This window comes from Mobula birostris, chromosome 15 (assembly GCF_030028105.1).
Source record: "Mobula birostris isolate sMobBir1 chromosome 15, sMobBir1.hap1, whole genome shotgun sequence".
Classification (NCBI taxonomy): Eukaryota; Metazoa; Chordata; class Chondrichthyes; order Myliobatiformes; family Myliobatidae; genus Mobula; species Mobula birostris.
In genome coordinates this window covers 47,263,049-47,839,764 of record NC_092384.1, presented here as the reverse complement: position 1 = coordinate 47,839,764, position 576,716 = coordinate 47,263,049, and the positions used below count along the sequence as shown (strand labels likewise).

The 576,716-nt window shown below is 40.8% G+C and overlaps 3 protein-coding genes and 1 long non-coding RNA gene across 11 annotated transcripts; 2 read left to right on the top strand and 2 right to left on the bottom strand.

Annotated features, from left to right (window-relative positions):
* Positions 1 to 150,032: 150,032 nt before the first annotated feature.
* On the bottom strand, positions 150,033 to 327,056 carry banp (BTG3 associated nuclear protein). 7 transcript variants are annotated; one of them, XM_072279730.1, is made up of 15 exons: positions 326,921 to 327,056; positions 303,690 to 303,803; positions 295,605 to 295,711; positions 291,183 to 291,382; positions 263,251 to 263,373; positions 260,043 to 260,218; positions 244,457 to 244,696; positions 241,715 to 241,882; positions 237,864 to 237,997; positions 235,633 to 235,695; positions 213,113 to 213,145; positions 209,931 to 209,975; positions 176,687 to 176,830; positions 176,213 to 176,310; positions 153,377 to 153,499 (listed from the first exon to the last, which is right to left on the bottom strand). In XM_072279730.1, exons 2-15 carry the CDS (start codon positions 303,757 to 303,759, stop codon positions 153,460 to 153,462), a joined length of 1,641 nt encoding a protein of 546 aa, XP_072135831.1. In that variant the 5' UTR covers positions 303,760 to 303,803; positions 326,921 to 327,056; the 3' UTR covers positions 153,377 to 153,459. The 7 variants fall into 7 exon arrangements, with proteins under 7 accessions (XP_072135830.1, XP_072135834.1, XP_072135831.1 ...); XM_072279727.1 differs by having other exon boundaries at positions 235,633 to 235,704; positions 326,921 to 327,055; XM_072279728.1 differs by lacking the exon at positions 326,921 to 327,056 and adding an exon at positions 326,707 to 326,892 and having other exon boundaries at positions 235,633 to 235,704.
* On the top strand, positions 327,019 to 406,861 carry ca5a (carbonic anhydrase Va). Of its 2 annotated transcripts, none has more exons than XM_072279736.1 (8): positions 327,019 to 327,195; positions 343,314 to 343,676; positions 343,975 to 344,169; positions 362,262 to 362,380; positions 386,037 to 386,132; positions 387,658 to 387,720; positions 389,603 to 389,758; positions 406,374 to 406,861. In XM_072279736.1, exons 2-8 carry the CDS (start codon positions 343,559 to 343,561, stop codon positions 406,491 to 406,493), a joined length of 867 nt encoding a protein of 288 aa, XP_072135837.1. In that variant the 5' UTR covers positions 327,019 to 327,195; positions 343,314 to 343,558; the 3' UTR covers positions 406,494 to 406,861. The 2 variants fall into 2 exon arrangements, with proteins under 2 accessions (XP_072135837.1, XP_072135836.1); XM_072279735.1 differs by having other exon boundaries at positions 343,236 to 343,676.
* An 11,639-nt stretch (positions 406,862 to 418,500) lies between these two features.
* Positions 418,501 to 473,755, top strand: slc7a5 (solute carrier family 7 member 5). Its single transcript, XM_072279726.1, has 10 exons — positions 418,501 to 419,301; positions 431,660 to 431,785; positions 445,077 to 445,182; positions 447,267 to 447,311; positions 458,522 to 458,645; positions 460,766 to 460,869; positions 464,273 to 464,369; positions 465,474 to 465,623; positions 466,398 to 466,575; positions 467,944 to 473,755. The coding sequence occupies exons 1-10, from the start codon at positions 418,713 to 418,715 to the stop codon at positions 467,997 to 467,999; spliced, it is 1,575 nt and encodes a 524-aa protein (XP_072135827.1). The 5' UTR covers positions 418,501 to 418,712; the 3' UTR covers positions 468,000 to 473,755.
* On the bottom strand, positions 466,393 to 563,963 carry LOC140210607 (uncharacterized). Its single transcript, XR_011889261.1, has 3 exons — positions 563,853 to 563,963; positions 521,914 to 522,137; positions 466,393 to 466,537 (listed from the first exon to the last, which is right to left on the bottom strand). It is a non-coding gene; the product is annotated as an uncharacterized lncRNA (long non-coding RNA).
* Between the last annotated feature and the right edge of the window lie 12,753 nt (positions 563,964 to 576,716).

The window sequence follows — 576,716 nt, the reverse complement described above, 5'->3', positions numbered from 1 at the left end:
GAAACATGCAGAAGTGTCTAGAACCCACTCGGTAGAAGGTACCTGCAGCCCCATAGCAGTGGCAAATGAATCTCCATCCATTCTGCCTGTCTCCCAAATTCTCAGTCCTTTGTACTGCCATACTGTGTGACTTAAGTACAGTGCCAGAATAGGACTTGTCCCTGTACTGGTGACACTAGGTCCACGCACTGTTCTGGGACCTGAGAATACAATGTGGGATAGGTCTGCGGCATGTCCCACTGACACTGGATCTGCTTATGTTCAGCTCTATGAACTTAGAGCACTGTACTGGGTATGCCCACTCTTTGCCTCCTGGCAGTCAGCCATTGCTTTATCCATGCTAGGATCTTCCCTGTAAAACCACGGGCTCTTAACTTGTTAAGCAGCCTCATGTTTGGCACCTTGTCAAAGGCCTTTAAAAATCCAAATACATGACATCAATTGTCCTTTGTCTATCCTGCTTGTTATTTCCTCAAACAATTCCAACAGATTTGTCAGGCAAGATTTTTCCTTGAGGAAACCATGCTGACTAAGGCCAATTTTATCTTGTGCTTCCAAGTACCCTGAAACCACACCCTTAAGATTCGACTCCAACATCTTCCCAACCACTGAGGTCTGACTAACTGGCCTATCGTTTCCTTTTTCTGCCTCTCCCCCTTCTTGAAAAGTGGAGTGACATTTGCAATTTTCCAGACCTCCGAAACAATTCTAGAATCTAGTGATTCTTGAAAGATTATTATTAATGCCTCCACAATCTCTTCAACCACTTTCAGAACCCTGGGGGTACCCCTCTGTCCAGGTGACTTGTCTACCTGCAGACCTTTCAGTTTCCCAAGAACCTTCAATAGTAACTTCACACACTTCATGACCACTGACACCTGGAATTTCCACCATAGAGCTAGTGTCTTCCACAGTGAAGACTGGTGCAACATATTTATTCCGGGTGTCCGCCATTTCCCTGTCTGCCCCTCCCCATTCTTACCTCTCCAGAATTGTTTTCCAGTGGTCCAATATTGACTCTTGCCTCTCTTTTACACTTCATGTATCTGAAGAAACTTTTGGTATCCTCTTTAATATTATTGGCTAGCTTACTTTCGTATTCCATCTTTGCCTTAATGACTTTTTTAATTGCCTTCTGTTGTTATTTGAAAGCTTCCTAATCCTCTAACTTACCACTAATTTTTGCTCTATTACGTGCCCTCTCTTTGGCTTTTAGGTTGGCTTTGAGTAAAACCACAGCCCTTTACTTCCATTAAAAACAAAGCAAAAGCAGTCACTTTACCCTGAAGTCATTACGTCAGACACCATCTCTTAAAGTAAGCACATAACTCAATGACAGTGTTTGTGAATTATGTAGAAAAGTTTCTGTTATGAGCAATGTGTGTCATCTATCACCCATTACACTACCCTACACCAGCAAGACCCTATTGAAGTCCCTGGAGTGCTAAATAAACTGAGTTTTATTGTTCCAGGTTAGTGAGTAGATAAAGATTTAACAAATCAAATATAATGTAGGAAAATGTGAAACTCAGTTTTGGCGGATAAGACAGAAAAGATACCTTATCTGAATAGTGAAGGGCTGTGAAGCTCTGAAGTGCAGAAGGGTCTGAAGTTCTAATGCATGATTCACAAATGACTGTATCTTGTTTTACGGCGGTTGGCATCCAGCTTAATGGTGCATTACCGCCACTTTCACAAATGACTAATGCCCAAGCTGCAAGTCATTAGGAAAGGTAACACAGTGTAATTGCTCATTACTAGGAAATTGAACTCAGATCTTCGGATTAGTAACCTTGTGAATTTTTTTTATTGTGATACTACCATACATTTCACAGCAGGGATACTCAGCATCATCTTCACACTCAGGATAAGCTTCAGCGTTTTGTGTGGCACTTATTATGATTTTAATTATGATGTTATATAATTATAATTATGATTTTACATAAAGTGTTGGTGAGACCACATCTGAAATAATATGCACAAAATGAGTCTTCTTATTTAAGGAAGAATGTTAACTGATTGGAAAGAAAATTCAGAGATTTGCTAAACTAATGCTTGAAATAGGCAGGTCATCTTATGAGGAAAAAATCAGGAGGGCAAGACTTGATTCTAAGCAAACAAGCTCATCTATAACCTTTCTTCTTCTTTTAGAATTCTAATTATAACTGCACCAGAAATTGAACTTGCTTTTTGCAAACCAGGACTGTGCCCTTTTAATTTCTTGCACCTTTAGCTGGGAAATTATCTGCTATAGCATATTCATCAAAATAAGCAATTCATCTGCATCCAGGGATATAGAGATGAAACTGTTACCCTTCTGGGTAATAAAAGAAATACAGAGGGTGCTAGAAAATTGCATGTCGGAAAGTGATGATGTTATTTCATTGCTAAGGGCATATTCATACTACAGCCTTTCGGAACTGACAGGTTTCTAAAGAACTCAGTTTTGATCTGGAGCTAAATTTACCTCTAAAAAGCAATACAAATATCCTCATTCATTAACTTCCTCATGTTGGATACTATCTAATATTGGTACCAGGGCCAATACGCTGATAAGGAGACATTACAGTAAGTATAATACTTAGAATGTTTAACAACTGTTCAACCATGGTAACAGACTGTAGCAAAGTAGAGATCTCTGAGAGTGGATGGGAAAGTGGAATAGTAGTGATTTTATATCAATACAAGTTTTTGTATTGATGTGAACAAAAAAGGACATGTTCAAAACGTGGTGCTTTAAGATGTTGACATCCATCATTAAAGACCCTCACTGCAAAAGATATGCCCTCTTCTCTTTACTACCATCAGGGAGGAGGCACAGGAGCCGGAGGATGCACACTCAATATTTTAGGAACAGGTGCTTCCCCTCCACCACAGATTTCTGAACGGTCCATTAACCATGAATGCTACCTCGCTGTTTTGATCTTTTCATTCTATATGTTTTATATTTTTGTATTGTAACTAATAGTAATTATTTATGTTTTGCACAATACTGCTATTGCAACTGCACATTTATCTAAATATGTCAGTGATTATAAATTTGATCTTGATTCTGATTTAGCAATATGTGTGTGTGTGTGTGTGCGCGCGCGCGTCTGCGCGTGTGTGCGCCTGAGTGCGTGTGTGTGAGAACATGTATGTGTTTTGTGTATATATTACACTAGAACTCCAAACTGCCAAACTGTCATGTACAGCAGGAAAGGGCTTACCCTAAGTCACCCACGAGGAAAATCAAAGACTTTGTATTCTAAAAGGTAAGAATCTCATTTCACATGAAGTTCTTTCACATCAGTTCAACTGCCCGATACATATAAATATTATGCTAGGCCACAGACTTTCAGACTATTCTTTGGTAAGCATATAGGCACTATGAATAAACATCATTGCTTTTGCAATTAATCATGTCATTGCCTTAGTTATATTACAGCAGCAGTTAGTTGCCCATAGTCATATCATGGATCTACCTCACACAAACTGCATGGAAGAATTAATAATATTTATCCTTCTTGAATCAGCAATCATAGTATTAAAAAGAAATCAAACTGTCACCTTGGCAAGTATGTTGGCAAAGAAATAAATGCAATAACAATTTTGGTTGACAAATTGAGTGTGGTGTTCAGCAGCTAATGAAAGTACTTTTATTGCTTCATTCTGCAATAAAGTAACTTGGACAAATAGGCATACTATATCCCACTTATTGAATGAGTACATAATTTTACTGGAGTATTTGCAAATGAATACACAATAACAATATTGGCTAAAGAATAGATCTGTATCCCCTTAAGCAATGAAACTATTTATAGGGTTAACCCTAACCCTAACTCTATTTATAGAGTCACAACACCCATTCCCTATATGAAATCCCTCCAACATCAAGCATGAGTACCCTACCACCTTAGCCTTAAATTTTAATATAGATTTAATGGGGAGGAAGATCCCAATAAAGACAGGTGGGGGACCTAGAAAATGAAGATGTGGACCAAAACAAAATGGCAGGATGAAGTGATTCACATGCTAACCCTATTTATAGGGTCATAAAGTCATAGATCACTACAGCACAGAACAGGCTCTTCAGCCTATCTAGTCTGTGCCGAACTATTGTTCTGCCTCATCCCATTGACCTGCACCTGGACCATTGCCCTCCACACCACCCCCATCCATGCATTTATCCAAACTTCTATGTTGGAATCGAACTCATATCAGGGTATCGCCCATGTCACCCACACCTTTATTTCAACTGGCAGGACATTCCACACTCTCTCCATCCTCTGAGTGAAGAAGCTCCCCATCATGATCCCCTTAAACATGTCACCTTTCACCCTTAACCTATAATCTCTAGCTCTAGTCTTACCCAACCTGAAGTAAACAAAGCCTGCTGGTATTTACTCTATCTGCAGCCATCATAATTTTGTATACATTCTGCTCTTCAAATCTACACCAATCCAGACCACTCAGTTTAAATTAGCTCAGCTCAACGTGGGATCCCTTTCAAATAAGACATCTATGTTAAATAACTCTATTACCTCTGCAGACCTTGACTTTATGTTTTTAACTGATACCTGGTTAAAGCCAAATAAATACAGGCAGTTATCTCAACTGTGCCCCCTGAGAGTTTCAGTGTACCAAGGCCTAGTGAATGAGGTGGAGGGCTTGCCATTGAGTCCAAAAGACATTTTAGGTGTAATCTACTGTCTGTCAACAATTTTTCAGGGTTAATATGTTTAAAATTTGTGGTACAAACCCTATCCTTTGCGTTATTATTTATCACCCTCCTAAATCCACTGTCTGCTTTCCCTCGGAATTCTCAGAATCCTTATCCTCCATTATATAGAACTAAGACAGGATTGGCATCTCTGGTGATTTCAATATTCATATTAATGATCTCTCAAATACAATCTCTATGACAGCTTGTTGTGTATGTAATATTTCAGTACTATTTGAGTAATATTGTCAATGTATTGTTTGATAAAGCATTTCTTGTTTGTTTACGTAATTCAATACAGGTTAAAGTATGTGCATCGCATACGACATTATGCCAACACATCATATGCACGCACCTTACTAAAGTAAAACAAAGCATACTAGAGTTATCCCCGGCCTCCTGGGATTTTCTTTCAATTCGTTTTTGGAGTACAAAACATGACAGTGGCGATGAATAAGTTTTAAAGCAAACCCGAGACGATTGCTTACCTGTTGAAGTGCAGCACATTTTTTTTCTTCACAAGGGGGAGAGAGAGAAATTCAAGTTTTTAAAAAAAGGGCAGCACGTTTTTTTCTTTGGAGAGAGAGAAGTTCAAGTTTTACAAAAAGGGCAGCACATTTTTTTCTTCGCAAGGGGGAAAGCAAGACATTTGAGCTTTTAAAAAAAAGTGCAGCCTGTTTTTCTCTTTGGAAGCACAGCAAGACATTCAAGTTGAAAAAAAGGGTAGAAAATAGATGAACTTCATGGATTCTTAAAAAGTGACAAGAAACAGTGAAAATTTAAAAAAAATTAAAAAGCAGAATTGGTGATCTACATCAGAAAGATAGACATGTTTGATTGCACAACAGGTAATTGGATGTTGTATACTGAACAAATTGAGCAATATTTTGAAGCAAATGAAATAGCCAATGAGCAACAAGTACCAGTGTTGCTGAGTGCAATGAGTGGAAAAGAATACAGATTGCTTAGAAGTTTAACTGCTCCAACCAAACCAGCCAAAATGAGCTTTGCTGATATCATGAACATGAATATTTAAAACCGATGTTCCCTCTAATTTGTACTGACCAACGTGTGCAAAAATCTGTGCAATTTTTTGCTCAGTGGCAAAATGTGTGCACTGTATTATATATATGGGGGTATTCATTTTAACAGCTAACAAAATACTCTCAGTAAGAACTTCAATCTCCTCTGGAGTTGATCATTTTCACTCTCACTCATCTGCACTCTCACAAAACGTATACTTATCAGGCTTGTAGCGGGTAATAAAGGATTTTCTCGATGGAGCTTTTGCACACCATCCACATGTGATTTGCTTGCTAAATGGCACTTTAAAAAGTCAAGTTTCCAAATATCATTCCACTTCTGCCCACTTGCAAATTCTCTAGCAACTTTTGCATTGTGACAATACAGGCAGGTAACACCAGATTCTCTATTGTACATAAATATTTCTCATAGCTGCACATTCCCGACCTCACGAGCTTTCAGTGTGGCCGTTTCTACTGTTTCATTAAGCTATTCTGCTTTAAAAGAACTAGCAGCTCTTTTGCACTTCATATCCTAGTTTTCTTTGGAATTCAACATAGTGAATCAATAATTTCTTCAATTAAAACAGTATAAATTAGCCAGTTCTAAAATCTGCAGACAAATCATTGCAAATTCCACCTTATCAACACCATCCGCATCAGAAACCAGAAAAGGAAATGTGATTGTGAACAATTGTGAAATGTACTTAACATGCCAATGGGGTAGAGGGTGACAACTTTTTGTGCTCAGTTTAAATTCCTCTGTGCGCTAGTGCGCACACTTGCACACCTTAGAGGGAATATTGTTTAGAATTGAAGCCATATAACATTTTCTACATGTGTGGTGGAGAGTATATAGACTGGCTGCATCAATGCCCTTGAATGAAAAACCCTACAAAAAGTACTGGAATTGGCCCAGTTCATCACAGGTAAAGCCCTCCCCGCCACTGAGCACATCTACGCAGAGCGCAGTCACAGGAACCATCATCAGGGACCCCCAATACCCAAGTCATGCTCTCTTCTCACAGCTGCCATCAGGTAGAAGATACAGGAGCCTCAGGACTCACACCACCAAGTTCAGGAACAGTTATTACCCCTCAACCATCAGACCTTTGAGCCAAAGGGGGTAACTTGACTCAATTACATTTGTCCCGTCACTACACTTTTCCCACAACCAATGGACTCAATTTCATGGGCTCTTCATCTCCTGTTCTCGATGTTTATTGCTTACTTCTTTATTATTATTGTATTTTTTCCGCTCAGGTAAAAGCTGAGGTATAGGCATAGCCAATTTCTCATTTCTCAATTGCTAGGAACTTTTGGACTATTCTAGTTGTGTTTTAGTATTGTGGCTTTATGTAAATTTACGTAGATATTGCTGTGTAGCCCCAATTGTTTAATGCTATTGTGTAGTGACTTTGGGATGATACTAGTTGCAGATACTACTATTGGGACAATGTATACCCTGGTCATGTTCCATAGTCTTTCAATTTCCTCTTTTAATTCATTATATTTCTGGTGCCTGTCACTTATAAATTTCAGTATGTTGTGTATGTTTGAAATGGCTGTATCTATTAAGTAAGTTGTTCTTGCTTGATTATCCTGTAATATTATATCCAGACTGTTATTATGGATTGTCCTATCTGTAATAAAGTATCAGTCATAATATAATTTGTAGGACTCTGACTCTAAAGCTGGATCAGGCTTATGTTTATAGTAAGGTATGTTAACTTTTATGAGTTTGTATTTTAAAACAAGTTTTGGTGAATGATGTTTGCGACTTGATTTCGCCTGTGTAAGTAATCTGAGTGAGTTAAACTGCTGTAGGACCCTGTTATGTGTTGGACTGTTTCTGATTTCCCTTGGCAAATTCTGTATTTATCGTCTTGAATTTTTGGTCTTTTTTGATGTACTTTTGATAATTTTTCTGTTAACCACCTGGTCCTGTATTGCCACAAGGGACCCTTCTGTTTCTGATAAGTGGTCTTTAATTCTGAGCCAAGCATTCGACGCTTCCTTGTCAACACTGAGTCTGCTCAGATCATGGGGATGTCTTCCATGGAGGGACGGCTCTTCCATTGGTTCACTTTCTCTTCAAAAGTGACAATTTCTTCATTTTTCTGGGTTGTACTTTCATTTAGATTTAGTAGTTTTTACTTCTTATCAGAATTGCAAATGCATGTGGGGAGTCCTGAATCCTGCTTTTGTTGATGAAAATATATCCTTAGAAGTTTTATCTACTGTTGTGTAATTTTTTATGCCTGTTATTCCTCTTTCTTCTTCTGAGCTAAGTAGTGTTAATTTAAGTGTGTTTGAGTGTGCATAGTGTTTTCTAAAATTTGTTGTTTTTCCTGATCAATTTTGGACTATGATATTATGCCAAAAGAATACTTCAATGTGACTGTAGCGAAAGTGTTTATTGCCTTTGTTATATTTTTACTATTGAGTTCTGTTTAGCAGATTTTCTTAAGCCTTGAAAGTAAATTCTGTCAAATGTTTTTCCTTATCACACTATGAGCTATTTTCTTTGCTTGTTGATAACCCAGATACTCACACATTTCGTATTCATCCATCAATTGTATTGTATCCTGCTGCTTTGTTTTGTATTCTATTAGCTCCATTGTACCTTTCTTTATGTTTAATGTTCCGTACTTACCTAGTTCAAAGTTTACGTTTAGATCTTGGTATTTTTGGTAGTCAATATAACAACATGAAAGATTTCTACTTTTCTGCCAGACTTGATTTAGAATTATGGAATCTATTATCGGTTGTTCTTTACATCTTTTCATACCCTCACGGCATCCTTTCTGCTCTTCTGTAAGCATATTGTGGCTACCTACATGAGTTGTGATTAGCTACGAGGTGCACGATGTTACAATTTTATATATAGTTTGTAAACAAGCAATAGGATGATATTTTGAGGGTTCATTTGTGATTTCTCCTTTAAGTAAAAGATATATTTTACATTCTGTCAAAAATTCAGGCACTTTTTTCAGAATTTTTCAGAAAATTGTTGATATATATTAGTAGGTACAGATGAAGGTAAGCACATTTTGTGTACCAATAATTAAAAATATTATCTCTGCCAGTACTTTTCCAGTGTGATTATTTGTTATAACCACTTTTAGCATATTCATTGTAACTTCAGGTATTTGCATTTCTTCGTTTGTTTGTGTGTGTTCTTTTTCCTCCCTAATACAGCTTGGTTCTTGATTGTGCATCACCCTGTATAACCAGATAGCAGACCAAAAGTCTAATAATAATAATTATTAGACAAAATCCTACCTTGGCACTTCACCGTGGCATAGGAGTGACACTGGCTGAACATCAGCGAAGTACGTTGGAGATTCGTTCTCTGGCAGGTCTAACCTAGCCATCAAGGTGATGTTCCATCAGTATACTACTAGACTAGATCTAGTAGTAGGATCGTGGCTGGCTAAGTCAAGGAGGTAAGCATGTCTTTGCTACTTTGTAGGTTATGCCCCTTCAGGCAAAGGCTGCACCCAACGAGGACGCCGGCAGCAGGGCGTCTGATGGTGTCTGTGGCAGATGAATCCAAAAGGGTCAGTGGTACAGCCACCCTGGTGACGTGCGGAGGAACCAGAGAGCTGGTCAACAGACGGCATCACTAGACTAGTTAGTTGTCACTGAGGGGCAGCTTCCTTCTCCGCTAGTCTGTTACTCTCCTGTGTCCCACTGAGCATCAGATTTGGAAGCCCAGAGAGACTGTATGGTGGGGGCACGACACCGTCTATCTTATTACTGTGCAAGGCGTGGTGGAGTAGAGTTTCTGGATGGTGTGGAAAGCCCTGTGGCGATGGAAATCATGTGATGGCAGCAGGCTTGAGGAGCTGGAAGCTGCTAGCATGAACTCTGCACATAGGCAGCTCACATAAGATGGTCACTGCCTTGTTGAGTTTTCTGAGCAACAACAGGGTTGAGGCAGCTATGTGAGTGTCAGGGCAGTCTTTTTTAGGGATAGCACTGCCTGCCCTGGAAGGGGAAGCCCCTTGAAAAGGTGGGGTAAAGAAAGCTTGCTGAGATTTCACCTGGCTGGCTCACCGCAGCCAGCGGGTCTTCACCACTGCGGTAAGAAGATGAAACTGATTGTTGCCACATGGAATGTGCAAACAACGCTGGATAATGACTCAAGACCGGAAAGGAGAACTGCTTTGATAGCTGAGGAATTGGCAAGATACAACACTGATATTGCTGTGCTCCAAGAGACAAGGATTGAAGGACAAGGCCAGATCCAAGAAAGTACTCATACTTTCTTTTGGATTGGGAAAACCAACGAAAGGAGAGGTACAGGTGTGGCCTTTGCTATTTCCAACAAGATTGCTAGCAAATCGCCAACACTTCCGATAGGGATATCTGAAAGGATCATGCAACTACGTGTTCCCATTGGAAAGGATCGTTTCCTGAGTGATCAATGTGTATGCACCAACCATGGCATATTCTGACGAAGACAAGGAGTCCTTCTATCAGGAACCGGCTGAAGTAACTGATAATGTCCCTAGGGCAGACAAGTTGCTCATCTTGGGAGATTTCAATGCCAGGGTAGGCAAGGATCACGGTACCTATGAAGGTGTCATTAGCAAATTTGATAAAGGCAAAAAGAACACCGATGGCGTCTTTATGCTAAACTTTTACGCTCAGAGGGAATTGTGTGTTACCAACACATTGTTTTGTCAACCCGAGAAGAACTACTTCACCTGGATGCACCCCAGGTCAAAGCATCTCCATTTACTTGACTACATTGTGACTAGCAGAGAAGATATGCCGGAGGATCTATTGACGAAAGCAATGCGTGGAGCAGAGTGCTCATCCGATCATTACATGGTACGATCACAACTTAGACTTAAACTGCTGCTGCCAAGGCAAAAAACACCCAGTGAAGCAACCAAGAAATTGGATGTCAGCAAGTTGGCCAGTGACGAACATCAGAGAAGACTTGTCAGAGCATTGACATTATCTCTCCAAGAAGACAAAGACCCTCTCAATGACCCAACCAATATTGAAGAATGCTGGAAGCAGCTCAAGAAAACCATCCATTCAACTGCAATTGTGGTGCTTGGTCACCCTGAGAAAAACTCCTGACTGGTTTCAAGAACAAAATGATTCAATTCCAGAACTGTTGGAGATGAAACAAAGGTTTTGTATATGTCACTTGAAAGAGAACTCTGAAAGAAGCAAAGCAGCATTTAAGGCCGTGAAAGGCAAAGTTCAAAGGGAGATCAGGGCTATGAAGAACAACTGGTGGAATAAGAAAGCAGAAGAACTGCAAGCAATGTCAGACAGGAATGATTACCATGGGCTCTTCTCAGAACTGAAAGCTATCTATGGTCCAAGAAGCAGTACAGTGGCCCCAGTAAAAACTGCAGATGGGAGCAAGCTATGCACTGACAGGAGAGACATCATTGAGCGATGGAGGGAACACTTCGGTAACTTTCTAAACCAACAAGGTAAGGCTGACCGCAACACACGTGAAAGGCTCACAACTAGACTGGTAAGAGAAGAGCTATGTGGACTCATCACTATGACAGAACCTAATAAGGCTTTAAAGGATACCAGAAGTGGTAAAGCACCTGGGCAAGATGGTGTTCCATCAGATGTACTGAAGGAAGGTGGTCCTGCTCTGAAGACTGAACTGTTAAACTATATAATGCTTGTTAGCAGAGTCAATGTCTCCCTCAGGACTTCAAAGATGCACTGATAGTCACCATCTACAAGAAGAAAGGTGACCATAGTGTTTGTGGAAATGACTGAGGAATCTCCCTTCTGTCCACAGCTGGCAAGATTATGGCAAAGATACTGGTCACCGGCTCAAGATCATCTCAGAAGATGTGCTTCCTGAAAGCCAATGTGGCTTTAGGGCTGGAAGAGCAACCACTGACATGATTTTTACTTTGAGGCAACTCCAGGAGAAGGCGGCAGAACAGCAGCAGCCATTGTACATTGTCTTTGTTGATTTCTCACAAGCCTTTGATACGGTGGACAGAGAAACACTCTGGGAAGTGCTCAAAACTTATGGCTGTCCAGATAGGCTGGTTACGATGATCAAGTTGTTTCATGAGAACATGTCTGGCAAAGTATCTATCGGCAGAGACGTCAGCGAAGCCTTCACCATCAACCACGGGGTAAAACAGGGATGCCTTCTTGCTCCAACTTTGTTCACACTATCTTGCTACAGTTTTGGAAATAATGGACCATAACTTGGACAAAGGTGTGCACATCAGGACTCGCTCAGATGGAAAATTGTTCAACCTGTCAAGACTCAAAGCCTCAACCAAATCAAGAGAGATATGTGTCAGAGAGCTTCTGTATGCAGACAACTCAGCCCTGGTTGCTACTGATTCAAGAAATTGTAGATCGCTTCTCGTTTGCTGCCACTCTTTTTGGCCTAAGAATCAATGTCTCCAAAACCGAACTTCTGTACCAGCCTCCTCCTCTGTGTAGTCCCAGTGAGACCCAACCACTAGTCATATCGGTCAATGGGGTAGTGCTGAAATGATCTGACTCTTTCACATACTTAGGAAGCACTGTGACCAACACCAACTCATCAGATCTGGAAGTTGAGAGGAGAATTCAATCAGCTACAAAAGTCTTTGGAGCTTTGCAGAAGCGACTTTGGTCTTGCCACAACATTAAAATGGCAACCAAGGTCAAAGTGTACAACACAGCTGTTTTACCATCTCTGCTTTATTCAACTGAAACGATGACATTGTATTGGAAGCTCATCAAGAAATTGACTAAGACACAACACAGGCATTTATGCCAAATATTACACATCAAGTGGCAAGAGAGAGTACCAGAAGTGGAGGTGCTCAAACGTGCTGAGACAGTCAGCGTAGAATCGCTCATTACAGCTTCTCAGCTGCATTGGACTGGTCATGTCACAAGAATGAGCAATGATTGTTTACCCAAAGCTGTTTTCTACAGCGAGCTACATGAAGGAAAGTGGAAGCACGGTGGTCAGAAGCTGCTCTACAAAGATGTGCTCAAGCGCCATATGAAGAACACCGACATGAACGTCAACACCCGGGAGAAAGATGCTCTGGACTGAAGAAGTTGGCACTGCATTATCAAGAAGTCAATCCCAGCTATCAAGGAGAAAAGGTCATGAACGCAGACATTTGGTGCTAGACCAGTCAAATCACAAATGCAACCAATGTGGGAGACAGTGCCGATCCAATGCTAGTCTTGTGGCCCATAAACGTGCCTGCAGAGACTAAACTGTCAGCACAGTCAACATCGAAATCGATGGACAGCTGAAGAAGAATAATAATAATTATTATTATGCCCCTATCAAGTCTCACTTCATTCTCCTACACTCTAGAGAATAAACTGCTAACCTATTTAATCTTTCCCTGCAACTCACATCCTCAAGTACCAGCAACATACTTGTAGATCTTCTTTGTACTCTTCCAATCTTAGTGTAATTTTCCTGTAGGTAGGTGACCAGAAATGCACACAGTACTCCAAATTAGGTCTCACCAATGTTTTGTACAACTTCAACATAATATCACAACTCTTGTACTCAATATTTTGATTTATGAAAGCCAATTTGCTAAAAGCTCTATTTATGACCCTATCTACCTGTGATGCCACTTTCAAGGAATAATGGATCTGTATTCCCAGATCTCTCTGTTCATCTGCACTCCTCAGTGTCCTACCATTCACTGTGAAAATCCTACAATGGGGTGCCCTCCCAAAGTGCAACAACTCACACTAGTATGTATTAACTTTCATCTGCCTTTTTCAGCTCATATTTCCAACTGGTGCTTTGATAGCCTTTCTTGCTGCATTCTGTGCCTAACATCTTGGTGTCATCTTCAGACTTGCTGATCCAGTTTACCATGTTTTTATTCAGATTGTTGAAGTAGATGACAAACAACAATGGACCCAGCACTGATCCCTGTGGCACTCCACTAGTCACAGGCCTGCAGTCATAAAGGCAACCATCATTCATTCTCCGTCTTCTCTCGCAAAGCCACTGCTGAATCCAATTTACTACCTTATCTTGAATGCCAAGCTACTGAACCTTCTTGACCAACCTCACATGCAGGACTTTGCTGAAGTCCACGTTGACAACACCCACTGCCTTTTCTTCATTATGTTCCCTGGTAACCTCCTCGAAAAACTCTATAAGATTGGTTAGATACAACCTACCATGCTTTTCTTTTAGCGTGTCACAACAGACAGTCAGCCATTCTTGTCTGGCGCACGGTGTCAGGATTGGTCTCCTTTCGGATTAACCGGGTCACGGTATGAACGTTCCTGACTCGATCCTTTTTTTTTACGAGGCCGAGCGGCTAGCTCGATGCTCAACCTAGCACGGATGGAAAGAGTGCTCGGGGCGGTGGCCCGACGGATTTGAAATCGGGAGCCTTTGCTCTGGAGTCCGGCGCTGATGCCATTGCGTCACCAGCCGGTCACACCTACCGTGCCGAAAGCCATGTTGACTATCCCTAATCAATTCCTCTCTATCCAAATACTTATATATCTGGTCCCTTAGAGTACCTTCCAATAGCTACTCCACTACTGAAGTCAGGCTCAGCAGCTTTTAACTTCCAGGCTTATTCTCAGAGCCTTTCTTAAACAATGAACAGCATTAGCGACCCTCCATTCCTCCAGCACCTCACCAGATGTTTTAAGTACCTCTGCTAGGGCCTCAGCAATTTCTGCACCAGGCTCCCAAATAGTGCAAGGGACCAACTTGTTAGGCACTGGGGATTTATCCACACTTATTTGTCTCAATACAGCAAGCACCTCTTCCTCTGTAATCCCTGTATAGTCCATGACCTCACTACTGTCTTGCCTCAGTTCTGTAGACTCAGAGTCTGACTTTCCAGTAAATACAGGTGCAAAAAAATCCATTTAAAATCTTCTTCAAATCTATCAGCTTCATGCATAGATAATAACACTAATCTTCAAGATGACCAATTTTGTCCCTTGCTATCCTTTTACTCTTAATATATCTGTAGAAGCCCTTGGAATTCTCCTTCACTTTGTCTGCTAAAGAAACCTCATGTCTCCTTTTAACCCTCCTGATTTTCCTCTTAAGTGTTTTCTTGCATTTCTTATACTCCTCAAGTACCTGGTTTATTTCTTGCTGCCTCTACCTGCTCTGAACCTCCTTCTTCCCCTTAACCAGGTCTCAATAGCTCTTGAAAACCAAGGTTCCCTAAACGTGAAAGCTTTGCTGCCATGATCCCCAGGTTAGAAGATAATTGCGAAAATGCAATCGTAGCATATAGACGAGTTGTGACAGTAAAACAAGGTCAACGTGAGGTATATGGGAACGGGCAAGGTAGGTGAGCTTTGGACTGAGCATGTTGCACTCATTTAGCCTGAACCAGACACAGAAGCTGGATCAGTTTATGATTGTGCTTCTGATTTGCTGCTCCACTGCAAAGTCTCTTTGAGGTATGCCTACCCTGAAGAAGTTTAAACTTTCTATTCGATTGGAGTTCAATGTTCTTCAGTTCCCCACTCTGGCCTCTTATGCTTTCTCCTCACCTGCCCATCACCTCCCTAGTGCACCACCTCCTTCCCTTTCTCCAGTGATCCATTTTCCTCTCCTATCAGAGTCCTTCTTCTCCAGCCCTTTGCCTTTTACACTTATCACCTCCCAGCTTCTTACTTCATCCCCTCTCCCCCACCTAGTTTCACCTACCTCCGTCTAACTTGTCCAGCTTCTTGTTCGAGCATCTTCTCCCTTCCATTCCGGACCTGAGGAAGGGTCTCACCCGGAAACGTCAACAGTTCGTTCACTTCCATTGATGCTGCATGACCTGCAGAGTTCCCCCAGCATTTTGTGTGTGTTGCGCAGTTTATCATTGTTGGCTTTGGTCTTCTGACAGTGTTTAGATAGTTGCAGGATCAAGAAAATTTAAGGGAAAACAAATTGTGCAGTTAATGTACAAATGGAAACCTATCTTATGAGTGCAGACGACGTCACAAGATAAATATGTGTTGATGTGCAGCTTTTTGCTTATGCCAAGGTGCTGATACTATTTTCTCTTTCCTTGTATTAGATATCCTATTTCAGAAATTGCACCAGCAGTTGCATTTCAAAAGAATGTAATTGATTAGTAGTTTGAATCAACTTGACACTGTGCTATGTAAATGCAAGCCTTGTTTGTTTAGTTTTCATTCGTGTTTTATTTAACATCTCCATGCAATTTACAGCTAGCAACTCAAGAATATGTCAAATTCGTTACATAAAATTAAAAAATAACTTCTTTTAAAATATTATCCTAAGTTATCCTGACTAAATTTCTGCGAAAAAAAAGTATTTCTGGGTTATAGAGCAGGAGTGAGTAGTGGATGTAAATTCTTACTGCTTTCTAGCTTATCCACATTTATTTTACTGTTGAACTCACATATTGAGGAAAATGTCTGGAATTGTTAGTGCTTGTTCCTTTATGTAAATGAAAGCAGGTAAATTCCAATGACCCATTGATTTATATCTGAGAGATCTGAATAAACTGGTAACAGGGAAACTAAATGTACTAGTTCTTATTTTTCAAAATTCCATAAGTTCTGCAAATCAGAAAAAATTGCAGGTCTTCAAAATCTAAAGTTAAAACAGAAAGTGCTGCCAATACTCAGTGGGTCAGACAAACCTGTGCAAAGACAACAAATGCAGTCTGACTTGGTGAGTATTATCAGCATTTTCTGGGTTTTGTTCAATAAAAGCTTCAATGGTTGCTACAAATTGAAGGTAGTGAATTTCTACAGTTTAAGAGTGAGAGATCTGATGCCTGAAGTCAAAGTTCAAAGTAGAACTTATTATCAGAGTATATACATGTCATCATGTACCACCCTGAGATTCTTCTCCCTGCAGGTATACGTAGCAAATCTATAGAACAATAACTGGAAACAGGATCGATAGACAACAAACTTGCAAATGCAAATATAAATAATACTTTTAATTATTTTTATTTTAATAATTTTTAAATTATTTAAAAATTCTACACAGAGCTCAATAGGGTGGATATAGGAAGGACACTTCTCTGTCTGAGAAATCTAGGATAAGTTCCATGATCTGAGTAGATCATTTAAATTGAGCAGAAATTTCTTTACTCAAAAGGTGATGAATCATTGGAATTCTCTACACTCAAGAATTGTGAAGGCTCAGTCATTTGATTTATCCAAAAAAAACAATCAATGGCTTTCTACAAATAAAGGAATCAGGGCATATGAGGAAGTTGCAGGAAGGGTCAGCATATGGTCTTAAAGAATGGCAGACCAAACTAAATGGGCCAGAGAGCTTACTCCTTCTGATAATTCCTACATTTTGACATTAAAAGTTTGGAGAAAAACATGAAGTTAGAATGGACAGGATTGTTATTGATGATAAGGGAAAAATCTGATTTTGACATTTCAATAAGTATATTAATTAGTGAATGTTTCAGAGGCAGAGCAGTGTTAATTCCCTTATTGTGTCAGCATTCTTAGTGTTAACACTGATACAAATATTGTGATCAATCAAAATAAAGGATCTGAAGCACTTACTCTATTATACCAATTTATCAACCACAGACATTAGAACTTTGATCACTGACTCCTTTCCAATCTGATATGATAGTGTTGCCATTAATCAAGTTCATGTATTGGGTGCCTATCAAATTAAATGACAAACTAAAATATTAGCAGCTAATTTATTATTGCAGAATATCTGATCTTTTCTGCCTGTGTCAAAGAAGAAAAGCAGCCTGTACTATATCCAAAAGAAGTGATATTCAGGAAAAAAAAAGACAAACAAAAACAAGAAAAAAAATAGGAATGCCTTTACATTGAAAAATCTGTATTCGTGAAATTTGACACATATGTACAGAATGCAGAGCCAAAAGCCTGGTGTTGAGGACCTAATTTCTGACTAGTTTGAAAATTATTAAAGTAATTGCAAATAATGTAGAAGAAAAACATTATTTTCTATCGATCTAAAAAAGGAAAGCAGCCGCAGAGAGGGTGAGGTGGAGTCTTCTGAGGGCTCCATCACCCCTGGTGAATTATACAGTAATATAATGTGATGCAAAGGCTTGGAAACAAGTTCTTCAGCTAACAGAGTCCAATCGTCCATCCAGCGTCCAGTTTCCACTCATTCTGCACTAACCCATTTTATTCCCCCTACATTCCTACATATTCCCCTGGATTCTGCCAATTAGCCTCATGCCGGAGTCAATTTTACAGTGGTCAATTAATCTACTAAACTACACAAAGTTGGGATTTGGAGGAAAATGAAGCAACTAGATGAAATCCATGTGGTCACGGGAAGAACTTGTTAAACTCTACACGAACAGCAGCAAAGGACAGATTGAACAAAGTCACTGTAATAGTAAGGCAGCAGCTCTGCTGGCTCTGTCACCATGTCATCCCAAATTATAAGTTGTAGGTATGAAGGTATACTGACCAGGTTAGGTTGTTTGCTTTGAAACAAACAAAAAGCAATGAAGATTTATATGGGATATACAAAATCATGAGAGGCCTAGACAAGGTGAACAGGAAGAATCTAATTCTCTTGGCAAATTAGACAATATCAGGGAGCATCTGGACATCGAGAACCATTTTACAGAAAGGGCGTTTGATGGGTGTGCTTTGTGGCTGATGTTCAGGTATGAGTATAACCTTCCTCTGATAAAATTGTACCCAGTGTCCTAGATGCAATATCTTAAAAGTCTTATTTATTATGAGCAAAAGTTGATAATGAGAAAGATCATAGGACCGGGGTTGTGAGAGAACACAGAGCACTGAACCAGGCCCGACTGCCTATGACGTTATGCCAAAGTAATTAAGCTAGTACTTAAAGGCCAATTAAATTAGTCCCTTTCATATACATGTCCATATCCCTCCATTCTCTGTAAACTCATGAGCCTTTGTAAGATCCTCTTAAATATCTCTATCATATTTGCCACCATTAGCAGCTCATTCCAGACACCCAACATGCTGTGTGAATAAAAGCTTACCCTACATATCCCCTCTCACCTTAAAGACATGCCCTTCAGTAATAGATAGTGTGACCCTGGTAAAAAGATACCTGCTATTTATTGTATCTATGCCCCTCATGATCTTAGGAATGTCTATCAGGTCTTCCTTTGGCCTCCATCACTCCAGAGAAAAAAAAAACACAAGTTTGTCCTATTTCTACTGATTACACATGCTCTCTAATCCAGACAGCATTCCGGTAAATCTAGGTGCTTGCCATGGTTAAGTGGTTAAATAGTTAATTTAAGTTAACTTAATCTTAACTGAAATGTAAAATGACAGTTTGGAATGTCGATTCGTCTTGGAGGCATAGGTTGATTGGTTGTCAGAGATTTCTATGGAGTTTTTGATCAGAAGGGTATATGTTGCTCTAGTTCTTGTGCTTGTCACTAATCTGCTTGTGAAACTTACTGTTGCTTTGAGTAGGGCTTATGATTAAAGGCTTAGTCATGTGCAGAGGATTTGACTTTTTTTGAAAATAATGATATGCTCTCATATAATCCATCTTGCATTCCACTTGCCTTCAACCAACAGTTTCTTTTTAGTTACTAAATACACTGTGATCATGTCCCTCTGCTCGTAGGCATTCAAGAAATTCTATTTGAAAATAGCCTTGCTACAAACTTGAGGAATCAAAAGACAATATCATTTCATCTGCCATCTGCAGACATCAATTTGGATCCTGGCACTTAACATTCAATAAAGACAAACAATCTGCTGGAGGAGCACACCAGGTTGAGAAGCATCTGTGCTTTGTGTCGACAATTCTTTCATCATACAGATGCTGCTCACCCCCAATGAGTTCTTTCAGCAGTTTGTTTGTTGCTCCAGATTCCAGCATCTGTGCAGATTGTTTAGAATTGTGAATGACACATAATAAATGTCTAGGCATGAATGGAGTGCAGTCAAAATGCTGGGAGAAAGAGAAATATAGCAACGATTGCACCAGCCAAACAAACGATAAGAGCCCACATCAGTTCTGTTTCAAAGGATTCAAATCAGACAATCTATAGAGACTTGTCATCAAGAACCTGGGGCTCTGTCAAACCTGCTTAATATACTCAGCTTTAGTTTTGGACAAGGCTTTAATATGGAAATAATATTTATAGGAAGACAGGTGAGAAACTTATGTTAAAGTGTGATTTACACAGAGACAGTTAAATAAAAGGGATTAACAGTACAATTAAGATTCCATCAAATCGGTGACTAAAATCAGCTCAAAAATTGGATCATCTATCACAGTGGTTCTGAAAATTAGCGGCATTGACCCCCTCCCCTGGGGGCGATGGCAGTGTCTAAGGGGTTGGGGGGTTTAGTAGCAAGGAGGAAAGCTGAGGGACTAAAGGCTCAATTTAAGAAATGAATTACTTATTATAAGTATTTGATACTCAGTGTCTCATAACTGATTACAATGATCATGTAACCTCCTCTTCTCTTGCTAACCCACCGTTCTCTTAGACTTTGCTTGAAGCATTTTATGGTTGTTGAAAAGCAATGTGGCACTTCTACATTTGGCATATCATGAGAAATCCGGACTGAAAAAATTGTATTATTTCTGGGCCTAGCCCGCACGTTATTGCCATTCACTGCTGTAGTTGTGGTAGCTTGTATGATTCCCATACTCTAATCATGCAGTGACAAAATTGCTGTGAATTAGAGTATGGCATTCAATGGTGTAAAGTTCAGAATCTGCCCTTTCAAACGGTGTTGACCAAATCTCAAGGCTGCTTGAGATTTGAAGAGGATACACTCTGATAAAGCAAACAAGAACACCTTATTTTCAGTCACTTTGTGAAATAGAAAGCATTTCAAAACATGTTTGCCAACACTTGACAACAAAACAGTGATGGTTTGTATGTTTCCTACAACATTTCATTGCTCATTGCTAAACCTGGAAGGCCTCGTACAACTGGAGCAGAACTGACTCTACCAGCAGTAAGGGAGCTTCTGAGTAGTCTTGCATAAGTCACCAGACCAATTATTTAAAGCGATTCCACTCAGCGATAACTCTGTTCAAAGCTGAATAGATTAAGTGTCTAAAAATGTGGAAGACTCATTAGCTAACGTACTTGGAAAAAGAATTTGCTCTGCAGTTGGTTAAGTCAACTTTACCAGGTAATGAATCTTTACTTCTTGGTTATATTCCTTTCATAAAAGATGAAGAAATGGTTCATGAAGAAAGGGACTAGAAACAGACACAACGGGGGGGGGGGGGAGAGTCAATATTTCATGTTGTTGTGCAATTTTTCAAAGTGAAGTACATTCCAGTGACCAATATTCTTCTCGTGCAACAATGACAGGACACTACCATGGAGTTAATACTTTGTTGAAAAAAATCCATGCCTAACATTTTATTATTCACTGTGTCATTCACAGGCATCATCTTGCCGCCAAAAAACCTCAGTGATCTGCTGCACAAACCATTAAATACTGTTATCATGGCGGTAAATAAAAATCAAGTCCCATGCTCTCAATTCTCACTATTTTGAGAGCTTTGTATTGAGAATGATGAATAGTTTGAATGCTTGCTGTTTCATACAGAAGTCAAATGCCTCTCAAAAGGAAACTGCCTGAGACACTCTTATGTGCTTTTGAAATGGTGATAAAATTCTTTGATGACTCAAATACTTCATTTGGTAATCAACTCAAGAATATTGGACATGGCATGGCTTATTTGTCAGAATTATTCACAAAATTTAATGAAATCAGTCTTCATTTGCAAGGAAATTATGTGAATCCTATTAAAGTCAAATTAGTCGTCACCATATTTCTGTCCAAGTTAACTCTGTTTAAGCACAACATTTGTCGTTATGATCTTTTTCAATTTCCAGGCTCTCTGAGTTGGAAGAGAAGAATGATGATCTTCAAGTATACTGTGTCCACCTGAGTGAGCTGCACGAAGACATATCAGAAAGAGTTCAGGATCTTTTCTTGATCCAAGTTCCAGGTTGGCTAATAACTCCACTCCTGAACACTTGTAATGAGAAATGAACAGGATGTTTGGCCATGAAGGAATTACAATACGGGCTATGGGGGAGTCTAGTCATTTCTAAGGTAGGGACATGTTCTGCACAACTTTGTGGGCCAAAGGCTCTGTACTGTGCTGTAGGGTTTCTGTTTCTAAAATGTGGAAGAAAACATCAAAATCGAATGAGTCAAGGACAGCGTCGGACCAATTGTTTTTGTTCTTGCGATGCGGTTGAAGGATTGGAAGATGCCATTTTCTGAGCTATCATGTGAACAGTTTTTGCTCAGGAATAGTTCAGTCAAAGTGTTTTAAAATGAACACAGTGATGAGCCTGATAATCTGCTGAACTCGAGATTTAATTCCAAATAAGAGGTATGACAGAACATATAGGTTTATGAATGGGGGGGGGGGTCTCTGTCTAACCTGAGTAACTGGGACCTAGTAACTGGCTGATTCAAAACAAAGAAACATTAATTACAAGTTGGCACTTGCAAAAGGACAATAAATTGATACTAGCTTTATCTGCTGGTACATGTTAGCCAGATGGGCCAGAGTCAATGAGATTGAAACACAATATTTGAACTGATGAGGAAAGAGTATAAGAAAGAAGGGCTTTGAATGCAAGGCAGCAAGAACTCAGGACTCTAGCCATCACAAGGAAGATCCCCATGCCAGGGGCTGGGAGAAGAAGGATCAATTGTTTGGCCGACAGGAGATCTCCTACTTTGGTGTTATAATTTGGAGAAGTGGTCTGAGTGAGTATTGGTACAGAGGGAATGGTAGAATTCATGTTTTAAATGGTTGGCCTGGGGTCAACATAGTTACATTGTTGTTTGTGCAGCAACAATAAAGTACAAGCTTTGATTAATTAGGAGCTGCGCAGTGAATTGCCTAACCTAGATAGTTGATGACTGGTCAACAGAAGGAAGGGAGAAGAACAGATCTCGCTATATTTTGAACTGAAGCCAAGGTTCAAAAAATCATACTAAGACTTTTGGTTGTAGAAAGAAATTTCTGAATGCTGTACTGTACTGTGGAAAAAGGTCAAGGTATTCTTTATTGCCTTTCTAATATCATATTTAGTGGCGCATAGTTTTAGTGCAGTCAACCAACTTATTTCAAAGCAACGAAAGAGACTGCAAATTACTGAACATGAAGCTCTGAGACTTCTTCTGAGTGACATACCACCTGATATTGAGAAGCTGATATCACTGCACCAAGCCCATCCATCTCATTGAAAGGGGAAACAGCAATGAAGTAGTGAATAGTTGAGCTAATGAACACTCTAAAATTATTGTTAAAAATTATTTTATTGTAATTAAGTAAAGAAATTAAGGGAGACTGAGACATCAGCAGCCAGGGGAAAAAAAAGCAAATCTAGACCCACCCTTGTCAAACCACTTAAGAATTTTGTACATGTCATTCAGATCATCTTGCATTCTTCTGAACTCCAGAGCATATCAACCTAGTTTGCTGAATTTAATCTCTAATCTTTAATTTAAATAAACATGCCATCCAAAGAATGAATCTGATGAATTTTTCCAGCACTCCTTCTCGCACAAATATATTTCAGGTGCAATCTCAACAAAGCATAGTAACAATTGAAGCACTCATGTGAAGTAAAGTCTTTACTCCTGCACTCAAATTCTCCTGCCTTCCTTAGTTACTTGTCATACCTGATTGTTAACATTCAGTAATCCACATGCAAGGATATCTGAACATCAAGCCGTATCAGTGTTCCAACATTTTAAAAAGTCTTCTGCCTTCTTTTAGTTTTGTCAGCTTTGCTGAAAATCACATTAGAAAAGATCCAGTTTCTAATTTCTAATAATAATTTGCGATTGCTCAACGGGTTTGGAAGTTCAGCACATGTGGTTTATACAATATGTGCTGTAAATTCCTGGCAATCTATGATGGTGATTTTCTGTTACTTTGGAGTGACTCACAGCCTAGACACAATGAACAAAGCCCCAATATGCATCTGTGTCAGCTTTGTCAATAACGTACAGTATTCAAATTTTTGGTTCTCTGCCCAGCAGAATATTTTTGCAACAACAGTTCTGAGCAACTAGTGCAGAAGCAACCACAACAGAGAAAGATAATAAGTGGGAAAAGGGCAACCTCATCCAATACTATTGGCACCTGGTTCACCAGCTAGTCTCCAGAGGAGTTCTGCGGCAGCCTGTTGAAGGTTAACTATGGTGAATAGTCCTCCCCGCTGCAGTGAATGGAGCACTCTGAAAATAAGCTCTCCGAGTACCAATGATTTTTCAACAAAAGAGCTTGTAACCCAGTTTCAACTTGTAAAGCTGAACAAGTACTGTTTGATGGATAACATTGCTTGTTACTTCCCAGGTGCAGAACACCTGGCACATATCACAACCTGCTGTCAAATTTCACCAATTACTCAGTCCATACAGACTGCAGATTAACCGTACTTTTGTGATATTCTTACAAAAGCTATGAACACTAACAAGCATAGCATTACCTTAGTTTCTTGCCAAGTGTCTCTCAAAATTAATGTTTACATCCATATTCCTCTCATCAATAAAAAAATGAAGTTTCAAGAGAATATTTATTAAAATTGATGAAACTAAGTTTCTGCTACTTAAGTAAACATTTGCTGGTACTTTTCACCCACAAAGAATTTATCATTATTACATGGGCCTGAGAAATATCTTCCATCCATTGTGCCTCTCCCATTGCACTCTGCTAGAATATTTTTAGTGGAGGGGATGCTTTCCCTTCAATAAGAATTGATGTAGATCTGCGTGATACAGGTACATTGGATTCCGGTTAATTGGGACACATCAGGACCAGTACACTTTGGTCCAATTATCCAAAGTTTCAAGGAAATAGCTAAAAAGGTATAAAAACACAAACTACAATATAACCAAGTAACAAATTATATATTTAAATGAAATACAGAAAAAATTAGAACACTACCAAAACTACTACAGTAATATAAAACTGGGTATTAGTTCATAATGGTCATTGACAGAGTAATTCATCCAGTGTACACGTTCTTTTAATTGACTGTAAATGAACAAAACCAGTGCAGACACCTAGTGTAGACAATGGACTGCATTCATTCAATGCTTTTGACGGTTGCATGCTCCAAATCTTCATTTTTATTGTAATATTCACAATGATTGTTTGGTACTTTCAAGTTCTTAGTAATTCCTAACTTCATTTATTGAAGTAGTGAAATCATTTCATTTTCACTCCAGCTCTTTCTATCATCTACAACAGAGGTCCCCAACCTTTTTGGCACCGTGGACCGGTTTAATATTGACAATATTCTTGCGGACCGGCCGACCCGGGGCGGGGGGCGGGGGGGTTGTTCAAGTAGGGTTAAACTCACCTCAACATGTCTTTTACAGTTAGGGTTGCCAACTTTCTCACTCCCAAATAAGGGGACAAAGGTAGCAGTCAAATCCCGGGACACTTTACCCCAGGAAAGACTACCATGACCATGAAGCCTTGCGCGGGCACCTGTGTGCACATGCGTGATGTGCGCATGCGTGTATGTGCCAATTTTTCTTTCCCCCACAAATTAGTTTTGCCTTCATCTTCCCGACTATACAGTACATACATTATTTCTACTTTATATAGGCTGTGTATTTATCATATCATTCCTGGTTTTACTATACTTTAGTGTTATTTATTTTCGATTTTATGTGTTATTTGGTATGATTTGTTAGGTTATTTTTTGCGTCTGGGAACACTCAAAAATTTTTCTCATATAAATTAATGGTACAGTAATTGCTTCTTCGCTTCACGCCAGTTCGGCACAAAAGGTTTCATAGGAACGCTCTACCTTCGCGGGGGAAATACGGGACAAACCAATTTAGCCCAATATACGGGATGTCCCGGCAAATACAGGACAGTTGGTAACCCTATGTTTCAAGTTCAACGGTGCGTGACAGGGAATGAGGAAAGGTGCAGCTGACTCATATCGTTTCCTCATGGCCCGGTAGCACATGCTCTGCCGCCCAGTACCGGTCCGTGGCCTGGTGGTTGGGGACCACTGATCTATAAGCCTGAATGCTTGGAACCGCAATGAGGAAAACAGTTTTGAATGCCTTACTGCTTATGTCTTGCCAACTATCAGTGACAAGTAAAATCACTGCTTTTTGAACACAAGCACACACAACTGATGCTATTTTAAAACCGTTCACTCTAAACATAGTATAGTGTCTAACGGCCACACAAGTGCACACGTCCGACCCTAGTTAGCAACTGTTCAGCAACAGTCTCCTGTTGCAATTAAGTGACACACCTTCCCAAATAAACAATACGAATTGTAGCTATTTTCTGAATTACTTATTGTTCTTTAAGAGTTGTCCCAAATAAGTGGCTACCCCGAGTGATTGATGGCCCAATTAACTGAAATCCATTGTATTCCTATTCTAACATTATTCTCAGTACTAGGAAATATTTCCAGCATTCATTACACTTGATGTTTTGAAAGTAAGTTTGGTAATATTTTTCAGAGCTGGGTTTATTTTAGCAGCTTTTACATATAGCATACAATACAACACAGAAACAGGCCCCTGAGCCCACAATGACTGTGCCGAGCATGTAATCCATTACCCCAACATTCATGTGCCTATCTAAAAGCTACTGGAATACCACTATTACATCTGCTTCCATTACTGCCCTGATAGTGTGGTCCAGGCATCTACCACCCTCTGTGCAAAAATTCTTCCCATGCACATCTTCTTTAAACTCTCCCCCTCTCACCTTAAAGTTATGCCCTCTGATATTCAACATTTCTACCCCAGGTAAAAGTTTCTGGTATCTATCCTTTCGCTCACGACTTTCTAAATTAGCAGGTCTCCTCTCAGCCCCTGAAGCTCCAAAGTTAGACAATCTTTCCTTATAGCTAATACCCTCAAATCCAGGCAGCATCCTGGTAAACCTCTTCTGAACCCTCACCAAGGTCCTGTACACTCATGACTGTGTGGCCAAATTCTGTTCAAACTCCATTTGCAAGTTTGCAGATGATACCACCTTAGTGAGCCATATCTCAAATAATGATCATTCAGAGTACAGGAAAGAGATTGAGAGATTAGGCAACAACCTTTCCCTCAATGTCAGCAAAACAGAAGAGCTGGTCATTGACTTCAGGAACGGGAGCAGTGCACAAGCTCCAGTCTACATCAACAGTGTTGAGGTTAAGATGATTGAGAGTCTGTCCTGGTCCAACCATGCTTGCTCAGGAGGTTGAAGAAATTTGTAATGTCCCCATCAGCTCTTAAGAATTCCTATCAACGCACCATACAAAACATCCAATTTGGATGCATAATAGCTTGGCATGGCAAGTACTCTACACGTGACCTCAGGAAACTGCAGAGAGTTGTGGACACAGCCCAGCACATAATGGAAACCAACCTCCCCTCTATGGATTCTTTCTACACTTCTCATTGCCTCAGTAAAACAGCCAGCATAATCAAAGATCCCCCCCACCCCCATACTGGACATTCTCTCTTCTCACCTCTTCTATGAGGCAGAAGATACAAAATCCTGCAAGCATGTACCACCAGGCTCAAGGGCAGCTTCTATCTTTCTTTTATAAAACTACTAAATAGTTTTCTACCATGATAAGTTGGACTCCTGACTTCAGTCTTATCATGATCTCACACCTTATTGTTTACCTGCTGTGTACCTTCTCCACATCTGTTGTACTTTATTATGTATTACTATAGTTTTACCATGTTTTACCTCAATGTACTGTGTAATGTTCAGACCTGCACGAAAACCTTTTCACAGATTCTCAGTACATTTGACAATAATAAACCAATCCTATTTCCAAGGCTTCATATCCTTCCTGTAATGGGGCAACTGGACTGCATGTAGCAGCCTACCAGAAATCTTATAAAATACAACATGGCTTCCTGATTCTGATACTCTTTGTCCCTTGTAATAAAAACAAGCATGCTATCCACATTCTTTCCCACCCCATCCATCTTCATTGCTACCTCCAGGGAAGCTATGAATTTGTACTTAAAATGCCTCCGTACATCAATACTCATCAGGATCCTGCCATGAAATGTACTCTTTCCCTTTACAGTTGACCTTCCACAGTGGAAATACCTCACACTCATTCAGATTAAACTCCAACTGTCATTTCCCCTCCCATAACCATAGCTGATTTAGACGCTGTTGTTGTTGCACAGGGCGACTGAGGAGAACCCAAGTGCAGGACACCGGCATGTCGACTGAGTTGGGGATGCTGGCGTAGACCTGAACATAGAACAGCAAACCTAAGGAATCTTGACAAGGAGACAGGATCTACAGGGACTATCTTGAAACTAGAGCAGAACTTGGAACTAAACTTAGAACTAACGGTTCTAAGCAGACAAGAGAACGACATATCACACAAGACTAAACCAACAAACTGGCAACCTGAGAAAGAGAAGCCATTGTACTTATTACACAGTCTTTGATGAAAACCAGGTGTACTGTAATTAGGTAAACTAGCAGCAATTGGAAATCTAATGATTGAAATTAGGGCATAATCAGGGAGAAAGGAGTGTTAAAGGGGAACAGCCAAACAGAACCATGACAGTTGTACCCTTTGACAAGCTCTTCACTGCCTGCAGTTACACCATCAGCAAACTTCCTAACCAATCCATTTACGTTTTCATCCAAGCCATTTATGTATCATGAACAACAGGGTCATGCCCCTGATCCCTGTGAAACACCACTGGTCACAGCCCTCTAGCCAGAATAATATACCCTTCTACCATTATCTTCTGCCTTTCATGGCCAAGTCAATTCAGAATCCACACTACCAATTCACTGCCTGTCTTCCTGATCAATCTACTATGAGAAACCTTGTCAGACACCTTACCAGAGTTTATACAGACAATTTCCACTTCCAAACTCCAAAGAGCAAGACTTAGATACTAAATCCTGTGCAACGGCCTTTCAACTGCAAAGGCATTTCAAACATTCTCCTTTCTATTGTATGAGCCTATTTTACATGTTTGTCACTCATCCTTTCGCCTGTGGGTACGTATTTGATTTTCAATCAGGAATACTGTGGGAGTTGGTGTGCTGTCAGTCCCTAACCCATTCTATAAAATTGGGATAGAGAAGTTGAGGAAAAAAAGGGGAGACTTGGAGATGAACCATATGAAGGTGACAGAAAATGTGCTGAAATGTTCCAATTGATTTGAAAGCAGGAATTGTCACCAATACAGGCATCTTGCAGGAGACTGGGTTGGAACTGAAACAAAGAATATCCACATCTCATAGGGGACTGGAATAGTTTGGACACCTGCATTTAGAAATGGTCAACCCAAACCCTCTACATCCACATTACCCATCAGAGTGACATTTGCTTCCTTGCCCAACCAGTACCCTTCCAGCATGAGTAGTCTCTGCCTGTCTGAACTTACACTAAATGAGCAAGTTCCCTTGTGACCTCAATGCAACTATGGATTCAAATTATGCCCTTCATTAAGGTAATTTCAGATGGCACAACTTGTCATTTTTATGTCAGCTCCAGAGAATCATTTATCTACTTTATCGTCATTTTCCTTCATCCTGCAATTTTATTCTTACTTTTTAAAATTTAGCCATTCCTGCCTTCCATCCCTTTGGTTCTCTCTTTTCCACCTTCCTACGTCCAACTTTCTCTTCATTATAAAAATGTTTCTCTTTAACTTTTCACAGTTCTGGCTGAAGATAATTGACCTGCAGTGTTAATCCGGTTTCTCTCTACACAAATGCCATCTGATCTCGTGAGTATTTCTAGGATTTCCCGTTTATATTTCCAGCATTCACAATATACAGTTTTTATGTCTATGTCAGTGTCCCATTCAGTTTGGTAAGTGTAGTATTAACAGCAGCTCTGAGTTCAACGTATGACTCACATGTGCATAGACCACTAAAATAGATGTAAACTGTAGTAAGGGTATATTAAAAGCACCCACCCACAAATTAGTGACCTTAATTACACCTTTTCTGAGTAAATTAAGAAACTTATCCTGACCTTTTAAACTTTTGCTTAATTACTGTCCACTTGATCAATTTCTACAAGGCACAGTACAAAACTTTTCAGTTGACTTTAAATCCAAAGTTCCTTGAAACGTGTTTGTTAATTTTTTTTACAAATAAATGTCATTTATTACTGGTAAATTATCAACAGCTTCTTCATGTCTTCATGTTCTTAAAAACAAAATTTTGTGATGCTTATTTTTATTTTTCAAGACAATACATCACATTATAAAAATCCTCAAAATCATTCACTTGGTAGGAAAGGTACTAACATCTAGATAGACAATAGGAAATAGGGGAAAATTCCAATCTAATTTTCCCAAACTGGGTACTGTAACAAAAGCAAAAATTTTAAAAATTGCTTCAGCTTAAGTTATGCTCTGCTTGTGCATCTTATTTCTTCTATAGGCTGCTCACTGAGTTTTTCAATCATGTACAAAATGAAAATTTCAAAACACAAATAGAGCTCTTTAGAAGCTGGAACACATTTTGTTATCTCACCATTTTATGCTTTGTATTTGGAAACATCTATGTTTTGTAATTTTGGATGTGATGTGAATAATAAATTTTTGATCATTGCTTCATGTTTTAACCACTTTCAATAAAATTTATATAACTAAAACTTATACTACTTGCAAGAAGCTTGCTCTACACTGTATCTTAGTACATGTGACAATAATAAAACAGTTACTGCATTATTTCCTATTGATATGTGGAGATAAAAGTGGGTTTACATTACTTCTTAGAAATTGGGTCTGAGTACTTAATTTTTCAGAGCAAAACTGTTCAAATCTGACATTTTTTGAATAAACCACAAAATACTTTCAATTCTACTCTTGGTGTAGAAATTAGCACATTTCTGGTGCTATATATGATCGCTGTCAAACCTGCACAGGTAGGCACCTCCCAATCTCCACCCAACTAATAGAAATAACCTGCCACTCGTTTCATCACCTGCCACCTATTTAAACCCAGATCCCACCCACAATCCTTGTTTTGGGTCTTCTATGAGACAGAGAATGGGACCTCACAAGGCAGTTTTTGTAGTTCTTTATTGTTTAATGTTATGATTAATGATATTTTCTCTGAAATAGGTATGGGGGTGGGTAAATCACCTTTTGCAAATAATAGAGCTTTATGGATCAGAGGTAGAAATTTCAATTTAACTGTATAAAGGATGCAATTAGTGATTAATAAGGTGGACCAATGGGCAAGTAGATAGGTTTTTAAGGGTTCAGTAGCTAAAACCTTACAAAGAGCATCAATAGACCTGCACTTAATTTGCAATATGGTCAAACCTTTGAAGAGTGTGGCTGAATAATAAGCTGACATGGAAGCACCATATCAGTAAAAGAACTGATAAGTATAAAGGAGCACTAAATATCCTCAGATGTCTGTTGAGGGTAATCTTGGGGTGCTACACAAAAATCTCTGACAATTTATATTTGTTTAATTAGATCTGTACTTGATTATGGCTCTGTGGTTTATGGATCAGCTTCCTCCTCAAATTTAAAATGTTTGGATGTGATACAAGCACAGGCTTTAAGACTGTTTTGTGGTGCAGGAAGGTCATTTCCTGTTTTGACTTTATTGGGTGAAATGGGACAATAACCCTTACAGTTGTGGAGAATAACACAGATGTTAACATACTGGATTAATTTGAGGGGGTGGAGAAATGATCACCCTGTTAAAAGTGTGTTAGAAAACTGTTGGGAACATTATAAGAGAGTTTTTGGTTTTGGGTGGCTGGGTTCTCATCACACTGGGAATATGGGTTTGCTGGATTACACTTCAACTTTTTTGGTAACCCCACCTTGGTTTTTGCCAATAACTTTACTTGATTTTAGGTTACATGATCTAATGAAGTCCAAGAATCCTGGTATGTCCTAGAGTCTGTTGGTTCATCAATATGTTAAGAAAAATTATTGTGATATGTTAATGATTTTTACTGGTCAAATGATAATTTAACTAGCAATGTTGGCGTGGCTGTTTTTGCATCTGAATTACAGGTAATAATAAAGCAGAGCCTTACTAACCATTTATCCGTATATACTGCAGAATTGATTGCCATCATTTTGGGCTTACAGTGGGTGGAGGAATTTTGTCCTTACAAAGTTGTAATTTATTCATATTCTTTTTTTGGTTTTGACCAGTCTTAAAACAGGTCATTCTAGCATAGGTCAGATTTACTGCTGGAAGCTCTTCAAACTTTATTTCATATTCAAGGTATTGGTTTACACGTCTATTTCTTTTGGATCCCAACATGCAGAGGTGTTGAGGGGAATGAGCAGGTTGAGTGGCCAAAAAAGGTGTTAAAATTCAACTGTGGATACAAACCTTCCACTTAGCAAATCAGAAGCTAAGGAGTTGTTGGGTTAAGAATTAAGGTATTATGGCAAGACTTGTTGGATAAAGGGAATAAGGAGAGACAGCTTTACAGAGTGCACAAAGCTGTTGGGTTGATGGGGGAAAGGAGTAAAACAAGCAGGGGAGGAATTATATTGACTCAACTTGGAATCGGGCATACTATGCTTAATTATTCCTTTTATCTTGTTGGAAAACATCACTCTGGGGAGTGTGAATTTTGTCATCATTATGAAACAGTTGAACACATTCTATTACAACGTGAAAGTACACATTTAATATTGAAAGAAATCAAATGCAGGCTTCACTACTAACCTTAGTACTAAGTTTTCATTTAAAACTTTACTAAGATATGGAAGTGACTAATTTAATTCACTATTATCTTTTATTATTTACAATCTATAGGGTTTTTGGGGTAATTTAGTTTTCATTTGATAAAGAATTAGTAGGGGTTTTATTTCCCAACTCTCTACATCACACTCCAGTCCAGTTGGTGGCAGTAATGCACCTTTAAGTTGAACTGTCAGCTGCCATGAAAAGTCATAAGAATAATCATTGCTCACTCATACAAACCAGCCAGCCTCAACCAGTTGCTCCTAGCCTTCAGTTTTGCCTTGTTGACTGTTGTGTTTAGAATCTGTTCTCTCTTGTTTTTTGGACCCTTGTGGCTTGTTATTTTGCAGTTTATTAGTAAATTATTGTTTCCTGCTAAATTGTCTCTACTGCTCTGCTTTTGGATCAAGCCTCCTCTACAATTCCTGACAAGGTCAATGAACCAACGAGCGACCCAGCTGAATAGGCTTGCCTAAAAAAGTTGTCCGTCAACAGGATCACACAAGCCCGAAGTAGCAGGAAACCATTGACCATCTCTATTCACCATGTGCAAACGTCTCTCCGTCTCGATAGAGCAACCCCATGCTAGTCAACCTCCAAGGCAGGAGCCTCAGATTCTAGTGCCTGAATGCTTTGATGAATCTCTAACTCAATGTTACAACTCTGTATATTATAGACCAAGTCAGCTCTCATCCACAGTCCTTGATCAATCATACGAGCCAGCAAGTCTCAACAAATTGTTCCAAGACCTCAGTTACCTTGTTGTCTGTTGTGTTTAGTATCTTTTCTCCCTTGTTGCTTGTTGCTTGTCATTTTGCAGTTTACTAGTAAAGTATTGTTTACTAGTAAACTATCAAAACTTCTGGTTTAAGATGGCACTACTGACAACTTACTGGTGGTTCTCAAGGCAAGGAGTTCGATTAAATCCTCAATTAATAACACCTTTTATATTCAAAATTGTAAACAATCACTGCAAACAATGAAGAGGTGAGCAAAGGGGAGGCTGATCGAGGCAAGTGGGTGTGAGACAGGACCGGAGTGAGGTCAACGCATGTTCCAGGAGAATATGGAGTCAGAGTCAAAATTGGAGACAGAGTAGGAGAAAAGCTGAAGCGGAGCTGTATCCACCTAAACCAGGAGTGAGGTTTGATCCACCTAAACACTGCGCTGATTTGGAAAGGTTGTGTCCAAGCCGGATATGGGCCAGAGCGTATCGCTATGGCAGGGTCCAGCCCGGCTTCAGGAGATGAGCCAGTGTTTGGACAATTTAAATGCCGGGCTAGATGGACTCCAAAGGCAAGGCATCAGGACCAGAGACAAGGGTCAAGCTGGTTCTGCTCCATGACATTTTACTCCACTCTCCCTGGCGCTGAGGCTGGGCCTATGCAATGTCCAGCTGCTCTGAGCTTAGTGACTGTGAGCCTCGCAGTGATTTGCCTCCCTGAGATGGACTGAGACTAGGGGCCCACTCCGGCCGCTCCCAGCTCGGGCTTATGGACTCAAATTCATTCTGAACGCTGACGCTTATTGTTTGCATGACCTGATCTGATTTGTTTTTTTCTCTCTGCGCATTGGGTGTTGGTCTTTTTTTAATTGGGTTCTTCAGGTTTCTTGTCTTGTGGCTGCCTGTAAGCAGGCAAATCTCAACGCTGTATATACACACTTTGATAATAAAATGTACTTTGAACTTTTGAACTCTGTTCACTGCTAAATCATCACTGCTGCTCTGCTTTCGTGTCAAGCCCTCCTCTACATTTCCTGACAACAGCATATTCCGGATACTTGGCATGTTGTTGGAAGTGTTGTGTCCCATTGTGCAAAGGTCCTTCGTAGAAGTGAGTCCTTTCCCTACCTGATGAAACCTATCTGTCACCTTACACCTCTCCTCAGTCCACCGTTCCCCTTCTCCTCTTTACACTATATATGGGTCATCTTCCCTCTCCAATTCCAATCCTGACACAGTATATTGAGCTGAAATATTGAAATCCTTTCCTCCCAGAGATACTACTCAACCCATAGAGCTTCTCAGGAGATTGTTTGTGGCTTATTTGCAGCAACTGGCTCATGTTTCCTGCTTTAGAAACATCAATGGCACTTTATCCTCAGGAACTATGCCTTTTAAATGACTCATCTACTTACACAAGAAATCTGCTGCTGTCCAATTTAGAGGTTCCCTGGAAATTTGGGAAGGTATTAGGTCTGTGCAGCTACACCTTGTTTGAAGGAAATCCTGCCCAATTATCACCAGTGTGTAACCTGTTGCACCAGAGGTCCCAACACACTAGACCACTGCTATACTATGATAAAGAATGCCTCTTGTTCCTTCCTGAGAATGCATTTTGTCAATTCAAATTATTTAGCTGTACTCCGACTACCTGCATACAGACAAAGCCTAAAAAGCAAGGTTCCAGAGATCAAGACAAATAAGAGGTGGTCACAGGAGGCAGAGGAACGATTCCAGGACTGCCTTGAGTCAGCAGACTGGGCTGTGTTAAAGAACACATCTGAAGACCTGTATGACTACACCAGGATTGGTAAAGACTTTATTACAACAGCTGTGGATGAATGTGTCCCCACGAACTCATTCAGTTTTCCCCAATCAGAAGCCGTGGATGAGCAATGAAATCTGGAGCCTGCTGAGGGCCAGATCAGAGGCATTCAAACCTGAATGTGAGGTAAGCTACAAGAGGTTTTCCAGGTATGACCTCCAGAAAGTCATCTCATGGGTGAAGTTGAGATTCTGGACTAAACTGGAATCAACGAGGGATGCTCGACAGCCGTGACAGGGTTTGAATTCCTTAACCATCTACAAAGTGAAATCTTGTGACATAGGGGACAGCAGGGCTTTGGTTCCAGATGAGCTCAATGCCTTCTGTGCTCACTTTGACCACCAGAACAGGGAGGAACCATTGCGCACCCCCATGCCTCTCGACGATCCCTTGGTCTCAGTATCTGAAGATGACGTGCCGTTTGCCTTCAAGACAGTGAATCCAAGGAAAGCATCCATTCAGGACAGAGTGCCTGACGGAGTACTGATGACCTGTGCTGACCAGCTGGCTGGTGTGTTCACAGATATTTTCAACCTCTTGCTCTGGCAGTGTGTGGTACCCACCTGCTTCATGTAGGGCTCAATCGTACTGGTTCCAAGTGGTAACCTGTCTAAATGACTATCACCCAATGGCACAGTGAGGCTGGTGTTGAAGCAGTTCAGCTCCTGTCTGAGTGAAGAGTTGGATCTTCTCCAATTCACTTACTGGAGCAACAGGGCTACAGCAGATGCTGTCTCCTTAGCTCTTCACACAACCCTGGAACATCTGGACAGCAAAGGTGCATGCATCAGAATGCTCTTCATTGATTACAGCTGGGCATTTAACTCCATCATCCCCTCAATAATAATCAGTAAACTCCAAGACCTGAGCCTCAATACCCCCTCGTGCATTTGGATCCTGGATTTCCTCATTTGTAGACCCCAGTCAGTCCAGATTGGCAAAGACATCTCCTCCACAATCTCCATCAGCACAAGAGCATCGCAGGGAAGTGTGCTTAGCCCCCTGCTCTACTCACTTTACACCTATGACTGTGTGGCTACGTCCAGCTCCAAAACCATATACAAGCTTGCTGATAAAACCACTGTGGGCAGTATCAAATCAGCATACAGGAGGGAGTTTGAAAATTTGGCTGAGTGATGTAATAACAACAACCTCTCACACAATGACAATAAGACCAATCAACTGTTTGTAGACTTCTGGAGAGGGAAACCAGAGGTCCATGAGCCAGTAATCATCAGAGGATCAGAGGTGGAGAGGGTCAGTAACTTTAAATTCCTGGGTGTCACTATCTCAAAAGATCTGTTCCAGAAACATAGAAACACAGAAAACCTACAGCACAATACAGGCCCTTCGGCTCCCAAAGTTGTGCCGAACATGTCCCTACCTTAGAAATTACTAGGCTTACCTATAGCCCTCTATTTCACTAAGCTCCATGAACCTATCTAAAAGTCTCTTAAAAGACCCTATTGAATCCGCCTCCACCACCGTTGCTGGCAGCCCATTCCACGCACTCGCCACTCTCTGTAATAAACTTACCCCTGACATCTCCTCTGTACCTGCTTCCAAGCACCTTAAAACTGTGTCCTCTTGTGGCACCCATTTTAGCCCTGGGAAAAAGCCTCTGACTATCCAGGTGATCAACGCCTCTCATCATCTTATACACCTCTATCAGGTCACCTCTCATCCTCCGTCGCTCCAAGGAGAAAAGACCGAGTTCACTCAACATATTCTCATAAGGCATGCTCCCCAATCCAGGCAACATCCTTGTAAATCTCCTCTGCACCCTTTCTATGGCTTCCACATCCTTCCTGTAGTGAGGCAACCATTTCTGAGCCCATCACATAAATATAAACGTGAAGAAAGCACAACAGCAACTCTAATTTCTCAGGAGTCTGTGGAGGTTCGATATGTCATCAAAAACCTTGGCAAAATTCTATAGATGTGTGGTGGAAAGTGTGCTAACTGACTGCTTTATGACCAGGTGTGGGAACATCAATGCCTTCGAGTGGAAAATCCTAAAATTGTAGTGGATTTGGCCCAGTACATCACAAGAAAAACCTTCCCAACCATTGAGCACATCTACATGAAATGTTTCCATAGAAAAGCAGCATTCATCATCAAAGATCCTCACCACCCAGGCCATGCTCTTTTCTCGCTGCTGCCATCAGGTAGAAGGTACAGGTGGCTCAGGGCTCACACCACCAGGTTCAAGCTCAGTTACTAACCCTCAACCATAAGGCTCTTGGAGAAAAGGGGATAACTACACTCATTTAAGGAGTCTTATCTTGTTATTTCATGCTCATTATTTGTTGCTATTTATTTATATCTGTATTTTCACAGTTTGTTGTCCGTTGATCTGTTCTATAGATTTGCTAAGTATGCCCGCAGAAACGGAATCTCAGGGTTTTATGTGGTGACATGTATGTATAGTACTCTGATAGTAAATTTTACTTTGAACTTTGCGTGAGATGGACTGCCATTCCAATATGTTTCATATCTTTGTCGTAAATGCTCCTGGTTCTACTGTAGGTGCTGTATGAATGTATGCATTAGTTTTCACTACTATGATGAGGGAGCTGGTACAGAAGGAGCTTGAAGCCCCTCACTCAACATTTTTAGGGATAGATTCTTCCACTCCATGATCAGATTCCTGAAAGGTCCATGAATCCATGAACACTACCTCATTATCCCTCTTTTGCACTGTCTAAATATTGTTTTTGTAATTTATTATAATGTTTATGTCCTTTACTGCACTACTGCCACAAATCGTCAGATTTCACGATGATATCAGTGATGGTAAACCTGATTTGGATTGTTGGTGCAGCAGAGAGCCATTCGTAATGATGACCTTGAGACCATTAGGTCCTTAGGGAAAATTCCTATCTGGCTCTTCAAATTCAGAACTCAGTGTCCACTATTCTGGGCAACTACAATTGCTAATTACCATGCACAATTCTTCAATTGGGAGTGGATATTTACCCACGGTTTTCTCAGCCTTTGCCTGAAGTCCTCCAGCAGAAAGGATGAGGATGCAGGCATTGAGGAGAGGGAGAAGAGGAGCAAGCAGCAAGTTGAGAGATTAGGTCATGATGAAGTCATTGCAATAGAAAGATAAAGCATGGAAACCATTCATTCCACTCACCGAATTCATACTAATCATCAACCAAACACCTACACTAACACTATATTAATCCCATTTTTATTCTCTTCTTGTACTAATCAGTGCCTCATCATCCCTAGATTTGCCTTTGCACAAGAGGTAATTTACAACATCAAACAACCTCTTAAAAGGATAAGGTGCATAATTTTGCTTTACCTTTCTTGGTTACAGCTTGCAGATTGAAATGCCTTTTCTGCCCTTTGTAAAAGTGCAAGAATTATAGTCCATTTTTCTACTTTCTTTAAATGGCTACAGAAATTAAAATTTCACTTATCCTGCAATTGTCCATTCCCACAATTTGGCTACTTCCTTCCACATATCCCAGCTGCACCCAACAGAACAATGGATAACTATAATAAAAACTCACCACAGAAAATTGCATACAATCAGCAAATCTCTGTAAGTTCTCTGGAAATTTCTAAATGCTCACAAGGAAAGGGCAACCAGGTCAGAAAATACAGTTTAAAAGCCAAAATTCACATAATACTGCTGTAAAAAGTAACGTGAAGAATGGAAAAGGAAAAGTTACCATGTAAAGGTTGTTAAAAACAATGCAACTTGAGAATAAGTGGAAGTGAAGAAAGTTGTAGATGCTGGGTAACTGAAATAAAACCAGAAATGGGCAGCATAGCAGTGTGGCTAATTGAGTTGCTGCCTCATACTTCCAGCAACCTGTATTTGATTCAAAGATCTGGTACTGTCTGCTGAACTTCTATAGTTTCCTTGTGGCCATATGGGTTTTTTCCAGGTTTTCTAGTTCCCTCCCACATTGCAAAGATTTACATGTTGGTAGTTTAACTGGCCATTTAAATTCCCTCAAGCGGTAGAATCGGGTGGGGGGGCCAGGATTGAGGAGAATATCAGGAGAATAAAAAGAGAAAGATAAGGACTGTGGGTTGGTGCTCACACTCCCCTTTTATAACTGTATTTCAATATGGATGATCAAAAAGCAGTTCCTGCCTACTGAAATAAAACTATATGCAATCCAAAAGCAAATGGATGTTGATAACAATGATAAGTCTTGTACCTTGCAGTGAAAAAGTTGTGGGTTAAGTCCCACTGTGGACAATTACACACTCCAGTGCAACATTGAGAAGTGCTGCATTGTCTTCTAGATGAAACGTTAAATGGTATGGATAACATATAATGTTACTTCAATACAGAGTTTGTGATACGGTGTTATAGCCAGCCAGTAATTATATAATCAAAATTAATGAAAAACATTATCTGATCATTATTATAATTGTCTCCTGGGGGAGCATGCTGTCTATGTTTGTTGCACTGTATCAATTATTGAGAAATTTACAAAGGATGGATTATGCAAAATAGCAAATTGCAAACTAATGTAAAAATGTAAACGTTACTGAAAAGAACCTTTTTGGATAAATTCTGATTCACCTTTGGGACCATTGTCAGGTAATGCATTTTTGAAGAAAGAGGACCATTTTTATTTTGGAAATGCCCAATCAGCCTTCAGGTTAAACTTTTGGATTCCTAGTTGGTTTGGAGGTTGGAAGAAGAGGATACGGTATATATTCCAGATCGAGGGGTCACAGTTTGAGGATTCCAGAACGAGGGGTCACAGTTTGAGGATAAAGGGGAAGCCTTTTAGGACCGAGATTAGGAAAAACTTCTTCACACAGAGAGTGGTGAATCTGTGGAATTCTCTGCCACAGGAAACAGTTGAGGCCAGTTCATTGGCTATATTTAAGAGGGAGTTAGATATGCCCCTTGTGGCTACGGGGATCAGGGGGTATGGAGGGAAGGCTGGTGCAGGGTTCTGAGTTGGATGATCAGCCATGATCATAATAAATGGCGGTGCAGGCTCGAAGGGCCGAATGGCCTACTCCTGCACCTATTTTCTATGTTTCTATCATCATAATCATCAACCCTACCTCTTTTCATTTTCCCAGAGGCAGAGGTGGTGGAGACAAGATCATCAGAGATATTTTAGGACAAGGTAGTCAAATACATAAATGATTGATGAATGGAAGAAAATATGGAATGGAAAAGTCACAGAATAACACAGGGCAGAATCAGGCCTTTCAGCCAGACTCAACCATGCCAATCAAGGCATGTGTATCGGCTAGTTCCACTTGCCTGCATTTGACCTTGGGGCATAGGAGCAGAATAAAGTCATCTAGCCCATTCAGTCTGCTCCACTGTTTTGGTCATGACTGATTTAGTTTCCATCTCAACCCCATTCTGCTGCCTTCTTCCCATAACTTTCAACACCCTTAGTCATCAAGCACCTATCAACCTCCGCTTTAAACAGGAGCTGCAGCTGGATGACCTTTAGCTCACACAGGAGAATGAGGAGGTGAGAGGAGCTACAGGGAGATGGTCACTCCTGTGTTGCAGGAGGCAGGTAGCTGAGTGACAGTCAGGAGAGGGAAAGGGAATAGGCAGACCATACATAGTACCCCGATAGCTGTTCCCCTCAATAAGAAGTGTACTGCTTTGGATACTGTTGGGTGGAAGAACTACCAGGGGAAAGATGCAGTGACCAGGTCTCTGGCACTCTCAGCTTTGTGGCTCAGAAGGGAAGGATAGAGAAGAGGAGGGCAGTAGAGATCAGGAATTCAACAATCAGAGGAGTAGATAGGAGATTCTGTGAATGTGAAAGAAACAGCCAGATGGTATATTGCCTCTCAGGTGCCAGGGTCAGGGAAGTCTTGGATCAGGCCCACAGAATTGTAAAGAGGGAGGCTGAGCACCAGATGTTGTGGTACATATTGGTACCAACAACTTACGTATGAAATGGGAAGAGGTCCTGAAGAGAAAATATAGTGAGCTCGGTAGAAAGCTGAAAAGCAGGATGAAGGGTCTTGGCCTGAAAAGTCAGCTGTACTTTTTTCCATAGATGCTGCCTGGCCTGCTGAGTTCCTCCAGCATTTTGTGTGTGTTGCTCGGATTCCCAGCATCTTCAGATTTTCTCTTGTTTGTGACCTCAAGGATAGTAATTTCGGGATTGCTGCCTGTGTCACGCACCACTGATGGCAAGAATAGCATGATCTGGCAGATGAATGTGTGGCTGAGCAACTTAAAACTATGCTCCCTCATGTTAGCCATTTCAGCCCTGGGAAAAAGCCTCTGACTATCCACACGATCAATGTCCCTCATCATCTTATACACCTCTATCAGGTCACCTCTCATCCTCTGTCACTCCAAGGAGAAAAGGCCAAGTACACCCAACCTATTCTCATAACGTACGCCCTCCAGTCCAGGCAACATCCTTGTAAATCTCCTCTGCACTCTCTCTGTAGTATCCACATCCTTCCTGTAATGAGGTGACCAGAACTGAACATAGTACTCCAAGTGGGGTCTGACCAAGGTCTTGTATAGCTGTAACACTACCTCATGGCTCTTGAACTCAAAAGTTTTCATAAACACAAGAGATTCTGCAGATGCTCAAAGTTCAAAGTAAATTTGTTATGTTTTATAACTTCAAAACATTAAACTAATTCAAAGGAAGACACGGGTCCAAAATTTGAGTCTTAGTTCATGTTTAGTTTAAGTGGGGTGCACATGTATCATGTGGTAGCATGATGCCATGAGTAGTTCATGTATTTATACATAAAATCTCAATGAACTATTTAAACAATCAAGAATATTTTAATATACATACACACACACACAACTGAAACATCAAATATGCAACAGATACCACCCTGAGATTCATCTTCTTGCAGGCAGTCACAAAACAAAGAAACACAATAGAATCCACAAAAAAAACCCACACAATGAAGACCAACAAACATTTAATGTTCAAAAAAAGAACAAATTGTGCAAACAATAAAGAAGTGAACATATAATACAGAGAACATTAACTGCAGAATCCCTGAAAGTGAGTTCACAGCCACAGATCCAGTTCAGCGCTGAGGCGAGTGAAGCTAGTCCAGGATCCGATGGCTGCAGGGCAACAATTTCTCCCGAACCTATAGGCATAGACCCAACACTCCTGCACCAACCACCTGATGGGAGCAGTGAGAAGAGAGGGAGATTGGTCGAATGGGATGGGTTCAGGTGGGGAATCTTGGCTGACAGGGAGAAGTGAGGTAAACACCAGTTTACCCTCCACCCTCAGCCTCAACACCTTAATCTTTGTAATCTGGCTCAGTACTTAAATCGGCTAAACTTCAGTTCATTTTTTGCACTTGTTCCGGTCAGGTGTACCTACATACTCAACAGTCCAGTTCACCAAACCCTTCTGGAGACCACAATAATGCCCGATCGTTCAGACACTTCAAAAGCACACCTCACAAAGGAAAAGTACAGGCTTCAGATTGCGGTGATTATAGTCCAACAGAAATATGTCTAGAATAGCCAATAGTTTTGTGAGCTGCCTCCAGAACGTTGCCGTATATCGCTATCTTGAGATGCTGGAAATCTTAGCAACACACTCAAAATGCTATAGGAACTCAGCAAGTCAAACAGCGTCTATGGAGGGGAATAAACAGTTAATATTTTGGGCTGAGACCCTTCATCAGGACTAGAAGGGAAGTAGGCAGAAGCAGAATAAGGAGGTGGGGGGGGGGTGATAGGTGAAGCCAGGGGAGGGGGTAGGTGGGTGGGTGCAGGAGGAGGGATGAAGTTAAAAAGCTGGGAAGAAGGAGGAATCTGGTAGGAGAGAACAGTGGGTCATCAAAGAAAGGCCAGGAGGAGAGGCAGTTGAGGAGAAGAGAAGGGGTGAGAGGTAAACCAAAAGGGGAGTGGTGAGAAATAACCAGACATTAGAAGCATCAATATTCATGCCATCAGGTTGGAGACTGCCCGGAAGGGATATGTGGTGTTGCTCCTCCAACCTGAATGTGGCCTCATTATGGCTGAGGAGGAGGCCTTACACAGACATGTCAAAATGAGAATGAGAAGTCAAATTGTAATCCAATCACAAACAAGAGAAAATCTGCAGATGCTAGAAATCCGAGCAACACACACAAAATGCTGGAGGAACTCAGCAGGCCAGGCAGCATCTATGGAAAAAAGTATAGTCGACGTTTCAGGCCGAGACCCTTTGGCAGGACTAGAGAAAAATAGCTGAGTTAAAAGGTTGGGGAGGGAAGAGAGAAACACAAGGTGATAGGTGAAACTGGGAGGGGGAGGGATGAAGTAAAGAGCTGGGAAGTTGATTGGTGAAAGAGAATCTGATAGGAGAGGACAGAAGTCCATGAAAGAAAGGAAAGGGGGGAGGAGCACCGGGGGGAGGTGATGGGCAACAAGGAGATAAGGTGAGGGGGGGGGCAATTACTGGAAGTTTGAGAAATTGATATTTATAGCATCAGGTTGGAGGCTACCCAGACGGAATATAAGAGGATGTTCTCCAACCTGAGTGTAGCCTCATCGCGACATTAGAGGAGGCCATGGATGAACATATCAGAATGGGAATGGGAAGTGGAATTAAAATGGGGGCCACTGGGAGATCCCACTTCATCAGGTGGTTGGAGCATAGGTGCTTGCCGAAGTGGTCTCCCAATCCACGTCGGGTCTCACTGATATACAGGAGGCCACATCGGGAGCACCGGATACAGTATATGACGCCACAGACTCACAGTGAAGTGTCGTCTCATCCTGAAGGACTGGTTGGGGAGTCGCTGGATTTACAGAAGATGATGATGGATAATCTGTCTCTTGAGATGGAGATAGAGATCAAGAAAGAGGAGAGAAGTTGAGAGTGGGTGGAAATTGACAGTAAAGTGGATGGAATCGACAAGCTCCTCACGGGTGCAGGAAGCTGAACTATTACAGTTGTTAATGCAGCAGAGAGAGAATTGTGGGCACTTTACCAGTGTAGATTTACAAGCTGCATTGCTCCTTGCAGCCGATGAAACGGCACGCAGAACTGAGGCCCATGACGTGGTCTACACAAAATGGGAGGAGCTGAAAGACAACATGTTGACGATAAGCACCAGTTCTGTCGGATGAAGGAGAGTGGTAGTGGAGGCAAACTGGTTGAGGCCTGATGCCTTTCTGCTAGAGGATGGTGTACAGGGACTGGAAGTCCAATGCGAAATCAAGGCAGTCTGGGCCAGGGAACTGAAAGATGGAGTGATGGAGAGCATGCCATGTGTCATGAATGATGTAGGTGGGGGAGGGACTGAACTGAAGTTGGGATACAAGGATATGAATTTAGTAGGGTAGGAACAGACAACAGGCCGAACAAGGCAGTTAGGTTTATGAGTCGTGGGTAAGAGGTAGAAACAGACAGTGCAGGTTGGGGAACAATAGAGACTGTAGAAGGGAAACCTCTGCAGGTGATGATGGTATGGGGGACAGTGCTTCACAGTGGGGTCCTGGTTCATGGGTAATTAAGAGGTGGCTGAGTGCTGCTGTCTGGCCACTGCAAGGTAGATGTCATTCTGCCAGGCTACAGTGGTACCATTCTTTCCTGCAGGTTTGATGGTAAAGTTAAGAGGGTGGAGGGTCAGAGAGTGGAGGGTGGTGATTTAGAGAGTGTGAATTTGGAATAGGTGAGGGGAGCTGTGAAATGAACTAACAATATGTACTAAAGTGACAAATTAAGACTTGATGCAAATACTTGGGGAAAAAGACAGATCTTATTTATTCAGCAGAGAACTTCCTTCATCATTCTGAAGGCAACTCTGAAGAAGTCTGATATGTGCTTTAATCATTAAGAATTTTAAAATTGGTAACCAAATCCCTTTTGAGTGTAACTTTGGCCTTGGGTCCTTTAAGACAAAATTTCACTATAAGGCATTCATCATTAAAGACAAGATATCACCTGTCCAGAGCCTCAGGATAATTCATTAAGAATATTATTCTTTGTGCACATAGAAACATGGGTTTCTCAGAACTCTGTACAGCACCTTGCACTTGGTCAGAAAGGAATTAAAAGTTCAAAACTTTGAAGTAAATTTATTGTCAAAGTACTAACTGTATATGTCACCATATTTAGATACGTTATCTTGAGGTCATGGTCAATAAATCCATAATGGAATAATAACCATAATCAATGAAAGACCAGTCCAACTCGGACATTCAACCAGTGTGCAAAAGATAACAAACTGAGCAAGTACAAAAAGAAAGAAATAATAATAATAATAAATAAATAAACAGCAAATGTCGAGAACATGAGATGAAGTCTTTGAAAGGAAGTCCATAGGTTGAGGGACTATTTCAATAATGCGGCACGTGAAGTTATTCCCACTGGTCCAAGAGCTTGATGGCTGAGGGGTACTAACTGTTCCTGAATCTGGTAGTGTGAATCCTGAGGCTCCCATACCTTCTTTCTGATGGCAGCAGTGAGAAGAGAGCATGTCCTGGGTGGTGGGGGTCCCTGATCACGGATGCTGCTTTCCTGAGACAACACTTCGTGTAGGTGTGCTGAAGGTGGGGAGGGCTCTGCCTGCGATGGACTAGGCCGAGTCCACTACTTTTTGAGGGATTTTCCATTCAAAGGCATTGGTGTTTCCATACCAGGCTGTGCTGCAGCCTGTCAATATACTCTCCATTACACATCTAGAGAAGTTTGCATTTTTCAAAATCTGCACACAAATGTACACGTTAATGTATGACTGTAACACTGGTGTCATAGCCCATCTTGATTTACCTAGAAAACAACAGGCACCTGTGTTCTTGGACCACTGTAGTCCGCCTTTGAAGGGCATTCACAGTTCACTTGGAATGCAGTTTGAGATTTTAGATCAAGTGAAGTTGAAAGAATAGCTTTATTTCCAAATCAAAATTCATGCAACTTGGAAAAGGAGTTGCAAATGGCAATTTTCCAATGCATCTGCTGTTGTGAGCAGCCTAGACCAGGAGAAAGTTTTCAAGAGAATATCCCGCATGTACATTATGGACAGGCTCACCACTGTGATAGTTCATGAGTTCAGGAAGGAATCCATGATTAGATCCAAGAGGAGGCCTCTACCAATATCAGCAATGTAATCCAAGCAAAGAGTTAGAGAGTTTTTTGCTCACAGCTAGAGTCAGACAAGACTGTTCTTTCTCTCTCCAGTTTTATTTGCTTGCTAGTGCAACCCTTTTGATTCATCCACTGGGACACAAAAATCAGCAGTGGACAATTCCAGACAATGTGATGGACGTTTATACATCATTACTTTGGACTAGTAATCATACCACAACATTATCACCATCTATTGGTGTTTAAAATTGGACTCAGAGAGCAGAACAAGCCTATTCATGTTATTGTAAGTGTGAGAGCTTATTTCTTTTTGTCTCCATTTCTGTCTTCATGGTGATCTGAGCAGCTCTGAGCTGCAGTAAAACTGTAATTAATAATCCATAATTGCAAAACAGAAGTTAGTTAAGTAGGTGGAGTATTCTATTACCATAATCAGAAAGAACAGAGTAATGCAGGTTTTCATTATGGTGACCCAAGTCTACCATTCTTCATGATATCATCACAACTACTCAAACTATCTTTCAATTTGGAGGTTCAAAGTAACCATACTTGTATGAATACCATGTATAAGTCACAGACAAAGAGGGAAGAAGGGAGGAGGTAAAAAACATTCTCATACGACATTGATCCCGATGACTATTTTGGAAAAAGATTTCAGGAAGAGCATTTATTATCAGCAAATTGTGAGACACATCAGCCAATAAAAATAAAGCAGAACAGCCATTGTTCAGTGGGCCAGTGTTGATTTGAGGGGGTTTGGCTCATGAAGCTTCGGCAGCAATAGTGCAGTTAAGGTTTCTTGAATTTCCATTTTAGCTTTAGAGAATTCAGATAAGACAGTGGCATGCTCCACCTACACGATGTGTGAGATCAAGGAGACTTCTAGTGTCCTAGAGGACGTAACTATGCAAAGGAGCTAGAGTTGGAACTGGATGCACTCAGGATCATCTGAGATGCTGAGAGTTTGATAAACATGAGACTTAGCAAGGTGAAAAGAAAAGGGAGTAGGCGGGTAGAGCAGGATTCCCCTGTGGTGTGGCCAATGCCCTCAAAAATAAGCCAGGTTTTATATAAACACAAGAGACTCTGCAGATACTGGAAACCCTGAGCAACTCACACAAGCTGCTAGAGGAACTCAGCATGGCAGGCAGCATCTATTTGAGGGAAATAAAGAATCGCTGTTTCGGGCCAACGCCCTTCATAAGGACTGGAAAGGAAGGAAGCAAAAGCAAGAATAAGCAGGTTGGGAGTGAGGAGGCTTCAGCCCTTTGCTTCTTCCACCCAGCTTCTTACATCAATCCACTTCCCCTACCCACGCACCCACCTTCACCCTCACTAGGTCTCACAAATCACCTGCCAGGTTGTGCTTCTACCCCTCCCCTCACCTTCATTTACCATATTAGATTATGAGAACACTCAGTCCTCATTTATTGTCATTTAGAAATGCATACATGCATTAAGAAATGATACGTTGTTCCTCCAGATTGATATCACAGAAAAACTGGACAAACCAAAGACTAACACTGACAGAACCACATAATTATAACATATAGTTACAGCAGTGCAAAGCAATACCATAATTTGATGAAGAGCAGACCATGGGCACAGTAAAAAAAAAGTCTCAAAGTCCCGATCGACTCCTGAGTCCCCGATAGCAGTCGGCAAAAGGGAGAAACTCTCTGCCATAAACCTCCAGGCACCAACAACTGCCGATGCATTGGAAGCACCCAACAACAGCCGACACTGAGTCCATCCATCCGAAAACTTCGAGCCTCCGACCAGCCCCGGCCACCAAAACAAGAAAAGCCGAGGATTCGGGGCCTTCTCCTCCAGAGATTCCGGACCACATAGTGGCAGTGAAGTGGGCATTTCAGAAGTTTCTCCAGGTGTTCCTCCGTACTCTCACGTCTGTCTCCATCAAATCAGAATTGTGCACGGTACCCTACTTGACAGATTACAGATATCATTCACTGGAGTGACCACATGCGCTGCATCACGCCGCCATCTTCTCCTCCTCCCTCTTATTCTGCATATCCTCTTATTCTTACCTTCACCAGCATATGGCACTGGAAGTCTTTCCTGGCTGGTCCTGATGAAGGGCCTTTGTTCGAAATGTCAACTGTTTATCCCCCCTCTACTGATGCTGCCTAATTTGCTGGGCGCCTCCAACAGTCTGTACGTGTATATTGAATACTGTTGGTGGTGTTGGGGGTTGAGGAGCACGGGCGTTATGGGATGGCTGTTCAGAAGGACGCTGGCTCTGAGTCTCAGCGGGGAAGGGTGGCAGAAATATGCTAGTGATAGGGAACACAATGGTAGGGGAGGCAGCCAAGAGGTTCTGTGGCCACAAAAGGGACTCTGGAATTGTGTGTTGCCTCCTTGGTGCAAGGGTCCAAGTGGTAGGGTCCTCAGCATCGGGAGGTAAATGAGAGGCATTTGGTAAGGCTTTATGTGTGGAGCTGAGAAATAAGAAGAAAATGGTAACATTGTTGAAGAAGAAGAAGCATAGCCCTTAACTCGGCAGTGAAGTTATCAGGGCACTGTCATGATGGTGTTTCCGTAGCAAGCTATTCTTGTTTTTATGAGGCTGAATTGCTAGCTGGACGCTCAACCTGACTTGGATTCGAACTTGGGAACCTTCGCTCCGGAGTCCGGAGCTGATACTATTGCGCCACCAAGCGGGACATAACATTGTTGTGTTACATACTTCATGGATATCTTGTGACTGTCTAATGAGGATGATGTAATGGTCTTGCGGAGGTCACATGATGTAATTTTCCCGCCAATGTGAGGTCATGTGATGACCTGTTCTCACCAGGTATATAAGGGTAGACCTCTGGTGATACAATTAGTTTTCAGTTAGATCATCAGTCAGATACTCCGCTAAGCTGCTTATTTGCCTTATATTGCAGTTTAATTTTAAAACGGAGTTTTACTGTCTATTGTAAGGTACAGAAGTGTTGGGCTGGCAGTTTCACCAATAGCTGCCAGATTTTGTTGATGTACCTTTGCAGTAGTATTGGAGAGTGAAGACGTGAACCTGAAGGAGTTGTTCGGCGGTTTTGGAGAGGATCGACAATTATTGAATTTGTTCAAGTAAGAGTGATCTGCATGAGATAACCTCTGCTAAAAGCAGCAGAAAAGGTTGTGCAGTATCTAGTCTACAGAGGAAAAAGGTCAGTGCCTTCAAACCATTTTATTTCCGTCGTCCATGAATCCTGCGGATAAGGCAGGTTCCGGCTGGGATCGGCAGTAACGTCATGTCTTCGAGGAATTCTTCACTTCAGGAAAACCTCTCCCAATTGACTGTATAAATCTCTTGGGCTTTAAAATTTACCACTCTAAGAACTGTGTTCTAATTTACCACTTTAAGACTGTGTTCTCATTCATCGCTTTAACAACTAGTACTGAGTGGCGGTTTGTTAAATGGCCACATAGCAGTTTACTTCAGGTTAAGGTTTTCGTTTGTTTATCTTTTTATTAATATTGAGCAGAGTTTAATAAATGTTTGTCTGTTTTTATAAAACCTGACTCAATTCTATATTCATTGTTGCCAGTCACATGACAGTTGGGATTGTACTATTTGCTTCCAAATAGTTAAGGAAAATTAGGAGAACAAAACTTACAGGGTGATTGACATAATCTTGGGTAACAGGGGAGAGTAAGTGACTGCGGAGACAGTGGGGGACTTTGGCACCAGTGATCAGAGTTCCGTAAGTTTTAAAATAGTTATGGAAAATAGCAAAACCATCCACAAGTTCAAGTTCTAAATTAGAGCAAGGCAAATTTTGACAGCTTTAGACAGGAATTGGTTGGAGAAGGTTGCTTGAGGGCAAAGGGACCACTGGCAAGTGGGAGGATTCTAAAGGTGAGATGGTGAGAACTCAAGGTCTGTGTGTTCCCATGAGAGTGAAGAGCAAGGCTGATAGGAGTTAGGAAACATGGATGGTGAGGATTACTGGGGTCCTGTCTAGGAAAAAGAAAGCAGCAAGAATCAAGTGAATCCCTGTAAGAGTATAAAGAATGCAGAAGGAGGACATCAGGAGGGCAGAGTAGGTTCATGAGATGACTTTGGCAGAGAAGGTTAAGGAAAATCCACAGAAATGTTATAAATACATTGAGGGGTAAGAGTAATTGTAGTGAATGCAGGTCTTCTCAAAGAACAAAGGGAACACCTTTGTTTGGAGCCCTAGGTCTTTAATGAACATCTTTCCTCTGTTTTTACTGTGGAGAAAGACATGAAGACTTTGTAACTAAGAAAAGGTAAATGGGGACATTTGGGGAATAGTCTGCATTACAGTTGAGAAGGTACTGGATGTCTTAAAAGGTATGAAGGTAGACAAGCCTCCAGGGCACGACCAGATTTATTCAAGAATGCTGTGGGAAGCTAAAGAAATGTTCGGAGCCCTGATTGAGACATTTGCATCATCATTATCCATGGGTGATGTGCCAACAGACTGGAGAGTAATAATTGTTGTGCCTTTATTTAAAAAAGACAGCAAAGGAAAACCTGGGTATTATAGGTCGATAAGTCTAACATCTGTGGTGGATGAGTTACTGGAGAGACAATAGGAGATGCATATATCTGGAAGGACAAGGATTAATTAGAGATAGTCAGCATGGCTTTGTGCATGGAAGATCATGCCTTACGAACTTGATTGAGTTTTTTTTTGATGAGGTGTCCAAGAACGTTAATGAGAGCAGGGCAGTAGATGTGGTTTACATGGACTTCAGTAAGGCCTTTCTTAAGATTCCACATGGGAGGCTGCTCTGGAAGTTTAGAATCTTAAAGTGCTACAGCACAGAAACAGGCCCTTCAGCCCATCTAATTTGTACCAGCCCAGTCTACTGCCTTGTCCCACCAACCTGCACCCAGACCATAGCCCTCCATACCCCTCTCAGCAATGTACCCATATAAACTTCTCTGAAATATTACAATTGAATCTGCATTGACCATTTCCACTGGCAGTTCGTTCCGCACTCTCACTACCCTCAGAAGGTGGAATTTTCCCTCAGACTTTTCTTAAAAATTGCACCTTTCACCCTAAACTTATGACCTTTAGTTCTATTCTCACCTAACCTGAGGGAGGAAAGCCTGCCTGTTTCTGTGCTATCACATAATAATGATATATGTACAACAACAGAATTTCCAGAGCTTTGCATGATGAAGAATAGTGGACAGAACATAAACTTGTAAGAGCTCAATCTGCCGATAGCCAGTTCATACCAAGTGAGCTCAAAGCTTAACAGAGCATTACACAACAAATTTTAAGCATGTTGACCACAAGGTGCAACTTCACCAATCACTGGGTGATACTTACAATTAAAAGGCAATCTACCATAAAACTGGATCCAGTTCAAAGATACAATAATCAATATCCAGTTCAAAGAGAAAACGAATTGTAGTAATAATGTCTTCAATAAACATCTATAGTAGGTTGACGTGAGTCCTGTGCATCTCATGGAAATGACTCAAGATGGGACTCAGTGTAAGTCCTTGGCCAGATCAATTTTCAATCTCACAGACTGAGGTATCAAACATCATGATTACAGACTTTCCATATCAACAGTGCAGCAAATCCTTTGCATCAGGGTTTGCATTTTAAAGTTCGATACACAGTCATAGCTGAGATTTGCAACAATATCAGCTGCAACAGCCGATCACAATTGCATCTACAGGAAGGGATATGCAGCAATGGATAATAACCATTGGCTCATACTTCAGCAACCCAATTTGGTTTCTCAGTAATATACAGTGCATGGCTCACAGTACTTAGCAACAAACTATTTTTAAGATAACCTAGCTATTAAAGTCACTTTATTTGGACAAATATCATTATTGGATTGCCTTTATTACTTACATCCTTCAAATACATGAGGAGTAAAAATCTTTATGTCACGTCTCCGTTCAAATGTGCAATAAATATTATTTGGTTGTAGATGGGTCATATTCTGCATGGAGGTTGGTGACCAGTGGTGTGCCTCAGAGATCTGTTCTGGGGCCCCTAATTTTTATAAATGATCTGGAAGTGGAGGGATGGATTAGTAAGTTTGCTGATGACACAAAGGTTGGGGGTGTTATGGATAGGGCGGAGGGCTGTCAGAGGTTACAGCAGGACATTGATAGGATGAAAAACTGGGCTGAGAAGTGGCAGATAGAGTTCAACCCAGATAAGTGTGATGTGGTTCATTTTAGTAGGTCAAATATGATGGCAGAATATTGTATTAATGGTAAGAGTCTTGGCAGTGTGGAGGATCAGAGGGATGTTGGAGTCTGAGTCCATAGGACACTCAAAGCTGCTGCACAGGTTGACTCTGTGGTTAAGAAAGCATACAGTGTATTGGCCTTCATCAATCGTGGGATTGAGTTTAGGAGCCGAGAGGTAATGTTGCAGCTATATAGGACCCTGGTCAGACCTCACTTGAAGTTCTGTGCTCAGTTCTGGTCGCCTCACTACAGGAAGGATGTGGAAACCATAGAAAGGGTGCAGAGGAGATTTACAAGGATGTTGCCTGGACTGGGGAGCATGCCTTATGAGAATAGGTTGAGTGAACTTGATCTTTTTTCCTTGGAGTGATGGAGGATTAGAGGTGCCCTGATACAGGTGTATAAGATGATGAGAGGCATTGATCGTATGGATATTCAGAGGCTTTTTCCCAGGGCTGAAATGGCTAACACGTGAGGGCATAGTTTTAAGGTGCGTGGAAGCAGGTACAGAGGAGATGTCTGGGGTAAGTTTTTTACGCAGAGAGTGGTGAGTGTGTGGAATGGGCTGCCGGTGACTGTGGTGGAGGCAGATACGATAGGGTCTTTTAAGAGACTCCTGGATAGGTACATGGAGCTTAGAAAAACAGAGGGCTATGGGTAACCCCAGGTAATTTCTAAAGTAAGTACATGTTTGGCACAGCATCGTGGGCCAAAAGGCCTGTATTGTGCTGTAGGTTGTCTATGTTTCTATGTTTCTAGGTTAGGCCAATCAGTGTAGTGCTGTCAGCAAATTTAATTAGCAGATTGGAGCTGTGGGTGGCAACACAGTCATGGGTATGCAGAGAGTAAAGGAGGGGGCTTAGTACACAGCTCTGAGGGGCTCCTGTGTAGAGCGTCAGAGGGGCAGAGGTGAAAGAGCCCACTCTTATCTCCTACTGGCGATCTGACAGGAAGTCTAGGATCCAGCTATACAAGGCAGTAGCTATCATGCAGTTCTGCAAATACATAAAACAAATGATGAAAACATTATTCAATTAAGTTACCTAGCAAAATGTTGTGCACATTTTCCCCTTATAATTTGTTGATTGATTAATTTTCTGACAATAAATACTCTAGTTCCTGACCTTAATGTACAAACTGAGTTAAAAGTGATAAATAGACTTAAAATCTAAATGCCCGATTTTCTGCGGAGAGGCATACTACTTTGCATCTTATTCATTTAGACTACCTGTAGGTGTAAATCTTTTAAGTAAATAATTTTAAGATATGTCAATCACCTCTTTAGCTTCACTAAAACTGGCAACATGGAAATTATTCCAGGAGAAATATTTAGTACATTTACTTTGGCAGTGTCTGTTTTCTCCATGCCAAGTGAAATGTGTCATTTTTGTACAATAACATAATGTGTCCAAAGTTGCTTAAGAAAGTCTGAGGTTGGCAATAACGTTGGAGAACTTCCAATCTTCAATTTTCCATTAACAATTTCACATCATCCAAATTTGATGAAAATGAATGCATTTAGCAAAACCAATCAGAACATCTGCCCAATGGGATAAAAATGCTACTTTGAACAAAATGTGAAGTAGAAATAAGCATTTTATGAGTATTTGATATTAATATATTTCTGCTACTCTTTAATCATTTGAAAAAATACTATGTCTTTGTGGGATGGGCAAATGTTACAATGTGATTGATGAACCCCATTAAAAGCAGGTGTGTTAATTTTCCGGGGGCGGGGGGGGGGATGGGGATGGCTGAGACTGCCATCCGATGGGGGCATTTGGGGCATTGAATGAAGCAAGTATACCAATACCGTTTGATCAACTCTTCTCTGAAATATCTGGGGCCGGGAGTGTTTGCCGATTTTGGATTATTCCAGATTTTGGAATACTTGCATCTTATAATGAGATAGTTTGCAGATGGGACTAAGCACAAAATCCACTTACATTACATATACAGCTTATATATAGCTCTCACATCTATTGTGATGAAATGCCTTGAGAGGTTGGTCATGGCTAGAATGAACTCCTGCCTCAGCAAGGACCTGGACCCACCGCAATTTGCCTATCACTATAATAGATTAATGGCAGGCACAATTTCAATGGCTCTTCACACAGCCTTAGATCACATGGAAAATACAAACTCCTGTATCAGGATGCTGTTTGTTGATTATAGCTCACCATTTAACACCATCATTCCCACAGTCCTGATCAATAAGCTACAGAACCTGGGCCTCTGTACCTTCCTCTGCAATTGGATCCTCAACTTCCTGACTGGAAGACCACAATCTGTACAGATTGGTGATAATATCTCCTCCTCGCTAACGATCAACACTGGCACACCTCAGGGTGCGTGCTTAGCCCACTGCTCTACTCCCTCTGTACGCATGATTGTGTGGCTAGCTTTAGCTCAAATACCATCTATAAATTTGTTGATGATACAATCATTGTTAGAATCTCAGATGGAGATGAGAGGACGTACAGGAGTGAGATATATCAGCTGTAGAGTGGTGTCGCAGCAACAATCTTGCACTCAAAATCAGTAAAAAAAACATGAACCAATCCTCATAGAGGGACCAGAAGTGAAGAGAGTGAGCAATTTCAAGTTTTTGGGTGTTAAGATCTCTGAGGATCTAACCTGGTCCTAACATATCGATGCAGCTAGAGAGAAGGCAAGACAGTGACTATATTTCATTAAAAGTCTGAAAAGATTTGATTTGTCACCTAAAACACCAGAAAACTTATATTGCTATATTTGTGCAGAGCATTCTGACAGGCTGCCTCACTGTCTGGTATGGGGAGTGCACTGCAGAGGACCAAAAGAAGCTACAGAAAGTTGTAAAATTAGTCAGCTCCATCTTGGGTTCTAGCCTCTGTTGTATCCAAGACATCTTCAAGGAATGGTGTCTCACACGGGCGATATCCATTATCAAGGACCTTTATCACCCAGAGCATGCCCTCTTCTCATTGGTACCATCAGAAAGGAGGTACAGAAGCCTGAAGGCACACAGTCATCAATTCAGGAACAGCTTCTTTCCCTCTGCCAGATGATTCCTAAATGGACATTAAACCCCTGAACACTGCATCACCTTTTTTTAATATATATTATTTCTGTTTCTGCACTATTTTTAAACTATTCAATATAGATATACAGTAATTGATTGATCTTTTTCTTTCTATATTTATCATGTATTGCATTGAACTGCTGCTGCTAAGATAGCAAATTTCACAACACATGCCTGTGATAATAAACCTAATTCTGATGTATATATCCCGAAGATAGTCTTATACAATATTTTAAGTAAGTGTACATTAAACAAATACATGTATTGTACATTGAAAAATAAGCTACCACTACCTTGGCTACACAGGTGGACAGTCAGTGGTTGTTGGGCATCGCCATTATTCTCGGCTCAGAACTTGAGTGCTTCTGCTAGGGTCTGACTATGACAACTGCTGAAAATAAACCCCCTGGTGCCAAAAGGGCACCTCACTCAGAGTAGGTGAGGTCATTTGTCAGAACTGCCTGCGGCATGCAAAGCCTATGCATCAGTTGGGAATCTTCTCAGCACCTTGTGGAATTTTCCATTTCTGGCATCATATTAAAATATTAAAATCACACTTCAAATTATGAGTGTCCAAGTTTCCCATTTTTCTGCATTTTTAATCTGGTAGTAGTTCACAAAATCTGTTATCTGGGTCTTCATGAATCTTGTGTACATAAAAGCCAGTACATATCAGAGCAAATAGTCAGCGGAAACAGCAGGCATTCAGTACGTGGATGTGAGTAGATCAACTCAGTTAAAGTGGACAAAAACAAAGAAACTGATGCATTTGTTTCATGTAAAGATATCACTACTAGCAGAAGACATTTAAAAAATATTTACAATAACAATAAAATACTGGCACAAGGAGTGCCCAAATTAGTGCAGTTGAATGGCTAAGCCATTCTCTTCATCTGATGTTCTCAATATTAATTGCCTATTTATTTATATTATTATTTTTATTTTTATTTTTTCTCAGCTTAACTGGTAAAATTTGAGGCACGGGCATAGCCAAGCACACTCATTTCTCAACTACTAAGAACCTGCGAACTATTCTAGTGGCGTTTAGTATTCTGGCTTTTGGAAGATTTACATAAATATTGTTGTGTAGGCTTAATTGGTTAATGGGATTGTGCAGTGCTTTTGGGAGGATACCAGTTGTAGATATTACTATAGGGACAATGTATACCCTGTTCATGTTCCAAAGACATCTAATTTCCTCTTTTAATTCAGCATATTTCTGATGTTTTTCACTTATTTATTTCTGTAAGTTACATATGTTTGGAAAGGCTATATGTTCTAAATAAATTGTTCTTGCTTCTTTATCCTGTATTATTATATCTGGATGGTTATTATCGATTGTCCTATCTGTAATAACTGATCAGTCACAAAATAATTTGTGATATCCTGACTCTAAAACTGGATCAGGCTTGTATTTATAGTAACCTGTGATTTCTTTTGCGTTTGTACTTTAAAGCAAGATGTTGGTTAATGACGTTTGCCACATGATTATACCTGTGCAAATAATCAGGTTATGTTGCACTGCTACAGGATCCTGTAATGTGTTGCATTGTTTCTGGTTTTTCCTTGGTGTGGTAACTTCTGCTTTGAAAAAGGCACACTCGACAAATTCATGCCCGAAGAAACCACTTTATCTCGAACGTCAAAACCGATATGTATATACAAAGGCTTTCACAACCCGTACAGCATGGCAGGGACACTATATACAAAGCACACCGTAAGTAAAAAGAACAGAAGTAAACCCCCCCCCCCACCATTATCCTAATTAGTATTAACTTACTTTTAATAATGTTCACATTACAACACTTGGCATTTTCCTATTTATCATCTTGAACTTGTTGGTCTTTAATTATGTATTTTTGATAACTTTTACATTAAGTACCAGGTCCTATGTTGCCACAAGGAACCCCCCTGGTGCCGGAAAGAGGTCTCCAACTTTGAGCCGGGTATTCGACAATTCCTTGTCGACATCTGGTCTGCTCAGATCGTAGGATGCTCTTCCATTGGTCAACTTTGTCTTCAATAGTGATAATGCCTTCATTTTTCTGAGTTGTGCTCTCCTTTTAAGTTTAGTGGTGTATACTTCTTATCGGATTGCATATGCTTGTGGGGAGTGCTGAATCCTGTTTTAATTGAAGCATCCTTAGAAGTTTTATCTGACTGTTGTATTGATTTTTAATGTTTATTATTCCTCTCCCCTCTTCGGTCCTAGCTAGTGCTAATCCAAGCACATTCGAATGTACAGAATGTTTTCGGAAATTTATCATTTCAGTTCTTATTTCTCTTTGTAAATTTTCCAGATCGGTTTCAGATCACGATATTATGCCAAAAGAATACATTACTATAGGTATAACGAAAGTGTTTATTGCCTTTGTCTTATCTTTACTGCTGAACCCTGTTTGGCAGAGTTTCTTAAGCCTTGAAGTAAATTCTGTTAAAAGTTTTTCCTTTATTGCACTATGATCTACTTTTCTTCCTAGTTAACAGCCCAGATACTTACTTATATGTTTCATATTCATCCATTCGTCCCATTGGTTGCATTGTATTCTGCTGCTCTGTTTTATATTCTATTTGAGCTATTGCACCTTCCTTTATGTTTAATGTTCTGCACCTATCCAGTCCAAAGTTCATGTTTATATCTTTCAAAAACAGTTTGACTATTTGAATTAATTGCTTTATCTTAACTGATGAATGAGCATATAATTTCAAATCATCCATGTATAGAAGGTGCATTAAAGTAGAGCTCATTTCATTGCTTCTGATTTGGTATCCTATTTTCATCCAATTCAGTCAATTAGAGAGCGGGTTTAAAGCTAGATAGAACCATAGTGGACTTCGAGAGTTGCCTTGGAAAATGCCTTGGTTTATTTTAATAATGGTGGTTGTTCTGTTTTGGGTGTTAATAGATAAGGTGATTATAGTATGCAAATGCTTCATCAGATGTTGCAGGAATTTCACAAGTATTGGTGTAGTTTATATATATTGAGAACTTCTATTAACCATGAGTGTGGGACAGAGTCAAATGCCTTTTGGTAGTCAATATGGCAACATGAAAGATTTCTGCTTTTCCGCAGAGCTTGATTTAGAATTACGGAATCTATTATCAGTTGTTCTTTACATCCTTTCATATCCTCACATTCTGCTCTTTTGTAAGTATATTGTGTTATCTAAGTTATCTAAATGTTGCGGTGATTAGTTGCGAGATACACAATGTTACGATTTTTTATATAGTTTGTAAACAAATTATAGGATAATAGTTCGATGGCTCATTTGTGATTTCCCCTTAAGGTAAAAGATCTGTTTTACCTTCTGTCAAGAATTCAGGGATTTTTTCAGGATTTTGAAGAAAGTTGTTGATATGCATTAATAGGCACAGATGAAGGCAAGAAAATTTTTTAAACCAATAATTATTAATATTATCACTGCCAGTATTTTTCCAGTTGTGGGTATTTTTATAACCTCTTTCAGCATATCCATTGTAACTTCAGGTATTTGCATTTCTTCGATCGTGTGTGCGCATTCTTTTTCCTCCCTAATCCAGTTTGCTTCTTGATTGTGTGTCACCCTGTTTGACCAGACATTAAATCAAAACTTCATTATCTCTGTGTTTGTTGGTAATTCTGCGCTAGGGTTGGTGAAAGTTTGGTGCATCGAATTTAGTTTCAAAGTCCTTTTAAAATCTTTTTTATTGTTTCTGAACTAATAATTCTGTTTTCTTCATCCGATGCATTTCATGTATCTATTTAGTCTGGCTTTGTATGCACCAAGCTTTTGCTTTAGTGTATCCATAAACTCCACAGTGCTTTTGTTAGGCTGATTGTATCTTGTATGGACTTTATATTTCCTTAGCATTTTTTAGCTTTTCTTTTAACTTTTTTGCTCAGGTTATCGTTTTTATACCCCATTAGGCAGGCTATTTCTGCTCTTAAAGTTTCAATTTTGTTTTTTAATCTCTTCTGCCATTTTGGTGCTCTCATTTCATTCCTCAGCTTTGGGTTTCTATTAATGAGTGCCTCTGTTTTGGAGCCATTACACTGCACTGCCGTTAATGCTGCACAGCATGTTATTGGGTGTAGTTCTTCAAATGTTTCAAGTTTTCCTAAATGTTGTGGTAATATAATATTGTTGAGAGTATTAACAATTTTTGCAAACTTTGATGACTTGTTTTGTTTTGGTATGTAGGGTATCTTTGTTGGGTCAATGCCCATGTACTCTGTTAGTGTGGTGTTAAATATTGGGATAATTTTGTCTGTAAACTCAGCTTTGTCGTCAGCATTCTGCAGAGGCTCTAGATCAGTGCTTTTGCTGTGAAGCAGTTGAGATAATCGTATTTTCATCAGTGCTTCGGTGAGTTGCAGCTGCATTATTTTCTTGCGTAATACTGTCATGGTCTTTAGGTCAGTTTCTATCTACTCTTGTGCAACTTCATGCTTTATTTGGTTTAACATGTCTATAGGGATTACATTTATTTTTACTATCACTATGTTGATCTGCCATTTGTTGTGCATTCACTTGCACAGATGGCATTGTGCTATAAGCTGCTGATAAAGGTTGCCCCTGTATCTTCTCAAATCAGTCTCAAATTCCATTACTTGGTAATACACACACATTATCAATGTGTTTACTCCTAATAACCATTTCATGCATGCCTTTCTTCTCTTAACTGCTTGAGTGCTCTCAGTTGTACGTGGACAGCTCCCCTGAGAAACACTTACAGCAGTTACAGACTCTGGTGTTGATGGCCCACTTTGAATGCTGACAATATATTTTTTGGGTTTCCAGTGCCTGACTGCCTAGTCAGCAGTGTACCACTAGTAGTAGTAGTATTAGTATTAGTAGTAGCAGTCGTACTTTTTTTTCAACTCAAGCTGGTAAAACCTGAGGTATGAGCATATCCAAGCACACTCATTTGTCAATTGCTAGGAACTTTCAGAGCATCCCAGCGATGTTTGGTATTGTGGCTTTCTGAAGATTTACATAGATATTGCTGTGTAGCCTTAATTGTTTAATGCTATTGTGAAGTGCCTTTGGGATGACACCAGTTGTAGATATTACTATCAGGACAATGTATACCCTGTTTGTGTTCCAAAGTCTTTGAATTTCCTCTTTTAATTCAGCCTATTCCTGGTGTTTTTCACTTCCTGATTTCTGTAAGTTATGTCTGTTTGGATTGGCTATATCCATTAAATAAGTTGCCTTGCTTGTTTATCCTGTATTATTATATCCAGACGGTGATTATGGATTGTCCTATCTGTGATAACTGATCGGTCATAATATAATTTGTGGTATTCTGACTCTGAAAGTGGATTAGGCTTGTATTTATAGTAAGGTGTGATTTCATTTATGAATTTGTATTATTATCATTATTACTTTGGTTTCTCTTTTTGTATTTGCACTGTTTATTGTTTTTTTTTGCACATTGATTGTTGTAGACCCTATTGGGTGTGGTCTTTCATTGATTCTGTTGTTTTTCTTGTATTTACTGTGATTGCCTGCAGGAAGACAAATCTCAGGGCTGCATATGGTGACAATACGAGGGGTGAATGATAAGTTCGTGGCCTAAGGTAGAGTTCTACCTTAAGCCACAAACTTATCAATCACCCCTCATATGTGTACATTGATTATAAATTTATTTTGTACTTTGAACTTTGAAGCTAAACCTCCGACTAAAATTGCTGCTTATTGTGCCTGCACATTGGGACTGCCTGGCAGAAGATGCGATGTCAATTATGCGAAATTCCATTGAACAACCAAAGACCAAAGGTAGTCTTAACTGACCTCCTTCCACTGGTGGAGTATCTGAAATAGTCAGTTCCCACTTTTTTGTATGTGTAATCACTCCAAGTTCAAGTTCATTGTCTTGGGCTTACATATATAGGATATAAATGCCATGATTTTTTTTTGCAGCACCACAGTGCATTACAAACACAAGTTAACTAAAAGTAACGTAAATGATAGGTAACTTATGTAACAAAATAAACTAAATGAAATTAGTACAAATTGAGGAATGGTGAAAATATACAGTCTGAGATAGTCTCAGGGCTTTTAAAGTCAGTTCAAGGTTAGGGGTCGCCAGCCCGTCGATCGCGATCGACCGGTCAATCTTTGAGACTTCCCCAGTAGATCCCGAAAAAAATGAAAAATAAATACACAAATAGTGTTGTAATGTGAGCATTATAAAAATAAGTAATGCTAAATAGGATAATGGTAATATAGCAATATTTTCGCTATTGAAAACTATTTGTAAAGAGAGATTGTTTCCAGGTTGCAGGGTTTTAGTTCCGTTCTTTCTGCCCAGTGCACATGTGTGTGTAGCTCCCCCACCATGAACTGCATTTTCAGCATAGCTTGTGCTGCATCAAAGTGACCAATTAGTTTAGATAAGAGTACAGACTGTCACAAACATCAATACAGGTTTCCCCGCCATCCAAAGGTAGAGCATTCCTATGAAACAGTTCTTAAGCCGAAATGTCGTAAAGCGAAGAAGCAATTACCATTTATTTGTATGGGAAAATTTTGTGAGCGCTCGCAGACCCAAAAATAACCTACCAAATCATGCCAAATAACACATAAAACCTAGAAGAACAGTAACATATAGTAAAAGCAGGAATGATATGATAAATACACAGCCTATATAAAGTAGAAATACTTTTCCACAATCATTGCCGGCACTGTTCTCTGAAGTGAAAATCTCACGCAAGCGCTGTTGGCAAAAACACTCTCTCCAGTAACCTCTAAGCTATGAAGCTGCCAAATCATACCAAATAACACGTAAAAATACACAGCATATATAAAGTAGAAATAATGTATGTACAGTGTAGTATCACTTACCGGAATCGAGAAGTCAGCGCCGAGCACACTGATAATGGTATGTTAGGCTGAGTCGTCGGGGGTTGGGGTGGTGCAGTGGTCCCCACCCTCCAGGCCGCCGATAGATACCGAACCGCGAAGCACGCAGGGGTCCAGCGGTAGCCGGGATGCACAAAGCACATCTTTAAGAAAAAAGCCGAAATAAACATGCTAATTAATTATGTGCCGCACGACACGTAATTGTCGGCCCAGATCAGTGCTGATTGCATCGCCTCTGATCTGGGCCCACATTTACGTGTCGGGCGGCACCTAATTAATTAGCATGTTTATTTCAGCTTTTTTCTTAAAGATGCTCCCAGCTACCGCTGCATTCTCCGCGAATCAGTATCTGTCCATGGCCCGGGGATTGGGGTGGTGGGACACTGGGGTGTTAACTCGTTGTCTGTTTCCATTAGAGCAGGCAGCTCATCTTCTCCTATGACTGCCTGCCTCAATGTCGAAGGTCGAGGTTCGTCGTCTGCTGTGGCTGATGTGGAAGGTTTGCTTGACTGCTGAGCCTCGCACATTTTTCTATCGTACAGATCTTTGTAAGCATTCAAACCATCCTGCAAATATCCCCTAAACCAAAGTACCCTTTCAAAATTGAAGTCGTACTTTATCATTGTAGCGAAAATCTCACACAGCTGCTTCATGTTCAGTTCCTGGACGACTTCACTTTATGTCCGTTGGCTACTGCATTCGGTTTTGATTGTTATCCTTTCCTCTTCCAATTGCATCAGCATCCTCATCTATCAATTCTTGGTCATGGGATGCCAAAACCTCTTCAACATCATCTTCCTCAACTTCCACAAGCCAAACTCACGTCGTCCTTACTTGGTTCACCACGATCAAAATGCTTAATTATGTCTAGTTTTACACTAAGTGTATCACCCTTACGAGCTCTTTCAGGCTTTTCCAATACCTTAGAGCTCATCTTGCAAACGGCTGCGCACAGGCCCGTGTTTAAGTAATGCCGGCGAGAATGCAGTTCCAAATCCGGGGGAGAGCGGCTGCTCAGGGCGCGCGCTGATTTTTTTCGTAACAGTGAAAACACCTTCTGTTAGCGAAAACAGGGTACTAATGTAGGTCTTTCGTAACAGTGAGGTTTCGTAAAGCGAACGTTCGAAAAGCAGGGGACACCTATATACGGCACTCGCTGGTGATATCCTGCAAGGTAGCTAGCTAGCATGACAGAGGCTCCACGATAGAAGGCGAAAACATACAACTTCCATCCAGAATGGGAAGAGGAATTTCTGTTTACCTTGATGAAAGACAAGTGTGTATGTATGTTGTGCCACCAAACACCAGCACTGACTAAAAGGGAGAATCTGGAGCGGCACCACAACACCAACCACCAGAAATTTAAAGGCACCTACCCCTCCAAAGAGCACAATTCGTGCCAGGAAATTTGAGGAGCTGAAATCAAGGTTGAAGGCCCAGCAATCATTTTTCACAAAACATGCTGCTCAAAATAAGGCTGCTATTGAAGCATCATTTCGTGTAAGTCACCTTTTGGCTAAACACAAGAAGCCTTTTACAGATGGCGATTTATTCAAGGAAGAAATGGCCATTACTGCAGAGACTGTTTTTAATGGCTTTAAAAACAAAAGCAACATCACAACCGCAACACATAATATACCACTTGGCCCTGCAACAGTGACAAGGAGGGGTAGAGTCACCGTCAGAGGATGTGGATCGACAAGTGTTAAAGGACTTGTCACTCTGTGAATATTTTTCACTACAGTTCGATGAATCCCTGGATGTAACGCAAACAGCTTAGCTTGTTGTATTTGTCAGAATGGCTTTCCAGGATTTTACAACAAAGAAGGACTTCCTCATGTTTTTGCAATTAAAGGAGAGAACAAGAGGTGAGGATATTTACAATGAGTTTAAAAAATATGTCCGTGAAAATGACATCCCCATTCATAAACTGGTGGCAATTACTACTGATGGGGCCCCAGCAATGTGCGGTGTGCGTGTTGGTTTTATAGCACTGTGCCGTAATGACCCTGATTTTCCCAGCTTCCTGGATTATCACTGTGTGATTCATCAGCAGGCCTTGGCTGGGAAGGTCGTGGACTTTTCTCATGTAATGACACTGGTGGTCAAACAGATAAACTTGATTCGAGCAAAAGCGCTTCAGCACCGCTTATTCAAGGCGTTGATGAGCTCGATGCCGCTTACGGAGACATAATTCTTCATGCTGATGTTCGGTGGTTAAGTAGCGCAAAGTGCTGCAACGATTTCTTGACTTGCTGCCTGAGATAAAGACTCTTCTGTCAACAAGAAACAAGGAGCACGAGGAGCTGTCAGATGAAGCGTGGCTACTGGATTTACGGTTTCTGACAGACCTACTGGCTAAATTGAACGCACTTAGCAATGAGCTCATGGGAAAAGACCAATACCTAACCCACATGATAAGCGCAGTAAATGCGTTTAAGGCTAAGCTCGGTGTTTGGATTTCAAATTTAAAGAATGGGAGGCTGACACACTTTCCCAACTTGGAAAAAATGTTACAGGCCATAAGGAAAAAAAATGCTTTTCGCCCTGAGCAGTATTGTGCTCACCTAGACAAACTGGCAATAGAGTTCGATCGGCGCTTTGGGGAGTTAAACATCATGAAAGATATTGCTGCATTTATTTCAAACCCATTTCTGTCAATCGATATAGAACAGATGGCAGCCAAATTTCGGCAAGTATTTGGTGTGCCAAGTGATACTAAAATGGAAATAATTCATTTGCAAAATGACATCAAGCTTAAAGCAAGATCAAGGGAGGGTGACTTTTGGGGGCTTGTCAGCAGGGAGAAGTTTCCTCATCTCACCACATGTGCATTAAAAGTCAGTGCCTACTTTGGGTCAACTTACCTATGTGAAATTGCATTTTCACAGATGAAAATTATTAAATCTAAGTACAGGAGCTCTCTTACTGACAGACACCTCACAGATTGTCTCAGACCGGCTGTCTGTAGTTATGAGCCAAATTTCAGGGAACTAGCAGAAAGTATTCAGCCCCAGTCATCACACTGAGTGCAACAGTCAATTTTTATTCATTTATTTTTCGTGTTGAAATAAAACTAAATAATGAAACTTAGAATTAAAGGTGTGAAGTATTGTAATACTCTTAAAGAAAGACAGCTATGGCCTGTTTGATATGCTAGTTACAGATTTCTTGTTTGAACTAATTTGAAAGTTTGACAGAAGTATTTTGTGTAATTCAAAAACAATTAGCCCAAATAAAAGGCCTCAAATTGGAAGTACAATCGGAGTTGTGCTTTCTCTAAACGATTTAGTAGGTAGATCTTGCCTTTCACTAAAGTCGAGGTAGGGGATCTTGGGCTTAAAGAGGTTGGTGACCACTATTCAAGGTCCTTTACCTCCTGCCTGAAGGCAGCATTCAGAAGAGGGATGGTCCACCAACAGTAGGGGTCACTGGTGATAAACATTACCTCCCCGAGACATTATTTCTTGCACATGTCCACGAAGGCAGGGAAAGCTGCAATATGACAGAACTGCTTGAGCCCACTATTTTCTATTGCCTCTTGCAAAGCTGTGCAATAGAGTTGATGCAGGCAGTCAGAAGTACTCTCCTCCTCAGTTCTCGGCCTTCTCCCCTGTTCAACCACATTATCGGCTCTCTAAAACCTCAACCCTCCTAACCCACCCCTGATCCACTTCCACTGGGGCGTCTACAATACAGGCAAGTTATCTGTATTCCTGTGCTCAATGCCCTTGGTCTTGTGCTTGATAGAATATTAGAATCCTTTTCAAGAGAGTTAGGACATTGTACATTTGAACATTCAGATAAGCATAAACTGTTATAATTTATAAATATTTACATTTATATTGGATTCTCAACAAAAAGTACATAGCTCATTTTTTAAAATCTTGTCGCTGTCAATGATGCAGCATTTATCTCAAATGCACTTGAAAAATTACAGTTCTCCGTGAATATTTTCTCTGATGGATACCTCAAGCTTAGCTTTATCTGTTTCACAAACACAACTGTCATGTCACAGTGACCCACACATGAAATATTTACATTAATAATGAAGCTCCGGATAGCCTAGATTACTCAATTTACTGCTAATTTGACATATGAGTCAGCAAAGCTGCTCTCATATTGCTGCCAGAAAACAACAAATTTCACAATATGTTCAATGATAATAAACCTGATTGACTCATTCACTTGGTAAGCCTAGTTTATATAACCTAAAACATTCCCTGTCTATTAGGCTCATATTGTCAGAGCTCTGCTTTACATCAGTAAAAGCTGGGTCACTCTCTTCATGCGGGAACAGAGATTGCTATTCCTGTGAAGTCATTGGTAACACTTGGAACTAACAGATCAACTTATAAGATTCATGTAAGAGTCAGCCTGCGTATATGCAAGTTACTTTAAACACCTAGCAGCTTGGTTAGCTGGGACGCATACATTATTAGAGTATTTTACAGGCTATGCATACTGTAACCTGTTATGTTTTGTAACTTCAGAACATTAAGCTAATTCAAAGGAAGTTACGGTAGTCCAAAATGTGAGTCTAACTTCATGTTTACTTTAAGCGAGGCGTGCAATTCATGTAATTTTTTACATATAATCCATAATGAATTACTTAAACAAACACATATGCTTAATCAACCAATATATACAAGATTACCTAAATATTACTGAAATAGTAAATATACAGCACTCCTCCCTGCTTATCTATAAACTCCAGCTCAACATAAAATGCACCTCAACTTTTATACAGTGTACTATATAATTCAACTACTGTATACAGACATCCACTACATAGTAAATTTTAAATTGTCCTGTTCAGGCCTAAAGATTTAATTGCTGTGGAGGATTTCTTACTCTTGTGGAATAATATCTTTTCTAACAAGGGGGTCACTCTGTTTGGTAGGTGAGGCTCGTGGCAGTAAAAACAATCTCAGGTTCTGGGGCTTCTTCCGTGGTGGTTGTAGTTGACTCAGAGACTATAGAAAGGAAAGTGGACCTGAAAGCTGGAACCACCATGCTTCTTTTCATTTTTCTTTTTCTTGTTTGTGCATCTTGATCTTGGGAAGGTGCATTTAGTTCACTAGAGTATTCTCTTATTAAGCCTTCTACTGTTCCCTTTACAATCTGATCTCTCCTCTTGGTTTCCTCATCCACAATATCATCTGACAAGTCCTTCGTTGTCATATCTCCATTGACTCCTTTCTTTTGACCTGTTTGTCTTCTGTGAGCAATGGTGTACAGCATGGAGACAGCTGTGGCAATATCCAGTACCTTTCTTAATTTGCTTCCAGATGACATTATTGCAGGGAACATGGCTGCAAACGGGGGATGGACCTCCAATCCAGTTGTAGTTGTCTCAGCCATCATGTCCCCTTAGTGCTGGGCCTCCTGTGTTTTTTTTTTATCATATTCAAGCTTAATGTGTCTTGTTAGTTGTTGTATTTCACTGTAACAAATGTCATTCCGACAGAAGTTATCTTTTCTCCAGTATCATTTCTGAGTTGGGTATCTGCAGGCATTTCAATGTTTGAAATGCCATTCAAACTTATTTTGTGGAATGACTGAAACAGCCAAACCAGTGTCCAATTCCATTTTAATTAATTTGTTATTCACCTCTTGTGTAAACCATATTGCTTGTCTATTGTTAGTTTTCACAATGAAAATCTCAAAGCTCACCAGTCCTGTGTCACTCTCATTATCAGATTTTTTTTTATCAACAGCATGCCGATTAGTTTATTTTGAAAGCCACCTCACATTTAGTTTCTTTTCTTCCCTCTGCAGTCCATTTATGTCTGTCTGACATGCTTTTTGAACGTGTCCTACTTCCTTGCATTTTCTGCAAATTTTGCTTTTAAATCAGCATTAATCTGGTGTACATCAACCTCTGCCTTAACAGTAAACCAATACGTTCAGCCAGGCCAGTTTTTGTTTAGACATTGCAATTTTGTTTATGCTCACTTGCATTCCTGACTGCAACTCAGTTGTCTGTCTGCTGTTTTCACTGATACAGCAATTTCAACTGTTCTTTTAAATGTTAATTGTGCTTCAGTGAGGAGTTTGTTTTTAGTCATAGTCATAGTCATAGTCATACTTTATTGATCCCAGGGGAAATTGGTTTTCGTTACAGTTGCACCATAAATAATTAAATAGTAATAAAACCATAAATAGTTAAATAGTAATATGTATATTATGCCAGGAAATAAGTCCAGGACCAGCCTATTGGCTCAGGGTGTCTGACCCTCCAAGGGTGGAGTTGTAAAGTTTGATGGCCACAGGCAGGAATGACCTCCTATGACGCTCTATGTTGCATCTCGGTGGAATGAGTCTCTGGCTGAATGTACTCCTGTTCCCAACCAGTACATTATATAGTGGATGGGAGACATTGTCCAAGATGGCATGCAACTTGGACAGCATCCTCTTTTCAGACACCACTGTCAGAAAGTCCAGTTCCTTCCCCACAACATCACTGGCCTTACGAATAAGTTTGTTGATTCTGTTGGTGTCCGCTACCATCAGCCTGCTGCCCCAGCACACAACAGCAAACATGATCACACTGGCCACCACAGACTCGTAGAACATCCGCAGCATCGTCTGGCACATGTTAAAGGATCTCAGTCTCCTCAGGAAATAGAGGAGGCTCTGACCCTTCTTGTAGACAGCCTCAGTGTTCTTTGACCAGCCCAGTTTATTGTCAATTCGTATCCCCAGGTATTTGTAATCCTCCACCAGGTCCACCATGAATGCTTTCTTGTAAGATTCCAAAAAACTAAAAGATCTCTCAGTGCATCATGCTCAAACAATCTCTTCAATTCAGCCATGAACTCTGAAATGGACTCCCTTTCCTTTTGATTCTGCTTACGAACCCAAAGGTGTACTGCAGTCAACAAAGGTTTCCATTCCAAGTGTTCCTCCATTACTTTCACAATATCAGCAAATCTCATTTCAGCTGCTTTGGCTGGAGCAGTTAAACTTTGAAGAAAAGTGTATGCCTTGGAACCCAAATCACTCAGTAAAACTGGTATTCATTTCTCATTGGCTATTTTATTTACTTCAAAATATTGTTCAATTAACTAAATACGCATGAACCAGTTACCTGTTAAGCAATCGAATGTATCAATCTTTCTAATGTAGCCAGCCATTGCTTCTTTTTTTAATAATTATTATCACCTGGTACTCACTGTATAAGAAACGGGGAATTCTTCCATTTTCTGCCTTTTTTAAACTCGATTGTGTCAGCACATGCTGTGTTGGTTTTTTACTGGCCAATCCTGGCTGCATCTTTTTTAGCTCAAGTGCCTCACTGTGCTTCATCTCAGGTTCATTTTAAAAGTACCTCATCGCCACTGTTATGTATTGTAATTTCAAAACATTAATTTAATTCAAAGGAAGATACAGACATCTGAAATATGAGTCTAATTTTGTGTTTACTTTAAGTGAGGCATGCACGTATCACATGGAAGTGTTGAACCTGTTGAACATCAACAGTATCAACAGTGAATGCTGAATTATGTGTCATAATCAGAACCCAAAAACATGGATCATAGTCTTGGGGCTTCTAGTCCTAATTATATTTCAAAAGTATTATTGCTTCAAAATAGAAAATACATTTCACATGAATTCAGAATAGGCTAAACATTTAATCCAAGTAAAATAAGTAATGAAACAAATGCCCAGTTTAGTGCTTCATGCCCCAGACTTACTCTATTCAACACAAGCAACATCCCACCTACACTGCAGCTCTAATGTAGACAGAGTAATGCTTTGCAAAGAAAGGCTTGAGAGTGTTAAGTGTAGTGAAGGAGCACACTCCCAGCTTCTCTAAAGGGTATTTTGACAGATCAATGAACAAAGTTATCTGAGAGAAAGGTTCTTTTTATAAAAAAAATGGCATAAAAATCTCCAAGAACCTCCAAATAAGAAGACATTTCAAAAATCTCTGTTAGGAACACAATTCCTGAATCTGAGAAGCTGCAAAATGATATCACAATCCTATAATATATTGTGATGGTATTGGTTCACTGTCCGCAAACTCCTAAGAGAAGATGTTAAGCCCTATTCAGCATAGGTATCTACGTATACCCTCACTATAGGGAGGTTATACTGAATACCTACTCTTCACAGACTAGCTTACTTCCCTGTCTAGTCTCTGCAGCGAACTCCAGCTACCAATACCAACTGCCCTCCTTACCAAGAATAGATGCTTCCAGTTAACAAAGGTGTTTAAACACAGTCTGTTTCATTTTTAATGATACATGTTTAAATTCAGACAAATAGATCTTAACATACATTTAACACATAGAGGATTTCTGATTTATAAAAGATTTCAAAATTACGAAAGATTTTACAAATTAAAAGGATTCCCAAACACAGGTACAATTCTTATGAACTAGAAGAACATGCCAACAAATTGCAGACGAATGAGTCGTCTGTCGCAGAAACTGATGATTGAGGAATAAATTGTAGTTCTTCTTCCTGTCATCCTCCTTTTCATTCCTGACAATCCCCAAAGTTTTCTAATATTCCTCCTGTTTTGCTACTAGTTGACATTATTTGCATGTGATGTTTCTCTGACATCTGTGCAGTGACAAAGTAATTCACACAGACGGCCTAAAGCTTCCAGGGCAGAAATGCCAGACTCCCACAGTCAATGCTGTGAAGACTGGCCCTCTGAGTACACAAATATCCGAACCATTGATTGATCAGACCTGCGACCATGTTTGATGTGCTGTGACATAACTCCATTTTCTTGTGTTTGGGTAATGCGGGCAAAGAATACCATGAACACAAGAAAGTCCGCAGATGCAGAAAATCCAAAGCAATGCACACAAAATGCTGGAGGAACTCAGCAAGTCAGGCAGCAAATGAACAAACAGCTGACGTGTACATAGCTTGGCTGCTTTAGTCTGGGGAAGACACTCTCCGGTCCCGCCAAACCTGTGAGAGTGAGACGGCTCTCCCACCTCAAATCCCGCTTTGTATGGATGCTATGTAATTTGCCACCCTGTTACAGCTCAGTGCAAGAAACTACAGACAGCACATTGCATATGATTAAAGGAATTATTAACTCTTAACTAAAGAGTTAGTAAAGAAAGAAAGAAAAACAAAAAAGGGCCCATTATAATTAAACAGTCAAGTGTGCACCAACTGGAGCTCAATTCACCAATCCTCAGTCAATCTCAGCGCCTGGCTCCATCGAATCATGATCTCCCCACTGGATTGTACCCTACGGCTGGTTCTCTTCAGCGTCTTCTCTCTTCATTTCCCACCGAACAGAAGACCCAGCTCACATTCCAAAGCACCCACAATCTCTTAACCATAATCCAAACACTCGCTTCTACAGTGAGAACATTATGTTAGGAGCGAAAATTTCCCAGGGTGTTAAACTTACATCAAATAGGACTTAAAATCTTCTCTTGAGTTTAGGGCTTTGAGGACAGTGAGCCAATATGCTATGGGTTTGTGATATTATTTTGCAGCTTTGCTCTGTGTTTTAACTTCAGACTGAGTACTGCTTGCAATTTACATTAAGAACTGAAAATTGGTTCTGGCTCACAACCAGAAGCTGAGCAAGGAGTATTTGTTAGAACTTTGTCACCAACAGCTCTGACCCTTTGGGAAGGTCATGCTGCTGTATTAGAAAGCTGAGGTTCGTAATTAGCCTGCCGGGCTCTGGAAAGTGAATATCCATCACAGTATGCCAAGATGACACCTTAGCCATCAGACTGGAAACAATGGATACTCTGATAGCTTTTAGTTGGTGTTGTCAGGTTGGATATGGTATGTTGACTATATTGACTCTCCTTTAAAACATTTCCTAATGACTTTTCTGTGGGCATGGTATGCTGGTACCAGAAGCATGGCAAAACTTGCAGACTGTTCCCAGTTTAATCCTCGCTGATTGGACTTGCCACAAGTGATACATTTCACTGTAGGGTTCCATGTTTCAATCTACACAAGACAAATAAAGCTCATCTTTAAATCTTTCTCACCATTTCCTCACCTTTCTCACCTGTATTGCAAATTTCAGGGAACTATGGTCTGTTTAACAAGGTCCCTGTCATTCACTGTGTACATCCTGCCTGGTTTTACTTCCCAATGTTCATTGTTTTTTCATTTGTCTAAGTGAAGCTTCATCTGACTTCTCCATGTTCCTGATAGATCCATATTCATTTGTAGCCTTAGATAACTTCTTCACTCTCCACCACTCCACCAGTATTGCTGTCATATGCAAACTATGTAATCATGTCATCTATATCCTTATACAAACTATTAATATCTATAACAAATAACAGAAGGCTTAGCACTGATACCTGCAGATCACCACTGGTCAAAGGTCTCCGATCTGGAAAAACAACCGTCCACTATCACCTTATATTTCCTACTGCCAATTTTGTATCCAATTGGTTAGCTTTGCTGGATATCATGTATTCTAACTTTCCAGAGTAGTCTAACAGATGGAACCTTGTAAAAGGCCCAGTAAAATACAAGCCGACAACATCTAGCACCATGTCTCATCAATCCTCTTGGAAACCTCTTCAAAAAGTCAATAAAATTTGCAAGATATGCAGGGCTGAAATGGCTAGCATGAGAGGGCACAGTTTCAAGGTGCTTGGAAGTAGGTACAGAGGAGATGTCAGGGGTAAGTTTTTTATGTAGAGAGTGGTGAGAGCGTGGAATGGGCTGAAGGTGACGGTGGTAGAGGCAGAAATGATAGGGTCTTTTAAGAGACTCCTGGATAGGTACATGGAGCTTATAAAAATAGAGGGCTATGGGTAACCCCAGGTATCTTCTAAGATAAGGGCATATTCAGCACAGCTTTGTGGGCCGAAGGGCCTGTATTATGCTGTAGGTTTTCTATGTTTCTATGTTTAAGATAACTTCCCATGCACAAAACTATGTTGACTATTCATAAATGCTCTTTGCCTTTCCAGATGGAAATTAATCCTGTCTCTCAAAATCCCTTCAAAAACTTGCCTACCACTGGAGTTAAGCTAACCGACCATCAGTTCCCTTGCTTTTCCTTGCTGCCCTTCATAAATAAATGCACAACTTTAACTATCCTCAAGTACCCCAGTACCCCACCCATGGCAAAGTTAGAAAATTATTTGTTAGGGCTACAGTGATCTCCTCCTGGTTTCCTATATCATCCTAAAATACTCCTGGTTAGGCCCTCGGGATTTCAAGACCTCCAATACCTCTTCCTTCAAAATGCTAGTATTCTCCTAAAATCACTGCTCCCACCTATGAATCACAAGCTTCCACGATCTTCTCCGTGACAAATACAGACAAGAAGAATTCATTTTACACCTTGCTCATTTCCCACAGCTCCACACATTGATTACCCCATTGATCGTTAAAGGATTGCACCTCACCTTAGCTACCTATTAACTTTTAATGTACTTAGAGATCTTTTAGCATCCTCCTTTATCTTATCGGCCAGGGATATCTCACAACAACTTTTTTTGCCCTTTAATGTCCTTAAATATACTCTGAGATCCCTTTCATTCCCCAAGGGACTAGCTTGATGCCAGTTGCTAGTACCTGATACACTGTATGCTTCCTTCTTTTTCCTGACTTCACCCTCAATATCCATTGTCAACCAAGAGTCCCTCAACTTGCCAGCCTTGCCCTTCATTTTAACAGGCCCATGTCAGCCCTGAACTCCTCCATCTCACTTTTAAATGTCTTTCGCTCACCAGACATCTCTGTAAGTGTAAAAAAAAGCCTTTCCCAATTAATTCCTGAAATTTCCTGACTGATGACCTTCCCCCTAAATTAGAACTTTAACTTGAAGACCAGTCCTATTATTTCCCATGACTGACCACCTTGAAACTAAGAATTATGATCATTTGTTCTGAGGTATCCCTTTTCTCCATTGACATATCAACCACTTGCCCAGGCTCATTTCCAAAGAGTAGTCCCTTCTCTGGTAGGGATATCTATATATCACTTATCAAATCTGCCCCTTTTGATCCTTTAGCACAAGGCAGTCCCAATTGATTTTAGGGAAATTAAAATCACCTATGATTGCAACTAACATCGACCTGTGATTTCCTTACCTGTATGGTCCTCTAACTCCCACTGACCATTGCAGAGCTTATTATATAATACTCATGTCATCACCCATTTTTTAAATTCCTATATTCTACCCATAGAGGCTTGCTGGACTTGCCCCTGGAATATCCTCTCTGAGTATGGCCGTGATGGTCTCCTCAATCAATTGCAGTGCTTCCCTCCTCTTGCCTCAACCATTGCCAATCCGGAAGCATCACTATCCCAGAACACTGAGCTGCTACTCCTACCTATCCCAAAATAGCTGTAATTTCACAATCACATGCACTGAGCCATGCTCTGAGCTCATCTGTCTAACCTGTGAGGCTTCTTGTATTGAAGTAAAGGCAGTTTAGCCCATCAGATCTTCCATCTTCGCTGTCCTGTGCTTGCCAAGCTTGTCCACTGAAATTGTCAGTTTGCTTTGACCTCTACATTTACTTCTGATCTGTTATACTACTACTCCTGCACCCTGACAGGCTAGTTTAAAGCCTCCCAAGTTACATTAGCAGACCTTCATGCAACAATATTGGTTACACTCTGGAGCAGATGCAACCCCTACCTCTTGTACAGCTCACTCTGCCCCAGAAGAGATCTCAATGGTCCAAGTAGCTAAAACCCTCTTGCCTGCACGAGCCCTTCAGCCACACATTCATTTACCTTATTCTTCTCTTCCTATCCTCAACTAGCATGCTACTCAGGGAGTAATGCTGAGATCACAATCTTATAGGTCCTGAACTTAAACCAACTCTCTATTCACCTTGCAGGACCTCATATCTCCCCCAGCCTATGCTGTTAGTACCAGTGTGGACCATGACTTCTGGCTGCTCACTCTCCCCTTTCAGAATGTCCTGCACTCCTTGAGAGATATCCTTGATCCAAGAGGCAACACACCATCCTGAAGCCTCGCTGATGGCCATAGAAACGCACATCTGTACTTGATTATAGAGTTCCTATCACAACCACTTGTCTTAAATTTAAGCTATTGATACAACTGCTTCTGATACTTTCTTTTAAGCAGCCACCTGCTCCTTTCAAACAGTATCCAAAATGATATATCAGTTTGAAAAAGAAACAGCCATAGTGGACTCTTGCACTAATTGCTTTCACCTCCTGTCTCTCACTCATGTATCCAACTGAACCTTATCCAGGGACAAGAGGATGGTTGAAGACTATCCAGCAATACTTCACTTATCTCTATGATAGTAGTCTTTGAAAAACATGCACTGCAAAACAGATCCAGGTAAAATGTATTGTCTTTGAAGACCAAGGAAATAAACACTTCGCCAACAATCCTGATGAAGGATCTTGCCCCAATATGTCAATGGTTCATTTCTTTCCATAGATACTACCTGATCTGTTAAGTTCCTCCAGCAATTTTTGTGTGTTGCTCACGTTTTCCAGTATCTGCAGAATCACTTATGTTTGCCTCTTTTTGGATTATGAAGACATGCAGTCCTCTTTTATTGTCATTTAGTAATGCATGCATTAAGAAATGATACAATATTTCCTCCGGTGTGATATCACAAAACACAGGACAGACCAAGACTGAAAAAACTAACAAAACCACATAATTATAACATATAGTTACAACAGTGCAACAATACCATAACTTGATGAAGAACAGTCCATGAGCACAGTAAAAAGTTCAAAGTCTCTCAAATGTCCCACATCTCACGCAGACGGGAGAAGGAAGAAAAACTCTCCCTGCCATGCCCGACCACGGTCCGACTCTGAGTCACCCGAAAACTTCAAGCCTCCAATCAGCTCTCCGACACTGAGTACCGAGCACCATCTCTATCTGAGCATTTCCACCTCAATCGCGGTCGCCAACAGCAGGCAAAGCCGGGGATTTTGAGGCCTTCCCTCCGGAAGATTCACGATCACACAGTAACGAGAGCAGCGAACGGGCGTTTCAGAAATTTCTCCATATGTTCCTCTGTGCTTTCACGTCTGTCTCCATCAAATCAGAATTGTTCACGGCCCCTATTTAACGGATACAATATCATTTTTCACTGGAGAGCTGCGCACGCGCAGCACCCCACACTCTCTCCTCCCGCCGTAATACCTCAAGGTCCATACCATCTCAATCCAAATGCCTCTGTCAATCAAGTTGTATCAGCAAGATCAATACTAAGGCATCCATTGAATAAGTAGGTCAACAGTTCAAAGGAGGGGGAAATAGCACTTCCTCATTGTTGCAAAATACTCTGTGCACCTTGCAAAATTTCGAATTATCTGCAGTCATTTCAAAGGTTGCCCTATCTGAAACCCTGATATCAGCAGAGTATCCCATTAAATAGAAAGAGAAACAAAAATGCAGCTTGGTGTGATCATAGTTCTACTGAGATTAGTGTATCTTATGGATTTGGGGCTGTCGATCATGAAAATCACCATGAAATTTCTCTATCATGCACCATTTTTTAAAAATTGCCTGTAATTGTTATTCCATTCATAATTCAATTTAATTACAATGGTGCCCACAACGTGAGCTGAAAGGTTTTGTGTCTTGTCCAGGCATGCGTAGGCATGCTTAGGCAGGACAGATGATGTATGGCAGGACAGGTTTTAGAAAAGTTATAAATTTCTGTGAAGGATTTCGATATTTGAGATTGATGTTTCTCTGAATAACTAATGACAAGATTAAGGAAGGTTTTTTTTGTTGGTCTACAAATCAACAGGTCATCAATGACAGGCAATTTAAAGAAATTCTAGTGGGACTGGAGAAAATTACATGGAAGGCATTCAAGGATGTTGTTGAAAATTTTCTTGGCAACTACATAGCACCAAACTATGTGTAGCTGATTGACAATATGCTTCAAGCACACAAAACCACTAAGTGCACATATCACTAAAGATTCATTTTCTGCATTCCCATTTAGACTTCTTCCCTACAAATCTTGGCACTGTTAGTGGTAAGCATGATGAAAGATTTCACCATGACATTGTGGTCATGGAGAAATAGTATCAAGTCAACTCCAATCCATCAATGCTGGCTGGTTGTTGTTGGACTCACAGACACTGCGTACAAATGAAAATCATCAACAAAACATCCTTAGCTTAGTTGAACTATTGTAAAGCATTGCCTCCATTATGCAATTATATTCAATAAAAGTTAAATTCTTGTTTTTCCAAATTCCTACATGATACAAGTAGTCTGAAATTATATTTGTGTTCAGCTTCAAGTGGTCTAGCATAAACAAAAGAAATTTCTGAGGAAGCAATACTTCTGAAAAAATTTGTCATTCGGTACACGATTTTGACATCAAGACTCAGAACTTTCAGTTTATATACTTTAGAACGAGAAATTGATAAAACATATTTGACTGTTTAATTGGATGAAACACGAGCAAACCTAAAGAACCTTCCTTATTTTCAAGGTTCAAAGTAAATATAATATCAAAGTACATGCACAACCCTGAGATTCACTTTCTTGCAGATATACACAGTAAGTCCCCAAGGAAAACGGTTGAATCAAAGACCGCACCCAACAGGATGGACAAACAACCAAAAGGAAAACTGTGCAAATACAAAAGAAAAAAAAGCAATAAATATCAAAAACTTCAAGAAACTTATGATTGGCAACAGCTCAAACAAATTCTGCCATTTTTAAGCAGCTACTGGTCAGCACATCTAGACAAGGCTTTTTGAATTTTAGTGCTTCTCGAGTATTGAAGGAACTAACCAAATACTTTCTGCTGTATTGGGCTGCTGTTTTAACAAAAACAACCGGGTTTCCAAACTTTAACTACATCCTTATTGATAAACTCTCTTCCAAATTAAGTTGCCAATTTATGTATCTGGAATCAATTTCACTTTCAGTCAGCAACAATAATTCAACTGTTATATTTACATGATGCAAGCACCACATCTTCCTACCAAAATTTTCTGTTTGAATCAATTCATTATCCAATGATTTCCTCTAATTTCAAGCAATCAGATAAGTTTGGAAATTTACCAATTTTCCAACACAAAGTGTTGCTCTTACTGGAAATTCCAAGATGATAAAAATACAACTGCTGTAGTGCACAATTGGAAAATGGAAGTAAGACGATGGAAAAAACAAATAGCTACCAAGCCATCACAAAAAGTAAAAGTTCAAAGACTGGAAATCTGAAATAAAAACAAAAAGTGCTAGAAATACTTAGTGGTCAGACAGATTCTTAGTTGAGAGAATATCAATGGCCTTTCAGAAGAACTGGGGATAATTTAAATACACTTTATGGTGTAGAGAAACAAAATCATTTTAATAATCTTTAATATTTAAATATTGACTTCATTTAAAACTATTTGAAATAGTTTTAATATTAAAACATCAGAATTTTTAACTTTCACAGCTTTTCCAATTGAATGAGCGGCAAAGCTTTGTAGGCAATCAAGGGTGTTTTGGGTGTGGGCGGAGGGGAGGCATGAGGCAAAGTGTCTTCTGTGTGCCATTACAGGTTGTGATTTTGCTAAGACCACACTGCTGAAGGCTTGGTTGCTTTGAACCAGCAAGGCAGCCCTTCTGCAACTAAGCAAGTAAGCTCAATTATGAGAAGTATAAGATGATGAGAGGCATTGATTGTGTGGATAGTCAGAGGCTTTTTCCCAGGGCTGAAATGGCCAGCATGAGAGGGCACAGTTTTAAAGTGCTTGGAAGTGGGCACAGAGAAGTCAGGGGTACGAAATTTACACAGAAAGTAGTGAATGTGTGGAAGGGGCTGCCAGCGATGGTGGTGGAGATGGATACAATAGGGTCTTTTAAGAGACTCCTGGATAGGTACATGGAGCTTAAAAAAATAAGAGGGCAATGGGTAACTCTACGGAATTTCTAAGGTAAGGACATGTTCGGCACAGCATGGTGGGCCAAAGAAACTGTATTGTGCTGTAGGTTTTTTATGTTTCTATGTAACCATGCACAGTGTTGCTGATGACGGGCCCATTTTAGCAAGATCTATTTCTCATTCTTGTACAAGGCTTCACATTCAAAAATTAGTTGAATGCAGTCCTTGCTTTACAAAAACAATGTGTAGGAGGAAAATTAAGGATGTGTCCCAATGATCGATTCATTCCTGTTTTAAGGGGTTTACAGAGGCTCAGTCCTTCGCAAATAATTCACCTTTAATAAAATGAAAGCAGATCTCATAGAACCATAGAACCATAGAAACTACAGCACAGAAACAGGCCCTTTGGCCCTTCTTGGCTGTGCCGAACCATTTTCTGCCTAGTCCCACTGACCTGCACACGGACCATATCCCTCCATACACCTCCCATCCATGTATCTGCCCAATTTATTCTTAAGTGTTAAAAAAGAACCCGCATTTACCACCTTGTCTGGCAGCTCATTCCATACTCCCACCACTCTCTGTGTGAAGAAGCCCCCGCTAATGTTCCCTTTAAACTTTTCCCCCCTCACCCCTAACACATGTCCTCTGGTTTTTTTTCCTCCCCTTGCTTGTAGTTCCTGTATTCGCAACAATCTGCTGTGAGCCAACATGCATGCTTAAATATGGCAGAAATGGGACCAGAAATTGAAAAAGCTGTGAAGAAGAAATTTTAGGCACTCATCTGCAAATATGTATTGTGTGCTATGGGCTACCCTGCCCATCTGAGCATTAGCCCTTCATGTCCGAAGGATCCAGAAGTACTTTGGCGAACTGCACGAAAAGCAAAGTGTAACTGCTTTCATACAAATTTTAATTCCAATGATAAGTTTCTCCTTATATGACAATCCTGCCATCCTTGGTACCAACCTAGTGAATCCTTACTGTAGCCCCTCTACGATAAGCACATCAATTTTTAGAGAAAAAAGATTAAAACTGCTCAGATGACAATGCTGTCATTTTGCACACATTTTTTCTTGTAATTTGACTGCCTAATTTCTTGCATCCCCTACATGTGAGCTTTTAGTGACCTGTGTACAAGGACAACCAAGTCCCTTTAAACATCAACATTTCTCATTGTGTTTCTATTTTAGTTTGTACACCAAGGTGGATGATTTCTTAACTTCCATATTATATTCCCTTTGCCATGTTCTTTCACCAAGACTTGATCAGGATAGGAGATGGGCACCATCAGATCACTTTTGATCTCTGATGCAAAGAACAAAGCAACACACACAAACCCAGCAAGTCAGGCAGCATCTATGGAAGGAATAAACAGTTGCTATTTCAGACTGAGTTGTAGTGCCCTCAGAACTGCACTTAACGGATCTGCTGAAATGTGCCTATCGTCACAGCAGATGCCGGCTTTGAAACACCGAGCAATGAAAATGCATACATCAGGATGTTCTTCATGGACTGCATCTCAGCATTCAACACTATCTTCCCCTCGAAACTCATCACTAAGCTCCAAGACCGGGACCTTGATACCTCTCTGTGCAACTGGGTGCTTGATTTCCTCACTTGCAGGCCCCAGTCAGTTCAGATTGGCAACAACACCTCCTCCAAAATCACCAACAACACAGGTGCACCACAAGGCATGGGCATAGCCCCCTGCTTTACTCACTTTATACCTATGATTGTAGGGTTAAGTACAATTCTAGTGCTATTTTTAAGTTCACTGTTGTTAGCAGACTCAAAGGTGATGACAAGTCAGCAGATAGGAGGAAGATTAAAAACCTGGTTGAGAGGTACCACAATAACAACCTCTCACTCGGTGACAACCAAAGAGATGATTATCGACTACAGGAAGTAGCCAAATGTGCATGAGCCAATTCTCAAGAGAAGATTGGAGGAGGAGGTGGAGAGGAGCAGTAACATTAAATTCCTTGGCATTATGATATCAGAAGATCTGTCCTGGGATCAGCATGTGTCATCACAAAGAAGCATCTCTACTTCCTTAGAGGTTTGCACAGATTCAGTATATCACTTAAAACTTTGACAAACTTCTATAGATGCAAAGTGGAGGGTATCCTTTCTGGTGGTATCACAACCTGGTATAGAAACACTAAAGCCCAGGAATGGAAAAGTCAACAGACAGTAGTGGAAACAGCCCAGTCCATCATAGACAAATCTCTCCCCACCTTTGAGTTCCTTTACAACAAGCCACAAGAAAGCAGTATCTGTCCTTCAAGGACTCCCACCATCTACTGCTCTTTTCTTGCTACTACGGTTGGACAGGAGGCAGAGGAGCTCTAGATCCCATACCACCATGTTCAGGAACAGTTATTACCCTACATCCTTCAGACTCCTGAAATGACATGGATAACCTCGCTCACCACAACCCACAGACTCACTTTCTTGGCCTCTACAATTCATATGCTCAAGTCTTAAGGACATATATATATAGCTAAGGTGCCTAAGACTTTTGCTCAGTACTGTATTTGGCAACATGGAGCAGAGAGCGACTTTGTAAATCTGACAGGAGCAAAGGATGTTGAGAATAGTGAGGGTGGAGTACTGTGGGAGAAGTACAGGACGGGTGGCAGAGGAGTGCAGGGGTCGGTGGGTGGCGTGGATCCAGATGTGCCCAGCCCTGAGACACCAGGCAAGGTCATTTAATTCCAAACAATTGGTCTATTGATCATTACAGAATGTCTCTCAGGTGCTTCCCACTCCCTCCCTTCTCCCTTCCCCTTTTACCAACCATGATAACCCTCTCCCTGTCTCCTTCCCGGTCTCAGTCCACAATAGAGACCCATATCAGAATCAGGTTTACCATCACTCACATATGTCATAAAATCTGAGCAACTGCTTCTTGGGACAACTCTTCAAAGAACAAGAACTAATAGAGAAAATAGCCGGGATTACCTTCTTTTATTTAGGACTCTATGCTGCTTAATTGCGATAGGAGACTGTTACTGATCAGTTTCTAACTAGCGTCGGTCACGTGCACTTGTGAGGCCATTAGGCTCTACACTATGCTTAGAGCAAGCAGTTTTTAAATAGCATCAGTTGTGTGCAATTCTGTTCAAAAGCAGTGATTTTTGCCACTATAAGAAATAAGCAAGAGGACAATTCAGAACTGTTTTACTGACTGTAGTTCTAGGCATTCAAAGTTGGAAATGTCAGAACAGCCAAGAATGAAAATGAAACCATTTTACTACTTCGACAAGTTAAGAAATACAAAGAATTTGAAGGTATTGGCAATCGTCTTGAAAGTTACAATGAAAATGAAGATTTGGAGGATGCAGTCATCAAAAGCATTGTACGAAGGCAGTCCACCATCTGATTCTGTTCATTTACAGTCACTCAAAAGAACATGGCCACATACACATACAATAGAGTCTCTGAATCAAACTTCATCTATCATCGCCTGCTCTTTCTCCAAGCCTATAAATATTTTGCTGCAATTTATCATTATCCTTTACACAGTTCACAATACTTCCAAGTTTTGTATCATCCACACTATTTAAAACTTGCAGCTTGTGCCCACAGGCCCATGTCATTAATATAGATAATACAATATTAACAGCTCCAATGCAAATCCCTAGGAATTCCATAATAGACTTCTTCCAGTCTAAAGAACAATAACACACCACAACCTTAATTATCTGTTTCTTAATCAACTTTGTATCAATGCTATCAATGTCTCTTTTAAGCCATGTACTTCAACTTTCCCAATAAGCCTACTAAGTGGCACCTTAGCAGAAGCTTTCTGGAAGTCTACGTGCACTGCAACAGCATTATCCTCATCAACTGTAGGATAATGTAATGGGTGACAATTACACATATTGTTCACAACAGAAACTGTTCTATATAATTCACGAACACTGTCATTGAGTTACTGTGTTCACTTTAAGAGATGATGTCTGCTGTAATGACACCAGTGTAAGGCCACTGCTTTTGGATTGTTCGGTAACGGAAGGGCTGCAGCTTTTGTTTAGCCCATGAAACAACTTTTGTATGTTTTATTGACAAAATCCGACAATGGTGACCCTGATGCTCAGATGATTCCAGAGTTACTCGATGACATGCAATCGTTTTGACACTGTTGGAGTTTTGGGAGTTTTGCATGGATGGAAGCCCAGTTCGCACTTCAAGAAATCACCACGGACAATACCAAGTTTTACTACGTCATAGCAGCCATTGCAGCCAGAGTGGTGAGTCGGCTGCATGTGATAAATATGCCACTCTGAAAACTCACCTATTACAGACGGTTGAATTGTAGGAGTCTGAGCTTACTAAATAATTGCTCTCCTTGCCCATCCTGGGTGATGCTAAGCTTTCAGAGCTAATGAACCACATGCTATCTCGCCTGGGCAATCACCATCCTTGTTTTATTCTTAAAGAACTCTTTATGCAACAAATGCCTGATCAAGTTCATCACGTAGCCCTCACTAATGCACCCGCGAAGGACTATAAGGAGCTCGCTAAAATGGCTGATGGTCTACACTCAGCCAGGTTGAGGTGCACTGTGCCTCCTCCATTCCCTGCCTCCACAACCCTGTCAGCAGAGCCTCCAGCAGACTCACGGCCGTGGCTCTGAACCAGATAACGCCGCGTCTATGTTTTCACCACGCACACTTCGACATCAGTGTCAACTGCCGTGCAGCTCCGAGAGTGCCAGCGCATCGGGACATTGGTGGTCTGTGAACACCTTGGGTTCCAGCTACAAGGGTCATCTATTATTCATCATGGACACCCTTTCAGGGCGACGCTTCCTGTGTGACACGAGTTCTTAGGTGAGTGTGCTGCCAGCAACACCCATTGATTATAAAACAGAGAGCAACAGGCCCTCACTGGAAGACGCCAATGGCAGCAGAATCTGGACTTATGGGATACGACATGTGACGCTCTGCTTCAGCAGATGACACTACACATGGGACCTTGTCCTGGCTAAAGTTGCTACACCTCTGCTCAGCACAGATTTCCTGTGTGCCAACGGACTGTTAATAGATCTTAAGAATTGCAGGCTTGTGAAAGCAAAGGACTTCGGGTCATTACCCTATACCCCTGGTAAGTTCCCCATGACGACTCCATCTAGTGCACGCACCCGCACATGTGAATTCACTCACCTGCTGGGCAGATTGCCAAATCTCGCCAAGCCCATATTTTCCAATACAGTCACAAAGCGTAGGGTCAAGCACCATATTTCTGCAATTAGCTTGCTGGCCCATGCCCATGCATGTAGACTGGACTCAGAAAGCTGGCCAAGGCAAAGGCCCAGTTTGCTAACATGGAAATGCTTGGTATTTTACACAGGTCAAATAGCCCTTGGGCTTCACCCCTCCAAATGGTCCCTAAACCCAATGGCAGTTGCTGTCCATGCAGCAATTACAGCCACCCTAAAGAGACCACCACTCCCAATTGTTACTCAGTCTCACATATTCATCTATTCAATCCTTCCTTATAACTCAGCTCCTCCAGCCCCAGCAACATCCTTGTAAATTTTCTCTGTACGCTTTCAATGTTATTTACATCTTTCCTGTAGGTAGGTGACAAATCTGCACGCAATACTCCATATTAGGCCACATCAATGTCTTATACAACTTCAACATAACATCCCAATTCCTGTACTTAATACTTTGATTTATGAAGGTCAATATGCCAAAAGTTTTCTTTACAACCCTATCAGCTTCTGATGCAACATTCAATGAATTGGTGACCTGTTTTCCCAGATCTCTTTGTTCTACCGCACTTCTCAGTGCCCTACTGTTCATTATGTAAGACCTACCCTGGTTGGTCCTACCAAAGTTCAATACATTGCACTGGTCTTAATTCCATCTGCCACTTTTCAGCCCATTTTTCCAGATAGTCCAGATCCCAATAGTCATGATCGCCTTCCTCACTGTGAATTCATACTTTGAATTATGAAGACCAATGCACCAGAAGCTTTCTTTACATCCACTTTCAATGAATTATGGATCTGTATTCTACAGATCAGTTTGCCCTAAAGCATTCCTCAATGCTCTACTGTTCACTGTGTAAGACCTATCCTGGTCTGGCTGGTCTTGCTGAAGTGCAACACCTCACACTTGTCTGCATTAAATTCCAACTGCAATTTTTTCCAGCTGGTCCAGTTCCCTCTGCAAGCTCTAGTAGTCTTCCTCACTGCCCATAACACCCCAAATCTTGGTGACAACTGCAAATTTGCTGATCCAGTTAACCATGTTGTCATCAAGATCATTGATACAGATGACAAACAACAATGGGCCCAGCACCGATCTCCATGGCACACCACTGTCACAGGCCTCCAGTCAAACAGCCAACCACCTACTATCACTCTCTAGCTTCTCCCACAAAGCCAATGTCGAATCCAATTTATTACCTCATCTTGAATGTCGGGCGACTGAAGCTCCTTCACCAACCTCCCATACAGGACCTTGTCAAATGCCTTGCTAAAGTCCAAGTGGACAACACTGCCTTACCTTCATCAACTTTCCAGGTAACTTCCTCAAAACACTACCTACCATGCATGAAGCCATGCAGAATATCGTTCATCAGTCCATGTGTATCTAAATACTCATATATTGGGTTCCTCAGTAAATCTTCTAATAAGTTGCCCACTACTGATGTTAGGCTCACTGGCCTATAATGTCCTGGATTATTTCTGGACCCTTACTTAAACAGCAGAGTGACACTGGTTATCCTCCAATCCTTTGGTACCTCACCTGTCGCTAAGGATGATTTAAGTATCTCTGCTGGAGCAATGGCAATTTCTGTACTTGCCTCTCACGGGGTCCAAGGGAACACCTTGTCAGGCCCTGGGGATTTACCATAATTTGCCTCAAGACGGAAGAAAAACCTCATCCTCTGTAATCTGTATACGGTCCATGAAGTTGAGTCTGCTTTGCCTCACTTCTGTAGACTCTATCCATCTCTCAAGTAATATATACAGATGCAAAATATTCATTTACTGTAAGATCTGTCCCATCTCTTTTGGTTCCACACATGGATTACCATTCTGATCTTCCAGAAGGTCAATTATCTCCTTTGCAATCATTTTGCTCTTAACATATCTGTACAATCCCTGAGGATTCTCCTTCACCTTGTTTGCTAGGGTATCTTCATGCCTTCTTTTACCCTCTTGATTTCTTTCATAAGTGTTCTCTTGCATTTCTTAGACATCCAATCACCTCATTTGTTCCTACCTGCCTGTACCTACTGTGCACCTTTTTTTCCTAACAAGAGCCTCAATACCTCTTGAACATCAAGTATCTATACACCTGTTATCTTTATCTTTTATTCTGACAGGCATATACAAGCTTTGTACTCTCAAAATTTCACTTTAGAAGGCCTCCCACTTACCAAGTACACCCTTGCCGGAAAACAGCCTGCCCCAATCCATACTTGCCAGATCCTTTCTGATACCATCAAAATTGGCCTTTCTCCAATTTAGAAACCCAAACCGTGGACTAGAGCTATCTTTTTGCATACTTACTTTGAAACTAATGCCATTATGATCAATAGATGCAAAGTGTGTCCCTACACAAACTTCTGTCTCCTGCCCTGTCTCACTGCCTAATAGCAGATGAAATATCGTACACTTTCTTGTTGGGATTTCTATGTGCTGATTAAGGAAACTTTCCTGAACACATTTGACAAACTCTGTCTCAGATAGTCCTTTTACAGTAGTGGAGTCCTATACTGTATGAAATATAAGAAAAAGGATCACGATTAATTTTAGAGATTAATGATGGAGTGATACTGGCATACATTTTTAAGATACATTAAAGTATCAATTTTAGTCTTGTAAAGTAAAATTCTACAAACTGTAAAATACTCTATTAGATCATAACTGAAACAAATAAGTGTTTTACTTTCATGCAAGTACTATGCAGCCCCTCCCATCATCATAGCATGCATTCATTCCTTACAGCTTTTTCTGAGTGCCGTTTTGGGCCACTTCCTCAGGACACAGGTGAGTATAAGTTATTACTGCCTCTTTTACCAGTCATCATTCTGTTTTTCCACTCATATCAGTTTTGGTGAAAAATAAACCAATTCCACATTTTGTAATCTTTCTTCTGATATTTCAACATAATCTACTTTCCTATTGCATTTACAATGCAAAAATAAAGTGACATGAATAAGAAGTAAACTTAAAAGTAACTACATAATTTCTTTACTGTTCTGATACAAATACAATATAATTAGACTCCATTTGTAGTTTTATTCCATGGATGGCACCATCATTAGAACTCATCAATGTTGGGAGGTTCCGGTGACGTCATCGTTCAGAATGGCAGCTTAAATCAATAGCTCCTCTGGAAAAACGCATATTTTGCCCCATTAATCCATCAAATATAAGGTCTTTCGAAAATATCTGAATTGATAAAGGGGGGAAGAATGGGGATAAAAAAAAGCACCACTGCAGAGCCTATGGAAGAGAGAGGTACAACGAGCAGCTCTCCTGCACGTGCACATGGCGGCGAGGCTGACACTGGGCCTCGTTCAGGCGAAGCAGCAAATATGATAAGGATCCTGAAAGAGATAAAGGGAAGTCCAAAAAGATATAAAACAGCAACTCAATGATATAAAGTCAGGACTCACCAACGTCAATCAGAAAATAGCGATGGCAGAGACTCGAATTGAGAAGGCGGAAGATTATGTGTAAAACATGGAACAGATACTAAGTAAGACGATAAAAATATTAAATCAACAGGAAAGTAAATTGCTTGACCAGGAGGGAAGATCGCGACAGAAAAGTATCAGGATTTATAATGTTCCCGAAGGAGCGGAAGGATTGTCGATGATAGACTCTGTAGACAAGTTACTGCGGGAAGCGCTGGAGATTCCCCCGACTATGGAGACTGAAATTGAGAGGACGCATCGTTCGCTCGTCCTGCGGCCTCCCGGAGACAGAGAAAGTAAGCCGTGCTCAATAGTACTTAGATTCCTTTGATGCAAGAGCAAGGCAGAGATTCTACGAAGTGCCTGGGGTAAGAAGAGGGTTTTTTTGGAACGGGAAGTTAATATACTTCGATCATGATTACCCCCTGGCGGTCCTACAGAAACGGAAGGAATATTTCGAAGCAAAACAAATATTAAAGCAAGAAAAGATTAAATTCCAAACTCCGTACCCTGCTAAACTGAGGGTATTTTACCAAGAAGGGATACGACTATATCAGACGGTGGAAGAGGCGACTACAAACATGAAGAATAGAGGACTGCCCATTAGCGTGGTCAAACCAAGGGAAAGTCTGGCTGAGCAGTTATCCCGATCTGCTTGGGAAACTGAGAAAGCAGGGAACGGGAGCAGGACGAGGGAAGGATATTAGGAAGAGACTGTGAGTTCTCCGAGGACAGCCCTCACCTCCTCCAGAAGAGCCATAAGACTTGGCTAACTTAAAAAGTGCTGATAAACTAAATGGAAGCAACAATAGACGGTGATATACCTATCTCGAGAAATACATATTATAATGTGGATTTTATATTACTCAATTTTTAAAACTTCATTTATTCATTCCTTTTTCCCCACCTAAATGAGAATATATACATGGGAGGAATACACAGGGAAATCATTTCTGTGTAATGGACATAGATTTTTTAACTTACTTTTATAGGTACTGCAACAGGGGCCCTCAACCCACAGGTAGGAGGGGCTATCCCCCACGGCTAGACTTTTCTTCTAACCCAACCCAGGTCATCTAGAGACCCCAGCCTTGGAATCACACCTTCCTTACCTTTTTTTTATTATTCGCGTTTCTTGGCTCTTACTTGTTCAGGGAGTTGATGGATTAAGTTATATTCTACAAATTTTAATGACATACTAACAGATAAATACACATGGCTAAGGACAAAGTAAAATTCATTTCTTTTAATGTCAATGAGCTGTTGAATCCAGTCAAGCGCAGTAAAATTCTATCAAAAATGAAAAAAGAACAAGCCCATGTAGCATATTTACAGGAAACTCACTTAAGTGATAATGAGCATGGAAAATTAAAGAGAATGGGCTTCACTAATTTATTTTTTCTCCTCATATAAATCAGGACATAGAAGAGGGGTTGCTATTCTCATCTCAAGCAAGCTAAATTTTGAAAAAGTATTCGAAATGGGAGATAAGGAGGGCAGATATATTCTGGTAAGGGGGAATATAGATGGAAATCCAGTTACTTTATTGAATATGTACACACCCCAAGGAAGTGATATTAGTTTCTTCCAGAATATTACTAATATTATGGAAACGGAAACAGAAGTTCTCTTGATATGTGGGGGAGACTTAAATTTACAATTACAACCAAAGTTAGACTCTTTCAATAGAAAAACTTATGAAACAAAGTCCTTACATAAGAAAGTTAACACTCTTTTTGAGGATGTTGGTCTAATTAGTATATGGAGGGACTTTTTCCCCGACAGAGGGATTACACTCATTATTCTGCTCCCCCATTCCGTACATACAAGAATAGACTATTTCATAACATTTGGAAAAGATAGAGACAAAATAATCACTTGTGGAATTGGGACAATAGATGTAAGTGACCATGCACCTATATATTTATCTGTTGATTTTGACCTACAACCAAAGAATACTATCTGGAAGCTAAATTCAAGTCTACTCAATGATCCCTATTTTAAGGAACAAATTAAAAAAGAAATTGGTCTTTACTTAGAATTCAATGATAATGGAGAGGTTTCACCTCCCATTCTATAGGATACTCTGAAGGCTGTTTTAAGAGGGAAAATTATAGCGATATCTTCATATAAGAAAAAAATAAGGAATAAAACATTAGAGGAATTACAAAATAAGTTGAAGGAACTAGAAAAAAACACAAATTGAGTTTGGCACAGGATACACTAGGGGAAATTTTAAAAATTAGGAATGAAATTAATAGTTTGGCTACACAAGAAATTAGAAAAAATTTAATGTTTCTGAAACAGAGACACTATGAAAGTGGATCTAAATCTATGAAAATACTGGCGTGGAAACTGAAAAACAAATAGCAGAAAATACAATCCATAGAATTAGGGATCCAAGAACAAAATGATAAAAAATAAGCTCAGTGAAATTCAAGAAGCTTTTGAAATGTTTTACAAAACTCTACATCCAAAGTTCCAGGGGGAAGCATAGCCCAGATTGACACATTCCTGAATTCTTTAGAGTTACCCACTTTAAGCAAAGAACAAAATAGAACGATGACTGCTGACATAACTGAAGCTGAGGTAAAAACTACAATTAGTAGGCTTAAATTAAGCAAGTCACCGGGATCAGATGGATATACGGCAGAGTGGTATAAGGAATTTAGAAATGAGTTAATTCCTGTTTTACTCCCCACACTGAACTGGGCCCTAAGAAAGGCGCAAATGCCACCCAGCTGGAAGGAAGCGATAATCTCAGCTACACCGAAAGAAGGCAAAGGTAAAATGGAATGTGGGTCATTTAGACCAATATCTGTTCTTAATGTGGATTATAGAATATTTACCTCCATCATGGCCAAACGATTAAAAGAGTTTCTACCCACACTGATACATAATGATCAGACAGGTTTTCTACAACAATGCCAAACACAAGACAATATACGAAGGACACTTCACATTATGGATCATATAAAAAAAAATGAAATTGAAGTACTAGTGATAAGCGTGGACGCTGAAAAGGCATTTGATTCGGTTAATTCAAGGATCGTAAACACAGCCCAGCACATCACACAAACCAATTTTCTGTCCTTGGATTCACTTTACACTGCACGCTGTCAGAGCAGTGCTCCCAGGATAATCAAGGACACGACCCACCCAGCCAACACACTTTTCGTCCCTCTTCCCTCCGGAAGAAGGCTCAGGAGCTTGAAGACTCATACAGCCGGATTTGGGAACAGCTTCTTTCCAAATGTGATAATAAGACTGCTGAACGGATCCTGACCAGGATCTGGACCGTACCCTCCAAATATCCGGACCTGCCTCTCGGATTTTTGCACTACCTTACTTTCCATTTTCTATTTTCTATTTATGATTTATAATTTAAATTTTTACTATTTGCTATCAATTTGTACTCCAGGGAGCGCGAAGCGCAGAATCAAATATCACTGTGATGATTGTACGTTCTAATGTCAATTGTTTGGCTACAATAAAGTAAAGTAATTGGAATTTTCTTTACAGAGTTTTACATAGATTTGGTCTACATGATACAATTATTAAAACTATACAGGCACTATACGACAATCCTACTGCCAGGATTAAAATCAATGGATATTTATCTAATAGTTTTACCCTAGAAAAGGGCACGAGACAGGGCTGTGCATGGTCACCGCTACTCTTCACATTATATCTGGAACCATTAGCTCAATACATCAGACAAAATGAAGATATCAGGGGAATTACTATTAAAGGGACAGAGCATAAATTGGCCTGTTATTCAGATGACATTTTGACCTATCTAGGGCAACCAACATACTCTTTACCTAAATTGATGCAATCCTTTGAACAAGATGGCCAATAATCAGGATACAAGATCAACATAGATAAAACCCAACTACTTTCATATGTTACATACCCCGTGGGTATCTTGTGATTGTCTTATGACTATGATGTAATGGTTTTGTGATGGTGGGGTGATGTAATCTTCCCGCCAGTGTGAGGTCACATGATGTAATTGTCCCGCCATTTTGAGGTCACATGATGACATGGTCACAACAGGTATAAAAGGGAGACCCCTGGTGTGACACAGTTAGTTTTCAGTTGAGTTGTTGTTTGCTTCCTTAGTTACTCCGTTACGCTGCGTATTCATCTCATGACGCAGTTTCATTTTAAAGTGGAGTTCTACTTTCTATTGTAAGGTAAAATCGTTGTGCCGGCAGTTTCACCAATCGCTGCCAGCTTTGTTGATGTATCTTTGATTTACCTTTACAGCAGTATTGGAGAGTGAAGACCTTACTGAAGGACAGGAACCTGAAGGATCGAATAAAGTTGGAGTCATTCGGCAGAATGAATGACTTATTGAGGATCGACCTTATTGAGGGTTCGTTCAGAATATGGTGACCTGTATATGAAATAACTCCTGCAAGAGCAGGGAAGTTTGTGCAGTGTTCACTTGCCAGGAAAAGGTCAGTTCCTTTAAGCCGTTTTATTTCCTTCGTCGTGAATCCTTTGGAGAATCAGCAGTAACGTCATGTCTTCGAAGAAATCCGTTTCCAAAGAAGTCTCTCCTTATTGACTGTGTAAATCACTTGGACTTTCGAATTTACCATTTTAAGACTGTGTTTGAACTTACCACTTTAAGAACTGTTTTCGAATTTACCCTTTTAAGAACTGTTCCAGAGTTGCCGTATACCAGTTAACTTCCGGTTAAGTTAGTCGTTTGAATACTTTTCGCTGCTGTTGAGCAGAGTTTAATAAATGTTTATGTTTGTTTATAAAGCCCTGACTCATTTCTATACTCATTGTTGCTAATGCCGTAACACATATAACTATAGCCCACCAAGAGAAATTGAAAGTAGATATCATTGGGCATAGCAAACAGAGTCCGTCAAATATTTGGGCATCGTTATGCCAAAAGATTTGGCAAAACTATCAGAATGCAATTATCAGCCAATATATAAAAAAATTAAGGAAGATATAACAAGATGGAACCTAATTCATTTTCTTGGTCTCAGTTCAAGGATTGAATCTATTAAAATGAATATACTGCCCAGACTACTATATCTCTTTCAGACCTTACCAATAGACATTAACCAAAATCAATTCAATGGATGGAACAAGGTGCTATCAAAATATATATGGCAAGGTAAAAGGCCTAGGGTTTGTCTCAAAACTTTGCAATTAGCCAAGAAAAAGGAGGGATGGGGCCTACCTTCTCTTAGAGATTATTATTTTGCAGCACAGTTGAGAGCTGTGATATGCTGGTGCAATCCATCAAATGGCACTCAATGGAAAAACATTGAAGAGAGGATACTTTCCATCCCCATACAGGCAATTTTGGCTGATAACAACCTAAAAAGTTACATAAATAATATCGACAACCCGTGGGTGAAATGGACTCTTAAAATATGGAAAACTATTATAAAAGAATATAAACTAGAGAGAGACATTGCAATTCTTAAATGGTGTGCATATGACTCAGATTTTACGCTGAATAAACTGGATGCTAGATTTAAGAACTGGACAGCTAAAGGAATAACAGCTATTTGCAATATAATGCAAGAAGGAACTCTGTTCAGTTTTGAAATGGTCAAAGAGGAACACTTATTAGAAAAACAAGACCTTTACCGGTATTTACAGATGCGACAGTATGTTAATAGGACAGTTAAAAATGTAACCAAGCCAAGTACATGTCTGATAGAGCTATTTAGAAAAGCATATAATTCAGACAACGGTAGTAGAATAATTTTAAGCGTTTATAAGGATTTGTCAAATCTTAAAACACATTCGACTTCATACATTAAAACAAAATGGGAGAAGGAATGAGGGATGATAATGTCTGAGGAAGACTGGACAATAATATGAAGTTATCAATGGAAATGTACCAGTTCACAGAAATGGAGGGAGTTTGGGTGGAAAAACTTGATAAGATATTTTATTTCACCCTCTCAGAAATCCCATTATGATAGTAACCCCCCTGTTTGCTGGAGAAATTGTGGAAATCAAAATGCAGACCATTATCATATTTTCTGGGAATGCCCCAGTATCAAAGACTATTGGAGTGGGACACACAATGCCCTACAAGACATCTTTAAATGTGAAATACCCTTAGAAAGTAAGACTATATATTTTGGGTACATACCTCAAGAATGGTTGAAAAGAGATAAATATTTAATGAATATACTGCTGGTGGCTGGTAAAAAGACCCTTACCAGGAAATGGTTATCACAGGAGAGCCCAACTTTAAATATATGGATGGAAATTACAATGCGTTTACAAAATGGAGAAGATAATAGCATCTGTTAATCATAAGTTGGAACAATTTTATTCATACTAGAAAAAAATGGTTTAACTACATAACAGCTCATAGGCCTGATTTTATTCTCACAAGTCAATGAATGTGCTGTAAAAAAAAATCACTCCCTACTTTGTACATAGTTTTCTTCTTTCGATTGTTCTTCCTTTCCTCTCCTTTCTATAAGTGTATACCTCAGACAAATAGCATGTGGAGGTTTGTGACAAATACGATTATATGATATATATGTACAGTATCTGAAATACTTCTTATGGAAATGTCTGATGATGAAATTCAATAAAAAAAAAATTACAAAAAAAAGGAATTCATCAATTTTGAGGAAAATAAAGTTTGATTTCAAGTATGTTTTGAAACCATATTTTCGTCAAACCACAATTAAATTCTTTGTAGATTCCTATTTATAAATAAAACTGAATTCTAACAACATAAAAGGCACCAATGCAGATCTAACCATGGACCCAAAAATGATAAGCAGGGTGCAGTTTACAAAATTGTACTTAGGACAGTACAGTACAGGTAATTGGAAGTGCACTCCTTCAGACAGGGCTTTATGTTGAGGTCTTGTCAGCCTGCTGAAATGGCCCAGATGGACAACTAACCAGTTGCTCTGCCGGTGACCACAAGAAACTGCAGTGAGACGTGGATACAGCTCAGCACATCACAAAACTAATGTCCCCTCCATCAATTAATTCTGGTATTCGTGTTATCTTGGTAAAGTTTAATTTACTCTGCAAATCTTGAAATTGTGCATGTAATCTCAAGATCTAGATGTTGATATTATCAGACTCTTGAATGAGCTGCTCATATACTAAAGATAAGTTCTTGGTCTCTCAATCTCCCTTGTTGTGGCTTTCAGATGTTATTTGTTTAGCTGCATTGCAGTTTCTCTATCACAGCTGCACGATATTCAGCATTATTTCCTTTCACTAACTTGATGTAATTTTATATGGCATGACCTCACTGAATGGCATGCAAACAAAAAGCATCATGTTACATATGACGATAATAGACCAATTTCAATGTGATGATTACCAGAGTCAAACTGTGGGTATTTTTTTTTGGAAACCCCTAAAGGTTGCAGGTTGAAGAAATGTCTCCTAACTTCACAGAAGTCCTTGCCTTGAAAACATAGTTCTTTCCTTTTCATTGATAATTACCTTTATTATTTTTAACAGTATATCAAAAAAATTGAGAATTAATCGTTTGTAAATACTGCCACCAGGTGGCAAACTGAATGAGCAGAATAAGTTCACAAATTTTAAATGGTTTTGTACAAATATTCTTTTAACTTAAGTTCACATTAGTAAGTAAAGCATTTTTGAAATCATCTCTAAATCTTCTGCAGCTATGCATGGACCTAGAAATTTGCTCAAGTTGCATTATTCCCCTGCTTCATGCTAGTGATCTGAGACCTCACTGCCAAACAAAACCGGCACCTGGCACTCACAAAGCACACTTTAGCACTTCAGAGTCAGAGTTGAGATTATTGTCCTTTGCACAAGTGCAATGAAAAACTTACTTGCAGCATCATCACTGGTACACAGCATTAGATAAGCAGCATATACAAGAAACACAAATTGAAGACCAATTATTCAATTGTATATAATTTTACAAGAAAGAACGCATCTTAGTGCTAAGTAGTCAAATTGATCATGATGTTGCTGTGCTGAGATAGTGATTAAGGGTGTTCAAGAACCAAATAGTTGAAAAGAAATAGCTGTTCTTGAACCCGGTGATGTGGGTTTCAGGACACTGTTCCATCTGCTTGATGGTAGCTGTGAGAATATGACACGGCCATGTTCTTTAATAAAATAATAAAGATAGTCAGTATCATTAATGACAGACGTTGCCATCTCGAGGCAGCCCCTAATGTATATACTATGGATGGTGGGGAATTGTGCCCATGACGTATTTCTGAGTACACTAGCCTTTGCATTTCTTTCATTCCTGCACATTCAAATAGTCATACCAGACCCTGATGAGACCAGTGAGAATAATCTCAGAAGTAATCTATAAAAGTTTGTTAGAGTCCTTGATGACAAGCCGAATATCCTTAGCCTTCAAGGAAAGTAAAAATGCGGGCTGTGCCTTCCTTGCGATTACATCTACGTGCTGGGCCTAGGACAGGTCACCCGATACATTAATACCCAGGAATTTAAAGCTGCTGACCATTTCCACCACCAATCCATCAATGTAAAATGGCAAATGTTTGCCTTTCTTCCCCCTCCTAAATCAGCTCTTTGGACTTACTATTGTTGAGATTGAGGTCCTTGCTACAGCACTGACTCATCAACACCTGTGATTTGTGCAAAACAAAACATTGACAAACTTCTGTATGGCATTAGGGCTGTGCTTAGCCACACAGTCATGTGACTAGGGGACTGGGGCAGGGAGCTAAGTGTGCAGCCTTGGGATGGATTGTGTTGTTGGCCAGAAAGGAGGATATCCTCACTGACTGTGGTCTGCCAAAGAGCAAGTCAAGGACCCCTTTCAATAGGGAGTTACAGAGGCCCAAGTCCTGAAGCTTGATGACGAGCTTGGATGGTATGATTGTGTTGAACGTTGAGCTGTGGTCACTAAACAGCAGCTTGATGCATGTGTTCTTGTTGTCCAGGTGGTCCAGCGCGGAGAAGCCAGAGAAATCACATGAGTTGATGACCTGTTGAGGTGGGAGGCAAAATGAAGCAGATCTAAATAATTTTTGGGGCAGGATTTCCATCCACACTCTTGATGGAAGCCCTGCTGGATGGTAGTCACTGAGATAATTCACTACAGTCTTCTTGGACACCAGTAAAATTGATGCCTTTTTGCGAGTGATTTGAAATGCAGATAGTGATTTATAAATAACTACAACATGAGGAATGTTTAACTACTTGAAGAGAAAAAGTGAATCAAATTGTCTAAACTATTTTTTGGAAATACACATCATCACTTTCTCTCAAACTCGTTCTGTCAATATTCTCAAAGAAAATCAAGACTCAAGTTTTGTTGTGGATGTTCTGAATAGTGGGAAGATCTTTTTCATAAATTATGAAACTGACTTAACTCAAGCAAAATCACTAAGAATATTGCCTTTACATTGTAAATTACTAGCTGGATTATACAGCTGCCTGGAAAGATAGGGCATTTGTTACAGTATTGAAGAACTCCACTGGGCCTGATGGTATAAATTTCCCATTTTCACCGCCTTCTGCAGACTATCAGTGATTCAGTAACTGTGATTTTATTATACTGCCCCAGTACAGTAGAATTCCAATCATACAGCATGCTTAGGAACATGGTGCCAGATTAGTAGAACTTCCAGATTATCAGAGACTATTTGCTGTTAATATCACAACACTTTTCATTCTTAAGATGTGTCAGATGTGGGATTTCTAGGAGACTACCAGCCTCCCTGATAGCCACATCAACACCAAGTGCATCGAGATGCAGCTCCTTAAAGACCATGTTAAAGAACTGGAGCTGCAGCTCGATGACCTTCACCTTGTTAGGGAAAGTGAAGAGGTGATAGACAGGAGTTTCAGGGAGGTAGTCACCCCAAGGCTACAGGAGACGGATAAATGGGTGACTGTCAGGAGAGGTTAGGGAGAACGTCAGATAGTGGAGAGTACCCCTGTGGCCATCCCTCTCAACAATAAGTACTCCATTTTGAATACTGTTGAAGGGGATGACCTACTGGGGGAAACAACAGTGGCCATGCCTCTGGCACTGAGTCTGACCCTATGGCTCAGAAGGGCAGGAAACTGAAGAGGATGGCAGGAGTATTAGAGGACTCGATAGTTAGGGCACAGATACGCGACTCTGTGGACACAAAAAAGAAACATGGATGGTAGTATGCCTCCCAGGTGTCAGGGTCCGTGATGTTTCTGGAAGTATCCATATTATCCTGAAAAAGGAGGTGAGCAGTCAGAAGTCATGGTACACATTGATACTAATGACACAGGTAGAAAAAGGGAGGAGGTCTTGAAAACAGAATTCAGGGAGTTAGGACAGAAGCTGAAAAGCAGGACCTCAAGCATTGTAATCTTGGGATTGCTGCCTTGCCACACAACAGTGAGGATGGAATAGAATGAGGTGGCGGATAAATGCGTGGTTGAAGAATTGAAGCCAGAGGCAGGGATTCAGATTTCTGGATCATTGGGACCTCTTCTGGGGTAGGTGTGATCTGTACAAAAGGTACCAGTTGGACTTGAATACAAGGGGGACCAACATTCTTGCAGGTAGGTTTACTAGAGCTGTTAGGAGTGGTTTAAGCTGATATAGCAGCAGGATGGGAAGCAGTATGATGCAGCTGAGGATGAGCCAGCAGGTTTACAAGTAGACAATGTAATATGTAATATGAATGTAAGGAAAGACAAGCCAATGATTGGGTACTACGGCACACAGAGCAAAGAGCTAAGTTATACCACAGAGGCAAAATTCAAAAGGTCAAAAAATGCAGGACTGGAGGTGCTGTATTTAAATATGCCACACCTTTACAGGAATGAAGAGTATACTGACCAATACTAAACTAGGCATGACAACCCGCCTCAGAGTACTGAAATGTTATGTTTATCCAGTTATGATATATGGCTCAGAATGTTGGACAATATCTAGTAACATGAGGAAACAAATTTTAGCAGCAGAGATGTGGTTTTTGAGGAGGATGCAAAGAATATCATAGACAAAACAAATATCTAATGAGGATGTCATGAACAGAGCAAACATAAAAAGAGAAATAATGTATGAGATCATGAAAAGGCAGTGTAACTTCATTGGACATGTGATTAGGAAAGAGGAGTTAGAATGCATGGTAATTATGGGAATGATTGAAGGGAAGAAAGCAAGAGACAAAGACAAATGATGATGGAGACAGCAGCCAGAGAACTGGAATTGATCCATTTGACCCGAAACAGGAGTGTGTGGGCCATGGTAGTCAAAGCTCAAACTGGGCACGGCACCTGATGATGATGATGATGATGATGATGGTATGACATAATGGGCATCACTGAGTCATGGCAGAAAGAAGGTCAAAACTGGGAGTTTAACATCAAAGGATATATTTTGTATCGAAAGGACAGGCAGAAAGGCAAAGGCGGTGGTGTAACTCTGTTGGTAAGAGATGAAATTACATCTTTAGAAAGAGATGGCATAGAATCAGAGAATGTCGAATCTTTGTGGGAAGAGTTAAGAAACTGCAAGGGTAAAAGAAGATTATGGAAATCATATATAGGCTTCCAAATAGTAACCAGGATGTGGGGTTGAGATTGCACAGGGAGCTGGAAAGGGCATGTATAAGGGTAATGTCGCAATTGTAATGGGGGACATTGTAATATTGAACACCTACGAAACAGCTTTTTAGAGCAGCTTATCCTTGAGCCAACTAGGGAAAAGGCTATCCTTAAATTAAAGGCATCCATTAGTCTTGCGAGACCATGGATCTGCGCCTGGAAAGTCTTCACTCTCCAGGGCGTAGGCCTGGGCAAGGTTGTATGGAAGACCAGCAGTTACCCATGCTGCAAGTCTCCCCTTTCCACGATACCAATGTTGTCCAAGGGAAGGGCATTAGGACCCATACAGCTTAGCACCAGTGTCGTCGCAGAGCAATGTGTGATTAAGTGCCTTGCTCAAGGGCACAACACGTTGCCTTGGCTGGAGCTCAAACTCACGACCTTCAGGTCGCTAGTCCAATGCCTTAACCACTTGGCCATGTGCCCACACAATCCTTAAAGTGGGTGTTGTGTAATAACCCGGATTTTATTACTCAGCTTAAAGTAAATCCTTAGGAGGCAGTGATCATAATATGATTGAATTCATACTGCAATTTGAGAGAGAGAAGCACAAGTCACGTGTATCAGTATTACAATGGAATGAAGGGAATTACAGAGGCATGAGAGAGGAGCTTGTGCAAGTGGATTGGAGGAGGATACCAGCAGGGATGATGGCCAAACAGAGCTAGCTGAAGTTTCTGGGAACTTCTGAGGGGCTTCTTATTCCATGTCCCTCAGAATAAGAAGTTCTCAAATGGCAGGGCTAGGCAACCATGGCTGACAAGGGAAATTAAGGACGGCATAAAAGCCAAAGAAAGGGCATGTAATATAACAAATCTGAGTGGGAAGTTGGATGATTGGGAAGCTTTTAAAATCCAACAAAAGGCAACTAAAAGGCTACAAGAAGGGAAAAGATGAAATATGATGGCAAACTAGCTAATAATATACAACAGGACACTAGAAGTTTTTTCAGTTATATAAGAATAAAAGAGAGGTGAGAGTTGATATTGGACCATTGGAAAATGATGCTGGTGTTGTAGTAATGGGGGACAAAGAAATGGCAGATGAACTTAATAAGTGCTTTGCTTCAGTCTTCATTGTAGAAGACAATAGCAGTGTGTCAGAGGTCCATGAGTGTCAGGGAGCAGGAGTGAGTGCCATTGCTTTACATAGGAAAAAGTGCTAGGAAAACCCAAAGGTGAATAAGTCACCTGGACTAGATGGACTACATCCCAGAGTCCTGAAAGAGGTTGCTGAAGAGATAACAGATGCATTGGTCATCATCTTTATTGACACATAAAGATGGTTTGTATGTCATTACTTCCCATAAGGTAAAGCCTAAGAGTATAAATGACAGTGAAGCTTTGTTCCCCAGTGAGCTCAACACCTTCTATGCACTCTTTGAAAGGGAAAATAACACAGTTATGCAAATCCCTAGAGCATCTGGTGACCTATGACCTCTGTCTTGGAGGCCAATGTCAGAACATCCTTCTAGAGGACAAACCTTTGCAAGGCTTCGGGACAAAAGCAGTGTACCTGGCAGGATGCTGAAAACCTGTGCAAACCAACTGGCTGGAGTGTTCAAGGGCATCTTCAATTTCTCACAACTGAAGTCTCACCTGTTTCAAAAGGGCAGCAATCATACCAATACCCAAGAAGAGCAGGGTGAGCTGCCTCAATGATTATTGACCAGTAGCACCCACACCTTCTGTAATGAAATGCTTTAAAGAGTTGGTTATGGCTAGAAATAACTCCAGCTTAAGCAAGGACCTGCAATTTGCCTACTGCCACTATAGGTCTGCAGTGTATGTGATCTTACTGGCTCTCCGGTCTGCTTTGGGTCCTAGACAACAGCAAAGCATCCACCAGGCAGCTATTTATCGATTACAGCTCAGTGTTCAGTGCCATCATCTTCTCAGTATTAATCACCCAGCATCTAAACTGGGGCCTCTATACCAAGTAGATCCGTGACTTACTCATTTGGACACCACAGTCAGTATGGTTTACTGATAACAGCTCCTCCATGCTGACAATGAACACAAGTGCACCTCAGTGATGTTGTGGGTAGAATCTCAGAGAGCAACACAGTAACGTACAAGATGGAGGTAGATCAGCTGGCTGAATGGTGTTGCAACGTCAACCTCACACTCAAATCAACAAGAACAAGGAATTGATTGTGGACCTTAGGAAGCTGGAAAATGGGAGAACCTCCACCAGTCCTGGTGTGAAGGCTTCATACCATGGTTATGAGAGGCTGCAGAGGTAATGGACTCAGCTAGCTCCATCACAAACACAACCACCCCTCAGCATCGAGGACGTCTTCAGAAGGTGGCACATGAAGAAGAGAGAATCCAATCATTAAGGACCATCAACATCTGGGACGTGCTCTCTTCTCATTACTGCCATCAAAGAAAAGGGACAGAAGCCTGGAGATTCACATTCAATGATCCATGATCAGTTTCTTCCCATTTGTCAGAGATTTCTGAACAGTCCATGAACTCATGAATGATACCTCATTATTCCTTTTTTTTGCACTACTTACTTTGTAATTTATAGTAATTTTAGGGATTTGCACTGTATTTTTGCTGAAAGCAACAGATTTCATGCCAAAGACATAGGATCAGGCCATTCTGCCCATCGAGTCTGTTCCACCATTCTATCATGGCTAACTTATTATCCCTCTCAACCACATTCTCCTCTCTTCTCCCCATAACCTTTGATGCCATGATTAATCAAGAACCTATCAACCTCCGCTTTAAATATACTCAATGACTTGGTCTCTGCAGTTGTCCGTGGCAATGAATTCCACAGATTCACCACTCTTTGACTAAAAAATACCACTTTATTCTGAGGTTATGCCCTCTGGACCTAGACTCACCCACTATAGGAAACATCCTCTCCATATCGCCTCTCTCTAGGACTTCCAATATTTGATAAGTTTCAATGAGATCCCCCCCCCTCGGTCTTCTAAACTCCAGCAAGTACAGGCCCAGAGCCATCAAGGACACTTCATACATTAACCCTCTGATTCCAGGAATCATTTTCGTAAACCTCTTCTGGACCCTCTCCAATGCCAAGGCTTCTTCTCTTAGATAAGGGGCCCAAAACTGCTAACAACACTCTGAAAGCAGTCTAACCAATACCTTGTAAAGCCTTAGCATTACATCCTTGTTTTTGTATTCTAATCCTCTCAAAATGAATACTAATACTGCATGTGCCTTCCTTACCAACTCAACCCGCAGGTTAACCTTCTGGGAATGCTCCATGAGGACTCCCAGGACCCTTTGCACATTAGATTGTTGAATTCTTTCCACATTTATAAAATAATCTATGCCTTTATTCCTTCCTTCAAAGTTCATGACCATACACTTCCCTACACTACAGTATATTCCACCTGCCACTTTTTGCTCATTCTCCCAATCTGTCTAAGTCCAACTGCAGACTCCCTGCTTCCTCAGTACTACCTGACCTTCCACCTATCTTTGTATCATCAGCAAACTTGGCCACAAAGCCATCAAATCCATCATCCAAATCATTGACATGTAACATGAAAAGATACGGTCCTAATACCGATCCCTGCCGAACACCACTAGTCACCAGCAGCCAAACAGAATAGGCCCTATTTATAAACACAGTTAAATCTGCAGATGCTGGAAATCCAAAGCTACACACACAAAATACTGGAGGAACTCAGCAGGCCAAGAAGCATCTATGGAAAAGAGTAAATAGTCGGCATTTTGGGCTGAGAGGCTTTATCAGGTCCTGCAGAGTGACATTTTCAATTTACCAGTCCTCCAGAAGCATTCCAGAATCTAGTGATTTTTGAAAGATTATTACCATTTCCCCCACAATTTCTTCAGCTACTTCTTTCAGAACCCTGCAGTGTAGTCCATCTAGTCTAGCTGACTTATGTACCTTCAGACCTTTCAGCTTTCCAGGAACCCTCTCCTTAGAAATAGCAACTGCGTTCACTTCTGCTCCCTGACACTCTTGAATTTCTGCTAGTGTCTTCCTCATTGAAGATTGATACAAAATATTTATTAAGTTCATCTGCCACTTCTTTGTCCCCCATTACTACCTCTCCAGCATTATTTTCCAGTGGTCCAATATCCACTCTCTCCCCTCTTTTACTCTCAATATATCTGAAAAAAAATTGCATCTTCTCTTTTATTCTATTGGCTAACTTACTTTCATATTTTATCTTTTCTCTCCTCACAACTTTTTTTAATTGCCTTCTATTGGTTTTTAAAAGGTTGACAAATCCTTTAACTTCTCACTAATTTCTGCCATCTTATATGCCTTTTTTTTTGCTTTTATGCTGTTTTTGACTTCCCTTGTCAGGCATGGTTGCCTCATCTTCCCCTTAGAAAACTTTTTTTGGGTGTATCTATCCGCGCTTTCCAAATTGCCCCCAGAACTCTCCAGCTATTGCTGTTCCTGCCATCATCCCTGATAGTGTCCCCTTCCAATCAACTTCAGCCATCTCCTTTCTCTTGCTTCTCTAATTCCCTTTACCCCACTGTAATATTGATAGATTGGACTTTATCTTCTCCCTCTCAAAATGCAGTGTGAATTCTATCATATTATGATCACTATCTCCTGAGGGTTCCTTTACCTTATGCTTCCCAATCAAATCTGGTTCATTATACAACACCCAGTCCAGAATTGCCTTTCCCCTACTGGGTTCAACCACAAGCCTTTCTAAAAAGTCATCTCATGGGCATTCTACAAATTCCCTCTCCTGGAATCCAGCACCAACCTAATTTTCCCAATCTCCAGGACAATCATAACATTGCCCTTAATACATGCATTTCCTATCTCTCATTGTAATTTGTACTCCATGTTCTGGCTAGTGTTTGGTCGCCTCTATATTCTCCCATCAGGGTCTTTTCACCCTTGAAGTTTCTTAACTCTTCCCACAAAGATTCTGCACCTTCCACTTCCATGTCACCTCTTCCTAAGAATTTGATTTACTTCTTTACCAACAGAGCCATCACACCTCCTCTGCCTATCTGCCTATCTTTTCAATACAATGTTACCCTTGGATGTTAAGCTCCCAACTATGATCTTTCTGCCACGACTCAGTGATGCCTGCAATGTCATACCTGCCAATCTTTAACTGGTTCCTGTCTCCCTGCCAAATTAGTTGAAACCCTCCCCAACAATTCTAGCAAACCTGGCCCACAAGGATATTGTTCCCTCTCAGGGTCAGGTGTAACCCATTCTTTTTGTACAGGTCACACCTTCCCCAGAAGAGATCCCAGTGATCCAGAAATCTGAAACTCTGTCTCCTGCACCACTCCCTCAGCCACTGGACTACCATGTAGTACAATATGTACTATCATCCTGTTCCTGCCCTGACTAACACTGTTCTGTTTCTGGAACATAAGAGTTGGAAAACTTGGCTTAATATAATGTTTATAACTCAATTACATCTCACTAAACAAACTTAAGATTATGAGACACTTTACAATCACTGTAACAGTGCAGCTCAATTCAAGTTAAACTACCCGTGTAATATATGTACATCAGAAGTGTACTATCTGGCACAGAACTATAACCACTTTGCCAAAATTAAGACCTCAAATTTTCTCCAATATGAATAAGTTAAAAAAAATGTGGAAAAAACTCCGCTCAGTTGTCCAACTTCTCTCAGAATGCTGAAGTTCAACTTTTGGAATGAGTGTCTGGGTCTCGGTAAAGTCCTTTCCCTGATAGCTTGTGCTGCCCTGCTCTACCTGACTGTATTGTGATGTGCTCTTCTTTAGCCATCAGGCCTATGTCCAACTGATTGCCCTCACACAATTCTATTCCTGGTCCACCCCTGTCCTCGGACAAGATTCTATGTTAGTTCTACTAATTTGCCAATAGATAATAAACAGCAAATAAACCAAATTCTTATATAGAATTCTCTGCTCAATCAATTCCGATCAAAATCTTCCCACCATCCCAATAAAAATCCTAGAATAGTATCCATTTCAGTGTACATAAAGAATAATTCTATTTCACAGGAAGAAAAATTACCAAACTCAGTATCGTGCTTCGACCGAAGAAATTCAATATGTGTACATATAACGTGCATTGTGTTTGAATTCTTTTTTTTTTGTCCCAGTTGAATAAGGGTAAATATAGTCAGTTAATTTACTTTCCAAAGTGATTATTGAAATGACTGTGAATATACGGCTTAGGTTGCTTATGCTTGTGTAGAAGGATGCACTTGCTTCCTTCCAATCAAGAGCTTCGGTAATGGCACATGTAATAATGTAACGAGCCCTGTGGGCCTGGATTTGTTTATTGTTGTCTTATCTAGAGTCGTTAAGCCCTTGTGCTTTCTGTTCAATCTTGTCAAGTTTATTCTGACCGGCACGGGTTTTCAGTTTCCTACGATTATTTAAAGCAGTCTCCTAATTAGCATTTATCATGGGGACCTTGTGTGTTTCGAGAATGATTTGTCTTAGGGTGTCACTCAGTCAAGCCACTGATGTTCTGTTTGTATTCCTATGAGTAAGCTCTTGCTTCTGTCTCTACATGGAAGTCTATTGTTCCTCCACACCTGGTTTGAGTCGTCTGTCAGCTCACACTGTGAAGGTAGGACCCTGCGAAATAAATGGATCCATTGGAGGTTTACTAGCGGCTTAAAGGAAAATCCTGCTTGACAAACCTATTACAATTTTTTGAGGAAATTACCAGTAGGCTAGACAAGGGAGATGTAGTGGATGTTGTATATTTGGATTTTCAGAAGGCCTTTGACAAGGTGCCACACATGAGGCTACTTAACAAGATAAGAGCCCATGGAATTACAGGAAAGTTACATACGTGGAGAGAGCGTTGGCTGATTGGCAGGAAACCGAGAGTGGAAATAAAGGGATCCTATTCCGGTTGGCTGCCAGTTACCAGTGGTGTTCCACAGGGGTCTGTATTGGGGCCGCTTCTTTTTACATCGTACATCAACGATTTGGATTATGGAATAGATGGCTTTGTGGCTAAGTTTGCTGATGATATGAAGATAGGTGGAGGGGCTGGTAGTGCTGAGGAAACGGAGAGTCTGCAGGGAGACCTGGATAGATTGGAAGAATGGGCAAAGAAGTGGCAAATGAAATACAATATTGGAAAGTGTATGGTTATGCACTTAGGCAGAAGAAATAAATAGGCAGACTATTATTTAAATGGAGAAAGAATTCAAAGTTCTGAGGTACAATGGGACTTGGGAGTCCTCGTACAGGATACCCTTAAGGTTAACCTCCAGGTTGAGTCAGTAGTGAAGAAGGCGAATGCAATGTTGGCATTCATTTCTAGAGGAATAGAGTATAGGAGCAGGGATGTGATGTTGAGGCTCTATAAGGCGCTGGTGAGACCTCACTTGGAGTACTGTGGGCAGTCTTGGTCTCCTTATTTAAGAAAGGATGTGCTGACGTTGGAGAGGGTACAGAGAAGATTCACTAGAATGATTCCAGGAATGAGAGGGTTAACATATGAGGAACGTTTGTCCGCTCTTGGACTGTATTCCTTGGAGTTTAGAAGAATGAGGGGAGACCTCATAGAAACATTTCGAATGTTGAAAGGCATGGAGAGAGTGGATGTGGCAAAGTTGTTTCCCATGATGGGGGAGTCTAGTACGAGAGGGCATGACTTAAGGATTGAAGGCGCCCATTCAGAACAGAAATGTGAAGAAATTTTTTTAGTCAGAGGGTGGTGAATCTATGGAATTTGTTGCCATAGGCAGCAGTGGAGGCCAAGTCATTGGGTGTATTTAAGGCAGAGATTGATAGGCATCAAAGGTTATGGTGAGAAGGTGGGGGAGTGGGACTAAGTGGGAGAATGGATCAGCTCATGATAAAATGGCGGAGCAGACTCGGTGGGCCAAATGGCCGACTTCTGCTCCTTTGTCTTATGGTCTTATGGCTTGGACATTGGTTGGCCGGAGGCAAGAGTCCCTTCTATTCTCAGTGCTTGTTCCAAGGCTATGTTTCGAGTTTCCCCAAGGCGACTTTCCAAGTTTCTTCAGTCCACTTTCCGAGTCTATGTTCTGAGCTTATCTAGTCTTCAGTCAAGGTCGTCAAGGTTTCCTGGGTCTCCCATGACCCTCCAGGTTTCCAAGAACTATTCCATGTTTCTAAGGACTATTCCATGTTCCCGAGTAAAATGTAATCCTCCTGAGTTTAATGTAATGCTCCCAAGTTATATATGAAGTTCCCAAGTTTTCCAACCCTGTCTCAAGAGCATCAGGCCTATCTCAAATTTACCAGCCCCATCCTGAGATCCCTAGGACTCTCTGGGCTGTTAAATGCCGGCCTTAGGGGGAAAGGTACTGTCATGAGGTCTGAGGGCCTGTACATCTGTATTTGATCATTGCTGTTTTATATAGAGTCGTTAAGCCCTTGTGTTTTCTGTTTAATTTTCTCAAGTTTATTTTGACTGGTATGGGTTTTCAGCATACTGTGATGGTTTAAAGTGGACTCCACTCATCGCAGGGTCCTTGTGTGTTTCGCGGATGACTGGTTTCACAGTGTTGCTCAGTCAAGCCACCGATGTTCCCCTGGAATTCCTGTGAATAAACTCCTGTTTCTGTCTGAACATGAGAATCTGTCATTTCTCCACACCTGGGTTTAGTCACCTATCAGTGGACACCATGACAATAACAATCCTTAGCACTTACATGTTATTCATATTCTTTTCTCCTTAATTAAAGAATCACTTGTGAATGTAGATACACACAAATAGACACAAAATTCACTTGCTTCTTGTTGTTCTAAACTTTTCCTTCTACCTGCCTACATCCATTGTTTAAATGCCTTTATCAATGCTATTCCATTGCTAATTTTCACTAACTTCCTTTGGACTGCCAATGTAATACAATAATAGATTTAGATCTAAATCCCACTGTAGCAGTTATAACTTCCACAGACAGCCTTGCAGAAGATAACTTTTGAAAACTGAAAACGTAAACTTTATAAATGTTTTCTGCCAACTGAGTTTAGGCAAGAGTTTCATTTGGTTGGAAACCACTTCAAATTTCACGGATGGAAATATGACAAATATTAAAACAATAGATATATCTCTAGATGCAGCCAATTAAATTCTTCCTGAACAGGTGAACTAGCTGTTCTTGAACGAAATGGAATAGAGTGGATCTGGAGAGATTGTTTCCTCTCAAGTGGTTTTGGAGTGTACATCACTACTTTATCGCACTTTGGCCACACCACCCCTCCCCCACCATTCTTGCACAACCATTGCTTTATTTTCATTCCACAAATTTAAACATTAATGACAAATAACTGGTTTAATTATTCATTCTCAGATCACTTTAAGCACTCATGGGCAGTTTTCTTTTGTTTTTGTCAAATTATGTTCATTACAGCAGAGTCAGCCTGCAACACAAAAACAAGCTTCAGCTTTGCTCGTCCTTTAGAAAAATTCACAAGGCCCCTCCACTCTCAACAAAATGGGTGAAGTTTTATGGAATATTTTGTCTGAAGTGAAGACCATTGTTTCAGTTCCCTATATTACTTCCCCTTGGCCTTCAAGCACTCAATCACCCTCTTGGCATCATCATATTGTATTTTTCCTCTATCGCACTTTAAGCCCTCAATAAGCTCAACTTCCTGATATTTTACCCATTTCCCACCAAACTTCCTTTATTTGCTTCCATTTCATTGATGTCAGCAAAAATTCTGCCTTTCCAAAACCACTATCATCCTTCAAATCTGACATAATTTCCTCAAGAAATGTACCTATACTCATTACTACATGGAAGCTATCACCTCGTTGCCAGTCTCCTATTCTCCAAAGATATGTGACACCTTCCAAATTGTTGGACATATTTCCTGAAGCATAGTAAAACTTTCCAATATAATTGAGCATTTTGGCACTATTAAGGTCACAAATGATCTCCTATGTGGCTATGGTGGGCATTTTCCCCTCATGTACTTCTCAATATTTCTGGAGTCTATAGCTTTACCAACCCATTAGTTCAAATTCTTTACCTGCTCAATACCTATTACCTCTTAAAGCCTTTGTGACCTTTGCAAATCAAAAAAAAAATGCTTTCCTGACTTTGATTACTATGCTACTATTCAGTTATCTGGTCTCTCAGCTCTGCAGATGCTCCCTAAACCTTTTTGTCACCTTTCTTATTCATTCTTTGAGTGAAAAGAACCTCTCTCTTAGACCAAGATTCTGGGGACCTGTCCTAATAACTACAAGTGGCTTTGACCATCAGCAATGATCCTCTAAAGTACCTTAAGAAGCTTTAATACCTTGAAGGTGCCATACAAAAGGAAATTGTTATTGGAAAAATCAGCTGTAGAAGAGATGCAAAGTCTTACCATCCGCTTGCTTTTCAACTTCTGATTGTCAATTTGTACCACAACTGCCACAACAGACCATAGTTACATTACAGATGTTGGATTGGCATATCAAAACACACTGCGAAGTCAACAGAAGAATAACAAAGCTAGCTGCCAGTTCTGGGATTTGAATCTTCTTTGAAGTGCCATGCTACTACTTCCCTCCACTCCCTGGGAAACTGATGAATTACTTGGAGCTGTGCATTTTATTAGCCAGCTCATAAAAATTTGTATAGAGTGAGCACTTCCCCTCATCTGAAAGGAGCTTTCACCAGATGTTTTATCTGAAAGGCAGATTGATATAATCAGAAAAAAAAATAGCTTTGCCAGGATATCAGTTAAAGTGATTCAAATTGTATTGCCTTTACAATTAGATATTTTCCTTCTCCACTACAGTTACAGCTTTTGGTTCAAAGTTAGTGTTAATCAACCACAAAAGACTAAAGAGAATGTTAATTGTTATTATGTAATTTACCTCAAATTTGCGGCAAAGCTAGCATAATTACGATTGCTATAACTGCCTCAGTAAAACCATCAGAGAAAGCAGATCAAACAAGGCTAACATTTATTTGGGATAATGAGATCCCAAATAAATGTGAAAAATAAGAGAGAAGAAAGCAAGTATTATTCCATCCTCCCCAAGACCCATTTTTGTTCCCCCTCCTCCTGCTTCCATCCACTTACCACAGATACCAGATAACCCAAGTAAGTGTGAGGTGGTTCATTTCGGTAGGCCAAATATGATGGCAGAAGATATCATTAATGGTAAGACTCTTGACAGTGTGGAAGATCAGAGGGATCTTGGGGTCCAAGTCCATAGGACACTCAAAGCAGCTACGCAGATTGACTCTGTGGTTAAGAAGGCATACGGTGTATTAGCCTTAATCAATCATGGGACTGAGTTGAGGAGCCGAGAGGTAATATTTCAACTGTATAGGACCCTGTTCAGATCCCACTTGGAGTTCTGGTCGCCTCACTACAGGAAGGATGTGAAAACCATAGAAAGGGTGCAGAGGAGATATACAAGGATGTTGCCTGGAATGGGGAGCATGCCTTATGAGAATAGGTTGAGTGAACTTGGCCTTTTCTCCTTGGAGTGACGGAGGATGAGAGGTGACCTGATAGAGGTGTACAAGATGATGAGAGGCATTGATCGTGTGGATAGTCAGAGGCTTTTTCCCAGGGCTGAAATGGTTGCCACAAGAGGACACAGGTTTAAGGTGCTTGGAAGTAAATACAGAGGAGATGTCAGGGCTAAGTTTTTTTTACGCAGAGAGTGGTGAGTGTGTGGAATGGGCTGCTGGCGACGGTGGTGGAGGCAGAAATGATAGGGTCTTTTAAGAGACTCCTGGATGGCTACATGGAGCTTAGTAAATTAGAGGGCTATGGGTAAAGCTTAGGTAGTTCTAAGGTAGGGACATGCTTGGCACAGCTTTGTGGGCTGAAGGGCCTGTATTGTGTTGTATGTTTTCTATGTTTCTATGATTCCATACATTTCACCCACCAGATCCTCCACTCCCTTTCCGGTTCCATCTCTCCTCTGCAGTGGTCATACATCGTGTCTGACGATGATGGGTGTTCTTGTGCAGCTCCTCTGTTATGGACCTGACGATGGCTGTGGAGTCCAATCCCTGAGTGGCAAGCTCATTGGCAGCGAGGGCAGGGGATGTGCCCTGAGTCAGCTGCAGGAATTACTGTGGCAGCGTTCCATCACTCTCGGGCATGGCGCCTCTCCTCAGTATTCTCGTGGGCGAGTCTTCCCAAGGCAAACCATCCAATCTGGTCTTGTGCGCACTGTACCAGCTGCTTTGGAGTATGTCCAGCATATGCAAACTTAGCCTTTCACATCTTTGAACCTCTTGAAGGGCCTGCCTTGGCTCCTCTTGCCCAGAGATAACTCAGCTGTTTGGGGATTCTGGAGTCATCCATGTGTATGACATGTCCTGTTCATCAAAACTGGACTTTCAGCATCATGGTCTCGGTGCATGTGGTTTTTGCTCTGTCGCGGTCTCCTAGGTTTGCGACTCGGTTCTGCCAGTGGATGCCCAGGATCAACCTTAGGCTACGAATGTGGAAGCGCTCTAGCTGCCTGAGATGTCTTCTGTAAACAGTCCATGTTTCAGAGCTACAAAGGAGACTGCTAACAATGACAGCGTTGTATACTTTAAGCTTTCTGGACGTTCGCTGTTGTGCTGGTTCAACACGGGTGAACACAGGCAAGCAAGGTTCTGGCTGACTTTGCAAATGCTGGACTTCCTTGTCTAGGGAGCCATCACAAGGAACAATGCTGCCAAGGTACCTGACCTCATCTACCATATTCAATGTTTTTGTCTTGATGGTGGTGGAAGGAGGAGCAACAGCAGATCCAGGAGGAAAGTGAAATAGGACTTCTGTCTTTACCAAGCTGATGGGGAGGCCAGAGATGAGAGGATTTTGCAAAGCTGTTGACAGCAATTTGGAGATCAGACTCTGTGGGCCATCATGGCACAGTCATCAGCATAAAGTACTTCAAGGACAAGCACATCAATCGGCTTTGGCTTTCAAACAATACAGGTGAAAGAGTGATCCATCAAGCCTGTACTTCAGATACACTCTCTGTTCAAGATCTCTGATGGCCAACACACATTCTTGTTTCGCACTGTTTGAAATATTGAATGGGTCTGAAGCTTCTCTGTTTGACAGGATGAGGGCAGTCATGTTGTCACAAAAGGGGCGAATGAAGCTGATGAACCTGCGAGGGCATCCTGGCTTCAACAACAATGCCCCAAGAACATCTCTGTTGACCATGTTGAACACTTTGGTTAGATCTATGAAAACTGGCATACAAGTTCAAGTTTTATTCTGTCCACCTTTCCTGATCCTGATGTATCGCAAAATCCATGTTGATAGTGCCGTAACCCCAGCAAAAACCACACTCTGTCTCAGGGAGGTTCCCTTCTGATGTGCTGGTGATTAGGCAGTTGACAACCACACAGGACAGGACCTTCCTGGCAATGGATAAGAGGGAGATACCTCAATAGTTGCCTCAGTCAGCTTTACCTTGCTTGTTGTTGAAGAGCGAGACAATTGTGCATTCCTTGAAGCCATAAGACACAGGAGAATTAGCCCACTGAGTGTGCTCCGCCGTTCCATCATGGCTGATTTATTATTCATCTCAACGCTGTTCTCCTCTCTTTTCCCTGTAATCCTGACTAATCAAGAACCTATCAACCTTCCCTTTAAATATACCGTAGACTTGGCCTCTATAGCCATCCGTGGCAATGAATTCCACAGATTCACCACCTTCTGCCTAAATAAATTCATCCTCATCTCTGTTCCAAACTGTTGACTCTCTACTCTGAAGCTGTGTCCACTGGTCCTAGAGTCGTCCCCCAAAGGAAAGGTCCTCTCCACAGCCACTCTAACCAGGCCCTTCAACATTCAATAGGTTTCAATGAGATCCACCCCCTCCCCATTCTTTTAAACTCCAGAAACTACAGGCCCAGAGCCATCAAATGCTCCTCATACATTAACCCTATCATTTCCAGAATCTTTCTCACGAACATCCTATGGACCCTGTCCAATCACAGCACAACTTTTCTTAAACAAGGAGCCCAAAACCGCTCACAATATTCCACATGCAGTCTGGCCAATGCCTTATAAAGTCTCAGCATTAGATCCTCTTATATTCTAGACCTCAGGAAATGAACGCAAACATTGCACTCGCCTTCCTTACCATTGATTCAACCTGCAGGTTAACCTTTAGGGAATCCTGCACAAGGACTCCCAAGTCCCTTTGCAACTCTGATTTTTGAATTTTTGTCCTGATTAAAAAATGGTCTACTTCTTTATTCCTTCCACCAAAGTCCACAACCAAGCACTGCCTTACCATAAGACATAGGAGCAGAATTAGGCCTTTCAGTCCACTGAGTCTGCTCCACCATTCCATCATGGCCAATTTATTATCCCTCTGAACCTTATAGTCCTGTCTTCTCCCCGTAAACTTTGACATACAATTAATTTTGATATATATATATCTTGCATATTTATAGTTACTGTTTTTTTCCTACTATTATTGTGTTCTTCATCTTAATTGTGTTATTTTGTGCTGCACCGCATCTGGAATAACAAATACTTCATTCTCCTTTACACTTGTGTAATGGAAATGACATTAAAAAATCTTCATACCTGGCTAAAGAAAATTCCTTCCTATCTCTGTTCTAAATGGATGGTCCCTCTTTTCTGAGCCTGTGCCCTCTGGTCCTAGATTCCCCAAATATAGGAAACATCCTCTCCACATCACATCCACTCTATCCTGTTCTTTCAATATTTGATAGATTTCAATGAGATCCCCCTCATTCTTCTAAACTCCAGAGTGTAGAGGCCCAAAGTCCCTCAAACGTTAATCCTTTCATTCGCAAGAACATTCTTATGACCTCCTCTGGACTTTTTCCAATGCAAGCACATTCTTTTTTGGATATGGGGCACAAAACTGCTCATAATTCTCCAAGTGTGGTCTGACCAGTGCCTTATAAAGCCTCAACATTACATCCTTGGTTTTATATTCTAGTCCTCTTGAAATGAATGCTAACATTGCATTTGCCTTCCTCACCACAGACTCAACCCGCAAATTTAGAAAATGCTTCACAAGGACTCCCAAGTCCCTTTGCACCTCTGATTTCTGAATTTGCTTCCTGTTTAGAAAATAGTCTATGTCTTTATTCCTTCTGCACTTCACTTCACTATATCCTATCTGTCACTTCTTTGCCCATTCTCTAAATCTGTCTGTCTTTCTGCAGACCCCTGTTTCCTTAACACTACCTGCCCCTCCACCTATCTTCATATTGTCTGCAAACTTGACCACAACACCTTCAATTCCATTATCCAAATTGTTGACATATAATGTAAAAAGAAGCAGCCGCAAAATCGATCCCTGTGGAGCACCACTAGTTACCGGCAGCCAACCAGAACAGGTCCCATTTATTCCCACTCTTTGCCTCCTGCCAGTCAGCCACTCTTCTATTGATGCCAGCATCTTTCCAGTAATGCCATGTTACCATCTTTTGTTAAGCAGCCTCATGTGCAGCACCTTGTCAAAGGCCTTCTGAAAATCCAAGATAATAACATCCACTGTCTCTCCTTTGTCTATCCTGCCTGTATTTACTCAAAGAATTCCAAAAGGTTTTGTCAGACAAGATTTCTCCTTGAGGAAATCATTGCTGACTTTGGCCTATTTTATCATGTGCCTCCAAGTACCACAAAGCTTCATCCTTAATAACGGACCCTCAATCACTGAAGTCAGGCTAAGTGGCTTATAATTTCTTTTCTTCAGCCTCCTTACCTTCTTAAAGAATGGAGTGACATTTGCAATTTTCCAGTCCTCCAAACCATTCCAGAATTTAATGATTCTTGAAAAATTGTTCATAATATACCCACAATCTCTTCAGCTACTTCTTTCAGAACATTTGGTCCAGCTGACTTAACTATCTTTAGATTTTTCAGCTTCCCAAGCACCTTCTCTTGAATAATAGCAAATGCACTCACTTCTGGCCCCTGACATTTTCGAATTTCTGACACTTTGCTGGTGTCTTCCACAGTGAAGATAGTCACAAAATACATAAGTTCTTCTGCCACTTCTTTGTCCCCAATTCCTGCCTCTCCTGCACCATTTTTCAGCAGTTTGATATCCACTCTTGACACTCTTTACATCTGAAAAAAACTTCTATTTTATTGGCTAGCTTACTCTCATATTTTATTTTTACACTCTTTATGGCTCTTTAGTTGCCTGTTTTTTGCTTTATTATATGTCCTCTCTTTTGCTTTTACGCTGTCTTTGACTTCCCTTTTCAGCCATGGTTGCCTCATGCTCCCTTTAGAATACTTCTTCAGCTCGGGATATATCTACACTGCACCTTCCAAATGGCCCCGAGAAACTTCAGCCACTGCTGTTCTGCCATCATCCCCGATAGTGTCCCCTTCTAATGAACTTTGGCCAGCTCCTCCCTCGCGCATCTGTATATTCTTTGACTTTATATTCTCCCTCTCAAACTGCAGGGTGAATTCTATCAATTATGATCATTGCCTTCTGACGGTCCTTTTTCCTTAAGCTCCCTGATGAAATCTGAGTCATCACACAACACCCAATCCTGAATTGCCTTTCCCCTCGTGGGCTTAACCCAAAAGCTGCTCTAAAATCCATCTCATAGCCATTCTACAGACTCCCTCTCTTGGGATCCAACACCAACCTACTTTTCTCAATCAATCTGCATATTAAAATCCCCCATGACAATCATAACTGCCCTTATTACATCCTTTTCTAGTTCCCATTCTAATTAATATTCCACATCCCAGCTACTGTTCGGAGGCCTATATATAACTCCCACCAGGGTCTTTTTACCCTTGCAGTTTCTTAGCTCTTCCCACAAGGATTCTACACCTTCTGGTCCTATAATCCCCTTAAGGTTTTGATTTCAATTTTTACCAGCAGAGCCACCCCACCCACTCTGCATTCAATACTTGCCTGTGCTTTCGATACATTGTATATCCTTGAACGTTAAACTCACAACTATGATCTTCTTTCAGCCACAAGCCAGTGATGCCCATGATGTCATATCCGCCTATCTCTAAATGGGCTGTAAGATAATCTACCTTATTCCACACATACAAATTTAGCACCTTCAGTCCTGTATTCAACACTATTTTCAATTTTGCATTTCAGCTCTTCCCATCTGCCTGTCCTCCCTCACAGTCTCACTACGCAATATTTCAGGTGTAAACCATCCTTTTTGAACTGGTTATACCTTCCCCAGAAAAAGATTTCAATAATACAGAAATCTAAAACCCTTCCCCTCTGAACCACTTCCTCGGCCACTCATTCATCTGTGCTATCATCCTATCGCTGCCCTGACTACCACAAGTAATCCAGAGATTACTACCTTGGAGGTGCTGCTCGTCAGCCTTTTCCATAACTCCTTACACTCACTATACAGAACCTCTTCCCCCTTTCTAGCCATGTTATTGGTGCCAATGTGCACCATGACCGCTGGCTGCTCACCCTCCCCCTTGAGAATCTTCTGTAGCTGCTCTGTCACATCCTGGACTCTAGCACCTGGGAAGCAACACACCATCCTGGCTTCTCTTTTGCAGCCACAAAATCTCCAGTCCATCCCCCTATTAGCCTCCCATCACTATCACTCTACCTGACTTCACCCTTCCCTGCTGAGCCTCGAGCGAGCCACAGTGCCACTGGCCTGGCTGCTGTTGCTGTGTCCTGAAACTTTGGCTAATTGGGCAGCTGCTTAATTGGGCCAAAACGTACTGTTCCCGATGTGTCCCAATTTCCTGGAATCCTTTTACCTTGTTGCAACTCATGAACCTCTGGTTTCCTCCTCCCGAAGTTAATAATCAGCTCCATGCTCTTGCTGACTTTGAGTGAGAGTTGTTATTGTGGCTCCACTCAGCCAGATTTCCAGTCTCCCTCCTGTCTGCTGGTTCATCACCACTTTAGATTCAGCCAACAACAGTGGTGTCATCTGTAAACTTAGATTTTTTTTAGATTATGAGGACACTCAGTCCTCATTTATTGTCATTTAGAAATGCATGCATTAAGAAATGATACACTGTTCCTCCAGTATGATATCACAGAAACACAAGACAGGCCAAGACTAAAACTGATGAAAACCACATAATTATAACATATAGTTACAACAGTGCAAAGCAATACCACAATTTGATAAAGAACAGACCATGGGCACTGTAAAAAAGTCTCAAAGTCCCGGTAGCCTCATCATCTCACGCAGATGGTAGAAGGGAGAAACTCTCCCTGCTATGAACCTCCAGCGCTGCAAACTTGCCGATGCAGCTCCCTGGAAGCACCCGACCACAGCCGACTCTGAGTCTGTCTGAAAACCTTGAGCCTCTGGCCAGCCCTCCGACACCAAACACCATCTCTGCTGAGCGCTTCAACCCTGCCCCAGCCGCTGAGCAACAAGCAAAGCTGAGGACTCGGGGCCTTCCCCTCCAGAGATTCTGGATCACACAGTAGCAGCAGCAGCGACACAGGCATTTTAGAAGTTTCACCAGATGTTCCTCCATGCTCTCATGTCTGTCTCCATCAAATCAGAATTGTGCACGGCACCTTACTTGACAGATAACAGATATTTATCACCAGAGTGGCCGCTGCGCGCTGTGTCGCGCTGCCATCTTCTCCTCTCCTTGAATATGGCATTGGAGCTATGCTTAGCCATGCAGTCATAAGTGTAAAGCAGATAGAGCAGGGGGCTAAACATACAGCCTCGTGACTCTCCTGTCTTGATAGAGATAGTTTTTTTTATTTATTTATTGACACACAGCACAGCCCTTCCAGGTCTTCGAGCTGCGCCACCCAGCAACTCCTGATTTTAATCTTAGCCTCATCATGGGACAATTTACAATGACCAATTAACCTACCAAGCAGTATGTCTTTGGACTGTGAGAGAAAACAGGAGCACCCGGAGGAAACCCACGGGGTCACAGGGAGAACGTACAAACTCCTCACAAGCAGCAGCGGAATTGTAGCGGAGGTGTTGTTGCCAATCCAGACTGACTGGGGTCTGCAAGTGAGATCATCAAGGATACGAGTGCATAAGGAGCTATTGAGGTCAGGGTCTTGAAGCTTATTGATTAGTTTTGAGGGGATGATAATATTAACTGCCAAGCAGTAGTGGCTAAAAGAGCATCCTGATGTATGCACCTTTGCCATCCAGATATTCCAGGGTTGAGTGAAAAGCCAGTGAAAAGGCGTCTGCTGTGGACCCATTGTGCCAGTAGGCAAATTGGAGCAGATGCAAGTTGTTTCTCAGGCAGGAGTTGATGTGTTTCATTATCATCCTCTCTAAACATTTCATTCCTGTGGATGTAAGTGCTGGACGATAGTCACTGAGGCAGGTTACCACATTCTTCTTAAGCACTGGTATCATTGAAGCTTGTGTGAAACAGATGGGCATCTCAGACTGTTAAATTGAGAGATTAATGATATCGGTGAACACTCCAGCCAGTTGATCAGCACAGGTATTTAGTACTCAGCCAGGTATCCTACCTGAGACGATGCTTTCTGCGGGTCCACTCCCCTGAAGTACGTTCTCGTGTTGGCCTCAGAGACTGAAATCACTGGATCTTCGGGGTCTGTTGGAGTTCGTGAGTGTTTCTCCATGTTTTGATGGTCAAATTGAGCTCATCTGGGAGTGAGGCCCTGCTGTCACCTATGTCGCTTGATTTTGCTTTGTAAAAAGTAATAGCATTCAATCTGTCGAACACCCTTCATTGATTCAAGTCTAGTCCGGAACTGCCACTTCGCATGTGAGATCGATCATTCAGATCCATTGATTAGCCCTTTCACACAGCCCAGTCCACTGACTCGGAGCAATCCCATAACCACTCCAGGCCTCCCGCGACCACCTCTTTATTGTCCTTATCCCTGGAGCCTCGCTCTTTAGCCTCTGCCTGTATGCAGGCAGGAAAAGGACATCAAGCAATCAGATTTCCCAAAATGCAGTCCGGGCATGGAATGGTAAAATATTCCTTATTGTAGTATAGCAGTGTTCTAATGTGTTGGGATCCCTGGTGCTGCAGGTTATATGCTGATGGTAATCGGGCAGAGATTTCTTTAACCAAGTCTGAATGAAGTCCCCAACTATGATTTGAAATGCATTGGGATGGATTGTTTCCTGACTGGTGATGGTGACATGCAGTAACTCAAGTGCTTGATTACAGTCGGCCGATGATGGTAAGTAAACTGTGGTCAGGATCATGGAGGAGAACCTTCCTGGTAAATAGAATGGTCTGCACATGATTGTTAGGTGTTCCAGGTTGGGGAACACGAGTACGACAAAACCGCCACATTGGAACACCACATGGATTTTATCATGAAACACATGCTTTTTGCCTTTTCAAAGTCAGGAATTCTGTCCATCCTTCGAGTCTGATCACCAAATCTGGCATGCTCAGAGTAAGCCATGTAAAACACAGAACACAACAATTCCTCATTTCCCTCTAATGCAGCAATCTAGCCTTCAGGTCCTCAATCTTGTTCTCCAGCAACTGCACGTTTGCTAACAAGACACTGGGTAGAAAGCTTTCATTCCTCTGAGTTTCAGTCTAGCTTGGAGTTCCTTGCCTCCTGCCTTACTTCCGGCCATGGTGATGAACCGTCATCCTCTTAAAGGTGCAGTACCTCTTTGCTTGAGAGATAAGACCACCAAGTCCTTCAGATGTCAAACTTCATGATATATGCTGATGATATTAAACCTGATTCTGACTCTGAGAAGATTGTAAAATCTGTAGTTCATTAAGTTAGCTCAAAAGTACATTGCTTAAAGGGAAGTTATCTGCTGCGGATTGCAGTGAGCACAATTCAAAAGAGCTATACTTAGAAGTTTTGTAAGCAGCCTGCTAATTGTCGCTGTGATTCACCAGCGCAATGATGCCATAAAAAAACTCTCCACCTCTCACATGGCTTCATCCGCTTTTATTGCCAATTTCCACCTATCATCCATCTGCCTCAGTTTCCCAACTCCCCTACCTGAATCCATATGCCCACCATCCTTTACCTCTTGGTCCACCAAATATTTACTGGCCCCTGCCTTACCACTCTGTTTCTCCTGTTTATGCTCTCATTCCTCTCCACTCAGTCCTAATGAGAGTTTTGACTTGAAATATCAGCAATTCGAACCCTTCTCAACTCTACCCACAGATGCTTCCTCCAACAGATCGTTTGCTGCTCCAGATTCCGGCATCTACAGTCTCTTGTGTCTCCAAGTATTTTGCAAGTTTTGGTGAGATCTCCTCTCATTCTTTCAGACTGAAAAGAATACTGTCCCAGTCCTCAACCCATCGTTCCTGAAACTAGTCGAGTGAATCTTCACTACAGCCACTTTCACGTAAGGAAACCCAAAATGTACACAAAACTCCAGGTGTGGTCACATCATATGCCTACACAATAATGTTTTGCATCAGACGCAGGCCCTTTGTTCCTGGTCTAACCATTATTCAGGTCTAAGCATCTAGTAATCTTTCACATAAATACCACTTTCCAGTACTTAGCCTGTAGCTTTCTCACGCCTGCCATCTTTGCCCAAATATTTCTTAAATATGCAAGTTATTGCCATCACCACCCACTCAGGCGGTGCATTCCAGATCCCAATCACTCTCTAGGTAAGAAGAAATCCTTACTACTCCTCGAAACTTCCTACCCGTTAAATTAAACCCACACCCTTATGCTTTATACACTTATTCCATGGGAAAAAGTTTCTTATTAATTCACAGAAAATGTTGTGCCTCAGTCAGTACCCCTTTATTTCATCGGCACCATACTAAAAATAAACCCATCCTATCCAGTCTCTTCTCATAATTACTATATAGTGAGACATTCTAACCTTGCAAAACCACCAACAAAAATGAAGTCAGTCAGTATATTAAAGGTATATTCCTTCTATATTTCACATTAACTCAGAGGAGCAAGTAACTTTGCAGTGTAGGAAGTTGCCCTTCAACATGGAAACCATGGAGTGGTTGAGACATGTTAAACAGATGAAGCTGGAAAACATCAGCATGTACAGGAAATGCTTCTGCATGTAGAGAAAAAAGAAGAGACAGCTGAAAGTAGCTCAAGCAATTTTGCAACAGATCAGTTTATTTATTATGGGTTTAAAATGGGGTCCAAAATGGGAATTGAATCAAGAAAGTAGATTCATACAGACAAAATAAGCTTTTTGAATTTTGAAATTAGCTAGTAAGTTAGAAAACTAGAAATACAACATACAGTCTCAAAATAGAAGACATGTACTATTTGGTTTCTGAGAGAATGGCAGCTAGGCTATGCAAAGAGCAGCTGATCAGAGAGCTACAAGTCCTATAAAACAGAAATCTGTGAGCTCCTTACACTTATCATTGAATGTGAAAGTGGGGGGATATAAATGCAAGATGTGGTGAGGAAGGCAAGGTCTAGTTCTGCACCTGGACTGAGTGGAGTCCTGCACTAAGTCGATAAGCACTGTCCCCGACTGCTTAAGTGGCTGTGGAGAAGAGGAAAGGTGGCTGAGCAGTGGAGGTTTGTTGATGGAGTCCTGATCCCAAAGAAAGAAAGCTCCAGGATCATCAGCCAGTTCGTGATCATCTCCTTGCTCAGTGTCAAAGGAAAGATGTTTTCAGCATTGTCACAAGGTTGCTACCAGCTTTCCTCTCCAATGATGGCTGCATTGATACACAAGTGCAGAAGTGCCCGGGTGTTTGGAGTACACAGGAATGGTGACCCAGCTCATCTGAGAGGCGCAGGAGAACAGAGAAGATCTGGCATTGCTCTGGTTTGACCTGGCCAACACCTATGGATCAATCCCCCACAAGCTGGTGCAGACAACCATGAACAAGCATCATATTCCAAGCAAAGTAGTGCACCTCATCCTGGATTATTACAACCACTTCAGAATGAGAGTCTAATCGGGCCAAGCTACATTGGTGTGGCACAGACTGGAGATTGGGATCATCACAGGCTGTACCATTTCTGTGACCCTCTTTGTCCTTGCAGTGAACATCTCTGCAATGTCTGTCGAACCAGAGCCAGCTACCCCCACTCCAAGTCTGGTGTACAACAACCACCAATTAGACTTTTCATGGATGACCTGACAGTCACCACGGAGTCCACGGCTGGAGCTAGGTGGATTCTGCAAGGACTGGAGAAGTTCATCAACTAGGCAAGGATGAGTTTCAAGCCCACAAAATCAAGATCATTGGTGTTGAGGAAGGGCAGAGTGACCAACAGAGACCACTTTAAAGTCACAGGAACACTCATTCCAACCATCTCTGAAAAGCCAGTGAAGAGCCTTGGTAAGTTGTTTAACAGCAGTCTAAAAGATACGTTGTCAATCCAGGCAACCTGTCAGGAGTTGGAGGGTTGGTTGAAAGCAGTTGACTGGTCATGACTACCCCAATTCTTTGGCCACTGCTGGTATACGAAGTCGCAATTTCCGCTGTCAAGAACCTGGAGATAAAGGTCAGCAGCTTTCTCCGGAGGTGGCTGGGATTTCCCAGGACTCTCAACATCATCGCCCTCTGTGGAAAGAACACCAAGCTGTGGCTGCCTTTGCTATCCTTGGATGAAGAGTTCGAGGTGGCAAGGGCTTGAGAGGTGATGCGGTATTGGGAGTCCAGCCACCCAAAGGTGGCCCAGGTAGGGGTCATTGTGAAGACCGGGAGGAAATGGAGAGCAGAGGAGGCTGTGCAACAGGCTGGATCTTGGCTGTGCCACAATGTCCTAGTGGGAGCAGTGAGCCAAGGAAGAGCCGACCTGGGGAGGTTCCCAATCCCCAGGTTTGACGCGGCTCAGGGGAGGGGTTGCGCAGGTTTGGACAGGAGGAAGTGCGAGCAGCCGTGGGTGAAGCAGGTGGGAGGAGGCCATGGAAAGGAGACTGACATGGACTGATCTCTGGTCCAGGTGGTGTATGATACCTTACCCAGTCCATCCAACCAGTAGAAGTCTGTGTGTGTGAATGGTAGCCTTGGACATGGCATCTAAGGGAAACCCATTCACATAGACTTATACCTCAACAATAATGGCCACCATCACATCTCCTAACATCGAGTGATTCCTTCTACTTTGATTAACTGTGTAAAAACTATTTTGGACCCAGAGAGTCTCCCTGAGGAAATAAGATGATTATGCACAATGTTCCTACAGAATGGCTACAAGGTGAAGGAAATCAACTGGGCCTGTAGAAGGGCCAACAGAAAAATCCAGGAAACCTAACAACGAAGAGGAGCCCTTTGTTACTGTCTGTCTTCCCTATACTTCCATGGTTTCTGAAAGGATCACCAGGATCCTGAAGAAATACCAGATTAATACCATCCACAAACCCATAAGGAAGCTCAAATCACAGCTTATGCGAGTCAAGGATGACCTGGGACTCAGGTCAGCTGGTGTTTACAGGACTCCCTGTGAATGCGGAACAGCGTATATCAGCCAAACGGGGCGCGTGGTGGAAACACGTATCAAGGAGCACAGGAGGTGTACCCTTTTGGGTTACCCAGAGAAATCGGCAGTTGCAGAATAGTGTATTCGCAATGGCCGTAGGATTGACTTTGATGGCACAAAACTGTTTTGGCTTTTGGGACCGTCTGGTGAAGAGCTTTAACAAAGACAAAGGTCTTGCTCTAAATAAGAACTGGAATTCAATTATAAACAACACAGGAGAGCAGAACCCTGATTGGATGAGGACTAACCAATTAGGATGGACAGCCTACGGGGGTATAAATACCACTGGACTAGACTTACCAAGAAAAAGAGTGCTCCAAGTCCAAATGAACAGAAAAAAAATAAACTGCTTAGTACCCCCAACCAACTTCTTCCACAAACCTTACAAGGTTTTACAGCATCTAATCTAACAAGAAAAAGCTAATTCAAAAAGAAATGCCTTTAAATAATTAAAGCTTTGGAAATCTCCTTCTTGACCTCAAGTTTGGTTTACAGATGATAATTTCACTGTACAAGTGTCAGGCTTTAGAATTTTATTTTCAACAGTAAAATTCAACATTCTGGCACAAAAACATAGACATATAGTCATACAAATAAACATGCTTTAAACGTGTCATTGAATTTCAATTTCTGATTCACCATGATCTTTGCTGCCTCAAGTCTGACATATTTACAAGTTACAAGTTATCGCATTAGTCAAACTGAATGTCAGCAACAGAACTCTAACTGAATTTCAGTTGCTGTCACAATTTTAAATCAATAACAACTAGACACAAGACACCAGTCCTGATGAAGGGTCTTGGCCCAGAACATCCGTTGTTTGTTCCAATCCATAGCTGCTGCCTGACCTACTAGACTCCTCCAGCACATTGTGTGTATCACTCAGTAACAAATACCTTCATCCACATCTGGGCAGCACAACATGGAGAGCAAGTTGTTGCCGATGTAGCAAGGTCCCCATTCCACACATCTGGTAAACCCAAAGGAACGGCAGGGACCGATACAGATTGGGATCAGCAGCATCACAGGAGTTGCCAGTCAGCGCTGGACTCAACTTAGGACTGCCTTCCGGACTCCAGCTCCAGATGTTTCCATTGGAGTTTTCTCCCGAAGCCTTCCCCGTGAGTGGGCACAGCCGCCAGGCAACGGAGGTTCTCCTTCTCCTGAGCTGCCCACCGCTGCTGACAAGCCCCATCTGCCCAAAGCAACTGGCTTTAAGATGCCGGTAATGGCCTTTGCCCCTTCTCCTGCCAGCATAAAGTGGTTTCGCCAGACTTAGTAACTAAGCCGCACTTGAAGACCAGGAGTTGGACTTAGTTGTCAGAGGCTATTTGAGGTGCACGCCATTGGGAGCATTTAATAGGTAGTAGAGACTTATAACAACCTTAAGGAACCATTCGTGAAAGGAGTGAGTGAAATTGTGCCTATTGTGAAATTGGACTGAAACCGAATGGTCTAAATCCATAAACAACAGGAATTCTGCAGATGCTGGAAATTCAAGCAACACACATAAAAGTTGCTGGTGAACGCAGCAGGCCAGGCAGCATCTCTAGGAAGAGGTGCAGTCGACGTTTCAGGCCAAGACCCTTCGTCAGGACTAACTGAAGGAAGAGTGAGTAAGGGATTTGCCCCCTCCAACTTTCAAATCCCTTACTCACTCTTCCTTCAGTTAGTCCTGACGAAGGGTCTTGGCCTGAAACGTCGACTGCACCTCTTCCTAGAGATGTTGCCTGGCCTGCTGCGTTCACCAGCAACTTTTATGTGTGTTGCTGGTCTAAATCCATGCTTCCTCAATGGGTGACTTCCAAATGTTAAACTTGTTCATAATGAAGTCAATCAATGGCAAATGTGTTTGAAGTTTTTCTGCCATTATTGATGCTTCCAGTTTCAGAAAAAAATCATTTGTCAGTCATCAAAAAAAAAAGTCATAGAAGTAATTCTCTATCTGTTGATACATTTAGATATCAACGAGAGAGATTTAGTTAACAATTTGGACATTTCACAAGACAGTTCCAAAGCTCATACTTGGAGACAGAGTGAACATTTCAGATTGGTCATGTTTCATCAGAACAAGGAAAAGTGAAAAGTGACATGTGTAATACTGCTAAGGAGGAGTGACAAAGGAAAGAAATCTTTCGTAGATCAGAGGAGATTGATTGACAAAATTAGTGGTGGTGACGACTCAAAGAAAATGGAAAAGGCTAGTGACTGCAAAAGGTGTGAATTAAGTCTGATTTTAAGAACTAAATGGAAAAACAATGCTGGACTGCAAATTGCAAAACTGGAATGACAGATCGTCTGAAACTGTTGATTTAATGTCGAGTGCCGAAGCCTATATCGGCCTCTTTAGAGGATAAGATAGAACACAGAACAATACAGCACAGTACAGAACCCTCAGCTCATGATATTGTGCTGACATATGTAAAACTACAATCAATTTATCCCTTCCCTCCCACACAGCCCATAAACCTCCATTTTTCTCCATCCATGTGTCTATCTAAGAATCTCCTAAATATCCTTATTTTATCAACCTTTCCTACCACCCCAGGCAGAGATTTCCAGGCACCGATTACTCAATGTGCAAAACAAAACTTCTGTCATCTCCTCCACTCACCTTAAACGGAAATCCTCTGGTACTGGCCATTGCCACCTTGGGAAAAAGGAACTGACTGTTCACTCTATATATGCCTCTCATAACCGTATGAATATAATCATAATCTAGTTGGCTCTTATCCTCATAAGACATGCTATCTAATTCTGGCAGCATCCTGGTAAATTGCCTCTACAATCTCTCCAAAGCTTCCATATACTTAATATAATAATACAAATGGAACTAAACACAGTATTCCATGTGAGTTTTATTGAGCTGTAGCATTACTTCCCAGCTCTTGAATTCAAACCCTCAAATAATGACGGCCAACATACCATATGCCTTCTTAACCACCCTATCAACTTAGGCAGCAACTTTGAGGGATCTGTAATCCAGGTAGCCTAGTTTCCATGGATCATATCCCTCCTGAACTTCTGGATAAGCCTAACATGGGGAACCTTGTCAAATGCCTTACTAAAATCCATATACACTGCATCCACTGCTCTACCTTCATCAATATGTCATTTCCTCAAAAAACTCAATCAATCCATTATGAGGGGTATAGATAGCACAGACAGACTTTTTCCATTGAGCTTGGCTAAGACTAGATATAGAGGTTATGGGTTAAGGGTGAAAGGTAAAATATTTAAGGGGTGGGTGAACAACTTCACTCAGAGGATTTGGACAAGAATATGAGTGGGAGGGGCAAAGAGGGCTGTGATCCAGGTGCAGGTCAATGGAAATAAGAAGAATAATAGTTTGGCACAGACTAGATGGGCTGAAGGGCTGGCTCTGTGCAGTAGTGCTCTGTAACCCTAGGCTCCCGAGGCATGACTTGCCTCTCACAAAGCCATGCTGACTATCCCTAATAAGACTATGCTTCTTCAAGTGCTTATAAATTGTGTCCCTAAGACAACTCTTCACTAGTTTGCCCACCACTGACATAAAACTCACTGGAAAAATGAACCATTGACCATACTCCAATACTCTTGTACTACTCCTGTGGCCAGTTAACGTCCCAGAAATCTCTTCCCCTGCTTCCCCTAGAAACCAGGCTACACCTGTCGGGCACTGGGAACTTATTGATTCTAAAGTTTTTCAGAAGCTGAAACACTGCCCCTTTCTTAATCTCAACAGCTCCATATCAACACTCGCCTCATATTCGTCAAAGTCCCTCTTGCTGATGAAGTAAAGTATTCATTAAGGACCTCTCCTACCCCTTCTCTGCTTCCAGGCGTGTGTTTCACTTTTTATCTCTAAGCAAATCAACCCTCACTAGAATCATCCTCCTATTCTTCATGTATGTGTAGAACTCCTTTATCCTTCTTGTCAAAGCCTTCTCACATCCCCTTCAAGCTCTCCTCTAAGTCCCTTCTTAAGCTCCTTCCTGGCTACCTTACAACTCTTAAGACCCATGTCTGATTTTTGCTTGCTAAACCTTAAGTATGTCTCCTTCTTCCTCTTGACTGAATATTCCACCTCTCGTCAATCCTGCCTCACTGGGACAAGTTATCCAGAACCCCATGCAAATGTCCCCAGACAATCTCCACATTTCTGCTGTGCATTTCCCTGAGAACATCTGTTCTCAATTTACACTCCCAAGTTCCTGCCTAATTCCATTGTAACTAGCCCTTCTCCAATTAACTACTTCCCCATATCTTCTGCTCCTATCCTTGGCTATGCCATGAACAACAGAGATATTGTTCTTCAGTCTCATATTAAGTCTTATGAGAGTATAGGGGAAATAAAGGAATGTTAGAGTGCAAGTGGGATGGATAATTACAATGACAGACAACTGGGTAACTCGTGTGGATTAGAGGTGTCCTGGGTTGATTTCAGATGTTGTTACTATGCAAAAGTTTACAGTTGTCCCAAACATGCACCATCTGCAAACACAGAGACAGCATTTGGAATAATCAGATATGCATGCCTGCATTTGCTTCCTGATAATTTAGGTTTAGTTTGAAAATTTTTTTAGACATTTTAAACCATATGTTTCTCATGTGCATTAATAAACGTGAAAATAAGTGGGAAGGACTTCTGATGAAGGAAGGATCACCCAAAACCCCTGAGAAAGTAACTTCCCTCTGCACTTTCTCCAGCAAATCATTTGTATATATGCTGGCAAACTACCTACAAGACCTGTTGCACATTCCACAACTATTTTGTTATTTTCATATACATAATATTCAGGACCATATTATCCAACCAACTTTTATTTTTTTCTTCAGTGAACAATAACAGGCAGAATACATGGAAATAACTCAAGAATACACTTACCTGCCCTGGACTGACCACCAAACCAGTGACTGCTTGTCGAGCACAGACGTAGATGGGTATCTTGTGACAGTCAAATACCACTGCCCAGTTCTCGACCCAGCACTGCACCCAGGTTGGAGTGGCTGCACATGCACTAACTGCACACCATGCTTGCGCGTGCACGTGTGTGTGTGTGTGCCCACGTGCTTAACGTGGTCTCACTCTTTGGTTCATTAGTACACTATATAGACTAAATAAGTTTCTGAATTCTCTGTGACAAGTTCAAAAATTATTTTGTTATAATTTTAAAATGTTCTATCATTTAAAATTATAAACTTATTAACTATTTTCCCTGCAAAGGCTGTGTTTATGTTGACAGCATATGTACCCTGTACCAATTTGTCACAGCTCCAAATGTAAACAATCGAACACCTAGATTTGTACTCCATCGCCTTCTCCCAGCTTCTGATTCTGGCTTCGTCACTCTTTCCAGTCTTGATGAATGCTCTTGGCCCAAAGCGTTGACTCTCTATTCCTCTGCACCAATGCTAACTGACTTGCTGAGTTCCTTGAAATATGACTGCACTTAATCCTATAGATATTATAAAAATTACCTGCAATCCTTGTAAATGTGTGTTCACATTGTCTTTGGTGCCAGAGGAAAATTATATTCAAGTTTTCCAGCTGCTCTGCATGAATTGCACTATCCTCCCAGTGCAACGTGCTGTAAATAGAAAAATATTTCTAAGTATTCATGTTTCAGCATAGAAAGAGAGAGAGGTGTAAAAGTTAACAGCCATGATGCCTAAACTGCTGTAGATAGATGTTCAGTCCCTGTCCTACAGTACAGCTGTAACCACAGAAATGGCATTTTGTTGTTGGGAACACCTTACTAAAGTAAAATCACTTCTTGCATTTCTCAATTCCAAGCTGCATGTGAAAGATTTGCTCCCTGAAAACCTTCACTGTATACAGCCTCCTGCTGAGAGCTTATTTCCCCAGTTCTTCTTCCCCTTTTCTAGATCTGCTATAGTTCCCTCTTCTCATTATCTGGGACAGCAGTTCTGTCAGAGGAGAAGTGGTTGAGTAGACTAAGACACAATTTTCTGGAGTGTAGAAGAATTTCAGGTGACCTCATTGAAATATAGAAAAAAAATTAATGCTCATCCGAGTAGCTGAGGGTGGATGTTTCCCCAGGCTGAGGAGTCTAGAATTTGGAGTCAGAAGATCAAACTAAGGGGCAAACCATGTAGGATAAAATTTCTTCACCAAAAGCATAGTGCCCTTTTGAAATTGTCTACCCATTAGGATTGTGGAGGATCAATAACTGAATACAATCAAAACAGGGATTTATAGATGTTTAAATACCAATAGATCAAAGTATATAGGGACTAGACAGGAAAATACCATTGAGGTGGCATGTTTCTATTATTTTGTTGAATGACAAAATGGGTTCAAGGTAATGAATGCGTTACTCCTGCTCTCTAATTTGTTATATTCGCAATAGAATAGTCAGTACCATTCATCATTTCTCAACAATAATGTGACCTAATTAAATTTTTCTCATTTCAAATGCAAGAAGTCATAACTGCCTTCACAAATAAACTGCACAATTTGCGACTGGAAGATTGTCTGCATCGTATGAGCATGGGGTTTATATTTGAAGAATGCAATGCCATATGGTCGCAATCAATATCATTGGAGAAATTGGCAATGCTTACAGCTTGTTGGACTCAAAGTCAAAGTTTGCAAACCCTGACACATTATACAAATTGAGCCGGGCTGCCAGAGTCAGATTGGTGAGTTGCTTTGTGGGGAATGCATAGCAAATTGACTAATCAGACAAAAGTCTCCTGTGGCCCGCTGAGATGAATTTAGAGGGTTGAAGTTGAGAGTGGTATGCGCTGGGGATCTTGTGGCCTTATCAGCAGTAGGAATGCATCCAACTCAAAGCAACACCAAAGTGGTTAGACAATTGAACTTGAGTCCTCATGTATAAAACCTCACCAATCGTCACAATCCCAGCATACAATTGGACTTCGTGATGAACTTTTATACTGAGTTGTTAGCTGAAGGAAATACTTTCCTTGAACCTCTATTCTGGCAGGGAATAAAAGTAATAAATCCACTGAGGGGTGGTAAGTTTAGCTTTAGCAATCACTTTGTGGGACTGCTCTCCCCATCGGTCCAGCTCTCAACAGTCCCCAACCCCACTGACACTAACCTGGGCTATAATCACCACCACTCATCCCATGCATGGCAATCCAACATCAAAGAGAGATTCCTATCCATGATGACCAAATCACCCACTTAGCTGAACATCCATTCAACTTAGCACTTACACCATGGACACTTACCGGGTGCTCACAGCCACTCACCACCTGGTTGCTAAACCAGTCAACAGATTGGCCCAGTCATATGTGGGCCCAGAGTCGTTCAGACTCTCTTGGTCTGAAAAGCCCTACAGAATGTCCATTAATGTTAGATTAGCATCCACCAGGCCCATGCTTAAATTACGTTGGCCTGCTGCTCCTACACTTTTGGCATACCAATTCAGGCAAGTTGAATCTCTAGGTTTCTTTTCCTTTTTAGGGAGTATACATTTCCCAAAATTGAAATTAATTTTCTACATATTTACTCATTCTGAAAAAATAGCAATAATTCAGCATATCCATCAACAGCATCACCTATCTTTTGACAAAAATCAAATACCTGACCTTTCTATCCAATCATTTATATTGTATACTAAAAACTGTGAATAGCTGCAGGCCCAGAAAAGGTTCTTGGAGAGAAACTAGTCACTTCCAAGCAATTTGCCCGCCTTCCCACCTGCCTCAATTTTTACCGTGGTCAAAAATTTCTTCAAATTCTACAAACTTTAACTTAATAGCCTCCCAAATGAACACAAATTTTAATATATTCAGTTCTTTTCCACCAAAGGATGTTAGGCTCATTGGTCTCTAGTTAACCCAATTACTTATCTGCAATGGTGGAGTGAGATTCGCATGGCAACTATTTTGAAAGATTTTTGGGACACCATCCATCTCTTACTCGACACCCTTATAAATGCCATGGTAGTGTAGTGGTCAGTGCGATGTTATTATAGCTTGGGACGTCAGAGTCCTGATCAATCCTGGCGTCCTCTATAAGAAGTTTGTGTTTTCCCCGTGGAATGTGTGGGTTTTCTCCGAGTGCTCCAGTTTCCTCAAACAGTCCAAAGACATACCAGTTAGTAGGTTAACTGGTCATTGTAAATTGTCCCCGATAAGGTTAGGGTTAAACCTAGTGTTCTTGGGTGTTGCATTATGGCATGGCTTGAGGGGCAGAAGGACCTATTCTGTGCCGTACCTCTAAAAAACAAACAAACAAACAAATAAACATGAGGTAGAACCAGTGGAATGCAAATTCACATAAAAGCCATAAATATTTCCAGGGGCTAAGTATCGATTTTTGCACGTCTGAGGCCTTTGTGTCACTATCCTTACTCTGTTCACCTGCGTGGCCTCTGGTTTGCAAGAACAGTAACCAACTTCCACTGTGTGCAAACTTCTTTCCATATCACAACAGTAGATATGAACATATTACTTAAACCATATAACATATAACTGTATAACAATTACAGCACGGAAACAGGCCATCTTGGCCCTTCTAGTCCATGCTGAACTCCTACTCTCACCTAGTCCCACTGACCTGCACTCGGTCCATAACCCTCCATTCCCCTCCTGTCCATATATCTATCCAATTTAACTTTAAACAACAACATCGAACCTGCCTCAACCACTTCTGCTGGAAGCTTGTTCCACACAGCTGCCACTCTCTGAGTAAAGAAGTTCCCCCTCATGTTACCCCTAAACTTTTGTCCTCTGGCTCTCAACCCACGTCCTCTTGTTTGAATCTCCCCTACTCTCAATGGAAAAAGCCTATCCACGTCAACTCTATCAATCCCCCCCATAATTTTAAACACCTCTATCAAGTCCCCCATCAACCTTCTATGCTCCAAAGAATAAAGACCTAACTTGTTCAACCTTTCTCTGTAACTTAGGAGATGAAACCCAGGCAACATTTTAGTAAACCTCCTCTGTACTCTCTCAAATTTATTGACATCTTTCCTATAATTCGGTAACCAGAACTGTACACAATACTCCAAATTTGGCCTTACCAATGCCTTATACAATTTCAACATTACATCCCAACTCCTATACTCAATGCTCTGATTAATAAAGGCCAGCATACCAAAAGCTTCCTTCATGAGATTCCACCTTCAGGGAACTATGCACCATTATTCCTAGATCCCTCTGTTCTACAGCATTCTTCGATGCCCTACCATTTACCATGTATGTCCTATTTTGATTAGTCCTACCAAAATGTAGCACCTCACATTTTTCAGCATGAAACTCCATCTGCCATTTTTCAGCCCACTCTTCTAACTGGCCTAAATCTCTCTGCAAGCTTTGAAAACCTACTTCATTATCCACAACACCACCTATCTTAGTATCATCTGCATACTTACTAATCCAATTTACCACCCCATCATCCAGATCATTAATATATATTACAAACAACATTGGACCCAGTACAGATCCCTGAGACACATCGCTACGCACCGTCCTCCAATCTGACACACAGTTATCCACCACTACTCTCTAGTGTCTCCCATCCAGCCACTGCTGAATCCATTTTACTACTTCGATATTAATGCCTAACGATTGAACCTTCCTAACTAACCTTCTGTGTGGAACCTTGTCAAAGGCCTTACTGAAGTCCATATAGACAACATCCACATTGTTCAAAATCTCCCCCATCTCTTTTGACTCCACACATAGCCGTCCACTCTGATTCTCTAAGGGACCAATTTTATCCCTCACTATCCTTTTGCTGTTAATATAACTGTAGAAACCCTTTGGATTTATTTTCACCTTACTTGCTAAAGCTGCCTCGTATCTTCTTTTAGCTTTTCTAATTTCTTTCTTAAGATTCTATTTACATTCTGTATATTCCTCGAGCACCTCATTAACTCCAAGCTGCCTATATTTATTGTAGATCCCTCTCTTTTTCTGAACCAAGTTTCCTATATCCCTTCAAAACCATGGCTCTCTCAAACTTGTAACCTTTCCTTTTGACCTAACAGGAACATAAAGATCCTGTACCCTCAAAATTTCACCCTTAAATGACCTCTATTTCTCTATTACATCCTTCCCATAAAACAAATTGTCCCAATCCACTCCTTCTAAATCCTTTCGCATCTCTTCAAAGTTCGCCTTTCTCCAATCAAAAATCTCAACCCTGGGTCCAGTCCTATCCTTCTCCATGTTCCTGTTTTAAAGAGCTCTTCAGAGGAGAAACAACTATCCTCTGTTTAGCAAACTCTTTGAAATCACAGTCAAATCAAAATGTGCATGTACTCAGTGACTTACAATAGTGTCCAATCTGTAACCACTCTCAGAAATAGGGAAATCTCCTACTGAATCCACATAGGTTTACTTCTGCTTCAGAATGTGTTGTCAAGACATTAAGGACATAGAAATAAATCTTTGTGTAACCATAATTAATATGAAATATGGAGATAAGAAAGCCAATGATATAAAAGAAGATACCGAATGATTTTTTCAGATATAGAAAGAGTAAAAGGGAGGCAAGAGTGGATATTGGACCACTGAAAACTGATGCGAAGGGGACAAAGAAATGGTGGACAAACCGAATAACTATTTTGCCACAGTCTTCACTGTGAAAGATACTAACAGTATGCCAGAAATTCAAGAGTATCAGGAGGTAGAAGTGAGTGTAGTTACTTTTACTAAGGAGTAGCTTGGGAAGCTGAAAGGTCTGAAGGTAGATGCATCACCTAGACCAGTGGACAGCACCCCAGAGTTTTGTGGAGGTGTTAGTACTTAAGAATCACTATATTCTATAATGTTTCTGGAGGACTGGAATTTTTCAAATGTCACTCCACTCTTTAAGAAGGGGAAAAAGGCGAAAGACAGGAAATTATAGACCAGTTAGCCCACCTTCAGTGGTTGGCAAGATGTTAGGATCCATTATTAAAAGATGAGGTTTTAAAATACTTGGAGGCACATGACTAAAATCTGCATGGTTTCCATAAGGAGAAATCTTGCCTAATAAATCTTTTGGAATTCTTTAAGGAAGTAACTGGCAGGATAGAGAAAGCAGAGTTAGTGAATCATAAACACAAGAAACTCTGCGGAAATCCAGAGCAATACACACAGAATGCTGGAGGAACTCAGCAGGCCAGGCAGTATCCATGGAAAAGAGTACACAGTCAATGCTTCAGGCCAAGACCCTTTTTCAAGACTGAAAAGGAAGGGGGAAGATGCCAGAATAAAAAGGTAGGGGGAGAGGGAAAGGACAGCTCGAAGGTGATATTTGAAGCTGGGGGGTAGGAAGGTAAAGGGCTGGAGAGGAAGGAATCTGGTAGGAGAGGAGAGTGGACCAGAGGAGAAAGGGAAGGAGGAGGGGACCCGGGGGAGGTGATAGGCAGGTGAGAAGATGTAAGAGATCGGAGTGGTGAATAGAAGGAGAAGGGTTGGGGAGGGAGAAAAAAGTTAGCAGAAAGAGAAATCGATAATCATGCGATCCGGTTGGAAAATACTCAGACAGTATTTAAGGTGTTGCTCCTCCACCTTGAGGGTGGCCTCATTGTGGCACAAGAGGATGTCATGGACCGACATGTCGGAATGGGAATTAAAATGTTTGGACACCAGGAAGTTCTGCTTTTGACAGATGGAGCACAGGAACTCAATAAAGTGGTCCTCCAATTTACAACGGGTGTCACCAATGTAGATGAGGGTGCAGTGAGAGCACTGGACACAAATAGAAAACTCCAACAGATTTGCAGGTAAAGTTTTACCTCACCCGGAAGAACTGCTTGGGGCCCTGAAGGGAGGTGAAGGAGGAGGGTGGGCAGGTGTAGCATTTTGGCCACTTGCAGGGGTAAGTGCCAGGAGGGAGATTAGTGGGGAAGGACAAATGGACAAATGGACAAAGGAATCACAGGGGGAGCGATCCCTATGGAAAATGGAGTGGGGAAGTACATAAGCACATAAGGACATAAGAAATAGGAGCAGGAGTAGGCCATCCAGCCCATCGAGCCTGCCCCACCATTCAATAAGATCATGGCTGATCTGTCCATAACTCAGCTCCATCTACCTGCCTTTTCCCCATAACCCTTAATTCCCCCACTATGTAAAAACCTATCTAACTGTATCTTAAGTATATTTAGTGAAGAAGCCTCAACTGCTTCCCTGGGCAGAGAATTCCACAGATTCACCACTCTCTGGGAAAAATAGTTTCTCCTCATCTCTGTCCTAAATCTTCTCCCCTGAATCTTGAGGCAACGTCCCCTAGTTCTAGTCTCACCTACCAATGGAAACAACTTTCCTACCTCTATCTTATCTATCCCTTTCAAAATTTTGTATGTTTCTATAACATCCCTTCTCATTCTTCTGAATTCCAGAGAGTATAGTCCCAGGTAACTCAATCTCGGGATGGAGGAGATGGCGGCGCGACGCAGCACGCGCAGCTCTCCGGTGAAATGATATCGTATTTGTAAGTAGGATGCCGTGCTCAATTCTGATGGAGACAGACGTGAGAAAAAAGTGCTCATGGGGTGGTAGGTAAGGACAACAGGGGCTCTATCACTGTTAAGGCAGTGGGAAGATGGGGTGAGTATGGATGTTCGGGAAACGGAGGAGATGCGGGTGAGGGAAACATCAATGGTTGATGAAGGAGGACATGTCCTGGAAAGGAAAGCCACATCCTGGGTGCAGATGAGGTGGAGATGAAGGAACTGAGAATGCTGTTTACTTGGATTTCCGGAGACCTTTGACAAGGTACCACGCATGAGGCTGCTAAACGATATTCAAGCCTGAGGTATTATAGAAAAGTCACCAGTATGGACAAAAATTGGCTGACTGGCAGAAAACAAACAGTGGGTGTACCAGCAGATAGAAAATAGACACATGGTCCTACATTGGGAATAGCATGGGCATTTCTGTTTGATCGCTTCTGACTAGTGTTCTGTAAGGATCAGTTTCGGGTCCGCCACTTTTTATGTCATATGTAAATTATCTGGATGGCAGAATTGATGGCTTTGTGGCCAAGTTTGCAGACGATATAAAGACAGGTGGCAGGGCAGACAGTGTTGAGCAAGCAGGTAGTCTGCAAAAGGACTTAGACAGATTGGGAGAATGGGCAAAGAAGTGGCAGATGGAATACAGTTTCAGGAAGTGTATGGCCATGCTCTATTAATAGAAGGAATAAAGGTGTGGACTGTTTTCTAAATGAGGAGTGAATTCAGAAATCGGAAGTGCAAAGGGAGTTGGGAGTCCTTGTGCAAGATTCCCTAAAGAGTAATTTTCAGGTTGAGTCAGTAGAGCTACCAGGACTTGATGTTTCAATCCCTATGGTTAGTTGACACTCTCGATATTGGCAGTGGGTTTGGAGTGGTGACAAGGAGGGAGGGTAGGTACATCATCGGGGTCATCAGGTGGGCACCCTCCTTCTTTGACGTTTCATTGATAAGCCCACGACGTCTCCAGAGGGCTCAACAGTGCTACCTGGCGTCCCAGATACACCCTCCTCAGTTCCATACCCTCCTGTCTTCATCTTGCAGCCCAGTTGTTGTCTTTCCTTCTAATCCAAATCCAATTGCTGCTTTCTTCTGCTGCATTTGACAAGGACTTGATTGCTTATTGGAGGGAGTGACCCCTCACCCCCATGGTCTTCAATAGACTGGTCGTAGATGTAGCAACAAATCACCTGCATCCCACTTCTACAGAGAAAGTCTTGGTCTTCCAGCCATTCTGTGCAGCTTCAGTTGCCAGTTCAGAGTACTTGGTCTTTCTCCTCTCATAAGCTTCTTTGACACCATCTTCCCATGGTACTGTCAATTCCACAACATATGCCAGCTTGGCTGTTGTGGACCACAGGACCATGTCTGGCCGGAGTGTTGTAGCTGCAATGTCTGGGGGAAACACAAGCTTTTTTTCCAAGTCCACGTCCATTTTCCAGTCCCGAACAACCTGCAGAATGCTTACATCTTTTGATGTTATATGCTGCTCTGGAGGTTGGCCTGCTGGTACAAATCGTGTAATGTTTACATTTCCTGCTGATGCTTGTGGGAGAGCATTAGTGGTGATTCGCCTCTGTTCCAAGATTGATGCCAGCTGTCTGAGAACTTGGTTATGCTGCCAAGTGTACCGCCCCTGGATGAGGCTCGTGGTGCATCCTGTTAAAATGTACCTTAGTGATCCAGGTACTTGACAAAGAGAGCAAGTGGGGTCTTCTCCCCACCACTGGTTCAGGTTCTGGGGTGTGGGTAGGAGGTCATAAGTGGCTCTGATGACAAAACTTAGCCGAGATCCCTCCATCTCCCAGATGTCACGCCAGCTAAATTTCCTCTTTTCCAGGCTCTCCCAATTAGTCCATTGGCCCTGCTTGGCCATTGAGACGGCCGTGGCGTGTCGCTCTGCCTCCTCCTGTCTTCTCAACTCCTCCACCACGAGTCGTCTCTTCTGCACTGATGTTGCCTTGTGCCATTGAGGAGCTTTTGGGACAAGCCCGAGCCCGGCTCTCCCATGTTGGACTTGGCCAACCACATCCCTGAAGCGAAGAGCAGACTTAGCACTCTGAACAGCTTCAGATGGGGCCCATTTCCTCCCCGTTGCCACACGGGGGGGGGGCCACTGTTCAAATAACAGTATCTTCAGATTCACTGAGGGTCATGACTAACATTGCTTTGGTGCATTTGAATTCTTCCACAAGACTTGCAATTGGTAATTCCAAATTGCCGTTGCCATACAGTACAACAGGACTTAAGCATCGTGGAAGTCCAAGCCACTGTTTTACATGTGTGCTGATCATTCTTTCGAGCTTTTCAACTTTGCTGATGGGGATTTCAGACACTGTTAAAGGCCACATGAGTCTTGGGAGTATGCCGAACTAGAAGCACCACAGCTTGAGTTTTCCTGGAAGCAAGGTCTTGTTGATGTGAGCTATGTACATGATGGTATCCTTTTTGAGTTGTTCAATCTGCTTGGTGTCCTTGAGCTTAGCATCATACCATCGGCCCAAACTCTTCACTGGCATTTCTGAAACAGTTGGGACAGGTGTCCCATCAATCTGAAATCTTTTATTCGTGACTTGACCTTTGACAATGGAGATGCTTCTGCACTTTCTGGGCTTGATCTTCATCCTCGCCCATGTGATGTTTTGATGAAGCTATTCCAGAAGTCTCTTGGTGCAGGGGACAGTTGTCGTCAGTACCGTCCATATAGGCTTGTATCGGTGGTAACCGTTGACCAAACTGTAGCCCTTTTCCTCCCGCAACCCATTTTGAGGCTCTGATAATGAACTCCATTACTATAGTGAAGGCCAATGGGGAGATGGTGCACCTGGCCATGATGCCTACTTCCAGTGGTTTCCACGCTGTGGTGAAGTCTGATGTTGTGAGACAGGCTTGCAGATCCTGGAAGTAGTGTTTTACCAGATTTGTTATTGTTGCGGGCACCTGCAAGAATTCAAAAGCAGTCCACAGTAGGGAATGAGGAACTGATCCATAGGCGTTGGCCAGGTCAAGGAACAAGACATGCAGATCCTTCCTTTCTTTCTTAGCCATCTGGAGTTGATGCCATATGACGCTGGTATGTTCAAGGCATCCCGAGACGCCTGCTATTCCAGCCTTTTGGACTGATGTATCAATGAAGTGGTTTTGTTTCAGATACTTTGTAAGTCTTTGCGCCAACGCGCTGAAAAAGATCTTGCCCTCTATGTTCGGAAGGTTTATTAGGGGAAACTGCTCGATGGTGGACGACTTCTTTTCTTTTGGGATCAGAACTCTCCCCGCTCTTCTCCAGGCTTTGGGGATAATTTGCTTTTCCCACGCAACCCTCATGTTTTTCCAAAGGAATTTCAGAACATCCGGGGTGTTCTTGTAGACACAATACGGAACACCGTTAGGGCCTGGCACTGATGCCGATCTTGCCTTCTCCACTGCCTCTTTCACCTCGCTCAGCTTGGGAGAGCTGATGTTAAATTGATGTTGTGGGGGTGAGATTGGTGGGATGTCAGCTGGGACAAATATTGGTTCATCTTTTTCATTATCAGTGTGGATGATTCTGAGATGTCTTTCAACCTCTTTTGATACTTTCAAGTATCCGCTTTTCTCTTTAGTGAAAATGCCTTTCACGTATTTAAAGGGATCTTCGTAGAAGTCTGTTCTTGCATTTTCCTTCTTTTTGCGTCGTTACCTTAAATTCTCTGCTCTGCACAGTTTTGACCATAAGACCATAAGACAAAGGAGCAGAAGTTGGCCATTGGGCCCATCGAGTCTGCTCCGCCATTTTATCATGAGCTGATCCATTCTCCCATTTAGTCCCCCTCCCCCGCCTTCTCAGTTTTGAGAACCTCTGTTTTAGGTCCTCTTGAAGGAGGTTGATGCCCTCCCTTTCTTCTGCTGTTGCTTTTTTCCACAACTTCCTCAGGCCTCTTCTCTCTTTAACAAGTCGTTCGATTTCCTGGAGACAACGGGATTTGGGGGGAGGAGGCATATCTTTCCTGCTGATTTGTTCCTTCACTCCAAATTTCTCCTTTCTGTAGCTGTAGATCAGGTCACCCATCTTCTCCAGCTTCTTTTCTGCTGATCCCTTGATGCCACTTAAGATCAGGCTCACATCTGCATTGATGGTTTCCCACTCCTTGCTGTTAGACTTTGGCCATTTCACCAACGGCTTACGTCCTTGCATGTTCTCCACTTTATGATGTGCCTGGCTGTGGCTTGGACTGCTGCTTGTGCCTGAAACTTCTTCCACATCCCGTAGGGTGCTGAAACTCTGCGGACTGTGGGTTTCTTCCTGCCACTGAGTTTCATCCGACCGGTTTGACCTTCCTCTTAACAGAATCTGGTCAATGCGGGGCCCTGAGTTGGAGATTTTCAAGCTCTTCCGTCCTTATTGAATTTTTAGACCACGAGTTGATGTTACTTTAGTCCAGCCACACCTACAGGTCTGAAGAACATATCCAGCTGCTGCTTTCTCAGGAGTATTGCCATTTTATAGTATGAAAGGCAAATACAATGGTAATATGTTAATGTTCTTTTCAAGAGGAGAAGAATATAAAAGCAAAGATATAATTCTGAAGTTTTATAAGGCATTGGTCAGACCACGTTTGGAGTATTTTTTCACATTTTGGGGGCCTATATCTAAGAAAAGATGAGCTGGCATTGGAGAGGTTCCAGAGGAGGTTCATAAGAAAACTTCTAGGAATGAATGGGTTCATGTATGAGGAGCATTTGATAGCTCTGCGTTTGTAGTCGCTGAAGTTTAGCAGAATCGGAGCAATCTTACGGAGACCCTTCAAATGTAGAAAGGCCTAGAATGAGTGAATGTGGAGAGGATGTTTCCAACAGTGGGAGAGTCTAGAACCAGTGGGCACAGCCTCAGAATACAAGGATATCCTTTTAGAATAGAGATGAGGAGGAATTTCTTTAACCAGAGGCTAGGGAATCTGTGGAATTCATTGTCACAGATGGCTGCGAAGGCAAGTCATTGGGTTTATTCAAAGTGGTGGTTGATAGATTCTTGATTAGTAAGTGTGTCAAAGGTTATGAGGAGAAGGCATGGCGAAGAATAAGGTTAAGAGGGAAAATAGAGCGGGTATAATTGAATGGCAGAGGAGACCCGATGGCCCAAGTCACCTAATTCCTTTCCAACAGTACTGTGCAAAAGTCTTGGGCAGATACTACATATTGCTTGGGTGTTGAAGACCTCTGCACACCATTCCATTTGTCAAAGTAGAGCTGAGAGCACATTTGTAAGACTGGCAGGAGCAAACAATTTTGGGAATGGCGAGGGTGGAGCGCCACAGAAGGGAAGTGGGACAGGTGGCGGAAGAGTGGCAGGGACGGTGGGTGGTAGAGGAGTGGCAGGGACAGGAGGCAGAGGAGTGGCAGGGATGGTGGGTGGCAGAGGAGTGGTAGGGACGGTGGGTGGCAGAGGAGTGGCAGGGTCAGGAGGCAGAGGAGTGCCAGGGATGGTGGGTGGTAGAGGAGTGGCAGGGACAGGTGGCGGAGGAGTGGCAGGGTCAGGAGGCAGAGGAGTGGCAGGGACGGTGGGTGGCAGAGGAGTGCCAGAGACGGTGGGTGGCAGAGGAGTGGCAGGGACAGGTGGCGGAGGAGTGGCAGGGACGGTGGGTGTTAATCCTGCACTTAGATAGCAGTGCATTTTCACTAGACACATTTTTCATTGTTTTTCATTAATGTTAAGTTTTTCATTATCTAATTATGCACGTTTATTTAGCTTTCATGTTGTTATGTTTCAGGACATTAATAAGAAGTTAATTTCAGCATCTAATTATTATTCACTTGATTTCTTTTTAGCTTTCTTTTTTGAAAACTCCTCATGGTTACATTTGAACACAAATTTTCAACCTTTTAATAAAATATTGATAACAGGAATATATTCTTTATTCTACTTTAGTCATTTGTGTTCTGGAGCATAGCTATATGCTGAACAGTACAGTTTTTAATGTTGCATAGAATTGTGTCATAGTTTTCTTTAATGGATCAGAAGGTCTCATCAAGTCTTAAATATGCCAAGTAGGCTGCAATTCCAAGAGAGCCACTGCTGTTTTATTTACTGTTAAGATACATGTTAAATTACGACAGAAAATTATTTGTGCGGATATTCTCAATGGATGAAACATAATACTAATTGGATTTATGCCTTTGTGATCTATATTTATATGTACAAGTCTGTTAATCAATTTAAAGATCAATTTAATTTATACTCTGAGTATTTTATTTATTTTTTTTTAGTTTTAGAGATACAGTGTGGAACAACCCCTTCCAGACTAACAAGCAGCTCTGCCCAGCAACCCACCTATTTAACACTAGCCTAATCTTTGAACTGTGGACAGAAACCGGAGCACCTGGAGGGAAACCTTGCACTCATGGTGGAGAATGTAAAAACACATTTCAGACAGCACCAGAAATGAACTCTGAACTCTATGGAACTCCCCGAACTGCCACAGCAACATGGTAGCCACTGTGCTACTGTGGTGCCCTAGCCAAATGCAAAAACCAACAGTTGAACACATCACGTGTCACTGATTTGAAGAATCTTTAAGTTTTGTTGAGTGATTTTCTTCAAATGTCTTTGATAGCGCTCTGCTAAGTCTATAAATTGAGTTTCAATCTAAGTGACCACAGCACCTGAAGTTTCGTTGGCTCACCTCCTGAATATATCTAGAACAACTACAGGGGGAAAAATACATTAAATGTTAGAGATAGAGATAAAAACAAAAAACTCAACACAATCAATTTATCATAAAGTATCTGTGAAGGGCACATTGCCACTTCTAGGAATGGCTTCCTACTTCAATATAATTTGAATTTACTTCTCTTCTACCCATTGCATTTTCAGTATTGTCCTTTACTGATTGTCTCACAACCCCACCACAACAAAGGAGTGAGGTCCGTCCGTCAGAAAGTACATTCCTTCAAATTACTTCACACTCAGTTCGAGAAGTCCAAGCTTCTGAAGCAATGCTATTAGACAATTCTATGAACTGTTTGATGAAAATCTCATGTTACACTTAATTGTCCGTGCCATCTTCACATTAATAGTGTTGATTAACCCTGTTCTCAACTTTAATGCTCAAACCTTATTGGGTAATCATAGAAGTCTCAGCAATGCAAGTTGGAGAGATCAAGAACATTTGTGTATCAGGTTACTGCTATTCTATATAGGAGAGAATTCCATATCATTCCAAACATCAAAAAGGGAATAAGATGACTAAATAGCCCCTCCAGCCCAATTTCTCCTTTTGATAATCCAAGCATTAAACCTGGCCAAAAAACTGAAAGCATCATGACTTCCATAGTATCTACTTTTCAGTGAACATTCAGTCCATTACAACCTGGTTCTGAAATGCACAAAACTTCCTCAGTTTTAAGTAAAAATCAAAGTAAACTTATTATCAAAATACACATATGCTACCATATACAATCTTTGGACTCATTACCTTGAGGTGCATTTACAGGAAAATAAATATAATGGAACTTATGAAAAACTACACAGAAACAAAGACTGACTAATAACCAATGTGCAAAAATAACCTGAGAAAATCAATTGTAGAAGTCAGTTTATTTTTCATGTACTATTACCTATCAACCTCACTAATCATGATCCATAACTCACCAAAACCTAAGTCCAGAACATCAAGATTCTTGAGCATCCATGTATCCATACACTAGGTTTATGGAATTCCATCTTAAAGACTAAAGAAAGAGATCAGCTTTACTTGTCATACATACATCAAAACATACAGTGAAATGTATTGTTCACAGGGATGATCAACATAGTCCGAGGATACATTGGGGCAGCCTGCAATTATTGCCATGCTTCCGGCACCAACGTAGTAGACCCACAACTTAATAACCCTAATCTGTAAGGCTTTGGATTGTGGGAGGAAACCAGAGCACCCAGAGGAAACCCACACAGCCACAGAGAGAACATATGAACTCCTTATAGACAGTGCCGGAATTGAACCACATCGTTGGCTCTGTAATAGCATCAAGCTAACTGCTTCACTAACATGTCACCCCAGGCTAAACCCTGACTGATGAAATTCATTAGGCTTCCCATAATTGCAATAGTGTTGGGGACTTTAAACTAAACTTTACTGATAATTTAATATAGAACTAAACTAACTCACCTCTTTCTCACTAAGACTTTCACTCAGAAGATAGCTGTGCTCAAACAAATTAAAACACAAATGTTGCTATTTGTTAAAGCAGGTTATTAACAGTGGATGTTTTCTTCAGCTTAATGTGAAATACTACTTTAGTTGTGTGCAGATCAAGTTTTAGTTCTGACGTTGCCAATGTCATACTGCTTCAAGGTCATTGTCTGTAACTTGATTATACATTCTGGATTGGTTGAGCTTCAGTAGAGAGAAGACATGCTTACAAGTGTATGTATTGCCAAGGAAAACCAGCAAATTTCAAGGCCTAATGTCATAGTTTTGGAAGCTGTACTGAGTCTCGACCATAGAAATTAAGCAGACTTCCTTCCTGGTACTTGTTGCAAAATGAGTCAGAACATTATGGGTCAATAAGTTCAAGCCTCTGGCTTAGCTGAAAATGTATCAGTGAATAACTTCAGCTTTTCTTCATCTTTGCAAATCTGAGTTACAAAGCTTCCTCTCAAATTCTGAATTGGAGTCTTTAATTTGCCCAGTAAGATCAGATACATATTGCTCGTTCCCCTGGCCATCAATCATTCAATCATTTTTCCGAGTCATAAGTTCAAAAATTTGAAGTATACTTATTATCAAAATACGTGTGCAGTATACAGCCCAGAGATTTGTCTTGCCACAGGCAGCCACAAATCAAAGAAAAGCATGGAATCCAGTCAAAGAAAAAAACATCAAACCCCCAACACGCAAAGAACAAATCGTGTAAATGGCATGAGCAAAAAAAAACACATAATATAAAACATTTAACTGCAAGTCATTGAAACAATCCGGGAAAATTCAGTTCAGTTCAATCCAGTGCTGCCCCACAAAGCTGCATAAAATAGCAACAAAAAAGGAGCAACCATAAACACATCACAACATGATAACAACATCTCATCCACAATCTCCATAGGCACAGGGGCGCCACAAGGCTGGGAGCCTAACACCCTGCTCTACTCGCGTAGTACTTATGACTACACACAGCTCCAATACCACATTTAAGTTTGCGATGACACCACTGTCGTTGGCCAAATGAAAGGTGGTGACAAATCAGCATATAGGAGGGAGATTGAAAATCTGGCTGAGTGGTGCCACAACAACAACCTCTCACTCAATGTCAGCAAGACCAAGGAGCTCATTAATGACTTCTGGAGGAGAAAAGCGGAGATCTATAATCTAGTCCTCACTGAGGGATCCGAGGGGAAGAGGGTTAGCAGTTACAAATTCCTTGGTGTTGTCATTTCAGACGATTTCTTCTGGGCCCAGTGCAAAGTGCAATTATTAAGAAAGCACAGCAGCACCTCTTCTTCCTTAGAAGTTTGTGAAAATTTGGCATGACATCTAGAATTTTGACAAACTTCTATAGATGTGTGGTGGAGAGTATATTGATTGGTTGCATCATTGCCTGGTATGGAAACACCAATGTCCTCAAAGGGACACTTCAACAAACAGTAGTGGATATGGCCCAGTCATCATGGAGAAAGCCCCCCCCCTCCACCTCACATCCATTGAGTACATCTACATGGAGTGCTGTCGCTGGAAAGCAGAATCCATCATAAAGGACTCTGCTATCCAGGCCATACTCTCTTCTCGCTGCTGTCATCAGGAGGAAGGTACAGGAACCTTAAGAGGCGCTTCACTTGCTCATCACAGAACTGTTCTCACAACCTATGGACTCACCTTCAAGGGTGCTTCACCTTATGTTATTGATACCTATTGCTTATTTATTTACTTATTATTTTTTTCTTTTTGTATTTGCATAATTTGTTGCCCTTGGTACATCGCATTGTTCGTCCATTCTGCTGGGTGTGGTCTGCCATTGATTCTATTGTTCCTTGAATTTACTACGTAAGCCTGCAAGTCAATGAATCTCAGATATAGTGACAGATACAGTACGCACTTTGAGAAAAACTATACTTTGAATTTTGAAAAGCTTAGTAGTGGTGTTTCATAAGAGTCATTGCTGGGATGAGGACTGCAATCTTAGCTGTTTATATCTCACATAAACTCTCTTTTGGACTTTCAACTCCAGAAAATAATTGTTAATTTAGTAGCAATTCCAATGTTTCTTTTGAGAGAGGAAGTGCAGCATAGCCAGAATCCAAAATAACTACAAAACTGACAGGATGACGTTAATAAACTTGATGAATGGCCAAGTAATTGGAGAATGAAGTCCAGTGCAGATAAACATTTGATACTAAATTTTGGTAGGAAGAATAGGGAGCCCACTTACTACTTGGAGGAATCAAGTATTGTGCAGGACGTGCACAATAGGATTATGGAGCATAAGTTTGGCTTGTCACAGTCCCAAGGAGTATTGGATTGTGGGGAGAGGGGGAGAGGGAGGGAGGGGCAGGGGAGAGGGGGACAGAGGGGGGGAGGGGGAGGGGGAGAGGGGGAGAGGGGAGAGGGGGAGAGGGAGGGGGAGGGGGAGAGGGAGGGGGAAGGGGAGAGGGGGGATGGGGGAGAGAAGGAGGAGGAGAGGGGAAGGGAGGGGGAGAGGGAGAGGGAACGGTGTTGGCCATGGGTGGATTTTTTTTTAAATTTTTTATTCTTTCTTTCTGTTTGCACACCTAGAGCAATGTAGATGCCAGACAGGTTACTGGAATGCTCCTCTTGCAGGATGTAGGAAGGCAGGGAGACCTGCAAGAAATGCATCCAGCTACAACTTCTAACAGACCATGTTAAGGAGTTACAGCTGGAACTGAATGAACTCTGGATCATTTGGAAGACTGAGGGTTGATAGACAGGACATACAGGGAGGTAATTATACCTAAGGTGCAGGACAAAGGTAACTGGGTGACTATTCATGAGGGGGAAAGGGAATAGTCAGAGTATCCTTGAGGCCATTCCCCTCAACAACAGGTATAATGCTTTGGATCTGTTGGGGGAATTGACCTAGTGAAGGAAAGCCACAGAGGTTAGGTCTCTGGTAAAGTCTGGCTCTGTGGCTCAGAAGGGAAGAGGGTAGAAGAGGTGAGCTGTAGTGATAGGGGATTTGTTCGTTAAGAAGAACAGAAAGGAATTCTGTAGATGAGAACGAGATTTCTGGATTGTTTGTTGCCTCCTGGGTGCCAGAGCCAGGCACATCTCCGATTGAGTCCTCAGCATTCTGAAGTGGAAAGGTAAGCAGCCAGAGGTCGTGGGCCACGTCAGTATCAATGACATGAGTAGGATGGATGACAAGGTCCTGTAAAGTGAATTCAGGGAGTTAGGTGCTAAATTAAAGTATGAGACCCCCAAAGCCCCCCAAATCCCAGGATTGCTATCCATGCTACGTGTTAGTGAGGCCAGAAATAGGAAAATTATACAGTTTAACACGTGGTTAAGGAGTTGTTGCAGGAGGGAGGGCTTCAGATTTTTGGAACATTGGGTCTCAGCCTGAAATATCTACTGTACTTTTTTCTACAGATGCTGCCTGGCCTGCTGAGTTTGTCCAGCATTTTGTGTGTGTTGCTTGGATTTCCAGCAGCTGCAGATTTTCTCTTGTTTGTGAGTGGATTGAGGTAGGTTGTTTTCCAGCAAACATGTATTTGGAAGACTTCAAAAGTGAAATTTTGAGAGTACAGAGTTTGTATGTTTCTGTCACAATAAAATGCAAGGAACATGGAACAAGGTTTATAGGACATTAGTTTTCAAGAGATAGTCAGGCTCTGGTTAACAAACAGGAGTGCATAGGTATAGGCAGGCAGTAACAAATGAGGTACTTGAGGAGTATAAGAAATGCAAGTGAATTGTTAAGAAAGTCAGGCGTGCTAAAAGAGGACATGAGGTTGCTCTAGCAGACATGGTGAAGGAGAATCCCAAGAGCTTCTACAAATATTTTAATAGCAGAAGAATAGCAAGGGACATAATAGGTGCTCTGGAAGATCAAAGTGGTAATCTATGTGTGGAGCGAAAAGAGATGGGAGAGATCTTAAACAGATTTTTTTGTATCTGTATTTACTCAGGAGACGGGTGTAGAGTCAAAAGGTGTGAGGCAATGCAACATTGTGGTCATGAACCTGATAAAAACTACAGAGGAGGAGATGTTTTCTGTCTTAAGGCCAATTAGGGTAGATAAATTCCTAGGGCCTGACAAGATATTCCCTTGGACCCTGGCAGAGGTATTTAAGACATCATTAGTGACAGGTGAGGTGCTGGAGGATTAGAGGATAGCTAATGATGTTGTTGCTTAAGAAAGGTTCTACGAATTAGCCAGGAAATGCCCTGACATCAGTAGTGGGAAAGTCATTCAAAGGTATAAGGGAACAAGTACTTGGATAGACAGGGGCTGATTAAGGATAGACAACATGGTTTATGCGTGATAAGTTGTGTCTAACCAATCCTTAGAGTATTTCAAGGACGTTAACAGGAAAATTGATGAAGGCAAGGCAGTGCATATTGTCTATGGGGATTTTAGCAAGGACTTTGACAAGGTCCCACATAGAGGGATGGTCAAAAAGGTTTACTCGCTTGCCATGCAAAATCAGGTAGTAAATTGGATTAAATATTGGCTTCACAGAAGAAGTCAGAGAGTGGTAGTAGATGGTTGCCTCTCTGACTAGTGGTGTGCTGTAGGGATCGGTGCTGGGTCCATTGTTATTTGTCAGCTATATCAATGAACTGGATGATAATGTGGTAAACTGGATCAGCAAATTTGCAGATGACAAGAAGATTGGGGGTGTAGTGGACAGCAAGGAAGACTATCAAAGCTTGCAGTGGGATCTGGAGCAGCTGGAAAAATGGACTGACAAATGGTAGATGGAATTTAATGGAGACAAGTGTGAGATGCTGCAGTTTGGAAGGGCCAACCAGGGAGGACTTACACGGTGAGCAGTAGGATACTGAGGAGTATGGTAAAACAGAGGGATATGGGAACACAGATCCATAATTCCTAGATAATGGCATCTCAGGTAGATAGGGCCATAAAGAATGCTTTCAGCATATTGGTCTTCATAAATTAACATATTGGATACGGGAGTTGGGATGTTATGTTGAAATTGTCTAAGACATTGGTGTGGCCTAATTTGGAGTAGTGTGTGAAGTTTTTGTCACCTACCTTCAAGAAAGATGTAAACAAGATTGAAAAAGTGCAGAGAAAATTTACAAGGATGTTGCCAGGACTTGAAGACCTAAGTTACAGGCAAAGGATGAATAGGTTAACACTTTATTTGCTGGAACGTAGAAACATAGAAAATAGGTGCAGGAGTAGGCCATTCAGCCCTTGGAGCCTGCACTGCCATTCAGTATGATCATGGCTGATCATCCAACTCAGAACCCTGTACCTGCCTTCTCTCCATACCCCCTGATCCCTTTAGCCACAAGGGCCTTATCTAATTCCCTCTTAAATATAGCCAATGAACTGGCCTCAACTGTTTCCTGTGGCAGAGAATTCCACAGATTCACCACTCTCTGTGTAAAGAAGTTTTTCCTCATCTCGGTCCTAAAAGGCTTCCCCTTTATCCTCAAAGTGTGACCCCTCATTCTGGGCTTCCCCAACATTGGGAAGAGTGAGGGGAGATTTGATAGAGATAAACAAAATGATGAGGGGTATAGATAGGTTAAATGAAAGCAGATTTTTTCCACTGATATTGACTGGGATTACAACCACAGGTTATAGGTTAAGGGTGAAAGGTGAAATGTTTAAGGGGAACATGAAGAGGAACTTTTTCACTCAGAGAGTGTGGAACATCTACCAGTGTAAGTGGTGGATGCAGGGTCAATTTCAACATTTAAGAGTGATTTGAATGGGTACATGGATGAAAGGATAGGGAGGGCTATGGTGCAGATGCAGTTCAATGAGACCAGGCAGATTAATGTTTCAGCACAGACCAGATGGGAGAAAGGGCCTGTTTCCGTGTTGCAGTGTTCTTTGACTCTTCTAAATGCACCAGTCACTAAAAACTGCAACAAAGATTAGCAAGACTGTAAAAAAGGCATATGAAGCATTTTCATTTATTTCCAGAACAGAGATGAAAATTAAGTAAGTTATATTAATCTTGGTTGCATCACATTTCGAGTATTACATATACCATTTCTGGTTGCAATTTTATGAAAAATGATAGAGGTGAGGGTGCAGAAGAGGTTTGTAAAGACAATGCAAATAGGAGTTGAAATATGAACAAACAGACCAGGTCTCTTACAAGAAAAAAAATGATGTGAGGCATAAAAATATGGAAAAATTGAAATAAGGTATGCTTTCTCCTCTGGTGGCATTACTTGGAGGCCATCAATCAAAGATAGCCACCAATAAAATCAAAAAGAATTTTCTCACCTCAAGATCTTCAAGGATCTTGATGGAGTGAAGATAAATATTACGCTTCCTCTTGTGGGAAAATGTAGAATGAGCATTACTGCTTAAAAGAAAGAGTTAATCAATTTAAGATATAGTTGAGGTCAAATTTCTTTCTCAAAGGATCATTTGCATTTAGAACTCTTCTGCAAATATTTTTAACAGAGGGAGATAGGTTGTTGACAAGCAAGGGACTGAAAGATCAGTGGGGTAGATAGGTGGCTACAATCAGATCAGCCGTGATATTATTGAATTCACGCTCAAGGGGAAAAATAACTACACCACTCCGATTTCTATGTTCATCTACGGGAAACACTCCCATAGGGAGGATAAATAGAACAAATAGCATATTCACTTTTAGAAAAGAAATAACAAGTATGTGCAGAACACTGGAATAATAACTCAGATGATTTAGATGGGGGGGGGGATACTTGAGTGGAGCATTACACCAACATAGACTGTAACTGTGTTGTATACCCAATGCAATCCCATGTAACAGAAATAAAACATAATTATTCCTGAAATCTATAAATAAGCATGTGCAAGGATAAATTTACACTCTGTACTGAAAACTTTCTGCGCCATGTTCAACTTTAATATACACTTTTACTGAACCCATCAAATCATGGAAATCCTTACCAATCTGGTGAGACATTACTGAGGCAATTCAGTAGGAACATAAAAACAGAAGCAATACTAGACCACTCAGTTCCTTGTACCTGCTTTGATATTCATTTAGATAGCAGTTGATATTTTACCTCAGTGCCACCTTCTCCAAAATCCTAAAATGCAATTCTCATTTCCCAGGCATTCCTATTAATTCTTCCAATGTTAGTTTTTTTATCACTGCTAATTCTCTTGAGATCCTCAAACACTCCAGACTTGTGGTGCTTCATTATCTCTGGGAGTTTCTGTGTAGAGGCAATATATTTATTTCTCTGCCTTTTTCTTATTCTCCAATAATATTAACTTCATTTCATTATCTGAGGGAAGCACATTATCATGTGCTAACCTTTTTTTTAAACATATCTGTAAACACTCTGATAATCAGTTTTTATGCTTTCTAAAGGCATTCTCTCATATATTTTCTTTATTAATGCCTTGGTCCTCCTTTGCTGAATTCTGGCATTTCCCATTCCTCAAGCTTACTGTTTTGTTGGCATCATTATATGCTTTTCCTGTTGATCTAAAAATATACAATCAACAGTGCTGGACCAGATTTCCTGATTTGTTTTTTCTGCCTAAAATATATTTTATTACTGTAAACTATTTAGTACTTCTTTGACAGTTAGACATTGCTTGTTTTGTCATTTATTTTTAATATAGTACACCCAATTCATATCTAACGCCTGAACCTTAACTCCTTTTCATTCCAGATTTGATGCAAAATTACTTGTTCCACATTGATTTCCCGAAATTTTATAGAGTCCATGAGTTATTGCTCCCCACAGCTACTGCTCAATTAATTTGCCCACGATTATAGATTGAAGCTCCGAATGACTATAGTAGTGTCAATGTTACATGCCATTCTAATTTACTTTCTTGTTTCAAACCATGCCCTAGGAGTCAATTTAAAACTCTTACCAATGTTTTCCATCACTTGCTATTCCTTACTCTTTACTTTCTTACTTCCTTCCTTAATTTTGTTTCTTAAGTCTCATCCTTCTTTTCTACTGCCTTTATCACATTCTTTAATATTGGGTAAGTTATGCACTAACAAACAGACTCTGAATGTAAATTTTTAGATAAAATCCAACTGGTATTTTAAATAAAAAGATCTAAGTTTAAAGAGCTCAAACTTAAGTGTAATACTAGGTGACTCCATATTGCAAATATTGAGAATTATACATCTGGAATACTCAGGAAAATAAATATTTTTATCTTTAGAAACAGTAATGATAAACAAAAACATTGTGTCCTTCTCTGCTTGATCATCTAAACAGAGAGCAACAATTGTAACAATGGTTCCACAATTATTATTGAGGTCATGTTCCTGCTCCAGGTTATCCATGTTAAAAGGTCAAGATCATTAGCCTGTGCTTCCAGCGATTTAATTAGTTCTTTACTTGAATGTTTCTACAGCACACTGGTCATTAAGTCAAAATGCCGAATAGTGCAAAAACAGTATCTGCCGTTTTCTTAATGATTTAGGCTGGAAGTATCACCTTGTTGCTACACCTAAACAAGCAAAAAAAATGTTTTTCACTTAAGGCAGAGATAACTGCCGTAATACTGTTAACTCTTTTTTTCATAATAGTTGAAAAGAGCTTCCTCAAATAACTGCCATATTTTCTGAACAAAATTAGATACAACAGCACAAGAAATTCTGTAGATGCTGGAAATCTAGAACAAAACACACAAAATGCTGAAGGAACTCAGCAGGTCAAGAGGCATCTACGGAGGGAAATGAACAGTTGACATTTTGGGTCAAGATCCTTCATCAAGTCCTGATGAAAGGTCTTGGCCTGAAATGTCAACGGTTTCCTTCACTTCATAGATGTTGCCTGACCAGACAAGTTCCTCTATCATTTTGTGTGTGTTGGTTTAGTTACAAAATAACTTTATCTAGTTTTGCCCTCAAGGTTATGCAACTGAAAATAACAACAACAAAATAAACTCCCTGAACTCTGGATATAATGTATATAATTCATAAATATCTCTTCAAAACTTCAAAGCACATGTATAATTCAGTATTTTATAGTTGTACCGGACTCCTTGAAAATATAGTGAACAGTAAAAGCTAACATGGTACTGTTCAAATACAAGAACCTTTGTTTTGTACAGTTGATCCCAATGTTCAAAATAGATGCAACTTTGAACAGAAAGCAAATTCTTCAAATGATACAAAATGTTTTTATTCTTCTCAACAGAGCATATAAATGCTTTATTCTTTTGTTATGTGAGGAGCTTCAGATTTGGCTGCTATATTATGTAATCTGCAGATTTGCCATTGCTTGAACTTTTTTACATGCTGCTTTTATTCCCTCTGTTATAGTTCCACTTGTTTATTTTTAACTGCTGACAGTATTAACCGGCATCTGGATTGAAACAACTTCTCCGTTCTCTCCTTGTTGAATTTGGATTGCTCCATGCTCAATCTTTATTTCAGGTTGAATTGTGGCTGCAAGAGCTTCTGTTCCCTGAAAGAAGGGAGAAAATGCAAGTTATGTCAAATTCTCTACAATATTATTCCCAAAATAGTTCAAAATCATAAGTATGTAAATCTGTTTTTAAACTTTGCAATTTTGTGTTTTACGTGTCTCAGTAAATATAATGAAACACAAAGTATATTTCAGTAAATGCAAATTTAATACTTTCTATTTCCCTTTACTTTTCATAAATAATTGAAGAACTATAGGATCCACATTATAAAGGGTATATTTAAGAAGTTACAGAATAACAAGAAATACAAACAAAAATCCTGCAATCCTCAATGTACCAAAAATACCTGAAGAATTCTGCTATATAAACTATAGAATGTAGTTCACACCGACTCCTGTACAAAATATTGTGAATGTGTTTGGCTTTATATTACTTTCATTCATTTCCTGAATAACGAAGATTGAATGTTGCTGATTCAAGAAAAGATTCAAAATTATTGAGCTATATGAAATTTAGTTCATTAAAAACATAATAATGTCGCCTGATGATGACTGCTATGCAGTACTGTTCAAGAACATAAAAACATTTGGATTCAAATACACAAAATTACATGAACCTAGATGAGCACCTTTGTTGGGATATTTTGACATTGGAGGGACTACACTTTCAGAAGCCTATGAACACCTCAAAGTTTAAATTGTAAAGTAATTCATGAAAATATCAAGAGGAAACATATAGACCAATATACGGTATTAGTGGCTTGAATCTCTCTTCTGCAATCTAATATGAATGTATAATTAATTTTTAAGTTTCAAATTTGAGATGGATTGATTTTAACCAAAGTTCTTACTAACTATTTGGAGGCAGGTTACAAATAAGCCATAAGATGATTAAATGACAGAACTCTAAATGTAAGTGACTTAGTATTTTTCACATTGAGTCATACACCACAGATAAAGGACCTTCACCCCAAAAATGTCCAGGCTGATCATTGCAACTGTCTATCCATATGTTCCGATTTCATTATCTGTGGCTAGTGTAAACTAAGCTGTCTTTGGTCACTTCATTTGCAAGCAGATAAAAGTAGTTTGTGCCATTGCCTGTACATCTTAGGAACCACACTTCCCCACTATGCTGAACGCTGCTGACTGACAACCAAGGGGCATGGTGTCTGACAGGAAAAGCATATGACCATTCCTTGATACCTTTCAAAATCAGGCAAACATTGTTAAAGTCCAATGAAACTTCGGAGAATATCAGTGGAGTGCACTTTTATTCATCTGGAGACCAGAACACATTATTTGCCTTGACATACCAGCATTAAATATAAAACAATATATAAAACCACTGAGCCTAAAAAAGTATGAATATTCAGCACAGAGGTTGTCTTTGGTCAGTCCCTTCAGTCATCCTTACAAACCAATGAAAAAAATTCTGAAAAGCCAGGACCTTGATTCCCATTTCATTTTAGTTGTTCCAAATTAAAAATTGCTAAGGATGGCCATGTTACAGCATATTGTTCTTGAAAAGATCTGAACATTTATTGGGTTAATTCAAAGTAAATTTTATCGAAGTACATATGCATCACCATATACTGCACAACCCAGAGATTTGTTTTCTTTCAGACATACTCAATAAATCAATAGAATATTTAATGAGAGGCATTGATCGTGTGGATAGTCAGAGGCTTTTCCCCAGGGCTGAAATAGCTAGCACGAGAGGGCATAGTTTTAAGGTGCTTGAAAGTAGGTACAGAGAGATGTCAAGGGTAAGTTTTTTTTTTACACAGGGAGTGGTGAGTGCATGGAATGGGCTGCCGGCGGCGGCGGTGGTGGAGGTGGAAACAATAGGGTCTTTTAAGAGACTCCTGGATGGCTACATGGAGCTTAGAAAAATAGAGGGCTATGGGTAAAGCTTAGGTAGTTCTAAGGTAGGGACATGTTCGGCACAGTATTGTGGGCTGAAGGGCCTGTATTGTGCTGTATGTGTTTTATGTTTCTACAAATGTTTCTAATAATAATTATAAACAGAACAATTAATTAATTACAATTAATTAAGTGCCTAAACATTTTGAGGTGAAGGGCCATTTTCTGTGCTGTTTAAGTCAGTTAGTCTTTAGAGTTCTGTCATTTAATGAACTTATAGCTGTTTTGTAACCTTGGTCAAAATAGCCATTAAATCTCTGATTGCAAGGTTCCAATGTAGCGAGCTGGCTCTCAGCATAAAATTTACCTTGCTAATTGGATTGCTTATTTCATTGAGAAAATGTAAGTGTAGAATTAATTTCAGAAATATCCCAAATAAATGGGCATCAATGGAAAGAGAAAGCAAACCAATTGCGGAAGATGATTTAACCTTTGGGTCATTGTCCCAGGTTACTTCCACTCTCCCACTCAAATACTCTGGTAGGTTTGCTGTGCCTTAGACTGCCAGTTGTCTGTCTCTGGATAATGCTATTTTTTAAAAATGTGGGGTCCTTGGTGTCATTTTCTGCTTGAGGGATTTGCTTCTAGTATTCTGGCATGGTCCAGTACAGTGTCCCATGGCCCCATACTCACTGCAATTTCACTGTGTCAAAGGATGTCACTGAAATTTAATTTGTCTACAATTTTATCATTGCATTAATGACACATCTGGCCCTCTGGGAAAAAGGACGAGTGGATGAAAAACTATGCCAGACTATGAAAAAATGGACTCAGGATAGCATGGAAAGTAGAAAAGCAAAGACAGCACGCATTCAGACTGTCAGGAGGGATAAGCAGATGACAGGACAAAATTGCAGCCAGCAGGGTGAGTACCAGTGTATTAGGGATGCAGAATCAAAAAGGGTAGCAAATACAGTACTCAAAGAGTTATATCTCAATGTATGGAATATAAGGAATATGGTGGATGATCTTGTTGCACTATTACAGATCGTCATGATGTTGTAGACATCACTGAATCGTGGATGAAGGATGGTTGTACTTGGGAGCTGAATGTCCAAGGTTACACGTTGTTTCAGAGGGAAAGGAAGGTAGGCAGAGGGTGTGGCGTGGCTCTGTTGGTAAAGAATGGCATGAAATCTGTAGAAAGATGTGACATAGGATTGGAAGATGTTGAATCCTTGTGGGTTGAGTTCAGAAACTGCAAGATAAAAAGACACTGATGGCAGTTATATACAGGCTTCCCAATAGTAGCTGGGATGTGGACCACAGATTACAAAGGGAAATAGAAAAGACGTGTCAAAAGGGCAATGTTATGATAGTCATAGGAGATTTCAACATGCAGGTAGATTGGGAAAATCGAGTTGGTAATGGATAAAGGGAGTGAGTTTGTTGAAGGCCTATGAAATGGCTTTCTGGGCAGTTCATTGTTGAGTTTACTAGGGAATCGCCTACACTGGATTGGGTGTTATGTAATGAACCAGAGGTGATTATGGAGCTTAAGGTAAGAGACCCCTCAGGAACCAGTGATCACAATATGATTGAGTTCAACTTGAAATTTGATAGGGAGAAAGTAAAGTCTGATGTAGCAGTATTTCAGTGGATTAACAGGAATTACAGTGGTATAAAAGAGGAGTTGGCCAAAGTAAGTTGGAAGGACATGCTGGCAGGGATGACAGCAGAACAGCAATAGTGTGAGTTTCTGGGAAAAATGAGAAAGGTGCAGGATTGATGTATTGCAAAAATGAAGAAATACTCAATGTTATGACAGCCAAAGCTAATGCAAGAGCAAAAGAGCGGGCATACAACAAAGCAAATATTAGAGGGAAGAGGACTAGGAAGTTTTTAAAAACCTATAGAGAGCAACTAAAAGAATCATTAGAAGGGAAAAGATGAAATATGAAAGCAAGCTAGCAAATAATATCAAGGTGGATAGTAAAAGCTTTTTCAAGTATGTAAAAAATAAAAGTGAGATGAGAGTGGATAAAGGACCGTAAGAAAATGAGGCAGGAGAAATAATAACGGGGGACAAGGAGATGGCAGATGAACTACATTAGTATTTTGCATTAGTCTTCACTGCGGAAGACACTAGCAGTGTGCCACATTTTGTGGTGTGTGAAGAAAGAGAAGTGAGTGTAGTTACTAAAGGGAGAAGGTGCTCAAAAAGCTGAAAACCCAAGGGTACATAAGTCACCTGGACCAGATGAACTGCACCCTAGGGTTCTGAAAGAAGTAGCGGTAGAGGTTGTGGAGGCATTAGAAATGATCTTTCAAAAATCAGTGGACTCGGGCGTGGTGCCAGAGGACTGGAAAATTGAAAATGTCGCTCCACCCTTTAAGAAAGGAGGAGGGCAGCAGAAAGGAAATTATAAACCAGTTCGCCTGACCTTAGTGGTTGGGAAGATATCAGACTCAACTGTTAAGGATGAGGTTATGGAATACTTGGTGACACAGGACAAGATCGGAAAAGTCCTCATGGTTTCCTTAAGGGAAAGTCTTGCCTGACGAACCTGTTGGAATTCTTTGAGAAGATTACACATAGGATAGATAAAGGGGATGCAGTGGATGTTATACAATTGGAATTTCAGAAAGCCCTTGACAAGGTGCCACACATGAGGTTGCTTACCAAGTTAAGGGCCCATGGTATCACAGGAAAGTTACAGGCATGGTTAGAGCATTAGCTGATTGGTAGGAGGCAGTGAGTGGGAACAAAAGGATCCTTTTCTGGTTGGCTGTTAGTGACTAGTGGTGTTCCGCAGGGGTCGGTGTTGGGACTGCTTCCTTTTATGCTGTATATCAATTATTTAGATGATGGAATAGATGGCTGTGTTGCCAGGTTTGCAGATGATTTGAAGATTGGTGGAGGGGCAGATCGTGTTGAAGAATCAGGTAGGCTGCAGAAGGACTCAGATTAGGAGAATGAGCAAGAAAGGACAAATGAAATATAATATTGGAAAATGGATTGTCATGCACTTTGGTAATAGAAATAAATATGCAAATTTTCAAAGTGGGGAGAAAATCCAAAAATCTCTGATGAAAGCAACTTGGGAATCATTGTGCAGAGTACCCTAAAGGTCAACTTGAGTTGGTGGTGAAGAAGGTAAATATAATGTTAGCATTCATTTCAAGAGCAAGGATGTGATGCTGAAGGCACTGGTGAAGCCTCAGCTTGAGTAGTGTGAACAGTTTTGGGCTCCTCATCTAAGAAAAGATGTGCTGCCATTGGAAAGGATTCAGAGGAGGTTCACAAAGATGATTCCGGGAATGAAAGAGTTACCATACGAGGAACGGTTGATGGCTCTGGGTCTGTCCTCGCTGGGATTTAGAAGGATAATTGGAACCTTTCAAACATTGAAAGGCCCAGATAGAGTAGATGTGGAAAGGATGTTTCCCATGGTGACAGAGTCCAGGCCAAGAAGGCACAACCTCAGGATAGCGGGGTGTCCGTTCAAAACAGAGATGCGGAGAAATATCTTTACAGAGGGTGGTGAATTTGTGGAATTTGTTACCACAGGCAGCTGTGGAGGCCAGGTCATTGAGTGTACTTAAAGCAGAGCTTGACATGTTCTTTATTGGACTCGGCATCAAAGATTACAGACAGAAGGCCAGGGAGAGGGGCTGAGGAGGGGAGAAAAGGACCAGTATTGATTGAATAGTGGAGCAGACTCGATGGGCCAAATTGCCCATTTCTGCTCCTATGTCTTATGTCTAATGTGCAATTAACTTTCATATATCTGGACACTTGAATCCATTCATTAACACCTGGATGGTATTATGACAGTTTGTATGTCTCAAAAGCTTGGCAAGAAAATAACATGCATCTTAGCTTCTGGGTGTGAAGCTGGTACGCAATCGACTCTCAAATCCTATTGTCACCAGAGTGGACTGTTTTTCTGTACAGAAGAAGGAAACAATGCTTCTGAAGCAGAGGGGCAGACAGGACACTTGTCATAGGTTTTAATGCTTCTGTAATGGTTCCACTGAAATAACCCTTCAAATAATAATTAAGTGGGAAACAAACTCAGCTCTGAAAATCACTTGAAATCTGAAGTGAAGGAGGCCACAATACTACCCATCAGACTACTCAAACAAAAGGACTTGATACATGAGAAAGAAAGCCATAAATCAGATTGCAAGAGGAAGTGGGATGAAAAAGAAATTTTTTTTTGTTTCTGTTTAATTTCATTGTACTTGAACCAGGCTAAATCTGGCACGGGATCCATAAATCAGATTATTAGGATGAAAACTTCGAAGTCTGCAGTAATTTGTACTGGGTTTCATAAGAAGTCCAGTGGAGCTGCCAACATGCATGCACAGTAGAAGATGTTGATACTTGTTTAAGCCCATGGCAATACTGGATTTGGGGCTTCAATGAATAAACATAGATAATTTTGGTAGAGCCACTCGCATGCAAGTGGATGTAATGCCATTTTTTTAAGGTTGTTGACTTTTAATTAGAAAATTCCAATGATAGGTCATTGACTTGACAGATCAAGCTTGTTTCTCAACCTAAAATTGCTGCCTGATCTCCTGCACATTTACACTATTTTCTGTTGATATTTCAAACTTTCAGCCTCATTATAACTTTTTTCATCATGTATAAACCTATGTATTTTCAAGTAGGGACTATTTTAAAGGTGTGCAATTCCAGTGGAATGCCACTGATGGTCGAATCTATATCCATAAGATGGTGGTACGCTCGGACACAGCAGCTTCTCTGGGTCCAAAGAAAGGTGATTGATCGTCCTTTATGTCTTTTTCACAATCATATACACTGCTGGTTATCAAAGACATAAAGAATTGCAGGTCTACCCCACTAACAACTATTACACACCACATTGCAGCCTGCATCGGCCATCCAAGGTAAAAGGCATCATTAGTGGTGTACAGTCCAATGGAAGAGGGTGATTGACTTGAACATTTTTGTTGTGACATAGAAAACTACGAGCCTGATTCACGGGTTCTTTGATGAGACCAAAGGCAGGGAAGCTGCGCTGTCTTGGTGTGGTGCAGACTGGTGCTCGTTCATGCCTTGGGGTCACCTGCTGTGGCTGCTGAGGAAGGAGATGCCAGAGCTGTATGCCACTGAGTTCACACTGGTTTGGAGGCGCGTTGCTCCCATCAGTGCTACTTGTCCAGTGTTCACATGGTGGCAGACAAGCTGGATTGTATTTGACTGCAGCTACACTGCACAATAAGAGGACCTGTTGCGGGCTGTTCTTGCAGAAACATGGCTCCAGAACAACATACATGCATCATCAATATACAGGCCATGACACTCAGGGCTATATTATTTTTTAGTATTTTTTGGGAACTGTATGGTTTTCTGCTATTATAATTATATGTGTTTGTGCTGTGTGTGACTGTGGTTCTGTGTTTTGCACCTTGACCCCAGAAGAACACAGTTTAATTTGGCTGATTTCATGTGTATGGTTCGGTGACAATTAAATTTGAACTTGGCTCCTATCTGGAAGCAAACAATGATAATCAAGGGAAGGACTATACCACTGGTGACAATGGAGAGATAAAGAAAGAGGATGCTGAATATGCACTGAATAAAAATCCATGGAACAAAAACCTATTCAGTTCCTCAGTGCTTTTTATCACACCACATCATTTCTATGAGTCAATTCATAGATTATTAGATGATATGACCAAACATGTTGCAGTAAGTTACTCGGAGCATCAGAATGACAGGGACAGAGTAAGCATATGCTAACTTCCAGTGAAGACAATAGAAAATGTCAAAGGCTTTGGATTCATGACTACCTAAATACAAAATGAAATATTTCATGATTTTACACCTACATACTAACATAACATTAGTCTTTGAGAATATGCAGCATTTAACAGTTTGGAATGCATAGTTCTCCTCTGCAGGAATGAAAAGAAGGCATGAATTGTAGTTCCCTTTATTGCAGACATGAATAGAATTCATGACAGCTCCACTGAAACATATAAAATTAAATATATCCTTCTCTGCAGGAATAGAACCAGAAAGTAGATTGTGCACCCTCTTTCACATCCAGAAGACCTGATCCTCCTGTGCTTTAAAGATCTACAGTTATATCTGCCAATGCCATCACTCAGTTGACTGGTCATTGGAGACAAACATCAAGAATTACTTTTCCAATTTCAAATCTGCAAATTTCAAAATGCTCTAAAAGGATTCCTTCAGTTGAATTTCTAAAATAGGTAATCAAATAACCATCTCAAAGTATTATTTTGCAATGATTTAAGATTCACTCATTAACATTAAGAAATTAAAAGTTTCTGAGCTTTACCTTACAATTCATTTCAGGGAATGTTTTCCATCTACTAGCAAGATTTATAATCAGAATAACAAGAGATGAGTAATTATGCCCAATACATGGAAATTTCTGAGCTTGCAACAAAGAGGCAGGCTATTCAGCTCAAAAGACAACTCAGTGTTTTCCTTGTGCTTGAATAACTGTTCATAATGTTTACCAATAGGTGACTCCTGTGTTACAGCCTTCAGGTTATGGAAATTCACCCTTATAGAATTCAAGAACAATCATTAAATACTTGACGTACAGAGTAAAAATTCTTCTCAAGGAAAACGTGGAGAAAAAAAAGCAAATCTATCAACAAAAAGTTTTATTTTTCCAACTTATGTTTCTTGACAAATGAATGGATGACCTGGAAATTTGTAACATGGGCCATTTTCCACAAGTCAAACCCCTCTCCTGTCAGTACTTCAAGTTCAAGTTTATTGCCATCTGACTGGACATAATATACACAACCAAATGAGTCAACACTCCTCTGGACTACAGTGCACCCACACAACACCCATCACACATACCACACCCATCACGCATACCACATACGCCAAAATATTATACTATAAATAAGAATAAAATATAATTAAAAATGCATGTAGTAAAGCACAGCACAGTAATCAGCAAACAGCTCGCCGTTCTAGTGACAAGACCTTGGTAGTGGTAGGGTATTCATTCGTCTGAGGAAATAGGCTGTTACTGTACCTAGTCTGGTAATCCTAGTCCTGATGCTTCTAAACCTTCTTCCTGATGATAGTGGATCAAAGAGATTATGGATGGTAGTGATCTTCAACAATGTTTTGAGCCCTTCATCTGCAACGCTCCCAGTAAATGTCACAAATAGGGGAGAGGGAAGCACTAATGATCGTCTCAGTGTTTGTTTTTACTGTCCTCTGTAGGTCTTGCAGGCCACTGCCTTGCAGTTTCTATACCACACAATGATGCAGCCAGACAGCACACTCCAGGTGGTACTCCTGTAGAAATTTGTTAGAATGGGGCTGGGGAGCCTTGCACGCCTCAATCTCCTCAAAAAGTGTAGATGCTGATGTGTCTTGAGTAGTGAGGAGATGTTGTGGGTCCAGATTAGATCATCTATTATGTGCACACAAAGGAAGTTTGTGGTCTTTACTCTTTCCACAGTAGAACCATTGATATGCAATGGACAGTGATCAACCCGCGCCTTCCTTAAATCCACATTCATCTCTTTTGTCTAATCCATGATGACTCAGGTTGTTGTTTTCATACCACTTGACAAGCCTCTCTCCCACCTCTTTCTATGCTGAGTCATCTTTGTTGCTAATGAGGCCAATCACTGTAGAATCATCAGCGAACTTGATGTAGCTTGAGCTGAATCTGGCAGTGCAATCAAGGTTACGTCCACAATAGACCGGATAAATCCGTAACCGAAGCTTTTTCTTTTCGTTTTGACCCTCCAACCACACTGAAACGGCATTTTCCTTCCCTGAAAACGGAGCTTTACTAAAACGCTCTCCAGAGTGTTTAAATCTGAAAACGCCGGTTGGGCAGTGTAGTGTGTACGGGGTAACTGGAGCTTTTTAAAAAACGCTGTCATGACGTGCCGGAACAGATAGTGGCGGCAGCGTGGCATTTCATTTTCTTGAACACAACCTCCAACACCACAACAACAATATCTGACAATAGATGTGTAACAGCCTAATGAAACATTGTAAGGAAATACAAGATAACACTGATGCAGACATGCTTTATACATTTAACAAGGTGCTTTATTAATGTATTGCTTGTGCAAACGTTCAATAGATGCAATTGTCACTACTTCCAAAATGTCATTTTTAAGTAGTAGCTTATGTTTGGCATAGACGTGAAAATGTTAAGGCCAAAAAAGGAAAATTGTAAGTTTCACTTTTACTTAGGTAAAAATAAAATCACTTTTTCCCAGTAACTCATTTTATTGCACATGTTAAATACAGCAAAATAATACAGAAATACATGGCAAAAGTAAAGGCAAACAAATGAGGTAACAGCTAATTTCACTTTTGCCCAGTAACAAGCCTTATTGCATTTAGTTGTAGCTGTCGTCCCTTTCATTGGTGAAGAGACTGTGGTTGTAGGAAATATTTCCAGGGTGACCCCTCTGTGGGAGTGGGGAAGATGTTGGTGGGGCCACACAGGGGTCTGTGTGTCTGTATGTGTAGCTATTGTAGTGGCTGTGAGGCTGGAATTGTGGCGGTGAAAAGTACTGGGGGGGGGGGGAGCCATCATATTCCTCATCATTGCAAATCATTTTGCAACAGAATTAGTCAGCTTTTCAATGTTCGTCATCAGCTGGGTCATACTGTCCGTGAACTCCCTGTTGGTTGCTTCCATAAACTCCAGTATTTGTTTTTATAGCTTTAAGTCCTCCTGCACGAGAGCCAACAGCTGTCCGTCATTTGGCAATTTCCTTTTAAGTTTTTCTAGTCTGTAACTGGACAAACGCGCACCAAGTATACCGTTTCCTCTTCGCTTGTTTTCTGTAGATGTGCCCTGCACATGCCCAGTAGGAGGAGATTTGCCCAAATACCCATTTTAATGTGGACAGAGGTATTTTCAAAAATGCCTGGTGTGGACGCCTAAAGTTTTTACATGAAACCGACGTTTTCAAAATTATCCGGTCTAGTGTGGACGTAGCCCGACAGTCAGCAGCAGACTCAGCAAACAATCCTGGGGGGGCACCAGTGCTCAGGGTAATGAGGCTTGAGATCCTGCTGCCAACTTGGACTGACTAGGGTCTTTCCGTCAAGAAGTTGTCCAAGATCCATTTATAAAGAGGGATGTTGAATCCCAACAAGTTCAGTTTACCCACCAGCCTCTAAGGAATGATTGTGTTAAACGCCGAGATGAAGTTGATGAATAATATCCTGGCGTACAAGGCATCATTTTCTGGGTGAGCCAGGATGGAGTAAAGGACTGAGGCTCTGGCATCATCAGTGGAACAGTTTGAGCAGAAGGCAAACTGGAAATGGTCCAATGTAGCTGGAAGATGGGATTTCATATTATCCGTTACCAGCCACCTTTGCTCTCTTGGATACTAGAATGACGGTGGCTGCCTTGCATTCTGCAGGGAGAGTGGAATATTTCAGAGAGATACTAAATATGTCTGTTAAGACCTCGTCTAGCTGGGCCGCACTGTCCCTCAGCACCTAACCAGGTATGTTGTCTGACCCTGAAGCTTAGCATGGGTTTACCCTGGCTAAGGTCTTCCTCACCTCAGATGTGGCCAGACAGCGTGCCTGTTCCTCGGGAAGAGAAGGGGCTTTCCTCAATGTCACATCATTCAATTGGTCAAATTATGCATAAAAAGCATTCAGCCTTTAAGATGTTGGAAAAGATTTGTAGCTCGGGTTGAGGATGTTGTTGCTGAGTGACCGTCGAGCTGGCTTGTTAGTTTGCAGACGTTTCGTTATCCAGCTAGGCAACATCATCAGTGCAACTTCGAATGAAATGTTGGTGATCTACATTGTTTGTCTTTTAAGTGTCCTGTGATTAGTCCGTTTGTATGTGTGTGTGGGTATATGTGCCATTTCTATTGGTTACTGATTATGTAATCCGCGATTGGTTCGTTAAAATCCGATTAGGTGATAATTGTTGTCCGGGCTGTGTTAGTCGACCATTATGTAGGATTAATGTCATCCTCATTGATTGACAGGTGTAATCAGGTGTGAATTGGTTCTTGGCTCTGGATTGAAGACTTGACACTGACGTGGGATGCAAACTTTAAGCAACAAGCATTATATTGGACAGATTGGTAGGAAGCTATCAACACACCAACTGGCTGTAAACCGTCATGATCAGCTTTCCCTTATACCTATACATTGTGACAGCGAAGCACATCAATTTGATTGGACCAATGTCACTATCCTAGATCAACGACAAGCCCAAGAATTCTTAGAGGCTTTGTTCTCCACACAGAATTCTATCAACGTCGAAATGCACGTCGAAATGAACCCAGTTTACATCCCACTTCAGCGTCAAGTCGTCAGTCCAGAGCCAAGAGCCAAGAGCCAAGAGCCAATTCACAGCTGATAACAAGGGTCAATCAAAGAGGATGACATTAACCTTACATAACGGTCGACTAACACAGCCCGGACAACAATTACCATCCAATCAGATTTTAACAAACCAATCACGGATTACATAATCGGTAACCAATAGTAATGGCACATATACCCACACACACACACACACACACACACAAACGGACTATCACAGGACACATAAAAGACAAGCAATTATCAACATTTCATTTGACATTGCACTGATGATGTTGCCTAGCTGGATAATGAAACGTCTGCAAGCTAACAAGCCAGCTCGGCGAGCCACTTACCAACAACAACAGCATTCAACATATCAGAAAACCAGGTGTCGTCACTGTGGACTTGTAATCAGTTATGGCTTGTATACCTTGCCACATACACTATTAAGGTGTCATTAAAGTGCCTATGGTTTTTCTGTGATAACTCATGCTTTGCCTTCCTGATGATACGGAAGAGTGCAGCTCCTGCTGACTTTAGTCATCCTGTCCCAATATGAAAGCAGCATCCCGATCCCTAACCAGTGCATAAACCATGATTGGTTAGCCCTGGTTTCTGGCTTGCCTTGGCAATGTACTGTCGAATCACGGCAACGTCCTCAACATATTTTCTTATGTAGCCAGTCACCAATCCCACAAATTCATTAATGTTGACGTAGGCGGCCACCTCTCTCAATATGCTCCCATCTGTGCCTTTGAAGCAGTCCTGCAGTGCTGAGGTGGCAACTTCTGGCCAGGTCCTGATCTCTCTGCCAACAGATTTGACTCACTTAACCAGTGGTCTGCATTGAAGTATTAGCAAAATTGATATGTGGTCTGAGTAAATCCGAAGTGAAGGTGGGAGATAACCTTGTAGGTTCCACGAATGTTGGTATAAACCAGGTCTAATACTGTATACTCTCCTCTGGCTGTAAAGTCCACATGCTGGTAGAATTTTGCCAGGACTGTTAAGTTGCCATGATTGGTCACCAGCAACAATGAAGGGTGAGCGGCTTCAAGACTGCAGATTGCACTGTAGAGCTCCTGCAATGCAATGCTTCCCGGCCACTAGCATGTGGGGGGGCAGGGGGTGCACTTCACCAGTAAAAATTCTAACCATGGTGAGCAGTGGGCCATTACCACTAGGCTGTTCACACATCAGTGTTTTATTGATGTAGGTACACAGACCTCCTTCACGGGTGTAGCCAGAGGTCACAGCATTTCCGTCTGCCTGAAAGGAGATTCGGCCTTCTACCTGGATGGCTGAATATGGAATGGTGTCTTAAAGCCATGTTTCTATCAGGATAAGTGTACAACAGTCCCTCATCTCCTGCTGGTTCAGACGCAGGTAATCCAGTTTATTTACCAGCGATCGGACATTAGCGAGTAGAATTGGCGGGAGTGCAAGCCTGCAGGGATTTGTTTTAAAACTCACTTTAATTCTGGTGCACTTACTGTGCTTTGGTGTTTGAGTACACCACTTCCAATGGGCTCTTCCACAAGTAGCTGTAGTAGATCGTGCAGTGACAGCCCGCTCCCTGCATTCATCCACAACTGCACAGCACCTGCATTATTCCGCTTGCTAGTGAGGTAGACTTGCAGATTGTACTTACATAAGATATCGCCTAGACGGATCGATGATTGACCTGAGATGCCTTGATGCAAAGACCAAAACGTTGAGGAGGCTCATCACTGAAGCCCTGTTTGCTGATGACTGTGCCCTCATGGCCCACCAGGAGAACCACCTGCAGGCGATTGTCAACAAGTTCTCCACAGCCTCAAAGCTGTCCAGCCTCAGTAAGACAGAAGTTCCCCTACAACCTGCACCAAACGGTCACCCTCCTCAGCCATGCATCACCATCGACAGCACTGTCCTGACAAATGTGGAGAGCTTCAGGTATCTAGGAAGCACCATCTCCAGTGACAGATCTCTTGACAAAGAGATCATAGCAAGGATCCAAAAAGCCAGCCAGGCACTCGGGAAACTCTGTGTCAAAGTTCTGGAGCACAAGCACATTCAGCTTTCAACCAAGCTCAAGGTGTACAAGGCTGTGGTCCTCACCTCTCTCCTGTATGGCTGTGAAACCTGGACCCTGTACCGCAGGCACATCAAACAGCTGGAGCAGTTTCACATGCGCTGTCTGCGGTCGATCACGAGGATTCAATGGCAGGACCGAATCACCAACCAGGAAGTCCTTGACAGAGCCAACAGCACAAGCATTGAGGCAAGGATCCTCCAGGCCCAGCTATGCTGGACTGACCATGTAATCCGCATGGGTGAAACAAGAATCCCCAGGCAGCTGCTCCATGGTGAGCTTGAGCATGGCAGTCGCAATCAGGGCCGCCCCAAAAAAAGATTCAAAGTCAATCTGAAATCGTACATCAAATGGGCAGACCTCCAGCCTCGACTACTTGAGGAGTCCGCAGCCGACACAGCTTCGTGGCGCGCCGTGACCAGAAAAGCTGCATCTGACTTTGAAGATGACCGAAATCAGCACCTTGCAGCAGCATGAGACCGACGCCACAAAGCTGTGTGTGCACCTGTTCTAACAACCGCCATTCCATGTCCAACCTGCAACCGCATGTGTGCTTCGGCCTTCAGCCTCCGAAGCCACATGCGTATCTACCGATGACTGCACAATGTTTAGTCTTCCTCAGACCCTGAGAGACAACCACCACCACCAATGTTCAGCAGTGTTTTTGGGTCATGGAAAAGGCAAACATGACAAAAGATTTCACTGTTAGTTGGAGCCAGAGTGGCTGCTGAGTCCAAGCATGCCGCCACCTTGTAGAGATCTTCAGAGTTGTTTGTATTCCATTCCTATATCCATTCATCCTGTTCCCTTTTATTTGACTATTCAATGAATATGAATTTTAGTAAAGCTCCTGCTTCAACCACTAACTTTAGAAATGGAATAATATGCTAGACAGCTCAAAATTCTCTCTGTAAAATGTTTTGGCTTACTTTCTTGTTTATTTCTCCTACATTCAATCTTGAACGCATTGCTCCCAACATTCCAAATTTCTTAACAATATGAAGCAGTCTACTTCTGTCACTCTGCCAATCCTTTTATAATTATAGATGATACAGTCTTCTCATGTATTTTGGTTCCATTCTCTCCCTTAAACCTCATAGCCTTGCAAGTTTATTTTGCTCATGCACATCTAGTTTCCTTTTCTTTGCTTCTACCAGTTTGTAGGCAGTGAGTTCTAAGAGATTGCCACTACTCCTGATAACCTCTTCAACAAAAGCTTAAATCTGTGTTCCAGGCACTGTACAATCAGTTATTGAGAATAGTTTTTCTTTGTCTTTGTAACCATTTTTTAAATAATTTTGTGTATCTTTCTTGTATTTCTTTTTAACTTTCTTCATATGAAGGGAAACAGCTCAGCTTCTCCAAGCTAATCTTATCAAAAATATCCCCCCTCCTTGGAATCAAAGAAATCAGAGCTCTGGAATTCAGAAACCAGGGCTCCAGCAAGTGAAGGGAGTGCAAGAACAGGGTCTCGAGTGAATGGAAAGGGAGCAGGGGAACTGGGGCACTGATGAGGGGGTAGGTAGTGTGGGAAACCTAGCCACAATGAGTGGAAAAGGAATGCAGCAACTACAGCCCAGTCAGCCACGTGCTCAGCCATTTGGATTTTCTTATTGATTATGAATGTCTGACCATTTTAAACATTAAAAACATATTTGCTCACTAATTTCAATTAAGAAATAAACTATCATGTTTCCAGCATCTGAATTTCCATATTGAATGATGATTGCTGGAATTACACCAGGCTTTCTCTAGCAGTAGAAGACTCGGTACCAGGCTTCCCTGCCTGACAATTTTGAAGCTGGGAAATAATCAGCTTCTGCATTGAACTCCACAAAGAGAGCATTACAGCGGCAGCCATCACCAGCCATGGAAAATGGGACTTCAGCAGGATGCTGCATTAAAAGTCAATATGAGTGCCACCATCTTGCTTTGGCTCTCTGTACTCTCTAAACTCTACTACCCCTCCAGAGTTTCAAAACCATCAAAGCTATTCCAACACATCACTTTTTTTTTGTAATCCCTCTCACCAACACACAATATTCTCTATCACCTTGGAGTAATTTAACGCTTTGTGTGCTCAAAGCATTTTATAAGCTTTCTGATGAGCTCAACACATTCTATGCCTGTTTCAAACAGAGGGAAATGGGTATGTCACCATCCATCCCAACTCCTCCATGGATGTTCCCAATCCAGGCTGTGAATGGAGGATGGTTGGGCATGGGGCTAGCAATCCCATCCTGTAAAATCCCAGTGTTACGGAAATGCCAACAGAAGCTCCAAACACCTCATCCCTGGGAGAAGGATCTTTGAAGAAGAGCTTCACCTGGGGACAACTTGAAAGACTTGCACAGGGCACAGGACTCTAGTGAGCTGCTGTCACTGGCCTAGGCCCCAGTTGGGGGGGGGGGGGGGCTTAAGAAGAAAATCATCCAGCCTGACATATTAATTCCAGCCTTCCAGACAACCTCAACCCATTGCAATTCACCTACTTCCAAAACAGGTCTTTCAATGACACCATCTCCCTAGCCCTACACTCATCCTGGAGAATCTGGACAGTAAAAACACCTCTGCCTGACCATTGTTTATTGACTCTGCGTTCAATATTATAATTCCAAATATCACCAAACACCAGACCGTGGGAGTCAAGGTTTCCTTCTGCAACTGGATCCTTGACTTCCTGACCCATAGACTACAGTCGGTAAGGATACACAGCAACACCTCTAGCTTGATTACTCTAAACACAGGTGATCCACAAAGTTACAATCTCAGCCCCCTACTCTACTCATGACTGCGTGGCCAAATTCTGTTTAAACTACTTATACTTTCAAATAGTACCACTGTAGTGGGCCCTATCTCAAATACGACAAGTGGGGAGTACAGGGAGGACATAGAGAACTTAGTAATATTGTGTTATGAGAAAACCCTTCCTTCAATGTCAGCAAAACAAAAGAGCCAGTCATTGTTTTCAGGAAGGAGCCACTAAACATGTTTTTGTTTACATCAACACTGTAGATGCTGAAAGGGATGAGAGCTTCAAGCTCCTAGGAGTGAATATCTCTAACAGCATGTCCTGACCCAACTATTTAGATGTCATGGCTGAGAAAACTCACCAATTCCTATACTTCAAGAGGCTGCAGAAATTCATCATGTTCCCATCAGCCCATACCAATTTTAACTGTGTGCCATGCAAACCATCCTATCTGGATGCATAATGGCTTTGTATGGCAACTGCTCTGCACGTAACTGCAAGAAACTGCAGAAAATTGTGGACACAGCTCAGCAGATCATGGAAACGAGCCTCTCCTCCATGGACTCTGTCTATACTTCAGTAAAGCAGCTAGCATAGACACTACTCACCCTGTACATTCTCTCTTTGTCCCTCTTCCATTAGGTAGAAGATACAAAAAGCATGAGAACACACAGCACCAGGCTTAAGGACATCTTTTACTCTACTATTATAAGATTATTAAATGGTTCCCTAGTAGGACAAGGCTTCATTCTTGGACTCTTGTCCTCACAACCTACCTCGTTATGATCCTGTACCTTATTGTTTACCTGCACTGTACTTTCTCCGTAGCTGTATTCTGTTATTGTCTTATCTTGTACAATCTCAATGCACTGTGTAATGATATGAACAGTATGCAAGACAAGCTTTTCACTGTACCTTGATACATGTGACAATAATAAACCAATTCCAATTCATGACTAAGCATTGTTCTTGAATTACATTCTTAACCTTTGTAATACAAAAGTCAATCCTTATCAAAAAATTTGTAAGGTTTTTTGGGGTTCATCTTGAACTTATAGATTCATCTTTAAACTCCAGGGAGCGAAGTTATAGAATACATAAAAATACTCCCATCAGATTTGTGCATTTATGTTGCTTTTTCTGAAAGGTAACAAAAGCAAAAAAAAAGGTTTCAGGCAGAAAAGACTGAGTTTCATCACTTTGAAAACTAATCCAAACCTCACACCAAGATGTTAACTCTGCACAAGTACAATCAAACTAGTAAAATTGGCTCAGTATTCTGGCAAGGGCTTACAATCACCTCCGCAGACTTTGGAACACCGCACGTCTGCTACATCTGCCAGTAATCTGTACTCTCTGTTCTTTATTGATAAAATCATGCCAAAAGCAGTAGCCTAAAACAAAATCTATATTTTGAAATACACTAAGCTCAGTTGCAAAAAAAAACACGGCCACATTACCATACAGATGCATTTCATAGAAACCACAACTGTAATTCATCAAATAAGCATTACTTTAAATATACATCTTTAAAATAAGTTAAATGTCTATTAACTAGAGGGGTAAATAATAGGTTTACAAAAATAAACCATTTTAACTTTCCATCAAAGACCCAAAGCTTGTTTTTTTATAGAACCAAAGCTGCTATAATCCATAGATTTATCCAATTCTGAGAGATTTTACTTTTTATACATTGTGATCATTTTCCTTTAACTGTAAACATCACATCATGAAATGGTGCAGAAAAGATGAAGGGTATTCAGTACATCATATATGCACTGGTTCTTTCAGTGAATAATCTCGTCAATCCCTCTGCACTTCAATTTCCTTGTATTTTCCCCATATCTTAGCAATGGTTTCACTAAGTACTTTTCCAGTTCTTGTTTGCACTCATTTTTGAGTGTGTCCATCACCCTATCAAGGAATGCGTTTGTTGCTTGAACTGATTTGCTTTTTCTCTAAACGAGGGATGTTCAAGTTGTCACTCTCGGACCCAATGCAATGCTCAGCTTGGCCCACTGAATACACCCCATTACAGAGAGTGAATATCATGAAGGAATAAATTTGGGGAGAAATCACAGGGTGACTGGAGGGTGAATTGGGGCAAATGATTAGATTAGGCTAAGAAAATAAAATAGAAGGGTACAGTACTTTAAGCAATGATCATAGAGCTAAAGCTGCACTCAAAATTAAGCCACTCTCTCACAAACACATGACCTCCACTACCTAAAAGTACATGACAACAGGTACATGAATATGCTACAGATTATTAACATCCCTCTCAGGATCTGCAAAGTCCTGACTTGGAAACATAGACAGTAGTTGCTCTTTCACTATCAGTGTCTCTAAGTTGTGCAACTTACTACCCAACGACAATGTGAGTATACCATCAGCAGATCAACTGCAAGGAGTCAAGATGACTCACCTTCTTACTATGTTGATAAGAACCAGAATGGGAGACAAAGATCTATTTTTATCCTAATCATTTTACATGAAATGACTCTCAATCAGAATCAGGTTTAATATCACCAGCATACTTCATGAAACTTGGTGTTTTGCAGAAGCAGTACATTGCAATACATGGTAATAAAAACTATAAATTACATAGTGCACAAAGAGAGGGGGAAAAAGTGAGATAGTGTTCATGGGTCACCGTCCATTTAGAAATCTGATGGTTGAGGGGAAGAAGCTGTTCCTGAAACATTGAATCAGAATCAGGTTTATTATCACCGGCACGTGACGTGACATTCAAGCTCCTGTACCTCCTCCTTGATGGTAGCATGTCTTGAGTGATGGAGGACCTTAATGAAAGATGCCGCCTTTCTGAGGCATCACCTTTGGAAGGTGCCCTCGACGCTGGAGAGGGCAGTGCCCATGATGGAGCTGGCTGAGCTTACTACTTTCTTCAGCTTTTTCTGACCCTGTGGAATGGCCCCTCCATGCCAGATGGTGATGCAACCAGTTAGATTGGTCTCCGCAGTTCATTTGTAGAAATTTGCTAGAGTCTTTGGTGAATACCAATTCTCCTCAAACACCCAATGAAATATAGTCACTGTCGTGTCCCTTTGTAATTGCCGCAACAGGTTGGGCCCAAGATAGATCCTCAGAGATGTTGACACCCAAGAACTTGAAACTGCTCATTCTTTCCACTTCAGATCCCTCGATGAGTTGTGTATTTCCATGATGTTCCCTTCCTGAAGTCCACAGTCAATTCCTTTCTCTTACTGACATTGAGTGCAAGGTTGTTGCTGTGACCTATCTTAATCAGCTAACCTATTTTGGTCCTATACACCTCCTCACCACCATCTGAAATTCTGCCAACAATAGCTGTATCATCAGCAAATTTATAGATGGTGTTTAATCTGTGTCTAACCACACAACCGTGGATGCAAAGAGAGTAGCGGTGGGCTAAGCACACATCCTTGAGGTGCAAGTGAGGAGGAGATGTTATTTCTGATCTGCAGGATGTGGGGTCGCTGTGAAGAAGTCAAGGATCCAGTTGCAGAGGGATGTACAGAGAGGCCCAAGTTCTGAAGCTTTTTGATTAGAACTGTGGGTATGATTGTGTTGAATGCTGAGCTACAGTCAATAAACAGCAGCCTGACATAATTGACCAGGTCATCCAAGGCCTCATGGAGAGCTAGTGAGATTGCATCCGCTGTAGATATATTGTGGTGATAGGCAAATTACATCGGGTCTAGGCCCTTGCTTAGGCAGGAGTTGCTTCTAGCCATGACCAGCCTCTCAAAGCACTTGATCACAGTAGATGTGAGTGCCACTGGGTGATAGTCGTTGAGGTAGCCCACCCTGCTCTTCTTGGGTACTGGTATCATTGTTGTCTTTTTGAAGCAGGTGGAAATCTCCAGTTGCAGAAGTGAGATTGAACATATGCTCGAATATTCCTGCCAGTTGACTGGCACAGAATTTCAGAGCCCTACCAAGTGCACCTCAGGGCCTGACACCTTGCGAGCATTCACCCTCTTGAAAGATGTTTATTTATTTAGAGGTACAGCATGGAATAGGCCCTTTCAGTTCTTTGAGCCGCGCAACCCCAGCAACCCCCGACAACCCTGATGTAACCCTAACCTTAACCCTAACAGGGCAGTTTACAATGACTGATTACTCTACCCTGCCAGTATGTGTTGGGCCTATAGGAGGAAACTAGAGCACTGGGGAAAACCCATACATTCCATGGGGGATGCACAGAGCTTCATTCCAGAGAACACCAGAATTGAACTCCAAACTCCAAGCAGTAATAACGTTGTGCTAATTGCTATGCTACCATAGCATTGGCCCCTGAGACAGAAAACACAGGGACACTGGATGCTGCAGGACTCGCATAGATGTAGTTTTATTCTCCCTTTCAAAGCCTGCATAAAAGGTGTTATGCTCATCTGAGACTAAAGCATCACAGCCATTCATGATGTTGAGTTTCACTTTGTAGGAAGTAATGGCCAGCAAACCACATGCATCCTCAACCAAAGTTATTTCTTGCTCTTAAGATAGCCTTCCATAGGTCATACTTGGACTCCTTGTATACTGTAGATCTAGATCACCAGTCTTGAATGCACAGATCTAGCCCTCAGCAGAATACAGATCAGCTTCATCCACGGCTTTTGACTTGGATACGTCCAGTATGTTTTCGAAGGCACCCTCATCTACGCAGGTTTTGATGAAGTCAGTGACAACTGTAGCGTATCCATTCAGACTCAAAGATGAATCCCTGAATACTGTCCAGTCCACCGACTCAAAGCAGTCCTGTAAGTGTCCCTCTGCCTCCCTTGAAGTTAACTTCTTGGTCTTCACACTGACGCTGCAGTCTCTAGTCTCTGCCTACATGCTGGGAGTTGCAAGTACAAACAGATGATCAGACCTTGCAAAGTGCAGTCATGGGATGACATGGTAAGTTTTCTTGATAGTGGTACAACTACCACCAATATATCCACCTGTGGAACCCAAGGAGCCAATACACTTGAACAATAAAATAATTCATACCAGTACTTTTGATGACTGGTTTGAAAAGGAGAGAGTTGTGATTTTTAAATCTGATGTGTCCTAATGCATACTTAAATGATCATGGAACAATTTGTTGACCTAGCTCCATCTCAAAGGCTCAAGCAGAGCTCAGTTAAAACACATAAGTGTCAATGAGGTCAAAAAATTGAAGGGTGGAGTTAATGTTATGAAACTGAAAATTTCACAAACCAGGGATGTGCAAAGATTCCAACAATCTTTACACAAAACTCATTTTAGTCAACCAGCTTTTTAAATTTCCCAAATCCATTTTGGCAATGTCCATTGCATTTCCCATTGAGGCCCCCCATTCTGTCCAAAGTGACGAAGGCTGATTTCATTGGCACTTGAGACTGTACATTTATAAAATTAAGCTCTCTTACTTGAATGTGTCTCCGAACATGTGTGGAAGGAGAAAAGGGGTTCTATCCACAACTGTGGGAGGGAAGAGAAAGGACATGTCTCTCTGTAAATGTTGGGGAGGAAGAGAAAGTACCTTTCCCTGGTTCTGACTGTGAAATGAAGGGAGGAGTCTGCTTGCTTGTCTTTGAAGATGGTGGTGATGGTGAGGAGTGGTAATTGGATGAAGGTAGTATGGTACCCTATTGGTCATGGTATTGTGGCTAAAAGCCGTACAGCAAGTGTAGGTGTTGAGCTCTCCCTTTCACAGTTTGCTCAGGTTATGAGATTTCTTCCTACCTTGCGTCATTTTGTAGTAGAACTTCTTGAAGCTCATTTCTATCATCATCTCCTCCTAGGAGAGTGTAATTGTTCCTGTTGACTGTTTTCTGGCGCAGCTAAAACAAAAAAAGTCCTCCCTCCTGTTATGAATCTCTTCCAGGATAGTAAGGTTTCTGTCTAAAAAGCAGTAGGCCTACTCCCTTCCCTCTGCTTCTTTTTCTGCTCTTTTCGTTAAAATAATATTTTCAGAATTCTTCCCAGAAGATTAAAAGAATGCTCCTTTATCTACAAATCAGTACTAATAATCACTCGTTCATCATATATTTCAAATCTGTATAGAATCAGAACACTGCAGCAGAGAAACAACACTTTTGACCCATCTAGCCAGTATATTTTAAACTAAAGTTACATTACTGAAGCCAATGTTTCTTCATTAAGGCAAATAACAAAAATGAAAAGGTATTAACTGACTTCATCCATATTCTTACTCACTTGAGCTGCTGTAGCATGATCTGCTATTGGTGCAAGCTGTACATATTGCACTTGGATGTCACTTCCCTGCAATGGTGATCCATCTACTCCACTGGTTTGATGTTCAGCAGAAGCTACTGCAATTAACTGTGCACCTTGCAACACCTAGAAAATACAAATTCATTAACAGAATCATTAGCATAATTCATTTAATGTAGTTTTAGGCTAGTCTTCATTAAGTGACTTTTGTTGAAATAGTAGATGATTAAAACAATGAAAGAAGAAAAGAATTTGAAGTGCCTCGAGTCAATGTTCACCAAAGGGAAAACACAATCAGTGAAGATGGTTGTGACGATGGGAGTTCAATCTTTCCAGCTTCAGGACATCATCGCAGAAGTTCATCAGTACAATGTACTAGTGCTAACAAGCCACTGCTTTTTCATCAGTGATCCTCCTGTTATAAAACCAAAATAGTTCACTGATGATGAAATGATGCAACTCTTCAGGAAATGAAAATGCCAGTGGCTACATGCAACAATACCTAAACAACATTCAGCCATGAACTGATAAGCAACAAGTAACATTCTAACCACAAAAGAACCAAGTACTAATCATTCCCGACAAAGAGAGTATAATCATCTGTCCTTATCGTTCAATGGCATTATCACTGCAGAACTGACATAGTCAATATTCTAGGAGTCACCACTAACCAGACACTCCATTGGAGCAGCCACACCAATACCAGAGCAGGATAGAGGCTGGATATCCTATAGCAAATGCCCAATGCCTGACCCTCACTGCCTTTCCACCATCTACCATGCGTAAGTCAAGAATGTGATGGAATACACTCCATTTATCTGCAGTAGTACAGCGCCAACACAGTCAAAAATCTTAGCACCATCCAGGACAATGCAGTCCACTCGAAAGACATCCTATAAACTATCCTAAGCAAATATCAAAAAGCTGAGTGGTTCCAGTACCTTTCCCAGCATCTGCTGCTTTTATTACTTTAAGGAATAGGATTCTCTGACTGATAGATACCTGAGGGTGCCATGAAAACAGAGCTATGCAATGTGAGATCTGATTCCGATGAAGCCAACAGAGGGCTCCACTAAGCTCTTCATACTGTAGTGACTTTGAGTTTTGCAGTGTTCAGCTCTGCTGGGTGAACAGCACTTGGGGTGAGATGATCACCAAGAAGACAGCCATTAATGCCTCATTTTCAAATAGATCAGCGCTCCATGAAAGCTGATGGGCAGCTATGAGGAAATTGTGTGACCTCCTGGGACATTTGGCATTGACTGTAAGGAATCACCTTAGAGGGTCAATCACAACTTGATGAATACAGCATGAATGGAATGCTACAAGAATGCTGGGTGGTGAATGACAGCCCAAGTGACAATCAAGTCCAGGCTATAGAGAGCTGAATCTTGGAGATACTGACTCAGCAATTGAATGTCTGTTCTACTCAGCTTCGTCTTTTTTTTTAAATACAGAAAACCTACAGCACACTACTTACTTAAGATTATAAGTAGCCCTTGATGTTCTTTTTACTAATGGACAAAATTTTTGTCCCAGGGCAGTGACATACAACTAACCTCCAGAAGCATATGTCTCTAATGATTGTATTCAGATCATGACACAAGCCTGTTATTTGATGTTATGATGCATTGTTTCAGTTTGCATTTAAACTGGAGTCTACTGAAAGATAAATCGGATTACAAATGGAATCGTAGAACTTCAAAATATCGGAGAAGGCCATTTAGGCAATGATGCTCATGTAAACTCTTTGAAAGAGTAATCCAATTCATTCCACTACCTTCTCTATTCTTATAGACTTCCAGTTATTTATATACATATACTGCACTTACATAGAAACATGGAAAGTCTACAGCACAATACAGGTCCTTCAGCCCACAAAGCTATGCCAAACATGTCCTTACCTTAGAAATAATCGCCGGCAGCCCATTCTATGCACTCACCACTCTTTGCGTAAAAAAACTTACCCCTGACATCTCCTCCGTACCTACTTCACCTTAAAACTGTGCCTTCCCGTGCTAGTCTTTTGCAGCTTCATGTTATAAAGATCACTAACACAGGATAAAATGGTGTTCCAGTTATTTTATATCAGTTAAATGCTTTTAATCACTCCCTACATGACTCCTTTCTCCTCTTGTCCCTCACACTAGTCTCTCTCCTGGCACTTACCCCTGCAAGTGGGATAACTGACTACTCATCCCTCACCACCATTCATGGTCCCAAACAGTCCTTCGAGGTGAGGTGATACTTCACCTGCAAGTTTATTAAGGTCACCTATTGTATTTAGTGCTCCGGTTCCCAATGTGGCCTCCTATACATCAGTTGAGATCCAACACTATTGTAAAAATATTTTGGTTAGAATAACCTTGTTCTTTTTCATCCATCTGACAATGTTACCATTTCAAAACCTTAATAACAGGCAAGTAAATCTAGGTTACTGCTATTAAACTAAAATATGTCAGGTTTATTTTAATTAATCAGTATATATTTAAGTCCAGATTTTAAACTAGAAACGAGTACTATGCGCGCAACTTATAGAGCACGTATATAGTGCCAGTTATTGCTGATCTGACTGACCTGAATAGTCAAAATTACATTTCAAAAATATTCATTCCCAAACAAGTTTACACAAAGTACTTGGCTGACAGGCGAGAGCTGGAAATCAGACAACAGAAAGCTACAACCCAACATTCTCAAGACTGGTTTCTGGCAATTGAGTAAATGAAAGGGTTCTAGGCCAAACTAAAGAGGAACCTAGATGTTGGGTCCAAGAGAGTATTTCTATCCATCTTGCACCACAATGATTTAATCAGCTTGGACAGGGAGGCTGTGCTACCACTCTTTGTTGATACTACTCCACCCCAATCTCTGTATTGAACCATGAATTCACTATCCTGTTCAAGAACGTCAAATATAATTTACACTAAGGCCTAATTCCGCCTTCTCTAAATAACCAGTATTTATATAACTGTAAGGAACAGAAAGGAATGAATGTAATTTTCGCAAACAATAGTAAATATGCAGTTGCAGGAAATCCAAGTAACACACACAAAATGCTGGAAGGACTCAGCAAGCCAGGCAGCATCTATGGTAAACAGTATAGTTGACATTTCGGGCCAAGACCCTTCATAAGGACTGGAGAAAAAAAAAATGAGGAGTCAGAATTAGAAGGGGGAGGAGAGGAAGAAACAAGGCGATAGGTAAAACTGGGATGGTGGGATGGGGTGGGTGAAGTTAAAGAGCTGGGAAGTTTTTTGCAGAAGAGATACAGGGTTGGAGAAAGGGGAATCTAATAGGAGAGGACAGAAGGCCATGGAAGAAAGAAAAAGCGGAGGAGAACCAGAGGGAAGTAATGGTCAGGTAAGGAGATAAGGTGAGAGAGAGAAAAAAGAATGGGGAATGGTGAAGGGAGGGGCATTACTGGAAGTTCAAGAAATCGATGTTCATGCCACCAGGTTGGAGGCTACCCAGACTGAATACAAGGTGTTGTTCCTCCAAACCTGAGTGTGGCCTCATCGCAACAGTACAGGAGGCCATGGACTGACATGTCAGAATGAGAATGGGAAATGGAATTAAAATGGGTGGCCACTGGGAGATCCCGTTTTTTCTGGCGGATGGAGCGTAGGTGCTCAGCAAAGCCATCTCCCAATCTATATCAGGTCTCACTGATATAAAGGAGGCCACACCGGGAGAACCAGATACAATAGACGAGCCCAACAGACTCACAGTGAAATGTCATCTACCTGGAAGGACTGTTTGGAGCCCCCAAAGGTAGTGAGGCAGGAGTAGCACTTGTTCCGCTTGCAAAGATAAGTGCCAGGAGGAAGATCAGTGGGGAGAGATGAATGTTCAAAGGAGTCACATAGGGAGCGATCCCTGTGGAAAGCAGAAAGTGGGGAGCAGGGGAAGATGTGCTTGGTGGTGGGATCCCATTGGAGATGGTGAAAGTTACGTTGAATTATGTGCTGGGCACAGAGGCTGGTGGGGTGGTAGGGGAATCCCATCTCTGGAGGGTGGCAGGAGGAAGGGATGAGAGCAGACGTGCAAAATAGAAAAGATGCGGTTGAGGGAGGAAAGCCGTTTCTTTGAAGGAAGACATCTCTTTCGTTCTGCAATGAAAGACCTCATCCTGAGAACAGATGCAGCAGAGATGAAGGAATTGAGAGAAGGGGATGGCATTTTTACAAGTAACCCAGTGGGAAGAGGTATAGTCCAGTTAGCTGTGAGAGTCAATGGGTTTATAATAGACATCAATAGATAAGCTGTCTCCAGAGATTTGAGAAAGGGGAGGAAGGTGTGAGAAATGGACCAGGTAAATTTGAGGGCAGGGTGGAAGTTAAAGTTGATGAAGTTGACGAGCTCCACATAGGTGCGGTAAACAGCACCAATGTAGCCATTCATGTCGTATAGGAAAAGTTGGGGAGTGACACCAGTGTAGGCTTTGGACATTGAACGTGGAACAGTCTATGTAATTTTCATCCAATTCTAATTATAGAACATATAATTTTTGTAAACCTGCCTTTCCATGATTAAAAGTTACTGACATCTTTGACTTGATTTAGTGGATTCCAGATAATTGGACCATCAGTTAATCAGGGCAACAGCTTATTTGGGGTAAATCTTAAAGAACAAAAGCTAATGAAGAAAATAGCTACGATTTCCTTCAACACACATCAAAGTTGCTGGTGAACACAGCAGGCCAGGCAGCATCTCTAGGAAGAGGTACAGTCACCGTTTCAGGCCGAGACCCTTCGTCAGGACACCCCGGGACACAGTCCTGACAAAGGGTCTCGGCCTGAAATGCCGACTGTACCTCTTCCTAGAGATGTTGCCTGGCCTGCTGCGTTCACCAGCAACCTTGATGTGCGTTGCTTGAATTTCCAGCATCTGCAGAATTCCTCTTGTTTAGGATTTCCTTCATTTATTTTTGACATTCTGCCATTTAATTGGGACAGGAGACTGCCGCCGAACAGTTTCTAACTAGCATTAGTTGCATGTATTTGTGTACAAAAAGCAGTGATTTCTTTTGTCACTAATAGTTGTCAAGAAATAAGCAGTGAGACAATTCAGAACTTTTTGGCTCACTGCAGTTTCAAGCATTCAGGCTTGGAGATGCAAGAAACAGTGGCTCTCCTCCATTATGTCCTGTTTAAGTTTAGAGAAAATAAGAAGTCGGACATTTGATACATCCTTTAAATTTGAGCAAATCTGGCGACCTTTTATCCAATATTTTCATTTAATTTGACTTATTAATCTTTCAATCTTTTTTCTCCAGAAGTTTTGGATTCGATCAGAAAGTGTCTCTTTCTTTTTTTTTGGTCATATCCTCAAAATGGACTGCCCAGTCCCTTTGTTTTTTGTGTTTTTTTTCTATATAGTGTAGTGAGGTTTTTTTCTTTTCATTTAAAACCCAATGTTTTTTCTTTTCTCTTCATAAACTGATAAGAGGAGAATTGCTATTTTCATTTTTTTTCTTATTATATATTTCATACTAGTTTAACAATATCTATGATTTTGACAATGTCTATCTCAATCTTGGTTTATATTGTTACTGATATATATATTTGAGATAATTCTCCTTTTGATTGTATTTATGCTCCTTTTACATCAATAAAAAGATTAATAAAGAAAGAAAGAAAGAAACGGCTTGGGAGTGAAAATGAAATGATTTCACTACAGCAGTTATAAACTACAAAGAATTTGAAGGTACTGACAATCATCCTTAATGTTACAATGAAAATGAAGTTTTGGAGGATGAAATTGCCAAAAGTATTGTATGAAGGCAGTTTATTATCTGCACTAGGTATCTGCGCTAATTTTGTTCAATTACAGTCAATCAAAAGAACACATCAGCGTACCGTTGATAAATTCTTCTGTTGATAACTATTAGGAACTAATTCACAGTTTTATGGTACTGTAGTGTTATTGGTAGTGTTCTAGTTTGTTCTGTATTTAATTTCAATACATTTTTTTTATTTTTAACTACTTCCATGAAACTTCGGCTAATTGGGGCAGCTGTTTAATTGTACCAAAAACGGGGCTGATGTGTCCCAGTTAACCAGGATCTGCTGTAAGTATATATTTTCTCTATAGAACTAATTAAGAATGGACATAAAATATCATTTAGCCATTGATATAATTTTGCCGGCTGGCGGCATAGTGGCATCAGCGCCGGACCTTGGAGCAAAGGCTCCCAAGTTCGAATCCAGCCAGCTCCCTTGCACATTTTCCATCTGTGCTGGGTTGAGCGTCAAGCTAGCAACCTGACCTCGAAAAAATAAAAAAGCCTGCTAAGAAAAAACGCCGTCATGATGGCGTCCCAATAACTCCTCTCGGAGTTAAAGGCTTTCTTTTCTTTCTTTATTGATACAATTTTAATCATAAGTTGAAGAAAGTTCAGAATTTATTACAAGTAGTACTGATTGTGAAGCAAGTAAATCCTAAACTATAAATTTTTCTGTTCCTGGAAAATGTGTAAGGTGGGTCTAAGTAAAGAGGCCATTATTATTTATGATTAAATTTTCAGGAATAATTGTTCACAGTACAGAAGATATTGCCTAGATTCAAGAGGTTCAGAGGCACTTGGTTAGGAATTCAACAGAGCGTTGATGGGTGTTCAGACGCATGATCAGGTAGTGGTGGCAGATGTGAAATAGGGAAAAAAAAGGAAATATATGTGATGAGGAACTGGTCAGTAATGAGAGAATGCCAATGTCTGGAACGTTGGTGGATTTGCTGTCAGGATAAATGGAGGGCTATATGGGAAGGAAAGGCTAGGAAGGAAATATTGATTTTGGAGTAGGTTAAAAGTTTGACACAAAATCATGGGCTGAAGGGACTGTACTGTACAGTTCTACGATATATGATTGCATTTGGTCAGAATGGGTTTGCCAAAGGTACAAGCTATAGACACTACTGACATGACCATTGAAGGAGAGATGGAAGAAAATTCATGGAATTCATGAAGTTCTCTTGCAACACAACAGATTTCACAAGAGTGAATAAAACATCAACTTTTCAGTTATGGTTTTCTTTGGTATGAATTCTGCTCCACTGATTACTGAAATTACTTTTGTGTTCATGACATTTTTCAATACAACATATTTCAGAAAGGTTAATTGACTACCATATAATATTTTTCACCTTCTGCTGCGTTAGAAATTAGCTAAAATCTAAAACCAGGCAAAATATATCATCTGTCAAAATATTCTACAAAAAGGATTCTTTGTATGTAGATATAACATTATCAAGTCAATTAATTAAAGAGTCAACACAGACAGTAACAAAAACAGTTTTTAATTAATTGCTTAGAAAGTATTGAACAAGAAACAAATATTGGAATAAACGGACCTTTCTCATTTTGGCAAGTCATGACTGGTGGTACCGAAGGGATTTTTACTCAGACCCCTTGCTATTCATGATCTATAATTAACAATGTCACATTTCCAAGTTTGTTGGTGATACAGAATTAGCTGCAATTCTGAGTAGGGAGAATAAAGTAGAGAGGTTTTAAGGGGTTTGTAGATAAGCTGAGTTAGTGGGAAAGAACATGGCAGATGTGGAAAAATATGAAATTATCCACTTTGGTACAGAAAATAGAAAAGTAAGGTCTTTTTAAAATGGTAAGTAGAACACAGAAAATAGAAAACATACAGCACAATACAGGCCCTTTGGCTCACAAAGCTGTGCTGAACATATCCTTACCTTAGAAATTACCTAGGGTTACCCATAGCCCTCTATTTTTCTGAGCTCCATATACCTGTCCAGGAGTCTCTTAAAAGACCCTATCATATCCGCCTCCACCACCATCGCCAGCAGCCCATTCCATACACTCACCACTCTCTGCGTAAAAAAACTTACCCCCGACATCTCCTCTATACCTATTTCCAAGCACCTTAAAACTGTGCCCTCTCGTGCTAGCCACTTCAGCCCTGGGAAAAAGCCTCCGACTATCCACACGATCAATGCCTCTCCTCATCTTATTAGAATAGATTAGATTCAATTTTATTATCATTGTGCCGAGTAAAGATACAAAGCCAATGAAATGCAGTTAGCATCTAACCAGAAATGCAAAGAATAGTGTTACTGCATTTACAAAATAACTGCAAATAAAAAGTGCTACAGCACACAAATATAAAAGTACTGAGACAGTACAATATGGGTGCAATACTGCTTAGCGCTGTGATGTGAGGTTCATCAGGGTCACAGCCTCAGGGAAGAAGCTCTTCCTGTGCCTGCTGGTGTGGGAGTGGAGGCTCCTATAGCACCTACCGGAAGGGAGGACAGTAACAAGTCCACGGTTAGGGTGAGATGCATTCTTGATAATGCTTTTCTCCCTGCCCAGGCAGCGTTTATGGTAGATGTTCTCAATGGTGGGCAACTGGGTGCCGATAATCCGCTGGGCAGTTTTCACCACACGCTGGAGTGCTTTGCAGTCCGATACGGGACAACTGTCATACACCTCTATCAGGTCACCCCTCATCCTCCGTCGCTCCAAGGAAAAAAGGCCAAGTTCAATCAACCTATTCTCATAAGGCATGCTCCCCAATCCAGGCAATATCCTTGTAAATTTCCTCTGCACCCTTTCTATGGTTTCCACATCCTTCCTGTAGTAAGGCGACCAGAACTGAGCACAGTACTCCAAGTGGAGTCTGACCAGGGTCCTATATAGCTGCAACATTACCTCTCAGCTCCTAAACTCAGTCCCATGATTGATGAAGGCCAATGCCCCATATGCCTTCTTAACCACAGAGTCAACCTGCACAGCAGCTTTGAGTGTCCTGTGGATTCCGACCCCAAGATCCCTCTGATCCTCCACACTGCCAAGAGTATTACCATTAATATTATATTCTGCCATCATATTTGACCTACCAAAATGAACCAGCTCACACTTATCTGGGTTGAACTCCATCTGCCACTTCTCAGCCCAGTTTTGCATCCTATGTCTCGCTGCAACCTCTGACAGCAACACTCCCAACCTTTGTGTTATCAGCAAATTTACTAACCCATTCCCCCACTTCCTCATCCAGGTCATTTATAAAAATCACTAAGAGTAGGGGTTCCAGAACAGATTCCTGAGGCACACCACTGGTGACCGAAGTCCATGCAGAATATGACCCATCTACAACCACTCTTTGCCTTCTGTGGGCAAGCCAGTTCTGGATCCACAAAGCAATGTCCCCGTGGATCCCATGCCTCCTTACTTTCTTAATAAGCCTTGCATGGAGTACCTTGTCAAATGCCTTGTTGAAATCCATATACACTACATCTACTGCTCTACCTTCATCAATGCATTTAGTTACATCCTCCAAAAATTCAATCAGGTTTGTAAGGCACGACCTGCTTTTCGCAAAGCCATGCTGACTATTCCTAATTATATTATGCCTCTCCAAATGTTCATAAATCCTGCCTCTCAGGATCTTCTCCATCAACTTACCAACAACTGAAGTAAGACTCACTGGCCTATAATTTCCTGGGATATCTCTACTCCCTTTCTTGAATAATGGAATAACATCCACAACCCTCCAATCCTTCGGAACCTCTCCCGTCTCCATTGATGATGCAAAGATCATCACCAGAGGCTCATCAGTCTCCTCCCTTGCCTCCCACAGTAGCCTGTGGTACATCTCATCCGGTCCCAGTGACTTATTCAACTTGATGCTTTCCAAAAGCTCCAGCACATCCTTTTTCTTAATATCTACATGCTCAAGCTTTTCAGTCCACTTTAAGCCATTGCTCAAGCTTTTCAATCTGCTGTAAGTGATGGAGTAAAGCTATGTGCTTACACATAAATCTTTGAAAGCCATCTTGCAGATGCAGTAAATGATCAGGGGGCAAATGGTGTATTGCCCTTTATTATAAGTGGATTTGACTACAGGAGTAATGATGCCTTATAGACATTACATAGAGCAGACTTGGACTTCGGTATTAATTTTGCACTCCTTAAATAAAAAAGTATTTGCTTACATTGAGAGAGTGCAGTCAAAATTCACTCAACTGGTTCCCTAGCTAGCAGGTTTGCTGTATGAGGAGAAATTGAATAGATAATTTCTTTTATGTATTGGAGCTTGGAAAAATTAAAAGGGGCTATTATTGAAATAAATGATGTTTTTGTAAGGGGGGACAGGCTGGATGTCAGGAGCACATTTCTCTTGGCTAAGAACTAGGGATCATTATCAAGGATAAAAGATAGATCATTTAGAATTGGTTAAAGGGAACTTGCTTTATGGAGACTGAGGTGAATCCTTAGATTCTTGATCTGTAAGACAATAATAAACAAATAACAATATAGCCGACCTACCAGGGAAATCCGTAGTAACCGGGTCTCTGGCTCTGTGGCTCACAAGGGAAAGGGGGAGCAAAGGAGTACAGTAGTGGCTTAGAGGAGCAGACAGGAGATTTTAAGGACATGAAGGACCCTCTTAGATTGTATGTTGCCACAGTCAGGAATGCCTCAGATCGGGCTAACAGCACTCTAAAGGGAAAGGGTAAGTAGCTAGAAACCATTGTATATATGGGTACCAATGACGTAAGTAGGAAAAGGGATGAAGAAAAGTTGAAAAGCAGGACCTCCAGGGTAGTAATCTCTGAATTCCTGCCTATGATAGACTCAGTGAGGTAAGAGTAGAATGATTTGACAGATGGATGACTTGGGTGAGGAAATGGTGCAGGGTGCAGGGTTTCATATTTCTGGCACCTCTTCTGGGAAAGGTAGGACCTGAACAAAAAGGACAGGTTACACCTGAACCGGAGGGGGTACCAAAATCCTTGCAGGTAGGTTTGCTCAAACTTTTGGGGAAGTTTTAAACTAATTTGGCAGGGGGAATGGAACCAGAGTGATAGAGCACAGAATGGAACAGTTGGTATGCAAGTAGATGAAGTGTGTAGTGAGACTGTGAAGAAGGACAGGAACATGAAAGGGCAGAATTGCAGCCAGTGGGATGGGTTGAAGTGCATCTTTAAACTAAATAGTACGTTCAACAAATCAACAGTTTGGAAAAGTGAGGAAAAAGTAGAAGGAAAGGAGAGTGCAGAAGAAGTTACAGAAGTATCCAGAATAAATAGAAAGACCAAAGGTTTTGAAAGTATGAGAACTTAACTTCCGGTAACATGGGAGTAAAATTGAAAAGGGTAATGAATACAGGACAGGAGTTATATTTGAGTGCATGCAGTGTATTGAATAAGGTATATGATCTTGTAGCAGTTAGATTGGCAGGTATGATAACGTGGGCATCACCTAATAGAGGCTGAAAGAAGATCAGAGATGAGAGCTTGACATTCGAGGATACATGTTACATTGAAAGGACAGGCTGGTAAGCAGAGGGGTGGGTGGATCTGTTGGTAAAAAGGGAAATTAAATCCTGACAAAGAGGTGACAAAGGATTGGAAGATGTAGAATATCTGAGGATAGGGTTAAGAAATTGCAAGGGTGAAAAAGAACCTGACGGGAGTTAGAGGCAGACCTCTGAACAGTACCAAGAATGTGGGCTACAAAGTGAGACAGGAAAGGCATGTAAAAAGGGCAATAATATGATAGTCACGGGGGATTTCAGTATGCAAGTAGATTGGGAAAATCATGTTGGTGCTGGATACCAAGAGAAGGAATTTGTAAAATGCCTATGGGATGGCTTTTTAAGAGTAGCATGTGGTAGAGCCCACTAGGGAGAAGGCTATTAGAAGTATCCTAAAGAGAGACATGGGAAGTCAAAGACAGCAGTAAAGCAAAAGAGAGGGCATACAATGTCACAAAGATTAATGAGAAGGTAAGAGGATTGTGAAACTTTTAAAAACCAAGAGAAGGCAACTAAAAAAGCAATAAGGAGAGAAAAGATGAAATATGAAGATAAACTAGCTAATAATATAAAAGAGGATATGAAAAGTTTTTTCAGATATGTAAGGACTAAAAGAGGGGTGAGAGTGGATATCAGACTGTTCGAAAATGATGGTGGAGAGGCAGCAATGGGGGACAAAGAAAAGGCAGATGAACTTCATAAGTGTTTCGTGTCAGTAATCGCTGTGGAAAACACCAGCAGTATGCCAGACATTCAGAGTGTCAGGTGGCAGAACTAAGTGTAGTTACTATTACTAAGGGGAAGGTGCTTAGGAAGGTGAAAGGTCTGTGGGAACTTACCAGGACCTGATGAACTACAACACATGGTTCTGAAAGAGGTGCTGAAGAGACTATGGAGGCAACAATTGTAACCTTTCAAGAATTACTAGATTGTGCGCTATCCACACTAATGAAGTCCCAAAGTTCAAAAGAGTACGTTCGATCCTTTATTAAGAAACCAGCCAAGACAATCTTGCAATGATAAAAAAAACTAATAAAAAAACTAGTGATATAAGGAAATAAACAGCCCAATAACAATACAATAGCAATCTCGTGGTAACATTAATGGTACTGAGCATTAGCAGTCAACAGAAAACTATCAGCCCCAGCCCACTCCCTGGCTCTAACCAGACTAAACTGAACTTACACAAAGCATGAACATATAACTATACTCATTCACTTCTACCATGCCCCAACCCAAATGACAGATTACCCATAATAAATGCACAACATAAAATACAATGCAGATAGAAAATAGATACTGTACATGGCTCCTACATCCCAGCCCCTAATTATTACACTATAATAATTACAACTACATACTACTAAAAATAGGAGAAATGAAACCTTCAAGGATAAACATCTTAACATTCATACAAATGTTCTCTTTCTTCTTCCAGACAAATCATGCAACAGTCATCTAGACCAGAGGTAACCAGCACTGGCCCAGTACAGAGTAATCTTACCACCACTTTCTGTCAAGTCAGTAGGTCAAGACAAAATCATGAAGCTTCCAGAGCTGTACCTCCTCAAACTTCTGCCTCCTATAGAAGACAGATCTTGGTTTCAGGTCAGTTGAACCCTCTTCTGTCTCGAAAGACTTGAATCACTCATCCCATGAGTTTCGAACTGCTGTGTTGTCAACTATAAGTACAATGTCTTCAGGGAGAAAATTGTGTTTTATACCTGACCATCTCTGACGTTCCTGCAACTACGGTAAATACTCCGTGACCCACCGTTTCCAAAACAGGTTTAACATGTACTGGTCCGATCACAAACAACAGAAGATCTGCAGATACTGGAAATCCTCCAGCATTTTGTGTGTGTTGCTTGACATGTACTGGACTTGTTTCCATCTACGATGAACATAAACGTTTTCCTTTTGGAACTCTCCTGGTAGCAAGCATGGTGAGGTCTTCAGAAGCAACAGATGGTTGGGTGTAATGCTTCCAAATCATTGGGATCGAAGGATGTTTGTGAGACCTTAAGAATTTCTGAAACTCTGTTAGCAATGAAGGTTTGAAACCTGTAAGTTTCATTCTTGATATACTTCAGCACAGAAGTACTATCGGTCCAAATAATTGAGTCCCTGAACCTGCATGTGCACTTCCTTCCTCCACAGTGTTCAATACAACTTGCCATCATAGCAGTGATTAGCTCCATATGAGGGTTGGAAACTGACTTCAACAGAGCTCCTCTAGATTTTCCAGTGATAAAAGCACTGTACACCTGAGAACGTGTTGTGCAACAACAGGCAAGTCACTGCTCCATAGACATCTTCACTTGTGTCTGTAAAATGGTGTAAATGTGCAGCAGTAATTTCTCCAAAATCCAAGAGTTTCAAACTTCTGGTAACCTTGACATCTTCCAACTGGCAGAGTTCTTCCAGCAATCTTGTCCACTCATGAGCAACTGATATTGGTAAAGTTTCATCCTAGCCAAACCCATCCTTACATAAGTTTTGTTGGATCTTCTTAGCAGATAGCACCACCAGACTCAAGATTCCTAAAGGATCACCCTTCTAGTGAATGGTCCATCTTGAATTGTGATCTTAAACTTGAAAGTATCAGTCTGAATGCACCATCGCACACCCAGTACTCTTTCTACTGAAGGTATATCTTGATCCAAATCCAAAAGCTTTTTATCCTTCTCTCTTTGCTCTTTCTGTATCACAGATAGTCCACTATGCCTGCTGCTTATCCACTTTGTGAGCTGAAAGCTGATTCTAGCACAAATGAATACAAAGTCGTGATAGAGAGACACCACTCCTTCCTCTGAGGACACTTACACAAGACATAATGGAATGAAGAACCTTATCCACTGTCTCATGGTTACTCTGTTCTTCATTGTCTTCTCCATATTTTCTAAGAATGAAATTGGCACAGCTTGGTGGTGAAGTTGCTCCAAAGAGATGTATCACAATTCTAAGGTCCACCATATGTTGGATCATCAGTCCACCAGAGAAATCTCAGCAGATCTGCATCTTCCACTGGTACTTTAACCTGATGAAACATTGATCCGCCGTGTTCTTTTCTGAATGTGGTTACGACTCCAGTCAGTGAACTAGTAAGATGTGGTCCCTATAAAAGCTGAACATTAAGTGACATTCCCTGGAAAGTCTCTCCAAGGTCAAACACAACACTAAATTTCCCTTTTCTGGTGGTGGTAAACACCATGATGTGGAATGTACCAGGCTTTCCCTTCACTGTGTTCCAGGTCCTCTGTTGACATTCTTTCGGCATAACCGTTGGAGATGATGTCCTTCATGAAATCTGTGTAATCAGTGTGCAACGATGAATCCTTCTTAAACCTCTTCCTTAGATTTAGAGCACATTGTTCAGCAATCTTCCTATTATTAGTCACGTTAACTTCCTCCTTTCTCATAGGTAAATTAAACTGGTACTGATGATCAACCAGTTTTGAAGAATTTGCAACCACCTCTATGAATTTTGGTTTTCTCTTAACAAACCAGGTTGTTCATTCTGACTGCATTCCGGGAAGCCTGCTTTGAACCGCTGTTGCTAAAGTTCATCCAAGTTCAAAACTGAGATCCTGTTAACTGCCAGCTCAAGCTGAGCACAGTTTCTCCTTTCTTTCTTTTTAAATCTTTTTATTGAATAAGTATACAAAAAGGTAAGCCATATAGGCACTAATACACTGTTAGAATATAATAAAATTACAGGAAATATTAATACAAAAAAAATGATACAATGTAATTTAAACACAACATACTAAGGTAACATAATAGTATACTAATTTTTATATATATATATCTATCTCTCAATAGAGAAAAGGAAAAAAACCCCCAAAAAAAAACCCACTGTGCAACTAACTAAAAGCAATGGGCTAACTTGGAACCAAGCAGAGTTAAAAAACTTAAAATCACGTCCTCAATCCCGACCTCCATTAAAAACAGTAAAAAAAACAAGAAGGGTATATAAATATGGAGCAAAAAAAGAGGAGAAAAAAAATTACATTAAATGAAAATATTGAATAAAAGATCTCCAGGTCCGTTCAAATTTAAGTGAGGAATCATAAAGATTGCTTCTAATTTTCTCCAAATTCAAGCATAATATCGTCTGAGAAAACCAAAAAAAGGTAGTTGGAGCATTAAGCTCTTTCCAATGTTGTAAGATACATCTTTTCGCCATTAAAGTAAGAAATGCAATCATTCTACGGGCTGAAGGGGAAAGATTACTGGAAATTTTAGGTAGTCCAAAGATAGCAGTAATAGGGGGAGGAGAGATATCTATATTCAATACCTTGGAGATAATATTAAAAATGTCTCTCCAAAAAGTTTCCAGAGTAGGACAAGACAAAAGCATATGAGTTAAAGAGGCTATCTGCCCCGGACATCTATCACAAAAAGGATTAATATGAGAATAAAAGCGAGCTAATTTATCTTTGGACATATGTGCTCTATGAACAACTTTAAATTTAATTAGGGAATGTTTAGCACAGATAGAGGAAGTATTGACTAATTGTAAAATCTGCCCCCAGTCATCCACGGAAATGATAGACCCCAATTCCTGTTCCCAATCTACCCTAATCTTATCAAATGGAGCTTTCCTAAGTTTCATAATAATATTATAAATCATAGCCGATGCACCTTTCTGACATGGATTAAGGTTAATTATAGTATCTAAAATGTATGTAGGAGGAAGCATTGAAAGGAAGATTGGTTGTATTAATGCAATTAAGATTTTTTTTTGCCAAAATTTCTATATATATTTCAGGTATTACCAATCTTCATTCCAAAATCTTTTTTTGATAAAGGTGACTCAAAAATTTCTTCATTTATTTGGCAAAATAAAAACCCGAGACTGGGTAAAATACATTTACAGAAAGCTAAGAGAGATGGAGGTTTAGCATTACCTAAATTTAGGTTCTATTATTGGGCAATTAATATTCGACATATGAAATTTTGGTTACTTGACCAGGATATACTATCCATTCCTAAATGGGTAGCATTGGAATTACAATCTGTTCAGGGCTATACACTTGGCTCTATTTTAGGTTCCTCTCTTCCTTTTGATTTGAAACGCCTCAAGCAGGTATCTAACCCGATAGTTAAATATACCTTACGTATTTAGTTTCTCCAAACACAATGGTCTCCTTTCAGTGGTCCATTCACAGACTAACCCAACATTGTTCTAATTGCATAGGGTCCATCATTAACACTGCAATCACTTGCAATGGCTCCAATGCGGAAGTTCATTTGTCCCTATCAGCAGCTCAATTTCTGAATCAATCCCTCACAAATGGACATGTTTCAGGTAAGACCAACCCTGGAGATCCATCCAACATGGAATGTTCCCTTTGTGGACAGGCATACTTTCCTGCATATAAATGTTAGGTACTTCACAATCCTGATACAATGCACCTACTCATGACCTTCTTTTGAACAATGGTGCATAAGACAAATGCATGTCCTTTTTCCTGTGAAGTTGAGCTTGTTCACAAGGCCCACTGTGCAGACCATTGCTGTACTTCCCTGATCTAGCAAAGCATAAGTAACCACAGCCTTGTTACCCTTCTTAGACTTCACCGGTACTGGAAATATGGGGAGTTTATAATCAGCCCCTATAAGACCAGGGCACTACTCACTGCTATGTCTGATTCTTTCATAGCTTGTTTTGGTTCTGCACCCTTATCGTCAGAGTGAATATGAAGTATGCTGGGATGCTTGCCACTGCATACCCTGCATGAAAGACACTTCCTACAGTCCTTGCTGATGTGGCCTGTACAGAAGCAACCAAAGCAGACACTATTTTCCTTCAGGAAGCCAATCTTCTCAGTTTGAGCCCTTTTCTCCAGCTGAGGACATGTATCCAAAGTATGCTCACCCTCAAAGAACAGACAAACCCCTCTGGCTGATGAGGCCACTTCTCTTCCATTAGCTCCAGGCTCAATCTTAGCTTTATTTCATAATCAGCATACCGTTAAATGGCATATGTTCACTTTGATGCTGATGAATCCACTCTTTCAATATACACTCAAGATCTTCATTTTTCACTTTTTGCAGTGCTTTTCTATTTTTTATTTATTTCTGTTCGTTACATATGAGGTCACTTCTCAGAACTGTCTGCATTACGCAGAGACCTGCATTTCCCAGTGCTTTGTGGAATTTTCCATTTCTGATGTGAAGTCAGTACTTAAAAAAAAATTTTGGTTTTCAGATTTCGGAATTTCAGATAAGTAGTACTCAACCTGTACTACAGTTGCAGAGAAAGCACAGTGCAGATAGACAAAAGACGTGAAAAGGCCAAAACGAAGTAGATTATGTTATTAAAAAATCATCTTCGGTGTATAAAACACCCATTCAAGAGCCTAATAGTAGTGGGACAAAAACTCCTCTTGAGCCTGGAGTTATGTGTCAGTCAGTCATCAGATATATAACATGGAGACAGGCCATTTGCTCCAATTCACCCATGCCAATTGTATTGCCCAAAGAACTAATCCCATCTCCCAGCATTTGGCCCATGGCCCTCTAAACCTCTCCCAGATCTAGATGAGTTTTAAGTGTTGTTAGTGTGCTCCCCAACCACTTTATTCTAGTGGCTCATTCCAAATAGATATCACACTTTGTGTGAAAAAGCAGCTCTCGATATCCCTTTTAAATTTCTTACATCTGATTTTAAACCCATGTCCTCATATTTGTAGCACCCCTCCCAGAGAAAAAGACTATGCGCTTTCACCCTATCTATGATCTACATGATCATAAATACCTCTATCAGGTCCAAGGAATATAGTCCTAGTTTAAATAGCCTCCTCTTACAACTCAGGCCCCAAGTTCAGGCAACATGCTGGTACGTCTTTTCTGCACTCTTTCTACACTCTTCTCAAGCTATTTGTATACAATTAAAATACAAATACATAAAATGAAACAAAACAGTAAATGAAGGGAATTGTCAGAAAATCAGTCAGCAAGTCCAGAAAGAAAAGAATGAGTTAACGTTTCAGGTTGAAGATTCACCATCAGATCTGGGAAAGAGAGAAAACAAGTTAAGTTTTTGGTTGCAGAAAAGATTGGAGGGAAGTGGATAAGAGAAAGGAATATGTCTGATAAAGCACTTTTTCTTTGTCAAGACTTCAGCTGAAGTAATGCCTACAGTCTGGTTGCGAGACTATGGGAAAAATGCGATTGTGCTGGAGAGTATGCAGAGGATACAACTGGACTAAACCAGGTGAAGGTAACCGAAAGATCTTAAAGTCTTGGTGAGTTTGGGCAAAATAGTGAAAACTGGACCCAGCAGACTGCATGGAGGGAACCATTAGTTTAGCTCAACAGGCAGGAAGGCAGACCCAGCAAGACGCCATGGAGGGCTTAGAGCGTGACAAGGCACTAAGGACATCGTGGTCATCCACTACATCTGACTCCATCTCCAGCTGTCTTGATTCTGTCTTACCACTGAATACAGATGATCCCAGATGAGTTAGTGAGATTGATGCTATGCAACTCTTCCTCAACTTGGAAGGATGGTTAACAAATCATTCTTGTCATTCATCCTTTGTCGCTAGCCTGTCGTCACAGTGGCAAGTGTGGGTACACTGGTAGCTGTAGCCGCAAACCTGGACATTGGTGGATCAGACCATAGGGTCGTCATCCACTGACAAGGAGCATCAGCAGCTTTCAATAGCCACCTGAGTGACTGTGTAGCCTTTTTCAGGAATACACTGCTCGCCCCCATGGTATGAGCAAGGAGCTAGAAAGAGTGCCTTGAACATTGCCTGCTCCATTCTTTCCCTGGCCAGTTTACTACAGCTGACTCTATAACAGCAGACGAAATAGATTAGGAACTATTCGTCTCACTCTCAATATGTGGAACAGGTGCACACTGTCGGTTAGAGTCAATGCTGACAAACTTCAAGGGAAGATAGCCTAATGGGCAGAGAGTTGGCTGTTTATTGCATTGATATCACAGCCCTGATTGATACCTGGCTTGCAGGAGAGGGCGAACTTTGTGAAAGGAGTGTAGAATACATTCTTTTGAAGAGGAAGAGGAAATCAAGACCAACATGAGTGTGGGGTTGAATTTACAGTGAAGACAGATTCCTCATCCTATCACATGGTAGGAAGAATGTCACCATCATCAGCGCTTATGCCCCAACCATGACCAGCCCAGATGATGTCAAGGACAAGTTCTAAGAAGAATTGCACTCAGTTATTGTCATTGCTCACAAAATGGACAAGCTAGGCTCTGACAACATCTCCTAGGATAGAGTCGTTGGGAAATATGACATTGACTGCTATAGCAGCAACGGTCTCCTACTACTTGAGAAATGTGCCAAACATGAACTGTTGATCACCAACACCATCTTCTGGCTTCCCACCCGTAGCAGAATTTTTTGGATGCATCCCCACTCTAAGCACTGGCATCTAATTGACTAGATCATTGACAGGCTGGATGTAAGGGTGACATATTCTATGTGAAGTGCTGAATGCTGGACAGACCACCATCTCATCGTTTCTAAACTGAACTCCATATCTAGCCCAAGAGATGCCCACAAGGAAAAAAAAGCACAAGGATAGCTGAATGCCTCCAAGCTGAAAAGCAGCAACATAAAGCAGTCTTCAGCTGACACACTGAAAGACTGCTTGAAATCCACCACTCTGGACAATCAGAATGTGGAAAATGCTAGTCAACCTCTCAAAAGCTGATCTAAAACAGATTTTGAGATCTGCTACCAGAAATCCCAAGGACTGATTTGAAGAAAACTGTGGTGAATCAAAGAACCGCTGGATGAGAAATATTGTCTCGTCAAAGCGTTCCTCAGCAACCCCAAGTCCATCTCAAAGAAGGATGCCTTCAATAACATACAAGGATTGTACAACACAAACTGTGCCAGATTCAGGATTCCTGGTAGAGCAATAAAGCTGATGAAATCCAGGTGTATGCAGATAGGTATGATTCACAGAACGTCCATACTGCACTAAAAGAAATCTACAGCTCTGCATCATCATGGATCATCCCTTCTACTTAGTGCTGATGGAAACACACTGATCATGGACAAAGAGAAAAATCTTCATAGGTGGACTAAGCACTTTAACAGTGTTCTGAATTGACCTTTGACTATAAATGACAAAGCCATTAATCACCTGCCCCAAGTTCCTGTCAATGAACCACTGTATGTTCCACTGATCTTGGCTGAGACCCAGAAAGCAATACATCAGCTCTCTAGTGGCAAAGAGCCAGGATCAGATGCAATACCAGCTAGGCCTTCAAGGAAGGTGGTGCAGTGCTAACAGAAAAGCTTTATCAACTCTTCCAACTCATGTTGCAGCAAGAGACAATTCCACAGGAATTCAAAGACAATTCCACAAGAATTTAAAGAATTAACCTGTACAAGTGAAAGGGAAATAGACAGTCCTGCAACAACTAATAGGGAATATCCTTGCTATTTATTGCAGGCAAGATCTTCTCCAGACTTCTTCTCAACTGTCTCACATCACTCCTTGTTATCAGAGAGCCAGTATGGATTCTAGAAAGAGTGTGGGACTATTGACATGGTGTTTGCTGCAAGAGAAATGCCAGGAGCAAATCACTAACCTTTCTCCTGATACGTTGATCTGATTAAAGCCCTCAACACTTTTAGCAGAAAGGCTCTGTGGACGATCACGGTGAAGTATGGATGGCCAAGGAAATTCATCACCATGGGGCAGCAATTCCATGATGGCATGCAAGCTGTAATTCAAGACACTGGTGGGACATCCAAATCCTTCCCCGTCTCAAATAGGGTCAATCTTGGCACCAACACTATTCAGTCTAGTGTTTTCCACCATGTTGACTGATGCCATTAGAGATGGTGATGTGGGCATTGGCAGCAAATTCCGCAGTGAAACAATAACTATGGTTATGACACATATTATCAGAGATTTCCTTTTGCTAATGACTGTGCCCTTAATGCTGGTTCAAAAGATGATATGCAGCACTCTGTTGTCAAGTTTTCTGATACATGTACCAACTTTGGGCTTACCATCAACACAAAGAAGACTGAAGTGATGCATCAGCCATTTTGAGGGAAATCATATTGACCCAAATATCACAATCAACATTAAAATACATTAGTGGGCCTGCCCAATATCTGCACCATCCTGATGCAGTCCCAGTTATGCTGCTCAGGCCAAGTCACTCATTCGCCAGACTGCTTTACCATAAACCACGGAAAGGAAAATGTTCACATGGAGGTCATGTGAAATGCAATGAAGACACTCTGAAAACTTCACTAAAAGCCTTTGGCATCAACCCAGACCCATGGGAACATATCACCCAGGACTGGGTTGAGTGGCGCTCCTCCCTCCATAAGGGCAGAGTGACACGTGAAACAGAAAGGACAATTCCAGAAGAGAGACGAGGCTGGCCGGGAAAGCCCAAGCCAGTGACCCCAACCCAACATTGCTGCAATCTTTTGTCCACACTGCCAAAGAACTTTTGAGTGTCAATTGGCCTCTCCAGCCATCTGTATACCCACAGGCCAGTACAGTGCCTACAAATCTCATCATTGCATGATGGACGAATGAACACAATGAAAAATATATGACCATGCTGAGTATGCAGAGAATAATCTATATAATCCCTATCTCCAGTATGAGGCAACAAGTCAAACAGTAAAAAGAAAGGGCCAGGTAAGCAACTGTGGCAAATGTGGTGAAAATTTGCTCTGGATCTACTGTACCACAGATTCCTTATGTAGTGCTATTAGTACCTGTGATGCCTTCAGTCTATCTCCATTTTACCCTCACTTCAGGCAGGGTTAACTCTGGCAACTTTTAAATAAGGCTTGTGAGTTAAACTGCATCAGAATGGCAACCTCAGATTCCTGCTCCAGTCTACATTCAGGCATATATTGCTCTTCAGATCGGACAGAATTAGAAAAGTATAATCAAAATTTAAAATCCATATTTTAGCATTAACAATGTTCATAGAAACTCTAGAATAAGTGGCTTTCATCTTTTTATACAATTTGGATCGGGAAAAAGCAACTGATGAGCTATCTGGAAATGACAGCTGAAATTCTCCAGCTTTACTGTTGGGTCATCATTTTCTACATACGTTTGGATATGCAGGAACCAAAGCATTTATTTACAGAGATAAAAGTACAAAAATATAAGGAGGGAGTTGCAGACAGGCCAACAATTGACCTGTCAACCTTGGCATTACAAAGAATGTGTCTTTCCATATAAGGATAAGGATCAGACTTCAGACCTCAGATAAAGATTACCTATTTCAAGAACAATCTGGTTTTTGGATCTCTTCCCCTCACTCATAACATCCCCATTGCTTCCCATCTCCACTCACCTCCCAACCAGAATGCTTTAGTGGCAGTTTAAGTGTCTACATTACTCAAACAATGGCGTGCAAATGCAAATCTGACATGAGAGACAAAACTGGTTAGCTTCTTGAAATAGCCCTAGTGGTGGCAGTGTGCAATTAACCTCCATCCGTGTTTTGTGCTGCCTGCTTATTTACATGATAACTGTGTGCAGTAAGTGCTAACAACAGTGTAGAGTATCAGCAGTATTATTTAAAGCTAGCTCTCACTTCTAATATTGGAGATGTCTTAAGAATGCAACATGAACTAGGATCATCAATGTACCAACACTCTTCAATACAATCCATTCTCCACTGTAGTGAAGAATTGAGCAGCAAACAATAGAGTGTCCAAATAGGAGTAGAAGTGATCTCCATCTCACTCCCATCTCCAGCCTATCCATCTGTTGCCTCTTTTACTGTTACAATAAGACGCAGAACAAGCACCTTATCTTCCATCTAGACACCTTGCACACACAGGACATATACTGAATTCTAGAATTTCAAGTAACTTAATTTATGTCTCTATCAGTCATCTGAGATATTAGCTCTGTTGCTGAAGAACATGCTCTGCCTGACCTACTTATAAGTTGACCTACTTATAAGTTTCCCTGCTCTGCATTTTGCAACTTCTACATCCTTTTGTCTACGCTCGTATTCTCTCACTACTCCTATTCACTCATAACTTTGTTTACAGATTATTCCCATGGTCAACTCAGTTTTATTCTGTCAGAAATATGTCCCTCATCCACCCTCTCTGCAACCTTCCCAGTCCTGATTAAGATTTTTCAACCTGAATTATTTGTTTCCCTTCCCGCAGATGCAGCCTGTCCTGCTGAGTACTTCCAGGACAGAAGCAGCCCTTGAGCTTGATGATGTGTGTTCTCAAGTTTTTTCTATCTTCTGCCTGATGGAAGGTAGACAAGAGAGAATGACTAAGGTGAAAGGGTTCTTTTATTGTCTGCTTTCCCGAAGCTGCAGGAGGTATAAAACAGAGTCAATGGGGGGGAGCTGATTTTCATGATAGACCAGGCTGCATTCACACTTTTCTGCAATGTTTGTGATTTTAAGCACAGCAGCTACCTACCAAGCTCTGATACATCCAGATAGGATGCTTTTTCCCATGTGTATGTACAAAATACTGACAGTCATTGGGAACATGCCAAATTGACTTACCCTTCTGAGGAAGTTAACTTACTGGAATTCTTTGCTGCTCATAGCAGCTATGTGGCTGGACCAGGACAAGGTGTTACTGATATTTACACTTAGGAACTTGAAGCTCTCAATCATCTCCCCCTCAGTACTACTGCTATAGAGAGGAGTATGTACTCTGTCCCACTTCCTGAAGTCAATGACCAACTCTTTTGCTTTGCTGAGGGAAAGATTCTTGTCTTGATACTATGCCACCAGGTCTCTGTCTCCTTCCTGTGTTCTATCTCATCATTGTTTCAGATACCACTCATGACTCATACCATCTGCAAAATTGTTGGAGGTAGAACAGAATCTGGCCACATAGTTGTAACTGCATAGGGGGCAAAGTAAGGCGCTAAAGACGCAACCTTGCAGGACGTTGATATTGAAGATAATCGTGGCAGAGGTGTTGCTGCCAATCTGGAGTGATTGTGGTCTGTTGATTAGGAAGTCAAGAAACCAGCTGCAGAGAGGGGTGCTAAGTCCTAGGTCAAGGAGTTCTAATCCCATAATCCCATCTCCCTGCATAAGGGCAATATTCTCTATTCCCTGCAATTTATGTGTCTATCTGAATACTTCTCAAACCATATCTGCTTTTACCTCTTCCTCTGCAGTGCTTTCCACATATCTACCAACCTTTACATACAAAACCTGTCTCGTAAATTGCTTCAAACTTTTCTCCTCTCACCTTAAACTGGCACAGTTCAGTGACATTTCTATCTTTGATCACCTGCTATATCTATGCCTCTCATAATTTTATGCACTTCATCAGGTTGCCCTTCAGCTTCCTACACTCCAGTAAAACAACTCAAGTTTATCCAACCTCTCCTTATAACTAATTCTAACAAATCCAACAAGTATCATGACAAACCACATCTGCATTCTCCACAACCTTCCTATAATGCTGAGACCAGAAATGGGTACAATTCTCCAAATGGCCCAAACCAAAAGTAACTGCAACATGATGTTCCAAGTATTATACTCACTGCGCCAGCCAATAAAGCAAGTATGTCAAACATCTTCTTTACCAACCTATCCTAAGTTGTATTGCCACTTTCATCCTCTCTCTTTTCTTCAGTGCTCCAAAGGGTCTTGCCACTTATTTTTATTTATTTATTGAGACAGCACAGAATAGCCCTTCCGGCCCTTTAAGCCACGTCACCCAACAACCCCCAATTTAACTCTGGCCTAATCACGGAACAATTTACGATGACCAACTAACCTCCCAATCGGCATGTGTTTGTCTGTGGGAGGAAGCTACAGCACTTAGAGAAAACACACATTTTCCACAGGAGGGCTCTACAGGCTCCTTACAGATGACATCAGAATTGAACTCCAAACTCCGACACTCTAAGCTGTAATAGTGTCTCCCTAACTGCTACATTACCCGTACTGCGTACTTGCATTTGACCTTTCAAAATGCAACACCTCCAACTGATCTAATCTGTACTGTATCATTTGACAATCTTCCTACCTACAACTCCACCAACTTTTGTGGTATCTGCAAACTTACCAATCAGACTACTCAGATTTTCATCCAAATCATTTAATTTGTAGCTTGTCTTTTTCAAGATCAAAGTTCTAAATAAATTTTATTATCAAAGTATCTATGTGTTACCATGTACAATCCTGAGATTCATTTTCTTGTGGTATACTCAACAAATCTATAGAAAAAACTGGAGGGCGGAGCTTAGTCAAATGGCAACTCCTTTGTATGCATGTTCGGAAACAGTTCTAGTTCCATGTTTAAAAGCTCTATTTTTCCCTTTCAAGGTTCTTTTGAAGACCCTGACCTGGAGTAAACGCTGACTTCGGTTCTTTGCAGGAATGGGACCCACTCTCAGGGTTTCACGACTGGACGTTATCCAACATGCCAAGGGCGTGGCCTAAGAGTTCGGCTCGCCTTTGGAGGCCTAGGATCTCAGGGCTCTGGAGATGGGTGGATCAAAGGTCGGTGTCCTGACAGACTTGTGTACTGTGGGAGCAGGAAGATCTTTGGCTGTGTGTCCAAAGACCTGAGATCTTTGGGCACAGAGCACAGAAAAAGTGACACAACGGACTTTTAACATGGTAAGCCAGCGAGCTGTTTGTTATGTCTCCCCTCTCACTGTGAAACAAAGACATCTCTTTCTTCCTTATTACGGAGAGAGAGAGAGCCTGCAGTATGTCGTATACCAGGTGAACGTGTAGTCTTTGGTCTGTTTCTTTGCTGTTGCTTTAGCTTGAGTGCTCAATAGTGAGTGCCAATGTTTTTTTTTGCCAGTGGGGAGGGGGGATTGTTGCTTGCTGCCACTTACGTGCGGGAGGGAGGGGAGCTGGGAAAGACTTTGGGGTTCTAACATTTAACTGCCATGCATTCTTTGGACACTCCTCTGTTTTCGTAAGTGGTTGCGAAGAAAAAATATTTCAGGATGTATATTGTAAACATTTCTCTGACATTAATTATACCTTTGAAACTTTTGAACAATAACTATAACAGAATCAGTAAAAGACCACCCAACTAGGGCAATCAACCAGAATGCAGAAGACAACAAACTGTGTAAATATATAAAGATTAAACAATAATAATAAATAATTAAGAATAAGCGTCAAGAACATGAGATGATGAGTCCTTGAAGGTTGAGTCTATTGATCAGTAATAAGTAAAAAATATTCAATGATTTTCAGGGCTGCCAATTTTTTATATATTTGGTTCATTTCAGCTTTCAGGTTTTATTAGTTTTTAGCAAAATCAGCTAATTTTGGTTGTTCAAAAAATTAGTCAAGAAATGCATCAACATTCCATCGCTTTAGCACTCTATTAAGCACAAGGGCTCATATGTGTTCATAAGATTTTCAAGCAATCTTACAAGAAAGAAGGAATTATCTGCCTGCACAACTATCTTCATGATTTGTCTGGAAAATCAGAAAGGCATCAGAACAAATTTTAGATTTAATTTTAGTTTAAGGCCAACCTAAAATTCCCTATAGGTTTTAGATCTAATATATCTCATTCCAGACTGTGTTCAGTATGACTCAACACTGAAGAGTAAGAGGATATTAACATCATTCAGTCTTGATTCCTTTACCAGAGGTGAAAAAAGGTATTAATATGTTTTTGAAGCAGACACTACATAATTTGATGGGTCACAGCAGGTCCCACTTGATTCTGCTAATTATTTGTTCTATTATTTCACGTGGTTGGGAGGATGCTAGCCAGGTGCTATCGTATAATCAGAATGTGCCACCACGGTCACCAGAATATTTTATTTTTCTGAGCAGTTTTCCAATCGTCATTATCCTGGCTGCAGGAGACATACTTGTGTGATATTTGACTGATGCATGTATCTTCAGTGATAAAGGGCACTTAATAACTAATTTCTCAATATTGTGATGGAACTATAGATGATCTGTAGAATTCAACACATGTCCCAGGGCATAGGTGAGAGAACATTTGGAAATGTGAGAAACAGCATCCATCATTAAGGACTCTCACCATCCTGGTCATACCATCCTCCTCTTCAGAAAGGGGATAAAGGAGCCCAAAGACCCACACTCAATATTTTTGAAACAGCTTCCTCCATCAGATTTTTGAATGGTCCATGAACCCACAAACTTTGTTATTCCTCTTTTGAGCTATTTATTTATTATTTGTAACTTAGAGTAGATTTTATGCCTTGTACTGTACTGCTGCTATAAAACAATAAATTTCATGACATGTCAGCAATAATAAATGTGATACTGATTCGGTTGATGGTGTGAACTCAGAAGAACAGTGTGTGGGTAAAGTATTGATGGAGCTGAGAGGCGGCAGATGGTGTTCAACCTGGAGAAGTGTGAATTGATTCATCTAGAAGGTCAAATTTGAAGACAGAGTACAGGGTTAATGGCAGTTTGGAGGAACAGAGCGATCTTGAGGTTCACATATATAGATCTCTCAAAGTTGTTGTGCAAGTTGAGAGGGTAGTTAAAAATGATATGCTGGCCTTTATTAATCAGAGGATTGAGTTCCAGAACCATGAGATAATGTTGCAGATCTATAAAACCCTTGTTAGACCATACTTGGAATATTGTGTTTAGTTCTGGTTGCCTCATTTTTAGGAAGGATGTAGAAGCTTTTGAGAGGGTACAGAGGAGATTTACCAGGATGCTGCCTGGATTAGAGAATATGTCTTATGAAGAAAGGTTGATTGAATTTATACTGCTATTTGAGAGAGAGAAGAATAACTCTCATGTATCTGTATCACAATGGAATAAAGGGAATTACAGAGGCATGAGAGGAGCATGCCCAGGTGGATTGGAGGGGGATACTGGAGGGGATGATAGCAGAGCAGAGATGGCTTAAGTTTCTGGGTATAGTTCACAAGACGCAGGATTAATATGTCCCACAGAGGAAGAAGTTCTCAAATGGCAGGGGTAGGCAATCATGGCTGACAAAGGAAGTTAAGGACTGCATAAAAGCCAAGGAAAGGGCATATAAGGTCACAAAAAGTGAGTGGGAAGTTGGATAATTGGTAAGCTTTTAAAATCCAACAAAAGAGAACTAAAAAAACTATAAGAAGGGAAAAGATGAAATATGAGGGCAGACTAGCCAATAATATAAAGTAGAATACTAAAAGTTTTTTCAGTTACTGTATATAAAGAGTAAAAGGGAGTTGATATTGAACCACTGGAAAATAATGCTGGTGAGGTAGTAATGGGGTACAAAGAAATGGTAGATGAACTTAATGGGTACATTGCATCTGTCTTCACTGTGGAAGACACTAGCAGTGTGTCAGTGGTCCATGAGTTTTAAGGAGCAGGAGTGAGTGCCATTGCTATTACAATGCAAGAAGGGCTAGGCAAACACAAAGGTCTTAAGCTGGATAAATCACCTGGGCCAGATGGATTACATCCCAGAGTCCTGAGAGGTTGCTGAAGAGATAGCAAAAGCACTGGTCATGATCTTTCATGAATCACTTGATACTGGCATGGTCCCAGAAGACTGGAAGGTTGCAAATGTCACCCCACTCTTTAAGAAGGGAGGAAGGCAAAAGAATGGAAATTATAGGCCAGATAACCTAACCTTAGAGGTTGGGAAAGTGTTGAAGTCCATCATTAAGGATGAGGTTTCAACGTACTTGGAGACTAATGATAAAATAAGTTAGAGTTAGCATGGCTTCTGCCAAGGGAAATCTTGCCTGACAAATCTGTTAGTGTTCTTCAAGGAGGTAACAAGCAGGGTGGACAAAGGAGTGGATGTCGTTTACTTGGATTTTCAGAAGCCTTTGATAAGGTAGCACAAATGAAGCTACTAACAAGATAAAATCCTATGGCATTACAGCAAATGGCATGGATAGAGGAAAAGAGAACAGGCAGTAGGCAGCAAGTGGGAATAAAAGGGGCCTTATCTGGGTGGTTGCCAGTGACTAGTGGTGTTCCTCAGGAGTCAGCATTGGGACCGCTGCTTTTCACATTGTTTGTCAATGATTTAGGTAATGGAATTGATGGCTTTGTGGCCAAGTTTGCAGAATGATATGAAGATAGCGGAGGGGTAGGTAGTGCTGAGGAAGCAATGCGATTGCCGCAGGACTAGAGAAACTGGAAGAACAGGTAAAAAAAGTGGCAGATGGAATATAGTGTTGGCAAATGTATGATAACGCATTCTGACAAAAGGAACAATCGTGCAAATTATTACCTAAATGGGGAGAAGGCTCCAATATCAGATGAGCAGAGGGACTTAGGAGACCTCATACAAGACTCCCAGAAGATTAATTTACAGGTCTAAGTCTGTGGTAAAGAAGGCAAATGCAATGATGGCATTTATTTCAAGGGGAATAGATTATAAAAGCAAGTTAACAAATTTCACGACACATGCTGGTGATAATAAACCTGATTCTGATTCTGAGATACTGCTGAGCCTTTACAAGACAGTAGTCAGGCCGCACTTAAGAGTACTGTCAACAGTTTTAGGCCCCATATCTCAGAAAGGATGTGTTGTCACTGGAGAGAGTCCAGAGGAGGTTCACTAGTATGATTTCAGAAATGAAGTGGTTAACATATGAGGAGCATTTGGAAGCTTTGGGCTCGTGCTCACTGGAATTTAGAAGAATGCATCGGGATCTCATTGAAACCTACTGAATGTTGAAAGGACTAGGTAGGATGGATGCGAAGAGGATGTTTCCTATGGTGGGGGTATCCAGAACTAGAAGGCACAACCTCAAAATTTACAGGCGACCCCTTAGAACAGAAGTAAGGAGGAATTTTTTTAGCCAGAGAGTAGTACATCTGTGGAATGCTTTGCCACAGACTGCGGTGGAGGCAAGTCCGTGTGTATATTTAAGGTGGAAGTTGATCGTTTCTTGGTTGGTCAGGGCATCAAACGATATGGTGAGAAGGCAGGTGTACGGGGTCAAGTGGGATCTGCGATCAGCCATGATGCAATGACGGAGCAGACTCGATGGGCTGAATGGCCTAATTCTGCTTCTATGTCTTATGGTCTAAGGCAGGGGTCGGTAACCTTTTTGCCTCTGTGGGCCGGATCGCATATTAATGAGCGGACAGTGTGCCAGATAAATGCCATAAAAAACCTGAAATATGGGAATTATCCATTTAAATACATGTAGTTAAGTTTTGCCTCAAATTAATGAATAACACATGCTAGAAAATCATTTGTGCTTAACGAAGGATGCCAATTAGTAATCAAAGAACTCAGTTTAGTTTTTCTGTCCCACCATTGCTAGTGCCCCATCAGTTGTGATGCCAATCAGCTTCGACACATTAAGTTTCATTTCTGACATCATTTTCAGCAAAGCTTCAGAAATGTCTGCTCCAGTAACCGTGTCCTTCATAGGAATTAATTGAATAAACTCTTCAAAAATTTGAAAAGTTGAGGTCACTCCTTGCACAAACACTGCAAGTTGAGCAGCGTCCTCAAGTCTGTACTCTCATCAAGCACATTAATGCAATTTGTTGCAGGCATCCCTTAAACAACTTTTAACATCTGCTGACATTTCTTCAACTTGCCGTGTGATTGTTCTTGCTGACAGGCTGATAGATGCAAATAAAGATTTCTTTTCAGGACAAACAATATCCACCACTGCCAGTAAACATTCTTTGACAAACTCTCCATTTGTAAAAGACTTCACCTCTTCCGCAATACGTTTTGAGACCTCGTAGCTGGCACGGTTATTTCCTTCATTTTCACTGCTTTTTCGGCACTCAGCATCTACCTTCCTGAGTTTTGCATTCATTGCCATTGGAATCTTTTTCCTTGATTTTATTTTGAAACGCGAGTTAGTCAACAAGTATCGTAGCACATGTAAATATCTGGATACTTAGCGTGGATTTCTAGTTAAAACACAGTGACACTGTTTCTGTTTACAAATTTGAACGATCCCATCTGAAAACCTGCGCGTGCACGGACAGTATCTAATACGTATTAATAAGGTAGCCTGCCTTCCCGTCATTCGTATATACCAGCGTTTGATTTGGAACAAAATGGAACCTGGGGCCAGTGTAACAAGAAGCCATACATGTCCATCAGTGTGGTCGCGTGGAAGCATAGTATCCCAATATTTGCTTGCGGGCCAAATCTGGCCCGCGGGCCGTAGGTTGCCTACACACGGTCTAAGGTTTAGCGAACTAGGGCTTGTCTCCTTGGAACGAAAGAGGATGGGAGGTGACTTTATAGATGAGGAGTAGATTGAGTGGATAACCAGAGACTTTTTCCCAGAGCAGAAATGGCTAATACCAGACGGCATAATTTTAAGGTAACTGGAGGAAAGTACACGGGGGATATCAGGGTTAAGTTCTTTATACACAGAGTGCTGGGTACATGGAACACCCCACCAAGGGTTGTGATGGAGACAGATACATTGGGCATTTGAGAGACACTTCAATAGGCACATGGGTGACAGAAAATGGAGGGCTATATAGGGGGAGAGAGTTAGATTGATGTTAGAGTAGGTTCAAAGGTTAGCACAAGAGCCTGTTCTGTGCGGTAGTGTTCTATGTTCTATGAGTAGCACAGTCAAACAGTAAGTAGTGAAAGCTAGGTCAAAGGGCCTGTTTCAGTATGCAATACACTGGGGCTGCAGCTTATATTGCTATATTGACTGCCCTGTTTTACATACTATTTATTACAAATTACTATAAACTGCATATTGCACATTTAGACAGACGTAACGTAAAGATTTTTACTCCTCATGTATGTGAAGGATATAAGTAATAAAGTCAATTCAATTCACTTCTGTGCCCTCCAGCCTTTCAATGTAAAGTTTTAATTCCTCAATGGCTAAAGTAAGACACCTCTAGGGATGAAGTTACATTCTTTACGGATCATATACTCTACACTTGATTAAGTATTTCAGTATACTTTTCACCCTGGCTAAAATAGTAAGTTCCTAGTTTCGAAGTAGTAGTGGAACTCTTCACTCAAACACTGAAATAATTTGACAATACATGTGAATACTGCTTTTTTACCTCACTCTGTTAATGCCCCATTCGCATTATGCATATTCTCTTAGCACAAATGACTCCCCCTGAATGGAAATAAAGAACTCATTGACTCACTCTTTGGATTGAAATAAAGAAAGAAAGGATCTTCAAACACGCATCTATTCCATCTTTCACTACTTAATGCCCAGCTATACTATTCCCATTAACAGCTCCATACACAGCTCAATCACAATTCTCCTGGGTCCCCACTTCCTTTCAACCATTCAGTTCTTGTACCAATCAGCATAACTCTAATCACTACCCTTGCATAGCAACATTTTGACCACTTTGTACTATAATTGATTTTTTTTTGTTCCAATTGTGTTCCTTTCTTGCACAGTTTTGTACAACTTATGCTTTATTTTTCTTGTGAATACTATGTCACTAATATTACGTGCCTGTGTTGCTGCTGCAGGTGGGGTTTTCGTTGCATCTGTGCATACGTGTACTTGTGCATATATATAATAAAAACAACTTTTATGATCAATTTGTCTTGGACTAAGCAGCTGAAGATACCTACATATGGTGTACCTTGGAAAAGAACACTTGCAGTGATGCACTTGGGCTAAGATTATTGTCTTCTGACAATTATAATCATCTTTCTGGACATAACATCCACATGTGAAGAGCTTTCCTGTTGGTCCTTGCTAATCTTAATTTTGTTAGAGCCAAAAAACAATCCAATAATGAGTTGATGTCAAGGGCAAATTTATGACTCTCTTTTGAAAATTCGGTTTTTTTAATCCAAGGTTGGACCAAGGCCATGATGCAGTCTCATTTCATTTAACATGTCATTTTCGGTCTATAAATGTGAATGACTTCCCAGCAAGTTCAAATAGAAAACTTGAACAATTGACAAAATACATTTTGAAAATATGAACTATTTACTGTGGAGTAGTTCTTCAAAATATTAAAAATAATCTTTCAAAGAACTTACCTGGCCATCTTGACTAACATGGACTTGATGTATTTGAAGATTGCCCTACAGATAAAGAAAGGAAAAAATACTTATTTTAACATTCATATTGTGTGCAGATTGCTCCATTCATCAAACAATTGTTTTCTTCTTTTTGTGATTTATTTGGCAGTCTATTTACCCTTTAGATAAACTTAATCAGAAAAAGACATATGGGAAACAAAGTTAAGGGAATCATTTGAGAATGAACAAGACGTTCACTGTCAGGACAATGGGCTAAATAATGCTGGCAGTGCTCAGTGATCCTGAAAGTAATAGTTGGTCTTCTGCCACTCTCATGCTGTAGGTCTAAAAAGCACTGAGTCGTGGATGCCAAGCATCTGTCACTATGCTGGGTTACTGGTCACCATGAAGAATTCAGTGGCACTGCCTTGTCCTGCTGGAAGTCTCCATTATGCTGGGGAATCTGCCTCCCTGAGCCTGCACCAACCACACCTGCTACAGTAATATGTCAATTGGCTATCTCAGCCTGGAGAATGAGAAAGCTTAGCATACATTATTTTCACAGTTTTATTGATTTCTAAATGATTTAATGCATTTTAATTACCCCTTTTCAGCAATTAAAATGCTTTCAAGAGTTCATAACCAATTTTAACTAATTTTATACTCTCTGATTGAACTGAAAAGCCTGTTTCTTTGCTCTATATCTCTGTAACTTCATATGTCAGAGCCATTTAAAATTTGAAATAGAAGAAGTCCATGGATTTTGACAGGTAACAAAGCTCCATCCCAAACCTTGCCTCCTGTCAAAGTATTTTGGTGGCAAGACCTGTGCAGGACCCCACTTGCTCTATCTCACTAGAAGCTTCCTGCGTCTTGAGAATAATCTTCCTGCATCTTGGGAGCAGGAAAGACGAAAAATTCAAGTATTATTCAGACCAGATTGTTAATGAATCACAATTGAACTTAAATTAAAATTTCATCAATGTATTCAATTTTTCTATGTTTCAAGAAGCTGCACCACAAATCACAAATCTATAATGGTGAGTCAACTCTGGTGTAATACTGACAAGCCAGCTGTTAGCTTGCAACTTCTGGAATGAAATAAAAATAGAACACATTGGAAATACACAATAAGTAAATCAGCATTTATAAGGATAAAACACTAGCCAGTTTGAAGTGGGTGTCAGTCATTAAAGTTGCATTTTGAATTCAGCAACAAATCCAAATAAGACAATAAGTTCCTTCCGTGCTTCCAGCTGTGGAACAGAACCCCACACTAAGTGGAAAGAATAGTTGTGAGGCAAATAGAAATTATATTGCATAACTGGTACAATTAAGATGTCAAAATAAGTTTATCTTTAATTACAAAATGATGGACCAATGTGTAAATATGAACATTCAAAAATTATTAGAACTTAAAATCATTCAACAGGTAACTTGTAGCAGGTTTCAAATGGTGTGCAGACTTGGAATGGAGAATAAAATGCAAGATGAAAAGATGATAATGAACAAAAAAGTGATAATAAAGACATATACAGTCATGTAAAATTGCACAGGTAAAGAAAAATAAAGTACAAGATACTTGTTATTGAATCTTAAGAAACAGATTACATTAACAGCTACTTTTTTTTCCAGTAACAAAGCATTCTGTTCATCATAACTTCATACAAAATACTGTATATGCTAAAATATTCCCTCATCTCTTTTACACACTGGCAGAGAACTACAAAATGTTATGCAAAGTGTTTAATCACTTGATGAACACGTGACTCTCCAGTTCCTCCCTCACCACCATCCAGGGACTGAAACAGCCCTTCAAGGTCCAGCAAAGATTCGCATGCACCTCCTCCAACCTCAACTACTACATTTGGTGCTCCTAATGCGGTCTCCTCTACAGTGGTAAAACCAGCTGTACACTAGACAACTGCTTTGTGGAAACCTATGCTATGCCTGCAATGACCATCCTGATCTCCCATCTGCACACCATTACAGGCCACTGGCTCTATCTGCCCCCTTTTATCTCTCTCTTTCTCTATCTCCACCTATTGCCCAACCACCACTGTCAACCAATTCCACCCCTCCCTTCTTCCTCACCTGGCAACATCTGCTTCTACATCTGGTTTCACTTATTGAATTCCCGCCCTGCCTCACTCCCCCCTTTCACCTCTTTAAACTAGGAATTTGTCATCTACACTCCCAGTCCTGATGTAGGGTTTCAATCTAAAATGTTGACCATCTCCTTGCCTCCACAGATGCTGCTTGATATGCTGAGATCCTCCAACAGTTTGTTTATTGTCATGTAGCTTGACGGACTAACAAAATGATCACCAAAATGTAATACACACACACATACTCGCACTATTCGCTGGGCTTCTACTTTTTTGTAATTAATGGAAGGGGAAACTACAATCCCCTTCCTTAAAACTGAATAACTTGATTTCATAAGCAATGTGAACAATGACATATATACATATTATATTTATTTTAGGTACACTGAGGTGGACCTTTCAAGACATTCAAAAGAAGGAAAGGCAATTCATTTACAAGGATTCAACATGTCAATTATCTGAGTTCCTTTGCATTATAAGCTTCAAAACAAGTATAAATTAAATCAGATTCTTGATGTTACAAGTTGCTATCATTTTGAAATAGAGAATGAATAGGCTGTCAATCATTAATGTCACCAACTGAGAAGATGCGCACAGCAGACTCACAAATATTTTAATTTTACACTAATTAAAGATGCTTCTGAATCATTTGAAAAAGTGTTTCATGGATACTTCTAATGAAATTCAAGCTATAGCCTATCTCTAAACTATCTATGAATTCTCTACAACTACACCAAAAGAGATAGCCATCAAGTTGAAGATAAACATACTGTGTATAATTTGAGTCTGATTTTTTTTTAACGTAGTGGAGGATTTTATTTTTCCCAGACTCCAAGTCAAAAATTGTAAATTACAGCTGATTAAGTACACAAAGTTTTGAAGAGTTTAACTTTATTGTTCAATAGAGTTAACTGACATATAGGGGGTCACAGCAGCTTCTAAAATAAATGTATTTTAGCAATAAAATATGCAATGCAATGAAACAATTAATTATGCATTTAAGAATAATCGGTAATGCAAGAAATATATTTTTTTTAATGTAAAGTTGATTAAATCAATGATACCCAATGTCCTAACATTAGGTCTGCTTACCTGTACTTGCGGAAGTACCTGGAGGCAACAATGCTGTAAAATGCAAGTTATAAAATCAGTACCTCTGATCTAGTTTAAATGCTGCATACTAACAGGGACCGAACATTGGAATTAACTGAAGTTAAAATGTCATAAAGCCAAATCAGTACATCAGAATTCCGATGTTTAAAGTATTTAAGTTTTTAAATTTTTGTTCAATCAAGAACAAAAGGCATGAGCAGTCTAAATTAAAATAAACAATACCTTTTTACTTGTTAGTGTTTAATAGCCAAGTTTTCTCTCATTTCTTCCCGTGTTGTTGTTAATTCTATATTAGATTATTATTCCTTGGGTTTAGCTGCCACCAAGTTCATATACAAACCTCAACAGAGTGCCAAAACTACACAGCCCAGCAATGATCAAGATTATCAAAGCTGTGATCAATCCTGTTTCCAGTCACTCCAGCCTGAGTTTCTTAATAATAACTGAAAGCAAATGCCTTAGCCTAATCATTTTGGAATCCCAGGATGCTGAAACTATTTGTCTACTCCTGACAGCACCATAGAGGCTATGTTCAATACATAAACCCAGAATACTCCAATGAGAAGTTATTTTAAGTATATTTTTATTAATTTAAGAGGTGTGGACATCACTGGCCGACAAAATCGCCCATTCCCAAATGCCTTTGAGAAAGTAGTGATATGCCACTTTCACAAGCTGAAGTTCTTCAGATGAAGGTATACCATTAATTGGTAAATTGATTTATTATCACATGTACCCAGGTACAGTGAAAAACATTCATTTTGCATGCCACCCATACAAATTATTTCATCACAGCAGTCCAGTAGAGACTTCCATGATTGGGATCCATTAACAAAGAAGGCAATCAGAATAATTCTCAGTAAGGATGGAATGAAGCTTGAGGGAGAACGTACAGATAGTGGCATTTTCCTATAACTATACTTCAAGCAAACTTCAAGTATACAGAATCACTTGAGAAAGTTTGCCAGATTTTATTTAAGGCAAGGTGTATCAATCTGAGAAATAGTTAAAATCTACTTTAAAAATGACATGACAGAAAATAAAGCAAATTTGCAAAATTTAGAGATTCTATTCTATTGCCTTTGCTTTATGCCGTGAAATTTGTTGTTTGCAGCAGCGGTACATTGCAATAAATATTTTTTAAAAAACAATAAATTAATAAATTATGTATGCGTATGTATATAGGCATCCATTAGTCTCTTGAGACCATGGATTTGTGCCTTGGAAGGTTTCCAGGGTGCAGGCCTGGGCAAGGTTGTGTGGAAGACCGGCAGCTGCCCATGCTGCAAGTCTCCCCTCTCCACGCCACTGATGTTGTCCAAGGGAAGGGCACTAGGGCCGATACAGCTTGGCACCGGTGTCGTCGCAGAGCAATGTGTGGTTAAGTGCCTTGCTCAAGGACACAACACGCTCCCTCAGCTGAGGCTCGAAGTAGAGACTAGAGACCTTAACCACTTGGCCACGCGCCGACACTATGCATGTATAAGTGTGTGTGTGTGTGTGTGTGTGTATATATATATATATTTATATATACAGTATATATACACACACACACTGTATAAGGCTCCCTATAGAATGGCACCAGAATTCCAGAATGCCATGAGATGTAATAGCGTGACACTAAACACAACATTATCAAAGTGCCCAATCTACCATGGCCTTAATTTAATATAAAAATTAAATTAAGTAAGTAGTACAGAGAGAGAGGGAAAAATGTGAAGTAGTGTTCATGGGTTCATTGTCCATTCAGAAATCTGATGGTGAAGAAGAAGCTGTTCCTGAAATATTGATTGTGTGTCTTCGGGCTCCTGTACCTTCTCCTTGATGATAACAATAAGAAGAGGGCAGGCCTTCTGTGATAGGGGTCTTCAATGATGGATGCAGCCTTTTTGAAGCATAACCTTTTGAAGGTACCCTCGATGCTGCGGTGGCTAGTGCCCATGATAGCGCTATCTGAGTTTATAATTTTCTGCTGTTTTTTCTGATCCTGTGCAGTGGCCTCTCCATACCAGATTGTAATGCAACCAGTTAGAATGCCCTCCAGTGTAAGCCTGCAGAAATTTGTGAGTCTTTGGCGACATACCAAGTCTCCTCAATTTCCTAATGACGTATAGCCATTTCCTAATGATGTATAGCCATTGTCATGCCTTTGCGATTGCATCAATACATTGGGCCCAGGAGAGATCTTCAGAGATGTTGACACCTAAGAACTTGAAACTGCTCACCGTTTCCACTGCTGATCCCTTGGGCAGGACTAGTGTGTATTCCCTCAACTTACCCTTCCTGAAATCCAAAATCAATTCCTTGGTCTTACTGAGATGTTGAGTGCAATGTTTTTGTTGCGACAACACTCAACCAACTGATCTATCACACTTCTGTATGCCAGTTCATTATCATGTGAAATTCTGCCAACAATAGTTGTGTCATCAGCAAATCTACAGTTGACGTTTGAGCTGTACACAGCCACACAGACGTGGGTGTAGAAAAAGTAGAGCAGTGAGCTAAGCATAGATTCTTGATGTGCGCCACTGTTGATTGTCAGCAAGGAGATGTTATTTCTGATCACACTGACTGTGGTTTCCCAGAGAGGAGGTCAAGGATCAAGTTGCAGAGGGAGGTACAGAGGCCTAGGTGTTGGAGCTTGTTGGTTAGAACTGAGGGTATGATCATGTTAAACACTGAGCTGTAATCAAAAAACAGCAGCATGATGTAGGGTTTGCTATTGTCGAGGCAATCCAAGGCTGAGTGGGAAGCCAGTGAGATTGAACCTACTGTAGTCCTCAGGATTAATGCAGAATTGAAAGACTAAATGAGTATTATAGTGACTCCAACCTCCTAGTTCCCACACCTGGCACTTCCTGTTTCTACCTCCTACCCAAGATCCACAAACCTACCTGTCCTAGCCGACCTATTGTCTCAGCTTGCTCCTGCCCCACCGAACTCGTTTCTGCATACCTCGACACGGTTTTATCCCCCCTTGTTCAATCCCTTCCTACCTATGTTCGTGACACTTCTCACGCTCTTAAACTTTTCGATGATTTTAAGTTCCCTGGCCCCCACCGCTTTATTTTCACCATGGATGTCCAGTCCCTATATACTTCCATCCCCCATCAGGAAGGTCTCAAAGCTCCACGCTTCTTTTTGGATTCCAGACCTAATCAGTTCCCCTCTACCACCACTCTGCTCTGTCTAGCGGAATTAGTCCTTACTCTTAATAATTTCTCCTTTGGCTCCTCCCACTTCCTCCAAACTAAGAGTGTAGCTATGGGCACCCGTATGGGTCCTAGCTATGCCTGCCTTTTTGTTGGCTTTGTGGAACAATCTATGTTCTGTGCCTATTCTGGTATCTGTCCCCCACTTTTCCTTCGCTACATCGATGACTGCATTGGCGCTGCTTCCTGCACGCATGCAGAGCTCGTTGACTTTATTAACTTTGCCTCCAATTTTCACCCTGCCCTCAAGTTTACCTGGTCCATTTCCGACACCTCCCTCCCCTTTCTAGATCTTTCTGTCTCTGTCTCTGGAGACAGCTTATCCACTGATGTCTACTATAAGCCTACTGACTCTCACAGCTATCTAGACTATTCCTCTTCTCACCTTGTCTCTTGCAAAAACGCCATCCCCTTCTCGCAATTCCTCCGTCTCCGCCGCACCTGCTCTCAGGATGAGGCTTTTCATTCTAGGACGAGGGAGATATCCTCCTTTTTTAAAGAAAGGGGCTTCCCTTCCTCCACTATCAACTCTGCTCTTAAACGCATCTCCCCCATTTCACGTACATCTGCTCTCACTCCATCCTCCCGCCACCCCACTAGGAATAGGATTCCCCTGGTCCTCACCTACCACCCCACCAGCCTCCGGGTCCAACATATTATTCTCTGTAACTTCTGCCACCTCCAACGGGATCCCACCACTAAGCACGTCTTTCCCTCCCCTCCTCTCTCTGCTTTCTGCAGGGATCGCTCCCTACGCGACTCCCTTGTCCATTCGTCCCCCCCATCCCTCCCCACTGATCTCCCTCCTGGCACTTATCCGTGTAAGCGGAACAAGTGCTCCACATGCCCTTACACTTCCTCCCTTACCACCATTCAGGGCCCCAAACAGTCCTTCCAGGTGAGGCAACACTTCACCTGTGAGTCGGCTGGGGTGACGTACTGCGTCCGGTGCTCCCGATGTGGCCGTTTATATATTGGCGAGACCTGACACAAACTGGGAGACCGCTTTGCTGAACACCTACGCTCTGTCTGCCAGAGAAAGCAGGATCTCCCAGTGGCCACACATTTTAATTCCACATCCCATTCCCATTCTGACATGTCTATCCACGGCCTCCTCTACTGTAAAGATGAAGCCACACTCAGGTTGGAGGAACAACACCTTATATTCCGTCTGGGTAGCCTCCAACCTGATGGCATGAACATCGACTTCTCTAACTTCCGCTAATGCCCCACCTCCCCCTCGTAACCCATCTGTTACTTATTTTTATACACACATTCTTTCTCTCACTCTCTTTTTTCTCCCTCTGTCCCTCTGAATATACCCCTTGCCCAACCTCTGGGTTCCCCCCCCCTTGTCTTTCTTCCCGGACCTCCTGTCCCATGATCCTCTCATATCCCTTTTGCCTATCACCTGTCCAGCTCTTGGCTCCATCCTTCCCCCTCCTGTCTTCTCCTATCATTTTGGATCTCCCCCTCCCCCTCCAACTTTCAAACCCCTTACTCACTCTTCCTTCAGTTAGTCCTGACGAAGGGTCTTGGCCTGAAACGTCGACTGCACCTCTTCCTAGAGATGCTGCCTGGCCTGCTGCGTTCACCAGCAACTTTGATGTGTGTTGCTTGAATTTCCAGCATCTGCAGTATTCCTGTTGTTTGAGTATTATAGTTCTTACTGAATGGGAGAATACTTTGAAAAATCTCAAAGTGATTTATGCTATACAGAAAGAATTTTGACTTGACTACACTTAAAATGCTGCACACATTTCTATGTTACCATATCACAGAATGAAAATGGAAGCACTGGAGAGTGTGCATAGAAAATGTACAAGCGCCAGAAATTTTATATACATATTTTTTAAACATTATTTGTTTAAAGGAAGGAATGACTTGGTAGATTTCTTTTGTGAAGAGAAATGACTAGCTAGAGCAGCTGCTGAGAAAAATTGAGCAACTTAACTGGAAGGTATTGTTAGGAGATATTCATTAAGAAAATCCATCGGGAGTACTTAAGAAGCTTTTTTAAGGATACAAGAAAGCAAGAAAAAGCGAGAATATCCTTATGGCTGAATCATCATTCAATAAGATCATGTCTGATCTTTTACCTCAGCACTAATTTGATATTCCTTGATTTTTCTTAATTTCCAAAACTCTATTCATCTTTGTCTAGAATATTCTCAGCCTCTGGCCCTTCATAGTTCTCCTGGGCTATGAATTCAAAAACTCAGCATCATTAGTGAACAATCTCCTCTCATCTTAGCCCTGAATGATCAACCCCTAATTTTGTGATTATACCCACAAGTTCTAGGCAATCCAGCCTATGAAATCGTCATTGCCGCAACTACCCTGTCAGGCCCCAGGAGAATTCTAAAAGCTTCAGTGAGATTATTTGCCATTCTTCAATTGTCACTTATTGGCTCAGTCTATTTAATCTCACAGGAAAATCCTTTTACTCCAACCACCCCAAACAATCAAACTAACACATACAATCCATCCCCCATGACAATTCTCAGCCCAAAACATCAACTGTTTATTTCCGTCCAGATATTCCCCGACCTGCTAAGTTCCTCCAGCATTTTGTATGTTACTCAACACTTCCAGCATCTGCAGAATCTCTTGTAGCAATCAATCTAGTTAAACTTGGTAAAGGTCTCACTTAGTAGTCTGATCCAAAAGGTTAAGACACAAGGTATGAGGTGCATTGGTAAACTGGATTCAGAACTCATTTAGTGATAGGAGGTAGACAGTAGAGGTGGAAGTCTGTAGTGAGTGGCATTCCACAGGGATCAATGGTGGGACCTTTGTTGATTTAATATATAGAAAGGGCTTGGATGAAATGTAGGTGACCTGTTTAGTAAATCTGCAGATGGCACAGAAATTGAAGCTGTAGACAGTGAAATTGCTTATTGCAAGATACAGCAGGACAACTGAACAATTAAATGGAGCAATGGCAAATGGAATTCAATCCAGACAAGCGTGAGGTAATGAACTTTGGGAAGTCAAGTCTAGTAGGACAGAGATAAATAGCAGGGGCTATAGAAGTGTTAATGTACCAAGGGATCTTGGGATGCAAATCCATAGTTCACTGAAAGTGCTGATGCAAGTTGAGAGAATACTGAAGCCAGAATTTGGTATGCTTACCTTCAAATGTAAAGGCACTGAGTATGCAAGCTGGAACAGCATGTTGCAGCTGTACAAAACATTGGTTAAACAGCGTTAGGAGTTTTGTGCACAGTTCTGGTTTCCACACTACAAAAAGGATATGGTAGCATTTGATAAGAGTATACAGAAGGGATGAACTAGGATCTTGCCTGGAATGGAGGGCTATAGCTATGAGGAGAGATTGGACAAGATGGGTTTATTCTCACAAAATGTAGCTATTGAAGAGATGGACCATCTCCCAATACCTGGACTCACATTCTTTCCCATATTAAGATTCAACTGTTTAACCAAGTTGCTTGTCACAATTTTTAATCTCTATTATTGTGGCAGAGTATCAACGTTGTAGCTGACTAACATTCACTTTAAATACTCCATGAATCATCTTATATAGAGGAATAGATAACCAAATAATTTGTACAAGTAATTATAAAAAATAACTTCCTTGCAGAAAATGCCAAAAAGAAACTAAAAGTGATTGGTGATTTCATTTAGTATCTAGTAGTGACCTTTATAGGGGGCACACTTGGATAACAGATCCATAATAGTGTGAAATCAAACTTAAATCATTCAAACCAATGTTGCTCAAAATGTTACACTTAATTGGATCAGATTTTACTGTAGTTACTTTTTATAGACAACTCAGCTTGAAATGACTGATTCTGCAGACCAAGTGAATAATGACATAATCAACACAGAAACTCTCTCCAATATTTATCTGAACGCTGAGCAGAAGGCCACATGGCTTTTTCTGGTCTGCTTTGTCAGTCAATGATTTAATTAAATCATTAAATATGTGTTTCCATGTATCTGTCACCTGCTCATCATAATCTATCTACCGCTGCCTTAAAGTACTCAAAGACTGCTTCCACTGCACTTTGAGGAAGTAATCCCAAAGATTCACAATCTTCTGACAGAAGAAAAATTTGCCTCTGCTCTGTTTTAAATAGGTTATTTTTACGTTTTTAAATATTAATCTAGGTTCTAGATTCTCCCATAAGAAGCATCTCCCCTCCACAACTACCCTGTCAAGAACCCTCAGTATCACTTATTTTTCAATCAAATCTCCTCTTGCTCTTCTAAATTCTAGCAGATATAAGTCTATCCTCAGTATTTCAGATATCAGTATATTACACTTCTAAACTGCTTTCAAAACATTTACATTTTTCCGTTAACAAGGAGAATAATCAGAAAAGTATTTCAAGCAAATCTTATCGAGATGAAGTATACTGTTTTACTGTACTACTTTTGTGTTTAAATTTCCTATCAAGAAACAAAGTTCTGCTGGCTTTCCTAACTTTTGCTGTGACTTGACTCTCATCTTTTGCAAATCATACACGTGGATACTCTGCTTCTTAGAGCTCTCACTATTTAAATATTATTCTTTACACTTTGTGTCAAAATGAATAATTACACATTTTCCCAAATTATTTCTACATTCGCCAAGTATTTTCCAACTCAAGTGACCCAAATAACCCCTTAAGTGCCCCTCTATATCCTATTCACAACTTACAGTACTTCCCTGGCACAAACATGAGAGAGTTAGCAGATGCTGGAATTACAAAGCAACACGCCCAAAATACTGGAGGAACCTAGCAGGTCAGGCAACGTCTATGGAAGAGTAAACAGTCGATCTTTCAAGCCGAGATCCGTCCTCAGGATGGGCCTCTTGAGATACTTTCCTATCTATCTTCATGTCATCCACATTTAGCAACACAACTTTCCATTCCTTTGTCCAAGTCATCTATATAAATAGTAACAAGTAGAAACCTCAGCTCTAAGCCTTGCAGCACGCCACTCACTGCTTCTTGTCAACTATTGGAAAAGCTATTTTATCTACTGTTTCCTGGTTGCGAGCTAGTTTTCTATTGACACCTATGTTACCTTACACTACGAATTTACATTTTCACAATAATCACAGAAGCAACTCATCAAATGTCTTTGAGAAATCTAATTGTGCATTCAGTGGTTGCCTTTATCCATAGCAATTTAAAAAAATTAAATCAATTTCCTTTCATAAAACCGTCCCGATTTAAATTATAGTTACTAACATATCCCTGCCAGATATTACGCTTGTTGAATTGCAGTTTCCTTTATTTTATCTTGCTCTTTTTTTCCTGAATAAAGTTTATGTTGTTATTTTCCAATTATTTGAACCTTTCCCAAAACTAGTATTTCTGAAAAGTTAAAACCAATGCATCAACTCTGTTATTAGCTATTTTTTTCAAGATCAATGTCTTGGAGAAATCTAATTGCGCATTCGGTGATTCTCTTTATCCAGTCGGGTTTCACACCGACTGCGCGTTAAAACAGCCATTCGGCAGTGTTTGTGCAGTACCAAGCAGAAGCAGAAGATGCTAATGTAAAGTCCATCAGGATCCAAAGTCATGTCACCCACAGAATCTTAATAAGTCCCCCTCATTCATTTCAACACCTAGAATATAGAGCACAGAAAACACAGAGCTAAACTAAGGGTAAATATGACTGAAGCCAAAACATTTCACTTTCCTAGAGAGAAGATTGCTATCAATGGCAGCAATTTTCTGGAAGGACAAGAATGCCTTCACTGTAAAGATTCAGATGAAGGCAATGGAGGAATTGTTTGTGAGTTTGCAAATAGAACACAGTTTTTAAGGTATTGGAGCTGGAAGCAGAGGGATAAATCTGGCAGTATGACAAGCAGATAAATGTAGCCACAGGAGACTACAGATGTCGAAATCTGAAGCAATAAACAATCTGCTGCAGGAACTCAGTAGGCTGAGCAACATCTGGCTGTACTTCCTTTCCCAACATACAGAGAATGAAGACTGCAGCATCAGTAGTGAGGACTGTGAAAGGGGCAGGGGTGTGTTTACAGAACTGCTTTGAATCAGTGGACTAGACCATATTCAAGGACTCATTTTTGGATCTGAGTGAATATGCCAAAGTCATCAACAAGCCCTGTGTGGATAAGTGTGTGCCTTTGAAAACACAATGAATATACCCAAGCCAGAAACTCTGGATGAATCAGAAGATTCACAATCTGCTGAGGGTTAGATCTGAAGCGTTCAAGAACAGTGATTCGGAAGCCTACAAGAGATCCAGGTAAGACCTACAGAAGGCCATCATGAGAGTGAAAAGGCAAAACCATGTGAAACCTCAGAGCCACATGGATGCACGACAGTTGTGCCAGGGTTTGCCTACCATTATTTTCTATATTGCAAAATCTAGCAGCATAAATGACAGTGATGTTTCACTCTCTGATGAGCTCAACACATTTTATGCACAGCTTGAAAGGTAGAATAATACTACACCTTCACAAATTCCTACAACATTCAATGACCCTGTGATCTCTATTAAGGCCAATGTATGAATATCCTCCAAAAGGGTGAACCCTTGCAAGGCATCAGGCCCTGATGGTGTACTTGGCCGGGTACCTGAAAACCTGTGCTGACCAACCAGGTGGAGTGTTCTGAGTTTACTGCTGTGATCTGAGGTTACCACCTACTTCATAGAGGAATCAATCATACCAGTGTCCAACAAGAGCAAGGGAGGCTACCTTAATGCACTCACATATACCATAATGAAGTGCTACGAGAGGTTGATTATGGCTAGAATTAACTTCCGCCTGTGCAATGACCTGGACACGCTGTAATTTACTTAGTCACACAGGTCAAAAACAACAAACACAATCTCACTGGCTCCTCAGTCAGCTTTAGAGCATCTAGACAGAAGCAAAACATGTCATGCTGCCATTTATTGATTACAGCTTGGTGTTAAGTTCCATCATCCCCTCAATATTAATCATGAAGCTTCTAAAGTGGGCTCTGTACTTCCCCTTGCAACTGGATCCTCAACTTCCTCATCAGACAACAGAAAATGGATTGGTGATAACATCTCCTTGCTGACAATCAACACCTGGTGCAGCTCAAGGATGCTACTCTTTCTTCATTCATGACCGTAGAGCTAAGCACAGTTCAAACAACATTTATAAATTCACAAATGATACCACTATTGTTGGTAAAATCACAGATGGCAACAAGAATCTACCCAACAGGAGTGAGGTAGATTGGTTGATTAAGAAACAATGTCAGCAAAACTAAGGAATTGATTGTGGACTTCAGGAAGGGGAAGTTGGGAGAACACCCACCAAACCTCATTGAGAGGTCAGAGTGAAAAGAGTGAGCAGCTTCTCGTCTCCTGGGTGTCAACATCCCTGAGGATCTGCCCTAGGCCCAAAACACAGATGCAGTCATTAAGAAGGCATTGCAGAAGCACTACTTTGTTAGGAGTTTGAGGACGTTTCCTATGTCACCAAAGATTCTTGCAAATTTCTATAGGTGTACCATGAAGAGCATTCTGGCTGACTGTCTCACAGCCTGGCAAGCACAGAATCACAAGAGGCTGAAGAACATTATTGACTCAGTCAGCTCCATCATAAGCACAACCCTCCCCACTATGGAGGACATCTTCAAGAAGGCAGCATCAAGCCTTAAGGTCCCTCACTATCCAGGATTACCATCAGGGAGGAAGTACAGGATACTGATTCAACCACTCTGGACAGCTTCTTCCCCTCTGTCATCTGGTCCATGAACCTATGAACACTACCTCACCTTTCCGCTTTATGTCCATTATTTATTTATTTTGTAATTTATAATTATTTTGTGTTTTTGCAAAACAACAAATTTCATAATATATAAGATAGAGATAATAAGCCTGATTCTCATTCCATTGAAGAGGAACAAGTGCAATCTACAAACCAAATCTAAATTGTCTGTCACATAATTTTAATCACAGAAAATATATATACATTACCAATACCCCTACAGTACTATAAAATTGTGTATAAGTTCCTAATAGTTACAGATGGAGGAATTTATTCAGTTCTTTTGATTAACTGTAAATGAACAAAGTCAGTGCAGACATCTAGTGCAAATGATAGACTGCCTTCATATAACTATATCAATGATTATATCCTCCAGATCTTCATTTTCATTTTTCTAGATGATTGTCAATACCTTCAAATTCTTCGTAGTTCCTAGCTTGTTGAAGTAGTGAAATCATTTCATTTTCACTCCCAGCCATTTCTGGCATCTCCAACCCTGAATGCTTGAAACTGTGGTGAGGAAAATAATTCTAAATTGTCTTGCTGCTTATTTTTCTCAACTATCAGTGACAAAAATCGTTGCTTTTTGAACACAAACACATGCAACTGATGTTACTTAAAAACTCACAAACAAGAGAAAATCTGCAGATGCTGGAAATCCGAGCAACACACCCAAAATGCTGGAGCAACTCAGCAGGCCAGGCAGCATCTATGGAAAAAAGTATAGTCGACGTTTCAGGCCAAAACCCTTCGGTTGGACTGGAGAAAAAAAAAACTCCAGTCAATACATGCTGCCTGGCCTGCTGAGTTCCTCCAACATTTTGTGTGTGTTACTTAAAAACTGTTCACTCTAAGTACTGTGCAGTGTCTAACAGCCACACAAGTACACACAACCGATACTAATTAGAAACTGTTCAGCAACAGTCTCCTGCCCGAATTAGCTGGCATAGTGTCCCACATAAATGAGGAAAATCCTGGCGCTTTTCTCAATTCGTATTTGTTCTTTAAGAGTTGTTCCAAATAAATGGCTGCCCCAATTAACCAATGGCCCGGAAAACCAAAATCCACTGTATTTAAAAAATACATATTTTCCTTGGGTTCTCCCAGACAAAAATATTAGTTACAACAATGATAACCAACCAGTAAGTCTACAGAGCCTTCCAGTAATGTAAAACTTTCAAATCAAATGTGTGGAATTACTGAGCAAGAGACAACCCTGACAAAAGCTGCTGCTTGGGTGAGTAAATGAGGCCTCTGTCAGTCAGGGTCGACAACGGATGTTGCATGCCAGCTGTCTGGATACGCAAGCCAGGGCAGTACGATATGGAGAGCAATCTGTTGCCCATGTAGCAAGCTCCCCCTCTCCACGCATCTGATGAACCCAAAGGAACGGCAGAGACAGATACAGTTTGGTACCAGCTGCATCGCAGGAGTTGCCGGCCAACGTTGAACTCCACGTAGGACGGCCTCAGGGACTTCAGCTTTTATTTTCCCCTCAGAGTTTATTCCCGAAGCCTTCTCGGTGAGTGGATACAGCCGCAAGGCAGCAGAGGTTTGAGATCAGAGTATTCCTTCTTCTAGATGAGCTGCCAACCATGGCTGACGAGCCCCATCTGCCCGAAGCAAATGGTTTTAAGGCACCAGTAACCTACCTTTGCCCCTTCTCCTGTCAGTAGAAACAATTTCACCAACCTTAGTAGCTAAGTCACATGTGAAGGCTTGGATCTGGACTTGGTTGTCAAATGCTATTTGAGTCACACGCCATTAGGAACATTTAATAGGTAGGGGGAGCTTGTCCTGTTAGCACCCTCTGCTATAACAGGGTAAAGAGAAATAAAAATGAGAAGGAACTTTGGAATATATTTAAGAAGGAATATATCCATATGAAGTAATTTAATTAAACAAAAAAGATTTTGCACTGTATTTTCCATTTTTGATTTCAATTTACTTAGTAAAACTGGTGGTAGATTGACAGAGGATAATACCAAAATGATGACAGGTTGTAAATAAAGATTTTGAGAGGGGGGGAGAGAGGGGGAGAGAGGGGGAGAGAGGGGGAGAGAGGGGGAGAGAGGGGGAGAGAGGGGGAGAGAGGGGGAGAGAGGGGGAGAGAGGGGGAGAGAGGGGGAGAGAGGGGGAGAGAGGGGGAGAGAGGGGAACTACAGATGATACAATTGTGTTTATAAAAGTTGTAAAAGTAGCTACTATCTGTAATATTTAAGTATTTTGTGAAATAGTAATGAAGGAAATCTGTAGATACCCACAAGAAGGAACTCTCCTGAATTAAAACACATCAACAATAGAAATTCTATCAGATAAAATGAAAGCAAAATTAAATAAATACCATCATAAAATGTACAATTACTGCTCCATCAAGCATCACAAAAGATCATTATTTCAGCAATTGTAACTGCAATTAATTTCAAAGTTAGAATAATCATTACCTGGTGGATGAAGAATTCAAATTACTTTCTTAACTTATAAAAGTTATACACTTTTTGAAATGATACAAAATAATTTTCTATCTACCACAACATAAAAAAATGCAAAAATATGTAACAGAAGAAATGAACATATAAACATGGACTGAATTAAAACGCAGTTTTACTTCATGTACTAGTCTTTACAGTGACTACTAAAATGTGTTATAACTCAGCGTGAGATGAAGGAAAGTGACAGTGGAAAATATCGGCTAAACTGAGGATACAGTTACAAAACATGAAGCTCCTGACAGGGATTGTGGTGTAATATAAATTCAGCCCAGTTAAATATAACGATCATTCCCATATTGGCATAACAAGTTATTGTTATCACTTCTCCCAAACATATAGTCAAGTCAAGTCACTTTTCATTGTCATTTCGACCATAAACTGCTGGTACAGTACACAGTAAAAACGAAACAACGTTTCTCCAGCACCATGGTGCTACATGAAACAACACCAAACTATACTAGACTACAGACCTACACATGACTACCTTCTTCTTCTTCTATTTCCGGCTGTTTAGACGCATCTTGGTGTATTACAGCCCTCCGCAGGATGTATAATTAATTACGGAACTTCAAGGAACTCAAATTCTCAAATACAACCTAGTCTCACGTATAAACTGAATGATAGACTCTTCAAACAGATGTTGATTCTCTTGATGGCCAAACAAAGATTGAATAGAAAACCAAAACAAATTTAAGCCAGATAGCCTCCTGAACAGCATGCTTCTTTCAATTTTGTATCGATTACAGCTCAGCAAAACATGCTGGACTGTCTCTGGACTACCACAGTCACATAATCTAGTAGGATGTTTTCCTATTATCTTTAAACAATAGTTTAGCCCACAATGCCCCAACCTAAGTCTTGTAAATTTCACCATATCTCTACGACTGAAAAGGTAACAGTCAGAGACTTTTTTAACTAGTGGGTGACTAGAAAAACAATGCCTGCCCCTTAATTCATTTTTCCAATCCTCCTGCCACTTCTTCTCTATACCTTTTTTAATCCTACTTCTCAATTCTGCTCTGCCTAGGGGAACTCTAATTTCTACTTGCCTGCTCTGTAAGGAAGATTTTGCAATGCCATCCACAATTTCATTTTCCTCCACCCCAGCATGCCCAGGTATCCATGAAAATCTAACTGCACAACCCATCTTCCCTACTCTAAACAACACTAAGAGAATCTCAATAACTATGTCTGGACAAGCTTTTGATTTACTCCCTTTTATAGACTCTTAGGCAGCAGCAGAATCTGAATAGATGATAACCCTACGTGGTCGAGAGTCTTCTATCCACCATAAGGCCCAGAGGATTGCTAATAATTCTGTTGCAAAGACAGAAACACCATCTGAAACCCAGTGACCAATCTTTACTCCAAGTTGAGACACATACATCCCAAATCCTGCCCTACTGCTCTCTGGGTCCACTGAGCCATCAGTAAAAATCTTCAGATAAGATCCCCATTTATTATTTAAGTATTAATTTGTGATCAACGCTGATGAAATTGCACTGCTTCCTTGAAGCTAAAAAAAAGGAGGAATAGGTCTACTTCTTGATCTGGAAACAGCCAAAAAGGGACGGGTGGCAGGCAAATTTGGCCAACTATGTCTTCCTCAGTCAGTTTCAATTTCACAGCCCAGTTACTAACCAAATCTAAAAACGGGTATCTTTTAATTTTACTTTGGCGCTCCAACTTCCCCTGCAAAAGACACTTTGATGGACAGCTGTGATTGAATCCATTTAGTTTTACCCAATACTGCAGGTCCAACTGAATTCGTCTTAAATGCAGAGGCACATCCCCCATCTCCACACATAATGCCGGGACTGATGTTGCTCTAAAAACTCCACAACAGAGTCTAAGTGCTTTGGACTGCACAGTGTCTAGTTTTCCAAGCACTGCCACAGCAGCAGAACCATAAACAATACAACCATAATCTATAACTGATCTAATCATAGCTAGATATATTAAGTACATAGTTTCCTGCCCTGCTCCCCAGTCGCATCCAGCAATACTTCTCATAACATTTAAAATTTTCTCACACTTTCTAATTGTTTTATCTATATGAACCCTCCAAGTAAGTCTTTCATCAAACCAGACTCCTAAAAACTTGAATACCTTGACTTTTTCTAGTGGACAATCATATAGACACAATTCACAATCAGGAATCTTTCTTCTAAAACCAAAAATCATATATTTGGACTTAGAAGTAGAAATCCTGAAACCCCATTTATTAGCCCACTTTTCAACTCTTAAAGCCCTTTGTACCTGCCTTAATATATACTTGATGTTTCTTCCTCTTTTCCAGATTGCACCATCGTCTGCAAACAATGATTTGCCAAATCTTGTCCCTACCTGATCAAAGATATCATTTATCATGACATGAAAGAGAACTGGACTAATGACACTTCCTTGAGGGGTACCATTACCTATTTTAACTGATTTGGAGCTTGTTCCACCTATTCTTACGTGAATTGTCCTTTCCTTAAGGAAATCTTTGATCCAATTAAACATTCTACCTCTAATTCCCGCATCATAGAGTTTAATTAATAAGCCATCCTTCCATAGTGAGTCATATGCTCCTTCAATATCTAGAAATACACTTAACATTACTTCTCTATTTTGAAATGCTTTTTTAATATCATGATCTAAAAGGGTAATAGATTCCATTGTTGATCTTCCAGTTCTAAAACCATATTGATAGGCAGCAAAATGTCCCTTATTTTCCAAAAAATAAACAAGTCTGTTGGTGACCATTCGTTCCATAGTTTTACAAAGCACAGACGTTAAAGCTATAGGCCGATACGAACTAGGACTAGATGCGTCCTCACCTAGCTTTAAAACTGGAACTACCACCACATGCTTTCATTGGTAATTTTCCTTCTTTCTACACTGAATTAAATAATGCTAGAATTTCTATTAATACAGGGTCATCTAAATGCTTAAGCAATTCATAACACAGTCCATCCCTACCAGGAGAAGTGTTTGAACCTGATTGGACAGCTTCCTGCAATTCCTGAAGGGAGAAAAACAAATTTATGGAACTATTATCATCCAAACTCCTGTCCAACTTCCAACTTTCCTTTAACATAATTTCCTTTCTCAAATCACCTAACTCTCCAGAACTATGTAACGCTTGGAACATCTCTACAAACATATCAGCCTTTTCCTTATTGGTTACAGCTTCAATATCTCCATCCAGCAAAGCTGAGATAGATGATTTCCTATATATCCCTGACATTCTGTGAATGATCGCCCATAGCTGCTTTATAGGTGTCTCAGGACCCAGGGTTCCACAAATTCTTCTCCAACTATCCCTCTTTGCATTTTTAATTACTCTCCTCGCTACTGCTCTTTCCTTTTTATACTCCATAACATTATCTAACACTGGGTACTTTCTTAATTTTCTGTAAGCTCTATTTCTGTTTCTTACTGAACATCACAATTTTTATTCCACCACGGAACTAACGATCGAGCCTAAAGTACATTCCGTAGCGGAATAGTCAACTGAGCAACTTTATGAATTATAGAACGGGGGATTCATTCCAATCATCTATGGAGCCCTCGCTATTAATTTCTTCTATTATATCCACAGCTTTCTCCTGGTACTCATCCCAATGGGCCAAAGAAAAATTATACCTAGCAGACCTCTCCTCAACTTCTACTATCAAATTTCTACCAATTCGGCATAATATAGGATAGTGATCACTTCCTAGTGTGTATCTGTCCATAACATCCCATTCCCCAACCCTAGCTAAGTTTGAGGAAGTAATAGATAAGTCTAAGTGACTACAAGTATTCTTTACAATATTAAATCTTGTAGGCCTTCTGTCATTTATCAGTACCACGTTGTATTTATCTAGAAACTCCTCTATTACCGCTCCACTACTATCTTTACTTTCACTACCCCATATAGGATTATGGGCATTGAAATCTCCAACCCAGATTACTGGGGATCTTACCTTATTCATAATTTCATCCAAATTTGATAACATCATATTACCTGAAGTATAAAAGTTAATCAAAGTTATTTGACCACAAGAGCTCCAAACCTCCACAGCCACAATTTCAAGGTTAGATTTAATATCAAGTCTTCTAAACTGGAGTCCTGTTTTTATGAAAGTTGCACACCCTCCACCAGATTTACCTGTTCTGTCAGCTCTCAAACTACCATATCCAGGGATCACAAAATCTAAATAAGGCTTTAACCATGTCTCCTGTATACAGACTAAATCAGGCTTGTCAATAGAAGTTCCAACAAATCTTCTTAATTTTTGACCATTTGCAGATAAACTTCTTGCAATCCATTGTGATATTAAAAACATCGAAATACTAATTATTGGCCTCTTCATCCACATAAAGCTCCTCCGTAGTCTTTGATCCCAACAACTGGGAAGTATTCAGTGATTGTAAGTCTGTCATATACTCATGTAATTTTTCCGGCGAAATCTTTTTTTAATATCAAGGAATCTCTCTGCAGCTCCAACAACTACTTTTATCATATCTGTCCTCTTGGTCTTAGCCCCAACCAGTACATCAACAACAAACGCCAAAAAAGACTCTTTAGTCATCAACAACATGCCTGAAGGAACCATAGTTGGAGAACTCAGAATGAACTGACTCCCCATCATTCCAATCTTTTCTTTACTTATCCTTTGCTCTCTATCAACTTTCTTTACTGCTTCAGCATATGATAGTTTTTGTTGGATACTAACATCCTGAATCTGCTTTGCCTTACTAAAATACTCACATCCTCTGAACGCCGCTATATGGTCCCCTCCACAGTTACTGCATTTAGGCACCGCTGCCTTACATGCTTTAATATCATGATCCTTTCCACATTTCATACATCTTCTTTTACCTCGACATGAACCAGCAACATGTCCAAATCTCTGGCAATTATAACAGCTTAAGGGAGGCCTAATGTATTCTCTAACTTGATAAGACATGCACCCAAGATAGACTCTAGTTGGAAGAACATCACCTGCAAAAACCAAAAGAACAGGGGAATCCCTTCTCTTGATTTTAATCGTTTGGCTTCAATCACTCGACGACCTTTAATATTGTCCAAAATTTCCTTTTCAGTCATGCCAGACCAAATACCATACACTAACCCCCTAACTCCCTTCCTTTCTTTCAGAGTAATACACTCCACTTTCACAACCAATTTTCCCATCATTTTAGCACTGTTATACTGGTCAATATCTTTGTAACAAATTTTCAACAATCCATTAGACAAAATCTTGGCCTGGAATCCTTTACCTATTTGGTTCTCCAATGCTGCTGCCACTTTCAAAGGATTAAGGGCTCTAAATCCTCCTTCCCCTTCCTTCTGACCTTTAGTTTTATACAGAACTATAAATTCCCCCAATTCACCCATTTTCCTCAATTTGTTGTCCCCCATTACTTCAGGTCTTTCACTTGATGCACCCCTTTTTTGGCTACCCTTACTTCTGGAGTATTCCACAGTCTCCCGCCCTCCCCCTTCAATCTCAACCCACCCCTCCCTTTTGCAGCCATAGGCTACAAACTAACCCTTTCCAAACTACTAGGCTCCTCCATGCCGAAGTCCCCCACCCACTCAATCAACAGCCCCAACTCGTAGCCAGCCTTCCTCCCTGATCGGGGCTGATCTAGCGTTAAGAGGCGAGGGCGAGCAGCAGGACTCGGTACAGACACTCCCTCACACACTCACCGCACCACACACTACATGACTACATAAAGTGCACGAAACAATGCAGGGCAGTACAATAATTAATAAACAAGACAATAGGCACAGTAGAGGACAAATTACAATATGATAATAAATGATGTAGATGTCAGTCTAGACTCTGGGTATTAAGGAGTTGGATGGCTCGGGGGAAGAAACTGCTGCACAGTCTGGTCGTGACAGCCCAAATGCTTCAGTACCTTTTGCCAGATGGCAGGACGGAGAAGAGTTTGTATGAGGGGTGCGTGGGATCCTTCGCAATGCTGTTGGCTTTATGGGTGCAGCGTGTAGTGTAAATGTCTGCAATGGCCAGAAGAGAGACCACGACGATCTTCTCAGCTGACCTCACTATCCGCTGCAGGGTCTTGCAATCCGAGATGGTGCAATTCCTGAACCAGGCAGTGATGCAGCTGCTCAAGATGCTCTCGATACATCCCCTGTAGAATGTGGTGAGGATGGGGGGGGTGGGAGATGGACTTTCCTCAGTCTTCGCAGAAAGTAGAGATGCTGCTGTGCTTTCTTGGCTATGGAGCTGGTGTTGAGGGACCAGGTGAGATTCTCCACCAGGTGAACACCAAGAGATTTGGTACTCTTAATGATCTCAACAGAGGAGCAGTCAATGTTCAGCGGAGAGTGATCGCTTTGTGCTCTCCTGAAGTCAACAACCATCTCTTTTGTTTTGTTCACATTCAGAGACAGGTTGTTGGCTCTGCACCAGTCCGTTAGCCGCTGCACCTCCTCTCTATGCTGACTCATCGTTCTTGCTGATGAGACCCACCACGGTCGTGTCATCGGCAAACTTGATGATGTAATTTGAGCTGTGTGTTGCAGCACCGTCGTGGGTCAGCAGAGTGAACAGCAGTGGACTGAGCACACAGCCCTGGGGGGCCCACGTGCTCAGTGTGATGGTGTTGAAGATGCTGCTCCCGATCCGGACTGACTGAGGTCTCCCAGTCAGGAGGTCTAGGATCCAGTTGCAGAGGGAGGTGCTCAGCCCCAGCAGTTCCAGCTTTCCAATCAGGTGCTGAGGAATGATTGTGTTGAATGATGAACTGAAGTCCATGAACAGCATTCGAACGTATGTGTCTTTTTTGTCCAGGTGGGTGAGGGCCAAGTGGAGGGTGCTGGCAATGGCGTCGTCTGTTGAGCGGTTGGGACGAAACGCGAACTGCAGGGGGTCCAGTGAGGGAGGCAGCAGGGTCTTGATGTGTCTCATGACGAGCCTCTCGAAACACTTCATGATGATGGATGTGAGTGCGACGGGACAGTAGTTGTTGAGGCAGGACACTGAAGACTTCTTCAGCACGGGGACAATGGTGGCGGCCTTGAAGCACATATAGTCATCCAAGTAATTAAATGCTTTAGTGTAATATACCTAATTAGGAGAAACACTAGCTCATTGACTTCATAAAAGTCCTTCTATGAGCATTAGATCCCCAACTTGGTGTAATGTGCTCAATATTATTTTGTACACTTATTGTCTGACAAACTATCAGACAGCATTAATGTGTATTCCAGGCCCTGTACTTCAAACATTTATATAAAAGAGAAACCATTGATCCATAACACACTCAAACATTATGGAGATATTAAATGTAACATTATGATATTGAAATTCATGTTACAGGACTGAGCTGAGGGCAAGAATTATCACTGATATTTTTCCCACTGATTATTACAGATATTAGAAAAATCCCATTTCTAATCCAGAACATGGCACAATAAAATTCAAATATTACTTTTTTAATAACTCACAAGTACAGCACTCGCAGTTCTAATCAACAAGCAAAGTCTAAGCCCACGTACCACCCTCTGCCACTGGATCCTTGACTTCCTCATTGGAAGACCGCAGTCGGTGTGGATCAAAAATAACATCTCCTTCTCAATGACAATCAACACTGACGTACCTCAATAATGCAAACTTTGCCCACTGCTCTACTCTCTTGACACTCGTGTCTGTGTGGTAAAGCACAGCTCAAACGCAATGACATATCTACTGTTGGCAGAATTTCAGATGGTGATGAGGAGGCATACAGGAGTGAGGGAGATTGCATGGTCGAGTAGCATTGCAACAACAACCTTGCACCCTGCGTCAGAAAGACCAATGAACTGACTGTGGACTTCAGGAAGGGGAAGTTGAGGGAACACACAACAGTCCTCATTGAGTAATCAGCAGTGGAAAGAGTGAGCAGTTTCAAATTTCTGGGCGTCAACATCCCTGGCGATCTTCCTGGGCACAACATATTGATGTAATTACAAAGACAGAGGCTATATTTCATTCAAAGTTTGAGAAAATCGGGTATGTCATCAAAGACACTAGCAAATTTCTTCAGGTGAACCATGCAGAGCATTCTAACCGGTTGCATCACCATCTGATATGGAGGGGCCACTGCATAGGATCAGAAAAAGCTGCAGAGTTACAAATTTAGCCAGCTCCATCATGGGCATTAGCCTCCAAAGCATCAAGGACATCTTGAAAGGCGATGCCTCAAAAAAAGGCTGTATCCATCTTTAAGGACCTCATCACCTGGGCATGACCTCTTCTCATTGCTACCATCAAAGAGGAGGTTCAGGAGCATGAAGACACACAGTACGCATTTTTGAAACAGCTTCTTCCATCCATCATTGATTTCTGAATGGACAATTAATTCATTTACATAACTGCACTATTTTTCTCCCTCTCTTTTTGCACAACTTATTAATTTATTTCTTACTGTAATTTAGTCTTTTATTATGTATTGCACTGCACTGCTGTTGCAAAGCAACAACTTTCACAATATATGCCGGTTATATTAAACCTGATTCTGATTTTGATTCTGATTCTGAAGTAGATCTGTGAAAAAGAGATGTCCAACGTGACTCATGTACTGTGCATGTGATTCCACTACAATCAGCAATGGTGCCAAACACTAAAATCATGTGAACTGAATACTAGACAGGTTTTGTACAATACCTACTATTCCATGCCTCAAACAGAAGAATATTAATATAGTGTAATTATGCCTAGTCGAGGAGATAGTTTATATAGTTTAAAATATACCATGATAACCTTTAGCACATTCAAACTAAGTAAAAATCACTCCACTGTGAATCATACTGTGACCCATACAAATCAATAAACCTCATGTATACCAGTGCCACAGAGAATACTCAAGACCATACCTAACACCAACACTAAGAGTATTATTGTTATATATACACCAATCTGTCAACAACACCTGCAGGTAGTCCTCATGGACATTATTGTAAACAACATTCATTATCTAGATTTTTGGGGTTTAGCAATGAGGTCAATTTAAAGATCTTGGAGAAAAGTGATCACATAAATCATAATAAGATTTTCTCTGCAGTCTTACCTCACTATCCTGAGTGATTTGTACTTGCTCCCCCTGTGGTACCTGTGCAATATGCAGGTGCCCCTGTACAGCCAGTAGACAGAAAAGACACGAAGAAGGATGAGAAAAAGTATTACTGATTGATAAAATACCACAGGCATTAATTCCTTAAAATAGGAGAAATACTAAAAGAATAAATAAATCAAAATGAAATTAATTTAAGGTTATGAACAATGTCTAGATTGGTAAAAGTTAAACACCAATTCTGGGAATTTCAGTTTTTGGGAAACATATCTTGAAAATTCCCTAGCATTCCTTCAATAAACTGTCCATTTGATCAAAAGCCATTCATGGTACAAATGAAAACCAGCAACATCCTTTGAAATGACAATTTAATTTGGATAATAAATGGCAGTGTTCCCAGTAATGCTCAATTCAAGGCTGCTGCTTGACTGATTTGGAACTTAGAAATACAAGAAGGTTTCTTATCCTGCTGAGCCAATTCTAACATGTCAGATCTGTAACGGATTCTTCACCATATAAATTTTTAATAACTTTGGTTTACATAAACAGATCAACCTGGGATTTAAAATTAACAGTTGACTGGATGTATCCTAAAGAGTGTTTTAGAGTTCTCTCACCATCTGCAGACAACTAATTCTTGAAAGACCAGACTCTTCATTTTCAGACTCTGACCAAGCTCTAGACTACTAAAACTGAAGAATTAGCTTCTTTCTGTACTGGTACTTCACTTAGCACATAAGTTGTGTTCCCAAGAATCAGAGTACTAGTAGGTTCAATATTAAAATGGGATACCTAGCCCAAGTCCATGCCTTTCATTTTACTGCACACTGTTGTGTTGGAAAATTGCCTCTTGGAGGCTTGTGGAACAGACCACTATTATGAGAGATCCATTGCTGTGAGGTCTTGTGCTAGGAACATGGCTCTCCTCTAGTAATAAATCACCCCTGGTTACCTACAAGGACTGGTGTTAGACGCGCTGGGGCAAACCATGCAATACAACTGCTGAGCACTAAAGTGTTAGGCTCTGGGCATAACTGGGGACTAGCAGTGACTGCTTCACATGCGTAAAAAATACCTGGATCCTTTGGACCACATCAACTATTAGTAATTAAGCATGTGAAGGAGATGCCCCAAGAGCACCAATGGAAAGCAAGGTTCACACTAGGTCTTCAGCAAAGCACCAAGTAGCAGCAGTAGGAACACAACAGGTTCTTGGCATAACAGTGTATATTCAACTGGATGTCTTAAAAAAAAACATGGGATATCTCTGAGTGTTTGAATTTATGGTCAAAAGTACCACAATAGATCTGCAATCTGTGAGATAGGGCTAAGCAGAGTAGCGGTGTACTCATCCCAACAATTCCCCTCAAAAAGTTTTTGAAAATTCAATAAAATTATCTATTATCTCTTAATCTTCTAAGTTTCAGGATATGTTACCCACTTAGCTTAACCCCCATTGTCTAAGGATCACTGATAAATCTACATTCCTCTTCAAGTCAATATCCTCATGCTGGGGTATGGTCTCCAGGTATGTTCACAGTACCACTGTCGCTCTCTATTTATGGCTGAGCAGAGCTTTGGATACCTGTACCAAGGTTTCCATCCACTTGAATGCCAATTCTCTGAATATAAAGGCCAGTATTCTATCAGTCTTTTCTAATTATTTTCCCATTGTGATCATTTTAATAATCTACATACATGGCTTCCACCACATCTAGCTTAGTAATTTTGTTCGCTCCTACTAAGGTCCAAAGTGATTCAATGACATCACATTTAACAACAATCTGTCAGTTTTGTCTAGTTGCTCAATCAATTAACCTCTCTTTATGATTGAAATGCTCCCATCTACATGATTTACAATGCCAGCTGTCCATGTTTCATTGTGATTCTGAATCCTGTTAATTAATTTTCAATAAAATGAACACTGAATTGACAAGATGACTTTCCAATCGAAATGAACCATCTAAAATCAAACGAACTTTAAAGATCACAAGTGATGATCGGTGATGTTCTTATATTTTTCTAAAACTCAGAGATGTAAATCTATTTAGCCTGGGGAATTGTGTCACTTATTTTGCACTTTCTCAGTGGATTGCGGAAATTCAAGCAGTAATAGATCAAATTTAAGGCCACAGCACTGAAGTGCCAAGTGATTGGTCCAATAAGGGTTGGTAGAATCTATCTTGTCATTTATAAATTTTACTGTGGTATAGCCTGACAATACTCACTACTTGTTGAACCTGTCCATCCTCTCCTATGCGATGGATATGAACTTGCTGAGCATTTGCCAACGCATAGTGCAATGTTTGGGCCTGGTTTTGCTGCAAATCTCCCGATGATGGCACTGATTCTTGCATTCCATCTTCAACAAAGCAAAACAGTGTTCAAATTCATGTGGGATGAAGTAAGAAGTATCGTTTCATATGTGAGCAAGATCATTTGTACGCCTGACACTTTAGTATTTGCATTTTTTTCTCAAATACAAATTTAAATGTCAAATGGATTTTCAACATTACTTTCTATAGTAAGCAAACTAATACACGTCCAATTTCATATCTTAAAGAAAGCTAAGAAAGAATCAGTTGGAGAATTGCTGGATAATATGGTTTAAAATTTAGTTCAAATATTTAAAATGATAATCTAAGCTGAAACTCTCACAGCATCTATGGAGTGCCAGTGTTATTAAATGAAATATCAAAGCGAAATTCCATCTGCCTTTACTTGCCCATCTTTAATATTTCAAATATCACCTTTCATAAAATAATTGCTGGTTCAGAAGTATACAAGACATCATTCAGCTTCTCTAATGATTTTTTTCCAAACCTTTGCACAACTGGTGAAGGAAAATATTTCTTTCTTTAAACTGATAATGAGAGGAATAGAAATAAAGCCATTAGTAACTTCCAGTCTATTTTAACACCTTTTCACAGACTAACTGTTTAGCAACACACACAAAATGCTGGAGATTTTCTCTTCTTTGTGATTAACTGTTTAGTACTGTTTCCTACCACAACATCCACTTAACAAAGAAAATGGTTGAATAGTCAAATGCTTCACTTTGAACACAAAGTTGCTTTACAAATAACATTGAGTTTTAACAGCATTATTTGCCTTCATGAATTTTTGACTTAACTCAATCACACTATTGTTGCCCTTAATATACTATAACTTGAAGTGTACAATTTCATATTTGCAGATGACACAAAACGAGCCATAGAGTAATAGGCTTTAAGAAGGTATGGAAACCTGGTAGAATGGGCAGTCATATAGCAGATGAAACTTAATGTGGAGAAAAGTGAAGTGTAACATCTTGGTTGGAAGAATCAGAATAGACAATATAAACAAGTGGGGCAGTTATAATGGGGTACAAGAACAGGGAAATCGGAAGCTACTTATGGCTATTAGCAGGAAATGTTAATGAACCAGGTAAAACACCACTGGGTATTATTGTTTTTTTAAGTAGAGGCATAGAGTAGAAGAGCAAGGAAGTCATGATGAACATAGGTCTAACAACTTGAATAGTGCTTAGCTCTTGATGCCAAACTTCAGGAAAAATATAAAGGCAAGGTGCAAAGAGGCAGAGAGGGTGCAAAAGAGATTTACCAAAATAATTTCAGGGATAACAGATGTAAATTATGTAGATAGACTGGAAAAACTATGGTTGCTCTCCTGAGAACAGAAGAAGGTGCAAAGGTATCTTGTGTTTAAAAATCACGAAAGGTATATACATGGCATAGACAGAAACCATTCACATTTACAGAGCTGTCAAGAACACAGGAACATATAACAAAGATATCTAATAAACACACTAAAACTAATATGAGTAGATTTTTATGAATCAAATTATCAGAATCTGACAGGCAGTGGAATTAGATCCAACTGCAGCATTCAAAAGGGTGCTGGATAATACAGAAAACCAAATGATATAGGAGCAGAATTAGGCCAATTGGTCCATCAAATCTGCTTCGCCATTCCATCATGGTTGATTTATTATCCCTCTCAACCCCATTCTACTGTATTTGCCCCAATAACCTTTGACATGCTTACTAATCAACATATCAACCGCCTCTTTAAATATACACAATGACTTGGCCTTCAGAGCGATCTGTGGCACTGAATTCCAGATATACCACCCTCTGGCTGAAGAAATTCCTCCTCACCTCTGTTCTAAAAGGAAATCCTTCTAATCTGAGGCTGTGGCTTCTGGACCTTGACTCCCCCACTTTAGGAACTATCTCCTCCATGCCCACTACATCTCAACCTTTCAATATTTGACACATTTTAATCTTCTAAACTCCAATGAGTATAGGCCCAGAGCCATCAAGCACTCTTTTCAATCTCAGAATAATTCTCATGAACCTCCTCTAGATTCCCTCCAATGCCAGCACATTCTTTCTTAGCTAGAACCATAGAACACTATAGCACAGAAAACAGGCCATTCGGCCCTTCTAGTCTGTGCCGAAACATTATTCCGCTAGTCCCATTGACCTGCATCCAGTCCATAACCCTCCAGACCTCTCCCATCCATGTACTTATCCAATTTATTCTTAAAACTTAAGAGTGAGCCCGCATTTACCACGTCAGATGGCAGCTCATTCCATACTCCCACCACTGTCTGAGTGAAGAAGTTCCCCCTGTTCCCCCTAAACCTTTCCCCTTTCACCCTAAAGCCATGACCTCCCATATTTATCCCTCCTAATCTAAGTGGAAAGAGCCTACTTGCATTTACTCTGTCTATACCCCTCATATTTCGTAAACCTCTATCAAATCTCCCCTCATTCTTCTAGGCTCCAAGGAATAAAGTCCTAACCTGTTCAATCTTTCCCTGTAACTCAACTCCTGAAGACCTGGCAACAAGATAAAGGGGACAAAACTGCTCACAATACTCCAAGTGCAATCTAATCAATACCTTATAAAGCCTCAGCGTTACATCCTTTCTCTTATATTCTGGTACTCACAAAATGAATGTTAATGTTACACTTGCCTTTCTTACATTAACTCAGCCTGAAAGTTAACCGTTAGGGAATCCTACATGAGAACTCCAAAGTCTTTGCATCACTGATTTCTGAATTTTCTCCCCATTTAGAAAATAGGCTACACCTTTATTCCTTCTACCAATATTGATGACCGTACACTTCCCTACATTGTATTCCATCTGCCACTTCTTTGCCCATTCTCCTAATCTGTCTAAGTCCTAATGCAGACTCAATTCCTTCTCAACACTACTTGTCCCTCCAACTAGTTAATATACATAATGACAGAAATCCCATTTAGTATGTTTTAGACATTATATCTTTTACTAAAAACATAATATTAGATTTTGTGTATTTGGGAACCATTAAAAGGAAACAATTCATTCATTTCTATCCAACTGCATAGTGGGTCTTTGACACCAGAAGTAGAACTAACAATGACCCAGACTGCAGGCCATTGCAGTCACAACCAAATAAATTCCAGCACTCTTCCTATACTGCAAGATTGCTGTCTAGTATTTATCCTGACAAGCACAGCTGTGCAGCGTCTTCCCTCAGGAAGAAGCAATGGTGGAATAGGGGATTGGAGTCCTGTGATTGACAATACACGGAGCAGTGTCCTGGAGGATTCACTGGAAGACTGCCATTTAGATGTGACAAGACCTTCCTGCATTCTCAAGTGTGCACCCTGCTTGCACTGGGAGTCCACCTATAAGGTTTAACATGTTCGCTTTTATAATCCTGATTCAGGGTCTTAACTCAAAATGTTGTTCATCTCTTTGCCTCCAAAGATGCTGCCTGACCCACTGAGTTCTTCAAATCAGTCCAACACAGACTTGATTTCTGACATTTCCTTTGTAGTTGACAGCAACTTTGTTTTTTTTTTCCCCTGATAATGTAAAAGTCACAATGTTGTCAACAGGGAGAACAGGAGGTATAGCAACTGTCTCTGATCAAGCCAGTCTCAATAACATGGGTAGATTGGAAGTCAGACAGTCACAATTCAAGGAAAAATTGCTGAAGAACTTCATGTAAAAATGGTACTAAAACAGATATTATGGAATTAATTCAATAAGTAGCTAAAATTTACCTCATCTTTCTCTTACCTGCTCCATTTGCAACGGACGATAATGGTGTCCTTCGTGCAAAACCTTTTACTGCCAAGCTTTGCCCACGCTGTTTTCTGCGCCATGCTGTTCGACATTTAGAGTCTATGCTCTGTTTTATTCTATACCAGTCTGATTCAGAGATTCCAAATTTATGGAAAAGATGACCTACAAATGTTAAAAAGTATGTTGAAAATTTAACATTGTATGGGTTAAATGAAAACCTGTAAATTGACATAAAGCTCTTCAGACAATAAGACATAGGAGCAGAAGTAGGCCATTTGGCCCATTGAGTCTGCTCCACCATTCAATCCTGGGCTGATCTTATTCTTCCAGTCATCCCCACTCCCCTGCCTTCTCCCCATCAGTGCAAAGTATCATCACCAATTTTGGCACATATGCAGGTAAATTTCAACCCATATTTTGCTCTATCCTTCACACCCAAACAAAATATTACAAAATGCCATGGGCCTAAAACTCTATCATCAATGTAGCAAAGTAGTCACTCATGAACTCTGATCCTAAGTCTGCTAGCCTGTCCAAATTAAGACAATGTTAGAAAACATTTGTATCTTCAAATTCATCTTATCAGCCTTCACATGGGTGTGTGAATATTTGTCACTGCTACACTAAATGGAGGTCAGCCAATTTTTTTTTTACTTCTAGCCATCCTGAAAGAGACTGTGCTTAAACTAAGGACAGTCAATATTAAGTGCTATTTCAAGTACAAGGCTGTCACAGATTTGCAACATGAACCCAACATCAAATAGGTTGGCAGACTATAGTCTAGGTCACTCATTTTTTTCTTTTTTCATAGGGGAAGAATGTGATTTTGCAATCCTAAAACACAGTAAAAACTCTAATAAACAACTTTTTCCAGTTATCAGTAATTAATAATTGAAGCAACAGAATGCCACCCTGAACAAAAATCCTGGAACTGCATGCAATGAAAAGAATTTGACTTATTTAGTAACTGCAACTAGTGCATTTGATTGTGACACATTATTTATTTCCTTGACATCAATGTTATGCAACTTTTCAAAGTAATTTTTGTATTTAGGTCGTAGACGTGACCAGTGTTATATGGTTTTAAAGTCGATCCCTATTTGATTCTGAACCAAGTCAACTACATTAATGGATCTGGAGTCACAATTAGGCCAGATAGAATAAGGACAACAGATCTCTTTCCCTGAAGAACATTAGAAACTCATATTGTTTGTTCAATAATCCACTAGCTTCATGGTGGTTACAACTGAGACTAGGTTTTTTTAAAAAACAAAAATTACTTTGAGAAGTTTCATAATAACATTGATAAAAAGATGATTTACTTAAATACTTCATCTGACATGGTGCACTTCGATTTCACACATTTGGATTAATGACCCACTATTGTGGGTACTGGAGCAATATCTTAACCACCATGCCAGCTCACCCCATGAATAAGAATGGATATTTAAATGGCAGCCACAGTGTGCAGTCATTAGTTTCTTGATGTGTAGAATGAAATTAGAACAACTTAATATTGTCAATCAACTTCATTTAATAACACACTTATTGTTAGTGTTGTTCTATCACATTGTCAACGTCTATATCAATCAGATGCTTTGTTCCTGGAATTTAAATAACATTTAGACATCCTTCCAAGAAAGTCGAAAAAGGTCCAAAACCTTAAATGAGTTGCATTTTGTTTAAGGTTTGGCATGCTAAAACCAATGGAAATCCCGTGGACAGAAGCAAATTTAACAAATGGCTGCTGCTGCTGCTCATTCATCTCTCAAGAATATTCAATCCAGAGATTTGGACGTTTAAGATATATTATCAAAGATTCTCCAGTTGCTTAGTTCTGGGAAAAGCATGTTGTCCACAAAATCCAACTGGTGGACAACTAATGTTTGAGACTTAATTGCATAGGCACAAGCATACTTGGTGTTATTTACCCATGAAATCTGAACCCATTCCATCTTCTTGATACTAATGCAGTCTTTTATCAACCGCCATTGGTAATCTAAAATAGGCACTTTACATAAGGTGATTTAATTACGTTGCACCTTACTTAAAGAATTAAGTGAAAAACAAAAAGGAAGATTTGAATCTAAATATTCCTTTTCATAATCTCAATGCCCAAATCACATTGAAACCAATTTGTTTTAATGCAGCAAGATCCAACAAATTGCAATGTGATAAGCGAACCTGTTATCCACTTCTGTGTTGATTGAATAATAAACAGTACAAGAAACCCCTGCTTTTTTCTTGAAAATTGCCAAGACATCTTTAACATCCACATGAAATATGCTGATTCCAGCTAATAGGCAAAACAAGAAGACAACTATTTTTTAAACTCTACCACACAGGAATTGCCAATTAGGACAATATTTTAGCAAGTTGCATATTAACCTAAATTTTCTGAAATTATTTAAAGCCAAACAGCTTTCTTTCTTTGTTTTCATCTATTTGATCAACAGATATAAACAATAAAGATATCTAGAGCAATACAGCTATTTATCACAGCAAATGGTCCTTCACACTTATAAAACACTTAAATTACGTTGATAACAAATAATTCATTCTTCGTACTGCTGTAAACTTACTTGCTAACATTCTGTACATTAAACATAGGTTGAAATGTTAACAAAAACTTGGCATGAAGTACTGTACTTCACTTCTGCTGAGTAAATTTAAAGGTAAGTATAACAAAAGTAACATTTTCACAGTTAACGTACAAATAAATGTTATTATGCATACATCTAATTCCGTAGATCATTAGAGGATCCAGCTGCTTTTTGCCATGTTTCCCTTGCCCTGAGAGATTGGATACAGCTTGTACTTCACGATGAAAAAGGTAATCCAAAAGTGTCAATGCCATTTTTTCAGCTGTTCTGCAATTTGTGGCAACGTGTAGCATATCTGCTGGAGTAATAGGAGACCTGACTCGCATCTCAGGGTTATTCTCATCACCTAACCAGGTTCCATTAGGGAAATCCTCTGGAAAAATAAGTGCATTTAAAAAATCAGAATGAAGAAGCAATATACAACAGTGCCAGTTAAAACTTTTTTTAAACATTCACAAATATTACTTCATAAAATCTGATCATGGATTGAAAATAGTCTCAATTATGTACATTAAAGGCTTATGTAGAAACATCAAACACTGACATCTATGGAAATTATGGCATTGATTCCATAATTAGGACGCAAAAGCTTGGAGGCTTTATTTTGAAAAGCTCTAATGTCAATAATAAAGACATTTAAAAATGAAATTGCTGTAAATATTTTTTAATAGTAAACAGTTTGAAATAAATTGGGAGGAGATAAAATGATATACTGGCCATGGACAAAACAGGCTGTTATTCAATGTACACCTGGGTCAAAGGGCTGCAAGGACAAATGAAGAGTATCATTGAACCTGGTGGGCTCATACAATATCAGCGTTAATTACATTAGATGTAAGAGAAATAGCTTATAAGGTGTCAGAAGTGGATCAAAAACTCCCACTTCATTAAGTTGGTTACGACTCAGAGATTAAATGGAAAAAATTACATTTTTATTGAACTGCTACAGTGTTCTCAATATCTAAGAGGGAGGAGAATAGTGTCACTTGCTCCCTCAAGACTCCAAGGTTTATTCAAATTATTCAAAATATCTTATATGGCTGACTTATAGTCTTCCATATTTCGTGAAAATTTGTAATGCACTGCTGTACAAGGTGATGCAAACATATTCAGCAGTAAACTTCAAAAAGAATTGGATAAACATCTGTTGGAGAAAAAAAATGCAGGGATACAGTATGGGGAAAGTGTTGTGAGTGGGAGGAGTGGGTTAAAAGTGAATCAGCTGATGCAGAATCAATAAACTAAATGACCTCCTTCTGCATAGCTTTTCTAAAACTTCCTTCCATGTTTTTGCCAAAGGCTTTCTGGCAGTTTTTCACAATTTGTCCAAATAGGCTTCCCTCTGATACTTTCCACTCATTAGAGACTAACTTGACCTCAGTACCTATAAAAGTTTGATTTTTTTTTAAAAAGAATCACGACTAACCCATAAACTTTTAACATTCATCATTAAGTTATGGTAAAATCATAGCAACAGGTGAACATAAAACAGTACATTACTTTAAAGTAAAGAAATAAAATATAAATATAACAAAGAAAAATTTTCAATGCTCATAAATACATATTTCTATTAAATAAGTCATTTTAGAATTATGCATTGAGTTTTAACTTGTCTCAATTAGATAAGTAGATAAAAATTAGCCAAGTGAGTTTAAAATTAAAACAATACTATCAGTTCTATAGTGATAGTGAAGAAAAAATTTTAACAGTGATAAGAGAAACCAGATATAAGAACAATTTAAACACCTTGATAATAATCCATCACCTCAAGCAATTTATATGCCATAATATTTTTCATTCTGATTTACAATAATAAACATGTATAGTCAAATTATTTTGGTACCAAAGAGTGATGAAATATTATATTCATATCTACATTAGATATTGATATCTATTGTCACAATGGACTGGTCAAATGTGAACTATCACCCACAATCTACCGAAAGGGCGAAAGAATTCTTTTTGAAGTTTCAACAGTTAAGAATACTGCATGAAAAATACATACCATAATATAGCATTTTTTTCAAAAGTGAGAAGTATTTTTCTATAGAGATTGCAATAATTTCATATCAAATCGAGCACATTTTACTGTCAAAAATACAATGTAAAGTAAAATTATTTTTAACCGCGAGTACAGCAGCTGCCAAAATACATCATAAATTGTATTGCTCCCTGAAGAATGTGAATGCTGTAATCAGAAAGGTGCAGAATTGCGCACATTATCATTTGTCCCTGTATTCAGCTGCTCCGGATATTATTTTTGGTATCCAGAGAATATTACGGGGTTCAAAATTCCTGTAAGTTTGTTTTGTACCTATTGGCCTCAAGCACTGGAAAAAGAGCTAAACTGCTAAAATATCACTACTAGCAAGAAGCTGATGCACTGATGCATTGTTCCACTTCAGTTGACAATAATACAGGTGGTTTAAGGAATGTACCTCATCTCAGTGGATCACTTAATGTCCAAAATGTGAACCAGAAATATTGCTCTTAATTTTATCGTTGGTAATGGCTCAAGTGATTCAGTTTACCTTAGAACTGTTTTGCCAAGGGTCTTAATGCTGAAATATTAATTATGCTTCTCTTACAGCAGATGCTGCCTGATCTGCTGAATGGTGACACAAGAGACTGAAGATGGCAGAATTTGGAGCAACAAGCAAAATTTTAGAGCCATTTAGTAGGTCAGGCAACATCTGTGGAGGAAATGACCGTCACAATTTCAGGTCAAAGCCCTTCAAGTAGACTAAAAAAAATAGAGTGGAGGTAGCATAAAAAGATGAAGGGAGGGGCTGCAGCAAGAGCTAGCAAGTGATAGGTAGATGCTGGGGAGAGGGGTGATAAGCAGATGAAGGAAGAACAGTGAAATAGCAATGGAAGCTGGTAGGTGAAAGGTGGAGGAAACAAAGATCTTTGGATGACGAAATCCAACAGGAGGTTGGAGCATGGAATCAAATAAGGGAGGTAGAGTGCCTAGAAGGGAAGAGTGGGATCTCCTCAGTGATTCCAGCATTTTCAATGTTCATATTTTATGATCTGAAATAGGAAGAAACAAGATAATGACAACACATAATGGAATTTAATCAAGGAGACTATTTCAAGTATTTTCAAGCAACTTTATCTCAAGTTATGAAATTAATTTAAACTATTTTCACTGTCAAATTTGTCCAGTTAACCAAATTATGATAGAGACTAGCTACTGAGTTGTTGTATTCAATGCAAGGATTGTGAAATTTTATTAAAATGATTGAGCATTTCTGATTCATTTTCTGGTTTGGATGAATTAGGCAGATATTCATTAAGCCACCCCCCAGAAAAATATCTTTCTTTTTATATTGCAGTTTGTAACGCTGTATAAACTCATTTGAGCACCTCAGGACTTGCACCACCAGGTTTAGGAACAGTTATCACCCCTCAACCATCAGGCTCTTGAACCAAAGAGGATAACTTGGCTGGCTGGTGGCACAATGACATCGGCACCGGACCCGGGAGCAGAGGTTCCCGGGATCGAAACCAGTCGGGTCTGCTCCCAAGTACACTTTCCATCCGTGCCGGGTTGAGTGTCGAGATCGCAACTCGACCTTGTAAGATAAAAAGGGAAAAATTCTGCGAAAATGTCTGTATGAGGAGTGGCGCGCCACAGTCTCTCTCTCTCTCTCGCTGTGCACCTTGTAAAAGCTATGAAAAAGACATCACCACGGATGCACGCACACGGAGACGCACACGCACAGACTCGCATGCACGCAGGCACAAGCCAAAAAAAAAGAAAGAAGATAACTTGACTCACCCCATTATTGAAATTTTCCCGCATTTAAGGGGCTCACTTTCAAGGACTCTTCATCTCATGTTCTTGATGTATATTGTTTATTTATTTATTTGTTTGTTTGTACTCTGGTTGAATGCCCTAGTTAGGCAGCTTTTCATTGATTCTGATGTAGTTATTACTCTATAGATTTGTTGAGTATGCCCACAAGAAAGTGAATCTCGGGGTTATATACGGTGACATCTGTACTTTGATAATAACAATTACTTTGAAAGGAAGAAATATTTTTAACAGCCTAGTTTTATCATTTTGCATTCTGCAAGTAACTCAGGCTTTGAAGGATGTCTCCCAATCACCTTTTACCTCCAGTGCTCCAGTGGATGCTGTCCATTAATATATCTGCATTACTTGTGTTCCAAGGTGTTTGTTTAACCAAAAATGAAATACTGAAAAACTGATAAATTCAGCTGTCTGCAGAAATTGTCTTCAACTGAAGTTTGCTTGGTAGCAATGGAGTGGAATTATTGCGACATATTGTTGTGTTGTCGCCTGGACTTGTACACCGTTATTGCATCAAGATGGTGCACGGTGCAAGTGAGTGTCTTGGACGTTTGTATTGCACAAGACCCTGATGAACATAGGTAACGTAGAATACTGCAAGTCTGGTTCGCTGGTTCATTGCCGAGACCAACGGCAGGGGAGCTATGTTGCCTCGGTTGTGGTGAGGACTGGGCCCTCACTGCGGGGTCACCCAGGGGAGAAGACGCTGGAGGCAGAGTGGGAGACAGCAGATCCCTCTGTGGGCGCACTGGAATCCGGACTGGGTTGGGGGCTGGCTCTTCCCATCAGTGCTGCCCTCCAGTACTCGGAGTAAGAACAAGCTGGACCAAGACATAACCATCAGTCTGCAGTCAAGCACTCAAGGACTTGAACTATATTTTTTTTTCTTTGTGACTGCAAGTTCTTCTGCAATTGTAACCATATGTGCTATTTGCAGTGCAGTATGCTGTGTGCTTTTTACACCTTGGCCCTGGAGGAACACTGTTTTGCTTACCTTCTTCCATGTATGGTGGAATAATAATTAAACTTTAGCTTTGATTCATGATCGAATGCAAACTGTGATCCTAACTAATGTCTACAACAGATTATTGTCTGGTATCAAACAAAGCTACAGTATTGCTCTGATAACTAAGTTTTTCTCACCAGTGCTGTAACTCATCTTCAACAAACCTTCTTTCAGAGCAAAACTAATCTATAGACTTGTGGGAAACTTTCAATTCCACTCCAAAACCAATGTACCCATAATCTCAATAACTCATGTGGAGACAATGCTTGCATATATGCATTTCAGGGTCCAAAGTTCAAATAATTCATCAACTTGTTCATAGAAGCATTGGCAATACAAAAGTCACCGATCAACATTCAAAGCTGCATTTCAAAAATAAAGGCCACAACGAAACCCGGGAAACATGGATCACGTCCCATACCCCAGGAGGACTCTCAGTAAAGCCAGACATCATTGATGAAAATTCATTACCTTTTTCTGAGCGCCAGCACAGCTTCTGAGGAAAGGGGTGCTTAAACATCAAGACTTCAAACCAGACGGCAGTGATCCTTACCCCCTTTTATGCTTCTGAGTGTTTACAGATTCAATAGAACAGAGGCAAATTAGTAGTGAGGTGTTAGACCACATTCAGATTACGGAAGGAGGTGCTGGTTGACTTGAGGTGAATTAGGGTGAATAAATACCCATGACTTGACGGGGTGTTCCTTCAAAATTCGTGAGAGGCTTGTGCAATATTACAGGGTCCAGGCAGAGATACTGAAAATGCCACTGGTGAGATGGTAGAGGACTGGAGGATGAGTAATGTTGTTCCGTTGTTCAAGAAAGTCATTAAGAATAAGCTGGGAAGTGATAGACCGGTGAGTCTGATGTCAATCATGGATAAGTTATTGGAAAGGGGCCAGTCAGGTCATTTGGTGGGCTTGAAAATCATGAGCGCTGTTCACCTAGGAATTGTGAATGCGAGATTTGAAAAAGCGAGCAAAGCCAGCTGGGACATCAAATTAATCAAATGTGCTCAGTAAAGTTTCCTTAATCAATATATAGAAGTCCCAACTAGAGGGAATGCAAAACTGGATCTTCTATTAGGGAATGAGACAGGACTGGTGACAGAAGTGTGTGTGTAGAGGAACACTTTGCATAAAGTGGTCATAATTCCATTAGTGATAATTCTGGTCTATAGGTTGAGATTCTAAACTGGAGAAAGGACAATTTTAATGGCATCAGAAAGGATCTAGCAAATGTGGACTGGGACAGGCTGTTTTCTGGCAAAGGTGTGTTTGGGAGGCCTTCAAAAGTGAAATTTTGGGAGTACAGGGGTTGCATGTTCCTGTCAAAATAAAAGCCAAGGCTAACAAATTTGGGAAACCTTGGTTTGAGGAATATTGAGGCCCTGGTTAACAAGAAAAAGTGGGTACATAGCAGGTATAGGCAGCAAAGAACAAATGAGGTACATAAGTATAGGAAATGCAAGAAAACACTTAAGAAGGAAACCCTGAGGACTAAAGGAAGGCACAAGGTTCTTTTGGCAGACAAAGTGAAAGAGAATCCCAAGAGCTTCTACAGATACAGTATATTAAAGGAAAAGGATAGCAAGGATTAAAATAGATACACCTGAAGATCAGTGTAGTCATCTATGCATGGAGCCGAAAGAGATGGAACAAGGTGCCACACGAGGTTGCTTATCAAGCTACGAGTCCATGGTATTACAGGAAAGATTCTACCATGGATAAAGCAGTGACTCACAGGAAGGAGGCAAAGAGTGGGAATAAAGGGAGTCTTTTCTGATTGGCTGCTAGTGACTAGTGGTGTTCCACAGGCACCTGTGTTGGAACCGATTCTTTTTACGATAAGCGTCAATGATTTGGATGATGAAATTGATGACTTTATTGAAAGTTTGGAGACGATATGAATATAGGTGGAGGGGCAAGTAGTTTTCAGGAAGTAGAGAGGCTGCAGAAGGACTTAGATTAGGAGAATAGGCAAAGAAATGCCAGATGGAATACAGTGTCAGGAAATGTATGGTCATGCACTTTGGTGGAAAGTGCCAAAATACATAAATGGGGAGAAAATACAAAAACTATGAGAAGCAAAGGGACTTGTTCTCGTGCAGGATTCCCTAAAAGTTAATTTCCAGGTCAAGTCTGTGGTGAGGACAGTAAAAGTTAGTATTCATTTCAAGAGGACGAGAATATAAATGCAAGGATGTAATTTTGAGACTTTATAAAGCACTGGTGAGACCTCACTTGGAGTACTGTGAGCAGTTTTGGGCCCTTTATGTTAGAAAGGATGTGCTGAAACTGGAGAGGGTTCAAAGGAGGTTCACAAAAATGATTCCAGGATTGAATGGCTTGTCATATGAGCAGCGTTTGATGGCTCCAGGCCTGCATTCACTGGAATTCGGAGGAATGAGAAGCGACCTCATTGAAACCTGTTGAATGGTGAAAGGCCTTGATAGAGTGGATGTGGAGAGGACGTTTCCTATGGTGGGAGGTCTAAGACCAGAGAACACAGCCTCAGAATGGAGGGATGCCATTTTGGAATGAAGGAATTTCTTTTGCCGGAGAGTGGTGAATCTGTGGAATTCTTTGCCACAGGCAGCTGTGGAGGCCAAGTCCATATGTCTATTTAAGGCAGAGGTTGATAGATCCTTGATTGTTCAGGACATTAAGGGGTACAGGGAGAAGGCAGAAAACTAGGGCTGAGAGGAAAATTGGATCAGCCATGATGAAATGACAGAGTAGAGATGATGGGCCAAATGGCCTAATTGTGCTCCTATAATATAGTCTTATGGTCATTTCATCTGCAATGAAATGGCTGCAGGACCGTATGGTATCAATACCAGGGTGCTCAAAGCCTGTGCCCCTCAGCTATGTGGAGTACTTCGCCATATCTTCAACCTGAGCCTGAGGCTCCGGAGGGTTCCTGTGCTGTGGAAGACGTCCTGCCTCGTCCCTGTGCTGAAGACGCCGCGACCCAGCGGCCTCAATGACTACAGACCGGTGGCATTGACTTCCCACATCATGAAGACCCTGGAGAGACTTGTTCTGGAGCTGCTCCGGCCTATGGTCAGGCCACACTTAGATCCCCTCCAGTTCGCCTACCAGCCCCGACTAGGAGTTGAGGATGCCATCGCATACCTGCTGAACCGTGTCCACACCCACCTGGACAAGCCAGCGAGCACTGTGAGGGTCATGCTTTTTGACTTCTCCAGTGCATTCAACACCATCCGTCCTACTCTGCTGGGAGAGAAGCTGACAGCGATGCAGGTGGATACTTTCCTGGTGTCATGGATTCTTGATTACCTGACTGGCAGACCAGTGTGCTTGCAACACTGTGTCCAACAGAGTGATCAGCAGCACTGGGGCTCCACAGGGGACTGTCTTGTCTCCCTTTCTCTTCACCATTTACACCTCAGACTTCAACTACTGCACAGAGTCTTGTCATCTTCAGAAGTTTTTGGATGACTCTGCCATAGTTGGATGCATCAGCAAGGGAGATGAGGCTGAGTACAGGGCTACGGTAGGAAACTTTGTCACATGATGTGAGCAGAATTATCTGCAGCTTAATGTGAAAAAGACTAAGGAGCTGGTGGTAGACCTGAGGAGAGCTAAGGTACCGGCGACCCCTGCTTCCATCCAGGGGGTCAGTGTGGACATGGTAGAGGATTACAAATACCTGGGGATACAAATTGACAATAAACTGGACTGGTCAAAGAACACTGAGGCTGTCTACAAGAAGGGTCAGAGCCTTCTCTATTTCCTGAGGAGACTGAGGTCCTTTAACATCTGCCGGACGATGCTGAGGATGTTCTACGAGTCTGTGGTGGCCAGTGCGATCATGTTTGCTGTTGTGTGCTGGGGCAGCAGGCTGAGGGTAGCAGACACCAACAGAATCAACAAACTCATTCGTAAGGCCAGTGATGTTGTGGGGATGGAACTGGACTCTCTGACGATGGTGCCAGAAAAGAGGATGCTGTCCAAGTTGCATGCCACCTTGGACAATGTCTCCCATCCACTACATAAGGTACTGGTTGGGCACAGGAGTACATTCAGCCAGAGACTCATTCCACCGAGATGCAACACAGAGCATCATAGGAGGTCATTCCTACCTGTGGCCATCAAACTTTACAACTCCTCCCTTGGAGGGTCATACACCCTGAGCCAATAGGCTGGTCCTGGACTTATTTCCTGGTATAATTCACATATTACTATCAAACTATTTATGGCTTTAATACTATTTAATTATTTATGGTGCAACTGTAACGAAAACCAATTTCCCCCGGGATCAATAAAATATGACTATGATTCTTAAATAGATTTTTTACATCTGTTTTTACTCGAGATAGAGACAGAACCTATAGAATTGAGGCAAAACAGCAGTGAGGTTATGGAGCATATATAGATTACAGAGGAGAACGTGCTTGTAGTCTTTATGCAAATTAGGGTGGATAAATCCCTAATGCCTGATAAGGAGTTCCCTTAGACCTTGTGGGAGGCTAGTGCAGAAATTACAGGGGCCTTGATAGAGGTATTTAAAAAATTCTTAACCAAAGGTGAAGTATTGGAGGATTGGAAGATAGCTTGCTGTTCCGTTGTACAGAAAAGGCTCTAACAATAAGCTGGAAAATTATAGGCCAGTGACACTACGTCAGTAGTAGGTAAATTATTGGGAGGTATTCTAAGGGACTGTATATGCCAATATTTGGATAGTCAGAGCTTGATTAGGGATAGTCAATGTGTGGGAGGTCATGTCTAACCAATTTATAGAGCTTCTTGAGTTTACCAGGAAAGCTGATAAATGAAAGGCAGTGGATAGTGTCTGCAGGGGCTTTAGCAAGGCCTTTGACAAGTTCTCGCATGGAAAGATAGTCAAGAAAGTTCAGTTGCTTGGCATTCAGGAGATGTGGTTGTAAATTGGATTACACATTGGCTTCAGCGGAGAAGCCAAAAAGTGGTAATAGATGGTTGCCTCTCCGGATCAGTAGTAAACTGGATCAGTGAATATGCTGATAACACCAAGACTGGAGGGTAGTGGACAGTGAGGAAAGCTATTAAAGCTTGCAGCAGGACGAGCGCCAGCTGGAAAAAAATAGGCTAAAATTGGTAAATGGAAATTAATGCAGAGAAGTGTGAGGTGTTGCACCTTGGGAGAAAAACCGCTGTAAGATTTACATAGTGAACAGTAGGGCACTGAGGAGATTGACATCAGAGGGATCTGGAAATACAGATCCATAATTCCTTGAAAGTGGTGTCACAAATAGGATACTAAAGAGAGCTTTTGAAACATTGGCCTTCATAAATCAAAGTATTCAGTACAGCCATTTGGATGTCATATTGAAATTGTATAAGATGTTGGTGAAGCTTAATTTGGAGTATTGTCTGCAGCTCTGATCACCAAACTACAGGAAAAATATAAGATGGAAAAGTACAGAAACGATTTCGAGAATGTTGTTGGGACTTGCAAGCAGGCTTTTTTCCCCAAGGTTGGAAGATCTAGAGGTTTAGGATGAAAGATGAAATATTTAGGCAAATCTGAGAGGAAACTTCTTCACTCAGAGGGTGGTGCAAGTGTGGAACGAATTTCCAGTGGAAGTGGTTGATGTGGGTTAACGTAATATTTAAGAGAAGTTTGGATAGGTTCCTGGATGGGGGTGGGGATTTGGAGGGATATGATCTAGATGCAGGTAAATAGGACTAGGCAGGAGATCAGTTTGGCACGGACTAGATGGACTGAAGTGCCTGTTCTTGTGCTGTTGTACTCTATGCATTACCTACAGCAAACACCTCCAATCAGTGCAGAGATCCCACTAATACTACCTCGGCAAAATTCTCTGAATCTATTTACAAGGTAAATCAATATCAGCGACCTCTCCAAGACCAACAGTTCTTGTTTTAAGACCCTAAGTGTACTCGCACTGCTCTGCTGGAGGGTATATGTCACTTACAAGGACAATGCCTCGATCCCAAAGCAAGAATACCAGGTGGACGAAAGAAGACCCAAAGATATCATCTTTGAAAAAGCTCAACATCCTACCAACTCTTGGAAATTCCTGGCCTATAACCACTGGAGTTGGAGAAGGAGTATTTGGGATGGAATGTGGACTCTTTAGTACATGCATCAGGAGTACACTGAAGCCTCATGTAGGCATTACTAAACTAGTAAAATCTTTCGGCCCAACACTAGCCTCACGAGTCACCACAAAATAAGCATGGCTAGAGTGAAAGCAAGTCATCCTTGAGCCAAAGGAATCGCTCAAGAATAATAACATCTATCTTGTCATTCAGTCACTCACTTCTCAAAGGATTCTGTTACAGGTATCAAATTTCAAAACCGCAAAGAGCCAAAGTCTGGTCATAATTTATGAATGTCATGCTGCCATGGTTTGCCCTGATTTGTAAAACTCTCTCACTTAAATGCAATCAGTATTCTGTTATTCACTTTAGTTGATATTGAGAAGAGTTTGAAATTCCTCCATACGAAAAGGACTGAACATACATGAACCCAATTTAAAACCATTGAACTACAAATAGAAGATAGGCTAATACTCTTAGATCAATATTTCATGTTCTATTATAATATCATATATTCCTGTTAGCTGCAAAAAAGAATGCCACAAAGAATGGTTACATCACAATAGTAGATTTACTTAATGCCCAAACAGAAAATGCAAAACAAGAAAAAAATGTGCATGAATGCATGGGCATAACAGTTACAAGGAGGGGTGAGCCATAGCCTCTCTCAGAAAGGGCTAGTAATGCATACATGTACTCCTATAATTGGACAAATGACAGGGTGGATGTAATTAATATAATTTAATTCTGTGCAAAGTCAAATATTTACACAGAAAGTAGAAAAGCTGAAGTCAACGTGATGACTGTTCAACATCATGGCTAGTAATGTTTTATAGAGTAGCAGCAGCCCCAACAGTTCAAAATATAGTGTGATGCCAGTTCTATTTCAATAAATTCATTGTAACCAGACCTCTATAAAGCTGCAGAAAGGGAAACCAGGACCCAGGAGAACAATGAGACCTCTCTGTAATAGAGGCCAAAGCATTTCCCTAGCATGGAGGTTTTTTAATTTCCATTTTTTTTCCAGATTCTTTCTGCTAACCATTACTACAAAGATGCATGGATTTGAAATACTGGCTCCTTGACATATCCCATTTACACTGGAATGTGCTACCAGAGATTTTGGAGGCAGGAACAGTAACAGGTATCTTAGATAGGCACTTGAAAAAGCAAGGCATAGTGGGAATGGAATTAATCTAGGCAAGTGGGATTAGTACAAATAGGTGCAATGCTTAGTATAAGCACATTGGGCAAAAGGGCCTATTTGCAAATTGTACAACTGTATGACCCTAAAACATGATTTAAAAAAATTAAAAACTAAAAAAAAAATTCAAACTCAAATAACTAAAACAAAATGGGTAAAGAATAATTAACAACTTATTCCTCCTACACTTCTGGCTTACAAACCCCTCCAATCAGGCTATTAAATGACAGGAGAAGCCTGAGTATTATACTGGGAATTACCAACACAAAAGGGATCTATCATGGGTTTGCTTGTGGATTCCAATGACGAATGAGAGTAACAGATACACAAAAGCACTATAGTCAGTATATCCCAGATCTACAGCGGATCTGCACAAATCCACAGATGTGGCAATTTAGACCTTTCATTTATCCCCTCTTACCAAAGGGACTGTACAATACAAAAATATTTCACATTTTAAATATTTCTAATTCAGTTCCTGTAAACGTAAAGACATTTTTAATTGCCAAAGGATAAATATGAGACCTGCTCAATTCTAGAAGTATAGCACAATTGAATCATCAAGACAACACAACAGCTGCAGAATGCAAAAACGACACTGCCATGTCAGGCCAATTGTCGGATCACGTCACCAAATTAAATGTCAATCTAAGTTCATTGACTTCATGTCATTTACTATACGCTTTCCTCTGGCATTTGACCTCCAAAATGCAACACCTCATACTCATTGGGATTAAACTCTATCAGCTATTCCTCTCCTCAAATTTCTAATCTTGCTATATCCTGCTACATCATTTTAAAATCGTTTTCACTATCTACCATTCCACCAATTTTGATGTCATTTGCTAACTTACTTAGTCAGTCTATCTACAATTTTGTTTAAATCATTTACATATATTGTAAACACAAGACAACCCAACACTGATCCCTGCAGCACACCTCTACCACCACACTTAGTCTTTCCTGTCCAAACCAATTTTGGATTCAATTTGTTGTGTCACCAAGGATTCCATATGACTTAATCTTCTGGACCAGCTTACCATATAGGGCCATGTTAAATGTTTTACCGAACTCCATGCAGACATCATCCATTGCTCTACCCTTATTAATCACCCTCATCACTGTCTCAAAGTTGTGAGACAGGACCCCCCCTTTTGCAAAGCCATTCTAACCATCATTAATTAATCCAAGCTTTTCCAAATGCAAGTAAACCTCATCCATAAGAATCCTCTCCAATAATTTCCCTGGATTGTCCTTTATCTGTTTCTTGAACAAAGGAACAATGTGGGATATTTTCCAGTTGTCTGGTACTTTGTCCATGGCTAAAGAAGATACAAAGACTTCTATCAAACCCACAGCAATTTACTCTCTTACTTCCTTCTGTATACAGATAGACTCCATCAGGTCCTGTAGAATTATCCACTTTAATGTTTTTCAAAATACCAACATTATCTTCTTAATATCAGAATGTCCTGTTTTTCACCCTACACGGCATCTGACCTTGTCTATATTTTTTCCCATTTGCGATCCCTGTCTTCTTTATAGAAATCTGAAAGTGCCCGTATTATTTCTAGGTGGAAAGCTGCATTTCTAGTCCAGAGAATCTTCACTGAATACTTTTGTGAAAGGAAAGGTAGTTATATTAAACCTCATCATACAAGCAGTAAATAAAAAACGAGTGAAAGCATTGGGTTAATATTTTCCTTTATAAAATCCAAATGAAGCAGAGATCAGGAAATGAAAACCAGGCCAAGATCCAAAACCTACATCTGGCAAACAATTTCAGTACCCAAGGGTGTAAATAATGTAAGAGTCTGAGACACCCAGACAGTACTACACATCACAAAATTATGTGGAAAAAACACCTGGCAATTCAAAAGTGAGCTGGATTTCTGTCTGATCAGATGTTTATTCCAACTGAAAATTGCACTCTTAACGTGCCATTGTTGTAACCAGGTAATTCGTAGTTAACATTTTGGACAGACAAATCTGGGATGCTCTCATTAAATTTTTTGGACAAGAATTCTGTACTGATTTTGCTTCAGTTCCTTTTCCTTGAAAGAGGTATCTAGTTTAAACAATTACCTGAGTCAATAAGAGTGCAGTACAGCAGATTTTTCTTTCTTTGCATTTTCATCTTTTTAGAACAATCATACAGCACGGAGCAGGCCACCAGATCTCTAAACATCTACTTTAACCCTATATCTTTCAGTTTTATCCACCTCAAGCATGGGGAAAATCTTCATCTACCCTATCGATACCCCTCATAATTTTATATGCCTCAGTAGACTTTCCTCTTAACCTCCTCCATTCCAGAAACAGACCCATCTTCTCCAGTATGTCCTTATAAAGGAAAAATTCCATCCACGTAGTGAATACCCTCTGCGCCCACTACACTGCCATCTCATTCTTCCTCTGCCTTGATGACCAGAACTGTGTACATTTCAGGTGCAGTGATGAAATTTTGCATCATCATTTACCTTTGCCAGCAGGGGACACCCAAGATATGGAAATCAAATGTCATGGGCCTTGATTGCCATGGACCATATTGCGCAGTCGGGCAGGATGGAAAAATACTTCTGTCTTCTTCATTTTTACTGCAAGGCTTTTCCTTTTAAATGGTTCACTGAAGGAATCAATGATAATGCTTGGCCTTTGAGCTTGTACTTAGGTATACATCATTTGAGTTCTGTAAATTGATACCCGGAGTTGGAGTGATCTTGGTTTTAATGTGAAGGATTTCAAAGTTTTCTGCCCATCTTGTAGATTAACTCCACTTGAACAGAGAGCATGATGAAGATGATTTGTAGTAATGCATCAAGGTGAATTGAAAAGGCTGCAATGTACAGGTTTCCTGGAACCCAGTCTGTACTGGGATCAAGAAAGTGGTAAATCTATGTGGACATTTTGTGTGGACACAGCTTTCATGTCATCATGTAGTCGAATAAAATGATAATGAATTTCTGAGGACAGGCAAATTAAAAATATCTTTGCAAGGACCAACTGACCAATTATTGGCAAATGGGTCTGTATTAGCTTGAAAAGTTGTAACTGAAGGGATTCCATGGGAATTGATACTGGGACTTCAACTAATTTCAATCTATATTCATAGCAGGATGGAAGAATCAAATGTATTATAATGTTATAATGTATTATAGCCAGTTTTGCTGATAATACAAAGATAAATGAGAAAGCAAGTTAATAGGAGAACAAAAAAAATCTATAAATAGATGGGCTCAATAAGTGTGGAAAAAAATTGATGGGAAGAATGGGGGAAAAAACACAACTATTATGGCCAGAGGATTACTCAGGGAATTCAAGAGAAAGAAAATGACTAACTACTTATTTTGAAATACTGCCTTATGGTTATGGACAGCCAGAGGAAACTTCTGAATGGAGAAACAAAATAAACAACAAAATTACATAATTTATACATTAGCAAATCATTCTATTCCATGAATTGTTTGTTATAGGTCACTGAACATCGATCAGGGCTTTCCAAATGAACCTTATTCTGCAGTCTTAACAATTTATTAAATAGCAAATTTATTTGTATTTATTTTTATTATTTGTATTGACTGTGCTATGCTCTTTGAAAGTTCATATTATCCTGCCTACCTTCAGAGTTCAATGTGATGAGTGTGACATTGGGTGCCAAATTCTGACCTCCTGATTGACCACTATTAGAGATGGTGTCACTTGTTTCAGATCCACTTTCAATATCTTCTGTATGGCTATCTTCATGGCCAGGAACCTTCACAATTATTGTGTTCTGTCTCCTCCCTGGCATAGAACTTGGTACCCAAAGTAGGAAAAAATGCAGAAATATTTAGGGAAATTTTCTAGGCTGAAAGTTGCTATCTTACAGAAGAATAAATAGGAAACAAATAAATCAATGGAGCTATACAGTAAATCAGGGGTCCCCAACCTTTTTTGCACCACGGACCGGTTTAATGTTGACAATATTCTTGCGGACCAGCCAACCGTGGGGGGTGTTCAGGTAGGGTTAAACTCACCTCAGCATGTCTTTTACAGTTAGGGTTGCCAACTTTCTCACTCCCAAATAAGGGACAAAAGTAGCAGTCAAATCCCGGGACACTTTACCCCAGAAAAGACTACCATGACCATGAAGCCTTGCGTGGGCACCTGTGTGTGCATGCGTGACGTACGCATGTGATGTGCGCATGCATGACGTGCACATGTGATGTGCGCATGCGCGTCCGTACCAATTTTTTCTTCTACAAATCGCTTTTGCCTTCATCTTCCCGACTACACTGTACATACATTATTTTTACTTTATATAGGCTATGTACTTATCATATCATTCCTACTTTTACTATATATTGGTGTTATTTTTGGTTTAACGTGTTATTTGGTATGATTTGGTAGGTTATTTTTTTGGGTCTGGGAACGCCCAAAATTTTTTCCCACATTAATTAATGGTAATTGCTTCTTCACGTTACACCATTTCGGCATGAAAGGTTTCATAGGAACGCTCTACCTTAGCGGGGGAAATACGGGACAAACCAATTTAGCCCAATATACGAGATGTCCTGGCAAATACGGGACAGTTGGCAATCCTATGTTTAAGTTCAACAGTGCGTGACAGGGTATGAGGAAAGGTGCAGCTGATTCATATTGTTTCCTCAAGGCCCGGAGGCACAAGCTTTGTGGCCCAGTACCGGTCCGCGATCCGGCGGTTGAGGACCGCTGCAGTAAATCAATGATAACCAATTTACAAACGTTTACATTCATTAGTATAGCAAAGTCTTACATATTTCACATGACATATTAACAAGTAGTATATGTGGCAATTGTCTCTTAATGTGCCATTTCAATTCTCTTCTCACTGTGCGACAGAGAAATCATATATCATCTTGTGAAAAGAAACATAATTAAGTGCACTTTAAAGGAACTTAGCCTTCATAAAACACCTGCAAAAATATATTCAAATACTGAATGTTTCAAGTTACAGGTACTGGCAATACAATGCACTGGAGTTCAAACATTATTATAAAGCATTCCACTTGCTTCACATTCCACTTAACCAGCAAAAGTATTTCATACCGAACTTTTAAACTCAAATGACAAAGTTTTGACAACTGGTAAGATGATAGTACCATCAGACTGTTACAGATTCTACATGGTACCATTGTTTTACTTTGCTCCCTTTGAAATACAGCAAAAGGAAGAATAACAAACAAATACTGGTATTTCATAAAAAAGTAATAGCATATTAAGTTTATAACATATTCAGAGTCTACAGGCAAATATCAAGTGTGAATAAATCCACAAAACAAATAGAGTGAATGAAGTAGCTTTCTGGAGAAAGGTACTGTCAAAGATAACTTACAATTATGTACACCCTGAATGATCTGATCAGTAAGTTCATAGGACACTAAGATTGGTAGAATTGTTGATGATGGATTGTCTTAGGCTACAGGGCAATACCATGTGTTGGTAAAATGGACTGATAAATGACAAATGTTGTTTAATATAGATAAATGTGTGGTTATGCATTTTAGAAGTACTAATGAGGATAGGGCATACACCATGAATGGTAGTATTAAGTAATAAAGAACAGGGTGGCCTCAAAGTTGATAGCACAGGTGAGTAATTTGGTTAGGAAGGCATATATCAATATATTTTGGATCTCAGCTGGAGAATTACATGCAGTTCTCATAAGGCCGAAGAGAGTGCAGATGAGAGTCACCAGGATGTTGTCTGGAAAGGAGCATTTCAGTTCTGAGAAGAACCTAGAGAAATTGGTTGCATTTCCTTAGAAAGGAGGAAGTTAAGAGAGGGCGTCATTGAAGTATATAAAATTATAAGGGGTAGATATAGGGAAGACTGCAGAAAATTCTTCCCCATATCAGAGGTGAATAAAACTACAGGACATAGATTCAATTAAGATGTAAGAGATTTAGAGGAGATGTGAATAAGTCCTTCACCCAGAGAGTGGCAACTTAATGGAATGCACTACCTGAGACAGTGGTGGAAATAGAGTCATCAACAGCATTTAAGAAGTGTCTGGATGGATAGGCATGGAAGCCTATAGGTCAAGTGGTGGGTGATCAGATTAATATGTATGGGTTTTTACTGGCCAGTGAGGACTTGGGCTGAATGGCCTAGTTTCCAAGGTGAATGACCCCAATCTGAAAGTAGTACCCAAGAGTCAACAAAAATGTACTTAAATACACACTTCTTCAATTTCTTCATACATGCTTATTACACAATTCATTTTTTTTAAACTTTGGCAACAAAAGATCATTCAACAATTATAGCCAAACAATACAAAAAAAATAGCAAATTAGCATTCTTCAAATTCACAGAAAATTACATTTTACTAACCTCATCCTATTTAACAATGATTTCTTTATTAGGACTTTTACTCCCTTTCAACTTTCTCTCAGATAACAAAGCATTTACAATCACAGTCCAGATGCAGAATAAGGAAAATGTATAGTTTGGTTTAAATTATGTCATTTTTTCCTGACACTGTAGTTCTATAAGCAGCCAAGTTAAGGAGTAACAACTCTCTGCTTGTATCAGTCTGACATTCTCTCTTTCTTATGTTAATTTAATTTACTTTTTTTTTCCTATTTCTCTTTAAAAGTGGAATTTGTTTTAGGTCAGATTTGAAATATCAGCAGCAACATCTATAGACATTCTAACTGACGCCAACGTGCTACATTTAACAAGTTAGATAACAACTTCGATGAACTAAAAAAGAATGGAACATTCTTAAGGAGTTTAACAATTTGGACAGTAAATAATCTAAATTATCTAAATAATAACCATATAAGAAACGGAAAAGCTTACTAACTTGCTAAGAATATTATCAATAGTGTCTGTTCCTCGGGGTATAGCTTCTTCCTGTCCGGAAATCTTGGAAGGAAGTGGGTTCTGGCGATCACTATTTAATATTACAGTAGTCTGTGGTACAGTGCTGAAAAGAAAATTAAAAAGGACACTTGAACACAAAATATGTACAAGATCATAATATAAAACCCCACGTACATAGACATCAACAGTTTCAGAAATATGTTTATCATTGAAAACTATCCATATTGGGCCGGCTGGTGCCGCAATGACATTGGCGCCGGACCTGAGAGCGGAGGTTCCCGGGTTCAAAACTAATCAGGTCCACCCCCGAGTACGCTTTCCATCCGTGCCGGGTTGAGTGTCGAGATCACAACTCGACCTCGTAAAATAAAGAGAAAAATACTGCGAAAATATCTGTGTGAGGAGTGGCGCACCACACAGTCTCCCTCTCTCTCTCTCTCTCGGCGCCTTGTAAAAAGCCATGAAAAAGACATCACGGATGCACCCACACACGCACAGATGCGCACGCACGCACAGACTCGCACACATGCAGGCACACGCCAAAAAAAAAAGAAAACTATGCATGTTAATTTCTGATTTGATATCCTTACCACTACTATTTCAGATCTTTAACCACTCTAAACTATGCAACTAAAAATGACATAGATGTGTGGTCAGCCAGAGCAGTTTTTGGCAGTTGACAAGGTTTTCTTTTCTTAATGCAATCATTGACAACTTTTATAGTTGAAGAATGTTAGAAATTACTAAAATAAATACAATGCCCAATTAAACTTTTAGTCTGATATGCAATTCAGTTCCTTTGCAATCACCACTGTCTATAATTGTGGAAGATCACTCTACTCTATGCTTTCTCATGTGGTGCTTTTTCCATTCAGCATACAGTATGTATATGCAAAGTAGTAGAATTAATATCAAAACCTCAACACATTGGATAAAACTAATTTTACTACCACAAAAGCAACAAGGCAACTTCAGTCAACTATTACTTTACTATTTGCAGCACGATTAAACCAACTGCAGCATGATTAAACAAATTATTAAAAATTCTGATAAATGTTCATTTGCCTTTCAAAGTTTTTAGAATTTTCTTTTTGTAATAATGATGAAGCATTAACCTTTATGTTAAATTGACTGCAGCCTGAACTAGCAAACCACTGCACCAGTAAAAGGCAGATTGAATCACCAGATGAAACAGGCAAAGTTCACATGATCAGTCTAGTGTCACAATCAGGATCTCCAGAGATATTAAAAATAATAACGTTTAAGCTCTTTTAAAAAATGTCTGTTATTCAAACTGAAAGTAATTTTCCACCTCCCGGAAAAAGCATGCAAGATTTCTCCTTCACCCATGCCCCTGAGCAGATTTTCTCTATGACAGATGTATAAAATATTCTTAACTAATGCTGTTGGTATCAGTGATGAGATTGCCCCTTTGCTCTGCATAATATACATTACTAGTTGACTAATCCCAACATCTTTGCAAATTAAAATTGAATAGATTGATAGCTTCATCATTATCTAAAGCAGTTTCCTTAAATCTAACATTTGAACAAAATCAAACTTTTAACTTAATCAATTGTCTGTCAGATATGAAATATTACCTCCAGATCGAGTATCAGAGAAATCTGCAACTGTTGAATTTATATTTGTCCTGCACAGGTTGCAAGTTTTCTTTAATTCAGATGACTGAAGGTTCATAAATGAAACCAGTAGAATTAAGTTTCTAGACATTGCTTCTCTATCCCCAAAGGAGTCCTGTCACTAACTGACCAATAGACAGATAGACAGAAAGGCAGAACTCAAAAACACACTGAAACAGACATTGGTTTCCAAATAGGAAAAGATTCAGGTACACAATAGAACACTCACATTAAAGTGAAAGGCAGGGTAATCGAAGCTTGACCTGCCTCAAAGGTGGAAGAGTTGGTTTTTAATATCATTTATTCATTCACAGAAGGTGGACATCAATGGCAAGATTATCAATTACTGTACTTAAGTTTACAGATGAATTAAATGCCTTGTTTAGTCATTTCAGGAGCAGCTAAGAATAAACCACATTGGTGCATATAGTGTCACACATAGGCTGAATGAAGTAAGAATGGCAGTTTTTCTTTTCAGGTAAACTAGCTGCATTTTTCCAATTATCCAGAAGTTTCATGCTCACTACTACTGAAACTTGCTTTCCAAGCTACAGTTACTTAACAGATACAGATTGAAAGATCAGACCCAAAGAGTAAAGCTATATTTAAAGAATAGAGAAGCAAATCAGATAGACAAAGTATGGATATACTAAAGCTCAAAGAACCTGAAATATGAAAATAGGTGAACAAGTAATATAAAAGGAAGTGAGAACTTTATTTATAAAGTATAGGATGGGGCCAATTGGGAACAAATGAGGGGCTTGCTCTACCCACGACTGTGCAGCAAGACACAGCTCAAATACCATCAATAAATTTGCTGATAACATGACTATTGTCTGCAGAATTTCAGATGGTGACAAGGAGGCATACAGGAGTGAGATAGATCAGTTGGTTGAGTGGTGTTGCAACATCAACCTTGTGCTCAACATCAGTAAGACCAAGGAACTGACTGTGAATTTCAGGAAGGGGAAGTCAAAGTAACACACCAGCTGTCACTGAGGGATCAGCAGTGGAAAGGGTGAGCACTTTCAAGTTGCTGGGTGTCAACATCTCTGAAGATCTATCCTAGGCGCAACATATTGATGCAATTACAAAGGATTTTGAGGAGACTTGGTGTGCCACCAAAGACTCTTACTATAGATGTAACGTGGAGAGCATTCTATCACCTTTTCGTTGTGAAGGGGCCACTGCACAGGATCAGAAAAAGCTGCAGAAACTATCAACTCAGCCAGCTCCAACAGGGGCACTCGTCTCCCCAGCATCGAGGACATGTTCAAAAGATGATTCCTCAGAAAGGCTGCATCATTAAGGACCCCCATGACCTGTGAATGTGGACAACGGTCTTCGTTGTTGCCAGAGTCTCAACATGCACTTCATGTATCCTCTTTCATGTAGATTGCTGTGAAAGTAGCATTCCATTAATTCCATTCTGTCCGGTCTCGTCCATTTATGGTTTGTTCCAGTACCCAATTTCTCACCAGATGGTCCCAGTTCCCCAACCACTGGCGCGGACCTTGTTAGTCCAGGCAACATCCAATCTGGCATGACTCTTCTTGTTCTTGTCACTCTTATCCGGAGATTTTTGTGGGCAGATATAGCATAAGCACAAGGGGCCCAGCACAAGATGCCTAGTGGGCCGCCACCACTGGGACCTGAACCATTGACCCCTGCACTACAGAGCCTGGACAGTTTCCGGCGTCGGTCTCCAGAGTTCCCGGTGTCAGCTTCCAAAGTTCCTGGTGTCAGAATATTAAATTTTATATTTTTTTATTGTAGTTTAGTTTTTTTAATTATGCATTGCAATCTACTGATGTTGCAAAATATCAAATTTCATGACATATGCCAGTAATATTACCCCTGATTCTGATTCTATTCTGCTGGAGGCAAATGGCATGATTTGGAGATAAGTTAAGCTTTTTTAGTGGAAGCAATACCACTAACATGCCAGTGAAGATCCAGGTGCAGAAGTGTTGGATAAAATTTTTTAAAAATTAAAAACAAAGATACTTAAAGGTAAAAAAGCCATGATGAGATGCATCTTGAACTAATGAAGAAAATAGAAGTAGATACGCTCTTCATGCAACTTTCCATACATTCTTCAGTGAGAAGTAAGTACCGGAGGGTTGGACAGTTACCAAGTATTATATTTCTACTTAAAAACTGTGAGATGAATAAACCAGGTAACATTAGGCCAGTCAGTTCAACATTTGGCTGATAGGTGAAAATCACACAGATTTAGTCAAGGATTGACTAGCAGTTTGTGTATGATGAACTTGATCGAGTTGTTGAAAGTAACAGAAAGGGTTAAAGTAATGCATTAGGTATGTGTGTGGTCTTCCAGAAGTTGCCTGACTAAGTATCATGAATAGACCTCTAGCTTTCATCTTTACACCATCAGTATTCCTTTAACCAGAGTCCTCAAGGATTTGCAGTTAAAGCAATAGACCATAAGACAAAAGAACAGAAGTCAGCCACTCGGCCCATCGAGTCTGCTCCACCATTTTATCATGAGCTGATCCATTCTCCCAATAGTGATAAACGTCAAGATAAAATTTCCCATGGAAGAAAAAGCAGAATAGCTGATTTTCAGATTAAAACAAATCATAATTATCGATCTTTTTAAATATATTACTGATCAAGACAAATGAATAAGGAACCACAATTTTTAAAGCTGAAGACAATTTTGTGGGATGATTTAAATAGAAAAAGCAAGAAATTTCAGAAGATCAAGTGTAAAATAAGCAGGTGAGATTTCAAACAGTTGTGTGTAGGAAACATTTTCTTTCATTTGATTGTGGTGAGAGCAATTATAAACTGAATGATGCAGTTTTAACAGGGCTACATAAAATGTCTGAAATTGATGAAAAAGGTTGAGAAAAGATTTGTTTTTAAAGGAATTAGGAGGTGAATAAGGTTGAAAAGCAAGGAAATGAAGTCTTTATAAAAACATTAATTAAGTCAAAACTGGAATATCATGGTCAACTTTGGACATCATAGTTGTGGAAGTACGTCAAGGCCTTAGAGAGGAAATATAAAATATTTATTGAAACAAAATCAGTAGGAGGATTTCAGTTCTGTAGAAAGATCAGAAAAGCTACAGTTGCTCTCCTTCGAGCAGAATATATTCACATTGGTGTTCAAAATTATAAATAATCTAAGAGGGAGGATCAACAACTAGAGGAAACATGATTAAGATGATGACATTAAAATCAAATCCTTAACTCTTTTTGCAAATGAATTGTATTATTCTAATCTGTAATATAAAATGCACATACAGCAACGGGGAAAGAACAGCAGAAAGAGTTTTGCTGGCAAGTACAACTACAGAACTCCTGCTGATAGCTGAATGACCTCCTCTGTGCTGTATCATTCAATAAACATGAAGAGAGTATATTTTCCCATTCTGTTGCTAACATTTCCAGCAGTGAGTATTAGGCTGGCCAGCAATTTATTGCTAAGATTCAAACTTAACTTTAACATACAAATGTGTATTTAAATTCCCATAGCAATCAGGCTTCCTTCAAGTATCAGAGTACCATGATACAGGATGCAATTGATCGCAATACTGCCACATTATTCTGATCACAATATGAAAAATCATTAGGTCTCATGTAATAGTGGTTATACTATTCAAAGGTGCTGAGTTTCAGTAATTGCTTTTCTTCGCATGAATCTTGACATTTTCTACAATGTCTACAAGTTTAGAAACGTGAGAAAAAACTGTTTGTCAAGCAGCTTCTAAAGATAAATAGACATTTTCATAAATGCTGCCTGACCTATTGAGTTCCTCCAGCATTTTGTGTATTTCTCCAGATTTCCAACTTTGGTGGCCTCTAATAATTCTAGAGAATTGTTTTCTAGAATTTTAAACTTTATTGCAACATAAAGAGAATTTTGTTTGTACTTTGCTGAGAAGAAATGCACTTCCATCAGTACCTCTGATATGAATATTGCTAAATTGGTAAATTGATTTATTATTATCGTATGTACAGTGAAAAAGTTTGCTTTTCAATCCATCCATGCAGATCATTTCATTACAGCAGTGCATTGAGGTAGTACAAGTAAAAGCACTAACAGAATAACAGAATAAAGTACAATATTTACAAAGGAAGCGCCGTGCAGGCAGAATATGAGCTAATAATTATAATAAATGATTCCTGCTTCTTCCAATAAATACTTCAAATCCCCTCTTAAATTCTGCAAGACTTGTATACAATATCATGGTCCCAACCTGCTTTCAACCAACATGAGTTCTTAGAGTATCATTAATTTGATCAATTTAAGGGGAACTAAGTTTTTTTCATCCTATGTGCTGTGTTTTGTAACTTCAAAACATTAAACTAATTCAAAGGAAGATTCAGGTGTCCGAAATGTGATAAACTTCATGTTTACTTTAAGTGAGGCGCGCACATATCACATGATAGCGTGATGATGTATGCAATTCAGGTATTTACACATATAACTATAATGACTTATTTAAATTACCAGGAATGCTTAATCAACATATTTACAAGACTACTCAGATATTATTGAAATATTAAATACACAAGTCCTCCCTTCTTAGCTATAAACTCTATCTCAATAGAGAATACTTAACTATATACACAGCATACCAGATAATATAATTACTATATACATAGACATCCACGGCATAGTAATTTAAACTGTCCCATTCAGGCCTAAAGTTTTAATTGTTGCAGAGGCTTTCTTACTCATGTGGAACAACATATTTCATGGCAAGGGGTATCACCCTGCTTGGCAGGTGAGACTTGTGGCCGTGAAAGCAATCTCGGGTCCTGGGGCTGCATCTGTGGCGGTTGTAGCAGTTGATTCTGAGACTGCAAGAGGTGGTTCTGATACCTCCGGGCACCTTTCTTCTCCTTTTCTCTCTCTGGATCTACTTCAATCCTTCTCTTTTTTTCTCACGTTCCTTCTCTCTATTACACCTTTTCCTTTCTCGTTCATACTCTTTCTGTCCATCTCTTCCCTACTTTTTCTTCTTCTAATTTGTACATCTTGATCTTAGGAAGGTTCATTTAATTCACTGGAGTATTCCCCTAATACTCCTTTTATTGCACTCTTTACGATTCGCATCATCTGACAAATCCTCCATTTTCGTATCTCCAATGACTCCTTTCTTTTTAACCTTCCATTCATGCAGCTGGGTTTTGGTCTTCGCATCTACTTTTACAAGAAGCTTTTAGTCTCCCACTTGAAGTTCTTACAATAACTTTAATGCATGCAGAGTTGATTCTGGTTCTTTATACTCACAAAAACCGAATGTTTGCAACTTTCCTGAAGCTTCTTGAACTCTCTTCCAGCTAAGAATGAAGCTACATTTTGCAAGTAACTATGTGATTAACATAGGAGATGCTTCCTCAGATAGGTTGCCTACAAAAACTGTTGTAGTTGGACCACTGCCTTTGTCACTCCCACACTCCCTCTGAGAAGCGTGCTCCTTCCTTGGTCCAATACGCTTTCTAACGAGAGATACAGCAGCTGACACCAGCACCTGTTTGTCCTCTGTTGGGCAGCGGTTCATAGTGTACAGCATGGAGACAGTTGTGACATCATCCAGTACCTATCTTAATTCACTTTCAGTTGACTTCATTGATGAAAATGCGGCATGCAAATGGTGGATGGATCTCCAGTCAAGCTCTAGTTGTCTCAGCCTATCACACCCCCCAGAGCTGTATCTACAGAAAATAGCGCCTATGGCAAGCACTGAAATTGTGCTAACACGAGGAGCTGCTCGTTCACCAGCAACTTTTATGTGTGTTGACTGAAATTGCGCCCCTGTCCAAACATCTGACACCCATCCTTTAGATAACTTTACCATAATATCAGCTCAAAAATACGTCAAGCTTGTTAATCTTTTAATTAACAAATTATGGCACTACATGAAAATTATAACTGCACCTTCCTTGCTTTCACTGATGCAAATTGGTCTATGATGTGATCAAAGTCAGTTTTTTTTTCCAGTTTCTTCTCTTTCTACACTCAGCAGAGTAAGATCACAGAGTCTGCCTTGACCCATGGAGGCTCTCAAATACGACAGTATTAGTTTTAACTTGCTGAATGATCTCTCACAGCTGGCAACGGAAACTGCGATGGTTAGCATTATCTGAATAGCAATGAGAAGATTGGGGAAGACACTCTCATCTCCATACTGAACAATAAATTCAAGAAGCTCTTCAGGTCTTGATATTTTCAAGTTGACCCGCCTTGATGGCAACATTCTGCAATCCAAAATTTCTTCATATAGCTGCTGTCCATCAACATCAGAACTGTACAATTCGTCCAAATTTTGGCACTTCTTCTTTAGTTTGTTACTGTCGGTGCCGTAACACAATCCCTCGACATCGAGAAGGAACCCAAACTTGGCGTCAGTGTCGTGCAAACAAGCAAACCTTTCGTCCATTTCTCTGTGAAGGCAGTCAAGTGTTCCCTTCATGACTCTTTCCATTTCCTCCTTAGCTGTTAATCCAGCGTCTCTCAAGTTCTCATCCGTCATTCGTTTCTTTTGTCTCTGACGTCTTTCAACTTCAATATTCCATTCTTGACAGAGACCGACTCCTCCCTCGAGTGACTCACTGACCAACACTTCTCTTTCATCATAAAAATGATCTCGGACGGCTTTCAAATACAGGGAAAATCGTGAAAGTTCATGCTAGGATCCTGCAGCCTCTTTTGAATACGATCAATGCGAATGAGTACTTTGTTCCAAAATCCTAGCAAAATCAGAAAATCGTAACTCAACATGCAGTTGTACAGCCGCCTTGCATCACTTCTTGTTTCACTGGTCTCGTTTTCATTATCTATCATGTCCTGGAGAACTTGAAGTATCTCCTCAAGGTACTTGTTGATGGGCTTCACTGCTTCTGTCCTTGCACTCCACCTGGTTTCAGACTCTGACTTAACAACCACAGGCACAGACATTTTTGAGTTTTTCCCAGCGCTGTGTTGGATGAGAGAAAAACACAAAGAGAGCTTCGATGGTTCCAAAAAACGCGACCATCATTGTATCCTGCTTGGCTGCATGTACACCCACCAAGTTGAGTGAGTGATTGTCGCAATTCACAAACACTGCCAGGTTGTTTTTCTCACTTATTCTTTGATGAACACCACTTCTGTGTCCAGCCATCACAGCAGCGTTGTCATAGCACTGTTACTGACAATCTTGTAGCTCCATTTCGTCCTTCTCTAGCTGTTTCAAGATGTCTTCAACCAAGCTCTCAGCATCCTTGTGGCTTATCTGGATAAAACCAAGGAAGGACTCTCTAACACAGACTGTTTTCCTCTCAAAATCAACTTCCACATACCTCACTCCTTCTGACATCTGCTCACAGTGTGCCTGATCAGGAGTCGAGTTGAACATGAGGCCATAGTACTTGGCTTTACAACTGCTTCTCAGTAAACTCTGGCGAACAGTGGATGCCATCATGCAGATGAATTCATTCTGGACACCTGGTGAAAGATAAGACGTGGATCCAGGATGACTTTCCAAATGAGTGAGGTGTTCTTTTATGACAGGGTCAAAGACGGCCATTAGTTTAAGTAAGCCAAGGAAATTTCCCACATTGGAATCATCATCTAGCTGAAGTGACTCCCTGTGTCCTCGCAAAGCCAGGTTCTGAGTCACAAGGGATTTATGCAGTGAAGGATTCTCATCAAGTTATCATGCCACTTCTGCTTCTCCTTCTCAATCTGTGACTGAAATACCCCATCAATAACTCCTCTGTTTCCAGCTAGATTTCTTCCCATTTCTTTTCACTGTGTAAAGCATTCCCGATGATTCTTGGCATTTTCATGAACACTAATCCTTTCAGGTGCTTTCCACTGGTTGAATCCCCTTTCCTGCTCCAATCAGGATTGATGGTCTGACCAGGAATACAGAAGACAACAGATACAAAATGCAGACTTTTTAGAAGGAGAATAGACCAGCCATGAGCGAGTCACTCCCTCACCATGACCATTTCCCAATTTCTTCTTGAACCAAGTTTTGTACATTGAGCGGTTATTTGTTGGTAAGAAAGGCCCCTCACTGTTCTGGAAATACTTCGAACCCAGCTTTATTATTTCTGTTCTCAACGTGTCAGGCAGAATTGCTTTTCCAGTATCCTTGTCGAACTTCAGAAGTCCAATATCATGCTGTATGACAGTTCGCGGCTCTTTGACACCATCCAGTTCACTAGGTTCAGTGTCGTCAGGTTCAATCTCGTCAGGTAAAATCTCGTCAATAAACTCAACATCACCTCCACCATCGTCTTCTCTCCTGTCATGTCCACGTTCTCTGTGGCAGCCTTACTCTTAATCTCGTCATACTCGGATTTATCTGACTTGACTTCCTCCTCGGCTTGTGACGCATTTGTACTTGATCCACCTTCGGATTCTAACAAGCTTGTAGCAGGTGCAGGTGACTCCATGGAACGAGTCGAACTACTTGTTCCAGGCTTTTCAAAGAAGGGCATGGAGAACTTGCTCGACTTCTTGGCTTCCTCCACCTCCAACTTTCGTCTCTTCCATCCTTCAGCTCCACCTTCCTTCTACTACGTGAAGAAACGTTTCATGGTCTTCTCACACAATGCTCTGAAATAAGGCCATCCTGATGCTTCTCACCCATGATAATCAAAGACAGATCATAAATCTGAAGAAAATTCTTTTTTCACTATCCAAGGATGACTTGCCTGACTTTAATAGAAACTGCTCAGTGGCGCCCCCCCCCCCTTCAAGTGGTGCCCAGGGCATGTGCCATACCTGCCATACTTTAGATACACCACTGACACCCCCACAATGTAGGTCCTCCTGTACTTACCAGATACAAGCCCAATGCAGCTTGTTAGTTGTTGTATTTCACTGTTATCTTTTTTCTCCAGTATAAGTTCTTAGATATCTGTAAGCTTCAGTATAGTAAATTTGAAATATCTTTCAAACTCATTTTGTGAAATAACTGAAACAGCTGAGCCAGTGTCCAATTCTATTTTAATTAATTTGACATTCACTTCTGGCATAAGCCATATTGCTAGTCTATTTCTAATTTCCACATTGTAAATCTCAAGGCCACGCAGCCCTGCATTACTCTCATCAGTAACAGGTTTTTCATCAACACCATGCAGATTAGTGCTCTCTTTGAAACAACATTTTTTTATCTTTTTCTCTGTGCAGTACACTTATCTTTGTCTGGCCAACACACTCTTTGTATGTGTCCAGCTTTCTTAGATTTTCTGCAACTTTCACCTTTAAATCTGCATTGATCAGGGGTTTGTGAGACCCTGCCACAACGGTAGCACAATTTCTTCAGCAGGCCAGTTTCTGTTTAGACATTGCAATTTTGTTCAAGCTCACTTTCATTCCTGACTGTGTCAATTGAGTCTCTGTCTGCTGTTTCCATTGAACCAACAATTTTAACTGTGTTTCAATTAAGAAGAGTTTTTGAATACTTTCTTGCAAGATTCCACAAACCAAGCAATCCCTGAATGCATCATTAAGACCATTGCGGAACTGACAATACTCAGCCAATCTCATCAATTCAGCCACATATGCTGAAATGGACTCCCCCGTCCTTTTGATTCTGCTTATGAAACCTAAAGTGTTCTCCTATCAGCAATGTTTTCAGTTCTAAGTGTCCCTGCATCACTTTCACATTATTAGCAAAGCTCAGTTCTGCTGGCTTGGTGGGAGCAGTAAAACTTCAAAGCAAACTGTATGCCTTTAAACCCAATATACTCAACAAAACTGGTACTCGTTTCTCACTGGCTATTTCATTTGCCTCAAAATACCATTTAATTAGCTCAGTATACATGAGCCACTTATCTCTTGTGGAGTCAAGCACACCCATCTTTCCGACATAGCCAGCCACTTATGCTCTTTTTATGATTATCACCTGGCGCTCACTCTTTATCAGCCCGTGAATTCTTCTGGTTTCTAACTTAGTTTTAAAAACTTGATCGTGTACTCACTTCCAAAGAACATGTGCTGTGCTGCTTTCTTAAAAAAAATTCCACATATCTGCATGTACTGAGCTGCATTTTTTTACTTGCCATTCCTCACTGCATTTTTTTTTACTTGCAGCTTGAACGTCTCATGGCGCTTCAACAGATCAGTAGCCCTCCCGGGTTCATTTTAACAATACCTTGTCACCAATGCTGTGTTTTGTAACTTCAAATCACTAAATGAATTCAAAGGAAAACATGACAGTCTGAAATGTGTCTAACTTTGTGTCTACTTTAAGTGTGATGACATATGCAATTCATATATTTAAACATATAACCTGCAGTGAATTAGTTAAACAAACAAGAATGCTTAAACAATGTATTTACAAGATTACTCAAATATTACTGAAATATTAGATGCACAACACTATGCCTTGTGGGGATCTGGTACTCAACTTGAAAGTGTAGTGGGAACAGAAACCTCCATCCTTTTTAAAACGAACATCTCTGCATATTGCTACAGTTGGTCGCTTGGGAAGTCAGACTGATCCAAATAGCTGCATTTTTGTCAAGTTTGGATGCAAATATACCAAATGGCTTCCTTCTGTGCACAAATTTATAATTAATTAATGGGTATTTTACATTTCAAAGATCAAAATTGTTCCAATTTCTAAAATAAATTGCTTTCCCTTTGAAACAAATCAACTAAATTTATGAATAGAGTAGTATGAAAAGTGACTTTAAATCTCATGCCACGTCATTGAGTGGTGCTCTATATTCCAATACAAGCAGGATGAAAATTAAGTGCTTTTGCTTTTAAATGTTGATATTGTAACAGTCTGGGTTATGCAATTGCAATCTCGACAAAAGGGTTTGTGTTTGCAATCACAGTATAAATCTGGCAGCAAACCCCAATACGTGCAGATACACAATTAAGCAAAGAAATCCTTCAGTTGCTGTTAGTTATTCTTTTTCTTCCTTTAATTTGCACAGAATAGAACTTCAGTTATTTACCAATTATTCTCATTGTAAAACTCATGCATTTTTAAGTGTTTAAGAACGTATTCCCAACCTTAACTCAAAAGATCATATGTGTCACATTTGGGTTGGGCATTATACTGAAAAACCATGATAGGTCAGGTCAAACTATGTTATGCTGACTGGGTCAGTAGTTTATCAAGGTCATAGTGATTTATCTGTATTCTTGTCACGCCCTCTCAATATTTAGATTTAATTTCCAAACAGATTAAAAGCATGTTTGAAATTGTTATACTCATCATTATTATCCAGTCAGCTCTGGACAAAGTCTTAAGCACTAGGGCTGGGGCATGTTCAAATTTGTAGTTGTTGGGTTGATAAATTTTACTTCTGAATGCGCCTCCATTGAAGATGCTGCCTATTACCCAGAGAAATTATTTAAGTCTTTAGATGGCTTACTGACCCAAAATTATTGCTCAACAACCTCTCTGATTGTTAACATCCAAAAGAAATATGTTGGTCTGTGTGAAGTGTTATTCCCTAATATTATTTTAAAAAATCACCTTCGACTTATATACCATCTACTAACATTTTTAAATTTTAAAAATGTATTTCAGCTTTCATGCCAATCTCATGCTTTTGCTCATCCCAAAGCTAAAACAAATCTTTAAATCTTTGTTAATGTATGTTAATGCACAAAGCACAATTTGACTTAGTTGTTTGTTTAGTCCTAGAGCATTACATCACAGAAACATGCCCTTTGGCCCATCTAGTCTGTATCAAACTATTGTTGTGCCTAGTCCCATTGACCTGCACCTATGATGACTCCCCTGTCAATGACTACTGAATTTGCTTAATAGTCTTATTGTTACTAGACATGAGACATAAGACATAAAACTGACACATGACAACAAATGAAATCAGGAAAGGTGAAATCCACTCAGCTCAAGCATGTGACTGAGGCACAGACTAGAAAATATATTGTATAACCAAGAACCATTTGATTTAGGAATTCGGGAAAACTCTGATAATCTGGCACCCTGCGGACTTTAATAGTATTGGTCTGGCAAATTTTCTATCGGTTACTCCAAATTAATACACAGCATACTTCTATTTCAGTTTTGTTTTGTACACAGTTGTATAATAATTTTTTTCCAGTGAACTAAGTCCAAATCATCAGGATTCTAAACAATCAGATACCAAATTATTGGAAATTTACTGTGGTTTGTATTAAACTCAAAGCCGCAATAGTGACAAGGTGCAAAATTAACCTATGTGCTACTTTCACAATCCTTTTTCGTGACTAAATATATTTTCTTCACATGATGCATAGAATGCATAGATGAGTTATTACTGTTTTTCACAAAACAAACATAAATTATACAGCATATTACCTTTTATTCATCTCAAACACCTTAAAACAAATCTTAAAACTTTGTTAATATGTTTTCTAATGCACAAACCATGACATGACTTAATGATTTCCAGATACGAAAAAACCCAAATATTTCAAAAAGATCTGCTGTTCTTGTTACAAAACATGCTGATCGTTTGCTTTCCTGATTTCTCACATTTAAAGACTGTAAAATGAATTGACAAAACATTTCCTAGAGGCTTTCATAAAGGTAACAACTTCAATTTAAGTACCATGTATCCCTAAGACAAATCTGGCATAATTTAATTTTCATGGGTAAAAATTCTATTCTAAGTACACACAATTACAAAATTTAAAGAGAAATGATCAGTGTTTGGAATAATCTCTAAATCATCTGGAACATGAATCCATTGAGGCATCCCATCTCTACTAATTTGAGATCATATATTGACAGGCAGTCCTAGCCTGTGTTAAATATTTTTGATCTCAGATGGGATCGTGAATTAAAACTTGCAAGAAGAATAAATGCATCTACTATAAAATGATATTCTCAAATTTACTTTTGTAATGAAGATAGGAAATCTAAGAAAACATTCTTTATCTTACAGGGAGCATGCTGTCACTTTGTAGGAAATGCAAGGTGTTATGGCATTCTTGTATAATTGCTAGTTGAAGATCAGAAAGAATCTGAGACTTTCGTCAGGGTCTATAAAAAGATTCAAATTAGAAAACCAAAATGTTTTATATTCAGTAAGTTAAATATTAATCCTTACAACCTTGTACTTAAAGACAGTTTAGTCTCTGGTTTTCCAGATAATGTTAAGAGAATAGTGTATCATTGTTTTTCTAGGCTTTGCCTTTTGTAAAGTATTGTCCAATGAGCAATCATGCACATTTGTCAATTAAGCTGCACAGAAAACCATGACACCATGTACGTGAAGCACATTTGCAGATACCATGGGTGTAAATAGCAACCTTGTGCTTTTCCTTAGTGCCACATAATTCATCTGTTTCATGCTTCTATGCAGTGGCTGAAGTGTGTCAAGTTGATGGTACCTGGTTCAGCAGAATAGATTGTAGCTGAAGATGACTATTAGTAGTTCTGGGCTAATGTCTACTTTTTTCAAAGAGACTAGCAAGGTTGCCTGGCTGACAAGCAAGATCCGTGAAATGGCAAAGAGAGCTAGAATGCAAAAAGGTGACTCATTTTTTCTGGGCTGGCAGCAAAATCAGTACATGCAAACCCAATTCCCAATTCACCAGCAGTTCCATAATTCACCTTTGTATCTGGACACGCCACATTGAATCATCTACAATACAAAAATAAATGCTGACATCCAAAACCAGGACAGTAGATTTGTGCTGCACAAAGCCACTACTACTCCTCCAGGGCACTACATCAGCAATCCAAAACCTTTGACATGCAGACTGCTGGATTCCAGTGTTGGAGATCTCCTCCATGATCTCCATCAGCACAGGTGCACCACAGGGCTGTGTGCTCTACTTGCTTTACACCTATGACTGTGTGGCTAAACACACCTCCAATACCATATTCAAGTTTGTTGATGACACCACTGTTGTGGACCAAATCAGGGGAGGTGATGAATCAGCATATAGGAGGGAGATTGAAAATTTGACTGAGTGGTGTCAGAACAACAACCTCTCACTCAATGTCAGCAAGATCAAGGAACTGATTGTAGACTTCAGGAGAGAGAAACCAGAGCTCCATGAGCCAACCTTCATCGGAGGATCAGAGGTAGAGAGGGGTTAGCAACTTCAAATTCTTGGGTGTTGCTTTTTCAGAGGATGTATCCTGGGCCCGGCACTTAAGTGCAATTGTGAAGAAACCACGGCAGCGTCTCTACTTTCTTAGGAGTCTGCGGAGATTCTACATAACATCCAAAATGTTAACAAACTTCTACAGATGTGCAGTGTAGAGTATATTGACTGACTGCATCATGGCCTGGTATGGAAACACCAATGCCTTTGAATGGCAAATGGTAGTGGATTCAGCCCATTACATCACAGGTAATGCCCTTTCAACCACTGAGCACATCTACATGAAATGCTGTTGTAAGAAAGCAGCATCCACCATCAGAGATCCCCACCACCCAGGTCATGCTCTCTTCTCACTGCTGCCATCAGGTAAAGGTACAAGAGCTTAGGACCCGCACCACCAGGTTCAAGAGCAGTTATTACCCCACAACCATGTACACTCACTTGCCCATCCACTGAGATGTTCCAACAATCAATTATCTCACTCTAAGGACTACCTCATTTTCTCATATTCCAGTTACTTACTACTATTTATTTATATTTGCATTTGCACATTTTGTTCTCTTCTGCACTCTAGTTGATCTTTCATTGATCCTGTTGTAGTTACGACTGCTGAGTATGCCCACAGGAAAACTGAATCTCAGGATTGTATATGGTGACATATCTGCATTTTGAAAATGGTGACATATCTGTATTTTGACAATATTATTTTATTTTGAACTTTGCACTGTAAGCTCTATTGAACATGGGTATCAACTGCTATAATGGTAGTAGTTTTGAACGACAGCAAGCTGATCTTGGATGGGAAGTGCTCGATACTTTATGCCTGCAGTCTGACTACCAGGTATCAGATAACTTCTGCTGGGAAGCTGACACATTGCTCACCTGATACGACAAAGTGTTTTTAAAAACGATATTTGACTTGCATTTCAATTCTATGCAGGAAAGGGCGAGTTCCATGTCATGTCAAAAGTCCTATGCAAAGCTGGTTCCAGCATCATTCCCCGTACTACAAAATGTATGCATGACTTCGGATAGGCCCATTAATACACCAAGTATTCCATTACGCAAAGCCACTGGGTAATCTTCTATAAACCATCCATAAAATTCCTCAGCTGAGTCTTCTACTAAGAACTTGAATATGAAACCACCTTGCAATGCATTTCCTGACTCCACAATACCTTTCACTCATGTATGCAATTAGTATCTAGGCCACCTTCAAATGTTAGATTAAAAGATGGTGTATCTTTACTAACTGTGATCCACTACCACCACCCAGCATTTCAACTATAAAATGCATTCAATTTACTTTACCGGCACCACTGGGAGTTGTGTTTTTGAACTGTCTGTATGACTTGGTGTTTTTGCGGTATCCTCAAGGATTTAGCAAACTGGACTCTCAAAAACACAGGGACGGCCATTGCTGGAGCAGACTTTGGGCTGGATTGAAACAGTGGGACCAGGGTTCAAGAGCAGAAAACAAACCGATGTTAGCTGATTAGCGCCAAGTCAGATTAGAAAGATAAAGACGTTGAGGCTAAGGGCGAAGAATGAATCGGTGTTCAGCTCACTACTCCAGCTTTACTTGCCTCAGTGCTGAAATGACAGCTGCTGCATGCAGCCATCAGCACTCGCCTCAGCGCTGAACTGGCTCCACGGCTGTGGACTCACCTTCGGGAACTGTTCTGCGTATTATATGTTTTTTGTAATTTTATGCACAATTGTTCTTTTCTTTGCACATTAGATCTTTGACAGTCTTTGTTGTGTGGGTCTTCGTTCTTAGAATGTGGATTTTATTGTGTTTCTTTATTTTATGTCTGCCTGCAGGAAGATGAATCGCAAGGTTGTACATGATATACATACATATTTTAATAATAAGAAGTGGAAAGCATGGAACTTCTCCAGCACATTCCCTCCCACAAACCATCTAAACTTAAGAATGAGCTGGTATAATTTCTTCATCGCTCAGCCTAAATACCGGAACTCCCTAACCAATAGCATTATGGAAATATATCCCCTCTTCCAAGACTAAGGAAATAAAGCTATGAAAATGCCAAATATTCCTCTATGCCAAGCTTTAAAAGTCCTGCTCCCACAGTCTTGTTGAGTTTTAGAATGGGATTATAGCCTTTCAATCTCTCATCACCCTAAGGTGCTAGCAAGACTGAACCATTGTATTTTGGAATAGAGTCAAGGGCATTCATGTCAAGGGTAGTATCTTGGTTCAGAAGTTCTTCTTTCTGCAGGCAGTAGCTACCTCACCGTTCTAAAAGGTTTTCTTTTGTTTGTTTGTTGGCTGTTTTGGTTACAGTGGCCTTGACAACACTGAAGACATCTGCTTATGTTCCATTTATCAGCTAGATGGAACAAAAGTTTCTGTGTGTGTAGGGGCTTGTGGCGGGGGGGGGGGTTCATGCCGTTTTACTATGCACCATCTGTGTTTTACTGTAGGTGTAGCACAGTTGATCATGAAGGCTTCATGCTGGTGACAAATGATGGTAACAAACTACAGTCAAGGTTGTGACAAAATACAGTAGTCATAAAACTTTCCAAAACCACTGGCAAGATGAGCAAAAGAACATTATTGTCCTCTCCTAAGCAAACATCTTTTAATAGTGCATGAAACTTGTTAGGAAGAAAGTAGAAAGCAAGTTGAACTCAAGAGTGTCTTACTTTTTGTGGTTGGTACCTATCGATACCAGCTGTAAAATTTCCAGTATAAATCTACTCCTCAATCACAACTTCATCCTTTGCCTTCACACTGATGACAATCCTGAAAGTTTTGTGCTTTTAAGCTACAATCATTATCAAGTCTAAACTAAAAAGCTGTACTAAAACACAAATTATGAATTACATTCTCTTTATAATTACATATTATTTAGTATGGTACAAAACACTAAAGAAATATCCATGATTACTTTATGATCATAAAACAAACTACAAATATCTAAATATATAGATCAACATTAAGCAATTATTTCCAACAGTTCATCTGTTCTTGTTCTGAAGCAGATTACAAGTACTGGTGAGAACCCAAGATTAATTCTTATCTCACCTGTACACTGAATTTACAAACCATTCATGACTTGGCAGTTTTCCTTAATATTAGTAACTGGATCAGGATTTTGTGATTGAGAAGTTTTTTGTTCAGAAAAAGTCTCATGGAGCCCATCTCCAAATCATATTTGAATACAGTTTCAAAAAAAAAAGAAAAGAACATTTGCTACTAGGCTATTTATGGTCAATATTTTGTTTTTCTTCAGACTGGTGTAATGAAAGATGAATTCAAACCTGTTTAATATTGACCAAAGCTGCAAATCAAAAGTTTTCATTGCTTTAGATATTGAAATGTTGGAATATACCTTTGGAAAGTACTTAGTAAACTGTAATTATGGCTTAAATTTTGAACTTAGCAGCTATGAAATTATCCCTATTATAAAATGGAACAGCAACAACCAGAGTCTGTACGTGCACAATTAAACATGAATATCTGGAAACTGCTGTGTGATTTACCCTCTCACTAGAAGGTTAGGCAATACTGAATAAAGCTTGGAGTTACAAAACTGAAATATTTATTTATTTAAAGATATAGCATAGAACTGGCCCATTGAGCCGGGTTGCCCAGCAACTCACCAATTTAACCCCAAGCCTAATCACAGGACAATTTACAATGACCAATTAACCTGTATAGCTTTGGACTGTAAGATGAAACCAGAGCCACCGGAGGAAACCCATATGCACACAGGAAGAACATGCAAACGTTCTTACAGGGGACGCCAGAAATGAATTCCGAACTCCAACGCCCCAAGCTGCAATAGTGCCATGCTAACTGCTATGCTACTGTGGCACCAACTAAAATCCTTCCCCGAATAAAAGAAGAAGAAGAAATTTTCAAGCAGATAGGAGCAGTAATGAACAATGTTTTCATGGTTAAAGGGAAAGAGACAAAGGGAATGTCTCAAAATCTATTTTATGTGCAATTTAGGAGTTACATATTTGAACAGATACAACAACTAAAACCTATTTTTTCTGAATGCCATAGCTGAAAGGCGCTTGTTTGTACGTCATGATACAGTGGGGAATGAGAGGAAACAATGCAAATTATCCTACCTAATTAAGGGAAATGATATTCAAAAGGAAGATAGCACCCAATACATTATAAAAAATAACTTGCACCTTGAGAAATAATTTTCTATACCCTTACTCTTTCTCAATTTAACATCAATTTTAGAAAGAACACACACTGGAGGCAATGAAGACTCAACCAATTAACAAGATATAGTAAGGAATTCAAAAGTCCTGGGAATGTAATTGTAAAATTGCTTTTGAAGGTGATATGATATTTTTGGCCCTTAAAATGTTAGTAACATATCTTTGCTGCTATATTTGTAAGATCAAATAGGTAGGTCCATTTTTAGCCAATTGGATTGCCTATTTGAAATGTCTTTAAGTTATAAGCAGAAAGACACTTGACAGTTCAGGTATCCTTTTGCATATAAATGGATAAATGGAGAAAACATTAAAAGTAAAGGAATTCAGCTGTGGGAAATTTCTAGAAAAAAACGTCAAGACTATTTTGTTCCAAGTTATATCACCTCCTCATTGATAACAGACAACTTGCCATACGCAAGGGGTCAACATAGTCATAAACATTGCCATCTAAGACCAATTACTCACATATAAACAATTTCATTGCTATCTTGAGGCATAGATCCAGGCTGCCAGCTTAGACCTATGCAACAAGTTAACAGTGTAAAAAGCATGACAAGACTGACCTGTCAGTCAGAATGTGCTTGGCAAGGTACATCTTAGACAAGCAGGTTCTCTGCTTTCATTAACCCCTTGAGGGGTGCTTTCCAGGTCCAATCACTGGTAAATAAATTCCTCCTCATCACCTCTTAAAGTCTTGCCTTTTACCCATATCTGTGCCAGTTAGTTTTAAGCACCTCTCCTTGGGAGAAAGGCTTCTCATTATTTATTTTATCATACTCTTCATAATTTTATATAGCTCTATCATGTACCCCCTCAGATTCCCCTGCTCCAACAAAAACAAAGCAAACCTATCCAGTCTCTTCTCACAAATGAAATTTTCCATCCCAGACATCAGCCTGCTGAATCTCCTCTGCACCCTCTCCAATGTAATTACGTCCTTCCTATAGTTTGGTGACCAAAATGGCATACAGCACTCAAGCTGTAGCACCAAAGTCATAAAGGAAATTTGTCTTCATTAGCCAGAGCATGGAAGATATATGAACAGCTTATGGTATAATTTTATAAATATTGGTTCAGTCAATGGTGAAAGCAGTATTGATGAAATATTTAAGTAAGCGCTTAAATCACCAAGGTATAGATACATGGTACATGGGATTTGATGGTAAACATGGACATGGTGGGTTGAGGGCTTATTTCTGTGTTGTATTACTCTATCAGCACAATCTACCGAATATGGATAATTGAAAACTGGTAGTGCATCAGCAGCAAGGTACAGGAATAGACAAGTATGAAAACTGGTACTGATGCAGTCATCAGCAGTCAAAACTGAATCGATCCGGTCCATGAAAAAATACTTCTGGCCCACACTGAATTTTCAGAATGACCATAAACAATAATTAGCTAAACCAGGAATTTGTGACCCAAGTTGCTTAAGTGATTTGAAAGTCGAACTTTTGTACCTTCACTAGGAATCATCCCAAGCCTTAAAGAAAGTTAACTTTATGGCAAATGGTATTTCTTAAACAAATAATTTTATTGGGAATGTGCCTTATATCTTCTACAAATACTCTTAATACCGTTACAATCTCTTTCAAATCTCTTCAACTATTCTACTCACAGATTCCAAACTGAGTCAGCAGCTCTATTTAAGTTTTTACTTCCTGCTCTTTATCCAAATCATCTGCTACTGGTGGCCTGGTTATTCAGGAGCTGCCACATTCTGATACAGCACAGAACAAACCAATCCAAAATTCTTGCCTTGCAATTTCACATGGATGCACCTTAACTTTGAGTTAAATAAGTGGAGAAAAAGTTGCAGAGTATAAAAATTGTGAACAATGAAAAGAGGAATGATAAAACAAATCATTACTTAAATGGAAAAGAAGTGTGGGAAGCTGCAACACAATCTACAAAGGAGTATTGTTGCAGAAAAACAGCATCCATCATCAAAGGACCTCCAATACCCAGATCATGCTCACTTCTCACTGCTCCCATCAGGAAGGTTTTACTCAGGACTCACACCATCAGGTTAAGGAACAGTTATTACCCTTCAACCATCAGACTCTTGAAGCAAGGGGTATAACTTCACTCAGCTTCACTTGCTCCATCACTGAAATGCTCCCATAACCTACAGACTCACTTTCAAAGATTCACCTCATGTTCTTGATATTTATTATTATTAATAACATTAATAATTGGGTTGTACACCCAGTTAAAAGTTCAAAGTAAACTTTATTATCACAGTATAACCATGAGATTTATTTTTTTGTGGGCGTACTCAATAAATCTCTGGAATAATAACCATAACACAATCAATAAAGAACCGTCCAACTAGGGTGTCCAAACAGAATGCAGAAGACATCAAACTGTGCAAATACAAAAATAATAATAACAAATAAGCAATAAATATCAAGAACATGAGATGAGGAGTCCTTGAAAGTGAGTCCATTGGTTGTGGGAACGTTTCAATGATGGGGAAAGTGAAGTTATCCACTTTGGTTCAAGAGTACAGTAGGTGCAGTCTTTCATTAGTTCTATTATGGTGATTGGATTTATTGAGTGTGCCAGCAGAAAAGTGAATCTCAGGGTTGTATATGATGACATATATGTACTTTGATAATAAATTTACTATGAATTTTGAAGGATATCCAAGTGTCTTTGCACATAAAGTACAGAAAACTAAGGTAGACAAACAGTAGGGAAATGCTAATACAATGCTGACTTTTATTTCAAGGGTTGGATTTTAAAACAATTTAAGTTTGATTGCAACTGTACAATGCATACCTAGAGCACCATGAACTGCTTTAGTCCCATTATTTGAGGAATTACATATTATCACTGAAGGCCATTCACAGAAAGTTCAATGAATGAAACCTGTAAATTGACTGGGTGAACTCCGGAAAGGTGTTTGCACTCTGGAAGTCTGGGACCAGAGGGCATAGTCTCTGAATCAAGAGGTATTCATTTAAGTCTGTGGTGAGGAAGAATTCATTCTTCCAAAGACTGGGTGTCTTTGGAATCCCCTGCTCTAAAAAACTGTGGAGGCTGGGTCACCATTAAAAACTCTTTTCTTTAATTTTTCCAACCAAACTGCATAATTCAACACATTATACTCCACATATCACCTTTTGCCCAAACATTTAACTTGTTTACATTCCTTTGCATAATCTTTACATTTTCCTCACAAGTTCTTTTGTTAATGCCTTTTCAGGAAGGCTAATGAAGTTAAATGGCATTTTGGTAAGCATGTTACAGGTGATGATGTAGTAATTGGCTAGACTATATTCGACTTTCTTGTGAACAAAACACAGCTTTCTGTTTCATTGAATAGGTTGTAGTCTTGTAGCTATGCTGGAATAGCTTGGTTAAAAGCACTGCTAACTGGCATTTATCTTCTGCATTACTGCATGGAAATTTGAGAGCCTTTTAATCTTTAAAGGATCTCAAGGAACAGCTTACTACAGAGCAAATCAAGAAGTTAATATGACTGAATTTCAAGAGAAAATAGCTAGATTCTTAATGAAAATTATTACCTAGTTTATTATGTGAGAAAAATGACTTATTGACAAATATCAACTCAAACAAGAAGACTGCCCATGTTATGCCTCATTCTGGCATAATAGCTCCATTATCTAAAGAGATGCAAATGGAACAGACATTGCCCACTCAGCAAAGATTTGAACATAGAACACAGAATGGTACAGCACAGGAACAGGCACTTCAGCCCACTTTTTCTATGCTGAGCATGATGCAAAATTAAATTAAATCTATCTGCCTACATATTCCTCCATTCCTGCATGGCCAGGTGCCTGCTCAATGCCTCTGAAATATCATTACTCTATCTGCTTCCATTCCTAGCAGGGTGTTCCAGGCATCTATTACTGTGTGAAAAAAAACAAGCCTTGCACATCCTCCTGTCATGTAGTGGAGGTTGGGGGGAGGGGGGGTAGTTTACTTGTTGGTCAAAAGCCACTTCTATCTCGTTTGAAGTATGCTTTTTCCCATTGATTGGCTTGTGTGCCACAGTACTGGTGTCTGGTTTCACGCACCTCAGGGGTATAAGAATAGCACGTGCTAGAGGCTGGGCCTCTTTTCCTTTTGTCCCCAGGCACTCATTTTCACAGTGAAGTCACAACCATTGCTGAAGATCCACTGGAAAATTATGCCGCACATATTAAAGGGCCCACGCACACCTTTAGTTAAGTATCTGTTGAATAGTTAGTTTTGCAGTTTGTGTAACTTGAGGCACTCAGATGTTTGGTCAGATCTTTTACAGTTAGTAAATAAATGATCAATGTGCTTATTCGTTATCAGTGCCTTCTGCAGACATCCCACCCTGCAAAACCTCATTTCAGGGAGGTCCCAACTGGAAGTCTCAACCTCATAGCAGTCTGTGACAATGAATTTGTTAATTTTGCAAGACATCAGATTCACAGGTGTTTTGTGAGACAGCTGACTTCTGAATTCTGTCTTAATGTGCTATGTTCACAATAGCTGCTGTCTTTGTTGATCAGCAGGCATAATTTTTCACTATTTCTGAATCAGGAAACATTTTCCTGAATAGTTTGCCTGTGTGCTTACACACCTGGAATGGCAGGTTATGCTTAATGATGCAAGATATAAAGTACACCTCAGCTCTAGTGACCTTCTCTGTCAGACTTTGGTTTTCTGTGGAAAAGAACTGAAATACTTGAGCAGTTTTCCCTGCGCTTAACCTCCCTAATATGTTGTGGTCCCTAAAAGAAATAAAAACATAAGGTGCATCCTTATTACAGGTGTGTGCCGCTTAACATTCATTCGGACAACATCCGATCGCATATATGTCCGTAGTCTCACACACGCACGCACACACATTGCCTGCAATAGTCGGGATCAGAACTTACTTTTGTACGTTGAAATGGGGGATTTTAAATGAGTGATTTAGAAGTTCTGTATCTTCAAGTTCAAGTTTATTGTCATCTGGCCGATTGTCCACAAACGAAACAACCTCTGTCTGGACCACGGTGTAGCCACAATACATATATCACGCACACCACATAAAACAATATATTACCATATTATTTAATAAAGTATAATTCAAAATGCATATAAAGAGCGCAGCACAGGTAAACAGTTCACTGTCCTAATGACGAGACCTCGGTGGGGGCTGGGTATTTATTAAAATCAGTTTTTCTTCTGAAAACCCAGCCCATCGCGGATTTCGATGTACCTGTAAGTGGAAGTGTTTCAGGAAAAAAACCCCGAAGAATTTGCTTGCTGCAAGCGCGTTTTTAACGATGTCTTAGCGGACGATTTTGGAATTTCGCTCCAATTTAAACCCTACTCTAATCCCCTTTAAGACGCCAACGTGCCCCGCCCGTATAGGACAGCCTCGCGTAGTCAGGTTGTCACCACCAGCCTTGGGAATTTCTTCACCAGGCTTTTGTACTTCATCACCGACAGTTGTCTGGATCATTTCAGCATCATTACAGATGGCAGTAACTGAACTGATGGAATATAGAAGAGAGAGAGAGGTCGACTGTAAAGCCTGCCCACAGAGAAAACTGATAGGTCTACTTAGCACAAAGAGAGATCAAGCAGGATTCATTCATTTTCCTTCTTCCTTTTTCTCCCCCTCTCCCTCTCTTAAAAAAAAAATCAATTTCCAGGATATTGTATATAATTTGTGGGCATCAGGGAGCTGCTATCGATATGCGGGAGACTCCCAGAACTCCCGGGAGAGGTGGGATGTCTGCTTCTGTCTCACACACCAAACCCACAAATCTACTTCCTTGTAACCTTAAACCTATGCCTTCCAGTATATGATATTCCATCCTGGAATATTCATGAGACAAATCAAGTTAACCTTTAATTTTTATCTTGGAAAATAGACTGACAATCTACCCTTTCTATGCTTCTCATATTATTATAAATTTCTGTCATGGCTCCCCTCAGCCTCTGATAATCCAGAGAAAATAAACCAAATTCGTCCAACTTCTCCTGGTAGCTAATACTTTCTATTGAGGCAACAATCTTCCCCAAAGTCTTCTTATAAGTTTCGGCCAGAACTGTGCATGATCCTCTGATACAGCCTAACCAATCTTTTTACAGGAACACGAGTAGGTTTGCAGCTAGAGTTAGAATCCAAAGTGCTTGTGAATTTCCCATTCTCTTTAAAATCATCAAGTTCTCTGGAAAATTTACAGTACTGCTGCAGAACATGGGGGAAATGAGTGAAACAAATCTATGAGGTGAGGGCCACCGTGATTCAGAGTTGATCATGGATATTGTGTCCTAGCTGTCTAGATACGCAAGCCTGGGCAGTACGATATGCAGCTGTTGCCTATGTAGCAAGCTCCCCCTCTCTACGCAGCTGATGAACCCAAAGGAACAACAGAGACCAATACAGTTTGGTACCAGCAGTGTCACAGGAGCTACCAGTCAACATGGAACTCAATGTAGGACTGCCTTAGGGACTCCAGCTCTGGATATTTCCCTCAGGTTTTACTCCCAAAGCCTTTCCCATGCGTGGGTATAACCGCAAGGCAGCAGAGGTTTGAGATCAGAGATTTCCTTCTCCGAGGTGAGCTACAAACCACAGCTCACAAGTTCCATCTGCCCCAAGCAAGTGGTTTTAAGGCACCAGTAACCCACCTTTGCCCCTTCTCCTGTCAGTGGAAACAGTTCCACCGGGCTTAGTAGCCAAGTCACACGTGAAGGCCAGGAGCTGGACTTGGTTGTCAGAGGCTATTTGAGGCTCACACCATCGGGAGCATTTAATAGGTAGTGGGAATTTGTCCCCATTACCCTCTCCCACCCTCAACTATAACAACCTTAGGTAAACAAATTGATGCTTGGGCATTGATAGGAATAATATACAGAGGCTGAAAAATCTGCTAGTCTGACATTAACAAAGCCTCAAGGGTTCCAGACCTTCAATTTTATTGTAAATAAATTTAATTAAGTTTTAAAGACAAAATTCAGAACTTATCTTGTCCAACTAGAAGATCTAAACAGGATTTTCAGTTTAAAGCAACACAAAATATCCAAGAAACCGAAGAACTTACTCGGATGATTTCAGTCTTTTTCACCTAGACTCTATTAATTTATTTAGTCTATTAATCATTCTTCCACATGATTTTTGCTCTAGTATGCAACCTTTAATTCAGAGCTCTACAGAAAACACTTTTTCTCCTTCTTAGCTATTTCCTCTTCATTTCAACCATTTTCATTCCACTCCTTAGCTATCTGTCAGCTGAGAGAAAATCAAATTTCAGAAGACTGCCTTCTTTAGTGAATACACTTCCTACTTGCAGAAACAGCAAATTTCAAATACTTGGGAGCAATGCTTAGTTTAAGACAAAACCAGTAATCTAGTATTGTGGAGTAACTATTCATATTTTAACCAGGATCTCAAAAAAGCACATAGCTTACTACAAATATTGACAGTTGGCAACTATACAAAGATGTGCTTAGGAATAATAAGGCTCAAGAAAACTGGCATGTTTTCTGTCAGGCATTCAATTAGAAGATAAGAATAACTTATGGAAGACATGAATGCACTTTGTTTCATAAATATTTTCCACAATTATCTTAATCATTGACTACAACCTGTTTCTTTATACTTCCAGCAAAAATTACCAATAAAGAAATCACAGATTTTATGTACTAAAAGTTCATCTGCAAATTTATGTTTATATAACATTACAAAAGCTTACTGTATATAATTAACTTCTTGGAAGTTGCCAATCTGATCTCACATGCTTTAAACTTAAAGTCGTAGCCATTATTTTGACTGTACCCATTAATACCAGCATGTCAATATTCTTTTTACAGATATCAAAACAAAAAAAAAAGCAATCACATCAGGCTTAGGCATGTTTTTCACCATATATAATCATTCTTCATGGCAAAAGCTCCCACTTTCACACTATAGTAAAGATTGTTTTAAAAAAACTTCAATATTTTTCCCTCCAAAACATATTTTCCTGAATGCTTACTTCTACTGCATGCAGCTTACCTGCGTACTTTGTTCCATGTCTGTGTTGCCCCCAGAGGTGACCCTGCCACCATCGGGACCTGGATCGGGGTATTATGTTTATTAAGAGCCAAATCTATCTTTTCTTCAATAGCTTTACAAGTTGCTTCAACCGCCTGAATTTTGGCTTCAATACTATCAAGACGGAAACAAATGGCCTGATTAAAGTCAAAGAGAATGGACTGTAAAAACAGAAAAAGGGAAAAAAAAATCAAGAAGTGCTTTTGTTAGAAAAACAAGAAGATTGCATATTACAACAATTTATTTTTGTATTTTTAAAAAAATCACTATATATATAATTAAGCATATTAGCAAAAGTGAATATTTCCTTGGTCCAAATTACATGCTCACTTAAAATAATTGCAAAGCAACTCATTTTGTTCATGTGGACAAATTTTGGCAAAATGTTTACTTTGACCAGTCAATTTCAGTTAACCACAGGTATCAATCAGATCCCACTTGGTGTCAACTGTCCAAATTTGACTGCAAATTGTGCTTTAGGCCATATATTTAGATGGAGATTCTGGCCTATGTAAAACCTAGTCTGCCTCAGTCATTCTGATACGATCATATTTGAAACTCTAACGAGCATGTCCTAACTTGCATGTTTGGCTCAAAACATTTGTGTGTTAACTGATCTATCCTGGCTTAAACATTACAATCTACTAAGAAAGAAAAAGAAAACTATAAATGAGTGAACATTTCAGATCAATAGCCTTTCATCAGAGAAAACAAGCAAATTATATAACAGACAGTTGTATAGGGGGAGATGGAGTGTCTATGAAAGGGTGCAGACCAGTGTTAACTTAGGTAATATAGTAGAATAATAAACAATCTGCTACAGAAACTCAGCAGGTTAAGCAGCATCTGTGGGAGAGAAAGTAAGTATATGTTTCAGGTTGAAACACTGCATCAGGACTTCAGGACTAATGGTCTATATCCCTCCATTCTCTATCTGCTCACACGACCAGCAAAATGCTTATTTTGATATTTTATTTATTGACATACAGCGTGGAGTAGGTCCTTCAGGCTCTTCAAGCTGCGCCGCCCAGTAACCCCAATTTAATCCTAGCCTAATCATGGGACAATTTACAATGATCAATTAAACTACCAACCGTCATGTCTTTGGAATGTATGAGGAAACCTGAGCACCCAGAGGTAACCCACACAGCCATGGGCAGAACGTACAAGCTCCTTACAGGCAGTGACAGGAATTGAACCCTGGTTGCTGGAACTATAAAACATTGTGCTAACCACTAAACTACCATGCCACCCTTGTATCTGCTTCCAAGACTTCCCCTGGCACCTACCACTCTGTGAAAAAAAACTACCTAGTAAATCTATTTTAAACCTGCTCCCTTGCAAATTAAACCTACGCCCAAGTATTTGCCATTACAAAGACTCTGACAACCTACCCCATCTATGTCTCTCATAATTTTATTTGCTTCCATAAGGTTGCCCCTCAACTTCCCACGTTCCAGAATGAACAAAGTAAGTCTGTCCAACGTCTTCTCTCCACAGATGCTACCTGACCGACTGAATTTCCTACCTCCTCATCGGGAGGCCACAGTCAGTGCAGATTGGAAATAGCATCTCCTCCTCACTGACAATCAACACTGGTGCGCCTCAAGGATGCGAGCTTAGCCCACTACTCTAATCTCTCTACACCCACAACTGTGTGGCTAGGCAAGGCTCAAACACGATCAATAAATTTGCCAATGACATTAACTATTGTTGGCAGAATATCGGATGTTAACGCGGCGTACAGGAGTGAGACAGATCAGCTATTTGAGTGGTGTCACGACAACAACCTTGTCAGTAACACCAAGGAATTGCTGTGGACTTCATGAAAGAAAAGTTGAGGGATCACATACAGCAGTCCTTACTGAGGGTTCAGCTAGCGTAAAGAATGAGCAGATTCAAGTTTCTGGGTGTCAACGTCTCTGAAGATCTATTCTGGACCCAATGTATTGATGCAATTACAAAGAACGTTATATTTCATTAGGAGTTTGAGAAGACTTGGTATGTTACCAAAGACTCTCACAAATTTCTACAGATGTACTGTGGAAATCATCCTAACTAGTTGTATCACTGTCTGGTATGGAGGAGCACTGCACAGGATCAGAAAAAGCTGCAAAAAATTGCAAACTCAGCCAGCTCCATCATGGCACTAGCTATAAGGCCATGAGACATAGGAACAGAATTAGGCTATTCAGCCCAGGGCATCTTCAAAAGGCGACGCCTCAAAAAGGCGGCATCCGTCACTAAGGACCCCATCGCCCAGGACACTCCATCTTCTCATTGAAGGAGATACTTCTAGGAGGTACAGGAGTAGAAAGACACACACTCAACATTTTAGGAACAGCTTCTTCCCCATTACCATAGGATTCCTGAATGGACAATGATCCCACGTACATTACATGAATATATATAGATAAATATACAATAAATATATTTAATATTTGCTCTCCTTTTGCAGTATATATTTAATTGTATGTGTGTGTGTGCGTAAGTGTATGAGTGCGTATATACACTGAAATTCATAGCCTTTTTTATTACATATTGCAACGTACTACTGCCACAAAATAACACATTTCACAACATATACCAGTGATATTAAACTTAATTCTGATTCTGTTTTTTTCTGCTTCAATTGCAGCTTCTTAGGTATCTGTGCTTCCCTAGTTCTCGGTTTCTTTCATTTTCTGGCTTCACCAATAACTGTTGTTCTTCTAATTGCTAAAGTGCTCAGTTCTAATATACCTTCCCTAAACTTCTATAGCCCTCTATTTCCTTTCTTCTTTAAACACTACATCTTCATTTACCCTAATATTCGCTTCTGTTATTTAGTGTCAAATTGTATTTATTGATATTCCCATAAAATGCCTTGAGGTATTTTGCTACTTTAAAAGGTATCTCAACATTCTTAACTTTGAGCCAAAAATAGGAAGCAAACATTAATGTCCCTAAAATGTTCAAAATGGTACAGTTATTCACAAACCAGGACAAAACTGATGAGAATAAGACATGAGAAAATCTCATTTCTCAAAATTAAAACATGCTATTATACTTATGAAAATTCTTCATTACTCAGCTACATTAAATGCACAATACAGGATTAAGAGTCTAATAACATTTTCCCAAATATTCCAGTAAAATAATTAAAAGATAAATATTTGCTGATGATCATAAATGTTGCAAACTATTTAACCTACTTGCAACAGAGAATGCAAAACTGTCAGATTTTTAAATTTTCTTTTAAAAGTTACACCCCATTAGATGTTTTAATGACAGCAAAAATAATAGTAATTTGCAATTACTTTTCATAGAATATGACAGAAGATAGTATATTTAGGAAGGAAAGAAATCTACTTTTTAAAACTGATAGTTGCAAAACTAGTCTGGAATAGGAGCAAAGTCGCCACCTAGTGGAATCATATTTAACACGGCACCTTTATTCAACCAATGTTACAATCAAAATATACATTCAGAGTTTGCAGGGAAAGTACAAGTTACATAATTGAGATACAAAGCCCTCAGGAAAGGGCCATTTTGTGAACTAATAATGAGATTAATATTCTCCCAAAACAACTCAACCCACAAAATGAACAAATGAAACTGTGGTGTCTCACTTCTAAAAACTGTAAATTTATTTCAAACACCCACCCTTTGCTTTCTTTTTCTAATTCGTTCTAGTTCTTTGTCATTTTTCTGATACTTTACCCATCTAGAATGTGAACAGATTAAACAGAAACCATTGGTCTTGCTATATACAATACTCCCAGTTCTTTCATAAACAATTCACATTTTCAAACAACTGGGATGCAAATAATTTAGGCTTAAGACTGAGGAAACAAATCTACAGATGTGCAAGTAAATTAATATATTACTTTAACAAATTATGGGACATTGATATATTAATAAATATGATTACAAGAAAAGTTATGTCACTTAAAATACAGCCAGGCATGGTAATAGGGCTTAGTTACAGAAATTAGCCAAAGTAAAACCAATTAAAAGTCAATGATCCTTTTTGACAAGACTCCACTTTTACACAGAAAATCACAACCAAACTATTCACTTGTGACTGCTAACCCATGCGTAATATTTAATCTATGATATCACTGCATTTGTGGATTGAATGAGTGTTTCTGGATAGGGAGAAAAGGGTAACAATAATATGCTAAAAGGATCTGTTAGCTAAAAATCAAAAATGCACTGCCTTCTCTACTCCAAAAAAAAAGGTGAATAACTTATTAGGTTATTTTTATTTAAATTCTGAAGAAACATACACATAGAGATGAATCAAAAAGCTATTTTGTACCTGTTTCAAAATTAAGAAAATTCATATTTTTGAACAATAATTCAAAAAGATTTTACAGTCCTGTGTTAACATAAGGATACCTTTATTGTGGCATCTTGGATAGGCTGCCCATTTGTAATTTCTACACGTGGGCGTTTAATAGCTGGTTGTACAGCTCCATCTTCAGGCTGATGATTCTCCAAAACATCTGAAATAGATTAAGTTTGATAAACATGTTCAAAATTACAGATAATGTTACCAAAGGATGTCCAACTATCTTTACCCAGTGATTTCATAAATTACGATGTTAAATCTTTGGAAATTACATAAAATTAATTGCTTTTATTAATTTATATAAAAATTTGCCACAGATTTAATGCAGCAGTGACCTTTAGACCCCACGTGGAAAGCTTAGTCATGGAATCAGCTTTTCACAGCATAGAAACATTTCTATATTGACCATCAATTACAAAAACTAATTACCAGCACTCAACCGATAAATGCTTTGATGATTTAAGAGTTGTCTAGGTACTTCTAAACTTCTAAACTAGCTAACTGCATACACCAGCAGCTCATGCACATCAAACCACCCTGAGGTTGAAAGAATTCTTTTTCAAATTCCATCTAAGCCCTCATCCCTTATCCAGAGGCCAACACTCCCTTGCCCTCTTCTTTCATTGACTTGTCTCTTTTTCCCTGCTCCTCTGACCCCAGAAAGTACAGCAGCCCTGGCAAATAAGAACTTACCTGACACAATGAAAGTGATAAATGGGACAGAAGGATCTCACAGCTCAAAACTAAGCATCCATGAGGAGCTGTGATCTAACAGTAGAAGCAGCAGAATGTACACAACCACTATTACACTGTTCGGCATATTCCTCACTCCACTATTGGTATCAAACCTGGTTCAGGAGTAGCAGTGAGTATATAGTTCATTAAAATAATCAGGTACCTACCTAGCAAAGCTGCAGCTCAAAACTGATTATTACAACAAAGCTCTGCAGTCCGACTACATCCACCTATGGGCGGATTTTCAATTACAACAGAACTAGCATGTGAGCATTAAAAGAAAAGGCTACAGCATTCACAACAATTCTCAGCTTAAAATGCTGGATAGATGATTCATTTCCTGAGCTCTCCACCAAAACCAATTTATTTCACTTCAGATGATATCTGGAATCAGCTGAGAGCAGTGAAGACTATGGGACAGACAACTTACAGCTTGCGTCATGAAGACCTGAGCTCCAGGTATAGCTGTGCCTCAAGCCAAGCTCTCCCTGGGTAGTGATGACACTAGCATATAACTGACAATGTGAAAAATTCTCTCCTTCCATCTTAGGGATAGAAATGATTGATTACACAATGTTTAGTTGGCATTACAATCCCAAAGCAAATGAAGCAGCCCATGCCCATAAGCAACAAAACCTAGGTAACATTCTGACAAGGGCAAAGAAGTGGCAAGTATCTTTCAAGATTCAATAAAAAGTACATGTATCATCAAAGACTGTATAGATTATATAACCTTGAGATTTACTTGCTCACAGGGAGACACAAAGCCAGAAACCTGAAAGAGACCAATTAAAAAAAAGAAAAAGACCAACACTCGATGCGCAAGAGTTAAGACAAAATATAAATTCAAACAAAAATACAATTAAAGCAAACAACAACATTCAGAACCAAAATTGAGTCTTTAGATCCAAAACCCCGGATTAAGCCCAAAGCCTCACTTATCACCTCATCATTTTAGCGGGCACGGATCACAGCAGCCGGGGCAGTCTTCATAGCCTTAGCACCGTGGAGAGAGGAGTGACCATCGCGGAGAACGGGCGAAATCAGCTCTCGTCCCATACACTGACAGCCTATTTTTTTCAGTCTATCTGGGCTGGTGTTTAAATTGACCAAACATCAGACAGCAAAAGTCCCTTGAGAGCAGAGTGAACATCATAGAGAGCGAGTGAAATTGGCTCTCGCCTTCAATCTGGGCCAGTGTTTAATTTGTCTAAAAAGCAAATCGTACCTCACACTAGGACCTGGCTGCAGCAAAAGGTTCGCAGCCTAGACATCACCCAGTGACTCACTCCAGACCCAGATTTTGCCACCCAGCTCAAAGCCACTCCCAAGCTCTTCAAATCAGCTCAGTGCCCAGAGCGATCCAACCTCACACCCGGGCCAGTTGTACGTGTAACACCCCAGTTAAGATTTTTACTGCTATGCTGTAGGTATTTCATTTTAGCAGTTCTGTAAGAGCAGTCTGTTCTGCTTTCAGCCTGTTTGGGTTATTGTTGAAGATGAGGGTGCTGTCATCCAATCAGGCTGGTGGAACTGATAGTTTTAGTGAGGGACACCAAGGTTGATCTTGGATTTGTTTTTTGTTCGGCGGGAGGTGAAGAATGAATACGCTGGAGAGAATCGGTCATAGGATTCGACCCAGTGGGGGACCGTAATTCGATGGAGCAAGGTGCCGGGGTCTACTGAGCATCAGTGAATATGTGTGACTTTTGGAAGAGTTAAGCTCCAACTTGTGCATATTTGACTGTTTAATTATAATGGGCCCTTTTTCTTTTGTTTCTTTCTCGTCTTTATTAACCCTTTAGTTAAGGTTCATAAATATAATTCCTTTCATCATATGCAGTGTACTGTCTGTTATTTCTTGGCACTGAGTTGTAAGTTACACAGCATCCACACAACCCGGAGTTTGGGGTGGGAGAGCCAACTCAGTGTCATGGGTATAACAAGACCGGAGTGTATATTCCCTAGACTTACACAGCCAAGGAAACCAGTGGAGTTTCACAGAGACACTGAATCTCCTCTGTCCGGGCCCCAACTTCTCCTTTCAGTGCCCAGAGCAACCCAATCTCACACCTGGGTCAATCATATGGGCATCGTAACTCCATCTGCAACGATTCTACAACACACCATCATCCCCTGAACTCGCTTCATCGTTGCTCGCCCCTTCATAGCTTGCAGTGACAATTTAACAGAAATTACCTCAGAAAAGGTATTTTTAGTGATGTTTTAGTCGGTTTTCTTATCTTTTTTTAACTACCACAGAGTTGTCGCACGCACTCAGTAGTGCTGTTGGTCAGGGCATATTTGAAAAATGGAAGGAAATACCAGACTCGAATGGGTCAAGGACAATGGGATAGAAACACCCATTTTGTGAGACCGTCCTTGCAGTCCCCTTCGCCCTCCCCCCCCCCCATCTAGTGGTCTATGAACTAATTCTTGCTCTAGGATAATCTAATCAGAGCAATTGAATGTGGACACAAAGAGCTTCAGGTAACGACCTGCTAAACCTGAGACCATTCTCAGATGAATAGTTATTTATTATATAAAGTGCCAGACATACCGGAGAAGCAATCTGTAATCTTGTTAGGCTCAGTGTCTGGATCGCCTAGTTTGACTAGTCTGGACCAGTTGCGCAGTTGAAAGGAACAAATACATAAGGCAGGGGGCGGGATGGGAGAGGGGCAGAAATCATAGAACAATGTGGGTTGTAGCCCTGAATCAGAGCCAATAAAAAGGTGTCAAGAATTGACCAGGAGATGTATATCCAATGACACTGGAATGCTACATTTAAATTGATAACGAATGAATACAAAAGTCGACATTTTGATTGTGCTATCAGCAATAACTCTCTCAAGAGACCAACCACCACAAGGAAGAACCGCCATGCCAGGGGCTGGGAGAAGAAAGGATTGATCATCTGGCCAATGGAAATCCCCTATTTTGGAATTATAAATTTGAAAAGTGGACTGAGTGAGTATTGGTACAAAAGGAACAGTAGAATTCATGTTCCACGTTGTTAGCCTGGGGTCAACATTGTCACATGGTTGTTTGTGCAAAGACAATAAAGTTTAAGCTTCAATTAATTAAGCATTGTGTAGTGAGTTTCCTAACCTAGTTCCGAAGCCAAACAGTCAACAGCGCCATCTTAACTTTCTTTCAAGGAACTGTTGATGAATAACCATCTCCAACAAAACAGCATCTTAACTACTTCTGACACCAGTAGATGATCTTGTACCACAGTTAGAGATTGGCAGTATGACATTGTGGGCATCACTGAGTTGTGGCTGAAAGAAGATCACAGTTGGGAGCTTAACATCCAAAGGATACACGTTGTATCAAAAAGAGAGGAAGGTGGATAGAGAGGGTGGCATGTCTCTGTTGATAAAAAAAATCAAATCTTTATAAAGAAGTGATTTTAGGATCAGGTGATGTAGAATCCTTGTGGGTAGAGTTAAGAAACTGCAAGGGGAAAAAAAGACTTGGTGTGAGTTATATACAGACTCCTGAACAGTAGCCAGGATGTGGGGTACAAATTACAAAGGGAAATTAAAAAATGCATGTAAAATGGCCAATGTTATGACCGTCATGGGGGATTTTAATATGCAGGTGGATTGGGATATGCAGATAGTTGGTGCTCTGTCACAAGAAAGGGAATTTGTAGAATGGCTTTATTGAGCAGCTTATGGTTGACCCCATTAGGGGAAAGGCAATTCTATATTAGATGTTGTGTAATGAACTAGATTTGATAAGGGACTTTAAGGTAAAGGAATCCTTGGGAGGCTGTGATCATAATATGATAGAATACACCCTGCATTTTGAGAATCAGAATCAGGTTTATTATCACTGGCATGTGACATGAAATTTGTTAACTTAGCAGCAGTTCAGTGTAATACATAAACTAGCAGAGAGAGAAAAAAATAATAAATAAAACAAAACATAATAAATAAACAAGTAAATCAATTACGTATATTGAATAGATTATTTAAAAATGTGCAAAAACAGAAATACTGCAGAGAAGCTAAAATTCGGACATATCCTTATTACAATGGAGTAAATGGAATTACAGAGGCATCAGAGAGACGCTGGCCAAAGTTAACTTGAAAGGGACACCAGGAGGGATGATGGCAGAGCAGCAATGGCTAGTGTTTCTGAGAGTAATTCAGAAGACACAAGATTGGTTCATTCCAGAGATAAAGTATTCCAAAGGGAGAATGAGGCAAACATGAATGAGAAAGAAAGTCAGACCGTATAAAAGCAAAAGTGAGGGCATATAATATGGCAAAAATTAACAGAAAGTTAGAGGATGGGGAAGCTTTTAGATATCAACAGAAGGCAACTACAAAAGCCTTGAAAGAGGAAAAAAAAGATGAAATCTGAAGGTAAACTAGTCAATAATATAAAAACAGAACTTTTTTTCAGATATATAAAGAATTAAAAAGAGCCAAGAGTGGATATCAGGCCACTGAAAAATGAAGCTGATAGTGATGGGGACTAAGAAATGGTGAATGAACTTAATAAATATTCTGCATCAGTCTTCACTATGAAAGATACCAGCAGAATACTAGAAATTCAAGCATGTCAGGGGTAAAAATGAGTGCAGTATCATTATTAAGAGGAAGGTACCTGGGAAACTGAAAGATCTGAAAATAGGTAAGACACCTGGACAGATGGACTACACCTCATGGTTCTGAAAGAGGTAGCGGAAGAGATTGTGGAAGCATTAGCAGTGATCTTTCAAGAATCATTAGATTCTGAAATGGTTATGTACAAGTGGAAAATTGCAAATGTCTCACTATTCTTTTTAAAAAAAAGGGGGGGAGGAGAAAGGAAATTAGAGCCCAGTTAGCCCGACTTCAGTGGTTGGGAAGATATTGGCATCCATTATTAAGGATGAGGTTTTGGGGTACTTGGCTAATTTTAACACGTGCCTCCAAAGTCAGCATGGTTTCCTCAAGTAGAAATCTTACCTGTTAAATCTGGTGGAATTCTTTGAGGGAATAACAGGAAGGATAGATAAAGTGGATGCTGCTTACTTGGATTTTCAGAAGGTCTTTGACAAGGTATCACACGAGGCTGCTAAATAAGATAAAAGTCCATGGTATTGTAGGAAATATACTAGCATGGATAGAAGCAACACACACAAAATGCTGGAGGAACTCAGCAGGCCAGGCAGCATCTATGGAAAAGAGTACAGTCCGCGTTTCAGGCTGAGACCCTTCGGCAGGATGGGAGGGCCACAGAGATCACAGAGGGAGAGCAGTGAGAGAGATCTCTCTGAATTCCCATTGAAGGGAAGATTTAAACTTCTTCAGGGTAGGCATCCCTAGAAGAGACTTCTCGGTGTAGTTATCCAACTACAAACATGCTCTTGTTAGCATGGATAGAAGATTGGCTGACTTCCAGGAGGCAAAGAATGGAAATAATTGGGAATTTATCTGGTTGGCTGCTGACGACTAGTAGTGTTCCACATGGATTGGTATTAGGACGGCTTTTTTTCACGTTATATGTCAATGATTTAGATGACAGAATTAGATAGATAAATAGATTGATAGACATACTTTATTGATCCCGAGGGAAATTGGGTTTTGTTACAGTTACACCAACTAAGAATAGAGTATAAATATAGCAATATAAAACCATAAATAATGAAATAATAATATGTAAATTATGCCAGATGGAAATAAGTCCAGGACCAGCCTATTGACTCAGGGTGTCTGACCCTCCAAGGGAGGAGTTATACAGTTTGATAGCCACAGGCAGGAATGACTTCCTATGACGCTCAGTGTTGCATCTCAGTGGAATGAGTCTCTGGCTGAATGTACCCCTGTGCCGAACCAGTACATTATGTAGTGGATGGGAGACATTGTCCAAGACAGCATGCAACTTGGACAGCATCCTCTCTTCAGACATCACCGTCAGAGAGTCCAGTTCCATCCCCACAACATCACTGGCCTTACGAATGAGTTTGTTGATTCTCTTGGTGTCTGCTACCCTCAGCCTGCTGCCCCAGAACACAACAGCAAACATGATAGCACTAGCCACCACAGACTCTTAGAATATCCTCAGCATCATCCGACAGATGTTAAAGGACCTCAGTCTCCTCAGGATTGTTGGATTTACGGACGTAACAAAGATAGGTAGAGGGGTAGGTAGTCTGCAGAAGAATCCGGACAGATTAAGAGAGTGGGCAAAGTGGCAGACAGAGTGTAGGGAAGTGTACAGTCATGCACTTTACTATAGAAAGCAAATACAATGCTAGCATTCATTTTCAAAGGACAAGAATATAAAAACAAGGCTGTAATGCTGAGGCTTTAAAAGGCATCAATCAGACAGCACTTGGAATATTGTGAGCAATTTTGGGCCCCTTATCTAAAAAATGCTGATATTGGAGAGGACCCAGAAAAGGTTCATGAGAACAATCACAGGAATGAAAGGGTTTGGCATATGAGGAGCATTTGAATGCTCTGGGTTTATACTCACTGGAGCTTAGAAGAATGTGAGATTTCACTGAAGCCTATAGAATATTGAAAGGCCTAGACAGAGTGGACATAGAAGGGACTTTTCCAGTAGTGGAGCAGTCTAGGACCAGAGGGCAGTCTCAGAATATAAGGACGTCCCTTTAGAACAGAGATGAAGAGGAATTTCTTTAGCTAGAGCCACAATATGAGGCCAGTATAGGGTATATTTAAAGGAGTTTGATATGTTATTAATTAGTCATGACTTCAGAGGTTATAGGGAGAAGGCAAGGAGAATGGGGTTGAGAGGAATAAGCCATTCAAGTGGACCAACCACATAAAGATTGCAATTAAAAAAGTAGATCAGAGGCCGGGGATCTTGCAATGATTGCACAAGACCTGTTACGAGGCACAAGTCAGGAATACTCTATTTCCCAGGATGTATGCAACATCAACAATTCCACAGAGGATCACACCTCCCAGGATAAAGCATCTTTTTGATTGGCAACTCACTAACCATCCTAAACATTAATTCACTCTATCAAAGAGCATGGGGGCTGAAGTATCTACCATCTACCAATGTATTGCAGTTACTCACCCGAACAGCTCATGAGAAGGTTCAAATCTGCAAACTCAACCACCAAGAACAAGAACAGCAGGTAGGTGAAAATATTACCACCTACAGTTCCCTCAGTAAATCACTCAAAATCCTGATCTGGAAATATATCACTGCTCCTTCATCCTCGCTGGGTCTAAATCCTGGAAATTCCATTTTTCACTAAAGAGATTGCAACAATTCAAATACCTTTTCAAACACAATTTTGGATGGGTAATAAATTTTGCCTTGCTAGCAGTTCTCATATCTCAAAAGGAATAAAAATGTAAACACTCTTCCAAAATTACTTATTTGTCCAATCATTCCTGCTGTAACACTGCACCTACCTGTTTGATCTTGTGTCAAATCCTCAACAGCAATTTGAACCACGTCTGTCAAATCGTGTTCGGACATCATCTAGTTATCATCCAGCATCTACCAACTTCAAAATCCTCTAGGATCTGAAATACATCAAATAAAAACAAAGATTAGCACAGTGGAGTCAAATTAAGGGATCTTACAGAATTAATATCTGGACCATCTAGATCAGGGGTTCCCAACCTGGGTCCATGGATCCTTTGCCTAATGGCATTGGTCCAGGGCATGTAAAAGATTGGGAGCCCCTGATCTAGACCATCATCACATTTTATCTGTGCATTGATTTTCAGCTTCATCTCTGATTGGCTAGGTTGCTTAATTAACTATCTCCAAATGTGACGCTGAATGCGAAAATAACTTAGAAACATTCCTCTGATCTGCATATACAATACCCTCAGTTCAAAACTCCAGATTTGAACTTGACTGTGACTGCTCTGTGACAGATTCTGCTCTAATTCCTTCTACAAGCTCACAGATGACACGACCATTGTGGGCCATATCTCAAATAATGAGGAACTGCAGTACAGGAAGGAGATAGAGAGCCTAGTGACATGGTGTCTTGACAAAAACATTTCGCTCAATGTCAGCAAAGAAAAAGGATTGGTCATTTACTTCAGGAAACAGTTAGTGCACATGAATGGTGCTGAGATCAAGAAAGTTGAAGCTTCAAGTTCCGAGGAATAAACATCACCAATAGCCTGTGCTGGTTCAAATTATCCAAGAAAGCTCACAGGTACTTGTATTTTTTCAGAAGACTAAAACTGTTTGGCATGCTTCCTTTGACACACCAATTTTTTTTTAGTCAGTGCACCATAGAAAACATCCTATCTGGATGCATAGTAGCTCAGCATGGAATCTCTCGCTTCAGCAGTCTGAGGTACCCACCTGCTTCCAGTAGGCTTCAATTATATCAGTGCCCAAGAGAAACGTAGATGTCCAGTACTGCTTACATCCACAGTAATGAAATGCTTTAAGAGCGTAGTGACAAAACATATCAACTCCTGCCTGAGAAGCAACTTATTTGCCTACCAGAGCAACATTCCCAGCAGATGCCATCTCACTGGCTCTTTACTCAACCCTGGAACACCTGGACAGTAAAGATGCACACATCAAAATGCTCTTTATCAACTTCAGCTCAGCATTCAATACTACCATCCCTCAAAACTAATCAATAAACTCCTATACTTTAGCCTCAATACCACCTTGTCCAATTGGGTCATTGATTTCCTCACTTGCAGACCCCTCTCAGTTCAGATTGACAACATCCCATCCACGATCTCCATCAGCACCACAAGTCTGTGTGCTTAGTCCCCTGTTCTACTTACTTTACACTTATGACTGTGCGGCTAAGCACACCTCCAAAGCCATATTCAAGTTTGCTGACAACACCACTATCGTAGGCCGAATCAAAGGTGGTGAGGAACCACATACAGGAGGGAGACTGAAAATATGGTTGAGTGGCACCATAACAACAATCTTTTACTCAAACAATACACACAGATTGCTGGAGGAACTCAGCAGGCCTGCTGAGTTCCTCCGGCATTTTGTGTGCATTGCTTGGATTTCCAGCACCCCCAGATTTTTTTTTCTTGTTTGTGATTGAACCTCTTACTCAATGGCAACAAGACCAAGGAGCTGATTATTGACTTCAGGAGAAAGAAACCAGAGGTCTATGAGCTAGTCCTCATTGGAGGACCAGAGGCAGACAGGGTCAGCAATTTTAAAGTCCTTGGTATTATTATTTCGGAGGACCTGTCCTGGGCCCAGCACTTAAGTACAATTACAAGAAAGCATGGCAGCACCTCTACTTCCTTAGGAGTTTGTGGAGATTCAGCATGACATCTAAAACTTTGGCAAACTTCTATAGGTGCCTACTGGACAGTATATCAACTGGCTGTATCACAGCCTGTTATGGAAACATCAATACCCTTCCATGAAAAATCCTACAAAAACTAGTGGATATGGCCCAATCCATCACGGATAAAGCCCTCCCACCATTGAGCACATCTATATGAAACACTATCACAGGAATGCAGCATCCATCATCAGGGACTCCATCACCTTGACATGCTCTCTTCTCGCTGCAAAGGGACAGACACACCAGGACCCACACTACTATGTTCAAGAACATTTACTACCCCTCAACCACCAGGCTCTTGAACCAAAGGGAATAACATCACTCAACTTCACTTGCCCACCTTTGAAATATTCCCACAACCAATGGACTCATTTTCAAGGGCATTTCATCTATCTTCTCAATAGTCGTCCATTTATTTATTTATTTTTATTACTTTCTTTTTGCATTTGAGGTTTGTTGTTTTTTGCACACTGCTTGAATGCCCAAGTTGGTGCAATCTTTCATTGATTATGTTATGCTTATTATTCTATAGATTTAATAAGTATGCCCATAAGAAAATGAATCTCAGGGTTGTATGTGGTGGCATATATGTACTTTGATAATAAATTTACTTTGACCTTTTGAACTGCTCGGAACGTTTGATCATAAGAATGTGCAGAGTTGTGGACAAAGCTCAGAACATCAAGGAAATGCTGTACATTCTGTCTACACCTTGCTGCTTCAGTAAAGCAGTCAACATAAAGGTCCTACTGACACCAGACATTCTCCCTTCTCCCCCTGTTCATCAGACTTGAAGTACAAAAGTATGAAAGTATGTACCACCAGGCTCATGGACAGCTTCTACAGCACTGTTTTAAGATGATTGAATGGTCCCCTATCACAATAAGATAGACTCTTTACCATCAACAGATCACTTACAATACCAGAGGAAACAACAGACTGGACCTTTGTTACACCACCATTAAGAATGCCTACCGTGCTATTCCATGCCCTCACTTCGGGAAGTCTGATCACCTGGCTGTACTTCTACTCCTTGAGTATAGACAGAGACTGAAGACTGCAGCACCAGTAGTAAGGACCAAGAGGGTATGGACAAGGGAAGCACAGGAGTACTTACAGGATGACTTTGAATCGGTGGTCTGGACCGTATTCAGGGATTCATCTTCGAACCTGGATGAGTATACTGCAGTTGTTACCGACTTCATTAAAGCCTGTGTGGATGAGTGTGTGCCTACAAAGACTTGCTGTACATTCCCAAACCAAAAGCCGTTGATGAACCAGGAGGTACGTCGTCTGCTGAAGGCTAGGTCTGCGGCATTCAAAGCTGGCGACCTATGTTTGGACCAGAAAACTAGGTATGACTTGCAGAGGGTTATTTCAAGGGCGAAGAGACAAATTCGAATGAGGTTGGAGGCGACATCGGATGTACGACAACTCTGGCAGGGTTTGCAAGACATTATTCCTACAAACGAAAACCAATAGCATGAATGGCAGCGATGCTTCACTACCAGATGAACACCTTCTATGCCAGCTTTGAAAGGGAAAATATAACTAAAGCTGCGAAGAACCCTGCTGCACCTGATGACCCTGTGATCTCTGTCTTAGAGGTCAATGTTAGGCCGTCTTTAAAGAGGGTGAACCCTTGCAAGGCAGAAGGTCCCCATAGAGTACCTGGTAAGGCTCTGAAAACTTGTGCCAACCAACTGGCAAGAGTATTCAAAGACATTTTCAACCTCTCACTGCTACGGGCAGAAGTTCCCACTTGCTTCAAAAAGACAACAGTTATACTAGTGCCTAAGAAGAATAATGTGAGCCGCCTTAATGACTATCATTTAGTGACACTCACATCTAGTGATGAAATGATTTGAAAGGTTGGTCATGACTAGACTGAACTCCTGCCTCATCAAGGGCCTGGACCCACTGCAGTTTGCTTATCACCACAATAGATCAAGAGCAGACGCAATCTCAATGGCTCTTCACACAGCCTTAGACCACCTGGACAATATAAACACCTAGGTCAGGTTACTGTTCACCGACTATAACCCCATCATTCCCACAATCCTGATTGAGAAGTTACAGAACCTGCATCTCCCTCTGCAATTGGATCCTCGACTTCCTAACCAGAAGACCACAATCTGTGCAGATTGGTGACAATATTTCCTCCTCCCTGACGGTCAACACTGGTGCACCTCAAGGATGTGTGCTTAGCCCACTGCTCAACTCTCTCTATACCTATGATTGTATGGCTACGCATGGCTCACATACCATCTATAAATTTGCTGATGATAAAACCATTGTTGGTAGAATCTCACATGCAGACAAGAGGGCATATAGGAGCAAGATATACCAATGAGTGCAGTGGTGTCGCAGCAACAACATTGCACTGAATGTCAGTAAGACGAAAGAGCTGATTGTGGACTTCGAGAAGGGTAAGACAAAGGAACACATACCAATCCTCAAAGAGGGATCAGAAGGGAGAGAGTGAGCAATTCCAAGTTCCTGGGTGTCAAGATCTCTGAGGACCTAACCTGGTCCCAATATATCATTGCAGCTATAAAGAAGGCAAGACAGCGACTATGCTTCATTTAGGAGTTTGAAGAGATTTGGTCAACGAAAACACTCAAAAACTTCTATAGATGTACCGTGGAGAACATTCTGACAGGCTGCATCACTGTCTGGTATGGGGGGCGGGGGGGGGTGGTTTACTGCACAGGGCTAAAGAAGCTGCAGAGGGTCGTAAATTTAGTTGGCTCCATCTTGGGTACTAGCCTACAAAGTATCCAGGACATCTTCAAGGAATGGTGCCTCAGAAAGGCAGCGTCCATTATTAAGGACCCCCAGCACCCAGGGCATTCCTTTTTATCTCTGTTACCATCAGGTAGGAGGTACAGAAGCCTGAAGGCACACACTCAGCGATTCAGGAACAGTTTCTTTCCCTCTGCCATCCAATTCCTGTATAGACATTGAACCCATGAACACTACCTTACTTTTTAAATATATATTGTTTTTGCACAATTTTTAATCTATTCAATGTACATATAATGTAACAGATTTACTTATTTATTATTATTATTACTACTTTTGTATTGTTCTACATTGTGTATTGCATTGCCTCGCTCCCTTCTTGAAAAGTGGAGTGACAATTCAGGCCAAGTCCTCTCTCATGCCTCTGTAATTCCCTTTATTCCATTGTAATACTGATACATCTGACTTTAGCTTCTCCTTCTCAGATTTCAGGGTGAATTCGATCATATTATGATCACCTGCCCCAAAGGGTTCTTTCACCTTAAGCTCTCTAATCAATTCTGGTACATTGCACCACACCCAATCCGGAATAGCTGAACCCCTAGTGGGCTCAACCATGAGGTGCACTTAAAAAAAACAATCTATAGGCACCCTAGAAATACCCTCTCCTGGAATCCAGCACCAACCTGCTTTTCCTAATCTGCCTCCATATTGAAATCCCTCATGACTATTCTTAACATTGCTCTTCTGCCATGCATTTTCTATCTCCTCTTGTAATTTCTAGCCTACATCCTTACTACTGTTTTGGAGATCTGTATACAACCCCCAACAGAGTCTTTTTACCCTTGCAGTTCCTTAGCTTTGTCCACAATAATTCAACACTTTCTGACCCTATGTCACCTCTTCCTAATGATTTTATTTTTTACCAACAGAGCAACCTCTCTGCCTTCCATTCTGTACTTTTGATACAATGTGTATCCTTGGACATTAAGCTTCCAGCTAGAAACTTCATTCAGTTATGATTCAGTGATGACTACAACATCATACCTATCAATCTACAGCTGTGCTACAAGTTCATTTACCTTATTCTGTATACTGTGTGCATTCAAGTATAACACCTTCAGTCCTGTATTGACTCTTTGTGATTTTGTCCACCTTTTACATTGCAGCTCATCTTGTTGACTGCAATTTTATCCATCAATGGCCTCCCCTCACTATACAGTGCCTCTGCTTGTAAACTAGTTTCCTCATCTTCAGCACTGTCATCCACCTTTCCTGCGATAATTCTTGTATTGAAATATATGCAGCCCAGGACACTAGTCACACCATGCTCAACCTTTTGATTCCTAACTTTATCTGAGGTCTTACCAACATCTGCCTCCACATCTCCACTAACTGTTCAGACACTCTGGTTCCCATCCCCCTGCAACTCCAGTTTAAAACTCACCATGCAACATTAACAAACCTTTCCACTAGGATATTAGTCCTCCTCCATTTCAGGTGCAAACTGTCCCTTCTGTACAGGTAAGACACACAAAATGCTGGAAGAACTGAAATGTCAACTGTACTTTTTTTCCATTGATGCTGTCTGGTCTGCTGAGTTCCTCCAGCATTTTGTGTGTGTTCGTTGGATTTCCAGCATCTGCAGATTTTCTCTTGTTTACCTTCTGTACAGGTCCCACCTTCCCTGCCCGAGAGCCCAATGATCCAAAAATCTTATGCTCTCCCTCCTAGCCACATATTAAATGGTATAATCTTCCTAGTTCTGGTCTCACTAGCACGTGACATGGGTCACAATCCTGAGATCACAACCCTGGTGGTCCTACCTTTTAACTCAGCACCTAACGCCCTGAACTTCCTTTGCAGAACCTCGTCACTCATCCCACCGTATCATTAGCACCTAAATTTGCCATGACCTCAGGCTGTTCACCCTCCCACTTAAAAACATTATGGACATGATCTGAGATATCCTGGACCCTGGAACCCAGGAGGCAACATACCATCCAGGAATCTCATTCTCGCCCACAGAACCTCCTGTCCATTCCCCTAACTAATGAATCCCCTATCACCACAGCGTGCCTCTTCTCCCTTCTTCCCTTCTGAGTCACAGAGGCAGACTCAGTTCCAGAGACTCGACTATTGTGATTTTCCTGTTAGGTCATCCCCCTCCAACAGTATCCAAAGTGGTATACCTGTTGTTGAGGGGGATGACCACAGGGGTACCCTACACTAGCTCCTTAACAATAGACAATAGGTGCAGGAGTAGGCCATTCAGCCCTTCGAGCCAACACCGCCATTCACTGTGATCATGGCTAATCATCCACAATCAGTACCCCGTTCCTGCCTTCTCCCCATATCCTTTGACTCCGCTATCATTAAGAGCTCTATCTAACTCTTTCTTGAAAGCATCCAGAGAATTGGCCTCCACTGCCCTCTGAGGCAGAGCATTCCACAGATCCACAACTCTCTGGGTAAAAAAGTTTTTCCTCAACTCCATTCTAAATGGCCTACCCCTTATTCTCAAATTGTGGCCTGGACTCCCCCAACATCGGGAACATGTTTCCTGCCTCTAGCATGTCCAATCCCTCAATAGTCTTATATGTTTCAATCAGATCCCCTCTCATTCTTCTAATTTCCAGTGTATACAATCCCAGTCACTCCAATCTTTCAACATATGACAGTCCAGCCATCCCGGGAATTAACCTCGTGAACCTCCACTGCACTCCCTCAATAGCAAGAATGTCCTTCCTCAAATTTGGAGACCAAAACCGTACACAATACTCCAGCTGTAGTCTCACCAGGGCCCTGTAAAACTGCAGAAGGACCTCTTTGCTCCTATACTCAACTCCCCTTGTTATGAAGGCCAACATGCCATTAGCTTTCTTCACTGCCTGCTGTACCTGCATGCTTACTTTCAGTGACTGATGAACAAGGACACCCCTTTCCTCTTCCTGTGTCTTGCACCTTGGGTGTAACTACCTCCCTATATGTCCCATTTATCATCCTGTCAGCCTCCCAAATGATTCAGAGGATATTCAGTTCTAGTTCCAACTCCTTAATGCAGATAGCACTTCTTGCAGTTGTAGTCATCAGGGACACTAGAGGTCTCTCCGTCTTCCCACATCCCACAAGTGGAGCATTCAACTATCCTGCCTGGCATCCCTACTGTCCTAGCTGAGCAGATACTGACTGAAACCTCAAACAGCTAAAGCCTCAAGGTCACCTGTCTGACTCTGCCCCATCCAACAACGGCCATGGCACTAGCCCACGCCTTACTTTAATTTTCTCTTGCATATCTGGAAATGGCTGACAGCACTTCATGCGGAATTAGCTACAGTATCAGACAACATTGCTGTTGTAGTACTGGAAACCTGATCTTCAAAACTAGTTGTGCCTCTAGTAAAGTCACTTCACTGGCAGGTACTTAATAATGTGGCTAATGAGGTGGTGTAGGAGGGACGACATTAGATTTTTGGATCACTGGGCTCTCTTCCAGGGAAGGTGGGACCTGAACAGAGGAGAAGGTTTCTACTTGAACTGGAAGAGGACTAATATCTTAGTGGGAAGGTTTGCTAGTACTGCACAGTGGAGTTTAAACTAGAGTCACAGTGGGTTGGGAACCAGAATGCCACTGTTAGTGGAGAGGCTGTGGAGACAGATGTAGGTAAGACCTGAAACAAAGACAGGAACCAAACTGTTGAGCATGGAGTAAGTAGTGTCTTGAGCTGTGTATACTTCAAAGTAGGAAGAATAGTAGGAAAGGCAAATGAGCTCAGGGCAAGAATCAATACCTGGAATTATGATATTGTAGCCATTAGTGACACTTGGTTACAGAAGGGACAGGACTTGCAGCTCAACATTCTGGGGTATAGAGCAGGAGGGATTAGAGGAGTATAGGTGGTGTTACTTGTCAGGGAAACTGTCACAGCAGTGCTCCGTCAGGACAGTCTGGAGTACTCAGTGAAGTGCTATGGGTGGAACTGAGAAAGAAGAAAATAACCACATTAATAAGGCTGTATTACAGACTTAAAGGAACAAATTTGCAGAGAGATTACAAACTACCGTAAGAAATGCAAGGCTGTTATAGTAAGTGATTTTAACTTTCCACATAGTGAATGGGGCTACCATACAGTGAAAAGACTAGATGGGATAGTTTGCCTAATGCGTTCAGGAAAAGTTTCCTTAATCAGTACATTGAAATCCCAACAAGACAGTGCGTGATACTTGATCTGCTATTAGGGAATGAGACAGGGCAGATGACTGAAGTTTGTGTAGGTTAACACTTTGCATCTAGTGCTCACAAAGCCATTAGTTTCAAAGTAAATATGGAAAAAGATAGGTTTGGTCTGCGGGTTGAGATTCTAAATTGGAGAAAGGCCAATTTTGATGGTATCAGAAAGGACCTAGCAAGCATGGATTGGGATAGGCTACCACACCATTAGTGTGGCTACTGTGAAGAGCGAAGCTACAAATGAGCTCAGAAATGATGAAACGGATGCAAATTTGAAACAAGCCACGACAGAACCAAACACAGCAGTGAGTAAGCCCTGGTATTTGATGCCCTTACAGGGGCTGGTGATCATGATTGTAAACTTGCTGTAATTCCAGTTCAAGTGAAGTCTAGAAAGAGTAATAAGACAGCGGCTACTTACACTTTCCTAGATCAAAGTAGCACAACAACGTTCTATACAGCATGCTCACGGACAAACTTAACCAGACAGGAAAAAGAACACACATTCTTTTACACACCATGTGTCAAGAGAAGTTTGTGAGTAGCTACGCCATTTCAGGATAGGAAGTGGCTGGCTTAGAAAGTGTAAATTTTATGAACTGCTTAGCATCTATACGCAATAAAGTATGTCTGTCTGCAACGAGAATGTTCCTCATCAGAAAGATCTTTAGGAATGGTCTCACCTGAAGCAGATTCATTTGCTGGAAATGGAGTCAGAAATCGAGCTGCTGATCGGGGTTGATGTGCCTAAGGTATTGGAGCTGTTGCAAGTGATTCATTGTGTTAATGATGGACCCTATGCAATCAGAGCAATGCTGGATTAGATTGTTAATGGACCAATACCATGGTGGTGGAAGAAGTTACACTCAAACGGAGCCAACAGGCAACAGGATTCCAGTTTTAAAAAGAAATGAGCTTTGGCAGCAGCCATTCAAGACAGATTTTCCTGAATGTGGTCAATAGGATCAACCTGGTTTGTCAGGAGACTTGTAAGACTTTGAAGAGTGCTTACCAGAAAGAGGGCATTTGTATGAATGTTGAGATTTCATGAATCCTGTGTCATAGTAGCTTACAGTTGTAGCTATACTATAATAATTAGGGGGCTGGAATGTAGGAGCCATGTATCTGTTCTCTATCTGCATTGTATTCTGTGTTGTGCATTTATTATTTTATAATTGTAGCTAGTCACATGAGTGGGAATGTGGGAAAAGCAAAGGGCCTCTTAGTTATGCTTATTTACACTTAAGTATGCTTAAGCTTCATCGCTTCAAGATTGTATGTTTGCTAAATGCTAATAAAATATCGAATACATACCTTTGACTTTTGGAACAATCATTTTTGGAGTGATTGGAGGGCATGTCATACAAGTATAATAAATCTGTGGGGGTCGCCACCAGTAGCAATTGGTTAGTTAAAATTGGCAACTCCAGTATTTATATAAATATTTGATGGTCTATGCATAAATAATGAGCTGAAGAACCATTTCCACGTGCTTTCACTCTACAATTGTGGAGTGTTATGCAGTGGTTAAGTCAGCAGCCTGCCATAATTTTCTCAAAGGCAGTAAAGATGGGCAATAAAAATAGGTATCCCTGGCAATAACTAATTAATAATAGAAAATAAATGAGATTATTTTCAAAAGTAGAAACAGGAAGAAAGCAAAAAAAAGGAAATATAAAAAACTGCAGATGCTAAAATATGGAGGAAAAAAATCCACTGGAGGAATTTGGTGGGTCAAGTAGCTTTGGAGGCAAACGGACAGTCAACTTTTTGGATTGACCCATTATCTGGATTGAAAGAGCCGAGGAGAAATAGCTAGTGCAAAGAGGTAGGGCAAGATTTGCCAAGCAATATCCAAGTAAGGAAGAGTAATAGACAGATGGAGGAAGGAAGAGTACAAGTAGTGTCAAATGACTGCCATCTGATAAGAAGGGAGCATGAAATCAAGTGGGGTGGGAAAATGTAAACAGTAGAGTTAAAGGAATCCTAATGGAAGAATTAAGACTAACACCCAAAAAATGCTTGAGGATCTCAGCAAGTCAGGCAACATATATGGAGAGGAATAACTACAGGTTGACCTTCACCAATCCGGCACCATTGGGACCGGAGCAGTGCCGGATTAGTGAAAATGCTGAATTACAGAAGGATCACATTAAGCATAATCAGTGCTGGATTATCGAAGGTACTGGATTACAGGTAGTCGGATTAGTGAAGGTCAGTTCTGGGCCAAGACCCTACATCTGAACTTGAAAGGAAGGGGGAAGAAACCAGAATAAGAAGGTGGGGGGAGGGGAAGGAGTACAAACTGGCAGGTGATAGGTGAAGCCAGGTGAGGGAGATGGTGGTGAGTGGGGGGGGGGGGGGGATAAAGTGAAACTGGGAGGTAATAGGTGTAAAAGGTAAGGGTCTGAAGAAGCCCTTCACCCTGAAGATTAAATCTTCTCTTACTTAGGAATTATGTAAGACCCTCTCACTGCTCTCCCTCTGTGGTCTCGGTTGCTCTCTGACTCTTCAACCATATGCTTACCCAGACTCAATATCACAGCCACAAATCCTTCCTGGAAACTGGTCTTCATCAGTCCTTTGACTTCGATGACTCGGCCTGAAATGTTGACTGTTTATTCCTCTCCACAGATGCTGAATTAAGAGCATGTGTGCAATGGACAGATACCGAGGGGCATGAGGTAATTCAATGTTCACGCTATAGGACCGTAGACTATCCAGGTGGAACATCAGGTGATCTCGTAATCGAGGAGGCCGAGGACAGACTAGTTGGTCTGGGAATGAGGAAGAGAGCCTAAAAAGACTGGTTGCTTGACCAATATTTTAAGAATTGCTTTTAAAAAAACAGATGAAAATATAACTATTCAGAAATAAAGTGTTGGAAACCAAAGAGAAAGGATACAAATCATTTTCTCAAATTGTCCAAATCAATTGAATGTTGTTCAATTGAAGCTTGTCATTTTTCACTTCATACACAGAAACACTGTGATCTTGGTGAATCAGAAAACATCAAAATATCACAATGATACTGAATTAACAGCAGATAAGAATCAAAAATATACCTAAAAAACAGATGAATGTCCTCTTGAAGCTAAAAGGTGTGAAAGCTCTGCATTCCTAAATGGATTTCCACAGATTAAGCTGGGCTTTGTTTGATTTAAATTTTCTAATTGGTATTACGACAAATTTTTTTTTTTAAAAAAGGGTCAGCCCTCTGAGGACTGTTTAAAGGAGGTTAGAGGAGCTCTCCAGCCATCCTTTCTTTGTCCAGATATGGTAATCCTTATTTAGAGAAATGGAACATCAAACAGTTTGCATCTCCTACATTATCAGAGATTAATAATATCCAACATACCATGGAGTTCTTTCTCAATACATCAGGTGATGGTCTGCTTATAATTTTAGTCAACTTGACAAAACTGCTATTTTTGATTAACGGAAGGTGTATTTTCAGATTCCAACATTAAGGATCCTCACCATTCAGAATGTTCTCTTGTCACACTACCACCATCAGCTGGGAGGTGAAGGAGCCTGAAAATGCATTCTCAATGCTTTTGGAAAAGCTTCTTCCCCTCTGTCATCAGATTTCTGAACAGTCCATGAATACTACCTTAGAATTTAACTCTCTTTTTGCACTAAGTTTTTTAATACTTCTTACTGTAACTTAAATTTTATGTACTGCATTTTATGGAGCTGGCACAAATTTCATGACATCAGTGATAATAAACCTGATTCTGGCAGTGACAGTCTATGTAGACTGGGCACAAGTGGGTGCCTGCCCAAATTTCCTGGAGCAAGATCTGCATATTTAACAGCTTACTCATTTTTGAGACAATAGTAAATAATAGCATAGCAGTTAGTGAGATCCTTTTACAGCTTGGGGCTTTGGAGTTCAGAGTCCAATCCAACGTCTTCTCTATGTCCTCCCGGTGAAATGTGTGGGTTTTCTCTGGGTGCTCATAATCCAAAGACATACCAGTAGGTAAACTGATTATTGTAAATTGTCCCTACAATTAGGCTAGGGTTAAATCAGGGGTTGCTCGGCAGCACAGCTCACTGGACTGTGAAGAACCTACTCCATACTGTATCTTGATAGATGATAAGCATTTTGGCAGATGGATAGATAATCCACCCTTTTCATGAAAGAGCAACAACAAAACAAAATTAAAATGTTCTCCAGGGTCTACAATGTCTACAGGATACAGCATTGCCTCTGCAATGCCCACTCATCCAAGAGTGCCTCCATTTAGCCAATGGATATTACTTGCTCCCTGTTCCGGGATAGCAGATCAACTTTCTTGGAAGAGAGGCAACCAGTTGGGTGGAGATGCTTTTCTTTAAGTTTGGATTTCTGAGTAGCGTTCAGAATAGGGTGGATGAACTCGTGACAAAACTAGAGGTTGATTGGTATGATATTATAGGCATCACTGAGTAGTAGTTGAAAGAAGGCCATAGTTGGGAGTTTAACATCAAAAGAATATACTTTGCAGCAAAAGGACAGGCATAGGTGGCAGTGAGACTCTGTTGGTAAGAGATGGAATTACATCTTTAGAAAGAGGTGACAGAGAGTTAGAGAATGTTGAATCTTTGTGGGTTGAGTTAAGAAACTGCAAAGGTAAAAAAAAAAATTATGGAAGTCATATATAGGCCTCCAAATAGTAGCCGAGATGTGGGGTTGAGTTTGCAACAAGACCTGGAAAAGGCATGTAATAAGGGCAATGACACAATTTTAATGGGGAACTTCAATAAACAAGGGGATTGGGAAAATCAGATTGGTGTCAGATCACAAGGCAGGGAATTTATTGAGTGCCTACAAGGTGGCTTTTTGGAGCAGTTTGTTCTTCAGCCTAACAGAGGAAAGGCTTTCTTAGATTGGGTGTTGTGTAATAACCCAGATCTTATTAAGGAGCTTAATGTAAAGGAACCCTTTAGGGACAATGATCATAATATCATTGAATTCCTACTGCAATTTGAGAGGTCGGATGTATCAGAATCACCATGGAATCAAGGGAATTATAGAGGCATAAGTGAGGAGTTTGCCGAGGTGGATTGGAGGATACCGGTGGGGATGACAGCAGAGCAGAGGTGGCTGAAGTTTCTGGGACTAGTTCACAGGGCGCAGGATTTATATGTTCCACAGAAGTAGTGGTTCTCAAATGGCAGTAGAATAGAATGTAAAAAAAAGAGATAATGCTGAAGCTTTGTAGGGCATGTACTATCAACAGTTTTGGACTCCTTACCTCAGAAAGGATGTGTTGTCATCGGAGAGAGTCCAGAGGAGGTTCACGAGGATGATTTCAAGAATGAAGGGGTTAACACACGAGTATTTGGTAACTTTGGCCGTTTACTCACGGGAATTTAGAAGAATGCCAGGGGGAGGGGGGATGTGGGGAATCTCATTCAAACCTACCAAATGTTGAAAGGACTAGATAAGGTGGATGCTGAGATTTATCCAATAGTAGGGGTATCCAGAAGTACAGGGCACAGGCTCAAAACTGAGGGGCAACCATTTTGAACAGAGGTAACAGCTTTTCTCAGGCTGTGAGACTAGTAAATACCCTGCCACCACCAAGCTCTCATCACTAGGACAGTAAGCTGCTTACAGTATTGTTTACTGTGTACCTGTGCTGTGCTTTATTACATGCATTTTGAATTATTGTTTTATTAACTATCCATACTTTGGTCTATGTGCTATATGTGATGTATGTTGTTTGGGTGCACCATGGTCTAGAGGAACGTTGTTTTGTTTGGTTGTATATACAGTAGTGGAGTCAGATTATAATAAACTTGAACTTGAGGTCAAGGAGCATCCGAAGGGCTACTGTTAGGGATCATTCTGCAGCCATGACATTAAGGATAGCATAATTATAGGTTAACTAAAATAAGAACCAGTCTTCAAGAAATAAAACCTGTACACAATTTAATGGAACATTCTGACTGTCCCATTGAAACTACATAGGATAAGACAATAGAACATTCTAGCTATTAGCACTTTGTTAAAGAATTGTTGATAGTGTATCCATACCACTTAATGCAGTGCAGGACAGATCTGTTTTGTCCTTTAGCCTGTTCTGGTTATTTGTATATTCCTAGAGCCATCCCTCAACACTGTAACAAAAGAGGTATACTTTGGGTGTCTAGGTTTTGGAACAGACACCAGCAGTAAATATTCAAATTGAGACTCTCTCACCTGATGGTTCACTGTGTGAACAAAGACTTCTATGTTTCACTGTTACAGCTTCCATGACTCAGTTTCAGGCAGTCAGATTTGAGGCCTTGCCTCAGATACAGTTATGACACGCTGCTTGGCCAGCCACCTCAGCAGTCTAAGGGGTTAAAGATTTTTTTTTAAAATAGTACCCCATGCTTAGATCTGTTCAGATTAACAAAACCGTGAAATTTCTAAGAACACACTGGCGATCTGAACTGGTACATATAAAAATGTGGTGTATGCGCATTTGTGTTTGTTTAAAGAACCACATTGGGTCATCATCATCAGGTGCCGTGCTCAGTTTGAGCTTTGACTGCCATGGTCCACACACTCCTGTTTCGGGTCAAGTGGATCAATTCATTGGTATTCATTTCCAGTTCCCTGGCTGCTGTCTCCATCATCATTTGTCTTTGTCTTCCTCTTGCTTTCTTCCCTTCAATCTTTCCCATAATTACCATGCATTCTAACTCCTCTTTCCTTATCACATGTCCAATGAAGTTTACATTGCCTTTTCATGAGGTAGTTTGGTGAAACAGGGCCACCAGTTGCAAAAGATGGTTACTGTCCATTCAGGACACCAGAGGGATGCCTGTATACCTGTTCGGGTGGCTGTATAGTAGTATAAATATTAGTGAGTGCATTAGAGGTTAAGGCATTGGACTAGCGACCTGAAGGTTGTGAGTTCGAGCCCCAGCCGAGGCAACATGTTGTGTCCTTGAGCAAGGCACTTAATCACACATTGCTCTGCGACAACACTGGTGCCAAGCTGTATAGGTCCTAATGCCCTTCCCTTGGACAACATCAGTGTCATGGAGAGAGGAGGCTTGCAGCATGGGCAACTGCCAGTCTTCAATACAACCTTGCCCAGGCCTGCGCCCTGGAGAGTGAAGACTTTCCAGGCGCAGATCCATAGTCTCGCAAGACTAACCGATGCATTTTTGTACAGTAAGAGTAAGTTTCAAACTTTGGAGTAACAAGAGTTTTATAGAAAGCAAATGCAAAAGCCATTGTAAATCAATTATAAAAGTGTAAGATTGCAGATTACTCTTAAGTATATACCATTTAACTTTTATCTTTCCCTTGTCTTTTGCTTAAAATGAGAATTCATTATATTGATGAGAAAAGAAAGATATTGTGAAAACAGATGGGTAGGGATCCAAGTTATGGCAGAGACATCAAGTTCCACAACCTTGAAAGCAAGACAGTGAGAAGAAATTGCAAAGCATCTGAAGGCAGCAATCCCAGTCTGAATGGAAGTGAACACAAATAAGCTGGACTCATTTCACTGCTTGGGCCAGCGATCGAAAGGACAGTCTGGGAGTCAGTGCCACCAAATTGAGGCCCCTGCAGCCATTCAAATAGGAACCACCCCATGCTCTTCTGTAGATCGATCAAAGGGCCTGAGAGAAGTCTAGTCAGATTATACTGACAATCTTCTGTCACAGCAAGGAATGTGAACCATTCCCTGTGAACCTGAAAGTTACTCTGTGGGCAGGGGCCACCAGCATGGTAACTAAATAGCCATGCCTGATAGTTTTAGTTATCAGGGACAAAGGGATCAAAATATGGAATGACAAGCAAGAAAAACTCCGCAGATGCTGGAGATCCAAGCGACACACGAAATGCTGGAGGAACTCAGCAGGCCAGGCAACATCTATGGAAAAAAAGTACAATCGATGTTTTGACCCAAACCCTTCAGCAGATATGGAATGATATGTACTGCAATGAGCCAGCAGGAAAGGAGGCAACAAAGTGTTGTAAATGACAAAGCAGCATTTTAAAGACTGCTTGGCACAGGTCAAAAGTTTGAAGAAGAGGATGTGATCAAATAATCAACACGTGAAATTCTGCAGATGCTGGAAATCCAAAGCAAGACACAAAATGTTGGAGAAACTCACCGGGCCAGGCAGCATCTATGGAAAGAAGTAAACAGTCAACGCTTTGGCCAGACCCTCCAGCAAAAATAAAAGTTGTACACAGTTTAATGGAACACTCTGATTCTGTCCCATTGAAACTACATAAGGTAAGACAAAAGATGAACGTTCCTGCTCTTTGTACATTTTTAAAAGGTGCACCCCTGCTTAATGCACAGTGCAGACAGCTATATTTCGTCTCTTAACGTTCTAGTAATCTGAACTGTAGTTAACTTATTGTTACTATCTTTGAGTTGAAGAAATACAAAACATTGTCAGGAGAGAGAGATTTTTTGGGCTCTCTCCCAAAGGTTTGCTTTGTGAACACTTTTAGATTTCCCCAGTTACAGCTTCCTTGTGACTCAGTTCTAGGTCAGTCTCAACACCACTACCTCTCACACTCCACTTACACATGGAACACAGACTACAAACCAGGAATCTCTGAAACAAAAACTTTTTGGTCAGGACAGCTTTATACACTCTTCTTCTCAGGTCCCTTAAGTAAACAGAAAGACCACCACTGGCAATTAATCCCAAATCAACTGATGGCACAACAGGATGCAGCAGCATGTCTGTCCAAAAGAAAGCTGAAGCAAGGAACTAGAGAGCATACAAGAAAACCTCACAGTAGAAATGCCTCTGTTTAGTATAAAATGGCATGGAGAGCATTTCCAAGAGACAGTTCCTATTGCGTGCAACTAGCTCCACAAGCTATGTCACCTAGGGCATTCTGGCCAACTAGGGGTCCATTCCATTATCTTAATAAATAATCTTATGTTATTTTGAATCATTTTAATAAACTGTCGAGGCAAAAACATCCCAATTAAGTAATATACACTAAAACTGTGATAATCTAGCATGTTTGGAACTTTGATGGTATACATTAGCACAACTTCCATACATATTGGGTGTTACTATTAAAACAGAACAGTTGGATAATATGTTTAGGGAAGCCAGTAAAGGGAGCAGCTCTGGCTACAAACCTGCTTAGATTCTTGACTTGATCAACACACACAAAACGCTGGAGGAACTCAGCAGGCCAGGCAGCATCTATGGAAAATAGTACAGTCAACATTTCAGGCTGAAATGTTGCTCGGATTTCCAGCGTCTGCAGATTTTCTCGTTTTAGATTCTTGACTCCTTGTTTCAGACCACAACCCCAGCTACAACCATACAACTTGTGTGTGCTCTGAATGAGCCAGCTCATATTGAAGCCTCAGCTGAGTCAGATATACAACTAGCAGGATTTCCCATCTATCAGATGATGGACTACTGGGGCTCTGCACACTTCTTTTGATGAATTGAAAAAGTGAAACTGTAGTAAGAAGAATTGACAAGTTCAACTTCCCAAATCACAAGATCAATACCAAAATGAACAAATAATAAAAAGGAATAGTAAAATGAAATTGCAGTAATAATTGCAAAACAAGTCACAAATCAATTTAAATTTTATTGACATTCTTGTCCAATATTGGTAATAATATACAGGACATTGTAAAATGGATAAAATAAAACAGCACAAATAATTCTTACAAATGATTTAAAGCAACACATTTACCACAAAAATGACTAAAATTTGAGTTCATAGAGAATTATTTTTCCAATTGTAATTGATTTCCTGGAACAGAATATTTTAAAAACTATCTCTGATTAAAGGTCTTAACATATGTCCAATCACTGAAGAGGTAATATAGAACAGAAAAGCTGAGGAAATCAGCAGCAGGAAAGGATGGGAGCAAACTAATACTGTAGACCAGGGGCTCCCAACCTGGTTAGGCTCCAGGACAAAAAAGATTGGGAACTGCTGCTGTAGAAGAATGCATCTGAAGAATAATGGGAACCTTGGACTCAGTAACAATTGTCGAATTATGGAGATGTCCTTTAAAAAATAACCACGCAAGTCTCAGCAACCAAGATCCCCTTCCATGTTCTCAAGGCCTCACTTGCACAGTAGAATTTTGTACAAGAGGCAATACACAAATATTGCATATGCTTTGGTGCACTTCCGTAACATGCACCAAGACCTATCACAAGAATATCTGGTCATGGCCTTCGGCTCAACCAGAAATGGTTGCCCAAGTTTGGGTACCCCAATCTAAACCAGCATTATATAGAGTCAGAGTTGTACAGTACAAGTATGGACCCTTCAGCCCAACTTGCCTATGGCGACTGTGATGTATCTACACTAATTCCATTTTACTGCACTAGACTGTATCCCTCCACTCCTTTCCTATCTAGATACCTTTCAAACAATGTCATTGTATATGTCTCTACAACTTCCTGTCAGCTTATTCAAAATAACCACCATAGTGTGTGCCCGTCGGGTCTCCTGGATATACCATGCTGGCACCGCCATGTCAGGCAAAACTTGCGGGTTGCCCCCCAACCCAGCACGCATTTTGGTGTGTTCACTGTGTTCAATATACACACGATAAATAAACTCGTATCTTGAATTACTTAAATTTCTCCCTCAGCTTAAAACCATGCCCTTGAGTTTTAGACTCCCATACCATGCAAAAAAAAAGGCTGAGCACATAGAGCTGCAAACATTTTTTAAGCTTTGGTATTATCTTTTATGTGCTTAGCTTTAGCCTCCAATCTTACAATAGCAATATTTAAAGACATTTAGACAAGCATATGAACAGGTAGGAATTGGGAGATATAGATCACATGCAGGAATGCGTGCAGTTTAATTAGCATCATGATCAGCACAAATATCATGAGCCAAATGGCCTGCTCCTGTGCTGTACATGTTCTATATCCTGAGACAAGGACTGCTCAAATCAACATCTAGCTGTTGATTTTACCAAAAGTCCACTTAATTTCATTAGCTTTTAGCTCCACCCAGATCAGCATCTTCCTGTAAATACTGAGCTTTCTTAACAGTAAAGCAGACAATCTGATGATTACATAGTAGATTTACCTTCCCCAGTTTTACTCAATTTTTCCTGTTTTCCAAATGCTACATTATTCCTGAAATCCTCCACCCACTACATAATTATTCATACATCCACGACTCTAACTTAATAACTATGTGGTTTTTGTCTGGCCGATCACTGAAAACTTGTTAAATGATATACTGTACAACAACTGATTGCATTAACAGTCATTGAATAGAAAGACTGGTTAAACAAAGGAGTTCATCATTGTTTCAGGTATTTATAACAGCCTCTCGAAACTTTTAAAACCCATCAGTAGTCTTGAACCAAAGCTCCTAAATCCTGCTGTGCAAAATTCAGGGGTCTCCTCGATTTCCTATAAATTACAAAGGCAGCAGAAAGTCATCAAATACACTTCACTTTAGTTGTAAGTACGGCTGATTTCGTACCAGCTTCCAAAACAATTTTTCTTAAACTATTGCAAAATATTCTTGATATACTGATTGGTTAGATTTGCACTAATTTAGACAACTCCTTCTCATGCAGAGAACTTACAAAGAACATGAATCATAATAGAAGTCAAAATAGTCCATGTTCCATGAGACTAACCAATCTACTGAGCAAAAGAACCAATTTAAATTAGAAAATGGTGTAAAAACTCTTTATTATAAGGATGTCAAATATTATGGGGATAAGGGAAGAGAATGGGGTTGACAGGGAAAATAAATCAGCCATGAATGATTGAATGACATACTCAGTGGGGTGAATGGGCCAATTCTGCACATATGTCATATGGTCTTCAAATTCTAGACTCAGTCTAGAGGATTTTAGTTCAGAAATTTCCATTCAGAAACCCCTAACATCTACCCAATCATTCTCAGAATCCATACCACCTTATAATTATTGATAGCTTATATGATTCTGGTATCACTTACTAGTAACTACTGCTCAACTTAAAACTGACTGCTTTATTCCTCATTTTTTATCCATTAAGCTATCTATTTTAATATATTTAACCCAAACTCACAAAGCTATATTTTAACATGTTATAATTCTTCTTACCAATACATTCAAACATTTTCCCAATGAATTGACTCTAGGCTAACGACTGTACTCATATTTCTCTCCATTTCAAGATCAGTTTTACACTAAGATAAACAATGCAGCTGTCACTTTTCAGATTTAGCCCACCAGGTCTATTAATAAAGAAACAGTGCTGTCGGCCACTCTACCTCGCTCTACAGTAACACATAGATTAAACCAATTTAGAAATTCTGATTTCCTTTCTTGAAGAATATCAATGAACCAAAGAGTAGAACAAATCTAAACCAGACAATTCCCAGTCTACTTTCATTCATCAATAAAGAAATGGAAGGTGCTGTGAGTATTGCTAATAAACAGTAGTAGAGAAAATACTCTACAGATCTTCAGCTTCCAATTTTGTTCAACCCTTTGTCCAAACCAGGGGAAAAAAAAGGCATTCCAGAGGCAAGGCGAGAGGAAGAATTCCAGAGTTTTAGGTCTTTGGTAGATCAAAGAATAGTCATGCTCTGGACCAACAATTTTGGAAATGAAATAGAACAAGGAGAACTAACAAATGCAACATTTGAAAAGTCAAACCTGTAGGCAACTAAAGCTCAGATTTTTTTTTAAAATTGTAGTTGGATTTGAGACAGGGTTGAACAGGATGGTGAAGAAAAACATTAATCAGAAGTAATTGGATTTGAAAACTTAAGAGATTTTCATGACTTCTGCTGAATCAGTTTCTTCACCATCCTGTTTGACCATCAATGAGAATAAACCCCCAGTTCTAATGCAGGATATTTTATTGCATGTTACAATTAATGTCACAATGTAGACAAAGTCTGCTTTTCATTAATTTCAATCAAGCTATCCAATTTTAGATATTCACTTGAATATTTTAAAAATGGGACCAATAGATTAAAAATTTACCAGAGTCAAAAATGCAATTTAATACCTGCAAATACCTAAAACATCATCTGCACACTAATAGAAGTGGCATTTCTCACAGGAACTACCCATTTCTCAATAGACAATATTATCACAAAGTGTTTGCTCGTTGTGCATTGGGAATAAGCGTTCTCATCACTGGAAAGATTAATCCAAGAATACAGACATTAAAAAAAAAACAACAAAGTGTTTGAAACAGTAAAATCGTCCGAGTCAAACAAACACATCCTTTACAAAATCCAACAACGGCAATGCCAGGACGGGAGGATTGCTGCACAAGCTCATGTTGTTTGCTGGGGGGTTTTTTAAATAAAATCGCAAATCTTGTTTTTTTTTTAAAACTTACCTTTGTTTTTCATAATTTTCCAATTGCAATTAATCCAATGTTTTAAGCTATTTTTACATTAAAAGTGAGAAGCGTCCCATAACCCACTTCAGATATAATACTTCAACTGCAAGCAGGAAGAACAACCTTTACTTTCAAGGCCTGTAAACCTTCACTGTCATGGCACATACAAAACCAGCACATGTACTCCTTTGGTCTCTGGTTTCTGATTGATATTGAAATTGCCGAAGCGGAATCAGCTCGATACTATGAGTATCAAACTACGGTAGTTACAAAATACCATATACAATTATAGAATGCAGAGGATTCATAATTGCATAAACATAAAGGCATCAGCGGACATGGCTCTTTCTGTCTTCATGGACTGTATTAGCATATCATTCGTCATGTGAAAATTGGCAAATTATTTTGTCCATTTCAAATAACTTGAATTCCGGTACTAATACAACTCTTCGGTGCTTCATCTATAAAAAGAGCGTTAAATTTAAATCCTTGACGAATCTGTGCTTTTAAAATTTTTAATTTCAGTACATTATCAAACCATTTTAGCTGTGTACAACAATAATGCAGTTACCGAATTTATTTGTAATCTGAGCTACAGTACATGGTCCGAGTTAGGTATACACATTCAAAAAAAAATAAAATGTTTAACGCCAACCAAAGCTACGGCTTTTCACCTCATGAAACATTATTTCTAGTTCCACTGATATAAAATGAAAAAGACAGAAATTGGATTTCTGTTGTACCATAACAGCTTTCACTAACAGAGAATAAGTACGTAATCCGCAAGCTATCCCTGGCCGTAATTACCGTCTTCGATCATTATTACCTTGTTTGTTACATGAAACATAAAACAAGACTACAGCCAGAATTATTAAAAATCGGGCGTATCTCCTGTAGGCCTCTCCACCTCAAAATGCGGCGCTCGTATGGGCATATTTCTAATAAAAATCGGCACATTCCAGTCATTTCCCCGGCCACAACAGGCGAATAGAGCAGACAGAGTTTACACACGAGAGCCGCACTATCGCGGTGGTTATTACCGTTCAGTTCTCGTTCCTTGCTTGTTAAAATCCGATAATGGCGTCCTTCCTCGCGAGAGAATCGCTCCGGCACAGCAACGGCTTGGCGGCAGGCAACTAAAATGGCGACGGGCCGCTAGCCGCGGGCCCCGCGCGCGCCCGCTCGCTCGCTCCCTCTTCGTGCTTCGCCCGCTGAAGCCATCGGCAGGGGGAGAGCGAGGCCGCCCGCAGTCGGCGCAGGTAGCTCACCACCTCGGCGACGCACTTCGAGCTCAGCTTTACTGCTAACTTTCACGGTAAGACTTATTTTATCACCTCATCCCCACCAATATGTTAAAAATCCTTTATAAGGGTAAAAGGAAAATCATGGATCAACACACAAAAAAAGAAATGTAGGTTCATTTTGTTCACTTGTCATTAAATCTACTTCACTGAGATTTTGTTTGGAAATGATGTTCACTATTATGTTTGTTTTATTTCTGGTTTGCATTTCATCGGGAAACTTTAATAAACGGAATGAAAGAATGAGCGGGTGCCGAACCATTTTAAATCAATACTGCTGAATATTTTTTATATTTGTATTAGTGTTAGTTTGATGTGGTTCTGAAATGTGACATTTAGAATTTCATTTTGAAGGATTACTTCCTCATAAATTTAGTTAGGTAAAACTTACATTGTTTCAGTTCCGTAACCGATACATCTATCGGTACACGTTACCAATTGTTAGTTGATCCGATACTGTCCTAGGTCCAAAAGACCTGTCAAAAATGTATTCTGGTATTTCCTCTGAATCTGCGCCGAATATTTGCCTAACACTCGTAGTATCAGTCAACTAAATCAATGGAGCGAAGTGCTCAATAGTAGAAAAAAGAATTAATGTAGATGGGGGATTAAAAATAATGGAATTTTTTTATACCTAAGGAGCTATCTATACAATAAGATTCCAAAGTGAAATGCAGACAAAAGACATGATGCAAGATACAAGAACGTGATTGTGAAAATGAGTAATTGTGAGTAAATGGACTGTCCTGGTAACAGTATCATGAATAAAGATGGCAATGATTTCAGGTAATACGGAAAGGTAGGCAGGAAGGCAGAGGAGGTGGAGTGGCGCTCTTGATTAGGGATGAGATCAGGGCGATTGTGAGAGACGATATAAGATCTACAGAGCAGAATGTTGAGTCCATCTGGGTAGAAATTAAGAATAGTAAAGGGAAAAAATCACTGGTGGGTGTTATCTATAGGCCACCTAATAAAAATATTGCAGTAGCAGAGGCAATTAACCAAGAAATAACTGAGGCTTGTAAGAACGCAACGGCAGTTGTCGTGGGGGATTTTAACTTCCACATAGATTGGGTGAACCAGGTTGGTCAAGGAAGTCTTGAGGAGGACTTCACAGAATGCATCCGTGTTGGCTTTCTTGAGCAACATGTTAGTCAATCTACAAGGGAAAATACTATCTTAGATCTAGTCCTATGCAATGAGACAGGTAAGATTAACGATCTTGTAGTCAGGGATCCTCTTGGAAAGAGTGATCACAGTATGATTGAATTTCGCATTCAGATGGAGGATAAGATAGTTAGATCTAAAATTAGTGTATTATGCTTGAGCAAGGGAGACTACAACAGGATGAGGGAGTAGTTTGCTAATGTGGATTGGGAGCACAGGCTATTTGGTAGGACAGATGATGAACAGTGGAATACTTTCAAAGGGATTTTTCACAGTGCTCAACAGAAGTATATTCCGGTCAAAAGTAAGGATAGTAAATGTGGGGAGAGCAGCCTTGGATAACTGAAGAAATAAATGATAGTATCAAATTAAAAACTCGTGTACAAAGTCGCAAAGAGTCGTGGGAGACTGGAGGATTGGGAAGACTTTAAAAAGCACCAGAGAACAACTAAATAAGAAATAAGGGAAGATAGAGTATGTAAGTGAATTAGCACAAAATATAAAAACAGATAGCAGAAGTTTTTATAAATATATAAAGCAGAAGAGGTTGGCTAAAGTCAACATAGGTCCCTTGGAAGACAATAAGGGGAAATTGATATTAGATGATAAGGAAATGGCTGAGGCATTCAACAACTATTTTGTGTCGGTCTTCACGGTGGAGGACACATCTAATATGCCAAAGAAGGATGTTATGGATGAGATGGGAGGTGAAGACCTCGGGAAAATCACTGTCACTAAAGAGATAGTGATGAGCAAACTGGAGGGCCTGAAAGTAGATAAGTCCCCTGGTCCTGATGGGATGCATACCAGGGTGCTCAAGGAATTAGCGGAGGTTATAGTAGATGCATTGGTAATCATTTATCAAAACTCTCTAGACTCTGGGCAGATCCCGGTGGATTGAAAGACAGCAAATGTCACGCCACTTTTTAAAAACGGATATAGGCAAAAGACGGGCAACTACAGGCCAGTTAGCTTAACATCTGTAGTTAGGAAAATGCGTGAAGCTGTCATTAAGAAAGAAATAGTGAAACATCTAGAAAGGAGTGGTTTCATTAGTCAGACGCAGCATGGATTCAGAAAGGGCAGGTCCTGTTTGACAAACTTACTGGCGTTCTTTGAGGACATAATGAGTGCAGTGGATAGAGGGGACCAGGTGGATGTCGTATACTTGGATTTTCAGAAGGCATTCAATAAGGTGCCGCACAAGAGACTTATAAATAAGATACCGATGCATGGAGTCGGAGGAGGTGTATTGGCATGGATAGTGGATTGGTTAACCGATAGAAGGCAGAGAGTTGGTATAAATGGGTGTTTCTCTGGTCGGCAGTCAGTGGTGAGTGGGGTGCCGCAGGGGTCGGTGCTGGGCCTGCAGCTGTTTACCATTTACAATGATGATTTGGAAGAGGGGACTGAGTGTAGCGTAGCAAAATTTGCTGATGACACTAAACTGAGTGGAAAAGCAAATTGTACAGAGGATGTGGAGAGTCTGCAGGGGGATATAGATAGGTTAAGTGATTGGGCCAAGGTCTGGCAGATGGAATACAATGTTGGTAAATGCGAGATCATCCACTTTGGAAGGAATGATAGAAGAGCAGAGTGTTACTTAAGTGATGAAAGATTGCAGCATGCTGTTATGCAGAGGGACTTGGGAGTGCTTGTTCATGAATCGCAAAAGGTTGGCTTGCAGGTACAACAGGTTATTAAGAAGGCAAATGGAATGTTGGCCTTCATTGCCAGAGGGATTGAATTCAAGAGCAGGGAGGTCATGCTGCAACTATACAGGGTACTGGTGAGGCAGTACTGTGTGCAGTTCTGGTCTCTGTACTTGAGGAAGGATATACTGGCTTTAGAGACAGTGCAGAGGAGGTTAACTAGGTTGGTTCCAGGGATGAAGGGGTTAACTTGTGAGGAGAGATTGTGTCATCTGGGACTATACTCTCTGGAGTTCAGAAGAATGAGAGGGGATCTTATACAAAATTTTGAAAGGGATAGATAAGATAGAAGTAGGAAATTTGTTTCCATTGGTAGGTGAGACTAGAACTAGGGGACGTTGCCTCAAGATTCAGGGGAGAAGATTTAGGACAGAGATGAGGAGAAACTGTTTTTTCCCAGAGAGTGGTGAATCTGTGGTATTCTCTGCCCAGGGAGGCAGTTGAGGCTACCTCACTAAATATAATTAAGAAACAGTTAGATAGGTTTTTACATAGTAAGGGAATTAAGGGTTATGGGGAAAAGGCAGGAGGATGGAGTTGAGTTTACGGACAGATCAGCCATGATCTTATTGAATAGTGGGGCAGGCTCGATGGGTCGGATGGCCTACTCCTGCTCCTATTTCTTATGTTCTTGAAATAGGTTGTCTCCCAAAGAGGAAGAAAGGCATGCAGAAAAGCCAAATGGAGCATCACTTGAGAGGGGTTCGGTTAGAATATAATCACATTCAGAATAATTAGGACAGACAAATACAAATATAAAGAAGAACTAACCAGTGAGTTGGAAAGAAAATATGGTTCAGTTGAATGAGAAACAAAAATTGAAAGGCAAATTGTGAATTTTGCAGAGGGGAATTGACATAGTTAATGAGAAGGAAATGACATCCAAATCCAGACTAACTGAGGTATATTCCCAGAGATTAAACTAGGAAAGAAAAAGTAATACAGTGACAAAATATAAGATTTTTTTAAATGGAAATGAAAATAGTAGCTGAAATACAAGATAAAACAAATGAATTTTGTAATTATACAATTAATTATGAATTAATTAATTATAATTGGTGAATCTACAGAATTTGTTGCCACGGGCGGCAGTGGAGGCCAAGTCATTGGGTGTATTTAGGGCAGAGATTGATAGGTATCTGAGTAGCCAGGGCATCAAAGGTTATGGTGAGAAGGTGGGGGTGTGGGGCTAAATGGGAGAATGGATCAGCTCATGATAAAATGGCGGAGCAGACTCGATGGGCCGAATGGCCAACTTCTGCTCCTTTGTCTTATGGTCTTATACAAAGCAGAAAAGGGTGGTCAATGGTTTAATCTGCATCTATTCTGATAACTTCCAACAATGTCGATTTCCCTCTTTGTGAATTTTACTTGACCTGAATATTTACCAGGTTTTTGTTTTATTTTCAGATTTCTAGCATCCACAATATTCACTTTGGTATTTTCCATCTGCTTCACTAGGAGAGGATGCTACTGGTGCAACAGTAAAAGAGGAAGCAGTAGCAATGTTGGATCGGATAAAAATAGATTGAGATATTTAAATGTTGAAAGTTCTCAAATGGAATTATCTGAAAAAGCTGTAATGCTCACTGGATTATTGAATTACGTAAACTGGAAATGCCAGAGGCCGAAGACATAATCTTCCAATTGCCTTGTAATGTGGGAATAGTAGCAAAGCTATTGGAAGATTATAAATGGTACACAACTGCTTATAAAATGGGACTGTTCTTTAATTCAAAATATATAGTAGGGTTAAACTGGAAGCTACAGGTCAAGAGCCTCCTATTAGTAGTAGGAAAATTATTAACAAACAGTTGTTGACTTGGCAAAGCCGGGAATAATTAGAGAGAGTTGGCATGTTTTTTTTGCTAGACAAATCCTATATCTCAAGTCAAATTTGAGTTTATTTCAGATGTTGTTGTGAGCATTGGCAGTCCGTGATCCGAAATATGAGAAAATGCAGCTCACTCAGGTTCGCCAATTGAGTACGTAAGGCATCGAGTTGTGGCAGGTTGGTGTTTTGAGCAGCAGCCAGTCAGCAATCGAAATTGATTGGCAAGAACAAATTAAAATAATGGAGGGACAAGTGGAGCGGGCATTTTTGGAGTGGACAGTGTTACAGTAGGGATTTTGAGGCTTTAGATCTTGGCTTTAGTGAGGAAAGGCTTGAGTGAGAGAAGGCAAAAAAGTTATAGGTGGATTTTTTTGCCCCCCCCCCCCCGGTTTATTCCTTCTTTGTATTTGCACAGTTAGAATAGTAGAGATGCCAGGCTGGATAGTTGAATGCTCCTCTTGCGGATGTGGGAAGGCAGGGAAACCTTCTGTGTACCTGACAACTTCACCTGTGAGAACTGCATCCAGCTACAGCTTCTGACATTCTGTGTTAAGGACTTGGAGGTGGAACTAGATGAACTCTGGATTATTCAGGAGGCTGAGGTGGTGATGGGTAGGACATAAAGAGGTAGTTGCACCCAAAGTGCAGAACACAGGACACTGGGTGATAGTTAGGAAGGGGAATGAGGATAAGCAGCAAGTACAGAGTCACCCTGTGGCCATTCCCCCTCAACAACAGGTCTACATTTTGGATACTGTTGGAGCTGGAGGAGGAGTGGGAATAACCTAGCAGAATAAAGTCACAGCTATCAGATCTCTGGCACTGTGTCTGAATCTATGACTCAGAAGGCAAGGGGGAGAAGAGGCAAGCTGTGATGTTAGGGGATTCGTTGGTTAGGGAAACAGAAAGCAAGTTCTGTGGGTGAGAACGAGATTCACAGATGGTATGTTACCTCCCATGTGCCAGGGTCTAGGACATTTCGATTGAGTCCTCATCATTCTTAATGAGAGGGTGAGCAACTAGAGGTCCTGGTCCGTGTAGGTACAAATGACATAAGTAGGAAGAGAGACAAAATTCTGCAAAATGAGTTCAGGGAGTTGGGTGCTAGGTTGAAGGGCAGGACCTCCAGAATTCTAATTTCAGGATTGCTCGCCCTGCCACTTACTAGCAAGGCCAGAACTAGGAAGATCATACAGTTTAACACATGGATGAGGAGGTGGTGAAGGAGAAAGGGTGTCCAATTTTTTTTTGTATCATTGGGCTCTCTTCCAGGGAAGGTGGGACCTGTACAGAAGAGATGATTTGTACCTGAACTGGAGGGGACTAATATCCTAGTGGAAAGGCTTGCTTCTACTGCATGGGAATGTTTAAACAAGAGTTCCGGGGGATGGGAACCAGAGTGCCAGACATATAATAGGTTGTGGAAACGTGTTGTTAAGACCTCAAAGTCAGGAATTGAAAGGTTGAGCACAAATGTCCTGAGCTGTGTATATTTCACTGTAAGAAGTATTGTAGGAAAGGCAGATGTGCTCAGGGCACAGATCAACATAGAATTATGATACTGTAACCATTAGTGAGACAGTTGCAAGAGGGGCAGGACTGGCAGCTTATTATTGCAAGGTTCTGCTGTTTTAGGCACAACAGAGCAGGAGGGATAAAAGGGGAATGGGTAGCATAATTATTCAGGGGAAATATTATGGCAGTGCTTAGTCAGGACAACTTGTCTAGTGAGGCTTTATGGTTGGAACTGAGGAAGCAGCAAGAAATGACCACATTAATGGGGCTATATTACAGACTACCCAACAATCCAAGGGATTTAAAGGAACGAGTTTGTAAAGATTGCAGACGGTTCTAAGGTAGTTGTGATAGCTGTGATAGTTGGTGATTTTTAACTTTCTACATAGCAACTTGGACCCCATACTCTAAAAGAACTAGATGGGATAGAATTTGTCAAACATGTTCAGGAAAGTTTCCTTAATCAGTACATAGAAGTTCCACTGTAGGGGAACACTGCATCTATCCCATTGTAGTGATCATAATGCCATTAGTTTCAAAGTAAATATGGAAAAATACAGAGTTTGGTTCACAGGTTGAAATTCTAAATTGGCGAAAAGCCAATTTTGATGGTGTCTGAAAGGTGTGGACTGTGACAGGCTGTTTTCTGGCAAAGGTGCACTTGGTAAGTGGGAGGCCTTCAAAAGTGAAATTTTGAGTACAAAGCTTGTATGAGCCTGTCAGAATAGAAGGTAAAGATAACAGGTATAGGGAATCTTGTTTTTCCAGAGATTGTGAGGTCTTGTTTAAGAAAACCGAGATGCATAGCAGGTACAGGCAGATAAGAACAAATGAAATATTTATGGAGTATAAGAAATGCAAGAGAACACTTAAGAAAGAAATCAGGAGTGCTAAAAGAAGGCATGAGGTTGTCCTAGCAGACAAGGTGAAGCAGAATCCTAAGGGATTCTACGTGTACTTTAAGAGCAAAAGGACTGCAAGGGACAAGAATTTGTCCTGTGGAAGATCAGAATGGTAAAAGAGATGACCAAAAGAGATGGGGGAAACCTTAAATGGATCTTTTATATCAGTATTTACTTGGGAGATGGATACAGAGTCTATAGAAGTGAGGCAAAACAGCAGCCAGGTTATGGACCCTATACAGATTACAGAGGAGGAGGTGTTTGCTGTCTTGGGGCAAATTAAGGTGGATAAATCCCAAAGACCTGACAAGATGTTTCCTCAGACGTTGTGGGAGGCAAATGCAGAATTTGCAGAGATACTTAAATCATCGTTCATGACAGGTGATGCACCATAGGATTGGAGGATAGCTAATATTTTTCTGCTGTTTAAAAAAGGCTCCAAAAATGAATCAGGAAATGATAGGCTGCTGAGCCTGATACCAGTTGTGGGAAAGGTACTGGAAGGTATTCTAAAGGACTCGATATATGAGTATTTGAATAGACGTGGACTGATTAGGGATAGTCAGCATGGCTTTGTGTGTGGTAGGTCATGTCTAACTAATATAATAGAGTTTTTCAAGGAAGTTACCAGGAAAGTGGATGAAGGCAAGGCAGTGGACATTGTCTACATGGACTTTAGCTAGGTAGTTGACAAGGTCCCACATGGGAGGTTGGTCAGGAAGGTTCAGTTCCTCAGCATTCAAGGTGAGGATGCAAGTTGGATTAGACATTGGCTTTGCGGGAGAGCCCAGAGAATTGAATTGAATTGACTTTACTTCTTACATCCTTTACATACATGTGGACCACTGTATCAGGGAGATGAATTCTTCCCTGTAGCCACCTTGTTATTGTTTGAGATTAGGCCAATCAATGTAGTGTCATCGGCAAATTTAAATAGCAGATTAGAGCTGTCGTTGGCGACATGGGTAAACGGGGAGTAAAGGGGGGGTCTTAGTACACATCCCTGAGGGGCTCCTGTGTTGAGAGTCAGAGGGGTGGAGATGAGGGAGTCCACTCTTTCCACCTGCTGACGATCTGACAGGAAGTCCAGGATCCAGCTGCACAAGGCAGGGTCAAGGCGGTAGTAGATGGGGGCCTCTCTGGAGGCCTTTGACTAGTGGAGTGCCGCAGGGATTGGTGCTAGGTCTATTGTTGTTTAACGTTCATATCATTGATATAGATGACAATGTGGTTAACTGGATCAGCAAATTTGTGGATAACACCAAGATTGGAGGTTTAGTGGACAACGAGAAAAAAATATTGCAGAGGGATCTGAACCAGCTGGAAAAAAGGGCAGGTGGAATTTAATACAGACAAGTGCAAGATTTTGCACTTCAGTAGGACCAACCAGGGTAGGTCTTGCACAGTGAACAGTTGGACACTGAGGAGTGCGGTGGAACAAAGGGATCTGGGAATACAGGTCCATAATTCATTGAAAGTCGGGGTGCAGGTAGTTAGAGTCATAAAGAAAGCTTCTGGCACATTGGGAGGACTTGAGTTACAAATGTTTGTATAAAGAAAGATTGAGTAGTTTCCATGGAATGTAGCAGACTAAGGAGAGATTTGACAGAGGTATACAAAATTGAGGGGTTATAGATAGGGTAAATGCAAGCAGGCTTTTTCCATTGAGGTTGGGTGGGATGACAAGTAGAGGTCATGAATTAAGGGTGAAAGATGAGAAGTTAAGGGAAACATGAGGGGATCTTGTTCCCTCATAGTGTCATGAGTCTGAAACAAGCTGCCAGCACAAGTGCTGCGTGCAAGCTCGATTTCAACATTAAAGAGAAGTTTAGATAGGTACATGGATGGTAGAAGTATGGAGATCTATGGTCCAGGTGCAAGTTGATAAGAGTAGGCAGGTTAAATGGTTCAAAGTGTACTAGATGGACTGAAGGGCCTGTTTCTGTGCTGTATATTTTTATGACTTTAGCCTGGACAATTGATGAAGGTGGAACACTAGACATGGTATATGTGGATTGTCAAAAAGCGTTTTGCATGATGCATTGATCTGGAAAGTTAAAGCACATGGGATTCAAGATGTATTGGTAAAATGGATTCAAAATTGGTATAGTGATAGAAAGCAGAGATTAGTGGTGGAGGTTTGATCTTCTAACTCAGTCTAAAACCAGTGGTGTACTGGAGGGATTGGAGTTGAGATATTTGATGTTTGTCATGGTCTGATCAGTAAATCTGCTGACAATTTTTAAATTGCTAGAATCATAGATAGCAAGGAAGATTGAGAATGCAATAAAACATGGATCAACTGGAGTCAGGCGGAGCAGCAACAGATGAAATTTAATCCAGCCAAGTGTGAGGTAATGCATTGTGTGATGCTGAATACTAGGAGGATATGTCCCTACTGTTTGCTGTACATTAGGAGCGTTGAAATACAATCCTAAGGTCCAGGCCATTTACTGTATATATTAAGTTCATAGTTACCTGAAAATGGCAATGCAGGCAATCGTTTGTTCATTATATGCCACGTCGTATCACATGGGCAGTCATGGTCTTTCCATGATCATGATTGTTCTTGCAAATTTTTGTACAGTCATGGTTCAGCATTGCTTTCTTCTGGGCAGTGTCTTTGCAAGACAGGTGACCCCAGCCATTAGAAAACTAAGAATTAATCTGATAGAATGGTGTAATACTCCAGCTTGCTTTTGCTTTGATTTCTGGAGTTGGATTTAACCTTGCAACCTTCTCTTTCAAAGTTGACATCTGAATTTTGTTCTAGTTCCCTTGCGTGATAGGGGAACAAATTAGGTCTGTAAATATGTTTTTGGCAAAGGCCATCAGATTATTCCTTAGCTTTCTAAAACTTTCTCTGATTTAGCCAAGGTCAGCAAGGGGAAAATTCAAACATGCCTCCATTTAGCAAGACTGCCCTTGAACCTTTAGATTTTGAAATATTTTATGTCACATTGTTGGAAGCGCAAATTGAAGATTATACACTGAGGGAAGTGAAGGCCCTAGGATCTGAAACATTTTATTTAGGTTGAATAATTATAAAACACAAGATAGAAGGTAAAAGGAGATGGTGCAGATTTGAATTGGGGAATTATATGTAAAATCAGCTACAAAAGAAATAGAGGAAAGAAGATTTATTTCAAATGGGAAGTAAAACAAGACTGGTAAATTTAAATTTCAATGACATTTATCTTAAAATTAATAATTAAAAGTAATTGGATTTCATATTTCATATTTCAGTGGTTCAGCATTGCTTTCTTCTGGGCAGTGTCTTTGCAAGACAGGTGACCTGTACATACATACTTAATTTTTCATGCCAGCAATTTTAAATAGCAGTATTTTTTTGTATCATTTATAGGATACTTAATCTTTGAAATTACTTGGCTTAATGTTCCTTACTAATTTTAATTCAGAATCAGGATTATTATCACCGGCGTGTGTCGTGAAATTTGTTAACTTCACAAGATCACAAGACAAAGGAGTAGAAGTAGGCCATTCGGTCCATCGAGTCTGCGCCGCCACTCCACCATGAGCTAAATTATTCTCCCATCTAGTTCCAATTTCTGGCTTTTTCCCCATATCCCTTGATACCCTGACTAATTAGATACCTATCAATCTCCTCCTTAAACACCCTTAATGATCGGGCCTCCACAGCCATATGTGGCAACGAATTCCATAAATCCACGACCCTCTGGCTAAAAAAATTTCTCCCACCTCTGTTTTAAATGGGTATCCTCTAATTCTAAGTCTGTGACCTCTTGTCCTGGACTCACCCACCATGGGAAACAGCCTTTCCCACCCTTTCAACATTCAAAATGTTTCTATGAGATCCCCTCTCATCCTTCTATATTCTAATGAATACAGTCCAAGAGCCGACAAACGCTCCTCATATGTTAGCCCCTGCATTCCAGGAATCATCCTCATAAATCTCTGAAATCTCTCTAACATCAGTACAACCCTTCTAAGATAGGGGGCCCAAAACTGTACACAGTATTCCAAATGAGCCCCATAGAGCCTCATCAACACCTCCGTACTCTTATACACTATTCCTCTTGAAATGAATGCCAACATAGCATTCACTTTCCTTACTGCCGATCCAACCTGGTGGTTAACCTTTAGGGTATCCTGCACGAGGACCCCCAAGTCCCTTTGCACTTCCGATCTTTGAGTTTTCTCCCCATCTAAATAATAATCTGCCTGATTACTACTTCTTCCAAAATGTACATTGCTCAACATTGTATCTTATCTGCCATTTCTTTGCCCACTCTCCTAAACTGACCAAGTCTCTCTGCAACTTTTCCGTTTCTTCGACACTTCCTGCTCCTCCACCTATCTTGGTGTCATCCGTAAACTTAGCCACAAAACCATTTAATCCATAATCTAAATCATCGATATACATTGTAAAAATCAGCGGCCCCAACACCGACTCCTGTGGAACACCGCTAGTAACCTGCAACCAATCAGAATAGGATCCCTTTATTCCCACCCTTTGCTTTCTGCCTATCAGCCAATGCTCCACCCATTCCAATATCTTTCCTGTAATTCCATGGGCTCTCATCTTTTGCGGCACCTTATCGAAGACCTTTTGAAAATCCAAATACAGAACATCCACAGCCTCTCCCTTGTCGATCTTTTTTGATATTACCTCAAAAAATTCCAATAGGCTGGTGAGGCAGGATCTTCCCTTCACGAAACCATGCTGGCTTGGGTCTATCTTGTCATGCACCTCGAAGTATTTCATAACCTCGTCCTTAAGGATTACTCGAATAACTTTCCAGCTACCGATGTCAGACTAATAGGCCTGTAATTTTCTTTTTGCTGCCCCCCTCCTTTCTTAAACAGCGGAACTACATTTGCAACCTTCCAGTCTTCCGAAACCATGCCAGAGTCTATTGATTCCTGGAAGATCATTTCTTAACGGCAGTAGTACGATGCAATACGTGATAATATAGAAAGGAAAAAAAACTAAGTAAATCAATTACAGTAAGTTAAAAATAGTGCAAAACAGAAATAACATACATTTTTTAAAAAGTGAGGTAGTGTTCATGGGTTCAATGTTCATTTCGGAATCATATGGCAGATGGAAAGAAGCTGTTACTGAATCGCTGAGTGTGTGCCTTTTGTACCTCCTTCCTGATGGTAACAATGAAAAGAGGGCATATCCTGGATGTTGGGGGTCCTTAATAGTGGACACCACCTTTCTGAAGCACCGCTCCTTGAAGATGTCTTGGATACTTTCCGACAATATCCCTAAAGTATGGGGTTAGGAGGTTAATTGGTTATTATAAATTACCATGGTGCATAGGTAATTGATTGAATGTAAGATTAGTGTAAAGATGCCAAGCAGGTAGACTATATGACTTTATGAGTATCCGTGATTTAAAAAATGTTTTAATGATTCAAAGCAAGGGTCTAGCGTGGGAGGAAATGAAATGTGAAGGATGGTGGAGATTAAATAAGAAAAAGGAATCGGATAAAAGAGGGTGAAGATGCAGAATTTAGTGAATACTTAAATAGTACTTTTGAAGATTTGTAAAAGAGGAATACATGTGAAAACAGTAAAATGATTCTTACAGGTAGTTTCCTATTGTGTTAAAAACATAGTGTTAATACTGGGTCATACACTGATTGAGGCTATGACATCTTTAATCCATGACCTCACCCGACCTGCTTGCATTTACCTTATCTCTAACCCTTCATATCAAATCTCCCCTGCTAATTGCTCTAGCAGACAAGGTGAAGGGGAATTCTAAAGGATTTTACAGATATGTTCTGAACAAAAGGATTGCAAGGGATAAATTTGGTCCTTGGAAGACCAGAATGGTAATCCATGTGTGGAGCCAAAACAGATGAAGATTTAAAATGAATTTTTGCATCTTTATTTACTCGAGAGATGAATACAGGTTCTATAGAAGTGAGGCAAATTCTATAGTCTCTACAGGGTCAACTTCATGGACCCTGTAGAGATTACAAAGGAGGAGGTGTTTCCTACCCTGAGGCAAATCAGGGTGGATAAATCCCCAGAGCCTTGTGTGGTGTTCCCTTGGACCCTGAGGGAGGCAAGTGAAGAAACTTCCGGGCCCCTAGCAGAGATATTTAAAACATCCTCAGCGACAGGAGAGGTACCAGAGGACTGGAGGACAGCCAATGTTTTTTCTGCGTTTTTAAAAAAACAGTAAACAGAAACCAGGAAATTATAGGCCGATGAATCTGACATCAGTTGTGGAAGTTATAGTAAGGTATTGTAATGGACTGAATATGTAAGTATTTGGATAGAGACTGACTGATTAAGATTAGTCAGCATGGCTTCATGCGTGGTATCCTGTCTAATCGATCTTGGAGTGCTACTGTGTGATCGAGAATCTCCGGAGGGGAAGGCCCCAAATCTTCGGCTTTGCCTATTGCCTGTTGCTGGGGCCGGGGTCAAAGCGCTCGGCAGAGATGGTGCTTGGTGTCGGAGAGCTGGTCGGAGGCTCGGAGTTTTCGGACGGACTCGGAGTCGGACTGTGGTCGGATGCTTCCAGGATGCTGCATTGGCAAGTTTGCGGCGCTGGAGGTTCACCATCTGTGTGAGATGATGGGACTTTCGAGAGACTTTGAGATTTTTTACCATGCCCATGGTCTATTCTTTATCAAATTACGGTATTGCTTTGCACTGTTGTAACTATATGTTATAATTATGTGGTTTTTGTCAGTTTTTCAGTCGGTTTGTCATGTGTTTCTGTGATATCATTCTGGAGAAACATTGTATCATTTCTTAATGCATGCATTACTAAATGACAATAGAAGAGGACTGCGTGTCCTCATAATCTAACCTAATCTAATTTTGACAAACTTCTATAGATGGGTGGTGGAGAGTATACTGACTGGCTACATCACAGTCTGGTATGCCAACACCAATGCCTTTGAACAGAAAACCCTACAAAAAGAAGTGGATATAGCCCGGTCCATCACAGATAAAGCCCTCCCCACCACTGAGCACATCTATACAGAGCGCTGTTGCAGGAAAGCAGAATCCATCATCAGAGACCCCCCCACCTCCAAGGTCATCCTCTTTTCTCACTGCTGCCATCGAGGTGGTGGCACTAGAGTCTCAGGACTCACCACCAGGCTCCTCATAATCTAATCTAATCTAATCTAAAAGTTACCAGTACAGTGGATGTTGTCTACATTGGCTTTAGTAAGGCATTTGGCAAGGTCCCACATGGGAGGCTGGTCAAGAAGGTTCAGTCACTTGGCATTGAGGATGAGGTAGTAAATTGTCTCGCGTTGGCTGTGAGAGAAGCCAGAGAGTGATAGGGGGTTGCCTCTGACTGGAGGCCTGTGATTAGTGGTGTGCCGCAGGGATCAGTACTGGGTCCTTTGTTTCTCATCTGTATCAATGATGTGGATGATAATGTGGTTAACGTCATCTGCAAATTTGCGGATGACACGAAGATTAGGGGTGTAGTGGATAGTGAGGAAGGCCATCATGGCTTGCAGAGGGATATGCATCTGCTGGGCAAATGGGCTGAAAAATGGCAGATGGAATGTAATTCAGACAACTGTGAGGTTTCGTACTTCGGTAGGACCAATCAGGGTAGATCTTACACAGTAAAAGGTAGGGAACTAAGGAGTGTGGTAGAACAAAGGGATCTAGGAATACAGGTCCGTAATTCATTGAAAGTGGCGTCACAGATAATTAAGGTCATAAAGAAAGCTTTTGGCACATAGGCCTTTATAAATCAATTTATTGAGTACAGAGGATAGGGATGTTATGTTGAAGTTGTACAAGACGTTGATTAGTCCTAATTTAGAGTATTGTGAGAAGTTTTGGTCAGGAAAGAAGTAAACAAGGTCGAAAGGGTACAGAAAAAATTTACAAGGAGTTGCTTGGTCCAGAGCACCTGAGTTTTAAGGGCGGTTGAATAGGTTAGGACTGTATTCTTTAGAACATAGAATATTGGGAGGAGATTTGATAGAAGTATACAAAATTATGAGGAGTATAGATAGGGTAAATCCAAGCAAAATAAAACATTCTAGATGATACATCTAGATGACAAAATACAACAGACCCTGCTCCAATCCCTGCGGCACTCCACTAGTAAGTCAGAGAGGCAACCATCTACTTGCACCCTCTGGCTTCTCACGCAAAGCCAATGTTTAATCCAATTTACTATTCTATGATTATTTTATCACAGTTTTCATTCTATTGTTGGGTTATTGAGTATGTCTTCAAGAAAATGAATCTCAGGGTTGTATATGGTGACATATATGTACTTTAATAATAAATTTACTTTGAACTTTGATCTACATTGTATAATATTTAGTTGTAATGTTTAAAAGGGGAGAATCAAAATATGTTCATAGACAAGAAAGTAAAACAATTAAGAAAGCATATGTTGGAATCTAACAATCAGAAAATGCTGGAAGAACTCAGGTGGTCCTGCATTATTTGTGGAAAAAGAAACTAGTTATCCTTTTGGGTCAGAAACCTTAAAAATATTATTAATGATTAGATTTATTTAATTGGTTGAGGCAGATTTGTTAATATTTCATAACCATCCAATTCGGTCGTGTGAATTGTTAGCAGCAAGTTGGCAATCCTGGTCCACAAATAAGATGTTTACTGAAGCGCAAGGCTGAGAAAACAGCCTTGGACGATGCTTACACGCTCACCTTTGATAGTTGTAAATTCATGACCCAATCCAGATGTTTAGTATTTCATTTATGCTGACACGCAATTGTACAAAGGATGGCTCTCGAGCAGATCTTACGTTAAGTTTAGTCATCCATCAAGTTTTTGGCCCAATACAGTACTGATAAATACGTATTCACTGTGGACTGGTTAACAAATATCGTCAACATAATTTCGCCTTAATTGCTCTTTGCGGTTTGTTTACTTTAATGAAATTCATATTACTTTTAACTGCTTTCAGGCTACATGAAGTCATCAACAACAAATGTTACCCTCGTTTTTTCCCCGGCGACTAAAGACCTTTATGTTGAAATTTAAGGGCTTCATAATTTGATTCGCTGAGGGAGGAGCGCATGCGCTGTGTTCGATAAACATGAATGGGTGGGTTCATGTGACAGAAGCAGTTTAGCCGGGAGATGAAACACAAAACCAATAGAAGAGCAGGATATTTTGCAATAGATGTATCCCTGCACAAACCGGCTGTATCAGTTACAATTCTGCTTTGACTATTTCGAATCAGATTTCCATCCGCTTTGCGCTGAATTGTAGCAGCGTTGAACCAAAATGGTGTTTTCTTTGAAGTCAATTTTTGCTTTTACAAAACGATTCCCAATAAGGCATATCCGGATCCCGATTAGAAATTGCAATCTTGCTTCTTGCACCCGGAACACAAAGACAAGAGGTAAGCACTCGCTTTAGCATTCTTCAATCATTTTACGTTTGCGATTAATTGCCTTCAGGTTACAGTAGGTAAATATTGTTTTCGTGGTAAATCATTACTCAGTTAGTTTCTAATTCTAACATGGTCTTTTTAATAATTTGAACTGACCCAAAGTCTGGATTTAAACCTGTTTAAGTTCATCGCATTTGTTTTATCGTAAAATCGGTGAGTATCTTCAGCACTTTTGTTTGATACGTTTACCAACGTTCTTTGATCTCTGCCGTTGTCGTCATCTTTAATGTTTCATATTTCTTTCCAGAACAAGAACGGCAGAATTGCACATCTGCCTCAAATGGAACCCGACAGTCTCCTATTAACTTAAGCTCTGATAGAAGTGTGTACGATCCGCAACTGAAACCTTTGGAGATTTCCTATGACTCCAGTAGTTGTCTTCTACTCAGGAACAACGGCTACTTTTTCCAGGTAGAATTTGAAGACTCAAAAGACAACTCAGGTACGGGAAACTACCTATATTGGTCGTCTTGAGTTGTTAATGTGTAAAAATGGTTTCATTGAATGCAAAGATCACAGAGTTTTTAGGTAAAATTGCAAAGAATATAATCTGTCTTTCTATTAAAGTTCATGCAATTGGAATGTTAAGATAGCCCTTCCTCACATTTACTGCCAAACTTTTTGAGAGTTTCCATTTTTTTAATTTATCATTTCCAAGCAGATTCTGGATATGAAATGTGCTATTTATGTCTTAATGTAGTCAGTTAGAAAATATTAGAAGAAATTACATTTGTAAAGTTCATTGCTAGCATTCACCATTGAAACATTTCAGATCACTTCAGCAAATTTAAAGATACTATCTCATTTGAAGTTTGTAGATTATATTTGTATTTAAGTGTAATTGAAGTACCCAATTTTGAAGAATTGTCAGATTGTGCTGGCAGTGAAGGATTAAAATGTTTCGAAATCCCTTTACAGGGTCATGTATCTTTGGACAGTTGAGATTCTTTTTCCAAAATGTATTACATAATTTGTTTATTACATAAATAGTTAAAGTGAATCAGTGTCTAGTTAGCTTGCTTGTAGAAACATACAAAATGCTAGAGGAGTGCAGCAAAGACTGGATCTGCTAGGCTTATACTCTCTGGAATTTAGAAGATTGAGGGGGGATCTGATTGAAATGTATAAAATCCTAAAGGGATTGGACAGGCTAGATGCAGGAAGATTGTTCCCGATGTTGGGGAAGTCCAGAACGAGGGGTCACAGTTTGAGGATAAAGGGGAAGCCTTTTAGGACCGAGATGAGGAAAAACTTCTTCACACAGAGAGAGTGGTGAATCTGTGGAATTCTCTGCCACAGGAAACAGTTGAGACCAGTTCATTGGCTATATTTAGGAGGGAGTTAGATAAGGCCCTTGTGGCTAAAGGGATCAGGGAGTATGGAGAGAAGGCAGGTACAGGGTTCTGAGTTGGATGATCAGCCATGATCGTACTGAATGGCGGTGCAGGCTCGAAGGGCCGAATGGCCTACTGCACCTATTTTCTATGTTTTTATGTTTCTATATCAGGCAGCATCTATAGAAATTAATAAATAGTCGATATTTCAGGCCGAGGCACTTTTTAATTGTTTTGTAATTCGTTTTTTTCCATGTTTTAGCTGCTTAGTTTGGGTAGGTTTCAGGTTTATACTTGTGCAACTTGTTTCGGGGAGCACTGGACTTATCTCGAGTCGTTGTAACTGGCAACAAAGTAATAATGCTAATAGCCCCCTGGCTGTATCTTCCTAATTGGTTATTTTGAAGAAATGCCATAATTAGAGGAAGGGTGATATTATTTTCACAATTTAGAGTTTTTAACTGAACTGATACCAAAGTCAACCACTCAAATATGTGACTTTAGTTGCATCTTCACTGTACATGTTATCCCTGGACTAGAAGTGCCTGACGTAAAGACTCTCCTACATTACCTGAAATTTGAAAATTCAATATTCATGCCATTGGATTGTAAACCACCCAAGCAGATGAGATGTTGTTAGACTATTCAGTTTAGGAACTTCAAGTCCAGACTCTCACTTTATTCACAATACCTGTGAATGCAGAAGAATGTTACAATTCTTTTTGCAAGGTTAAACAGTTATTTCTTAAAGTGGAACAGGTTGTGCAGCATGCTTATTTCTCAGGAGAGCATATTTACAAACACAGATTTTGTGCAAAACTACTAATCAATGCATTGATTGCATGATCTTTATTACATCAGCTGTGAAGGATTGCTTTTTCTGTAACTTGCGTGTTGTGCCCAAAATGTATTTTTATCCAACCTAGCAATACAAGGTTAGGATAACCCCATTGACAACCCTGTTCTCCAACTTGTGGTGATGGACATAGGATCAAAGAAAGTACCTCTTTCCAAGTAGCTTTAATATCACATAGTAGCCATTCACATAAAAGAACTCAAAGTTCAAAGTAGATTTATAATCGAAGTATATATACATCACCATATAGGACCCTGAGATTCATTTTTTTGCATGCATACTCAATAAATCCATTACGGAATAAATTTACATTTAACCTTTTAAACATTATACAGAATGTCAAATGTTTAGATTTGAAAACTGTTTAAATTTTGATTTGCAGTGGTGTAAGAAAGTTGCATTTCAAAAAATTAGATTTGGAGGAATAGATTGTTAAAGCACTAATTTGTGCATAACCCCATTTAAGAAAAAGTAATTGGATGTTTGTGTAATTGGATGATTTTTCCAAACATTTTACAGTAGAGCCATTTATAAGTACTTTAGATTCTTATTATTTTTGTGTTGTTTAGTTTGATTTTTGTCATAGGAGCCTGTAACAGTACATGTAGTGAATGTGCAATGGATCACTAAGAGTAACTTGGACATTGCTGCATTAAGATATACATGCAGAATTGAATGTTACAATTGATTTAATGGAAGCACTCGTTTTGCCATTGTTATCACCCAGAATATAGGTACATATAATTATACTGTAGGTACATATAAATTTATGGACCAATTAATATAAGGAATATATTTACGTATTTTGGAGTCCTTCACAAACTATTATGAATATGGTTAACAAAATTTAGACTTCTATTTTTAAATTCAGGGTTTCTCTATGCATGTTCAATCATCCTATTTTTGTGCTGAAAGTAATAAAGCTGGACAAAGCTGAATTTGTGGTCAAAAATATGTAATGATTTGAATGTTCTTAAATTACATGTGTTTAGTAATTACAGTTCTTGCAAATATCTTATGCACAGAAATATAGCTAGGATACCTAAGACTTTTGCACAGTACTGCAGTAATTTTATGTGTTGTACTACAGTGCTGTCGCAAAAAATAAACTAATTTCATGACGTGAGTAATGATAAAACTGACTCTGATATGGATCTTTATTGTGAACTGAGATTGGGAATGGGGCAGAGAGAGGGCAATCATGGTTGGGAAAATGGGGATGGAGTGGGAAGTGCCAGCGAGACATTCTGTATTAATCAATAAACCAATTGATTGGAATCAAGATACCTTGCCTGGTGCCTCAGGCTTGGGTGTGTGTGCACCCGACCCATCCCACACCCAGCACTCCTTTGCCACCTGTCCCACGCCTGGCACTCCTCTGCCACTTATCCCACATACCTCCCGCAGCACTTCACCCTTGCCATTCCCAATGTCGTTTGCTCCCACCAGATTTTACAAATTATTATCTCCACACTACATTGACAAACACACTACAGTGCAAAGTCTTAGGAACCCTAGGCTTAAGACTAAGACTTTTTGCACAATACTGTACATTTCAGAATTTGCTTTGTACTTGAAAAGGTTAAATGGCACAATGTTTTCAAGTATTTGCTGTTGCTGAAATTAAGTTTTTTTTGACCAATCTCATCATTTAAAGGCAGTCTTTTGTCAATGATTTAATTTTGTGCCCATATTTTATCCTTAATCACATACCTGAGAATTATTTCAAAATAGCCATTCATAATTGGCTTAATATTGAATTGGCATAATTCAAATTTGACAGGTGCTAATGGCAAATCACATTTTGACTCCTCAAGAGCTGGTAGAATCATCATTCTTTAAATAATTACAAGTCAAATTCACAACTTTTTAAAAATATTCTCTTAGTGTTGTAATAAGGCAATTTTATACAATTTGTTTGTGACTTTAATTCGTCATTCCTGTCCTACTCTAATCTCTATGCCTTTGGCCCTTTGCACTATTGCAACAAAATCCAATGCAAGCTTGAGAAACATAATCTAATGATCAACATTGAACAGTTTCAGATTACTGGCTTTTCCAGTTTGTATCAGGACAGGCCAGTACTAATAACTCAGTTTTTCCCTCTTCACTGATGTTACCTAGCTTGGCATTTCTAGCATTAGGCTATTTTACTACTTAATATCTTCAGGAAATTATTGAGTTGTGTGAAATGGCCTGTTTCCATGTTACACAACTCTTATTATACAGTAAGTGGCCACTTTATTAGGTACTTCCTGTACCTAACCAAGTGGCCACTGAGTGCATGTTCATGGTCATCTGCTGTTGTAGTCCATCCACTTCATGGTTCGACATGTGCATTCAGAGGTGCTCTTTTGCACACCACTGTACGATTATTTGAGTTACTGTTGCCTTCTTGTCAGCTTGAATCAGTCTGGTCATTAGCATCTGACCTTTCCTATTAACAAGACATTTTCACCCACAGAATTGCTGCTCACTGGATTTTTTTTTTGTTTCTCGCAGTATAAGCTGTAAACTCTAGAGACTGTTGTCCAAGAAAATCTCATGAGATCTGCAGTTTCTGAGATACTTAAACCACTCCATCTGGCACCACAATCATTCCATGGTCAAAGTAACAAATAACGTTTGTTCACCATTCTGGTGTCTGGTATGAACAACAACTTAACCTCTTGACCATATCTGCATGCCTTGGTGCATTGAGTTGCTGCCACTTGAATGACTGATTAGATATTTACATTTTCAAGCAGCTGTACCTAATAAAGTGGTCACTAAGTGTATAAGTTCACAACTTCATGAAGTTTAGTATCAGTGTGTTTATTGATTATAGTTCTATAATTATGAAATACTTCATGTCTACATCATGAATCTATCAAAGTTCAGGACTTCTGTGTTTATATGGGTCGTCATCAAATGTAACTTGATTTATGGATCTTGCTCTCAAATATTTGTCCCGCTCGTTTTAATGATTAATTTAGGATGGCACAATTATGTAAGCAACTTGCGATGTGAATAATTAACTTGTATGCGTACTTGGTTGAAAATAGATGTTATCAGGCCATATGAGATTGTAACGTTAACACTGTGTCCTTGACAAACTGACCAAGATACATGATGACATTAGTGTGATTTTTGCCAGATGTATCTGTGTGAGAATCTGGCTAAGGTTATCTGGTGGTAATATGTCCTTTATAGAATTTGGAGATTGGACATCAGTTTCTCTCTTCAAAGGGCAAATGTCAACAGTTTCCAAAAACCATCAACTTTTCTTAATTTTGACTGTTGAGTGCAAATGAAAACTTCGTCAATTACACTGAAATTTATATAGGTTTTCAAGACAACTTGCTCCCATTTTCGAACATTCAGATTAGAGAAATAAATTCATGTGACAACTAATTGGTTTAAACTCTAGTTGTTGTCTTAAGACTCTAGACTATGTATGTAGTTAGCTGATAAGATCACATTTTTTTGTGGGGTATCGTGCTTTGAGGTACATGACGATATTTTTTGTTTAATTCAAAGATGGAAAGCCCTGCCGGCAGCCAATGGGGTAACATCTTTTTGAACTTGCTCCTACCTTATCTATCTTTTTGTTTTCTACCAGTTTTTTGAAACCTTATTATAAATCCCAATATTGCTGTATTATGTCTATGAGAAAGACTAAAGCCTCTGCAAAAGAAAAAGAAGATGATTCTCCAACCACTTTGGAATCAATTGGAGATTTCCTTAAAAAACAAAGAACAGAACTTTCTGAGAAATTTCAACATCCTAATGTCAAGTTGGACACTATTCAACAAACTCTAATCGAACATGAAAAGCAAATTAAAGAGAATAAAGAAACTTTGTCAATACTGGAAGCGGGCTTAGAAGACCTGAGTAAGCTCTGCAAAAAATTACTATTATCTAATGAAAAATTAACAAAGAAGATTGCCAACCTGGAAAGCAGAAGCAGGAGGAACAATCTACGTACTTTGGGTCTTGAAGAATCAATTGAAGGTGTCCACCCCGCGCATTTTTCTGAAGCAGCTATTCCCTGATTTATTGTTGTCTGTGCCTAAGTTGGGCCGCTCCCACCGGTCACTAGCCCTCAAAACAAAGTTGGGAGAGTGTCCTAGGTGGGTTATTTTATGTTTTCATGAATTTCATACTAAGGAGCTTTTGGTCCGTCATACCTGTCGGATAGGAATGATCGATTACAAGGGGAAGATAATCAGATTCGTGGAAGGTTATACACTGGAGGTTATGGCTGTACGTGCCAAGTATAAAGAGGTCATGTCACTGCTTTATAACAAAGAGTTTAAGCCCGCCCTTTGCTTACCCGCACGTCTTAGAATCATTCAGAAAAATGGTGTGCAGAAATGGCTGGGATCGGTTGAACACACACAGAAGTTTACGAAAGCAGAAGATTAATTGTGTTATATCTCTTACAAGAGCAATTATCTTTTCAATGTTGGATAGAATAAGGTTTTAATAAACTTAACGTTTTGACTGTTTATATATTTTGATATTTTTGATATTTTCTTTGATATTTTTTATTACTTTTTTTTGAGGTTTTTCTATATGTATATATTTTGAAACTGTTAAAATGAATCCTCTTATGTTTTGGATTTCTGATTTAAGTTTTTTTTTTGTCTGTTTTGTCTTGGTAGGAACATAATAACCTTGAACGCTTGGAGATTTGCCAGCAAGATTTCTTTGGGAGGGTTATCTTTAGGGTTTAGCATGCCGACTGTCCTTTGGTCGGCTTTTTGGCTTTGGGAGGGGGAGGTGGGAGGGTCTCTTTTTTCTTCTCTGGAAGCTGGGTTGGGCTACCATCCAAATTTTCTGTTTGAGTACCTTATTTTATAGTTCGTTCTTTGGTTATAATAATTTATGATCAGATCTTTTAACTCTTCTGTTAATTAGTATTCAAATGGATTGAAATATTAATTTACTTAGTTTTAATGTGAAAGAGTTAAATCATCCTGTGAAACGGAATAAGATTTTTGCTTATATTAAAAAATTAAGGGCCCCCATTATTTTTCTACAAGAAACGCATGTACACAGTTGTGACAACGCACACCTTTTTAATCGGTGGAGAGGTTTACAATTTCTTTCATCACTTAGAGAAAAATCTCGAGGGGTCTCGATCCAATTTCTTTTGTTCAACATAAAGTTGTCTGTGACCCTAATGGGCGATTTGTTATAGTGTCAAGGAAACTAGATAATAAATTAATTGTATTTGCCCCCAATGTGGATGACCCAGGATTTTTTGAGCATTTCTTTTCGTTCCTGCCAGATTTGTTTATTCTTTAGTGATGGGAGGAGATTTTAATTGTTGTCTAGACCCAGTATTAGATCGTTCTTCTCTTAAATCAGCCACACCTAATAAATCAGCTTTATTTATTCAATCCTTTCTGATATTGTTGATGTATGGCATTTTTTCGACCCAGCAGAAAGGGCGTATTCATTCTTTTCTCATGTCCATCATTCCTATACCAGAATTGATTATTTTTTTATTGATAGTCAAATGATTCCATTAGTTCGATCCATTGAATATAAAGAAATAACTGTATCCGACCATTCTCCTGTATTTCTATTTTTAAATCTTCCTGGTTTCACTCACATGAACAGATCCTGGCGTTTCAATTTAACTTTGTTATCTGATAAGGACTTTCTAAAATTTCTGGAGAATCAAATTACCCTTTTTTTTTTGAAGAAAATGCATTGGAAGAGACTTCTAGTCTTATCATTTGGGAGGCTTTTAAGGCTTATATTAGATGACAAGTTGTCTCCTATACTGCATATATTAAAAAAGCTGATAAAGAGAGAACTGACTTAGTTAATCAATTAAAACAATTAGACCAGAAATATGCTTTGGCACTAGACCCTGAACTACACAAAAGGTGTATTGAAATTAAAACTAACTATGATCTCTTTATAACGTATCCAATTGAAAGCCAACTTTTAAAAGATAGAAGCCAATACTATATACATGGAGAAAAAAAACTGGTAAACTATTGGCTAATCAATTGAAGACCTTTTATAGCTAAATGACAAATTAAAGAAATTCGCAAAACCAACGGTGATTTGACAACTGACCATTTTGAAATAAATGACACTTTTAGAGAATTTTATTCTAAACTGTATAGTTCTGATTTTGTTAAAGATAATACTGCAATGAACAATTTTTAGACCAATTAAATATTCCTGGACTTTTGGTTGATAATCAAAAGCAGTTGGATCAACCTATTTCTCTGTAGGAAATCGCTGAGTCTATACCTTCATTTCATTCTGGGAAATCTCCAGGACCTGACAGATTCTCTGGAGAATTTTATAAGGCTTTTTCTTCATTGCTTATACCTTATTTATGTTCTACCCTTACTAATTCCTTCAAGGTGGATAGGTTGCCACAGTCTTTATGAAGCTTCTATTTGGCATATTCTTAAAAAGAATAAGAATCCCACTGAATGCTCTTCATATAGACCAATCTCTTTACTCAATGTTGCTGCTAAGATTCTATCTAAAGTTTTGGCCCGTAGACTCGAGAATATTGTACCTCCTATAATATCTGATGATCAGACAGGATTTATTAAAAATCGATATTCCCATTTTAATGTACGGCGATTGTTAAATGTTATGCATTCTCCATACAAGGAAATATCGGAACGTATGATTTCTGTGGATGCGGAGAAGGCTTTTGACCGAGTTGAATGGAATTACCTATTTGAAACCTTCAAAAAATTTAATTTTGGGCCCAATTTTATTCTTTGGATTAAATTGCATTAGTTATCTCCCTCCGCTCAGGTCCTTCCTAACTTTCACAATTCTAAACCAATTAATCTCCAACGTGGAACCAGACAAGGATGTCAGTTAAGCCCTTTGCTTTTTGATTTGGTATTGGAACCTTTAGCAATTGCCTTTCGAGGGTCTAAAGATATCACTGGTATCTTAAGGAAAGGTACTATTCATAAAGTCTCGCTTTATGCTGATGACCTATTGCTTTTTATATCTAATGTTACAACTTCTTTACCCTCTATGTTTCTTTTACTGACTAATTTTAGTCAGTTTTCAGGATATAAATTGAATTTACATAAGAGTGAATTGTTTCCTTTAAATAATTTGATACCAACTGATTAACCTTCCTTTTAAAATTGTAAGAAAACAATTTACATATTTGGGTGTAACAATCGCTAAGAATTATAAGGAACTATTCAAAGAAAATTTTCTAACCTTAATGAGTTATGTGAAAAAGACACTTTCCAATTGGTCGCCTCTCTCTTTATCATTGATTGGTCGAATTAATTCTATTAAAATGAATATTTTACCTAAATTTATATACCTTCTTCAAGCTGCACTTGTTTTTATTCCTAAGTCTCTTTTTTGATTCTTTAGATTCGATTCTTTGTTCCTGTATATGGAAGAACAGAAAACCCTGATTAAATAAAGCCCACTTTCAAAAAATTAAAAAGAATGGAGGTCTTGCTGTACCCAATTTTAGGTTATATTATTGGGCAATTAACATACAAAATCTTGCGTTCTGGTTATATTAATCATGAGGATTGTCCAGTATGGGTCTTTTTTGAAGCCAATTCTGTTATGAAATTTTCTATTATTTCTCTTCTTGGATGTTCTCTTCCTCTATCTTTAAATAAATTAACTGACAGTTTGGTGGTTAAACACGCTTTGAGGATCTGCTACAGTTTAGAAAACATTTCAGTTTATTGAGATTTTCCCTTCCTAGTCCTATTTTTTCTAATCTTTTTTAAACCATCTATGACCGATCTGTTTTTTAGAACATGGGATAGATTAGGCATTAAACAATTTCAGGATCTGTTTGTTGGAGGGATTCTTTCTTCTTTTGAGCAGCTCTCAGTGAAATATAACCTATCAAATACCCACTTTTTTCGATACCTACAGATTAGAGATTTTTTAAGATCTGAACTACATATATTTCCTACCAGCCCAGATAGGAACATAATAGATGTAATTTTGAATTTGAAACCTTTTGATAATGGCTCAATATCTTATATTTATGGTCTGTTGGGACTGAGAATGTCTCCTTTAGACAAAATTTAAAAAGATTGGGAAAAGGATTTACAGACTTCATTATCTGATGAGACCTGGAGGGCTATTTTCAAAATGGTTAATTCTTCATGATTGTGTAGGCTCATCATTCCCTCCTACAATTTAAAGTGGTACATAGGCTCATATGTCTAAAGACAAGCCCTCTCGTTTTTTTTGCAGATATATCTTCTTAATGTGACAGATGTAATAATGGCGAGGCTTCATTAATTCATATGTTTTGGTCATGTTCGAGCCTTGAAAAATATTGGAAGGATGTATTCCAAACTTCTGTACTTTTTAAAGTTACTTTTAAGCCCAATCCTTTGACTGCCTTATTTGGTATGTTGTTGAGGAAAGAGCTATAATTTTGGAGCCTTCTCATTTGCGGGTACTGGCTTTTATTTTTCTTAAGGCTGGGAGGGTGATCTTGCTTAAATGGAAGGAGGTTGCCCCCCCCCACACACACACACATGCTCAATGGTTATGCGATGTTATGTCGTGTTTAAATTTAGAGAAGATTCGTTGTTCGATTTCTGATTCTAATCAAGATTTTCAAAGGCTATGGGGACCCTTTCTGAGCTATTTTGAAAATCTTTGAATTGTTATTGTTATTAAAATATAGATCTAGGCTATTATTATAAATCACTATCTGGTAAAGTACTCTTTTTTTTCTCTTTTTAACCAACCAGCTTTGTCTTGGTAGTGGGTGTAGATTTTTTTTATAATATAATTAACCATATTATTGTATTTCATAATTCAATTTATTTTATTTGATTGATCATGAATATGGGATACCGTGATTGTGTCAGTGTCATTTATATATAGTGCATTTTGTGCCACCTTGATTTATAATAAGTATCCTTATGAATTCTGTATTTGTGTATATGAAAATTAATAAAAATACTGGAAAAAGAAAGAAAAAGAAGATGGAAGATTAGTATTTATTGCATATTCCTAATTAATCTTGAACCAAAAGACTAGTTCAAAAGGTGATTAAGGGACAACTGTATAACAGTAGTCTGGTATTATGTATGACTTAGAGTTGCTATGTAGGGTGGATTTTATTCTTCAAAGGACTGGATTGTTTATTTGCTTTTGTGGAAGTGTTATCTTCACTGTATTTGAAGACATTACTTCCACAGGAAGGTTAACTATTCTGAACCTTATTCCTTTACTGGACCAATCAAACAAAGCCAAAGCTCTGAGGTGTTGCTGGATTCCTGGAAATTGCATACTTCGGGAGGATGTAATCAAAGTGGTATCTGTCCAGATTGATACAAAATATTCAACTGCATTTTTATCTGCCAAGTATACTGGTTAAGCTTTCTTCCATACTGCAAAGAACAAAATTAAATGGTCTTATTTATGTTCATTTGTTTTTTGTTGTGGCAGCTTTTGCTCTTTGACTTTATTTCCAAGAAACCAATTCTCAAGATTTTAGCCCAGATTCTACAATCAACATGAACACTACTTCAGTACTTTTTTTACTACTTAATTTAACTTAAATATATATATATATATATATATACTTCTGATTCTGGTCGTGCGTCACAGATTACACACCTGTATTTTTCTATTTGATTATTAATCCTGTCTTCCATTATTCTCTTAACGAAGATATTTTCACTACCATCTTTAATTAACAGCAATTGTTATTTGCACATTTTATGAATAGTTTCATTTCCCCCATCAGTGAAGTGTGAACAAATTATTGCTTCCCTGGAGATTTGACAAACACCATTACAATAATTTCCATGAACCTTGTTTGAGATTAAAGTAGGGATTGGGTGTGCAGGGGTGGTTTGATACGGAGGCATTTAGGGAATTTGAGGACACTGGGGTTCCCCACCAAAACAGCAACATTTACCACATTTTGTCCTCTGCATAAATCTAAATGATAAACCCTCCAGCCGCTTTTGTGGTCATCAGAACTGCATACTCATTGAGGAGTCTCTATGCTTGGGGACATCTTCCATTTGATACCTTAACCAGAAGGGATGTCTTCCAGTAAGATGGTGTGTGTTCGAACACAGCAGCCTCTTGGGCCAACCAAAGGTGCACTTTTCTTTTTAAAATGTGTTTTCTATGATCATAAGACTACAGTATACTGTACTCCAAGAACAACGGGTACTGTGGACGAGTTGGAGGAGGAGGAGGAGTGGGCTCTCAGCTGGGAGGAGGAGGAGCGGGTGGACAGACGGCCGGGAGAGTGTTTGGAGATGCTGACCTGCTGCTTGCCATTCAAAGACATTGTTGAAAGCAGAATACAGCGTAGCTGTGAGTGACTGTCTTGGATGTTTCACTTGCGATCGCAAGATCCTGTTGGACATTGATAATGTGAGATGCCACATGCTTGTTTCTCTTATTTGGTGGAGAGACCGGCAAGGAGACAGCAGTGTGGCCTCATTTGTAGTGAAGACAAAGCCTCAAGCAGGCTTGCCTGCTGCTGCAATCCAGGTGAGATGATGCTGGAGGCAGTACAGCATGGAGTCTGTGCTCAGTTGGGAGGTGGCCTCTAGTGTTCGACAAGTGGAAGTTCAGGCTGGATTGCCGTGAGCTGTATTTTGCATGCTGCTCAGGAATTTGGACTTTTCATGTGTTTTCTTGCCTAACGATGTGTATATTTTTTTTCTCTCTCACTATTTTGAATGTATGTTATGTATCTGGGCCCCAGAGGACTGTGGTCTTGTTTGACTCTATCCAAGTATGGTCTGAAATGATAATTAAACTTGATTTGATAAGTACCATAGTATTGGAATATATTCTCAAAACAGCATATTTATGTGTATAGTCCTCATCGTAGGCTTATTATGAGTTACAGTAGCTAGTACTATGAATACAAGCTAACAGCAACATAACTCGATGATAGATGTGAATAACGATGAAAAGGTAAATATGATTCGGGTAGCCACAAACATAAAAGTTTGAATGTCCCTTTAAGGGATAATGAGGCTACCACTTGTATGCAAATTTACCATTTGTCAGGAAGCAATAACTTAGCTCACACCAGTATAAATTTAGATTAAAATTGTACTGACAAAACATTTTAAACTATAATGAACAAAATAAAGAAAAAGAACCCCTTGCATGTATATTAGCCTAACTGTGCACATAATTGTTGGATGTCATTGTTGCATTATCAATCCGGTTTGCTTCACTTCGTTTACTCACGATACCGAACAATTCTGCCTGAAAACACAGTTCATGCAAAAACATAAATAAATATCCACTCCAAGGACAAGGCATCAAACATTCTCTAAGGTTGTGTGATAATTAGGTAATTTAAAGTTATCTGTACATTCTCTGAGACCATTGTCTGCCTGAAGATTTTCTGACAGCAATATCTGTCATTCCAAATTGAGTATTTCACAACGTTCACTCTTGTTTGTTATCTGTGTCCATTCTTTCATCTTTCTCCTTCTCTTTCTCCTTCCAAAATTCTTGCCTTTCCCCAGAAAGTGGTACCCCCCCCCCCGGGATCTCTCTAGAATGTTCTAGGGCATATTATTAGATGAAGTGTTAACAAGACAACTCCTATTGGCTATTACAACGAGCCTAACTTAATCAACTGATGAAAATCTACAGAAAATAAAATACTCAACAGCATAACTGTATTAATACAATAAAGCATCATCTTAAACCATTGTATTACAAATTCATTTGTATTATCTGTGCAGTAAACACTGAAAATTCCCAAATATGTATATACTTTATACTTTATTGTCGCCAAACAATTGGTACTAGAACATACAATCATCACAGTGATGTTTGATTCTGCGCCTCACACTCCCTAGATGTGTAAGAATTATATGTAAAAATTAAGGAATTTTATGTCGAAATAAAGCAATCTGGAATTGTACTGCTGTAAAATTTGACAGTGTAGATTCTGAATAATCCTCCTTTTCATCACTTTTTTGATCCAATTCTTTCACCTCTGTTTCCTACATTGTGCTTCATGCTGATGTCGACTCCTTCACCCAGTGTTCCTTCTTGATCTACTTATATAATTTCCACCGAGTGGCTTTATTTGTGTTAATGCCAGCATATGTTGAAAGGAACAACACACACAATTGGAACTTAGAAGATCAGGTAGTCTCCATGGAGAGGAATAAATGGTTAGCGTTTTGGGCCATGACCTTTCATCATGAGTCTTGATGAAGAGTCTTATCCTGAAACATTGACTTTTAATCCTCTCCATGGATGCTGCCTGATCTGCTGTGTTCCTCCAGCATTTTGCGTGTGCTGCTCTTGATTTCCAGCCTTTGTAGAATCTCTTGTGTTTATTATATGTTGAAAGGATGTTTCTTGCATTTCCTCTGTAGTTCTGTCTACCTGGCTTTGAGGGAACCAGCAAAAGTAACAACATTAAAAAATGCATCTCGCCAAAGGTTACGGATACAACATTGGCGCAAAGCAGATTAACAGTCTAAGTGTTGGTTACCAGCACAAAGACAAAACTGATGCCTTGGCTTTTCGGGCTGGTAGAAAACTAAACTTCTCATTCTGCAAGTAATCTCCATACTGATTGATTGGATGTTTATTCCCCGCATGGTGGCTGAAGCACTGCAGACAAAATGAAATGTTTGCGACATTTAATTTTAACGAAGAGGAGAAAGCTACCTTTTACTGGAACATGGGTATGGTCAGCTTTTGTTTAATTAAACTATGAAATCAGTGCATATGGGAATGACATCCCTTATACTTCAAAACCATCTACCTCAAATCATTACTCTGCATGGGAAGCCTTTTCTCAATGATAAACCTTATTGTATTTAATCTTGTACTATGTTCATGTATCATATGTCTATGTAGAGATAAAGTGTGCCCAATCAATACTAAGCTCCACCCATATTTTTCCCTGGGATATGTATTGTGCTCCCATTTTAAATCAGTGCCACTGGTCCTTGCTTTACAACTATTGGAACAATATTCCACTATTTACCTGATATCAACAATTTCTGGACATCACGAACATCTTCACCAAATCTCTTTTCAACCTGTATCTCCCAGGAGAACAATCCCAGCATCTTTGGTCTAACCCTGTAACTGCAATCCCTTATCTCAGGAACATACTAACAAAATTCTCATTAATTCATTAGGCCTTTTGCACCCTTAGTTGTGATATCCAATATTGAATATAGTGTGATAGTTGTGGCCTAAATACCATTTTGGTAGTGTAACCTTTCTACTTTAGTATCCTGTTCTTGTATTATTACAGAATCTGACTGGAATTGTCCTCTTTGGATTATATTGTCCTGTTTGTATTTTTCTGGGTTATAAAGATATCACTGCATGTTTTCTCTTTTTGTATTTCATCTGAATTCAATAATTATCCTCCTCACAGTTTATTACAAGTTTGGTGTGATCTACAGATTTTGAAATTCTATTTTGGTTCACCCCAATCCAAGTTATTAATAAGAGCAACGGTCCCTGGGCCATTGTCTACCCCTATCACTTTAATAAACTACAATTTGCCATGATTCTACTTTCTGTCATTTTATATTAGATCACCTTTGCTGTATAACAACAAGACTATTGAAATAGGAGAATGTGGCATCATTGTGAGTTGCTCATGTTTGGAGGTCCAGTATATATGCTTCCAAAAATGGCAATGTACCTCTGCAATACTTCTGGTTATAAGAGTTTCCACTGTTGAGGAGGGAATTGCAAAATTCAGTTCTGGTGATAATGACTGAATGCTGAACTTGGAGAGGACTCTATAGGCGGTTGTGTTCCTAGTTACTTACTGATCTTGACCTTGTGCTGTTGGCTGTGAGTTTGAGAGGTGGTATTGAAGTCAATGATTAACTGCTGTGCATTTTGCAGATGTGACATATTACAGCCAAACATCCTTTGCTGGGAGATTGTATGTTTGGACTGATGTTCTGGGTACTGGCCAGAAGAAATCTAATTCTGAATGGTATTGAGCTACTGAAATTGCACGCATTTAGACAAGTGGAGACTATTCCATTGCAATCCTACCTTATGCCTTATGGTGGAAAGGTTTAGGAATCAGTAGGTGAATCAAACTCTCAGACCCTATTCTGTTCATACTTCTTTGACTGATCTAGTTGAATTTCTGATTTTGGTGGTGGAGAAAATGGTAATGCCATTGAATGACCATTTTAGGTACTCAGAGGCATGTGTGAGGGCAAATCAGAAGCCATGGCTTACTGCAGAGGTTTGTACCAGGCTGAGGGATTGCAATGCTTCCTTTAGATCGGGGGATGCCTCAGCTCTCATGAAAGTGAGAACTGTGCTTTCCTGCTCCATCAGGAAAGCGAAATGGGAGCATTCTGAGAATTTATAGCCACTTCTGCAATACCAGGGTCACAAGGCCTTCCTCGCCAGCACTTTGTTCTGCGCATCAAACAGGCGTAGTCCATTCAGTCCATGTGGGCAGCAACGTTCCTCATCCCATTACACTGAGCACTGGCTGTGTGTTCAGCCACTGCTGTTTACATTGATGATGCATGACTGTGTTTCAGAATCCAGCTCAAACTGTGTCAGGTTTTCAGATGACACAACAGTGATTAGCCTTATCAAGAACATTGACAAGACAGAGTATAGAGAGGAAGTGCTGATGGGTTGGTGTGAGAAGAACAACCCAAGCCTGAATGTGGATAAAACAAAGGAAATTATTGTGGACTTCATGAAGTACAGATGAACCACCCTCTCTACCAATAGGTGGCTTCTCCACAGAGAGAATTAAGTGCACTAAGTTCCTGGGAGTTAATAACAAGGCTGACCAAACCTGGTCCCTTAATATCACCTCCCTGAACAAGAAGGCACAGCAGCAATTCCACTTCCTAAGAAGACTGAGACAAGCAAGGCTCTCTTCCTAGCCCCCTCTTCCCCCCCCCCCCCAATCTTAACTGTGTTTTACAGGACCACCATTGAGAGCATCCTGACAGGTATGGGAGCAGTCAAGTGTTGGACCAGAAGTCCCTACGAAGGACTGTGAGGACAGCTGAGAGGATCATATGTGTCTTCCTACCACCCATCGAGGACATTTATCAGGAGTGCTGCATATGCAGAACTCTTTGAATTTTTAAGGATCACAACCATCCATCCAGCATCCTCTTTGACTTTCTACCATCAGGCAGGAGACTACAATGCATAAAAACAAAAATGGTCAAGATTAGAAACAGTTTCTTCTCCCAGGCAATTGGGCTTCTGAACTGCCTGCTGCTTCATATTCAAAGTATTACTGGTTAATCTTTTCTGTACCTTACAATATTTAATATTAATGCACTTTAATTTGTTTATGTGTGATTTTATCCTTGCCTTCATAAGTTATCACGTGTTATGTATGTTATGTGTACTACTGTGCTTTACACCCTGGTATGGTGAAAAGTTGGCCGTTTTTATATCCATTATATAGTTATATACATGTATATAGTTAAATGACAATAAACTTGATTTGTTCTTCAAGATGGTACTTGCTTGGCACATGGAGAGCGTAAATATTGCTTGCTACTTATCAGCCAATGTTTGAACAGGTTCTCTGGTTCTTTACACGTATGATGAACTACTTATTCTTAGTAGTTGTGAATGTAATTAAACATTATGTACTCCCACCTTCTGCTTCCTAGGTACAGCAATTACCTTAGGTGTACCTTGTAATAATTCCTAGCATGCTAATTATTCTAGGAATACATTGCAGCAGCTCTTACTGGCATTGATAGCATAATGATAATTTATACTAGCTTCAAGCTTTAAAAAAACAAGGTTTAGTCATATATTTAGCTTCATATATGTGTTGAGAAATGGGCGTATACTGGTCTTAAAAGTAAGTTTGAAGCTTTTGAGAAAATAACTTGGCAACTTTTTGGTTGGTTTGGTAATCTGGTCTTTTAGAATTCATCACATTTTAAGAATAAGTAAAAATCCAGGAGTAATTTTCTATAGTTAATTTTGAATGCATTGTCTTTCAGTATCTATTAAAAGCTAAGTTTCTGACATTAACTTACAATATTACACGAATTTTAAACATTGAATGGAATGGCTCATTCATCGGTGTTTCCTTTCAAACTTGACAGAATAATGTTGGAGGGAAACTGTGTAAGCCATGGAGATATTAGCTTGCCAATGCACATACAATTCTTTGGAACGTGATCCACACCAATTATGATATATCTTCTCTGGCGATCTGTGCTCCAGGTCCAGATAATCCATTAGCAACACCAAATTGGGAGTCCAATAGCATTATCTGACTTTGTTTCGCACTTGATTGATTTTCTTTTAATGGTAACAACAGTAAGTATTCAAATATGCTTTGGATTTTTTTTTTGTTTCTAGTTATAAGCAATGGACCACTGCAAAACCATTACAGATTAAAGCAATTCCATTTTCATTGGGGTGCAGAAAATGATCGTGGATCAGAGCACACAGTTAATAATCAGGTCTATCCTGCTGAGGTATGATTTTTCCACTTCCACAGTCGTCTAAAATTTTATTGATAAAACTTAGTTCAGAAAAGTTGAAGAGAATATGCCTGAAAAATATCATTTTGAATTTGTTTTCTCCTCCCTTATGCTGTCCAAGATCCAAACAACAGGGCAAGCATGGGTACAGATTCTGCCACTATTCCTACATAAAAGGTAATCAAGAAAGGCAAATATCATAGGACAAGACTGAATACTGAGATCCAAAATTAATAATCAATAAAAACAATTGTTCATTTGGTTTTTGGACTGTGCTCTTGTCATTGATCATTGTTGTAAGCTATTTGCAGAATGTAATAGAGATGGCTGGGATTATTTTCTACAGTAAACATACAGTATATCTTGAATTTAGATAAGATTTTGCAGTTAAGATGGCATTTATTATATAAAAATAGAAAATGCTGCAAGTGTTCAGCAGATTAAGCAGTATCTGTGGAAAGTGAAACAGTTTATATTTCAGGTTAAAGACCTTTTGTCAGTGCTGGCATTCATTTTAAAAAATTGCACAACATTGCAGCATTGAACAAACTTCGCAGCCAATTAACAGCATAAGAATATAACATAGCACAGTATAGAAACCAAGCTGTTTGTCCAGCCCCACAAACATCAAGAGGGAATTTCACTCAGGTCCACTGACCGGGTAGAAAAAGACAGCGGATCGCGACAATGTAATTGAGCTCTGACCAGCGACCAATTGGAATTTGGGGTTGATTAGCAAGAAGGTGGGGCAAGCACTGCAGCCATTGTCTGAGTGGACAGAGTTAGAGTGGCTTTAGCTTCAGTCAGAGAAAGCAAAAGCAAATAAGCTCTAGGTAAAGTTTTTTTTTTCCTTCCCTTCATTATATCTGCTCAGTTGGGACAGCAGAGATGCCAGGCGGGGTAGTTGAATGTTCCTCTTGCAGTATGTGGGAAGGCAGGGAGACCTCTAGTGTCCCTGATGACTACAACTATGAGAAATGCATCCTGCTGCAGCTTCTAACAATCCATGCTAAGGAGTTAGAACTGGAAATGGACAAACTAGAGATTATTTGGCAGGCCGAAGCTGTAGCTTACACCCAAGCTACAGAACACAGGAAACTAGGTGACAGTCAGGAAGGGGAAAGGGGTTAAACAGCCAGTGCAGAGTGCCCCTGTGGCCATCCCCCTCAACAACAGGTATACCACTTTGGATACTGTTGGGGTGGATGACCTGACAGAAAAAAGTCACAGCAGTCAGGTCACTGGCTCTGTGACTCAGAAGGGAAGTGGGGGAGAAGAGGTGCACTGTGGTGATAGGGGATTCTTTAGTTAGGGAATGGACAAGAGGTTCTGTGGGCGATTTTGAGATACACGGATGGTATGTTGCCTCCTGGGTGCCAATGTCCTGAACATCTCGGATCAAGTCCTCAGCATTCTAAAGTGGGAGGGTGAGTAGTGGCCCATGTAGGTACCAATGACATGGTAGAACAAGTGACGAGGTTCTGCATAGGGAGTTCAGTGAGTTAGATGCTAAATTAAAGGGCAGGACCTCCAGAGTTGTGAGCTCAGGATTGCTACTCATCCCATGTGCTACTGAGGCCAGAAATAAGAGGATCATATAGTTTAACAGGTGGCTAAGGAATTAGTGTAGGAGTGAGGGAGTAAGATTTTTGGATCATTGGACTTTCTTTCAGGGAAGTTGGGACCTGTACAAAAGGGACGATTTGCACCTGAACTGGAGGGGGATTAATATCCTAGTGGGAAGGTTTGTTAATACTGCACAGTGGTGCTTAGGCTAGAGTTGCTGGGGAATGGGAACCAGAGTACCAGAACAGTTAGTGAGGAGGTTGAGGAAGGAGATGTTGTTAAGATCTCAGACAAAGTCAGGAGTCAAAAGATTGAGCATGGTGTGACTAGTGTCCTGAGCTGAGTCTATTTCAATGCAAAGAGTATCATAGGAAAGGTGGATGAGCTCAGGGCATGGATGACCGCCTGGAATTATGATGATGTAGCCATTAGTGAGATTTGGTTAGAGCAGGGGGAGGACTGGCAGCTCAATATTGCAGGGTTCCATTGTTTTGGACATGACAGAGCTGAGGGATTAAAGGAGAAGGGGTGATGTTACTAGTCAGGGAAAATGTCACGGCAGTGCTCTGTCAGGACAGACTGGAGAATTTAACTAGTGAAGTGTTGTAGGTAGAACTGAGAAACAAGAAAGGTATGACCATGTTAAGATCACAAGACAAAGGAGCAGAAGCAGGCCATTCAGCCCATCGAGTCTGCTCTGCCACTCCACCATGAGCTAAACTATTCTCCCATCTAGTTCCAATTTCTGGCTTTTTCCCCATATCCCTTGATACCCTGACTAATTAAATACCTATCAATCTCCTCCTTAAACACCCTCAATGATTGGGCCTCCACAGCTGTATGTGGCAACGAATTCCATAAATCCATGACCCTCTGGCTAAAAAAATTTCTCCTCATCTCTGTTTTAAACGGGTACCCTCTAATTCTAAGACTGTGGCCTCTTGTCCTGGACTCACCCACCGTGGGAAACAGCCTTTCCAACCCTTTAAACATTCAAAACGTTTCTATGAGATCCCCTCTCATTCTTCTATACTCTAATGAATACAGTCCAAGAGCCGACAAACACTTCTCATATGTTAGCCCCCACATTCCAGGAATCGTCCTCGTAAATCTTCTCTGAACTCTCTCCAACATCAGTACATCCCTTCTAAGATAGGGGGCCCAAAACTGCACACAGTATTCCAAATGAGGTCTTACCAGTGCCCCGTAGAGCCTCATCAACATCTCCTTACTCTTATACACTATTCTTCTTGAAATGAATGCAAACATAGCATTCGCTTTCCTTACTGCCGATCTAACCTGGTGGTTAACCTTTAGGGTATCCTGCACGAGGACCCCCAAGTCCCTTTGCACTTCCGATCTTTGAATTTTCTCCCCATCTAAATAATAATCTGCCTGATTACTACTACTTCCAAAATGTACAACCGTACATTTCTCAACATTGTATCTCATCTGCCATTTTTTTGCCTGCTCTCTGACCAAGTCTCTCTGCAACCTTTCTGTTTCTTCAACACTTCCTGCTCCTCCACCTGTCTTGGTGTCATCCACAAATTTAGCCACAAAACCATTTAATCCATAATCTAAATCATCAATATACATCGTAAAAAGAAGCGCCCCCCAACACCGACCCCTGTGGAACACCACTAGTAAACTGCAACCAATCAGAATAGGATCCCTTTATTCCCACCCTTCGCTTTTTGCCTATCAGCCAATGCTCCACCCATTCCAATATCTTTCCTGTAATTCCATGGGCTCTCATCTTATTAAGCAGCCTCTTATGCGGCACCTTATCGAAGGTCTTTTGAAAATCCAAATACACAACATCCACAGCCTCTCCCTTGTCAACCTTATTTGATATTACCTCAAAAAATTCCAATAGGTTGGTGAGACAGGATCTTCCCTTCATGAAACCATGCTGGCTTGGGCATATCTTGTCATGCACCTCGAAGTACTTCATAACCTCATCCTTGAGGATCGACTCCAATAAATTTCCAACTACCAATGTCAGACTAATAGGTCTGTAATTTTCTTTTTGCTGCCTCCCTCCTTTCTTAAAGAGCAGAACTACATTTACGACCTTCCAGTCCTCCAGAACCATGCCAGAGTTTATTGATTCCTGGAAGATCATTTCCAATGCCTCCACAATCTCCAAAGCCACGTCCTTCAGAACCTATGGGTGCACCTCATCCGGTCCAGGAGACTTATCTATTCTTAGTCCATTTAGCTTCCCAAGCACTTTCTCTCTAGTAATCTTGACTGTACCTAATTCTATTCCCTGAGACCTCTGGCTATCAGGTATGTTGCTAATGTCTTCCACTGTGAAGACTGATGCAAAATACTCATTTAGTTCCTCTGCCATCTCTTTGTTACCCATTATAATTTCTCCAGCATAATTTTCAATCGGTCCTATATCTACCCGTATCACTCTTTTACTCTTCATATATTTAAAAAAAACTCTTAGTATCCTTTTTTATGTTAATTGCCAACTTCCTTTCATAATTCATCTTTTCTTTCCTAATGACTTTCTTAGTTTCCTTCTGTAAGTTTTTAAAAGTCATCCAGTCCTCAGTTTTCCCACTAATTTTTGCTTCCTTGTACGCCGTCTCTTTTGCTTTTATGTTAGCCTTAACCTCTCTCGTTAGCCACATTTGTGCCATTTTTCCATTCATGATTTTCTTTTTTCTTGGAATATATTTTTCTTGTACTTTCCTTATTTCTTGTAGGAATTTCATCCAATTCTGCTCTACCATCCCTCCATCTAGCTTACTTTTCCAATTGTCTTGGGTCAGTTCCTTTCTCAAACCACTGTAATTTTCTTTGTTCCACTGAAATATCAATACACCTGATATCAGCTTCTCCTTTTCAAATTTGAAACTGAACTCAATCATATTATGATCACTACTTCCAAGAGGTTCTATTACCTCCAGCTCCCTAATTGCTTCAGGTTCATTACACAGCACCCAATCCCAGACATCCCACCCTGCAAAAACTCATTTCAGGGAGGTAGCATCATCAGTTTGCGGGAGACTCCCAGAACTTCCAGAAGAGGTGGGATGTCTGCAATAGAGTAGCTCCTTAGCAGCTAGCCAGCTAGTTTAAATAACGTTAGCTATGCTAATGAACGAATGGCACCTGTTAAACTCACCTCAACATGTCTTTTACAGTCTTAACCCACCATGGGCAACAGAAAAGTCACTGTTGCAAACAGTGCAGCAAGCAACACTGTCATTATTTTTGACCCCTATTTGACAGGAGTACACTTTAGGGTAGTCTGGGGTGACGTACATTTTATATTTTTTTTTGGAACACTCTGCCATGGCTCACTTGTTTGTTCTCTCTCTCTCTCTCTCTCTCTCTCTCTCTCTCTCTCTCTCACTCAGTCTCTCTCACGCTGACTTTGTGTTGTTCGCTGTCTCTCACATTCTCTCTTGCTGGCTGTCAAAACAATTGATTTCAAGGACATTTTATATAATTTGCGGGTATCAGGGAGCCATTATTAATATGCAGGAGACTCCCGGAACTTCCAGGAGAGGTGGGATGTCTGCAATCCAAAACAGCTGATCCCCTGGTGGGCTTATGGACAAGCTGCTCCAAAAAGCCATCCCGTAAGGCATTCTGCAATCTCCCTCTCCTGAGATTCAGTACGTTCCTGACTTTCCCAATCCACTTTCATATTAAAATCCCTCATAATTATCTTGACATTTTCCTTCTGACACAGTTTTTCTATTTCCAGCATCCTGGCTGCTGTTTGGAGGCCTGTATATAACTGCTATTAGTGTCTTTTTACCCTTGCCATTTCTTAACTTGACCCATAAGGATTCTACCTCTTCTGATCCTATGTCCAGAGCCACGCTACCTCCTTTCCCTACCTTCCTATCTTTCCTATACACTGTGTATCTTTGGGCATTCAGCTCCCTATCACATCCATCATTTATGACTCGGCAATGGCCACAATGTCATATCTTTTAAAATGGGCTATTTTATGGAGCACCCAACCATCCTAGGGATTTAAGGAGCAAATTTGTAATGAGATTGCAGACTGATGCAAGAAACATAAGGTTGTTATAGTAGATAATTTTAACTTTCCACATTTTGACTGGGAGTCCCACACAGTAAAATGACGAGGTGGGGTAGAGTTTGTCAAATATGTTCAGGAAAGTTTCCGTCATCAGTACATAAAAGTTCCAATGAAAGAGCTTGCAATATTGAGTCCAGGAGATGGGATGTTATATGGAAGTTGTATAAGATGTTGATGAGACCTAATTTGGAGTATAGAGTGCAGTTTTGGTCACTTACCTACAGGAAAGATATAAATGAGGTTAAAAGAGTACAGAGAAATTTTACAAGGATGTTCCTGGCTCAGGTGGACCTGAGTTATAAGGAAAGATTGAATAGATTAGGTCTGTATTCTTTAGAATGTAAAAGATTGAGAGGAGATTTGATAGAGGTATACAAAATTGTGAGGGATATAGAAAGGGTAAATGCAAGCAAGCTTTTTTCACTGAGGTTGTGTGGGACTACAATCAGAGGTCATGAGTTAAGGATGAAAGGTGAGAAGTTTAAGGGGAACATGAGGGGAAACTTCTTCACTCAGAGGGTAGTGAGAGTGTGGAATGAGCTGCCAGCACAAGTGGTGTATGTGAGCTCAATTTCAACATTTAGGAAAAGTTTGGATAGGTGCATGGATATTAGGGATATGGAAGGCCATAGTCCTGGTGCAAGTAGATGGGAGTAGGCAGTTTAACATGGACTAGATGGGTCAAGGGGTCAGTTCCTGTGCTGATAGTGATGAAACAGCATACAGGAGCGAGATACACCAGTTAGTTGAGTGGTATTGCAGCAACAACCTTACATTCAAAGTCAACAAGACCAAAGAGCTGATCCTGGACTACAGAAAGTATAAGATGAGGGAACACAAACCAATCCTCTTGAGAGATCAGAAGTGGAGAGAGTGAACGATTTCAAGTTTCTGGGTGTTAGTACCTCTGAGGACCTAACCTGGATGCAACATAATGATGCAGCTATAAAGAAGGCAAGACGGTGGCTGGATTTCATTAGGAGTTTGAGGAGAATTGGTTTGTCAACTAAAACACTCAAATTTCTACAAATATACTTTGGGGAGCATTCTGACTGGCTGCATCACTGTCTGGTATGGGGTGGGGGGTGCTACTGCGCAAAATTGAAGTAAGTTGCAGAAACTTGTAAAATTAGTCAGCTCCATCATGGGTACTAAAGACATCTTCAGGGAGCAGTGCCTTAGGAAGGCAGCGTCCATCATTAAGGATCCCTGCCACCCAGGACATGCTCTCTTCTCGTTGTTACTGTCAAGAAAGAGGTACAGAAGCCTGAAGGCACACACTCAGTGATTCAGTAACAGCTTCTTCCCTTCTGCCATCCCATTTCTAAATGGACGTTGAACCCCTGAATGCTACCTCACTACATGTAAAAAATTTTTTTTTTTGCACTACTTATTTTAACTTAACTATCGGTTTTTTCCCCTATTTATTTATCATGTATTTCATTGTACTGCTGCTGTAAAATTAACAAATTTCATGGCATATGCCGGTGATATTAAATATGATTCTGATCCTGTAATTCCCTATGACTAGGGCATGACTTTTGAGTTTGGAATAGTTCATTGATGGCTCATGTTGACCAGGACTTGAGAATTCCTGCGTCCTTCATAACACACCATGTTAACACTAATGGCCTCTGCAATGCAGACATATACTGAGTATTAATTTGCATTTAAAAGGTGACAGATATCTGGTGCTCAGCTCCTGAATTGTAGAATTATGGCTGTTATTGCCCTAGTAACCAGATGATTTGCCAGTAATTTTGACTTGTGTTCAAATTCCACCTTGGCAACTGGGGAACTTCAGTGTAAATTGTAAATAAATTTGGAGCAAACACAAGCATCATTAAGGGTAAGTAAAAACTGTGGGGTTGCTGTGAAAGCCAGCTGATACATTTTTGCCATGCCATCTTTGTATAGCCTCACTAAATGCAACCACACCTCAGAGTGTGGTTGCTTCTTAACTGGTATCTGAATTGGCTTAGGGAGCCACTAAGCTTGAACAGCAATTCACAAGCTTGCCAGTGATCTTCACATACAGTGTATTAATAATAGAAAAAAAAGTTGCCAAAATCTTCGTCTGTGCTTTTGGTTTCCTTCAGCTTTGGTTACAGTTACCTCGCCTGATTCTTATTTAATACTGCTCGTAAAGCTAAGCTTATTCAAAATTCACAATTTGCCGATGTCATAATTCTCATCATTCTCTGGTCCAATAGCCATGTGCATGTGCTTGCTGATCCAGCTTTTAATTATGTATACGAGACTGGGATTTATTGACAAGACCAAAACTCAGTGCAGTGAAAAAATTTAGCTTTTCTATTGTTCAGTGCCTTGAAAAAGTATTCAACCCCCAACCCTTTATTCATATAAATGAGTATTACAACCAGGGACTTTGATCAATTTAACCGAGAATTTTTATTTGTGATTCACATGCTCCTTTATTCACAAAAGGACCCAAAAAACAGAAAAAATTGTAAAGCATGAAAAACTAAACTGTATTGTCAGCAGTTCAAAAGTACTGATTACCCTTTGCTCAGTACTTAGTGAATCACCTCTCGCAGCTATTAAAGTCAATAGACCTTTTTGGGTAAGTATTAGTTCTCCACAATGTGATGAAGCAAGATTTTTCCATTACTCCTTGCAGAATTGTTCAAACTGTGCCAGGTTAGTTGGGGAGCAGTGGTGGCCAGCACATCTTTACAGTATCTTCTAAGTGAAGCTTTGCGAAGTCTTTATGGGCAAGGATTTGCTTTATTTTTAGCCAGAACTTCCTCCTTGCCACTCTTCCATTAATAACTTTTTTGTGCAAGGGTTTAAGAGATTGTGGAGCCATGAATTTCATCTCCAGTTGCAGCCACTAACTTATGCAGCTCACTCAGCGTAACTTGGTGTCACAATAGCCTCTCTTACAAGTGCCATTCTTCAGCTACTAAGGTTAAAGGGGTGGCCTGACCTAGGCAACGTGGCTATGGTTTCATATTTTTTCCACTTTTTTATGATGCACTGAGCTCCAAGGTGTGTTCAGTGCCTTTGAGGCAGTCTTGTGTCCTTCCCCAGATCTATGCTTCTCTATTAACGTTTCCCTGACTTATTTTGAAAGCTCTTTTGCCTTTATTTTGGTTTGGTCTGTTGAAAATCTATCATACTGTTAGACCTTAGAGAAACAGTGGGTATTTATTCTTAGGAAACTCATTGAAAACAGGTAATCCTCAAATTTTCTACATCAATGTGGGTGAGTTGGTAAGGTGATATACATTAGTGCACCTGAGGAAAGACTGTAGTAATTACAAAGGGGATGAATGCTTTTTCAGCCTCAGTTTTGGTTTTTAATTTTTAATAAATTTGGCAGGTTTTGGAATTTTTCTTTTGATTTGACATCAAAAGAATGTTTTGTAGATTAGCTCAAAAAATCCTACTTCAATATATTTTAAATTTAGAAAATGAGACATGAAATGTGAAAGCAGTTGTTGGGGTGGAATACTTTTAACGTAAATGTTAATTATATTAAAAATATGACAAAATTTTCAAAACAGCTTCTGTTTGCTCAAGAAGCCAGCCAAGGAGGACGTGTCCAGACTCAAGGACAGCTACTATTCTCTGTTCTTCTGTAGAGAGTATTTTACTCTTCTTGGCAGTGCCTCACAGGAAAATGAAATGAATATTTGAAAGTGAGCTAGTGCAATACTTGCAACACACATAAAATGTTGGGAGAACTCAGCAGGCCAGGCAGCATCTATGGAAAAGAGTACAGTCAATGTTTCGGGTATCAACTGTATTTTTCCACAGATACTGCCTGGCCTGCTGAGTTTGTCCAGCATTTTGTGTGTGTTGCTTGGATTTCCACCATCTGCAGATTTTCTCTTGTTTGTGATTAGAACAATACTTGATTTTTTCATATTTTGTTTACTGTAAGTAATCACTGATGATTTTAGTATTTTAGTGTGTTTTTCTGACAATGGTACAGGTGTATTAATGTTAAGAATATAAGCAAGTGGGTAGGCCATTTGCATTCATAAAACTTCCATTCTCATCGCTTGACTGTGTGTTTCCTCTAGATTAGGGGTCGCCAGCCCGTCGATCGCGATCGACTGGTCCATCTTTCAGACTTTCCCAGTAGATCCAGATTCTCTGGATTCTTTCAAAAAAGAGTTAGATAGAGCTCTTAAAGATAGCGGAGTGAAGGGGTATGGGGAGAAGGCAGGAAAAGGGTACTGATTGTGGATGATCAGCCATGATCACAGTGAATGGTGGTGCTGGCTTGAAGGGCTGAATGGCCAACTCCTGTACCTATTGTCTATCCCGAAAAAAATCAAAAATAAACACAAAGTTTGTACACAAATACTGTTGTAATGTGAGCATTATAAAATTAAGTAATATTAATTAGGATAATGGTAATATAACAATACTTTTGTTACAAAGCTGTTTGTAAAGAGAGATTGTTTCCGGGTTGCGGGGTTTTAGTTCCGTTCTTTCTGCCCAGTGCGCATGTGTGTAGCACCCCCGCCATGAACTGCGTTTTCAGCGTAGCTTGTGCTGCATCAAAGTGACCAATTAAATTAGATGCACAGTGGTCCCCAACCACCGGGTTGCGAAGAATGCAGCAGTACAGCAGTAGGTGGAACGCACCCAGCACATCTTTAAGAAAAAAGCCAAAATAAACAAGCTAATTAATTAGGTGCCGCCCAGCACGTAAATGTTGGCCCAGATCAGAGGCAATTGCAATAAGGCTTATTCAAGGAAGCAATGGTCATTACCGCAGAGATTGTTTTTAATGACTTTAAAAACAAAAACGGCATCAGAACCACATTACGTAATATACTGCTTGGCCCTGCAACAGTGACAAGGAGGGTAGAGTCACTGTCAGAGGACGTGGATATTTTTCACTATAATTCAATGAATCCCTGGATGTAATGCAAACAGCTCAGCTTGTTGTATTTGTCAGAATGGCTTTCCAGGATTTTACAACAAAGGAGGACTTCCTCACTCTTTTGCAATTAGAGGAGAGAACGAGAGGTGAGGATATTTACAATGAGTTTAAAAAATATGTCCGCGAAAATGACAACCCCATTCATAAACTGGTGGCAATTACTACTTATGGGACCCCAGCAATGCGCAGTGTGCGCGTTGGTTTTATAGCACTAAAAGTCAGTGCCTACTTCGGGTCAATTTATCTATGTGAAATTGCATTTTCACAGATGAAATATTATTAAATCTAAGTACAGGAGCTGTCTTACTGACAGACACCTCACAGACTGTCTCAGACTGGCTATCTGTAGTTATGAGCCAAAATTCAGGGAACTAGCATTAAGTATTCAGCACCAGTCATCACACTGAGTGCAACAGTCAATTTTTATTCATTTATTTTTCATGCTGAAATAAAATCAAATAATGAAACTTAGAATTAAAGGTGTGAAGTATTGTAATATTCTTAAAGAAAGATATGCTAGTTACAGTGTTTTCTAGATTGAATTAATTTGAAAGTTTGACAAAAGTATTTTTGTGTAATTCAAATACAATTAGCCCAAATAAAAGGCCTCAAATTGGCAGTACAATCTAAGATGCTTTTTCTCTAAACAATTTAGTAGGTAGATCTTGCCTTTCGCTAAGGTCGAGGTAGGGGATCTTGGGCTTAAAAAGGTTGGTGACCACTACTCAAGATGTTCTGGTTTCTTTTCATCCGGAGACTTGCGATTAGGGTTGGTGAGTTCCGGGCATGCTATGCTGGTCCCGGAATCGTGGCGACAATTGTGGGCTGCCCAGTACAATCCTCACTGATTTCATTCGGCACAAACTCTGCATTTTAATGCATGCTTCAATGTACATGTGGCAAATAAAGCTCATCTTTAAAAGCGAAGAGAGGAAACTAGTTTTGCCATTCATAGGCAGTATGTATATATTCAGATTTTTAAATGTAATTATATGAAAGCTTGTTTGTATGTAGGACTGTCCATAAGGTGGCTTTTTTTTTTTAAGCTTTTATTTTTATAAATACAGTGCAGAATAGGCCCTTCCAACTCAGAAAGCCGGCGTTGCCAAGCAACTCAACCTCTTTAACCCCAGCCTAATCACAGGACAATTTACAATCACCAATTAACCTACTAACTGCTATGTCTTTGGACTTTGGAAGGAAAGCAGAGCACCCAAAGGAAACGCATGCACACACAGGAAGAATGTACAAACTTTCATATAGCGGACAGCAGAATTGAACTGATGTTCAACCTGTATACAGGAAAATACAAGCTGTGCACATTTCTTTACATTTATTGGTCAAAGTAAATTAGTTATCAAAGAACATGCGTTTCACCATATACAGCCCATAGGTTGTGGGAACATTCCAAAGATGGGGTGAGTGAAGTTATCCCCTTTGGTTTAAGAGCTAATGGTTCAGGGTGTAATAACTGTACCTGAACCTGGTGGTGTGAGTCGTGAGGCTCCTATACCACCTTCCTGATGGCAGCAGTGAGAAGAGAGCGTGACTTGGGCGGTGGACGCTGATTTACTGTGACAATGTTCTGTGTAGATGTGCTCACAAAATACTCTGCAGATGCTGGGATCAAAACAACACGCACAACACACTGGAGGAACTCAGCAGGTCGGGACTCACCTTCTTCATAGGGCCTCTGCCCCCTCCCTCTTCAGTCCTGACGAAGGGTCTCGGCCAGAAATGTGGACTGTTCGTTTCCACAGATGCTGCCCAACCTGCTGAGTTCCTCCAGCATGCTGTACGTGTTGTGTAGATGTGCTCAATGCTGCAGAAGGCTTTACCCATGATGGACTGGGCCATATCTACTACTTTGTGTTGGATTTTTCACTCAAGGGCTGTGGTGTATCCATACCAAGCTGTGATACAGTCAGTCAATATACTCTCCACTGCACATCTATAGACATTTGTCTAAGTTTTAGATGTTGTTCGAATCTTCACAAACTCCCAAGGAAATACAGGTGCTGCCTTGCTTTCTCCTTAATTGCACGTGTGTGCTGGGCCCAGGACAGTCCTCCGAAATAACAACACAGAGGAATTTAAAGTTGCTAATCCTCTCAGGACGCAGGAGCGTGACGTCAACAGGACCACGCAGAGAGTTTAAAAAGGAGTACACCCTATACAGCAGGCAGCGGAATGAGTGGGTGCAGAGTGTAGGGCTTTGGCTTCAACGGGCTTCGGCGGTAAATGGGACGAGGCGAGAGCGGAGCACCAACTCTTCTTTTTTCTCCCCTCCCACCTTCACTAATTGGCCTGGACAGACAGGAACAGCAGGTCTCACACAGCTAACGGTCTAAAAAGTCCGTCTGTTTGGCGAGGTAAGTGGGTGAATAGACTTATTTTTCCTGTTTCATTCCTGTAGAATTAGATAGCATGCCTGCAGGGTTAGTGCTTTGTTCAGGGTGTCAGATGTGGGAATCCTGGGAGACCTCCAGCCTCCCTGATGGGCACATCTGCGCCAGGTGCACCGAGATGCAGCTCCTCAGAGACCGTGTTAGGGATCTGGAGCTGCAGCTTAATGACCTACTGCTTATTAGGGAAAGTGAAGAGGTGATAGACATGAGCTACAGGAAGGTAGTCATCCCTAGGCTACAGGGGTCAGAAAACTGGGTCACTGTCAAGAGTGGGAAGGGAAATGCCCGGATAGTGGAGAGCACACCTGTGGCTGTCCCCCTCAGCAACAACTATCTTGTTCTGGATGCTGTTGAGGAGGATGACCTGACAGGGGACGCCCACGGTGACCAGGTCTCTGGCACTGAGCTTGGCGTTGTTGTGCAGGAGAGAAGGAGGGAGAAGAGGAATGCGGTAGTCGTAGGGGATTCCATAGCCAGGGGAACGGACAGGAGATTCTGCGAGCCTGATAGAGATACCCGCATGGTGTGTTGCCTCCCAGGTGCCAGGGTACGGGATGTCTCGGATCGGGTCCTGAATATTCTGAAGGGGGAGGGTGAGCAGCCAGTTGTCTTGGTACATGTTGGTACCAATGACATAGATAGGACAAAGGAGGAGGTCCTGAAGAGAGATTTCCAGGAGTTAGGAAGGAAGCTGAGAAGCAGGACCTCCAGGGTAGTAATCTCGGGATTGCTATCTGTGCCACATGCTAGCGAGGGCAAGAATAGTAGGATCAGGCAGATGAATGCATGGCTGAGAGACTGGAGTAGGGGGCAGGGCTTCAGATTCTTGGAGCCTGTTCAAAAAGGACAGGTTACACCTGAACCCGAAGGGGACCAATTTCCTGGCGGGAAAGTTTAATAGAGCTGTTAGCGAGGGTTTAAACTAATTTGGCAGGGGAATGGGAACCGGAATGACAGAGCGGAGGAAAGGGAAAACAGAAATAAATCTAAGATAGTGAGCAGTAAAGATGTCAGGAAAGACAGGCAGGTGATGGGGCAAATTTGTAGCCATTAGGATGAATTGCAGTGCAATAAAGTTACAGTGAAATCAAAGCGAAAAGTATCAAATACTGGTCTTAAGGTGTTGTACTTAAATGCACGCAGCATAAGGAATAAGATGGATGATCTTGTCGTACAGCTACAGATTGGCAGGTATGATATTGTGGCCATCATTGAGACCTGGCTAAAGGATGCATTGTCTCTGGGAGCTGAACATCCAAGGATACACGTTGTATCGGAAGGATAGGAAGGTAGGCAGAGGGGGAGGCATGGCTTTATTGGTAAGAAATGATATTAAATCATTAGAAAGAGGTGATATAGGATTGGAAGGTGCAGAGTTTTTATGGTTGAGCTAAGAAATAGCAGGGGTAAAAGGACTGTGATGGCAGTTATTTATAGGCCTCCAACAGCTGCAGGGATGTGGACTACAAATTACAACTGGAAATAGAAAAGGCTTGTCAGAAGGGCAGTGTTATGATAATTGTGGGGGATTTTAACATGCGAGTGGATTGGGAAAATCAGGTCAGCACTGGATCTCAAGAGAGAATTTGTAGAATGTCTGCGAGATGGCTTTTTAGAACAGCTTGTTGTTGAGCCCACTAGGGGATCGGCTGTACTGGATTGGGTATTCTGTAATGAACCGGAGGTGATTAGAGAGATTGAGGTGAAGGAACCCTTAGGAGGCAGTGATCATAACATGATTGCGTTCACTGTGAAATTTGAAAAAGAGAAGCTGAAATCTGATGTGTCGGTATTTCAGTGGAGTAAAGGAAATTACAGTGGCATGAGAGAGGAACTGGCCAAAGTTGACTGGAAAGGGACACTGGTGGGAAAGACAGCAGAGCAGCAGTGGCTGGAGTTTATGCGAGAAGTGAGGAAGGTGCAAGACAGGTATATTCCAAAAAAGAAGAAATTTTTGAGTGGAAAAAGGATGCAACCGTGGTTGACAAAAGAAGTCAAAGCCAAAGTTAAAGCAAAGGAGAGGGCATACAAGGAAGCAAAAATTAGTGGGAAGACAGAGGATTGAGGAGTTTTTAAAACCTTACAAAAGGAAACCAAGAAGGTCATTAAGAGGGAAAAAGTTAACTATGAAAGGAAGCTAGCAAATAATACCAAAGAGGATACTAAAAGCTTTTTCAAGTATATAAAGAGTAAAAGACAGGTGAGAGTAGATACAGGACCAATAGAAAATGATGCTGGAGAAATTGTAATGGGAGATAAGGAGATGGCAGAGGAACTGAACGAGTATTTTGCATCACTCTTCACTGAGGAAGACATCAGCAGTATACCGGACACTCAAGGGTGGCAGGGAAGAGAAGTGTGTGCAGTCACAATTACGACAGAGAAAGTACTCAGGAAGCTGAATAGTCTAAAGGTAGATAAATCACCCAGACCAGATGGAATGCACCCGTATGTTCTGAAGGAAGTAGCTGTGGAGATTGCGGAGGCATCAGCGATGATCTTGCAAAAGTTGATAGATTCTGGCATGGTTCCGGAGGACTGGAAGATTGCAAATGTCACTCCGCTATTTAAGAAGGGGGCAAGGAAGCAAAAACGAAATTATAGACCTGTTAGCTTGACATCGGTGGTTGGGAAGTTGTTGGAGTCGATTGTCAAGGATGAGGTTACAGAGTACCTGGAGGCATATGACAAGATAGGCAGAACTCAGCATGGATTCCTTAAAGGAAAATCCTGCCTGACAAACCTATTACAATTTTTTGAGGAAATTACCAGTAGGCTAGACAAGGGAGATGCAGTGGATGTTGTATATTTGGATTTTCAGAAGGCCTTTGACAAGGTGCCACACATGAGACTACTTAACAAGGTAAGAGCCCATGGAATTACGGGAAAGTTACATACATGGATAGAGCATTGGCTGATTGGCAGGAAACAGAGAGTGGGAATAAAGGGATCCTATTCTGGTTGGCTGCCGGTTACCAGTGGTGTTCCACAGGGGTCCGTGTTGGGGCTACTTCTTTTTACATTGTACATCAACGATTTAGATTATGGAATAGATGGCTTTGTGGCTAAGTTTGCTGACGATACGAAGATAGGTGCAGGGTCCAGTAGTGCTGAGGAAACAGAGAGTCTGCAGAGAGACTTGGATAGTTTGGAAGAATGGACAGAGAAGTGGCAAATGAAGTACAATGTTGGAAAGTGTATGGTTATGCATTTTGGCAGAAAAAATAAACAGGCAGACTATTATTTAAATGGGGAAAGAATTCAAAGTTCTGAGATGCAACGGGACTTGGGAGTCCTCGTACAGGATACCCTTAAAGTTAACCTCCAGGTTGAGTCAGTAGTGAAGAAGGCGAATGCAATGTTGGCATTCATTTCTAGAGGAATAGAGTATAGGAGCAGTGATGTGATGTTGAGGCTCTATAAGGCGCTGGTGAGACCTCACTTGGAGTACTGTGGGCAGTTTTGGTCTCCTTATTTAAGAAAGGATGTGCTGACGTTGGAGAGGGTACAGAGAAGATACACTAGAATGATTCCAGAAATGAGAGGGTTAACATATGAGGAACGTTTGCCGCTCTTGGACGGTATTCCTTGGAGTTTAGAAGAATAAGGGGAGACCTCATAGAAACATTTCGAATGTTGAAAGGCATGGAGAGAGTGGATGTGGCAAAGTTGTTTCCCATGATGGTGGAGTCTAGTACGAGAGGGCATGACTTAAGGATTGAAGGCGCCCATTCAGAACAGAAATGTGGAGAAATTTTTTCAGTCAGAGGGTGGTGAATCTCTGGAATTTGTTGCCACGGGCAGCAGTGGAGGCCAAGTCATTGGGTGTATTTAAGGCAGAGATTGATAGGTATCTGAGTAGCCAGGTCTTCAAAGGTTATGGTGAGAAGGCAGGGGAGTGGGACTAAATGGGAGAATAGATCAGCTCATGATAAAATGGCGGACAGGCTCGATGGGCCGAGTGGCCGACTTCTGTTCCTTTGTCTTATGGTCTCTCTACCTCTGAGCCAATGAGATAGCATCTACTGTGGACTTGTTGCTTCGGTAGGCAAATTGAAATGGATCTAAGTCACTTCTCAGGCAGGATTTGATGTGTTTTTATCACCAACCCCTCAAAACACTTCATCACTGTGCATGTACGTGCTACTGGATGATAGTCATTAAGGCAGGTTACCACGTTCTACCTGGGCACCAGTATAATTGAAGCTTGCTTAAATCAGGTGGGTATCTCAGACTGACAAAGTGAGAGGTTAAAATCTCAGTGAATACTCAAGGCAGTGGATCAGCACAGATTGTAAGTACTTGGCCACAAACTCCAGCTGGGCTGATTGATTTTTGTGTACTCGCATTCCTGAAGGCTGCTGGTGCATCAGCCTCAGAGGCTGGAATCATAGGACCATCATGGGCTGTGGGAACTTATCATAGATCCATTAAGGTTTGATGGTCAGAACTGGCATACAAGACACTGAGCTCATCTGGAAGTGAAGCCCATTTGTCATCTATGTGACTTGATTTAACATTATAAGAGGTAATAATATTCAAGCCCTGCCACAATTGTCGAGCAACCTTCTTCGTTCATTCAAGTTAAACTCAGAATTGCCACTTCGCCAATGAGGTAGCTTCCAGACCTGAACCTCTTGTAACTTTCTTGATCACCAGACTTGAATGTCTCTGATCTGGAGCTCAGCAGATTACAAATTTCATGGTTCATCCAGGGCTTCTGGTTGGAGAAGACTCAGAATGATCTTGTGGGGACATACTCATCTACAACATTTTAATAAAGTCTATGATAACAATGGTATATCCATTCAGATCCACAGATGAGTCATTGAACACGGCCCAGTCCACTGACTTGAAGCAATATTTTGTTCTTTAGTTTCTGCCTGTATGCAGCTAGGAGGAGAACAGTCAAGTGATCACATTTACTGAAATGTGGTCCAGGAATGAAATGGTAGGCATTCCTTATTGTAGTTTAACAGTGGTGTGTTGGGACCTCTGTGCTACAGGTTAAATGCTGATGTAGGGGGAATACAAGCTTGACAGACTCAACTACATTGGAGTGCCACCAAGAGTTTATCATGACACACAAACCTCCACCTTTTACCTTTACTGAATCAGCAGTTTGGTCTGTTATGTGAATCGAAAAGCCTTCAGGTCTGACTGCTACATCTGACATGCTGGGAGAAACATGGAACACAACAATCTCTAATTTTCCTCTGATACAGCAGTCTTGTCCTCAGGTCTTCAATTTTATTCTCCAGCAACTGCAAGTCTTCATCCCTCAGTATTTAAGTCTGGCTTGAAGTCCCCCCTCCTGCTTCACTTCTGGCCATGGTGACGAACCTCCATTCGCTTAAAGGTGCCGTACCTCTTTGGTCTGCAAAGTCCTTCAGCAGATCGTGAAATCTGTAGGTCATTAAGTTGATTTAAGTTGGCCATCAGACTTATACATATTCCTACAAAGCACTAGTGCCAGTCATGTTTCCTATTGAAACAATAAACCTTGAAGCATTTGAACAGCCTTAAACAGGACACAGGCCCTTAGACTAATGACTGGAGCCTTATCTCCTTTGTGACTGTTTCCCACTCTTCTGACTGCAATATAATTCAAAGTAGCTGCTTCCATCCACATTTGTTAAATCATAACTGAATTAGTAAAAAAATGGCTTTGCCTCATTTTTAAAAAAAAGTTTAATCTTCATACTTTTCCAATAACATTTTGATAGGAAAAATATAATCCTTTTATATTTGATAGGTGTTAGACAAGGTTGAGTAAAGGAATAAGTAACCTTGGACGACAATAATATCAATCGCAAAGTGTTGCTCCAAAGGTTAACAAAGTCATTAAAAAAGCAACTGTTAATTTTTGCAAAGAAATAACTGAGAAGTAGGAAAATTAAAATAAACCTGTGTTGAACTTTTGTGAGACACACTTAAGGTACTTCTATACCCTCTTGCTTGTCCTATTATAAGAAGGATTGATGCAATTGAGAGAGTGCAGAAAAGAGTTGAGAAGGATAAAAAGAAGATACTGAAAATGCATAATTAGAACCTCCATACTGTGGGTGCAGGCTTGTGTAAAGATACTGATTACCCTTGCTGTGAATTCAGAGAATTTTACGGAGAATGCGTAGGTGTATTTTTTTTTCTAGTGCCTGTTGCAAGTAATTTGGGTTTGGAAACATAGAGGATTGTTATGATTAATGTTGATAGTAGACAAAGTTTTGAGCCAATTCTAGGATCTTGATCTTCAAAGACCCTTTTCTTCACTTATGCCAAGGCTGTGGTGCCACACAAGATGCAATGGTGAATTTCTTCCACAATGTTTGCTTTAGCTGTGTAGGGGCTGCCAAGAAACTAGTCGCCACATTTTTCAAGATCTTACTGTGATCCTTTATTGTCAAACAGCAGTGTTACATACAGAAAAAGCAAGTTGAAGAGAACCTTTATAATGTGGATTCTGAATAAAAGTGTCATCTTCAGCAAAGTTTGGTGAATGAATTGACAAAGATTTTGGATAGCCACCAAGCGTTTGCAAGTATCATATTCTGCACCTTGACTAGAAGGGTTCCAGTTAGGTAGCATGGACAAATGTTAAGGAGTTTGCTTTTCAGTTTTTCTCTTTATTCAATGGTGTGTGATGCATCTCAGAAAGCAGAATTGTTCTTCAAGAGGAAACCCTTCAATTTTAGAGAAAATGTTTGTGGAGCTATAGGGTAGAACTTTTATGAAGTAAGTTAATGCAAATGAGCTGCTTTTTATAATGTTTTCCTTTATTCTCAATATTATATACTCATTTAATATACCTGTTCACCACTGTCAGAAAAACATACCAAAAACATCTCTTCAAAAATACCAAAATCATTGTTCAGTAATTATTTACAGAAAATAAAATCTGAAAAAATCAAGTATTGCTGTAGCTCACATTCAAATTTTCATTCATTTTCCTCTGAGGCACTGCTAAGTAGAGTTAAATACACCCAAAAGAAAAACAGAGAATAGTCATATTTTTAATATTATTAACATTTATGTTGAGGTTTTCATAAACTTGTATAAATGTGGTGCTATTTGAAATACAGTGCATTGAAAAAGTATTCTGGCCCAACAACTATTTTCACATTTTACTGAAAGTATTGAAATTAACTGATCTACAAAACATTGTGCAACATGTTAAATCAAAAGAAAACTTCCAAAACTTGTGAACAATTTACTAAAAATTAAAAAAAAAACAAAATTGTAAGTCTGAGAAAGTATTCACTGTCTTTATAATTACTACGCTAACTTTCTTCAGGTGCGATACTGTATATTACCTTGCCAACTCACTCAATTTGTTGATGTAGAAAATTGGAGAACTAATATTTTCAATGAATTCATAAGGAAAAAAAAGTCTTATCAGGTCCAGTAGTATAGTAGATTTTAAACAGATTCAAACCAAAATGAAGACAAAAGAGCATTCAAGACAAGTCAGGGAAATGATTATAGAGAAGCACAAATCTGGGGACGGGTATAAGACCATATCAAGGGCGCTGAGCTCAGTACAGGCCATCATAAAAAAGTGGAAAGATATGAAACCAGAGTTACACTGTCTGCGTCAGGCCATACCTCTAAGCTTGATTGTTGGAGAAGAATGGCACTTATAAGAAAAGCTACTGTGGTGCCAACAGTCATTCTGAGTGGCTGCAACTAGAGATGAAGTTCATGGCTCCACAATCTCTTAAAGCCTTGCATAAAAAGTTTATGTATGGAAGAGAAGCAAGGAAGAAGCCCTGGCTTAAAAAAGAAGCATATCCTTGCCCGTAAAGACTTTGCGAAGTGTTACTGTAGAAAAAGGCCTTGTTATTGCATGAGACTATAGTGGAACTTTTTGGTATCAACACCAAGCAGTATGTGTGGTGTAAATCTAATACTGCCCATCAGCCACCTAACACCATCCCTTTTGTAAAGTACGGTGAAGGTAGCATCATGTTATGGGGATGTTTTTCAGCCACAGGGACTGGAAATTCGGTCAGGATTGATAGGAAGATGAATGTTGCAAAATATAAAGAAATTCTGCATGACAACCTGCTAACCTCTACTAGAAAGCTTAAACTGAGGAGAAAGTCCATTGTTTAGCAGGGCAACGGCCCAAAGCACAATGCCAGAACAACCATGGAGTGGCTTCAGACGTTGAAAATTGATGTCCTTGAGTGGCCGAGTCAGGGTCCTGACCTTAACCCAATTGAACATCTCTGGTAGGACTTCAAGATTGCTGTCCATTGCTACTCCCCAACTAATATGGCAGACCTTGAGCAATTTTGCAAGGACTATTGGGCAAATCTTGTTCCATCATGTTGTGCAAAGCTAATAAACTTGTCCAAATATAATACTGTGTGTAATAGCTGCAAGAGGAGGTTCAACTCAGTATTGAGTAAATGGGGGGGGGGGGGTTGAATACTTCTGAACTGATTACATTTGAGTTTTTGAATTATTAGTTTTTCTTGCTTTTCAATCTTCCCTGATTTTGGGGCTCTACTGTGAAAAAAGGAGTATGTGATTCACAAATAAAAATTCTCAGTTAAATTTGATCAAAATCCCTGGTTGTTATACTAATTTATGGGAACAAAGGGTTGGGGGCTGAATACTTTTTCAAGGCACTGTATAATTGTCCTTGAAGGGGATGGTATTCCCATGCACCACAGGCTGTTGGCTGTCTAGATTATAGACACGATGGATTTGGGAAATGCTGTATTTAAAAAAAATAAAATAAAATAACTTTGGTTAGTTACTGTGCCATGATTTTCAGTGGGATATATTGCAGTTATGGTTAGGGAATGATTGCTTGAGATAGTGTATTGGATTTCAATTCATTAGCTTTATCCTTGATTGCAATGACTTGAGTATTACTGGAGTCATTCTCACATTGGCAAATTCTGCAATAATGGTAAATAGTGCAGAGATTTTGTAGATTGGGCCCTAGTCCCCTGTACTTTTTTTTTAATTGGTTTAAAAAAAATTCTCCATGACTGCCATCTTCCCTTTCGTTGTAATCTGCTACACCCACCAATCTGATTCCAGCCACATTTTCCAATCCTGTCACCACAACTTCAGCTACACAAGGCCTATGCACTGTAATTTTTTTTTCTTTCAATCTTTGTCTCCAACTCCTCTTTAAAGGAACTTCACAAAACATATTTAGGTATTGATTACCTGTTCAAAAATCTTCTTTTGTGGCTTCATGTTGAATTTCGATTGAAAACGTTTGTGGTTTGTATTCCACTTGCTACACATGTTTTGTAAGTTGCTGCTATATCTACTGATGCTTTACAAGAATAATTTTGCAAATAAAATGTATTTCTGATGTGCAGATTTCACTGTTTATATGTATTCTACCTTGGATGTTACTTAATTTTGTTTCAGAACTTGAAGGCATTATATATCCATTTAACTGCTTTTATGGTTTAAAATTGAGGGAAAAGGGGATAATTTTTTTGCATTGAGTTGTCTATTTCTGCCACTTAACGGCGCAGTTACTAGCATGGGTGGAGCATTGGCTGATCAGTAGAAAACAGAGAGTGGGAATAAAGGGATCCTATTCTGGCTGGCTGCCGGTTATCAGTGGAGTTCCACAGGGGTCAGTGTTGGGACCACTGCTTTTTACAATATATGTCAATGATTTGGACTATGGGATTAATGGATTTGTGGCTAAATTCGCTGATGATACAGAGATAGATGGAGGAGCAGGTAGTGTTGAGGAAATAGCCTGCAGAGAGACTTAGTTTAGGGAATGAGCAGATGAAGTACAATGTTGGAAAGTGTATGGTCATGCACTATGGTGGAAGAAGTAAACAAGCAAACTATTATTTAGATGGGGAGAGAATTCAAAATGCAGAGATGCAAAGGGACTTGGGTTAACTTCCAGGTTGAGTCGGTGGTGAATAAAGCAAATGCAATGTTGGCATTTATTTCTAGCTATATAGAATATTAGAGCAGGGATGTGATGTTGAGGCTCTGTAAGGCACTCGTGAGACCACACTTGGAGTATTGTGTGCAGTTTTGGGCTCCTTATTTTAGAAAGGATATACTGACATTGGAGAGGGTTCAGAGAAGATTCGCGAGAATGATTCCAGGAATGAAAGGGTTACCGTATGAGGAACATCTGACAGCTCTTGGACTGTATTCCTTGGAGTTCAGAAGAAGGCGGGGGGTGGGGGGGGGTGGAATCTTATAGAAACATTGCAAACGTTAAAAGGCCTGAACAGATTAGATATGGCAAAGTTATTTCCCATGTTAGGGGAGTCCAGGACAAGAAGGCATGACTTCCGGATTGAAGGACGTCCATTTAGAACAGAAATGCAGAGAAATTACTTCAGTCAGAGGGTGGTAAATCTGTGGAATTTGTTACCATGAGCAGCTGTGGAGGCCAAGTCATTGGGTGAATTAAAGGCAGAGATTGATAGATAGGTTTTTGATTAGCCAGGGCATCAAAGGGTATGAGGAGAAGGCAGGGGAGTGGGGATGAGTGGAAGAATTGGATCAGCCCATGATTGAATGGCAGAGCAGACTCGATAGGCCAACTGGCCTACTTCTGCTCCTATATCTTATGGTCTTATAACTTCCTTTTAATACTTCATTTAAGTCATTAATATGTTAAAATTTTAAATTCTATCAATTACCACATTTGTTTTCTTTTTTTAGCTTCATCTGGTTCACTGGAATCCAGTGAAATACAAGAACTGTGATGAAGCTATTCTATCTGAAGGTGGTCTTGCAGTTATAGGAGTATTCTTAAAGGTAAATCAGCTGTACAGTAATTGTTAAAAGGCTGAATACTGTAGTTGCCAATATTTCAAAGAAAACTGCAAAATGCTGGAAATACTCGGCAGACTAGGCAGTGACTATGCACAGAAATGCCAAATTGACAGCTAAATAATCTTTCGTCAGAAAAATACTGGTAATGTGTTTTGTCTCTAAGTAACCATGATGGGTTTTTTTCCCTCAACTGGTCTCAGTGCTGTCTGGACTAACCAACTCCTTTGTTGTAAGGTATCCCTGATTTACCTACCTGTAATCAATCATACAGCCCATATGTACTCCTGCCCTCTGTGTCGCCTGGGTGCTGAGAAGTTAGAAGGGAAATCTAGGCACAGCCATAAATATGTGTCTTGAGATTTTGACTATGGAAGGCAGCAGCCAATAATCCTGAGAACTGATAATTTCTGGAAAGAAGAAAAGAAGATTTGAACATCACTCTTGAGTTGCTTTCAGCCTCGCTTCAAGAACCCCACTCATAATCAAACAGTTGGAGCAAGCACATCTCCATGGAAGTCCCTTTTTGCTAGGGTTCCTGTGGGTTAAAAGAAGAATAATGATGGTTATATTGGATTTTCACTGTGTAGAATTCCTATGGAACTTTATTGCAATGAGCACCAAGCTCTAAATGCAAATAGCTTCCATCCCCTTTCCTACTTTCTTCAGCCAGGGATATAATTTTGTACATAAAGTCATAGAGCATTACAGCACAGAAACTGGCTCCTCAGCCCATATCGACTATTATTCTGCTGAGTCCTGTCGATCTGCACCTGGATAATAACCTTCCATAGCCCTCCCATCTATGTACTTCTCCAAACTTCTTTTAAATATCTCAGTCGAACCCACATCCACCACTTCTGCTGGTCGCTTGTCCACACTTGCACCACCCTTTGAGTGAAAAACTTCCCCCTCAGGTTTTCTTTAAATATTTCACCTTTCACCCTCAACCCTTGGCCTCTAATTCTAGTTTCACCCAACCTCGGTGGAAACATGTGCTTGTATTTACCCCATCTATACACCTCATCATTTTGTACACTCCTCATTAACCCAAGCTCCATGGTACTAAGTCCTATCCTATACAACTTATCCCTATAACTCAGGTCCTCAAGTCCTGGCAACGTCCTGCTAAATTTCCTCTGTACTCTTTCAATCTTGTATTTTTTTTTGTACTTGGGTTACCTAAACTGAACACATTTTCCAAATTGGGTCTTACAGCTTGTACAGCTTCAGTATAACATCCCAACTCCAGTATTTGTACACTGTTTTATGTAGGCCAATGTGCCAAAAGCTCTCTTTAATACCCTATCTACATGTGAGGACTCTTTCAAGGAATTCCCAGATGCCTCTGTTTTAACTGCATTAATGTCCTACCATTCACTGTGGAAGGAAGAAGAAATTCAACCTTCTGAAAACCATCTAAACATTGAAAGTGTATATCAACATTTCAAATATTTGGACAGTATATATGGTTTTGATTTATATAATTTTTATTATATTTTATTGAAAGCTTGGCAGAAGGCATGATAGGCTGCAGAAAATTGTGGATGCATTACCGGCTATTAAATATAAGGTAAGTAAAGTGTCTAATGTTATTTTTTCCATTGCTTCATTTACCTCATGAATATTATTTTTCTGTGAATAAACATGGATGATTCGGATTTTGGAGGACAGCAAAGACTGTACTTGAGCAATTCAGTTCAATTGTTTTGGGGGGGAATCAGTTTAATGTTTTGTCCAATTTCTATGATGCAAATAACACTACCAATCTGTATTAAACAAATCTTAATACTGTTTTATTCATCCATTGAGTAGGAGCATTAATGCAGGATAACCTTTATCTTTTTTCTATCACCAATCCCAGTCTAGCTGCTTCTCCTGCCCTCAATTCCCCTCTGTTTTATCATTCCTCCTTTGTGCCACATTTAAGTGTTACTGTGAAGCCGATGGCAATTATTCTGATCTTCCCTCTAGAATTCAGCTGCTCTGTACTTATACCAAAGCTGTAATGAAGTTGGAATCCAAACTTGAGTATCAATAAAAGGGTTCTTGGTGAGTTGTTTGTGCTTGATAGAACTTGTTGAGTCTGCCTTCCTCAGTTTGTTGGTGCTTGGGCCAGGGAAAAGACAAATAAATTGTCAGATTGGATTTGCCCTGCTTTTTCTGATTGTGTTATGCTTGGGCAGCTTTCCACATTGTCATGTAACGTCCAGTGCTATAACTGCATTGTAACTTCTTGACTAGTGGCGCTGCCATTTGTGGAGAAATAATTTTCAGCAACACATTCAGGATTTTGGACCTAGAATTCTCGTTGTGCCATTTACACTCAGCCATTCTTTTAACAATCACCCTAACTCTCACGTTTCCAAATTCCATCTGACTTTCTGTCCCATTCTAGGTTAGAGGTTAGTACAGTACATATCTGAAGTTGAAGTATTGCGTAATCTGCTATAGTGTTTCATCTGTAGTAGAAGACCAACTACAAATAAATTGACAATCTGGCAACTTCTTACAATACACTCTGCATTGTATCATTAATACAATATATGATTAGAATTTCATACTTGCTGGGCAATGGTATCTTAGAATAGCATGGAAGAAGGTCGTTTGTCCATTGTGGCCTTAGGAGATGAAAATGAGTTCCATGGCCAAGCCCAATTTTTCAAACCTTGGTCGATAATCCTGCATGTTATGTTACAGCACAGCACACATCCATAAACTTTTTCAATAACATGAAAGTGTTTGCCTATACTCTAAGAGGAAGAGTTTTGGATTCCTTTGCCATTTTACTCTAAAACTGTGCTCTGGAACCTCTACAATAAAATGTAAAATATTTTCTAGTTATTCTCGGGATCTATTAAATCATGCATTCAAATTAGATCTCCCACTGTTTCAAATAAAAATACCCAATGGCACAGATATCTTTCCTCATGATTGTTCTTCAGACCTAGCAACTTCCTTGCAAATCTTTCTCAAAGTCACAGCCTTCCTGTAATATGAACAGGATTCTACATAATGCTGTTATCTAATGTTTTTATACAGTTCCACCATAACTAATTTGTGTTTGTATATTATGCTTCACTTCATGAAGGAAGAAGAGTTGACAGACATTCAGTAGATTGATGACAGTCTGTGCTACAAATTTCTTTGTTGCGTTATTTCCAGTGGAAGATATTCTGCTTTGCAAATTGGTGATGCCTTCATTTGATGAACTTGTTTATCATATTGAGTTTTAACTACATTTTCTGCAAAGAGGTCAAAAGACCTTTGTCCACTTTGCCTTGTCATTTAAGTATAGCAAGAAGAAACTTAAATTGTTACTTTCCTTGAAAATCACCAACCTCTTAGGTATTTTTCAGGTCAACAGAATTGACCTAATAGTCAAATGTTTTAAAGTCAAGAAATCAAATGTGAAATGTTATTTTTTTTTTCTTTATAATTATGTGTACCTGCAGGATGCAGCAATTGATTTCTTCAATTTTGATCCTGGATGTTTGATTCCATCTTGTTCTGATTACTGGACATATCCTGGTTCTTTGACAACACCACCACTGACTGAATCTGTTACCTGGGTCATTATGAAAGATCCAGTTGAAATTGGTCTTGAACAGGTAATGTTTTAAACTGTCTTTTAACTACAACTAATTCTAAGACTTTATATTAACAACAAATATACCAAGCCTCTGTAATCATAGCAGCGTGCAGCTGTGCATCTTCTTCTACAAAGGACTTTGAAGTCCTAGAATTGTAAATGTTATAGTTCAGGCTATGAATTGATCTACAATGCATTCTGAGAATTCTGTCATTTCACATTTTCTGTGGTTTTACACACATGAATTCAAATTTCATGTAAGAGTTTAAAAACTCCCTTCCACTAAGTTTTAAACAAAAATACTACCACAGAGTAGTTGTGGTACCAAAGAATGTTGCTCATAGAGCCCAAATTATTTACTGAAGAAAAATCAATTTAATCTTTTTCTGTTCTTTTAACCCACAGTTGTGCAAATTTATTACTCTAAAATATTTGGTCTTTTTTTTAAACCTATAATTGAATCTGCATTTACTACCACCTTTGGTTTTCCATGGATACACAAGAGTTATACAACCCATCCATGCTGACCAAGGTGCTTATCTGTCTTAATCCCATTTGCTTGCATTTGGTGCATCTTTCATATCCACATATGTCGAAACATTTTCTGAATGTTGCAATGATACCTGCCTCTACCACTTCTTTTGACAGCTTGTTTCATATATCCACCACCCTTTGTGTGGGACTATCTTGCTCCTCAGATCCCCTTGAAATCTTTCTCCCTCATCTTAAACTTGTGTCATTGAGTTTTAGACTCCCTTATCCTGAACCGGACTTGCAGCGTTTTATATTATCAATCTCCAGCAGGGTCTAGTGATTACAATAAAGTTGACCAAAACAATCACTTGCACCTTTTATTGAACCATGCACTGTCTGGGCACGACAATACACAACAAGCCTAGGCAACAAAACAACAATGAGTCCAGCTCCATGGTTGTCAAGCAACTCGCTGATGGGGTGGACCTGCAAGGTTTGCTGTTCTTAGTATCCAGCAGCAACTTGCAATCATGAGAGAGATGTATAGGACGAACAAATGCACCTTAGATGCAGTGGCCATTCTGGGTTCAGTCAAAGCACACCATCATCTTAACGGAAGATAACTCAAGCCCTTCAGTCCATGCAACAGCCTTCTGAATCTTTTCTGCAACCTTTCAGGCTTAATCTTCTGTCACTTTCTCTCACAAAAACTGTTCTCTAGTTGCTTGTTTTCCCAGACTATCCATGTAATAAAATCTTTCATTCTTGGAGTCATTGTTGTAAATTTCTTTATCCAAAACCTTTACAGCTTCACTAAAGTATGGTGCCAATTTGTAGCTGATCATTAAACAATGATGGCTTATCTTGAAACTCTTGTTCTTGCACTTTATGCCTCTATTTGTAAAGCCCAGTACCCTATGGTTTTTAAACCACTTTTTTAACCTACCTGTTGTAACAAACTCTGCACATCACAGCCCTTGATTTTGTTCCTTTGCCCTTTTAAAATTGTGTACTCTGAAAGACCTGTTGTCATTCTGCTTACCAAAATGTAGCAGTTGGCATTCCTCAGCATTGTTTCACTTGCCAGTCCATTCTACAACTCTGCCTACATCTCCTTGAAATTATTCCTTGAAGGAAATTGCTTGATTAGTATTTACCTTACAGAAAATTCAAATCTCTTTAACAAAATAAAGAAGAGTATACAAGCACAATTGGAATCAGTTTATTATTGTCATATGTCCCAAGATACAGTGAAAAACTGGTCTTGCATACTGTTCATACAGATCAAATCTTCACAATGCATTGAGATAGAACAAAGTAAAACAACAAAATGCAGAATAGCACAAACTGCTGGTGGACCCCAGTAGATCAGGCAGCATCTATGGAGAGGAATAAACAGTCAAAGTTTTGGGCCAAGACCCTTCATCAGGATTGCAAAGAAAGGAGGAAGAAGCCAGAAGAAGTTGGGGAAGGAAAGGAGTACAAGCTGGCGGGTGGTTCTCTGCAGTTTGTTGTGATCGTGTTCAGAGCAGTTGCCATACAAAGCCATTATGCATCCAAATAAGATATAGTTCATTTTTTAAAAATTGGTGAGGGTCAAAGGGGACAAACCAAGTTTCTTTAGCCTCTTGAAGAAGTTGAGGCATTAGTTAGGTTTTTTAACCATGTAGTTACACCTGGACAAGCTATGGGTGATGTTCAATCCTAGGAACTTAAAGCTGTCAGTCCTCTCAACCTCATCACTGTTGATGTTGACAGAGCATGTAGACTACCCTCTTGGTGAAGTCAATGACCACTTCTTTTGCTAGCATTGAGAAAAAAGTTGCCATGTCACCATGTTACTATGCGCTCTATCTCCTTCCTATACTCCGACAAGTTGTTATTTGAGATGTGACCAACTATGGTAGTATCATCTGCAAACTTATAGATAAAATTAGAACAGAAGTATGAAAAATGTGCTGGAATGATATCAGAGCAGTGAGTTCCTACCTGTCAGGAACTGTTTGTTAGATTGGGTTCCACTCTAGAATAAAGACTGATATGTGACAGCATTTCAGGATTGTTAAAAGGTTTGATAAACAGAGAGATTGTTTCCATATTGTATTCCAAAGCACGATATAGAAACATAGAAAATCTACGCAACAATACAGGCCCTTCAGCCCACAAAGCTGTACTGAACATGTCCTTACCTGAGAAGTTACCTAGGGTTACCCATAGCCCTCTATTTTTCTGAGCTTCATATACCTGTCCAGGACTCTCTTAAAAGACCCTATCGTATCCACCTCCATCTCCGTCGCCCGCAGCCTGTTCCACGCACTCACCACTCTCTGTGTTTAAAAAAAAACAACAACAACTTAACCCCTGATATCTCCTCTGTACTTACTTCCAAGCACCTTTAAACTGTGCCCTCTTGTGCTAGCCATTTCAGCCCTGGGAAAAAGCCTCTGACTATCCACACGATCAATGTCTCTCATCATCTTATACATCTCTACCAGATCACCTCTCATCCTCTGTTGCTCCAAGGAAAATAGGCAGAGTTCACTCAACCTATTCTCATAAGGCATGCTCCCCAATCCAGGCAACGTCCTTGTAAATCTCCTCTGCACCCTTTCTATGGTTTCCATATCCTTCCTATAGTGAGGCAACCAGAACTGAGCATAGGACTCCAAGTGGGATCTGACCAGGGTCCTATATAGCTGCAACAGTACCTCTCAGCTCTTCAACTCAATCCCGTGATTGATGAAGACCAATGCACTGTATGCTTTCTTAACCACAGAGTCAACCTGCGCAGCAGCTTTGAGTATCCTATGGACTCGGACCCCAAGATCCCTCAGATTCTCCACACTGCCAAGAGTCTAACCATTAATACTATATTCTGTCATCATATTTGACCTACCAAAATGAACCACCTCACACTTATCTGGGTTGAACTCTATTTGCCACTTCTCAGCCCAGTTTTGAATCCTATCAATGTCCCGCTGTAACCTGTGACAGCCCTCCACACTATCCACAACACCCCCAACCTTTGTGTCATCAGCAAATTTACTAACCCATCCCTCCACTTCTTCATCCAGGTCATTTATAAAAATTACGAAGAGTAGGGGTCCCAGAACAGATCCCTGAGGTACACCACTGGTCACTGACCTCCATGCAAAGTATGACCCGTCTACAACCACTCTTTGCCTTCTGTGGGCAAGCCAGTTCTGGAATCACAAAGCAATTTCCCCTTGGATCCCATGCCTCCTTACTTTCTCAATAAGCCTTGCATGGAGTACCTTGTCAAATTCCTTGCTGAAATCCATATACACTACATCTACTGCTCTGCCTTCATCCATGTATTTAGTCACATCCTCAAAAAATTCAGTCTGGCTCGTAAGGCATGACCTGCCTTTCACAAAGCCATGTTGACTTCCTAATCATATTATGCCTCATTATATAATGATATAATTAACATTCTGAATGCGAGCTTAAAATGTGGGACAATACCATAAGGAGTTGTTGAGACAAATAACAATAATGCATGCAAAGAAAAGTTAAGTCATCACAAGGGATAAAGAAATAGAAGTATTAGGAAGACTAGAGGAAAGGAGGGCAATAAGCCCAATTGAACATGTTAGACAGAATGGGCTCTCTCCAAGTTGTAAATATTCTTGAAGCAACTTAATTTAGCCATCAGGCTGCATTCATATTAAACTCTTAAAGCTCTTTAATCCATTTCTCATCCTGGTACATACTTGAGCTAGCATTAGAATAAGAAATAACCATGGCAAGGAACAAACTAAAAATAAGATGCTAAGCAAATTCGATTAATGTTTACAATTGCATATCTGTGTTTCCAAAGGTGGTATTAATGCCAAATCAGATTATGCAGTTTGTGTTAATGCTGTACTTAAATGTACACAACAATTGTGTCACTCTTTATAACATGATTTCATCTGACTCTGCCAACCAGATGCAAAATATCATTTTGTCAATGTCACGATACATAATCACCTGTTGTTCTGAGACAAATCAAGATATTGTCTCAGGATATCTAATTTACTAAAATTTCCATTTGTCCATTTTGTATATTATATCTCAGTATTTTGTTGAGAATTGGTGGTATTTGCAATGCTTTTTGGCTCTATATCTACTCAATACAGTGAATTCTGGTTAATTGGGACACTGGGGCCACTACATTTTGGCCCAATTAAATGGCAGCAACAATTAACCAGAGTTTCATGGAAATAGTTAAAAAAGACAAATTACCATTCAACTGAGTGACAAATTATGTATTTAAATAGAATACAAAACAAATTACAACACTACCAACATCACTACATTAATATAAAACTGTGTATTAGTTCCTAATAGTTGTTGACAGAGGAATTAATGCAGTGCACACTGCTGTGTTCTTTTGATTTACTGTAAATTAACAAAATCAACACCTAATGTAGATAAAGGACTGCCTTCAAATAATGCTTTCAACGATTGCATCCTCCAAATCTTCATTTTCATTGTAACATTCAAAATGATTGTCAAAGTCTTCAAGTTCTTCATAGTTCCTAACTTGTCGAAATAGTGAAATCATTTCATTTTCACTCCCAGCCATCTCCAAGCCTGAATGCTTAAAACCACAGTGAACAAAACGGTTTGGAATTGTCTTACGGCTTATTGTTTGCCAACTACCAGTGACAAAAATCACTGCTTTTTGAACACAAGCACGTGTAAGTTACGCTATTTAAAAACTGTTCACTCTAAACACAGTGTAGTGTTTAATGGCCATACAATGTGCACGCAACAGACACTAGTTAGAAACTGTGCAGCAACTGCCCCAATTAAACAGCATAGTTTCTCAAGTAAACAAAGGGAATCCTGGCTATTTTCTCAATTTGTTTTTGTTCTTTAAGAGTTATCCCAAATAAGCAGTTCCCCTGATTAACTGATGGCCCAATTAATTAGAATCCACTATATTTATAAGGTTATCAACTTTTGTTTGGTCAGAAGAAAAGTTGGCATCAATGCATTCAAATAAGTTGATAGTGATTTTTTTAATAAATGTATAAATGCAATGCCAGGAGCATCATGAACAGTTGTGTCGAACGTGGCTTGTCGTCTGCGTGAGAGTCAATTGCAAAAGCCATCGTAAGGAATTAAAGAGCACTAATAATACTAAATGTTTAAGATCTTTGGTTGCCATTAGGTATAGAGAGAATAGGAGCTTATAATTCGAGAACATTGCAATTTGATTGAAATAACAAAAGGACTGGATTTAGGTAATTTCATACATTATTTAACTAGATAGATTCAGCAGAACTAGGAAATACTTATATTGTATCCAAATCTAGAACTCATTTAGACATTAGAAGTTATCTGTACTGGGAGCAGAAGAATCAATGGAGATTCTATTGAATGCAAAGTCAAGGGATTCCAACTCAGACTGTTAATTGATGAGAGGCCATGGAGAAGCAGAACCGGCCATCCTCACTAACTCAACACCAAGTGTATGATGGTAATATACCGTGCTGATTTAAAAGTATTCAAAACACCCTGCACCCCGCACCCCTGCAGGAGTTTTCATGTTTAATTGTTTTACAACATTGAATCGTACTCGCATTCAATTGACTGCTTCTCCCACCACATTCTACATGGCACACTTTCCGCCATGAGGAGGTACTTGGTGTCCCTATCCCAGTCGCTTCATCAACACCACGATTCTCTCTCCGCCACCTGTAATGGACCTGTATGCTACTTTATTCGATGCCGGATCCACGCTTTCAATCACTGGTTCTTTGACTTTCTCATGTCCTGCATGGATTGGAAAATCGCCCATCGCAGACCACAGAATCTGCTGTCTCCAATGCCTGCAGGCCCAAATGTCTCCAGACCACGATCCCTGCTGCTGACCTCAACAGCTTTAACGATCCAGAGCAGATTCAAAACCCAGACTCCACTGTCATCAATGCAGGTTCCAACGACCTTGGACACCTCTGAAGTGCCAATTGTGCAACCTCCCAGCTGTGACTCCAACCTTGACCTCCAGGCTGGGTCTTCACGCACTGCCACTGGAACCCCCATTTCCCCTTCTCCCACCATCACTCCACAAACCTGTCTCTTTCAGGTTCCACTACTAGCTCTTGGGTCCTCAGAGGCTCCATCTTCCTCTCACCCCACTATACCTGAACACTTCAAGCCTTGGTTCCCCTCAGACACTATCAGCCCTCTTCCTCCCTCCAATCCCAGCTGTCATCCATGTGGGGTCACCATCCTGTCTGACCTTCCCCTCTCTGAGGTAGAGCATCCTGTCCTCAGTAAGAGCCTCACATTTGTCTCCCTGTGCTCACGCCTCAGTGAGTTTCATGCCCGCAACAAAACTGAGCTCTTCTTCCACCGCCTACATCTCCGAGCCTATTTCTTTGGTGAGGACTCTCCACCCTGCACCAATGACCTCTTCTCCCATCTTCATTCCTCTTCTTCTTCTTGGATACCCTGCCCTGGTCTTCTGCCTGCTCTGGACCTTTTCATTGCCAACTGCTGACAGGTCATCAACTGTCTAGACTTCAACATTCCTCTCCAATTCCAACCTCTCCTTCCAAACTCTCTGCTCTCCACTCCCTCCACACCAACCCTAACCTCACCATCAAACCCGCAGATAAGGAAGGTGCTGTAGTAGTCTGGTGTACTGACCTCTACCTTGCTGAGGCCCAGCACCAACTTTCAGAAACCTCCTCCTACTTGCCCCTTGAAAAGAATCCCACTAAGGAACACCAGGCCATTGTCTTCCACACCATCACCAACCTTATTGACTCTGGGGATCTCCAATCCACCACCACCAACCTCATAGTTCCTGCACCCCACATCTCCTATTTCTATCTCCTACCCAAGATCCACAAACCCGCTTGTCCAGGTAGACCCATTGTTTCAGCTTGTTCCTGCCCCACTAAACTCATATCTGCATACCTCGATTCTGTTTTATGCCCCCAGTTCAGTCCCTTCCTACCTACATCCATGACACTTCACATGCTCTGGATCTTTTCAATGATTTTAGGTTCCCTGTCATATTTTTACTACGGATGTCCAGTCCCTATACATCTCCATCGCCCACCAGGAAGGCCTCAAAGCTCTCCGTTTCTTTCTGGACACGAGATCCAACTGGTTTCCCTCTGCCACCACTCTCCTTCACCTAGCGGAACTTGACCTCTCTCTAAATAATTTCTCCTTTGACTCCTCCCACTTCCTCCAAACAAAAGGTGTAGCCATGGGCACTCGCATGGGTCCCAGCTGTGCCTGCCTGTTTGTCTGATATGTGAAACAGTCTATGTTCCAAGCCTACAATGGTGACCGTCTCTCACTTTTCCTTTGCTACATCGACAACTGCGTTGATTGTGCTTCTTGCACCCATGCTGAGCTCATCCACTTTGTCTCCAACTTCCACCCGTCCTCAAATTCTTCTGGTCTCCCTTCCCTTTCTCAATCTCACTGTCACTATCTCCGGAAACTGCTTATCCACCAATGCCTGTTATAAACCCACAAACTCTCATAGCTACCTGGACTTGCCTTGTCCAACCCTGCTACTTATAAAATGCCATCCCCTTCTCTCAATTCCTCTGCCTCCGCTTTATCTGCTTTCAGGATGAGGCTTTTCATTCTAGGATGGAGATGTCTTCCTTTTTCAAAGAAAGGGGTTTCCCTTCCTCCACCGTCAATGCTGCCCTCAACTGAACCTCTTCTGTTTCACACACGTCTGCTCTTACCCCATTCTCCTGCCTCCCTACCTGCAATAGGGTTCCTCTTGTACCACCGCCCCCCCCCCCCGGCCTCTAAGTCCAGCACATAATTCTCCACTACTTCTGCCATCTCCAATGGGATCCCCAAGAACATCTTTCCCTCCCTCCCTCCATTTTCTGCTTCCCGTAGGGATCACTCTCTATGCGACTCCCTTATCCATTCGTTCCTCCCCACTGATCTCCCTGCTGGCAATTATCCTTGGAAGCAGAACAAGTGCTACACCTGCCCCCTACACCTCCTCCCTCACTACCATTCAGGGCCCCAAACAGTCCTTTCCGGTGAGGTGACTCTTCACCTGTTGACTGGTCAAAACCAAAAAAGAAATTGAACAAATTACAACTTTGCAAGGACAAAGTTCCTCCACCCAGTGTAAGCCCAAGATGATAGCAACCAATTCTGCTGTATATACTGATATACTTGTGTTTTAACTGCTGAAACCTTAAAAACCCATCTTTTTGCTCATTGTTTGATCTTATTAATCACTAATTGCATCCTATATACAGTTAAATTGAAATTGCTAACCCGAATCCATAAAGTTCCTCATCTGCAATAAGTGATTTATCCACCCCAGTACCTATCTCAGAGAAAATAACATTAATCATAACATTAAACAATAAAGGGCTACAAATACTGCCTTGGGGGGATCCACTCTGATAAAACACTATCTCTTTTTTCTAAAACTACCATATGTTCCATAGTTTGCGCAAAGTGGATGTTTGTGACTATAACTAGAGGGGTCCGATAGGGCTTTCCCAGGTTTTAGAGTAGGCACTAGTACTGCCATTCTCCAAGGGGAGGGAAGATGGCCTAAACTCAAAATATGATTCAAAACTTTTAATATTATCTCAAGCGTTGTCGGCTAAATGTTTAAACATACAATAACATGTATCATCCTTTCCTGGAGCTGTCTGACCTGTACTATTAATAGCTTTCTTAAATTCATACTAAGAAAACTCTACATTACTAATACTATCACTGCTACAGCTGGGTTCCAACAAATCAGGATATTCACTTAAATTATCTTGATTATGAATTGCAGCAAATGAACAAGCTGTTAACCCAACCTTCTCTATTTCAGTAATGTGTATGTGGCCTGGTTACACAACAATGCTATTAATAAAAACGCTGGAGACGGAAGCTAAGGTTCATGATTCCTTACCGGCAGAAACTGAACTCGGCACACACGTACACATCAATACGTGCCTAATAGCACATGCAACGACGTGTTACCAAAACAAAGTAGTCCCATATTATACTGTAGGCTATATGGTACACTCCTCCCCTTTTACTTTAATAGTGTATCAACTTTTTTTTACTGGGGCACTATGCTAAACAAATATGTTTACCCTTAACATAGAAACACCTACCATTTGTTTACTTAGTAACTTAATAATATCAAATTATAACAAGCCTTTTTTTTTACCTTTGGTCTAAGACCCATTTATAACTCAAGTCTCGGGGGGGGGGGAGGGGGCAGGGTTCTTCTCTAGATTGCCCAGCTCTGAAACAAATAGGTCTTCACTCTATTGTCTGGAATAATTAAACAATTCACAAATTGGCAGGTTCCAGTCACAAAGAGTAGTCACCTCCATCTTGCAAAGATGACAAAAGCAAAGTGAAATCCGTGAAAAAGTGAATGTTACTCTTAAAAATATGTATAATCATCAAAACTGAGACGGCATTGGAAAGTGTCTTCAAATAGTGTGTTCTTCAGCCTGTCAATAAACTTGTTTGTTTTAATACAGATTTCCATATAAAAGTCATGAAATGTTGACCTCTGAGCATAGGGAGTTAAGAAGATGTACGCCTCCAACTTGCTAAGAGTTCTAGGCAGCAGATTGCCTCCATATAATGGGTCCGCTGTGCAGGTGTCCTAGATATATACGCATCTTTATGGTATCATTTGTCTTCCTTACCTGTATCTCATTTGTTCCAACTGAGCTAATTACACAGCCAGTCTTCGTATTCTCCTTAGATTCCAAACAGATAGCCTGACCTTTATGGTACCATCTCTTATCGTAATATAATTTTCGGCTGGTGATTCAGCAGGAGTGCTGGGAAGATGCTCAGGAAAAGACGGAGATGCTGGTCTTTTCAGAGATTTAAGCTTATTGAGAGTTTGCAGATCTTCATTTATCTGTTCATCTGTTAACAAGTAATTTAACTGTGCAGGTGCAGGTTTTCATCTTTTGTCTGTAATTGGAACAGCGTCATTAGGTCTCCTCCTTTGTTTCCTAGTCGTTATTGGCTTTACCTCCATAGAATCTCCTGTGAGTTCCATTGTTAGCCTCTCATTCTCAATCATCTTTTTCTTTTCTTCTAACTCAATCTTTTTATCTTCGAATTCCTTCACTGCTGCTTTCTTCTCTTCAACATAATTCCTTTCCACTTGTTCTGTCTCCCTTGCATCCTCCGTATCTTCATCCGAGTCGCGACCACGGATACTGCGTTCGTCCTCATCGTCGACGCTGTTTAGCTCCTCCTCCTCGTTGTAATAGTCGACAATGGGTGAGGGGAGAGCTGCGGACATCTTCCCCGCCAAGCTGCCCTCCTTTATTGACACATCTAGTGCCTTGATGGTGTGCCAATCCAACTGGATTTTCCTGAGCCATTCACGTCCCAGTAACGGTGGTCCTCCATTTTTCAGTACGTAGAGGTTCAGCTGCTGTGTTTTGTCTCCGTAGGTCACTATCACTTTAATTTTACCTTTGGGACGCACTTTCTGTCCTGTGTAAGTCTTTAGCAGTAGTTTAGTTCATTTCAGAGGTACGTGAGAAAACAATCGTTTTAGTCGTGTGCAGAGATCACTGTTATAGCTGAGCCTGTGTCCAATTCCATTTTCAGTTTCACGCCTGCCATTTGTGGAGTGATCCTTATTACTCTTCGATCATCTGTCTCTTTCACGCTGTGAAGTTGCAGACAAGACAATTTACTTTGGTCTGAGTCGTTTTCATCAGAACTGCCTTCTTCCATTTTGTGTACATTGTTGAGTTTCCCTTTCTGGGGTTTCTTGTTTCTCTGTATTTTGTCCTTTTCCTGTTGTTTACTAGCTTTGCATACTCTGCCAGTGTGGCCCTGTTTGCTGCATACTTTGTCTTTAAATCAACAGTCATCAGGGTCATGTGACCTGTTCCCACAACGGTAGCATTGTTTACTAGCTTTGTTTGCCACAGTTTCTGCATTCTTTGTCTTTAAACTAACAGTCATCAGGGTCATGTGACCTGTTCCCACAACGGTAACATTTCTTCCCTTCATTTCTGTTCAGTGACATTTTATTCGTAGCATATTCCAGAGATTTTTGTTGTATCTCTGAGGCACCCCTTGCTGCTGTTTCCATTGATATTGCAATGAGTAGCTTCTGTGTGGTTTCACAGTGCTTGCCACACACTAACCTGTCCCTCAATGCGTCTGATAGACCAGCTCCAAATCGAAAATGTTCTGATAATTTGCGCAATTCAGCATAATATTCAGAAATGCTTTCATTTTTGCTCTGATTCCGTTTGTGAAATTTAAATCTTTCAGCACTGACCAGTGGTTTAAATGCTGTTGGAGAGTGTCTGCTAATTGCTTGAACGTTTTGTCAGCTGGCTTTTCAGGGGTTAGCAAGCTCCGTAGCAGGCTGTATGTCTTTGCTCCCATAATACTGAGTAAGATGCTGGCTTTCGTTTCATCCTTAACACCTTTAACCTCACAATATAACGCAACCCTTTCAATGTAAGTTGCCCAGTCTTCAAGGCCACTATCAAGTGCTGTAATGGTTCCAATCATTGCCATCTTTATTATGTTAATTAAGCCCTGTTCTCCCCTTATTTTCTTTTTTGACTCATGTGTCCTTTTTGCTAGCGCCACAAGCGCACCCGTCTAGATGTGTGTACGTCACTCCTTTTTATCTCCCTTCCGGGGCTGGCAGACCGTCACCCCTGGGGGTCATCGCCAGCTGTGGTCTCACCTGGACGTGCTGCGGCTCCGACTGTGTCTCTTGGTCTCCTGACCTTCCGATCCCGACTGTGCTCCTGCTTCCTTTCAGACTCGTGGCCTTGCTCTGCCTCCTTCTCCCGCTCTTTGGCTTGTTCCTTGCGCTCTCCCTCCGAGTGTTGTTATCAACTAAAACCCAGCATTACAATAAGATATAGGTTCATTAACCTCATCACCAATTTGTTGTGTATGTGGCCTGGTTACACAACAACGCTATTAATAAAAACGTTGGAGACGGGAGCTAAGGTTCATGATTCTCTACTGGCAGAACCCAAACTCGGCACACACGTACAAATCAATACGTGCCTAATAGCGCATGCAGCAACGTGTTACTAAAACATTAAGTTGTCCCTTATTATACTGTAGGCTGTACAGTACAAGTAACGATCATATTACCTTCTTTAATCAATACTGGAATGTTATTATCCCTACAACTCCTCCTCTCCATTTTTTAATCATTACCCAACATCTCCAAGTTTAATAAGCCTTCCAATACTATCACAATATGACCTCCAGTAAACCGTTTTCGTAACCTTCACTACTTTGCTCACCATGGCCTATGCCCTTTTATACTTAATAAGGTCACTTGGAGAGTGATACTTCTTAACTTTCCTAAACACCATATTTCTCTCCTAATTGCTTTTGCACACCCCTCAGTCCACCATGAGACAGCCTTTCTTCTGTTAGTGCCCATTTTAATAGGGATCACTTCCACCATAGTTAGAATAATGTGGCATAATCTTTCATTGTAGAAATCCACATAATCTTCAACATTCAAGCCTGACAGATGATCATTACCCAATGTTTCATCTCCCATGACATTCCACTCACTCACTCCAGCCAGAATGTTCAAAGCTAAAGTTAAATTTATAGCAGTTTCAAAACTATTATGAACATTAAGTTGTACTCGTCTCATCATTAAGGCACATAAGATAGGAAATATCTAAAAATTCTTCTACAGTGAAACCATTATAATCATTCTGCGAACAACCCCACAGTGAACTATGTGCGTTAAAATCCCCACACCATACAACTCTTAGTGAGCTAGAACTATGTATGCTTTCCAACAAATCAATTGAAAACTTTTCACAAGGGTTGTAAAAATATACCGCTTTAACACCCCTACCTGTTGCATCAAATACTTCTACTACAAGTGCCTCATCTACTTCATTCACATCCGCAGGTCTATGTCTTATACCTTAAAACTTGAAACACCATCCCCTCTACCAACAAAAAACCTATCATGCCTAATTACAATTTAATTCTGCAAGGAAAAACTTAAATGTGGTAATAACCAGGTTTTCTGAATACATATAACATCAAGTAGATTTGATAAATCAGAAATAAATTTCTTAAAGTCTTGACCATTACAAATCAGGCTTGTCACATTCCACTCCAATATTCTTAAACCCATTGTGTACCTTCACAAGGAGACTGAAATATACAAATACCCCACCATCAGAGGTTTATTTATAGTTTCGCACATAACACCAGTTATACCCAGAAGCTTTTCAGCAGCTTTCACAATAATTTTAATTTTCTTAGTATGTCAAGATGTCCAAGCATTACAATTCACCACATCCATTAATATTATAAACATCACAAACTTCATTTTATCAACTAGTCAAGTGTCTTTAGTGAGAGAAATATGATGCCAACATACAACTTCTGCATAAGACACCCCTGACTGTACTTTTACCTGTTGAACTTCAGCTGCCTTCTTAAGCTCTTCACATCCTCTGTTTTTTATTTATTTACTTATTGGGATACAGCGTGAAGTAGGCTCTTCTGGCCCTTCAAGCCACGCTACCCAACAAACCACCAATTTAATCTTGGCCCACTCATGGGACAATATACAATACTCAATTATTTACCTACCAGCTAGTATGTCTTTGTATTCTGGGAAGAAACCTGAGCATCTGGAGGAAACCCACACTGTCGTGGGGAGAACATACAAACTCCTTACAGGTAGTGGCAGGAATTGAACCCGGGTCGCCTGTAAACACTACACTACCATGCTGCCCCCTAAGCTGCACTACGTTCTCTTCTGCAATTACAACAATAAAACTTTATGCCTTCACAATCTTCATACTTACTACATCTTAGTTCCCGGGACATACTGCGCAATATTCCCAAACCTCTGACATTTGTAACATCTAAGTGGAGGTGGAATATAAGGTCATACATTATGACTAACGTACCCCAAACTAACTTTATCAGGGAGCTTCACTTTATCAAAATATATCAATACAGATAAACTATCCATCCTTTCCCCATTTCTGACTTCTTGCAATCTCTTTACCTCCTTAACCTTGCCTCCTGTAAATAAGACTTAACCTCTTGTATCAAAATCTCTACTGCGGCACCTGTTATAATACCCCCTAATACCTCTATTTTCATTAGGCAATGTAGATACTATCTTTTTGCCAAGTAATATCTTTAAAGGTAATGCCTTCTCACACTTTCTTATCATTACAAATAATTAACACATCACCTCCTCTTAAAGTACAAACACAATCTATATTCCCTATAGCCGACTTTAACTCTGCAGTTAATTTAATTGGATTGATAGAAGAAGGCTGTTCTGGATCAAATTTAAACAATACTTTAAAGTCTTCTTAAACATGAGGAAATCTGCAAATGCTGGAAATTCAAGCAACACACATCAAAGTTGCTGGTGAACGCAGCAGGCCAGGCAACATTTCTAGGAAGAGGTACAGTCGACGTTTCGGGCCGAGACCCTTAGTCAGGACCGTCCTGACGAAGGGTCTCGGCCCGAAACGTCGACTGTACCTCTTCCTAGAGATGTTGCCTGGCCTGCTGCATTCACCAGCAACTTTGAAGTCTTCTCTCCTTTTTTTCAAAATATCCCGCCCTTCCTCTCCATCACTTGAAATCACTCCAATGTTATGTTTCTTTATCCATTTTCCAGATCAAGATTCAACTTCATTTCAACCTCCTCCCACCAACCCACATTCACTCGAACCTGCCCTTTGTGGTTCCTTTTCCAGATCCTTCCCCCTACCCAAACCTACACTATTTCCCTACTTTCCCACACCATTAACAGTGCAGCACCACCAATTGCCATTCCTCTAACCTCCAGCCGAGCCAAGAGCAAAAGAGTCCGTCCGTGCCCTCCCAAACCAGTTGGACCTTCCAGATATAGGTTTATTTTTACTACAATCAATTGAAACACCTTGACTGCACACGGTGATCTCCATTTAACTAATTATGTGACTTCTAAACCCAGCTGGCTGCACCAGTGATGATTTGATGTGTCATTTTAAAGGGGATGAGTACATTTGTAATTAATTATTTTATATTTGTAATTAACTTAGATCACTTTGTCAAGATCAGTTTCCACTTTGACATGAGTCTTTTTACTGTTGATCAGTGTCAAAAAAGCCAAATTAAATCTTCTGTGATTCAATGTTGTAAAACATAGAACGTGAAAACTTCCAAGAAGGGTGAATACTTTTATAGATACTTTGTTTTGGTTCAGATTTTGCCTACAGTTCCCCAACTAAGTGGCAGAAATTTCAGGGTGTTGCACGAATGCAGATGTCTCTAAACTACTTCGCATTTTTGGCAATATTTTCCATGACTACACTCAAGCACTGCATTTGTGGAAACCAGAGAAGAATTGCAGAATTTCTCCACAACTTGTGCTGAATCTCAAATGGAAAAACGTTGCTGTAAGGAACCAGACATCAGTAATTTTAGAATAAAATTTGAATAAGGCTGAAAACACGCAATAAACAGGGAAAGAAATTGTAATGGCTTGGGTCGATGATGTCTCATCAAAGCTCACCATTAACTTCACGGTTGTTTGTTTCTCCATGGTTATTGACCAACCCTGCTTAATATTTCCAACCTTTTAGGACTTCTGTATCAGTATTGTTTTTAATTTGTTTGTATTCTCATTTATCTATATAAAGTTTCATTCAAATTTGCTACTAACCACAAATTCTAGGCCATTATAAAGTTGTAGTAAGTTGTTAAGTACTATTATAACACCAACCTGTTAGGAAATTATTCTAAAAACATCAAAACCAAATTTCATAACACTGTATAGTGTTGTGCTATCTGCAGAATTAAGTACTATCTGTATAAAAGATTATGAACCTTTGAATAAAGCTTTTATCTTTTTCTCTTCACCTCTTTGTGATTTTGAGGTATGTATGCTCTGGATCAGTATGCAATGATTATTTACTGCTGATAGCATAGTTACCTGAGCACTTTGTGACATATTCACAGCTGCGTACTGTATTAATAATTAGAAAATGGAAATTTCTTTTGGGGTATTTTGTCCATTGTTCCTTGAAAAATACAAACTTTTTTTTTCTGTTGAAATTATCCTCATAGTGGGGATCATAGTGCTATGCAATTGTTTTATTTGTTCTTTTTCTCTTTAACAGCTGGCTGTGTTTCGTAGTTTGTTTAGCACAGCTCCTGGGGAAAAGCAAAAACATATGGTGGACAACTATAGACAATTACAGCCTTTGTTGAAACGCACAGTCTATACAACAATCCCATGAAAATAGATCTCTACAGAAAAGACATCCGTGAATGTGGAAAACTGTTTAAACAAATATACCTGAGCGCTTTTCTTATACTTTACGCACATTAAATAACTTCTATGGTTGGGTGAACTGGAGAAAGAAATAACTTAACCTTCAAAGTCTACATATAGGATCTTCTAATATATATCAAAAGCTAGACACAATTCAGAATATGTTTATATATTTGGGTGTATTTTATAATTTGGTACAGTTAAAATTTATAATTTTTATTATTTGATGTTGAAAATTATATCTATTAGGGTGTTTGTATCATCTAGAATGACAGAAAAAAATGTCAATGTTTTACAAAGAACACTAAATAAAAGCTAAACCTTGGTCTCATACTTATCAATGGAACATTGCTTATAAACTATATTCGTATAATGTTTAGGATTTTATTCAAAATTATAGTGATTGTTGAAGAAAATGTTGACTGGAACTGTTAAGTTCATCCAAAGGTGCATGATAGAATGGTGCTACAGCAATCACTGTTGCCAATTGGATGAAAACTTGTCTCTTGTTCTACAGGTAGCAACAGCATGCCACTTGACTCCTTGTATTTGTTCTGCCATGCAGAAGATCATAACTTATCTCTTGCCTTTGTGTCACTTTCCTGCACTAACCACCATATGCCTTGATTCTCTTGATATATGACAATCTATTGATCTTTCTTGAATATATAGTATTCAGCAGCTGAATATCCACAGCCCCCTTGGATAGAGAATTTCAGTGAAATTTTCTGTCTCTATCCTGGAAAGCCAAAGTTGTCATAAGCAATGGAAAATGTGAACTCCACACCTATCCTTTCTACACCTGCAGTTTAGAAAAATGAGGGATCTCAGTAAACTCAAGAGTACAGGTCTGATTTTGCATAATCACTTTTCATATGTCAAGTTCATAATGTCAAGAATCAACAATGGATTTTTGCTGCACTCCTTCATCACAGGTGTATCTCTAGATAGGGAGAACAGACGTCATGATTTGTGTACGAAGGTAGCAATGTTTCAATGAGTCTCAACTTTAAAAAAAATTACTTTTTTAAATAAGGTGGGTAATATTTTTCCACATTTTACCACCTACAATATTCTCACCAATTTATCATCATCATCGGGTTTGAGCTTTGACTGCCATGGCCCACACACTCTTGTTTCGGGTCAAGTGGATCAGTTCATTGGTATTCATTTCCAGTTCTCTGGCTGCTGTCTCCATCATCATTTGTCTTTGCCTTCCTTTTGCTTTCTTCCCTTCAATCCTTCCCATAATTACTGTGCGTTGTAACTCCTCTTTCCTAATCACATGTCCAATGAAATTACATTGCCTTTTCATGATCTCATACATTATTTCTCTTTTTGTGCTTGCTCTGTTCATGGCATCCTCGTTAGATATTCATTTCGTCCATGATGATCTTTGCATCCTTCTCAAAAACCACATCTCTGCTGCTTCAATTTCTTTCCTCATGTTACTAGATATTGTCCAACATTCTGATCCATATAACATAACTGGATAAATGTAACATTTCAGTACTCTGAGGCAGGTTGTCATGCCTAGTTTAATGTTGGTCAGTATACTCTTCATTCTCGTAAAGGTGTCTTTTGCCATCCCTATTCTTCTTTTGATGTCCATGTCACACCTGCCATCTGATATCACCCAGCTCCCTAAGTAGCAAAAGTTCTGTACTTGTTTTATGTCTTCCCCATTTATTTTCAGTCTGCAGATAGGATTCTCCTTTTTGGATATCACCATATATTCTGTCTTTTTTGCGATTGATAGATAGACCCATTTTTGCACTTTCGTCAACAACTATATCAATTAAGTTTTGTAGTTCTTCCTCCGTACTTGCAATTAACACAGTGTCATCCACATATCTGAAATTATTGATGTTTTCACCACCAACTTTGATTCCCAAGATGTTTCTTTTTTTGTAATAATTGTTTCACTGTACCCACTAAACAGATCAGGGGAGAAAACACACCCTTGTCTAATGCCTCTCTTGATTTTCGTAAACTGACTCACTTCTCCATCTATTCTTACAGCGGCAGTTTTTTCCCAGTACAGACTTCTGATTAGGCGGAGGTCTTTTGAATCTAAATCTAGAGTTTCCTGTAATATTTCAGGTAACTTATTGTGCTTCACTTTATCAAATGCTTTTGTGTAGTCGATAAAACAAACAAACAAATCTTTTTTGCAATTGAATAGCTTGTTCTGATAGTATCCTTAACATTAATATCATGTTCCTCACCAATTCACTTAACCTATTTATATTTATTTAGAGCCTCTCTGCATGCCAACCAGCTTTGTATCATTAGTAAATGTGGATAGACTCTTAATTCCTTTATTAAAATCATTGATTGTGAATAAATGGGGAAAATCAAATTCCTGCAGTACTCCATTATTCAGCTCCAAACCCAAAAGTTTTCTTTTGTGTTCTTTCTCTGTTTCCTTTAATGCCTGTATATACAGGCTGTTGCACTGTTCAATATCCTTTTTTTGACATTCTTCCCTGTTCTATCATCATTTTTGAAGTATAGAAGCTCCCAGGGTAATGGATTACCTGACTTGTGGAAATCTTACTTTGCAAAATTTCTCTCGGTACATTTTTAAAGCCAGTATTAGAAATATGGTTCATGGTGTTTATTAATGACTAGATATGATATATATTCAATTCATTTAATTATGGCTAATATTAGAATGATTATTCAATGACATGAATTATGGCAGATGCATGTAGAACAATACAATATGGGTTACCAAAGTTAGTAGACATTCCTGACTTAAATCTGCTTACAGAGAGTTTGCAGGAATAGGACCGTCTATATCCTGTTACCATTTCCTTTATGAATTTCAGCATTTTCACTTCTGATGTAAGCCTAAATAGTTCCCAGTTTGTTTCCTCTCAGTCCGTCTTCAGTAGTAGGGTACAATTGCTTCAAACTTGTGTGAAATGGTTTAGAATTTATGGAATTTTAAAACATGAAAACCAATGCATTCACCAACTTCAAAGGTACTACTTTTGAAACTCTAACTTCCAATTTAGAGTCCCAGTATTTTTAGGTTTTAAGTCCCATTATCTTCTCCATTGCTTTGGTGATTTTATTTGTCATCAATTTTAGCTCATCTTTTCCTTTATTTTTACATATATAGAAGCTTTAACAGTTTATTTCTCATTAAACTAATCTTGTGATCTAATTTTTGCTTTCCTCATCAGTGCTTTCATCTTCCTTTGCTGCATTCTGATTCTTTTCCAACCCACAGGCTTTTTTTTTTTTTTGCTTAGTTTCCTTTGACACCAAGCAGCTTATACTGAAGAACACTTTCAGTGATGTGGTTGGGTGTGCTGATGAACTGTAAGCTAGGAAGACGTGCCAATGCATTTACCTTCTTGGGAAGTTTAGTTTCTCACCAAACACTCCCAACAGGCTTCTATATATCTACTGTTGAAAGTATCAAGAATGGCTGCATCATGGTCTAGATGGCAGTTTGAATGCACAGAAATGTAAGAAGCTGGGAGAGTAGTGGGCTCTGCCCAACACATCATGGGCACATCCTTCCCCACCATTGGTAATATCTGCATGAAGTGCTGATATCACATCCATCATCAAAGAACCCCATCATCTCGGCCATGCGTCTTGCAGCTACCGTTAGGCAGAAGGTACACGCCGCCAGATTTAAGAACAGCTACTTCCCTTCAACTGTTCAGTTCTTGAACCAACTAACCAACACAACGCTAATCGCTACAGTTATGTAGCACTATAATCACTTTGATCTGTGGTGGCATCCGTTAGTCTCGCGAGACCATGGATCTGCGCTTGGAAAGTCTTGCTTCAGTCTGTGTTAGAGCAGCGTCTGTTGTGGCTGTAGAGGCCCACACGGGAGTGACAGTCTCGGCTGCAGTGACTGCACTTGAAGGCACTGTCCTCCAGTGTTGTCTTGGTGCTCTTTTTCCGACGAGTGCGCTTTTCTTCAGCAGCAAGCCTAAACCCACATTTTAACTCTAGGACCACAGCCAGAGAGCTCAAGACAGTTCATACATTTTTAGATGGGGGAAAAAAGAAAAATAAGCTTTTTTTTAATCTAAAACAAATAACTAAGGATATTAAATTTATTTACAATCTTGAACCAGATCTATTTCAGCTGGTAACAGTACAGAACAGACCCTTTGGCCCACAAAGTCTGTGCTGACCATGATGCAAATTAATCCCATGATCTATATCCTTCAGTTTCATGCCTGTTTAAAAGTCTCTGCCAGTATGTTCCAGGCACCTACTATTCTCAGTAAGAAACAAAAACTTATGAACATTTCCTCTTCTCACCTTGAAGCTACTTTCACTCGACAATGATTCTTGCTGTATACCCCATCGATGCCTCATTATACATCTTTATCAGGTCACCATTTAGCCTCTGATGCAGCGGGGGAAACAATCCTAGTTTGTCTAACCTCATTTATAGTTAATGTTCTCTGATCCAGGCAACATCCTGATGAATATCTTCTTAGTCTCTCCAAAGCCTCCACATCCCAGCATGACTTCCTGACTTTTATACACAACACCTCAACCAATGAAGGCAAGTATGCCATATATCTTCTTACCAGCACATTTACAAGAAGCACTGCCACAAGAGAGCAGCATCAATTATCAAGGACCCCCACCATCCAAGCCACGCTGTCTTGCTACTACCGGTACAGGAGCCATAAGTCCCACATCACCAGATTCAGGGACATTTATTACCCCTATAACTAAAGTAAGTACATGTTTGGCACAGCATTGTGGGGCGAAGGGCCTGTATTGTGCTGTAGATTTTCTATGTTTCTATAACCATTAGGCTCCTAAATCAGCATGAATACTTCACTCATCTCAACTCTGAACTTTCAAGGACTCTACAATTCACATTCTCAGTATATTTTTTATTTGCACAGTTTATCCTCTATCGCACATTGGTTGTCAGTTTTTCATAATCCTATTCCTTTATTTTCCTGTAAACGGCTATGAGAGAATGAATCTCGAGGTAGTATATGATGACATATACATACTCTGACAATAAACTTTACTTCTAAGTTTCTAAGCCATGACTTACCCCACGTAAAGCCATGCTGACTAATTGGTCTATGCTTTTCTTAATGCAAGTAGATCATATCCTAAAGAACTTTCTTCAATATTTCCCTTACTATTGATGTGTGGCTACTGGCCTAAAATTTCCTGGTTTGTCTCTACTGTCTTTAAACAGAGGAACAACATTGGCTATTCTCTAGTTATCTTGGACCTTACTTATGAGAAGACCTTGTGTCTCTCAAAATCCTTGGGATGGATCCTATCAGGCCTTGGGGACTTATTCACCTTAATGTTCCATAAAAGCTGCAACATTTCATCCTTGATATCAACATGCCCTTGAATATCAGCATACATCTCCCCGACTTCACTGTCCACGTCCTTCTCCTTGGTGAATGCTGATGCAAAGTATTTGATTAAAGCCTTGCCCTCTTCCTCTAGGTCCAGGTTTAAGTTACCTCCTACCCTCTTTTATTTTTGGTATATGTATAAAATTCTTTGGGATTCTCATTAACCCTAATTGCCAAAGACTTTGCATAACCCTTTTTATGACTCTAGGTTCCCTGTTTCGGTACTCTCTTGTGTCCTTTATATTCTTTAAAGGCCACGTCTGATTTCAGCTTTCTAAAATTTGTCTCTCTTTTATAGCCCTCTTTATTATTTATGAAACATCTGAGCCCTAGAAGGTGAAGCAGCCAGTCCCCTCCTTCATTTAACACAGTCTCTGTAACAGCTACAACATTGCTGTTTTGTGTACTAAGGTCATGATACCTGCTTATAGAAGTGAAAATCAAAGTATATGCTGGGGAACCGAAGCAGACTTAAGATGTGCCACTGGACTCTGCCAGACACCAAAGTAAACTGATAGACTGGGAAATTTGTCTGTAAGTTTTGGCTCACATGTTCCATTGCACAAGAGGAAAGACTTGGCTTCCTTTAAACAGGTAAATGTTTTCAGTTCTACCTGGAACTGATTGCATTTACTAGCAAAATCCAAGTCAATGCAGAATGGAGAACAAGAATAGAAGAGGGAGTGGTGATACATGGCTACTATAATATCTTATGCCTCACCTTTGTTATCTTTTAAATAACTTATTTCAATATGGTGGTGAGGTGGAACAATCCACCTCTTTTTTTTAATATTTTAAAGGAAGAATAAGAAATTATGAACAGTGAAAGGTCAAATTAGAGGAGGAGTCTAATGTTATACAAATGGACAATATGCTTGAACATAGTCAAGACCTCATTCTTGGGATATTAACCTCAAATATTGACAGCACTCTTCTGTTGGTGGATTCAGAGAGTTTTGCAAAACACTGGTTTTGCTACTCCAGTGCTTTGAAGTACCTGTTTGAGGATGAAATTGCGTGGGGTTTGATTTACAAATATTTCTATCTTGAGCAGCTCAGAATTTTTAATGGAGGAGCAGATTGATAGAGGAACTTTGTCTTCTAGATATTTAAAGCTCAGTCTTGCACACATTTCAGTGAAGAAATCAGTGATGGTTTAGAGCTCTGTCATTGTGACCGCGCACACTCAAATTAGGTTTTACTGCCTTCAACGAGTAAAAAACACAAGAAATTCTGCAGACGCTGGAGATCCAAAGCAACACATACAAAATGCTGGAAGAACTCAGCAGGCCAGACAGTATCTATGAAGATGAATAACCAGTCAATGTTTCGGGCCGAGACCGGTCTCGGTGCGGAACAGCAACTGTTACTCATTTCCGTATCTGCTGCCTGACCAGCCGAATTGTAACACATTTGGTGTGTGTTACCTTTAACAAGTCCCTACGTTTTTCAGCATCAACCACTGGATGGCAGCATTCCGTTTTTTTTACCCTTATCATTCAGAAGTACTGTATAGCAGAAAGTAGTGAAAATTCCATTCTGTCCACCTGCCCCGCTCCGGACATAGAACACCTCCCTGAAATTTCATTGATAACTTCCTGTACCCTACAAATTCTACACCTTTCAACCAGTGTCAAATCAAAGTGCAGCATACACATGACATATTCATCTTGTGTCTGCTTCATAAATATATGCAAACTTTAACCTTAATCTCAGTGCAATCTGGAGTCAAACAAAACAGCTTCATCTCTCCAACAATTTCTTTCCCTGCAATATTGCACCTTACCAACGAGTCCACCACCACAGTAGTGCTGATTTCTGAGACGGCTGGGAAACTGTTCACCCTCCACTGCAGAACCAAGGTCAACTTCCGTCATTGAACTAATATAGACAGGTAACCTTTGCATATACGCACCAAGTCATTTTCATCTTGCTCACTGAAGCAAATGAGACATTCAGCGCACTGTTAATGTCAGGACCTCCACCAACTTGCTCCAATGTACAGCACTGCTATTGGCAACAAACGCCAACATGAGGAAAATGTGGACTGTTGCTCAGATTTCAAGAAATATTTCTCAATGGAGGTGAATATTGATGATGATATTCACCATCACCTTCAGGGTGTCAGCAGACTTTGACTGACTGAACAGTACATGAACATCAAGGTAAACCTACCAAAAAACTCATGAACTAAGTGCCTGCGACTCCTCTGCACTACTATACATCTCAATGTACTGTAAAGTTACCATGTACAATATCCAGCTTCACTGACTGGATAAGCCAATCAACATCAGTGTCTTCTCCCAGTCCCAGTCTATCTTAAACCCTAATTACACCTCAGAGAAGCAGGCTCAACACCAGATTTCCAAAGCAGACACTTAGAGATTGTGCAGTGGACAGAGGAAACCCAAGAAGAGTTTAATACATATTCCACTCTCCCCTCCTACCCCTCCTCACAGACCCCACCCTGCTCTCATGACTATACCCCTCCCCCCCACACGAAACCACCACGGTGGGCTTCACAGCTGAACAGGTGAGAAGACAGCTGAAATGTCTCAACCCAAGCAAGGCTGCAGGACCGGATGGTGTCAGTACCAGGGTGCTCAAAGCCTGTGCCCCTCGGCTATGTGGAGTACTTCGCCATGTATTCAACCTGAGCCTGAGGCTCTGGAGGGTTCCTGTGCTGTGGAAGACGTCCTGCCTCGTCCCTGTGCCAAAGACGCCGCGCCCCAGCGGCCTTAATGACTACAGACCGGTGGCATTGACCTCAAACATCATGAAGACCATGGAGAGACCTGTTCTGGAGCTGCTCCGGCCTATGGTCAGGCCACACTTAGATCCCCTCCAGTTGGCCTACCAGCCCCGACTAGGAGTTGAGGATGCCATCGTCTACCTGCTGAACCATGTCTACGCACACCTGGACAAGACAGCAAGCATGGTGAGGGTCATGTTTTTTGACTTCTCCAGTGCGTTCAACACCATCCACCCTGCTCTGTTGGGGGAGAAGCTGACAGTGGTGCAGGTGGATACTTTCCTGGTGTCATGGATTCTTGATTACCTGACTGGCAGACCAGTGTGCTTGCAACACTGTGTCCAACAGAGTGATCAGCAGCACTGGGGCTCCACAGGGGACTGTCTTGTCTCCCTTTCTCTTCACCATTTACACCTCAGACTTCAACTACTACACAGAGTCTTGTCATCTTCAGAAGTTTTCCGATGACTCTGCCATAGTTGGATGCATCAGCAAGGGAGATGAGGCTGAGTACAGGGCTACGGTAGGAAACTTTGTCACATGGATATCTGCAAGATTATCTGCAGCTTAATGTGAAAAAGACTAAGGAGCTGGTGGTAGACCTGAGGAGAGCTAAGGTAGCAGTGACCCCTGTTTCCATCCAGGGGGTCAGTGTGGACATGACGGAGGATTACAGATATCTGGGGATACGAATTGACAATAAACTGGACTGGTCAAAGTACACTGAGGCTGTCTACAAGAAGGGTCAGAGCCGTCTCTATTTCCTGAGGAGACTGAGGTCCTTTAAAATCTGCCGGACGATGCTGAGGATGTTCTACGAGTCTCTGGTGGCCAGTGCGATCATGTTTGCTTTTATGTGCTGGGGCAGCAGGCTGAGGGTAGCAGACACCAACAGAATCAACAAACTCATTCGTAAGGCCAGTGATGTTGTGGAGATGGAACTGGACTCTCTGACAGTGGTGTCTGAAAAGAGGATGCTGTCCAAGTTGCATGCCATCTTGGACAATGTCTCCCATCCACTACATAATGTACTGGTTGGGCACAGGAGTACATCCAGCCAGAGACTCATTCCACCGAGATGCAACACAGAGCATCATAGGAAGTCATTCCTGCCTGTGGCCATCAAACTTTACAACTCCTCCCTTGGAGGGTCAGACACCCTGAGCCAATAGGCTGGTCCTGGACTTATTTCCTGGCATAATTTATATATTACTATTTAATTATTTATGGTTTTATTACTATTTAATTATTTATGGTGCAACTGTAACAAAAACCAATTTCCCCCGGGATCAATAAAGTATGACTATGACTATTTGTCATATATGACGGAAAAGCACTAGATCGTTATTCAACGATATTCACAAAATCTTCTTGGAAAAAGGGTAACATCAGCACTGGCTTCTATACTCAAGTGGCCACTTTATTAAGTATACCTGCTCATTAAATCAGAATCAGGTTTAATACGACTAGCATATGTCATGAAATTTGCCAATCATGTGGCAGCAACTGAATGTATATAAGCATGCAGACATGGTCAAGAGGTTCAGTTATTGGTAAGACCAAGCAGCCAAATGAAGGAGAAATGTGAGCTAAGTGATTTTGACCGTGAAATGACTGTTGGTGTCGGATGAGGCAGTTTGAGTATCTCAGAATTTGCTGTTCCTGGGATTTTCATGCACAACAGATTCTAGAGTTTACAGAGAATGGTGTGAAAAACAAAAAAAAAATCAGTGAATGGCTATTCTGAGGGCAAAAAGAGTTTGCTAATAAGAGAGATCAGAGGATAATAGCCAGACTGGTTCAAGCTAACAGGAAGGCAACAGTAACTCAAATAATCACACATCACAACAATGGTGTGCAGAAGAGCATCCTCTGAACACACATGTCAAACCTTGAAGAAGACAGGCTGCTACAGCAGAAGAACATGAAGTTACACTCCGTTCAGGAGGTATCTAATAACGTGAATATAGATGCTCCTGGCACATGATCATTCACGATGGGGAAGGAACATAGAACATAGAATAGTACAGCACAGTACAGGCCCTTCAGCCCACAATGTTGTATCGACCCTCAAACCCTGCCTCCCATATAACCACCCACCTTAAATTCTACCATATATCTGTCTAGTAGACTCTTAAATTTCACTAGTGTATCTGCCTCCACCACTGACTCAGGCAGTGCATTCCACACACCAACCACTCTCTGAGTAAAAAACCTTCCTCTAATATCCCCCATGAACTTCCCACCCCTTACCTTAAAGCCATGTCCTCTTGTATTGAGCAGTGGTGCCCTGCGGAAGACCATACATCCATTTGTTGTGGTACTGAGTCCTAATATATATGGTGGAAGGACTGTTTCACAGCCACCCTGCACCCCCACCCTCACAGCCCACCTATTGTATTATGCATGACCTCCTCCATCTGCGGCAAGCTCTTTGAGACAAATCTAACAAATCTCAAGAGCCACTTAGGAATAAGCAGAAATGAAGTTGTTGCAAGTCATTTTTGATCTTGAGGGACTGCTTAAGAGATAGAGAGAAATAGAGACCGGTTAGAAATTAATATTGGAGTTGTTTTATTTGTATGACTTAAAACAAAACACTAAGATCCGAAATAAGTACATGCTAAATCAACAAGCATAGTAGATGAACAGTGGGTTCACCTATAAAAGTTGTTGAAGCTTTGTAAGAGTTTGTAAATGTCTCTATCCTGAAGAAGTCTCAGCCCATAACATTGATTGTGTAACACACATCAAAGTTGCTGGTGAATGCAGCAGGTAAGGCAGCATCTCTAGGAAGACATACAGTCGACATTTTGGGCCGAGACCCTTCGTCAGGACTAACTGAAGGAAGAGTGAGTAAGAGATTTGAAAGTGGGAGGGGGAGGGGGGGATCCAAAATGATAGGAGAAGGCGGGAGGGGGAGGGATGGAGCCAAGAGCTGGACAGGTGATTGGCAAAAGGGATATGAGAGGATCATGGCCTGAGGCCTAGGGAGAAAGAAAAGGGGGAGGGAGGGGGAAAACCCAGAGGATGAGCAAGGGGTATGGTGAAAGGGACAGAGGGAGAAAAAGGAGAGAGAGAGAAAAAGAATGTGTGTATATAAATAAATAATGGTTGGGGTACGAGGGGGAGGTGGGGCATTAGCGGAAGTTTGAGAAGTTAATGTTCGTGCCATCAGGTTGGAGGCTACCCAGATGGAATATAAGGTGTTGTTCCTCCAACCTGAGTGTGGCTTCATCTTTACAGTAGAGGAGGTCGTGGATAGACATATCAGAATGGCACGTGCCCGGTGTTTTTGATTTAGTAATTCTGCAACTCATCTGTGAATTGTGGGTTGGAGTACATTATTATACTTGGGTAATTTTACAGAAGTATCCCGTTGTCACTCAATTTTACAAGGCAAAAGATACAGAATTGGGAATGTCAGGCACTCTTCTGATAATTTAGAGAAATTTAGTTTGTTGTCCAGGCATAACTACAGCGAATGGTAAGCAAAAGCGAGGGAATATACAGAGTATTCAGTCCTATATTGTGTTCCCATTTTTTCTCCTCCTTTCTGAACATATAGATCAGTGTTTTCTATGTTTATATCAACTCATTTTATCACGGGTATAATTCTTCAGGTTACCTTTAGCTACCAAATCTTTCAAGAAAAAAACGGAATTAAATAGCAGCTTGAAATATCTACTGTTCTCTCAGTATTTTACTCTTTTGACGCAAGTATATTGACAAAAGAAGACAAGTTAGATTTGCGGGAACTACAGATGAAAAGCGAATTGAAAGAGTGCGACTCCCAGCAAAGCGCCGACTGATCCGCCCAAGTATTGCATCATACCGGAATCCGTACGTAAGAGTTTGAATGGTTGGGAGGACAACGCTTAGAAGAATGATTCAGTGATCCCACGGTATTTAACTGGAGGCAAATTTGGCATTTAAAAGTGAAAAATAAGCAGGTCGTGTCCATTTTCAGAGGGTCCAGAGGGGCGACAGCGGCACCTTTCAGACTAAACCAACGGTACCAACGAGAGGCTGAGACTGAATTCAAGACCTCATGTCTAATTTAAAGAAGAGAGGCTCGGGGTCAGTCCGAGAGGCAGGGGAAGACTGCAGTCAGGTGAAAGAGAAAATGTTAGCAGCAGATGCGAACGGGGAACCGGGTGTGTGCCCCGGCTTGGACCAGGATAGCCCACAAACACCGGGCTCGCAGGCGGCACCCACCGAACCCTCCGGTGTCGTCTTGAAGAGAACTATTACCCTAAGGAACGGGATCGCTATTATTGTGGGAACCATTATCGGCTCGGGTATCTTCATCACACCCACTGGTGTTGTGCGAGAGGCCGGCTCCGTTGGTTTCTCGCTCATCATCTGGTCCATGTGTGGCGTCTTCTCCACCATCGGAGCGCTCTGCTACGCAGAGCTGGGCACCACCATCGTGAAGTCGGGAGGGGACTACGCGTACATTCTGGAGGTGTACGGCTCTCTCATGGCTTTCCTCAAACTCTGGATCGAATTGCTCATCATTCGGCCCAGCTCACAGTACATCGTGGCGCTGGTCTTTGCCACTTATATCATCAAACCCGCCTTCCCCAATTGCGCCGTGCCCGAAGACGGAGCCAAATTGGTGGCTTGTCTCTGTATCTGTAAGTATGGATCAGCACAGGATATAGCTTCAGCTCGAGCCACTGTGGCACGGAACTATGTAATGCAACCCTTCTCCGAATCGCTTCTCCTGTTTTTTGGGAAACTGGATAATTTTTTTAAATAGCTTTCTGCGCTTGAATACGGTTGTGATGTTTATCAAAGCAGATTTGTTCCTGAGTGTCTTAATTATTGAGGCAAGTAAGGCATAATTAAAGGGTTATTTAAGATGTTTTGTTTTAGAACAGATTCTTTAAAACTTTCTTCTATAAACGAAATTCATTTTGATTTACGGCCTCTTTTATTTTGTAACAGTGTTCCGGGCCGCATGGCGCTGCTACGCCGGATCCACGTGCGATTGCTTTTTCTGTTTCATTGTACAGTACGGTTCGTCATGATTCTGTTTTTATAGCTTATTGGACGGGGCGGCTGTCAAACATACTTCCCATGTATGTGCTCGATTTGCTGATGCAACAGCTTGCTGAGTGGACGAAAGCCAAGACCGTCCCCACCCCCACACTTTCTTTGTACTATTTCTCGGTGAAATTCAGCTTAAAAACAGTATGCCACTAGACAAAAGAAGTGAATTTAAAAACGCAAACACGAGGAAATCTGCAGATGCTGGAAATTCAAGCAACACACACAAAATACTGGTGGAACGCAGCATGACTATCTATAGGAAGGGTCTCGGCCCGAAACGTCGACTGTACCTCTTCCTATAGATGTTGCCTGGCCTGCTGCGTTCACCAGCATTTTGTGTGTGTTGAGACAAAAGAAGTACTTATTTTGTCACACGCTGCCTTCCCCGGGTGGAGGAAATCCTATGATAATATCTGTCCAGTCAACGTCCTCTAGGACAGGTGGGCACTGTACAGGATTTTGACAGTATCCAAAAACATGGTTAAAGTTATCACACCAATGAGTGGCTTTGGTGTGTAGATAACCTCTGCATGCAGGGATTTTGTTTTTTGAAATTGAGGCTTTAAATGTGGTCGATCATAATAGGTAATTTGGGTGGAAGAGAATATGTGAAGGTCAAAATATCTGTTTAGGTTGTGCCTTTGTTCTGTACCAGGAAAATAGTGCTCAGTAACAGGGAATGTACTGGAAGCTTGCCCAAATGTCAATTTGAGATCGAACAGAAATTCTCTGCTCCACTGTTGGGCTGAGTGTTAGAGTGAATTCCATCTTGCCCATAAAAGTTCCTTTTCCTGAAATATTATGCAGTACTTTGAGCCTTGACTAAATTTGAAAAAAAAACTTGTATGGTAGAAACATAAAGTCAGTTTTTAAATATTCTTTAGTTGAAGCTGTAAATTCTACTAGTGTTTGTTCAGGCTATTTATTTTCAGATAGTTTTCAAAAGAAAATTATCGGAATTCTACACTGAAGCTGCTATCCAAAGAGCTCCTCAAGTCAATAGAAATGCTGTGAAATGTTCCTGCATTTTACAATACACAATGTGTTGGTCTCATACACTTGCTCTACCTTCTAAAAATATTACTTTGAAATTTTATATGCAGTACTTTCTTCAGGAAAACTGAATTAAAATTTTGTGTTCCATCTTGTTGCTTTAGCTGAAATAATTGTAATTAAAGTTTAATCAAAGCAGCCCAGAAGTTAGAGAAGCTTCTGTTGTGTCCTTGAGCTTGATATGGAGAAATTGTTTCTTTTCAATAACTTGATCTCTACCTCACAAGAACATTTCAATTTACGTCTTCCATATGATGTGATCTGACATCTATTTAATTGTTGAGCATGCTTGGTTCTGTCTCCCTATTTTGTGGAGCTGACAGCTCCTGAAAACTTATCAAGTCAGAAAGTTCAGCATGTGTTCCAAATTAATTTAAGCACATTTTGTTTATACTGTTTACTAATGCACCATCTATTCAGTGGTTCCAGATGATAGCTTGCCATAAAGTTAGAGTTAGTGATGTTGGTATTTCAAATGTTTAGTGCATTATTTGTAAAGAGTACAGATAATAACATATATGTAAGCAGAATCAGCCCAAGTATTTCTACCCACATGAAACCTAGATTCTCAACAAACATTTTTGCAGAAATCCCTCTGCACCTTCCACGCTTCCATGTGAGCCTGGTGTCAATGGATTGTTACATCTTGGTGCTCTGCCAGCTCATTGCTCAGTCCTATGTGACTTTTGCAGCCGAAGGTTTATTCTCAGTTTAATTCACTTCCCCACACCAGCTCAGTGTCTCATGGTGGACTTTGAAGTCGCCGGGCTAGTCACTGAGATCATCCTCAGCCCCGAGGGATGGCCTTAAAAGAGGGAGAAGACAACTCATGGATACCAGTAGTCTTTGCATGTAGCTAAATGCACACTTGTCCTGTATTTTAAGAGCGTATTAACAGTAAATGAAAAACAACCAGTGCCATTGTTTCCTTTGCTGATGATTCATGGTAGTTTTCTGCAGGCTTTTGATAGTTTACTCCTTTCCTCCTTAACTTGGCTGTGGGGCCTCTTTTGTTAAGTTTTTATTATTAACCTTTCACCCAGTGCAACATAGAGTGCAAAATTGGAATTCAGTGTTGCTGAGGGAAGTACTGTATATAAGCTTTCAAAGTGTTACTTCAATGTGTGTATCTGAGACCAACATATAAAATGTGCTGCAGGAATGTACCATTTGATTATTGTTATCCAGTGATTTGAATAATTTAAATGGTGGATTATTCCATTATTTCTGAGAACTTGGATGTGGGAAAGGTAATATTAATGTTCATGTTAATTTGTCTTGTTTGCAGGTCATAATTGTTTCACAGTGTCTTCATTGCAAAAATTGGGGCTGTCTAGGTAATTTGATAAAGTTGCAAGCTCTTTGAAGGCAATTTGAAAATCTGTCTGTTTTGTATATACTACAATATTTGCATGCTAATTACGTCTGAGCTGGAGGTTCTACACACTTTATTGGAAGTTGAAATTCTGTTGTCACAGATGGTGTGTTCAGGGACCAAAAATGGGCCGTGCACCACAGATACTCTGAAAATTGGATCTTGTACACCAAAAATTAACAAAAGTAGTACTGATCACTACAATGTCATGAAAGTGCATTTCTTATTAAATCAAGTTTGTAAAAAGAATAAATGTTCTAGCTTTCCACACAAAGAGTAAGCAGTCGACGTTTCAGGCCAAAACTTCTGATGAAGGGTCTCTGCCCGAAACATCGACTGTTTACTCTTTTCCATAGAGTTTCATTGTACCTATGTATAATAACAATAAAGATCATTCAATTCAATACAATTCAATTCAATGCTGCCTGGCCTGCTGAGTTCTCCAGCATTTTGGATATATTACTTTGATTCCCAGCATCTGCAAATTTTCTGTTCTTTAACATTCTAATTTTACATGATTAGCTTACTGAAAATATAGTACAATGTTATCAAACTAACTTGTTCAGGGAAAAAATAATTTTTATTCCAATTTTCACCTGAAGTTGCCTTTATTTTTCTTGCTCCATAAACAGGGATAGAGGAGACCTCCATTATTTTGATGAATTGCAGGTAACGGTAGTAATAAGAAACAAATAGGAATGGTATGATAGCATAGTGTTAGGCTAACCGCAGTTACAGTGCCAGTGACCCGATTCAATTCATCCCACCCACTGTCTGTAAAGAGTTTGTATGTTCTCCCTGTGACCACATGGGTTTCCTCTCAAAGTCCAAAGATGCACAGATTAAAAGGTTGATATAACATGGACGTAGTTGAGCCCGAAGGGGCATGTTACCATGCTGCCTTTAAATCTTTTTTTTAAATGAGCAGAGTTTGAATAATTTAAATAATTATTTTGAATCTGTGGACATTAGATTAGTCATTTGAATTCTGTCTACATGATCTTAAGGCACCACAGCAAAATAACAATATGTATGTGCTTTAGATAATAAAATAAATCTCATTTCAACGCTTTTTCAGAATTTGAAATAAGATGTAAAGGTGATCACAGTTTTTGTTTAAAATACAGTTACTATTTTCAGTATTGCTATAGAAAAAATTTGTCACTCTTGCCTAATTATCAAAAATTGCTACAAAAATAATACCAAAGTACAATTTGCCTTTAACTGAAACTATTCCATCATGTAATGCTAAAAGTGAATTATTACATATCCCAGGCTAAGCTGAAAAATAATGGTGCACGGGATCCGAGGGAGAGTGGCAAATTGGATCCAAAGTTGGTTCTGCAGCAGGTAGTAGAGGAAGTGTTTGAGAGTGATTTTCTAACTGCAAGGCTGTTATCATTGGGGTTACATAAGTTTTGTACACAATTCTTTACTTCTTCTTGTCACTTTGGACTAAATGTAAAGAAGTTTGCACATGCTTTAACATTGGCTCTGTGGTTGAGTGGAAAGTGGAAAGCATTAGACTTCAGAAGGATATAGGCGTTAATTGGGCAGAAGAGTAGCTAATGGAGTTCAAGCAATGAAGTTTGTGGTTGTGCACTTGGGGAGATGCAACATGGCAAAGGAATTTCAATGAATAGGAAAATATTGAGAGTTGTGGAGGAACAGAGGCGAAAGGTGGTAGAATAAATTGATTATCTGATTAAGAAGACGCATGGATATTTTCTGTTATTAGCTGTAACGTGGAATGTAACACCAGTCATGTTTTGCTAGTCACAGCTTTAGTTAGGTCACAGCTGAATTATTATCTACTGTTCTGATTGCTATATTACAGTTAAGGTATGAATGTGCTTGTAGAGGCAGCAGCAGAAATTTACAAGGATGTTGCCAGAACTATGAAGTTCTGGCAACATGTGGGTCGTTTCCAATGAAACAGAGGAGGTTACAGAGATATTTAATAGGGTGTATGAAATTTTGTGCAGCCTAGATCAAGTAACAAGGATAGATTTGTTTTCCTTAGCTGATGGTTCAGAAAAATCAGTGGGCATAGAATTAGATTTTGGTAAACGACCCTAGGAGGCAGATGTGGAAATTTTAAAAAATCACCCAGACATCAGAAGAGGTCTGGAGCTCACAGAAAGGGTGGTAAAGGCTGCAGCAATCATTTAAACAGGGTCCTGGATGTGTAGTTGAGGAGCTGTGACCTGCAGTGCGCTGTCTGTAAAGAGTTTGTACGTTCTCCCCATGACCGCGTGGGCTTCCTGCCGGTGCTTCGGCTTTCTCCCACGTTCAAAAAATGTAGGGGTTGGTCACGCTGCTGTAAATTGGGTGGTGTGGGGGTCACTGGGCTAGAAGGCCCTGTTACTCTGCTGTATCTAAATAAGATCAATGGTGGAAAGCCGGGTTTAGGTACGACAGGTTGACTTCAACTGACGTGGACACTAGACCGGAAGGGATACTGCTTCAGTTCAGTTTTTTTCCCTCTATATTTACTTATCATGTGTTTCATCGCACTGCTGCTGTAAAGTTAACGGCTTTCATGACGTATGCAGGTGATATTAAATCTGATTCTGATTCTGCTTCCAAAGTTTTATTTTGTGTTTCAACCTATTTGTATTCCTTGCCATTGACAAGTGTGTTGGCCTCACTTTAGTAAATTAAGAGTGAACTTAAGCACGAAATGTTTGTTTAAAAAGAAAGGAACAGAAAATTCTATAGTTACTACTAAATGTATGAAGTACTTATTAATAATGACCTAAATATTTTCACAATCCAAACCTAAATAGAGTTACTGTGCAGATAATTTGTTGTTTTGTTGGTTAGATATAATGTGAATCTTTAAAAACAAGTTGGCAAAATCGGTTATTAGTCAATGTGGTTGAAGCAGGTTTTTCTGATGCAAGCCTTGTCTTGTGTTGCACTCGTTCACTCTGCAGTGGGTGGACCTGAAGTTAATATTAATTTACAAGCAGCTGTTTAACTATGCAATGTACATTTGCTTTGACAGCCTTTTGAATTATGTTGTAAGGTAGAGAGGTCATGTTGCAACTCTGCAATCTCTGGCGAGACCACACTTAGAGTGTTGTGTTCAGTTCTGGTCACCTCATTATAGGAAGGACATGGAAGCTATGGAGAGGGCGCAGAGGGGATTTACCAGGATGTTGCCTGGATTGGAAAACAAGTCTTATGAGGTAAGGTTAGCAGAGCTGGGACTTTTCTCTTTGGAATGTAGAAGGATGAGAGGGGACTTGATAGAGGTCTACAAGATTATGAGAGGCATAGATAGGGTGGATAGCCAGTACCTGTTTCCCAGGGCATGAATAGCAAACACCAGAGGGCATAGGTACAAAGTTAAGGAAGGGAAGTCTAGGGAAGACATCAGGGGTAAGTTTTTTACACAGACGTTTGTGGGTGCCTGGAATGACTTAGCAGGGATGGTGGTGGAGGCTAAAACATTAGGGGTATTTAAGAGCCTCTTGGACAGGCACATGGATGAAAGAAAAATTGAGGGTTACGGGGTAGTGTGGGTTTAGTACGTTTTTTTAAAGGAATATATTGGGTCGGCACAACATCGAGGGCTGAAGGGCCTGTACTGTGCTGTAGTATTCTAGAGTCTAGTGTCTAGTGACAGTAAGGTCCTCCTTCTATTAATTGTTTTGCCCATCATATTCCACACACTTTTTGCTTACAGCAAAGTATCATGTGTTGTTGCCCTTCTATATCAAATGGTTTTCGTGCCAATGATTAATGTTTCAGCTACAGCGAATTAGTTTTATTGTTATAATTACTGTACTGATAAATAATACAAATTTGAACCACAATAGCAAAGTTTTGAGAATTAGGTTTGGTACTTATATTGTGTACAGCAGGCTGTCTTTTGTATAATATACTGTTGTTGACATCTCAAAGCTTGAAGACAGCATATTAATGGGGCAATTTTAACTTGTACATTGGTTTTACTCTCTACAGAATGCATATCTCCTACAGCATTTTATCATGAAATCTATATACTCAGTATTAAATCTCTCTTTGCACCTAACCTGCTAAGCTGGTTAATTGTAAACACAAAATAATCTGCAGATGCTGTTGTCAAAGGAACACTCACAATGCACTGGAGGAACTCAGCAGGTCAGTCAGCATCAGTTGAAAAGATTAGTCGACATTTCGGGCCAAAACCCTTCGTCAGGACTGAAGGAAGAACTTTGGGGAGGGTTTGAAGAATGCTGGTAGTTGAAAAAAACAGTAATTTGAAAGGCAAAAGGGTAGGGGAAGGGAAGCAGGGAGGGGATTGGCAGGAGAACAATGTGCAGTAGTAGAAGGAGGCGGAACTATGAGGGAGGTGATGTGAAATAGGGATAGAAGAAGGGAGGGGGAGGGAATTACCGGAAGTTGGAGAAGTCTATGTTCATACCAAAGGGCTGGAGACTACCTAGATGGTATATGAGGTGTTGCTTCTCCAACCTGAGTTTAGCCTCATCATGGCAGTAGAGGAGGCCATGTATGGACGTATCTGAATGGGAATGGGAAGCAGAGTTGAAGTGGGTGGCTGCTGGGAGATCTTGTCTGTTGTGGCGGACGGAGTGGATGTGCTCGACGAAGCAGTCCCCCAATCTGCATCGGATTTCCCCGCTGTAGAGGAGGCAGCACCGGGAGCACCGGATGCAGTAGGTGACCCCAACAGATTCGCAAGTGAAGTGTTGCCTCACCTGGAAGGACTGTTTGGGGGCCTAAATGGTGGCAAGAGAGGAGGTGTAGGGACAGGTGTAGCACTTACGCTTACAGGGATAAGTGCCGGGTGGGAGATCTGTGGGGATGGACGTGCGGATAGGTGAGTCGCGGAGGGATCGATCCCTGCGGGAAGCGGAGAGGGGTGGAGAGGGAAAGATGTGCATAGTGGTGGGGTCCTGTTGAAGGTGGCAGAAGTTGCGGAGGATAATGTGCTGGATCCGGAGGCTGGTTGGGTGGTAGGTGAGGACAAGGGGAACTCTGTCCCTGTTGTGGTGGCGGAAAGATGGGGTGAGGGCCGAAGTGCGGGAAATGGAGGAGATGCAGGTGAGGGCATCATTGATCACTGTAGAAGGGAAACCACAATCCTTAAAGAAAGAGGACATTTGAGATGTTCTGGAACGGAAAGCCTCTTCCTGGGAGCAGATGCGGTGGAGACGGAGGAACTGGGAATAGGGAATGGCATTTTTGCATGTGGCGGGGTGGGAAGAGGTATAGTGGAGGTAGTTATGAGAGTCAGTGGGCTTGTAGAAGATGTCAGTGGACAGTCTGTCTCCAGAGATGGAGACCGAGACATCGAGAAAGGGGAGAGAAGTGTCAGAGATTGACCAAGTGAATTTGAGGGCTGGGTGGAAGTTTGAAGTAAAGTCAATGAAATTGACGAGTTCAGCATGGGTGCAGGGAGCAGCACCAATGTAGTTGTCAGTGTATCGAAGGAAAAGTTGGGGAGCAGTACCAGAATAGGTTTGGAGCACAGACTGTTCCACATAACCAATGAAGAGGTAAGCGTAGCTGGGTCCCATGCGAGTTCCCATAGCTACACCCTTAGTCTGAAGAAAGTGGGAAGGGCCAAAAGAGAAGTTATTAAGTGTGAGAACCAGTTCTGCCAACCGGAAGAGGGTAGTGGTGGTGGGGAACTGGTGAGGTCTATTATTCAGGAAGTAGTGGAGGGCTTTGAGGCCTTCTTGATGGGGAATGGAGGTGTATAAGGATTGGACATCCGTAGTCAAAATGAAGCGGTTGGGACCGGGGAACTGGAAGTTATTGAAGAGGTGGAGGGCATGGGATGTATTGCGGATGTAGATGGGGAGGGACTGAACTATGGGTGACAAAATGGAGTCCAGGTAGGCAGACACAAGTTCGGTTGGACAGGAGCAGGCAGAAACTATGGGTCTGCCAGGACAGTCAGGCTTGTGTATCTTTGGGAGGAGGTAAAACCAAGCAGTACGGCGTGTGGGAATAATGAGTTTAGCGGCTGAGGATGGAACATCTCCGGAGTTGATAAGGGCAGTGATTGTGCGGGAGACAATGGTTTGATGTTTTTTAGTGGGGTCCTGTTGCAGGGGTAAGTAAGGAGGTGTCAGGGAGCTGCTGTTTGGCCTCAGTGAGGTAGAGGTCCGTCCGCCAGACTACTACGGCACCACCTTTGTCAGCAGGTTTGATGGTGAGGTTTCGATTAGTGCGGAGAGAGTGGAGGGCAGTGCGTTCAGAGGGAGTGAGGTTGGAACAGGAGAGAGGAGTGGTGAAGTTGAGACGGTTGATGTCTCGGTGACAGTTGGAGATGAAGAGATCGAGTGCAGGTAGAAGGCCCGGGCGGGGTGCAGGAGGAGGAGGAGGGTTGAAGACAGGAGAAGGGGTCATCAGTAGGGGGAGGGGAATCCTTGTCAAAGAAGTAGGCTCGGAGACATAGGCGACGGAAGAAGAGTTCAACGTCATGGCGGGCACGGAACTCACTGAGGTGTGGACGGAGGGGGACAAAAGTGAGGCCCTTGCTAAGGACAGAACGTTCTGCCTCAGAGAGGGGAAGGTCAGAGGGGATGGTGAAGACATGGCAATGGTTGGGGCTGGGGTTGGAGGAGGGTGAAGAGTGGGAGGTCTCAGGAGGGAGAGGGGGGTTGGGATTAAACTGGTTAATTGGTGTTCACTTCATATCTAGTTCCTTTTATCTGCTGTGAACTACTGTAACTTATGATAAGACCGCCCACATGCAGTCTTCTGATTAAAGTGGAGAACAAAAGGATCTTGGTAGTGGAACAAATGTACATAGAAACAGAGAAATCTACAGCACATTACAGGCCCTTTGGCCCACAATGTTGTGCTGACCCTGTAACCTACTCTAGAAATTGCCTAGCATATCCCTAGCACATAGCCCTCTATTTTTCTAAACTCCATGTACCTATCTAAGAGGCTCTTAAAAAACCCTATTGTATCTGCTTCCACCACCGCCGCCAGCAGTGCATTCCACGCACCCACCACTCTCTGTGTGAAAAACTTGCCCCTGACATCCCCTCTATACCTGTTTCCAAGCACCTTAAAACTATGCCCCCTCGTGTTAGCCATTTCAGCCCTGGGAAAAAGCCTCTGGCTATCCACACGATCAATACCTCTCAGCATCTTATACACCCCTATCAGGTCCCCTCTCATCCTCTGTCGCTCCAAGGAGAAAAAGCCAAGTACACCCAACCTATTCTCATAAGGTACACCCTCCAATCCAGGCAACATCCTTGTAAATCTCCTCTGCACTCTGACTATAGTATCCACATCCTTCCTGTAGTGAGGTGACCAGAACTGAACACAGTACTCCACGTTGGGTCTGACCAAGGTCTTGTATAGCTGTAACATTACCTCACGGCTCTTGAACTCAATCCCACGGTTGATGAGAGACTCGGACCCCAAGGTCTCTCAGATCCTCCACACTGCCAAGAGTCTTACCATTTGTATTATATACTGTCTTTAAATTGGACCTACCAAAATGAATCACTTGACACTTATCTAGGTTGAACATCATCTGCCACTTCTCAGCCCAGTTCTGCATCCTATCGATGAACCACTGTAACCACTGGCAACCCTCCAGACTATCCACAACACCCCCAACCAGTGTGTCATCAGCAAACTTACTAACCTACCCTTCTACTTCTTCATACAGGTCATTTCTAAAAATCACAGAGAGGAGGGGTCCCAGAACAGATCCCTGTGGAACACCACTGGTCACCAACCTCCATGCAGAATATGAACCATCTACAACCACTCTTTGCCTTCTGTGGGCAAGCCAATTCTAAATCCACAAAGCAAGGTCTCCTTGGATCCCATGCCTCCTTACTTTCTGAAGGAGCCTGGCATGGGGAACCTTATCAAATGCCATACTGAAATCCATATAAGCTACATCTACTGATCTACCTTCATCAATGTGTTTAGTCACCCACTTATCTGTCTCCTGTGGCCCTGGTGTGACTACCTGCCTGTAGCTTCTGTCTATCACCACTTCAATCTCCCTAACAAGCCGAAGGTCATCAAGGTGCAGCTTCAGTTCCCTAACACGGTCTCTAAGGAGCTGCAGCTCGATGCACCTGATGCAGATGTGGCCATCAGGGAGGCTGGAAGTCTCCCTAACATCACACACCTGACACCCAGAACAGAAAACTGGCCTTGCAGTCATACCCACTATTCTATGCGCCAAGCCCCGCGAAACACTCCTTTTTTAAACTCTTCTCCCCAACCTGTGAGAAACTCTCTCTTCGAATCGATTGGTCTGCCGCTAATGCATCGAGCCCCGGGAAACACTCCTTTTTCAAACTTTTCTCCCTGACCTGTGTGAAGCTCTCTCTCTATGAATCGATTGGTCCACCACTAATGCTAAACCGTACTATAAATTGCCTATTTAGAGTTTATACAGTCATATTCAGTTTGTCTTATTGTATTTAATAGCTGTTTGTATCTATTTTTAATAGAAGTCAGTAATATAAATTGGTTCTTCACTAGAGGAGGTGTTGCAGCACTAAAGGTGACAGTGTGTTAAATTTTAAACTCTTGGTGCTAATGATCAATTTATTTAGGTGGTTAGGTATTTGAAAGTCTTAACACAAGGTAAAGTTTTAACAGCAGAGCATAGGAACTTTGAGTTCTCTTAGACCCTATGGTTCAATTATGGTTCAATTATTCATCATTTTCTCACTTGATTTCACAAAGACAAGCAAAGATGTTGGCTACCGAAACTAAGTTTAGTTCTTTCATCTTGGATAAATTGTACATTCCTCTTGAATGAATGAAAGCTTAGTTTAATGGTAGCAGTTTAGTCTTTCTGAGGATTAGCCCTCTTATCAGTATTGAACATAAAGTACAAAACAGAACTATGACTGAGAGGCCACTTGAGCCATGCTATTATGCCTCTCTTGTTCTAGTATCTACCTTGTTGATTGGAACAACTGCGTGCTTGAAACAAGGATTTCTAACAGAAGTGTAATTTTATCCCAGTTTAGTCAGTTCACTTGAATTGAAACAATTCATTTAGAAAGTTCTATTGGGTCTTGTGAAGTACTTTATTTTTTTTAACTGCTTATGATTACTTAAGAACGACTTCTTCTTCCACAAGGTTCTTTTTATTAAAACTAGAATCAAAATTTTATCTTGAATAAATAGCATGACAGAAAGCTTTGAAGGTTGGAACATGAGGGACACTATTTTATTCAGCAAATGATTGGGACCTGGAATGCAATGCCAGAAATTATTTATTGGACTGTAAATTTATCTCCCAAGTTCCTGAGCCATTTTGATAAGTCCCACCACACCAGCTATGGTCGTTCAGTTGAATAAACATTATGAAGTGCCAATACGTATTTTAGGCCCTGCTTGAAGAAATATGATATGAGCCTATCTGAGCTTTCATATGTGAACGTCGGTAGTAGTTGCAAACATTTATCCTTTTTCTTTTAAGAAAGTCAAATATGTAGGATATTTAAGGAAAATGCAAATCATGCAATTTAAACATTGATTTTCTTCTTTTTCAGTGTTTCTGACTGCAGTGAACTGCTACAGTGTAAAGGCAGCTACAAGAGTGCAAGATATCTTTGCTGCAGCCAAGTTGCTGGCATTGATTATCATCATTATTTTGGGCTTGGTGCAAATTTTTAAAGGTAAGTACGTGACAGATTTTAATTGTACAATCAGTCTGTTCCTGCTTGGTTTTCTGGAAAAGACAGGAGTGCACTGCTCTGGTTTGGAAGGTAATTCACCTTGACCTTCTGAAGGGCAGTTAGGAATTGGTACTAAATGTAGTTCTTTCCTGTGGCGTTCACAGTCAATAAGAAACAATTGTACCATTCATCCAATTGGATTACATTTATCCTGACTCAAAATATTTGGTCAATGTATTTTGTCTGTTAAATTTAGCACTGCGATTAAACATAAAATCGTTAATTGGTTCTGCCGTGGTGAAGAGATGTCCAGCCTTAAATGTTTCCTGAATTATATATATATGTATGTATATGTATGTATTTTATAATTTTAATATCCTTCAATCTAAAAGCAATAACAATTCAAGTAGCGAAATTTCACTAATTTTGTGTGCATCAGCACTCATAAGTTTTAAAAACTTACTGCTGTCTTTATGGGGAAAAAAACTTTCATTCCATCCTATTAACAACCATATTTTGAAATTTGGTCTCCACAATGGACTGATATAACTCAATTGGTGTATCAAGTCTTTGGATAAGTCTTCTATTTTCTTGAAATTAATGCATCCTGACACAACTATATTTTGGGAATTTCATTGTGTCTTATTTATTTCATTCTGCAGTAAAATAACATTGTGTAGAGGTGGTGATTTTAATCTTATAAGCTTTCATGGTATTATTTTGAAAGAAAGCTTTTATTACATTATGTTTGGGTTGTCAATCAACTAACTTTAGCTGGCTTAAACAAATGGGATGTATATTAATCTGGCAGGTAATGGTCTTAACACAGTCATCACCAAAAGTTCTCAAATTGCCAGGTTAAAATAAAGCCGCTGTTCACTGCTTTACATGTATCATATCATTTTTTCCCTTTAAACTAGAAAAATTATGTTATTTAATGAGTCATGTGGCCTGCCTTGCCAAAGATGTAGGATGTCATTCTAGTTCATGGTATGAAATGGCAAGATATTAGTTGGGAATGCATGAGGTAAAGAGGTTGGATAAATGAAAAGAGTGAAAAACAGTTTTGAAGACGTGGAAGAGAAGTGTACGTAATTTCGTGATAGTTTAGTGGAGAGTAAGCCTTATCCAGAATAATTGCATTGTGCTAGAGTACATTTGGTAAACCTAGTATCTGTGGAAAATACAGTAATTTAAGGTGAATGGAATCATTGGTCGCAGTAACCTCAACGGTACTATGGGGTGCCATGGTAGTGTAGCGGTTAAACTCTATTACAGCTCGGAATGTCTAGCATCGTCTGTGAGGACTTTGTACATTCTTCTCGTGAATGTGTGGGTTTCTTCTGGGTGCTCTGGTTTCCTCCCACAATCCAAAGGCCTACCGGTTAGAAGTTTAATTGGTCATTGTAAATTGCACTTTGATTAGTCTAGTGTTAAATAGGGGGTTGCTGGGCCGCAAGGCTCAGTGGGGTGAAGGGGCCCGTTCTGTGTTGTATCCTAAAAAAAAATAAACTAAAACCAACAATAAACTAGTTATAATAGTTTGCACCCTTTATTCTCTCTACAATTCCCCCTTTTTCCTGTTTTCTCACTTTTGCAGTTCTCTTGAAGGATCCTTGAGATGTAATGTCACTCCTTGTTTCTTTGCCAACAGATACTGTTTGATCTGCCTGGTGCTTCCAGCATTTCCCGTTTCAATCAAAATGCAACTTGCATTACTAGTGCGATGTGGTGCCCTGCTTACATCACTTACCGCTTTGGACAGGTGCAGAGTTTGTGCATGTGTAATAGGTGCCCGTTTTCAGCCAGCCTCCCATCAAAGTAAATTTATTATCAATGTTACTATATACCACCTTGAGATTAATTTTCTTGCAGGTGCTTACGTGAGAACAATACAATAGAATTTAGGGGGAAATCCCATACATAAGCAAAGACTGACAAATTACCAATGTGCAAACGAAGACAAACTGTGCAAGTTTAAAAAAAAGTATTGACAGTACGAGTTGTAAGGTGTTCGGAGAGTGTCTGTACTTTGTATAATCAGTTCAGAATAGTGTGACTGACGTTATCCACACTGGTTCAGGAGCCTGATGGTTATAGGGTAATAACTTTTCCTGAGCTTGGCAGTGTGGGACCTAGGGATTCATACTGTCTACCCAATGGTAGTAGTGAGAACACTTTCTGTAGTCTTTTCCATACCTGAGCGATGGTGTTTCTATACCACAATGTTCTGGTCCCAGGACAGATATCCTGACGTGTCATCTTTGAGGAATTTAAAATTACTGATGCTGTCTGCGTCTTTTTTCCCTAATGAGCACTGCCACATGGACCTCCGGCTTCTAACTCCTGTAGTCAATAAGTAGTGTTGAGCACCTGTCCAGCGATCAGAATCAGAATCAGGTTTATTATCACCGGCATGTGACGTGGAATTTGTTAACTTAGCAGCAGCAGTTCAATGCAATACATATTATAGAAGAGGAAAAATATAAAATAATAATGATAAATAAGTAAATCAATGACAGTATACATACATTCAATAGATTTAAAAAAGTGCAAAAAAACAGAAATATTGTATATTTAAAAAAAAAATAAGGTAGTGTTCAAGGGTTCAATGTCCATTTAGGAATCGGATGGCAGAGGGGAAGAAGCTGTTCCTGAATCAAGTGTGTGCCTTCAGGCTTCTGTATCTCCTCCCTGATGGTAACAGTGACAAAAGGGTATGCCCTGGGTGCTGGAGGTCCTTAATAATGCACGCTGCCTTTCTGAGACCCCGCTCCCTAAAGATGTCCTTTGTACTTTGTAGGCTAGTGCCCTAGATGGAGCTGACTAGATTTACAGCTCTCTGCAGCTTCTTTTGGTCCTGTGCAGTAGTTCCCCCCCACCTCATACCAGACAGTAATGCAGCCTGACAGAATGCTCTCCACGGTACATTGTACCTGGAATCACTGTTAACAATACACTGGTGTTATTGCTTTTCTTCATTATCAGTGCTGCTTAGATCTGATTGAGTGAAGTTCATATGGTGACCAGAGTTCTGGATTATCAGCTTCAGGAGCAAAAAAATTTTGAACATGTGTTCAAGATCTTAGCTGTGTCAGTCACATTGTTGGTGTGCTTTGGGATTCTACCAAAGAGCAGTGTAAGAATACCTGATTGTCCGTAATGGTTAACAGATCGTTTAATGACCTCCTCTCCACCATTAACTCAAAAGAGTCCAGGTTGTGGCCAAGGACGGATCCAGCCTTTCTGATGCGTTTATTTAGACTTTTTACATCACCAGCACCGATGTTGCTTCCCCAACATAAAACTGCAAAGAAGATTGCACTGGCTACAACAGACTGGTAAAAGATCTCCAGCATCCTGCTGCACACATAGAAGGATCTCAGCTTCTTTAGAAAATAGAATCTGCTCATCCCCTTGTTGTAAATAGCCTTGATGTTGGTTTTCTAGTCAAGTCTGTTGTGGAGGTGAACACCCAAGTATTTGTACTCCTCCACCACCACAACTTCTCCCAGAATGTATATTGGACTCATCACAATCCTCTTCCTCCTAAAATCAGTCACCATCTTCCTAGTTTTGGCCACATTCGGGAGCAGGTAATTCCTCTGGCACCACTCCACAAACTTGTCCACCAGTCCTCTGTACTCCAACTCCTGTCCATCTTTGATATACCCAACCACTGTAGAGTCATCAGAGAACTTCTGCAAGTGACAAGACTCAGGTTTGTACTGAAAGTCTGAGGTGTGCGGTGTGAACAGAAACAGACGGGATAGTCCCTCGTGGTGATCCACCATCTCGGCTGGACAACTACCCAGCCATATATACGGGTCTATCTGCCAGGTAGTCAGTATTCCAGGAGATAGTGGATTTGTCTACACCCATCCTTTGCAGCTTCTCACTCTGAAGAAGTGTCTGGATTGTACTTAAGGCACTGGAGAAATCAAAAGAAATGTGATTCTCACAATGCCACCAGCATCAAGCAGATGGGAGAGAGCTCTGTGCAACCGGTGGATGATATCATCCCCTCCCACATGAGGATGGTAGGCAAACTGTAAAGGGTCCAATGAAGATCTCACTGGCGATCCATGGTAATTCAGGACCAGCCTCTCCAGCACTTGGATCACATGAGATTTGAGGGTTACAGTGGCATATAAAATTAGCTTGCATTCTATTAACAAATATTAAGCAAACTCTTGACTGAACCACTTCTGTAATTTCGAACATTAACTTGCTCTGCATCTTCACCATTCAGATTTAAATTCTTTAACAGAAGGGCTGTCTTCAGTTTCAAAGATAATACCCTCCTTCATTCATTGTTCATTTGAAGAGGAAGACTTATATCAACTATCCTTGTTGGACATATATTTTATGGTATCGTACATTAGCAATAATATATCCTTAAAGTAAAAACCTTACTGCAGCTTGATTCTTTTGCAAAAGCCGATCACTCCATTTCATTGATAATTGATGATCCTGCTGTTGTTTACCTAAAATGGTATTTCTACGCCACTTGCTGTTCACGACAGCCAGTCCATAGGTACTTCAGACAGTGTTTAATTTGCAGTTTGATGAGACACTCTTGCATTGGAATAAGATCGCACTTTTCTTTCTAATCAAGAGTTCCCTGTACCTCTGTGGCAGATGTTTGAAATATAACATCCCCAGATGATTTAATCTAATAAGTATTGCTATTGATTTATCATTGGCACATGTACTGAGAAATAAAGAAAAGTTTTTGTTTTGGATGCCCTTTAGTCAGGTTATGCCATAGATCAGTATGTGGAGGTAGTGAAAAGAAATACAGTGTAACTTTCTAGCTGCAGAGAAAAAGCAGTTGCTGCTCAACAAATAAAATGCAAGGATCACAATGAGGTAGATTGGGAGATCAGGATTTCAACTTTAGCACATCAGAAGGCCATTCATGAATTTGAAACAATAGGATAGGTGACTGGTTTGCCTGTTGCACTGGACTGCATTTGTTGTCTGAGATGGTGATTTCTTCAAACCTTCCTTTACTTTTGCCTTTCTGGTACTCTCATGGTGGTATTTAAATCATTGGTTAGTGCAGGTGAGGATCTCCCTTGTATGGGCCAATTAGAACATAGAAGCAGAATTAGTCTATTCAGACCATCAATTCGTCTCCAGCATTTGATCATGGTTGATGATTTATTACTCTCTCTCAACCCCATTCAACTGCCGTAACCTTTGACACCCTTACCAAATCAAGAACCTATCAACCTCTGCTTTAAATAGCCCCAATGGCTTGTCCTCCACAGATTCACTATCCTCTGGCTAAAGAAATTCCTCCTTATCTCTGTTCTAAAGAGAAATCCTTCTATCCTGGTCCTATATTTCCACTTCTGGAAAAATACCGTCTCCACTCCACACTATCCAGGCCTTTCAGTATTTGGTAGGTTTCAATGAGATCCCTCATCCTTCTGAACTCCGGGGAGTGAACTCCCTTGCGCCATCAAATGCTCCTCGTACATTAACTCTTTTCATCCCTGAGATTATCCTTGTAAATCACCTTTTGACCCTCTCCAGTGCTAGCACATCCAATCTTAGATGTGCTGGCCCAAAACTATGCACAATACTCCAAGTGTGGTGGGACTTGCAGCTTGTAAAGCCTCAGCATTACATCCTTGCCTTTTCATGCTAATTTTCTCAGAATGAATATGCATTCAACATTGCACTTGCCTTCCTTACTACTGACTCTACCTGTAAGTTAACCTTTGTTAAGCTCCTTCACTAAGACTCCCAAGTTGCTTTGCATGTCTGATATTTGAACTTCTCTACACATTTAGAAAATAGTCTATGTTTTCATTGCTTCTACCAGAGTTCATGACCCTACATGTTCCTATGCTGTATCCAATCTACCACTTCTTTGCTCATTCTCCCAACAGGACTAAGTCCTTTGCAGACTCTTCTTCCTTAGCTCTACCTGGCCCTCTACCCATCTTTGTATCATTCATAAACTGGGCCATAAAGCAATCAATTTTGTCACAATGTGAATCTCTGGGTTGGCTGAACACTTTGGTAACTTGCTAGTGTCATGATTTTTTTAGATTGTTCAACATCAAAATCTATAGTGGAATTTTCGAAGCACATGGACTACCAATCACTTTCTAATTTTTCTTGAAGCCCTTTCCATCCCAAGTAAGTTTTTGATCATTTGTTTCTTTATATTTTTGTTCAAAATCTTCTATTTCACACTGGACAAGCCACCTCAATAATTTTACTTGTTCAACTGCAATGCTATTGTACTTTTCTCTAAATATTTGGTCTGTCAAACTTAAAGACAGGTTCTGTTGTTCAAAATGAAAGATTCAGATGGATATCGGCAAAGTGCAGGCAAGTGAGAATGGCCCAAATAGGCTCTTGGACTGAAGGGTCAGTGTCTGTCCTGTATAGATCTTTTTTTTAAATCAAAATCATAATTTAAAAAAAATTATGTCAGAATCTGAACAATGTGAAGTGGGATGAATTTCTAGTTGTTTGATAGACACTATGCATCTCAGATCAGTGATGACCCTTAAACACAGGTTGCCATCTGTTCGTTTCATTCTTTTTTTACATATGAAACTGCCACAAAGTGTAAACCAAAGGAGAAGTAAGAGTTGCAGCGTGCATTAAAAATACAGTACAGGTATTGTTCTAGCAGAGTTTTCTCATGAACTTTATTGTTGGAGAGCAGTCAGAATCTTTTGTCCATTGTATTGAACTTGCAAATAGCTTGTGCTTTTTAAAAGAAAATACAAACCGGGCTTTAATGAATTCTTTTAAATGTGTTTACTGCAATTATGCCTGTGTCAGTGCAAGAAGTGCCGTGCTGAAGGATTCAATGTTAAGTGACCCACTTTTTGCAGTGGAAGCTTTCTGCTGCAGCAAAGTAATAATGAATGATTGTGCTTGAGCAAAGAACTGAGGATTCATCCACACTTTGAGTTTGATCTACAGTAAGTTCTTTCATTTAGCTTGATATGCTTTTTTGCTGTAGATCTGATTAAGTGTCAAATAACTATTTGAAATTTGAGGAATCTGTATACTCAAATTTTTCCTATGCGTAAGTGCTCAAATGACATCTCTTAAAAGTTTTCCACCACAATAATTTATTATAAAACGTCTCAAGATAGATGCATGATTACAATTGGCAGTCTGTACTGTGTTGAAAGGGGAAGAAATGGAAGAGAAAACTGCGTCAATAGAAAAATTTCCGCATGACTCTTGAATAAAAAGGGAAAGAATTGGAGCAGAATGCTTTTTGCCATTGGTATTAGGGGTGACAGGTAAGTTCAAGACTGGGGCAGAGAAGTACAGTGGTCAGGAGGAACCAAAGGAACTTGCAGAGTTAGGCAGTTGAGGCAAGGCAAGGCTGTTCAGTGATTGATAGACAAAGATTAAGGTTCTATGTTGAGGAATAGATTGATCTTTAGATAAGTGTTAAGGGGTTTAATGTAGAAAGGGAAAAACTGGATAAATTAGAGCTCATGAAGTAATGAAAGACTTAACAAAGGTTAATGTAGACGAATCAGAAAGTTCCCAATGCAATTCAAATTTCACTGGCAAAGAACAAAGAGATGGAAAATATTTCAGATTTGAAGGTGAGTAACCTTGATTAGAAATAGATTCTGTGAAATAAACCACTCTGGGGGTCAATCAAAGTACAAATTTAACTCTTCATAGAAAGTGATCAGGTGTGAAGATGAGGCATTGACAAGTGAAAGTCATGGTAGTGAAAGTTTGTAAACTGTCAGTGATGTGCAAACCACTGGCAATATGGAGACATTGGTCAATTAAGAGATGGACCCGTAGGGGTATGTATACTATCAGCATTGGTCTATCAGCAATGGTACGTGTACTAACAGCAAATGACACTGCACTCTTTAAGAAAGGAGGAAGGCAGCTGAAAAAAACATATAGACCGGTTAGCCTGACTTCAGTGGTTGCAGTCAATTGTTAAGGATGAGGTTTGGTGACACAGGACAAGATGGGACAAAGTCAGCATGGTTTCCTTCAGGGAAAATCTTGCCTGACGAACCTGTTGGAATTCTTTGAGGAGATTACATGTAGGGTAAATAAGGGGGATGCAGTGGATGTTCTATATTTTGACAAGGTGCCACACATGAGACTGCTAACCAAGTTACACAGGGAAGTTACTGGCACGGTTAGAGCATTGGCTGATTGGTGGGACTGAATGTGAGTAAAAGGATCCTTTTCTGGTTGGCTGCCATTGACTAGTGGTGTTCCGCAGGTGTCGGTGTTGGGACCGCTTCTTTTTATGCTGTATATCAACGATTAAGATGATGGAATAGATGGCTTTGTTGCCAAGATTGCAGATAATATGAAGATTGGTGGAGGGACAGGTAGGCTGCACATGGACTTAGACAAATTATGAGAATGAGCAAGAGTTTGGTAAATGAAATACAGTGTTGGAAAATGCATGGTCATGCACTTTGGTAGTAGAAATAAATGTGCAGACTATTTTCTAATCAGGAAGAAAGCCCAAAAATCAGAGATGCAAAGGGACTTGGGAGTCCTTGTGCAGAACACACGAGTAGGGATGTGATGCTGAGTATAAGGCACTGGTGTGGCCTCATCTTGAGTATTGTGAACAGTTTTGGGCTCCTCATCTTAAGAAAAGATGTGCTGGCATTGGAGAGGGTTCAAAGGATGATTCCAGGAATGAAAAGGTTATACAAGGAACGTTTCATAGCTCTGGGTCTGTACTCGTTGGAATTTAGAAGGATAAGAGGGGGTCTCACTGAAAGCTTTCGAATATTGAAAGGCCTAAACAGAGTAGATGTGGAAAGTATGTTTCCTATGGTGGGGGAGTCTAGGACAAGAGGGCACAGCCTCAGGATAGAGGGGCCTCTGTTTAAAACAGAAATGTGGAGAAATTTCTTTCACCACAGGGTGGTGAATTTGTGGAATTTATTACCACAGACAGCTGTGGAGGCTGGGTCGTTGGGTATATTTAAGGCAGAATTCGATAGATTCTTGATTGGACACGGCATCAAAAGTAACGTGGAGAAGGCTGGGGAGTAGGGCTGAGGAGGGACAGAGAAGGATCAGCCATGATGGAATGGCAGAGCAGACTCAATGGGCCAAATGGCCTAACTCTGCTCCTGTCTCATGGTCTTAAGGTCTAAAATGTTCAACTGATGAATAATAAATCAAGGAGCAGTAGGAATTCTAAAATTCGAGCTCAGAGTGCTAACATATAGGTCCAGTTTTAATTTCTGTTCTGGAGATCAATGTAAAATGTTTTCTTGCAATGGTGTAGACCCAAATATCAATTTATTCAAATAATTGTTTTCAAATTTAAGAAAAAGACATTGTATTGGCTATGGAACAAATGATTTTATTTGATAAAGAAATTAATTCATCAATTGAATATAGTCAAGCGAATAGATTGTCAATTGGCATCTAGTTTATACTCATATTAGCAGACTGTGAACAATATAATTGGAAATTCTGGCTGACAGGTGGAAAACATTGTGTCATTTGGATAGCATTTGTTCACAGTTATAGTTCACCATCCCTGTTTATGAAATTGAATTCTGAATATCAATGTGCACATTGGAAATGTGCAGTGCAGGCTGATCATAGCATCCATTATTGTGTCCTTGATTTCACTGGCCTAATAACCTGTATTAATTTAGCCAACACACAGTGTGAACCAGTCATGGGGAAACACGTCCTTAAGGTACCCCCCCCCCCACCTGCATGATCTATGTTATAATGACTTCTCGAAAATTAGGAAATGTACAGTGAAGTTGGTCCTTTTGGTCCTATTTGGAGTCATAGAGCATCGCGATTCTGTGAGTGTTTGTCGTAATGATCTATGAACTTCCAACACAGCCAGTTCCGACATGAAGAAGGAACCTGGCCCCTGAAGAAGAGCTCGGAGTGTCAAAAGTCTCTAGGGAACATGGATCAGATGCCCTTCAATGTGTCTAGAGGCTAAGATCACCCACCGTAATAACCACGAGTTCTGCTGTCTGTAGCAGGCAGCGCTTCAGTGATGAACAAAGCTTGTGCTGGTTACACTGCACCTGCACAGTACACTCCAAGGGGGGTCTCTGGCTTCATCACTTCTTACCCTGCATCACCAGATCCTTATGCCAACTCTGCCTTTGCCTACTGTAACTAGCCGAGCCTGTGATAACGGGCAATGATAGACTGCACAATAACGTTTTCAAGGTGTTGCACATCTCTTGATCTTTTTATGAATTGAAAGGAGATTCACTTTCTGAATGTACAACGGGGCAGCATATCCCATCAGATGGTATTAATGATGCCTGTGGCGTTCGTATGGGTTGTTTAATCATTGTGATTTTATATTACCTGGCATAATTCAGCTACCACTTGGATCAATGTCTGGGTTCTTGTGGAAGGCTACTCTGAATTCCTGGGCTTCACACCGGTCTTGGCAGCTGCAGTCAGCATAGCTGGGCACTCTATAATGAGAGCCACGAGAAAGCAGGTACATTATTTAGGGAGAATGATCACTGCCTCCATAAAGGCTCATATGTCTGGTTGATGTCGGGACATGAGATCACACTGACTCTGCCTTTGCCTATGGTAACACAGCAGGGGGGAGGAGACAGCATACTGAGAGAGAAAGGGTGATAGGAAACAGTGATAAGAGATTCTCTGTGATCATAGTGGAAGGGTTATTTGCCTAATTCCACTGAGGAACACAGTTTAGAGAGACTGTGTACAGCGTTCATGTGCAGTATACCAACGACAAATGTTGACAATCCCTGAGAGGAACCGGAACTGTTTTCTATTGTTATTCAACTGCATAGCTATTTTTGAATCTCTGCCATCGATATGCTGTGATCACACCATGAAATTAACCTATACCAGACACGTAGTTAATGTGGCCACAGAGACAACATGGAGATTGATGATTGTGCAATAATACACGAAACTCCTGATTGCTGAAGAGAATTTTCACATCAATAATAATTGACAAATTAATAATTTCTACTTGACTGGATGGGAAGAATTAATAAACTAACAATATTAGTTAAAATAAAAGGGTAAAAATCGTTACCTTACTTAGATTATCTTTTAAGCCAAGATGGAAAAATTGCAATTAACTATATTATTTTGTTTTATTTTAATGTAACAATGATTTATTAGCATGTTGAGGTATTATCAATTAAATGTAACTATTTCCTTTTAAATGTTTGAAATAATTATTGTTTTCATTGTATAAATATGAATAGTTTTTAACATCTCTCTCAGATAATTTTAAATGGATCAAAGGCCATTGTAGCATTTTGGGTTGCAGCCTGCTAATGCATGGCCTGAGACCTAGTTATCGTGCCCTTTGGATAGATGGAGATCTGTTCATTGGGTACCCTGCATGTGGTAGAGTGTAGTTCTTCAAGCAGGCGTGCACTGCAAGTCATAAATCCTGGCAGCAGACCAAGGCTACCAGGATCTGGCCTCTAACGTTATCAAAAATAATGCCATATCAAGACCGCCTTGTTCCTTGTTTCAGTAAACTCATCGTGCAGTGAATTGATTTGTTAAATTGTATTTTAGATTGATTGGTGTTCAACATTGTTTTCATTGTTCGTTGAATGTCGTTTGAAATGAGCCAGTTACTCCTGAAATTTCCCCAGGAGCTTATCAGTATACTAGATGTTCACATTTCCAAATGTTAAAGGAACTATTATCTTGTTTAATGCCTGAGCTATCTCTAGTGAATTGGACAATGTTTTTTCTTCTATGTATACATTTAATTATTATCACTCCATTTAAAAATACAAAACCCTTAACTGTATAAACGCCAAAATGCTACAAGGTTGTTTTTGAAGTTCAGGACCATATGGAGGTGGGAGCTAAAACTGATTGGTTCAAGAGATTGCAGAAGACCTGGGGATGGTTGGAATTTGGCTATCTAGTGTTTGGGCTTTGATTGTAGAAATGCTGAATGTAGCATAGCAAATGGTATGCTCTAGCAGTGTGAGATCATTCTGTTCCAGATTTCATGGGGGGGAAAAGCTGAAACACTGGCTGAGCAGAAAATGGATGGAAGGAAATGATGTGATAGTAATGACCAGTGTCCAAGGATGTAAGATTGCAGGCTCTTTTCAGATGGAGTATCTGTACCTAGTTATCTTTTTATTGACATAGAGTGAGAATTAGACCCCTCCTGGCCATTTGAGCTGTGCCAATCAGCAGCGCCACCACCCCCCAACCACCCGATTTAACCCGAGCCTAATCATGGCACAGATTACAATGACCAATTAAACTACCAACTGGTATATCTTTGGACCATTGGAGGAAACCCATGCAGTCACGGGGAGACCATACAAACTCCTTACAGGCAGTGGCGTATATTGAACCCGGGTCTCCTGTACTGTAAAGCGTTGTGCTAGCCACTGCACTCCCATGCCACTATTTAAAACATTAATGAATTATCTTCCATGTTTACATTCTGCAGTTTCACCTGGTGTAGATAAGCCCAGAAAGTAAGAATTTAAGATCCAATTTTATGGCTCAACAAAATTGCTTGAGAACAGCCTGGGGCATAAGCATATCTCTTTTCTTTATCAACCTTTTTATTAATTTAGGCGTATCTCAACCAGCCTTCAGGTATACCTGTTCCTAAGCCTGGAAAATAGGTTGGTTACCCCAGCATTATGTCTTCACAGCTGCAGAGTCTCGGTACCATTGTGAGGAAGGAGGTGTAGCTTGGCAGTAAGAGGAAAAGTCATCAGTTACGCTTTCGGGACTGTAAAACCATAAATATACACTTGTGGACAAGATTTAGTGCCAGGCTGAGAAGAGCATATCCTCTTATTGATTTCCCAACTCACTGAGTAATAAACGTACTGGGAGGTGGAAGTATGTACAAGTATAAAACAGGGTGATTGCACTATTGTGTAATCTTTGCCTTGTCACTTTGGAATGCATACTGACAACAACAGGTGACAATGCAATCAATTGTGGGCACAGCTCTCGTGGCAGAGTCATGCAAACAGTACAGCAGTTAGCAGCTGTAATTTGCAGAATTGTGGCAATTATCTTTGAAGGAATATTGTTCAAGCCCTTTTTGCATTTTTTAAATACCATCTTAGTCTGTGAAATTGTCTATGGCACAGTGGTGGATAAATTCTTAATATGGCAATTCAACATCCTCTTATTTTAGCAGAGATAATTATTAAAATTTCTCATGGGGGGAAAATTTTGAGTTTTGCTATTTTCTAAGTAATTTTATTTATTTTAAAAATTGTTCACAATTAATTTTGGTTTTTCTTTCCCTGTGCAGGTGATACTCCTTATTTGGAACCTAAACGAGCATTTGAAGGGACCACAACAGATGTGGGAAAAGCAGTACTGGCAGTTTACAGTGGTCTCTTTGCATATGGTGGCTGGTGAGGCACACTATTGTTTTGTATCAGTTATAGAAACTAGCTATTGTTAATTTACATGTCAGTTTAACACAATGCATTTTGATCCTATAGCAGGTTAATTTTGTCAATGGCATATAGATGTTACATTTCAAAGTATTCCTCTAATGTATCTTTCACTCAAAGTACAGGAGAATAATGCAAACAGGTTTATTGCTTTCTTCATAAAAGAATAATGTATTTTATTGAGGATGATTTTGATATTGCTGGCCTTTAAGCTGCAAATCTGGTCCATGTTGACAAGAATACTGAAAAAAAATATTTAGGGAAGCTGCAGCAAAAATTTGGAAGCTAGAGAGTTAAAACAATTTCACCTGTGATACTATATAATAAAATAATCGGAAGGCAATTGAAATGGTCAGTATTGATGGATTTGAAAGAAAGTTTGCCGGTTTCTACAAAGTCAAGACAAAAAGATAAAAATATTGTGCAGTCTTTACATGGGTTATTCATTACACATTCTTGAAGCTAGATCAAACACAACAAACATCAAGTACCTGTCGATACTAATCCCATTTACCAGCACTTTGTCTAAAGTCTTCTCTCTGGTTATTCAAGTGCTCGTGTATGTGCTTCTTAAATGTGAGATTATCTACCTCCAGCATCCACACAGACAGTGTTTTCCAAATTCTAACCGCTGTCTGTGTGGGGGGGGGGGGGAATTCCACAGATTCCCTCTAAGCCTCCAGCCCCCTAGCTTAAATCTATGCCCTCAAATTTTCAATACCTCTGTGAGAGAAAAGATTCCTACTAATTACCTTATCTGCCATTCATAACTTTGTATACCCTCTCTAAAGAAAGTAAACCCAGCCGATCAAGTCTATCCTGATAACTGAGGCACTCCATCCCAGTCAATATCCTGATGAATCTTCTCTGCAACCTTACCAATGTGGTGTTCTTCCTATTGTCGGGAGTACAGTACTGTGCAAAAGTCTGAGATATATATATATTATTGGGAATGGTGAGGGTGCCGTGCTGCAGGAGGGACATGGGGCAGGTGGCAGAGGAGGAGTGCCAGGGGTACGGGGATGGCACCGGTGTGGACACACCCAGCCCTGAGACCACAGGCAAAGTCATTTGATTCTAAACAATTGGTTTATTGATAATCTCAGAATGTCTCACTAGTGCTTCCTGCTCTGTCCCCTCTCCCTTCCCCTTTTCCCAATCATGATTCCCCTCTCCCTGTCCCCTTACCAGTCTCAGTCCACAATAGAGAGCCATAACAGAATCAGGTTTATCATCACATATATCTAAGACTTCTGCACAGTACACTTGCTTTGATATAACCACTGTTTTATAAAGTTATACAATAACATTACAGCTCTTTTGTTCTGTCTTGGCTAATAAAGGCGAGAGCCCATTTGTCATCTTCACACCGTATCTGTCTGTGCTGACACCTTCAGGGGTTCATGGACATGGGCACCCAACATATCTCTTTTTCTCAATCGTCCTAAGGCCTTACCATTTATTGTTATGTCCTACTCTTAATAATCCTCCCTAAGTGCATCAGGATTAAATTCTACCTGCCATTGCTCTGCCCATTTACCAACCGATCAATATCATCCTGTGGCCTATCACTATCTTCCTCGCAATCAACAATCTATAATTCTTTGCGCCTCTGAAAATGTGTTAATAGTATTTCCGCCATTGATATTTAACATTTTAAAGCATATAACAGCAAGGGTCCCAGTACTGATTCCAGGTAATAGTACTGGCGAAACGTTGGCAATTGGGATTTTGTAGCTGATTTCACAATAGGCTCTTTTTTTGCTGAATTTAAACTCTTTTACCTCATTCCCACCAAGTTATCAAGTACATTCCTTGTGCCAGGTTAAAGTTCTGCACTTTAATTCCAACTGGCTCTCCAGATTTAGAGAGTAACTGTTTCTCACAACATTGCTCCCCTTTTAGATGTCATAACTGGAGGTAATGAGGAAATCTTGGAAGTACAAATTTATTAGGTCTATATGATTGTGGTTTCAATTTTGTTGTTATTTTTGCAAAAATGTATGTGGTATATGTTAATGGAATTTCTCTGTTGATTGTAGGAATTACTTGAATTTTGTTACAGAAGAAATGATTGAGCCATTTAAGTGAGTATAGACATGTTTGTTCTGAAAGTCATGCTTACTCTGCTTGGATTAGACCTGTGGTTAAGCTTTTGATTACCACCCTGTGCATGCGAAATGTACAATATATAAGGCATCTGAGAGGCAGCTGTGCACATCTGCATCTGAGCCTTGCTTCTCGGTCTGATTAAAGACCGAAGGGCAGAGTAAAATCTTTAGTGGAGAGAGACCGCTTGCGCATAGAGTGTTGCTCTTTTAATTTTATTCTTTTTTTTTAATTGGGCTCTTTCGGGTTTTGTGATTTGTGGCTTCCTGTGAGCAAGCAAATCTCAAGGTTGTATAATTTATGCATTCTTTCATAATAAATCTACTTGAATCTTGGAGATAATTAGTCCTATGCTCAGATTACATAGCTGATCTTAGCTTTACACTGTGGTTGATACTGGTAAGTAAAAGCATTTTGAAGCTGTGAAACAATTCTTGTTGTGGTATAATGCAACTTTCACTGAGCAGTCCAGTGAACCGTAGATTAACCCCAATTTCTTCAGTGTTGGCCACGGCAGCGGAGCAGTTAGTGTTATTTCCTGCACACCTCATGCAACTAGGTTGCAATCCGGACCACAGATGCTATCCTTGTTCCTGTGACACTGTGGGTTTCCATAGATATTCTGTTTTCCAGGGAATGATATTGATAAGGAATGCTCTGAAAGTTAGTATCAGAACAACAGACAAATTGGCCATCTATGTTGTAAGGAAATATAAAGTCATTAATATAATAAGAGGATTCTGTGGGTGTCAGCATCTTTTAGGTGTGATTATGTCTATCTTTATATTGACCAAAACATTAGTGCTTTCGGTTTGTAAACTAGGTTGAATGTAACTGCACTTTGCTCTTGAACAGATTGAATTGACAGAACGAGGTTTTAGACACAACTTCTGTTAAACTTATAAAATTCCTTGAAAGACCAATTTGCCTAATTTTGCTTCGTTTTTCAACGAAGTTCTAAACAGGTAGATGAAACTGAATGAGTCAGCTGCTCATTTCTTGCACTTAGTTTAATAATCCGAAAAGATTAGCTTCTCACAACATGTTCGAGTTTAATGCAGGTATGCATCGCGTAACGTCCACAATACCTTCAGTGAAATCGGACGTAATGTGATTTGGACGTTTTGCGAACACCATATTATATACGTAGCAAACCTATCTGGAGTACTGTAGTGTACCTGTATTGACTAAATAGCCAAGAACTTACACTAAAACTGTATACTGTACACTATAATACACACGTACACTATAATTTTTTTATTTCATTTTAATTTTTTTCACTTTTTAGACTTTTATGTAAGCACTTTCTTAGCCTATATCACAAACAATTTATCAAAGATGATCAGGATCATCCACATCAGTGTTCTCAACTTCCTCATAGTGTTCCACTGGAAGAGTTTCAGGTCAAATAACCTGCGTTTGGAAGCCATGGTGCACCTTACGGTAATATTTTCGAAAGAAAATTAAACAGAGATAACGCTACTACACTCTAGAGACGCACAATACACGAGCTTGGTTACATCCGCTGCGTCACGTTCTCCGATCGGGACTACGGACGTATATACGATTGGACGTTGTCCGAATGGACGTTAAGCAGCGCACACCTGTAAATTGATTTTGACACATTTAAATTCCTGACCTGAGTTTGGAGACACATTCTTTGCTTATTATTATTTTCAGTAATTTAATACAGTTTGGGTGGAAGGTGCTGGAAATCTGAAGCAAAGACAGAAAATGCTGTAAACACTCAGCTACTCAGGCAGCATAATTGCAAAGAGAAACAAACTTAACATTCTGGGCTGAGTTCTCTGGTGGAATGCTGGATTTGCATCCCAATACTAAATGCAAAGTAAAGTTGGGCAGGACACAAAGCCAGTTTCCTCTAACTCTCTCCAATTCCTGCAAAGTGAATTAGGTTCAGTCAAATGCGAAAGCAGGTTCCTTAACCTAGAAGTGTTTTGTCTTAGAAAAGCAAATTAAACTGTTGATACATTGAGTGCCAATTCGTGTAAACCTGCGTGGGTCCCTGCAGCAGTGTTTCTCATACACATTAATGTACGAGAACAAAACTTATTATACATTAAGTACATCATAATAATTCATAATCACAGTAGCTCTGCCATGATATTGAGGGCAAGGTCTGGTGATAAGAGGTCCAAGGAAGAGGATTAGGTGTGCAGGAAGAGATGGTGGAGTGAGGGGGTTGCATGAAAAACTCACTGGGGCCTCACACCAGATAAATGCATCTATTGAGCATTGTATGTAGTTCCTTCTAAGTTGCCCAAGAAAAGTTTGCTATGCCTAATCATTTTTGTGAAGATCTGCTCCTGCAGACACGCCCCATGCTGTTTGCAGCCATGTCAGAAACAGTGTTGTGTGGAGTTTGGTGCCACTACATAACCAGTTGCTTCCCTGTTTTAGTGTTTCATTTGCACTGAGAATCCAAAACCATCTGTGCAAGATCCATGGGATTTTGTTTTTGATTAAACTCTCCATGTAGTGCTGTTGTGCTATGGGGAAGGTTTATAGACTCCTAAATTTTTCAGTGCTCCAGAGACTGGGTTCTGAGTGAAGGGTCTTCGACCAGAAATGCTAATGCTGCTTCTTTTACCACAGGTGCTGTCCAACTTGCATTGTTTTCTGTTTTTGTTTCAAGTTCCCTCCATTTGAATGTTTATTGATTCCCAACAATCCATTAGGATTATTCAAATGTACTCATCTGTCCATGATAGTTCAAATCAGATCAGATTTAATGGTCATTCAAAGCATACATGGAGACAGCCGAACGAGACAGCGTTCCTCCGCACCAAGGTGCAAAACCGTACATGCACATTCAAAATAGCGAGGAAGGAAAAGAACATCGTCACATGAGAAAGCACATTTTTTTTGGTCGGAGACCCAGAGTGATAAGTCCTACAAATTGATGGTTTATTGATAAATGAATGCATCAATCCCTGTTCCATTGCTTCTCTTTTTGGCGTTGAGAAAGTAATCAATTCCACCTATTTAGTTCCTGAATGGATGAGTATATATTTGCCAATAATTGGGTCATTCCTGAGACAGACAGATTTTGTTCACTTGACAGATTGTGATCAGCTCTGAACTCCATATTTGCTCCTTTACCAAGATCATATTTTTCTTCCAAAACATTGATCAATTCCACATCTCTCGTCTTTCCAGTAAATACCGTGCCCTGGAAGAAGTATTCCATCCCCACAAGCTTTGTTCCCTTTAACTTGTAATGACTAGTGTGCACAAAAATCTTGTGCTATGCAGTTATTTTGACAAGTGACAACATGTATGCACTAAATAACTTCTTCAATAAAAATAGTATGAATTAGCCAATCCTAAACTCTGCAGACAAATTATTGTGTTGTCACCGTCCACAACAGAAACCAGAAAAGGAAATGTGATTGTATATGATTGTGAAATTTATTTAATCTGCTAATGTGTTAAGGGTGACGGCATTTTGTATGCAGTTGAAATTCCTTTGTGCGTTGGTAGCAAAAGATGTGTACTCACACACACACACTTTGGAGGGACCAATGCCCACAACTATTTTCACAGTTTACTGACTCATTTTTTGAGCTAATCTACAAAACATTGTGTATCATAGAAACATAGAAAACTTACAGCACAATACAGGCCCTTCAGCCCACAATGCTGTGCCAAACATGTACTTACTTTAGAAATTACCTAGGGTTACCCATAGCCCTCTATTTTTCTTAAGCTCCATGTACCTGTCCAGGAGTCTCTTAAAAGACCCTATTGTCTCCGCCTCCATCACCGTTGCCGGCAGCCCATTCCACGCATTCACCACTCTCTGCATAAAAAAAACTTGCCCTGATATCTCCTCTGTACCTACTTTCAAGCTCCCTAAAGCTCTGCACTCTCATGTTAGCCATTTCAGCCCTGGGAAAAAGCCTCTGACTATCCACACGATCAATGCCTCTCATCATCTTGTACACCTCTATCAGGTCACCTCTCCTCCTCCGTCGCTCCAAGGAGAAAAGGCCAAGTTCACTCAACCTATTCTCATAAGCCACGGGCCCCAATCCAGGCAACATCCTTGTAAATCTCCTCTGCACACTTTCTATAATTTCCACATCCTTCCTGTAGTGAGGTGACCAGAACTGAGCACAGTACTTCAAGTGGGGTCTGACCAGGGTCCTATATAGCTGCAACATTACCTCTCTGCTCTTGAACTCAATCACATGGTTGATGAAGTCCAATACACCGTATGCCATCTTAACCACACAGTCAACCTGCACGGCAGCTTTGAGTATCCTGTGGACTCGGACCCCAAGATCCCTCTGATCCTCCACACTGCCTAGAGTCTTACCATTAATACTGTATTCTGCCATTATATTTGACCTACCAAAATGAACCACCTCACACTTATCTGGGTTGAACTCTGTCTGCCATTTCTCTGCCTAGTTTTGCATTATATCAATATCCCACTGTAACCTCTGACAGCCCTCCACACTATCCACAACACCCCCAACCATTGTGTCATCAACAAATTTACTAACCCATCCCTCCACTTCCTCATCTAGGTTATTTATAAAATTCACAGAGAGAAGGGGTTCCAGAACAGATCCGTGAGGCACACCATTGGTCACCAACCTCCATGCAGAATATGACCCGTCTGTAACCACTCTTTGCCTTCTGTGGGCAAGCCAGTTCTGGATCCACAAAGCAAGGTCCCCTTGAATCCCATGCCTCCTTACTTTCTCAATAAGCCTTGCATAGGGTACTTTGTCAAATGCCTTGCTGAAATCTATATACACTACATCTACTGCTCTACCTTCATCGGTGTGTTTAGTCACATCCTCAAAAAATTCAATCTGGCTCATAAGGCACGACCTAATCATATTATGCCTCTCCAAACGTTCATAAATCCTACCTCTCAGGATCTTCTCCATCAACTTACCAGCCACTGAAGTAAGAAATCATGTCAAATCAAAAGAAAAATTCCAAAACCTGTCAACAATTGAATAAAAAATAAAAACCAGAATTATGAAGCTGAGAAAATATTCATCCCCTTTGTAATAACTACACTAAGTACGTAACAATATATTACCTACCAATTTACCCAATTTATTGATGTAGAAAATTAGAGGATCACCTGTTTTCATTGAATTCATAAGAATACTGTAAATACCCTTTCTCGATATAAGGTCCAACAGTATGGTAAATTTTCAACAGACTAAACTAAAATGAAGACGAGCGTTCAAGACAAGTCAAGGAAATTATGATAGAGAAGGACAAATCTGGGGAAGGGTATAATACCATCTCAAAGACACTGAGCATACCACAGAGCTCAGTGCAGTCAACAGTCACTCTGAGTGAGCTGCAGGAGTCTGTGGCTGCAACTGGAGGTGAAGATCATGTCTCCACAATCTCTAAGGCCTTACACAAAAGGGTTATTTATGGAAGAGTGGCAAGGAAGAAGCTCTGGCTTTAAAAAAAAACACACCCTTGCCTGTAAAAACTTTGCAAAGCATCACTTAGAAGATACTGTAAAGATGTAGAAGATCTTGTGGTCAGAAGAAATTAAGGTGGACCTTTTGGCCTCAACAGTAAGCAGTATGGGTGGAGTAAATCTAATATTCTGCATCAGCCAAGTAACACCCAAGTATGATGGAGGTAGCATCATATTATGGGGATGATTTTCAGCAGCAGGGACTGTAAATCTGGTCAGGATTGACGGGAGGATGAATGCTGCTAAATACAGAGAGATCCTGGATAAAAACCTGCTAGCCTCTTCCAGGGGAGGAAGTCTGTCTTTGAGCAGGACAATGAGCCAAAGCACACTGCCAGAACAACATGTAGTGGTTTTAAATTAAGAAAATTGATGTCCTTGAGTGGCCCTGTCAGAATCCTGATTGAACATCTCTGGCAAGACCTCAAGATTGCTGTCCACCAACTAACCTAGTTCAGCTTGAGCAGCCTTGCAAGGAGGAATAGGCAAATATTGCTCCATCACATTGTGCAAAGCTAACAGAGACTTACAAAAAGACTACTGGCTGTAATAGCTGAGAGAGGTGTTTTGACTAAGTACTGAGCAAAGGAGTGATGAATACTTTTGAACTGCGGGCATTTCAGTTTCTGAATTTTTAGTTTTCCATTCTTTACAATTTTGCCTGTTTTTTTGGACTCCACTGTGAAAAAGGAGCATGTGATTCACAAAGAAAAATTCTTAGTTAGATCAAAAACCCTGGTTGTAATACTGGTTTATGTGAACAAAGGTTTGGGACTGAATACTTTATCAAGCTATCATAAGACCATAAGACAAAGGAGCAGAAGTTGGCCATTCGGCCCATCGAGTCTGCTCCGCCATTTTATCATGAGCTCACCCATTCTCCCATTTAGTCCCACTCCCCTGCCTTCTCACCATAACCTTTGATGCCCTGGCTACTCAGATACCTATCAATCTCTGCCTTAAATACACCCAATGACTTGCCCTCCACTGCCGCCTGTGGCAACAAATTCCACAGATTCACCACCCTCTGGCTAAAAAAATTTCTTTGCATCTCTGTTCTGAATGGGCACCCTTCAATCCTTAAGTCATGCCTTCTCGTACTAGACTCCCCCACCATGGGAAACAACTTTGCCACATCCACTCTGTCCATGCCTTTCAACATTTGAAATGTTTCTATGACGTCCCCCCTCATTCTTCTAAACTCCAAGGAGTACAGTCCAAGAGCGGTCAAATGTTCCTCATATGTTAACCCTCTCATTCCTGGAATCATTTTAGTGAATCTTCTCTGAACCCTCTCCAATGTCAGCACATCCTTTCTTAAATAAGGAGACCAAAACTGCCCACAGTACTACAAGTGAGGTCTCACCAGCGTCTTATAGAGCCTCAACATCACATCCCTGCTCCTATACTCTATTCCTCTAGAAGTGAATGCCAACATTGCATTCGCCTTCTTCACTACCGACTCAACCTGGAGGTTAACCTTAAGGGTATCCTGTACGAGGACTCCCAAGTCCCATTGTACCTCAGAACTTTGAATTCTCTCCCCATTTAAATAATAGTCTGCCTGTTTATTTCTTCTACCAAAGTGCATAACCATACACTTTCCAACATTGTACTTCATTTGCCACTTCTTTGCCCATTCTCCCAATCTATCCAAGTCTCTCTGCAGACTCTCTGTTTCCTCAGCACTACCGGCCCTTCCACCTATCTTTATATCATCAGCACACTTAGCCACAAGGCCATCTATTCCATAATCCAAGTCGTTGATGTACAACGTAAAAAGAAGCGGCCCCAACACGGACTCCTGTGGAACACCACTGGTAACCGGCAGCCAACCAGAATAGGATTCCTTTATTCCCACTCTCCGTTTCCTGCCAATAAGCCAAAGCCCTATCCATGTATGTAACTTTCCTGTAATTCCATGAGCTCTTATCTTGTTAAGCAGCCTCATGGACGGCACCTTGTCAAAGGCCTTCTGAAAATCCAAATACACAACATCCACTGCATCTCCCTTGTCTAGCCTACTTGTAATTTCCTCAAAATTACAGTATAATGCTCTTCCTTATCTTTGTTACAGCAGAAGCCTGACTTTCCAGTGCATTCTGGCACAGCACTACTATTCATGTCATAACTTATACCAGCTCTAATGTAAAAATCTTGTGCCTCCTGGCTCCCAGTTAAACAAGTATCTGGGTTTTTAAATCTGTGCCCTCATTTTAAAAACTTTTTTCCCTCATTTAATCCTCTCAGATATCTTCACTTCTTTAATTCGGATTTGACTAACCAGATTCCTTTCAACCACATTCTCAAAAGTAAAGAAACTCAGTGTGTTTGGCAATGTTTATGTGTACCATGAGACAGAATTTCTGCAGCGTCAAAGCAACTGTTGACAATGCCATTATCATTTGTGATGTTCATTTCAGGTCCTCCACACACGATGCAGTCATTCATAGAGGTGCCCAGTATGCACATAGGTGACCATCTAAACAGTGATAAATTGAGAAATCTTGATCTCCAAAGAGATGTGTGTGACCTTCTACACCAGTCACTGTAAGCAAACATACTGGAGAACAAAGAGTTAAAAAGGCATTCTATGTTGATCTTCATTGCAAGAGGTTTTGTATACAGGAGTTAGGATGTCTCACTACAATTATATAGGACCTTTGTGAGATCACACCTGAAATATTGTGTGCAGTTTTGGTCATCTTACCCAATAACAGGCATCCCTACCACAGAAGGTTTATAAAACTGATTCCTAGGGTGGCGGGACTATTGTATGAAGAGAGATTGGATCAACTGGACTTGTATTCATTAGTCTCTAGGAAGATTGAGACATGCAGACTTTTGTCAGGGCTTTTCAGGATGTTTCCCCTGTGTTTTTAGCCAGGGTCCACAGTCTCAGGATGCTGGATGTGACGTGTGATGAGAATTTTTTTTCACCCAGCGTGGTGAAGTGGTGAAATTCTTTCCCTTTCAGTTTAGTGGAGATCATGGCACTGAATAGATATGAGAATGAGATAGTTGCATTTCCAGAACAAAAGAATCAAGATATGAGAAGAGAGCAGGTAGGTGTTATTGAGGTGGAATATTAGCCATAATTCCATCACCTGACGAACAGATTCAAAGTTCTGAATAGCCCAGAGTAGTTTCTATTTTTCCACATTTCTGTAGCCATCAATGTTGTTCGCAGAATCATGGCCTGTAGACAGTATGAGTGATAATAGGGCCTTCAAAAAACTTGTGAGATGTGTTGTCTCCTAACTTAAAGGAGGCCTGCCTGAGTGAGCCCATATAATCCAATGTTGGGAACCTGGTTCACGTAGAAATCTCACCACCACAGTAACCCCTCAAACACGTGCCTTTTGACTGATCTCAACCCCCACTTATCCTTGAACCCTCTCATCTCCAGCATTCATTTTCAACCTACTGCATAACACGCAGTGCCTACAGCTCCCAGTTCCACCTGTCCCCCGCCCCCCGATTATTTTTATGTGATTTACTACCTTCCTGAAACTCACTAATTTTTCCGCAACCTGCTGCATGATGTTGTCAGAATCAGGACTAATATCACTGGCATATGTTGTGTAATTTGGTGACTTGCAGCAGCAGGGCAATGCAATATATAATAACAGAAGGAAAAACAATTGCAGTAAATGTATATAAATATTTAATTCAGTACAGTAGTGCAGAAACAGAATTAAAAAGTAGTGAGTGAGCTAGTGCTCGTGGGTTCAATGTCCATTTAGAAATCAGATGGCAGAGGGGAAGTTGTAGCTCCTGAATCGTTACGTGTGAGTCTTCAGGCTTCTGTACCTCCTTCCCGGTGGTAGCAATGAGAGCAAGACATAACCTGGGTGATGGGGCTCCTTCGTGATAAATGCCACCTTTTTGAGGCAGTGCTATTGAAGATGTCTTGGATACTGTAAGAGGCTAGTGCCTTTGATGGAGCTGACTAAGTTTCCAGCTCTCTGTGGCTTACTTTGATCCTGTGCAGTAGCGACCCCCACCCCCACCCCCATACCAGATGGTGATGCAGCAGAGGAAAGGTTTCTGATGTTGCATCATGTCTTGATGTTTGCACATAATCGTATTTTACAGCAGCTGGTCCTTCATTGGGGTGTCCATCATTGTATTTTCAGACAACTTCCAGGATCCAAATAGTTTCTAAGCCCCCTAATTTATAGCCAGATGTTTAATGTTAATGTTGTCTAGATGCCACTGTACAATGCCATCTATGGGCAGCCCATGATCCATAATTCTTTTGCTTTTCAAAGGTTAAGGTGGGTGCATAGTTGCCTTCTCAAATCCTACCGGTGAACGTTTTCAAATTATCATCAATAGTTCTGTCCATAATTCTGGAAGCAAATGTACTACAAGCTGTATGATACCTCTCACCTTTCCTCAAGGAACTACAGTACAAACATAGTTTTCCAATTTAGAAGAATGGTTCAGGGATCAGGGGAATTTTGGAAAATTATCACTAAGGCATCTCACCTACTTCCATTGAAAACTCTCTGGTGTTTTGTCATTCTGTTTCTTTCATTTCTTTTCTTTTTTATGTTAATTTTGGTGAATCCATGTACAGGAATTCGTATTAATTTCTTGTGAGCTGTGCTTTCGTATACTATGTATACTAATATAAAGTAATTATTCAACACAGCAATCGTTTTATTTTTTACTTGAAGCATTACTATTATTTATTTGAGAGGCAAGTTCAAAGGCATTTTCTCTGCTGGTTCTGCCTCGAAAGTAAAATGGATAGATCACTTGCCCAGTTTGTAGAACTCCACTTGTGTGTATATTTTCCTCCTATTTTACGTTTCCAGTGACATCTGCAGCATTTTGGCATGTTGGGTTCTTGTCCATATTTTTCATATTCAAGACTGAATTTATGTCATTTTTATTCATTAACAGGTTAGCCCAAGTAATCATGGATAGTTTCCATGATGTGGAACCAGCTCTGCGTAATCTTAGTATCTGCTTCTATCTTTCAGCTGTCGAATTGTTAAACAATAACCAGGTTCCTCCTGTGTGTAGCTATTGATGCATTCTGGTTTACTTGCCTGTGCTTAGCATAAAGTTGCATTTCCTTGGATAGGCAAGGAGATAGGTTCTGTTACAATTAATTTTATTTTGTCAATTCTGCTCATTTAAAGCTGGACAATTCCTAAATCGCAGCCTTTTGGCCTATAATTGCAAATATTGTCCTATTCTGGTGCAAAAGTTAAGACTTCACATTGTGAAAATATTGTTCCCAGAAAGATATACAGTAGTCTTGCCCTAGATTTGTAAAAGTTTAGCTTGTTAGTTTGCTTTTTACGCAAAGTTTCAGTATAATTTTACTCAAATCCGTGCTCTAATATGTTCCTCTGGTTCTCCACCTAATTTGTATATGACTGCTGCAAAATATGAATTGATTGTCGATCTATGAGTAAAAATGTCTAAATTTGCTGTATCTGGAATCTCAAGTGAAATAACAAGAATGTTAAGCTCCTTAATTTTCTTGAAGAACTTAACGAAGTAGTGTATATAGGTCTGCTGTTTATAATATTAACTGATTGGAATTGCGATATAAATTATATTACTAATCTGAAAACTCCAAGCGGCGATTTTTAATTGTGGTTCTTGGATACAATACAATGTTCATAAAAATGTGAAATGATTTTTAAGGACCACCTTCAACACCCTTTATTTGTTTTCCAGGAATCTGCCTCGTGCTATAATGATCTCCCTGCCAATTGTGACATGTGTGTATGTGCTGACCAACTTGGCATATTTTACTACCCTGTCTCCTGAGTTAATGCTGCATTCAGAAGCAGTGGCCGTGGTTAGTTGGCAAGAAGCATTCCATTACTTCTTAAAGATAATTTTAGTGGCATGTACATAATTTGCATGATGATACTATTTACAAATAAAAATCATTGAATAGTCAAATTTCTGCTAATTGGTTGGAAATACACTACTGTTGGCTTACATTTACCAATGCTGTTCGATCATGAAGTATGACAAGAACAGAAAAACTTGGAATAAGTGTAGATTGTCTGGTCCTTCAAATTTGTCATGCAATTTATCAGAATCATGGCTCAGCTTTTAACTAGCACCAGCATATTCAAATCCTTCCATAATAAGGGCAAAGAAGCACTTGTTTTCCTGACTGTTGCACATGCATGTGACTTGAGTACCTTGATTGTCAGCATTTCCCAATCAGTCACATTGAAAATATGTTCTGTTTTGTGCAAAATCATGTGACCATACTGAGTTCTCACCCGCTCGCTGGGCCTCTTCATATCCTCTTTATCAACATGAAATTCTGCAGATGCTTAAGACTTTGAGGAACACACACAAAGTGCTGAAGGAACTGAGCTGGTCAGGCATTATCTTTGGAGAGGAAGCGTTCTGGCCTAAAATGTCAACCGTTCCATGGCCGCCTCTTGTGCCAAGATGGTGCCAAACTCAGGGTGGAAGAGCAACACCTTGTATTCTGTCTGGGTACCCTCCAACTTAGTGGCATAAAATCGATTTCTCTTTCCAGTGGACAAAATGTACCCACTCCCCCTTTCTTTTACTTCTCACCTGCCTATTACTTCCCCCTGAGTCCCCTCCTCCTCCCCTTTCTCCTATTGTCCACTCTCCTGTCCTATCAGATTCTTTCTTCTCCAGCCCTTGTCCTTCCCACCCACCTGGCTTCCCTATCACCTTCCAGCTAGCCCCCTTCCCCTTCCCCCACTTCTTTTTTATTCTGGCATCTTCCCCCTTCCTTCTCAGTCCTGAAGAAGAGCCCAGAACTTCTTTTCCACACATGCTGCCTGACCTGCTGAGTTCCTCCAGCGTTTCGTGTGTGTAACTGTACTTGTTATATCCTCTTTAACTTGTTTACATCCTGTTCCCGCTCGACAATCATGGGCAAACTTGGAAATCTCAAATCGAAACTGTGAATAACTAGGTCTTGTGCTTTTGTCCCTGTGTTACACTAGCTGTGTCACTGTGTCACTCCTTTTGGTTCCAATATTTTAATAATCATGTCCTCAATAAACTTTCAGTTGAGCATTATTTCTTTTTCATATATCGTTGCTGAACATGCTAAATCCTATTCTTTTCTAGACATTCTGTTGTCATTCCTTCATTATAGATTCCAGCATTTCCCGACAACTGATGTTAGGCTAATAGGTCTGTAATTCCCTGTTTTCTCTCTCTTTTCTTAAATGGTAGAGTCATAATTGCTACTTCCAATTTGTAGGAACCATTCCAGATTATATAGAGTTTTGGGAGATAACAACCAGAACCATCTCCCATAGCCACCTCGCTCAAAACTCTGGGATCATTGGGTTCTTGGGATTTATCAACTTTCATTCTCAAGTGAAACTTTTTTTTAACCAATACTATGACTTGGTTCTTTTGTATTTCTTGCAGGTGTTTTATTATTTCTTCTGTTTAAAAAAAAACATGAAACAAGATATCTGTTTAATCTCTCTGCATTTTTTCTTATTCCCCATCATAAAGTTGCCTTTTTACCTCTCAGTTCTCTTCCTTTTAGTGTAACTACAGAAGTCCATACAATCATTTTTTGTGCTTGCTTTCATATTCTATCGCTTTTTTCTTTATCAAATTCTTGAGCCTCCTTTGCTGAATTCTATAATATTCCCCATCCTAAAGTCTGCTAACTTTATGAACCTCATCCTTTGTTTTCTCTTGTCAGCCATGGAAATGATCCAACTTAAAACATCTTTAGTTACAAGCTTTTGGATTTCCACAGGAAACATTGAGTTTTGTTAATAAAATAATTTTAAAATTTAAAGAATGATTTAATTTCTTGGATCAAAATCATCCATTAATTAAATAGTTGATTACCTACATAAGCTATGAAGTAATTTTTATTAATTTGTGTTTTATGTTGAGCTCTTTTTCGACTAGAGTGGTTAATTTGTCTTTATTTTTCTTGTTCTTTAGGACTTTGGGAATATCCACTTGGGCATAATGTCCTGGATTGTCCCCGTATTTGTAGGGCTTTCCTGTTTTGGTTCTGTCAATGGATCGCTGTTCACCTCATCTAGGTAACTGATAAAAAATATTATGATTTTATATTTAACATTAGCAAACGTCTTTTCTGATAAACTTTTAGACTTTGTAAAAATTTACATATAGGTTATAAAGCCTGTGCTTCACTGTTACAGCTGTTTTAAAATAAAATTTATCACAAGTTTCCAGAAACATTAAAGCTATGTGGTATTTGGTGCACTGTTTACACTACTGCTGTATTGCACGGTACCAGCTCTATTTTTCATTCTGATAGTGGAGACCAAAACTTAATTTCTACCTCACTATTGTTATTCAACTTTTTGGTTGATTTTGACTTGTAATGTCTTGTACGCTGGTGATTTAATATTCTGATGCAAAACTGTAAATGTAAAAATATTGGACAAAGAGAGCCATCGCTGAGCAAAAAGCAAGATGCTGGAGAAACTCAGTAGATAGTACAGCATTTGTGGTGATGGTCACTGCATCAGGACTGGGACTGTAAAGAGGAGACAGCCAGTGTATGGAGATAAGGGAGGAAGTTGAGGCAGGAGCTGGTAAGCATGGCATGGATCCAGGGGAAGAGAGATTGATGGTCAGATGGAGAGATAAATATAGCAACAGAGGATGATTGTTAGAGACAAAGAAAGGCTAGGTGGAATCTAATAAGAATGAAAAGTAATGGTGAAACCAGATAGGGGAGGAATGCTGGGCAGATGGAGACATTGCGGGGAGGGCAGAGATCGAATGGAGAGAATGTGTGTTAAAGGACGAGGAAGGAACCAGGTTTGGGGAGGGAGGGGTTACTGGGTAAGAGAGGGTTGGATGAGGGGTGAAAGTTAGTAGCACAGTTGATAAAATTAATGAGTTCCACAGAGGTCCAGGAGGCAACACCAATGCAGTTGTCAGTGTGGCGGAGAAAGAGATGTGATGTGTTGCCAGACAAAGTTTGGAACAAAGACTGCTCCGCATAACCAACAGAGAGGCAGGCACGGCTAGGGCCCACACAACTGCCATGGCAACACAAATGATTTGCAAAAAGAGGAATCAAAAGGGAGAGTTGTTCAGGGTGAGAATAAGTATATGCAAGTGGAGGAGAGTGTTAGTAGAGGGGAAATTGGTTGTACCAATGTTCTAGAAAGAAATGGAGGGCCCTAAGACTTTCCTGATGGGGAATGGAGGTGTGTAGAGACTGAACATCCCTGGCAAAGATGAAGACATTGTGGTGTTTTGGATGTAGGTGGGAACGGACTGGACAAGCGCAATAACGTGAAGTCAAAATGTAAGGAGGTGAATGAGGCAAGACCAGGCAGAAACAATGAGCCTACCAGGATAGTCCTGATTGTGGATCTTGGGGAGGAAATAAAGGTGGAATTGGGGAACATAAAATTGAAGGCTTGTTTGGGGGTGCAGGGGGCGGGAGTAGATGAATACCTTTTGATGTCATAGGCGAGACAGTGGCCTAGGGCTCAGTATTAGGATCTTGTTCCAAGTGTAGGTATGGGGAGGATTTGGAGAGTTCCATTTATCTAGCTCTACAATGCAGCAGTCAGTCTGTCAAACCACAATGGCACCACCCTAGTCTGCCCTAGATGATGAGGTAGAAGAGCTGAACATCATGACCACACCCCTTCCCATAAGGGCACCATCCCTTCCATCTTCTCCATCCACACCACATCTTCTCTTATGCTTTCCATTCCAGGATGCCATGTTCCCATAGACAGAACAAAGATGGAGTTCCCTTGGTCCCTACCTGTCACCCTACCATCCTCCACATCCAGCACACCATTCTTCATTGATCCCACTAGCTGTGATGCAAGCCCACCACTTCCCACCCTGTTTCGCCTTCCACAAGGGCCATTCTCTCCACCACTCCCTCCCTGGTTTGTTCACATAATTCTCCAGTTTCAGGTAACCTGCAACCTCTCTGTCCCTTTCGCTCTCAGTTTCCCCCCAGGTCCTCTTGCTCGCCTTCACTCACCCTGTTACCCAGTTTTTCTCACTCTTTCATGGTTCCATCTACCCATCGCTCTCTCTCTCTCTCTCTCTCTCTCTCTCTCTCTCACACACACACACACTCACACTCACATTCTACTCACAATCCCCTCCTCTTCCCCTCTTCTTTCAGATGTGCAGAAGGTTCTTGGGAGACTTGTTCAAAGCTCCCTGAAAGTGGATTGGGTAGTTTTGTTTTAAAAAAGCTTACAGCATGCTTGTCTTCATTGATCGGGACATTGAGTGTAATGGTCGCTATGCCATGTTGCTGCTGTATAAGATTTGGTTTAGCCACGGTAGGAGTATTGTGTGCAGTTTTGGTCACCACATTAGTGAAAGGAGTGGAGATTTTGGAGAGGGTGCAGAAGAGTTTCACCAGGGTGTTCCTGGAGAATTTTAATCGGGAGAGGAGGGCAACCTGGCAGAAGTGCATTAAATTATAAGAGGCATTGATGTGGTAAACAGTCTTTTTTAAGATGGTAATCTCAAATCTGACAGGGGAAAATTTTAAAATAGATTTGTGAGGTAAATTCTTTTGTATAGAGTGGAAACTGCCTGGTGAAGTGGTGAAAGCATACTGTTTATGTTAGCAAAGTTAAATATTTAGACAGACACATGTACCAACAGGGATGAGAGGAATGTGGTACCTTGTGTAAATAGGATTGGTATAGATTGATGTTGGAGACATTTTTCTATTAAAACTGCACACTGAATCTGACATTCACCTCAGGCCCTGTCGCTTTCTTAGTTACAGCTCATATCGGGACAGCCCACAAATAAGATCTCACATACAGCAGTGGTGAGGTTTCTTGAACAAGTTGGTTTATTCAGGCCCTTTTACATCATACACTGTTCAAAACAGCTGTGAAATACTCCACTAACCAAAAAACATCCTGCAATTCACATTAGAATAGTTACATACAGATTACACAATTTCTTCAGTAACCCTCTTAATTTTTGTAGTAGTTAATCATTTTATTTCTGCACTAGTTACCTCTATCAGCCCATTAGACCTGTTTCTTCCCAACTATTAGCCTATTTTCCCATTATTCCTCCTACAGCTGGCATCATGGTTGGTGTTAGTATCATGTGTCAGATAAGGGGCAACTCAGGTGTGGATGACAGATTTCCTCCCTGAAAGGCATGAGTGAAGGAAATGTATTTTTTTGATAAATATGTGGTATTATGATTACCATTACTAGTTATTTATTTATCCCAAATTCCAGATTATTAACTGAAATTAAACTTCACAGATTCAGTAGGATTTGATCTTGAACCTGCTGAATTGTTAGTCTTGTAATTTAACAGCTGTGTCACTACCCTATCATTACCATCCTGAAGATTCATTCATACGATGCAGGAAACAAAAATCAACTGTTGGTAATAATACTTGCTTTCCCACTATATTTCTGCTTTTTAAATCCTCAATAACTGCTTTTATTACAGATTATTCTTTGTGGGAGCAAGAGAAGGTCATTTGCCCAACCTCCTTTCAATGATTCACCCAAATCTCTTTACCCCTCTACCATCATTAATATTTACTGTAAGTATCTTGAAGTTGACATTTTCTTGTACAAGCAGAAAGGTGAATTACTGCTGAAATACTGTTTTAATATGTTTTCAAAGTACTTTAATGAGGTTTAGGTGGTTATGCAAAATAGCAGCATATACTAAATGCAGAACAGTGGTTTGTGAATTTATTACCATACCTGCTTTTTTTATTTTTGATTCAATCTTAAATTTCTGCTTGTCAGAATCTTACCTGCAGATTTGGGATACACGCATTTATAGATTCTGACAAACACGTAGAAAAAGACATGCATTTAACAAGGTGAATTTGAGAAAGAAAAAGACTTGCATTTCTGTATTGTCTTTAAGTATCTTGCATAATGCTCCAAAGTGCTTTGCAAAATGAGGAATACTTCTTTGAAGTGCTGTAATGCAGCAAAAGTGCTAGGCAATTTGTGTACAGCAGGATTCCAAAAGCAGTACAAGTTGAGTGCCCTTATCCAAAAGTACAAAATTCAGATTTTTTTTGAGTTGCTGACAAGACATCACAAATGGGAAATTCCACAAGGTGCTGAGAAGGCTCCTAAGTGATGCGCAGGTCTCTGCGCATCACAGTCAGTTCTGAGAAGTGACCTCACGTACGAAAGTTAATGAAAAATAGTAAAACACGCCATAAAGCAAAAAATGAAGATCTCGATCGTGTATTGAAAGAGTGGATTTGTTAGCGTTGGAGTGAACATATGCTGCTTAACATTATGCTGATCATGAAGCAAACAAAGATCTATCATGACAAACTGAAAATTGAAGGGAATTGTTTCATGCACAAAAAAAAATATAAAAGTAACGCCACCCCCGTCAGTTACTTGATTTCAGACTTTCCTCAGTATAGATGAAAGATCATTGACCTAAAATGTTAGCTCTATTCTTCCCTCCACACAAGCTGCCTGGTTTGTTGAGTATTTTGATGATTTTGTTTATATTTGTTAATGTCATTTTCAGATAGGCTGCCAATTTTACCGTTACTATTTACAAGTTTAAAATTAAGTTATTTTTTAACAGAAGAATTCTATTTAAATATGTAAATCTTTGAAACTCCATCTTTCTTTGATGATAATGCTCCTTGCTTTCGTTTTTCTAGTGTTGGATGACCTTGATGTATGCATTTTCTGTCGACATATACTCTGTCATTAACTTCTTCAGTTTCTTCAATTGGCTGTGCATTGCATTAGCTATTATTGGAATGATGTGGCTACGCTATAAGAAGCCAGAAATGGAACGGCCAATAAAGGTAAATGACCAGCTGCAGTTCTGTTCAAATACAAAGGCAACAATGTTCAATCATTTTTACCATGTGAGAGTAATTCATTACTTTGAATGACTATTTTATTTAAATAAATCATCAAAACATTGGCCTCCAATTATCTATGCTCAGCAATTATTTGCACAAAAATTAGTATTTTTTGGCTGTTTTGATAGCTGTACTGGATGAAAGCAAAACGTTTTACGCAACAGGGAGAGAAACAAAGTATTAAATCGGCTAATTACCTTGGCACAGTCTTGGTGCCATTCTAGATAATTACTTCTTAAACTGTTTTGAAAGAGACTTGAGAGTAGATCATCTCGTCAGCAGCCATGGACCAATGTAACGCAAAGGTGATGTAAACAACAGCACATTTAAGAATCAAGATTATCCACGTTCAATCCTGAGGCTAGTTATTTGGCTCAAAGTGACATTTTTCAAGGAATGTGAGAAAAGTACTTTGTTTATTCCAATGAAACAAAATTATCAAGTTTAATGGAAACCTGGCAAAAATTATACAGCTATGTTTTTGAATATCATCTTCCTTGCATAAATTAGATTTAAACATCCTTTTCACTGTCTCTTTTATGTTAAAACTACAAATTTAAATTATTGTTTAAGAATGGTGTAAAAAGAACTTTTTTCCCTTGATTTTGAGTGTCTTAGATGATAAATGAGGATAAAGCAGCAATAAAGTACAAATAAAAGTTTAATAATGATGAAGGTTAAAAGCAATTTGTTTTTCTTTCTTATCTCCTACAGTTTAATATCATTCTCCCAATCATTTTTGTGCTTGCCTGCATTTTTTTGATCGTTGTATCCATATGGATGACACCTGTGGAATGCGCCATTGGTTTTGCCATAATCCTCTCCGGAATTCCAGTTTATTACATAGGAGTTTACTGGAAAAACAAACCCAAGTGGCTTTTGAATACAATCGGTATGCATATTTATGATCATTTCTAATATTGTACATTTTATTGTTTGGGTTCATGTGTATTAACTAAGCTGATCCTTTATACAGCATCACCTAGAACCTTATGAAGATGTGTGTTTAGCAGTAATATTAATGATAATGTTAACCACGTTGTGTTCTAATCATGAATTTTGGGTACACACTACTAGGCTGTGAAATAAAACAGGGAAATGATGGAAATGCTCAGCACATCAGGAAAAAACAGTTAACATTTCAAGTCTGGAACCCTTAATCAGAATTAGGAAAGAGCAGAATAAAAGGAATATATTTGATGGGGTTACACCAGCTGACTTAATGTGATAATTAAGTAGCAGCTAAGCTTATTTGCCTGTGTAATGTGTTGCTAATAGTCAGGTACTGGAGCATGTCCATCAGGTTAGATGATACAAAAAAACTGAGCCAAATAGAAAACTGACAGAAGTGGCCGGTTCTGACACAGACAAGAAAGAAAGAATGAACTGCCCAAAGGTGTTATTGATCTTGCATCCAATGAAGAAAAATAAATGCTTTTCATTGTAAGTTAAAGGTTACATGGAGCTTAGAAAAATAGAGGGCTATGGGTAACCCTAGGTAATTTCTAAAGTAAGTACATGTTCGGCACAGCATTGTGGGCCGAAGGGTCTGTATTGTGCTGTAGGTTTTTCTGTTACTATGTTATATGGTCAGTAGCAATAAGTGTTCTTGCTTCTCTCTGAATTTTATTGGTCAGAGTGTGTTTTAATGAGTGAAAATTGCCCTCTCTAGGATATCCTCTTCAGCAATGAAGAGTTCGTGGCCATTTTCAGACTAGGGGGCTGCTGCAACAAAAGGACACTTCTGAGACAGCTTTCCGAATTAAACTTGGAGCAGTGACAGGGATCTGGTCAACTGCAACTCCTGGGAGAGAGAATTACCCTGGGTGGGTGTAGAGTTAGATAGAAATTGGAATAGAGCTTAGATTAGAGGTGAAGTTCGGGGGAATTGTGTTTAAAAATTAACATTAGTGCATCAAAAGAAATCCTCTACTCAACCCATGATAAATTACTTAATTTCCTTTTTTTATGCCTCCTTGGCAATAAAACTAGTCAGCGAACATATTTCACCATTTGAACTATCCTCCCTTAAAAGAGTAGTCATCATTTCAGCTACCCAGCTACAACATTAAAAGAGCAAATCAGGCAAGTCCTTCAGCAAGCTTGGAGTCAGCTCCTATCTAAATGACAGGAACCAGAGCTTTTATTCTCCAGCACCTCTTTGAGGGTATACTACCACATTAACCTTAATGGCTGAAAGCGTGCCTATCACCAGCATTTTGTTAGTTCATTAGTAACAAGATTTTCATCTTTCTTGCAGATACTATTACGATTTTCTGTCAAAAGATTTTGGAGGTGGTACCTCAAACTTCGTAAGAAAATTAAGCTCCTTAAGAAAAACGCACAAATAATCAAGCAAAAGAGTCGCAATTACATGGTCCAAAGTTCACTTTTGTTTATTGGAATTATTTCTGTTTATCTTCAAGGTGAAGATTAATTTGTCATGTCAAAATCTTTTGAGAAGTCATCATGTCATCCTTTTATTAGAAAAGGACTCTGTTGTCTAATACTACATCTGGGTGATGAACATGTGATGTGCTTTAAGTGTTTATATGTGTGCTCTTGTCGGTTTTTCATGCTAGGTCAATGACAGTTCTTGCTGCTCTGTGTTCCATTTTAAATATGTAATTGAACACATTTCAGAAACCCTTGTGCCTGCTATAAAATCCAGGATGTAGATAGGACTAAATTCTTAAAAACAAAATCTGGGAAAGATTGACTTTTTCATTTTGACCTCCAGGGATTCTTCTACATTGAGTGCTTCAGAGAAAAAGCATTTTATAATCTTAAGTACTGGGTTCTTTAGTCAAAACTGCATTTAAAACTCCTCATGGATTCCTGATTTTCGTAATCCTTTTGTAATTCATTTTAGTTGAACATGTTTAAAGACTAAATGTGCACATTCTCTGGTCAACAGCAAACTGCTGCTTTATTACGGGAGCATTTTACCTGTGCTGTCAGCAGAGACCAATGGTACAATTTCCCTCAACATCCCAGACTTTGGAAGTGAAAATTAGTCAAGGTGCTTTTTTCACTTTCTCTTGAAGTTGGAGGTGTTATTAAATTTTAGCTATTTACTACAGGATCTTGTCTTTGACTCCTCCACAATTAAATAATTTGCTGCCGCTCCTGATCACAACTCATTCTTCAGTCAAATGTATGAGATACTGGATGGTATCCATTATTTGTGGATCCAAGTTTTAGTATGAATGAATGCCTCAGATTTTTGTTATCACCTCTGAAATACTTCATATTACTGTGCAAGATTTAGTGGGGTTGGTGGGGCCATTTTTAAGCAAACAAAAGCTCTCACAACATGCGGTACCCTTCCAGTATGGGTACCTGCTGTTACTTATTTCTGAAGAGTGACTGCATATTCTACCTGATATAAGGTAAATGACTCCACCAGAATCATTGTTTTTAACCCTAGAATAAAAATAATTCTAATTGCAAAGAGTTAGGATCAATTGGTTTTAAAGGAACTGTTTATTATTTAATTTATTAAAATTAGCATTTGCATATCTTCGATATCTGCTGAGGCAACTATGAGAACTATGTTTTATTTATAAGAATTGAATCACTGATTTGTTGTTACATAATTCTTCGAAGAATTTTCTGAAGATGCAAAGTGTTTATGAATGTATCAGCAGTGTGAAGAATGAGAATATTTTTCTTCAGCATTGTACTTTCTTCTTGCTTCTAATTTATGTGAAATGTTTCTGACATAAACAAGTTAAATATCACAGCAGTAAACCAGATTTCACACACAATTGGTTCACACACAATTCATCACAATCTTGTATAGAAGTCTATGGAGCAATAAATAGGTCAATTGCAGACTTGGCTTCTAATCTGTTATTTTATTTCGCATTGATTTTCTGTGTGCTGAGGAATTTAAAGATGCAATAATGAAAACTGCATGTAACTAGTTAACTATAATGCCTAATAAGTATTCTGGCTGCAAATGTATTTACTGCATTTTAAGACTAGTTTTGTTTGGTGATGTTGGTCTTGTTAAGGCTAGAGCATTCTCAATATAGTCCTGAAAATGTGTTTATGAACCATAGAACCATAGAAACTACAGCACAGAAACAGGCCCTTTGGCCCTTCTTGGCTGTGCCAAACTATTTTCTGCCTAGTCCCACTGACCTGCACACGGACCATATCCCTCCATACACCTCCCATCCATGTATCTGTCCAATTTATTCTTAAATGTTAAAAAAGAACCCGCATTTACCACCTCGTCTGGCAGCCCATTCCACACTCCCACCACTCTCTGTGTGAAGAAGCCCCCCCCCCCCAATGTTCCCTTTAAACTTTTCCCCCCTCACCCTTAACCCATGTCCTCTAGTTTTTTTCTCCCCTTGCCTCAGTGGAAAAAGCCTGCTTGCATTCACTCTATCTATACCCATCATAATTTTAGATACCTCTATCAAATCTCCCCTCATTCTCCTACGCTCCAGGGAATAAAGTCCTAACCTATTCAACCTTTCTCTGTAACTGAGTTTCTCAAGTCCCGGCAACATCCTTGTAAACCTTCTCTGCACTCTTCCAACCTTATTTATATCCTTCCTGTAATTTGGTGACCAAAACTGAACACAATACTCCAGATTCGGCCTCACCATTGCCTTATACAACCTCATCATAACATTCCAGCTCTTATACTCAATACTTCGATTAATAAAGGCCAATGTACCAAAAGCTCTCTTTATGACCCTATCTACCTGTGACGACACTTTTAGGGAATTTTGTATCTGTATTCCCAGATCCCTCTGTTCCACTGCACTCCTCAGTGCCTTACCATTAACCCTGTATGTTCTACGTTGGTTTGTCCTTCCAAGGTGCAATACCTCACCCTTGTCAGTATTAAACTCCATCTGCCATTTTTCAGCCCATTTTTCCAGATGGTCGAAGTTCCTCTGCAGGCTCTGAAAACCTTCCTCACTGTCTACTACACCTCCAATCTTTGTATCATCAGCAAACTTGCTGATCCAATTTACCACATTATCATCCAGATCATTGATATAGATGACAAATAACAATGGACCCAGCACTGATCCCTGTGGCACACCACTAGTCACAGGCCTCCACTCAGAGAAGCAATTCTCTACCACCACTCTCTGGCTTCTTCCATCGAGCCAATGTCTAATCTAATTTACCACCTCTCCATGTATACCTAGCGACTGAATTTTCCTAACTAACCTCCCATGCGGGACCTTGTCAAAGGCCTTACTGAAGTCCATGTAGACAATATCCACTGCCTTCCCTTCATCCACTTTCCTGGTAACCTCCTCGAAAAACTCCCAACAGATTGGTCAAACATGACCTACCATGCACAAAGCCATGTTGACTCTCCCTAATAAGCCCCTGTCTATCCAAATGCTTGTATATTCTGTCTCTTAGTACTGCCTCCAATAACTTACCTACTACTGACGTTAAACTCACCGGCCTATAATTTCCCGGATTACTTTTCGATCCTTTTTTAAACAATGGAACAACATGAGCCACTCTCCAATCCTCCGGCACTTCACTCGTAGACAGCGACATTTTAAATATTTCTGCTAGGGCCCCCGCAATTTCAACACTAGTCTCCTTCAAGGTCCGAGGGAACGCTCTGTCAGGTCCCGGGGATTTATCCACTTTAATTTTCCTCAAGACAGCAAGCACCTCCTCCTTTTCAATCTGTACAGTTTCCATGGTCTCACTACTTGATTCCCTCAATTCCATAGATTTCATGCCAGCTTCCTTAGTAAATACAGACGCAAAAAACCTAGTTAAGATCTCCCCCATTTCCTTTGGTTCCGCACAAAGCCGACCACTCTGATCTTCAAGAGGACCAATTTTATCCCTTACAATCCTTTTGCTCTTAATATACTTGTAAAAGCTCTTTGAATTATCCTTCACTTTGACTGCCAAGGCAACCTCGTGTCTTCTTTTAGCCCTCCTGATTTCTTTCTTAAGTATTTTCTTGCACTTCTTATACTCCTCAAGCACCTGATTTACCCCCTGTTTCCTATACATTTCATACAACTTCCTCTTCTTCTTTATCAGAGTTGCAATATCCCTTGAGAACCAAGGTTCCTTATTCCTATTCAATTTGCCTTTAATCCTGACAGGAACATACAAACTCTGCACTCTCAAAATTTCCCCTTTGAAGGCTTCCCACCTACCAATCACATCTTTGCCAGAAAACAACCTGTCCCAATCCACGCTTTTTAGATCCTTTCTCATTTCTTCAAATTTGGCCTTCTTCCAGTTCAGAACCTCAACCCTAGGACCAGATCTATCCTTGTCCATGATCAAATTGAAACTAATGGTGTTATGATCACTGGAACCAAAGTGCTCCCCTACACAGACTTCTGTCACTTGCCCTAATTCGTTACCTAACAGGAGATCCAATATTGTATCCTCTCTAGTTGGTCCCTCTATATATTGATTTAGAAAACATTCCTGAACACATTTTACAAACTCTAAACCATCTAGACCCCTAACAGTAAGGGAGTCCCAATCAATGTATGGAAAATTAAAATCCCCTACCACCACAACTTTATGTTTCCTGCAGTTGCCTGCTATCTCTCTGCAGATTTGCTCTTCCAAGTCTCATTGACTATTGGGTGGTCTGTAATACAATCCCACTAATGTGGCCATACCTTTCCTGTTTCTCAGCTCCACATATAAGGACTCAGTAGACAAGCCCTCTAATCTGTCCTGCCTGAGCACTGCTGAAATATTTTCCCTAACAAGCAATGCTACTCCCCCACCTTTCATTCCTCTGCCTCAATCACACCTGAAACATCGGAACCCTGCAATATTAAGCTGCCAGTCCTGCCCCTCCTGTAGCCAAGTTTCACTAATTGCTACAACATCATAATTCCACGTGTCAATCCACGCCCTCAACTCATCCGCCTTCCCCGCAATACTCCTAGCATTGAAATATATACACCTCAGAAGATTTTTACCACCACTCACAACCTTTCTATCAGTGGATTTGCTTAAACTTTCAACATCATTTATTTTCACCCCAGCCACACTGTCAGCTTATGGATAATATTTAGATGACCCCAACTCTATTGGAGAAAAGATTAAGTGCTGCACCTTGACCTGAGAAGAGTCTTCTGGTGATCATTTCCTGCATTTCATTGTCTTCTGTAAAGCAGAGACCTAACATTTGTTTGTGTTTTTATTGCTGCTGTATGGAACATTGCAAGGCCTCTTGGCCAACAAAATGAACCCTGAATAAGCAATCCCCTTGGTACACTAAATGATAAATCGTCCCACTTTTTCACCATTCAGTAGATTCATAAAATCCAGAATCAGTGTTTACTATTTACACGAGTGAATTGCTCGCATTCCAATGCTAGATCTTGTCAATTTGTAAGATGCACAAAACAATCTTGTGAAGTTGTTTTACTTGTAATAAGTGGAAATGATATCAACTGTACTAAAAGTGATAATGTAAATGCACAATATTTAAAGATGGTTGGGAACTTGCTTTAAAAAATGTCGATCAGGTTTGCATTTCATTGCAAAGACGTTTAAGCTTCTGTAAGTCTCTATGTAATATATTGGAGTAATACTGGGGAAAAAAATCTTTTTAATGTTGACATACACATTTAATTTAACCACTGTATGTTTTAGTTCATTGAGGTAATTTATATTTTTTAAATTCTATTTTAAGTGTCCACCACAGGACGGCAGTGATTTTAAAAGAATGGATTTACTGGGTATGGGGTGGGGTAGAGGAATCTACCTCCACAATACTGCTTTTAAAGGCCGCATTCTGATCTGCATAGATATATGCCTAATCATCTCCTGACTTAAACCAATAAAAATACTTGTTTTTTTGTGTGTGGATTGACACTGAGACAATTAACTACGGAGATGCTCCTTTTCCTATTTAATATGTTCCTTTGGATTTGAAGAACATCTTAACACTGGTACAAACACCCGGCTTTTTTTTCTAGATCATAATTTTCTTATGTCTGCTAATGTTATAGCCAAGAAAACTTTTGTTTAGAAAATGTACATTTCATTATTGTAGACTCTCCTGGAAAATAAACAGCATTTTTCTATATACGTTCATGTCTAGTTGTCAAAGTCTATACTCGTGAGTGGTTTTGGGTGGGCAAGAGCCATGAAATCTATCACTCTCCACTGATGCTGCCTGATCTGTTGAATGTTTCTAAACTTGCACTGCCTTTTAATCTGCCATTAATCTCTAACCATGCAAGTACTCCACGATTAGTTTTGGCCACAATATTTTGTGTGACACCTCATTAAATGCCTTTTTAAAAGCCCAGATATGCACTGTTTTGCCCTTGTCTGTGTTGCCAGTTGGAGCCACAACAAAGAAGATTTCCTCTTCACAAAATCATGTTGACCTACAGTAACTTTAGTTTATCATTAAAAATTAATTCCAACATGGTAGTGTGGAAGCTAGCACAATGCCCTGGAGTACTAGCCATCAAGTTTAAATTCCCACCACTGTAAGAAGCTTGCATGTTCTCCCTATGACCGTGCGCGTTTCCTCTGTGTGGATTTCTCTTTGGGTAAAAGTAACTTTTCTCTAATCATACTCCTTGTTTTGACTTTGTGAGGAAAAACAAATTCCTCCTTTTAATCCAGCACTGGTAACACTCCTGAAATGTTTCTGTACTTTCACTGTTGCTATTGTATAGTGACCAGAACTTTAGCCAATACCGAACCTGTGGCATGTTCAATGCTTCATACAGTTTCAGCATAATCTCCATATTACAATAACTTTGGCCTTGAAAAGTAAATGCAAATACTTTTGAATACCATCTTAATTATTTTACCCATCCTTCCACCTTCAATTATCTACACCTACATGTTCTAAGGTCTCCATTCCTCAATGCTGTTCAGTGTCCTACTATGTATTTTGTACTGTTATGTTTGCTTTTCCCAAAAGCATTGCCTTTGAATTGAATTCCCTTTGCCTCTTCTGCCAACAAGACTAGGTATTGTCATCCTGCAGTTAACCAATTTCCAGCTAACTAAGAATCACACAATGTTTCTATTTTTGTCTGTCAATTTCTCAATCAGAGCCCCTAGTTTAAGTCCGCTCATCAATATGTGTCACATAATGTTCTGTGCCGTAAGACACACAAGGTATAGGAGCAGAAATAGCCAGTTAAATTATTTTCCCATTCAACCCCGTTCTCCTGTTTCTCCCTGTAACCTTTATCACCCTAACTAAGCAAAAGCCTCCACTTTAAATATTTCCAATGACTTGGCCTCCAGTCATCTGTGACAATGAATTCCACAGATTCACCAGCCTAGCTTAAGTATTTTATCTTCTGTTGTTGCTCTGGTCTCTGTTCCTATATTATCCTACCATTTATGGAAACATCCTCTCCATGTCCATTAGGCCTTACAATATTCAGTAGGTTTCAATGGGATCTCCCTTCATTCTCCTAAATTCCAGTAAGTACAGGCATGGAGCTGTCAAACACTCCTCATTTGTCAACCCTTATTTTCCTGGAATAATTCTAGTAAACCTCCTCGGTTTGCAAGGTCTCCAATGCAGGCACATCTTGGATATAGACTGATTAATGCTTTACTTCTTCAGCATTACATCCTCGCATGTATATTCTAGTCCTCTGGAAATGAATGCTAACATTGTGTTTGCCTTCCTTACTACTGACTCAACCTGCAAGGGAACCTTTAGGGAATCCTGCGTGAGGACTCCCACGATCCTTTGCACCTCTGATTTTTAAACTTCCTCCTTGTTTAGAAAAGAGTGTGTGCCTTTAATCGTTCTACCAAAGTACATGACCAAACAGACAGGAGATTCTGTGGATGGGAACGGGACATCCGGATGGTACGTTGCCTCCCAGGTGCCAGGTTCGGGAACATCTCAGATTGCGTCCACAGCATTTTAGAGAGGGAAGGAGAGCAACTAGATGTCTTGATGCCTATTGGTACCAATGATGTAGAAGCAAAAGCAATGAGGTCCTGAAGAGAGAAATTAGTGAGCTAGGCAGAAAGCTGTGAAGCCATGACCCCCAGAGCAGTAATTTCTGGATTGCTACCAGCGCCATGTGCTAGTGAGTGTAGAAACAGGATGGATTAGCAGATAAATGCATCACTGAGAAGCTGGTGCAGGGGGCAGTGCTTCGGGATCTCTTTTGGGGGAGATATGACCTGTACATAGGGACGGTTTCCACCTGAGCCCGAGGGGGGCCAATATTCTCACAGGCAGGTTTGTTAGAGCTGTTGGGGAGCATTTAAACTAATTTGGCAGGGAGGTGGGAACTGAAATTAAGGGGCTCATAGAAAACAGGTGCAGGAGTAGGCCATCCAACTCAGAACCCTGCACCAGCCTTCCCTCCATACCCCTTGATCCCTTTAGCCACAAGGGCCATATCTAACTCCCTCTTAAATATAGCCAATGAACTGGCCTCAACTGTTTCCTGTGGCAGAGAATTCCACAGATTCACCACTCTCTGTGTGAAGAAGTTTTTCCTAATCTCTGTCCTAAAAGGCTTCCCCTTTATCCTCAAACTGTGACCCCTCATTCTGGACTTCCCCAACATCGGGAACAATCTTCCTGCATCTAGCCTGTCCAATCCCTTTAGGATTTTATACGTTTCAATCAGATCCCCCCTCAATCTTCTGAATTCCAACGAGTATAAGCCTAGTTCATCCAGTCTTTCATCATATGAAAGTCCTGCCATCCCAGGAATCAGGACAGGACAAATGGTAAAACAGTAACATAGCATGCAGTCAGTCTGTCAAGAAGAGCAGGCAGAAGACAGGACAAAATTGCAGCCAGAAGGGTGAGTATCAGTGCATTAGGGATGTAAAACCAAAAAGGGTAGCAAATACTGTATTCAAAGTGCTATTTCTCAATGCTCGGAGTGTAAGAAATAAGGTGGATGATCTTGTTGCACTATTACAGATTGCCAGGTATGATGTTGTGGCCATCACTGAATCATGGCTGAAAGATGGTTGTAGTTGGGAACTGAATGTCCAAGGTTACGCATTATATCAGAGGGATAGGAAGGTTGGCAGAGGGGGTGGAATGGCTCTGCTGGTAAAGAATGGCATCAAATCAGTAGAAAGATGGATATAGAATTGGAAGATGAATCCTTGTGGGTTGAGTTCAGGAACTGCAAGGGTAAAAGGACCCTGATGGCAGTTATATACAGGCCTCCCAACAATAGCTGAGAGGCGGACCACAGATTACAACGGGAAATTGAAAAGTTGTGTCAAAAGGGCAATGTTATGACAGTCATGGGAGATTTTAACATGAAGGTTGATTGGGAAAATCAGGTTGGTAATGGATCTCAAGACAGGAAGTTTGTTGAATGCCTACAAGATGGTTTTTGAGAGCAGCTTGTCATTGAACTTAGGGGATCAGCTATACTGGATCGGGTGTTATGTAATGAACTGGAGGTGATTTGGGAGCTTAAGGTAAAAGAACCCTTAGGAGCCAATGATCACAATATGATTGAGTTCAACTTGAAATTTGATAGAAAGTAAAGTCTGATGTAGCAGTTATTTCAATGGAGTAAGGGAAATTACAATGTATAAGAGAGGAGTTGGCCAAAATAAATTGGAAGGAGCTGTTGTCAGGGATGACAGCAATGGCGTGAGTTTCTGGGGAAAATGAGGAAGGTGCGGGACAAGTGTATTCCAAGAATGAAGAAATACTCAAATGGCAAAATAGTACAATCATGGCTGACAAGGGAAGTCAAAGCTAATGTAAAAACAAAAGAGAGGGTATACAACAAAACAAAAATTAGTGGGAAGTTAGAGGATTGGGAAGCTTTAAAAAACCTACAGAGAGCAACTAAAAAAACATTAGAAGGGAAAAGATGAAATATGAAAGCAAGCTAACAAACAATATCAAAGTGGATAGTGCCAGAGAACTGGAAAATTGCAAATGTCACTCCACTCTAGGAAAGGAGGAAGGCAGCACAAAGGAAATTATAAACCTGCTGGTGGTTTGATGCTTATTTTAAGAAGCTTTTTGTATGACGCATGGCTCCGGGGTTGTACACCTAATGGGTTTTTTTTCTCACTTTTTTTGTTTAGTAGGTTTTATTTGTTATCACAATTTTTTTTCAATCTTTTTTCAGTCTTTTTTGAGATATTGTAAGTGTTGTTACTTCAATGTACTCGTGTTATTTCTTTTGTATAATATAACAATAAAAAGATTTTAAAAGAAAAGGAAATTATAAACCAGTTAGTCTGACCTCAGTGGCTGGAATGATGTTGGAGTCAATTGTTAACAGTGAGGTTATGGAGTACTTGCTGACACAGGACAAGATAGGACAAAGTCAGCATGGTTTCCTTCAGGGAAAATCTCGCCTGATGAACTTGTTGGAATTCTTTGAGGAGATCACAAATAGGATAGAGAAAAGCGATGCAGTGGATGTATATTTGGACTTACAGAAGGCCTTTGACAATGTGCTACACACGAGGCTGCTTACCAAGTTAAGAGCCCATGGTATTAAAGGAAAGTTACTAACATGGTTAGAGCATTGGCTGATTGGTAGGAGGCAACAAATGGGAATAAAAGGAACCTTGTCTGGTTGGCTGTTGGTGATTCCTTGCCCATCCTCTGGGCTTCCCTCCTCCCCCTTTCTTTCTCCCTAGGCCTCCCGTCCCATGATCCTTTCATATCCCTTTTGCCAATCAACTTTCCAGCTCTTGGCTCCATCCCTCCCCCTCCTGTCTTGTCCTATCATTTTGGATCTCCCCCTCCCCCTCCCACTTTCAAATCTCTTACTATCTCTTCTTTCAGTTAGTCTTGACGAAGGGTCTCGGCCCAAAACGTCGACTGTACCTCTTCCTATAGATGCTGCCTGGGCTGCTGTGTTCACCAGCAACTTTTATGTGTGTTGCTCATTATATTTGAGCCAGTGTTTCTCGAGCAGCCAAAACTTTCTGCAGATGCGGTCATCAGGAACCACAATGGGGTTCACCAACTCCCACATCATACAGTTACAATACCACACCTGATGTTGCATCCCTACTTTAAATTTGTTGTAATAATGTAGTCTACTGTATAAAAAGCTTTACCTGTTTGGACATATGTGCCTCTTTGCCAAAGTCTCTTGAGCCAAAGCTTCAGACCTCAGACTCCTACACTAGCCCACTAACACAATAGCTGATCCAAAATAGTGTCCGCCTCTTCTCACTAAAGCCTCCTGGGCCAGTGCCTCAGTTCCCCACTCCAACACTGTCCACTCACACTATGGCTGCTCCACATAAACCCCACTTCCTTTTATTAGGCCAAGTGACTTGTCGTTTTCAATGGTTCCCACTCTCACTACTGCAAAGTGACTTCTGAATTCCCATTGTACTTTAACCATTATCATTTATGTTCCTGACCCAATTATGGATCCAGTCTATCATTGTCCCAGGGAATTCACAGGCTTCTACTTTTCCGATCAGCCTGCTGAAATTCATGACTGCATTATTCTTCTCTCATTAACCCTCCTTGATATCTCCTCCAAAGAAAGATCAGTCATGACTACCCTTAACAGGTCCATGCTAACAGCACTTTATTAATCTTCCTATTTCTTTGTGGTGATTGTTGTTGCGTGGTGAAATCGCTGGAGAAAATTACTGGTAGATACAAAGCAGCTTCTTTATTTGACAAAGCAAGATATAGCAGGGATCGTAGGCATTGTATGGCGATGCTTTCGGTGGAAAAGTTTCCAGGCCCAACGTGGGGCTCGATATTTTAAGTGCCAAACATCAAAGGAAAATTCCAGATTTACACAGTATAGACAATGCTTTCTTTTGAAACTACATACAAAATACAAACTTTACACCTCCTTATTTGCACCCATCCCACAGTCGCCAGCATTGTCTCGACTGGGATCCACAGCTTTTAGGAATCCATTGTTCAAAATTAAATCTACAATACATATTCAAGGAACAGAAGACTGGTAACCAAAGCCATTTGCTATATGTAAATGACCTAAACCCAAAAAATCACTCTAACAGTTCCTCCACTTGGTCCTCCTGGACAAAAGTAAATTTGTACCAGGAAAGGCCAATCTAGGAGGATCTACCCAAGTAGGGCAGCAAAAACACCCTGCCTCGAAATTCCCCCCAATTTTGTGTGCCTCGATATCTAAGCTAGCATCCTCTAATCGCTAACTACCAAATACTAAGCAGAGAGGTTGTTCCAAAAATTCGAACAAGTCTTTAGAAATAAGGCTTCTTTCCTGTGCCTGTTGGCTCTTTCCCTGCAGGCCAATTGCAGCTTCCTTGTCTTCACCCCTTCATTCTCTGGTTGCCAGAACTCCCTCTTTCCAGGGGCACCAGCAAGGTAAGTGCATGAGGCTCACAGGAGGCTCATTGGTGTACAGGAAGGGGTTGGGGTAGTCTCTATGTAAATTACTGCTCCGACCTCTTCCCCAGTGGCACCCCCTTCCGAACTGCCCAGTATATCACTGGCCCGACTGCTGAAAGATCCCAGCTCATTTGGGTTTACTCCTCATTCAGACTGGGGGTGACTGCCTTCAGATGCCATGTGCAGTCTGAAATGCCATCGAAGTTGTGGAACTTGCTGTCTCTGCTTTAACTTAAAATCCCTCTCCATCTATTTTTCAGTATCTTTTCTATTCTATGCTATTAATCTAATCATCTACCTTCAGCAACCAGCCTTTATTTACGGAGTAGCATCACCATCACACTTTAGCATGCTATTCACGGTTTTCCGTCATGCTCTCTGTGTTTTCTGCCATGCTTTCGGGGACTTCTGCCTTTGCGTTTCCTCCGGGTATGTTTTCATCAGCTGTGGTCAGGTCTGGCATGGCCAGCTGGTGTTCCTCTCTTAGGTTCTCTGTAATTACATGGTTACTGGGTACACTTGATCTCCCGCTCTGTCTGTGGGAGCAACAAGAGGGTGAGCTGTATGCTTTAACCTGAGTCCAGTGTTTCCACTGGCTGCCTCACCGAGTCTGCACCAAGACACAAGTACCATTGGTTATGAGTACCATCTGTGGTCCTATCCACCTGGGGGCAAACCCTGGCCTTTCCGGCAGCACTCTCACCATGACTTGGTTGCTGAGCTGTGGAAGGACTTAGCTCCTTTCCTGAATCTATTACGGCCCCTGCTTCCCTTAGGCTGTCTATTTCAAGGATAGTGCCCTCATTATTTGGACATACCCAGAAATACACTGGAAGCTGCACTTCCCCAATTTCGAGTATTTGCCACTCACTCCTTTCTGCTTTCACAGTTTTGCCTCCCACACCCCAAATATAAATAGCCTGTCCGGTTGTTGGCCAGGGTAGGTCAGTTATCGATACCGATGCCCCTGTGTCCACTAACATATTGTTTTGCCGTCCCCCTAACAATGCTGTTGTGTACATCTGCGGGTCACCAGCGCTGACAGTGGAGCCCGCCGCCACATCTTTTTCTGACCTAGGAGCTGTCTTTGCTAGCTCTTTGATCTGATCGACAGTCAGATTGGTCAGAATGGGCACCGATAGGGTGAGAGGCTGTGTGCCTGCTGTGACGTTCACCTCTTTTTCTTTCCTCTTTTTGGGACACTGCCTCCAACCATGTCCCAATAGGCCGCACCTGTAGCATATAAACTCTTTTACCCTCCTACGTCTATTCCAGCAGTTCCTTGCTTCGTGCCCTGGCTGCCGACAAACAAAACAAACTCTATGGGACATCACAGCAGCTGCATCCACTGTAGCCACATTACAGTATCTCTTGCATTTTCTTCGGTCTATCTCACTGGCCCATGAAACTATCACACAGTAGGTCGACCCTACCGTTGTGTCTAAGTCTAAAAGTTCCTGTTGGGCTGAGCTCAAGCCCTCCTTCATCATTTTCAGGAAGACTTGGTCATCCCTCCCTGGATTATCCAACCCAGGATATCCCTCCTCATATGCTTGATATTTACGTTCTGCATAATCTATGGCTGTCTCATCATCTCTCTGAGTCACTGCCATTATTGCTCCCCAGTTACTCTCGCCTCCCCCCAATCGCTGCCTCACTTCCCCTTTAAAAGAGCGATATCTTTCTTCATTACTGGCGATCCCGGTAGTTGCCCAGGTACCATCCCGCACCCCCTGGGCCACCCTGTTCCATATATTCCTTAGGCACTTCGCTCTTACCAACACGTGTATATCTTTAGGGTGCATCTGGTGAATTTCAACCATTTCAAATTCCAAATTCCCACATGCGACTTTAAGTGAGGGCAACTCTGACAAAATGCTCTGTTTCCCCCCGGGGGTGGAGGGCTTATGAATGGTCGTAATCATTGTCAAGGGCTGGCTTGGATCATCAGGGTTCACAACCTGACGTTGCTTGATCTCAATAGGTGCCATGCCGACAGATATATCTGGGTAAGAACTCTCCCTGAAATACTTCCACACTAATTCCCACAATACGCAAAGTATAAAAGACGGGTACCAGTTAAACAGCACATACTTAAAACCGCAGAGTACGTACTCCGCAATCTGCCACTTCAGAGCGCCTGAACTCATGGTGCCTGCTGGATTCCATTGCATCGCACTTGCAAAATGTGTATGTTTAAAATGCAGCTTCTCGAACGAGTATACACGCCCCTACTCTGGTGTCCCGAACCGTCGGTAACTGGTGGCTTAGTCTCACCAAGTTAACACGCAAAGTTTCCTCACTCACATAAACACACATGCATGCGCAGACTCTACTTTTATATCTACCAGTACAGCTCTCCGCGTTCATGATACCTCGTGTTCCCATGTACCACCGACCCGAACAGATCCAAGCGTGAGTACTAATTTAGAAAATACTCACCGACTTAGACTGCTAAGATCGCTGGCCACACGATGGTTCACGAAGGCATCCCACTCCTGACACCAAATGTTGTTTTGTTGAAGAAATCGCTGGAGAAAAATACTGGTAGATACAAAGCAGCTTCTTTATTCGACAAAACAAGGTACAGCAGGCATCATATGGAGAAGCTTTTGGTAGAAAGGTCTTGCTGGTCCAACATGGGGCTCGGTATTTTATGTGCCAAACATTAAAGGACAATTCTATATTTACACAGTATAGACAATGCTTTCTTTTGAAACTACATACAAAATTCAAACTTTACACCTCCTAATTCGCATCCATACCACAGACGCCAGCATTGTCTGGACTGGGATTCACAGCTTTTAGGAATCCATTGTTCCAAATCAAATCCACAATACATATTCAAAGAACAGAAGACTGGCAGCCAAAGTCATTTACTAAATGTAAATGACCTAAACCCAAAAATCACTCTAACAGTGATTTACAGTTCTTTTTCATAATTTACCAATCATTGATATGTCCCCTTCTTCCTTTCAGCAATGTCATAATAGTGGTTTTCTAATGCTCTAGCACAAGTCTATAGCCAAATGGTTTAGAAAACTGGCAATAGCCTCCATTTTCCCTTTTATGGAAAGATCCTGGGAGATCCCTGTTTCTTTATCCATTGTTAAGAATAGTAGGCATCCTTCTTGATATTTATCACATCCAGTATTTCCATATGTCAGTGACAAAATGTTACCTTATTTTGTCAAAGCAGAAGTATTCATCCAGAGCCATACCTATGTTTTCAAGCCCAATACTTTTTGTTTTCTATTAGACCGTCCTCTCTCCTTTCTAATCCACAATCCTTCATATAAATTAAACACCCGAGATTTTACTTGTCAATATGTTTTCATGTACCCTTTTTACCAGGTAAATTTTCTTTTTCATTTCATTCCTTGTCGTGATATATTTCTTGACTATCTGTAATGCTGAATTCTCCATTTCAGTCCTTCTTAATGCTGTATTGTACCCTTTATATCCAGATTTGGGATACCTTATTGAGACCATATTTGTTTAGAGACCACTGTCACTTCCTTTATTGCTTTTTGCTCACTTTACAAAAATCTGATGGTAGATTCATTAGCTCCTGTAGGTTACCCCTGGTGAAGCTGAGCGGCCAAAACAAAAATCAAAGCAGAGTTAATCGGCATGTGTGTGAATATAAATTCTGCAGGTACAAGGAAATTCAGGGAGGGAGAATGGGATTGCTCCATTGGAAGCCATCCAGTGGGATGAATGGCTCCTTCTGTGTTATAAGTGCCAGTTTCTTATTAACTTTTTCTTATAACTCAGTCTAGCAAATTTAGCATTTCCAAATTTAAAATATGGCCTCCTATATTATTTCCATAACAATGCAAAAGTAACTGAGGTGTAATTTTTAATCTAAAATGCCATTCACCCAACCACAATCTCCAAAACCTACAAACAACAAAGGCCCTTTTCTTTGGGCTTGTAATATACTAATTAAAATATATTTCAAATGCATTTTGAGAATTCTGCACTCCTCCATGTTTTAGCACAATTTCTGCCTCAGGTAGCTGAAATCTATTAATAATTGCTCTGTGGAACTAGCATTAATGCAAGGGTTAACATAATCTCTAGGCAAGTATAAATTGCAAACAGAGTGCAGACAGCACAGGCAAGAAAGTTCATTAAAGAACATAGCTTCCCTTTGCTCAGCAATATCCTTGTAAATGTCCTCTGTACTTTTTCAAATAAGGTTGAAAGAATACAGAGAAAATTTACAAGAATGTTATTGGGATTGGAAGACCTGGGTTATAAGAAAAGATTGAATAGGTTAGGACTTTATTCCTTGGAACGTAGAAGATTAAGAGGAGATTTAGTAGAGGGATACAAAATTATCAGAGTTATAGATAGGGTAAATGCTTTTTCCACTGAGATTGAGTGGGACTACAAGTAGATGTCATAGGTTAAGGGTGAAAGGTGAAAAGTTTAAAGGGAAACGTGAGAAGGAACTTCTTCACTTGATGGTTGTGAGAGTGTGGAATGAGCTGCCAACACATGTGATGCACGCAAGCTCCAGTTAATGTTTAAGAGAGGTCTGGACAGGTATATGGATAGTGGAGGTATGGATGGCTGTGGCCCAGGTACAGGTTGAAGGGACTAGGCAGTTTAAATGGTTCATCATGAACTAGAAAGGCTGAAGGGCCTGTTTCTATGCTGTTCTTTTCTACGACTCCATTGCAGGCTACTGGATCCATTTTGCTTATTGGAGATGAGATAAGAATGCAACAGAAGGAAGAAAAACACAGACCAACTAAGGAACGATTGTTTTACTAACTTCAAAGCATTATTGGTTGTCAGCTTGTAGTTTCTATTGACTTTTAACAACTATATGGTCGATGGTGGTTGATCTTACAAGTAAAGAATTCAAACATTCAGAATTACCAAATGGTCTATCGGTAACTGTGAGTCAATTCTGTATAAAAATGGCAGTTCCCTGTTCAGACTTCTGAATAGTGTGGGGACAGGGGCCACGCTGTTCTCCTTGTACGCAAGTAAAATAAAGTATGATTGAGGGTAGGAGTGCGAGTTTTCATAGTGCAGTTAATTGGCAATGACAGTTACTTAGAGGTTTCACTGAGATAGAATCATCATATGGGAGAAAGGAGTTCAGCCCCTATAGCTGATCAGTCCTAAATCCTAAGCAGCTCTTTTTTGAGCAAGCGACTGTATCTGCTGCAGGAATGCAAAGTTTCTTTCTTGTGGAGTAGCCACAGTTTGCTAACACCTTAGTCACCGACCTGCAGTGTTAAAGATTGAGGGTAATGTAATTGAGAGTAATGTAATACATAATTCAAAGCCACAGGCATTGAGTGAGGGTTCCGTTTAAGAGGCTGGTCTGAGGAGAAGACATAATTACTGTACGTAAAATACTTTTACTCAGCCTTGTATTCAGTTTTTAGAGTACAATAAGTTTGCTACTGCTTTTCTTAAACATAAAACGCCTCACGCCATTTTCCTTTGTGAAACCTACATTGGTGACCCCAATGCTCTAGGACGATTCCAGAATTATTGAATATGTTGGCCAACGCAGTGGCTTTGAAATTGCCAGAGTTTTGAAAGCAAAATGCTGTTGCTTAGCGCCGAGGCCCAATTCACACAGTGAGAAATCTCCACTGACAACACCAAATATTTCTATGTGGTTGCGTCACTCAGTAACTCCATGGCTGCGAGGGTGATGAGTCCACTAGAACAGCCACCTGAACGTGATAAATACCAATTGCAGAAAAGTCACCTTTTACAGACTTTTAGGCTATCGGAGTCTCAGCACGACAAACAGTTGCTCTGCTTGCTCGGCCTCGGCGATGCTAAGCCGTCAAGAGCTAATAGACCACATACTGTCTCTCATGGGAAATCACCATCCCTGTTTTATTTTTAAAGAACTCTTCATGCAGTGAATGCCTGATCAAGTTCACATAGCCCTTGCTAATCCACCCATAAAGGACTATAGGGAGCTTGCTAAAATGGCTGGTAGTCTACACTCAGCTTGGCAGTGGTGAATCATTCCACCTCCTTTCTCTACCTCAATAAGCCCAATCAGCAAGAGCCCCCAACATAAGCTCACCCACAGCTGCGATACAGACAACCACAAGGCCTGTATTTTTGCTATGGTCACTTTGGCGGGAATGCTAGGAAGTGCCGACGACCTTGCAGTGGTGGATACCAGCGCATCGGGACATCAGAGCTTTGTGAACTCTGTGGGTTCCAGATGCCAGGGATGTCTACTGTTCATTATGGACGTCCTTTCAGGGAGACATTTCCTCGGTGACATGGATGCTCAAGCGAGTGTGCTGTCAGCATCGCCTATGATGGGAAGGCAAAGAGCGATGAAACCTCGCTGGGGGTCACCAGTGGCAGCATGATCCAGACTTATAGGACACGATGGGTGACATTCTGCTGCAGAGGGCGACGGTACACATGGGACTTCCTCATGGCTAAAGTGGCTAGACCTCTGCTTGGTGAAAATTTCCTGTGTGCACAAAGGATTATTAGTTGTTCTTAAGAACTGCAGGCTTGTGGATGTCAAGGACTTTGGGTTGTTACCCTGTTCCCCCAGCAAGTTCCCACAACGACTCTGTCAAGTACAGGCACCACTGCACGTGAGTTCACTTGACTGCTCAGCAAATTCTCAGACTTCACCAAGCCCACATTCACCACTTCAGTCAAAAAACATGGGGTTGAGCACCGTATTTCTACAACTGGCCCACCACATGCCCACGCACGTAGACTGGATCCAGAAAAACTGGCGACGGCGAAAGCTGAGTTTGCCAACTTGGAAAGATTTGGCATTGTACACCTGTCAAATAGTCCCTGGGCTTTGCCTCTCCATATGGTCCCTCATTCTGATGGTGATTGCTGACCATGTGGCAATTACCTCCACCTTAACGAGGCCACCAACCCCAATTGTTACCCAGTCCCACACATCCAAGACTTTACAGAATGTTTAGCTGGAAAATTAATTTTTTCTAAAGTGATTTAGTTAAGAGCTACCATCAGATGCCTGTGTGCTCGAAGAACATTTCCAAAGTGACTGTGATAACCCTGTTTGGCCTCTTTGAGTTTCCACGCATGCAGTTTGGGCTGAAAAATGCAGCACAGACTTCCCAATGACTGAGGACTCTGTATTAAAAGACAGATCTTTTTGTTTACCTGGATGACATAGTTGTCACCAGTGCATCCAAATCTGAGCCTGTGTCACAATACTGCACACTTTTCAAGCACTTGAGCCAACACGAGTTGATTATTAACCCCACTAAATGCCAGTTTAGGTTGTCAACCATTGACTTTCTCGATCATTGCATCTCTGCAGAAGGTGCAAAACTCCTCCCATCAAAAGTAGTCGCTATTATGGACTTTCTACCACACTGCACCACTAAAAATCTACGGGAGATTTTTTTCTGTCACTACTTCACTGCTGAATTTATGCTTTCCCTGTATAGTATGCTTCAAAGCAATACCCCTAATCACTTGCTTGACTGATCAGTGGACATGACCAGAGCAATGGATGGCGCCAAATGAGTTCTTTCCAATGTGACCGTACTGGCACACCCGCTCCCCAATGCACCTATATCCATTACTACTGACCCTTCATTCAATGCTGTGGGTGCTGTGCACGAGCAGTTGGTCAGAGACGTGTGGCAGCTACTTGCCTTCTTCAGCAGCTGCGTCCCCCAGAAAGAAAATCCAGCACCTTTGACCATGGGCTTCTCGGTGTCTATCTGACCGTCTATCATTTTTGCTCTCTTCTAAAGGGTTGCCATTTCACACCGTTCGTTGACCACAAACCCCTCATGCACAAAATGGCAAAAATATCAAACAACACACATAAAAGTTGCTGGAGAATGCAGCAGGCCAGGCAGCATCTCTAGGAAGAGGTACAGTCGACGTTTCGGGCCGAGACCCTTCGTCAGGACTAACTGAAAGAAGAGCTAGTAAAATATTTGAAAGTGGGAGGGGGAGGGGGAGATCCAAAATGATAGGAGAAGACAGGAGGGGGAGGGATGGAGCCAAGAGCTGGACAGGTGATTGGCAAAAGGGTTATGAGAGGATCATGGGACAGGAGGCCTAGGGAGAAAGAAAAGGGGGAGGGGAGAAAACCCAGAGGATGGGCAAGGGCTATAGTGAGAGGGACAGAGGGAGAAAAGGGAGAGAGAGAAAAAGAATGTGTGTATATAAATAAATAATGGATGGGCCTGTCCCATGATCCTCTCATATCCCTTTTGTCAATCAACTGTCCAGCTCTTGGCTCCATCCCTCCCCCTCCTGTCTTCTCCTATCATTTTGGATCTCCCCCTCACCTTCCCACTTTCAAATCTCTTACTAGCTCTTCTTTCAGTTAGTCCTGACGAAGGATCCCGGCCCGAAACGTCGACTGTACCTCTTCCTAGAGATGCTGCCTGGCCTGCTGCGTTCACCAGCAACTTTTATGTGTGGTGCTTGAAATTCCAGCATCTGCAGATTTCCTCATGTTTGTGTTTTTAAAAATATCAAACACTTGGTTTGCACGGCAGCAATGCCAGCTGGCCTACATATCGGAGTTCACAGCTGATATACAACCTATCAAGGGGAAAAATAATGCCGTGACTGATTTCCCCTCATGGCCAGCCGTTGAGACCATACACACAGGGTATGACTATGGTAAACAACCAAGCTACTGACCCAGGGGTCCAGGCTTACTGAATAGCAGTCATGGACCTGCAGTTGACTGACATTAAGTTTAGGAAGCTGGGGTTTCTCTCCTGTGTAATGGCTCAACCAGGCACCCTCACCCCATAGTGCTCGCAAATTGGAGATGAACTGCTTTTGATTCCATACGTGACGTCTTGCATCCGGGCCAGAAGGCCTCACAGAAACTGGTTGCACTAAAGTTTGCTCATTTTCCTTTTCTGTCTGAGTCCTGCACACTCCATGCTTCCTCAACACTATCTGCCCCTCCACCTGTCTTCATGTTATCTGTAAACTTGGGCCACAAAGCCATCAATTCTGTCATCAAATCATTGACATATAACATGAAAAGAAGTGTGCGCAGCTCTCCGGTGAAAAATGATATTGTATCTGTTAAATAGGGGCCGTGGACAATTTCTGATTTGATGGAGATAGATGTGAAAGCAGAGAGGAACATCTGGAGAAATTTCTGAAACGCCCATCTGCTGCTGTCGTTACTGCGTGGTCGGGAATCTTTTGGAGGGTAGGCCTCAAAATCTCCGGCCTTGCCTGCTTTTGGTGACGGAGAAAGAGGTCGAATCGCTCGGACAGAGATGGCGTTCAGTACTCGGTATCAGAGAGCTGATCAGAGCTCTAAGTTTTCGGATGACTCACAGTCGGATTGTGGTCGGCATGGCAGGGAGAGTTTTTCTTCCTTCTCCCGTCTGCATGAGACGTGGGACGTTTGAGAAACTTTGAACTTTACTGTGCTCTCGGACTTCTTCATCAAGTTATGGTATTGTGCACTGTTGTAACTATATGTATAATTATGTGGTTTTGTCAATTTTTTTCAGTCTTGGTTTGTCCTGTGTTTTTGTGATATCACACCGGAGGAAATAATGTATCATTTCTTAATGCATGCATTACTAAATGACAATAAAAGGGGACTACGTGTCTTCATAATCTAATCTAAAGTGGTCCCAACACCAAACCCTGCAGAACACAACTAGTCACTGACAGCCTACCAGAAAGGGCACCATTTATTCCCATTCTTTGCCTCCTGCCAGTCACCCAATCTTGAGTCTATGCTGGTACCTTTCCTGTAATACCACTGGCTCTTACTTTGTTCAGCAGCCTCATGTGTGACACTTTGTCAATGGCCTTCTGTAAATCCAAATAAACAACATCCACTCACTCTTCTTTGTCTATCCTGCCCGTTATTTCTGAAACTAATTTCAACAAATTTGTCAGGCAAAATTTCTCCTAAGGAAACGATGCTGACTTTGGCCTATTTTATCATGTGCCTCAACACACCCTGAAACCTCGTCCTTAATAATAGACTCCAACATCTTACCAACGAGTGAGGAGTTTCCAGTCCTCCAGAACCATTACAGCATCTAGTGATTCTTGAAAGATCACTAGCAATGCCTCCACAGTCTCTTCAGCTACTTCTTTTAGAACCCTGAGGTGTAGTCCATCTAGTCCAGGTAACTTCCTAGATTTTTCCTCAAACCATGCTGCTCCCCAAGCACTTTCATAGAAGTGGTGACTACACTCACTTCTACCCTGACACTCAAATTTCTGGCATGCTGCTGACGTCTTGCACAGTGAAGACTAATGCAAAATACTGATTAATTCCATCCGCCAATCCTGTGCTCCCAATGACTACCTCTCCAGTGTCATTTTCCAGCACTGCAATGTCTATGCTTGTCTCCCTTTTACTGATCCCTTCTCTGAAGGAAAAGTCACAGAATGAACAGGCAGGAGAATCGTGTCTACCTCAGTGTTCAAAAACAAACAATTGGCAGCAGAGTCTGAGGATTAACTAGGTGGCTGTAGCCTGCTGTATCCCTACCTCCCCCAGGCATCATTACAACAAAGCCCACGCCAAATGTGTCTCTTGAGTACTAGTTAGGCTGGCGTCAGCCATTGCCCTGCCACAGACAGGGACTCCCAATAGCACTGTGGGGGACGGGAGGCTGAGGGTGCAGAAAGAATGAGTGAAATGTTGACTTAAATGTACCTTTTATTAATATAGTAGAAGCTCAAAAAAAATCCCCTTGCACTGTAGATTGGCATAAGATACAGATTTGTACAAAAAACAATCATGTTAATAAATATGTAAAACATGTGTAATGTTTTCAAAAGTATTCTGGAATAAGCTTGGAAGTCAGGACACCCATCTTAATACATGTTGTTGTAAATGAGTTGCAACCGAGGCTGAAGAAAAATGTGTATGGTTACTTGGAGAGATGAAAAGAAGTTTGAGTGTTTTACGATATTGCCAGAAGCAATTACAACATCAAAGGATTAAAACTGTTATGGGGAATGAGGACAGTACTTGTGTGAGACTCCCTGGGCTGATCCACCAAAGGTTCTGGGTATTGTACATTTTGTTTTAACATACTACAACAGCTGTCCTATACAATTTGAATGTTATAGTTTTGTTTTATATTGAACTAAAATGAGTGTTCAAATTTTTGCTAATCATTACCAGATTAGCTCCTGCTTAAAATGTCATTGTAAATTAGTTTTACCTGCTTCATACGTATTTAGCTCATGTGACCCACTGGGAGTGGTATTATTTTGTTTTGAGCAGCATAGTTATTAGATAATACTGTTCTAAATGTATGGTTTTATAGTTCTTTGATTCATTTTACAAAGATGGAAATGGGATGGTGGACACAGAGGTGTTGTTTTGTTTGCAGAAAGCCTGTCCTTTGGGCTCGAAGATGCAGTCAGCACCAAGGTAACTTTGATAGCAGTCAGCTTCCACCTCCACCACCATAGACTATGCAGTTTACTGTAAATAATCCATATCAGGAAATGTAGAGGAGGCTTGACCCAAAAGCAAAGCAAAAGAGACAATTCAGCAATAAATAATATTTTACTAATAAACTGCAAAATAACAAGCTAGGAGGGACCACGAAACAAGAGAGAACTGATACTTAACATGACAAGGTAACTGCAGGCCCAGAGCGGCTGACTGGTCCAACGAGTGAACTAGGGCCATTCTTATGTAGCTTTGGGGTCATTGTCCTGCTGGAAAACAAATCTCAGTTCTCTTGCAGACTGCATCAGGTTTTCCTCCAGGATTTCCCTGTATTTTGCTGCATTCATTTTATCCTCTACCTTCATAAGCCTTCCAGGGCCTGCTGCAATGAATCAACCCCACAGCATGATGCAGCCACCACTATGCTTCACAGTAGGGATGGTGTGTTTTTGATGATGTGTGGTGTTTGGCTCACGCCAAATGTAGTGTTTAGTCTAATGGCCAAAAAGCTCAATTTTGGTTTCATCAGACCTTACTCCAGCTGACTTCAGAGTCTCCCAGATGCATTCTGGCAAACTCTAGCCGAGACTTCATGTGAGATTTTTTCAACAGTGGCTTTCTCTTTGCCACTCTCCCATAAAACTGCGACTGGTGAAGCACTCAGGCAACAGTTGTATGTACAGTATCTCCCATCTCAGCCACTGAAGCTTGTAGCTCCTCCAGAGTCATCATAGGTTCATAGGTCTCTTGGTGGCCTCCCTCACTAGTCCCCTTCTTGCACAGTCACTCAGTTTTTGAGGACAGCCTGCTCTAGGCAGATTTACAGCTGTGCCATATTATTTCCATTTCTTGATGATTGACTTAACTGTACTCCAAGGTTTATTCAGTGACTTGGAAATTTTCTTGTACCCATCTCCTAACATGCTTTTGAATAACCTTTTCATAGAGGTGCTTGGAGTGTTCTTTTGTCTTCATGCCAGGATACTGACTCACCAGCAGTTAGACCTTCCAGATACAGGTGTATTTTTAATACAGTCAATTGAAACACCTTGACTGTACACAGTGATCTCCATTTAACTAATTATCTGACTTCTAAAAGCAATTGGCTGCCCCAGTGATGACTTGGTGTGTCATATTAAGGGAGGTGAATACTTATGCAATGATTATTTTGTGTTTTATATTTGTAATTAATTTAGATCACTTTGTAGAGATCTGTTTTCACTTTGACACAAAAGAGTCTTTTTCTGTTGTTCGATGTCAAAAAAGCCAAATTAAATCCACTGTGATTCAATGTTGTAAAACAATAAAATATGAAAACTTCCAAGGCGGGTGTGAATTCTTTTTATAGGCACTGTTAACGTGCTACTCACAATCAGTGTCTTCTGCTCCATTTACTGAATCCAGAAATCTGCTTCCCTGTACCAGTCTGAATGGCCAGAGTGGGCCTGCTGGTGTGCCTCAGAGCACATAGAACATGCATCTGTCGGCTGTGTTGGCCAGAGAAGGCTCGTGCTGTAGGGCCTGACAGGTCCGGTTCCCGTGACCCCAGATGACAGGGGTGATGATCTGCGAGGACGGAATGATGGGAGGGTTGATCTCCATTTCAGCTGGTTCAAACTGTCTTGACAGGGTGCCCATGTTAGTGTTCTTGGAGGCAGACTGGTAGGAGATGGTGAAGTTGAATTGCTCGAAGTAGAAGGCTGAACGAGCCGGATGTGGATTGAGTTCCCTCTGCCCAGGGAAGCAGTTAATGCTTCTTCAATAAATATATTTAAGATACAGTTAGATAGATTTTTACATAGTAAGAGAATTAAGGGTTATGGGGAAAAAAAAGGTAGATGGAGCTGAGTTTACGGACAGATCAGCCATGATCTTATTGAATGGCGGGGCAGGCTCAATGGGCTGGATGGCCTACTCCTGCTCCTATTTCTTATGTTCTTATGAGTTCGCAGGTCTGATTTATGGATGTAGGTTCTGGTGCTCAGTCTAGGTCAGGAAGAGATCCAATGTCTCCATTCTACCAAGGCCCATTTAATGGTGAGTAGTTCCCTGACTCCTACTCCATAACGGTGCCATGTAGAGCTGAACTTGCACGAGAAGAGGGCACAAGAGTGTATCTTCCTGTCCGGTCCTCACTGACAGAGGATGGCCCCAGCACCCACATCAGATGCATCCACCTTTACCACAAAAGGTCTATCATCTGATTTGAGTTAAATAAGATGGTTTCCTTCTGATTCTTGTTTAAATGGATTTGAGTTGGCGGATTGATGTTTTTCTTTTATGGAAGCTTGTATGGCGTATAGCTCCGGGGTTGTGCTCCCAATGAGTTTTTTTTTCGTTTTTTTTTGTTAGTGGGGGTTTTTTTGTTTTAGTTAGTAGGGGTTCTTTTTTCCCTTCTATTTTTCCTTACAAATATTCTTAACACTTTATTTTTTCTTATTATTATTGATATATTGTTTAGCTTTGTTAATCAGTTATTTGGTAATTTATTTCTTCATTGTACATATTGACATGTTGACTTGATTACCTTAATGTATTTTTTTGGGTTGATCTTTAGTAATGATTCATAAAAAAGATTTTAAAAATGAAAGGTCTAGAGGGATTCTGATGGCGGAAAATGGGAGTGGTGGTGAAACATCTCTTGAGCTCCTTGAAAGCATCGCCCATGGCAGCAGACCAAGTTATCTGTAAGGTCAGTGACTTGGTAAGAGGAGTGACGATTTGACTGTAGTTCCAAATGAAATGGCGGTAGAAGTTGGAGAAGCCCAAGAAGGGCTGTTCTTGTTTGAGGGAACACGGTCGAGGCCTTTCAAACATAGTGCACACTTCCTCTAGGACTGCAGTTATGCCTTGGGGTGAAAGGTTGTAACCCAGAAAGGAAAGGACTGGGGTGTTAAACTGGCATTTTTCAAACCTTGCACCTGGTTTTGAAGGAGACACTGAAGGACTGAACAGACATGACAGAGGTGGTCTTGGGGATCCTTGGAGAAAGTGATGATATCGTAGAGGTAGACAGACACATACCTGTGTAACATGTCTCAAACGACCTCGTTGATGAGGGAAAAGAAAACAGCTGGACTGTTGGAAAGTCCAAAAGGCATCACCAAGTATTCGTAGCGGCCGGTGGGTGTTATGAACGCTGTCTTCCACTCATCTCCCCGGCGGATGCGGATCAGGTTGTACACGCTCCATAGATCCAGTTTGGTGATGATCCGGGCCCTGCGGAGTGTTTTGAATGCTCTGTCCATCAAGGAAAGAGGGTAGCAGTTCTTAATGGTGATTTTACTGAGTCCACAATAGTAGATGCAGGGACAAAGACCCCAACGTTGTTTTTGGCAGAGAAGAATCCTGCACCGGCTGGGTGTTGGGATGGTCAAGTGTAGCAGTGCTGTAGTGCTTTGGTGATGTCATTCATGGCTTGGTTCTTAGGAGGGGAAATAGAGAACAGACAACCTCAGGGAGGAGTGGTGCCCGGAAAGAGGTTGATCACACAGTCTTGTGGTCTGTGAGGTGGCAGGGGCTTCCTTTTTACCGAAGGTGATGGCGAAGTCATGGTATTCTTGTGAGAGTTTGTTAAGGTCAAGATTTTCCTCTGTCTCCAAGGATTTACGAGGTGAAATCAGCTGAGGTTGCAGTCAAGGGGTCCAGGAGATGGGTTCCCAGCTCACCAATAAACTGGATGACTAAGCAAAGTGAGGATTGGGATTGGAGAGCCAGGGGTAACCTAAGATGAGAAGAGTGTTGGGAGAGCTGAATGGACTCACAGTGCTCTCCAATGCTCATATGCACAGGCTGTGTGTACACTCTGACCATCCAGGGTTGTAGACTTTGGATTGCTGACTGTGCCGTGTGCCAGTGAGAGTGAAAACGGGATGATTTGGCAGATGAATGCTTGGCTGAGGAACTGGTGCAGGGGGCAAGGGTTCATATATATGAATCATTGGGATCTCTTCTGAGGAAGGTATGACCTGCACAAAAGGGACCGGTTACACCTGAACCCGAGGGGACCAATATCCTTGCGAGCAGGTTTGCTAGAGCTGTTTTGGAGATTTCAAACTAATTTGGCAGCGGGAAGGGAACTGGGGTGACAGTGCCGAGGATGAAGTAGCTGGTTTACAAACAGAGGCACAGTGTGTTGTGAGGGCAAAAATGCAGTCAACAGGATGAGTGACACTCTGCTGCAAGGGTCCTGAATTCAACTGTGTAATCCAGCACCCAGCATGAGTCTTGAAACAGGCAAAGTATCCAATCTACTGTCCCCACTCCCTCCGCATTCTAGATGGTCAAAAACCTGGCACATCTCAGCAGTGAATTTGTCATATTTATTGCAAATAGTAGTTCTATTGTCCCAGGTAGAGGCAGCCCAGGTCAGAGCTCCCCCAGTCAAGAGGGAGATGATGAAGGTAAACTTGGCTTGGTCTGTAGAATACAGAGATGGCTGGAGCTCAAAATGTAACACACACCAGGACAGGAAGTTGCTGAGGAACTGCCAAAGCATTCGGGCATCGGAATGCGGGGCTCCGAGGGAGGAGGTTAACCGTTACGGTGTTACTGTATTGAAATGGAGAGCTGGTTGAAAGTGGCAGGCAGGTTGTCAGTGGTTTCCTGCTGCTTTGGCGTCATGTGTTCCTGTTGATGGATGACTTCCTGTAGGTGTGCATACTCTGCTGGGCCAGTCATTGGTTGACTCATCCTGTCAGGAAATGCAGAGGAGGCTTGACACAGAAGCAGAGTAACGGAAATGATTGAGCTGTAAACAATATTTCACCAATAAACTGCAGAATAACAAGCCATAAGGGGCCACAAAACAAGGGAGAACAGATACTTAACATGACAAGGTAACTGAAGGCTAGGAGCAACTGGTTGAAGCTGGCTGGTTTGATGAGTGAACAATGTTCATGGGTGCTATTTTGTAAGGAGTCTGTATATCCTCCCCATGAAATGTGCTGTGCTCCAAACTGTGTAACATGCTTATCTCTGTTTGAAAGAGTATTGGGCATCCCATGTGCTTGCCGGTCACTTCTCCCTTTTTAATTAAACAGATCGGCATCCATATTATGTGTGGAAGCATGTTGCAGTATTGTATGGTACTAACACAAGATCTGAAAGGTTTCTTGAAGCCCAGAAGATCATGATAGCTGCAGAGTGCCAGACCTACTATCCAGGAGATTGGGTACCGGTGAAAGAGTTACACGGAGCCCAGGTGGGAAGGCCCCTTTCGAGAACCACTAACAGGGGAAGCGATAAGGGTCCACACATTACACACCAGGACAGTGGTGCCACTGGACCAGAAAACCAGTTGCCAGAAGGACCTTGATGACAAGGACTGAGTAACTGAACTTGTGACATTGAGTGATCACTATGCATCATACACTTTGGATAGTCGGCACATCTGTTCTCTTCAGTTATCTTTAGCTGCGCACTCAGACACAGTGGCCTCTCTGGGTCCAACCAAAGGTGCAATTGCTTGTCCCTTATGTCTTTTTGCAGAATACTGCTGAATATCAGGAACACCAGGTACTGCAGGTCTGCCCCACAGGTGAGTTGCCGGATAGTGCTGGAGCTGGTCTTGTTGCGTTCTGTGTTGCAGCCTGCTTCACCCCTCAAGGAAGAAGGCATCAGTGGCGTGCGAGGAAACGGCGGGCTATCCAATGGACGATGTGGGATGTTTTTGTTGTGATCGTAAGAACCTGTTGGACGGACATTGTTGAAGTACAATACACAATACTGTAAGTCCGATTCACTAGTTCATTGTGAGACTGAGACGAGGGGAGCTGCATAGCCTTGGCCGTGGCACTGACCAGGTCCTTATTCATGCCTCGGGGTCATCTGTTGCAGCTGCCGAGGAAGGAGACGCCAGTTAACACACATGAAATGCTGGAGGTAACTCAGCAGGCCAGGCAGCATCTAGGGAAAAGAGTACAGTCAACGTTTCCAACAGAGACCCTTCAGCAGGACAGGAGATGCCAGCTGGCTGTGTGCTGCTAGATTCCTGTCAGTGCCGCCCACCAGTGTTTGTTCAGTGGGAGACAAGCTGGATTGCCTTGGTCTGCAGCTGCACTTCGCGATACCAAGAATTGCTGTGAGCTGTTCTTGTAGAAATGTAGCTGTATGTTTTTTCTGCAATCATATGCTGCTGTGTGTTGTGCGTGACTTTTGGTCCAGTGTTTTGCACCTTGGCCCCAGAGGTTGCTGTATTCATGTGTATGGTTGAATGACAATTAAACTTTAACTCGAATATGTATTGTGTACTAACGTGGCCTCACTGGCTGCTGGAGGTACCCCTTTAAAATGAGATCATTGGCCCGAACTGAATCCATGCTGGGGTTGTTGTTATATGGCCTATGTAATACCGTATGTGGGCACGTGGCCAAGTGGTTAAGGCATTGGACTAGCAACTGAAGGTCTTGAGTTCGAGCCCCAGCCGAGGGAACATGTTGTGTCCTTGAGCAAGGCACTTAATCACACATTGCTCTGCAACGACACTGGTGCCAAGCTGTATGGGTCCTAATGCCCTTCCCTTGGACAACATTGGTATCGTGGAGAGGGGAGACTTGCAGCATGGGCAACTGCTGGTCTTCCATACAACCTTGCCCAGGCCTGCGCCCTGGAGAGTGAAGACTTTCCAGGCTCAGATCCATGGTCTCGCAAGACCAACGGATGTCTTTACTTTACTTTAGTACCGTAAATGTACTCTTTGCCTACACATTCTTTACTCGTACTGTGTGAGTCTGCTATGGAAGGACTGACATTAGTGGACAGTAGTGTTCCTGTCCGTAAACCTGCCAGACTGGCTTATGCAAACATTGATATGGCCTCCGCTAAGGACACAGCCTTGGCGCTACATGGTACAAGCCAGGCCAACGCTGATATTATTGCCAAAATGGTGGCAATCCGCACTGTGACCCTTCAGATTGACTAATACATGACTTCTTGATGGCTGAGAAAGGAGGCACTTGTGCCATTATTGGCCAGGAATGTTGCACATACACCCCTGATGTGTATCCATCCAGAAGCTGATAAAGTTAGGAAAACTGTGCTGGAACTACATAGGACTCGATCATCACCATGGAGACCCTTTAGCTGGTTTCACTCTTTACTAGTAGTTGTAATATTCTTTGCTATTTGTAATATTCATTTTAATCTCCTGCCTGAGAACACTCTGCAGAGTAATAGCCCACAGTGCAGCTACCTCCATCGTGATCAAACCGCCAGTTGCCCCTGATGAAATTGTCACACAACACACACAAAATGCTAGAGGAACTCAGCAGGCCAGGCAGCATCTATGGAAAAGAGTAAACAGAAGACATTTCGGGCTAAGAACTTTCATCGGGACTTTTCCATAGATGCTGCCTGGCCTGCTGAGATCCTTCAGCAGTTTGTATGTGTTGCTTAGATTTCCAGCAGATTTTCTCGTCTTTGTGCTACAGAGTTTCAGACACTCTGTGCTATCGAAGTTCAGTAAGATTTGTGTTGTCTTCCCCCAGAAAGGAGGAAGTGTGGTAGACAAGAGTTAACAAGGATAGACTGCAGACAGAGTTCAGACAGCACAAACAAGAAGGGTCTTTGAAGAACATAGCTTCCCTTTCCATAGCAGGTTACTGGAGCCGTTTGGCTTTCTGGATATGAGATCACAATGTAACAGAAGGATGCAAAACACACGCATCAACTAAAGGACAATTGCTTTACTAACTTCAAAGCATCATTGGTTGTTAGTTTGCAGTTTCTATTGACTTTTTAATACCGTTATTGAGAACGGTGATCGATCTTGCAAGTAAGGAAGTCAAACATGACAGCTTACCAAATTGTCGGTATCTGTAACTTCTAGTCAATTCTGTATAAAAATGTCATTTCTCTGTTCGGACTAGAGTGATGACAGTGGCCGTGCTGTTCTCCTTGTGCACAATAAAATAAAGTATGATTGAGGAATGAGTGCAAGTTTTCAGTCCAGTTAATCAGTGGCAACAGTTGCACGAGTACAATTTCCTCTACCCAGAAACATGCTCGCATATTTGCTCTTCTATCACCCTCTAAATATAAAACTAGAGTGTCTCAATTCCCATGAAAGGTAATAATTTCCTTAACTAATATCCGTGCACATCCTATTTTAGATCCAACTTTCACTTCTCCATTGCATCTAAAAATCCTGTAACTACAGACACTGAATTGTCATGCCTATCCTTTTAGCATTCCTTCCATCTTTTTCAAAATATGTTTGTACTGGCCACCATATCATATTTTTTATATCTCTAGCTGTGTTCTCAGGCTTTATTTCTTCAACTCCCTGTATTAAAGTATGCACCAGTAAAAAAAATCATACCGTTAAAATAGTTTCCTTCCTTTCTCCCATCCTTTGTTTCATCTGCATCCATACTCCTTATTTTCCAAACTTTCCCTTCAGTTTTTCCTCTCACTTTATATACAATAATTCATGCACATGTGTATATATACATATGCTGTCATCGTCTGGTCCGTGAAGTCCGCATTCTGATTCATGGTCAGGTCCATTGTTCCTTATTCCAGGTTTTCCAGTTTTCCCTTGTCCTGCTGTGTGCCTTAATTGAGGCACATGATTCCCATTTTGGGCTGGCTACATAAACAGCTCCTGGGTTCAGCTTCAGTTGCTGGACTGTTCCCTTCCTTCTGAAGCTTTACCTGCAACCTCGCCTGCATCCTCACCTGTATCGTCGTCAAGTTCTACCGCTGGATCAAGACCGGAGCCTTGCTGCGTCTAGATAAGGAACTGTCTTTAGTTGTTTGGAACTGTCTCTGTGTCCACACCTTCGCTAGGTAGGTCTGGCCGTTTGCCGCTACCTTGTGTTGAGAACCATCTCTATGTCCATGCCTTCGCTAGGTAGGTCCAAACGTTTGCCACTACCTTGTGGTGGGAACCATCTCATCGTGTTCAGCATTCTGTGTTTGAGTCCCAGCCCTACATCCTGTTCCCAAGGAGGAGTCTCGGCTCTGTGTTTCATGTTCCTGTTGTCCCACGACTAAGGCTCTGCGTTCCTGTCTCCCTCAACTAAGCCAAGACTTCGTGTTCTCATCCTGTCCATGTGCCTCGCCCAGCCCAGGAGTACCTTGCCCAGCCCGGTGCTGGGGTTTTCTCGTCCTGTCCAGTAGCCTCATCCAGTCCTGTAGCCACGTCATGTCTTTGCCTAGTTCTGGAGTCTGAGCCCAAGTCAAGACCCAGGTTCTGGGTCCTAGCTCAGTCTGTGGCTCAGAGTCCACACCCAAACCTCGAAGAACCCAAGCCACGTCCAGTCCTGTAGCCACATCATGTCCTCGCCTAGTTCCGGAGTCTGAACCCAAGTCAAGACCCAGGTTCTGGGTCCTTGTCCAGTCTCTGGCTCGGAGTCCCAGCCCAGGCTCCTAGTTCCTAGTTCCTTGTCCTAGTTCCGCTTTCCCAGCCAAAGTCCCAGCTCCTAGTCTGTGTCCAGTCCAGTTCCTAGTACTTCAGTGTCTGTGTCTTGTATTTGGGTCTGCTCCCAGCGCCCCTTTATGACATATACAGTATATGAGTGTGTATCCATCCAATGCACTGCCAGCACACTTAATCTTTGGAATCTTGGTCCAGAATACTTATTCCAATGTATGTCATCCACCTTAGATCCATGCAATAAAAATGTCCTATCATATCTTTTCTCTTTTTTGATGTTTATTGCCATGGTGTGTATTTCCAGCATTTCGTGTTTTTTTAAAATTTTATACTTGGATCATTTGTTGACTTACCTCTTCACTTTATCTTGCTAGCCTTCAACTGTTTACAAGCCAAATGCTATTTTTCCCTTTGCTATCTAAAAGATAAGTCATATCACAAACTTGTTCAAATTAATGGAAATGAACTGTTCAAATCTGTTATTTTCAAGGAGAAAAATTTTTTTTCATCAGAGCTTTGTCACATTTCTACTCTGCCTACTAACAACACAATAAATGGGTCTTTTATAAAACCTTACAAATCAGCACAGTAAACACCTCTGAGTACACGATATGCATTATGGATTTATTTCAGTGAACAATGTCTCTCTCCTTGATGATAGTAACTTTGCTGAGGTACAGTCCCATGAGGACTCAGCGTACTTCCGTGTTTTACACAAGTAGCAATTATGCACTCATCAACTTTCTCCACGAGTTCTGGCTAGTTCATTATTTCTGTGTTTGGGTTGAGGAAGATGGAGCGTATAACACAGCCAGCTTTAATCCTGTTTGTAGCCTGTTAGTGATGAAACATATCAACTCCTGCTTCAAGAGTGACTTGGATATGCTCCAATTTGCCTACCATCACAAAAGATCAACAGCAGATGCCATTTTATTGACTCCACTCAACCCTGGAACATTTGTACAGTGAAGATGCATACATCAGGATGTGTTTCATTGTTTACAGCTCTATATTCAACCCTATAATAAATAAGGCATCCGTTAGTCTTGCGAGACCATGGATCTGCGCCTGGAAAGTCTTCACTCTCCAGAGTGCAGGCCTGGGCAAGGTTGTATGGAAGACCAGCAGTTGCCCATGCTGCAAGTCTCCCCTCTTCACGACACCGATGTTGTCCAAGGAAAGGACATTAGGACCCATACAGCTTGGCACCAGTGTCGTCACAGAGCAATGTGTGATTAAGTGCCTTGCTCAAGTACACAACATATTCCTTCAGCTGGGGCTCAAACTCACGACCTTCAGGTCGCTAGTCCAATGCCTTAACCACTTGGCCATGTGCCCACACATCAACCCTATCAAAACAAATAATAAACTTTAAGATCTAGGCCTCAATACCTCCTTGTGCAACTGGATCCTCGCAGATGTCACAATGTGGGTGTTGATGGCGGACCCAAATGCAAAACACAGACACTGAAGTACTAGGAACAGGACTTGACTAGAGTAGGGATGTGACAGGATACAGACAAGGAGCAGGGACAAGAACACAGACTTGGGCTAGGACATGGACTAGACAGGGAACCCGGACAAGGAACTATGAACTAGGAGCCTGTGCTTGGACTCCGAGCCAGAGACTGGACAAGGACCCAGAACCTGGGTCTTGCCTCGGGCTCAGACTCCAGAACTAGGCAAGGACATGACATGGCTACAGGACAGGACGTGGCTAGGGTCTTGAGGCTTGAGGCTGCAGGCTGGGGTCTTCAGGCTTGGGGCTGCAGGCTGGGGTCTTGTGGCTTGAGACTGCAGGCTGGGGTCTTGGAATGTGAAGGCAGATAACTCAGAGACTGGAGCTCGGAGACAGACTGGGAACTGTACATCAACATACAGCCAGGACTTATCCTTCAAAAAGCTGGGACTCATCTTTAACACAACACTAACATGAGACTGGACAGTACGTAGACATAGAACCGGGACTTATCCTTAGACAAGCTGGGACTCAACTTTATCTCCACACCAAGGTGGGACAGGTCCATCCGTCAGGGTAATGACAGAATGGCCGGACTTACCCAACAGAGGCAAAGACAAGACAAGACAGATCCCCCCCCTCCCCCCCCCCCCGGGCAACGGCAGAATGGCCTGACTTACTCCACGGAGGTGAGGACAAGACTAGACAGTTCCACCTGCAGGGCAACGGCAGAACGGCCTGACTTACCCCATGGAGGCGAGGACAAGAAGAGACAAACACCGAAGAACGACAGACAGTTCGATCTCTGCATCAGGGTTGCTCTGAGTCGCAGTTACGGCCAGCAACCTCGGCTGGCTACAGAAACAGCCGGATCCCTACCCAGCTCGGAGTGGCTGATGGCCACTCAGCTGGCCCGGGAAACAGCCGAATCCATACTGCAAAGACAGCTCCGACTACTGACAGCAAGGCTCCACGAAGCAATGGTTCTTCAACGCGGCCTAAAGATGGGAAGTGGCTGCTCTAGCCTTCCCCGGCAGGTTGCTCCCAGGGAATCTTGACAAGACGAACCAGCAGCCCACACTTGACCCCAAGACTACTTATATTCCAAGCCCCAAGATGGGAATCAGGTGCCTATGATTAACCCAGCCGAAACAAGGGACATTGGAAGACCAGGAGTCCTGAGTCCACAGACCAGACCGTGAACTGGAATGCGGACTTCATGGACCGGACCATGACAGTAGATCCCTGTCAGTTCAGATTGGGAACAACTTTTCCTCCACAATCAGCACAGATGCACCACAAGATTGTGTGCTTATACCTCTCCTCTACTTGCTTTATACTTATGATTGTGAGGCTAAGTACATCTCCCATGCCATATTTTAAGTTTGCTAACAACACCACTGCTGTTGGCAATATCAAAGGTGGTGGCGAATCAGCATAGAGGAGGGAGATTGCAAACCTGGCTGAATGGCACCACCACGACCTCTCACTCAATGTCAGCTAAACCAAAGAGTTGATTATTGACAGTAGGAGAATGAAACTGGAGGACCATAAGCCAGTGCTCGTCTGGGAATCAAAAGTGGAGAGGGTCAAGAACTTTAAGTTCCTCACTGTTACCATTTTAGAAGATCTTTCCTGGGTTCAGCACATAAGTGTCATTACTAAGAAGGCATGGCAGCACTTTTACTTTCTTAGAAGTTTGTGAAAATTCAGCATGTTGTCCAAAACTTTGACAAACTTCTATAGATGTGCAGTGGGGAGTATACTGACTGGTTGCATCACAACCTGGTATGGAAATACCAATACCCTTGAAAAGCCTACAAAAACTAATGGATACATCCCAGTCCATTACAGGCAAATTCCTCCCCACCATTGAGCAAATCTACGAGGAGAGCTATTGCAGGAAAGCAGCATCCATCATCAAATACCTCCACAATCTAAGCTGCTGCCATCAGGAAGAAGGTACAGGACAGTCAAAGTTCAAAGTAAATTTATTATCAAAGTACATATACATTACTATATACAGCCCTGAAATTCATTTTCTTATGGACATTCACAGTAAGTACAAAGAAACATAATAGAATCAATGAAAACCCGCAGATAACAAATTGAGGACAGAGGGCCACTCACTTCAGTAATCCCTCAACCTAAATTGGCTAATGAACAAAATGAATTTTGAGGGACCTGTACACTCAGATCCTATTTTCCCCTATTTCCTTCCCTCAGGAAGGCATTTACAAATGTTTTAATTGAACTACCATTCTCCCCATCATCTGATTGAAAGACTTTACAGTACTAGTTCCCTGCCATTACAGTGAATATATAAGCACAGTGTTCTTTTCACACTGTTATTAGCCACTACGCAAGACAGACTTCCAAAAGTAAATAAATACTAAGCTCTCCACTGCTGATTTGTTTTATAATCTCCAATAATGTCCTGTAGATTACCCAAATAAAGAATCTAAAGCTATAAATTTAAACAACCTGATTTACAGAATAGTGGGAGACAGAGTAGGAAGGCTTTGGCTCAATGGGGCTTCTGCGATAACGGGTCAAGGCGAGGTAGGTTATCTGTTTAGAATACAGAATAAAGAATGTGTGTGAGGCCAGTTTTCTGTGCTCGGTGTCAGATGTGGGAGGTCCTGGAGACTCCCAGCCTCCTGGATGGCCACATCTGCACCAAGTGCATTGAGCTGCAGCTCCTAAGGGACCGCGTTAGGGAACTGGAGATGCAGCTCGATGACCTTTGTCTGGTCAGAGAGAGTGAGGAGGTGATACAGAAGAGCTATCCCGGGGCCTGGGGAGACAGATAAGTGGGTAACAGTCAGGAGAGGGAAGGGCAAGAAGCAGGTGCTAGAGAGTACCCCAGTGGCTGCCCCCTTAACAATAAGTACTCCTGTTTGAGTACTTTTGGGGGAGATGGCCTACCTGGGGGAAGCAACAGTGGCCGTGCCTCTGGCACAGAGTCTGGCCCTGTGGCTCAGAAGGGTAAGGAAAGGAAGAGGATGGCAGCAGTGATAGGAGACTCTATAGTTAGGGGGTCAGACAGGTGATTTTGTGGATGCAGGAAAGAAACGCGGATGGTAGTTTGCCTCCCAGGTGCCAGGTTCCGGGATGTTTCTGATCGCGTCCACGATGTCTTGAAGTGGGAAGGAGAACAGCCAGAGGTCGTGGTACATATTGGTACCAATGACATAGGTAGGAAAAGGGAGGGGGTCCTGAAAGCAGACTACAGGGAGTTAGTAAGGAAGTTGAGAAGCAGGACCTCAAAGCTAGTAATCTCAGGATCACTGCCTGTGCCACATGACAGTGAGTATAGGAATAGATTGAGGTGGAGGATAAATGCGTGGCTGAGGGATTGGAGCAAGGGTCAGAGATTCAGATTTCTGGATCATTGGGACCTCTTTTGGGGCAGGTGTGACCTGTGCAAAAAGAACCGGTTGCACTTGAATCCCAGGAGTCAGCAGCACCTTCCCTCATTCCCTGTCACCCACTGTTGAGCTTGAACGCACGCGAGGTCATTACCCGCGCGTCATCCATGTCAGCGCGGGTAAAAGATCAACTCCTCGAACTTGCAAATGACGGTGGGCAGAAAAGTATGTTTGACATAACATCTCTGCCGGCATTCCGGATCAAAGTCAAGGCTAAATATCCTGAGATAGCCACGAAAACTCTGAAAACGTTGCTTCCATTTCCAACATCATATCGCTGCGAAGCAGAGTTTTCTGCAATGAATGCAACGAAAACTAAATTGCGGAATAGACTGGATATAAGGAACCCATTCGAGTATCGCTATCTCCCATCACCCCTCGATAGGACCATCTTGTTGCAGGGAAACAAGCCCAGGGCTCGCACTGATTCAGCGATATTGGTGTGTTGCAATAATTTTATATGTTCATACGGGGAAAATATGCGCTGTGTGTTTAATATCCAAACGTTACTTAAAATGTTATGATGCTATTGACTTATCACCTACATTCCGGTCGTGATTAACACCGCCGCCCCGGTCGGCCGGTCCGCAAGACTGGGAACACCTGCTAAGTAGACCTATCAGTTTTCTCTGAGGGTGGGCTTTACGGTCGACCTCAAAAATAATGACAGTGTTGCTCGTTGCACTGTTTGCATCAGTGACTTTTCTATTGTCCATGGTGGGTTAAAATGTAAAAGACATGTTGAGGTGAGTTTAACAGGTGTCATTCGTTCATTAGCGTAGCTAACATTATTTAAACTAGCTGGCTAGCTGCTAAGGAGCTACGCTATTGATGTCCTACGTGATGAGGCCGAACTCCCTGTAGACTTGCTTAAAGTTGTAATAGAATAAACATGATAATATAACATAAGTACATATTTTAATGCCACATTTGCTGCATATACCCAGCTTGGTTTACAGATTAGACAAAATCACTAAACAAAGTATTACATACACCCTTGGAGGTCAACGGGGGGGGGGGGGGTGATACCTCCCTGAAATGAGTTTTTGCAGGGTGGGATGTCTGCTCAAGCATTCCTGTCTTTGAGCACAATCCACATAATTAAGTCTTACTCCTGTTCTGCTGAACAAGAGGCTGCAGGTAAGTGAAATACCACTATACCTTCGGGCACACTTTAAACAATGAACTAGCTTCAATAATCCTGATCTCTTGCTCAGACCTCCTCCCACTCCTCCCAGCTCAGCTGCTACTCACACAATTGTCATAATGCCTCCTGTCCTGCTGCAGCTGTAACCTGCCTGGCTCAACCCCACATACCTTCATGTCAGCTTTTGTTGATCTTCTTTCCAGTGTGTTAATTAGACCACAACTAATCTTCCCAAGACTGGCTTTAGCAGGTGATTACTATACACACTTTTATGAACTCTAGCTATTTACAACTGAGGCCTCAAAGTAATTGGAATAATCACTCTGACTGAATGCTTATGTTGTGAGATTACCCAAGCAGTCTTTGTCCCACAGCACCTATCCAGTTGAGTTCACCTTTTAGGGTGCACTAGGTTTTCTAAGACATATAGTAATGCAGACGCTCGTGAGGTGGGTAGTCACAGTAGAACCGTCTCAAAAAAATTTAAGCAATACAGTAGCCTGTTGAATATTACCACTGTGATTCAAAATTATGGAAGCTCAGTCAATGTGGTGCCTGGGCTGCTTCTCTGTACCTAAATCCTCTGAACTGACTGGAGCCAAACTGGTTCATGTAATTAATTGACAAAAAATATACAGGTAGTAGTTGATAGGTTAAGTGGTGTTCTGCAGGAATCCATAATGGGAATGTTGTGGTTTATGTTATATATAAAGGACCTGGATGAAAATGTAGATGGGGGGGGGGGGCATCAGTAAGCCTGTAGATGATACGAAGAATGGTAATGTTGTGGTTAGCATAGAAGACTGGCAAAGGATACAGAAGGATTAGGATCAGTTGCAGATATATGCGGTGAAATACCAGCTGGAGCTTAACCTGACCAAGTATGAAGTGTTGCACTTTGGGAGATGAAATGTAGAAGGACAGTATACTGTTAATGGTAAAACCCTTAACGGTGTTGATGTGCAAAGGGATCTCGGGTCCAAGTGCATAGCTTCTTGGAAGTGGCTACACAGGTTGATAAGCTGGTAAAGAAGGCATATGGTATGCTTGCCTTTATCTCTGGAGGAACTGAGTTCAAGAGTTGCAAAGTATGTTGCAGCTTTAGAAAACTCTAGTTTGACCTGTATCTGGAGTATTTCATTCAGTTCTGACTACCCCTTATAGGAAAGATATGGTGGCTTTGGAGAGGGTACAGAAGACGTTTGCCAGAATATTGCCTAGATTAGAGTGCTATAAGGAGAGGTTGGCCAAATTTGGGTTGTTTTCTCAGGAGTAGCTGAGGCTAAGGGCAGATCTGATAGAGGTATATAAGATTATGAGGAGGCATAGATAAGGTAGACAGCTGCATCTTTTCCCTGTGGTTGGAATATCTAGTAACAGAGGACATGTATCTAATGTGAGAGGGGGTATTTTCAAAGAAGGTGTGTGGAGAAAGGTTCATTTTTTACACATAAGGTGGTGGGTCTCTAGAACATGGTCCCTGGGGTGGTGGTGAAAGCAAATACTATAAAGGCATTCAAAACACAAAATACTCTGCAGATCAGGGCCCCAAACAGTCCTTCCAGGTGAGGCAACACTTCACTTGTGAGTCTGTTGGGGTCATCTACTGCATCCAGTGCTCCCAGTGCGGCCTCCTCTACATCGGTGAAACCCGGCACAGATTGGGGGACCACTTCGTCGAGCACCTCCGCTCCGTCCGCCACAACAGACAGGATCTCCTGGTTGCCACCCACTTCAACTCTGCTTCCCATTCCCATTCGGATATGTCCATACATGGCCTCCTCTACTGCCATGATGAGGCTAAACTCAGGTTGGAGCAACACCTCATACACCGTCTGGGTAGTCTCCAGCCCCTTGGTATGAACATAGAATTCTCCAACTTCCAGTAATTCCCTCCCCCTCCCTTCCCTATCCCTATCCCTATTTCACTCTGCCCCCTCCCGCAGCTGCCTATCACCTCCCTCATGGTTCTGCCTCCTTCTACTACCCATTGTGTTTTCCCCTATTCCTTCTTCACCTTTCCTGCCTATCACCTCCCTGCTTCCCCTCCCCCACCCCTTTATCTTTTCCCTTACTGGTCTTTCACCTGGAACCTACCAGCCTTCTCCTTCCCACCCACTCCCCACCTTCTTTATAGGGCCTCTGCCCCTTCCCTCTTCAGTACTGACTAAGAGTTCCGGCCCAAAACGTTAACTGATCGTTTCCACAGATGCTGCCTGACCTGCTGAGTTCCTCCAGCGTGATATGAAGGCATTCAAGACGTTCGAAGATAGGTTCATGAATATGGACTGTGTAGGCAGAAAGGATTAGTTTAATTGGGCATTTGATTACTAATTTTCTTAGTTCAGCACAACGTTGTGGGCCAAATGGCCTGTTCCTATGCTGTACTGTGTGCAGACCAGTTCAGGATGTGGAATCCCATATTTACTGTTCAACAGGTAGTTTGCTATAGACCTCTGCCATTGGACTCTGCATGCTCTCCATCAATGCAAACTTGCTGATATTTGTCAGTATTAATGCTGGAAAAGGATTAGGGATTTCAACACAAAATCTGTTATTTGAATAAGGTTTTCATATGGAAAAGGCAAGATAGTACAGCACAGGAACATCTGTGCCAAACATAATGCCAAATTAAACTCACTTCTGCCTGTACATGATCCATATTCAACCATGCCTTGCATATTCATGTGTAGTTCTAACAGCCTCTTAAACACCACCATTGTATCTGCTTCCACCACTCCCCTAGGCAGCCTGGTTCAGGCACCTACCACTCTCTGTGTGTAACAAAGTCACCATGCACATCTCCTTTAAACTTTCCTCTTCTCGCCTGAAATGTATGTCCACCAGTACTTGACATTTCTACCCTGGAAAAAGATTCTGTCTGTCCAATTGATGCTATCATAATCATATAGGCATGCATCAAGTCTCCCCCTCAGCCTGACACTCCAGACAAAACAACCAAAGTGTGTCCTCTTATAATCATATAACTCTCCTGATAGTTCGTACCCTCTAATCCAGGCAGCATCCTGGTAAACGTCTCCTGCAAGCTTTGCAAAGCCTCCAAAGCCTTCCTGTAATGGGGTGACCAGAACTGTAAGTAATACTCCATGAGTGGCCTAATCAAAGTTTTATATAACTACAACATGATTTCTCGAGTCCTATACCCAATCATTGACCAATGAAAGCAAGCATGCTATATGTCTTCTTTATCACCGTATCTACTTATATGGCCACCTTCAGTGTGCTGTGGATGGACCCTGGAGACCCCACTGTATATTGAATACACACTAAGTGCTGGAGGACTCAGCAAGCCAGGTAACATCTGTGGTGGGAAGTAAATAGTTGACATTTAAGGCTGAGACCCTTCATGGATTATCTTTATTTCCCTTTTGAACAAGGGCATAGTATTTGCTGCTGTCAAGTCTACGGGACCTCATCTGTTGCAAGTGAGGACACAAAGAGCCCCAAGGCCCCAGTAATCTCCTTTCTTGCCTCTTTCATTATCCTGGGACAACATTAAAATATTTTAATTGTTTACTATATTTTAAGTTTTTTTTAATGTTTCTGAATGTCAAAAAATCAGAAGCAATGACAAATGGCAAAGCTGTAGGTTTGACATTGCTACTGAGCAAAGACTTACTGTAAGTAATATTTATTCAGCCCCACCCATGGTATTCAGCTAAATTATTGAAAGGTCTTTGGCTGGTTAGACTCCATGACTATCTGAGCTGGGTAAATTTCTCTTTCTACCACATGTTGTATGATAGTAGGCACATTCTGCATAGCTTTACCTTAAAATGATCTTTTATTCTCTCATAAATGTAGGAGAATTAATTTAGTAGCTTTGCCACAGTTATTCCGGCATTTTAGAAACATAAAATAATGGAAAATGCCCTTCTGTTTAAAAGAGAAGTACCTCAGTCATAATAGTAGCAGATTAGTTAGTTCTGCTTCTGATCTGTCATCCCATGTGTGCCAAATGACATTGATTTTCTATTCTTTTCCCCTTTAAACGTGAGCAGTCTTTCTCACTGGTAGTCCCACATGATCCTGTATCATGTGCTTGGGCAAAGTTTCTCCAAGCAGCCTATTAAAGGTATTTAAGAATGATCTTGCAAATTAAAGGAGATCAGCTGTCTGTGCACATTATTTGAACAGCGCAATGCAGGCTGACATAATCACCCCGAATATAACAGTAGGAATCCTAATCAGTTTATGCACAGACATGTGAAAAGTAAATCATTCTGCAAAATTAAGTAGCAACTTAAATACCTCCTCAGATACAAACTGAACAATTCATTGCATTATCATAGGATTAGCAAAATTAATTTATCCTACTCTCTTATTTATATTAAAGAGTCAGAGATCCTTTCTGTTCATGAAACAAAATAGAGAAAATGTGAGCTGCTAGCCTCTCCGTCAGAGGTCTAGGTTACATAATTCCAAAAGCAAAAATAAGGCCTGTGGTGCACAGTTGGCTCATGCCCATGTGACCCAATGAATGTAACACACCAAATCTAAGCCTTCTGTTCATTATAACAATAACATAGCTGGAGCATATTCAGTGCAGCATTGCTTGCTAAACTGCTTAAAGCCAGCCAGTGCTTCATAAGGGCAAGGTGCAGTGAGCTGGAATAGTTGAAATTGTAGTATCAGCAACTACCTTGCTCTCAGCATTAGCAGCTCTCATCGTGGCAGTTGACATGACTCACACGACAGTACATGCACAAGTCACCATTGCCACATTGAAATTCATTTCAGCACCCACCGATATCAAGGAGCTGATTATTTGTCCATCTGCATGCTTAATGTAAACATCAAAGATATCCAGGAGTGGAATGCTTCAGAGAATGCATCATTAATTAGGCAGGACTAAATAAGTGCATTTTCTATTTTCCATCTCCTCAGGTTCCTCTATGGATAATGTTAGTAATGTCTTTGCATGTTCATTACTAAAATTGTGTCTATCTGACATGACAACGTTAAAAAGAGGGCCTTTCTTCAATCTTTAAATAATTTGTCTGGGCAAATATTCCCCCTGCCCTATATGAGTGAGATCACACCTATAATCACCTGGATCCACTGCAGTTTGCCTACTGCCACAAGAGGTCTACAGCAGATGCGTTCTCCCTGGCTCTCCATTCAGCCCTGGACCACCTGCATCAGGCTGCTGTTTATTGATTACAGTTTGATTTTCAACACTATCGTCCCATCAATATTAATCAGCAAGTTTCAAAACCAGGGTCTTTGTATCCCTCTCTGCAACTGGATTCCTAACTTCCCTATTGGGAAACCATAGTCAGTGCAGATCAGTAATAGTGCGACAATCAACACAGGCCACATCTCAAGGATGCATGTTTAGCCTATTGCTCTACTCTCTCTACACTCATGACTGTGTGTATAGGCACAGGTCAAACACCATTTATAAATTCGCTGATGAAATCATTGTTGTTGACAGGATCTCAGATGGCAACGAAGAGGCGTAGAGGAGTGAGATAGATTTGCTAGTTGGGTGATGTCGCAATAACCTTGCACTCAGCATCAGTAAAATGGAAGAACTGATTGTGGACTTCAAGCAGGGGAAGTCGGGAGAATACACAGCGGTCCATCAACTACATCTTCAGTTTCAAACATTCCTTGGGATACTTCTGGTCCACATGGCGAGGCCTCCCCTTGTCTATTACTCATGCCTTCTGGCAACTCAGGTCCCTCTGCCACTGGGCTGAGCTCAGCTTCATTCCCAGTTACATTAGAGCCCAGCCCCACTTCAGGGTCCAGCTGCCAACCTGCCTGTCCACAGATAGTCCCCAGATTTCACCTGCCTCAATGTGAGAAGAGTTGGGAATTCTTCCTCACTTAGTGGGGAATTAGAAAAGGACAGCATATACCACACCCCCATTTCCTCATCTTCCGAGTACCCCATTCGGGGCGAGGGCTGGTCAAATCTTTCCTGCTGCTGGTCCTTCAGTCTCTCCATGTCACCACAGATTCCTCTGACTAGGTGTAGGTTCCAGGTCAGGCTCTGGGTCAACATGTACCTCTTATCCCAGAGGCAGAAGGTGGATCTGATGGAGAATCTTGACAGGCCATTTGCATCCTCTGGCTTCACCTGGAAAACTGGTACATTTGGCATCTGACTCTCCACCACACAGGGCGTAGCCGTCCAGCAGTCAGCCAACTTATGCTTCCCAGGTAGCCCCAAGTTTTTTATGAGGACTCAGTCTCCCGTCATGAGTTGGGAGAACCTACCTTCTTGATCATACCTCCTCTTATTTCCTTGATTCTGCTTGGCAGCCAAGACCTCAGCTAATTCATAAGCGTTTTTCAGCTCCCTTCTCATATCAGACACATACTTCAGATAAGTCTTCTCTTTATCAGTCTCACTCATGGGTATCTGGTAATACCCAATCCTCAAGTCCAGCACACTGAGCCACATCGCATCACTCAGGCAGGCCAATGTCAAGTCCAGCACACTGAACCACATCACACCACTCAGGCAGGCCAGTGTCAAGTCCAGCGCACTGAACCACATGGCATCACTCAGGCAGGCCAGCACATCCTCGATTCTTGGGACTGTATACTGGTCAGGGATTGTACGCCCGTTCAGAGTCTGATAGTCCACAACATCCATACCTTCCCATTCGTCTTCCTGGCGACTACTATTGGAGACGTGTAAGGGCTTCTGGACTCAGTTATGATTCCAGCTTCCTTCAAATTCTGCAGATGCTGTCAAACGTCTTCCACCTGTGCAGGTGCCAGTCGCCACAACCTTCCTCTGTACAGGGTGTCCTCTGTCACCCGGATGGTGTGGCGAGTGTTCTTGGGACAAACCACATCAAACACATCAGTAGGAAAGACATCTTCCAGCTTCAACATTTTCTCTATCAACCTCTTCTTCCAACTTCCAGGTACCACGAGTCCCCAAAATTAAATGACTCAGCAGTCGCCTTTCCTCTTTTTGGACAGAGTTTCTCCCCAGCTCGTCTCACAAGGATACTAGACATTACTGTCACCGGGAAGAGGTGCACCATTGGCATTTCCCGCCTGAGGGTGACATCCTGCTCCGAAGAGTTCTGATATTCACTGTCGCCCTGTTCACCTGTAGAACCGAGGGCTTCTGCAGTTCGGGCCTCACCAGTACTCCAGCAGATAAGCCTGACTCCTCTTCGTGGTCTTCCGGAGCATCCACCAAGAGGGGCTTGGCCTTAGGCATTCCTGGAAATTCAGGGTTTCACAACACTCTTACTACTTCCCCAGGCTGTAACACGACTGGTTTTGACTGGGTGAATCACACAGTCCCTCGTTTATGCTCATCATCCAGCTCAGTGTGGCCATGCGCTTCCTCAAAAGCAGCTCAGAACACAGGGTGAATGTTCAGTGTTTCCAGAAAGCTCTCTCCATCATTCTCCTTGCAAGCTCCCACTAGCCTCCTCACAATAGGAGCATTCGTCCCCATGAGAATTGAAGCTTCATCCCTCTCAACCGGGTCTTGACAAGCCAACACTAATATATCAAGGACCTCAGCTACTCCCACATCTGCCTCCGAAAACTCCAGCTTCAATGACAAGTAACCATTGTACAGACAGGCGTCAATGGTAAATGCGTCAAATACTGGTTGTAAAACAAAAGGTACAGCAGAGTAACCTGAGAGCCGGTGTCAAGTATGGTTCCAGCATAAATACCCTCAATCCACAGTGATACACTGGAGCTTGGCCCCACAAAGCCTTCAGGAATAGGGTTTTTTGCTTTAGGGTGTTCCTTGATATATTGCTGGGAACATGTTCCCCCCTGAGATGGCAGGATATTCCCTCACTGGGTCTCTCCACTTTGGTACCCAGGGGCTCACTCTCCAAGAGTCATTCTCCCTCCTGCCTGAAGTGTCCCTCTTCATCATAGTGAAAACAGACAATACTAGCCGCTCCCCACTAGCATCCCTCTGCATAGTCAGTCCCCTTAGGGGGGTCTGCCTCCCTATGAGCTCTGTCATACCCCCATTAGGGGGAAGGGGCTGTACCTGCTGATAACAATTGGTCACCTCAGTCCTGAGCCCTGCCCCAAGCTCCTTCACCACTCACCAAGGTGGGTTATCAGTGGTCACCTCAGCCAAGGAAACCACTACTGAGGACTGTATCCTGCTGACGGAAGCCTCCTGCGTCTCCATTGCATTCTCCTCCTCTTCCCCTTTAGGGGTGGGCTTCGTTCCTGAGAACAGGCTGAGCCTACAATAGCTGGGACTTTGAAGCTGGGCATTTTGCCATTTATTCACCAGGGAGATAAGGGCCGCTACCAACTCAGAATGCTTAGCCCTTGCTAGAGGACTCATTTGACCTTCTACATCAGACCACTCCTTCCACTCGCTCCACAGAAACAAGAGCAACTTGTCTTTAAAGTCTCCACTCCCAGCTATGGGAGACTTGGCCTCTGATTTGGCATGCTCACCTTCACTCCCTTCCTCCCGGAAAGTAAGGACAGCCTACGGCCCCTCCTCTCCTGGGGCCCTGATAGTACCAGGCAGTTCCACTGCCGTTACGTCAGCGCTAGTCTGAACTAGAACAAAGTCTTTGCCCGCCATTTCATCAAACCTCCACTTAACCCCTACAGCATCCATAACCACGTATCATAATCACTTTACCGAATATTAGTTTAACACAGACTTAAAACACACAACTCACTGGATCAATGCTCAGGGCAATCACACAGCATCCAACAAAATCGATTCCGGACGATACTCCCACTATGAAACACCCTGTTTCCTTGGCTGTGTAAGTCTAGGGAAGACGACCTCCGGCCTGCCAAACTTCAGAGATTGAGGCGCACTGGATCCCACCCCAAACCTCAGTGTGTGTGGATGCTGGGTCATTTGCTCCCCTGTTACAAATTAATGCCACGAAATATCAGACAGCACACTGCACACGATTAAAGGAATTATATTTATAAATCTTAACTGAAGGGTTAGTAAAGAACAACAGAAAGAAAAGGGCCCATTCTAATTAAACAGTCAAATGTGTACAAGTTGGAGCTCATCTTGAACTTCTCTGTCACTCACGCACTGGGCCCTTGGACAGCGTGAAAGCACACACCACCTTCCGAACATCGCTCGCAATCCATCTCAAACAAACGAGTCTCCCACCGGATCGTATGCTATGACCGGATCTCCTCAGCGTCTTCTCTCTCCATCTCCTCTCAAACAACAGCCCAAGACCAATCTTATTGTCCCTCACCAAGAAAACCTCCCGCTAATTAGATGGCACACATTCCACATCATCCCTTAACTTCAACAATAACCCAAACCGGCTGAAAGCAGAACAGCTCTTACAGAACTGCTAAATGAAATACCTACAGCATAACAGTAAAGATGTGAACCAGGGCATTACACTGTTAACTGTACTTTATTAACATTAATTTCAAGCATTTTAATTGCTTTGCAGGTTTTGCAAGAAAGGTGGAACAGAAATATGTGTGGGTGGCTTAAGGTATCTCCTGGGCCCAGCCAAACTGGCCATTTATGGATCAAGGCGAAGCAGTCAAGGGCTCTGCCCAAGCTGAGTGCAGCCCCTCTTCCGGGGTTATGTCCGTGCCTGGCTGTCCTTGGAGAAAAAGCACATGGCATCTGTGGGTACAGTGGGGGATTTTGGGGAATGGTGGGCCCTCAGGGACTCAAGCGTTTTGCAGATAATAACAAATGTACTTTAATTTAAAACAGTACATACTTTATTATATAGAGTATTGCTGTGTTGTTATAGTCTTTAAAATGGCTGCACCATTGAAGAAAAATATTTTCCCAACAGGGCTATTGAGTTTCTTTCATTTGGAGTGTTTCCAGTATTTTTCATGAAACTCAAGGCCTCCCAATGAAGCAAGTTCCCACAGGTTCTATGGACCAGAGGTAGAATGGAACTCCCAATTCACATTCTTAATATTAATTACGTTCAAGCTGAATTTGTGAACAAATCTCCAAAACCATGTGACTAACAAAACCACTCTGAAATAATCAAAAAGGTTGAGAATACTCAGCAGGTCAAACAGTAAAGAGGAAGCAGATTTAACATTTCGTATCAATGACCCCCTTCATCACGATTGGTAAAATGAAAGGACAAGTGTAATAAAGTTGCAGAAGTATGAGCAGAGGAGAAAGCAAAGTAGCTGTGACAGGGTGAGATCATGGTTGAAGAGAAGAATATGAGCACTAGTTAAACAGAGGTAATATATCTGGAGGACTGTAAACACAGGAAGACATCTTAGATGTGTGTAATGTCTTGTCATCAAAGCAAATGTGATGAAGATGGAGACACAGGGAAATTGGAATGGAGTCCTTACAAATTGATAGTTGGTGGGTTTACAAGACCATAAGACATAAGAGCAGAATTAGGCCATTCAGTCCATTGAGTCTGCTTTGACATTCCACCATGGCTGATTTATTATCCCTCTCAACCCCATTCTCCTGCTTTCTCTCTTAACCTCCGAAGCTCTGTCTAATCAAGAATCTAGCAACCTCTGCTTTAAAAATACCCAATGATTTCGCCTACACGGTCGTATGTGGCAATAAATTCCACAGATTCACTATCTGCTGATTAAACAAATCACAATCAGAACTCAAGTCAGCTTTAATATCACTGGCGTATGTCATGAAATTTGTTAACTTCACAGCAGCAGTACAATGAAATACATGCCAAATAAATATAGTGAGAAAACTGAATTACAGTAAGTATATATATGTCTGTTAAATAGTTAAAATAAGTAGTACAACAAAAAACAAATTAAAAGTAGTGAGGTAATGTTCGTGGATTCTAAGTCCATTTAGAAATCGGACGGCAGAGGGGAAGAAACTGTTTATGAATCGCTGTGTGTGTGTCTTTAGGTTTCTGTACCTCCTTCCCGACGGTAATAATGAGAAGAGGACATGTCCTGGGTGGTGTGGGGGTCCTTAATGACGGACGCTGCCTTTCCAAGGCACTGCTCCTTGAAGATGTTCTGGATGCTATGGAGCCTAGTGCCCATGATGGTGCTAACTAATCTTACAAGTTTCTGCAACTTACTTCAACCTTATGCCATAGCTCTCACCCCACCCCACCCTATACCAGATGGTGATGCAGCCAGTCAGAATGCTCTCCATGGTACACTTGCAGAAGTTTTTGAGTGTTTTAGTTGACAAACCAAATCTCCTCCTCATATATGTTCTAAATGTACTTTCCTTTATTCTGTGGTTATGCCCTCTGGTCTCAGACTCACCCACTATAGGAAAAATGCTCTCTACATCCACTCTAACTAGGCCTTTCAATATTCGATAGGTTTCATTGAGATGCCCCGTCAGTCTTCTAAACTCCAGCAGGTACAAGCCCAGAGCCATCAAACACTCCACATGTGCGTTATCCCTTTAATTCCTGGAATTACTCTCATGAACCGCCTCTGGACCCTCTCCAATGCCAGCAGATCTTTTGTTAGATAAGGGACCTAAAACTGCTCACAATACTCCAAGTGTGGTCTGACTAATGCTTTATTTCTTCAACTTTACATCCTTGCTTTTATATTCTCATTCTCTGGAAATAATTGCTAACATTGTGTTTGCCTTCCTTACCACTGACTCAACCTGCAAATTAATCTTTCACAAGGACTCCCAAGCGCCTTTAAACCTCTGATTTTTGAATTTTCTTCTATTTCTTTATTTTAACCAATTAACCTTTTATTTCTTCTATTTCTTTATTTCTTCTACCAAAGTGCATGACCATACACTCCCCTACAGTATATTTCATCTGACACTTCCCTGCCATTCTCCCAATCTGTCTAAGTGCTTCTGCAGGCACTCTGCTTCATCAACACTACCTGTCCTCCCACCTATCTTTGTATCATCTGCAAACATGGCCACAAAGCCATCAATTCTGTCAGCCAAATCACTGACATATAACATGAAAAGAAGCAGTCCCAACACCGACCACTGCAGAACACCACTATTCACCGGCAGCCAACCAGAAAAGGCTCCCTTTATTCCTAATATTTTCCTCCCGCCAGTCAGCCAATCTTCTATCCATGCTAGTATATTTTACGTAATACCACTGGATCTTATCATGTTAAGCAGCAGATGTGCAGCACTTTATCAAAGGCCTTCTGAAAATCCAAGTAAACAATATCCACAGACTCTCCTTTATCTATGCTGCCTCTTATTTCCTCAAAGAATTCCAACAGACTTGTCAGGCTAGATTTCCTCTGAAGGACATCATGCTGACTTTGGCCTATTTTATCCTGTACCTCCAAATATCCCGAAACCTCATCCTTAATAATGGACTCAAACATCCTCCCAACCATTGAAGTCAAGCTAACTGGCTGATAATTTCCTTTCTTCTGCCTCCCTCCCTTCTTTAAGAGTGGAGTGACATTTGCAATTTTACAGTCCTTCAGAACCTTGTGATTCTTGAAAGATCATTACTAATGCCTCCACAATCTTTTCAGATAGCTCTTTCAGAACCCTGGGGTGCAGTCCATCCGGTAAAGGTGACTTATCATTCAGACCATCCAGCTTACCAAGCATAATAGAAACTAAACTCACTTCTGATTTCTGGCATACTGTTAATGTCTTCCATGAAGAAGACTTGACGCAAAATACTTCCTCAGTTCATCTGCCCTTTCCTTGTCCTCCATTACTACCTCTCCAGAACCATTTTCCAGCAGTCCAATATCCACTCTCCCCTCTCTTTTATTTTTTATCTATCTGAAAGAACATCTGGTATCCTCTTTTGTATTATTGGCCAGCTTACTTTCATATTTCATTTTTACTCTCCTTATAGCTTTTTTATTTGTCTTCTGTTGGTTTTTAAAAGCTTCCCAATCTGCTAACTTGCTCTATTATATGCCCTCTCTTTTCCTTTTATATTGTCTTTGACATCCCTTGTCAGCCACGTTTGCCTCATCCTCCTTTTAGAATACTTCTTCATCTTTGGGATATATCTGTACTGCACCTTCTAAATTGCCTCCAGAAACTTCAGCCATTGCAAGTCTGCCATCATCCCTGCTACTGTCCCCTTCCACTCAACTTTGGCTAGCTCCTCATTCATGTCTCTGTAATTCCCTTTATTTCACTGTAATACATATACTTCTGACTTTATTTTCTCCCTCTCATACTACAGGGTGAATCCTTTTATTTTTATTTTTCTATTTTTAGAGGTACAGCACAGAATAGGCTCTTCTGGTTCTTTGAGCCCACTACCCAACAACCCAGATTTAACTGTAACCTAATCATAGCACAATTTACAATAACCAATTAACCTACCCGGTATGTCTTTGGACTGTGGGAGGAAACTGGAGTACCCAGCGAAAACTCACGCATTCCAAGGGGAGGACATACAACTTTTACAGAGGACACTGGGGTTGAACTCTGAACTTGGCGCCACAAGCTGTAGTAGCATCACACTAACCACCATCTTACTATGACGCTATCAGATTATGATCACCTCTTCCTAAGGGTTCATTTTCTTAAGCTCTCTAATCAAATCTAGTTCATTACACAACATCTAATCCAGAATTACCTTCCTCCTAGTGGGCTCAACCACAAGCTGCTCTAAAAAGCCACCTGTAGGCATTCTACAATTTCCCTCTCTTGGGATCCAGCATAAACCTGATATTCTCAATCTACCTGCATATTGAAATCCCCCATGACTACCGTAACATTGCCCTTTTGACAAGCCTTTTATATCTCCTGTTGTAATTTGTACTCCACATCCTGACTACTGTTTGGAGGCTTGTATATAACTGCCATCAGGGTCTCTTTACCTTAGCAGTTTCTTAATTCTACCCACAAGAATTCTACATCTTCCAATCCTATGTCACCTTTCTAAGCATTTGATTTCATTTTTTACCAACAGAGCCACCCCACCCCCTCTGCCTACCTGCCTGTTCTTTTGATACAATGTGTATCCTTGGATGTTAAGCTCCTAACTATGATCTTCTTTCAGCCACAGCTCAGTGATGCCCGTAACATCATACCTGTCAATCTTTAAATGCACTACAAGATCATCAGTCTTATTCCGTATACTGTGTGCATTCAACTACAACACCTTCAGTTCTTTTTGATTTTGCAGCCGTGTTACACTTCAACTCATCCCAATGACTGCAATTTTGCCCTATGATCTGCCTGTCTTCCCTCACAGTCTCACTATAGACTGCATCTACTTGTATACAAAACTGCCCCTTCCTCAGTCCTATGTCTCCGATTCCCAACCACCTGCCACCTGCCAAATTAGTTGAAACCCTCCCCAACAGCTCTGGCAAACCTGTCCACAAGGATATTACTCCCCTTCAGTTTCAGGTGTAACCCGTCATTTTTGCACAGGACTTACCTTCCCCAGAAGAGATCCCAATGATCCAGAAATCTGAAACCCTGCTCCCCCCCCCACACCAATTCTTCGGCGACACATTGATCCGCCAAGTCATCTTATTCTTACACTCGAGACTTCACAGAAAGCTCAGAGACTTGGCCTGCACCTCACTTTGTGCAGCTGGATCCTGGACTTCCTATGGGATTGCCGACAGGTGGTAAGGATGGGCTCCCTCACCTCTGCCCCTCAACATAGGGGCTTTATGTTGTGGTCTGAGTCCTCTTCTCTACTCCCTTTACACCCATGACTGTACTGCCACACACAGCTCCAATCTGCTGATCAAATTTGTAGATGGCACCACTTTGATTGGCCTTATTTCCAGCGGTAATGAGACAGCCTACAGAGGAGAGGGTGACACCCTGACACAGTGGGTGCCAGGATAACAACATCTCCTTCAATGTCCTCCTGATTGTGGATTACAGGAGGAATAGAGACAGGCTCACCCTGATCAACATCAATGGATCTGGTGAGTAGTTTCAAGTTCCTCAGTATACAGTGCACATCACCGAGTCTCACCTGGACTGTACCTACCGGTTTTGTGGCAAAAAAAGCACAACAGCGTCTCCTCCACCTCAGGTGACTGAAGAAGTTTGGCATGGGCCCCCAAATCCTCAAGACTTTCTAAAGGGACACCACTGAGAGCACACTGACTGGCTGTATCACTGCCTGGTGTGGGAACTGCACCAACCTTGATCGCTGGACACCGTGGAGAGTGGTACGGACAGCCCAGCGCATCTGTGGATGTGAACTTCCCTCCATTGAGGACATTTATAGCAGCAGGTGCAGAAAGAAGGCCTGGAAGGTCATTGGGGACACCAGTCACCCAACCACAAACTGTTTCAGCTGCTTCTGTCTTGCAAACACTACTGCAGCATTAAAGCCAGGACCAACAGGCTACAGGACAGCTTCTTTCTGCAACAGAATCATAACACAAAGATTTTTTTACTCCCTCATGTTGTGAGATGGGAGTAAGATTTAAATAAATTCCAATTTTACTCTCACTAACACATGGCACCGACAGCAATCCAAAGATTACTATGTTGGAAGCCCTGCTTTTCAGCTTTCTACTCAGGTTCTTATACTCAGGATCTCCTTCCTTTTCATACCTACCACGACTTCCAGCCACTCACCCTACCCCTTTAGAATAATGTGGACTCAATTTGAGACATCCTTGACGCTGGTACCTGGGAGACATCTGGGTGTCCCTTTCACATCAGCAGAATCTCCTGTCTGCTCCTCTAACTATGGAATTCTATATCACTACTGCACTCCTCCTCTCCCCACTTTCCTTCTGAGCTACAGAGCCAGACTCAGTGCCAGAGACCCAGTCACAGTGGCTTCCTCCTGGTAGGTTGTCTCCCTAACAATATCTGAAGTGGTATACTTGTTTTTGAGGGGAATGGCCACAGGGGAACTCTGCGCTGGGCCTTCCCCTTACCTGACAGACACCCTCCTGTAACTTAGAGGTGACTACCTCCCTATAGCTCCTATTTACCATCTCCTCATTCTCCCATATGAGCAAAGGTCATTGAGCTGCAGTTCCAGTTCCTTGACAGTGTCTAAGGAGCTACAGCTCAATGCACTTCGTGCAGATGTGGTTATCAGGGAGACAGGAGGTCTTCCAGAGTTCCCACATCTCACAGAAAGAACATGCCACTAATTCTGGCCCATTCTCAGCCCACTTACTATGTACTAATAAACAAAGCAAGAGAAATAAAAGCTTACTAGAAACTTGTATAGAGGCTTTGCCCCTTTCTTGCCTCCGCCCGTTGAGCCAAAGACTGACCACTCCAAAAAAGGCCATTCTTACAATGACCTACATCTCCTCCCACCCTACTTCTTGTAACGTTCCATTCTCCTTGACCCTTCCACTCTGTTGTATCTGCTCTGATAATAAAATTTTCTGTACTAGAAACCCATGCGTAAGTGCTGGGCTTATCCACAATGAGATATTGCTGCCCACAAAAGTATAATTGCGCAGATTGTCAGTGTTAGTTTTTCAATTATCAAGTAACTAGATGGCTGCACGATTAGTGATGATGATATTCCTATTTTGATTATTACAGTGGTCATGAGAACAGCAAATGTAAAAGATTTATTCTTTACATCTGCTTGTGGTTTGAATTGCAATGGTTACATAAAAAATAACTGTCTACGTCAGTTACGCCAATTTCAGTAGGAGCCATGACAACAAGGATATCTCTTTCTCATATCTGTTGATATTAAACAATGTCACAATGAATTTCGTCAGTATTCAGCTGTAAGGTAATTTCCTTTCCACAGAATGAAAATGATGTGCTTTTGTGAAGCAGAGTATGAGGGTAAGCCTATCATAACTGAGAGCAAATACATGCTCTTTCAGTCGTGTAATCAATAGAGCAAAGATAAAGATTTCTGCTTTTATTGTGTCTTTTATGATTCATCCCAAAGAATCCTCCAGTAAATGAAGTGTAGTCTCAATTGCAGTAAATGTGACAGCCAATTTGTGCAAACTTCACAAAAATCAATTCTCTGACTAAACCAAGGGATAATGCCCCCACCCCCACCACACACACACACACACACACACACACACACACACACACACACACACACACACACACACACACACAGTTCCCTGAGCTATTGCAATAGGTCTTTTGCATCCATGTGAGAATAGAACTGGACCTTTGATCCAATATCTTATCTGAAAGATAGCTTCTTCAACAGTGCAGCATCTGAAGGCACTGCATGTACACCTAAGTCTGGATTTTTGAACACAAGACTCTGGAATGGAACTTGAACCTGGAACCTATTGATTCTAAAGCACAGCTACTACCAGATGAGCCAGGCTAACAATATCGTGTGCATTACTATATAAACCTTTACAAATCAGCTGTATGGATACGGGGAATACTATTGGTGAAAATCTGTTGGGACGCCCTCTGAAACTAGAAAGCTTAAAGAAATCAAAATCAGGCCAGGTATTAAAACTTGTATTATAACAGTAATTCAACCAGTTAGCACAATTATGATTTAGATTTCAGAATATGGTACTCAAAAAGCTGGACAGAGAGAATGGTCCTAGATCACAGGTAATCCCAATACTCAAGTTATACAGTCATTACTATGTTGGACTGCGAACGCTACAGTGAAAGGGAATTCCAGCCATTCCTGATACTAGAGGAGATGCTTGTGGGACTTTATAAGTGATGAGCTAAGGCTTTGCAGTAACTTGGGCCAACTATCACAATGGTGTGTGGGGGGTGGTTGGGAATGTAGTCACAGGCATTCAAAATATCTCTGCCTCCCTGTTCTTTTTCTCATTTCCATTGTAGCCTTTTGTAAAGATACTCTGGCTCTCATGCATCTCTGACTCACTTTCCATGATCCCAAGCAAGAATGATACTCTGCACTATGCTACCACTGGAAATCACACAGAAATATGTTTTTAAAGACCAATGAGCTAAAAATCACCACGTAACAAAGTTTTCTCTATTTTATGGATTTTCCCCAGTTTATGAATTTTTGGGAATTTTCCTGATGGGCATTAGAAAAAACTCAATGTCCATTTTTAAAACGCACAAGGAATTCTGCAGATGCTGGAAATTCAAGCAACACACTTAAAAGTTGCTGGTGAACGCAGCAGGCCAGGCAGCATCTCTAGGAAGAGGTACAGTCGACGTTTCGGGCTGAGACCCTTCGTCAGGACTAACTCAAAGAAGAGCTAGTAAGAGATTTGAAAGGGGGAGGGGGAGATCCAAAATGATAGGAGAAGACTGGAGAGGGAGGGATGGAGCCAAGAGCTAGACAGTTGATTGGCAAAAGGGATATGACAGGATCATGGGACAGGAGGCCCAGGGAGAAAGAAAAGGGGGGAGAGGGGGAAAACCCAGAGGATGGGCAAGGGGTATAGTCAGAGGGAGAAAAAGGAGAGAGAGAAAAAGAATGTGTGTATATAAATAAATAACGGATGGGGTACGAGGGGGAGGTGGGGCATTAGTGGAAGTTTGAGAAGTCAATGTTCATGCCACCAGGTTGGAGGCTACCCAGACGGAATATAAGGTGTTGTTCCTCCAACCTGAGTGTGGCTTCATCTTTACAGTAGAGGAGACCATGGATAGACATATCAGAATGGGAATGGGATGTGGAATTAAAATGTGTGGCCACTGGGAGATCCCGCTTTCTCTGGCGGACAGAGCATAGGTGTTCAGCGAAACGATCTCCCAGTCTGTGTCGGGTCTCGCCAATATATAGAAGGCCACATCGGGAGCACCGGGCGCAGTATATCACCCCAGCCGACTCACAGGTGAAGTGTTGCCTCACCTGGAAGGACTGTCTGGGGCCCTGAATGGTGGTAAGGGAGGAAATGTAAGGGCATGTGTAGCACCTGTTCCACTTACAAAGATAAGTGCCAGGAGGGAGATCGGTGGGGAGGGATGGGGGGGACGAATGGACAAGGGAGACGCGTAGGGAGCGATCCCTGTGGAAAGCGGGGGGGGGGGGAGATGTGCTTAGTGGTGGGATCCCGTTGGAGGTAGCGGAAGTTACAGGGAATGTCGGACCCGGAGGCTGGTGGGGGGGTAGGTGAGGACAAGGGGAACCCTATTCCTAGTGGGGTGGCGGGAGGATGGAGTGAGAGCAGATGTGCGTGAAATGGGGGAGATGCGTTTGAGAGCAGAGTTGATGGTAGAGGAAGGGAAGCCCCTTTCTTTAAAAAGGAGGACATCTCCCTCGTCCTGGAATGAAAAGCTTCATCCTGAGAGCAGAAGCGGCGGAGATGGAGGAATTGCGACAAGGGGACGGCATTTTTGCAAGAGACGGGGTGAGAAGAGGAATAGTCCAGATAGCTGTGAGAGTCAGTAGGCTTATAGTAGACATCAATAGATAAGCTGTCTACAGAGATAGAGACAGAAAGATCTAGAAGGGGGAGGGAGGTGTCGGAAATGGACCAGGTAAACTTGAGGGCAGGGTGAAAGTTGGAGGCAAAGTTAATGAAGTCAACGAGCTCAGCATGCGTGCAGGAAGCAGCGCCAATGCAGTCATCGATGTAGCGAAGGAAAAGTGGGGATGTCAGGGTTAAGGTTTTTATGCAGAGAGTGGTGAGTGCATGGAATGGGCTGCCAGCGACGGTGATGGAGGCAGATATGATAGGGTCTTTTAAGAGACTCTGGGATAGCTATGTTGAGCTTAGAAAAATAGAGGGCTTTGGATGACCCTATGTATTTTCTAAAGTAAGTACGTATTTGGCACAGCATTGTGGGCCGAAGGCCCTGTATTGTGCTGCAGTTTTTCTATGTTCTATTATTTAATGCTTGGTCTTTTAGTGACTTCCCCTCACCAGCAACTTCCAGAACAGATTGTGAACATCCACTGATACTGCTGGAGTTAAAGAAAAATGTCCCTTTGTTCCCATGTGGTTGATAAAATGTCATTGACCTGAAATATTAATACAGATGCTGCTTGACCTGCTGGGTATTGAGGAAGGGCAAAAAAAAAGGTGCAGATAGTAACAGATTGATCATTCTTTGTACAATTCCATTCAAAATCATCAATTATCATAGTTACATTATCACCAATTAACTACAGTTTATTCACTTGAAAAGAAGTATTGTAAATTGGAACCCAAGAACTTTGCGAAACATATCTCAGGTCCTCACTAGATGTAGCCAGAATTATGGAACATGGATAATGCCTGACTTATGGAACACACTATACAAATGGGATTTGCCAGCTGCTGCAAAACTGCAGGCATTTTCTGTAAAGTGGGAACACAACATTTCTGTCTTCTCTCTCCCAACCCCTTCCCCTGCCCAAACTGCAACAATCAAGGTCTGGGTCAAGGCGGGCAGAGCTGAGTGCACTGAACAAATTCATTCATTCACTGAGTCAGTAAGGTTGGCTGACAACCATTCTTCCCACACCTGCTCTCTCCCCTTTCACAGCTGTTTCTGTAATCCTTTTCCAATTATGTTCATTTCAAATTTAATAACAATTTGGGTTACCATCAGTTCTCAGGAATGGAACTCTGTTCTAACCTGGGGACTGCCTATATATGAATCCAATTTCTCCAATCTGTAAAATTACGATCTAATATGCAGCAATAGCCATTTCAAAAGTGAAAAAAAAATTGAGAAACTGAATCCCTACATATTCTGTGGCATAAATGGACGGTATATTCAACGTTCAAAATAAATTAATTACCAAAGTACATATATGTCACAATATACTACCCCGAGATTCCTTTCTTGTGGGCATTCACAGTAAGCACAAAGAAATACAATAGAATCAATGAAAGACACTCCCAACAAGATGGGCAAACAACCAAGGTGCAAAAGATAACAAACACAAATAAGAAAAAAATAAATAAGCAATAAATACCAAGAACATGAGTTGTAGAGTCCTTGAAAGTAAGTTCAGAGGTTGAGGTGTTGAGGTGAGTGAAGTTGAATGCAATTATCCCCTCTGGCTCGAGAGCCTGATAGCTGACGGATAATAACTGTTCCTGAACCAGATGGTGTGGGACCTGAGGCTCCTGTACCTCCTCCCTGATGGCAGCAGCAAGAAGAGAGCATGGCCTGGATGGTAGGATCCTTGATGATAGATGTTGCTTTTCTGTAACAGGTTTCCTTGTAGGTGTGTTCAGTGGTGGAGAGGGCTTCAGCCATAATGGACTGGACTGTGTTCACCACTTTTTGTAGGTTTTTCTGTTCAAGGGCACTGGTGTTTCCATGATGCAACTAGTCAGTAATCTCTCTACCCCGCATCTATAGGAGCTTGTCAAAGTTTTAGATGACATGCTGAATTTTCATAAATTTGTTAGAAAATAGAGACACTGCTTTCTTTGAAATAGCACTTATGTGCCGGACCCAGTACAGATCCTCTGAAATGATAACACTGAAAAATTTAAAGTTGCTGACCCTCCCCACCTTTGATGCCCCAATGAAGACTGGATCATGCTCCTCCTGAATTTAATAATCAGCTCTTTGGTTTTGCTGACATTGAATGAGAAATTGTTGTTGTGGCCCCATTCAGCCAGATTTTCATTCTCCCTCCTGTAAGCTGATTCATCACCACCTTTGCTACAGCCAACAACAGTATTGTCGTCAGCAAACCCAAATATGGCATTGGAGATGCACTTATCCTCACTGTCATAAGTATAAACTGAGTAGAGCAGGGGGCCAAGCTAACAGCTTTGTGGTGCATGTGTGCTAATGGTGATTTTGGTGAAGATGGTATTGCCAATCCAAACTGACTGGGCTCTGCAAGTGAGGAAATTGAGGATCCAGTTCCACAAGGAGGTTCTGAGGCCCAGGTCTTGGAGCTCATTGATTAGCTTTGAGGAGATGATAGTGTTGAATGCAGAGCTGTAGTCAATGAAGAGTATCCTGCTGTATACATTTTCACTGTCCAGATGTTCCAGGGTTGAGTAGACAAATTGATTTGGATCTAAGTTGCACCTCAGTCAAGAAATGATAAGTTTCATCACCAACCTCTCAAGGCACTTCATCATCATGGATGTAAGTGCTACTGGACGATAGTCATTGATGCAGATTACTACATTCTTCTTGGGCACTGATATAATTGAAGTCTGCTTGAAGCTAGACTGCCAAAGGGAGAGGTTAAAGATATCAATGAACACTCCAGCCAGTTGGTTAGCATAGGTTTTCGGTACTCAGCCAGATGCTTTCCGTGGGTTCGCCCTCCTGAAAGATACTCTCACTCAGCCTCAGATACTGAAATCACAGGGCTGTAGAAGCTTGTGAAGGTGTCTCCATGTTTTGTCAGTCAAAGCATGCATATAAGGTATTGAGCTTATTGGGAGCAAACTGTTGTTGAAACAAATGTTGTTGTGGTAGCATTGAAGCCTTGCCACAGCTGTCGAGCATCCTTCTGGGATTCAAGCTTGCTCTGGAATTGCCACTTTGCATGTGAGATGGCTTTTCAGAGGTTGTACCTGGACTTCTTGTAATTGACTTGGTCACTAGACATGAACGCTACTGATCTGGTCCTCAGCAGATTGTGATCCCTTGGTTCATCCAGAGCCTCTGGTTGGGGAAGACCCCAAGTGATTTTGTTGGGATATACTCATGCACTAATGACTTTATAAAGTCTGTGATAACCATTCAGATCCTCTGATGAGCCCTTGAACATGGGCCAGTTGACCGACTCAAAGCAATCCTGTAGCCTCTCCTCTGCCTCCTACAACCACCCCTTTGTGTCCTTACTTCTGGACCCTTAGTCTTTAGCCTCTGCCTGTATGCAGGTAGGAGAAGGACAGCCAGATGATCAGATTTCCTGAAATGCAGTCTAGGTATGAAACAGTAGGCATTCCTAATTGTAGTCTAGAAGTATTCGATAGTTGTAGCAGTGGGCAAAACTACATTAGTCTAGAGGATACAAGTATTCCTTCCAAACAATACTTGTAAAGCTCTTGCAATTATAAATTAATATTCAACTGTTCTTTGTGTTTGATTAATTGTAAAATTATCCCGGAGAAAATGCAAAGAAACCTGTGAAATACAATATGTTGCAATTATTCTGCGTATTTCATATATTTTAACATTAATTTAGAACTTTAAACCCTGTTATTTGATATTTGAAAAGCTTTATTGTTTAAATGGCCTTGTAAATGTTTCCAACCAAAGGTTATGGCCAAATGCGACTGCCAGATCTCTGTACTTCCTCCTTGTTCCCAGTGTATACTGCCAGTTTTCTCCTACCAGTTTCAAGAGGTAGATGGGTGAAATTGTCTGCTCTGCAAGCTTTTTTTTTGTTATTGGTTCAATTCAGTTGGAAGCAAGCCTAACTGAGGACTATTTTCCCACACTCTTCAAAATGCACTTTTGCTTGATAATGTCTAGGTTGTCTGACTTTAGCTCAGGCACAAAAGTAGTTATTCTTGAACTTCACATTTAACTGTGGCATTGGAAAGGAAGCATTTATAACTAAGAGACTGCACTGTGTGGTAGTTTTGATACTCACTTGGCACAGAAATGAACTTTGACTCTTTCTTCCCACAGTTATAATCATGTCAAAATACTTCTAGAACACCGATTTGTCTTTTAATTAACAAAGCTGTTTTTGGGGTGAATAAAACCTAATAGTTGGTTTCCTATCAACTGAAAGAATTATTAAAAAGAAGTTTTTAGTTTCTTCACCACATTCATGTTCAGTTTTTAGGTTCTTGCTGTTGATGTAATTCTTTCAGCCCTTTTGAAATTAAATTATTTCAGTTCTATTTCTAAAGCTTGGTATAATAACTATTTCCATCAATTAAATTCACTTTACAACAACGGATCACAATTTTTAAAAATTAAATTATAATACCAAAAGAAAAATACTACAAACACTGAAATTCTGAATTCTGAAAACAGAAATGCCAGCAGTACTCATGAGATTAGGTGGCACAAGCAGGGAAAAAAATGTGTTAATTTAAAATGTTAATGTCCTTTAAAAAGACCTGAATTTGAGAGACAAGAATGAATGGAATATAAAAAAAAGATGGAACACAATAAAAAGGGTCAAGAAGGAATAGAAGTGAATCATTACCATTAGCTTCTGTTTGTGACAATATAGGGCATAGATAGGAAATGAAATTCTTGACATCAGTGTTGGCTGTGGAAGCGTAAAGCAACAGATTAAGAAATAACACATGAGGCTAAATAGAACTTGCTTAGAATAGTATTAAAACACTTAGTTACCAGATCTTGGACCCAGTCAAGGCATTCCCAATTTGTGTCTGATTTCTATATGGAAACTATTTTGTAGCAGCAGGTACATTACACTAAATTATAGAAAAATAGGGAAGAATGTAGGAAGATGTAGATATAGGGAAGGCAGGAATGACAGTGCAGACTTTTCTTATATAAAATAATTGAAGCCATATTGCGGATGAATTGGGAAAACAAATGCATGAGTATTAATGAGCTGAGTATGTTATTAATCATAGAGAAGGTCTCCTGCATGTCAATTTATCAATGGATCCCGACAGCTGGTATTAGATTCCATCTCTTCGCATTTGGTTATCTCTTAATCCAGTGGCTGCTTTGATGCACCTTTGCAGCACAAAATAAGGTAACACAGAACATGGAATATAACTGGTCTCTATTTAAAGGGTCTCTACATTATCTGTTCAAATACGATTACAATATGCCAATAGCAAACTTTATTGTTCCTTCAACACACATCAAAGTTGCTGGTGAACACAGCAGGCCAAGCAGCATCTCTAGGAAGAGGTGCAGTCGACATTTCAGGCCAAGACCCTTCGTCAGGAACTATATGTTATCTTCAGGAACTATAGGAGTGCTCACTTAGTATCCCGTGATACACACGTCAGGGACAATGATTCCATCAAAAAAAAAACATATAAAAGAACATAACTAGAGCTGCTAGAAAGTGCAACTCATTTTGAGCATTCATGGAGTGACCTTTTTTAATTCTCATAAATTGTGGCATGGCTCTGGAGAGTGCACAAAGTGATACAGGAGAAACCTTTCCAGTTCCTTTTGCCTATAGGGCTAAAATTCCTTGCTTGAGGAAACAAGGTCTAAGTCTTTGCTTTAGCGATCAAGGTACTCTAGGTTGCCGAATGTGTCAGGAATTATCTGGCTACCTTTGAAGAATATTGTAATCTGTTTAGATGCTGGCACTACCATTTCTGTGGACATATTTGGCTACAATAAAGTTTGAAGAAAATTATGTTGCGAAAAACAGATTGCAGGGAGAATTCAGTGGAAGCAAAAGGTATGAGTCAACATTTCAGTTTTTCCTATTCCCTTCCAGTCTGCAACATTGAGAATATTTTGTAGTACCAAGGAGGGGTTGGTGACAGAGGCTTGTTAGGTGATAGGTTAGGTGGAACCAGATTGGGGGGGGGGGTTGAGTGATTTGGTAGGTGGAATCAAATGGGAGGAGATAGGAAAAATGAAAAAAGGGAAAGAAAAACCAGTTGAGTGTGCAGAAGGGGAAAAAATAATTGAAATTGGAAAATTATTGGAAATTGGTAATATTATTCTTCCAATTTGCCTCATTGTAGTAATGAAGAAGTTGCAGCCTTGTTTTTAATCAGCAGGCATTGGTTGTTTAACATATGAAGACAAAATAAAGTGCCTAAGGTCTGATTAAGGGTCCTAGCTGAAACATTAACTGTTTACTCATTTCCATAGATGCTGCCTGACCTGCTGACTTTGTCCAGCATTTGGTATGTGTTGCCTAAGGTCTATGCTACTTGCTATTGTTCTTCCTCCTTCAACAAATATATTGAAGGTCACTGTTGTTGTAGGTAAAGAGAGAACAAAACTTGCACCTGGGTATAAGAAGAAATCAGAAAAAAAAAGCAAGGATAAGAACTAATGGGGATATTGTAATTTTCCTTGTATTCTACAAACTGGTTGCTTTAAAACATTTTTGCCAGCAGCTTACGTCTTAGAATCCTGATTGAAGGAAATTATTGCAGCAGTAATATCCTGATTTGAACACAAGGAAGTTGAATGAAAGATGATAACATTACTAAGCCCTTCCTTCAAAAAAATTAAATTGTCATATTGGTGAATGAAACTGATATCAGATGTTCTAAGTGCCAAGACCATCTGGCCAATTTTAGATAAATATAGGTGATCAACTGGAAATTATTAAATCTCTAAATAGCTTGTTCTAATGCATAAATGTGCGTAAGTGGTTCTTCTGACTTCAAAAGTTGAAAGTAAATATTATTATCAAAATCTATATATGTCACTATTTACAACCCTGAGATTCAACTTCTTAGGGGCATACTCAGCAAATTGATGGAATAGTAAGTGTAACAGGATCAATGAAAGATCAACCAGAGTGCAGAAGGCAAAAAACTGTGCAAATGCAAGTATAAATAAATAGCACTAAATAACAAGGACATCCGATAATGAGATAAAGAGCCCTTGAAAGGGATATCATTGGTTCTGGGAACATTACAATGATGGGGCAAGTTATGTTGAGTGTAGTCATCCCCTTATATTTAAGAGCCTGATAGATGACGGTAGTAGCTTTTCTTGTACCAGGTGGTACAAGTCCTGAGGCTCTACCTAATGGCATCACTGCAAAAAGAGCATGATGTGGGTGGTGGGGATCGCTGATGATGGATGCTGCTTTCCTACAACAGAGTTTCATGTAGATGGGCTCAATGGTTGGGAGGGCTTTAGCCATGCTGTACCTAGCCAAATCTAATAGATTTTGTAGGATATTCCATTCAAAGGCATTAGTGTTTCCATACCAGGCTGTGATGCAGCCAGTCAATATCCTCTCCCCTACACACCTATAGAAGTTTGTCAACATTTTAGATGTCATGCCGAATTCTGCAAGCTCCTGAAGAAGTACAGGTGTTGCCATGCTTTCTTTTCAATTATACTTACATGCTGGGTCCAGGTCAGGTCTTCTGAAATAGTAGCATCTAGAAATTTAAAGTTGCTAACCCACTCCACCACAATCCTCCAATGACCACTGGGTCATGAATCTCTGGTTTCCCTCTCCTGAAGTCAATAATCAGTTCCTTGGTCTTGCTGACATTGAACAAGAGGTTTTTGTTATGACACCACTTAGTCAGATCTCCCTCCCATATGCTGATTCATCGCCATCTTTGATTAGGCCCATGATAGTGGTGTCATCAGCAAACTTGAATATGGCATGTACTTTATACTTTATTGTCGCCAAACAATTGGTACTAGAACGTACAATCATCACAGCGATATTTGATTCTGTGCTTCACACTCCCTGGATTACAAATATTAAATATTAAAAATAGTTAAAATTAGTAAATATTAAACATTTAAATTATAAATCATAAATAGAAAATAGAAAAGTGGGAAGTAAGGTAGTCCAAAAAAACCAAGAGGCAGGTCCGGATATTTGGAGGGTACGGCCCAGATCCGGGTCAGGATCCGTTCAGCAGTCTTATCACAGTTGGAAAGAAGCTGTTCCCAAATCTGGCCGAATGAATCTTCAAGTTCCTGAGCCTTCTCCCGGAGGGAAGAGGGATGAAAAGTGTGTTGGCTGGGTGGGTCATGTCCTTGATTATCCCAGCAGCACTGCTCCAACAGCGTGCGGTGTAAAGTGAGTCCACGGACGGAAGATTGGTTTGTGTGATGTGTTACACTGTGTTCACGATCTTCTGCAGCTTCTTTTGGTCTTGGACAGGACAACTTCCATACCAGGTTGTGATGCACCCGAGAAGAATGCTTTCTACAGTGCACCTATAAAAATTAGTGATGGTTTTAGGGGACAGGCCAAATTTCTTTAGTTTTCTTAGGAAGTAAAGGCAGTGGTGGGCCTTCTTGGCAGTGAACTCTGCTTGGTTGGACCAAGTCAGGTCATTTGTGATATTGACCCCGAGGAACTTAAAGCTTTTGACCTCTTCCACTTGCGCACCACCGATGTAAATTGGGTCATACGGTCCACTACTCCTTCTGAAGTCAACAACCTGTTCCTTCGTCTTGCTGACGTTGAGGGATAGGTTATTGTCTTCGCACCATGCCACCAGGTTCTTAATTTCCTCTCTGTACTCAAACTCATCATTACCCGAGATATGGCCTACAATTGTTGTGTCATCAGCAAACTTATATATTGAGTTTGATGGAAACTTGGCTACACAATCATGGGTGTACAGTGAGTACAGCAGGGGGCTGAGTACACAGCCTTGTGGGGCACCGGTGCTCAGAGTGATTGTAGAGGAGAGCTTGTCCCCTATTTTTACAGCCTGGGTCCTGTCTGTGAGGAAGTTGAAGATCCAGCTGCAGATCTGAGTGCTCAGGCCCAGGTTCCGGAGCTTAGGAATCAGTTTATTTGGAATGATGGTAATAAAGGCAGAGCTGTAGTCAATGAAAAGGAGCCTTATGTATGCCTCTTTATTCTCCAGGTGTTCTAAGGAGGAATGTAGGGCCAGAGAGATGGCATCTGCCGCTGACCTGTTGCTCCGGTAGGCGAATTGCAAATTGCAGTAATTGCATATGAACTGCTTCTTGTATTTCCAAAATAACTTTTGTCATATTCTTTGCTAAGAACAGAGAAGCAAATTGAATACTAAGTGTCATTGCTATTCCATAACTTTCTTTCAAGATTGGTGCACTGGGTCCAATCAGAAAGTCTTCTGATTATTGCTGGACTTATCAAGTATTTTTTTCATAATTTTAGCAATTTTAATTCCTGTTTTGCTTCTTTTGTTATAATTTATCATTTATCTATCTTTAACAAATTAGGCTTTATTGTAATCGTGCAACTCCTCTCTCAACTTCAGGGGCTAGAAATATTTTATGGTGAAACATCCTTAGCACTACTGTGCATTCTACAAAATGGCATATAAATATAGTATAGTTTGTCACATCTTAATTTTCATGAATAGGGAACAAATGGAAAGTACCCATCATTTAATATTGACATTTGCAATAATAAAAATGAAGTGATAACAAATTGCTAACAAAGCGATAACTGTTTGGGCAATTAATGTGGATTTATGAATGGAGATTGTTGAAAAATCTATTGCAGTTTTATAAGTATGTAAACTGGGGAATGGATAAGGAGGAGGCAACTGGTATGATGTGTCTGGACTTTCAAATTATACCATCAACCTGCATATGGTGATATGGTGGCCATTTGGCCCACTATGTTTAACCTGATACCAACCAGCAGGCACCCATCTGTTTTAATCTCATTTCCCAGTATGTCTAGCCTCTGACTCCTTGGCAATTCAAGTACTTGTCAAGACACTTGTTAAATGTTGCCAGCAGCACCGCTTTTTTTCTGTCTCTCCAGAAAAGGCGAAGCATTCTTGGTACTCATCACACTGTGGGTGAAAAGACTACCACTAATATGCCTCAAGGTCTCTTATCCCTATTCTAAATTTATTTCAACTCTGATCCAAAGGTCTGTTTCATGCAGTCCGCTCCACAAATACCCCTCATAATTTTATATACAAGTTTAATATATGCTGCCTGAAGATTCATCTAAACCCACCCACTAGCCATTTCTATTTCCTCAAATATCAGTTCTCAGTCATCCTCCTCTATCCTCTGGACCACTTCCCTCAATGGAAAGTCATTCAGAAAAAGTGTTCCAGAGGCCTCAAATGCTTCAGAAATTGGCAGTGGAGGCAGAACTAAATCCGTTATTCACACATCCATCAAAATCATTTCATAAGTGAATCATTTCCTGAAAGCTTCTAAGAACTTCTAGATACAGACAGGTTAAGCAAATGGACACAAACATAATTGGAATTTAATGTGGGGAAATGTCCATTTTGGTAGATAGAAGTAGAAATGTGGAGTATTTTTAAAGGGTGAGAGTTTGAATTGTGTTTATGTTCAGACAGATGTGGGTATCCTTATACACCCAGTGGCCACTTTATCAGCACAGGAGGTATGTTCAAGGTCTTCTGCTGCTGTAGCTCATCCACTTCAAGGTTCAACATGTGTGTTCAGAGATACTCTTCTGCACACCATGTTCTAATGCTTAGTTATTTGTGTTACTGCTGCCTTCCTGTCAGCTTGAAGCAGTCAGGCCATTCTCCACTGACTTCTCACATTAATGAGGCATTTTGCCCACAGAACTGCCGCTCCCTTAATGTTTTGTATTTTTTGCACCATTCTCTCTAAGCTGTAGAGACCGTTGTGCATGAAAATCCCAGGAGATCAGCCGTTTCAGAGATACTCAAACCACTCTGTCTGGCACCTACAATTATTCCATGGTCAAAGTCACTTTCTTCCCCATTCTGATGTTAGATCTGAATAACATTTTGCCTCCAGTTTACCTACCAGAACAAAAGGTTCACAGCAGGTGCCATCTCATTGGCTCTTCACTCAACCGTGGAACATCCGGACAGCAAAGATGCATACATCAGAATGCTCTTTATCAACTACAACCCAGCATTCAATGCCATCATCCCCTGAAAACTAATCAATAAGCTTCTAGACCTTGGCCGCAATATCTCCTTGTGCAATTAAATCCTCAATTTCCTTACTTGCAGATCCCAGTCAGTTCAGGCTGGCAACAACATCTCCTCCAGAGCACAGGTGCACCAAAAGGCTGTGTGCTCAGCTCCTGCTCTACTTACTTTACACTTATGACTGTGTGACTAAGCACAGCTCCATTGTCATATTCAAGTCTGCTGACAACACCACTGTCGCAGGCTGAATCAAAGGTGGATACAAATCAGCATATAGGAAGGAGACTGAAAATCTGGCTGAGTGTTGCCACTACAACAACCTCTTCCTTAATGTCAGCAAGACAAGGGAGTTGATTTTTGACCTTAGGAGGAGGAAACCAGGGGTCCATGAGCCAGTTCCCATCGAAGGATCAGAGATGAAGAAGGTCAGCAACTTTAAATTCCTCAATGTTTTCATTTTAGAGGACTAGTCCTGGGCCCAGCACATAAGTGCAATTACGAAGAAACCAAGGCAGTGCCTCTCATTCCTTAGGTGTTTACAAAGATTTGGCATGACATCTAAAACTTTGACAAACCTCTTTAGATGTGTGCTGGAGAGTATTATAGCCTGGCATGGAAATACCAATGCCCTTGAATGGAAATTCCTTCAAAAGTAGTGGGTATGGCCCAGTCTACCATGGGTATAGACCCCTCACCATTGAGCATATTTACACAGAGCATTGTTGCAGGAAAACGGCATCAATCATCAGTGACCCCACCACACAGGTGATACTCTCTTCTCACTGCTGCCATCAGGAAGAAGGTACAGGAGTTTCAGGACTCACACCACTAGGTTCAATCATCAGACATAGAAACATAGAAAAAAAAACACAATACAGGCCCCTTGGCCCACAAAGCTGTGCCAAACATGTCCTTACCTGAGAAATTACCTAGGGTTACCTATAGCCCTCTATTTTTCTGAGCTCCAGATACCCGTCCAGGAGTCTTAAAAGACCCAATCATATCCGCCTCCACCACCATCACCGGCAGCCCATTCCACCCACTCACCACTCTTTGCGTAAAAAACTTACCCCTGACATCTCCTCTGTACCTACTTCCAAGCACCTTAAAACTGTGCCCTCTCGTGCTAGCCATTTCAGCCCTGGGATAAAGCCTCTGAATATCCACACGATCAATGCCGCTCATCATCTGATACTCCTCTATCAGGTCACCTCTCATCCTCTGTTGCTCCAAGGAAAATAGGCAGAGTTCACTCAACCTATTCTCATAAGGCATGCTCCCCAATCTAGGCAACATCCTTCTAAATCTCCTCTGCACCCTTTCTATGGTTTCCACGTCCTTCCTATAGTGAGGCGACCAGAATTGAGCACTATACTCCAAATGAGGTCTGACCAGGGTCCTATACAGCTGCAACATTACCTCTCGGTTCCTAAACTCAATCCCAAGATTGATGAAGGCCAATGCACTGTATGCTTTCTTAACCACAGAGTCAACCTGCACAGCAGCTTTGAGTGTCCTTTGGACTCGGACCCCAAGATCCCTCTGATCCTCCACACTGCCAAGAGTCTTACCATTAATACTATGTTCTGTCATCATATCAGACCTACCAAAATGAACCACCTCACACTTATCTGGGTTGAACTCCATCTGCCACTTCTCAGCCCAGTTTTGAATCCTATCAATGTCCCACTGTAACCTCTGACACCCCTCCACACTTTCCACAACACTTCCAACCTTTGTGTCATCTTGACTCTTGAATCAAAAAGGATAATGTCACTGAACTTCACTTGCACCGTCACTGAAATGTTCCCACAACCTATGGACTAATTTTCAAGTACTCTTCATCTCATGTTCTCGATATTTATTGCTTATATATTTATTATTATTATTATTATTATTATTTCTTTTTGCATTTGTTGTTTTTTATGTTTTCCACATTGGTTGAATACCCAATTGGAATGGCTTTTCATGGATTCTATTATGATTATTATTGAGTATGCCCATAAGAAAATGAATCACAGAGTTGTATATGATGACATATATGTACTTTAATAATAACATATTTACTTTTAATTTTGAACAATGAACCTCTTGATCATGTCTGCATACTCTTATGTATTGAATGATGGTTCAATATGATTGGCTAATTAGATATTTGCATTAATGAGCAGGTGTACCTGATAATGTAAATCACTGAAAGGTAACACACAGATACACCAAGCAATTAGGAAATCAAACAGTGTATTGATCTTTACTGCAAACAGTATGTTGGACTTTACTAATTCCTATTACTGTATTCCATGTTGACATTGCATCTGGAATACTGTTTACAGAATTGGATTTTCTACCTTGAGCAACAATAGCAAAGATACACCAGATTGGTTCCTGGGATGTCAAGTTTTTTGTGTGAGGACAGGTATGGTACACTTGGTCTATACTTACTTGAGTTTAGAAGTTGAGAGATGATCATATTAAAATATACAAAGTTCTTTTGGGACAGTGTAAATACAGTATAGGATGACATTTTCCTTTGCTGAAATGTCCAGAGCTTGGGGGTCACAATCTGGAAATGAGTATTTAGTCATTTATGATAGAAATGGGAAGGGACTTTTTATTAGTCGGGAGTTAGTGGACCCAAAAGTTCAAGTTGTGCAGACAAAAAACAATGAATTTTTAGCAGGTAGGTAGCATTCAGGTAAAAGATCAGGTATGAACTTACTCAATGGCAGAGTAAGCACGAGGGACCAAATGGCTGACTTCCAATGCATATTTGCTATGTTTTAATACATAGCACTTCTGGTTAAGATGGCGCTACCGAACGTGTGCAGCAGCTTCCTGGCAGTCGAAAAACTAAGAAATCACACTAAAACATCATTAAAAAGACCTTTTCTGAGGTAAATTTTGTTACATTTGATGACCTCAGTGGTTGAGAAGAAGTTGGACCTGATTATTAAGGATGAGGTCTCAGGATACTTGGAGGCACATGATAAAATAAGCCATAGTCAGCATGGTTTTCACAAGGGAAAACCTTACCTGACAAATCTGTTGGAATTCTTTGAAGAAATAATAAGCAGGGTAGACAATGGAGAATTGGTTGATGTCGTGCAGTTGGATTTTCAGAGGCCTTTGACAAGGCGCCAGACATGAGGCTACTTAACAAGCTACGAGCCCATGGTATTATGGGAAAGACTTTAGCATGGGTAAAGCTGTCGCTGATTGGCAGGAGGCAAAGAGTGGAAATAAAGGGTGCCTTTTCTGGCTGGCTGCCAGTGACTACTGGTGTTCCACAGGGGTCTGTGTTGTGACCAATTCTTTCTACGTTGTATGTCAATGATGTGGATGATGGAATTGACGGCTTTGTTGTAAAGTTTACAGACAATATGAAGATAGGTGGAGGGGCAGGTAGTTTTGAGAAAGTAGAGAAGCTACAGAAGGGCTTAGAGTAGGAGAATAAGCAAAGAAATGGCAGATGGAATACAGTGTCGGGAAGTGTTTGGTCATGCATTTTGGTGGAAGAAATGAAAGGACTGACTTTTCGAAATGGAGAGAAAATTAAAAAAAAAATGAAGTGCAAAGGGTCTTGGGAGTCCTTGTGCAGAATCCCTAAAAGTTGAGTCTGCGTTGAGGAAGGCAAATGTAATGTTAGTATTCATTTCAAGAGGACTAGAATATAAAAGCAAGGATGTAATGTTGAGACTTTATCAAGCACTGGTGAGGCCTCATTTGGAGTATTGTGAGCAGTTTTGTGCCCCTTATCTTAGAAAGATTGTGCTGAAACTGGAGGTTCATAAAAATGATTCCAGGATTGAATGGCTTGTCATATGAAGAGCGTCTGATGGCTCTGGGCCTGTATTCACTAGAATTTAGAAGAATGCAGGTGACCTCATTGAAACCTATTGAATGGTATGGTGAAAGGCCTCGATAGAGTAGATGTGGAGAGGATGTTTCCTGTGGTGGGGGTGTCTAAGACCAGAGGCTACAGCCTCAGAATAGAGGGATATCCTTTTAGAATGGAGATGAGGAGGAATTTCTTTAGTCAGAAAGTGGTGAATCTGTGGAATTCTTTGCCACAGGCAGCTCTGGAGGCCAAGTCTTTATGTATATCTAAGGCAGAGGTTAATAGATTCTTGATTGGTCAGTGCACGAAGGGATACGGGGAGAAGGCAGGAAATTGGAGCTGATCTTATTGGATTGGTCTTATGGTCTAAATAATCGCTGCAAACAGTGAAGGGTGAGCAATGGCGAGGCTAGTTTGGGTGATTAATCAATACAGGTGGAATTCTGATGCCTGTATAGCTGGCCCTGGAGCAAGGCTGGATCACTCTAGGCGCCATAAGGAGAATTCAGGGCCTGGGCAGAGGAGATTCAATTTCAATGCTCATACAACTAGACCGGATGCGAGATTGGGTCACTCTGGGTGCTGAGCTAGTCTGTAGAGCTTGAGAGCGGCTTTGGCCAGGGCAACAAAACCTGAGCCCACAGCAAGTCACTGGGCAGCATGGTCTAGGCCTGGGGCCTTTTGCAGCAATGGTGCCTGGGTTCCCGTGCGAGGTACAATACGCTGTTTAGACAATTTAAATGCTGGCCCAGATCAGATGCAAGAGCCAATATTGCTGGATCTCCGCAACTTTCACTCCTCTCTCCAGCGCGTGGAGCCTGTCACTATTCCATCCTTGGTTCAATTTAAATGCCAGCCTTGACAGACTGAAAAGACAGCGTATCAGTCAGGATGAGAGCTGATTTCGCTCGTTCTCTATGATGTTCGTCTCCATGGCGCTGAGGCTATAAAGACTGCCCTGGCTGTTGTGCGTCATGCCTGCTAATATGATGAACTGATAAGTGAGGCTTTGGGCCTCCTCCGGGGTTCAGATCTGAGGACAGTTTTGGTTTGGAATGCTGTTATTTGCTTCAATTGCTTGCATGATTTGTATTTTACTTGTTTCTTTCTCTTGCGCAACGAGTGTTTTTTAATTTTTTATTTTTATTTATTTCTTTAAGCTGGATTCTTTCAGATTTCGTGCTTTGTGGCTACCCGTGAGCAAGCAAATCTCAAGGTTGTACAATTTATATATTCTTTGATAATAAGCGTATTTGAAATTAAATTTGCTTGAAGCCTTGACTACTTTAACACCAAATTGAATTGATGGACTTTCATTAAAATCCTGTTAGAATTACTTGCTAATGGTGATGTGCATGTGATTTCATCAGGCAGTAATGCCACACTTCAAAACTTTGGAACCATTTTCTGCCTTTAATGCAGACCCAGAATGCCTGATTAATGGAGCAACACACACAAAATGTTGGAGAAACTCAGTTGGCCAGCTAGCGTCTATGGAAAAAGTACAGTTGACATTTCAGACCGAAACCCTTTGGCAGGACTGGAGAAAAAAAGCTGAGTAGATTTAAAAGGTGGTTGGAGGGGAAAGAGAACAGCCAGGTGGTAGGTGAAATCTGGAGGGGGAGGGATGAAGTAAAGAGCTGGGAAGTTGATTGGTGAGATGAGGTGAGAGAGGGAAAAGGGGAGAGGAAATGGAGGGGGGTGGGTTTGGGGGACATTACCGGAAGTTTGAGAAATCGATGTTCATGCCATCAGGTTGGAGGCTATCCAAATGGAATACAAGGTGTTGTTCCTCCAATCTAAGTGGCGCCTCGTCACAACAGTGGAGAAGGCCATGGATGGACATATTGCAATGAGAATGGGAAGTAGAATTAAAATGAGTGGCCACTGGGAGATCCCACTTGTTCTGGCAAACAGAGCATAGATGCTCAGCAAAGCGATCTCCCAATCCGTGTTGGGTCTCACCGATGTATAGGAGGCCACACTGGGAGCACCAAACACAGTAAAAGACCCTAACAGACTCACAGGTGAAATGTCGCCTCACCTGGAAGGACTGTTTAGGACCCTGGATGGTAGTGAGGAAGGAGGTGTAGCACTTGTTCTATTTGCAGGAATAAGAGCCAGGAGGGAGATCAGTGGGGAGGGACGAATGGACAAGGGATTCTTCCAGCATTGTGTGTGTGTGTTGCTCAGATTTCCAGCATCTGCAGATTTTCTCATTTTTGTGCCAGATTAATGGTTTAGTCACGTAAACTTTCTCTGACATGTGGTTGGCCAGGAAGTTTCTAGGATGACTGTTGCTGGGGAAAGGGAAAGGCTAGCCAAGTGTATGACATACCAAAGGCATCCATATGGGATTTCATGGAGCACTCATTGAAAGAAATCAATTCCTGGTCATGATCATTCTTCCTGGCATCTCAGATATAGTGTGCCATCTGGGCGATGTACTGTTAAATTGGAGACTGGGTCTAAATTATGTCACTGGACCAAAACTGTTCAATTTTAGTGTTAGAAGCAGATGCATTTCCCAACACTGGAAACAGTGATACTAACGTGTTGCTTTACAGAATTGTGACAGGAAAGGAGTGAAAGTTGCCGACTACCATTGTAAAGTACTTGCATTGTTTCTGGCTGCTATTTAGAACCGAAGAAAGTGAGAAATTGTTTTGTGCATTTGGCCTTTTATTTTGAAATATCTGATTTTTAATTTTCAAATCATATACTTCTGATCTATTCAAAAGAATAGAAACATAATACAGTGGATTCTGGTTAATTGGGACACATCAGGGCTGTTATATTTTGACCCACTTAAGCAGCTGCCTCAATTAACCAAAGTTTCATGGAAAAGACAAACCGAGTAACAAATTATGTATTTAACTGAAATACAGAACAAATTAGAATGCTACCAATAGTACTACAGTACTATAAAACTGTGAATTAGTCTCTAATAGTTAACAGAGAAATTCATCTACTGTGCTATCCTCCAAATTTTCATTTTCATTGTAACATTTAAGAAGATTGTCAATAACTTCAAATTCTTCATAGTTCCTAACTTGTTCAAGTAGTGAAATAGTTTCATTTTCACTCCCAGCTGCCTCTGGCATCTCCAAGCCTGAATGCTTGAAACCACAGTGAGCAAAATGGTTCTAAATAGTCTTACTGCTTATTTCTCAACAATCATCAGTGACAAAAATCACTGATTTTTGAACGCAACCACATGCAATTGATGCTATTTAAAAACTGTTCACTTTAAGCATGGTGTAGTGCCTAATGGTCACACAAGTGCACACAACCGATGCTAATTAGAACGTGTTCAGCAAGTCTTCTGTCCCAATTAAGTAGTATTATGTCCCAGATGAATGAAGGAAATCCCAGCTACTTTCTCGATTTATTTTTGTCCCAAATAAACAGCTGCCCCAATTAACTAAAATGCATTGTACCTAAGATAGTTGAGCCACGGTTTTATTAGATAAGATATCATACATAAAGTAATATTCTTTCAGAAAATGAATCATATGCCTTGTTACTCTGGGACATAATGTGCTTCAACTATCCTTATCAATCTATTTCCATAAGTTCACAAATACCTGATTTTTTTTAAGGACATTAGAGTCCATCTTTACCATTCTTTTTAGAGACAGTTTGATAAAAGGTGGCCCTGTAACACCAGTTTTATACTGGGAAGCTGAAAATCTACGCATTTATAGGAAAGATGAGAATATTACACAAGATATGCATATATTTCCCTCATTAACGTGAAACAGTTATCCACACTACATCCAATGATCTTTTATAATTGGACAGAAGTTGGCAGTAATTCTGCCTTCATTTCTCTCTTTGGTATTTTACCAACAAAGACTTCATTCCCCAACTGACAGAAAGCTGATAGACCCCTTGTGATTTTTTGTAGCACAACTGAGTTCAACTAACAGTTGAAATAACAGTTTTAACAAATAGTCTTTGCATGGGGCTGTAGAACCAGCCAAGGGCTCCTTGATGACACCATTAATCTGGTATTCTGTGTCTTAACCCATTTTATATTAACGGCAGTGTAAGGTTCCAAAATATTCGAGGTACCGCCTGGATTGTATCTTAGAATCATGGCAATATCTGAAAAGGTATCTTCCAAGAAACAATTACCCTTAATTTCAACAAAGATTTATACTTTTCCATGCTTTGCCACTCATTTAATATTTTACAAACTATATGACCTCTCAGGTATTGGAAAAGGTCTCTTCACTGTCAACTATACCAAATAATTATTGAAATCAGTTCAGAATTAGGTTTAATATCAGTGACCTATGTCATGAAATTTGTTATTTTGTGGCAGCTATACATTATTATTATACAATATATAATAAAAATATAAATTACAGTAAGAAATATAAATAAAATTTAAAATTAAATAAGTAGTGCAAAAAGAGAGAAAAAGAAAAGAATATATTGTGAGATAGCGTACATAGGTTTTTTGTCCATTCCGAAATCTAATGGTGGAGGGGAAGAAGCTGTTCCTGAAACATTGAGTGTGTGCCTGAAGGCCTGTACCTCCTCCTTGACGGTAGCAATGAGAAGAGGGCATGTGATGGGGGTCTTTAATGATGAATGCCACCTTTTTTGAGGCATCACCTTTTGAAGGTGTTCTCAATGCTGAGGAGGCTAGTGCCCATGATGGAGTTGGCTGTGTTTACAACGTTCTGCAGCTTTATCCGATCCAGTCCAGTGGTTCCTCCACACCAGACAGTGATGCAATCAGTTAGAATGCTCTTTGTGATACATCTGTAAAAACCTCGAGCATCTTTAGTGATGTACCAAATCCCTTCAAACCCTTATTGAAATATGGTTGCTGTCATGTCTTCTTTGTAATTGCATCAATACGTTGGGCCCAAGATAGATCTTCAGAGATGTTGACATGCAGGAATTTGAAACTGTTCACCATTTCCCAGCTGATTCCTTGATGAAGACTGGTGTGTGTTCCCTCAACTTCCCCTTCCTGAAGTCCACAATCAATTCCTTGATCTTACTGACGGTAAGTGCAATGTTTTTGCTATGACACCAGTCAAGCAGCTGAGCTATCTCACTCCTGTATGACTCCTTGTCATCACCTGAAATTCTGCCAACAATAGTTGTGTAATTAGCAAATTTATTGATGGCATTTGAGCTGTGCATAGCCAGACAGTCCTGGGTAGAGAGAGAATGGATCTGTGTGCTAAACATGCTTCCTTGAGGTGTACCAGCATTGATGGTCAGCAAGGAGGAGATTTCAATCTTCGGTGCAAAACTACAGAAGATTGAAGAATAAACAAAAGATTGGAGATGTTGGAATCTGTAGTAAATAATAATAAACTGCTGGAGGAAGGGTCTTCAAAATAAAATGTTAACTGTATTCATCTTTCAACAAGTGCTGTTGCCCTACAGCTTTTTCTGCTTTTTTTTAGGTTTCAAGCATCTGCAGTTCTTATTACATTCCTTTATGTTAATCACTGCCTTCAGTTCATCAGATGTTGATTTGGCAAATTTCTAGCATTAAAACTGACACAACACAGCCTTAAATCCTGATTTCTACATTTACTTGTTCCTCACTGTCTACTCCTGAACTGTATTCTATCTTCCTGCCTGAAAGCCTGTGTACTTTTCTACATCCTCCACATCCTTCCCATAATGGGATGACTGAATTGCAAGCAACACACATCAAAGTTGCTGGTGAACGCAGCAGGCCAGGCAGCATCTCTAGGAAGAGGTATAGTCGACGTTTCAGGCCGAGACCCTTCGTCAGGACTAACTGAAGGAAGGGTGAGTAAGAGATTTGAAAGTTGGAGGGGGAGGGGGAGATCCAAAATGATAGGAGAAGACAGGAGGGGATGGGATCTCTAAACTTCTTCGGTGTAGGCAGCACCGGAAGAGGCTTCGCAGTAGTGAATTTAAAAACACAAACAACAGGAATTCTGCAGATGCTGGAAATTCAAGCAACACACATCAAAGTTGCTGGTGAACGCAGCAGGCCAGGCAGCATCTCTAGGAAGAGGTACAGTCAATGTTTCTTCTCCTATCATTTTGGATCTCCCCCTCCCCCTCCAACTTTCAAATCTCTTACTCACTCTTCCTTCAGTTAGTCCTGACGAAGGGTCTCAGCCTGAAACGTCGACTGTACCTCTTCCTAGAGATGCTGCCTGGCCTGCTGCATTCACCAGCAACTTTGATGTGTGTTGCTTGAATTTCCAGCATCTGCAGAATTCCTGTTGCTTGCGTGACTGAATTGCACATGATTATTCAAGTGCGGCCCAATCAAAGTTTTATATAGCTGCATCGTGACTTCCTAATTCTTGTACTCAAAGCCCCGACCAATATAGGCATATGTCTTCTTTACCACCCCGTCTACTTGTAGAGAGCTATGGACTCTAGTATCCCTCTATACAACAATGCTGCTAAAGGCCCTGACATTAAATTTCCTCCTATATTTGTCCTCCCAAAGTGCCACAATTCTCACTTGCCTGTAGTAAAGTGCACCTGCCATTTCTCTACCCTTATCTGTAACTGATCTATTTTCTGCTGTCTCCTTTGACAACCATCTTAACTGTCCACAACTCTTCAAAACTTTGTGCCATCTGTACCAACCATACTGTTATATTATTCACAATACAGAGTGTGACGAGAGTACACATAGATTAAGATGTTAACTGTCCTGTGCTGGCACCAGTGGGATCAGTAGTTGGTCTGCCACCTGTCTTCAGGAGAAAGAGAGATAAGGAAAACAATGGAGCAGCATTTGGAGATGTTAATGAAGGAACGGGAGAGTTTAACGGAAGGAGAGCTGTTAAGATTGGCTCCCCCTTTGAACCCTGAACTGTTTGAAGTGATGGACAGGCGATACCCCAGCAGGGGGATAAAAAGGGACAGGTTCGCTAAGGCAAGACACACACGACACCACGAGGTAACCAGACCCTGGAAGCGGTGCGCCTCCCATAAGTCGGTGGGAAGTTTTGGAGGGCTGGTTGCGGGACCAGGCCATAGACGCACAGGGTGGAAAGGTACGATCGGCGGGAACCTGGTGTGTGTCCGCCCTTGCCTGGGTGCCAGGTTCACCGCAGAGAAACGATCGTATCTGGAAACGGAGGGGTCACGGTCAGTGACCTCAGAAGACATCACAAAGGGCTCGCCCGAAAGCTGACTGCGAAGAATATCGAAGGTCTGTGTGGAAGCCGTTTGAATATTCATTCGTTTTTGCTCTCTCTCTCCTTCCCCCCACTGTCCATCTCCCACGGCAGTGATTACTGTGAATGGAACTGAATTCAATTGAACTGAACTTTGCGTCACTTTGAAACTGGTCATTTACCCCTAGACGACGATAGAGCTTGATTGATCCTGTTATCCTAATTCTGTGTACATGTGTGTTTATCATTGCTGAACTGTTGCATTTATTATCCTTTTGATTAGAGTACTGTGTTGCTTGTTTCTTTAATAAAACTTTCTTAGTTCTAGTAATCCAGACTCCAACTGAGTGACCCATTTCTGCTGGTTTGACAACCCAGTTACGGGGTACGTCACAAGTGTTATTTAGTTTCAATAAACTATTTAAAAAATTCTGAGTTGTGCTGTTTGAGAAACAACTTTCTGTAGCTTCTTTTGGTCCTGTGCAGTAGCCCCCGCCCCCCACAAAGCAGACAACAATGCAGCCTGTAGCCTGTCAGAATGCTCTCCACAGTACATCTATAGAAGTTTTCGAGTGTTTTAGGTGACAAACCAAATCCCTTCAAACTCCTAAGGAAATATAGCTGCTGTCTTGCCTCCTTTATAGCTGCATTGATATGTCAGGACCAGGTTAGATTTTCAGAGATCTCAACACCCAGGTACTTGAAATTGTTCATTCTCTCCACTTCTGATCCCTCTATGAGGATTAGTTCATGCTCTGTTATCTTACCCTTTCTGAAGTCCACATTGAGCTCTTTCGTCTTACTGACATTGAGTGAAGGTTGTTGCTGCAACACCATTCAACCATCTGGCATATCTCGCTCCTGTACACACTCTCATCTCCATCTGAGATTCTACCAACTATGGTGGTATCATCAGTAAATTTATGGATGGTATTTGAGCTATACCTAGCCACACAGTCATAGGAATAAAGGGAGTAGAGCAGCGGGCTAAGCACACACCCCTGAGATGCGCTAGTGTTGATCATCAACAAAGAGGAGACATTATCACCAATCCATACATACTGTGGTTTTCCAGTTAGGAAGTCGAGGATTCAGTTGCAGAGAGAGGTACAGATGTCCAGGTTCTGTAGCTTATCTATCAGGACTGTGGGAATGGTGGTGTTAAATGCTGAGCCATAGTCAATGAATAGCATCCTGACAATGGTGTTTGTATTCTCCAAGTGATCTAAGGCCACATGAAGAGCCATTTAGATGGTGTCTGTCATAGACTTATTGTGGTGATAGGTAAATTGCAGTAGGTCCAGGTCCTTGCTGAGGCAGGAGTTCATTCTAGCCACGACCAACCTCTCAAAGCACTTAATCTCCACAGATGTGAGTGATACCGGGCGATAGTCATTAAGTCAGCTCACATTACTCTTATTAGGCACTGGTGTAATTGTTGCCTTTTTGAAGCAAGTAGGAAATTCCAACCATAGCAATAAGAGGTTGAAAATGTTCTTGTTGGTTGGCACAAGTTTTCAGAGCCTTATCAGGTATTCCATCGGGGCCTGTTGCCTTTCGAGGGTTCACCTAACATCGGCCTCTGAGACAGAGATCACAGCGTCACCGGGTGCAGCAGGGATCTTCACAGATCTAGTTATATTCTCCCTTTCAAAGCGGACATAGAAGGCACTTAGCTCATCTGGTAGCGAGGCATTGCTGACATTCATGCCATTGAGTTTCACTTTTTAGAAAATAATTTCTTGCAATCCCTACCAGAAATAGCCCTCCGCAAGTCATGCCTAGTTTTCTTTTACAGACCTGGGTCACCAGACCCAAATGCCACAGATCTGGCCCTCAGTAGATGACATACCTCCTGTTTCATTCATGGCTTTTGGTTTGGGAATGTACAGCATGTTTTTTGTAGGCACACACTCATCCACGTAGGTTTTAATGAAGTTGGTAATAACTGCGGCATACTGATGCACTATCAATTACTCCAAAAGACTGGAAGTAGAGTAAATACTGAAACGCAAACACGAGGAATTCTGCAGATGCTGGAAATTCAAGCAACACACATCAAAGTTGCTGGTGAACGCAGCAGGCCAGGCAGCATCTCTAGGAAGAGGTACAGTCGACGTTTCGGGCCGAGACCCTTTGTCAGGACTAACTGAAAGAAGAGTTAGTAAGAGATTTGAAAGTGGGAGGGGGAGAGGGAGATCCAAAATGATAGGAGAAGACAGGAGGGGGAGGGGGGATGGAGCCAAGAGCTGGACAGGTGATTGGCAAAAGGGATATGAGAGGATCATGGGACAGGAGGCCCAGGGAGAAAGTAAAGGGGGAGGGGGGGAAAAGCCCAGAGGATGGGCAAGGCGTATAGTGAGAGGGACAGAGGGAGAAAAAGGAGAAAGAGAAAAAGAATGTGTGTATATAAATAAATAACGGATGGGGTACCAGCAACTTTGATGTGTGTTGCGTAAATACTGAAAGGCTTTTATTAACAGTAAAATGGATCCACGTCTATGCTGTATGTCTGTCCTGGACTGTGGGAGGAGCAGTGACACAATCGCCTTTATTCAGGGGTCTGTGGGAGGAGCCACAGGGGCAGTCAGCAGAGGGGCATGTCCAGGCATGTCCAAACAGGTAACCCAGTTACAACCTATATATATGGCTTACCACACATTTGAATTCGAAGATGAATCCTTGAATAGAGTCTAGTCCACCAATTCAAAGCAGTCCTGTAAGCACCTTTGGGCTTCCCTTGTCCATACCTTCTTGGTCCTCACTACTGGCACTGCAGTCTTCAGTCTCTGCCTATACTCAGAGAGTATAGGTACAACCTGGTGATCAGACTTTCAAAGTGTGGGTGTGGAGTAGCATGGCAGGCATTCTTGATGGCGGTGTAACAGTGGTCCAGTGTGTTGTTTCCTCTGGTACTACAAGTGATTTGTTGATGGTAACTACTTAATAATTTTTTCCAGCTGGCCTGATTAAAATCCTCCAAAATGATGGTGAAGGCGTCAGCATATGCTGTTTCGTGCATGCTGATCGCATTGCTCTGATCTTCTACAGCCTGTTTGACATTGGCCTGAGGTGGAATGTACACCACTACCAAAATGATCACAGAAATCTCCTGCAGCAGGTAAAATAGATGGCGAGATATTCCAAGTCTGATGAGCAGAATTGGGACAACACTGATACACTTGTGCACCTAGAGGAGTTGATCATGAGGCATACACCTCCACTGCTGCTTCTGAGTGATTCGACAGTCCTATCCTGATTATGTATAGCAAACCCATCAATCTGAATTCGTGCATCCAGTATGGAAGGGGTTAACCAGGACTCCATGAAACAAAGGATGCATGCAGTCCTAATGTCCCTCTGATACAGCACCCTAGCTCTGAGATCTTTGATTTTATTTACTAGAGGCTGTACGTTTACCAGCAAGATAGACAGTATTGGGAGTCTAAAACCCCGCTTCCTTAAACACACTTGTATCCCTGACCTGTAGCCATGTTTCCTACGTGGAATCCAGCAAGAATTGTCATTATTTCTGTTGGTTTTAAGCCGCGATAATTCATTCAATTGCATTAAGACATCTTTATTAATTGTACAGACCTTGGAACTAGTTGTGATTCTCAGCTGTATCAGGCTGAATCAGGAATATTTCCTCGTATCCATTGACCTGTACTGCACAAGTCCGCTGATCCCAAGTAATCAGAAGGTGGCAATGAAGTTAAAAATCAGCTATGATCTTACTGAATGGTGAAACAGGTATGAATGGCAAAATAGCCTAAGTTTAATATTCTGAGTTGAGGCACTTTGTCTTGGAAAAATCTATTGCAATACCTGTCTTAATAGAATAAGCAGGATATAACCTAAACAAGGAATCAGAAGGGCTGAAAGGGGCCACGAAATGACATTGGTGAGTGGGATTGAGGACTCAAGGCATTTTATACATAAAAAAAATACAAGAAGGATTCTAGCTCAATTATTAATTCTGCTATTGTCACTTTAGGATTTCCTTTTGCACTACTTGTGAGCAAGGAATTTCATTGCACCCTGGTGTATATGACAATAAACTAATCTGAAACTACACACACAAAAAATGCTGGTGAATGTAGCAGGCCAGCTAGCAGCTATAGGAAGAGGTACAGTCAATGTTTCGGGCCGAGACCCTTCGTCAAACTAACCTGAATCTGAAGCAACACACACAAAGTGCTGGAGGAACTCAGTAGCTAGGGAGAGAGCAGGACCACTGTAGGACAAAGGAGGGAATTTTTGCCTGGAGCAGAGGAAATGTGCAAAATACAAAAGGAGTACTTCACTCATTTACTTGTTAAAGATCTGCATACCTTCATTTGCCATTGGTGAAGTTCCAGAGAACTGGAGAATAGTCAACATTGTCCCTTTGTTTAAGAAGGGCAATAGGGACAAACCAGAAAATTACAGGTCAATGAGCCTTATACTAGTGGTAGGGAAATTGCTGAAGAGGATTCTTAGGGATAAATTAACTCACACCTGGTAAAACATTGATTTACAAGGTTAGTCAGCAGGACTGTGCGCATTTCTTCTGAATCTGATTGAAATTTATGAGAAGGTGATGGAATTGGCCGATGAGGATGGATGTTGTATACATGCAATTCAGTGGAGCATTAAATAAATTCACTCATTGTAGGCTGATCCAGAATTGACTGTTTTTGAATGTTTATAAAAATTATGACAGATATGCCGGCTGTTAACAATTTGTTAATGGGGCGGGGTTGACCGCATTATGCCATGAAATTCCTGCTGCAATATGCAGTCTTGTCATTTTGAATCTGTATCTACTTTCTGTTAATTCATATTGCTAGATCCACAAAAAGTATGTTTGAAGTTTTTATGCACCTCAGCAGTGAATATGGTACCAAGCCATGATCAGCAAGTTGTAAATACTTGAATGATCTGCTTCTGTGCATGCTACACATGTCAATATCTTGGAAATATTTACTGTTCACAAACTGACCTGGAACAGCAAACACACCCACTTTGGATTCCACCATCTTGGAATAAGTGGCAATAGTCTAGATTTATTCACCAACAGGAAACAGCATGAGAATTGTCAGGCTAACAGATGTAGGAACATAAATGCTGTTATCCCAGGAAAGAAAAGCAAATTTATATTTAAGCAACACACACAAAATGCTGGAGGAACTCAGCAGGTCAGGCAGTATCTATGGAAAAGAGTAAAAAGTCGATGTTTCGGGCTTAAGCCCCTTAATGACTGTTTTACTCTTTTCCATGATGCTGCCTGGACTGCTGAGTTCCTCCAGTATTTTGTCTGTGTTGCTTGAATTTCCAGCATCTGCAGATTTTCTCGATTTTGAGATTTATATTTAATGCAGCTGACACCAATCCTCCGGATAGAGCACTGGCAATCTTGTAACAGGCAGATTTTTGCAATTCCTTTCAACAGTGGAATATTGAAGCATGGTAGCAACAGTATGGGAGCGGCAGAGCAATCGATTCACAGAGAGTGAGAGCTTCACACAGGTCGGGGAGAAGAGTTTAAAAAAGGAGCATTTCACAGGGCTTGGTGCATTAGCGGCGGACCAGTCGATTCATAGAGAGAGAAAGCTTCGCATAGGTCGGGGAGAAGAGTTTAAAAAAGGAGCATTTTGCGGGGCTCGGCACATTAGCAGTGAACCAATCGATCTCGCGATTCATTAGCAGGAGCAAATAAAAGTAAAGCCAGGTCAAAGCAGAGTGGCCATTGTGAGTGGACCGGTGTAGGAGTGGGGACTTGAGGCTTTGACAAGGAGGCGCAGGTAAGCCTTTTGTAGTGGTTGAATAAAAAGTCACTAAATTACAGCTAATTAAATAAGGGATGATGCAGGATCAGGTGATGTGCTATAGCGGCGTGATATGGGAGCTGGTGGACCCCATTGTGGTTCCTGGTGACCACATCTGCAGCAAGTGTTGGCTGCTTGAGGAACTCAGGCTCAAAGTTCATGACCTGGAATCTGAGCTTCAAACACTGCGGCACATCAGGGAGGGGGCAAGTTATCTGGATTCTCTGTTTCAGGAGGTAGTCACACCTATTAGATTAGCTGTCTTAAATTTGGTCAGTGGTCAGGGACAAGAGGGTGAGACTGCGAGTAGGATGGGTAGTGGGATCCAAGAGACAGTGCTGGAGGAGCCTCAGCCCTTGAGCTTGTCCAACAGGTCTGAGATTTTTCTCCCTGTGTGGATGAGAGTGGGGACTGTAGGATGGACGAGCAACCTAACTGTGGCACCGTGGTTCAGGGAGCAATTCAAGAGGGGGGAGGAGAAGAGAAATGTAGTGGAGGGTAATTGGGGATAGTATAGTCTGGGGAATAGACAGAGTTCTCTGTCGCGAGGATAGAGCATCCAAAGGCTGTGTTGCCTGCGTGGTGCCCAGTTTCAGGACATCTTATCTGACCTGCAGTGGAAGGGGAAAGATCCAGTTGTGGTGGTCTACGTGGGTAACAACAACATAGGTAGAACAAGGAAAGAGGTTCCGCTGACGGAATTTGAGTAGGTAGGGACTAAATTAAAAAGCAGAACCAAAAAGTTGGTAATCTCTGGATTACTACCTGAGCCATAGGGTCAAGAAGATTAGAGAATTAAATGCGTGGCTCAAGGATTGGTGTGGGAGAAGTGGGTTTGAATTCATAGGAAATTGACACCAATATTGGGGAAGGAGAGAGCTGTACCAATGGGATGGACTCCATCTGAACTGTGGTAGGACTTGGATCGTAGCGAATCACATAACTAGGACTATGGATAGGGCTTTAAACTAAATAGTAGGGGGGTGGGTTCAACAGATTAGAGAAGTATGGATTAAATTTAAAAAAAGAAAACTGTGGAAAAAGATAAAGAGAACACAAAAGATAAAAAAGAGAATAGTAAGAGTGGAGTAAAGAAAAGTCAAGTTCAAAGGAGTAAAAGATTACAAGATTTTAAAAGCACAATGAGTGTAAGGGCACTTTATTTGAATGCCCATAGCACTTGAAACAAGGTCAATGAACGTGGTATAAAGGGGTATGATTTAGTGGCCATTACAGAGATGTGGTTGCATGGTGGAGGGGATTGGTAATTAAATATCCAAGGATATCAGGTCATAAGGAAAGATAGGCAGGAAGGTGAGGTAGCGCCCTTAATTAAAGATGAGATCAAGGCGATAGTGAGAGATGATATAAGATCAAAGGAGCAGAATGTTGAATCCATCTGGGTAGAGATTAGGAATAGTAAAGAGAAAAGAAATCACTGGTGGAAGTTGTCGGTCAGCCACTGAATCGCAGTGGCACAGTCAATAAGTGGAGAAATATCTGAGGCATGTAAGAATGGAACAGCAGTTATCATGGGGGACTTTAACTTGCACACAGAGTGGGTGAATCAAGTTGCTCGAGGCAGTCTTGAGGAGGACTTCATAGAATGCATCAGTGATGGCTTTCTTGAACAGCATGTTACTGAACCTACAAAGGAACATGCTATCTTAGATCTGGTCCTGTGCAATAAGACAGTTAAAATTAGTGATCTTGCAGTTAGGGATCCTCTTGGAAAGAGTGATCACAGTATGATTGAGCTTCTCATACAAATGGAGGGTGCAATAGCTCGATCTAAAACCAGTGTATTCTACAATGGGATGAAGGAGGATTTGGCTAGTGTAGACTGGGAACACAGGCTATATAGTGGGATGGTTGAGGAACAGTGGAAGATAGATGTACGTTCTTTAGATTAGATTAGATTATGAGGACACACAGTCCTTTTTTATTGTCATTTAGTAATGCATGCATTAAGAAATGATACAATGTTTTTCCAGAATGATATCACAGAAACACATGACTGACTGAAAAACTGACAAAAACCACATAATTATAACATATAGTTACAACAGTGCAAAGCAATACTGTAATTTGATAAGAACAGACCATGGGCACGGTAAAAAATCTCAAAGTCTCTCAAAAGTCCCATCATCTCATGCAGACGGTAAGCCTCCAGCGCCACAAACTTGCCGATGCAGCATCCTGGAAGCATCCCACCCCAGTCCGACTCCGAGCCTCTGACCAGCCTCCGAGCACCATCTCTGCCGAGCGCTTCGACCCCAGCCCCAGCAACAAGCAATAGGCAAAGACGAGGATTTGGGGCTTTCCCCTCCGGAGAATCTCGATTGCACAGTAGCAGCAGCAGCCAAGCGGGCATTTCAGAAGTTTCTCTGGGTGTTCCTCCGTGCTTCTCACTGCTGTCTCCATCAAATCAGGATTGTGCATGGCCCTCTAGTTAACACATATGATATCATTTGGAATGGCCATGCACTCGGATTTCCAGAAGGCGTTCGATAAGGTGCAGCATAAAAGACTTATCCATAAGATAGGGATGCATAGAGTTGGGGGTGATGTATTAGCATGGATAGAAAATTGGTTAATAGAAAGCAGCGAGTTGGGATACACGGGTGTTATTCTAGTTGGCAATCAGTGGTGAGTGGTGTGTCACAGGGGTCAGTGCTGGGCTTGCAACCGTTCATGATATACCTTAACGATTTGGAAGAAGGGACCAAGTCTGGTGTGTGTAAGTTTGCTGATGATACTAAATTGAGTAGGAAAGCAAATTGTGCAAAGGATATGGAGAGTCTGCAGAGAGATATAGATAGGTTAAGTGAGCAGGCAAGGGTCTGGCAGATGGAGTACAATGTTGGTAAATGCGAGGTCATCCACTTTGGAAGGAAAAATGAAACAGCAGATTATTACTTAAATGGTAAGTCTGTGCAGAGGGACTTGAGAGTGCTTGTGCATCAATCACAAAAGGTTGTTTTGCAGGTACAGCAGGCCATCAAGAAGGCAAATGGAATGTTGCCCTTCATTGCTAGAGGGACTGAATTCAAGAGCAAGGAGGTTATGCTGCAACTGTGAAGGGTACTGGTGAGGCCACACCTGAAGTACTGCATGCATTGCTGGTCTTCTTACTTGAGGAAGGATACACTGACTTCAGAGGCGGTGCAGAGGAGGTTCACCAAGTTGATTCCAGAGACAAGGGGAGTTCAGAGGAGAGGAGATCTTATAGAAACATAGAAAATTAAGAAAGGGATAGATAAGATAGAGGCAAGAAAGTTGTTTCCACTGGTAGGTGAAACTAGAACTCGGAACTGTAGCCTCAAGATTCAGGGGAGTAGATTTTGGATGGAGAGGAGAAGGAACTGCTTTTCCCAGAGAGTGGTGAATTTGTGGAATTCTCTGCGCAATGAAACAGTGGAGGCTATCTCAGTAAATATATTTAAGACAAGATTGTATAGATTTTTGCATAATGGGGAAATTAAGGGTAATGGGAAAAAGGCAGGTAAGTGGAGACGAGTCTATGGCCAGATCAGCCATGATCTTATTGAATAGTGGAGCAAGCTCGATGGGCCAGATGGCCGACTCCTGCTCTATTTCTTATACTCTTATTATGTTCTTATAAGAATGGATAACAGAAAACAAAGTTGCAGCACTATATAAACATTGGCTGACTTCACTCTTTGCTGCCATTTAAACAGATATCAGTTTTCAGATATTATATTGTGCTCCTGATTATGAGTATTGGCCTAAAGCTTGACACCAGTTTAAAAAGATTAAACTCCTATTTCCATGCAAAACCAGGGGCAAAGTTGGAATTGGACTGCTAAGAATATTTTCTAGTCCAAACAATGACCCAAGCATCTTCATGTGCATACCCATTCACATTTAACTATTGCCTGTCCCACTATGTTCCTCACCAAAGTTCAGGAGTCTTAGAGCAGAATCAGCATGCATTCTTGCCTTCCAGGGATAAGACATGTAAAATACAATCTCTCTTAACTAACTGCAATCCACTCATTTTTGATGATTCAGCACAGACTGAAATATTTTAAACTACTGCGAGGATCCAAGTTGATAGCAACATCAGATAGAATGGTGTGGTGTCTTTTTCTTCCATTCTTACACTCTTCAGCCATGGCCTCTGAGAAGGATATTCTTGGGTATCCGAAAGGAAAAGTGTATGGTCACAACGAGGAAAGAGAACAAGTAAAAGATGGCAATTCAAATCCTGTTTTTGTAAGATCTTGGTACTGAGGTCTAGTTTACAACATTTCATGTCAAAGGTGCAATTCCAAATAATTCTGAGCTATGAACTCTGTTAACTTACTGCCTGATACCATCTGTTGATTTATCCATTTTAATTCTCATGAGCATAATTTGTTTGAGCTATATTTTAGCAAAGAAATATCTTTTGTTCAAGATTATCAGACCAAACTGATCAGGCGATGGCGAGAGCTAAAATGAATCGGTGATCCAAAAATTTGGACTTTAGAAGCTTTCCCTGAGTAACCTTCAATGGTCTTAGATTAAGATCGTAAAATAGGTTGCCAGTCTCACCCTGCGGGAAGGATTAAGCCATGCTATTGAGGGGATGTGAAGAACACAATTATTCTTTTGGGTAAAACTTCCAAAAAAAAAACACACAATTAAAAGTTCTAGATTTTAGAGCTAACTTTGTGTTATGAAAATAGCAAATTAAATCATGCAATATGAATGAAATACTTGTCTCAAGAATATTTATGTAGAACCATAACAGCCTGTTCATTGGCTTGTTATTAAAGTAAAGCAACATGAATTAATTTTTCAAGCTGTTGTATGTGATCCATGAGAACATTACTAATACAAAGCAAGCTGTCATGAGAGGTTTAGAATTGAGTCAGCATGTTATTATAACATTGTGAGAATGGAATGTTAATTGATCCTTCTAATTCACACTTCCCATGCATTATTTCTCCAAGCAACACACACAAAAATGCTGGAGGAACTCAGCAGGTCAGGCAGCATCTATGGAAAAGAGTACAGTTGATGTTTCGGGTTGAAACCCTTCGGCAGGTCTGGAGAAAGAAAGCTGAAGAGTAGATTTAAAAGGTGGGAGAAGGGGTGAGAGAAACACAAGGCGATATGTGGAACCTGGAGGGGAAGAAATGAAGTGAAGAGCTGGGAAGTTGGCTGGTGAAAAGAGACAGAAGGCATGGAAGAAAGAAAACGGGGGGGGGGGGGGGATGTGGAGAGGACCACCAGAGGGAGGCGATGGGCAGGCAAGGAGATAATGCGAGAGAGGAAAAAGGGGATGGGAAATAGTGAAAGAGGTAGGATGGGGGCATTACTGGAAGTTAGAGAAATCGATGTTCACGTGGTCTGTACACAACAGTGCCTCTTTCACCTCAGACAGCTGAGGAAGTTTGGTATGGGCCCCCAAATCCTAAGAACTTTCTACAGGGACACAACTGAGATCATCCTGACTGGTTGCATCACTGCCTGGTATGTGAACTGTACCCCTCTTAATTGCAGGATTCTGCAGAGAGTGGTGCTGACAGCCCAGCGCATCTGTAGTTGTGACTTTCCCATGATTCAGGACATTTACAGAGACAGGTGTGAAAAAAGTACCCGAAGGATCATTGGGATCTGAGTCATCCCAACATAATCTATTCGAGCTGCTACCATCTGGGAAATGGTACCACAGCATAAAAGCCAGGACCAAAAGGCTCTGGATCAGCTTCTTCTACCAGGCCATCAGACTGATGAACTCACGCTGATTTGAGTGTATTTCTATGTTACGTTGACTGTTCTATTTATTATAAATTACTATGATTGCACATTACACATTTAGATGGAGATGTAATGTAAAGATTTTTTACTCCTCATGTATGTGAAGGATGTAAGATATAAAGACAATTCAATTCATGCCATCAGTTCGGAGGCTATCTAAATGGAAAATGAGGTGTCATTCCTGCAACCTAACTGTGCCCTTATTATGACAAGGGAGGAGTCCATGGATGGACATATCGGAATATGAATGGGAAGTGGAATTAAAATGAGTGGCCACTGGGAGATCCTGCTTTTTCTGTCACCAGATCGCCTAGTGGCCACCAGAAAAAAAATGGGATCTTCCAGTGGCCACCCATTTTAATATGTTGTGAAGTTTGTTGTTTACTAGAATTTTTGTGAACTTAAAAAAAAGGCTTCACTCAATGGGAATAATTTCAGTTATGGACAAGGATGTAAAATGGGTTTTCCTTTTAAGGAAAACAAAAAAAAAATACTTGGAGTGGCACTGAAGAAACTTACTCAATATCACTCACTTCTGAGTTCAAGCTAGTAATTGTCAATTTTCATGCAGCACTGTACTAATTCACTGAGCTAACTGAAAAACTAATCGAAGACTAAAGATAATAGTTAATAACATGTATTTATGTAAAACATTTAACATAGCCAAACATCATAAATATTTCATAAGAGAAATAGCAAATGAAATTTGATAATGAGCTACATATGTAGATATTAACTTCCATTTCATTAAACATTTTACATGTAAAAAATGCCTTCAGCATCCACGAACATAATTAGAACTAGATAGCCTTTACAACCACATTTGATCTCCCTTACACCACATTGATTACCAAAACACATAAAAATTTTGTGCTGGATCCTACTGAGCTCCTCAGATCTTCGATTTGCCTGTAAGACAAGAACGCTCTCCTTCATCAGGTGATCATGAACATCACCCAACACTGCAATGAAATAAACCGTGCCATCTAAGAAATACCCACAGCAGAGCTCAGACCATTACCAGGAACATCACCATATTTGAAAGGAAGTTAAGGTTTTAAAAAATGTTTTGTAGGAGGAGGATGAATCAAGGGAACTGGAAGTTTTCAGAAAATAATTCCTTTATTGGTTTATGAGAGGAAGATGAAAGGGTTTGTGGCGTGTTTTGTCCCAAGTAGCTGTGTGACAGAGGACTCACTGATTTATGGACTGTTCCCAGGGACACACACGGAAACAAATATCAAGTGCTGCGGGCAAATCATCAACTCACGAAAGACACTCTCTGGTCAGCCCGAAACATATTAGTCTCCCAGCACATTGAGATGTCCGAGGAAGAATGTTGCCGACTGGCACATTCCAGGCATACATGCCGAGAGGAGTACAGAAGCTTGGTGCAGCCATTGCAAAGGCTCAGTGGGGAAGGACCATGGTTTAGGATTCTTCTCCTGCTGGAGAGGGTGGGGCTGGGTGGGGGAGAGGCACCTCTCAATTATTGTAGTACTTAATATAAAAACCTTGAGTGCGGTATGAGTGGCAGCAGTGTTAGAACAGTATGGAAAGCATTGACCATATATAAAAAGTCAGGAAAATGGTTTATTCTTGTAAATAATTTTTTATTCTGAACTAAGTAATCAGGTTATGATATCTGTGGGAGAATTTGTTTGCATTTAAGAAAAACAGAAATAATGAGTCAACGAGAATAATTATTAAGAACACCTGAGAGACAGATGAATGAAAAAAAATCAATTATTTGTTTTTATACATTGCGATCTAGCAAGTATCTCAAGAATGTTCCTTGGAGCCATGCCAAACAAAAATTCACATCAAACTACCTAAGAAACCCAAAACAGATTAACACTGGTGCATCTCAGGGGTATGCGCTTAGCCCACTGCTCTACTCTCTGTATACACAGGACTGTGTGGCTAGGTATAGCTCAAATACCATCTATAAATTTGCTGATGATACATCCATTGTTGGTAGAATCTCAGGTAGTGACGAGAGGGCGTACAGGAGCGAGAGATGCCAACTAGTGGAGTGGTGTCGCAGCAACAACCTTGCACTCAATGTCAGTAAGATGAAAGAGTTGATTGTGGACTTCAGGAACGGTAAGACAAAGGAACACATACCAATCCTCATAGAGGGATCAGAAGTGGAAAGAGTAAGCAGCTTCAAGTTCCTAGATGTCAACATCTCTTAAGACCTAACCTGGTCCTAATATATTGATGCAGTTATAAAGAAGGCAAGACAGCGACTATGCTTCATTGGGAGTTTGAAGAGATTTGGCATGTCAACAAATAGACTCAAGAACATCTATAGATGTACCATGGAGAGCATTCTGACGGGCTGCATCACTGTCTGCTATGGGGCTGGGGGCTACTGCACGGGACCGAAAGAAGCTGCAGAGGGTTGTAAATTTAGTCAGCTCCATCTTGGGTACCAGCCTACAAAGTACCCAGGACATCTTCAAGGAATGGTGTCTCAGAAAGGCAGCATCCATTATTAAGGACCTCCAGCATCCAGGGCATGTCTTTTTCTCACTGTTACCATCAGGTAGAAGGTACAGAAGCCTGAAAGCACACACTCAGTGATTCAGGAACAGTTTCTTCCCATCTGCCATCTGCTTCCTAAATAGACATTGAACCCGTGAACACTATCTCACTTTTTCAATATATATTATTTCTGATTTTTTGCATGATTTTAATCTATTCAATATACATATACATAATTGATTTACTTATTATTTTTTCCCTCTACTCCTATATTACACATTGCATTGAACTGCTGCTGCTAAATTAACAAATTTCATGGCACATGCCGCTGATCATAAACCTGATTCTGATTCATTGGAGCAAGGCAAAAGGAAAGGTAAGGCAATTTTAAAACCTCTAGCTTTAGCTTCAGAAAACTTGTCTGTCAATGGATAAAGTGATTAAACCAGGGATGATCAAGATAGCTTTCTGCAGTATAAGTGGAGCTGGATAAGATAAAAAAAGAAAGAGAATGATAATACAAGGGACAAATTTGAAAACTATCTATAATGCTCATGCAAATGGAGGAGCTCAGTAGAATCCAACACAGAATTTTAATGTGTTTTGGTGATCAAGGTGGTGTAAAAGTGATCAAATGTCATTGTAAAGGTTATCTCATTCTCATCATGTTTTGATAAAGTTTTACAATTTGTTGCCTAATTTAAACAAGTGATGAAGAAATAAAATTGAAAACACAGAAAATACCCTGAGTTTTGTCAAGTGAAATCATACTCATGACTATTTCATTAGATTGTGATTACAGAGTTCTTCACATCCTGAATCATTTTTTTTTAAAAAGATCCTTCCTTCAACAGTGGTCTTTCAACAAATACACTATCAGATTTGATGTTGTAACTAAACCTGAGCTATCATGATTTTCATTTCTATTTTGAACAAAACCTATGTAATTCTACAGCATCTTAGAATGTAAATAAGAAATGAAATTGAGTCATTTAAACATTGTAAAATAAATTACACTTTGGACATTAAAAGCCATAGTTTTATTTCTGAAAGTGAGTCTAATGTGTATCACCCCTAAATGTAATTAATATTAACCCAACGATTATAATAAAAGTTACATTATCTTCTCATGTATTTTTCATGTTGCTGTAACAAAGTGGATAGCTGACCCTATGTCTATGATGATATCTTTTAACTCTGCATGCAAAGGTGTTATGGCCCATCTGAGAGTATTTTAGTGGCTGTGCAGGAAGCCAGATATTTCATACTTTCTGAGTGTATTCAGAGATGTGGTGAGGATGCATTGTCAGCCACGCAAATGACAATAACATCCAAAATCTTTTGATGCCTGTCATGCTAATGAATTATCATTGAGCACTATTTTTGCATTCTTGAAGCAGGATTCTCATAATTTTTTTATTGTTTGCTCAGAAAAATATAATTTATTTGGGAAGCATAGGACATGCCCAGAACCTGCTATGATCCGTCACTTCTGTTTCTTTGACAATTAGTGAATTTCAGGATGGAATTAAAATATAACTCAGTCTACAGTCTATATCTATCTTCTATATACCACTAAAACTCTCATGCTCTGTTTGTCTATTTGTGACCTCCAATTAGCGCAAACAGTGCATTACAGCTACACTTTTTTTGGCTAAATCAAATTAAAATGGGCTAACTTACAGAATGCAGGCAAAGTTCAGAGTTATATCTTCGTATAAAATTGCTCATTCGCCAAAAATCAACAGGCTGCCTTTCACTCGAGACCCGATTAGCCATCATGGAAATCGGGACGCCACAGCCCGCCGCATGCGCATGGCCACAGAGCCCCTTCCACCTTCCATGGAGACCGCGACGCCACACCACAACGCATGCGCACGGGTATCCTCAGCAGCGCCTCACGATGCTCACAGCGCCGTTTCCACCTTCCATGGAGACTGCGACGCCACAGCCGCACGCATGCGCATGGCCAGCCTCAGCAGCTTGGAGGCTTTCGTGCTACTGGTTCCTATCTTCTATCAAGTATTAGGGTAAAAATATATGGATAGCCTAATTATGCCGCGTGGAAAGAGAAGAGGGACATTCTGGTCAAGAGATGACGCCAAACGTCGTCGGGAAGCGGCAAGGAGAGGGACAATCGGATGAGCCCAGGGCCACACAGCTCCAGGATAAGAGAGAAAGAACAAATGATAGAAAAGATGAAGAGACGAAGGATGAAAGGGCTGCGCGTCTCCAGAATGATAAAAACAGGCAGAGAAGGTGGAGAGAGGAAGAGACAGAGGAGAAACGGAAAGATCAACTCGAGGATATGCGGCACAGAGTAATTATTGCGAGAGTTGCTGAAGACGACAGTGGCCGCTTTCGACGACAATACCTCGACAGAGAAAGAGCAAGGCAAAATGCACGACTTGCATGCCGTCACATTTCTGCTGATGTTGGTTCGATGACCAGAGTATGCCCTCACTGTCGTGCCTTCCTATTCACTGGAGAAACCGCACATTTCTGCTGCATGAAGGGAAAGGTCAGGATAGGCAATTTGCAGCCTCTACCTAATGAACTCCTCGATTTGTACAGCAATGATGAACCTATTGCAAACGAGTTCAGGAAGAACATCAGACAATACAATTGCCTCTTCCAAATGACATCCTTTGGTGCCAAAGAAGTCATTCCAACGAGGAATCAATGGAATCTTTCTGTGATTATTTTACGCCAAATCCATCATTACATCGGACATTTAATTCCAGACCCGACCCGACTCAGCAAGCCTGATTCCTTCAAATTTACTTCATGGATACTTAATGTTCATTCTGGTCACATATTTGTCTTGCTATACATCTTTCTTCTTTAATAAGCTGAGTTTTTCTTCTTTAATTTCTAAATCAAAGAGATAGCAATAGCATTCAGGAAAATTTAATGTTCATTCTGGTCACATCAGACTGCACTGCCCTCCTCTCAAAGGATGCCCCAACAGGTCACCCCGTTGTCTAGCATTAAAATATAACTCAGGTTGTCAGAGCTGAGGAAAGGATTCGTGGGCTTTTTCAGATTTTTAAACAGCCAATCAATTGGAAGCGGAGGAGCTGAAGACAGCCGGTCAGCTAGCGCACTATAAAAGAAGTTTCGTCTAGCGAAGCGGCCATCGTCGGAGTGGACTGAGTCAGAGTGGGACGGCTTTGGCTCAACAGGCTTCGATGTACACAGGCAGAGGCGAGGGTAGGTTCCGATAAGTTGTTTTGTTCTGTTTGTTCAGAGTAGAGAGAATGCCAGGCAGGAGGTTGGAATGCTCCTCTTGCAGGATGTGGGAAGTCAGGGAGACCCCCGGTGTCCCTGACAACGACACCTGCAAGAAGTGCATCCAGCTGCAGCTCCTAACAAACCACGTTAGGGAACTGGAGCAGGAGCTGGATGACCTCCGGATCATTCGGGAGAATGAGGAGATTATAGAAAGTAGCTACAGGGAGGTAGTTACGCCAAAGGAGCAGCACACAGGTAATTGGGTTACTGTCAGGTGAGGGAAGAGGAAAGGGCAGGCAGAGCAGGGTTTGCCTGTGGCCATTCCCCTCAACAATAAGTATACCGATTTGGATACTGTTGGGGGGGAGATGACCTACGTGGGACAAGCTGCGGCAGCTGGATCTCTGGCACTGAGTCTGGTTCTGCAGTGCAGAAGGGAGGGTGGAAGAAGAGGAGAGCAGTAGTGATAGGGGACTTGATAGTTAGAGGTACAGAAAGGAGGTTCTGTGGTTGTGACAGAGACTCCCAGATGGTTTGTTGCCTCCCGGGTGCCAGGGTCAGGGATGTTTCTGATCGCGTGCACAGCATTCTGAAGTGGGAGGGTGATCAGCCAGATGTTGTGGTACACATCGGTACCAATGACGTAGGAAGAAAGAGTGAGGAGGTCGTGAAGAGTGAGTATAGAGAACTTGATAGGAAGTTAAAAAGCAGGACCTCGAGGGTAGTAATCTCAGGATTGCTACCTGTGCCACGTGCCAGTGAGGGTAAGAATAGGATGCTCTGGCAGATGACCACGTGGCTGAAGAACTGGTGTAGAGGGCAGGGTTTCAGATTTCAAGATCATTGGGACCTCTTCTGGGGCAGGTGGGACCTGTACAAGAGAGACGGGTTACACCTGAACTACAAGGGGACCAATATCCTTGCAGGGAGGTTTGTTAGTGCAATTGGGGAGGACTTAAACTAGATTTTCATGGGGATGGGAACCAGAGTGCCAGAGTAGATAGTGGAGTGGGGGTGAAAATAATTGATGTTAAAAGTTCATGCAAAGTCACAAACAGAAGGGTTGAGTGTGGTGGTAATAATCTTCTGAACTGTGTCTATTTCAATGCAAGGAGTATTGTGGGGAAGGCTGACGAGCTGAGGAATGGATTGACACGTGGAATTACGACATTATAGCCATTAGTGAAACTTGGCTACAGGATGGGCAGGACTGGCAGCTAATGTTCCAGGGTTACAACGTTTCAGACATGATAGAGGTAGAGGGATGAAGGGTGGGGGGGGGGGTGGCATTGCTAGTCAGGGAAAATGTTACAGCTGTGCTCAGGCAGGACAGATTAGAGGGCTTGTCTACCACGGCCATATGGGTGGAACTGAGAAACAGGAAAGGTATGACCATATTAATGGGGTTGTATTATAGACCACCCAATAGTCAGCGAGAATTGGAGGAGCAAATCTGCAGAGAGATAGCAGACAACTGGAGGAAACAAAATTGTGATAGTAGGGGATTTTAATTTTCTACATATTGATTGGGACTCCCATACTGTTAAAGGTCTAGATGGGTTAGAGTTTGTAAAATGTGTTCAGGAAAGTTTTCTAAATCAATATATAGAGGTACCAACTAGAGAGGATGCAATATTAGATCTCCTATTAGGAAACGAGTTAAGATAGGTGATGAACGTGTGTGTAGGGGACCACTTTGGTTCTAGTGATCATAACACCATTAGTTTCAACTTGATCATGGATAAAGATAGATCTGGTCCTCAGGTTGAGGTTCTAAACTGGAAAAAGGCCAAATTTGAAGAAATGAGAAAGGATCTAAAAAGCGTGGATTGGGACAGGTTGTTCTCTGGCAAGGATGTGATTGGTAAGTGGGAGGCCTTTAAAGGAGAAATTTTGAGAGTGCAGAGTTTGTATGTTCCTGTCAGGAATAAAGGCAAAGTGAGTAAGAATAAGGAACCTTGGTTCTCGAGGGATATTGGAACTCTGATTAAGAAGAAGAGAGAGATGTATAACATGTATAGGAAACAGGGAGCAAATAAGGTGCTTGAGGAATATAAAAAATGCAAAAAATACTTAAGAAAAAAATCAGGAGGGCTAAAAGAAGACACGAGGTTGCTTTGGCAGTCAAGGTGAAGTTTAATCCAAAGAGCTTCCACAGGTATATTATGAGCAAAAGGATAGTAAGGGATAAAATTGGTCCTCTTGAAGATCAGAGTGGTCAGCTACGTATGGAACCAAAAGAAATGGGGGAGATCTTAAATAGGTTTTTTGTGTCTGTATTTACTAAGGAAACTGGGATGGATATTGATGCTTCTGGACACATCTTCAGTGATGTTCCTGGAATCATCGGGTGTTTTGGGGCTTTCAACATCATACAACCTCCTCCAGGTGACTCAGCCGGGGCTGATCAGGCCCCAGCTTGTGTCCAGATGGTTAGCTACTTATGACTCCATGGCTCCTCTCTCTTGAGCCACAGCCATCTTGAGGCCCTCTCTGCCGCATCGGTGGTACTGCAGATGGCTCTCCTCTTCCTCTCTCCCTCGATGCCCAAAATGCTGAAGGCTCTAACTAAAGAACGGGCTATGAATCCCTTTCAATCAACCTCCACTGGGAGACATACTAACAATAATTGTTGTCATGGCTTGCAGCTTCCTATCAACCCCTCCCTTTGCCGTTGCCTCCAGAATTTGGTTAACATCTTCATCAAACTGCTTCCACAGTGAAGTCATGTTAGCTGCAGGCCATTTGCTCCGCCTCCTGTTAGACTTCATGTTCGAGGGATTAGTTTGCAACACTTGGAGGTTCCGGGCACTACGGAGTGACTCCGGGCCTGGCCCCCCCTTCGGCTCACCAGGTTGGACACCTGCGCGTTGTGCTGCTCCTGCTCCCACCAAACACTTCATCCTCACTTGGTGGATCTTCAAGCCGCGATCGTTCTTGCAGATTTTGCCACATGCATACTGCTTCCCCATCGTTGTTTGTTCATTGCCTGGGTCTGATGTCGTTGTGTCCATCCGACTGGGCTGCTCATCCTCCCCCCCCACCCCGGGCACCCCTGGGGGTATCTTTTCCTTAGATTCTTTGTAGCTTTTGTGGGGGTCCTCCTCTCAGAGGACGCAGATTGGGTTGCCAGCCCGTTCTGCCCTGGTTGCCGTCTCTCCGGGCTGTCACTGGCTCTCCAGTCGTCACCACTCTTTTCGCGGTTGTCACCCAGTTTTTCCTGGTTGTCACTGATTAACTCAGGGTGTAAGCTGTGTACATACATCTATTGATGCTTCTGGACACATCTTCAGTGATGTTCCTGGAATCATCGGGTGTTTCGGGCCTTTCAACATCATACAACCTCCTCCAGGTGACCCAGCCGTGGCTGGTCAGACCCCAGCTTGTGTCCAGATGGTTAGCTACTTATGACTCCATGGCTCCCCTCTTTTGAGCCACAGCCATCTTGAGGCCCTCTCTGCCGCATCGGTGGTACTGTGGATGGCTCTCCTCTTCCTCTCTCCCTCGATGCCCAAAATGCTGAAGGCTCTAAGTAAAGAACAGGCTACGAATCCCCTACAACCAACCTCCACTGGGAGACATACTAGAAATAAGGCAAACAAGTAGTGAGGTCATGGAACCTATACAAATTGAAGAGGAGAAGGTGCTTGCTATCTTGAGGCAAATCGGAGTAGATAAATCCCCAGGACCTGACAGGGTATTCCCTTGGACCCTGAAGGAGACTAGTGTTGAAATTGCAGGGGCCCTGGCAGATATATTTAAAATGTCGGTATCCACGGGTGAAGTGCCGGAGGATTGGTGAATAGCTCATCTTGTTCCCTTGTTTAAAAAAGGCTCAAAAAGTAATCCGGGAAATTATAGGCCGGTAAGTTTGACATCGGTAGTAGGTAAGTTATTGGAAGGAGTACTAAGAGATAGGATCTACAAGTATTTGGATAGACAGGGACTTATTAGGGAGAGTCAACATGGCTTTCTGCGTGGTAGGTCATGTCTGACCAATCTATTAGAGTTTTTCGAGGAGGTTACCAGGAAAGTGGATGTAGGGAAGGCAGTGGATGTTGTCTATATGGACTTCAGTAAGGCCTTTGACAAGCTCCAGCATGGGAGGTTAGTTAGGAAGATTCAGTCGCAAGGTATACATGGAGAGGTAGTAAACTGGATTAGACATTGGCTCAATGGGAGAAGCCAGATAGTGGTACTGGAGGATTGCTTCTCTGAGTGGAGGCCTGTGACTAGTGGTGTGCCACAGGGATCAGTACTGGGTCCATTGTTATTTGTCATCTATATTAATGATCTGGATGATAATGTGGTAAATTAGATCAGCAAATTTGCTGATGATACAAAGATTGGAGGAGTAGTGGACAGTGAGGAAGGTTTTCAAAGCTTGCAGAGGGATTTGGACCAGCTGGAAAAATGGGCTGAAAAATGGCAGATGGAGTTTAATACAGACAAGTGTGAGGTATTACACTTTGGAAAGACAAACGAAGGTAGAACATACAAGGTAAATGATAGGGCCCTGAGGAGTGCAGTAGAACAGAGGGATCTGGGAACACAGATACAAAATTCCCTAAAAGTGGCATCACAGGTAGACAGGGTCATTAAGAGAGCTTTTGGTACATTGGCCTTTATAAATCAAAGTATTGAGTATAGGAGTTGGAATGTTATGGTGAGATTGTATAAGACATTGTTGAGGCCGAATTTGGAGTATTGTGTGCAGTTGTGGTCACCAAATTACAGGAAGGATATTAATAAGGTTGAAAGAGTGTAGAGAAGGTTTACAAGGATGTTGCTGGGACTTGAGAAACTGAGTTACAGAGAAAGATTGAATCGGTTAGGACTTTATTCCCTGGAGCGTAGAAGAATAAGGGGAAATTTGAAAGCGGTATATAAAGTTATGATGGGTATAGATAGAGTGAATGCAAGCAGGCTTTTTCCACTGAGGCTAGGGGAGAAAAAAAACCAGAGGACATGGGTTAAGGGTGAAGGGGGAAAAGTTTAAAGGGAACATTGGGGGGGGGACTTCACACAGAGAGTGGTGAGAGTGTGGAATGAGCTGCCAGATGAAGTGGTAAATGCGGGCTCACTTTTAACATTTAAGAAAAACTTGGACAGGTACATGGATGAGAGGTGAATGGAGGGATATGGTCCAGGTGCAGGTCAGTGGGACTAGGCGGAAAAATGGTTCGGCACAGCCAAGAAGGGCCAAAAGGCCTGTTTCTGTGCTGTAATGTTTCTATGGTTCTATGGTTTCTACAAATTTCAGTGCTATCTGATATTACCTCCATATTTGCTTGGTGAGTAAAATTCAACCAACCACAATTTAAAAATGATTAATTGAGCTGGTATTAACAGTGATTTGCAGATAAGAGTTTCACACTTATTCTATCCTTTACACGATGAGGAGTTTGAAAATATCTTCAAAATGATCTAGTTCTGAAGCCAGCATATTTATTTATTTATTTAGCAATATAGCCCTCTGAGACCCACTTTCAACTGGAGGACCACGTGAAGACCCACACATTCCATGGGGAGGACGTACAGAGAGTCCTCACAGAACAGTGCAGAATTATCTCAGAACTCCAGAATGTCCCAAGCTGTAACAGCATCATGCTAACTGCAGTTCTGTCCTCATGTTCTAGACCAGTAGTTGTGAAGAGTCATTGTCCTGAAATATTAATTCAGTTTCTCCCTCCACAGATGTTGCTTAACATGCAGTATGTTTCTGGCATTTACTGTTTTAGACTGTCAGCATCTGCATTTTAAAAATCTGATTACAGGCTGTCCTTAGGTAATAAACGGGTTCTGTTTTTACAGACACCCTTAAGCAATTTTGTCCGTTCTTTGGAAAAAAAACATAGAATTCACTCATGATGATAACCATAGCTCTATGGTATTATAACAGGTGTAATTAAAAAGACAAGACTACTAGAAAAAAACAATTATATAAAGTGGGGATCTATAAGGGTCTCGGCCTGAAATGTCGACTGTACCTCTTCCTAGAGATGCTGCCTGGCCTGCTGCATTCACCAGCAACTTTGATGTGTGTTACATAAAGTGGGGGGAGGGAGAGGGAGGTGGGGGAGGGAAAACTTCCAAAGGGTTTAGGACCACTAAAGTGTGGAGGTGTCTTATCAGCACTCTCATTATTTTCTGTGATCTAAATAAAATATAAAGTGGTAAACAGTGTAAGAAAGATCATTTTGAAAAATTATATTGTATTGTGAAAGTTGCTCAGGGCATTGTAAGTTCATAGCAGGAAAAGGCAAGTTAAGCATTTTTTAATCTGACTTGATCAACCAGTTTCAATCATCTTGTTAGTTTTATGAAATGATAATTTTCTATAATCATTCTATCTTTTAGATTTTTAATAAATGATGGAATAAAACTCATTATTTTTAACGCATCACTCTCTGTTAAATATCTAAGCAAAAAAAAATTAGTAACATTATATGGAAAGATGTTCAAACTATAAATAAGCTCATGTCTTATGCATGACTTGTAGGGAATTTGATGTTGAGTGTGCTTTGAATAGAGTAACTTGGCTTACAGCACCTCCCTGAGGAAAACATGAAATGATACAGTCATTTCATGCATTAGCTACAAATTCTCATAATGGCAAGATGTAGTCTGTAAATATAGAGAAACAAATAAATATATTTGTGTTTTATTTTGTACAGGAAATTTTATGTCCCTTCATTTCTCAATGGCCTTTCTAAGATAATCACTAATTAAATTTATGTAACAAATTTTAGCAACAACATACATTGAAGGCATTATTTTGATTTGTTCAGTGGGACATAACACTAACTGCAACTTGTGTGCATTTACAACATACAGCTATAAATATCTCTTAGGTGTTCGGTGTATATAATCATGTGTATTTTTAAGAATTGAGTAAATCCTTTGGTGTAACTTTGAAATCTTGTTGTATTAGACACTAGCAGCAAATTAAACATTTACGGTCTTCAATAACAGATATTCTACTGATCTTTGCAATAAATAGAGCCATACTGTAACTTTGACATTTGAAGGAGCAATCCAATGTAAGAATAAAGGGTCCCTGACAGCAGGCAGTGCATGTGGTGGTTATGTTAGTGAGTTTGAGATACACAAATGGTCTTACGTCACTTGCCTCATATGTGGAATGAATAGAATGTTGTTGGTGGTAGGACCAGAAAGACATGAAATATTGTCCTAACGAAGTGACTCAGCCTGAAACGTTGACTGTTTACTCCTTTCCATAGATGCTGCCTGGCCTGCTGCGTTCCTCTAGCATTTTGTGTGCATTACTTTGATTTCCAGCATCTGCAGATTTGGTCTTATTTGTGATATGAAATATTGGTGAGTTTACTACAACCATGGAGCACAGTCAAGCTGTCACACAAACATCACAAGGCATACATAGAGAAGATCTTAAAGGGATGCCTTCAGAGATTTTTCAGAGTCATGAAAACCACATGTGCAACCACAAACTAGAGGAAATGGCTGGGGATTGTGTGATGAGGCTTAAGAAAATAACAAAAAGGTGAAATTTTCTGATCTTTTTGGATCGAGTGCATTGCACTGCTTAGTGTGCGGACTGACAGATAAGAAAGTTCATGGAAAACTATTTGACCTACATTAGAAGATTGGCATGAAATCATTTTGGAAATATTTAAAATGGAAAAGATGACGCACTCTGAGAATTGAAAAGAAAAAATTTTATCAAATTTGAAATAAATGGATTGAATTTATAACCCCAGAGCGAGCAGACTTTAGATAACTCTCTGAATGGCTTATACTGTTTGTCTCACCAACATAGTAATAGTGTTAACGTAAGCACCCTTGGCCCGAATGTTTACTGTGCTTTTTTTTTGGAAAATGTGGAATTAACACAAGTAAAGAAAAGATCTGGGGAAATTTTGTACCAGAAGAGATACATGGAAATTAGTATTCAACCACCATTATTACTATTTTTTATAACAACTATCATTCTTTGGTTTAATAGAGTGGAATTACAATTGCACATACACATCTATTAGAGAGCCTAATTATTTTCTATAATATCTCAATGTGCACTTGTGAATGTACAAATTGACGTAGATTTACTCACATAAAAATGGAAAAGGTTATATATGTAAAAAAAAGTTTGTGTATTACTTGTGAATACCTTATCCAAATAAAAATAAATTTTTTAAAAAAAGGACAACGATTTGATTTTGTTTGTGTGTTGCCAGGGGTAATAGGAAGATGGACACAGCAAGATATAAATCAGTTGGAGTTTTGAACAGAGAGACGGCAGATGGTGTTCAAACCAGACAAGTATGTGAAGTGTTGACTATAGAAAATCAGGTTAAGGAGAATGTACATAGAATATGGCATGATTTTAGGCATATTAATATGCAGAGATCTCTGTAACCTCCTTGAAAGATACAACACAAATTGATGGGGTGATAAGGAAGGTGTTCAGAGGATACAGAGGAAGTCAGGAAATCATGTTGCAGATATTTAAAACTTTGATTCGGTAATATTTGGAGCATTGCTAGAATTCTGCTCACCACGTTACAGGAAGAATTGGAGACTTTGGCGCAGAAGAGCTTCACTAAGATATTAGCTATGAAGAGTGGCTGGACAAACTTGGATCATTTCTCTGGACTGTCAGATGCTGAGGGGCAACCTAATGAAAGTATATAAAATTATGCGAGGCATAGGAGATACTGTAGTCAGAATTTATGATGCAAGAGAGGATGCATACTTATCCCACTGCTGTACTCTCTCTACATTCATGAGTATGTGGCTAGGCACAGCTCAGATGCCATAGTTAAACCCACCAATTGTAGTATATTTAATATTTCCATAATAGCATAAATATACTGGCAACACACACAAAATGCTGGAGGAACTTTGCAGGCTAGGGAGAATCTATGGAAAAGAGTGTCTTAAGAAAAGGATGAGTCCTGATGAAGGATCTCGGCCCAAAATGTTGACTGTATACTCTTTTCCATAGATGCTGAGTTCCTCCAGCATTTTGTGTTTGTTGCTTGGATTTCCAGCATCTACAGATTTTTTCATCATTTTAAGTATATTGTTTGATTAAACTTTGTTTGTTTACATAATTCATTATGAGTTACAATATATGCAAGAAGTGTATGAATGACATAGGTCACTATGCCACAACATCATATGTGAGCGCCTCAATATAAAAAAGGAAAAGAGAAACTGGGTAAGCAAATATCGTCACTCCTGTGTTTTTCTTTTGATTAGTTCCTGGAATTACAAAACATAACAGTGATGAGGAAATTTAAAATGAACCCATGATGAATCCCTACCTGTTGAAGCGCAGCACATTTTTCTTTTGAAGGGGAGAGAGAGACATTAGAGTTTTAAGAAAAGGCAGAAAATGAGTATAGCCATGGATTCATAAACAGTGAGTATCAGGTGATAATAACCAATAATACACACAAAAAAGAAGAAATGGCTGGCTACATTTGAAAAGTAGATGTGTTGAATTGTACAACGGATAGCTGGATGATGTATACTGAATGAATTGAGTAGTAGTTTGAAGCAAATTGAATAGCCAATGAGTGTTGCTGAATGCAATAGGTGAAAAACATACAGTTTTCTTAGAAGTTTAACTGCTCCTGCCAAATTAACTAAAATAAGCTTTGGGGATCTATAAACGTAATGCATTTAGAACCAAAACCACCGCTAATTACAGAACACTAGAGGTTTCATAAGCGGAATCAAAAGGAAGGGGAGTGCATTCCAGTTTACGTGGCTGAATTGAAGTAATTGTACGAGCAATTCAGTGATAGATAGATAGATACATTATTCATCCCAAAGGAAATTACAGTGCCACAGTAACATTACAAGTGCACAGATATAAATATTAGAAGAGAAGCAGAAAGAATAAAAAATAAGTTACCACATACAGTCTAACAGGAGGGGGTCTTCACTTCCCCAACTATAGGCTGCCTCATCATAGAGCCTAATGGCCAAGGGTAAGAATGGCCTTACATAGTGCTCTTTGGAGCAGCACAGTTGTCTTAGTCTGTTAGTAAAAGTGCTCCTCTATTCAGCCAAGGTGGCATGCAGAGGGTGAGAAACATTGTCCAGAATTGCTAAGATTTTCTGCAGGGTCTTGTGTTCTACCACAGCCTCCAGTGTGTCCAGTTTGATTTCTATAACACAGCCAGCCTTTCTAATCAGTTTATTGAGCCTGTTGGCATCACCCGTGTTGATGCCATTGCCCCAGCTGAACACCGCATAGAATGTACTGTCGACAACGGACTGGTAGAAGATATGAAGCAGAGGCCTGCATACTCCAAAAGACCCCAGTCTCTTCAGGAAGTAGAGTGACTTTGGCCCTTCTTGTATGCAGCCTCTGTGTTGGTGCTCCACTCAAATCTATCATCCAGGTGCACTGCCAGGTACTTGTAGGTCCTCATCCCATACAGTAACAGAGAGCAATGCAGGTTTAGTCTTCCTAAGGTCCATCACCATTTCCTTAGTCTTACTGACGTTGAGCTTAATGATGGGCAGAGGGATTGTTTAGTTTGTGGAATCCTAGAAGAAAGCATTCAAAAAAGGCTCCTAACTGAACCACAACTCACATTTTAAAAAAGTAATTCAAATCGCTCTGTCAATGGAAACAGCAGACAACGACACAATTGAGTTACAGAGAGGAACAAAAGTGAGTGATAACAAAATTGCAACATTTAAACAGAAACCAGCCTGCCCAAACAAATCGTGTTATTGTAGCAGGGGCTCACATACACCAGACCAATGCAGATTTAAAGGTGAAACTTACAGAAAATGCAAGAAGGTAGGACACATACAAAGAGCATGTCAGGCAGACAAAAATACAGGGAAGAGAAAAAGCTAAAAAAGACTTAGTTCTAAAAAGAACATTAATCTAGAGTGCTATTGATGAAAAATTACATACTGATGAAAGTGACACAGGACTGAGTAGCCTTGAGATTTCTAATGTGAAAGCTAATAAGAGATAAGCAATATGGCGTACACCAGAAGTGAACGACAAATTAATTAAAATTGAATTGGACGCTGGCTGGCCTGTAATTAATTACTTACCCTCATCTTTCCCTACGCCCTGCACTGATGGCATCAACACCATCCGTGCAATATTCATCATTTTGTGGGCATTCTTCTTTGTCCAACCGTCTCTCGACTTAAAACACGTTTGACTTCTCACATTTCTAGGTCTGAAGGAAGGTCATCGACCTGAAACTTTGTCTGCCCTCTAACCCGACCTGACCTCCCCAAGTATTTCTAGCAGCTTCTGCGCCTCAGATGCCCTACATGCCAGGAAGCCGC

Excerpts from the sequence above, each read along its gene's own strand:
- banp (XM_072279727.1), bottom strand. The coding sequence starts at position 303,759 with ATGATGTCCGAACACGATTTGACAGACGTGGTTCAAATTGCTGTTGAG. Across the intron at positions 235,705-237,863 it reads ATGGACAGGTTCAACAAGTA|GCTGTACAGGGGCACCTGCA; the intron begins GTGAGTATTGTC and ends TTCTGTCTACTG. Across the intron at positions 153,500-176,212 it reads CTACTACAAAATGACGCAAG|GGAACAGAAGCTCTTGCAGC; the intron begins GTAGGAAGAAAT and ends CCCTTCTTTCAG.
- ca5a (XM_072279736.1), top strand. The coding sequence starts at position 343,559 with ATGGTGTTTTCTTTGAAGTCAATTTTTGCTTTTACAAAACGATTCCCA. Across the intron at positions 344,170-362,261 it reads AGACTCAAAAGACAACTCAG|TTATAAGCAATGGACCACTG; the intron begins GTACGGGAAACT and ends TTTTGTTTCTAG. Across the intron at positions 362,381-386,036 it reads ATCAGGTCTATCCTGCTGAG|CTTCATCTGGTTCACTGGAA; the intron begins GTATGATTTTTC and ends TTCTTTTTTTAG.
- slc7a5 (XM_072279726.1), top strand. The coding sequence starts at position 418,713 with ATGTCTAATTTAAAGAAGAGAGGCTCGGGGTCAGTCCGAGAGGCAGGG. Across the intron at positions 419,302-431,659 it reads GGTGGCTTGTCTCTGTATCT|TGTTTCTGACTGCAGTGAAC; the intron begins GTAAGTATGGAT and ends CTTCTTTTTCAG. Across the intron at positions 465,624-466,397 it reads AAATGGAACGGCCAATAAAG|TTTAATATCATTCTCCCAAT; the intron begins GTAAATGACCAG and ends TATCTCCTACAG.